Raw genomic sequence first — 573527 nt, forward strand, 5'->3', positions numbered from 1 at the left:
CTGCCTAGAGTTCTGTGGCTGGGTGTCAGGACCCACTGCCTCAAGGGGGAAGAAAGGGTGCTGAGTGGACAGGACTCTGGGTTTATCGTCCTCATTTCAACCAGACTACTCTGCTTTCCTGATGTTCGCAGAGTGGATTTGTGTAGAAGGCCTCAGTTGGAACAAAAGGTTCCACCTCTAAAATTTTGACAACCATAGTGTACCAGTTAGATACAGGATGCTCATGGGGACTTTCCAGTTAGATATAGGATGTACAGGATGGATTCAGGGAACCCCAGCCTCCAGGTCCATGGGCCCCAGGTTGCCTCCAGTCCCTTGCTCTGTTTGTCCTGTGTAACGTTAGTGTCTGCAGAGCTGCCAGCTGCCTCAAACAAGGCTAGTGGAAGTAAGTGTCTGTGTATTGGGGGATGTATGCTCAGCCTTGACAAGGATGCCAGGAGCAGAGTATTAAAAGTAACTCGAGATGGCGCATATATGCCTGTACTCAACCACAAATCCACCAATCAGAGGAATAATTACTGGAGGGCCCCATTCGCTGATTTAAAATGTGGAGCCTGCTCCCTGCCTGAGCCTTCCGCCTCCATGGGACAAACACAAAGTGCACAACTGCTCACGTAACTTCAGAATTCCCGTGGGAAACTCTTACTGGGAGTGTCCTTATGGACGTGCCCTCCCCGGGCCCAAACACCATCTTGAAGGTGGGGATGCTCTCAACAGGATGGTCCACGTGCTTCCTGTGTTGCACCGCGCACATCCCCGTCAGTTTAACGAGGAAGGGTGCCATCCCCACGGGTTTTCCATCCACCCAGAGCACGTCTGCACCTTGGGCAAATCCTCTATCCCAGACAGTATCTGGCGGCAATGTAGGCCAGCTGTCACAGCCACAGGACACCTGCCCCTGGTGGGCCAAGAACTCAGAAACCCCAGGAGGCAGTCTGAGCCAGGGCCACCATCTGGACAGTTTTCAAAGCCTGTCCACGCCCAGCCCTTCATCTGCAGAGTCTGAAGTGATGAGTGCCGTGCTTGCCCCTTCTAATTTCACCCTGCTTGCAGCTGCACACTCCCTTCCAGTGCTCATGGCTATTCCTGGCCTCTCTCGGCTGTTGGTCCTCAGTCACCAACCCCACTCAGTCACATAGCCCCAGCCTCTACGTAGGGCTGCACTGCACCCAGGGGGAAAGTCCCCAGTCTCCAGCAGGCATCACGACAGCTCTCTGCCCTGGGACACTGGCAAGAGTGCACTGGACCACTCAAGTAGTCAAGAGATGAAGCTCACCCGAATGATGCAGGGAGCCAGGTGTACTCTTCCTGACAGAGGTAGGGGGACTCTAAGGTAGCGGGCGGTCTGGGTGCTGCTGGTCCATTCATCCAATAGACCTGCCCATTCAGACCACACTGCAACCTCCAGCTGGTGAGGATGATTCAGAGACGTCCTCAGCCTGTTCATGTTCCTTGAGCTGAATCCCTTCCTTTTCCCACCTTCTCTCCTTCGAGTCCCTTTCCCCCTACACTGAACTCTGGACTCAGAGCCCTGACTGCCAGCCTGCCTGGGGCTCTCTGGACTTGGTTTTGCACTTGGTCTCTCTCGTGGACTCTGGCGCTCGCTCTCCCTGGGATGCTCTCAATGCCCCTCACTAGCTGAGGGTGTCCTGTCTGGTCCCCTTCCCTGGCTCCTGGTCATTCTGACCAAATCCTTCCTTCTCAAAGTAAAGAGGAAATGTCTGGTTGACATTTCAGAATTTTAAATCATTTGTGATTTTTATGAGAATACAAATTGGTATAGCATTTTGGAATAAAATTTCAGAAGTATTGACAAAATGTTAAACTATTCACGCCCTTTCCACCCTAACCCAATGTCTATGTTGGTATGTATATCTTATCAGAAAACATTCACGTCTACCCAAGAATTCATATTCAAAGATGTTGATTTCATTTTATTAATCACGCAACAAAAGGAAAACAACAGTGCATCAGGAAGAAATTGTTTGACTAATTATGGTACATGCAAACTTTAGCATCCCAGGGGGTAGTTTCAAAAGTGAGGTAGATCTATATGTGCCGTCATGGGAAGATCCTGCATCCTTTTTATTAAGTGACAAAGGCTAGTGGCAAATCAGTATGTACATCATTATGTAGGTATGTTGAATAAAAACAATATATTTTTATAGTATATCTATCTATGAAAAAGACCATAGTGGGCTTTAAAATAACACACCCTAGATTGTTACTCGTGGTGACCTCTGAGCAGGAGGCTGAATTGTGGAGGAACTTTGAAAAGGGGATGTTGTGATTGATCTGTGTTTTTAGAATTTTTAGCAATAGGAACATAGTCACTACTACATTTGTAGTTAAAATATTTGTATACACCTAACAATAGAAAAATAGCTATGTCACAGTAACTGCTAGTTGATGCAACAGACAAACCCTGACATTTGAAAGGCTAACATAACAAAAGTGTACTTTTGGTGCACATAAACTTGGATGCGGTTTGCCAGGGTCCCTCCGCTCTAGGTGACCCAGGGGTCCAGGCTGCTTCCATCTTGTGGTTCCACCATCTCAGCACGGGGTTACCATGCTTGCTGGTGAACTGAGAGAGAGAGAGCATGGACCTGGCATACTGGCTCTCAAGTGCCTGGATGTGACAAACAATGATTCTGCTCATGTCTCCCTTGCAAAGGGTCGTCACATGACCCTCTGTAACTACAAGTAGACTGGCAATGTAGTGTCTCCTGTATCCAGAGAAGACAGCTAGACAACATATGGGTGAGCACTGGTCTCTCCCATGCACCGTCACATACTAGGTGCTCAACACAAAGCAACTACTGTAACTTGTTATGACCACAAACGTGTCCATTGGGTGGACGATTTCCTGAGGTCAGGTTTGCCTTGAAATTCTCTGAAGTCTTAAGCCTTCTATGAAGCCTACTATGGGACAGGTGCTTTCAAATACAGAACCACATCTCCTTTTAAGAGGATACTGTCAATCTCAGCAGGGAGGGTTCGCCTTCTTCACTCAACAGCACATTTCTGCCCTCGCTTTGCAATACCATATGTAATCTCAGTAGGCTGAGAATTTACTCCCTTCCTTTTGATGCATGGGTAAAATCCTAACCTGTGAGTCTCCGCTACCCTCCACATGACTGAACTTCTCTGAACACCTGCACAGGTGACCTTAGGCTCCCTGAAAGCCAGGACGTTCCTGTGGGGCAGGTACCAGAGAAGGACAGTGGGAGAATGGTTATTTTTTCTTTTTAAATTTGACCTAACACGTCCACCAGGGAACCATTTCTCACCTCCTAGGAGGATCCCAGGGTTTGTAAGATGTTTGCTCCTCCTCTACAGCTTGTGACGAAACATTAATTTCTGACCACCCAAATCAGCTCTTTCATCCGTCTATGTGTTCAGTTCCCAGCATCAAATAAGGAGCCCATTAAAGTCCTACTGCAAGCACCAGGGTGGCTTCACAAACCCTCTATGTAACTTCAGGGTTGTATCCCAGGTCCTAGTAGATTATAGGCGCAATGAGACTCGACTCACAGCCCATTTGGAAAACAGCGAGTGTGTTGAAGACTCCCAGGGAGGGATGACCAGGTGTCTAAACGTCACAGTCCAAAGTAACCTTTTCCATGAAAAGGGCTGTGGCTCTCTGACGGGATCGAGGGGGACCTCTGCAGGGAGTAGGAACGCCCTGTGTCAGTGGGGAGGGCAGGAGGTTCTGTGCAGCCTTCAGAGGAGGCAGCAGGGAAGACCCTGTCAGCTGACAAGGTTCCAGAGTTGCGCAGGAGCTCACACAGGGGAAGACCATGGGAAGGGTGCTGTCATGCGGGAAAGAGCTGGGACTGGACAGAAATGGTGACACCTGGAGGAGTCAGCTCTCAGCAAGCCTCGGATCATCCCCAAATTATATTTGATTCTCATTGTTGCCTTCCTTCCTTGGGCCTGCTTTCACTACCTGGGCCTCAGGGTCCTGATTTTGTCACCTGAGAGACATCATGGAGTACTGAGAAGAGAAGTGAATGACGAGTCAGAAGGTTGGCCCCAACCGGGATGTTGGGAGCAGTGCGGGCTCTAGATGAATCCAGACCAGTTTCTAGTCTCTGCCCTGTCACTTAGTAGCCATGCGATGCTGGGAAAATTAGCAAGCCCTCGGAGCCTTGGGCTCTCCCTCTGTGAAGGAAGTGGGTTGGTGAGCCCTGCCTTGCAGGCCTGCAGGAGTGTATGTGATGTACGGAAAGGAACTGGCACAGTGCCTGGTGTGTATGGGGAGTTTGAGGACTCACTTGAGTTATTGCTAGGATTGTTTTGATCCCAGACCTTCCACTCTCTCCTCTGGGATTTTGTTTGTTTGTTATCCAGGTCATATTAGAGAATATGCAGCTCAATAGGACATGGAATATGCAATAGGCTAAAAAGGATGTTTCGTAAATAAAACTCACTAAATCTTCCCAATTAGGGGATATATGTGAAAATTTGGGGGTGTGGGAATCTTCCCAGCTGGATGGAACATAAAGCTCCTAGAAACAGAATCAAGGACCAACTCCTTCCCTCCCTCCAAGCTGCTCTTCATCCACACCTCTATTTCCATTCATTTCACCCCCACCAAAAATCTAGCCCTGGATTGCAATTGGGCAAATTAAACTGAAGATAATTAAGATTAACACCTAATTTATGCTGTGGGCTCCGGCTCTCCCAGGCCTGGGAAAGGAGTGCCTGGCCACTGACTTCTGGGCTTCACTTCAAAGGAATGCGACCGTATTTCTCAGTAAATCCTTGCAGATTGTGCGTATAAAACTCGTTCTTCACTGTTGTTGGACTGCAATGTGACAAGAGCCCAGGACACCTTCCCTTCCTGCCCCAGGTGGAGATTTCTCTCTGGTTTACCCGGGATCTAAAAGAAACTTTTCAGATCACTTTTCCACTTCAGACTTTCCTCTCAGCCCTAACACACAGGGTCTGTGAGTCTGGCCACTGCCAACACCCAGCTTCATTACAATCAACACCCACAGAAGGAATCGCAGTTTCCCAAAGCCCCACACTGCCTTGGCTCAGAGCATTTACACTTGAGTACCCTCCCCTGGGCCCGCACCACTGCTCACCTTCTTTTACTTGTTCTGGAGGGGACACCTCACTACCTTCCTTCTAGGACTGCGGCTCTTAGACTCTCAGTCTGTGGGTGGGGGGCATCCTCCTTACCCTCCTTTCCCCACTACTAACACAGGGCCTTCCAGAGAGCAGAGGCTCAGCAAAAGTCTGGGGAAGAAACGAGCCAGTGAGTAGAGATTTCATTTATTACTCATTTAATTTCTTCTACATTCTTGAATAAGCTAAGAAAATCAAGGTATCTACCTTTTCATTTATGCAGAATGATAGACTAAAAATGATAAGAGAATTCAAAATTGCCATTTAAATTTCTTCTCTATTTTACTGCTAAGTTCTTTTGCATTTCCAAGGAAACTCCTATTGCAATGCCAAGTTGTCTTGTTTCAGACTAAATAAAATGGAAGGTTCCCCTCCTCCTTTTTTTTTACAAAATAGCAAAACTTTATTTTAAACTGAATAAACAGCAATAAATGTGTGACCAACGTCATTCACAAACTTAGATTCGGAAGCTAATAAACTTTATAGTAAAAGTAACAACATTTTAAAATACAAAAAATAGAAAAAGATACATTTCAAAGCCCCCCCTATGGAACAGGAACACAAAGATGTTACGCTCTATGATGCCCTCAGCCCCAGCCTGGCCCTCCAGTGCTTAGATCATTGACTGTCTTCTTAAAACACAAAGGGAAGACTATGCCTTAGACCTCACTCATGGAAAGAGAAGCTACTGGGCACGGTACTACAACTGGCACTGGCTGTGGCAGTAGCACTATCCGTGCTGGCAATTCTGGCCTGGGCTCTCTCTTCCTGATCTCTCAAAGCTTCCTCGTACCACACTGGGAAGGATCTGGGGTCACTCCCAATGACACCGGCCAAAAACTCCAGGAGACTCATCTTGCTGGTTTCAGCGTGGGCCCTGGGACCCCACAGGAACTCGTAGCATGGAGGATCGCTGTTGGGCACCTGCCGGTACTCCAGGTACTGTTCTTGCACCCAAACTTTGGTGATAAGCTCCCTGGGCTCCCCGTAGATGAAGTGCTCCATCCCGGCATACACCCCCATGACACTCAGCGCTTCCCAGACGTCCTCCTCAGGGGCGCAGTCACCCTCCACGAAGATTATGCTCAGGATAAGTATCAGAATGCCAGTCTTGGGCATGCTCTGCTCATCGCTCAGCATGCCATCGTAGGTGAGGCCCAGGGTGGTGACCAGGACATAGGAGTGTTCGCTGGGGTCCACTTCCTTCACGTCAACGCCAAAGACCAGCTGCATGCACTCAGAGGCTTGGCTGAAGATCACAGGAAAGTGGTCCTGGTAATCTCTGATGACCAGAGTCAGCATTTCCGCCCTTGTGGTGGGCTCCTTTGTGCGATACTTGAGGAGCAGGAACTCCACCAGATCAGCCACCTTGTCCTCAAGCAAGTTTCTGGGAAAGGACTCAGTTTCTGGCAGGGCCTGTGAGGTGCTCAGACCCTCCTCTTCTTGGCTGCTGGAGCCATCGCTTTCAGACTGGCTCAGTGGAGTGGAGGCCATGGCAGCGGGGGAGAGGCAGGCACTCTGAGGGCTCTGGGGAGGACTCGGGGTCCGGGCAACATCATAAACCTCCTCCGGAGTGCTTGAGATCAGAGGATTGCAAGAGGAAGAGGAGGAGGGGAAAGAGGAAGGAAAAGAGGAGGAGCAGGTGGAGGAGGATGAAGAAGCATCTTCTTCCACAACCACAGGCACCAGTGCACCCACGAGGTTCTGTGTCTCACTTTGGGACTGAAGGCCTTCCTCAAGCGTGAAGCGCCGTCGCTTTGGAGCACGAGGCATGATGACTCGTGACAGGGCAGCCGGCAGGAGCGTGGGCAGTTGACCGATGGGGACCCACGGGCCTGGGGGAGACAGGGAGAGTGAGCAGCCTCGGCTGAGAGATGCACCCTTGGCGGCTCTGACAAAGGCGACTTACAGGCCCCCTCTTTAGGGGGACTCTTGGCTTCGCAGGGCTCTGTCCTCCTGGGCGGCCTGTGCCCTAAGAACCTGAAGGAGGAAGTGAGACGGCTCCTCAGGGTGCACCCAGCACAGCCCGAGGTTCTGGGGACAACGGTGGGGTGGGGTGGACTCGGGCGCTGCGGGGTCTCCATGGTTCTGGCATGGGGGAGACCCTGGGTACACGTTCAGGGTGTGTACCTCACCTTGACTCCTGGCGCTGCCTGGGTCTCCTCTGCTCTGTGACCTGAGGACACGAGCCTCAGACCAAGGGCTTCACCTGCGGGTTCCTGGAGCCCTGTAAGAGGAAAGCGAGGGGCACCTGAGGGTGCAGACTGCAAGCAGAGCCCTGGCCCCCAGTGCTGACAGGAGTGGCGGGCGGACTCTGTGAGGTCCCCACTGTTCTGGAGTGGGTGGTCCACTCCGTGCTCATGCAGGGTCCTCACCATTCCCCTGGCAGCCCCTGGGCCCCACCCCTCTGCTGCCCTGAGGCAAAACTCTCAGAAAAAGTCCACACTCCTCTGAAACTGAACAGAAGGAAGTGAGGGGGCCCCACATCAGTCCACACCTGCCCAGGGGCTAACAGGAAAACTCGGTGGGTTCCATGTGTCCTGGGATGGCTGGTCCGCTCAATCTTCACCTTGACGCCCTCAGGGCCTGGGACAATTCCCTCTGTTGACCTGAGGCCGCCCTCCTTAGGCAAAGGCCTCGTCTCCTGAAGACACAGGAAGAGGAAGCGAGGGGGTATCAATCCACCCCCTGATCCCGGGTCTCCCCATGGCAGACAGAAGGGTAGAGGAGGCCTGGGCTCCATGCGTCCTGCTGACTGTGTGGGTGGGGGTCCCCTCAGTCCTCACCGTGACCCCTGCCAGGGCCTGGGATCCTGCCTCAGCTGACCTGATTCCGGAGCCTCAGACCAAGGCCCTCCCTTTCCTGAGACCACTGATCTGGAAATGAGGACAGGCTCAGGCAGACAGGCGCTGCTGGGGGGTTTCCAGGGCTGACATTAGGGGCAGGCCAGATTTCTGAGGGGCCCCCTCTTTGTCCTGGGGATTGGGGTACACTCACTGCTCCCTCGGGGTCCTCACCTGGACTCCTGGCGAGAACTGGGACTCTTCTCTCAGCTGACCAGACGTGCTTCCTCAGATGACCTGACGTCGTCCTCTCAGACCAAGGTCCTCACCTGCCTGAGGGCTCTGAGAGAAATGGGAGGAGGCACCATATCCACGCCAACCCCTCACCCCCCACATCCCCCACCAGGATCACAAAAGGCTGGCAGAGGGGACCAGCCCTTCTGTCCTGGGTGTGGGTTCCCTCAGACCTCCTGTAGGTTATTCGTCTTTTCTCCTGCCAGGGCCTGCCCTTCTTCCCGGCCCCCCACCTGGATAGCTGACATCTCCCTCTGAGCAACACCTCTCCTCCCTGAGGACTCCCCACATTCCCACCCATGGTAGAAGTGAGCATGCCATTGAGGACCACCGCCAACTGTTCCGTCCAGTGTTGAGAACAGGGGACAGCAGGACTCTGTGCCGGCCTTTCTTTTCTGAGGTGGGGGGGTATTTTCAGCCCTCATGAAGGGTCCTCACCTTGACACCTGACAGATCCTGGGACTCATCTGCTGACCTGATGTCCCCGCTCAGACCAAGGCCTCACCTCCCTGAGATGCCCCATCCCCAACCACGTGGCAGAAGTCAGAGCAGGGTACATCCAGCCATCCTTGTCCGGGGCCTCCCGGGGGCTGAGAACAGGGGAAGCTGGCCTCTGTAAGTTTCCTTCTCTATTGGGGTGGGGGGAACATCCATGCCCTCTGTTCCTCCCAAAGGGTCTTGTTTTGCGTCCTGGAAGATCCTGGGACTCCTTCCTCTGCTGACCAGATGTGGCTGCCTCTGCTCACCTGACACCGTCCCTCAGAACAAGGCCTCACCTCTCAGAGAGCCCGAGGCACAGGTGAGTGAGGATGCACCACCCGCGGCCACCCCTGCCTGGGGTCTGCAGGGGTGATGGGGGGCAGGGCAGATTTCAGTGAGGTCCTCCTCTGGCTGGGGAGGGAGTCCCCTCAGTGTGCTCAAGGTATTCATACTTACTCCTGGCCAGGCCTGGAACCATCCCTTCTGCTAACCTGAGGATGGGTTCTGCAGGCCAAGGCCACCATCCCGCTGAGACCCCGAGGAGGAAGTGGACAGGCCACTCTCCTGACATGCTGCGTGGCCTCCAGGGACTGACCACGGGGCACATTTCTGTTGGGGTCGCCTATGTCTGGGCTGGGGGTCTGCTCAGTCCTCCCTGGGGGTCTAGGGACCCCACCCTCTGCTGACCTGAAGCCACATTCCTCACCTCCCTAAGACCCCCGAGGCAGAAGGCAGCAAACGCCTCCTCGGGTCATCCTGCCCTGGGGCCTCCCCAGACCAGCACAGGGCCACAGGATCCCTGTCTGTCCTGGGGTCCAGAGTCCCTCAGGCCTCCCTCAGCGTCTCCCCTTGACTTCCAGCAGGCCCTGGGCCGTCCCCTCTGCCCCCCTCAGGCCCTGCTCCCTGGACCAAGTCCCCGGTCTCTCTCAGTCATGGATGTGGAAGTCGGAAACGCGGCCTGTGCTCATGGCGCCCTGGCGCCTCCCGGGGCTGCCGGCAGGGCCGTGTTTCTGTGGGGCCCCCTCTGTCCTCCCTCAGGGTCCTCCCCTTGAGCCCTGGCAGGTCCTGGGATCCTCCCTCTGTGGATCCGAGGCCCTCACTGGCCGGAGAGCCCTGGGGGAAGTCTGTGGAGGTCAACTCATGCCACTAAGCACGGGAACGCCCAGGGCTGACGGCAGGGGCCGACAGGGATTGCCTGGGGCTCCTCGGCCCTCCCTCTGCTCCTCTCCTGAGCTCCCAGCAGGGCCTGGGCCCCGGCCTCTGCCCCCTGAGGCCGCTCCCCGCAGACCCAGGACTCCCCAGCAGGCTCCTCTGAGGACGAGGTGGGGGCCGGGGGGGCTCCGCCTGACCACCCTGCCCCCTCCCAGTCCCCCGGGGTCCCTCAGGGCAGATGGCAGGGGCAGACGTGGACGCCGTGGCGCCCGGAGTCCTCCCTCCCGGGGCTACCTGGACGCCTGGCCGGGCCTGGGCTCCTTCCCTCTGCCGCCCAGGGTCTGGCCTCCCACCGTGAGGCCCTCGGCTCCCTCAGACCTTGGAGGCGGAAGCCAGTGGACGTCACATCCGGACGCCATGGCCCGGGGTCTCCCAGGGCTGATGGCAGGGGTGGAAGGGGTTCCGGATGTTTCCTCGGCCCCACCCTCTGCTCCTCACCCTACTCTGCCCGGCCTGCGCCTCTAGCCCTCTGCCCGCCTGAATCTGCACCCCTCACCCTCAGCTCTGACTCCCCTGGTTGTCTGAGGAGGGGGACGCGGGGGGGGGGAGCTCTGCTGACAGCCCTGCAGGGGCCCCCCCCCCCCCACCGGAACGCACAGCAGGGGGGTTGTGTGGGACCCTGTGCTCTGGGGCTGGGGGTGCCCTCCGGCCTCCCTGGGGAGGGTCCTCGTCCACCCTGGCCGAGAAGGGCTGCCGTCCCAGGGGAGGTGCTGGGTGGGGGCTGCGGTGCCCAGGGCTGTGGGGGAGGTCAGAGAAGAAGCCCCCCTTCCCGTGGGGGCTTCTCTGCACCAGCCGGCCCAACACCGTGAACCGTTCCTTTTCTGGATTTCATTTGTCCTGAAGAGGCTGAGCAGCTGCAGGGGCTTCCCTGGATGGTCGTCCGGGTCTATGGTGACCTCGTGTTGCCTGGTTAAGTGCAGGGATTTTCACTTTTTAATCTTCCTTCCTAGTAAGAAATACATTGTAATGCGTCTCTGCCCGCTGCAGCTGTCCTGTATCTATAACACATATGTAGCTTCTATGTGCGTATAGACACATATGTGTCCACACCACGTGAAAATACAAATAAACTGTATACATTCATGAACGTTTCTATTAGTCTTTATAGATACATGTAGACTATATATATGTGTGTGTATACTTATTTTATGAAAGAGTACCTTCTCTTTCTCTATGTGATTAGCTCTGATACTCAATATTCTGTTTCTTGTCTATTCTTTATATTCTATTAAAGTAAGAATCCTTTGTAAGGCCAGCCCTCACCCATTAAGATGTTTTCAGGTTGTTATTAGGACAGACGCCAGAGTCAAATGCCTCAATCGACCCATCTTTCCTGCTGGCCTGGTTTTGCCCCAGGGCCACTGGCATGTGTGGTCTGAGGGCCTGCTTCAGATATGTGCAGTGAAGGAGGAGCAGAAGTTTGAAACCTTTCCTCCTTCCCATCATCTGCATCTATGCAGCCTACTACCCTCCCAACTTGGGTGCTGCTGCCCACTCCCCGCCCCCCCAAACACAAGTCTTGGGCTCACCAGTCTTGAGTCTCCCCCAGGGCTTTCTCCTGGTTTGTTATTTAGATTTCATTGTTCATATTGTGTGTTATTTTTGAAGCCTTTATTTTTTTTTAGAGCCTCTTAGGTCCCCAGAAAAATAAGGAGGAAGGTACAGAGATTTCCCACTTCCCCTCTGCCCCCACACATGCATAGCCTCCTCCATTATCAACATACCGCACCAGCGGGGGACATTTGTTATAATCGATGAACCTACATTGACACATGGTATCCCCCTATATCCATTGTTTACATTAAGGTTCACACTTGGTGTTGTACGTTCTATGGGTTTGGACAAATGTATAATGACATGTATCAATTGTTCGAGTGTCATCCAGAGGAGTTTCACTGCCCTAAAAATCCCCTGTGCTCTGCCTATTGCTCCCTCCCCTCACATCCCTTGGTGACCACTCCTCTTTTGCTCATCTTCATCATTTGCCTTTTTCAGAATGTTCGTATATTTGGAATCATACAGTAGGGAGCCTTTTCAGATTGGCTTTATTCCCTTGGCACTATGGCCTTAAGGTTCTTCCATGTCTTTTCATGGCTTGATAGCTCATTTCTTTTTTGCACTGAATCATATTCCATTATCTGGATGTACCACAGATTATTTACCCATTCACCTACTGAAGGACATTTTGCTTGCTTCCAAGTATTGGCAATTGTTAGCAAAGCTGCCCTAAATACCTGTGTGCAGGTTTTTGTGTGGACATACCTTTTCACCTCTTTTGGGTAAATACCCATACGTTGCTGGATCATGTAGTAAGAATATGTATGTTTGGTTTTCTAAGTAACTTACAAACTGTCTTCCAAAGTGGCTCTACCATTTTGGTCTCCCATCAGCAATGAATGAGAATTCCTGTTGCTCCACAACCTTGACAGCATTTGGTGCTGTCAGTGTACCAGATTCTGGCCATTCTAACAGGTGTGTAGTTATTGTGTGTGTCTGTGTGTGTGTGTGTGTGTCTGTGTGTGTATTTAATTTCATTCTCCATTCTTTGGCTTTCCAGGGTTGATTTTGGGAGTGGAAGACACAAGTCCGAGCTTGCTTATCATCTTCGCCGCTATAGTCTTTTAAGAAGAGTTGCCGTCTTTGCACTATTCTGTTCTCCCTCAAGGAATAGAGCATACTGCTCCCTTTATACTTCTTCTACTGGAATCTATCAGTAAACTTTTATCGTTGCATTCCTCAGATCTTGTGTATTTTTCTTCAAGAGCTTCTTAGTTAAATTTTCATTTTTGAGGCTGTTGTGAATGGAGTGTTTTCTGTTACTACACGTTCTAAATAGTTTTTGCTTTGGTGTGCCAAGGCTCTTGGTATTATGATAGTTGTGATCTGCCATCCACTCTTTTTCTGAAGTCTGTTTTTCATTTGAATATTCCATGCGCTCATTCCTCTCAATTTTCCAGGAAGGTGATGATCTTGTCCCACCAAATATTAACTCTTTTCAATACTCATTCTTGTCATGTATTGGGATATCCATAGCTCTGGCTTTGTGCTCCAGTGCAGCCTCTAAAAGAAGAGGTGATTCCACATGTCTGTGACTTGTCTCTGACAAGAATGCTTCTAGCATTTCACACTTCAGTGTGTTTGCTGTTCCTTTCAGGAAAGGGAAATTCCCTACTAATCTTGTTCCGCTAAAAGTTTTTTTCCATAAACTCTTGGTGAATTTCATTAAAAGGATTCTTCTGTACCCATTGATGTCATCAAATATTTTCTCTTTTTTCCCATACTAATTTGTTAATGTAGGGAATTACAGTTGAAAGCATTTTCTAATTGTTAAATCATATTTTCATTCGTTGGACACAGCCTGTTTGTCCATTGAATTCACTGCTATGTTGAATATGCTATTCATTTATTTAGGATATTGGCTGCAATGGGAGTGATTTTGGCCTAAGCATTCTTTTCACGGTGGGGTCCTCCTCTGGTATTTAAATCAAGGAGAACTAGCTTGGGAAAATGAGTTGAACAATTGCCCCTATTTTTTATGGTTTGAAAGAGTTGACCTAAATGATGACGAGTTCTCCCTGACCATTTGGTAGAAGTGGCCTCCAAAACTGCCCTGTCCTGGAACATTCGAAGGTGGCTGGAGCTTAAATACAGTTTCAGTTTCTATTGTACAACATAGGTTTTCCATTTTTTCTATTGATCCATTTGGCCATTTTTTTAATGGTCCATGTTAGCTAGGATATCAAATGTAATGGCATGATATTTCTGATAAAAGCTTTCTATTCCAGAACGTCTCAAACATGCAAACAGTAAGGAATAGTATCATATACCCATCTACCTGACACCCAGTGTCACCAGTCTTCCATACATTTTCCTTCCAGATTCTCGGAGGTCATTGACACGCGGAGGCTTTTCATTTAGGTCTTTCAAGTGACATCACAAGCCTGCAGATTGCTAGGGCTCAAGCTGGGAAAAGGCAGAGCCAGGCTGGCTAACTTTTGAGAGTCTTACCCAGAGCGTCGGAGGCAGCTTCCAGCACATTATGTGCACTTAATCCTGTCCTTGGGGATGTCATCCCACTTCTGGCTGCTTTCTAGGAGGAAATGCAGGAAAGGTAATTGGAAACATCATAGCAAGAGGAGGTTGAGGGTTGTCAATTAGGAACTTGATGTGTTTCACACCTTGAAACCTTGTGTTTCACACCTTGGTGGTGTTGCTGTTGTGAATGGGGTCTTTTCTATTCCATGTTCTAATTAGTTACTGATTTTGCATGGCAGAGCTCTTGATTTTTCTATAGTGATCTTCCATATACTATATGAAGTCTCATTCACTTGACTATCCCCTGTGCCTATTCTTTTAAATTTTTAAAATAGGTGATCAGGTTGTCACCAAGCACTCTCTCTTTATTTTCAATATTCATACATCTTATTTATGTGACATCCATAGATCTGGCTTTGTGTTCCAGTAGTTATGAATGGTAGAGGTAAGAGTATACATCTATGTGTATTTGCTGACTTTAATGGGAATGTTTCTAACATTTCACATTTAAGTATGTTTACTATCTACTTTAGGAAATGGAAGTTCTTCTAATCTTGGTTTGCTAAAACTTTTTACTATGAACTCCTCTCGAATTTCTTTTTTTCTTTATCCATTGACATAATCAAATGTTTTTTATTTCCTCTAATTTGTTGACATAAGGAATGACAATTGAAAGTACTTTCTAATGTTAAATCATATTTTCATTCCTCAGATACAAACTTTTTCATTTAATTCACTACTGTGTTGAATATGCTATTAATTTATCTAGGATATTTGCTGCTATGTGAGTGAACTTGGCTCAAGTATTCTTTTTGTGGCATGTCTGCATTTAGTTTTGAATCAAGAATAGCTAGCCTGGGAGAATGAGTTGAACAATTGCCCATCTTTTTATATGTTTCAAGTAGTTGACATAAAGTGGTGATTAGTTTTCCCTGACCATTTGGTAGAACTGGCCCCCCCAACCTGCGTGTCCTGGAACGTTTGAGGGTGGCTTGAGCTTTGAGTATAGTTTCAGTTTGTATTGTTAGATTAAAGTTTTCTATTTCTGTGTGGGCTAACTTGGTCACTTTTTCCCTAAGAAGTGAAATTTCACTTAGGATTTCAAATTTAATGATATGATAGTTACAATTAAATGTTTTCTTACAGAAAGTTTAAAACACATAGAATAGTAGATAGAATAGTATAATGAACCCAGTATACTTGACATTCAGAATCAAAAACCTTAAATACATGGCCAATCTGGTTCCAGTTATCTTCCTACCTATCTTGCATCTCAGCTGCTGGAATAATGTGATGCAAATCCAAGACATCATATCGTTTTATGTCTAAATATTTCAATATACATTTTTAAAAGGTAAGGACTTTTTAAAATAAACCATAAACTCAATATAATTACTGTTTCAAGACAACTAAATCATTAATATCATCAATTATTGTTCACATTTACTTGAGGGCCTTATACTTTTTCAAAAATTTGAATTGGTGTCCAAATATGGTTCACACTTTGTGATTATTCATTATGTTCCTCAAGTCTTTTAAAAATCTATAAATTTCCCTCACATCACCTCTTTTCTCTTACAGTTTTTTTTGTAGGGAAGAAAAAACAGGTCTTGTGTTCTGTCCAGTGTTTTATGGTGTAGATTTTACTTAATGTAACACTTTGGTGTCCTTTAACATGTTTTTTATCCTCTTGTATTTCTTTTAATTAGGTTACAGGTATAAACTTGATCAGATTAAGTTGCTTGTGTGTTTGTTTTATTGTTGCTGTTTTCCAAGGTGACTCCATAGGTGATGCTGTGCACTTCCATTAGGAAGTACATAATGTCTGTTTGTCTCCCTTAGTGCTGATGTTTGCAGTCATTGATGACCGTCGCCTTTGTCCATTAATCCATTAGGGGGTTGCAGGATGGTAATTCTCTCATTCTCTGTGTCCTTCTTAGTTTATTAACAGAAATACTTCTAGATATAGAAACCTTTCCTTGTCCACATCCACCATTTGGTTATACTGAGGGAAAGGTATAACATATATATAGTATTCTTTTTTTTTTTTTTTTTTGTCCCTGAGCTAACATCTGTTGCCAATCTTCCTCTATTTTGTATGTAGGATGCAGCCACAGCATGGCTTGATAGGTGATGTGTAGGTCTGTGCCTGGGATCAGAACCCGCAAACCCCAGGCCACCAAAGCGGAGCATGTGAACTTAACTGCTATGTCACTGGGCCGGCCCCATGTGGTATTCTCTTATAATATTTAAATCTTTTCTGCATCTATATTTTGTTCAATTTTATTTAAATTATATTATTTGTGCCTTTTCTTTAGTAATTGATTGTATTTGAAAAAATACCTATTTTATAAGTATTTTCAAAGAACTGGCTTTTGTTATTTAGCTCTACTGTTATCTATTTCATTATTTCTGCATTTATATTCATTTCTTACCTTCTAGTTTCTTAGGTTTATTATAGTATTCATCCCCTAGCTTCCTAAATTGCTTGGATGTTTTAAATATTTCTTATTTTCTAATATATTCAAGCCTGTATATTTCCCTCTGAGTATCACTTGGGCTGTATCACATGGGTAGTGTTATATAGCTTTATGTGTATTTCTTAAATTTTTTGCAAGTTGAATATATCACTCTATTAATTATGTTATTCGAATTTTTTCAACATACATATACAAAAACTAGAGAGTGTAAAGATTATTTTTTAATTTATTCATTTATTTATTTTTATCAACAGGTTTTCTTATAGAAGTTTAAGGTTCACAGCAAAATTGAGGGAAAGTACAGAGATTTCCCATACACACCCTGTCCCCACATGTGCATAGCCTCCCCCGTTATCAATAGCCCCCATCAGAGTGGTACATTTGCTCCAATTGATGAGCCTACATTGACACATCGTAATCATCCAAAGTAAATAGTTTGCATTATGGTTCACTCTTGGTGTTGTATATTCTATGGGTTCTGATAAATGTATGAAATGTACCCATCATTATGGTATCATTCAGAGCATTTTCACTGCCCTAAAATTTCTGTGCTCAGCCTATTCATCCCTCTCCCTACCTCAACTCCTTATAACTGCTGATTCTTTTCAGTCTCCATAGTTTTGCCTTTTCCAGAATGTCATATAATTAGAATCATACAGTATGTAGCTTTTTCAGATTGGCTTCTTTCACTTAATAATATGCATTGAAGTTTCCTCCATTTCTTTTCATGGCTCAATAGCTCATTTCTTTTTATCACTGAATAATATTCCATTGTCTAGATGAAGCACAGATTATTTATCCATTCACCTACTGAAGGACATCTTGGTTGCTTCCAAGTTTTGGCAATTATGAATAAAGCTGCTATAAACTAATCCATGTGCAGGTTTTTGTGTGGACAGAAGTTTTCAACTCCTTTGGGTAGATGCCAAAGAGAATGATTGCTGGGTCATATGGTAAGAGTATGTTTAGTTTTGTAAGAAATCTCCAAACTATCTTCCAAAGTGGCTGTACCACTTGACATTCCCACCAGCAATGAATAAGAGTTCCTGCTGCTCCACATTCTCATTGGCATTTGATGTTGTCACTTTCTGGATTTGTGCCTTCCTAATAGGTGTGCATAGGTATCTCATTGTTTTAATTTGAAATTCCCTGATGACATATGATGTGGAGCATATTTTCATATGCTTATTTCCCATCTGTATATCTTCTTTGGTGAGGTATCTGTTAAGGTCTTTGGCCTATTTTTAAATTAGGTTGTTTGTCTTCTCATTTTTGTGTTTTAAAGTGTGCTTTATAAACTTTGGATAACAGTCCTTTGTCAGATGTGTCTTTTGCAAATATTTTCTCCCTATCTGTGGTTTGTCATCTCATTCTCTTAACTTTGTTTTTTACAGAACAGAAGTTGTTAATTTTATGGAAGTCCTGCTTATCAATTGTTTCTTTCATAGATTGTGCCTTTGGCATTGCATTGAAAAAGTCATCTCCATACCCAGGGTCGTCTAGTTTTTCTCCTATGTTATCTTCTAGGAGTTTTATAGTTTTGCATTTTGCATTTAGGTCTGTGATCCATTTTGAGTTAATTTTGGTGAAGGGTGTAAGGTGTGTGTCTAGATTATTTTTTTTGCATGTGATTGTCCAGTTGTGCAACAAAAGACTGTCTTTTTTCCATTGTATTGCCTTTGCTCTTTTGTCAAAGATTAGTTGACTATATTTATGTTTGTCTATTTCTGGGATCTCTATTCTGTTCCATTGTTATATTTGTCTATTCTTTCACCAGTACCACACTCTCTTGATTACTGTAGTTTTGTAGTAAGTCTTGAAGTCAGGTAGTGTCAGTCCTCCAGCTTTATTCTTCTCCTTCAATATTATGTTGGCAATTCTGTGTCTTTTTCCTCTCCTTATAAACATTAGAATGAGTTTGTTGATATCTACAAAGTAACTTGGTGGGATTTTGATTGGGATTGCTTTGAATCTATAGGTCAACTTGGAAAGAACTGATACTGACAATATTGAGTCTTCCTATCCATGAACATGGAATATCTTTCCATTTATTTAGTTCTTTGAATTTGTTCATTGGAGTTTTGTAGTTTCCTATATAGAGCATCTACATATTTTGTTAGACTTACACCTAAGTATTTTATTTTTAGGGGGTGCTAATGTAAATGATATTGTGTTTTAATTTTAAATTTCACTTGTTCATTGTCAGTATATAGGAAAATGATTTACGTATGTATGTTAACTTTGTGACCTGTATGTAACCTTGCTATAAACGCTTATTAGTTCCAGGAGATTTTTTGTTGTTGATTCTTTCATATTTTCTACATAGACAATCATGTCATCTGCAAACAAAGACAGTTTTATTTCTTCCTTCCTAATCTGTATATCTTTTATTCATTTTTTTAAATAATTTTATTTATTTATTTGTTTATTTTCCCCCAAAGCCCCAGTAGATAGTTGTATGTCGTAGCTGCACATCCTTCTAGTTGCTGTATGTGGGACGCGGCCTCAGCATGGCCAGAGAAATGGTGCATCGGTGCACACCCGGGATCCGAACCCGGGCCGCCAGCAGCGGAGCGCGAGCACTTAACTGCTAAGCCACGGGGCCGGCCCATCTTTTATTCATTTTTATTGTCTTATTGTATTAGCTAGAACTTCAAGTACCATGTTGTCAAGGAGTGGTGAGAAAGGACATCTTTCCCTTGTTCCTGATCTTAGTGAGAAAGCTTTGATTTTCTCACCATTAAGTATGATGTTAGCTGTAGGTTTTTTGTAGATGTTCTTTATCCAGTTGAGGAAGTTCCCCTCTAGTCTTGCTTTACAGAGAGTTTTTATCCAGAATAGGTGTTGGATTTTGTCAAATGCTTATTCCACATCTAGTGATATGATCATGTGATTTTTTTTAGCCTATTGATGTGAAGGATTACATTAATTGATTTTTGAATGTTGATAACCTGGGATAAATCTCACTTGGTTGTGGTGTAAGATTTTTTTTCTATATATTGTTGGATTCAATTTCTTAATGTTTTGTTGAGGATTTTTTGCATCTATGTTCAGGAAGATATTGGTCTGTAGTTTTCTTTTCTTATAACGTCTTTCTCTAGTTTTGGTATTAGGGTAATGCTGGCCTCATAGAATGAGATAGGAAGTATTCCTTCTGCTTCTATCCTCTGAAAGAGATTGTAGAGAATTGGTACAATTTCCTCCTTAAATGTTGTTTTGGTTTGGGTTCACCAATGAACCCATCTGGACCTGGTTCTTTCTATTTTAGAAGTTATTAATTATGGATTCGATTTCTTTAATAGATATAGGCCAATTCAGATTGTCTGTTTCTTCTTGTGTGTGTGTTGGCAGATCGTTTCTTTCAAGGAATTGGTCTATTTCATCTAGGTCATCAAAGTTCTGGGCATAGAGTTCATACTATTCCTTTATTGTCATTTTAATGTGCATAGGATCTGTAGTGATGTCCTCTCTTTCATTTCTGATATTAGTAATTGTGTCTTCTCTCTTTTTTGCTTAGTTAGCCAGGCTTGTCAATTTCATTGATCTTTTCCAAAAACCAGCTTTTAGTTTCATTGATTTTTCTCTATTGATTTCCCATTTTTGACTTCATTCATTTATGCTCTAATTCTTACTATTTATTTCTTCTGTTTACTTTAGATGTAATTTTCTCTTCTATTTCTAGTTTCCTATGGTGAAAACTTAGATTATTGATTTTAGATCTTTTTTCTTTTCTAATGTATGCATTCAGTGCTATAAATTTTCCCCTAAGCACTGCTTTCTCTGAGTCCCACAAATTTTGATAAGTTGCATTTTCATTTAGTTCAAAATACTTTTTCATTTCTCTTGAGATTTCTTTTTTGACCCATGTGTTATTTAGAGATGTGTGGTTTAATCTCCAAGTATTTGGAGATTTTCCAAATATCTTTCTATTATTGATTTCTAGCTTAATTCCATTGTGGTCTGAGAACAGAAATCTTTAAAATGTGTTAAAGTGTGTTTTATGGCCCTGAGTGTGGTCTATCTTGGTGAATGTTCCATGTAAGTTTGATAAGAACGTGTATTCTGCTGTTGTTGGATGAAGTAGTCTATAAATGTCCATTATATCTTGTTGATTGAGGATGTTTTTGAGAAATTCAGTACATCCTTATTGAATTTCTGCCTGCTGGATCTGTCCATTTCTCGTAGAAGGATGTTGAATTCTCCAATTATGATAGGGAATTCATCTATTTCTCTTTGCGATTTTGTTAGTTTTTGCCCAAAATAATCTGACATTTTGTTGTTAGGTGAATTTGCATTAATGATTGTTAATGTCTTCTTGGAGCATTAACCTCTTTATCTATATGGAATGACTTTCTTTACCTGATAATTTTCTTTGCTTTGAAGTCTGCTCTGTTTGAAATTAATATAGCTACTCTTGCTTTCTTTTGATTAGAGTTAGCATGGTATATTTTCTCCCATCCATTTACTTTTGATCTATATGAGTCTTTATGTTTAAAGTGGGTTCTTGAAGACAACATACAACTAGGTCTTGTCAGTCTCTGCTCTGGTAAGTCTCCCTGTATTTGCCTGCCTGTCTTTCCAATCTTGGGGATCATGGTTTGCCCTGTGTCCTCATGTTTCCTATGGATCCAAGAAGAGTTGTTGGTTTTTTAGTCTGTTCAGCTTTTTACTCATTTTTAGGAAGGATTGGTAGCTTTCAAGTTCCTTACATGTGGAACTGGAAACTAAACATCTAAAAATTATTTTTGAGAAGGCAATAAAGAGGAAGATAGATGTAAAATGCCATTTGGAGGAGATTTCAGGGTCCAGGGATACTTTGTTTTGTTTTATTTTATTTTTGTTATTAGTTGTAAAGAGACAAACATATTTAACTGCTGTTGAGTATTGTTTTATTCCAGGAATGCAAAGAAATTTAACACTAGAAAAGCAATCAATGTAATTGGCCTCATGTAACAGTCAGGGATTGTTGAGGAAACTAGAAACCTCTCTAAATATTTAACACAGTGAAAAATTAATGCACAGGGCTGCTTACACAGTGATGGAGAAGCCAAGTGAGGGAAAGTTGGGGAACCCAATAATTAACAACATGAGAAAGTCAATCCGACCTCCAGGCTGGAAGGACAAAGAGTGGTGGTAGTGTTACTGGAACTGATGTGTTGGATTCAACAGGATCTGGAGCCGTGGTGGGCCAATGTGATGGTGGCTGGATCCATGGGGCATATGTAGCCATTGAAGGAGAAGCTACCTGATGCAGAGGAAGAAGGAGAAAAACTAACTGCTCTATCCTCCTGGGTTCTAATCTCCTGCTGGTGCCTCCGCTTGGCTAAACTAAAACGTTAGCTAAATATTGGTGAGCCAAGGAATTGTAGCCTTCGATTACCCCTGTATAATCAAGAGCAGAGAAGGGGAAGAATGAGGGATGGATCTGGGGACAGATAGGCCCAGGACTGCCTTACTATATTAACAGATGGAATGAGAAAAATCACATCTAATTTGATCAATAAAAATATGTAATAAAATCTACATCCATTCATAATAAAAAGAAATACTAGTCCCAGAGTATAAATTGTATATCCATGAGTCCATACTGATATAAGTAAGTGACTGGATAAATAAATAAACTGAGAATAGATAAATGCATGCAGAAGAATTACAAATCATTTATGTAGATATTCCCCACTTAAGGAGGGGAAGCATAACTTCTTACTCTTTAAATGTGTGCTGTGAGTAGTGATTTCCTTCCAAACAAAGTACAATGTGAAAAGGGCGGGGAGAGTAACTTTAGAGTAGAGAGGCCTGAAAAATGTGACCTCAGCCAGGTGATCAAGATTAAAATCAACGGTTATAAGTCATGTTGATAGTATATACCTTTGATATGATGTCATGACAATAGCACTTTACCTCTGTGTTCTTCCTCCCCGAAACCCATAACCCTAGTCGTGTTATGATAAAATCTTCAGAAGAATTCCAAGAGAGTGGCATCCTGCAATATACCTGACCAGTGCTCCTCAAAACTGTCAAGGTCATCAGAATTAAGGAATTCCTGAGAAACTGTCACAGCCAAGATTATCCTCAGGAGGCATGATGACTAAATGTAATGTGCGATCCTGGATGAGATCCAGAAATAGAAAAACGACTTTAGATAAAAACCAAGGAAATCTGAATAAAGTCTGAATTTTTGTTAATAACATTGTAACAATATTCTTTCATTAGTTGTGACAAATGTACCATACTAATATAAGATGTTAATAATAAAGGAAACTGAGTGTGGAGCTTATGGGTACTCTTGGTACTACTATCTTTGTAATATTTTGTAAATCTAAAACTATCCTAAAATTCAAAGTTTATTAAAAATGAGAAAAGAGAAAATTTAGCCAACTAGATAAAGGTTAAGTATGAAAAACCTGTAGCAAACATTATACTCATATGGAGAAAAGTTGAAAGTTTTTAATTTGAAATTGGGAACTAGACAAGGATACCTGCTATCACCTTTTCTACTCAATATTTTGATAGAAATACTAGCCAGTGCAGTAATGGGAAGCAGAAAGATAAAAGAGATAACGATCAGAAGATAAGAAACAAACCTTCCTTGATTAACAGATGATTACATGATGTGTGAAGAAAATTCAAAAACACTAAACTATTCAGTCAGTAAAAGTGTATATAAAGGTTGCTGTATACAGAGGTAAACTTTGTTTCTGCAGCAACAAACAGTATGAAAATGAAAGTAAACAAAATGTAATTTGTAACTTATCATACCAAGATATCAAGTACCAAGAATATTCTAGCCAAAGATCATTTAAGAACTTTATGGGAAAATATAAAAATGCTATTTAGATAAATTAATGAATATCTACATAAATATAAAATATAATATGATAATGGATGTGAACATTCAATATTGTAAATATGTTAATTCTCCCTCAAATTAATCTACAGATTGACTATAATCCTAATAAAAGGCCCAAAAGGCTTTGTGGGTGAATGTGTGTATTTATGTGCATGTGTGTATGAAACATGACACAGTGATTCTAAAATTTAAATTGACATTCAGTAGGTCAGGAATAACCAAGACACTTGTGATAATAGAAGATAAGAGGAATTATGCTACTAGATAAGTAAGAATTGTTAAAATGCTATAGTAATTTAGTTTGTGGTTTGGATGCAGCGGTTAACAGATAGACCAGTGGAACTGAATAGAGCACAGAAACAGACATGCTTATATATGGACCCTTGATTTATGAAAAAAGTGCAATTTCAGAGCAGTGGGGAAAGGACAGTCTTTTAAATAAATGACAATGAAACAACTGATAGCATATAGAAAACAAAATGCAATTGGAACCCTCCTTTCACTATACAAAAATCAGTTGCAGAAGGATTAAAGAACTACTTTTAAAAATATTATTAAAATGTTCAACCATACATATAATTATACAGAATAGTGAAATGAACCTTCATATATTCTATCATCTAGAGAGCTAGCAGTCTGGGTCAAGTAGGGCATGGATAATGCTGGAGGGGAAAGGGCTGAAAGAACTGGGGTCACTGGTCAGATCAGTAATACAAAGGATGGAGATGATATGAATTGGGAAGGAGGAGAGGAAATGGTAGTTCCTTCTGCCCTCTTGTCTCCAACACTGATGGCCTTGCCACCTTCATGGGCCTCAGCTTTCAAAGAGCAGGACCTAGTACTTAGCAGTGGCTTGGGAGAAGGCTACCTGGGCCAATGATCTGTTCATTTCGCCTCCAACTACGCCAGTCTTTCTGCTGACCTCTGGAGCTCTGGAGAGTATGTCTTAATATGCTCATGCATGTATGACTTGACTGTGATTCTAGAGACTCATGACAAGGGGATGTTGGGCTGACTACAGATACTCTGAACAGGCCCAGCAGTCCTTTTCTGACTTAGATGCAGTGCCAGGTGGTGGACATGTGATGAGAGCAGAGTCCTACCTCCCTCTCCACCTGGATGAGAGCTCTTGCTAGGAGGAAGGATTTGGAGGCCTTGGCCTCTCTCCTTTTTGCTCCAGTGAAGGTGTCCTGCAGATATTGTTGTTTTGTAGAAAACCCTTTCAGTAGACCCCCACCACTGGGGCTTGGGGTATTTAATGGGGCAATGAAGGGGTCTCTCTCCTTCCTGAGGTCAAGGATACTCTAAATGGGGAAAGGACAGGAATCATGGAATGATTCCACAGTGGTCAGTGATCTTCCAAAAATCATGACTACAGATGAACTACACGACTTTAACACAGACAATGAAGACATTGGAATTGTTAAAGATTTTGTTTACCCTCATACAGTCATCAATTTAAATGGAAACTGGAGTCAAGAAATCAAGAGAAAACTGAGAGAATGTTGAAAGGGCAGCAATGAAAAAATTAAAATCATCAAGTGTAAGGAAGTGTCGTTAGAGACTAAAGCCAAGTTTATCCAAACCCTCATATTACCAATTACTATGTATGGGCGTGAAAGATGGACAGCGAAGAAGGCTGACAAGAAAATAATTGATTCATTTGAAATATGGTGTTGAAGGAGACCTCTACGGATACCCTGGATTGCCAGAAAGACAAGCAAGTGGGTCCTAGAGCAAATTAAACCTGAACTTTTTTTTTGCTGGAGGCAAAATAAGATAAAACTGAGGCTGTCCTACTTTGGGCAGATCATGAGAAGGCAGGATTCTTTGGAAAAGACAATAAAGCTGGGAAAAGTAGAAGGCAGCAGGAAAAGAGGAAGACCAAATATGAGATGGATTGATTCCGTAAAGGAAGCCATAGGCTTAAGTCTACAGAAGCTGAGTAGGGCTGTTGAAGACAGAACATTGTGGACATTACTCATTCATAGGGTTGCCAGGAGTTGGAGCTGACTTGATGGCATGTAACAACAGGGAGCTTCCAGAGATGCCAGTCAGAGGGCCTCTCCCTCCAGCACATGAAGTATCACCAGTCCGGGCAGGATATGTTGCCCCTCTACCATCAAAGTGGGATTTGAGGATCCTTACTGAAAAGCCTTCAGGCTAGCATTCTCATTCTCTGAATGAAAATAGGGTCATTCATACATAGGGCCACAAGGTCATTAGCTGAGGGGGCCCTGCAGGAGGAAGGAGTCCATTTTGGTAACCTCATCCACCCATGGGGAATAGCTAGCTCAGAACTGGGCCCACCCCATCTCTGCTTCACACACTTCCTTTCAGCTGGTCTCACTCTTGACAGAACTCGCAGAAGAATTCAGAAACCCTGAGATTCCAAAAGAAATTTACCTGTAGTTTTGTCAGAGATTTCACTGAAGGCTTGGGTCATCTCCAGGTCGTTTGCTCAGGACCAACTCAGCTATAGTAGAGTTTACTTTCTTCCTCAGTTTTGGGTTTAGCATCTCATGTACAGTTAGCTTCTCCTTGTTGCTGGAATTGGGTATAAATCCTCAGTGGAAAGCTCACATAAGAAAAGTCTGCCCCCAAACCTGGAGACAGCTAGGGGCTGAGTTTCAGCTCTTTGCCCCCATGACCTCTGGGATTTCAGTAGTACAGACCATTTGAAATAGCAAACGGACTGTCTTTCCTTTTCCTGGGGGGAAGTGATGAGAGGAATGACTGCCTGCCTGAAGCTCCTTCTGGACACTGTACCCACACCCACTTACCATGAAGGTGTGACCTTCAGCCAGTGGCAGCTAACCTAGAAGGGAGTGGTGATTGGCCCAGAGTGGCTGGAAGGACAAATTGGAGTCCTGTCCATAGGGAGGGTGAAACATCCTCCAGAGCCCAGAAAGCCCTCCTTCAAGAATGGCAGACACTCTCTGATGAATGGCAGCATTTTGGAATTTTAATGTATGTTGCTGGCTCATGTGCCAAGGTTAAAGATAAGAAGACTACTACAAAAGAAGGGCATGAGTACCTCTGAGTGGGAAGAAGAGCAAGCAATATTCTGGCCAAGATCAAGGGAAATTCCCAATGGTTTTCATTAGTACCACTCAATGACATATGGTTCACCTCTCCTGGGTACATAGCAAACTGAATGTCCTGGCTCCTTATAGTTGGTCGGGCTATAAGTTCTATCTAATGAGTTGTGAGTGTGAGTGACGTGTGTCCTTTCTAACTGCAGCATTTAATTACTAGTGTCAGACCTCCTACGTTCCCTTCCCCCTGCTACAGAGATTGGAGAAGCACATGTTGATGAAGCCTCTGTCAGCTTGTCCCTGAGTGGCTACAATAAGCAGAAGCTACCGTGATGACCTGCATTGGATACACAGTTTGAGAGGAAAATAAAGATATTTTGAGGTTAAGTCACTGGAATTTTGGGATTGTCACCACAGCAGCACCCACCTAACCTCTCGTGACTGATTATCATATAACAAATTGGGCATTACATGGTTAACCATTGTCTGGTGGTATGATGTGGCAGAGTCCTTTCTACTCATTGGAGAGGAAGGTGGTCTCACCTCCCTTAGCAAAGCATCCACATATTCCTGTATGGAGAGAGTGCCAGAATAGGGACTGTCCTGGAGCCCTGGCCTACACCAAACCACAACCACAGTAACAGAGGAGGTCTTTGGGTAGGTGCAAAATTGTATGCTGAAAGAAGTAAATCAACATTATCAATAGAAAGATATGTTTGTGTCTTGATCATGGAGGTGTGCCACTCAGATCTCCAGCAAGAAAACCTATTGTGGGGCATTGCTGCTTGCCAGCCCCAACTGTATTTGCAATGAGGCTGTACTTCCCCTGGGCTGCTCCCATCTAATGATTCAGCATGGCAGGGATAATAGTGCTAGCCTGTTCCAGCCTGGGCAAGACCAGAGGGCTCAAGTAATTACATGAGGAGGTAGCTCAGACCCCCATACCACTCACTACAGTTGCACCAGCATGCCTTCCCCAGCTTGCACCTATGACCATATGGGGTCCTTTTAGGTCCTGGCTGCTTTAAGCATGGGCTGGTTCAGCATGCGGGTATAAGCTGAAAATGGATAGCAGTTGAGGGAGGTCTCGAAAGAGAGTGGTGAGGGAAAATCTTCCTAATGGGCTGAGCTTTGAGCACTGCACATGGCCTGGGGTAAGAATGTGCTGGCTAGTTGGTCAGGGGTTGGGAAAGGAGAGGACTGGAGGAGGCCCGCAAATGAACAGGGTCTTGCCCAAGGGTACACAGAGTATTCCAGACAAAAGGGGACGCTGGGGTCCACTATCTCCAATAAATTTTTAACCTCCATCACCTATGCGATATTAAAGGGAGACTGTCTAAGAAGCTGATTTGTAATTGAAACTTAGAAATCTAGAGTTGAGGATGCAGAATTGCATTCTGTTGCAAGTCTTAGCCTGGCCATTGGAAGAGTTCATGTTCAGATTCTGGCACTTGCTCGTTGTGCAGTCCCTGAGCTGCTTCCAGAGCATTGGATAGAAACTTGTTTGAGTCCCATGATGAATATGTCCTTATCCCTTATTACTTTTAAATAAATCAGTATAAAAAATGAGCCGAAGGTTATTAAAATATAAAACAAACCTGCCTCAGTACTGTATACCTTACTAATTCCCTCGAGATTCTGATGAGGAGGAGAGTTTGGGAGACCCGGACTGGGTAAGCAGCACCATGGCAGTATCAAGGGGCCCCTGGAAGGTTCTGCCAGGGCTCAGAGGAAGCTGGGCCAACATGGGAGGCTGAGAAGAGAGGCCTTTTTGAAAGCCTGGAGAAGCTGTGGCAAGGGCTCTTTCATCCTGAGAGTTAGGAAAGCTGTAAAGGGGGAGGGAGACCATATCCCCCTTCTCTCACCTTATCCCTTAGGGTAGTTGTATAATTGGCAGGCAGACAGTGACAGTCGGACCATTCAAGGGTCACAAGCTCCAGTTGGGGTCACGGGTCACCTTCAGAACCTGACTTGCTGGAAAGAACTTAGCCAACAGCAAAGAACTCAGTAGCTAATGGCAGGCTCCAGATGTACTGTGCACACTACCCCCAACCCCCAACTACATTTTCTCATTCTGCATTTACCTATGAGGATACCAGCACCCCCACCCCCATGGGTGGGTCAGCAAAGCAGCCCCTGCAGGGTGTGAATGCACAGTTCTCCTGGCCTGCTTTGGGCACAAAAGAAACATCATGGGAGGAGCCATTAGGTTAGGGTTCCTGTTGCAACTCCAAGGTTTTCATCAAAAGGTTCTTGGAGGCAGGTGCACTGACAAATGTGGGCCACAGCAAGAACCCTCTGCACCATGAGCAGGACATTTTAATGTAACTCTGCAGAGCATGCCCTCTTCCCACCCGCACAGGGCTTTCTTGCTCTCTATTCTGCATATCCACATCGGCAAAGGAGATTTTAGAAAATGTTCTTTATGAAGACCTTGTCCCCTCCAAAATGGAAATAAATGTCCACATTGTATTTTGGCAGTACAATGGCTTGCCATGTTTTAAAATTTTCGTTTCAAATGATTAGAATGGCTTGTGTAAAAGTGTAAGCTAATTTCAACTGTAACATTACTATTTCCCCTCCACTTGGAAACCTGTGGATTTAAATATCCCAGGGAATGAGGTCGATGTGCAAAACTGTGGAAGGCAAAGGTGAGCAATGGGAGCCAGAGGCTTCCTGGGCCCAGACGGAGCTCCCTCCTAATCCAAAAGAGATGAAACACAGTGACCCAGAAGCATATTTGCCATTATATATATTTATTTTCTTCTTTTGGCTATTTACAAACCTTTATTTCAGCATACTTTTTAGAAGCATAATTTTATGTTTCTTCATGTTTTTCTTTTTTGAAGTCAGGACTGGTCAAGGTCTTTTTCATGCAAAAATGTACATTTAATGAGGACAAAGAGGGCACTGGGTCATCTTGGGGGGTCTCTGCTGCTCTGCGCCTCTTTGTGGGTCAGGTCATCCAGGACTCGTTGGTCTTGTTCCTCCTCTCACTGCCTGGGCCCAGCACCACTCCTGAAGACCAGAGTGTGTGTGGTTTCACTGTATTTCATCTGCCTCCACAATGGCACTGCCTTGGCTGCCCTCTGCAGAATTCTTTGGCACTACAGGAAGTCAGACACCATGGCCAGTTGTGCTACACTTGGGCATGTTCAGTTTTGCTGATGACTACTGATCCCAGAGATGCAGTCCAGCAAGATGGTGGGTGCAAAGTCTCACACATGTTGAGTCAACAGAGGTTACCCTGATCAACTGGGGCTATTTCATAATTGAAGTATATTAGGGAGACACTGTAACACCCTCCCCCCAAAAACCCCAACACTGATAGTACAAATTTCATATTGATCACAGGACACTATACAACAAACACAAACACACTGCACTTTCTATAGGACAAGTCACAATTTCCTTTGATGTTCATCACTGCAGCAGGGTACCATGCAGGCGGATAGCTTAGCAAATGCATTCATTAGTTAATAGCTCAAAGGGTTAGCTCTTTTATGCACAGAGTAAGGAAGCCTCATTAGGAATGGTCACAGTCTCAGCAAAACTCTGCTCTAAATATGCAAAGACTTTGCAGCCTTGCTATTAACAAGATGACACAGATTGTAAGAACACATTTGATAAGCTCCAGTAAGACCCAACAGATCATCCATTATCTCTGCAAAGGCACCCCACAGTGGCAGACGGAATGGGCAAGAACTTGGTAGGAAACATGTCATACATCCCCACAACAAAATGACACTTTGGAGAGACAGAGGGTGTCCTTCCTGTGGTAGTGGTGGAGAAGGGATTCTACGGGGAAAGTTAATGGGATAGCCCATGTGAAGAAAAGAAAGGGAAGGTGGGTAGAGGAGTAAAGCGGGGGTTGCTCCATCCCAGACTCAGCAAGACCCTTCCCTCTGCCCAAGCTCCAAATTATCTATCACCACAAGCACTCTGATTGGTTGGGGCTGAAAAAAGCTCTGTGGGCTAAACCCCAGGAGCACCCTGCTAGATGCTCTGCACTTCCAGAGTTACTTGTTGTGAGGTGAGGAGTGGGAGGGGATGTAGGCAGCCAGCTGGAGGAGGGTGTGCCGGCATGGCTGAGGACACCTAGGAATGGGGCTCAACGACAATGCTGATGACAGAACACACACAGAACATGACAAGGGGAGATCTGGCATTTTCAGGCTAAAATGATCAAGTCCATGGCAAACCCAAAAGGTTCAAATTTCTGAAAAGGTGTAATTGCCAAACCTCCACCTCACCTTGACACTTAACCTCACACAGTGTGAGTCGCAGTAGAGTTCAACTGCTCTTGTTGCAGCAAATTAGGGCAAGATATTCTTTTTAAGGTATAATATTATACCTAGTTATGTGGTTCTATGGAGATATTTACAACTGGCCTCTCTGCCCTTCCTCTGTGCTCTAAAGCCTTCCTGTGCATTGCTGCCAGACACATCTTAAAACCCCCTTGTTTTCCTCACTGCTTCAGTCTCTCTGTATGCCTCACCCCAAATGAACTGCTCACCTCCCACAGCCTCAAAGGCCATCCAGGGTCCTGAAAACCCAAATCCAAATCAACCAACCAATGTTTAGGCCCCAGGAAGCAAACCTTTCAATACCCATAATGGGAACTTCAGATGTGGGGTCATTGCTCTCCTCTCAACCTGGATCTCTCTGTGAGGGGTGTCCAAAAAAAGAAGAGGCAATGTTAGACATTCCAGCAGCAACTTTCCTGTTTTTAGCTGTCTTACAACATTTGTGTGTGTGTGTGTGTGCGCGCATGCGAATATGAAGGTAAACATATGTGATCGTGCATGGGACTATACGTGTGGCTATACGTGAGTGTTTGTGCATGTCTGTGTGTGTATATGTATATACTGCTGAGGGTGAGTGCCCGCATGTGTATACATATATATGTGACTGTGTAGGTTTCTGTGGGCGTGTATGTGTAGGAGGCTATATTTGTATGCTGCGTATATAGAAAAGGAGAAGAGAGAGGACAAGCTGGACTGATCTAGGCAGTCAGTCCCTGAGGTTCCTTGTACTTCTCTCTTTGGTCAGCCCTTTCACCCCTCTGACTTTCTCTTTCCCTGGACGGGGTGGAAAGAGAGGGTTCTGGACTCCAAATCCAAGGCTGAAGTTCAGCCAACAACCATCCCAGGACGGGATACTAAGGCACCACTGCTCCCTAATGAGCCCACCACTACAGTCCATGCCTGCAGCCATCTCCAAGGCACCTTTGGTTCTCTGCATCCATCTGCTAGCAGCCAATCCCCTGGGCCATTTCCTCACATCACTCACGTGCTTGTGGCTGCCTCCAGCCTCCACACTTGCCAGGCTTACAAGATAATTGGAATAAAGGGATGAGTTATAAAGGCTATATACAACCCCCTCTCCAGTTATTTAGCTCTCCCACCCCACTGTCTACATGATATTTCTGTTCTCAATGCATCTTCAAGGCTTCTCCCTCCCCCCACCCCCGCCTTTGTTACTCCCAAACATGTCCTTCCAGGACAAAGAAAAATGTTCTGCACTCCCAGCTTATCCCACAATTGGGCACTTCCTTCCTCAAGGCACTAAATTATCACTTCCTAGGACTACATTCAATTCTTCTGCATCTTCTATCCGGGAGAGAGCACAGATGGGTGGAGGGAGGAGGAGAGGAGTGGATGGGGACTGGGAGATGCTGCTCCCTGGAACAGGGAATTGGAAAGAAACAATCAGTTAAGCAGCCTGGCCAAATAGGGCCCCCTCTTATGTGGAACCAGGCCAAGGGAATTCTGGCGGTTCTAGAAGAGCCACCAACAGGGAATACATATGCTTTCAGATGTGTTTCCTTTCACACCCATTCAAATCAGATAAATAAACATGGGCATGCACACATGCACTTATACACATGCACACAGAATACACCCATGTGTGTACACACAAGCACACACATACATAAGTCACAGTTTACACACTCCTTCTTAGGGGTGTGCACACACATATATGCATTCACACGTTGTTATATATACACTCTTATACACACCAATATAGATTTACACTGATATACATAGAACTATACAGCTTCTCAAATGGTTGTATGTACATAAAGAACTACCTTGATGCACATACACACGCAGGTATACACAGAAACGCAAACACAGAAACAAACACAGTTAAAAGGGTAGGTGGCTGAGGGGCTGCAGGAGAGGCTGCCTAGGGAGAAAGGAGGGACATAGGCTGAGTGCTTGGCAAATCTTGCTCTCACATGGCCTCTGTCAATGAGGTGGAACTGCTAGGCAAGTTGGAGCTCAGGCTGCTTTCTACTTCCCTTAGGAGTCCTACTGTGTGGGCAGTGTACATGTTCCATATGCTTGGTTCACACTCATTGGCTGGTCACCAGCATCTTCCTGCAGAGATGCTACAGGTGCTGTAGAATGAGGTCTAGTGCCTGGCAGATAATCAGAACCTGGAGCACCCCCTTTTGTAAAGGGGAAGGGATAAAGGGGAGTGCCTCAGTTGAGAGAGTTAAGAGGACAAGAAGAAGGAAGAGCAAGTGAGGTGGCTCCACCACTCACTGTTTGCATGTCCTCAAGCGTGGTACATAAACTCCATTTTTTTTCCCCTTGGAACACTGGGGATGATGCACTTTGCCTTCCCTGGCTCACAGGGCTCCTGTGAGGGTTCAACGATGTGATGGGTCAGTGAGCTCGTTGATACTTACTATGCACTAGACAAATAGAAAGGATTAGTATATAGATTCACAAGAGTTGTTTGTCTGCTATTATAGACTAGATGGTGAAATCTCAAGTCAGAACTTTGCTAATCCTAGTCTTCATTCACCAAGTGCCTGCTCTGTGGCCAGTGATCAACTCAGCATCTGACCTAGACAGAGGTATTGAGTCCCTATTGTCAAGCATTCTGAAGCAGAAGTATAGACAAGAGAAGTTCCAATCCTTCCAAAGATGCCAGCTCCACCTGAGTAATCTCCAACCTGACATAATGCACTCCCTGCGAGCTCCTGCTGGAAACATGCTCTCTCACTTACCCTGACATCTCACTCAGCACCTCATCCACCCTCCCACATTCCACTCCCAACCCCCTGCCACAACACCACACTCAAAATACAGCAGAAAAAACAGTGGAGAAAAGGCACTTTCAAAATCCCCCAAGTTCCCTGGAGCCAGCTCCCTGCACTTACAAGCCATGGCTAGCCCTTCCCCTGTGCACCCCAGGCCAACTCAGCTTGACTTTCTCCTGTAAAACCCTAAGTGGGGAGTGAGCAAGGACCACAATCCCTAGGAGGAAAAAACAGAAGAAAAAAAGCAATGAAAAAGAGAATTCAACACCTCGGGGGGATGGAAAAATTCCCAGAAATGTTTGTGCTCAGGGCTCAGATCCTTCCTCTGTTCCCCAACCTGGCTCCTCTCTGTCTACTAAACATTTCCAGGGCTTTTCTGTGCTTATTAGCTGTTAGAAGTCTTTGAAAAGGTGATACTCTTTTATCAGGAAAGGAAAATCAATGTGCTATTTACCTCCAACTCCTCCTTCAATCTCCTTCCTTCCAGCCAGAACACATCCTTTCCAACTACTCTCCACCTCATGTTTATAAAGAGAAAATTAGAGCTGACTTGACTGCCCAAATAACAACAAAATAAAACAAAGAAGGCAAAACAGAACCGAAATAACTATGAAAGGAGCATAGCACAGTGTCCCTGCTGCTCTGGGGCACTGTGGGACTAATTGATATAGTATGCCCAGTAACCAATGTTGAACACCACAAAGGCAAGAGGGAAGAGGATCCGGGACCACCTGTCAACCTTAGGGACGTAGTAAGGGTGAAAGAGCTTGGAGGAAAACCCTTCACTGAAGGAGCACCCAGGGCTCAGGGGGCAACTGTCATCAGACTCTGAGTTACTGTCCTTGTCTTGGTCAAAGCCCATGAAATCATCAACGTTAAGGCTCCAGGTACTGTCAACATCACACTTGAGTTGCTTCTCAAGGTCAAGGTAGCCACTCTCAACTTTGATGTCATCAGGCAAGCTACGGATCTCATCAAGGCTGCTACGGATCTCATCAAGGTTGAAGCTTGCTTCTTGCACATACCTCAGGCTGTGGACAAGCAGATGCCTCCCACTGGGGCCATGGCCATGGTTCTCATCTGAGCTAGAGCTCTCTTCAGGGTCTTCTGGGTCACAGGTCTCAGCAAAGCCATGGGCCTCAGCATGGTTGCAGATTTCAGTAGGAATAACGCTGTCATCAATCTCGAAACCATTAAAGTGACTGCCATAGCTGTGCAGGGCCTGCTCTGAGGTGGAGGGGAGATCACTCAGGCTTTCTCTGGTCTGGCCCGAGAGAGAAGACAGTGAACTGAGGCTTTCTGAGGTGGCCAGTGGGGCCTGCACTGAGATGGAGGTCAAAGAGCCGAGGCTTTCTTGGCTTGCCAGGTGGGCCTGCACTGGTCTGGAGGACGGAGAGCCATTTTCATCTTCTATGTTAACCTGGTCATCCTTTGAGGAGATAGTAGATAGATTTATGAAGTTGGTCAGATCACATCCTACATGAATAAGCACTGGTAGGGAGGGAGGTGGGTGAGGGCTTTCCTCATCAGCATTTGTTATGTGATTGTTGATCTCTTCCACTGACAGAATCATCTCTTCCTGGGGTCTCTGGTGTGCAAGGGGCTGAGGAACAGGACCGAGAGGCTGTTAGCATGCAAGGGAAGTCCATGGCAGCTGCCAAGCCTATGTCTCCCTGGGGCAGCTGCTCCCTCTGGGGTGCTGAGTGGTGGATGGAGGCAAGACCTCCTCAGGCAGGTAGGATTGGGCTTCCTGTGAAGGAGGGAAGTTGCTGGACATTAATGTACTGCCAGCAGCAAAAGCTTCAGCACGGCTTTGGGAGTGGGAAGAACAAAGGAAGGAGGGGTAGGCCAACCTCTCTGGTGTCTGTCTCTTCCTTTCAGCCTCCCTGTGCTCCCTTTCTCTCTGGTTCCATCACCTGCCCTTGGAAGCATGCTAAATCGACTGGATTTGAAGTCCAAAGGTCTGGGGAAATCTAGCTCTGCCACTTATTAGCCTTGCGACCTTGGAAACGACTCAACCTAAAAAGGAGTGATGATAAATTGTTCTACTTCTTTGTTATCTGGTGTGTGTGTGTGTGAGGATTAGAGGAACTTAAAAATGTGAAAGAATCAAGTGCTAAGCTTAGGCTTAAGAGGTGCTCAGGGAAGTTGACTGTCAGTCAAAAAGCCAACCTGCAGCTTCACTTCCTGGTAGCAATAGCGGGCCATGACTCTTCGTGCTCTCCTGCGTCGCCTATGGTGGCGCCGGGGTCCTCTTCGGCTGTAGAAAAGATAGTTGATGTGGACATATTCCAGCAAGGACAGGAACACAAAGAAGAAGCATACGACCATATAGATGTCGATGGCCTTGATACAAGAAACTTGGGGTAGTTTATCCTGCAGATGTGAGTTGATGGTGTTCAGGATGAGCATTGACGTCAGACCTATAAACAACATGGCACAAGGTTAGCCTCCTCAGGTGACTGAAGTTCTTGGCAAGCTATTGGGCCCACATCCCACAGGCAGGGAGCGACAGCCATCTTTGTGGTGGGGAAGGCCTCAAGCCAAAGGCCTTTGGCTCTCTAGCCCTGGGGCATTTGCTCAAGTGCTCTCTTTGCTCCTCCTCCCCCATCTTTACACCCAGCCTGTGCTGCAATGGTTCAGTGACTTCCCATTGCTCTTCAGATCAAGTCCAAAATCTGCAGCCATGGTTTCACAGTAGTTTACATCTCCAGCTCTATTTTTCCCTGTGATAGCTCTTTCCCCTTTTGCCTTCCAGTATGCAGGCTTTCCTTTAGTCCCTCAGTACTAAATGAGATCATGTCTCTTGGAAGGTTTTGTAAGCCTTAAAATATTACACAAATATAAAGGTTTAGCCTAGCATGTGCTCCTAAAGAAGGAGGCTGAGGAGTCTGCCCAAAAGACGGTGAAGGAGAAACCGGACCTGGATCTGGGACACATTGACATTCTGCAGGGTGGGGCCAGATAAACTTGGGAGGTGATCTCTTAGGCTCCTCCTTGGTACTGCTCACAAACTTTTGATGCTCCCCATTGCTTAGACATGAAGTTCCAGCTGCTTAAACTGGAATTTCAAGGTCTTCCCAGGTCATCCCAGGCTGCCTCTCTCTACTACTCTCCCCACTTCCACAGCTCCTGCCCCAGGAACCTTGTGACTTAGCCCCCTTTTAGGGCTCCTGTGTCTTAACTCAAACTATTTTCTCTTTTAGGGAATGTCAAGTCTTGTGTCTGTGCCTCCTACAAGTCTTCGAAATCCAGTTTGAGCAATACTTTCTTGGTGCAGTTTTAGCCAACAAGACCTAGGTCACTTCCTCCTCTGGACTCCAACAGCGTCTTTCTCAGCATTCCACTAGACACTTACCAAGGGCAGCTCCTCTGGAAGACCTCTGTTGCCTAGTAGGGCATTTTGATATGTTGCTTAATCAATGTTGTATTGCATTTCTGATCTAAATTTATGACTTGTCCATTCATTTATGTATCCAGCAAATAATGAATTCTGGTACTTTGGGCCCAACATACCAATATCCCAGCCCTGATTTTTTTTTCACACCTGTCTCCAATGTCGGTCTCTCTGCTAGGGATTGGCAGAGCACCTGTACAAATGCCTTTTGGGCAGGCCCTATCTTGTTTCCTTGCCTGTGCAGTCATACACTGCTCCAGGTACTCCTTCCTTGCTCTCAACTTTTTTTCTGAGCAAGATGACCCAAGTTCCTCCCTGGGATGGGGACAGTACCTACCAACTGTCACCCTGGCTGCAGAGGACTCATAGTTCATCCAAAATGATATCCAAGAGACAACAGTGGTGAGGATTGTAGGCCAGTAGATCTGTACAAGGTAGCTGGTGACTTCCCTCTGGACCAGGAACCTCAGTATCAGGCGCACATAAGAACCTGGCAAGGAGACATACTGGTATCACGGTGGCAGGGCTGAGGAAATTTTCAGGGTCAAGTACAGGATGGAGGAGGGGAAACTGATGGGCAGTTCAGCCTGTAATACTCCAGCCTAGGCAGTCTGCAGACCTGACCCCATTTGCTGCCTTAAGGCCAGTGACAATGGCATGTGTCAGTAGGCCCATATGGCATAGCAAGTCTGCTCTCTGCTCCTTCTTTCCACACTTGCTCCATATCAACTGAAGTTTTTAAATGCGACAGACATGAGATGTTTCAAAGCTGCAAACAGATGGAGGGTAAGAGGCTGGCCCTGAGAGGAGGCTGTTTTTATCATCAAGAGCATGAATCCTTTACACCTGTGGAGTGTTAAACTTGGCCAAGTGCTTTCACACCCATTTCCTTATTTGCAGAGGGTAAGCCATTGGGATTTTCTGAAGGGGGTTTTGGAAGGTGTCCAGAACCAGAAGGCAATAGGAAAGGAGGCAGCAGAGTGTAGAGGTCAAAATCAGAGGTCCCCAGGAGTTTACCAGGGTATAAAAGAGACAGGAGAGAAGGAAGGAGTCAGACCCACCTGTGTAGAAAAACACCTCTTTGCTAGTCATCGTCTTTCCCAGGAAGCTGAACTGAGCGATGTGCAGCTTCTCAGTCCCCTGAATGGCATTCCCATTGCCTTCCCAGTATAATACAATGTCTTCAACTGTGTAACCATCTGGGAGGGAGAGAGATACAGAGTCAGTCAGTATCAGAAAGTAGGCAGAGGCGGATTTCACACCAGAGGAGCCTATGGAAACCAAACGATGGTTGGAACCTGTACTTTTGGGGGTTCCTTTGTGTTTTGCTGAGTCTGAGCATGGGGCAGGGGGCACTTGGAAAGAGAGCTCTCAGTTTAGAGTTTCTTAGCCAGGAAGGAAAGCAGAGCAAAGAAATGTGCTCCCACCCACTAGCTTGTGCACAATTTCCCAATAGCAAGGTACAATTTTCCCTATGGGGCTATTTACACCCTAAAGGCCACCTTCCCCTAGATGCCATGTATATACCTCTGTCTGTCTGTCTATCTATTTATCCAGGGAGAGAGAAAGGGGGAAGGGAGGGAGTAGGGCAGATATGACGTCCCTCTCACTCTCAAGTCTGCCTTTGGTTTCCCGATGGCCATAACCCCAAGTCAGGAAGAAGGGGCCATGGGAGACATACGTACAGCTCTCCACCTCCAGCTTGCAGGTCTGCTTGTCCAGAGGGAAATTTTGCAGATTCAGAGAACAAGCCGCTGTGGTGGTGAGTCTGCAAAGGAAAAGCAGAAGGAAGGGAAAAATGAGTCAAGCCCAGGCAAGCTACTATTCCTGAGAAAACTGCAGGGGTGGGGAGGAGAGAGGTACCCCAAGGACTGACCCACGTTCCAATACTGCCTACACTAGAGCTGGGTCCTCTTTCCCTCCCTCCCTTTCTGCTATCCTTCTTTCTCCTCTCCCTTTCCTTCCTTCCTTCCTAGAAGAAAGATGAGTTGCAGTTGTATAGGGAGGAGAGAGAAAGTTTGTATGTGACAAAGAAACCAAGAAATGTGGCAAGACTTAAATAAAGAAGGGATGTATGGCATGTCAGGAAACCTCAGGGTGTCAGAACAGGAAGGGCCCTTGAGGAAAATGAATGCAGAGATGGAAAAGGGACTTGCATGCTGAAGAAGCAGCAATGCCATCAAGAGGAATCTGTGCTACGTTGAAGCAGCTGAAGCTCCAGATCCAATATGGAGTGCTCATATGCGATGTGCAGGTATGGACGTGAGCAGGGGTCCAGGCTCAACTTTGGCCATGGGAGCTGCTCCCACAGTGCTCTCATCTTCATATCTGCCTATGAAGGTACTGGGGCCTAGCAAATACCAGTGGTTGTAAATGGATTGGAGGGATTAACATATCTGAGGTGGGCCATGGAGTGTTGGGCAGGGGCTTCAAGTAGCCATGTGGTGGGTCCCTGAGAGTAATCTGAGGAGGGGTCTTGGAGGAGCTGGGAAAGTGGAAGAAATGACCAGTGGGAAAGAGAATAATTACAAAAGCTCTCTGCAGTCTCAGCTGGGAGGCTCTACCCCATCCCTTATCCTGCCCTTCCCAGCTGCTAACCCAGGCCTAGTCTCTGTCAACCCTTGAAGCGGTTTCCATTTTGTACAGTGGGTAGGGTGCGTGTGTGTTTCTCTCCCTTCTATGAATCCTCCATCCAGTATTAATCAGCTGAGGTCCCCTTTAAATGAAACAAGTGTGACCAGTGATCTGTTCCTTGCAGGCTTTGTTGTTCTCTGACTCCAGCGCCTTGGACCACGGGAAAGTGGATAGAGAAAGAAGAGGGAAAGAAAAGACAGAGCAGGAACACCCCTGAGAAAGAGAGACCCAGAGATAGAGCTGGACCCTGGCAGCTACCTCTTGGAGCAATTTTCTGAGCTAAGTTTATCTCTCAGGCTTGTCTTAAGAGATGGTTTGTAAGAGATGACGCTGTGAGGAGAGCCTTGGTGACTGTCTGCTATACTATAAATAGACCAGTGAGGATTTCCAGCATACACACATTCTGTGTGTACAGAGCCATAGACAACAGACACATACTGCACACTCTTGGGCCCCCTGCATGATGCAAATACGACCGATGGCAGAGATCGGTCCCCCTCCCTCGCTGTATGGGCTTCAGTGTTCACCCGTCTCTCTCCCTCACTGCATGGGAGAGAAAAGACATCAAGATAAATAACAGAATGTATAATGCTAAGGCAGAGGGACAGCTCTTCTAATTGAGAGAATCAAGGAGAATTTCTTGAAAAAGAGGGCATTTGAGTTAGGGATTGAAGGATGGGCAAGGTTTAGACTCATGGAAAGGGGGAAAGGGCCATTCCACACAAAAGCAGCAGCAGAAGCCAAAGTGCGGGGATAGGACAGCCAAAGACGGCTATGGGAAACTCTGAAGGTTCCACTTTGGCTACTGGGTAGGATGAGTGAGGCGGCAGTGCAAGACAGATTTGGAAAGCAATAGTCTCCTCTATGTGTCCCTTAGAGTGTGTTCATGGGATACTCAGTGGGAAGAAGGAAGCCTGCTGGGATGGTTCCTAGGCCCCTGGGGGGACTCACCGGATGCCATACCGCACCGTTCCATCTGGGTGAAGCTGAAACACACGATTTTCCACAGTCACGTCATGCACGAAAGCATCCTTGCTATTCAGAAAGTAGCAGTCAGGGACCCATAACTTCTCAAGCATCCGATGGTCCAGGGTCAGGTTCAGGTTGGTCTCATAGTATGCTAAACGTGGATCTTTCCAGGTCTGATGAAAAAACATCGTGATCGTATAGTCCTGGGAAGAGAAAGGTAAATCCCAGTTGTAAGTGAGGTTGTCCACCTCTCCTTCCTCAGAGAGTGTGTGTGTGTGTGTGTGTGTGTGTGTGCAGGTGTATGAAATACATCATAAACATAGATGAGTAATGAAACATATGTAAGAATGTTAAATGTTAAGAATAATAAAATGAACCTCATTTAATTAAAATTCAGGTTAAGAAATAGAACATTACTAATAACTTTCAAGCTTTAATGTGTCCCTCCAGAACATATTTCCCACACTTCCCAGCAGTAACCATTATATTAGATTTTAATGATGATAATTCCCTTGCTTTTTGTTAGAGTTTAATTGTCTATGTATGTATTTCTAGGGAACATATTACTTGGACTTATTTTTAATTTTTTTTCTGAATGGAATCATACTGTATGTATTCATAATTTTCTTCTTTCACTCAACATTATATTTGTGAGATTTGTATGTAATTAAAATTTGTTTACTTGATTGCTGGATAATATTTCCTTATATGAATATACTATGTATATTATTGCCTGAACATACCATACATACCACAATCACAAAGAAACAAAAACTATAAAGTGAAAGTTCCAGTTTACACCCGCCCCCCGACAAGAGCAGATGACAGTTCCCAATGCTCCTGCCTTGCCAACGATGGTATTGTCTGCCTTTTGATTTTTGCCAATCTGGTGGGTGTCATGGGTTCTCACTGTGCTCTTATTTTGCATTCCACTGATTAATAATAAAGTCAAACATCTTTTCATATGCTTATCTGCTGCTTGGTTTTCTTCACAAAAGTGAAGTTCCTGTTCAAATTTTCTGATCATTTTTCTATTGTTTTTTTAATGTTCTTATTAATTCACAGGAATTATGTATATTTTCAGCATCAGTCCTTTGTGTTGCAAATATCTTAGTCAACTCTGACTTATCCTTTCACACTTGTTATGCTGGTTTTGTTTGTTTGTTTTGCAAAACAGAAGTTCCAGATGTTTTGGCTAAACAGAATTTTGATATAGTTGAAGTTACCAGTATTTATTTTTATGGTTTATGTTTTCTGTGTCTTTTTAAAGAAGTCTTTACCCACCACAAAAACACAAAGACAGTATCCTATATTATCTTTTAAAAGCTTCATAAGTCTGTCACTTGTAGGTCTATAATCCATCTGGATTTATTTGTTTTTTATTCCAGGTGGCTATAGTTTCCAAAACCTACCATGTTCTTCCATGTGGGCTCTGTTGAAGGTCAGAACAACTGGAGTTGGCTTATGACCCTGCTCCTTGTCTCATGTCCCCTGTCCCCAGCCCCATGGCTGGAGCTGACACACTTACCATAGTCATTTCTGAGACTTGTTCAATACTGGAGACATAGATAGATACTCCTACAGGCACAGGGGCACCTACAATACAGGAAGACACTATTATATGCAGGGTAGGATAAAGGGTAAGAGCTTGGACTCAGGAGCCAGACTTCCTGGGTTTGAACCTTATTTTGACACTATCTGTGTGACCTTGAATAAGTTACTTAACCTCTCTTAGCCTTAGTTTCCTCATGGGTAAAATAAAGAGAAAATAAGGGGATGAAGCACTCTTTTTCTAAATGTTTTACCGATAAAAACTCAAGAGCAATGAGCCCAAAATACAAGAGCTAAGATTTGTGGTGTGTATGAGCACATTTGTGTTAGTGCATTTGGATGTGTCCACGTGTGAGTGAATGTCTGTCTTTGTGTGAATAAATGTGTGAGCTGTGCACGTGAGTGTATGTGAGCATGTTCACATATATGAGTAAATCTGTGAGTGTGTTCATGTGCAGGTAGATGAATCAGTGTGTACATGACTGTATGCGAGCATATCTGTGTGTGAGAGAATGCATGAGCAAGTTTGTGTGCTTGAGTGTGTTGTGTGGGGGTAAATGTGTGACTATGTGTGTGTGTGTAGGCATGTTGTGTGGGAATAAATGGATGAGTGTGTTCATGTGAAAGTGAATGTGTTTATGTGTGAGTGAGTGAATGTGTGACTATTTGTGAGCATATGTGAGCTTGTTAATGTACAAGGGAATGTGTGAGAAAGGGTGTATTTGTAAGTTTATCTATGTGTATGAATGTGTGTGTATGTCAGCATGTCTGTGTATATGAGTGAATTTGTGTGTGTTCATGTGTGAGTGAATGCATGAACATGTTTATGTGCTCGCATACATTGCATGTGAGTAAATGTGTAACCACATGCAAGCATGTAGGCATGTTGGTGTGTGGAAGTATATGTATGATTGTGATCATTTGCAAGTGGATGTGTGAGCATCTGCGTATTTGTGAGCTTGTCTCTATGTGTGAGTGAATTTGTGTGTTTGTATAAGAGCATGTTAATGTGTATGTTCATGTGTGTGAGTGAATTTGTTATGGTTTTCATGTATGTGAGCATGTTTGTGTGTGAGTGAATGTGTGAGTGTGTACATATGAGCATGTCTCTGTTTATGAATATTTAAATATTAAATATTTAAATGTTTTTGTGGGAGTAAATGTGTGAACATGTCTGTAAATATGAGTGTGTTCGTGTGGAAGTGGGAGTGAATATGTGAGTGTATACGAGTGTGTTTGTGAGCCAGAATGTGTGAACACATTTCTGGGTGAATGAATGTGTGAACATGTGCATGTATTTGAGTGTATTGTGTGGGAGCGAATATGTAGGTTGTCTGTGTGAGCCTGTTCATGTGTTAGTGTATGACATGTGAGCATGTGAGCATGTCCATGTGTCAGTGAATGCATGATCATGTTTGCGTAAAGTCGTTGTGCTTATATGAGTATATGTGAGTATGTTTGTGTACTGAGTGAATGTGTCTGTATGTTCGTGTTGTGAATGTGTTTGTGTGTGGGCATATTAAGTGCATGTGTGAGGGAATGTGTAAATGTGTGCATGTGAATGCATGTGTATTTTTGCATGTGTGAGTCAATGTGTGTTTGTGTGAGTGAATGTTTAGGAATGGAAGTGAACTTATGAGTGTGTGTATGTGTCTGTGAGTGTGAGTGAGCATGTCCATTGTGTGAATACATGAATGTCTTTGTGTGTGTGACTTTGTTCATATGCAAGGACTAAGTGTGATAAGTGATCACACATTCACTCACACTCATCACACATTTGAGTGTATAAGTGTGAGTGTCTCAAAGCACATTCATGTGTTTGAGTGAATGTGTGAACATGTCCATGTGAGTGTGATTGAATATGAGTATATGTGAGTGAGTCTGCGTGACTGAATGTGTGAGTGTCTTTGTGTATGAGTGACTGTGTGGACATGCTGATGTGCAAGTGAATCCATGAGCATATTCATGTGTGTTAGCGTGTCACTGTGCAAGTGTGAGTGAATGTGTGAGCATGTTAATGTGTGAGTGTGTACATGTGGATGTCTATGTGTGTTACTGTGTGAGCATGTTCATGTGTGAGCATGTTCATGTGTGAGCATGCTTGTGTGAGTTGGTAAATATGTGGACATGTTTGTGTGTGTGAGTATGTTCATGTGTATGAGTATGCTCATGTGTGAGTGAATGCATGAGACTGTGTGCAAGCATGTTAATTTGCATGTGTGAGTGTGTGCATATCAGTATATGTGTGAGTATTTTTTTTGTGAGAGTGAATGTATGTGAGTTATTTATGTGTGTGAATGAATGAGCGTGTTAATGTGGAAGTATGTGTGTGAGTGTGTGCATGTGTCTGTGTGTGAGTGAATTTGTGAGTGTGTTTGTGTATCTGAGCATGTTTGTGTGTGAGTGGATGTGCGAACATGTTCATATGTGTATGTGAATGTGTGAGCACATTCATGTGTGTATAAATGTGTGAGCAAAAGTGAGTGTGTGAGCATGTGCATGCGAGTGTATGTAAGTGTGTGTGTGTGTGAATTTGTGTGTTCATGTGAGTGAGGGCATGTGTGAGAGTGTTTGTGTTAATATGTGAGTGTGATTGAATGTGTGAGTCTGTGTGTGTGTTCCTGCCCCTTGGCTTTCTTTTTCAGGCCTAGGTGTTACAGCTGCCCATTCAAATGTGATTATGGATGTGAAAATATGCAGTAAACTATAAGGTACAGTGGAAAAATACATTTTTATTGTTTCCTCATTAGCTCAAAGCTGCCTCCACCAAGCCCCACAGCTAAGTCATTATTCTATGTGTATTACATCACACTGCTGCTATGGAAACACGCGTGACGCCTTGCATTTCAGCCTGCTGGCTTCACTGCAGGCTGATTGCCCAGAAGCCGAGCTGCAAAGAAGGAAATGTGTTATTCCTATCCCAATGCTTCAAAAAGCAAAGTGCTATTGTGAATCAGCATATAAATGGCAGCTGAGAAGTAAATGGACCTCTGTGTGAGGGCATAGCCCAGAATCCAGCATTCAGGTCTGTTGTGAATGATCCTCAGCGAAGTGCTGTGTAGTGACATGAGTTTCTAGAAACTCAATTACTTATTACAGCCTTTCAGGCTCCCCACATGCCTTTAGAGGATGGAAGCTGTGTTAGGCAGGCAACAAACTCCAGAAAGGCCAGGCAGCCACCCCCCTGACCTCACTCCAGTGTCAGACTTCTCATCCTAGACCATTCCTTGCCACTCAGGCAACCCCAGCCCTTAGAGAGGAATCCTGGGGACCCAAACCCTGAAGGGCCAGAGCACAGCCCTGTCCAAGGACTCCCAGTTTAAGGGGCAAGTGGGACCTGAAATGGAGTCATGAGTCCTAGCCCAGGGATGTAGCCGGAGGAAGGAGACCTGGGACCTTTTTCTAATTTATCCGCCTAGAGGGGACACCTTATGTGCTAGCAGTGGTCAGAAGGAGAGCTTAGCTAAGGTATCCCACATCCCTAAAAGAATAAAGGAAAGGAGCAAGAAGCTTCCAGATAAGGTATCTAAATACTATGTCTGGGGTCATGGCCTTAGCCCCATATCTCATCGCTGTCCCTCTTGGAAATTTTGCTGCCCCAATTCCTCTTCCTCCCTAGTATCCATCAGACTACCAGGAGAAGAACAGATAAATGAAGGAATGATAAAGACGTCCCATTCATTCCTTCACTCCACACCTGTGTTGTGCCAGGTGCTGCACTAGGCAAAGTCCTCAAGGACCTGCCTTTTACAACAATGTGAAGTTCCACTTCTGTTGCCCAGAAAGAAGCAGCTTTGTAACTTTCCCTGGCTCCCCCTTCTCTTCTTGATCCTCCTCCTTTTCTCAAGGAAGTAACAAGGCTCCCATTTGAACCTGACCACAGTTAGGTGAAGCCTCTGCATGGGGTGTGTGTGTGTGTGTGAAGCCCTGAAACTCTACTTCACCTCAGACACAGACGGGAATTTGACCTGTGTCTAGTGGGAGGCCTCACAGGGAGTCCTGGGTTCCCCCAACCCAGAACCCCCTGGCCCAGCTGTCCCATTGATTGCCCCCTGCACCCCATACAACAGCCCCAGACTTAGAGACTGTAGTGCCTCTTCTGTCTAAATGCTAGCAAGTCCTGCATTGTCCTTGCCCTCCCACATTCATTTACTGTTTGGCCAAATCAGGGACCCATCTTTTCTCATATGCCCCAGGTCTGCATGCCCATAAAGCTTAGTGTAACCTGAGAGGTTAGGTATCAGGTGTAAACAAATCTGAGTTAGCTCAAAAGATGCTAGCAAGGTGCCTTGGAGATATTGTGGACCAGCCACACCTGACAATCCCGAGAGATTGGTACTTGCCCCTGCTCCCTCCCCCGGCCCTGGATGCCTGTAGAGATGGCAACCTGAAAGGGGGAGGATGTGCTTGGCATAGTTAAACGGCTGCTGGTCATCCTTTGCTGAGAAACATGAGAACGAGGAAAAAAGAAAATGTAGTAGCTACTCCCTTGACACCCACCGGTGCGTGGTGCAACTGATCCAAAACTGGGGTAATGCAATAGAGTGCTGGCTGTGCCCTAACACCTGAATTCCCGTATTGAAAGAGCCTGCTTTCTGCTGTCTCCACTCCTGCTTCCCAGTTTCCAGTGCACACTCACCTTGGCTCCTGGGGCTGCGCCTTCTGCCCTCACACTCAGAGGGAACAATGGAGCAAAGGGGACACCAGTCAAGTGTCCCACCTCCAAAGCTTAGGGCCCAGGATGACCACTTTGGTTTTCAAGGTGGCTTCTGGGGCAAATCACCGTGCCCCCACTGGTCTACCACAAGGGCAAGTCCTCAAAGCTGTGTGCCTTTCAAGGTGGAGGCATTGTGTATTCAGAAGACCTCTATTCACATGTACAAATGTGAACCATTAGCATTCATTAACCCTTTAGAGTGGGTGTCTAGTTTGACCACCTGCAGGAAGTCGAGTGCTTTCTTTGACTTAGCCACTCTGCTTTTTAGCTCTTTCTCTGTTTCCTTTGAGCTGAAATGTGACTAACCTCTACTTAATGCACTCTTTCTGTCTGTCCTTGGTCTAGGTTTCCTCGGTGTCCCCTGGGCCAGAGACTGCTACTTTTATTCTGTGGGGTCCAGGTAGGTTGCCTGTCTCTTCAAGCTGTGTGATCAAAGCCAGTCACCCTTTCCAAGAGGGGAGGCTAGGCAGAAATACATGGAGAAACTGATGTATTGGCTCCCTGGAGGTTTGTGCTTCAGTTTTCTTGTCATTTCTCATCTCTGCGCTTGAGACCTGAGTGTTAGGCTAAGGAGTTTGGATTTTATTTGGCAGCTAAATAAAGCCATCAGAAGTTCCTGAGGTGGTCAGGCTGGATTTATAGAGATCACGCTGACTGCAGTGCGTTGAATGAACTGAACTTTGTGGGAGCTGAAGGCTTGGGGAGGGGGAGCAGAGGCAGAAGTGCCTGGGACCTGGGTGGGTGAAGTAAACTAGATGAAGGCCATGCTCTTAGTCTTGAACTAGCTGAGTGGGACGAGTGTCCAGGGTGAAAATAATGTGTGCTTAAGTAGAAGAATGTGTGCCCTCCCCATAGATGGGGCAGAAAACTCTAGCCTGAGAAGCATGGTGCGTTTTGTTTTGCACACCCATTTCTGTGCTTAGCACTTCTCCAGCCACACCAGGGAGCGCACCTCAGGCTGGGGGGCGATTGTAAGGGAGTGTGAAGAGGGCAGAAGGTCTTCTGCATAAGAAGGCAGAGAAGTGGGAGAAATTCCAGGGGTAGAGCAAAAGGCCTGGGGGTTGGGAGCCTGGGAGTGCTCCACTTCACTTCAGGTCTGCGCAGAGTCAGGAAGGCCGGGTCTGGAGAGGCAGTAGTGTTGAGCCTGGGGGAGTACCACTGGTCAGTTTACTGGGTGGGGCTGGCTTGTTGTGTCTCAGCTCTATTCCACCTAACACAAAGACTTCTAGTGTCTGGACATGTCTTACCTCCAAAATTTGGTCTGAGACGGACATCATATCTCGACAGCACCCTATCCAAAATCTTGTGAACCACAGCTTCATTTGCACAATTTTTGCTGAAACAGAGAAGTTATCAATAAATGCTGGTCATCAGTAAATGCCACATTGCTTCTCAGAGAACAAACAACAAAGAGCACCCCAGACGTCAACTTGCCAGGGCCGTCCTTTCTCCTGCACACACGCAGACACATACAGTCATACATGTGTGCGTCTCTCACAGCTCCCCTCCCTCCCCAGAGAGAGTCAGCCAGAAGCGCAGCAGTGACGCAGACTCCTCTTTCCCCCTCCCCCTCCCCAGCTTTTATCCACAGGGTGGGGCACAAAGACTGGATCCTAGTTACCAGGCAGGATTGGGGTTGGGGAGGAGGGGAAACTGTAGGGGAAGTGGAGACGGGAGCGAGTGGGAGGGTATGAGCCCTCAGAAAAATGCATTGCTTCAACCCCCTAAGAACCCCCACCCTGCCATCAGCCTGGATGCAGCTTTCTGGGTTGGTGGGAGTCCTCCTTCCAGGGGCACCTGATTGCCCCAGAAAGGTCATCTTCCACCTTCAGTGCCCTCCTGAGCTGAGCCAACCAGTCTACATTCTCCAGCTCAGTCACATTTCCCCTACCTGGACTGGGGCTGGGCATTTTGTTGTCATGTCCTTGGTTTTGTACACCTCTGTTTTTAAGACTTGGCATATGATGCAGAGAGAGAGCCTTGTTCATGTAGCAGAGATTTATTACCCTCACTCAACCAAACCATTTCAGATTCTTGGGGCTCAGGGCTGTCTTCAAAAAGACATATATTCTGAGAGCAGGCATCTCTCTGGCTAAGCATGTGCTTCCAGCCTAGACGTGTCTTGAGTGAGCACATGTAAGGGGACCCAGCTCAGCCCTGCCGAGATCTGGCCTTTCCAAAAATCTCTGATGTACTCACCCATTTCACCTAGAGCTTCATTGGGGCTCTTTCCTCCAAAAGGGGATTGTGAATGAGAACAGGCCCTGGGCATCACTACGACTCTTAGGATCTTTGACGCATTGACCAGGGAACATCAGCCCTTGCAATCTCAGTGTGTGTGTGTGTGTGTGTGTGTGTGTGTGTTCACAAGCGCAGTCTGGCATGTCAGGTTGAGGCCATTGCAGAGCTCTTTGCCTAAACCTTGCCCAACTACCCCCCTCCACTTTTTTTCTGAATACATGTTCATTGCTGGTTTGCCATTAAAAAATATTTCCAGTAATCTTTAATGATAAAATTTCATTTTGCATCATTCCGAAGTGTGCACACGAATCATTCCCATCTGTTTAGGACCACACATTACCCATGTGCCAGTGCTCAGCGTCTGTGTGTGATCTACCCGTAAAGGCTGACTGTTTAATATCTCTTCGGATATTTGTAGACCCAAACAAACTTGAAATCAAACACAGAAAAAAACGTGAATCTTCAAATGTTTTCACAGGAGTAAGTACAAAAGTGCACCCATTTCAGGCCACACAGTTATACAATTATACAGTCACCTATCACTGTCTGGGCTCCGATTGGGTTGAGTCAGTAATTTCTATCTGTGGCATCAGAAAAGGTCCCTCACCACTCAACATACACACGCACCAACATACATGCATGCCTCAGGGAACAGACAAAAATCTGGACTCAAACAGGTGTCTCTACTCTCTATGTGTTGTGAATTTCCCGTCACCCTGTACACCACCCCCTCAATCCCACAGGTGCCAAAGGACATACGTAACTGGGAAAAGCTGTCTCCGGCCTTAGCTGCCAGGGGCCTCAGTCCCTGAGGATGGATGGCAGACCCTAGGGTGAGGACATCCTCCCTCCCATCCCTGGGGCTGCAGTTTGGGTGCAACACAGGGCTCTGTCAGGCGCCTCAGTTACGGATGGGCTGAAGCACAAGGCTCTAAGTCAACCGGCTGCCCCCACTCCTACTCCATCCTCCTCCAGGGACAGGCAGGCAGGGCCCCAGTGCCAGGGCTCGCGAGCCTGGATTCAAGTCTCCCCCAGCCCGCTCCGTCCAAGAGGCCCGAGGCCACTCGCCCACCCCTGTCGCCTTTCTGCCCAGCCTGACGGCGCCCGCTTACCAGTTGAAGAGGTTCAAGACGACTTCAGGCACAGTGGAGGAGAGCTCAAAGTGGAATTTCGGGGTAGGACTGGGGTCATTGCTCTCTGCGAGCCAGGTCCTGATGAGCAGCAGGAGCACAGCGGCTCGAAGCATCCCTCGGATGCCCATGGCCGCGGAGCTCCGGGGGCCAGAAGGTACGAGAGACGGCCGTCCGCGGCCCGGGAATGGGACAGGGCGGGGGCAGTGCGGGGCTAAAGGGAGCTGAGGGGTCGCTAGGAGTCGCCTCTAAGGACACGGCAGCGAGGGTACAGGGAGCAGGGAGCGCGGAGATCGGGCCAGAGCTCAGAGCCCGGGAGGAGCAGACCACCAGCAGCTCTGCCCGACGCAGCGCCCCTAGGACGCGCCTGGCAGCTGCGAGGTGCGCTCCGTCTGCGGCCGCCCGGGGCTGGAACTGGGCACCCCAGGCGCCTGGCTCGCTCCGCCCACTCCGACGGCAGCACCAGCCGAACCAATCCGGCAGGTGCCAAGAGCCACACAAAAAGGCGCGCGCTCCTGCCTCCGCCCGCAGCCTGCGCGCCGCCAGGCCCCCCGCCCCTTCAGTCCTCTGCAGCAGTCCCCCGGCCAGCCTCAGACACAGACAGGGGCGGGGCCAGGCCAGGGGAAGGGGAGGGGAGCCAGCTGCTGGAGGGCTGGGCACGGATCCGCTGCTGGGGGCACCCGGTCGGTCCTGCTCTTCCTCTCAGGCAAAAATGCAAAATGTGTGCTTCTCCTGGAGGAGCATGTGCCCACGAGTTTGTTTTTTTCTGGTGAAGGGAGTGAGGTGATTTGACTGCCCTGGCTGAATCTGCATTCCGAAAGAGCTGGACACATTTGGGGATCAGAAGGTATCCGACTGCTGCTCATTCCCAAACCCTTGACCCTCTGGTAACCCACGTGCCTTGCCTCTGGATGGAGTGGAGGGGGATCGCCAATGGGTTTTATAACAGAGCTCTGGCCAGAGCAGGAGTGCCTCTCCATCAGGATGGAAACTGGGCTACAGGAGCCCAAGAGTTTCTTGAAGACTTAATTTGCCAGTGTATTTTTGGCCCCAGGTTTGGGTCTCCAGGACAAAGCTCAGGGAACTGGAAGGATTCACCAACTGGGATCACCTTGAGATGTGACTCTGTCCCGTAGCCAGGGCATGTAGAGTTGAAGTGAGGATCCAGGGCTAACACCACGGAATGAGACAGAAGGCAAAGGCTAGTGTTTCAGATGTTCAAGGGAGTTAGCTCCTGGAGAGCAGGCCACTCCCGTGCTCCTGCATTCTGGCCCCATCATGTGGAAAAGCCTAGCCCTCTAGACTTGGCTAGAGGGCTCTTATTCTTTCCACTACCTCAAATACTGTCCTATGAAACAGAAGGATCTCAGAGGATAAGGAAATTCCTCCACTCAATCCCCTCTGTCCTTCCCATCGCAGATCCATGAGAAAGCAAGTTCACAAATGTCCCGCAGAGCCCATGGGCCAGACGGGCAATCAACAAATAGACCTCAGTCATGTTTACCAGTGCTGAACCTCCTAAGGCATGCCATTGAGAAGGGTTGCAATGAAAATGGATTTCAGGTTCACTCTTGGTTAGCTAGAACATTCACACAGAAATACAGCTTTCTTCCCCTTTCGCTGAGTATTTGGCGAAGTGAATTGGGACTGCTTGTGCCCAGCAAAGCTTTGGTTGCCTGGTTGGCTGAGTGTTTCCCACAGCTAAGTGTTTAACTCTTTGTTAGTGCTTTCTTAACCATTTTAAAATCAAACCTTAAAAAAATGTGTCTCATAGTTCCCTGCCTTCTTCTAACCAACAGAGCACCTTCACACCTTCCTTTCTCTTTTTCCTTTGCCTCTCTTTCCCCTGGCATTGCAGCAAATGCTCTCCTTCCCACATGGGTACAGAAATAAAAAAGGATAGTGGGATGCCTATGTCACTGACTATCACATACAGGAGTGGATCAATAGAACCCACCCCTACTGCTATTAGTTCTCCCCCCATCATCCCTAGTCACCCAGGCATCCTTCTAGAGACAATCCTTGCTTGATAAAAGTGGAAGAGTCATTCCAGGTCATTTTTTCCAACCATGTGGATTGTAATATGGGGAAACTGAGACCCAGAGAAGGAAAAGAGATTGGCCCAAGGGAACATAACAGTAGAGGCCCCAACTAGAATCCCCATTTCCAGGTTTGCCTATTTCCAGAACGTTACATTTTTTAGTGTGATTCAGCTTTGACTGGAAGTTCAGACAACCACCAGCAGGTGGGAGTAGATTTATTTAGATACCAGATGTTCCCAGCCCCCTGGAATCAAATTACACAGGCAATTGGTCCCTCATTTGTCAGGGCAAACAAACCTGAAGCTTGAAGTTTTATTCCTAGGGGTCCTTATGACTATGAAGATTGCCAAAAAGTTGATGATGATAATGAATTCACTTCCAGACCTTACATCCAAGAGGGCCCTCCCTGACTTCTGTTCTCCCTAGTGGTAATGCTTGGTTGAAATTTCTAACTCACAAGACAAACAGCCCAAAAAGCAACAAGAAATACAAAAATGCCACTATAACTAGTACTTGTTGAGCTTTTTCTAGTTAATATATTAGAATATCCATAAATATCCTAACTGAATGGACTTAACCTGAATATGGGATCATGGAGTAGGGGAAAGAGCACTGTCCTGGATGTTAGCCCATCTGTGTTCTGGACAAAAGTTTGCCACACGACAGTGAATGTTCCAGTTTGGCTGGAGGGTAGGGTAAGTTTGGAAAAGGACAAGAGGTAAGAGAGGTAAGAGACAAGAGATCAGGCAGAATCTGGCCTAGTGAGCACCACACATTCAGTGCACAATAAATACATGAAGCAAGAAAGAGAGTTTTGGACCTAATTGTCCAAACTAAGGGATTTTATTTTTATTTTAGAGTCAACTATAAGCTTTTGAAGCGTTTGTACAAGGGAATGACTCAATCAGAGTGGTGCCTTGGAAGAACCCCTGGTTACTTTGTAAAGGAGGAACTGGAAGGAAGAGAGACTGAGGACAATGAGAGCAGTTAGGAGAGTATTGTATACCACTGCTTCTGGTAATGACAGCTTGGGTAATTTGGACTAATTGTCCCAATGAGGACAAGTAAATAAAATGAAATGTAGGATGAAATATAGGAAGAAATAATCTTCATAAGCTAAAAATAATGAGGCTAATTTATAGATTCAATGAAATTCCTATAAAAATTCCAATGGCATTTTTCACAGAAATAGAAAAAACAATCCTGAAATTCATACAGAACCACACAAGATCCCAAATAGTCAAAGAAATCCTGAGAAAGAAGAAGAAAGCTGGAGGCATCACACTTCCTGATTTTAAAATTTGTTACAAAGCTATAGAAATAAAAACAGTATGCTATTGGCTTAAAAATAGACACATAGACCAATGGAACAGAAACAAGAGCCCAGAAAAAAGCCCACATATGGCCAACTAATATTTGACAAGGGAGCCAAGAATACTTAATGGGGAAATTATTGTCTCTTCAATAAATGGTGTTGGGAAAACTGGATAACCACACGCAGAAAAATGAAATTGGACCCATTCTTACACCACTCACAACAATTAACTTGAAATGGATTAAAGACTTAAGACCTGAAACTGTAAAACTACTAGAAGAAAACATAGCAAAAGAGCTCCTTGACATTGGTCTTGGCAACTATTTTTTGATATGACACCCAAATTACAAGCAAAAAAAGCAAAAATCAACAAATGGGACTACGTCAAACTAAAAAGCTTCTGTTTAGCAAAAGAAACCATCAGCAAAATAAAAATGCAATCTATGAAATGGAAGAAAATATTTGCAAATCACATATCTGATAAGTGGTAATATCCAAAATATATAAGGAACTCATACAACCCAATAACAAAACAACAAACAATTCAATGAAAAAATGGGCAGAGAAACCGAAGATATTTTTCAAAAGAAGACATGAAAATGGCCAACAGATACATGGAAAGGTGCTCAACATCACCAATCATCAGGGAAATGCAAATCAAAACCGCAATGAGGTGTCACCTTACACCTGTTAGAATGGCTATCATCAAAAAGACAAGAGCCAACAAATGTTGGTAAGGCTGTGGAGAAAAGAGAACTCTTGTGCATTCTTGGTGGGAGTGTACATTGGTAGAGCCACTATAGAAAACAGTATGGAGGTTCCTCAGAAAATTGAAAACAGAAGTATCATACGATCCAGCAATCTCACTTCTGGGTATGTATCTGAAGGAAATTAAATCAGGATCTGAAGAGCTACCTGTACTTCCATGTTCATTGTAGCATTATTCATAATAGCCAAGATATGGAAGCAATCTAAGTGTTCATCAATAGATGAAAGAATAAAGAAGATGTGGTATATATATATATATATATATATATATATATATATATATATACATATAATGGAATATTATTCAAGCATAAAAAAGAAGAAATCCTGTCATTTGAGACAACATGGATGGACCTTGAGAGCATTATGCTAAGTGAAATAAATCAGACATAAAAACGCAAATATTGTATGTTTTCACTTATATGTGGGATCTAAAAAAGCTGAACTCAAAGAAACAGAGTATAGTGGTGGTTGCCAGGGGCTGGGGGGGAGGGGGAAATGGGGAGATTTTGGTGAAAGGATACAAACTTCCAGCTATAAGATGAATAAGTTCTGGGGAGCTAATGTCCAGCATGTGGACTACAATTAATAATGTATTATATACTTAGAAGCTGTTAAGAGAATAGATCTTAAAGGTTATCATCACAAAAAAAGTTAATTATGTGATGGGATGGAGATGTTAATTAACATTTTTGTGGTAATTGTTTTGCAATATATATGTGTATCAAATCATCACCTTAAACTTACAAATGTTATATGTGAATAATATCCCAATAAAGCTCAAAAAAAAAAGAAATAATGAAGCTAAAATCCAGAAAAAGATAGGAATCTAGAGAGGGAAGTCCAGCACTAGAAGCCACTTTTGCCCTGAGGGCATTTGGTGAATCAGAAAAGAATTGTGAAACTGAGCTCTGGTTTTGGTGGCCCCATGAGCAAAGGGGACAAATGTTGAAGCCCAGGGCGAAATCATGTGGGAGATTTGATAAGCCTTTCTGCCACTTTAAGCTGAGACCCTAAGTAGTTACCCCTTCAGGATAATGGTGAACCAGATGTAATCAGCCTTTGCATGGACTTACAGCCTAGATACTCATCACTGGGGTGGTCCCAGGAACCTGAAGCCCTGAACTTGCATTACGGTGGCCTTGTAAAGGTAGTGTTGCCAGGTATTTGTCAGAAGCAAAGGAAAATACTCTCTACAGAAAGGCATTGTCATCCTAGGCCTGAAATCATTCTTACAAAGAATTTTTCAATAATATGTCAGCACACAGTCAAAAATAACTAGGCATAGAAGAAAAATATACATGTGAGTTATGGCCAGCAGAAAAAAATAGCTGACAAAAACAAATTCACAAAGATTTTAGAGATCAGAATTATGAGACACAGACAACAATAACTATGATTTAGCATATTTCAAAAAATAAAAGTTAAGATTGAAAATATCTTCAGGGGACATAAAATGTGATATAGCAAATTTGAAAAAGAACCAAATAGAACTAGAAATAAAAAATATACAAAGAAAATTGAGAATTTAGTGGATGGATGGGTTTAACAAAAGGAAAAACACAACTGAAGAGAGAGTTATTGAATTGGAAGATATGTCACAAGACATTGTCCATAATTCTGCCTTGAGAAAGAAATTATATAGAAAAAAGAAAGAAGCAGATAAGAGATACAAGGAATAGAGTGAGAAGATCTAACATACATTTAACTGAAGTCACAGGAGAAGAGAGAAATGAGGAAGAAGATGATGGCTGAAAATTTGAATCCATAGGTTTAAGAAGCCCAATGAATCCTACATAGAAGAAATAAAAATAATTCCACTCCTAGAGATATCATAGTGAAAGTGCAGAAAATCAGAGACAAAGAAAACTATGATAGGGCCGGCTCCGTGGCTTGGTGGTTAAGTGCGCGCGCTCTGCTGCTGGTGGCCTGGGTTCGGATCCCGGGCGCGCACCGACGTACCGCTTCTCTGGCCATGCTGAGGCCGCATCCCACATACAGCAACTAGAACGATGTGCAGCTGTGACATACAACTATCTACTGGGGCTTTGGGGGGAAAAATAAATAAAATAAATAAATAAATAAAAAAACTGCAGGTCCTTCTGAAACACATTTCACTGCGCTGGCTTACTTCAGCTTCATCTCATTGTTCCATCCTAAATTCCTTTCAGTTTCAAAAAAAAAAAAAAAAAAGAAAATTATGATAATGGTGCAAGTTAGAGATAATGAGGTCCTGATCAAGGGCACAAGCCAGAGAGATTGAGACAAGCAGATGGGAGTTAGACTCTGGTCTTTAGAATGCCTTTTATTCAAAATTTCCATGAAAGAAAATTTAATAAAGATGTTATCCATTTCATTCCCAATTAATAAAATATATTTGTTAAAAATTGGATTACTTAGAGAATCCTGACATACAGAAACCCTTCCCGATTATCATGCTTGGAAGGCCATCTTCCTATAAGTATGTCTCCCTCATCTCATGGGCCATGAAAGAAGCAAGTTTTCTCCATGGGTCTAAAATTCTAGTTGCAGCTAAGTTCAAAGGCTGGAGAAATGTGCTTATATCAGGCTTTCTAAGAGCAAGCAGAATAAAAGTGAATCTTTGTAGAAAGGCTTCCTTTTGCTTATCCTTCCCTAATCTTTCACTCTGTTTCTAAGGGAAAGTATATAAAATAAGTAATTCTATGCTTCCCAGGGTGTTTTACTACACCCTTCAGGCTTGACCATGTGCACTCATTCACTGGGCTATCTAATGCTGGATTGCAGTTAAATTCCTGCAGGGGTTTATATTTGTAACAAACAGAGCTAAAAATGCAATGGACTGTATTTTGAGAGAGTAAACTCCTGACTTGTTGCTAGAGCTGTTCATACAAAGACTGACCCATTGAATGCCACCTGTCAGGGATTGCCAGATAGGAGCATCAAAGTTTCTTAGGTGTCCTCCACCTAAGCTGAAAACATCCGTCTATAACATCTTCTAAGAGGAATTTCAAGTGTTTTTGCTCAAACTCCTTCATGCATTTCTTCTACTTGAGGGACAAACATTCATATATACCATCTGGACCCCCCTCCCTAAAACTGTTCCTCCAAGAGAAGATACTGTGAAGGTAGGAAAGTTTTCTCTGTTGCCTAACCTCAAGCCAATCAGAAACTTGTCCAACAGTGAAGACATAAACCTACCTTCATTTGTGGCATGCAACATGTCTATACCAATTTTGACCAAATGTCATTAATAGAGGAGTTGCTGGAGTTTTGATTCTGAGTTTCCAGGCTTTCTCTTCACTTTTGCTGGGCAGTCACAATTTGTGTAGGTCACAGCTTCCCCCCAAAGTCTGGAGAAACTTTCCTTTTAATATATAGCATCTTCAAGCAGTATCTCTCTCCCTTAGCATGGAAGAGCAGGAATACGGAGAATGCTCCACTGACTCTAAGTTTTTTTCTCCCAGGGACTGGTTGTAGCATAGTGTGTTAAAACGGCATTTGACTACAAATCTGAAGATCTAGATTGGAGCTCCATCACGAGCTACCTAGGCATGTGTCACTGCCTCTGAACCTCAGGTTTCTTGTCTGAAATATGGAGTTATAATAATGCCTACTTGTCAGTGGAACAATCCAGACAGAGGGGAATCCCTGTCCATCCCAACTTCCTAGCTCTGGGGCTTCACCTCACTTATTCACTCAGCCCTGTCAGGCTTCTCATAATCTCCATCTGGAAAGACTGCTGTCATTGCCACTGCTAGCCACCAGGGGTCCTCAGCTCTCTTGGTCTAATTGTAGACTGAACCTTTATATTTATCTAATCGTTTCTGGCTGAATCCAGGCAGGTCAGGCTGATATTTACGAAAAAGACTTTCTTTAGAAGCTCAGTGAAACAGAGGGGGATAAGCACAGGGAGTAGAGATCCTTCCGAGGGTGGAGGTTTTAGTGCACAAGTGGATGAACCTCTTCTTCTACACTGGGGTCCTAGCTGCCATTAGCTGCTCTGCCCCTCAGAAGGGCTGCTTCTGGCTGGCCTTGGGCACCCTTGCTCCTGTCCCCAAGGGGTGAGAAGCAGGGATCCTGTACAAATGGTGAAGGAGTAGCTCCTGGAGTTGTGCAAGGTGCAGCCTGTGTGGCCATATGCGGTGCCCCTGGTGAGAACGACTCCTTTCTTACGTGACTTTCAGAGCCCTGCTGGGTGTCAGAGGGCCTATACTAGTCTTGCGCCAGTCCTCGATTCCTTTTTGGTTCCACTCTCCCCACCCCCCACCTTTGGCTCCTAATTATTGTGCACTGTGTCCTTAGCTATGTTCTCTCTGCTCCTCCCTCAGGTTAAGTTCTACCAGACCAGGGGATTTTCTTTTAGACAGTCTTAAGATCTCAATATAATATACATTTGTGGTAACAGCAATAATTCATAATAAGGCATTTAATCTGTCAGCAACTCTTATCAGCAACTCCTGTACTCCCCCAAATTGCTCAAAACAGCGCTTTTCTCCATGATATCTGAGACAGAGTCAGTAGTGCTCACCAAGTGTTCCAGGTGCTGCATTCCCCAGCCCCCTTTCATTTAGCTGGGGCTGTGTGACTGGTTCTAGACAATGAAATGCAAGCATAAGTGGTGTATACCATCCTCAGGATGTGGCACTTAAGAGACAGTGTATGATCCAGAAGCTCTCTCTTCACTTGCACTGGTGATGCTAAAAGCCAGATGTTGAAATGTTGACACTAAAGAGGAGGGAACCTAGATCCCGAGTCCTCTGGTGGAAGGGAGAGCTGATGACTTGCATCTGATCTTGTATGAGCTGGAAATCAAGCTTTGTTATGCTAAGCTGCTGAAATTTATTATTTCAGCAAAGCCTAACCTATCTTGATGAATACACTCTTTCTCCTGAACTCCTCCCAATACCTGTACCACTATTGTAAAGGCCTATGGACAATTATTTCTGCTTGTTTCAGAGGTAGCTTGAATCCAAAATATTCCAAGATCTTCCTAGTCCCCTGCAAATATGGTACATTTTGAGTATTCTCAATCTCTATGAACTGATATTCAGTTGTGACCAGATTGTGACCTAGAAGTCACCTATGCCATTTCCTTCTATCTCTCCACCGCCATATCCATTCAATTATTAATCAGCTATTTATTGAGTACCTATTATGTGCCAGATACTTTTCTGAGAATGGAGACATAATAGTAGGAAAAACAAAAACCAGTCAAAAATCCCTGCCGTTACATTCTAGGAGGGGAAGACAGACAACACACAAGTGAAAGGAGTAAAATATCTTGTCTGTTAGATGATGATTAGTGCAACAAAGAAAAATAAAGCAAGGAAGGAGGTTAGAGAATGCCGGGTGAATGGGACGGTGATGGTTGGAGGATGTGGATGTTATTTTAAATAAAGTGATCACAGAAGGACTTATTATGAAGGTGGCATTTGAACAAAAAGAGATGAAAGAGGAGAGGGTGAAAGCTATGCAGACATCTGGGGAAAGAGGATTCGAGGAGAGAGGACAGCAAGGCGAAAGTCCTGAAGGTAGAAGTGCACTTTGTGTGTTCAAAGAACAAGGAGGCCAGTGAGGCTGGAAGAGAATGAGTGAGGGAGAGAGGAATAGGAGACAAGGTCAGAGTGGAAACAGAGAGGCCAGATCATGTAGGGCCTTGTAAACCATTGTAAGAACTTTGACTTGTACATGGAATGAGCTGGAGAGCCAATGGCAGATTTTGGATATAGGAGTGAAGTGATCATACTTATGTTTTAGAGGGATCACTCTAACTGCTGTGTGAGGAACAGGCTGTGGGAGGCAAGGGCAGAAGCAGGGAGGCCATTTGGGAATCTACTGCAATAACTCAGGTGGCAGATGATGGGCCCAGACAAGGGTGGTAGCAGTGGAAGTGGTGGAAGTGGTCAGATTCTGGATATCTTTTCAAGGTAGAACCAAAGGATTCTCTGACACATTGGATATAGGATGTGAAAGAAAGAGGGAGTCAAAAAGGACTCCAAAAGTTTTGGTCTGACCAGTTGGGATAATGGACTTGCCATTTACAGAGCTATGTAAGACTGTAGAAAGAAGTTAAGGTACATAGGAAGCCAAGGATTTTGTTTTGAACATTATAAGTATGCTTTGACTATTAGGCACCTAAGTGATGATGTTGAGTAGGAATTTGAATATATGATATCCCCCTTCTCTGCCTAGTGCATTCCTACTCAACGTTGAAGACTCAGCCCAGCTGTTATGAAGCTTTTTCCAACTGGCAGGCAGAGATAGTGCCTCCCTCCTTCACGCTCCAAGGGCACCTTCAACAGTCCTGTAGAATAGCACTTTGTTCCCGTATTGTCGTTATTGCCTCTCATCTCTTCCATTCTGGACTGGGAGCTCCTGTAGTCTGGGGCCTGTTTCTGCTTCATCTGTGGCTACCTAGAACCCAGCCCAGAGTTTGCCTTGTAGTGAGCAACTCAAGAAATGTCTGTTGAATGAAGAGAGGAGAACATTTCCCAAAATTGGAGCTCATGGAAGATGAGGACTTGGAAGTGGCCATGATGTTTATTGGTTAGAAGGTTCAAAGGTGACTCCTGGGAGAGCGGAAGCCTAGTGCCACATATTGAGGAGTCAGGCTTTGCTATGTGGCCTCGTTTGGCTTTCATTTTGATGAAAAAGATCCAGAAGATTTGCGTCTCTAACTGTACCTCAAAGAAGGCATCCTCTTCCCAAGAAGGGATATTATAACTCTGTCAGTGGATGGGCTTTACATGTAGACATATTTTGGCTTAGACTTAGTTCCAATGGGGGAGCATCACAGTCAGATAGATTTAGGGGCTCAAATCCTAGCCCTGCCACTTACCGTTTGTATGATCTTGGACAAGTCACCTTCTCTATCTGATCCTTTGTTTCCTCATCTGTAAAATTTGAGCATTAAGTGGGGATTGAGATCAAGATAGTAAAGCACATAGAGTAGTTAGTGACACAGTAATTGTTAGGGAAGAGTGGATAAAAGAGAAACAATACTCAGGACAAGCAAAAGATGGAAGAATACTAATGGTTGGACCATCTGAAAATTGAGGTCCTTTCTAGCCTTGAGTTTTATAATTCTAAGACTCCCAAGCAATAGAAATGCTAATAGTAGAGTGCTCACACACAGATGGGTCTTTTTGGAACAATTGGTCTAAGGTTGACAGTGTATGCCATCCAGGGGTCTGTGTGTATGGGAACTGGTTTGATTTTAGAGTACATTGCCAGCTGTGCTGCCTGCTGCTGCATACGTGGCATCTTGCCTTAGCACTACATATCCTTCCAATAATCAAATAAGCCCCTGAAGTGACTCCATGTTCATTTTACTCCTTGTATCAGTCAACTGGGGCTTTCCATACTAATCTCTCATTTATTCTTTTGAAGTTTTATCATAATTGACTCCCATTTTAGGAGAAGATTTTAGGAGTTGGTAGAGGGAGAAAGAGTGTTTCTTGATTATCTTGGCTTTTCTGTGTGGCTCACCGTATCTTTTTCAATTTGACCTTCGAGGTTGTCTCCATGATGCTTCTCCCCACTGTGTCCTCCTCACACCACTGCTCCCGCCCCCACATCCGGCCTTCGTTCCTCACTTGGACTCTTGCAATAGCTTTCTAATTAGTTTTCCCCTTTGGTGTTTGCTCCCTCTTTAATCTATTCTGCATTCAAACTATTTACTATCTGATTCCAACCTACCTTTCTAGCTTTCTCCTATTCGTCCTTCCTGTCATGCATACCCAGCTCCCTTCCAAAGGGGCTACTGGCCCTTTCCTGAGCAATCCCCTCTTGGTGGATATTCAATTTGCCACCTTTGTCTGCCAAAATCCAGTGTATCTTTTAAACTCGAGACCATACACTCATCTCCCCAAAGCCATCAGTGAGGGCTCTGACTGTGTGTGCACAGTGTGGCTCCCTTTGTGCCCTGATCACATAGTGCCTTTAATTAGAGCTCTGTGTGTGCATGGCTTATTCCTCTAAAAAGACTGTAAGCTTCACATCTCTCATTAGCTGCATTATCTTCCAATCTCTTTTCACTTTAAAAACAAACTATTTTTGCCCACCATGATTTCTACCCTGAATCCCTACCTCATTTAACAAATAAACCCAATCAGGATTTGTGTGGGTTGTACTGAAAAGTAATTTTAACACCTGACATCCTAAAAGCACAAATTACATAAGTCATTTTAGGTACTAATTGACAACATAGAAGTCTGAGTGAAAAAAAAAAAACACAACTCAGATTATAAATGATCAATTCCACTGAATGTTGCCGAAGTGTTCTTAATTAATCAACAAGGAGCCACATTTGCTCTCCTGGCACGTCTTTCTCTCTTTTAGAAATGCCAAACCCAAGGGAAACTTTGCTTAAACTATTTATTGGATTCATTTCTTAGCTTCTGAGCTTGACTAACTAAAGCTTTTGTTTTTTTCTTGAGGATTATGGGGTTTTTAAGAATTGAGCTGTTCTCTAGTTTGCTCTTCAGAATGTGGGCATATTGCATTTATTTAATCTCTTGAATTTACAGAGTATAGAAACCAGAGGTGAGTATAGCATTTATTTGGGTGACATGAATTTCCATAAAGCAAGATGACAGGAACCCACTGCAATGCTTCTAACAGCTCTCATGTTTCTGATATTGTTTATGAAAACATTGCCCATTGCAGTAAATTGGTTTTGCTACACTCATTTCTCCCATGTGGAGCCTATTGAGTCGAGATGGAGTGTGAAGGGACAACATGCCTTAGTGGACGAACAGCCGCCAAGGCTATGGTTGCTAACATCAACACCACTAAAGTGGGACAAAAGGCTTTCAGGACAAGGACTGCACATATGCAAGTACATAACCTTATTCCACAAGTTATTAGGTCTGTGAGAGCTTTTCTGTGAACCTGTAGATGATACTTAGCAGTCAGCTTTGGAAATGAAGTAAAGTGACCCTTCTTGCCTTCCATTAAGTGTAAAAATGTTAAGAGAACTTCTTTCCAACAAAATGCATTATTATGGAACTCTGTTTATGTGGAACTTCACTTTAGGTTCACTTAGGTTTATTAAAATAAATGGAAATGCTTGTTTCAGACTGTCTGGACCTTAATTTGCAAAATGTACTCCCAATCCAACCCACTGGGACAGAAAACGTCCACCCTATTCCAGAGAATTAATAATAATAATTTAATCCTCACAGCAGCCCTGTAAGCTAGGTACTGTTTTAGAGCCAGGAGTGGAGAGGATATGATGGATGTCAGAGCTTGGGCTCTGAAGCCAGACTGCCTGGGTTTGAATCCCAGCTCTGACACTCACTAGCTGTGTGATCTTAAGCAAGTTACCTAACTTCTCTGTGCCTCAATTTCCTCATCTCTAAAGTGGGATAATAGGACTTCCTCACAGGGTAAAATGAATTAATATGTGGTAAATACCTAAAACAATTGCCGAGCACACGTTCAATGTGCAAGCAAGGGAATATCTTCTTCTGGAATTACGTGGCCATTTCTTGGCCAGCAAGTGGGACAAGTGGGATGAAGGGGAGGAAAAATGTGGGTCACTGAAGTGTGCTGACCTTATCCATAGTTCTTGAGATGAGCTATATGACTCTGGTAAGGGGAAGCAACAGGTGTATAGAAGGGTTGTAGAATACAGGTCAGGGGTAACCAGAGCCTGGAGTGTGCTCCAAATGTGTCTGCCCCAGCCTGAAGCTCCTGGAGCTCAGGAGAAAATAAAATGCCTTTTCCTATGCAGACCAGACTCCAGGAAGAGTTTAGAACCTCAAATAATAAACTACTAAGCTCGATGAATCACAGTTCGTTTTTAAACTACTAATTTACCTTCTTAATTTAGATATGGCAGTTTACGAAGCAACTAACTACTCGTCATAGGTTTTTTGGGGGGGACCTGGAACACCATTGCTGATTTATCCAGGAGGGTTGTCAAAAACCTGAGTCACATGAAACTTGTCATCTTACCCTGGAATTTCTAATGATTTCGCTTGGTGTTTTATTGTTATTGTACAATTTAAATGTTTCAGATGTGGTTTTGTTCAAAGCTCTCCGTCCATGTTGAAGTAATTGATGCCTCCTCTTCACTTTCTAGAAGTACTTTCAGGGCAGTTTCTATAGCAGCACCTTCAGCATTTATACCTTGCTCTCAGCAGCTTTATCTTAGATATTGATGTGGACGTGGCTCTGGTTCACAATGGAACACAAGGGCAAAATACAGGTTTTCTTCATGTTTCTGGTTTGATATAATGAGGTATATAGTGTACTTAAAAAGAACAAACACCTCCCTGGAGAGCAAAGGAGAAATTCAGCCTAACATAGTGTTTCTTGGCTTGGGTAAGCTTGGATCCTGTGCCCCTCACTAGGAGTTGAATTCCAGTTTCTGTGTACTCAAAGAATTTCACAATGCACGCCGGAAGATGTAGACCCATCCAACAATACTGGCAATGAGAAGTTGTAAGGGCCCCATAATACAGAGAGATTCACCAGATCACTGAATAGATGGACTCAAGGTGATGTGGTATTCCTCCATCTGTTCTTTTCTTTATTAAGATATAATTGACATAAGACACAACTCATTCTTTTAAAGTGTACAATTAAATGGATTTTAGTATATTCACAGTGTTGTGCAATTGTCTATCTAGTTATAAAACATTTTCATCACTCTCAAAGTAGACCCCTACACCTTAACAGTTACTCCCCATTCTCCTTTTCCCCCAGGCCCTGTCAATCACTAAACTGCTTTCTGATTATATGGATTTGTCTATTCTGGACATTTTATATAAACAGAATCATACAGTATGTGGTCTTTTGTGACTAGTTTCTTTCACTTACTATAATGTTTTCAAAGTTCACTCATGTTGTAGTATGTATCAGTACTTCATTCCTTTTCAAGGCTGAATAATATTCTATTGTATAGGTATACTCCATTTTGTTTATCCATTCATCAGTTGATGGGCATTTGGGTGGTGTTCACCTTTTGGTTAGTGTGAAAAGTGCTGCTATGAACATTTGTGTATAAGTCTTCACCTTGTACATACCTTGTGAAAACATCTGTTTTCAAATCTCTTGGGTATATACCTAGGAGTGGAATTGCTGGGTCATATGGTAAATCTACATTTAACTTATGGAAGAATCACCACCCTTGAGTTCCTGGGATAAACTCCACTTGGTCATGATATATACTCCTTTTAATGTGCTGCTGGATTCAGTTTGCTAGTATTTTGTTAAAGATTTTTACATCTATGTTCATAAGGGATAGTGGCCTGTGGTTTTCTTTTCTTGTCTGGCGTTGGTTTCAGGGTAATGCTGACATCATAGAATGAGTTAGGAAATGTTCCCTACTTTTCTATTTTTTTGGAAGAGTTTGAGAAAGATTGGTGTTAATTCTTTAAATGTTTGGTAGATATCCCCAGTCAAGATAGTTGGTCCTGGGCTTTTTTTTTTGTTGGGATGTTTTTGATTACTGATTCAATCTCTTGACTTGTTAAAGGTCTGTTCAGATTTTCTACGTATTCTTGAGTCAGTTTTGGTAGTTTATGTGTTTCTAGGAATTAGTTTACTCATCTCTTTCATCCATTCTTAGAACAGTATTTATTGAGATTGCACAATGTACCATGCACAGACGCATGCTCTGATCCTAAGGAAGGAAAAATTTGGCAGAAATAGAAATGATGAAACAAAGCATTGCAATACAGTGTGATGCTGTGATATACATAAGAGGGTCTCCTAAACCAGGCTTAATGGTTCAGGAAAAATCCTCAAGGGTGGCTGGGACAAAGGTGGTTGGAAGTCTTAATATTCATCCTTTTATATCTTTTTATCAACTCTGCCCCAATCTATAAACAAGTCTTATCTTTAAAGTAAAATATTAAATTTGACCATTTTTCAAAACCTTTACCTTTTTTCCGGTCTAAGTAATCATCATCATCTTTCTGGTGGACTATTTTAATAGCCTCTAACTGGCTTCCCCACTTCTGATCTTGTCTCCTGTGGCAAATGTCCTATATTTGCTCACTTCACCTCATTCTAACCCCAATTGTAGCACACTTTACTAAATGATAGAGGTTGGAAAGCTAAAGACTATATTTACAGAACTCCCTCATAGCCTGGATTCCACAGGTGACTTAGCCTCTGCAAAGCAGATGAACCTGCATGTAATTTGGAAGGGTGAGTAGGGCAGAGTCCATGCTTCTGCTTCTGTGATTTCTGTTTTTTGCTAGTGAGCATGGTCTTGGAAGCTTTTGCTTCTTTTGCACCAACAATAACAGATGTCCCACGGTGCAGTTCCTAGTTTTGCAGGCATCAAAAGGCAGGTCATGGGGTATCCACCTTGTTTATGTAGATAAAGAATGAGGCCATGTGGTCTTGGAATGAAGGTTTGTGATAATCTCAGCAAAGGCAGTGTAGTCCTGGAGGCAGCTGTTGGGGCAGTGGCCTCCTGATTCTCCAGCTTTCTGATGGTGCCAATTATGTGATGTTATTATGGGAAATGGTTCTGGAAACTCAACCTAAAGTATGCTATTCTGATCCTTTCAACAACTTTGTAAGCACCTAATTTTAAACCTCTCTGCTTAAATGGGTTAAAATGATTTCTGTTATCTGTAACATAATTACAGTCTACTCTCTACACAGAAGCTAAAGGTAATGTTTAAAAAATGGAAAACAGATCATATAACTTCCTTGCTCAAAACCCTCCAATGGTTTCCTGTGCAACTTAAAACAAAAGTCAAACCCCTAATTTCCTTCCATTCTTCCCTGGCTCACTTCACTAAAGCTCTACTTTCCTTCTTGCTGTTCCTCAAACACACCAAGCACATTCCTGCCTCAAGGCCTGGCATTTGCTGTTCCCTCTACCTGGCGTATTCATCCTCCAGATAGGCACATGGCTCAACTTTTCACAGCATGCCAGTCATCTCCTTGTAATCTAAGGTTAGCCCAACTTCACTCTCTATGACATTACTCTCTTGATTCTCTGCAGAGTATGCATCACTCTCTGAGATCATCCTGCTTATTTGATTTTTTTTTGTGTGTGTGTGTGCACCATCTGTCTCTCTCCACTAAAATATAAGTTACATGAGGGTAGGGATCTTGTCTGACCTTTTTAGTGGATCCAAGGGAAAAGTAGTGACCCATACACAATGAAAAAATAGCTAGGAATTCAGGAGAAGGAAGAAGAAATAGAAGACACTGGGCGTTTCTGAGCACTGCTGAGATGTTTAGGGAGTGTTAGAAGGCAAAGCGCCAAAGACTGAAAACTCAAATCACCTGAGAAAGGTGGCAATTTCTGAAGAATACTCTTGCAATTGTGAAATAGAAATTATATATGCAAGTAGCATGAAGAACAGCCAGACCTGAGTCTGTAATGAGTGTCGTTAGATCATTGGCATCCAATCAGAAGGCTTGTTCATGACTTGCTCTGCAGCTCATTTGGGATTTTCTTCTATAAAAGCATGTACTTGGTCCAGTCTGGTCATCTGAGACTAATAAAACAGGGTGTTGGGGTTCATATCATTTTGAAGGGGCAAAAAAAAAAACACTTTGAAAGCCTCTGTTTTTATTCAGCCCTGCACTAGGCGTTCTGGGATGGAAGTAAGAAAGAGAAAAGCCACAAACCCTGCTTGCAAAGAAGGAGGGTAAACAAGATACTGTCCAATGAGAGTCAGGAAACTGACTACAAGAGGATTGGCTTGTAGGATTCAGACAGGGTGATGTTCTGGAGAAAGAAGAGGCCAAGAGGACAGAGAATAAGAAATCATGGCATCAGTGAACAGGAGACCCTGAAGTGCTTTTGAAGTAGGGCAGAATTCAATGCCCAATCTCCCAACCCCATTTTCCAATAGCTGCCAGGCCACTGAGAGAATGGAAATCAATTCAACTACTCAGGACCACTGCCAAGGCCCTGTTTCTCACCTCTGCCCATGACCTCAGGTGGCTAAAGCTTGTTTGGTCACTGCTGCCAGTGACTGTCACATTAACTATATCACTATAAATTCATAATCACCAGTTTCGTCTGGACCCTCAATACCACTTAGCATTCTTACTCTGTTTCTCTAGCCAGCTATCTCATCCTCTCTCCACAATTGTATTTTCTTATCTTATCCAGGCCCCTTAAGCACCCTCTCCCACAGAAGATAAGCTTATCTTCCTATTTCATGGAGAAAACAGAAAACTGCAAACTCCGAATGGGAATCCCTCAATTTCCTGTCACCAGGCCTCCACCTGCCTGCATCAGTCTCCAGCCTCTCGTCCTTCTCTCTCTGGTTCAGATGTAATAGTGGCTTTCAGGCAGAGTTTGCACAGGTAGAGTACTTCCGGGATCACTCATTGGCTATGGTTTAGTTCCTCTAACAATGCAACATTTCACTGTCTTGGTGCTTTTGTCCATTAGAACAAATCTCATTTGGTCAGACATTTTTATTTGTGAAGCTAGAACTGAAGGAAATATCAGGTTCCACAATGTTGATTTCCCATGTCCCTGGATCACTTGTATTAGAATCTTCAGGTGTGTTTGTTTGAAACGAAGATTTCCTCTACATACTCCATCCTCTACTAAGAATGGTTCCGAAGATTCTGCAATTTAATAATCTTCCCATAAAATAATTTGTATGTACACTAAGTTTTGAGAGTCACTGATACTGACTATAGCTAATTTGTCGAGTGAAAAGGTCTGGAATGGGTCTTCCATTGTGAGTAAATGTGGACTTGCCTACATTGTGGTTCTTTAAAATGTAGGGTCAATCACAAACCAGGGGAATTCTCTTAGATCACGTTCTCATCAGACAAATTCAAAAATGGTATGTCACATACTGTACCCCAGTCCAATATATCCATCTCCCCCAAAACACACATACACACCCAGAGCCTGCTCTAATGCGTGGAGGAACATGTTAGTCCCAATAAAGGGATTTGGCTGTGAAAGTATCATAGTACTGTACAATATTTAAGCCATTTTTGTGAAATATAACACACCTACAGAAAAGTGCATAAAATGTAATTATATGGTATAAGGAATAATTATAAGGAATAATTATTCATGAAAGCACTACCTAAGTCAAAGAGAACATGACCAGTCCCCCAGAATGCCCTCAGGCTCTTTCCCAGCACTAGGCCCCTGGTTATTGTGTATTAGTTTTATCATCTATTTGTGTATGCCTGCTTTTAACTTTATAAAAATGGCCTCATACAGTATATATTCTTGTGTGTCTTGTTTTTTTGACTCTGTTATGTTTATACGATTCATACAGTTTGTTGTATGTGGCTGAGTTTGTTCGGTTTTTTTTTTTGCTTTATGGTGTTCCATTTCTAGATATACTACAATTTGTATACTCATTCAACTTGTTTTGCTATTTGGATTGTGTCCAGTTTGGGACTATTACAAGCACCTGCTGCTCTGGGTCTTCTGGGCTGTGTCTTCTAGGACATGTGTGCATGGGATTCTTTAGGTTAATGGGATTCACCTAGCAGTGGTATTGCTGGGTCTCAGGGTATGCATATTTTAAACTTTATGGGATACTAATATAGAGCATTTTTATTCATTTCTAAATATTTATTAATTTCCTTCAATCTAAGAGTTAGTTAGTAATATGCTATTTTGTTTCCAAACATTTTTTACTTTTAATGATATCTTTGTATTATTAACTTCTGCAAAAGCGTTATGGTTAGAGAGCCTAGTTTTTATGATATTAATCCTTTGGAGTTTATTGAGGCTACCATTTTCCTAATTCATATCATATTTCTATAAATGGGAAATGTGCCTCCAAAAAATTTATATTCTCTTTGTGTAGAGTTTTATATTATCTGTTAGCTCAAAGTTACTATTGTGTCTTTGATATCACTGCTTATTTTTGTTTGTTTGAACTTTCAGTTTCTGAGAGCTGTAGGTTAAAATATCCAGCTATGATTGTTAATGTATGTGTTTCTCCTGACAGTCTTAAAGTTTATTGTCACCTAATGATGTAGTCTAAAAATACAAGAGCAAAAATTGACATAATTATTAGCAGACATAAACAATTATAGTCAGATATTTTAACACATCTCTCTCTGTAATTGATAGAACAAGCAGAACAAAAATCAGCAAGTATACAGAAAATTTGAAAAAAATGATTAACAAACTTGACTAATGGAGATATATATATATATATATATATATATATAGATATATGTATGCGTCTATATCTATATATCTATTTCTATACCTATACCTGTACCTATATCTATACCTACATCTACATCTATGCCTACATCTACCAAGCAACTGGAAAGTACAATTTTTCCCAGAAAATGTGTAACATTTACAAAAATTGACCATATTGTCCAGAAAGCAAGTCTCAACAAATTGCAAAGGATTGAAACCATACAGAGCATGTTCTCTAACCACGGTGGAATTAAGCTAGAAATCAATAACAAACGCTAACTAGAAAAATCCCTTGATGTTTGAATAGTCAATTTAAAATAACTCATAAATAAAATAAGAAAATAATTTGAACTGAAAAACAATGAAAATACTAAATAACAAAATTTGCGGGATTCAGTTAAAATAGTAATCAAGTGAAAAAGAAGAATGTCTGAAAATTAATGAGCTAAGTATTCTTTCCAAGAAGTTAGAAAAATGACAGCAATGTTGACTCAAGAAAATAGTTAGAAAATGAAATTAAAAATTCAATTCAGGGGCCAGCCCCACGGTGTAGTGGTTAAGTTCTCATGCTCTGCTTCGGCAACCCGGGGTTCGCAGGTTCGGAACCTGGGCGTGGACCTATGCACCTCTCATCAAGCCATGCTGTGCCGGTGTCCCATATACAAAATAGAGGATGGGCACAGATGTTAGTTCAGGGCTAATCTTCCTCAGCAAAAAAAGAGGAAGATTGGCAACAGATGTTAGCTCAGGGCTGATCTTCCTCACCAAAAAAAAAATAATAATTAAATTCTACAGTGGTATTAAAAATATGAAGTACCTAGAAACAACTCTAATATACAATGTGCAAGACCTTCACAGAGAAAATGATGGAACTTTATTGGAAGATATGAAACAAGCCTGAAATAAATACAGATGCCATACTCATAGATTGAAAGATTCAATCTTGGCAGTACCCCAAAAGCATAACACTCTTTCATGTCTCTATGATTTTCTTTGGACATGCTCTTCCCTCTGCTTGGAGATCCCTTTTCCTTTCACCATTTCTCTCTCTAAGTAACTCCTTATAGTTCAAAACTTAGCTTACCTTATACTCCTGTGTGCACACTTCGCACTATTATGGCACTTATCCAACTGAGTTGTGGTCATTACTCTGCTAGCTGAGAGGCTTTCTGCCACTAGACTTTGAGCAGCTTTGAGGTCAGAGATCATGTCTTGTTCTTTCTGTCCCTAGTTGTGAGATCAAGGTCAGGTTCATAGTAGGTGCTCTTTTAATAAATTTTTATTGGTTGAGTGAAGAAATTAACTAGTGTGGTCCTAATGATGCCTTGGGAAAAGTAATACAATATTTGTCCAGGTGTTAGAGAATTTGATTCTCACAAGACAGAGCTGAATAAGAGTAAAACCTCTTATTTTGTACTTCAAATTAGATATGAGTCAACTAGATTGCTGTAAAGGCTTCCCAGAGACCTGTCATCTAGATATAGCTTGGCAAGAGACCACCTCAAAATGAATCCTTGAGTTTATCAATGAGTCTTAAGAGAGCAAGAAACAAATTTGAATTTAACATGCACACAACTCTTGGAAGTCTGTGTAGTTGGGATACGTGATGGAGGTTGACATCAAGGAGACCGGTCCAGTTGTGGGCCTCAGCAGGCCAAATCCCTCGTGGTTTAAGGTAGACCAAGTACTGCATAGACAAAGTAGCATCAATGTCATTGACTTTCCTCAGCCACACATTGAGGACCCCCAAAGCCCAGCCTCACTACAAGACAAAGTTGTTAGCCCTACTGCGTCTGTGAGGAGACTTGCAAGGCAGTCTCTAAAGCTAAAGAGTCAAGAAAAACAGGGTTTTAAAGAAGTGCATTCACCACTGGTCATTATTCATGTTGTATATGGACCCAGAACAAAGAGTATGGAAAAAATAAGGTGGAAGTTGGAAACCTTTCCACAGGGCCTACATTCCAGATTTTCTTTCACTCCTTCCTCTAAACTAGGGAGTTAGAGGCAGCAGTTCTCTTCTTGTGGGAGTGCAAAGGAACATCTGAAAGAATACAGCAATGGGAAGCCTCCTTCTGCCTTCTTCTCTCAGTTCAAACCAGCTCAGTCTGGGGGCTCCCAAGTTAAAGCCCCAGTCCCCCTCTGCCCCTGCCCCACAGCTCCATTGGGCCCAGGATCTAGGCCATGGCACATGGAGTACCTGGTTCTTGTCCTGCTCCCTCACCAAGGCCTCCTTCAGGTCTGCCTGATGGCCGTCAAGGACACACAGGGCAGAATGGCAATAGGAAGGGACCAGAGCACCTTGGAAAAACCCAAAGAGAGAGTCTGACTGTACACTAGCCAGCCAAGGCCAACCCTGGCAGGACAGACAAGAAATAGCCCAGCTCTCCCCTTCCTGCTCCTCTGGAGCCCTTCTTTCCTCCAACCCCTTTGGATGCCCACATCACAAGTCTTGATTAAAGGAGAAATACTCATGGATGGGGTCAAGGATTGGTTGCAGACTGGAAAACAGTCTCCAGGCTCTGCAGTCTTTCTGGAATTAATCTTGGGGGCTGATTCTTAGCTTTGAGGGTGTGGGGGTAGGGAAAGCCAAGAGAGGAGCAAGCAGAGAGCTGTCTTGGATGTTCTGTTTATTTCTACACTTCCAGCATTTAGAATGATGCTTGGCACATAGTAAGTGCTCTGTAAAGTAAGTAGTTATTAACTGACTGAATGAATGGACACATAAATGAATGAACAGTGGCTGTAAGAAAGGGTAAGACTTTGACAATAAAGATGACACAGAGAGGAGAGAAAGACCAGAGCTCATTTGAGGACCACCAAATAGGTTGGTATTACTAGGTATACAGAGCTAGTGGAGCCTTTTTTCCACTTGAATGCCACGCTTATTTTGTATGCAGTAGAGTCCATAAAAGTTTTCTCACAGGAATTTGGCATGGTTAGAGTTGGGTTTTAGGAAGTTTAGTTTGGCAATAACATGAAGAATAGATATGTGGGGAAAGAGATGAAAATAAGAGAAAAGTTAGGATGCAAAGTAGGAGCAAAAGTTCAGGAAGTAAGTAGTGAAGGTAATGGTACTGAGAGTTGGTGAGAGTATGAAACAAGTAGAACTCTCATCCTCTGCCACTGGGAGTGCAAATTGGTACAACCACTTTGCAAGATAATTGGTATTACCTAGTAAAGTTGAACTTGGGAAGACCTGATGACCCAGAAATTTTATGCCTAAGCATACACTCTAGATCAGGGTTGTTCAACCTCAGCATTATTGACATTTAGGGCCAGATAATTCTTTGTTGTGGATTCTGTCCTGATCATTGTAGGATGTTTAGCAGCATCCTTGGCCTCTACCCTCTAGATGCCAGTGGCACCTCCACAGTCATAATAACCAAAAATGTCTCCAGACATTGACAAATGTCTCCTGGGGGGACAAAATCACCCCTGGTTGAGAAGCACTCCCCTAGAGAAACTCTTGTACATGGGCATCAGGGGATATGCATGAAAAGGTTCATAGCACCATAACTTGCAAAAACATAAAACTGGAAACAACACACATGTCCAGCAACAGGGCAATGAATAAAATTGTGAGATTTTCATCTAGTGGATAACTATACTGCAGTAAAATTAATTACTATAGCTGCACACATCAACACAGATAAATCTCACAAAGTTGGGAGAAAAAAGGAAGAAGCAAAACTATAATACATATACTATGATTGCATTTATATTAAATCCCAAAATGGACAAAACGAAATAACATATTGCTTAAGGGAACATGACTATGAAGTGAACATATAAAGAAAAGCAAGTGAATGATGACAAAATTCAAGATAGTGGTTTCCTCTGGGAGGAAATGAGGAGATGACTCAGGGAGAGCATGGGTTTCAGAGGCATTTATTATGTTTTAGTTCTCAAGCTTGGTAATGAGTATGCAGGTTTTCATTTTATTATGGTGTATATTGTTGTGGAAGCAGCCATCACAGAACCTGCTGCACCTCTTTGGGATTGCCCAATTAGTGCCCTGGGCCTGGAACATTTCTCTATATGGAATATAGCTGTCCCTTGGCCCCAGATTCTTCTTTCTTATTAGGAGAAAACTTTCTCCAATTCTGGGTACGTAGTGAACATCTTTGTATTGCTTAAGCGTGAGTGTCATATGGCACCTGGCCAGCCACCAGTATATCTGCCCCCTGCAGGAAAGAAACAGGGTCTTCACCTGCAGCATGAGAGGGATGCATGCAGTACATTATCCTATGAGAGCTATCCGTAGGGAGCCACAGGTCATGAGAGCCCAGCATACACTACTGACACTGACCTTGCTGTGACTCTTCTGTGTGTGAAGAAAGCCTTGTTCCAACTGGTGCCTTGTGTGTTGAGTCCTCCTTGGCGACTCCGAACCCGTAGAAGATGCAGTGGACTGAGGTCTATGTACTCCTCCTTTTGGTGGTGGGCGTTATTATGATCTTTGCCATCCTACAAGTGGGAATCTTCACTTGAGATTGGTAGCTGGATCTTCCTGCTAGACATATACCTTACATATATGCTGTTTTCTCTATAAGGCAGGAAGAATGGAGAGGAGGGCACCAGAGTCAATAACCAAATGGCTGTTGGATGAGGGAGAGAGAAAAGCCAACCTTTAGGTACATCTTGAGTGGATGCAAGAATAGTTTTAAGCTTATTTTCTTCATAGATTTGGTAATGAGGTCAAGGGCTCCCTTCCTTCTCAATAAACAAACATGATCCATTGCTTAGACTTTTGAAAAATTCAAAGTTCACACCTCAAAACTGATCCACTACATGAGTGAGTCACAGGACTTGACCACATGTCCTGTACAATAATGGCATATTTAACAAGACTCCATTGTCCAAGAATTCTGCCCTGTTAAACTTCTAAAACGTGTAGTCATTTATATTCCTTGAAGTCATAAGCATCTGAAAATAGGGGGCTTAGAATAAAAGTGATACTTCATCTCTAACTTTAGTATCATTAGAATATCCCCAATTGGTACAGAAAGCTGTTTCTAACTCCAGCACCTACCCTATCCCCCTTTTTTTCTCCAAGTGGTCATCCTCCAGGTAAAGGAATGAAAGGCAAATTTGTGATCAAATCCTTTCAAAAGACTGAGCCATAGTCAAGGAAGACTTCAAAACATCTTAACCTTTCCTGAGTGGGTGGGGGAAGGGAGACTGGCCTTTCCCCAGAAGAGGCACAAGGTTTTCAAGGTTGAAGGACTGAAGGACTCACTGAGAACATATTTTACCATGTGAAAATAGAAAAAACCCACAAAGACACAGAGAAACAAGAAATGCAGGAAATGGCTCTGATCCGATTTAGGGATGAGCACTCGGAGACTCAGAGAAGCCTGATATATTAGAGCTGTATCAAACAGTCTAACCTCTGCATGCCAGTGTGGGAAGGGAAGCAGGGCCAAGAGAGGGAAGGCTTCTTGATTATGTTCCCCCAGCTACTCAGAGGCAGGCTAAGGTTAGTGTCTGGATCTCCTACTCCAAGATCAACGCCTTTGTTGTCCCAGAGGTTAAGTTTCTCATACGAAGCCATGGATATTGTTACTATGAATGTTAAGACTGCAAGTATCCTTAGATTTTTGGAGATTTGGTAAAATTCTCCCTTTATACTGGTGAGAAAACTGAGATCCAGAGAAGAGAAGTGATTTGTAAAACTCATGTATCCACAGGGTATAGGGAAGGGAAGATGGATGTAAAGTGAGGGAGAGCAAAGGCAGGCTGGCACCCACAAGCATAAGCTAAAGCCCACAAGGATGGACTAAAACCCGTGTTAGTTCTTCTTGCCTCTGCCCTTAATGATGTGGCTATCTTACAGAAGTTGGACATTTGGCCCTTTGTCATTGAATTAAACACACACCTGGTCCAGAAGTCAGAGAAGCTGAAATAAGATCCAGAGGAAGGTGGAGCAGTTGCAGGCCTGGCCACTGCCTTATGCCAACAAGGTGAGTCAGCAGATTAGTGACAATGTGTCTGAGCTACAAAATGGCGGGTGCCTCCCTTCCAACTTTCAAATCTCCCACAAGAATCTCTCTTATGGTCCTCTGTAACCTACAGGAAAGGTAATTCTGTGAAATGAAGTTTAGTTTAGTCAAGTTGACACATTACAAAGCCAAGTGCTACGTGGAGACGTAGGTGGGGAATACTGTCTGATAGGAAAGGGGAGGGAATATCAGGCAGATGGGCATAGATGGAAGGTGTGAAGTGTGTTTGAGAACCCGTAACTAGCCCAGTTTGTCAGATGCTTGGGTTATATGTAGGAAATACACAGATATTAACATGAAAAGGGAGATTCAGACAATATTAAATGGCTCTTGAATGCCAGAGTGATGAAGCTAATACCATAATGAATGGAGAAATCATTGAAGGCTGTTGAGCAAGTGAAGGGCATTTTTGGAAACAATCTGTCAGCAAGTACAGCATGGATCAGACAATGGGGACACTCTGGCAGGAGTGAAGTTGGTGCAAACGGAAGACTTGAGCTCATTTTTGCTCCATTCCAGCCTTCAAGCATTGGAGAGACTTGAGAAGGAACAGGAACTACTCGACGGCTCCATGGCACTCAGTTGCCAGCTCTTCTTCTCTACCTGATCCTGCAGACACTCTGGCCCTAGTCACTAATTGCTCACATCTCTCAAATATCCCTCCCCTTAGCCAAGAAGTTTTGCAGCCATTGGTGGTTATTCTGAAAATGAAAGAGGCAGGATTTTCCTGAGAGGATGAGTGCCCAGGGATATCTCAAGGGGTTGTTAGAAGCTGGCTGTACACCCAGGCCAATTAAGCTGTGTTCTGGGAGACACAGGTGGACACATTTGCACAATAGGGGGAAAGAAGATAAAAGGAGAAGCCCCTACTAGCTTGAGACTTTGTAATAACTCTTCAGCATTCACCTCAGTAGGTGGTGGAGAGCAAGCTCCTCGCCCAGAGGTCCACCACATTTAGCATGCGATTGGAAAATCAAAGCAGATTAGCACCCCAACCCCAATCCTGAAACTTAGAGTCAGAGCCCCAGGTATGCAACCTGGAACTAACTTTGCTAAATGTGGGGTCCTGCACAACCACTCCTCCCCTTAGAGTCTCAGTTTCTTCATGTGTGGAGTTGAAGTCACAACAATCACTGCATTGCCTACCTCACAGAGCTGCAGTAAGAGTCCCAGGAGATGGCAGCTGTGAAAGCACTTGGTAAACTGTAAAGAGCTGTGCTCCAGGGCTGAGTCATCATTATGGTTATTATAAAAGAGGATCTTTATTGGGTTGAGCGATGCTGTTTGGACCCAGTAGAGCTTAAAGAATTCCTGGTGCTGCTGCTGCAACTGAGCATTTGAGTTTTATGAGAAAAAATTACAGTTGGAAAAAGAAACTGGATAACTCTCAGTGTGAAGTAAACGTAACACAGCAGCCATCAGTGAGGGAACCTGGGAGAAAGGGCCTCTCCTGCTGACTCCATCACCCCTTCGCTCCCTCCCTTGGATATCTCTCTTTTCAGTCTTTGCTCCTCTCCCTTTTTCCATCAACTGAGTTCATCTCATAGCCCACCTCATGAATCTCTCTCCATTTCCCCTTTCCTCTAAATTTGTTCTCATTCTCTCTCACTTCTTTTCTTTGTTTGTTAAACTCTCCTTTGCTTGTCGTTGTCTGTCTGTATTTACATTTCACTCTGTCTCTCTCTGTTCCTCTCTCTTTCTTTCTCCCCTCCTTTCTCTCTCTCTCTCTCTCACACACACACACACAACACACACACACACACTTTTTAAACCAATTCTCTCCATTGAGAGGCTCAGGAAGGAGAGCCTCCCAGACTGTGTTGCTAGGAAACTCAGTATCACATGGCCAGCCCCACATTTTCTGCCTGCTTTTTCAGAGCTCTGCTGCTCAGACTATACTATAGCTCACACTGAGCAGAGCTGAGTAAAGAAAGGATCCAGTTGATTCACTTATAGTTGACCAAAGGTGTCAGCTTTGCTATGGGATGTCTAAGTTGCTGGAAATATAGTAGGAAAAAAAAAGCTAAGGAAATAAGAACTAAAACAAGATGATATGCATTCCTACAAACAACTCTCCAGAGCAGGGGCTTCTTAACTTGTACCCATGAAACTCCTAGCTACACTGTGGAGAGAACACAGGCACTGCAAAATCCGTTGAAATGTCATGAAAAAATCAAATATTTATGCGTATTTGCACTTTTTTTTGTTGTTGTGAGCATATATAGTTTCTATCAAATTCTCAAAGGGAGAAAAGCTTTCCAGAAGTTCTCACATGTATTTTCAACCACTATCAAAGTTGTTTGTGCTGATTGTTTTCCATTGCCCAGCCCTGTACTTGAGTTTCCTGCTTCTCCATGCCATGACTCATATGGGCTACTTCAATGGGCTCCCTTGTTCTCTGGCTTCCAAGTGGGTTCAGTCAATGGGAGGCACTAATAGAAGATCAAAGAGAGGGGTTGGAGGAGAGTGAGGACAGGGTATTTATTCCCCTGGCTCCTTCCCTACTAGCTTGCCAGAAATTTGTTTTGCCCCTCTACTAAAGATCACAGATCTTGTCTTGCAGCCCTCTCCATACAACTACTCTCTCTGATAACTGCTATGTCCTCTTTTCCCCGTAGACAGTGGGTAGTAAGGCCCCCAGCAGTTACCATTCCCAGGGAACCCTGTTGGTTTCTTTAAACCATGACCACACCTCAGTAAATAGTCTCTTTATTAAACTCTCCTCAAATTATCCAGTTTTAAAGAGTTATACATTTCCTGTAGGAACCTGACTAATGAAAAATTAGAAGTTGGAGGCAAGAGATAAGGATTTGGAAGTTATCTGCAAACAGCAAGTATTTAAGTAGGTGTGGCCATTTTCAAAACCCAGCTTTAATGGCTGTAACATTCTGTCTCAGATGGCTTCATGTTGTTACACCAAGATTCATTGCCAGAAATGGAAGGATCATGACTATTTGATGGTTCCTAACTCTGACATAATTCCAATGTATCAACTGGTGGTACTTGACTCCACAGCAATGACAACTGGAGATTAAGAGCGAACCTTGTCTCAACAGTCTTGATTCCATGGGATATCTCAAAATGGTTCTTCCTCATCCCGTCTTGTCCAGGTGTCCAGGAATTTATGAGGGTCATGGAGTGCTGAATGGTTGTAGTCAGGCATTGTTCCTGCTGGACAATTGATCAGTGAGCAATGGGCTCTTTGGCACATGGCTTTGTGGTACTGGCCACTGATGGAGTTTTCTTCTGTGAAGCTTAGTGTTCCCTCTTTTCTAACTCTACTTTTTTCTGTTCACTTCCTCCTCACCAGTCTGTGGAATCTGGGGCAGGAGAAGAAAACTAGGTTACAAATGTTTCCAAATCTCTTCTGTCTTACACCAGAACCTCTGGCTTTCGAAAAACTCAAGAGCCAAGATTTTGACACCTTTGTTCTCTTGTTACATTCTGACAACTTCCCCTAAAGCCATGGGTGACTCATGTCTAGCATCTTGGCTGGGGAGGGAGAGGGTCTCAGGTAAAATTCAATGAGGCACAGAAGAAGAAAATGCACAGGTTAATGTCCCAATATTGTATCTTATCGTGGCCACTTTATACTGGCTAGAGTTGGCTTAAACATCCAGGGTCATTTAGGCTTAGAAGTTCCCCTTTTTTTGCTTAACTGGGCGCCTTTTATTGAATAAGATTGTGGGGAATGCACAATATGGGAAAAAAACAGGGAGGACAAAGAATTTCTGGACTCCTCATATGTATGGGAGGGTGCCATTTGTAATTGAAGACATCGTTTAGGAAATCCTCAGCAATCATCAGACAAGATGATATGACCCAGAGATCCCATTTTTCTGGGTCAGCTGCAAATTTTCACATTGTTTTTCCTGGTTTCACGTGTAACTGGTCATTCTAGAGATATTGCAGTAGAGCTTGTAGCTGGCTAGTCATTTCACCCAAATATAATGGAAAATGTAATGTAATCAAAAAGACCAAAAGATATTGTCTTGACAGACAGCCATGAGCTGGTTCATGAAGTCCCTTGGGATTTTGCTGGGAAAGGCTGGGGAATTACACAGGAAAAACAGCATGGTGCTATATGCAAAGAGTCTATGTCTCAGGAAAAATGCTGTCTTCCATTTATTGCCTTTGTGCACCCAGACTTGATTTTAGGCTCCCTGGAGGTTTTACTTTGTGAACCATCTGGTCTATCAAAAATGTTTGAATAATTCGAGGATGAGAGGAAGCACTTACCTGTTTTTTTACAGTGAATTGGCTGAGTATAGTAATCAGTATGGAAGGATTTTTTTCAGTTTTTTTGTTATTTTTCTTTGTGCAACACCCTGGCTAGTGATGTGTGTGCTTGTGTAGGGGGGTGGGGGTAGGGAAGATTGAATGAATACATCAGTTCTCTGTGAAATCGCTTACATCACAAGTAGATGATTGAGTCATTGGAATCCTCTAGGATGCAGATGCTGGGTCAGAGATGTAGGGGTGCAAGAGGGGAGCATCTGTGAAAAATAAAAAAGGAGTGAAGCGTGATTGGGCTGTAAGAGCCTCAGATCTCAATGCGTATCTGACAAAGTCTCAGGCAATCTAACAGAGAGCTCTGGAACAAGGATTTCCCATTAGAGGAGTTCTGTGTTGGGCAGAAATAACCAGGCCCTTGCTAGTCATTGACTAGGGCCTTCCCAGGAACTGTGTCATCCTCTTTCAAAAAGTGAGATGGATCCTGAAAGTGTTAACAGCAGGAGGCTGTCTGATCACTGCACTCTTTGCAGCTGAACTGCAAGTTCTTGCTTGAAGGGAGACTTGAATGGTGTAGCTACGTACCTGCCACAATGTTCTGTTGAGTTTAGAGGCAGAAGTGTTTTGGTTCTTTTTTATTTTGTTTTTCATTTTTTGTGAAGAAGATCAGCCCTGAGCTAACATCCATGCCAATCCTCCTCTTTTGCTGAGTAGGACTGGCCCTGGGCTAACATCCGTGCCCATCTTCCTCCACTTTAAGTGGGATGCTGCCACAGCATGGCTTGACAAGCGGTGTGTGGGTGCGTGCCCAGCATCCGAACCTGCGAACCCTTGGACTGCCGAAGTGGAGTGTGCGCACTTAACCGCTGTGTCACAGGGCTGGACCCATGTTTTGGTTCTTTTATTTTGTCATTCATCTCATTTCACAAACATTTGACCCTATGGCCATTCAGTGGCATGAATAACACACTTAGGAGCCTGAGGCAGATAAGTATCATGCTCTTTATGCAGTCTTAGTATGAAGATGAGTCATTTGGAAGTGGAGGTAATGCATATAGAGTAGGACTCTGCTCTGCTCAAGAGCAGAGTAGGACTCTGCTCAAGAATGACCGTGTCCAAAAGTGCTGAGAACCAAGGGGAATGTAGAGTTCAGAATATCTTTGGAAAGAGCACTCCAAATCTTGGCAGTGTGGCAGATCCAGAGGTAAAGACCTCTAAATTATCCTACCCATAGCCATCAAGAAGTACTTCTGCTACAGAATTATGTCCTATAAACATGCCACTCACAGAACTGGGGCCTCAGAGACACGTAACGCTAATATAGATAATTTCTTCTCAAGTATTCACACTCACAGTGGCTATTTTTCCATGGAGGCTTTCGTCCTAGCCATCTATTCCATGACACACTAAGGCCTTGGGGCTCTCTGCTCAAAGAAAACTTTTCATAATAACCTGTTTCCTTGGAAGACCATCTCTCAACAACTGAGAGGCTTTGTCTCTACTTATTTGGTTCCAGATTTACCAGCCTCTATGGTACATATCTGGAGCAAAGGCCCTTCCAGGGAACCACCCCCGTGCCCATCCCCTACCTTCAATTTAACATAACTAGTGTCAGTTAAGATCCTCTAATTCTAGGGTATGGTAATATGTGCAGGCTCATTCCTCATAGTCTAATTGACTCCTAACCTGACATACAAGAATTTGATAAACTAATTCCATTTGGTGTATAAAGAATGAGAGCAACACCAGGCTAATATTATTGATGATACCTAATAGCTACTGAGCACTCATTATTTGCCAGGTACCGTGCATAAATGCTATGTACAATTATTACCCTCATTTTACATATGAGAACTGAAAACATGAGAGATTAAATAACTTTCCCTAATTCATACCATCTAGTAAGAGGTAGAGCTGGGATTCAAACCCAGGAGAACCTGTGCTCTTAATCACTACACTGATGCAGAGTCTGTAGGTCATCTCAGTCATATGGAGTGCATCTTCCTCTCAGAAGATGCAGGAAATAGTAAAAGACAAGGGATAAATAATTTAAATGGAAGTCATTAGACTTAGAAGCTCAATTCTGACTCTATTAGAGCAGAAAGATATTTGGGCAGCCATAGAAATGGAGATGGCAGTGACAACCAGGCAAACTAGTCAGAGAATGACATGGTAGGGGTAGATGCAGGTGAACGACTGCTCATGAAAGTGTATGCCTTAATCCCCAAGGGCACTCACTACAAAGCATGCTCTGTCAGTCAAGGTCATTTTACTCACTGCCTGGGCCTAGAGAGAGTGTCATGCCAAAACATGGTCAGCATGCGACAGGGGTACCTGGAAGGCCCTGGTTTTGGGAGCCTAGCTATGCAGAAAACTACGGCAGAATGCTTGTTCCAGCCAAACCACAAATCAATTCTAGGGGAGTTAAGAATGATAAGGAGGAGCAAGCAGGTGCTATGGGTCCAAGCTGGTGGGCAGGTAGGATCCAGAAACCAGAAAGTCAGAGTCTACAAGCAACCAACATCAGCAAATAAGTTGGATATTATAGAAGATATTTGGCCTCTTCTGTTTGCATCCTGACTTTTAAAACAGGCCTTCTGGGCCGGCCCTGTGGCTTAGCAGTTAAGTGCGCATGCTCCGCTACTGGCGGCCTGGGTTCGGATCCTGGGCGGGCACTGACGCACCGCTTCTCTGGCCATGCTGAGGTCGCGTCCCACATGCAGCAACAAGAAGGATGTGCAACTATGACATACAACTATCTACTGGGGCTTTGGGGAAACAAAAAAAGGGAGGAGGATTGGCAATAGATGTTAACTCAGAGCCGGTCTTCCTCAGCAAAAAGAGGAGGATTAGCATGGATGTTAGCTCAGGGCTGATCTTCCTCACAAAAAATAAATAAATAAAACAGGCCTTCTGAAGCCAGCAGTTTGAATTGTAGTTAGAAGGCAAGGAACCTGCTGGTGACCCACACTCTTGAGTATGGAGAGATACCAAGATTCTCTCATGCCTCAGATATTGTGAGAGTCTCAATGTGATTTGCAGTTTATTCATGTTTTACATATATCTACTATGATTTTAACCATGCTATGTAGAAAAGAGAAGCACATATAGTACTTTTAAATTTTGCTTTAGGGAGAAATTCAGCCACCATACCAATGTCAATTCTGGTCTTGGTTTTCAGTGAATTAATCCTTCACAAGAAGGATAAAAAAAAGGCAATTTTGAGTTTACCAAAATTAAATTAACAAGGTCAAGAAGTTGAGTAATAGAGCCAGGAAGAAATATAAAATTTTCCCCAATGTAATTTTGAGACAATAAGGACTTTAAAGTGGAAATCAGAGAGAAATAAATTTTTGTGAGAAATAAATTTTGTTGCAAAGCATAATTTGGATGTAAATAGAACCAAATGGAGGTTCAAAGTTGGGGGCCATTGCAAGAGTTTTGAGAAAGCACAGGTTAAATTCTAACTTGGAGCCAGCATTTAGACTCAAGCAAAGAAACAACCTCCCTCAAACTATACTCTTCCCAGAAAATAAAAGTGAATCTAGCCTCTGTAGTTGTTCTCTGTCTATCTTGGACCTGACCATTACAACCATCAGGAAAGTATAGAAATCAGACCAAGGACCTGGGTTTTGTGTTTTTGGAACCAAATGATGCCAAATGACTGATTCTATTGATTTCTCCCTGAATTTCTCTTTCATGCTCTTTTCCTTCTCTTTCTCCTTCTTTTCCCTTTCTGCAGCTTTCCCTATTTTAACCCTTGACTCTTTGGTAATGAATCTCAGAGTAGTTAATACTTTCTATTCTAAATTGCTTTTGGCTTCCTGGTAGTGATTGCTTTTAGGAGGCATTTTATTCCCCAAATATGTGTAGTCAGGAAATATTTTTAGAAGAAGAGTTGTTTAAAGGTTGAAACAAAAACAGTCCAACAGCGTTCTATTCTCCTTTGCTCCATTTAAGAATTATTAGTACTTGTTAAGCACTATGTGCTTCTCTTATTGAGTCTGGACTTGTCCCTGCCAGAGCCCCATTTTTCATCTCATTTCTCACTGAACTGTGAGCTCCATGAGGGCACAGCCTGTATCTTATTCATCTCCACTTTGCGGGCCCCTAAGGCAGGAGTAAATGCTCAAAAAGTATTGTTAAATGAATACTATCTTATCCCTGCTCCGCCACAGTATTTCTGTCTTTAAAATAGTCCAATAGTCAACTTTCATTCATTAATTAATTTAAAATGTTTAAATTTGGATTACTACTGTGCTAGGGACTCTGCTCTTATGAAGCACACAGGAATAAAGGGAAGTATATAGGGAATCTATTGCAATGTATTAAGATAACTGCTGGGGGGATCTAGGAAGAGAATCTAACTAGGCAAACAGTGTCAGGAAATGTTTATTGCAGATAATATTTGATCTGAGTCTTGAAGAATGTATAGAATTTGGGTAGCCAGGTGAAACAAGAGAGAGGTGAGCACGGGGAGCAGCATGTGTAAAAGCACAAAAGCAGGACAGAGCATAAAGGGTTCAAGAAAAGGCATTGGTATTCACGGTGACTGGAGAGTAGGGTATGGAATGGAAAGATGAGGCTTGAGAGGTAGTGATGGCCCAGATAATGCAGTACATTATATGACAGCTTTAGGGGGTTAAACTTTATTATGAGTGCAATGGAGAGCATGATCAATTTGTGACTTATGACTCTGGTGGCACTATGGAAGATAGACTGAGGAGAGCTAGGCTGGCTGCAGAGAACTGGGTAGGAGGCTATTGCCTGTAGTTCAGGTGCAAAATGATGACTTGAACAAAGGTAGTGGCAATGAATATGAAAATTAAGAAATAGGCTCAAGAGATACGTAGAAGGTTGAACTAAAAAGAATTAGATATGGAAGGGTGAGAGAGGTAAACAGAGTCATGAACGACTCACAAATGATGGTGCTGATAACTGAGGTGGAAGAAGGAACAGATACAGGCAGAGTAAGGATGAAAACAGTTTGGACGTGAGTTTGAAGGATATGTAGTACATCGAAGTCAGGATTATATCCTTTAGGAAGTTGGGTAGGAGAGATAGGAGCTCAGGAAAGAATATAATATATATAGATTTGCATGTGATCAGCATAAAGGCGATACTTGAGATGGTAATATATGAAATCATCTAGGGAGTGAGAAAAGAAGGCAGCCTAGGAGAGAGTCCTGGTAAACACTCATGTTTAAAAACAGGTAGAAGAAGAGAGCTCCTTAAGGGACTGATGTGGATCAGCCAGAGAGGCTGTCAGCTTGTAAAACCCAAGGGTATAAGGTTTCTGAAATTGAAAAATGACCCCAGGCCTCTTCTGCCTTGCTGCTTTGGTTTTAGCTCCTGGAGATTGACTTCCTTTAATTTCTTGCAAGGTCAGCTATGCATTTGTAAGGAAATTTGCTGTAATTTATCCAACATTTTGGTTTGTGGAGCAAGAAAGTATTTCAGAATACCTAATCCACGACATTGTCAGGAGTATTCCATTGTATTGCTTTTTAAATTAAAAACAGTTGGTTAAAACTTGATAAAGGGCATTCATAAAAAACCTACAACCAGCATCACACTTAATGGTGAAAGACTGAATACTTTCCTTTAAGATCAAGAACAAGACAAGGATGTGCGCTCTCACCATTTCTATTCAACATTGTACTGGAGATTCTAGCCAGTGCAATAAACAAAACAAAACAAAAAAAACAAAAAAGAAATAATAGGCATCCATATTGGAAAGGAAGAATGATCAAGTCTTCCTGCTCATCTATGTAGAAAATCCTATGACTTCTACAAAGAATATTAGAACAAATAAGTGAGTTTGGCAAGGTTGCAGGATACCAGATCAATATACAAAAAAAAAACTGAATTTCTATATATTAGCAATGAGCAACTGGAAACTGAAATTAAAAATTTTTTCCAGTTTTAATGTCATAAAAATATGAAATACTTAGGGATAAATCTAACAAAGGATATGGATGGCCTGTGCAATGAAAACTAATAAACATTGTTGAGAGAAATTAAACATCTAAATAAATGGAGAGATATGTTCATGGGATGAAAGATTCAATATTATTAAGATGTCAGTTCTCCCCGAATTGATCTTTAGATTCAATGCAATCTCAATCAAAATCCTAGCAGGCATTTTTGTGGAAATTTACAAGTTAATTTTAAAGTTCCCATGGAAATGCAAATGAGTCAGAATAGCCAAAACAATTTTGAAAACAACAAATTTGGAAGACTTCTTAATCTAGTTGATTTGAAGAGCTGTTATAAAGCCACAGTAATCAAGGCAGTGTGGTACTGGCATAAAGATAGACAAATGGAACAGAACAGATAGTCCAGAAGTAGACCAACATATGTATGGTCAATTTATTTTTGACAAAGGTGCAAAGACAGTTTGGTGGAGAAAGTGTAGTTTTTTCAACAACAAATGGTGTTGAAACAGTTGGATAGCCATATGCAAAAAAAAAAAACAAAAAAAGGAAAAGAACTTTGATCCATACCTTGCACCATATAAAAAATTAAGTCAAAATGGATCATAGGCCTAGATGTAGAAACCAAAATTATGAAATTCCTAGAAAATACAAAAGAAATGTAGGAGAAAACTGTTGACACCATGGGTTAAGCAGAGATTTCTTTGATAGAGTATGAGAAAGCATAATACCATTAAAGAAAAATTTGATAAATTGAACTTCAACAAAATTGAAAACTTTTGCTCTTTGAAAGATGCTGTTAAAAGACAAGACAAGCCACTGACTTGAAGAAAACATTTGCAAATCATATATCTGAGAATGGACTTGTATACAGAATGTATAAAGTACTCTTACAGTTTAATGATAAGAAGAAAAACAATCCAATAAATTAAATTGGCAAAATATCTGAACAGACACTTCATCAAAAAAGATGTATTGATGGCAAATAAACACACGAAAAGATGCTAAATATCATTAGTCATTAATGAAATGCAAATTTGAACCTCAATGAGATGTAAATACCCACTCACTAGAATGGCTAATATTCAAAGACCAACTATAACAAGTGTTGACAAGGATGTGGAGCAACTGGAACACTCATACACTGCTTTTGGGAATGTAAAATGGTACAGTCATTTAGGAAAATATTTTGGCAGTTTCTTTAAAAGTTAAGCACATACCTCCATATGACCAGGCATACAACACTCTTAGGTATTTACTTGAGTGGTGAAATTATATGTCCATTTAAAGACTTTTAACAAAAGTTAATAGTAACTATATTTGTAATAGCCAAAAACTGGAAACAATCCAAACGTCCATCAACAAGTGAATGAATAAACAAATGGTGGTACATACATAGAATGGAATACTACTCAGCAATAAAAATTAACTATTTATACATGCTACAGCATGGATGAATCTCAAAAAAATTATGCTGAATGAAAGAAGCTAGACAAAAAGAATACATGCTGTATGACTCTATTTATATAAAATACAAACTAGCCTATAGTGACAAAATTAGATCAATGTTTTTCTGGGGAAGGATGGAAAGGAAAGGTTACAGAGGGATGAGGAAACTTTTGGAGGTGATGGATATGTTCACTATCTTCGTTGTGGTGATGACTTCACAGGTATGCACATACTTCAAAACTTAAATATATAAATATGTGCATTTAATTGTATGTCAATTATAGCCCAATAAAGCTATCAAAAATAATTGATCAAAAAAGATTTCCATATGAAAAAAAACAGGGTCTCACTGCTTGGAATACAAACTTACAAATTTATATCAATTCTCACGTCATCTTACCTTTCCAATCTTAGGCAAACCTCTACTACCCACTTTACAGATGGATGAATCCACTACCCAGCTTTACAGATAGATGCTCTCACCCCAGCAATGCTTCCTCTGTGAAAGGGGCTTCCATATTTATATTTTTTCTCTGTCCTATGAATCTAGAATCATTTAAGAAGTTTTTGAGAGTACTTTTTAATTTACCTGTAGAACAGCAACAGAAAAAAGTCAAGTGAATTATACAAGAGGGATGTAGGCATAAACGACAGTATCTTTTATTTTGCAATAATAATATCAGAAATCCAAGTGAAAACTGGCTTAAATGCTGCAGATAAAATGACTAAGGAAGCATAAATTGGATGGCTTCTTTTATGAACACAATCTTAAAATATGACCCACTCTTAACTCTTAGAAACTCACTCTCATTTGGTCTATTTTAACCCTCTTAATTTATTTTAAAGTTGACAGCATATCTACTCTGCTCTGAGTATTACAATGGCTTTTGGCCAAAAGCAATACAATCCTGATGTGATCAGAATATCAGAAAAACGTTCTAATAAAGAAAATGGTGAAACATCAGAGCTGTCAGAGGACTCATTGATAGAGTCTTTCCTGCCCCAAGTTATGAGTATTCTATGACATCTTATACTACATGGGTTCTTAACCTGGAGTCTGATCACCCCTTGAAAATGCAGGCAAAATTGTGTGTCAGCTATGCCCAGGTCATACCTCTCTTCCAAATAATTATTCATGGACTTATCCTTTTATGAATATAAGGAAAGAGAAAGAGACAGAGAGAGAAAGAGGGGCATGGACTTCCTATTTGAAGACATAGCTGTGGCACTGGACTTGAAATCAGCAGGCCTGGATCTGGTTCTGATTCTGCCATGTACCGTGTATGTGACTTTAGTCAAGTGCCCTTCCCCTCTCTTGACCTGTTTCACTATCACTTCAAATTAAGAGGTTGGATTAGATGGATGCTAAGAGCCCTCAGTTCTAGTTCCAGCTTCCTGGAGTTGTATGTACTAAGCATTTTACTTCCTTACCCCCAGGTCTTTGGTGCTTCCCTTTTCTCTGCCAAGGCTCTGCATCAGAGTCATATATTTTCCCAGTTACATTGGCTTGTAGTCTCGGAGTACAATTGCTCTGCATGGCAAAGCAAGGCTTCAACAAAGACAAGGACTGCTGCCTTTCCCCCTGAGGCTGCAGGGTCTGAGGCATCTTCTCTGACAGAGGGTAAAACTTGGATCCCATGATGGCATGCCCCAAGCCATATCCCAACTCCCTGTACTTGACCAATTCACCATTTAGCAAGCTGTGGTCACTCTTGTCATAGGACATGAGGTCAACAAGACCCTTAGAAATCACCTGGTCCATCACCCTCCCCACAATCGCCCTATTGTTTTCTAAATGTGTGTGAGGATGAGAGGAGGGAAGGGACTTGCACAAAGCCACATATGGAGCTCACAAATAAGGATTAAAACCTAGGGGCTCTGACTCCATGTTCAGTGCTATTTCCACCTTGTTTTCAATCATACTGCTATATTTTATCTGCTATTCATTGATTATTTCATTAAAAAAAAACATGAATGCCTACTATGTGCCAAACACTGTGCTTGGTGCTGGGGAAAATGCTGACGGGAGCAAGCCATCTCTGCCCTAAGGTGCTCTCAGACTGTAGACTAAGGGTTGTTTGTTGTAGTACAAATTTGGGCTTAGTGCAACAGAACAAGTCGATTATCAGCATTACCATTATCCCCACCTCCAGGCATCCGCCCACCTGCACTTAGCTAACTAAGGTCCAAAATGCTTTGAAACAGAGGCAACACATAACATTTAACACCATTTCATTGATTCATTTGAATGCGCAAACATTGATTGAGCACCTGCTGATTCAATCCTAACAAAGATGGAGTTAACCATCAAAACAGAAAGCTTAGGTTCCCACTGAGTGGTTCTGTGCATGTTCGCTATGAAAGGTAATCTGTATTAACCATGCACATCCCTTGTAATGGCCATTTGCGTATTGCATTTGATTTTCACAACCATGTAAACCAGGAGGACGAGAATTATTATCCCTGTTTTACTGAGGCTCAGAGTGCCTAAGATGTGCTAGAGATAAAGCTCCTAATTTCTACTGCCTTATGATTCTCTCTCTATTTTCTCAATGAGATTACCACATAGAGCAGTTTGTTTTCATCTGAAAAAGAGGAAATGTGAAAACCAATGCAATTAACTAAGAAACACAGTTTTCTGCCCTGGCAAAAGAAGTCTTCCAGAAAAGCAACTGTATTTTGGGGAGGAGATTCCAAGAAGAGAGTGTCACACAAAGGAATGAATACAAACAAGAAGGACCAGGTCTTCCTCTGGCAGCAATAATTCAGATGTAGTTTCAGTTGATCTCACTTCTGAGAGCCTCTAATCTTGAGAGAAATGTTGTCCAGCACGATTCCAGTGGTTAAAGATGGGCACTTGGCAACTAGTATGGCTGTGGCTCCTGAATGCAAGCCAAAAACATCATCTAGTGCCTGACTGCACAGTGATGTCTTCCAGTGCTGAGGGGCAAGCTGGTGGTGATGCACTTACTCACACATGGTATGCCCCAAACTCTACTTGATATTAGCAGCTGGAGTGAGCCTTTTAAAACTGAAGTACCATTAGGTGAAGGAGCTCTTTGCAGTGGCTAAGTAGGTGGATTTTAGGGCCAGCCCACCTGGCTTTGCAGCCTGGCTCTTCTACATACTAGCTGTGTTGCCTTGGGCAACTTGCCTAGCCTCTTCTGCCTCACTTTCCTCTTTCGAACAATGGGGACAGTAACGGTACCTATTTGCCAGAGGAATGCTATGAGGATTCAATGCGTTAATATCTGTAAAATTTTTAACAGAGTGTGACACAAAGTCTACATGTGTGTTTGTTATATCATTGTTGTGTCACTCCTCCACTTAAAACTGTGCAATAGTTTTACATTTTTGTCCCTCAAAGTAAAAGGCAAAGTTCTTACAATGGCCTTGTAAGGAAGGCCCTACATAATCTGGCTCCTATCACCTCTCTGCCCTCACTTCCTACTACTCTCTCCTTGGCTCACTCAGATCCAGTCACATTGGCCTCTTTGCTGTTCCTCCAACCTGCCAGGCATGCTCCTGCCTCAGGGCCTTATCACTGGCTGGTTGCTCTGCCTGGGTTCTCAGTACAAAGTCTCTCACCTCCTTCAAGTTCCTGTTCCAGTGTCAGCCACTCAATGAGGCTTACCATGACCATCTGGTTCAAAGTTGTAGCCCCCACCCCCAGCACTCCTGATCTCCCCTTATTCTGCTTTCTGTTCTTTTTTAATATAGCACTTATTACCTTCTAATATGCTAAGTAATTTATTATATTTATCATTTATCGTCTGTCTCTTTCTGCTGAAACCTTTGTCTGTTTTGTTCATTGTTCATTTGTTCGTTTTGTTCAGTGTTGGATCTCAAGCATCCAGAACAATGTCTAGCACAAAGCAGGTGTTCAATAAATATTTGTTGAATGAATGGTGGTTTAAGGATGTTCAAGGGTAGTTTGACTATATTTGCTTTTCAGTCTCTGTGTGGCCTTGTTTTCTTCCTTAAGGTCTTTGGATGCACAGACCCAAATTGATCATACTCCATAGTTTATGGCATACCAATGTTATCGAATGGTGTGAGGCCCCATTTTGCTTTATTTTATTGTTTTCCATTTCATTTCCCATCTGCTCCCCAATTCCTCTTCTTAGCCCACTCTTGTGTATTTAGTGGGTTTCCTTCAAATCCAACTTGCATTAGAGTGTTTAGATGTATGCATATCTTTGAAAAAATCATAGCATTGTTGTGTGTGTTTAATTTAAAGAAATAGCATTATATTTTAAATAACCATTACTTTCTTGCCCTTTTCATGCAATATTATGTTTTTAAGTCTACCCTTTTGGCTGCAAATAAACTTAATTCCTTATTTGTAACTGTTGCTTACTACTCCACCTACCTAATGATGGACATCGAGGATATTCCCATCCTTGCTCCCCAAAACACCACTTCAGGAAACTCTTTTTTATGTGTCTCTTTCTGGATCTTAGTGAGAGTCTCTCTTGGTGGATAATCCCAGGCATGAGGTTGCCTTACATATCCTTTGCCCATTTTCCTGGTGGAATTCCTGTCTTCTATTTACTGCTTGGAAGAGGTTTCTTGTTCATCCTAGATGTTGGTCCTTTGCTTGTAGACATTGCAAGTATCTTTCTCTCCCTCCTGTTAACTTTGTCTATGGTGTCCACTGTTGAAAATAAATCTTTAATTTTATTATATTCAAATCCATTGCTTTTTTGCCTTATATTTGTGCTTTTAGAACATTATTTAAGAACTCCCCTATGGTGAGATCTCAAAGATATTGTCTTTAGTTTGCTTTTATTTATTTATAGTTTTACTTTTCACCTTTAGTTCTTTAATCAGTCTGAAGTTTATTTTTGTACATGGTGTAAAATGATATACAAATTCTTATTTCTTCAGGCAGTGAGCCAACTTTACCAATAATGTTTACTAGATGATCTATCTTCCCCACCTTAATTTGAGATACCAGCTCTATCATATACTAAGATCCCATGTATACAGGGATGTATTTCTGGACTACTTTATTCTGTTGGATTAATTTTTAGCTCCAGCACCACTACTATAGTGTTTTTTATTACTAGAGTTTTATAATAATTCTTAATACTTAGTAGCTTTGTGAGGTGCTTAAAGAAGATGCTTTCTGATTATTTTCAAAAACAGTCTAAAGATTGCTGTACAGATACATTTTTCTAATATTTTTGCCAACATTTACTGCTTTACACAATCACTGGAAAAAAGTTTGTCCTTCAACTTCAGATCTACAAATGTGGCAATGAGGCAATGCAATTCGCTTTCAAAGTAAGCAAATTGCCTCTGAGTGTCCATTGGCATCCCAGCTTTCATTAATGCCTGCCATTTTCAGTATCTTCTTGGGATAGAGTCATGGGAATACCTGTACAGCAATTGTGTGTAAGGAATACTGCCAATCTTAAGGCATGTCAGTTTAACTACTTTTTCTGCAGATTCAAGCAAACAAACTACTTCCTTTGCAAGCAACCTGTGGTTGTAAGTCCTGCCATGTTGGTATTGCTACCTTCAAACTACAGTATTAAAACTTTCTTTTCTTCAATTAGCCCCTTTTAACATGTAACAGCTGCTGTTCTATCTTGTTTGAACATCTTGTATAAGAACATGACAAAGCATTTCCCATATTTTATATGATGTACAAGTAGAATGGTTCACTACCTTTCTGCTGAGGACCTGGAGTTCTGATATGTCACTTGTGGAACTCTCTAAACACATCTGAACCATCATGTGAGAAAATTACTGTTTTCCCACTGTAAACAAACGTTAAACTTGGTAACCTTGGAATTTTTTTCCCTTTAAATCCATTTAGGCCATGGGTCTTTCAAGGAAAATTCCTATTTGAGAATTCTTCGTATCTAGTGAAAATTGTAAGTTTAATGAAAAGCAGATTGTAAATTTAAATAACTAGTATACCCCGAATCACACAAGATTAAAATTATACCCTAATCAGTATTATTCCTTCTTGTGTGAATGTGTCTAGCATTTGAGCAACAAAGGAAGCCTCAGGGGCAAAACCTTTTAGGAAAGCAAAGAGGTTTACTTGTAGAAAAGGTTTGCAAAGCAGTCAAGGCGCTAAAAGAAATGCACAGGTGTTTAAAGGGATGAAGGAGTAAAAACAAAAACCATAACATTAACAAGGTGGTTGCTGAGCTTACATTTAGTTTATCGTGGAAAACAGTAATTTTCTCATCTGATTACCATTTTTAAAGGATTGTAGCCTATCTGCAGACACTGGCATCATAAAAGGAAGGAGAGAATTGTTCTTGTTAAAGTCAGTAGCTGACAGGAAAGGTTTAAGGGTTGACTTATTTTGGGTGGGCTACAACTAGACAGTGTGAAGCTGATTTTTGTTAGTTTTTTTTTTATCTCGAGGTGTAAAGTATTTCCTCCACTCCCAACTATGGGATGTAAGATCTATACTTACTAATAATGATTTCAGAGCAAGATAGCACTTCTGCATCCACATGACTAATAGGAATGCCAGAAAGGAAGAAGAGAAAAAAAATGGATGGGAGGAAATTACCAAAATAATAATACAAGAAAATTTCCCTGAGCTGAAGAAAAATATAAACCTTAAGTTTGAAAGAGCCTATCAGGTACCCAGTACAGTAAACAAAATTTAAAAAAAATCAAAGCAGGTTAACATGAAATTCCAAAACACCAGACATAAAGAGTAGATCCTAAATGCATCCAAAGAGAGGGGAAACAGGTTACGTTCAAAGGAACAAGATCCTCAAAATCTAAAGGAAAAGTATTTTTAACCTAGAATTTTAAGCCTTGAAAATTATCAAACAAATATGAGAGTACAATAAAGACATTTTCAGGTGATGAGGAATTTAGAAAATTAAATCCCCATGCACCTTATCTTAGTATGTTCCTTGAGAATGTGTGTAAAAATGAGGTATACATCAAGTCAATCCCACTGAGGAGACCAATGAAGGGAAGTACTGGGATGACAATTGAGCAATAGGTCTAGAAAGCAATTAGCCCCCATGGATGCAGGAGGACAGAGGCTTCAGAAGGGTGCATCTGAGAATAAAGGGAATCCAGAGATTTATTGGAATACTTAAGAATATAGATCATCCTAAGAAGGAGGTAAAGGCAAACAAAGAAAGAGAACAAGATATGCAAATAGAGCCTCCAGGAAAGCAAAAAAGTACTAGGAAAAGAATATAATAATACATTACTGAGCTGTGCAGTAAGCAATATTTGATAGCTATAATAATGCAAATATTGTACATTGATTTTCAACTTCTATAACCAACTATAGACAAAACACTTATAGATTTATAAAACAGAATGTAAATTTTATCAACCTTGACAATAGAAAAATGTAAGTACAGAAGCAGCAATTGGTAGGTAGAAGAGGGTGAGGAGAAATGAAGGGAGAGTAAGGTTGTTATATCTTCACTTAACATGGAGAGTCAAGGGATTTTATCAACAGCTCAAGAAATAAGAAATGAAAGTGTAAGCACAGGAATTCCTCATTATTCAAATCTGATCCATTCCCGAGGAAAGCAAATATTCAGATAGCAGCAGAGTATTTTCCATTTAAAGAACACTGCATCCACAGCCCATTCAAAAACCCCAACCCATTTCCCTAAAGTATTACTAAAAAACCCTGAAACATCTATACAACAACCCACCAGGGGCCAGCCTGGTGGCGTAGCAGTTAAGTTCCCATGCTCTGCTTCAGTGGCCCGGGTGTTCCTGGTTTGGATCCTGGGTGCGGACCTACCCACCGCTCATCAAGCTGTGCTGAGGTGGCGTCCCACATAGAGCAACTAGAAGGATGTACAACTATGACATACAACTATCTACTGGGGCTTTGGGGAGAAAAAGGAAAAGAGGAGGAAGATTGACAACAGATGTTAGCTCAGGGGCACTCTTCCTCAAAAAGAAAAAAAAACACCAAAGATTTCTGCAAAATATAAAGCATTTTAAACACCGATTACCTAATTATTTAACAGTTAGAGAACTCATTAATGGGTATGTTTGTGAGCAATAGACAACAACACTGTAGAGTATTGGATATTTGAACTTGATTTTTCCTGTGTCCTTCAATGACATGTACTGTAATGTAAATAAACAATGTAATGACACATTGCAGATAATATCTATCAGACCGGGTTTGGTAGTTCTAGGAATCTGGCAGAGGTCACCACTGGGACCCAGTAAGGGCTAAACACTTAGGGCAAGGGTGGGGAGGATGGCAGCTTTAATGCCTAGCATATTTAAACAAGGCTCTAACCTCTTATTGGAGTAGTTCACGACCTAGACTTAAACGTTTTGGCTGACATTGTATGAGGGTTCATTAGAGCATGTTCTCACTTCAGAGACTGAATTTTGCATAAACGTTTTTACAAGCAATCATAGCCAATCACTGGATAGTGAGAGCTCAGATAGTTAGGTAAAGGCAACCCATAAAGGAAGCAAAAATGGTCTATAGCTGTATGGGGAAGGGAGGGGAGAGAGTGTGTGTGGGTGATGCCACTGAGTTAAAACTTCACCTTCCACAGCTGTCAATAAATACTGTAAAAATGGCAAAGCACAAAACAGCAGTAGAAGCAGAAGATTTACAGATGTGGTGGAAGTCACCAGAAGATAAAAATCAGAATCAGAAGAATTCACAGGGGTCCTTCTGGGGAGCAGGACTGGGGTCATATAGGAAACTATTTCTTTGCATTATCAATTCTTTATATTGTTTGATTTTTAAAAGCCCAGTGCACATATTTTTGCTAAAAATAAATTTGAATATTTGTTTTTTAAGAAAGCAAATCTGGCCAAGTCACGCCATGGCTAAAATATCCTTCAAACTTGTCTCCATCTAGTCTCATTCATTTCATTTTTTTTTTTTTGGACATAGCACTCTTATGACCATCTTTATTACATGTGTTTATAAATATCTCTCTACCTGCTTTACAGAATGTCTATCACATCAATTCCCTTAACTAAAACTGTCCTTAATGTAGCAAGTGAGTATCACTCTTAGGAAAATCTTTATTACATGTGTTTTTATTTTTATTTATTCCTAAAAATTAATTCATTTATTTTTTAATTAAGATAAGACAGACATAGAACATTGTGTAAGTTCAAGGTGTGCATCGTGTTGATTTGATACATTTATATATGGCAATATGATTACTATTGTATCTTTACCTAATGCCTCTATTACATCACATAATTATCATCTCTTTTTTGTGGTGAGAACATTTAAGATCTAGTCCCTTAGCAATTTTGAAGTATATAATACAGTATTGTTGTCTATAATCACTGTGCTGTGCATTAGATATCCAAAATATATTCGTCTTCTAGTTGCAAGTTTGTACCCTTTAACAACACCTCCCCAATTTCCCCGTGCCCCAGCCCCTGGTAACTACCATTCTACTCTCTGTTTCTATGAGTTTGGCTTTTTAGATTCCACATACAAGTGATATCGTACAATATTTGTCTTTCTCTGTCTGGCTTATCTCACTAAGCATAATGCCCTTAAGGACCAGCCATGTTGTTGCAAATGGGAGGATTTCCTTCTTTTTTATGGCTGAATACTATTCCATTGTATATATACACCACATCTTCTTTATCCATTCATCAGTTGACAGACACTTAGGCTGTTTCCATATCTTGGCTACCGTGAATAACGCTGCAATGAACATGTAAGTGCAGATATTTTTTTATCCTGATTTTATTTCTTTTGGATAAATACCCAGAGGTTGGATTGCTGGATCGTATGCTAGTTCTATTTTTAATTTTTTGAGGAACCTTCATACTGTTTTCCATAATGGTTTTACCAATTTACATTCTGACCGATAGTGTGTAAGGGTTCCCTTTTCTCCATATCCTCGCCAACACGTGTTATCTCTTGTCTTTTTTTGTGTGTGTGTGAGGAAGATCAGCCCTGAGCTAACATCCATGCCAATCCTCCTCTTTTTGCTGAGGAAGACCGGCCCTGAACTAACATCAATTGCCAATCCTCCTCCTTTTTTTTCCCTTTTTCTCCCCAAATCCCCAGTAGATAGTTGTATGTCATAGTTGCACATCCTTCTTAGTTGCTGTATGTGGGACGCCACCTCAGCATGGCCAGACAAGCAGTGTGTCGGTGCACACCCGGGATCTGAACCCCGGGCTGCCAGTAGAAGAGCGTGCACACTTAACCGCTAAGCCATGGGGCCAGCCCTCATCTCTTGTCTTTTTGATAATAGCCATTCTAACAGATGTGAGGTGATATCTCACTGTGGTTTTGATTTGCATTTCAGAATGCAAATGATGCATTAGTGATGTTGAGCATCTTTTCATATACCTGTTGGCAATTTGTATGTCTTATTTTGAGAAATGTCTATTCAGGTCCTTTGCCTATTTTTAAATCGAGTTATTTGTTTTCTTGTTATGGAGTCGTTTGAGTTCTTTATATATTTTGGATGTTACCTTCTTATCAGATATATGGTTTGCAAATATTTTCTCCTACTTCATAGGCTGTCTCTTCACTCTGTTGATTATTTCCTTTGCTGTGCAGAAGCTTTTTAGCTTTATGCAATTTCATTTGTCTATTTTTGCTTCTGTTGTCTGAGCTTTTGGTGTCATATCCAAAAAGTCATTGTCCTGACCAATGTCAAAAAGCTTTCTCTATGTTTTCTTCTGGAAGTTTTCCAGTTTCAGGCCTTATGTTTAAGTCTTTAATACATTTTGAATTGATTTTTGTATATATTTGTGAGATGAGGGTCCAATTTCATTTTTTTGCATGTTGATATCCTTTTTTTCCAACACCGTTTATTGAAGAGACTATCCTTTTCCTATTGGGTGTTCTTGGCACCTTTGTCGAAGATCAATTGACCATTATTGTGTGGGTTTATTTCTGGGCTGTCTATTCTGTTCCATTGGTCTACATGACTGTTATTATGCCAATACCATATATTTTTTAATTACTATAGCTTTGTAATGTATTTTGAAATCAGGCAGTGTGATTTGTTCTTCTTTCTCAAGATTGCTTTGGTAATTAGGGGTGTTTTGTGATTCCATATGAATTTTAGGGTTGTTTTTTCTATTTTTGTGAAAAATGTCATTGGATTTTAATAAGAATTGCATAACCTGTAGATTGTTTTGGGTAGTTTTGACATTTTAACAATATTAATTCTTCCAATCCATGAAGGGCAGGATATCTTTCCATTTATTTGTGTCTTCTTCAATTTCTTTCATTAATGTTTTATAGTTTTTGGTGTGCAGGTCTGCCACCTCCTCAGTTAAATTTATTCCTAAGAATTTTATTCTTTTTAATGCTATTGTAAGTGAGATTGTTTTCTTATTTTCTTTTTTGGATAGTTCATTGTTGGCGTACAGAAATGCAACTGATTTTTGTATGTTGATTTTGTATCCTGCAATCTTACTGAATTTGTTTATTAGTTCTAATAGTTTTTTGTGGAGTCTACAGGGTTTTCTATATACAAGATCATGTCAGGGGCTGGCCCCGTGGTGTAGTGGTTAAGTGCTCACACTCTGCTGCTGGCGGCCCGGGTTCAGATCCTGGGCGTGCACCAACGCACCACTTGTCATGCCATGCTGTGGCAGCATCCCACATAAAATGGAGGAAGATCGGCACGGATGTTAGCTCAGGGCCGTTCCTCCTCAGCAAAAAGAGGAGGATTGGCATGGATGTTAGCTCAGGGCCGATCTTCCTCACAAAAAAAAAAAAGATGATGTCAACTGCAAAAGAGATAGTTTTACTTCTTTATTTCCGACTGGAATGCCTTTAATTTCTTTTTCTTGCCAAGTTGCCCTGGCTATGACTTCCAATAACATGTTGAATAGAAGTGGCAAGACTGGGCATCTTTGTCTTTTTCCTGATCTTAGCAGATAAGCTTTTAGCTTTTCACTGTTAAGTATGTTAGTTGTGGGCTTGTCATATATGGCCTTTATGTTGTTGAGGTACATTCCTTCTATACCTAATTTCTTGAGTTTTTTATAATGAAAGGATGATGAATTTTGTCAAATGCTTTTCTACATCTATTTAGATGATCATATGATTTTATCCTTCATTTTGTTAATGTGGTGTATCACATTTTTTATTTGTGTATGTTGAACCATCCTCGCATCCCAGTGATAAATCCCACTTGACCATGGTGAATGATCCAATTGTGTTCAATCTGGTTTGTTAGTATTTTGTTGAGGATTTTTGTATGTGTATTTCTGATGTATGTATCTTTGTATTTATCTTTTGTATTATCTTTGTATGTATGTATCTTTGTATGTATCTTTCTGATGTATGTTAATCAGGGATATTGGCCTGTAATTTTCTTATGGTGTATTTGTCTGGCTTTGGTATCAGGGTAATGCTGGTCTTGTAAAATGAGTTTGAGAGTGTTCTTTCCTCTTCAGTTTTTTGGAAGATTTGAGAAGAATTGGTGTTAATTCTGTTTAAATGTTTGGTAGAATTCATGCATGAACCCATGGTCTTGGGTTTTTCTTTGTTGGGAGTTTTCATTATAACTGATTCAGTCTCCTTACTCGCTATTGGTCTGTTCAGATTTTCTATTTCTTCATGATTCAGATTCGGTAGGTTGTATGTTTCTAGGAATTTATTATTTCTTCTCTGTTGTCCAATTCATTTATATACAATTGTTCATAGTAGTCTCTTATGATCCTTTGTATTTCTGTGGTATCAGTTGTAATGTCTCCTCTTTCATTTATAATTTTATTTATTTGAGGCTTCTCTCTTTTTCTCTTAGTTAGCCTAGCTAAATGTTTGTCAATTTTATCTTTTCCAAAAAACTAGCTTTTAGTTTTTTTAAAATTTATTTTATTGAAGTCATATTGGCTTATAACATTGTGTAAATTTCAGGTGTGCATTATTGTATTTCAGTTTCTGTGTAGATTGCATCACGTTCACCACCAATAGTCTCCTTTTTATCTGTTACCATACATATGTACCCCTTTACCTGTTTTGCCCTCCCCTCACCCCCTTCTTTTCTGATAACCACCAATCTGTTCTTCTTATCTATGTGTTTATCTTCCACGTATGAGTGAAATCACATAGTATTTGTGTTTCTCTGTTTGACTTATTTCACTTAGCATAATACCCTCAAGGTCCATCCATATTGTTGCAAATGGTACAATTTCGTCTTTTTACAGCTGAGTAGTAATCCATTGTATATATATACCACATCTTCTTTATCCATTCATCCATTGATGAGTACTTAGGTTGCTTCCATACCTTGGCTATTGTGAATAATGATGTGATGAACATAGGGGTGCATATATCTTTTGCATTATTGATTTCATGTTCTTTGGATAAATACCCAGTAGTGGAATGGCGGGATTGTATGCTATTTCTATTTTTTTATATTTTTTTATGAGGAAGATCAGCCCTAAGCTAACATCTGATGCCAATCCTCCTCTTTTTTTTTTGCTGAGGAAGGTTGGGCCTGAGCTAACATCTGTGCCCATCTTCCTCCACTTTATATGGGACACCGCCACAGCATGGCTTTGATAAGCCGTGCATTGGTGCATGCCTGGGGCCGAACCTGCGAACCCCAGGCCGCAAAAGTGGAGGTGCACACTTAACGGCTTGCACCACTGGGCCAGCCCCAAGGTATTTCTATTTTTAATTTTTTGAGAAATCTCTATACTGTTTTCCATAGTGGCTGCACCAGTTTGCATTCCCACCAGCAGTGTATGAGGGTTCCCTTTTTTTCACATCCTCTCCAACACTTGTTATTTCTTGTCTTGTTAATTATAGCCATTCTGAAGGGTGTGAGGTGATATTTCATTGTAGTTTTGATTTGCATTTCCCTAATAATTGGTGATGTTGAACATCTTTTCAGATAGGCAGTACACTCTTTGACATCAGTTGTAGCAGTATCTTTTTGAATACCATGTCTACTCAGGCAAGAGAAATAAACAAAGAACAAACAAATGGGACTACATCAGACTAAAAAGCTTCTGCACAGCAAAAGAAACCATCAACAAAATGAAAAGACAACCCACCAACTGGGAGAAAATATTGCAAATCATATATCTGACAAGAGGTTAATTTCCAAAATATATAAAGAACACACAACTCAACAACAAAAAAATGAACAACCCAATCAAAAAATGGGCAGAGGATGTGAACAGACATTTTTCTGAAGAAGATAACCAGCTATTAGTTTTGTTGATCTTTTCTATCCTCAGGAGTTTTAAAAGCTCCTCCAAGTGATTCTAATCTACAGCCAAGGTTGAGAAACATTGACTAGCCCCTTGTGTCTTACAGTGTGGTCTATAGACCAGCTACATTGGCCTCACCTGGAAGCTTGTTAGAAATGCAAAATGTCAGGCCCCACCCTGGACCTACTGAATCAGAATCTCCTTTGTGACATAATCCACAAGGGTTTCACAAGCGTGTTATGGTTTGAGCAGTACTCTACTAGAAGGGATGTTCCTCATCCTATCAAAGCCTAATTAATACATCTGCTTCTGAATGCAATCCACCCTTTTTTCTTTTAAATTTTTTGTTTATTGCAGAAACATTGGTTTATAATATTACATTAATTCCAGGTGTACATCATTATACTTCTATTTCTGCATAGATTACATCATGTTCACCACCCAAATACTAATTACAACCCATCACCACACACATGTGCCGAATTATCCCTTTCGTCCTCCGCCCTCCCCCCTTCCCCTCTGGTAACCACCAATCCAATCTCTGTCTCTATGTGTTTGTTTGTTGTTGTTATTATCTACTACTTAATGAGTGAGATCATATGGTATATGACCTTCTCCCTCTGACTTATTTCACTTTGCATAATACCCTCAATGCCCATCCATGTTGTCACAAATGCTGGATTTCATCATTTCTTATGGCTGAGTAGTATTCCATTGTGTATATATACCACATCTTCTTTATCCATTCGTCCCTTGATGGGCACTGAGGTTGCTTCCAAGTCTTGGCTATTGTGAATAACGCTGCAATGAACACAGGGGTGCATGTACCTTTACGCCTTGGTGTTCTCAACTTACTTGGATAAAGACCTAGTAGTGGAATAGCTGGATCATATGGTACTTATATCCTTAATTTTTTGAGGAATCTCCATACTGTTTTCCATAGTGGCTGCACCAGTTTGCACTCCCACCAGCAGTGTATGAGAGTTCCCTTCTCTCCACAACCTCTCCAACACTTGTTTCCTGTCTTTTTAATTATAGCCATTCTGACAGGTGTGAGCTGATATCTCATTGTAGTTTTTATTTGCATTTCCCTGATAGTTCATGATGTTGAACATATTTTCGTGTCTGTTGGCCATCTGTATATCTTCTTTGGAGAAATGTCTGTTCAGGACGTTTGCCCATTTTTTAATTGGGTTGTTAGTTTTGTTATTATTAAGATGCATGAGTTCTTTATATATTTTGGAGATTAACACCTTATCAGATGTATGGTTTGCAAATATCTTCTCCCAATTGTTAGGTTGTCTTTTCATTTTGTTGATGTTTTCCTTTGCTATGAAGAAGCTTTTTAGTTGGATGTAGTCCCATTTGTTTATTTTTTCTATTGTTTCTCTTGCCCGGTCACACATGGTGCTTGAAAATATGTTGCTAAGACCGATTTCGAAGAGCATACAGCCTAGGTTTTCTTCTAGAAGTTTCATAGTTTCAGGTCTTACATTCAAGTCTTTAATCCATTTGGAGTTAGTTTTTGTGTATGGTGTAAGGTAATGGTCTACTTTCATTTTTTTGCATATGGCTGTCCAGTTTTCCCAACACCATTTGTTGAAGAGACTTTCCTTTCTCCATTGTATGTTCTTGGCTCCCTTGTCGAAGTTTAGCTGTCCATAGATGTGTGGGCTTATATCTGGGCTTTCGATTCTATTCCATTGATCTGTGTGTCTGTTTTTGTGCCAGTACCATGCTGTTTTGGTTACTATAGCTTTGTAGTATATTTTGAAATCAGGGAGTGTGATACCTCCAGCTTTGTTCTTTTTTCTCAGGATTCCTTTAGCTATTCAGGTCTTTTGTTGTTCCATATAAATTTTAGGATTCTTTGTTCTATTTCTGTGAAAAATGTTGTTGGAACTTTGATAGGGATTGCACTGAATCTATAGATGGCTTTAGGAAGTATGGACATCTTAACTATGTTAATTCTTCCAATCCAAGAGCACGGAATATCTTTCCATTTCTTTGTGTCTTCTTCAATTTCTTTCAGCCATGTTTTATAGTTTTCGGTGTACAGATCTTTCACCTATTTGGTTAAGTTTATTCCTAGGTATTTTATTCTTTTTGTTGCAATTGTAAATGGGATTGTATTCTTAATTTCTCTTTCTGCTACTTCATTGTTAGTGTACAGAAATGCAACTGATTTTTGTATGTTGATTTTGTATCCTGCAACTTTACCATATTCGTTTATTACTTCTAAGAGTTTTCTGGTGGATTCTTTAGGGTTTTCTATATATATTATCATGTCATCTGCAAAGAGTGAGAGTTTCACTTCTTCCTTTCCAATTTGGATCCCTTTTATTTCTTTCTCTTGCCTGATTGCTCTGGCTAGGACTTCCAGTACTATGTTAAATAAGAGTGGTGACAGTGGGCATCCTTGTCTGGTTCCTGTTCTTAGAGGGATAGGTTTCAGTTTTTCACCACTGAGGAGGATATTAGCTGTGGGTTTGTCATATATGGCCTTTATTATGTTGAGGTACTTTCCTTCTATACTCATTTTATTCAGAGTTTTTATCATAAATGGATGCTGTATCTTGTCAAATGCTTTCTCTGCATTTATTGAGATGATCATGTGATTTTTATTCTTCATTTTATTAATGTGGTGTATCACGTTGAATGATTTGCGAATGTTGAACCATCCCTGCATACCTTGAATAAATCCCACTTGATCATGGTGTATAATCTTTTTAATGTATTGTTGTATGTGATTTGCTATTAGTTTGTTGAGGATTTTAGCATTGATGTTCATCAGTGATATTGGCCTGTAATTTTCTTTTTTTGTGGTGTCCTTGTCTGGTTTTGGTATCAGGGTAAGGTTGGCTTCGTAGAATGAGTTAGGGAGCTTCCCCCCCTCCTCAATTTTTTGGAAGAGTTTGAGAAGGATAGGTATTAATTCTCCTTTGAATGTTTGGTAGAATTCACCAGGGAAGCCATCCGGTCCTGGACTTTTTGTTTTGGGGAGATTTGTGATTACTGTTTTGATCTCCTTACTGGTGATTTGTCTATTCAAATTCTGTATTTCTTCTTTATCCAGTTTTGGAAGGTTGTATGATTCTAAGAATTTATCCATTTCTTCTAGATTGTTGAATTTGTTGGCATACATCTTTTCATAGTATTCTCTTATAATCTTTTGTATTTCTGAGGAGTCTGTTGTAATTTCTCCTCTTTCATGTCTGATTTTACTCATTTCAGCCTTCTCTCTTTTTTTCTTGGTGAGTCTAGCTAAAGGTTTGTCAATTTTGTTTATCGTTTCAAAAAACGAGCTCTTGGTTTTATTAATTTTTTCTATTTTTTTTTAGTTTCTTTTTCATTTATTTCTGCTCTGATTTTTCTTATTTCCCTTCTTCTACTGACTTTGGGCTTTGTTTGTTCTTCTTTTTCCAGTTCCTTTAGGTGCATTGTTAGATTGTTTATTTGAGATTTTTCTTGTTTGTTGAGATAGGCCTTTATTGCTATAAACTTCCCTCTTAGAACCGCTTTTGCTGTATCCCATAAATACTGACATGTCGTATTTTCATTTTCTTTTGTCTCCAGGTATTTTTTGATTTCTCCTTTGATTTCTTCTTTGACCCAATCGTTGTTCAGTAGCATTTTGTTTAATCTCCACATACTTGTGGCTTTTCTGATTTTCTTCCTATAGTTGATTTCTAGTTTCATACCATTGTGGTCAGAAAATATGCTTGGTATTATTTCAATCTTCTTAAATTCATGGAGACTTGTTTTGTGGCCTAATATGTGATCAATCCTGGAGAATGTTCCATGTGCATTTGAAAAGAACGTGTATTCTTTGGTTTTTGGATGGAATGTTCTGTATATATTTACTAGGTCCATCTGTTCTAGTGTGTCATTTAAGGCCACTGTTTCTTTATTGATCTTCTGTTTGAATGATCTATATGTTGGTGTAAGTGGAGTGTTAAAGTTCCCTACTATTATTGTGTTACTGTCTATTTCTCTTTTTCTGTCTGTTAAGAATTGCTTTATATATATTTAGGTGCTCCTACGTTGGGTGCATAGATATTTACAAATGTTATATCCTCTTGTTGGATTGTTCCTTTGATCATTATGTAATGACCTTCTTTGTCTTTTTTTACAGTTTTTGTTTTAAAGTCCATTTTGTCTGATATGAGTACTGCTACCCAGCTTTCTTTTCATTGCCATTTGTGTGGAGTATCTTTTTCCATCCCTTCACTTTCAGTTTGTGAGTGTCTTTAGGTCTGAAGTGTGTCTCTTGTATGCAGCATATATATGGGTCTTGTTTTTTTATCCAATCAGCCACCCTATGCCTTTTAATTGGAGCATTTAGTCCATTGACATTTAAAGTAGCTATTGATAAGTATGTACTTACTGCCATTTTTTAACTTTTTTTTTCTCAGTGTTTTATTAGTCCTTCTCCGTTCCTTTCTTCTTCTATACAGAATTGATGGTCTCTTTAGTTTGACGTCTGTCTGAAAGCTCTACTCTTTAACTCCCCTCCTCCCTCCTTTTATGTTTTTGATATCATATCTAACCTCTTTGTTGTGCATTTATATCCATTACCCACTTATCATGGAAATAGATAATTTTTCCTATTTGTGGTCTTCTCTTTTCCCCTTAAGTCAGTCCCTTTAACATTTTTTGTAGTACTGGTTTCTTGGTGACAAACTCCTTTAATTTTTGCTTGTCTGGGAAACTTTTTATCTCTCCTTCCATTTTGAATGATAACCTTGCTGGGTAGAGTATTCTTGGTTGTAAGTTTTTTCCTTTTAGCACTTTAAATATATCGTGCCACTCTCTTCTAGCCTATAAGGTTTCTGCTGAGAAGTCAGCTGATAGCCTGATGGGGTTTCCTTTGTATGTAACTTGTCTTTCTCTTGTGGCTTTTATGATTCTCTCTTTATCTTTAATTCTGGACATTTTGATTATGATGTGTCTTGGTGTGGGCCTCTTTGGGTTTATCTTGTTTGGGGCTCTCTGCGCTTCCTGTACATGGATGTCTGTTTCCTTCCTTAGGGTAGGGAAGTTTTCATCTATTATTTCTTCAAATAGATTCTCTGCCCCTTTGTCTTGCTCTTCCCATTCTGGGACACCTATAACATGGATGTTAGTGTGCTTGATGTTTTCCCAGAGGTCCCTTAGTCTGTCCTCACTCTTTTAATTTTATTTATTTATTTTTTTGTGAGGAAGATCAGCCCTGAGCTAACATCCGTGCTAATCCTCCTCTTTTTGCTGAGGAAGACTGGCTCTGAGGTAACATCTATTTCCAATCCTCCTCCTTTTTTTTTCCTCAAAGCCCCAGTAGATTGTTGTATGTCATAGTTGCACATCCTTCTAGTTGCTGTATGTGGGATGTGGCCTCAGCATGGCTGGAGAAGCAGTACGTCGGTGCATGCCCAGGGTCCGAATCCGGGCCACCAGTAGCAGAGTGTGCGCACTTAACCGCTAAGCCAGAGGTCTTGCCCTGTCCTCACTCTTTTAAATTCTTTTTTCTTATACCTGTTCAGCTTGAGTGATTTCTTCTAGTCTTTTGTCCAACTTGCAGATTCATTCTTCTGTATCCTCTCCTCTGCTTTTGAGGGTCTCTAGTGAATTTTTCATTTCCAGTATTGTATTCTTCATTTCTGATTGGTTCTTTTTTATATCTTCCATTTCTTTGTTGACATTCTCACTGAGTTCATCTATTCTTCTCCCCAGATCAGTGAGCATCCTTAACACTCTTTGTATGAACTCTCTGTTGGGTAGGTTGCTCATTTCTGTTTCATTTAGTTCCTTTTCTGAGGCTTTGTCCTGTTCCCTTACTTGGAATGTATTCCTTTGCCTCCTCATTTTGCCTCTTTCCCTGTGCTTGTGTCTATGTATTAGGTAGGTCAGCTACGTCTCCTGCTATTGGATAGGTGACCATATATAAGTGATGCCTTAGGAGGCCTGCAGTGTGCTTCTCTCAGTTTTCAATGTTCCAGGAGTGACCCCTATGAGGGCTACGTGTGTCCTTCTGTTGTGGCGTGTTTGCTCTCCCTGTAAGTGCCCAGGGAGGCTGAGTTATGCTCGTGGCCAGCTGTTGTATTGCTCAGCTGCTTGTAGTTGTGGGTCCTTCAGTCTCTTTATTGGGTGTGGGGAGCCCCAGCACAGTTGGCTGCAAGTTCTAATAGCACTTTTGTGTTGCAGTATTTTTTTTAAGTGAGTAGGCCCCCAGTGTGGCAGGTTGTTAGGCTCAGGGGCTTACAATTGCTATAAGCCTCGAGCCTTTAGGTCTCCTTTCAGCTCTCTGAGGATTGCAGCTGGGTGGGGCTGGCCTCAGGCACGAGAGCACCCAATTGTCTCAGGCTTTGGAAGGTGGGGCAAACCCCCATGTGGGTCTTTGAGAAGCACAAGTCTTCTGCAGCTGACAAGCCCCGCGACCCACAGGTCCACACACACAGTCAACACAGTCTTGCACCATATGTGCGCCCCGACCTCCTGAAGTGGACCCAGTCTCTCCACGGTGGGAGCCCCGCACACTCCACCACCGCCCCACACTCTCTACCTGCTCCTTCTGCGTGCCCTACCCCACTGAATTGGGCTCATTTGCTAGGCTGCAGAGAATCCAATCACCAATCTATGCAGGCCCAGAAGTTGCCTGAGGGCTTGCTGTTGGGTGGGGCCAGTCCCAAGGCTGGGCTGCCTGTCCTGGCTGAGCTGGATTAAATTGGTGCTCTAGTGGGTGGGGCAGACCCTGGGCTAGCAGGCCCCAGGGAGAACTCCAATGGTGTCTGTGTCAGCAGGCCCACACCAGGCCACAACAATGGCCGCCGCCAATGTCCTAGTCCCTGGAGAGGTCTCACCTCTCACTGCGATGCACTCAGAGCCTATCAGGTGAGTCTGTTTTCACCAAAACACTGTGCACCTTTCTTTCTGGGTTTTTTAAGTTGCTTTCTGAAATGGGTGAATTTGTGCATGGGCCCTTTAAGAGCCGGTTTTAATTTCTTTGTGAACCAGCTTTTCTGGGGGTACTCCCCAGTGTTTTAGTATCAGGCAAAGTCAGATATTATGCCACTCGTCTCGATTGTGCTCGGTCCACAAAATGCCTACAGCAGGAGCACTCCCCGGCTCAGGGCCCCACTCCTCCAGGGAGGGCTGCGTACCTGTGGGCTGCTCCCAGGTGGCCATGAAGCTAGCAGCTTGTGAAGGTGGCGTTTTTCCTCTCCAGAAGGGAGTTTCTGCCTCTTCCACCTCAGTTAGGGTTGTCATTTGTTGCAGGAGTTCCTCTTATCCAGTTTTCAGTTATCTCTTGGGGTAATTTTTCCACAAGTAGTTGTAAATTGGCTGTGTCTGCGGGAGGAGGTGAGTTCAGAGTCTGCTTACGCTGCCGTCTTGACTTCTCTCTCTCCACTCTTACTTTCTAAGGGACCTTGCTGCATTGGTTATGTTCTCCCACCTCTTGAATCTTTAAAATCTCCATTTCCAACTGGATCATTCACCACAGGATTCAAATATTCTCTAATAACTCCCATCTTAAAAATCCCTCTCCCTTTAATACATACCTCCCTCCAGCTATTGTCATATCTTTCTTTTCCTCTTTACTCCTTACCTTTTCAGAAAACTAGTCTACACATCTCTCTCTACCTACTCCCATCTGACTTATCTCCTGCCACTCTGTGGAATCTGCTTTTACTAAGGTTAGTAAAGACCTTCATGTTGCTGCATCCAATGGACACTCTTAAGTCTTACTCTCACTGGACTTCTCAGTAGCATTCAAAAGCTTGAGGATTTCCTTCTTGAAATACACTCTTCTCTTGTCTTGCAAGACAGAATTCTCCTGGCTTCTCTTCACTTCTCTAAATGCACCTTTTGAGTGTCCTTTGGTGGTTCCTTCTCCTCTACCTAACCTTTAAATATTGAAGTTTCTTGGGGAGGGAAAGCAAATACCTAGTCATCCAGAAAACTCCAAATTTGTTTGTCCTAGTTGGGGTGCAGGATAGGGAAAGAGAGTGAGAGGCTGTTTGTATTCATATGTTCAGATTTGTTCTGTCGAATTTGTTTTTTTAATTCTGCTGATTGAAATTCTTCTAAGGCTTCATTTTGCCCTTGGGATGAAATTCTGCCTCCCTCTTGAGCTTCTTCTCTTTTCTCTCTTCTGCTTGCTATGTCTGCTCTAGCTGCTCAGGTCTTCTTTCAGTTCCCCAAAGACATCCAGCTCTTTTTCCCCTAAGGAATAAGGACGTGCTCTTCCCTTTGCCTAGATCTCTGTCTCTCTTTGTCTCTGTTTCTTTCTCTATTTGTCTCTGTCTTTATGTCTCTTTTTCTCTTTTCCCTGGTATTACTTCTTAAGAGGCATCTTCCCTGCACTCTACTTTCAATCTGAATTAGGTCTTTCTGTGAACCCTCAGCAATTGTATATCTTCTCTTCAAAATGCTGACCACAATTGGTAATTATATTCCCATGTGGGTGATAATTTGCACAATGGTGTCTATCTTTCTCACTAGACTATAAGCTACATGAGAAAATGGACAGTGTCTGTGGTACTCACTATTCTCTCTCCACCACCCAGTAGAGGATTAGTATATAGGAGGAACTCAATACTTATTTGTTGTGTGGATGAACAAATGAAACTCTGAGGTTCAGTTTCTCCATCTGTAAAATGGAGATAAGATGATCTTCTATTGTATAACAATTATACCAGTCCTGCATAGCTCACAGGGTGTTTGTAGAGTAAATGAAATAATTTATGTTTAATTATATGGAGACATCAAGATTGATGAGTTCAAGGGGGAAAGGCCATTAAATTAAATTAACTGATTAGGAGGTCGTGGGTAAACTTGGAGAGTGGCGTGGAAGCCAGAGTACAATTGTTTAGAGAGTGAGTGGTCAAGTAAAAGGAAGGGAGGGACAAGTCTGTAACTGAAAGAGCGGCAGGATTGAGGCATTTAAAAATTTTTCTGAGATGAAGACAGGTGTGCCTTGTTTGTTCACTAATAAAAGAATCCAGTATAATGGGACAGTGTAAAAACCAACTGGACATTCTGCTAAATGAAGTAAGCAAGACACAAAAAGACAGATACTGTATGATTCCACCTGTATGAGGTCCTAGAGTAGTCAGATTCAGAGACAGAAAGTAGGATGGTGGGTGCCAGGGGTGGGGGAGTTAGTGTTTCATGAGGACAGAGTTTCAGTTTGGGAAGACGAAAAAGTTCTGGGGATGGATGGTGGGGATGGTAGCACAGCAATGTGAATGTACTTAATGCCACTGAACTGTATACTTAAAATGATTAAAACAGTAAATTTATGTTGTGTGTAAAACAAGTTAGGTATGAAACAGAGTTTAATTATATTTTTGATGATGTATCATTTTTAAAAAGTTGAAAACATGACTCTCATACAAATATAGAATAAACGTGTTAAAGATTAAAAAACAATAATAATTGGATGGCTTCCTAATTCCCTAGAAATGGCTTTGAAACATAAGGACAAACCCTTGAGGCTTGTGACCACATAGTCTGGGCAATGTGATCTTGCCCCCTTGACTATAGCTGATTGGTCTAAGCATAGATACCTGATACAATATGTGATCTTTCAAACTTGGTATCAAATGTCTCTCCAGTGGGCACAAAAAGGAATGTGAGACTCAATAACGGAGTGTAACACAAAAGGGACAGGGACATTCTTCTCCACTTTTTCAAAAAATAACATTTGGTTCTGTCATTGTAAGAGCTCACAGGGGCAACATATGAATCCCTCTTATGCCCAGAAGAATAGGAGGAAAGACAACCCTTCCTGGCAAAACAATAGCCCTGACAGGGCCTGCTGTACCTGGCAGAGCAGTGCTTAATTGGCAACACTTGATGGGGCCTGCCATTCAGAGCCATGCAAGGCTATATCTGCTTTATCTAATAGCAGCAGTAGCATGGGCACTGGCAGAAGAAAGACAACAGACAGTGCTGGGCTCTTGTGGCCAGAAAAGCAGTGGAGTGAGCAGTACTTGTCTGGAGCAGCAGTATGGATGGAACAACATAGCCCAGGGGCACAGTGGTCATCCCAGAGGGAGCAAATTGTTTGTGAGCACATGAGACACACCCAAAAATACTTGAGGTGGACTTTGCAGGAAACATGACAATGAAATTTGAACTATTACTGTCAGTGTGATTTCATTTGTCCCCATAATCCAGTGAGACCCAGAGAAGCTTACTAATGTAGTGCAGTGGGCAGCCTTACCTGAATGTAACCCTGGGAGCTCACTCCAGGGGCTGGACAACCAGTTAGCTGGGATCACTCCTTCCGTTTTTCTGGAGAGTGGACTATCTCCAAGCTCAGCTTCTAATAGGATCAGTGGTTACTCTTCTAGTAGGGGACTGACAACATACTATGGGTCCCAAGTTCTCCCAGTGCTGAGCCATTGACATTCTCAAACAATGCCTAGAAACTCAAATCCTGACTGCCAGGCACCAAGCAGCCTATTCTTTCCTCCAGTGAACAGGACAAAAAGGGAGACCCACAGTGTGGAGGCATCCCTCTACTGTCACTTTCTGGCCCCAATACATCTCTCTTTGGGAATATGGGAAGAACAAGGTGTTATGGACTGCATTGTGTCACCCCCCAAATTCATATGTTGAAATTCTAACCCCCCATACTTCAGACGTGACTGAATTGGGTGATAGGGTCTATACAGAGGTAGTTAAGGTAAAATGAGGTCATTAGAGTGGACCGTAATCCAATCTGACTGGTGTCTTTATAAGAAGAGGAGATTAGGACACAGACATGCACAGAGGGAAGACCAGGTGAGGACACAGGGAGAAGATGGCCATCTACAAATGAAGGAGAGAGGCCTCAGAAGAAACTAACCATGCTGACATCTTGATCTTGGACTGCTAGCATCCAGAACTGTGAGACAGTAAGTTTCTATTGTTTAAACCACCCAGTCTGTGGTACTTTGCTATGGCAGCCCTGCAAACTCAAGAGAACCTGTATTTTCTCTTCTGGTGCTGCTCCTTGGCTATTTAAGTTTCGCTTTCTCCATAAAACCTGTTTCTGAACTCAGTGCTACTCAACTTTGAGCATGTATCAGCATCCTCTGGAGAGTTTATTAAAATATTGACTTCAGGGCCCCATTCCAGAGTTTCTGATTCAGCAGGTCTGGAGTGGACAATGAGAATTTGTATTTCTAACAAGCTTGCAGGGGATGCTGATGCTGCTGGTCCGGGGATCACATGTGTTATTTTATGGGATTGGTCCTGAGCCTTGTTGCACACATAGGTAATAACCCATACATGACTGACTTATCTAGCATGATAGTGATGACTACAAAGGAATGCACCTGGCATGACAACCAGGCAAAGAGAATACAATAACAAAAAATGAGACCTTAAGTCCCTCCCCAGGCTTACTTGGTGGTATTATGAGCAGAAGCAGTTAGTAACTGCCGTGCTTGTTACCCTCAAGGATGTGAGCAGTCAGGGAGTAGGGGTGGCAGACACACCCTGAGATGACCTCCAATGAGTCATACCCTTGCATGATCCCTTCCCCTAGAGTGTGGGCAGTACCTGAAACTTGCTTCTAAACAACAGAATATGGCAAGGTAATGGGATGTCACTCCCATGATTATGTTATGTTATTTAAGACTCCATCCTGCAAGCTGGAGAGATTCTACTGCTCGCTTTGAAGAAACAAACAGCCATGTTGCGACTGCCTCAGTCTCTGGGACCTGAGGGAAGTCTACAGTTAAGAGCCAGTAAAATTCAGGGCCCTCAGTCATACAGCACAAGGAAATAAATTCTGCCAGCAACTATGGGAGCTTGGAAGAGGACCCTAAGCTGCACATGAGAATGCAGCCTGACTGACACCTTCATTGCAGCCTTGTGAGACTGAGCAGAGGGCCCAACTAAGCTGTATCCAGACCCCTAACCCATGGAAACTTAGCTAATAAATGTGTGTTGTTTACAGCTGCTAAATTTGTGGTAATTTGTTACACAGCAACATAAAACTAATACAGGGTGAGGGCGGGTAGGAGGAGGATAGAGGATGAATATAGCCGGTTGCTGTCCAACAAATAGGCCAGTAACTTTGCTGTAAATGATTGCTTTGTTTCCAGGCCTGAGACAAGCGGTTGCTTCTGAGGAGGCCCCAGACTGGCAGAAGCTTGAGAATATCAGGTTAGGTCCAAAGTGGAGGCTGATGTAAACATCTTTTTGCACAGAATTAATTGGCAACTTTGAGCCTTCTAACTTTAGCAGTGCCACCTCAGCATCTCACCACATTTGACATTCAGGGACTCAGGAACCCAGGAGCCTGCTTGCATGCTTGTGATTGGGACGGGTCTTGTAGTACATCATGGGCTAAAAACTAGTGGTTTAAAGTAAAGGAACTACTAACTATGGAGTGCTAATTTAGTTGCCCTCATGCCTAGGTTGCAGTTGTTCCTGCTACTTGGGGAAGGCTCCCAACTGGAGCTCTGGTTCCCATTCTGATATGGTATGGATTTGATTACACAGGTTTGTCCACTCGCTATTTTCTTGTGAAATCCAGTATCCAGAGTCAGGGCTCGTCATTTGAATCCACAGACATGGTGAAACATAAGTCGTGGGAAATACCTGTAACAAACCAATTTTGAAGATGGAGGGTAGAGGCGGGGAGTGGGCAGCAGCAACAGCAACATTTCCTTAACTATTAAAGAGACCCATTGACATGCGCTTCTCTGGCTGCCACTGAGGCAGATCTGAAGGCTTTTCCCAGCCTCTCTAGGAATCCTAATGAAGCTCTTGTTCCACTCTAGGACTCTTCCCCTTGAGGACATCTGTATTCATTTGCTCAGGCTGCCAAAACAAAGTACTACAGACTAGGTGGCTTAAACAACAGATATTTATTGTCAGGTAGTTCTGAAGCCAGAAGTCTGAGATCAAAGTGTTAGCAGGGTCAGTTCCTTCTGAGGCCTTTCTTATTGGCGTGTAGAGGCCGACTACTCCCTGTGTCCTCACATGGTCTTCCTTCTGTGTGTCTCTGTCCTAATCACCTCTTTTTATAAAATTTCCAGTCATATTGGATTAGAGTCCACTCTAATGACCTCGTTTTACCTTAATTACCTCTCTAAAGGCTGTCTCCATGGGCCGGCCTGGTGGCGTAGAGGTTAAGTTTGCTCACTCTGCTTTGGCGGCCCAGAGTTGGCCCGTTTGGATTCTGCGTGTGGACCTACACACCGCTCATCAAGCCATGCTGAGGTGGCCTCCTACATAGAGCAACTAGAAGGATGTACAACTATGATATACAACTGTCTACTGGGGCTTTGGGGAGAAAAAAAGGAAAAAAAGAGGATGATTGGCAACAGATGTTAGCTCAGGGCCAATCTTCCTAAAAAAAACCAAACTTCTCAAACTGTACATTTCAAAAAAAAAAAAAAAGACTGTCTCCAAATATAGTCACATTCTGAGGCACTGGGGGTTAGGACTTTAACATATGAATTTTGAGGAGACACAACTCAGTCCATAACAAGATCTAAATAGGCAGTTCAAACACAGCCTTTAGCGCAGTCAGACACTGTGCTTGTCACAAGGATAATGGTGATTGAAAGACAATGTCTAATACATAGAAAATAAAGTTTCGTTAGCTCAAAAACAAGGATGTAACTGTATGAAGCTGGCTATAGTAAACTTGGGACTCAACAGCATTCTCCCCATGAGAGGAACAGTGTTTGGACTTTCAAGTCCCCACAAAGGTAGCTCCTTGCCAATGATACTATCTGTTTGGGGTTGAATTGCATCCTCCTCCCAAATTCATACATTGAAGTCCTAACCCCAGTACCTCAGAAGTGACATTATTTGGAAATAGAGTCGTTGCAGATGTAATTACTCAAGTTACGATGAGGTCATACTGGAGTAGGATGGGCCTCGAATTCAATATGATAGGCATCCTTATAAGAAAGAGAAATTTGGACACATACACACACACGGTAAGAATGCCATGTGAAGACCAAAGTAGAGATTGGAGTGATGCATCTATAAGCCAAGGAAAGGCCTGGTATAGATCCTTTCCTCATGGCCCTCAGAAGGAACCAACTCTGCCAATACCTTAAATTTCAGACTTTTAGCCTCCAGAACTATGAGACAATACCTTTTTGTTGTTTAAGCCACCCAGTCCGTGGTACTTTGTTATGGCAGCCCTAGTAAATGAACACACTGTTAGATGGGGTAAGATCCCACGCAATCCTTTGACAAGCTCAACCTGGGCCCTCCTCAGGAAAGTAGGAATTTTGTATTAGTCAAGGCAATTAATGCTAGCTGCTGTATAAACAACCCCCAATCTTAGTGGCTTAACACAATATAAGTATATTTCTTGCACATAACACAGTCTGATGAGAGTTTTGTGGCTCTCTTGGGTAGTTCTCTAAGTAGTGACTCAGAGATCAGGCTCCACTGTAACTAGGGCCTTTGGAAATCCTCTACTTAATCCCCTCCATCTGACTGGCTGATAAAGAAAGAGAGAGAGTACAGAGAAGGCACATCAGCTTTTAACTTCTTTGGGATTTTCAGATCCTGGGGAATGGAGGTGAGTGTTCCTCGGGTAATATGTACTCATATTCTTGCTGCCTACTATCTAACAAATGAGCATGGCTATCACATGCCTTTAAGAAGAGTTGGGAATGGTCAGAGTGGTATATAGAACTTGTTCACTAATACCTGGTTCTTCTCACCTTCTTGGACACACAGCTTAGCTACACTTCCCAGCCTCCCTGCAGTTAGATGGGCCATAAAAGTAAGTTTGTGTAAATGGAGGAGTCTCCAGGTCTGCCTGAAGTTCAACCCCACAGGGACCTGAACTCTATTCCTAGTTCATCTGTTCACTGGTGGTTGTGACCTTAGACAACTCTGTCTCATCTTCTCTTTGAGACTCTTTTCCCATGTGTCCAATGAGAGGGTTGGACCAGATAACTGCCTTGGGAGGAAATAAGTTCTTGGTCTAAGCAGAGGTGGGACCAAGAGTGTGTTGGTCATTTATGTGAATTTGATCAGAGAGGGTGATGAGGATGAGAGCTGACTCTTGATAAACAGAGTGCTGGGGGAAAGAATGATGGAGGAAATTTCATAGTAGACATTGCCTACTCTCTATGCAGTGAGCCTTACCCTCCTATCAGTATTGCATTTCTTACTATAAATTTATAGAGAAAAATCAGTAAAAAATGCTTATCTCCTATAACCCGCTACCCCATTTTCTATTTCTACCATATTTTCTTGCTTTCAAACTGCATTTCATTTTCTACATGTAATATCTATTTCTGGCTGGGATATCATTGATTTAATGCAAAGCTGAGGCCAGTTGCTTTCTATGGAATTGGACAAGTCAGTGAGGACAAGTCTTAGGTTGAGCTCCCTCCTGAGTTCTGTTAGGCTCTGTCTCTCTGTCTCTCTCTCTCCTTTGCTCTGTTCTATCTTTCTCTTCTCTTGTCTGGGAATGCAGAAATGTCAGTTCCCACACTGAACCTCTCAAGGGAGATCTCTGATATTTTGAACAAGGTTGCAACACTTACTTGATCTTTATTCTCTAGAAATCAAAGTGACAAACAAGAAATGTGAAAATATACTAGATAATCCCTTCAATCATGTGGAATACATTCTTATCTTTCTCTTGCTTATCTTTTAAAAGGCACGTCATCCTTGCAGTGTTGTATCAATGAATAACTTTTCAAACCATCAAATATTGCTGGTGAAAGGAAAACATAATGGAATTTTAATTTCAATTGTCTTTGTCACCATTCATTATCAGTAGTGCTCAGAATCCCAGAGATTAATAAAGTTATCTACGCGCATCGGGGTACATGCATTCCTCAGGAACTTGCTTTGAGTTCCCCTTTTCCAAAGTGTGGAGGCTGGAGGGCTGGTTATGCAGGTATTCATTTGTAAGCTTAAATCAGATAATCAAGGAGACTCCAGCATGCCTAAGGGAACAGTTCATGTGTATGTTGGTGTTGAGTAGCTGGACAGGTACTGGAGGTCAAATCTGTTGATTCTCAGTCCATTCCTATTTTCAGAGTTCTAGTGTACCACTCCAAGTTCAATTCTCCCCTTTAGAGTCTCATTTAGAATAGTGTTTTTCCTGACCAGCCCAGTGGCATAGTGGTTAAGTTTGTGCATTCTGCTTTGGTGGCCCGGGGTTCACCAGTTCAGATCCTGAGTGCGGACCTATGCACCACTCATCAAGCCATGCTGAGGCAGCGTCCCACATGGAAGAACTAGAAGGACCTACAACTAGGATATATAACTATGTACTAGGGTTTGGGGGAGAAAAAAGAAAAAAATGAAGATTGGCAACAGATGTTAGCTCAGGGCCAATCTTCCTCAAAAAAAAAAAAAAAAGATCCTACCTCCAAATATAATCACATCTGAGGTACCAAGGGTGAGGAGTTCAACATATGGATTAGAAAAAAAAATACATGGAGTTTGAAGTCAATTAAAAAAAAAAGAATAGTGTTTTTCATTAGTGTTATACCCTTCCCTTTGAGTGATTTTGTGGAGTCAGTTTATCCATAAAATCTTCCCAGATTCTTAGTATGATACATGTGCCAATCTGGGTTCTATGGGAAACAGACAGTGGGATGGAGTAAGGAGCACAAAAAGTTGCTTGTGGAGTAATACCTGTGAAAAGAAAAGGGAGGAAGTAGATCTGGGCAGAGGGAGCTGTCAGACCACAAGGTAGACCCGACAGTCTCTGCCAGCCCAAAGCGGAGATAAAAACAAAGACTGCCTCTTCCTTACAGGAGTCCCGCTAAGATGTCCTGCTAAGTCCTGCTGGATGGAAACAGCTAGGCCCTTGTACCACTATTTTGTTCAGTCATTAGTTGAGGCCACCCTGTGAAGAGCATGACTGGTTCAAATGCTGAGGTGGGCTCTGACGGAGCTCACAGCTGGAGGATGTCAACTTCCAGCGGGGCAGGAAGTCCTTTCTTGAAGGCTGTTCTAAGTGGCACATACCCATATCTGCCAAAACACTCTTAATGTTTAATATCAATTTTATAAGAACACAAGGACTCTTCCCTTCTAATTTTAAGGGTTGAACTTATGCTTCTGGAAGTATGGTCAACTTAATGTAGTTCAAAAGCCCTCCTACTACAATACACTCATAACTGTCATATAAAATACAAGAAACTTCTTAGTTGAGTTCAGGAGAAAGTAACAAGCTAGTACCAAGTGTCCTGAGTGGAGGTGAGAATGCAGAAGATACGCTTGGCCCTTCTCACAGATCCCTTCAGTGCTAGCACTCAATACCCTTCCTGCCCCACTGCCAGCACCACAGAGCTCACTCCCAGTCCAGTACATTCATGCCAGGGACTAGCTCCAGGAAATGATTCTGGAGCTCTCCTTCTAACAGATCTAGGTTTAGTGTAGCTTCGTGATGTTTATAAAGCCCCTTAAGTTTTTCAGAAAATGTCCTTAAACATTTTATGCCCCTGGGCTTGTGTCAGAAAACTGTGAGGGTGAGAGTGAGATGTGGTGTGTCAGTATTTTATGGATCTCCAATTGGGACTTAATTTCTAGCTGAAAGAAAATTCTGAGTCATGGTGCTCAAGCCTCAATAAGCACTTTGCTTGTAAACACGTTCTTGTTAAATGGGTGCATTTATATACTTTATTTAAGGGTTAGAATTTTTAATTGTTTGAAAAGCTACTGGATTTCCTTCTCCTAAATGTTAGTCCAGCTAAGGTGATTTTTCTAGTGCCTTCTCCAAATATCACAAACATTTCAATCCCCTAGGATAGAGATTTTGATATTGAATAAAATTATTCAACTATGCCACTGATTCTCAACTGGTTATGCGTAAGTGAGAAAGAAGAACTTGGGGAATTTATTCAAATTACACATCACATCTCCCCCACTTTTCTTCCTCTCTCCTGGTCCCCTGCCCATCCTCTCCAAATGAAGACCACTAATCTATGCAATCCTTACCCCTCTCTTCTCATCAATAATTCCAGTGGTTTGGGGGCCCTCATACTCAGTTTTGATGTTTTCTCAATGGACGCATTCATATGGGTTTGAACTTGGGGCAGATTTCAGAAATGGTGGCTGCAGGCATTGGAGTTAACCTTTAGGGCTATCTGGCAGCCACTACTTGTTCACCATGTGCTCAGGAGGTAGACTAAGTCATATCTGCAGGTAGTTTTAGAGTTGAGACTTACTATTCCATGGGGAGCACTAGCCTTTCAGATGTGCAGTAATGCCAACTATATTGGCTTAATTGTCAATTTTATTAGCTCAGAATGTACTGTAGGCAGGGCAATTGTTAACTGGAGAACTTCCCTTAGACATCAGCCTGGTAGCTAGGGCTTGATACCTGCTAGTGAATCTCCCTGATGCTGATAGCTAGCTTGCTTTCTTGGAATATAAGCATTGCCTTCTCCTAAACTTCCCATAATTGTACTTGGGCCACCTGTTGGGAGACGCAGTACCTACCTAGGCTTGAACCCTTATCATCCCACTTCTCTAAGCTATAGCTGTGGCTATATAGCACCTTTAAGTTCCAGACCAAATTGTCCTCCAGAACCTATAGAAAGGCCTGTCATCCATGTACCTGTTTTGCTTCATTAATCCAGCATATTTTCAGGCCTTGGTCCCATCCAGCCTGTCTTGTCCTGCAGTGAACCAAGCTATACCTAGCCCCATCCTTAGCTAGAACAGAAATGTCCATAAACATGGGACGATTGAATGAACTGAAACCATAGTTCTACTATGTAAGTTCAGATACACTTACAATTGGGTTATATTTATTTGCTCATGCATTTGTGTTACACACTACTCTGTGAATTCTGTGAAGAGTTACTCTGTGTCTACAGGACTTTGGTGTAGAGTAGGCCCTCTGTGAATGTTGGTTGAAATGAGAATGAGAAGTGTATAACTGTGTACATGCCTTTCAGTGACTCGAGTATCTCCTTAGGACATCACCAGTGGTGCTGCCACTAACCCGGGAAGGCCACGAGACTCCTTGGGAGGAACTGAAGGTCCTCTGTGGGCAGGTGAGGAATGGATGGGGATTTGCATCCAGGGGATACTTCCTCCAAATTTCTCTCTCCTATTGGATGTAAACTCCTCTCCAAGATTTTCAAGAAACTGTTGAAGAGAAGCGACAACTGGGGAAAAGTTGATTTTATTTTAAAAATGAGAAAATGGTTATTTTTAAAAAATACTTACCAATTAAATTAAAGTTCTGGCAATTTGGCCGAGTGGAAATACACATTTTGTGGGCAATTGTGGAGTGAGGTGACCATCAGCAGAAGATAGCACGGCGATGTGGAGCGCGGATCACTCCAAACAACCTCATCTTCTTCTTTCTTTTTAATTTTCCGTAAGGATTCTTTTTTTTTTTTTTTTTTTTTTTTTAAAGAAAGCATTTTATTTTTTCTTTTTTTATTTTTTTTATTTTTTTTTTGTGAGGAGATCAGCCCTGTGCTAACATCCGCCAATCCTCCTCTTTTTTTGCTGAGGAAGACGGCCCTGGGCTAACATCCGTGCCCGTCTTCCTCCACTTTATATGGGACGCCGCCACAGCATGGCTTGCCAAGCAGTGCGTCGGTGCGCGCCCGGGATCCGAACCAGCGAACCCCGGGCCGCCGCAGCGGAGCGCGCGCACTTAACCGCTTGCGCCACCGGGCCGGCCCCGAGGATTCTTACTATCCTTGTAGATCAGGGAAATGTTGAGCACAGTGAATCTGGATTTCAGAAAGGCATCTGACAAAGTCCTTCATGATATCCTCACGGGCAAGATAGAGAGAAGGGGGCTAAATGAGAAAATGACTAGGTTGATTTCTAATTGGTTGAATGGCAATACCTCAAATAGGCTCCTTAAGTCACCAATATTACCACCATTTTCAAATGAAGAAATAAATGCAGGGAAGTGAGCTGACATCAATAGTCACATAACTAGCATTGGGCTGTTTTCAAAGCACTTTATAAGTTCAAGGGATTATTACTGACATAGGTTTTTCCTTCTGGGATATGACACAAAATAACCTAGTAATCTGGCTCCTCTCCTCACTTTTGCCTCCTGATGAAATCTGTGACCACTTAGTGCCTGTTTACCTAAGAAGATCAGTCTTAAAGAGAAAGTAGAAGAAAGAAGGAAAGCTCAGAGGCTGTTATATAAATGGATCACACAAATGATTCCAAATGATAACACTGGGTTATGAAGAACATGAAACTAAGTGGCTGGATAACTGCCTATTGACAGATGCTTTAAGATGATTTAGTTCGGCCTCAATTCACATTAAAATAGAAACAGAACATGTGAAATTGGTGGAGCATCTCATCGAGTAAAATAATTTCCGGGTGAACAAGTTAACAACGTGAGCTAGATTGCAAGATTTTCCTTTGCAAGGACCATGTCACTGCTCTATTGTGTGACATGCTAGGTGTAAAAAGGAGAGTGAGGACCTCACTGTGGTGTGTGTGTATGAGTATGTATGTATTTGTGTTTATGTATTTAATCACAGATGTGGGACCAGACTTATACTGTATGCACTTAAGAGATTATTACCAATATATGTCCTTATGCAACATAGCACAAAGTAATGTAGCAATCATATCCCCATTATTTTTTGCCTCCTGAAGAGGCACCCAGGCAATGTTTGCCTACAAAGTTCAGTTCGAAGTAGAAACTAGGAAAAAGATAAAGAAAATCAGACACTGTTAGATGAATAGATCACAGGAATATTCTAAATGATTAATGGGTTATGAAGAACATGAAACTAAGTGGCATGTGAGATAAAAAAAGAATTGCCATTTCTGTTCTGATTTTGTTGGTTCCTATTTGAGTCTCCCATCACTAATCCCTTAGATAGGTTTGGCTATTGATGGTTTGCAAAATATTTTTACACATGTCATCTTATGGGCTCTTACAACACTGTCATGAGGTAAAAATTAGGGATTAAAAAAAAAAACTATCTCCATTTCACAGAAGAGCAAACTGAACACCAGAGTGGTAGAGCTTTGCCCACAGTCATACATGGAGTCCATGACAAAGCTAGGATCAAACCCCAGGTCTCTAGGCCCTTACCCAGTGGTTTCTTGAAGTCATATTGCCATCCCTGCTGGGAAGCTTTTTCTGTCTTCCCTCTTTGTATTACTTCTTTTGATTTCATTTTCTTACCCTCCAATTCCTTCATTCGCCTTTTGTTTTCCTTACCTCTTCTTTCCTACCTGATTTGGAAAAATCCAAAGCAGAAAATAGATGTGTGAGCTGGTATAGAAAAACTGTTTGTCTTTTATGTTATTTTATTTTTTTGCAGGGAAAGATTTGCCCTGAGCTAACATCTGTTGCCAATATTCCTCTCTTTTTTTTTTCTCCTCCCCAAAGCCCCAGCACATAGTTGTATGTTCTAGTTGTAATCCTTCTAGTTCTTCTATGTGAGCCGCCACCACAGCACAGCTACTGACAGAGGAGTGGTGTGGTTCCATGCCTGGGAACTGAACCCAGGCTGCTGAAGTGGTGAGAGCACCGAACTTTAACCACTAGGCCATCAGGGCTGGCTCAGAAAACCATATAAGTTTCCCAACTTTATATATTTTGGAGATTAACCCCTCATCAGATATATGGTTTGCAAATATATTCTCCTAATTGTTAGGTTGTCTTATCTTTTTGTTGGTTTCCTTTGCTGTGTAGAAGCTTTTTAGTTTGATGTAGCCCCATTTGTTTATTTTTTCTACTGTTTCCCTTGTCTTGTCAGACATGGTATTTGAAAATATGCTGCTAAGACCAATGTCAAAGAGCGTACTTCCTATGTTTTCTTCTAGAAGTTTTATGGTTTCAGGTCTTACATTCGAGTCTTTAATCCATACAAGTCATTGTGTATGGTATAAGATAATGGTCTACTTTCATTCTTTTGCATGTGGCTGTTAACATCCAAAATATATAAAGAACTCATACATCTCAACAAGAAAAAAAACTAACAGCTCAATTAAAAAATGGGCAAAAGATCTGAACAGGCATTTTTTCCAAAGAAGATATACAAATGGCCAACAGGCACATGAAAAGATGTTCAACGGCACTAAGTATTAGGGAAATGCAAATCAAAACTACATTGAGATACCACCTCATGCCTGTCAGAATGGCTATAATCAATAAGACAAGAAATAACAAGTGTTGGAGAGGATGTGGAGAGAAGGGAACTCTCATACACTGCTGGTGGGAGTGCAAACTGGTGCAGCCACTATGGAAAACAGTATGGAGATTCCTCAAAAAATTAAGGATAGAACTACCATACGATCCAGCTATTCCACTGCTGGGTATTTATCCAAAGAACATGAAGACACCGACGCGTAAAGATACACACACCCCTATGTTCACTGCAGCATAATTCACAATAGCTAAGACTTGGAAGCAACCTCAGTGCCCATCAAGGGAAGAATGGATAAAGAAGATGTGGTATATATACACAATGGATTACTACTCAGCAATAAGAAACGATGAAATCCAGCCATTTGTGACAACATGGATGGACCTTGAGGGTATTATACTAAGCAAAATATGTGAGAGGGAGAAAGTCAAATACCATATGATCTCACTCATAAACAGAAGATAAAAACAATAACAAACACATAGATGCAGATATCAGATTACCGGTTACCATAGGGGAAAGGGAAGGGGGGAGAGTGAAAGGGGTGACTGGGCACATGTGTGGTGATGGATGTTAATTACTCTTTAGGTAGTGAACATGATGTAATCTACACAGAAATCAAAATATAATGATGTACGCCTGAAATTTATATAATGTTATAAACTAATGTTACCTCAATAAAAAAATGACAGTTGTAAAAAATAAATAAATTTTAATCTCATCCAGAAAAATAAATAAATAAATTTCCCAACTTTAATCCTGGGTGGAGAAGAATAGAGATGTGTGACTAACCTGTGTGCTCGAGCATGAGTGCAGGGAATAGGTAATGCAAAAGGTGAAGTTCAGGCGGGGATTGAGATCAATCAGGCAGGGGGTCAGGACAAGAATAGAACTTCATTCTGGATCATGGTTCCCAATATGAAGTTTCATAATAGAACATCGTATCTACCAATCTCTCTTTTTAAATTGCTGTTTGAATGGTTTCCAAAGCACATAGACGTCTTCTCTCAATCAGTAACACAAACCATCACACTAACCATTGTTTAATAGTAAAACTTTAAGTTGTCTGATCAAAAGCTCAGGGAAAGTAAAGGATTCTGCATATTCCTTCACTTCAGGTTTCAGTAAACCATAGTGGCTCTACAGGATGGATTTACTAACCCCAAGCTCTTAGAGTACAACTTGCGGTCATATTCATGAAAGCATACTCTCACACTGTGCAGAGAAACCTGGTGCCGGCACACCTCCAATAGCTCTTGTAATGTAAACTCAAGTCTGGGAAGAAGACAGATGAAAAGCAGTTGGGATTTCCAGACTGGACCAGGTGAGCATTTTGGCTCTCTGAAGTGCCACTGCCTACTCAACAACAAAAAATAGAAAACGGGGACAAAAGAAAGGAAGAAAGAAATATGCTACCAAGGGGTTGACATCATTACTGTGATTTAAATTCAGATTTGGTTTTGAGTTTCCTGACAGCCATGACACAAATAAAAAATGGCCTGAACCACTGCTTCTGTCCCTGATGATGTGACTAGTGCTGGAGTTACACAGTTATTATATTAGTTCTTTGAAATATTTAAAAATATCAAAAACTTTTCTTTTTGTGTTTACTGTATCCATCTCTGATTCAACCACTAATCTTCTATCAATTTTTTTTTGTTAGAAAAATGTTTTTGTCTCAGGAAAAATAAATAACTGGGATTTTGATGGACCCAATACTTTAAAAAACATACATTGATATGGCTAATTTAATTCATCCATCCCTGTCATTCATTGGCTTGGAATTTACTTATAGAAGCAGTAAGATAAGATTGTTTTTGTATCAATGATTTACTTACATAAATATGAAAAAGTAACGTGCATGTTACTAGCAGAGTGATTCTACCTCCAGGAACTAATTGTTGTAATACTTCTTAGTCTGACAGTGTTTCTGCAAGTTGGTGACTCTTTAGTAGCTATGCTATTTACAATCTCCATATACCCTTTGCTATGCAAAGCTAACACTCCAGAGACTGTTTATTCCACCCTTGTTTTCTCTGCAATTTGAATAAGCTGCTGACAAGTGGAAGGTGTGTTTTGGTTATGGTATCATGTCATGAACAGCTCAACACGATAAATAGAATTAAAGAAAATTATCATGATTTTCCACTAATTTACATTTTTTTCCATAGAGAGAGAACACTTTACTAAATCAACTATGCATAAATAGTAACTAGTATTAGCATAAATATTAAATATAAGGAGGATATAATTTAGAGCAGGATTTAGGGAACTACAAACACCTGGGTACAATTAGGCATCTTACTCATCTTTCTTGCAAATTTTAATTCTTTTACTTGTTTTGCACCAGGCTTTAATGAGAAAAATATTTGACTCTTTCTGTTACCTATCTGCAGCATGTTAAAGGGCTCTGGCCTTGTATTCAGCATTCTAACTGTTGCAGTGAAAGTTATAGCATTCTTCTGGGTGGGAGATGGCCCCATGTAATGGAGTGGAAAATTAAGATAATGCTGTTTGTTTCCGTGAATATATCATAGACTACTATTGAGTTAATTCCCCCAAGTTTCCTTCTTTGCAGAGATCTTCTTCCTTGTAAGCTGCTTTGCAAAAATTAGGATAGAAATATTGTAGTTGTGTGGGAGTGCCCCATAGCTCAGACCTCAAAGCCTGAGATTCTCTTACTGTACTTTAATCTTCAATGATTTCATCTAGTACCATGGATTTAAATATCATCCCTATGTATGCACACAATTTATAACTCTATTCCAACTGCCTACCTGATTTTTCCACTTGAATATCTCATAGGCGTCTCAAACTTATTATATCCTAAACTGAATTCTTGATTACTCTACCACCATCTCAATCCTCCCCACTCTTTTATATTTCAGTAAATGGTACCACCATTAACCCAGTTGTTTAAACCCCAAACCTAGGAATCATCCTTGATTCCTGCTATTTCCTCATCCTCCATAGAAAATATGTCAGCATGTCTTAATAATTGTATCTCTAAATATATCTTTAGTTCACCTACTTATCTTCATATCTAATGCTGCTGCCCTGGTCCCAGCCATCATACTGTGTTGCTTGGACCATGGTAACAGCTTCTGGCCTGAGCTCCCTGCCTCCTCCCTTGTACCCTTAGATTCTATTCTCTATGGGCAGCCAGAATTTTCCTTTAAAAAAATAAACCAGTCCATTTCTATCCCTTTATGAAACCCTTTATAGGCTTCCCATAGCATTTGGAATAAAATTCAAATTTCTGCCCATGACCTATAAGGCTCTACTTCATCTAGTCCCTGCCTAACTCGTCAACAATTTCCTTCATGGAACAGCATCCCAGCTGGGTCTCCTTTGTTGTTTGTTATACAGAATTCATTCCTGTCTCAGGATTACATTACAATTGCTATTCACTCTGCCTGAAACTCGTTCCCAGGCCCTTTGAGTGCCTGGTTCCTTATTGTGCTTCAGATCTTGGCTCATATATCCTTCCTCAGAGTAGTCTTCCCTGATGGTTCTAAAGTAGTCTTACACTCCCCCTCACTCCATCACGTTGATACTGGCTCAATACAAGGTTGACATAAGGGAAGCCATATTGTAGAAAAGAAACAATATTGTAACTTAGAATGACCTCTGACTAACTTTGGATTTTATGGCCCCTCCCAGGTGCTATAAGTTGATAACTTTGTTCTTTTGAGTTCCTTAGGAATGTGATGTGATGAACCCCGGGCAGAGAGTCTATACTGATAGCCATCATCAATGACAACTGAAAGATCAGGGTAGAGGGCATTGCGACAGTCTCTGATGCATATCAAGTAAAACAAAGGACAGCCATGAACTAAGGCCAGAGGGATGCCTCCTCCCTGAGACCAGATGCCTCCACCCAGTAATCAGATGGATGCCCCCACCCTGGGACGAGATGCCTCCTCCACTCGGAGACCAGCCCTTTATATTAACTGGCCTGTAGTCTTTGTTCTGTAAGATGGTTCTTTGAGACACTGGTCAGCCATCTTCCCCCTTGCTAGCAAGCTGTAATAAACTGCCCTTTCTTTTCCACCATCTTGCCTCTTGACAATGGGACTTCTCTTTCGTGGAGAGCAGATCATGGCCTTTGTATGGTAACAACATCCCCCATTTTTATTTCTTTCATATCACTTACCACAAATTTTATTTCCGGTATGTCTACCCCTTACTAAAATGTAAGCTCCTGGAGGACAGGGATATTGTCTGTATTGACACTTCTGTACTCCAGAATCTTAAGCTTTACAAGGAACTCATGTATACTTAATAAATATTTATCAATCTCCAAATAAAGGAATACAAAATATATATCACCAGTAGTATGAACACAAGATTCTTTTTTTTTAAACCAATATGGGAGTATTGTGGCCTTCAAAAGAGTGAACTTTCTTCATCCCTTTAAGCATTTCTTTGGGATGTATATAATTAAAGTATGCTGAATAAGACATTTCCTGTTGTGCCTGTGGCTAAAGGACAAACTCTATCAATGATAGCTTCTGAGTAACCCTATGATCTAAACAGTGCCACATTGCCCTATCTTTGCATACATTTGCACATGAGACCCAAGGAGGAAGGGGTTAATTGTCATAGGGCAACCCCTTTCTCATTGCAAGTTCTACTAGAAGAAGCCTAGCTGGCACTTGCTTAGGAGGGGAGACTCTGAGATTAAAATTTGCAATTGACTGAATTAGCCTGCAATGGAGATTTTTTATCCTGCAAGTGACCTGAATGCTATGAGGTCTACCTTAGATTGCGTTAGCAGACAAGGACATAGTTGAAGGCAGTGAGCGGGTGGCAGGGGGCGGGGGAGAGGGTGTGAATTTCATGTTTATAACTCACTATCTTCTGACTTGTCAATAAAGACATTGTAGTTACAAAGCTTATGTTTTCTTAGCACTAAAATGATAAAGCCTACATGACGTTTACTACCTGTCTTTTTTAAAAAAATCCATTTCCAGTTACAAAATGCAAACTCTTTCAGAATATAACTAGACAAAAGACAGAGTTTGGATCAAAATGGGGGCTGAATATATGTCCTTTCCTACCCTAAAGTCCTTAATACACTGGAAAGATATTTTAAATATTAAATAAATTCAGAACAACTAAAAAATAAAGGATTACACAAGTGGAGGCAAAGAATACAAATTCACTTTAAATATCCGTGGAACTTTTAATGTTTGACCATGTTTTAGGGTACCACAATTAAATTCTTATACTAATCAGAATTGTGCTGCAGTTACAAATAAAGTTTGATATCTCAGTGGCTGGACAAAGTTAAGGTTTACTTCTCACATGGAGTTTGATGTGGGTTGGATGCCACTCATCTGTTTTGTTCCACCTGGAACGTGTAGCCTCCTATGTCACCAAGGCAGGGAAAGAGAGAGCTTTAAACCACCTCAGCCCAAAGCCACACATGTTGCTTCTCACAACAACAGTAGACTTGAATCACAAAACCAAAAGCTGTTTTCCTAAAAATTGAATAAAGTAAAATTGATCAGGTGTGATTTAAAAAGCAAAAACACCCACAAATGATATTAGAATGATAAATGAGACACAACCACAGACCCAGAAGAAGCTTTATTAAATAATATTATATTCAACCTCTGCTAGGAATTTTGTAAATTTTTTTCAAGAACAAATAGAAAACCTAAATAGAACTAATTCCTGAGTTCCTGATGGAATTTCTAAGATAGCTAATAACTATAAAATAAATTGAAAACATAGCCAAAAAATTATCCCTAAATATAATAGTAGGTCCAAGCAATTTTGTGGGTTAGTTCTATCAAATATTCAAGGAACAGATAATCTCTATGTCATATAAAGAATTCTAGAGGATAGAGAAATATGGAATGCCATCCAACTCATTTTACAAAGCTGTCAGAATAATGATACTAAAACTGATCAAGGATAAGACAAAAAAGGGAACTATAGGCTAATTTCATGTATAATAATAGCATAAACTTATTGAGTACATACTATTGTGCCAGACACAGTTCAAAGCCTTTTAGGCACTATGCTGCCTCCCAAAATAATGGAGACATTCCACTTCCAGCAATGGTGGAATAGGTTGTTCCATAGCAACCCTCCCACTGAAAACAGCTACAGAAGCTGGACAAAATATTTAAAAACACTTCTTTGAATTTATCAGAGATCTAACAAACAAGGGAAGATTTGCAGGGCCAAGATCCCAGAGAGGAGGGAAGCTCAGGGAGGGGAGTCGGGCATTTGGTGGGGCTTTACCCTTCTAAGACATTGCTGATTCTGAAAAGCTGTGGATGAGAAGCTAAGCAGTTGAGCTGAGCTTTTGTGAGACTCATGGAAATCAATCAATTAAGAGCTTAATGGATAGGTTTAAGAACTGATTAAATATAGCTGAAGAGAAAACTAGTGAATAGGAAGATAATTCTGAAGAAAATTTTTCGGACTGAAGCATAAAGGGATAAAATGATAGAAAATACAGAAATGAAGGTGAAAAAGTATGGAATAGTGTGAAAAAAATCTAACACTTGTGGGATTGGAATCCTAGAAGGAGAGGAGAGACAAGCAATGTTTGAGGAGATAATGGTTGAGAATTTTCTAAAATTGATGAAACACATTGAGCCAAAGATTCAGCAAGTTCTATAAACACAAGCAGAATTCCTCCTACACACATCATAGTCAAACTACTGAAAACTAAAGACAAAGCAAAAATCTTAAAAGCAGCCAGAAGAAAAGAAAGACACACCCGCTTTGAAGGAGAAACTATAAGATTGATATTGACTTCTCAACAATACAGCCAAAAGCAAACAAAATATGACATCTTAAAAGTAATGAAATAAAATAATTGCCAATCTGGAACTCTGTATTCATTGAGTTATCTTTTACAAATGAAGGCCAAAGATATTTTCAAATAAAAAATAATTGAGAGAATTCATCACCAGGAGACTTTCACTAAAGAAAATACCATAAAGTGTGTTCTTCAGGCAGCAGGAACATTATGCCAAGTGAAAGCTAATAGATGCAAGAAAGAATACAGAGCAATGGAAAAGGTAATTATTACTATATGGAAAAATCTTAATAAATATTGAGTCTGTTAAACAAAAATAATGAACTCATATAAATATAAATATTACATGTTATAAATAGCACAAGTGGCAGGAGAGAGTAAATGAAATTAAAGTGTTTTAATGTCCCTGCACAGCCCTGTAATAATTTATATTACACTCTGAAAATTCAACATGTGAATATAGTTAACACACTTGACCTAACTGACAATTACAGACCACTGCATTTAACAATGGCAGAATATACTTTTTTTTCAAGTGCACATGGAATATTTACCAAAATTGACCATATATTGGGCCATAAAGCAAGTTTCAAAGGACAGAAATCATGCAGAGTACATTGTCTGACCATAGTAGAATTAAGCTAGAAATCAATGACAAAAAAGATAACTAGACAATCCCTATATGTTTGGAAATTAAGCAACACATTTCTAAATAACCAATGGGTTAAAAACAGAATCACAGTGGAAATTAGCAAATACTTAGATCTGAAAGATAACAAAAATGAAATATAAAAACGTAATGGAGAGAAAGAGACAGACTGTCATTATATGCGTTTCTAATTATAAAATCCAAAAAAATCAACCTGAAAACTATTAGAACTAATATGCATTCAAAGAGATGGCTGATTACCACATAAAAATCAATAGCTTTTTCATACACTAGCAAAAGCTAATTAGAAAATGTCATGGTAAAAATATTCCACATGACAATAGCAAGAAATATTATAAATACCTAGCAAAAAACCTAACAAGAAATGTCACAATTTACTGATGGATAGAAAGACATGAATAAATGGGGAAATATACCTGGAACCTGGATGGGATGTAGCATAGGGTTAAGAATACTGACTCTGGCTCCAGAACTCTGGAGCTCAGACTGCTCAAGTTCGAATCCTAACTCTGCCACTTCCTAGCAGTGTGACCTTGGCAAGTTACTTAACCTCTTTACGTCTCAGTTTCCTTTATCTGTAAAGTGTTGATAATCATATAGTCTCTAACTCATAGAGGTAGGGCTAAACGAGTTACTGCCCCATGACTAACCTATATAAGGCTGTGACCTGTACCCTGCTCTCCTGACTCCCATATCCTACTCTCCCCACTTGTTTTCTTTTCTGTGGCACTTACTACCCTCTAACATGCTACTTCATTTATTTATTTCATATATTTATTGTTTATTGCCTAAGTCTGCTAAAATATATGCTCATTGAGGGCAAGAATCTCTGTTATTTTTTTCCTTTTTTTTTTTTTGCAAATGTATCCCAAGTGCTTAGAAAATTACTTGGCACATGGCAGGGCCCATAGAATAGTACCTGGCACATTATAAGCACTATTATTATAGTAAAGATGTCAATTCTCTAGAAATTATAAATGTAATTCAATCCCAATCGATATACCAGTGAGATATTTTATAGAACTCGAGAAGCTGATTCTAAAATTCATTAGAAAGAGAAAATGAGTAATAACAGCCAAGAAAAATTTTACAAAGAACACGGGGAGGGACTTTCTTACTACTAATTAGCACAATGAGTTATTGGCACAGAAACGGACAAATAGATCCATGAGATAGTGTGTGTGTGTGTGTGTGTAAAGATGGAATTTCATATAAGTGGGGGAAGAATAAATTGTTCGATACATAGTACGGGGAAAATCGGCTGTTGGTTATCTATCTATAAGATTACTCCCACACGCTACACTTAAAAGCAATCCCCAATGGTTAAATACCTTCTGTTTTTGATCATCTACTACCATGTTTTTTAATCAATATTTTCTCATTACTGCTTGCAATGATTTGAAGGTAGTTATATAGGACCTCTGTTGATATATTAAGTTGAAATCAGGACCCCAAATCCAAAGAGCCCTCAGCTCTTGGTTCCAGTTCAAGTTACGTTTGGCTGTTAATAAAAAGGTGGATCAAGATAGAGGTCCTTAAAGACCATACCTTCTTATCTTTACGCTTTGTCATTCTGAGTGGCTTTATCCTCAGTGTTGCCTCAGAGGCTCAAGATGGTTACTGTAATTCCAGCCATGACGTGATGGGGAGCAGAGAGGCGAAGCATGCCTTTCTCCAAACCAAGTCAATTCACTCTGAAGAGCTTTCCCAGAAACACCATCTAGAATTTCCATCTCATTGGCCACTCCCATCAACAAGAAAGGTTAGAAATGCAGTTTATTGAGCTGAGCGTATTGTTGCCTCAAGTCAGTTATTAAGGAAGAAGGGGAGAATCAAAATCAACTCAATAACTAGCATTTCTGCTACAGTGATAAAGCATCACAACCAGGTCTACTGACCCACGTGCAATACTCTTTTCATTAAATCTATAGGCCCTACTCACATTTGAAGTGACGAGGTGGAGAGAGGATCAGGGTAGATTTTATGGAGGAAATGGTCTTTGGGTTGTACCTGCATTGATGGTTAGCAGGCAGACAGTTGGAGCCAGGATTTAGGGCATGCACTACAGTGGTGGAAACAAGATGGTCACAGACTGGGAGGTGAGGGGGTAGATGAGGGACAGGGTGTGGCTCAGGTTGACTGGGGCCCAGAATGGGTAATGTGAGGCTGGCAGGAGCCCAGGCTGCTAGTAGGTGGGTTCATAAAACATAGTGTCTTACAGCCCCTGCTTTAGAGACGTTATATACCTAGGGGACCCTTGCACCGTCCCCCCCCGACCCCACATGCATACACAAATTCTGCAGGGTTGGAACAGGCAAGAGGATGGAGGAGACAGTACTTTATGTGGAGAGTCGACTCAGCTCAAAATGTTAGCTCCTGCTTGCCTGTCCAGGGTTCTCAATGTCTCTCCTTTGGATTCAGGTAGTGGTTCCCAAACTTTGCTGTACATTGGAATCACCTGGAATTATCTTTAACAAATACTGCCCACTGGCTCCTGATCCCAGAGATTCTGATTTGATTGGTCTGGGGTGTTGCCGGGGCACAGGGATTTGGCAGAGCTCCCTAGGTGACTGGAACGTTTAGCCGACTTTGCAACCCACTGGGTTAAGGCATTGAAGGCCAAATGTTAACAAGTAATGAATTATATTTGACACCATTATATCATTATGACAGATAACATTATATGTAATAGTACATATTATTATTACCAACACAGTTGCCCATCAGCTTTCCCATGGTCGGGTGCAGGGCTGGGAGGCGGTGTCCAGCTACTTTGCCTGCAGAACCACATACCACAGAGGTTTTCACACAGCAAGGAGGTCAACACCTTCCTTGCTGGAGGGTGCCATATTCGGCAATGTCTGACTCGAGGTGATGCGTCCCCCATTAGCAATTTCACAAGATGCTTTAGCACACATCTGAGGCCTTCTGGGTTGAAAAGCCAACACAAGCAATTGCAAAAATGCATCTCCTGAGATTTAAAAAGTACTTATAATTAAATCTCTTCTCCTACACCCCCCAACTAGTGGGTCAAGTGGCTTTGTTTCAGTTCTGTGTAGGATCTGAGCAGCACAGGGTTAACCAGATCTAGAGTTGATGATGTCAGTGGGCAAAGCTGGACCTGCTCTGGGTCTGGTGGAGGAGCTGAGCCCCACTGGGGTCCTGAGCCAGAGTGAGGCTTTGGAGCTGGAGCCAGGGCTGATCTGGAAATCCCCCCTACTCCTTTGCAATCAGCTTCCTGCCTTTTCCAGCGGAGAGGCTGGAAAGCTGGAGGAGAAGCGACAACCATCTGTGTAAATTAACTCATTACCAGTAAAATTTGCAACACCTAGGTTCGTAAATTTCCCTGGGTTCAAAGTTATTGAGGATGAGGATACAATTAGGCTGAGAACCTGCCTACTGGCGGCTGGGTAGGGGAAGAGTGCAGGTGAGGGGTTCCCAGAGACCTCAGTGGGGCTCAGTTTGCAAATGGGAGAGGAGGCTGAGAGTTAGTGGCCTGCCGGCCTCACTGGTGTTTAGATGAAATTGCCACCGCCGGCAATAGAGATTGACAATTTGAAGAACTGAAAGTGCCTTGTCTGTTGATTGAATTTATTTATAAGGCACATATTTTCGAACATGAATAGAGGCGGCTTATCAAAAAGACACGTCATGGTGCCTGAACTATTTTGTTTAGTTCAGCAAAAGTTGAAGTAAATAGCATTATTATTTCAGTATCTCCTCATCAAATTCTCACCAGAACAATAATTCTGGAGCTCATCCAGAGTGGGATGGACAAGTCCAGTTATTAAACTATTGCAAGAGAAAGCTGAGCAAGAGAGATTCGCTGCTATAACAGTCCCTTTTTCTTGAAGCATTTCCCCTTCAATGCAAGGGGATAAGAAGAGCGAAGGATAAGGTGTCGGGACGGGAGAAAGGGCAATTGTTGGTCTGTAGCTGAGGTTTTCATTACCCTAGTGAGGGCCAGGTTTGCTGAAGAAAGAGGCCTATATATAAAGCTTTTGGTATAAAGGATAATAGGATGGCTACAAGAAAAGCTTTATTACAGACACTTGCATCAAGAGGTGGATAAGTCAGAGAAAGAGAAAAAAGGGAGGCAGTTGTAGAAGGACATGAATGACTTTCAAGAAAGGATTCTGGATGATTTCAAACAAGACTGCAGGTTAAGCAAATAGATGGTAAAGTAATAATGGTTTAATATTTACCTAGTTGTAACTACATGCCAAACACTGTTCTAAATGTTTTACATGTATTAACTCATTTATCCTCACAATAAAATTGTGAGGTAGGTACTAGTATTATCATCCCCATTTTATAGTTGAAGAAACTAGGCAAACAGAGATTCAATAATTTGCTCAAGGTCAAAATGCTAGTAAGTGGTAAAACCAAAATTTGATTCTAGGAAGTCTCGTTTCAGACCCCATTCTCTTAACCAGTGGTGTTCCCGGACCAGCAGCATCAGCAGCACCTGGGAACTTATTAGAAATTCGAACTCTGAAGACTTCCCCCAGACCTGCTGAGTCAGCGATTCAGGGGTGAACACCAGCCATTTGGTCTAACTGATATAATTTCTCTGTTTTTCACTGGAGAGCTTTTTTGTTGTGAGATCCAAAGCAGAATTTGTTTCATGTAAACATTTCAACATTGTGTAAATAATATAGAAAATAAAAGTCTCCATCCTTCCGTTCCCTCCTCCAATCACACTTGCCAGAGATTATGTATTAATTTTCTATTGCTGCTGTAACAAATCACCACGAACTTAGTGACTTAAAACAGCATACATTTATTATCTTAGCAGTTCTAGAGGTCAGAAGTCTGATACAGGTCTCACTAGGTTAAAGTCAATTTGTCTGCATTCCTTTCTGGAGGCTCTAGGAGAGAATCTGCTTGCAAGCTCGTTCAGGTGTTGGCAGAATTCAGTGCTTTGCAGTACTGAGGTCCTCTTTTCATTGCTAACTAACTGTCTTCCAGGGGCTGTTCTTAGCTCTTAGAAGCCTCTTTCTGATCCTTTCGCATAGCTTCCTACATCTCAGTACCAGCAATGGGGTGTCAAGTCCCTCTCACGATGCTATCTCTTTGATTCAGCTGGGGAAGTTTCTCCACTTGTAACGACTCATGTGCTTAGATTGGGTTTACCCAGATAAACCAGTATGAACTCCCTATTTTAAGGGCCACACCCTTAATCACAGCTGCAAAGCCATTTTGGCCATGTAGGGTAACAGATACCAGGGATTAGGATGTGAATATTTTTGAGAGGCCATTATTCTGTCTACCATAGTTTACCAGTTTGTTCCATGTACTTCTAATTTTTTTCTCTGCTTCTACAATAGGGGCGTGTGTGTGTGTGTGTGTGTAGTTCTACATATTTTATTCTTTTTGATTTTAACTAAACAGGGATCTTACTAGACATTTTGTTTTGCAATTGGCTTTTTGTTCACTTAACAGTATATCATAGGCATCTTTCCAAATGATTACATATAGTTCTGCCTTATTCTTTTGAATGGCTGCCTAGTGATCCAGGAGATGGTTGCATCACCATTTCTTTAACCTATTCTCATTAATGGATATGTGAGCTGTTTCTATTTTTAATTCTTTTAAACGCAGAGGCAGTGATCATCATTGTACATTTCTATACCTTTGCCCTCCTATAGTCTGTCCTCCACACAGCAGCCAGTGTATGATCATTTTAAAATATAAGCCTATTCGATACCTTTCAATGTCTTCCCATCCCACTTAGCTAGAATCTCACTTCCTTACCATAGTCTACCAGGGTCTTCAGGATATGGCTACCTGCTACCTCCATGACCATCATTTTTCCTATTGCTCACTCCACTACAGCCACAATGACGTTTCCTTAAACACACCAAGCCCCTTTCTGCCTTAGAACCTTTGGATTTTCTGTGTGGTTCATCCCCTCACTTGCTTCAGGTCTCTCTGACATGTCACCTTATCAGAGAAGTGTTCCCCAGCTGTCCACCTAGCAAACAATGGCATCCCCACTTTCCTTCATCACTCTAGTCTCCTTATCCTACTTTCTCTTTTATTCCTTATGCATTATTTGATACATATGAAATTCATGCAAAATAATGCATGCTGTGTATATTTATTATGAAAGATTATGAACAAAGCAATAAAATGAACACAATTGTACTTTATTTTCCTTCAGAGCACTGATCGCCACCTAACATAACAGTTTTTGTAGTCTCGCTCCCTACTGGAATGTAAGAACCCTAGGAGACTATAACTTTGAGTTGTTTACTGCTGTCTCTTCAGTGTCCAGCTCAGTTTCTGGCACATAGTAGGCGTTTGATATTTGTTGAACAAACACATTTGTGAAGATAAATTACTAGAAGTGTAATTTCTAGGTCAAGGAGTTTCAAATTACCTTTTAAAAGGTCATACTACTATACACTCCTACCAACAGTATATTGTTTCCATTTTAATAACTTTTTATGTGAGATACTGTTTTTGAAATATGTAGGTTGCTAGTTATAAATAAAAATGAATCACAGGATTCTAGCAGTAAAGAATCGCTCCTTTTTTTTTTTTCTTACAGAGGATGGTGCCAAAAGCTTGATGGTGGAGGAGTTTATATCCAGCTTTCTTTCCACAGTTTGGGAGTAGGAGGGCTTCTCTCTCTCAATGTTTTTTGGCCGGAAGAGAAGGTAGAGAGCAAGGTAAGGGGAGAAAGTAAATTTCTGTCTGTGAAATAAAGGAATTAGAGGTTAAATGCAATCAGATAAAATGTTCTCTTCTCATGGAAACATTCTCGGACTAGTCTGTGCAATGTTGTAACCCCCATCTAATTATTTTTTTTTTGTTTATCAGTTGTACTGAGGCTTCATTGACACAAAATAAAATTCATACATTTTAAGTTTGCAGGTTAATGATTTTCTTCTCTTTAAATTTTGCTATGTTTGTCAATCCTTTTTAATTCTATAGTTACATCTAATTACATCTTTTATTTTGGAGAAATATTGTGAAGAAATTTATTCTCACAGGAGAAAAGCTATTTGAAAATTCACTTAGACCAGGTTTCGAAGAGATGCAGTATAAAAATTCCTAGATTGTATAGTCTTCTCCCTCTCTGCCTTCTCTGTAACCTTTCTAGAAACTGCACTTGCATCACAAAATGTCTGTCATCTCATCTTATTTCTACCTTTCCCCGTTTGTTTTTCAATTATTATTCAATTCTTTTCATGTACTTATTGTATAAATCTCTGGTTCTCTTTTCTGAAAGAGAGACTAATTTTCCCATTTATCTGGTGATTTCTTTGACAATGAAAACAAGACTATTCAATCTTTGATATGAGGGAAGACTATTGAATGCAAAACTTGGCAGACCCTGATAGTGTTTTATATGATGTGTGACCCTGAGTTACTTCTCTGGATAACTAGATAGAGGATTGTTTCCTACCAGGAGGACACCCCAGATTTGGTCTTTAATGTGATATAGGCAAGACAACTGGACTAGGACATGGATGACCTGGTCTACTTGCCACTAGCTCTTGAATTCAGACTACTTGGATAGTTAAGATATATGACATATAACTGTGATACAAAGCAAAAATGGAAAACTTTCTAGAAAGTTCTTAGGAAAGTTCAGATGAGAGAGAGATTAAGTACAGCTGCTGGGATAAAGGGAAGTTCCATGGAGAAGGTGGCATCTGGGTTGGAACTTCATGATTCTTGGAATCTGGACATTTGGAGATGGAGAAACAAGCAATCTAGGCAGAGAGAATAATGGGAAGAAACATAAAGACTAGAAAGTATGGAATATGTATAGGGAGCATTGGGCAACTTATTTCTCTGGAAAGTGGATTGTGTTGGATGAGGAATGTGAGATGAATATGGAAAGATAAGTTTGAATAAGACCACGGAATGGATAATGTCTCCCTTTAAAACTCCAATCTCACATGATCCCACTCTCCCCTTCCCTTGGCTTCTCTTGCTTAGTTGAATCATGTTGGCCTCTTCAAAACTAACTTGGCTAAATGCTAAGAGAAGCCAATAAAGAAACTGTCAAAATCCAAATGGCCGTATGAAAAGATGTTCAACATCATTGGCCATTAGGGAAATGCAAATTAAAACCACAATGAGCTATCGCTATACACAGTATGGCTAAAATTAAAAAAAAAATAGTGACAACACCAAATGTTGCTGAGGATGCAGAGGAACTGGATCACTCATACGTTGCTGGTGGGAATGTAAAATGGTAGAACTCCTCTGGAAAACAATTTGGCAGTTTCCTAAAAAACTAAACATGCAACTACAATACGACTCAGCAATTGCATCTCTGGGAATTTATCCCAGAGCAATGAAAACTTATGTTCACACAAAAATCTGTGCAAGAATGTTTATAGCCAAATATTGGGGAAAAAACACCCATGTGTCCTTCAATGGATAAATGGTTAAACAATCTGTGGCACATCACATCCATACCGTGAAATAAATTAAGCACTAAAAAGGAATACACTATTGATACACGCAACAACTCGGATGGATCTCAAGGTCATTATGCTGAGTGAAAAAAGCCAATCTCAAATGGTTACATAATGGATAATTCCCTGTATATAACATTTTTGAAATGAGAAAATTTGAGAAATGGAGAACAGATTGGTGGTTGCCAGGGGCTAGGGATGGGGATAGGAAGGTGGGAGGGAAGTGGGCAAAGTTATAAAAGAGTAACATGAGGAATCCTTGTGGTGATGGAACTATTCAATATCTTGACTATCACGGTAGTGCGATAACACAGACACACACACACAGACACGCACAAATGAGTACAGAAAAAACAGGAAATCTGAATGGGATCAATGGATTGTATCAATGTCAATATCCTGGTTGTGATTTTACATTATAGTTTTGAAAATGTTGCTATTGGAGGAAACTGGATAAATTGTACATGGGAACTCTGTATTATTTCCTGCAACTGCATTGGGATCTACAATTATCTTAATAAAAATTTCAGTTAAAAGAATATCAATGGCACAAGGTTCTCAAACCCAATTTTCTGAACTACAGTAACTAACATCAAGCCTTAAAAGGTAGGCATGTCTTCATAGTTCCCTTGCCTGGCCTCTACCTCCCTAATTAATCTTCATGCAGTCAGAATCATCTTATTTTCCACTTCTCAGAAAGTGGTCAATGTGTTCTCTTTTTGAACATGTTCAAAAGTCCAGATTCTAAAACTGTCATCTACCTAGGACTCTCCCATTCTAATTAGAGATTTGATCTCTAGATGTGGCAGCCACGGAGATGCACTGCTTGGGTCTCCCTTCAAGAAATAACTTGCTGTTCATCTGCAATGAGTACAGTGAGCTGACACCCTCCAGGTGCAGCACCTTCAGGATCTGCCTCAGTGTTTGAGAAGATGCCATGCTCTTCCCAGGTGGCCTCCAGCCAATGACTGAGCATGGTGTAATTACTAGTGCCTGGCCCTTTCTGTCCAATGGGGGATGCTTCTAATGAGCAATCTTTGCTCCAGATATCCCCATTGGATTTACCAAGAATTTCTCAGATCTGCACTTTGATCTGAAGCTCTCCCCGCCAAATCTTGCTTCCTCTCCGCTTTCCTTTCACAGATGTCAGATCTGCATCATAATCTGAAGGCTCTTCCTGCTCATTTTGCTTCATCCCTTTTTTATCTTTCACAAGCATTACTCCCAGATAAACCTCTTGCACTCTTAAACTCCTTCTCAAGATCTACTTCCTGGAGACCCAAACTGATATACAATAAAAGTACTTTCAAAAAGCCCTCCAGTTATAGGCCCACAGTATAGCAATTTTTTATCTGAACGGTAACCATGACATCCATACTGCAAGAATTATGAACATTCAATAATAAGACGGTTGTTTTCTCACATTAGTGATTGTAGTCAGTATGGTCAGATGTTGTTGTTATATAATAAAGTTGGCCTAAGGTAATAGGTGGCTGGAATGAAATGCAAATAAAGCCAGTAGGTCAGTGGGTTTTAAGAGTGGGGAGGAACAGTGCAGTTAGTGCATTCATTGGGACACCATTACAGGTGTCCAAGTTTCAACGTCAAAAGTAGGAGACAGGTGGGGGAAAAGAATCTCAGCAGTTACATGAGAGCATACTTATTGGACTGGTTAAATTTTATATTTCTTGAAAATTAAGTGGTGATCTCATTAAGGACAAAGTTCATAATCAACATAAGGACTTTGCCAAGTTCTCCCTCACTGCTCTAGAGAAAGATCTTGACTTGCGCTAGTAGCCTATGTCTGTTTATAAAATATATGATGCCTTAAAATTATTGAAAGAATATTATAGGCCCTTGATTTTAAAAAATCCAGGATACCTAGGGGGTTCCTGGACAGCATATACATAATTAATCAGAAAGTCATATTCCCTATTTTGGAAAAGGCACCCTTCCTGACATATTTCCCCTGTCTTCTTAGGAAAAGGCTCCGTTACTGTTACTCCTTTTGATATGTCAGATTTTCTGGCATGTCATTCTGACCCTACCGAACACAACTAGAATTCATGCTGGCAGAATCTCTGGATGTGGTGGGTCAACTAGACAAAGAAAATAACTATTTGGTTAAGATATTTTCTTTGTTGTTCTGAATGCAAATTAGGACTGTCCAAAGTAGTTTATTTTGTGTAGTTCAAATTATTTTACCTTTGTTTTTTCTTTTGCTGTTCATTTGGATTTTGAATTTATGACACTTTAATCATTCAAGGTTTATTTTGAGTTAACTAATGTGGGATTCAATTTCATTTTCCACGTTAAATACCTCCAGAAGGATCCAGAAATTGAAAGACTGGGTAATTTGTGTATTATTAGCAACAGATCTGGCTCTACCACTCTATTTTAACTATTATGTGAAAATACCAAGAATATTTAGGCTACAGGGGACTCGACCTGATGTTTAACTCTTAGACCTAAGTCATTCATCAATTTGTTTATTCTTTCAACAAAGTTTTGAGTACTCACTGCATGCCAGACATTATTCTAGGTGCTGGAGTTGCCACAGTGAATAAGACAACATCCCTGCCCTAATTGAAGGTTATAGATTAGTGGGAGAGATAGACAAAGTATTAGATTTATAATGTTGGATATTGATAAGCATGATGAAGAAAAATAGAGCAGGGTAATGGGCTAAAGAGATATAAGACATTTTGTTTTAGAAAGGGTAGTCAGAAGAGTTTTCTCTGAGAGGTGTCATTTGGACAGAGATCTGAACGAAATGAGAGTAAGCTATGAAGATCCCCATGGCAAAGGCCCTGAGGTAGGAGTTGCTTGGTATGTGTGAAGTATGGTAAGGAGATTTCCATGTTTGGAGTATACTGAGGTCAAAGAAGTCAGCAGGAGCAGGATACTGTAGGGCTCTAGGCCATGTTAAGGATAAGAATTGTTTCTAAGCATGGCACTTCCATCATCTTTTTCACTTTTATCAATCAGTCATCACATTTATCAGCATTGTCAATTAGTGTCTGATCCCCTCCCTAAGTAGCCTTTGAATTATTTAACACAAATTTACAAAGAACCTATTTTGAGTTAAGCACTGTTCTCATTGTGTTTGGCTGTGGACATAAAAAGAGAAATAATACCTAGTCTCTGCCTTCTGATTGCTAACAGTCTGATGAAGGTATGCAGACACATATACAATATCGCCATGTGCTTTTTGTTAGCATTAAGGACCTTGAGAGAAGTATGAGACACTCTGGGAATGCTTTCTGCTAATTTTCTCATTGTAAGGGAGGGATTGCAGCATTAATACTCCACAAAAATAATTTCTTACATTTTTATAGTGTTTACTGTTTACAAAGCTTTTTACATTATGGTCATAATCCTTACTGAAATGAGATAACTTTTATAAACACCTAACACAGTGCCTGGCATATAGCAGGCACTTAGTAAATGGTAATTCACTTTTTCTTCACAACCATCTAAAGGTTGCTCAGGTTGCTAAATATGCTCAGCAATGAAGTGATGAGTTCATTGCCAAACAGCCAATAAATGGCAGAGCGAGGACTTTGTGTTCAGGCTCCTGTTGTTACAAGAATAGAGACTTGCTCAGGTTACTTTACACATTAGAGGCATTGGTCTGGGGTTGTCAAGATTTGTGAAGAAATGAGCAGGAATCTGGGTGCAGACACCTAAAATAGCTACATAATTGGCTCATGAAACAGTTCATGAGGACTCGAAGGAGGTTTGGGGAAACTAAACATTTTCAAAATTCAACACAGCTCTAGTGAATTATGAATTGGTGGAAACTTGTTGCAATGGAACTCCAGGGTGGGTTGGGTGTGGGGCAAGGTTGGGCATCATCACTGCCTGGCAAAGTGCTTATCTAAATTACATCTCCAACCTCCAGAGACACCACCGGGGATTAGTGGCCAAGAGTTGTATGGTTAAATCCGACAGATGCTCCCTATATTTTTTCAGCTTTATTGAAGTATAATTGCCAAATAAAATTGAAAGATACTCAAAGTGTACAATGTGTACATTTTGAAAGGATACCTCTCATTGACTTAATTAGCACATCCATCACCTCACAGATTTACCTTTTTTTGTGTGTGAGGACATTTACGTTCTACTCTCTTAGCAAATTTCAATTATATAATACAGTGTTAGCAACTATATTCATCATGTTTTACATTAGATCTTCAGACCTCATTAATCTTACAACTGAAAGTTTGTGTCCTTTTACCAACCTCTATTTCCCTCACATCCCGCCCCTGCCCTGGCAACCACTTTTCTGTTCTCTGTTTCTATGAGTTCGACCTTTCTTTTTTTTTAAGATTCCACATGTAAGTGATACCAGGCCGTATTTGTCTTTCTGTGTCTGGCTTATCTTGCTTAGCATAATGCCCTCCAGGTTCATTCACGTTGTCGCAAATGATAGGTTTCCTTCTTTTTTTCAGGCTGAATAATATTCCATTGTATATATGTACACCATATTTTCTTTATCCATTCATCTATTGATGGACATTTAGGTTGTTTCCATGTCTTGGATATAGTGAATAATGCTGCAATGAACATGGGAGTGCAGATATATTTTCCAGATCCTGATTTCATTTCCTTTGGCTATATACCCAGAAGTGGAATTGCTGGAACATATGATAGTTCTATTTCTAATTTTTCGAGGAACCTGCATACTGTTTTCCACGGGGGTTGCACTAGTTTACAGTCCCACCAGCAGTGCATGAGGGTTCCCTTTTCTCCACAGCCTCTCCAACACTTATCTCATGTCTTTTTGATAATAGACATCCTAACAGATGTAAGGTGATATCTCATTTTGGTTTTCATTTGCATTTAATCGATGATTAGTGATGTTGAGCACCTTTTCATATATCTGTTGGCCATTTGTATGTCTTCTTTGGAAAAATGTCTGTTCATGTCCTTTCCCCATTTATAAATTGGGTTATTTTTTTTTTTTTTGCTAATGAGTTGGATATATTGGATATTAACCATTTATTGCATATGTGGTGTGCAAATACTTTCTCCCATTCCATAGGTTGTTCAGGATTGCTCTCCTGATCTTGGTGAGCATCTTTATGACCATTATATTGAACTCTATCAGGTAAATTACTTATCTCCATTTTATTAAGATCTGTTTTTGGAGATTTATCTTGTTCTTTTGTTTGAAACATATTCCTCTCTTTCTTCATTTTCCTTGACTATCTGTGTTGGTTTCTGCACATTAGATAAAACAGCCACCTCTCCCAGTCTTGACAGAGTGGTCTTGTGTAGGAGATGAACCTCATCAATCAGCCTGGCCCAAGCTCCTGGTTGCCTCTCAAACTTTTGTGATTGTCCAAGCCACCTTCTTTGTTCTTAGTGGCTCCCACTAGTTGAAGGTGTGCCAAGATCTATCAATTCCCCAAAGGGGAGGTTCACAGTTAGCAGCTAGATGCAGGCTGATTAGAAGCTGGACCCTCAGGCAGCAGCTTGGAAAGTATATAGTTAAGATTCTTCCAGGGAAAAACTAGAAGATGGGTGTTTTTCCCTTCTCCTTCTGTGCTGAGCCCTGTGGGGAGAGCCATGGAGGGGGTCCTCCCGCATACAACTAAAAACTTCTTCTTTCTTTGTTATAGTCCTGTAAGACTTGTGAATGCAAGCCCTGTTGGCTGTCAGAGCTAGGTGATTTGGGGTCCCATCCCTCGAGCGGCAGCTGCAAAAGGTGGGGTATCCTTCCAGGGAGATACTGGTGACTTGGTTTTATAATTTGAGCCAGCTTGAAGGAGGAGGTGGAGTAAGTTCCCACTGGCTTCCCTGGTCTCTAGGGGGAAGATTGTAGCCAGCCTCTAGATGCATGCTAAAATTAAAAGCCAGACCCTCTGGCAGCAGCTTGTAAAGTATGCAGTTAGACCTGTTTCAGGGAAAGACTGGGAGATGGGCAATTTTGTCTGCTCTCTCTGTGCTGGGTCCTGCTGGGATAGCCACAGCAAGTGCTTGTGGGCTTGCCCCTGTTAAGAACTGCTTCTTTGTTTGCTATAGTCTTGTAGGTCTCGTGGACGCAAGCCCTGTTGGCTTTCAGAGGTAGGTGTTTTAGGGGGCCCCTCCCTTCTGTGGGAGTCTTAAAGATTGGGGCACCAGACGTGCAGTCAAAACCTTTTGCTCCTCAGGGAGAAGCTGGGGATTGGGGGTTCCCTCCCAATTGTATGGTGCTGTGCTAGAGTGGGTTTTATGGCAAGAGTGTGTCTCAGCCTTTCCTATCTGTTTTGATGTGTGTATTTTCTTATTCGCCTGATGTGTAGGAGTTGCTCATCTAGATTCTGGATTTCTTTCAGAGGGAATTGCTCCATGTGTAGCTGTACATTTGGTGTGTCCGTGAGAGAACGAATATTCAGGAGCCTTCTATGTCCATCTTTTTCAGCTCCTCCACATGCTTCCTAATTTGATTGGATAGTTTTCCAATTTACCTGGTTGACTGGAATTGTAGACATGTGAGCACTGCCAGTGGAGGAAGAAAGCATCAAAACCTCTCAAATAGCATTGCTTTTTTGGTTTGCATGTTAGATTATCACTGAGGAACTTGGTTCAGACAAACTTGAGTTAAATAGTTCAGCATATTTGGTCATTTGATACTTGAATAGAAATTTGTACCAGTCCCCAGGGGCAATAGCTGAAAGCATTGCCAGGAGGAATTTATTTAAGGCTGAAAATCTATCTTTAAACAGGCCTTACACCTCCAGTTCTGCTCTAGAATTGCCCATTGCATACAATGTCTGGAAAATTACAGGGTCCAGGAGACCTGGGAGAGTGGCTGAGCACAGCTTCTAGCAGCTGTTTCCTCTGTATTCCATTTCACCCTGGGAACGCTACAAGACCATTTGATTCAGAGTTCCATGAAGAAGAGGGCTGATTTTCCTTCTTGGATGCTCCTTCCTCTTCTTTTCCTTTCATATTTACTAAGTGCTTGCTATGAACCAGTCACTGCTTCTCTTCCATCCTCAGTCCATCACAAACACGTGGGTTGATTTGTTATCCTCAAGCTTACCTCTGATTTATGTCACTTGCCTGCTTACAAATCTTTGTGTCTCTCTCCATAGCACCTAACCGAAAGCTTGATCTTTGCCTCGGGTACAAACCTTGATCCTTGTTTCGTGATTTTGGACTAGAAGTTATCTGAGACCTCTTCCCTGGAGCTTCTGTGATTATGGGCTATGGGGCTCAGTTTAGGTTCTGACCTTTTCTTTTCGTTGTTGTGGTTGTTCACTGCTGTACCCTTTAGTCAATAGAACAGTGCCTGATCCATAGTAGGTACTAAATAAATACTGGTTGAAAGAGTGAAAAACTAAGACAAAAAGAAATTGCTTGTCTAATTTACCAAGTCACAGCTCCCTGGAAGGATCCGGCTCTATCTGTGGTCCTTGGACATTCGTCATAAGAAAAGATGATCAATCTCATTTAAATAAGAAAAATGAAAATTAAAATTGCGCTGATATCATGGGGTTGCCCAGTGGTGTAGCGGTTAAGTTCTTGCGCTCTGCTTTCGCGGCCCCGGATTCGCAGGTTCTGATCCCCATCGCGGACCTGACGCACCACTTATCAAGCCATGCTGTGGAGGCGTCCCATATAAAGTAGAGAAAGATGAGCACGGATGTTAGCCCAGGGCCAATCTTCCTCAGCAAAAAGAGGAGGATTGGCATTGGATGTTAGCTCAGGGCTAATCTTCCTCACACACACACACAAAAAATTGCACCGATATCATTTTCAACTATTGGATTAGAAAGGGTAAAAATGTTGATAGCATACTGTGTTGGCAAAAGCTTGGGAAAGCAGACATTGTTACATGTGGTAATGCGAACTAATATAATCTCAGGGGGTAACTTGACAGTATTCAATAAAATTAAAATTATGTGTACCCTTTGTTACATATAGCAGTTCTATCTGTAGGAATTTTTTTGTACAAATGTGCTCTCATGTTATCCTAGTTTTTTCACTCTCAACCTCTCCTGAACAACAATTTGATTTTTCTCTCCTGGAATGTCCAACACCTCCTCCCCTATCTCATTCTCAACTGATGACCTTGCTTCCTGCTTCACTGAGAAACAGAGGCAATCAGAAGAGAACCTCCCCATACTACCGGCATCTCTCCCACCTACCAACATCTGTGCCCAGGAACTCTGTCTTCACTCCTGTTACTGTGATGAACTGTCCATACTCCTAGCATCTCTGTTCTAGATTCCATTTCCTCTAGTCTCTTAGTACAGCAATTCTCCCCGTCTCCGACATGGTCAAATTTTTCCTCTCCTCTAAATCATTCTGATCAGCATACAAAAAAGCTGTAATTTCTTCAATCTTAAAAGAAAAGCTAATGCTTCACACTGCCCTTTTCTCTATTTCTCTTCCCCTCAAAAGAGTTCCCTATACTAGTTGTCTTCAGTCCCTTTTTTTCCCAGTTCCCCTTCAACTGCCTCCAATCAGGCTTTCTGTCTCACCGTTCTACTCAAATGTTCTTGTCAAGGTTGCTGGTCACCTTCAGTTAATCAGATTCTAAGAACAATTCCCAGTCCTCTTTGTACTTGACCTATCTGCTTTATTTGACATAGTTGATGGCTCCCTGCTCCTTAAAAACTTTCTTCACTTGACTTCTAGGGGACCTCACTCCCCTGATTCTCCTCTAACCTCTTTGGCTGCTCCTTCTCAGAATCTATTCCTTATTCCTCATCATCTTCGTGACTTCTAAATATTGGGATGTCCCAGGGCTCAGTTCTTTGACATCTATATTTATATTCACTCCCTTGGTAGTCTTATCCACTCGCATGGCTTTCTGTAGCATGTAAATGTTGATGACTTCCAAATTAGATTTAGCCAATATCTTACCATGAACTCTAGACTTGTAAATCCATCTGCCTACTTCACGTGTCCATTTTGATGTCTAACATATAGTTGGTTATGCTATAACATTTTCTTTGAAGACACAAATTTGCTCCAGTGCTATTGATAAATTAAGGGACAATTTGAGTGTAATGCAGATTTCACTTATGTGCTATTTTGTCCAAGAAAAACACTTGAAAAAAACAGAAAACTCTGGCTGAACTGGGCCGTGTAGGATTGCACAAAACACATGAGTACAGACTTCAAACATCTACCAGCTATCTCAGTTTACCATGTGTATCAGGAGCCACATCCATTCACATCTGGCCTTAAAACTTTGTCTCCAATTTCAGATAAACCCCTTTTCACCTCTTCAAAGTAACTCACACCCTGCAACTCTTCTGATGCTCACTTCCACGAACAAACTCCTGTCTTTTTCAAGGTAAAATGCCATATTTATTGTGCAGTTTTTATATATTTCTTAACCACTTGACCCGTGTAAAACTGTGCTATGTTTAAAATAAGTTCCTATTTTTTTATGTGTCATTGATGAAGTTTTTGAGTGTTGTGTCCATATCCCCATTTTTCCTATAAGCTCTGGGTTTTTATTGAGTAATTTTGCATAGTACGGTGATTTTTGGAAACACATATGTCATGTTATAGCAGGACTGAATGTATTGCAAACTGAACTTCTGTCCTTATTCCCCAAACACATTTCTTACACAATCCTCCCTTGTTAGTATATGGCATGTCCAATCTTCTAGTTGTGCAGGTCTACAGTCTTGTAGTCACTTTTTTTTTTTTTTTTTTAAAGATTTTATTTATTTATTTTTTCCCCCCAAAGCCCCAGTAGATAGTTGTGTGTCATAGCTGCACATCCTTCTAGTTGCTGTATGTGGGACGCGGCCTCAGCATGGCCGGAGAAGCAGCGCGTCGGTGCGAGCCCGGGATCCGAACCCGGGTCGCCAGCAGTGGAGCGCGCTCACTCAACCACCAAGCCACGGGGCCGGCCCCTGTAGTCACTTTTGATTCCTCTCTCTCATATAACACATTCACTCCATCATCCAACCCTTTAATAGATATTGAGTTTATGACCAATTATGTTCTTCCCTGCTACCATCCTGGCTCAAGCCCCGGTCATCTCTCACTTGGATCATTGCAATTATCTCTTTTTTTTTTTTTTTTAAAGATTTTATTTATTTATTTTTCCCCCCAAAGCCCCAGTAGATAGTTGTATGTCATGGCTGCACATCCTTCTAGTTGCTGTATGTGGGACGCGGCCTCAGCATGGCCAGAGAAGCGGCGCGTCAGTGCGTGCCCGGGATCCGAACCCAGGCTGCCAGCATTGGAGCGCGCACGCTTAACCGTTAAGCCACGAAGCCGGCCCGCAATTATCTCTTGAGTGCTGTCCTTACTTCTGCCCTGACTTTACCACAGTATATTCTCCACACTGCAGCCAGAGTGATCTTTTAAAAATGTAAGTCATATCATATTATGCCTCCCCTCAAAACTCTCTAATGTTTTCCTATTTCACTCAAAGTAAAATCCACATTCCTTACAATGATCTATAAGTCCCTGTGTGATAGTGTTGCTCACTATATCTGAAACCTCTTTTTCCTACCACAGCCCCCCTTATTCATTTGGTTCAGCCACCCATGCTTCCTTGTTGTTCCCTAAACGTGCCAAGAACATTCCTATCCATGGCCTCTGCTCTTGTTTCTTCTCTCTAAACTCTTCTTCCCCCCTTGATATTTGCATGAGTTTCTTCCTTTATGTCCCTGCTCAAATGTTTACTTTTCATGAGGTGCAAGTTTACACACATACACACAAACACACATATCATATATACACATATACATGCATTTTATATATACATATATACATACAGAAAAATAAAAGCAGAGTAAGGGGAATAGGGAGTATCAGGTAGGTGGATTGGGGGGATATATATATATATATTTTTTTCTAGATTTTAAACATATATACATATATATGTATGCATATATATGTATACATACACACACACATATATATATACATATATCCCCCTCCATGACATTGCCTATTCTCCTTACCCTGCTTTTAATTTTTTCAGTTATACTTACCACTCTGTGACATACCATTTACATGCTTGTTTATTGTCTATATTCCCTGATTAAACTGTTAGCCCTATGGTGGCAGGTACTTTGTTACCTGCTATATCTCCAGTGTCTAGACCAGTGCCTGGCAAAAAGTAAGTGCTCAGTGAATATTTGTTGAATGGATGAGAAAAAAGTACACTCAGCATATTAACTTCTCCCAGTCAAAGAATGCAGGCTCCCATGCCTAGAACCTGATCACCAGCTTCTGGCCTGGCCTGGGGACTTAGAGTTGGGTCCTGGGATTAAGGTCACAGTAAGGGTTTTTCTGGAAGAACTTAGGAAATTTTGTCTTCACCCTATATGTGCACCTGTGGGAGGGGAGACTCTGAGTTATCTGGACATATGTCTTAAGATCAATCTCTTTCAGAGTTAGAGTCTCTGCTAGTTTGTATTTCTGTTCTTGAATACTAATGGGATTCATTCTGAGTGATAAGCTGCCAGACCTCTTCGTGCTTTCCATGATTCCAATAAGTTTATCAAGTATGGCAAGATGTGAATCCTTATGGGGCTCTACCAGACAGCCACGGCAACTCATTAGAGTTCTCCCTAAATAGCAAATATTCATTTTTATTTCAGGCACTGTTCAAGGCACTATTTTCTGGGTACTCTTTTAACTACTTTTCAAAATATTAACCATTTAACCCTAACGATGAGGAAACTGAGGCTGAGGAAGATTAAGTTGTCCAAGGTTACATGACTAGTAAAAAACAGAGCCAGGCTTTGACCCTGTAAGTCTTACTCCAGAGCCCATGTTACACTATATTGTCTCATTGGTTATTGCAGAAAGAGCACCACTGGCTTGGGATTAAGAAAACATGGGTTCTTATCCTAATTCTGCTATTTCTTTGCAGTGATCTTGGAGAGGTCTCTTTACCCTTTCTGGGCCTTAGTTATCCCATTTGTAAAATGAAAACATTTAGTTGAGAGTAGAGACTCCCACAGGGAAGTCAAAGGTGTATTAAATGACTGTGAGAATTACCTTTCTTTTGAGAGTTACCCTGTGTTATATATGACTGTCGAGAGAGAGGGAGATTATAATTGAGAACCACTGGCTTCGATGGTCTCTTAGGAGTCTTTCTAGCTCTATGTTTATAGGGTATTATGTATAGTGCAAAATCCAATGTCTTGTTTAAAACAACTTCTATTTAAATCAATATTCAAAATATAATAAATTATCAAAACATATCTTGAAATTCTATATTTTCTCAATCTCATTGAGGTCCAGGGAAACTTAGAATGTTTAACCAAGCTTGAAAACCTCTCACATGGTTCATTCTGCCTACAGCTCTCTTTCTTAACTTTCTTCCCATTCTGTTAGCCTTTTCATCTTTATTTACTCTCCAGATCTCAAAATAAATGTCACTTCCTTTGGAAAATCTTCTTGGATTCACTTTCTAGACTATTTTAGGTCCCCCAATATGTACTTCCAAATCACTTTGGGTCAATGTATTTCTATTTGAGAAAAAAAAGTAAACATGTCCTTAATTGACCATCTTGAAAGTGAAGCCCAAATGTGTTTAAAGTTTTCTTAGCATAAAAGCTTTTAAAAAAATAGGATTATTGAGGTATAATTTATATACAATAAACTGTATATATTTATGCAGTATAATTTGATTCATTTTTATTTAAGTCTAAACCCATGAAGCCATCACCATAATCAAGAGAAGGAACATATCTATCATCTCCAAAGATTTCCTCATTCCCTTTTTTAATCTCTTCCTCCCATGTGACCATTCTCACCCACCCCTATGCTGCCATTGATCTGCTTTCTGTCATTGTACACTAGTTTGCATATTCTAGAGTTTTATATAGATGGAATTATATAGCATGTACTATTTTTTTTATTTGGCTTCTTTCACTGAGCATGATTATTTTGATGTTAATCTATATTGATATGTGTACAATAGTTCATTCTTCTTATTACTGGTTGGTACTCCATTGTATGGTCATATCACAGTTTGTTCAACTGGTCATCTGTTAAAGAATGTTAGAATTGTTTCTAGTTTTTGGATATTATGAATAAAGTTGTTGTGAAAATTCATGTACAAGTCTTTGTATGAACACATACTTTAACTTCTCTTGAGTGAATACCTAGGAGTGGTATGGCTGGTTCATATGGTAAGTATATGCAAAACTGTTTTCCAAAATGATTGTACTATTTTAGCATTCCTACCAGCAGTGTATGAGAGATCCAGTTGCTTCACAACCTCAGCAACACTTGGGATGGTCAGTCTTTTTAGTCTTAGACACTCTAATATGTCTGACATGGTGCCTCAATATTTTAATTTGCTTTTCCTTAATGGCTTATAATGTTGAGCATTATTTTACATGCTTATTTGCTATCCACATATGTTCTTTGGTGAATATTTTTACCCATTTTTTAATTTGGTTGTTTTCTTATTATTAAAGTTTGATAGTTTTTTATGTATTCTAAATGCAATCCTTTATCAGATATGTGATTTGCAAATAATTTCTCCCAGCCTGTAGCTTGTCTATTTATTCTCTTAACAGGTCTTTGGAAGAGCAGAATTTCTTAACTTTGATGAAGTTAAATTTATCAATTATTTCATGAGTTGAGCTTTTAATTTTTGAATAAATCTTTGCATAATCCAAAGTCAACAAGATATTCTCCTATTTTCTTCTAGATTTTTGTGTAGTTTTAGGTTTTATATTTAAGCTTACGATACATTTCAGTTTTTGTATATGATGTGAAGTATGCTTCAAAATTTATTTTTTACATATGCCATCCAACTATTCCTTTACAATTTGTTGAAAATACTATCCTTTCTCTATTTTTATATTTAAATATAAATATATATTTATATTTACTATATTTATACCAATATCACACCATCTTGGTTACTGTAGCTTTATAATATGTCTTGAAATCAGGTAGTGTAAGTCCTCCACCTTTGTTCTTCTTTTTCAAAATTGTTGTAGCTAGTCTAGATTCTTTGCCTTTCCATATAAGGCAACTTTAGAATTAGCTGGATAGCTATAAAAAGATACTACTGGAGGGGGCCTCCCAGTGGCACAGCAGTTAAGTGCGCGCGCTCTGCTGTGGCAGCCCAGGGTTCGGATCACAGGCGCACACCAACGCACCGCTTGTTAAGCCATGCTGTGGCGGCGTCCCATATAAAGTAGAAGAAGATGGGCATGGATGTTAGCCCAGGGCCAGTCTTCCTCAAGAAAAAAGGGGGGGGGTTGGCATTGGATGTTAGCTCAGGTCTAGTCCACCTCACCAAAAAAAAAAAAGAAAAAAAGATCCTACTGGAACTTTGTTTGGGATTGCATTGAATCTATAGATCAATTTGGGAAGCATTGACTTATAATAATACTGATTTTTTCCAATCCATGTACACAGTATATCTCTCCATTTTTTAGGTCTTCTTTAATTTTTCTGAGAGATATTTTGTAGTTGTTAGTCTTGCACATATTTTTCCAGGTTTATTTCTCAATATTTATTTTTGATGCTAATGCAAATTAAATTGATTAGTTCTTCTAATTTCATTTTATGATTGTTCATTGTTGATGTGTAGAAATATAGTTAATTTTTGTATACTGATCTTATATCCTGCAACCTTGCTAACTTTTCTATAACTAGTAGCTAGCAACTTTGCTATAAATTCCTTAAGATTTGCTATACAGATGATCATGTCATCTGCAAATAAAAACAGTTTTATGTCTTTCTTTCCAATCTGGGTGACTTTTATTCCTTCCTTCCTTCCTTCCTTCCTTCCTTCCTTCCTTCCTTCCTTTATTTTGACTGATCGCATTGGCTCAAACTGATAGTACAATATTTAACAGAAGTGGTTGGAGTGGACATCCTTGTTTTGCTTCTTATTTTAGAGGGAAAACATTGTCTTTCATTAATAAGGAAGATGTTAGCTGTAGGATTTTTGTGAGTGGACTTTATCATGTTGTGGAAATTTACTTTTATTTCAAGCTTGCTGAGAATTTTTATGAGGAATGGGTGTTTGATTTTGTGAAATGCTTTTTCTGCATTTTTTAAGATGATCTTTTTTTTTTTGTGAGGAAGATTAGCCCTGAGTTAACATTTGTTGCCAATCCTCCTCTTTTTGCTAAGGAAGATTGGCCCTGAGCTAACATCTGTGCCCATCTTCCTCCATTTTATATGTGGGATGCCTGCCACAGCATGGCTTCATAAGTGGTGCATAGGTCTGCGCCCGGCATCCGAACCTGTGAACCTCGGGCCACTGAAGAAGAGAGCACAAACTTAACCACTATGCCACGGGGCCAACCCGGATCATATGTTTTCTTAACCAGTTAATATGGTGTCTTAGTCCATTTGGGCTGCTATAACAAAATGCCACAGACTGGGTACCTTATAAACAACAAAAGTTTATTTCTCACAGTTCTGAAGGCTGGGAAGTCCAAGATCAAAGTACCAGCATGGTCAAATTCTGGTGAGGGCCCTATTCCTGTTCATAGCTGGTGCTTTCTTGCTGTGTCCTTACATGGTGGAAAGGATGAGGAATCTCTCTGGAGTCTCTTTTATAAGGGCGTTAATCCCATTTATGAGATTCTGCGCTCATGACCTAATCACCTCCCAATACTCACCTTCTAATACCATCACATTGGGCATTAGGATTTCAACATATAAATATTGGGGGGACACAAACATTCAGACCACAGCATATGTCGAATCACATTGATTGATTTATGAATATTAAACAAATTTTAAGTTCTTGAGATAAATTCTACTTTGCATGATATTTTTATATATTGTTGGACTTTGTTACAATTTTCTTAAAAATTTTTACATCTGTGTTCATGATGGACATTGGTCTTCAGTTTTCTTATAATATTTTTGTCTGGCTTGTAATCAGGGTAAAGCTGGACTTTTTAAAAAATTTTCCATTCCTGTGTAAGAAACCACTTCAAAACTTAAATTCTTACCATCTTACATCCATTAGGATGGCTACTATGAAAAAATAAACCAGAAAATAATAAGTGTTGGTGAGCATAAGGATAAATTGGAACCTTTGTGTACTACTGGTGGGGATGTAAAATTGTGCAGCTGTTGTGGAAAACAGTATGGCAATTCCTCAAAAAAACAAAAATAGAATTACCATAAGATCCAGCAATTCTACTGCTAGGTACATATCCAAAAGGATTGAAAACAATCTTGAAGAAATATTTGTACACCTATGTTTATAATAGCATTATTCACCATAGCCAAAAGGTGAAAGGAACCCAAGTGTCCATTGACAGATGAATGGATAAAAAAAATGTGTTATATACATACAATGGAATATTATTCAGTCTTAAAAAAGAAGGGAATTCTGATGCATTTTATGATATGGATGAAACTTGAAGACATTATGCAAAGTGAAATAAGCCAGTCACAAAAAGAGAAATAGTGTACGATTCCACGTATATGAAATACACAGGGTAGTCAAATTCATAGGGACAGAAAGTAGATTGGTGGTTGCCAGGGGCTAGGGGGAGGGGAAATGGGAGGTTGTTTAATGGGTATAGAGTTTCAGTTTTGAAAAATGAAAAAAGTTCCGGAGATACGTTGGACAACAATGTGAATATACTTAACACTACTGAACTGTACACTTAAAAATGGTTAAGATGGTAAATTTTATGTTATGTATATTTTACAACAATTTAAAAAATACAAGATGCAATAAAAACACAACTTAGTGATTTAAAACAGCTATTAAGGAAAAGAAAAACAACAGAACATCTCAAGAAGGATAATCACAAGAGTGAGCTTCTCTAAGAGACCAAGGTCAAAGCTAAAAGGCTTCTTCTGACCTTGCTTAGGAGCCATGCCGTGCCACTTCTACTGTTTTCTGTTGGTGACAAATGAGTCACATGTCCGCCTAGATTCAAGGGATTGGGACTATACAATAACATTAGTACTGGGAGGTGTACATCATCAGGGGCCCATTTTTGGAGAATACTTACCACAGTATTTTTGCAGCCTAAATTTCAAGATTGGCAGTAGCAGAAGATGAAACTGCAAAGGTAGATAGGGGTAAGTTTGTGAAGTTTCTTGAATAACAATGGTGGTTCTGATGCATTAAAATGTTCCCACCTATTGTGCTCTCTCCATGTATTAAGATTTTTCATTCATGCCCTTTGCCATGTTACTTTACAATGCCACTTAGTAGGTATAGTACACTTCCCTTCCCCATTTACTTTGGGTTTAGCCATGTAATGAGCTTTGGCCAATGCAATGTGAGCAGATGAGAAATGTATCATGTCTCAATAGGGGTTTTAAAAGTGCATGCATAGTACGTCCTGGCTTCTTGCATTTCTGTCACCATCCATGAGAAGAACATTTCCGCAGGTAGCCGCTGTTTCTTCTGCCTGGGTCACAGAATAAGAGACACGTGGAGCAAATTTGAACCTGAGCCCAGGTGAACTCAACCAAACCATAGCTGGCCTCAAAACTGTTATTCAAAATAACAACAAATGTTTACTTGTTGTTATAAGCCAATGAGATTTGGGGGTTATTTGTTGTTGCAACAAAAGTTTACTAATACAGTAGCTAACAAGTATGAGTACTTTATTTTCTTTTTCTTTTTTTTTTTTGGTGAGGAAGGTTGGCCCTGAGCTAAGATCTGTTGCCAATCTCCCTCTTTTTGCTGAGGAATATTGAACCTGAGCTAATATCTGTGCCTGTCTTCCTCTATTTTATATGTGGAATGCTGCCACAGTGCGGCCTGATGAGTGGTGTGTAGGTCTGCACCCAGGATCCCAAACTGTGAACCCCAGGCCACTGAAGTAGAGTGTGCGAACTTAACCACTACACCACTGGGCCGGCCTCAATTATGAGTACTTTTAGTGTGAAAGACACTTTGCTAAGCACCATACTTTGATTATCTCATATACCCAATCAAGCGTGCCATGCTAAGGAATTTAGATTTTATCTGGTAAGTGGTTGGAACCTTTGAACAAATTTGAAGTTATGTTCAGATTCATATTTTAGAAGATCTTTCAGGTGTCAGCAAAGAGGGTAGACTTGGGGATGGATATCAGTTAAGAGGTTGCTGTAGTAGAATAGGTGAGAGATTGTGTCTGAACTAGGAGTAGAAAGAGAGGTATGGATTGTAGAACTATTGGAAGAGAAAATGAATTCATTTTGAAAATATTTTGCTCTATTGTACTAGTTACTTTGCCAAGTACTCAGGATACAATTGTAAACGAGAAACAGCCCTTGCTCTTATGGAATTTAGAGTCTATTGAGAAAGACATACATAGGAAGTTGGTTGCAATACTGAGTGACACATGCTTTGATAATGCAAGTACGATATGTTATGGGAGTATATGAGAGATATGTCTAACGCAATCTTGGGGAGTCAGGGAAAGATTTCAGGGGAAATAATTTCTAAAGCTGATATCTAAAGGATAAATAGGAGTTACCTAGACAAAGGAATATGGGGAGAACTTTTCAGGCAGAGGCGACAATCTGCAGAGAAAGAGAGGTGATAGAAGCCATGAGGAGCTTGTGAAACTGCAAATAGTTCAGTGTGGAGCTTGGTATGAGAATGCGGAATGTTGGGAGATGAGCCTAGAGTGACAAGCAGTATCTTGATCAGGCAATATACTATGTCATATTGAGGAGTTTGGCCTTTATCCCAAGGGCATTGGACAACTATTCGATTGTTTTGTTCAGATTTACACCTTATTAAGGAGATTGAAAGGGGAAAAATAGAGGCAAGGAGAACAATTACAGGGCTGCTGAAGTAGGTCCACAAATATTTATTGAACTCCAGGTATTGTGCTAGGCACTGGAGATATAAAGTCTAACAAAAGACAAAATTCTCTGCCCTCTCAGAGCTTAGCCTTTTGGCAGTGGGGAAGATATTAAGTAGGTAGATTAAATGGTTATATGTGTGTTAAGTACTGCGAATAAGAAGCACAGGATTCTGTGGAAGCTAAAGGAGGTGACCTGGCATTGTTTGAGGTGGAGGAAATAAATGTTCATCAGGGGAAGTAAAATTTAAAATGTGGACAGAAGGAATAATAGGGGTTAACCAGATGAAAAGAGTTGGGGCTTGTGAGTAAATTATGTTCTGGTAGAGGGAATATAATATGCTGAGGCCTGAATTAGAAAGGGCATAGTATGTTTCAAGTACTGAGAAAAGTCCAGTGAGATTGGAATGGAAAGAGTGGTGGGATAGAATGACATATGACAGAACTGGAGAGGTAGGCAGTGTTCAGATCATGTATAACCCAGTAGGTCACATTATATTGAATTTGGTCTTTATCCTAACAGAAATGGGAGCAGATGAGTGATATGGTTCTGATTTACATTGTAAAAGGAACACTCTGTGCTGTGTGGAGAATTAATTAGAGGGGCAAGAGTGAAAGCAAGGAGACCAGGTTATATGCTCGCGAAATAGTCCTAGCAAAAGGTGATGGTGGCTTGGGCTTGTGTAGTAATAACGGAGCCAGAAAAAAGAAAGAAGAGTTAAAAGACATTTTAAGAGATATAATTAATAGGACTTGGTGTATGGTGGAACCATCCATCAAGATTGGGAAGACTGCAGGTGAAGCATGTTTAGGAAAAGAAGGGAGATATTTTGGGTTCAATATTGGACATGTTATGTTGAGGTGCACTTGGGACATCTAAGTGAAGATGTTAAATAGACAAATTGATGCATGAGTCTGGAGATACTTGTCAAGCATTGACATATAGCAATTGCAGTCATGGGAATAGATGAAGCTCTCCTAGAGGAAAGAGAGTAGCAATAAGAGAAGCAGTCAGGAGGCAGCCCTGAGGACAGGTAATTGTCCTGTGGAAGAGGAGCTGGCAGAGGAAATTGAGAATTAGAGACTATAACTGAATAATCCTCACAGAAACTCTAAAAGGAGATGGTAGAATTCCTATTTTACAGCTGAGGAAAATGAGGCTCAGGAAGCCTAAGTGATTTGTATACAGTGAGGAAACTAGTAAGTGGCAGGGTCCAGAGTGGAATGCTGGTCTTCCCGAGTCCAGATCCTTTGTTCTTGTTATGGACTCAAGTAGCCTTTCTTGATGTACAGATCCTTACCACAACTATTTTTGAGCTTTCCTCATGGAGTAGTTAGAGACCAAGTTTTTGAGAAGGTTTTAATTTTTTTTTTGGTTTTCATTAGGAGCTCCATCTTTGAGAAGCTTTGCCTTTAAAACTTGGAAGCTGTGTGGGCCCTAAGTCAATTGATATCCCAAAAGTGGGAGTTACAGAGGTTTCTGAGACCCTAAGCTCTAGCTTTTGTTAGTTCTTAAGAAAGGCTCTTGTTACTGTTGTCTCTTGCTGCTACCTTCCCTCTTTGACCCAGTCTCCAAACAAAAACCCAGCCAGACTCCAGCTATAGCTAAGCAGGAAAACTTACCACCGCTTGACTCCATGTGCAGGTTGGAAATTTATAAATGTTCAGGGAGATGAGTCTCTGGAATTAAGTGGTTGGTGGGTTTCCATGGAAATGCTTATGCCTAACAGTTTTTGCATAGAACCAGGTAGTAATAGGAAAACAAAAGGCAATAGCTTCAGACAGAAAACAGTGGGCAATGAGTCAATTAAGCTTCACTTGACGTGCAAAGTACATTGCTATTGCCTTTTAGGGTGGGTCCTCAAGGCATTTATTCTATCAGCAATATTCTAGAGACTTAGGGAAAATACCATTGACAGCTGGCTAGCAGTGCATCTTCATGATGAGAGCTGTCCCCAAGGAGTGGCAGGACAAGAACATGGGTGTTAAAAAAAAAAAGTCAGAGAAAGATTATTGAAAGGAGAGCAGAGACTGAAAAAGAGCAAGTTGAATAAAGGTTGGTGGTGTATCTAAAAAAGAAATATACTAATTCATTACCTTTTTAATAAACATAATGACTTGCGTCAGTCCTCAACATATATTAGGCTAGAAATTTGGTATTTTCTAGATGAGGAATTTGAGAACTATCCAGGTTTCTTAAGTGACTTGTCTAAGGTTAGACTTCTAGTCACTGGCAGATGTTCCAGCCCTAGTTTTATTCCATTTCATCAAACTAGTCAATATTAGAGGCGAAGGAAGTCAATGAACAGCAAAAGGAAGACTTTGTGGGTTATGTTTTTAAATGTTTTAACAGCTTCTTTTAGGGCATTTTTCCATCAAGTGGGGACAGGTATATTTTGAGGAGACTCACTCCATCATGCTAGTGTTTGCCATCTTACTATAGCGATAACAATTGGAGGTGTCATAAAAGCAGAGAAATGCTTCAGAGACATGGAAGTTCTCTGAGTTTTACTTGATTTCCTATCATGTAAAACATCAACTTTTATTTCTTAGAGAAGAAGCTTAAAACAGAGATGATCCCAGGATGTTCAGGTCACACTATTGGATTTGGAGCAAATTTGTTGAGGCCCCTACTTGAGACTTTTACATTAAGGTATGGAGGAATCTGAGGGCCAGAGAGACTATAAAAAGGGTTAGGGCAAGAAGTTTGTGACTAAGGACAGGAATATTGTGAAGTATTGGAGGTAATCTTTTATTTGCTGATTTAACGGAGCTGAGCAGGACTAGGCGCAAGACAGAGAATACAGTAATTCATTTCACAAGGAGGTTCCTATTATTGAGACCAGAGCCTTTCCTCACAGTAGCATCTCACATAAGAATTAAAGTGCAGCAAACCCCTAGATGTTTAAAAAATTTAATAACAAAATACTTCAAACATATTTAGAAGTACAGAAAAATGTAACAAATCATACAGATCCAACAGATGTTAACTTACTGAAAATATGATTCAGAGCTAAGTTCTTTCTGACCTTCCTTCCACTTAACCAATAAAGATAGAATTTCACATCCTCATTTCTTTCTTCTCATTCCCCCAGGGTAAGTACTCTCCTAGAATTAGTATATATCATTCTTGTGAAAGTTTTAAAGTTTTAACTATACAGGCATAGATGCATAAACTATACATAATGTAATATTGTATTGAGTATTTTTTAATGTACTTGAAAAGTATCAAACTATATTCTAAAACTTGCTTTTGTCAATCATCACTATGTTTTTAAATACTTATCCATGTTGATACATGGCATCTATAGCTCACCAATTTTAGCTACTGACTAGTGCTCCATTTTATGAAAATCTCCAGATTACTTATCTATTATACTACTAAGGGATAGTTAAGGTGTTTTCTCTTTTTTCTCCCTCCTTGCTAATATAAACAGGGCTCTAATGAGCATCCTTATATGTGTCTCCTTTGACATATCTTGGAGAACTTCTCTAAGGCCTTGCTACCTGAAGAGTGGTCAGTGAAGCATCAGTTTCAGGATCACCTAGGAGCTTGTTAGAAATGAAGAATCAAAGGCTCCATTCCAGACTTACTGTATCAGAATTTACCTTTTTATCAAGGTCCCCCAAGTGATTTGCATGCACATTAAAGTTTGAGAAGCACTACTCTAAGGTAGTTGTTCTCAACGCTAGCTGTACCTAGGAAGTTAGAAAAACATAAGAATGCCCAAGTTGGAGTCTATATATACTCTTCTCTCTTGACTTTTCCCTTCCTGAGTCTACATCCCTTCTTCAATCATTTTATCTTGAACAAAATTATTTGACTTTTACTTTGGTAAAAAGAGGTTGGAATTAAAAAATAACTTCCGGTGTTATAAGCGCTTAAGTGTGCACCCTCAGCTGTGGCGGCCTAGGATTTGCTGGTTCGGATCCCAGGCACGCACTGATGCACTGCTTGTCAAGCCATGCTGTGGCAGCGTCCCATATAAAGTAGAGGAAGATGGGCATGGATGTTAGCTCAGGGCCAGTCTTCCTCAGCAAAAAGAGGAGGATTGGCAGATGTAAGCTCAGGGCCGATCTTCCTCACACACAAAAAAAACAAACTTCATTTAAACTGTATATAAGGAACCCCAGAAATGAAATAAAATACAAATGTAATGATAGATTACAGAGCAGTTTCTCTACAATCTTTACAGTTGGGCCTCCAATCTTGTGGCTGGTATAATCAAATCTGTACATAGAACGCCATTATCCCTTTTTGTGAGTTCATGTCATGGATCCCTAGTTAGGGTCTCACATTTTCCGTTATATACCTGCTAATTACTAAATTCTCAGTGATGGCATTGTGAATTTTCCTCCCATCTGTGACTGTTATATTTACCTTTCCTCATATGATATCTAGGCTGGTGGTGATAAAAGCAAACAGTTAACACAAGTGACTACAACTCCATGAGAGTATGATATGTGGTTACATACTATGTAGATTACAGCTCAGAAATATAGGCTGGTGCTGCAATAACAAACAGGGGAGAACATATGTGGAGTCAGCAGGGATAGTACCTATTATTTGCTTAGAATATTCCTAATGGGGAGGAAAATAAATGTCAAAATAGTGCTTTAAAATTACTAGAAGGTGTCTTCCTACATTACTTGTCTCACCTTCAAGAAATAAAATGAGGCCTTCTATGTTGTAGCAAAGCCGTATCAGAACTTCTTAATTATTTTAAAGGTAAGGAAGACAGGGGATTATGGATGTGAAAGTGCTTTTGAAAACTGTTCAATGTTGGGCATGATGATTATTAACTAGCATAGAGCTTGGGCTATAGTGGGTGTCCAATAAGTGTTGAGGGATTGAAGAAAGTAGGTCTAGGTGACTGAATAAATGAAGAAATAAAACTTAGTCATACTCCAAGCTTGGTTACCACCTAAGACCTCCTCCTCCTCATCTATTACTTTCCTCTGCTAAGTTGCTTAATTTTGTTCCTGTTTGAAAACATTTATTTAGTGGCTACTATATTAGAATTAAGCATTATAAATACAGTGATGAATAAGACAGAGCTCTACTCTTCAGGAGATGGATCTGTAAATAGTTCACTATAATTCTTTAAGAGAAGCATGTACCAGGTTGAAGTTAGATTTCAGAGGAGGGACAGATCACATCTGGTGTCAGGGGAAACGTTTTGAAAAAGTAGCATTTGAATCTGGCCCTGAAATGTGAGGATATGAGGGGATGGTAATGAGGGAGAAGGCATTTTGGGCATAGAGGACTGCATGGTTAAAGACACAGAGATGAGAAAATCTGTTACATGTTTGAGAAACAGTAAGGTATCTAGTGTGCTTATAGCACCAGACGAGCAGGAAATAAGCCTGGAAAGTTAGGTTGGGTTAGATTATGGAACACTTTGTCTGCTTTGCTTTTTAGTTTGATCAAGTTTTGCTTCATGTATATTGAAACTCTGATATTGGATGCATATACTCAATAACAATAGGACTGTTACGTCTTCTTGATAAGCTGTCCTCTTTACTATTTTGAAATGTCCCTCTAAGTCCCAGATAAATTCCTTGCTGTGAGGCCTACTTTGTCTGATATTAATCTAGCCCCTCCAGCTTTCTTTTGATTAGTGCACATAGTATACTTTTGTCCATCTTTTTGTTTTCTCATCTATTTGTGCTTTTATATACTTAAAGTGAGTTTCTTGTAGACAGCATACAATTGGATCTTGATATTATTCTACCTAATCTGACAATCTCTCTCTCTTTTTTTTTAAATTGGGACCATTTACATTTAATGTACTTATTGGCAAGTTAGCACTTAAGTCGGCCAGTTTATTTTTTTTTTTGTTTTCTGTTTGTTCTCCCTCTTTCTCTTTCCTCTGTTTTTCTTTTGTTGCCTTCCTGTGGGTTACTTGAACATTGCTTAGGATTACATCTTGATTTATTTTTAGTGTTTTTGACATATGTCTTTGTATAGTTTTCTTAGTAGTTGCTCTAGGTATTACTATAGACATATTTGGCCCACAGCATTGTCCTGCATGGTGTTAGTAACCTTGATCTTTTTGTATTTATTGAATAGTCAGAAGATCTAGAAACACAGGATCTGGATTCCAATGTAGCCACAATCTACTGAAGCTGTCATGGCTATTCCTTTTAGATGGGATATATGGTTTCCAGTTCACCATAGTTTCTACTGCTCTATTGATCCCCAAACTGAAGCCAGAACTTGCTATCACTTTACGTACAGTCTGCTTCTAATTTAGGCTATCTGCCTGATACCTGTGGGCATAATAAGTTTGTGACTTATGGCTTATACCCTACCTTTTTCCAAAAACGTATTCAAGAGGTTGATTCAGGAGGGTCTTCAACCCCTCTCTTGCTATCAACCTATACATCTCGCTTTGTTGCCAAACTTATTGGAATTGTTGTTTATACTCACTTTCTCTAATTCTTCATCTCCCATTCACTTCTTAATCCAAGATTTTTTTCAATAGCATTCCACTGAAGGAGAGCTTGCCAAGGGTAACCAATGAGCCACATGTAGCTAAATTGAGTAAACACTTTAGCTTGAATTGGTTGAATCCTTTATCTTGCAAAGCATTTGGCATTGTTGATGTCATATTTTTGAAACTCTTTTCCCTTTGCTTCCATGATACCACATTCCTGGTTTTCCTTTTGGTTCTCAAGCCCCATGTTTTACAGTCTTCTTTGCAAACACCTAGTCCTCTCCTAATACTTCAAATGCTGTTCTCAGAGATTAGTCTTCCTTTCTCCCTCAATAAAATCACTTTGAGTCATCTTTCTTCTTCCTTTTATTTTTTTTGTGAGAAAGATCAGCCCTGAGCTAACATCCATGCCAATCTTCCTCTTTTTGCTGAGGAAGACTGGCTCTGAAGACTGGAACATCTATTGCCAATCTTCCTCCTTTTTTTTCCCCAAGGCCCCAGTAGATAGTTGTATGTCATACTTGCACAGCGTTCTAGTTGCTGTATGTGGGACGCTGCCTCAGCATGGCTGGAGAAGCGGTGCATCGGTGTGTGCCTGGGATCCGAACCCGGGCCGCTGTAGCGGAGTGGGTGCACTTAACCACTAAGCCACAGGGCCGGCCCCTGAGTCATCTTTCAAATGTTTTCTATGCACACACAGATATTCACTCAGACTTTTTCTCTTTTTCTAAAAAAAGAAAAATAAGAGAACATAGTGTTCTTTAGTGTGCTCTAAAATAATTAACAACATATCATGGAACATCTTTCCACGTTAGTACTTATAAATCTTATTATTTTAATAACTTCATATTATTTCATGATATGGATTTGACATAATTTAACTATTTACCTGCTGATGTAAGTTTTGTATGTTTTATAGTGTTACTATTAATTTTGCATTCATAATCTCATATATCTTTGCAAACATATACAAATATATCTGTAGGACAGATTCCTTAAAGTGAAACTGCAGGGCCAAAATGAATACACATTTAAAATTTTGATAGATACTGCCTAATTACCGTCCAAAAAGGCTTTCTGGTTTACATCCTACCAAGAACAAGAGAGAGTGCTCATTTCCCTATATGTTATCGCTATTGTTGGATATTCTCAATCTTTTAAAGTTTCTCCAATTTAACATGTTTTATTTTCTCATTTTGCTGATTACTGGTAATACTGAGCTTGTTTTAATAAATTTATTGTCCATTTGGATTCCTTCTATAAATGGTCTATTATTATTCTTTGCCTTTTTTGAGAGGAAGTGGTTTGAGACATTAACTCTGGCACATATTTTTTTTTTCTTTTTTTTTTGTGAGGAGGACTAGCCCTGAGCTAACATCCAATGCCAATCCTCCCCTTTTTCCTTGAGGCAGATTGACCCTGGGCTAACATCCGTGCCCATCTTCCTCTACATTATATGGGACGCTGCCACAGCATGGCTTAACAAGCAGTGCGTCGGTGCGCGCCCGGGATACGAACCTGCGAACCCCAGGCCACCACAGTGGAGTGTGCACACTTAACCGCTGTGCCACCAGTCTGGCCCCAACTCTGGCACATATACTGTAAATATTTCCTCCAGTCTGTTTTATAATTTGTGGTGTTTTTTACTCTAAAAATAATTTTAACTTTTTACATAAATTTTTCAATATATTCTTTTCATTATATATTTAAGCCATCTGGAATTTATTTTGGGGTGTGGAATGAGGTAGGACATTAACTTTAACTTGTTCCAAATGGATAGCCAATTGTACCTCCACTATTAATAAGTAGTTCATCCTTTCCCCACTTATCTGAAGTGCTACCTTCATCATATATTAAATTTCCATGTGCATATATTCTAATACAGATTTTCTGTTTGATATCATTAGCAAAGTGACAGCTAAACATAGTAGTTAAAAGCTAAGCCTCTGGAGCCAGACTACTTGGTTCATGTTCTAGCTCTATCATTTATTAACAGGATGACATTGATTAACTCACTTAATCTCTTGATGTCTCAGTTTCCAAATATGTAGGAGGTGATATGAGATCATTTTTAGGATTAAATGTAATATATGCAATATTAGGACAGTGCCTTGAACTTAAGAAATGATATATAAGTGCTAGTTATTATTATTGTCATTGTTGTTTATACTAGTTTATTTCCACCCCAATATCAACCATAATGTTTTAATAGATACTTGGAAAGTACTTTATTTTTATTTTATTTTATTTTCAGAACAAATGAACTGGACACATGATGTATATGATCAGTTCTATAAATAGTATAGTTGGGGTAATTATTGGGAGTGAATTGAATTTATAGATTAGTTTGGGAAGAACTGACATTCTTACAATACTGAGTCTTGCCATGTGGGAATCAAGTATGATTCTTTATGCAGATTTTTCCTTTTGGTTCTGTTGAATTTTATTTTATTGCAGTCATTGGTTTGTAACATCGTATATACTTCAGGTGTACACCATTGTACTTCTATTTCTGCATAGATTACATCATGTTCACCACCCAAATACTAATTACAACCCATCACCACAAACATGTGCATAATCATCCCTTTCACCCTCCTCCCTCCCTCCCTCCTCTCTGGTAACCACCAATCCAATCTCTGTCTCTATGTGTTTGTTTATTGTTGTTTTTAACTTCTACTTATGGGTGAGATCAGACGGTATTTGACCTTTTCCCTCTGACTTATTTCACTTAGCTTAATACCCGCAGTGTCCATCCATGTTGTCACAAATGGCTGGATTTCATCGTTTCTTATGGCTGAGGAGTATTCCATTGTGTATATGTACCACATCTTCTTTGTCCATTCGTCCCTTGATGGGCACTGAGGTTGCTTCCAAGTCTTGGCTATTGTGAATTATGCTGCAATGAACATAGGCGAGCGTCTATCTTTACGCATTGGTGTCTTCATGTTCTTTGGATAAATACCCAGCAGTGGAATCGCTGGATCATATGGTACTTCCATCCTTAATTTTTTGAGGAATCTCCATACTGTTTTCCGTAGTGGCTGCACCAGTTTGCACTCCCACCAGCAGTGTATGAGATTTCCCTTATCTCCACATCCTCTCCGACACTTGTTGTTTCCTGTCTTGTTAATTATAGCCATTCTGACAGGAGTGAGATGATATCTCATTGTAGTTTTGATTTGCATTTCCCTAATAGTTAATGATGTTGAATATCTTTTCATGTGCCTGTTGGCCATCTGTATATCTTCTTTAGAGGAAAGTCTGTTGAGGTCTTTTGACTATTTTTTAATTGAGCTGTCATATTTTTTGTTGTTGAGCTGTATGTGTTCTTTATATATTCCGATTAACCTCTTATCAGATATATGATTTCCAAATATCTTCTCCGAATTGTTAGGTTGTCTTTTCATTTTGTTGATGGTTTCCATTGCTGTGCAGAAGCTTTTTAGTTTTACGTAGTCCCATTTGTTTATTTTTTCTATTGTTTCTCTTGCCTGGTCAGACATGGTGCTTGAAAATACGTTGCTAAGACCGATGTCGAAGAGCATATTTCCTATGTTTTCTTCTAGAAGTTTCATGGTTTCAGGTCTTACATTCAAGTCTTTAATGCATTTTGAGTTAATTTTTGTGTATGGTGTAAGATAATGGTCTACATTCATTTTTTTGCATGTGGCTGTCCAGTTTTCCCAGCACCATTTGTTGAAGAGACTGTCCTGATTCCATTGTATGTTTTTGGCTCCTTTATCGAACTTTAGTTTTCCATAGATGTGTGGGTTTATTTCTGGGCTCTTGATTCTATTCCATTGATCTGTGTGTCTGTTTTTGTGCCGGTACCATGCTGTTTTGGTTACTATAGCTTTGTAGTATATTTTAAAATCATGGAGTTTGATACCTCCAGCTTTGTTCTTTTTTCTCAGCATTCCTTTGGCTATTCTGGGTCTTTTGATATTCCACGTAAGTTTTAGAATTCTTTGTTCTATTTCTGTGAAAAATGTTGTTGGGACTTTGATAGGAGTTGCATCGAATCTATAGATTGCTCTAGGAAGTATGGACATTTTAACTATGTTAATTCTTCCAATCCAAGGGCATGGAATATCTTTCCATTTCTTTGTGTCTTCTTCAATTTCTTTCAGCAAAGTTTTATAGTTTTCAGTGTACAGATTTTTCACCTCTCTGGTTAAGTTTATTCCTAGGTATTTCATTCTTTTTTTTTGCAATTGTAAATGGGATTATATTCTTAATTTCTCTTTTTGCTGCTTCGTTGTTAGTGTATAGAAACGTAACTGATTTTTGTATGTTGATTTTGTATCCTGCAACTTTACCATATTCATTTATCATTTCTAAAATTTTTTGGCAGATTCCTTAGTGTTTTATATATATATAATCATGTCATCTGCAAATACTGACAGTTTCACTTCTTCCTTTCCAATTTGGATCTCTTTTATTTCTTTTTCTTGCCTGATTGCTCTGGCTAGGCCTTCCAATACTACGTTAAATAGGAGTGGTGAGAGTGGGCATCCTCGTCTGGTTCCTGTTCTTGGACGGATAGCTTTCAGTTTTTCACCATTGAGGATGATATTAGCTGTGGGTTTGTCATATATGGCCTTTATTATGTTGAGGTCCCTTCCTTCTATACCCATTTTATTCGGAGTTTTTATCATAAATCGTTGTTCTATCTTATCAAATGCTTTCTCTCCATCTATTGAGATGATCATGTGCTTTTTATTCTTCATTTTATTAATGTGGTGTATCACATTGATTGATTTGTGGATGTTGAACCATCCCTGAATCCCTGGAATAAATTCCACCTGGTCATGGTGTATGATCTTTTTATTGTGTTGTTGTATGCGATTTGCTGGTATTTTGTTAAAGATTTTTGCGTCAATGTTCATCAGTGATATTTGCCTGTAATTTTCTCTTTTTGTGTTGTCCTTGTCTGGTTTTAGTATCAGGGTAATCTTGACTTCGCAGAATGAATTAGGAAGCTTCCCCTCCTCTTCAATTTTTTGAGAAGGATAGGTATTTGAGAAGGATAGGTATTAAGTCTTCTTTGAATCTTTGGTAGAATTCACCAGGGAAGCCATCTGTTCCTGGACTTTTATTTTTGGGGAGGTTTTTGATTACTATTTTGATCTCCTTACTGGTGATTGGTCTATTCAAATTCTCTATTTCTTCTTGATTCAGTTTTGGAAGGTTGTATGAGTCAAAGAATTTATCCATTTCTTCTAGATTATCCAATTTGTTGCATAAAGCTTTTTATAGTATTCTCTTATAATCTTTTGTATTTCTGAGGTCTCTGTTGTAATTTCTCCTCTTTCATTTCTGATTTTACTTACTTGAGCCTTCTCTCTTTTTTCTTGGTGAGTGTAGCTAAAGAGTTGTCAGTTTTGCTTACCTTTTCAAAGAACCAGCTCTTGGTTTCATTAATTTTTTCTATTGTTCTATTAGTCTCTATTTCATTTATTTCTGCTCTGATTTTTATTATTTCCCTCCTTCTGCTGACTTTGCTCTTTGTTTGTTCTTCTTTATCCAGTTCCCTTAGGTGCACTTTTAGATTGTTTATTTGAGATTTTGCTTGCTTGTTGAGATAGGCTTGCATTGCTATAAACTTCCCTTTTAGAACCACTTTTGCTGTATCCCATAAATACTGGCATGTTGAATTTTCTTTTTTTTTTTACATATTTTTTTTTTTGTGAGGAAGATCAGCCCTGAGCTAACATCCATGCCAATCAGCCTCTTTTTGCTGAGGAAGACTGGCTCTGAGCTAACATCTATTGCCAATCCTCCTCCTTTTTTTTTCCTCCCAAAGCCCCAGTAGATAGTTGTATGTCATAGTAACACATCCTTCTAGTTGCTATATGTGAGATGCCGCCTCAGCATGGCCAGACAAGTGGTGGGTTGGTGCGTGCCCAGGATCCGAACCCGGGCTGCGAGTACCGGAGTGTGTACACTTAACCGCTAAGCCTCGGGACCGGCCCCTGTATTTTCATTTTCATTTGTCTCCAGGTAGTTTTTGATTTCTCCTTTGATTTCTTCATTGACCCAATTGTTGTTCAGTAGCATTTTGTTTAATCTCCACACATTTGTGGCTTTTCTGATTTTCTTCCTATAGTTGATTTCCAGTTTCATACTGTTGTGGTCAGAAAAGATGCTTGGTATTATTTCAGTCTTCTTAAATTTATGGAGACTTGTTTTGTGGCCTAATATGTGATCAGTCCTGGAGAATGTTCCATGTGCATTTGAAAAGAATGTGTATTCTTTAGTTTTGGGATGGAATGTTCTGTATATATCTACCGGGTCCATCTGTTCTAGTGTATTGTTTAAGGTCAATGTTTCCTTATTGAGTTCTGTTTGGATGATCTATCCATTGGTGTAAGTGGAGTGTTAAAGTTCCATACTATTATTGTGTTACTGCCTATTTCTCCTTTTATGTCTGTTAATAATTGCTTTAATTATTTAGGTGCTCCTACTTTGGGTTCATAGATATTTACAACTGTTATATCCTCTTGTTGGATTGTTCCCTTGATCACTATGTAGTGCTCTTCTTTGTCTCTTGTTACAGTTCTTGTTTTAAAGTCTATTTTGTCTGATATAAGTATTGCTACCCCAGCGTTCTTTTCATTCCCGTTTGCATGGAGTATCTTTTTACACCCCTTCACTTTCAGTTTGTGAATGTCTTTAGTTCTGAAGTGTGTCTCTTGTATGCAGCATATATATGGGTCTTGTCTTTTTATCCAATCAGCCACCATATGCCTTTTAATTGGAGCATTTAGTCCATTGATGTTTATAGTAGCTATTGATAAGTATGTACTTACTGCCATATTTTTTCTTTTTTTTCTCAGTGTTTAGTAGTTCTTATCAGTTACTTTCTTCTTCACTTGTTCTCTTCCCTTGTGGTTTGATGGCTTTCTTTGGTATTATGTTGGGGTTCCTTTCTCTCAGTTTTTTGTGTATTTATTATAGGTTTCTGGTTTGTGATTACCATGGAGTTCATATATAGTAACCTACGTATATAGCAGTCTATATTAAGTTGATGATCTCTTTAGTCTGACCTCTACCTGAAAGCTCTACTCTTTAACTCCCATCATCCCACATTTTGTGTTTTTGATATCATAAGTAACCTCTTATTTCTGCATTTGTATCATTACCCTCTTATCATGGAAATAGATATTTTTTCCTTTTTGTGGTTTTCTTTCCCCCTTAAATAAGTCCCTTTAGCATTTCTTGTAGGACTGTTTTCTTGGTGACAAACTCCTTTAATTTTTACTTGTCTGGGAAACTCTTTCTCTCTCCTTCCATTCTTAATGATAACCTTGCCAGGTAGAGTATTCTTGGCTGTAGATTTTTGCCTTTTAGTACTTTCAGTATATCATGCCACTCTCTTCTAGCTTGTAAGGTTTCTGCTGAGAAGTCAGCTGATAGCCTTATGGAGTTTCCTTTGTATGTAACTTGTTGTCTTTCTCTTGCGGCTTTTAGGATTCTCTCTTTATCTTTAATTTTGGGCATTTAATTATGATGTGTCTTGGCATGGGCCTCTTTGGGTTTATCTTGTTTGGTGCTCTTTGTGATTCCTGTACCTGGATGTCTGTTTCCCTCCTTAAGTTAGGGAAGTTTTCAGCTATTATTTCTTCAAATCGATTCTCTGCCCCTTTGTCTCTCTCTTCTCCTTTTGGGAAAAATATAACTCGGATGTTAGTGTGCTTGATGTTGTCCCAGAGGTCCCTTAGACTGTCCTCACTCTTTTTATTTATTTATTCTTTTGTGAGGAAGATCGGCACTGAGCTAACATCTACCAATCATCCTCTTTTTGCTGAGGAAGACTGGCCATGGGCTAACATCCATGCCCATCTTCCTCTACTCTATATGGGATGCTGCCGCAGCATGGCTTGCCAAGCGGTGCATTGCTGCGCGCCTGGGATCCAAACCGGCGAACTCTTGGCCTCCGCAGTGGAGCATGTGCACTTAACCTCTTGTGCCACTGGGCCAGCCCCTGTCCTCACTCTTTTTAATTCTTTTTTCTTTTATCGGTTCAGCTTGGGTGATTTCTTCTAGTCATTCATCCAGCTCACTGATCCGTTCTTCTGTATCCTCTGCTCTGTTTTTGAGTCCCTCTAGTGCATTTTTCATTTCCCATATTGTATTCTTCATTTCTGATTGGTTCTTTTTTATATCTTCCATTTCTTTGTTGACATTCTCACTGAGCTCATCCATTCTTCTCCCAAGATCAGTGAGCATCCTTAACACTCTTTGTTTGAACTCACTGTTGGGTAGGTTGCTCATTTCTGTTTCTTTTCTGTGGTTTGTCCTGTTCCCTTACTTGAAACACATTCCATTGCCTCCTCACTTTGCCTCTTTCCCTGTGCTTGTGTCTAAGTATTAGGTAGGTCAGACTGACCTTGGATAGGTGACCTTATATAAGTGATGCCTTATGAGGCCCAGGAGTGTGCTTCTTTCTCGTCACCAGTTCCAAATGTTCCAGGAGTGACCTCTGTATGGTCTATGTGTGTCTTTCTGTTGTGGCAGGGTTGCTCTTGCTGTAGGTGCCCAGGGAGGCTGAGCTGTCCCCTTGGCCAGCTGGTTGTAGTGCTCAGCTCTGTGTAGTTGTTGTGGGCCCCTCAGTCTCTTTATCAGGTATGGGAAGCCCCAGCACAGTTGGCTGCAAGGTCTAATAGCACATTCCTGTTGCAGTTTTTCTATTAAGTGAGTAGGCCCCCAGCATGGCTGGTTGTTAGGCTCAGGGGTTTACAATTGCTATAAGCCTCCAACCTATAAGGCTCTTGTCAGCTCTCTGAGGATTGCAGCTGGTTGGGGCTGTCCTCAGGCACAGGAGCACCCAATTGTTTCAGGCTTTGGAAGGTGGGGCCAATCCCCTATGTGGCTCTTTGAGAAGCACAGATCTTCTGCAGCTGACAAGCCCCACCACCCACAGGTACACAGTCAACACAGTCCTGCTCTATGAGTGTGCCTTAACGCCTTGAAGTGGACCCAGTCTCTCCAAGGCAGGAGCCCCACATACTCCACAAACGCCCCACATTCTCCACTGGCTCCTTATGCATGCCCTGCCCCACAGAGGTGGACCCACTCACCAGGCTTCAGAGAATACAGGCAGCTCAGCAGGCTCACAAGTTGCCCAAGTGCTTGTTGTTGGGTGGGGCCAGTCCCTAGGGCAGGCTGCTTTCCTTGGCTGAGCTGGATTAAATTGGTGCTATAGTGGGTGGGGCAGACCCTGCGATAGCAGGCCAGGGGAAGAACTCCAATGGCATCTGCCAGTGTCTGTGTCAGCACACTCACACCATGTCACAACAACGGCTGCCACCAATGTCCCAGTCCCTGGAGAGGTCTCATCTCTCACCGAGGTGCACTCAGAGACTATTGGGTGAGTCTTTTTTCACCAAAGCACTGTGCACCTTTCTTTCTGGTGATTTTAGGTTGCTTTCTGAGATGGTGAATTTGTCCATGGGCCTTTTAAGAGCCGGCTTTAATTTCTTTGTGAACCAGCTTTTCTGGGGGTATTCCCCAACGTTGTTAGTAGCAAGGAAAGTAAGATATTATGCCACTTGGCTCGGTTGTGCTGGGTCCAAAAAGTGCCTATAGCGGGAACGCTTCCTGGCTCAGGTCCCCCACTCCTCCAGGGAAGGTTGCATACATTTGGTTTCCTCCCAGGTGGCCATGAAGCACTGTGGCTTGTGAAGGTGGTGTTTTTCTCTCCAGAAGGGAATTTCTGACTCTCACACCTCAGTTAGGATTGTCGTTTGTTGCAGGGGTTCCTTTTATCCAGTTTTCAGTTCTCTCTCAGGTGTAATTTTTCCAACAGTAGTTGTAAATCGGCTGTGTCTGTGGGAGCAGGTGAGTTCAGAGTCTGCCTATGCCGCCATCTTGACTTCCCCATGTTCTATTCCTGCCTTTTTAATATCTATTTTATTGAGGCAAATTAATTTCTAATTTTATTGAGGTAAAATTCACAGAATATAAATTTAACCATTTTAAAGTGTTTTAATTCAGTAACATTTAGTACATTCGCAATATTGTAAAAATATCACCACTATCTAGTTCCAAAATATTTTCATCATTCCAAAAGGAAACATCATACCCATTAAGCAGTCACTCCCCACTCACCCCTCCTCCAGCCCCTGGCAACCACTATTCTGCTTTCTCTCTCAATGAATTTACATATTCTGCATATTTCATATAAATAGAATCATACAGTACTTGCCACTTTATGCCTGGCTTCTTTCACTTAGCATTATGTTTTGGAGGTTCATCCACATTTTGCCTAGTATTGATACTTCATTCCTTTTTATAGATAAATAATATTCCATTGTATGTATATACCACTTTTGTTTATCCATTCATTCGTTGATGGACATTTGAATTGTTTCCACCTCTCAACTATTGTGAATAGTGCTTCTATGAACATTCATGTCCCAGTATTTGTTTGAGTACTTGTTTTCAATTATTTTGGGTATATACATAGGAATGGAATTGACAGGTCACGTGATAGTTCTAAGTTTAACTCCTTGAGAACTGCCAAACTGTTTTCCATATTAACTGAACCATTTTACATCCCCACAAGCAATGTATGGGAGTTCTAATTTCTCCACATCATTGTTATTATCTGACATTTTGATTATAGCCATCCTAGTGGGTATGAAGTGTTATCTCATTGTGGTTTTGACTTGCATTTCTCTAATGACTAATAATACTGAGCACTCTTTCACATGCTTGTTGTCCATTTGGATGTTGTCTTTGGAGAAATGTATACTCAAGTCCTCTACCCAAATTTTATTTGATTTTTTTCATTTTTTTGTTTATATGTAAGTGTACTTTATATATTTGAATAATATACCCTAGTCAGATATATGATTTGCAAATATTTTCTCTCATTCTGCAGGTTGTCTTTTCACTTTCTTGATGGTGTTCTTCAAAGCACGAAAGTTTTTAATTTTGATGAAGTCCAATGTATCTATTTTTATTTTGTTGCTCATGCTTTTGGTGTCATAGCTAAGAATCCATTTTAAATCCATGGTCATGAAGATTTATCCCAGTGTTTTCTTCTAGGAGTTTTATGGTTTTAGATCTTATATTTAGATCATTGAGTTGTTTTGAGTTAATGTTTCTATATGGTATAAGGAAGCGGTCCAACTTCATTCTTTTGCATGTGGATAGCCAGTTGTCCCAGCATCATTTGTTGCAGGGATTATTCCTTTCCTATTGAATGATCTTGATACCCTTGTTGAAAATCAATTGGTCATAGATATATGGGATTATTTCTTGGCCCTCAATTCTATTCCAGGTATCTTTATGTCTATCCTTATGCCAGTACCACACTGTTTTGATTACTGTAGCTGTGTAGTAAAGTTTGAAATACACAAGTATAAGTCCTCTAAATTTTTTTCTTCTTTTCCAATATTATTCTGGTTATTCAGGGTGCCATGCAATTCCATATAAATTTTAGGATTAGCTTTTCTATTTCTATAAAAAAGTCCATTGGGATTTTGATAGGGATTAAATTGAATCTGTAGATTGCTGTCTTAATATTAAATCTTCCAATCCATGAATACGGTATATCATTCCATTTATTTAGGTCTGCTTTAATTTATTTCAGCAATGTTTTGTGGTTTTCAATGTAAAGGTCTTGTACCTCCTTGTTAAATAATTAAAGTATTTTATTTAATTCTTTTTGATGCTATTGTAAATGGAACAATTTTTCTAAGATCATTTTTGGATTATTTATTGCTAATGTATAGAAATACAACGGGTTTCTATCTGTTGATCTTGTATTCTGCAACTTTGTTGAATTTATTTATTAATCTAACAGTTTTTAGTAGATTCTTTAAGATTTTCTACATATAAGATCATGTCACCTCTGAAAAGAGATAATTTTTATTCTTCATTTCCAGTTTGGATGCCACTTATTGCCTAATTGCTCTGGCTAGACCTTCCACTACAATGTTGAACCACAATGCTGAAAGCAGGCTTCATTATCTTGTTCCTTATCGTAGGGCAAAGTTTTCAGTCTTTCACCATTGAGTATGATGTCAGCTGTGGATTTTTCATAAATGTCCTTTGAGGCAATTCTCTTCTATTCCTCGTTTGTTGAATATTTTTGTCATGGAAGCCATTGGATTTTGTCACATGCTTTATCTGTGTGAATTGAGATGACCAAGAGTTTTTGTACTTGATTCTATATAGTGTATTACATTGATTGGTTTCCATACGTAGAACCATCCTTGCATTCCTTGGTTAAATCCCATTTGGTAATGATGTACAATCCTTTTAATATGCAGCTGAATTTGATTTTCTAGTATTTTGTTGAGAACTTTTGTACTTATATTCATAAGGAATATTAGTCTATGGTTTTCCGGTGATGTCTTTATCTGGCTTTGGTATCAGGGTAATGCTGGCCTTATAGAATGAGTTAGGAAATGTTACCTCCACTTCTATTTTTGGAAGAATTTTAGGAGGATTGATGTTAATTCTTCTGGTAACTATTTGGTAAAATTCACTAGTGAGGCCATCTGGTCCTGGGTTTTTCTTTGTTGGGGTCTTTTTGATTACAAATTCAATCTCTTTACTCAATATAGGTCTGTTCAAATGTTCTCTTTTATCTTAAGTCTGTTTTGGTAGTTTGTGTATTTCTTGGAATTTTCCCATTTCATTTAGATTATTTAATTTTTTGGCATACAATTATTCATAATATTATCTTAAAATCCTTTATATTTCTGTAGAGTCTTTAGTAATGTCCCCACATTCATTTCTGATTTCAGCAATTTGAATCTTCCCTCTTTTTTTCTTAATCAATCTAGCTGTTTGTCAATTTTGTTGATATTTTCAAAGAACTAACTTTTGGCTTCATTGTTTCTGTCTCCATTTAGCTTATCTACACTATAATATTTATTATTTCCTTCCTTCTGCTACCTCTGTATTTAGCTTACTCTTTTATTAGTTTCTTAAGATGTAAAAAGTTTGGTTATTGATGTAGGTTCTCTCTTCATTTTTAATGTAGGCATTTACTACTATAAATTTCCCTCTGATCACTGCATCTTATAACTTTTGGTATGTGGCGCTTTCATGTCCTTTTGTCTCAAAGTATGTTTTAATTTCACTTGTAACTTCCTTTTTTATCCATTGATTCTTTGTTGTTTAATTTCCACATATTTGTAAATTTTCCAGTTTTCCTTCTGTTATTGATTTCTATTTTCATTCCATTGTGGTCAAAAATATTTTGTATAATTTCAACTTTTTAAAATGTATTGAGACTTGTTTTGTGGCCTAACCTGTTATCTCTCCTTGAAAATGTTCCATGTGCACTTGAGAAAAGTGTGCATTCTGCTTTCTTTTGGGTGAAGTGTTCTATGTTTGTCTGTTAGGTCTAGTTGGTTTATAGTGTTGTTCAAGTCCTTTATTTCATCACTGATTTTCTTTATAATTCTTCTATACATTATTGAAAGTGAGGTGTTGCAGTCTACAACTATTTCTGTAGGTCTGTCTATTTCTCCCTTCAATTCTGTCAGTTTTTGCTTCATGTATTTTGAGGCTTTGTTGTTATATGTGTTCATGTTTATTATTGTTATATCTTCCTGGTGGATTGACCTTTTTATTAATATAAGGTATCTTTCTGTATCTCTTAAGAATTTTTGTCTTAAAGTCTGTTTTGTTTGATGTAATATAGCTATCCCAGTCTTCTTTTGCTTACTATCCACATGAAACATCTTTTTCACACTTTCACTTCTAACTTATTGTTTCTTTACATCTAAAGTTAGTCTCTTGTAGACAGCATATAGTTGGATCATGTTTTTAAAAATGTATTATGCCAATCTTTGAATTGGAGAGTTTAATTCATTTACATTTGAAGTAATAACTGGCAAGAAAGGACTTACTTCTGCCATTTCACTGTTTGTTTTCTATATGTCTTATATATTTTTTTCCCTCAATTGCTCCATTACAGCCATCTTTTGTGGTTAATTCATCCTTTCTTTTGTACCATTTTGATTATCTCTTCATTTACTTTTCTCTATATTTTTTAGTTTTTATCTTAGTGGTTACACTAAGATAAATTATAACCACTGGGGTTTATAATTAACATTTTAACTTTATAACTATCAAGTTTGAATTAATAACAACTTAGTTTGGATAGTATACAAAAACTGCTGCTTTATAGCTCTAGCCCCCTTCTTTATGTTGTTTTTGTCACAATTCACATCTTTATGCATTGTTGCCCATTTACATAGATTTATAATTATTGTTTTAAGCATTTGTCTCTTAAGTGATATAGGAAAAAAGAGAAGTTACTAATGAAAATAACAATAATACTGTTTTATACTCCCATATGTAGCTAGCTTTATAGTGTTCTTTTTATTTCTCAAATGGCTTTGAGTTACTGTCTAGTGTCCTTTCCTTTCAGCTTGAAAGACTCCCTTTAGCATTTCTTGTAGGGCAATATACAAGTATTTAACTTCCGCAGCTTTTGTTTATCTGGGAACATTTTAATTTCTGCTTCATTTTAGAAGAACAGTTTTGCTGAAAATAAAATTCTTGATTGACAAGTTCTTACTTTCAACAAGTTAAATATGTTGTGCCACTGCCTTCTGGCCTCCAAGGTTTCTGAAGAGAAATAGGCTGTTATTCTTTTTTTTTCTTTTTGTGAGGAAGATCAGCCCTGGGCTAACATCCATGCTAATCCTCCTCTTTTCGCTAAGGAAGGCCGGCTCTGAGCTAACATCTATTGCCAATCCTCCTCCTTTATTTCCCCCAAAGCCCCAGTAGATAGCTTCATGTCATAGTTGCACATCCTTCTAGTTGCTGTATGTGGGATGCAGCCTCAGCATGGCCGGAGAAGTCGTGCGTTGGTGCACACCCAGGATCTGAACCTGGGCTGCCAGTAGCGGAGCGCACACACTTAACTGCTAAGCCATGGGGCCAGCCCTAGGCTGTTATTCTTATTGAGGATCCTTTGTACATGAGTCACTTATCTTTTGCTGCTTTCAAGATTCTCTGTCTTTGGCTTTCAACAACTTCGCTATAATGTGTCTATATGGGGAGCTCTTTGAGTTTATCCTACCCATAGTTTGTTGAACTTCTGGGAAGTGTAGATTCATACCTTTCATCAAATTTGAAAAGTTTTTGGCAATTATTTCTTTAAATATTCTTTATATCCCCTTCTCTCCTTCTGAGACTTTCCTTATGCATATGTTGGCATACTTGATGGTGTCCCACAGGTCTTTTAGGCTCTATTCACTTTCTTCATTCTTTTGTCTTTCTGCTCCTCAGACTGAATGATGTCATTGACTTATCTTTGTGTTCCTTGATTCTTTCTTCTGCCTGGCCAAATCTGATGTTGAATCTCTCTCGTAAATTTTTCATTGCAGTTATTATACTTTTTCCACTTCGAAATTTCCATTTTGTTTCTTTTTATAACTTCTATCTCTTCATTTATATTCTCTATTTGGTGAGATATAATTCTGCTGGTTTCCTTTAATTCTTTGTTCTTGATTTCCTTTAACTCTTTAAGCATATTTTCAACAGCTAATTTAATGTCTTTGTCTACTAAGTCCAATGTCTGAACTTCCTGAGAGATAGTTTCTATTAATTTTTTTTTTCTGTGAATGGGCCATATTTTCTTATTTCTTTGCATGGCTTGTAATTTTTTGTTGAAAACAGTACACTTTAATATAATGTGGCAACTTTGGAAATCATATTATCCCCCTTCTCATGGTTGTTGTTGCTTCTTGCTGTGGCCTGTTGTTGTCCATTTGTTTAGTGACTCTTCTAATTTATTTGTGTAAAGTTTGTATTCTTTGTCATGCACGGCCATTGAAATCTGCATTTCATTAGCTTAGTGGTCAGATAGTGTTTCACAAGTTTTCCTTAAATACCTGGAGCCAAAGAACAAAATCATTAAAAAAGAAAAAAAAAATACTCTTTAGTTATAGAATGTTGGTTCTGTGTTGTGGCACTTCTTTAACACTCAGCCAGCTCATTTACAAGTTTGTCTAAACCTTCACCTCTTGTTTGCATGTAGTCTGAAAATCACTCAAAGGTGAAAGCTTAGGGTCTTCTCAGACCTTTTTAAGCATATGTCTAGCCCTGGGCATATCTGTGGCATTCTGGATTCCCAGCTATATGCAGGAGCTTTAAAAGTCCTTATTCCCACTCCTACATCACCTTTCCCAACATCCTCCTTCCCATGATTTCCAGTTTATCTATTGCTTTTGCCTACTGTTATTTCTTGCTTCATGCTCCTTTGGCCAATTCTTTTGCCTTTACTTTGTGCAATTGTGACCTGGGAAACCACCCAACCCTGAGAATGTTGCAAGTCAGGTGAAACAAAGAAAAGTACTTGCACAGGTCCTTCAGGCTGCTGCCAGACTGATTGAAACACACAATCACAATTCTTTGAAAATAAAGTCCATGTTGCTCCCTTTGGCATTAGCAAACCTGCATTAGGAATGTGGGATGCCATTTTCATGGCCACTGCTGATCTGGGGATTAGAACATGGTAGGGGGGTAATTTAAAATGCCACAACAGGGGCCAGCCCCGTGGCTTAGCAGTTAAGTGCATGCACTCCACTACTGGCAGCCCGGGTTCAGATCTTGGGCGCACACCAACGCACTGCTTGTCCAGCCATGCTGAGGTGGCGTCCCACATACAGCAACTAGAAGGATGTGCAACTATGACACACAACTGTGTACTGGGAACTTGGGGAGAAAAAGGGGAAAAAAAAGGAGGAGGATTGGCAATAGATGTTAGCTCAGGGCCGGTCTTCCTCAGCAAAAAGTGGAGGATTGGCATGGATATTAGCTCAGGGCTGATCTTCCTCACACACACAGAAAAAAAGGTCACAACATTCTCTTAATACAATATAGCAGCTTCTTTCTTCATTAAACTTTCCTCTGGTTTTTATAAGTTTTTGACTAGTTTCCAGAGTCCTGCAAAGTTGATTCTGAGGTTTTTGCCTGTTTATCTGTTGCTTTTGTGGAGCAAGGGGCCATGGAGTTCCTCCTTCAGTCATTTTCTGTGATGTCACTCTCTTCATTCACTTTTGATATATTTATTAAGGTTTTCTTATTCCTTTTTTATTCTCTAGTGGCTGGTAATTTTCACTTTCTATTTTTGTTCTACTTGTGGTTACTTAAAATTTTTCTTTACATCAATTTTATAAAAAGCAACCATTTGTGTTTATAAAGCAAACACTTGTGTAATCATGATTCAGCTCAAGCAATAGAACATTACCAGCACCGTAACGGCCCATTGTGTGTCCCTTGGAAATCATGGCCTTCTAATTCTTTCATTAAAGAAACGGATATCCTGAATTTTGTGATTAGAATGTCTTTGTTTTCATTACAGTTTTACACCCATATGTGCATCCCTACACAATATTGTATAGTTGTGCTTGTTTTTTGAACATTATATAAATGCAATCACAGTGTATATATTTTATTGTATTGATTCTTGCTTCTTTCATTCAGTATGTAATATGTGAGGTTCATGTGTATTTGGTAAAGTGAAAGTTCAAATATTTTGCCCATTTAAAAAGTTTGGCTGTTTGCCTTTTGATTCTTGAGGTTTAAGAGTTTGATATAGTCTCTATACAAGTTCCCTGTCAGATATATATTTTGGAAAAAATTTCTCTCAATTTGTGGGGTATCTTTTCATTTTCTCAACAGCATCTTTGGAAGAGAAAAGGCCTTCAGGGTCAGCCCAGTGGCTTAGTGGTTGTGTGTGCATGCTCTGCTACTGGCGGCCTGGGTTCAGATCCCGGGCACGCACTGATGCACCGCTTCTCTGGCCAAGCTGAGGCTGCGTCCCACATACAGCAACTAGAAGGATGTGCAACTATGACATACAACTATCTACTGGGGCTTTGGGGAAAAAATAAAAGGAGGAGGATTGGCAATAGATGTTAGATCAGAGCCGGTCTTCCTCAGCAAAAAGAGGAGGATTAGCATGGATGTTAGCTCAGGGCTGATCTTCCTCACAAAAAAAAAGAAAAAAAAAACACAAAAGGCCTTCAATTTCAATGAAGTCCAATCCATCACTTTTTCTTTTATATTTGGTAGTTGTTGTGTCCTAGTTAAAGAATATTTTCCTGTTTCAAAGTCACTCAAATTTTTTCTTAAGTTTTCTTCTAGCATATTTATAGTTTTAGCTTTTACGTTTAGGTTGATGATTGATTTCAAGTTAATGTTTTTTTATGGTAAGAGATAACAGTCAAAGTTCTTTTTTTTTGCATATGGATATTTAGTTGTTCCAGTACCATTTATTGAAATGATTATCCTTTCCTCACTTAATTGTCTTTTCATTTTGTCTGTATGTCAATTGACCATATATATATATGAGTCTATTTCTACATACTTCACTCCGTTTCATTGATCCATGTATTTATATTTATTCCAAAACTATACTGTCTTGATTATTATAGTTTTATAGTAAGTCTTTAAATAACTATAATTATTATTTTCGTTTTCAAAATTGTTTTTCTTATTTTACATTCCTTGCATTTCCATATGAATTTTAGAATCACCTTGTCAGCTTCTACAAAATAGTCTGCTGAGGTTTTGATTTGCATTGCATTGAACCTATAGATGAATCTTAACAATAATGAAACTTCTGATCTGTGAACATGATATATCTCTCCATTTGTTTTGGTCTTCTTTGACTTCTCCCAACAATGTTTTGTAAATTCTATTTTCATATCTTGTACATCTATTGTCATCTTTTTCTTTTCGTTTGAACATCTTTTAGATGCTGTTTGTAAGTATTTAATTTTTCATTTTTTGGATGCTATTCTAAATGGTAATTTTAAAATTTTTATGTCAATTTCTGAGTGTTCATAGCTACTATATAGAAATGCAATTAATTTTGTATATTGACATTATATACACTCTCTAAATTTTTCATAATTCACATATTAGTTCTAGTAGCTTATTTGTGGATTCTCTAAGATTTTCTACATAGATGATCATGTCTTCTGCTACTAAATACAATTTTATCTTTTCCTTTTCAAGCTTTATGCTTGTTTTCCCTGTATCTTTATTGCACTGGATAGTACCTCCAGTACAATGTTGAATAGAAATCTTACATTAAAATAATATTATACCAGTTTTTCTGTAATATAAGAGACTCCAAGCAGTATACTTCCATTTCTTGCCTCAAGCGTTTGTGCTATTTTTGTTGCATTTTTTGCTCCTAAATATGTTTTAAGTCCCATACTCACTATGTTGTCATTATTTTTGATTTAAACAATTATCTTTTTCTCCTCTTTTACTTTAAGCTTTATTTGGCAAAGTAGCACTGCATAAACTGTTCAGTAACTAGGACACAGCTTACACAGCATGTTAAATTCATATACATTATCAGCAGCAAATTAGAAACAGAAAAAAACAGTATTGAACTATGAGTCTCCTATAATTTTTTTTAAGTAAAAGGAAGAACTGTATTAGGTCCAATCTGAACAGGTGAGGGTTTTAAGGGACATCACCTGCCATCTTCTTAAGTTTTAATATTTATAAATGCCAATGTTAATGTAAAAAAGCAGCTGGTTGTATTTACAACGTGCTATTCTGACACTACATCAAAGGCTTTCAGAAAGGAAGCTCATCTCTATTTTCCTAGTAGCATCTAACAGACATCAAAATGCTCAGAACCTAAGCTTGTGAATGGTGGTTTTATCTGAGGCTCAAAAGCAATCTGATAAATAAGTATCAGCATAGAATTAAGTGTCCAAAAAAGAAAAATTACTCTTCAAAATCAGAATTCACAGACTAAGTTTTCCATTTTGCAGAACTCCTGCTTTTTAAAAATATTTTTATTATTTTATTGAGGTCATAGTAGTTTATAACATTGTAAAATTTCAGGAGTACATTATTGTTTATCAGTCACCATATATATGTTCCACTTTACCCCTTTGGCCCACCTCCCAACTCCCTTCCCCTCTGGTAACCACTAATCTCTTCTCTTTGTCCATGTGTTTGTTTATCTTCCCTATATGAGTGAAATCATGCAGTGTTTTTCGTTCTCTGTCTGGCTTATTTTGATTAACATAATACCCTCAAGATCCCTCCATGTTGTTGCAAAAGGGATAATTTTTTTATTTTTTATGACTGAGTAGTATTCCATTGTATATATATTGCCAGATATTCCTTATGCATTCATCAGTTGATGGGCACTTGGGTTGCTTCCACTTCTTGGCTATTGTGAGTAATGCAGCAATGAACATAGGGATGCATAAGTCTCCTTGAATTGTTGATTGCAAGTTCGTTGGATAAATACCCAGTAGTGAGATAGCTGGGTCATATGGTATTTTTATTTTTAATTTTTTGAGAAATCTCCATACTGTTTTCCATAGTGGCTGCACCAGTTTGCATTCTGACCAAAAGTGAGGGCTCCCTTTTCTCCACATCCTCTTTGACATTTGTTATTTTTTGTCATGGTAATTATAGCCATCCTGACAGGTGTAAGGAGATATCACATTGTAGTTTTGATTTACATTTTCCTAATGATTAGTGATGTTGAACATCTTTTCATGTGCCTGTTTGCCATCTGTATATCTTCTTTAAAAAAATGTCAGTTCATATCTTCTGCCTATTTTTTGATTGGGTTGTTTGTGTTTTTGCTGTTGAGTCGTATGAGTTCTTTATATATTTTGGAGATTAACCCCTTCACAGACATAGGATTTGCAAATATTTTCTCCCAGTTGGTGGGTGGTCTTTTCATTTTGTTCCTGGTTTCCTTTGTCTTGTGGAAGCTCTTTAGTCTGACATGGTCCCATTTGTTAATTTTTTCTTTTCTTTCCCTTGCCCAAGTAGACATGGTATTTGAAAAGATGATGCTAAGACTAATGTCAAAGAGTGTACTGCCTATATTTTCTTCTAGGAGTTTTATGGCTTAAGATCTTACATTCAAGTCTTTAATCCATTTTGGTGAAAAATAGTGGTTTATCTTCATTCTTCTGCATGTGGCTGTCCAGTTTTCCCAACACCATTTATTGAAGAGACTTTCCTTTCTCCATTGTATGATCTTAGCTCCTTCGTCAAAGATTAGCTGTCTGTAGATAAGTGGTTTTATTTCTGGGCTTTTTAATTCTGTTCCATTGATCTGTTTGTCTTTTTTTGTAGCAGTCCCATGCTGTTTTGATTACTATAGCTTTGTAATATATTTTGAAGTCAGGGATTGTTACGCCTCTCACTTTGTTCTTTTTTCTCTGGATTGCTTTAGCTCTTTGGGGTCTTTTGTTGTTCCATATGAAGTTTAGGATTCTTTGTTCTATTTACATGAAGAATGTCATTGGGATTTTGATTGGGGTTGCATTGAATCTGTAGATTGCTTTAGGTAGTATGGGCATTTTAACTATGTTTATTCTTCCAATCCATGTGCATGGAATATCTTTCCATTTCTTGATGTCATCACTGATTTAATTCAATAATATCCTATAGTTTTCATTGTGTAGGTCTTTCACCTTCTCGGTTAAATTTATTCCTAGACATTTTATTCCTTTTTTTGTGATTCTAAATGGGATTGTTTTCTTGAGTTCTCTTTCTCTCCGTTCATTATTAGAGTACAGAAATGCAACTGATTTTTTAAAGTTGATTTTCTACCCTGCAACTTTGCTGTAGTTGTTGATTATTTCTACTAGTTTTCCAATGGATTCTTTCGGATTTTCTATATATAAAATTATGACGTCTGCAAACAGTTTAATTTTCACTTCTTTCTTGCCAATTTGGATACCTTTTATTTCTTTTCCTTGCCTGATTGCTCTGGCCAAAACCTCCAGTACTATTTTGAATAAGAGTGGCAAGGGTGGGCACCATTGTCTTGTTCCTGTTCTCACAGGGATGGCTTTCAGCTTTTCCCTGTTGAGTATGATGTTGGCTTTGGGTTTGTCATATATGGCCTTTATTATGTTGAGGTACTTTCCTTCTATACCCATTTTATTGAGAGTTTTCTCATAAATGGATGTTGGATCTTGTCAAACGCTTTCTCTGCATCTATTGAGATGATCATGTGGTTTTTATTCCTCATTTTTTTAATGTGGTGTATCACACTGTTTGATTTGCAGATCTTGAACCATCCTTGTGTCCCTGGTATAAATTCCACTTGATCGTAGTGTATGATCCTTTTAATGTATTGCTGTATTTGGTTTGCCCATATTTTGTTGAGGATTTTTGCATCTATGTTAATCAGCAATATTGGCCTGTAATTTTCCTTCTTTGTGTTGTCCTTGTCTGGCTTTGGTATCAGGGTGATTTTGGCCTCATAGAGTGAGTTAGGAAGTGTTCCATCTTCTTCAATTTTTTGGAAGAGTTTGAGAAGGATAGGTATTAAATCTTCTTTGAATGTTTGGTAGAATTCTCCAGGGAAGCCATCTGGTCTTGGACTTTTATTTTGGGGGAATTTTTTGATTACTGTTTCAATATCTTTACTTGTGATTTGTCTATTCAGATTCTCTATTTCATCTTGATTCAGTTTTGGGAAGTTGTATGAATTTAAGAATTTATCCATTTCTATCCATTGTTTTTCATAGTATTCTCTTATAATCCTTTGTATTTCTGTTATATCCATTATAATTTCTCCTCTTGCATTTCTAATTTTATTTATTTCAGTCTTGTCTCTCCTTTTCCTAGTGAGTTTGGCTAAGAGTTTGTCAATTTTGTTTATCTTAAAGAACCAGCTCTTAGTTTCATTGATCCTTTCTACTGTTATTTTTGTTTCTATTTCATTTATTTCTGCTCTAATTTTTATTATTTCCCTCCTTCTGCTGACTTTTGGCTTTGTTTGTTCTTCTTTTTCCAGTTCTGTTAGGAATAGTTTACCATTATTTATTTGATAATTTTCTTGTTTGTTAAGGTGGGCCTGTATTGCTATGAATTTCCCTCTTAGAACTGCTTTTGCTGCATCCCATATGAGTTGGTATGGTGTATTTTCATTTTCACTCGTCTTGAGATATTTTTTGATTTCTCCTTTAATTTCTTCAATGATCCATTGGCTGTTCAGTAGCATGTTGTTTAGTCTCCCCATATTCTGGTCTAGTTTTTCATTTAATTTCATTATTTCCTTGTTGACTTTGTGTCTGGATGACCTATCCATAGAGTTAAGTGGGGTGTTGAGGTCCTCTACTATTATTGTGTTGCTGTTAATTTCTCCTAGGTCTGTTAATAGTTGCTTTATGTACTTTGTTGCTCCTGTGTTAGGTGTATATATATTTATATATATTTATATAGTGTTATATATATTTATAAGTGTTACATCCTCTTGGTGGAATGTACCTTTTATCATTAAATAGTGCCCCTCTTTGTCTCTCCTTGCCTTCAGACGTATGGCTGTGTGGATCTCTCAGACATCTATTGTGTTGTGTGAATGTCCTCTGTTGGTTCATGAATGTCCTTTTCATTGTATCTTAGTGGGGAGAGACTAAGGGAAGTGGTCACTCTGCCATGATGCTGACATCACTCCCCTGTGCATTTGTTTTTATGCATAAGAATCAGCTGTAATTCTACTTTCCTTGCTCTTTTTATCAGGTTTTGGTGTCAGGGTTATGTTGGCCTTGTAACATGAGTTGAAATCTTCCCTCATTTTCTCTGCAGGAAGAGGTTGTGTGATATTGGCCTTATTTCTTCTTTAAATGTTTGATTGAATTCACCAAACACATCTTGACCTGAAGCTTTATCTGTGGGAACATTTTTAATTACAGAGTATTTTTAATCCTCATAGGATTAATCAAACAATCTACTTCATCTATTATTTTTGTCTTGATTGTTATATTATTTCCCTTTCTTAGAACATTTCTGGGAGAAAATACTAACTAGATCTTCCAAATCATTAATTTAATCTTTAACTATCTTCTTTTTTCTTAATTTTCCTTTATTTAGAGTTTTTAAAAATTTTAACAATAAAGATTTTAATTCCTTTGAGATCAGATTGATATATTTACATAGCAGTGTGTTCTTGTTTTATTGTTTTGATGTCCTATTGACTTTCTCTGAAGTTATTAAATGAGTTCATTTTAAAGTTTTTTAAAAAAATTATCTTTCTCTTTGGGGAAAATTGTTCAATTTGTTTATCTTGTCTCTTTTCTTTCATTACCATGGTTTTCTTCAAGTATCTGGTGATTCTTGATTGCCTATTCATATTCACCAAAGAAGGTCTTGGTTCATCGTTAGTAGCTAATATGGGTTACTTTAGCAGTTATGGAGAGTACATTATCTCAATAAACTTCTTCATTGAGTGGAAGATTGAGTAGTTTTTCTTGTGTATAGGTGGATGGATGTGCTGACAAAATTCCCTCCAGAGTCCTTTAGTATGAAACTGCTACGCAAGCCATTGTTGTTATTGCCAAAGTAAGGAAGTCTTCATCCTAGGGTAGAATACTTTAGTGTATTTAACTCCTATTCAGAGCTGTATTTTCCCCATATTCCCTCATTGTTGAGATTTGAAGATATCACTCTAGTTGCAATACCCATAAAAAAGCTCATCATGGAATATGCTCCATGGTTTTAAAACTGATAACTGATGTTGGGGCCAAAATACTGTATCTAGGTACTCTTTATGCACAACTTCGTGTCTGTGTTGGTGTTAGGAGGTGTAGATGATTGTTTCAGCTGTTCTCCAATATTTTATTACCATGATGATTTGTCTATGACCTACTTATGCTTCCTGCTTTTGCTTCCCAAAAACTTGGAATTTCTTTGAAGCACTATTGTAAAGCATGTCTCTTGCCTCTGCAACAGTTGTCTGCCTCCTCTTTCTATTTTACGTTGTATAGTATGTGCTCTAGTTTCAGCATCAATATTATACCTGCTTTCTATCTTGCTGAAATTCTTCAGTGTTTTTGTTCTAATGATGGTTCTCCTATTTGGATTTTTGCATTGTAATATATTATTTTCTTTATATTTTTCTATGATTTCAATGGATATTTGTGCATTCAAGGAGGTAAATAATTGAGGTCGTTTCACAGTCTCAAGATAGAAGTCCATGTTATCTTTCTAATATTTTCCTCCTTTGCCTACTTTCTCCACTGGACCTTTCCTCTTGTTTTTTCTTAGTTACAAGGAGGTAGTAGATATTCCCTGTTTTTTGTGTTTCTTTTGCTTTATAAAATAATTCTCACAGTTTCAAAATGTTGAGCTAATTTAATTTACTTCTTTTTTCCCAGATAATCCTCTACAGCCTATAGTGGTTGGGAACACTTCTAAGGTATTGTTCATTATCAATTATTGTTTCTGATAAATCAGAGTTATTAGCTTAAAACCTTCAGTAAAGCAATTTAACATGGACTGTAGGTAAATAAATGTCACATATAGGCTTGACCAGGGGGAACAGGACAGACATTTCCAATCACGTTGTGTCAGAACAAGATGGGCCTTTAAAGACCGCTCAGTCTAACTCCTTCATACATATGTGGGGTATACATATGTGGGGTAAACTGAGTTAAATAAATTGCTCAAGTTAACACAGCTAGCTAGAGACAAAACAAAGAATAAATCTTAGACCTTTTGTGCCTTACACTATAGCATTATGTTCTCTCCATAAAATGATTTTGACAATAAACTCTGTTCTCTCATGTTATCAGAGTGGTTTAAAGTCCAAATTCAATTCTCTGGCTTTCATATCTTCTAATCATGTGACCCCCATGTATCTTTTATCACCTTATCTCTTACATTTATTTATTTATCCAGCAAACTGGACTATCTGTTACTTGCAAACTTGACTCTCTGTATACTTTTCCCTTGTTTTGTGAATATCTTTTCCCTGTCATGGATTGTTTAACTCTTATTCATTATGCAGGGACATCTTTCTCTTGAAGCCTTCTCAACTTTTCCCAGCCATCAGCAGTGGTTCCCACATTTATGTTCCTCTAGAACTTTTCCATGCGCTTGTCATAGTGCACATTTTATGGTGCTTGTCAAAACTTGTGAGTTGTAACATAGATTAGAGAGTTTCATGATGGTTCCTTTGGATTGGCAATAGGCCTCTTTCATCAGCAATCTTGCATCAAGAGCTGTGAAGGAATCACTTTCCCTTATCGTGATGTGATGGAAGGAGGAACACAATGTAATTTTTAGAACTGGAGTCAATATTCTTTTCATAAAGGACAGGAATCTGGGAGAGAGAAGTCACTAGAACAGGCTAGCTGCTAAAGAGAACAGAAATGGACCTGGAAAGTTTTTCCTGTGGATATAAAGAATTCCCTGCCGAAGACTTGACACCCTATCTAATTGTGAGAAGACATTAGCTGGGTAAAGTCCTCGGAGTATACCATCAAAGAGAAGACACAAATTTATTTGAGCGTGACAATGATGACCAGTTCATTCCTGAAGGGAGATTTGTGATTGGTTCTATCCAGTAAAGCAACTATTCCTATGATGACATGAGAGTTTAGTGTGCCACCAGTGAGAGAAATGCTGTGGAGAAATCTTACTTTCAGAGGCTATAAGTCATGTTGGGTACTACTCACTGGGAACTTGGAAGAACTGGGCATATATGTATAATTTTGAGAGACCAAAGAGAATTGGAGGGACTTTAAGAGCCTGGGAGAAACCTGGTCTTTATTTGTTGATGTTATTTTCCTTTAAATCAGATATCTTCCTACTGTGCCTGGCTATCCAGTGGTGAATTTTTAGTATTCTAGGTGAAAGTTTATCCAAATAAAGGGTGATAAATCTCCTAGTATGTAAGTCATGCCTTTCATCCTAAACAAGTTGTTCTTATACTTATGTTATTTCCCCTGCTAGAATACAGACACAAATGAAGCTGATACAACAGGGAGCGGGTTGCGTTTGTCTCAATGGTCCTGTCCTGGACTCTCTTTTCTACTTTCAAACCCCTGGAATGACACAGAGCTTGGTTCAGGGAGGTGTTTTTGAATGATTGAATGCATGTTGGAAGTTTTATTTTGTGAACCATAGCGCTGGAGACATGGCCATGCTGGCGGCAAGCTCACTTTCTAAACATTTTCCTAAAAGCTTACTGACTTATTAAGCACTTTCCTCTTTCTGTTAAAACCCAGGTCATACCATTCACCCCAGTCCCATCAAATGATGGAGAAAAGTTCATTTTTTGTAGCACTGTCAGATGAGACCTCTCTAGTTATTAATGACCTTTCTCAAAGCTGCAGATCAGCCAACTATTGCAAAATTTGTATTTTAATTAGTACTGGTTGCCATAAAATAATTAAACACCAAGAAAAGACAGTTTAATTTTTTATTGGAAGGTTTTATTCATCCCTACAGACGAGGAAAAAACTTTTTAAGGTGTTTTCCCATTTGGGCCTTTGTCACTTCTAGCCAACTGGATGGATCTAGGCAGAACCATTGTAGTATTGTCTTAGGAGGAATGAGAGATTCCAAAGATTAAAATGAGGACGAAATAAATGTGAAAAATCTCAGTGAGAAAGTTAGAGGGGGGCATTCTAAGAAATTCATGAAGCTACCTAGAGAGATTTCTGACGTTTACTGAAGTTAGGAGGAGGAAAACACACCCAGGGATGAATACAAAAGCATGAATATACTAAGTTACATAGGAAGTTGCATGGATACTAAGCAACAGATAAGCTTGCCTGTTATATATTCATTACCCCTGTCCTTTTGTTGCCAGAACTGCCACCAAATTGATTTTCTGATGGGACCTATTCTCAGGCTCACTCTGGTTCCTGAGCTTACCCTGATGGGAGCAGGAAAGGTCATAACATCCTCTGCACCACCATTTAGTGGGGCTTATAATTAAGCCTTGCTGTCAGTAGCCACTGGTGCCAGGAAACAACCTTGCTTTCCACCATGTTGGCACAGTTTTTCAAGGCTTCCGCCTTGCTTTCCTTGAGTACCACTCCAATTCTCCACCAGGAATAGAGCCCTGACTTAAACCCCAGTCCTCGTTGCTGAGCTCCTGGATACTCAGTGGAACTCTTAAACGTCTCCCTGTCTTGGGATCTAGATCCTGTTACTCTCATGCTCGCATCATAGACTCATGTACTGCCCTAGAGACACTGATGTTCCGTTCCCTAACCCATCATAAATTTGAGTGTTCAACTCTGCCTACACTGGGCCTTCATCTGAAAAGCTAAATATAGAAAGGTATCACAGACAAGTACATAACTATCTGGGCTGGTTTCATTTTAAATTCATGACCACTGACCTCAGGTGGCCCTCTGGGCTGGTTTCATTTTAAATTCATGACCACTGACCTCAGGTGGCCCTCAGTCTGCCTAGCAACATCCCCAGTTCCCTTTCCCTCACTCTCTCACTCAGACAACTGCTGCACAATGTCATTTCTATTTAATCTTCCGAAAGCTCCTTTTTCATTCTTACTTTTCCCTGGGAAAATAGAAGCAATCAGAAGGCAACCTCTTCATGCTCTCACCACTTCATCTATGTACCTCTCATTATCTGTACTCATATGACCTGCCTTACTCTTATTTCTCTAAACTCTGTGTACTTTTAACTAATGTTAATCCTTCCACTTGTACATTGAATCTCACTCAAGGATAGCACTGCAGTAAGTCTCACCTCTCTCTCCTGCGTCACCAACCTTTTCTTTTCTACTGAATCATTTCCATCTGTCGACAAACATGCTATAATACCTTCTATCTTAAAAATACTAAAAACAACTCCTTTGACCTCATAGTCCCCCTCTGCTTCCTTAAGTATATCTTTGCTTCTCTTTACAGCAAAATTTATCAAGAGTTTCCTATACTTCTGTTTCCCCTTCCTCTTCCCATTCTCTCACAAATCCATTGCAGTCAGGTTTCAATTTCATCACTCCACTGAAACTTCTCTTGTCAAGTTTGCCAAATAACTTCACTTTATCAAATCCAATGGCCAAATCCCATTCCTCATCGTACCCAACCTTTCAGAAGCATCTGAAACTGTTTATTTCCCTTTCCTTCTTGAAACTCTTCCCTTAGCTTCTGTCAGTCCATTTTCTCTTATTTATTCTCCTACCTCACTGGCCACTCGCAGTTTCTGTCATTCATTTCCTTTCCTGCCTTCCCAATGTTGGGGTGCCCTTGGGGTCAATCCTAAGACCTATTATCTCAATCTACTCTCTTCCTATGTGATCTCCTCAATGACTTGAAATATGATCTATATGCTGACAACTCTCATATCTCCAGCCTTAATGCCTTTCCTAACTGGTATATTTCCAACTACTTACTCAGCATCCCCACTCAGATGTTATGTCTCAAATCAAACTCCTGATTGCCTATCTCTCCTAAAACAGAAAACAAAAACCCAACAGCAATAAACTACCACTATCCACACCCTCTATTCCTCCTATCTAACTTATCCCTGAGCTTATCTTTACTTGTTACACAATTTGGAGCAACCAGCATAAAGTTAACAGATGTCAGACAGCAGAACTACTCAGCTCTCATTTTGTGTCGACTTTTTCCAAGAAGAAGAAGAGTCATCAAAGTGGAAATGATATATTTGTTCTCAACTAGGAGAGGTACTATCCCACTAAGGAGCGTTTGGTATTGCGTGTGGGGGTTCTTTGGTTACACAATAAATGAAGGAGGGGAGCATGCTGCTCACATTTAGTAGGCAGGACCTACTAGATGTGCTAAAAGTACTTCAAATTGCCAAGACAACATCTTATGATAAAGAGTTGTCTCATTCCAGATGCCAACAGTGCCCTCATTGCAAAATACTAGAATAAGCTTTTTAGAGAAGGAATAACTTTCCAAGTAAAGGATGAACAACAAATAAATAAATACATTCGGTTCATAGCACAGGTGAATTTCATCCCAGAACACTGAAAGATCTTTATGATATTACATTTGAGTCTTTGTCAATCTTCTTTGAAGAATTATTGCAAACAGCAGATGGGAGAGGAGCCAGTTTAGTAGCCAAACAAGAAAATTGTCAATGTTTTATAGTCTCATCTTTTTCTTTCTCAAAAATAGTGTTCCTAAGTCTGATAACCCACTGTAATTCACTTTAGTTCAAATCTATAAATATTTATTGAGCATCTATTGCTTCTTAACCAATGGGTAATCTTCTCTCCTTATCTTACTTGACCTCTCAGCAGCATAATCTTTGAAGTTCCTTCCAACCCTGAAATGTGAAGATTCTGAAATTTTGAATCTAAATGATAACAGCAAATAGATATTACTTGAAGATTCCTCCAAGAAGAACAGCCCCTTATTGGACAGCAGCTACTTGGAGCATGTCTGTTTGGGTTCAATGGAGCTATGCCTTGATGTTATGAAAGTAGTTATTTGAATTATGAAGTTGCATATCTTTGGGGCAGCTGAGTTAGCAGCATGGGATGGCGGGACATATGTGTGTCCTGCTTTAGTTCTGTAGAGAAAAATAGGCACTGCCTTCTCTGGCCAATTTTCCTTTTCAGTACACTTCTGCATGATGTACCAGACTCTGCCATTAGGAAGGAGAAGTATAGAGGTATGGCTTCTATCATGAGCAATTCTCCAACTCCTCTCTACTTGGACGGGGAGGAGGAGAAGGCAATTATAATTGTATTTTATTTGTGATGTCTTTTCTTCTTTCCCCACCTACTCATTGTGCAGGTGCCTGCTCATATGTCATCTCTGTGAAGCATTCCCAAGAATCTACCGTAAGTAGTTTAGTGATGCCCAGAGCACCAAGGTCTGCTGCTGCTTTTAGTAAACAAACCTGTTCTAGTTATAGAGAATTCTATAGGCCAACACTGATTCAGGCCTTAAGGTGTTATTTTTCACAAGGACCAGTCATTGTGAAATAAATTGGTGCTAAAGCCTCTCCCAAGTGTCACATATTGTGATAGTCTCTGTTCTGAAATTCCCCCAGGTGGTTTTACATTTTCTTGGAACTTTGATTTTAACTAAGTCTCTGTTGGCTGATTTTGAAGGAGTTAGTAGGTTAATATGTTACCTCCCAATCCTGATTGATAGGTTACTTATAATTTGTCTGTGTTCTTCAGTGTAGAAAAATAATGGAATTGTTCTAATGATGGACACAGCAGCCATTGTAACAGACTTGTGAAAACAGAGTTCTCCCTGGGGCATAGAGTTAGAGCCCATTCCCCTAAATTTTCAGGGACCCTGAGATGTTGTATATACTAATGATGAGCAGTTTCTCAGGGAAGCCGGTGGTAGAAGAACAGAAGTTCAGCTCTTTGGATATGTCAATTACTGCTAAAGGAGATCTGAGGCTAATGTGCACAATTATAATCAAAGCAATAAAATAATAATAATAGCTACCACTTATATAGAGCTTACTAAATGCTGAGTATTACTCTAAGTATCTTACCTATATTAATGCATTTAAATCTATGAGGTAGATTTTGGTCTCATTCCCATTTTACAGTTGGGGATCCTGAGGCACACAGGTATTCAATAACTTTCACAAGGTCACAGAATTACTAAATGATAGAACTGGGATTTTAACACAGCCAATTCTGGCTCCAGAGTCTATGCACTTAACCACTCCTCAATTTTTCCCTTCCTCCTCCCATACTTCTCTTTGAGACTAGCACATTGCCCTTTAAATTCCATGTCTAGTAGCTATGCCTCTATTATCCACATAGCCTTGGGAAATCACTTCTCTATGCTTCCGTTTTCTTGAAAGCAAAATGAGATCTTTTTGACAAGGCTGGTGTGAAGTTTATAGGAGTTCATGTATATAAAATCATATGGCGTATCTCAGGGCACATAATAGGTGATTGGTGTTAACATAATCTGAATTTAATAATGTAATTTTGCCTGAGACTTTATTCCAGGGACTCTCAAACTTTCAGGCACATCAGAATTATCTGATCTGTTATAAAGATGTAGATTTATGGGTCTCACCTCAATACTGATTCAGTAATGTTTTGCGGCACACAGGAATTTCCATTTTGCAAGAGATTCTGCTGTAGATAATTCTGCAATGACACTTTGAGAAGCACTGTGTATGATGAAATGTCCTTTCTCTCCACACCTGCCCTGTTAGTCTCTCTAAATATATGTAAATCTAGGTTTATGAATACTGCATTTGGATAATGTTATATCTATATTTGGCATGGGAATACAGCCTTTATGTAAGGGAAGAATATCATCCATGAGGTCATTCACGAGGGACAGAGAGGTGTATGCTTCAGCCTAGAACCCAGAAAGCCAGATTTGAACGGGAGGATTTTAATAGGTAGTCAACATGGGGACATCAATGTCTTGTTCTCTCTCTCTCTACATATCATGGATGGTATTAGCTTGTCCAGGGAGGATCTTTGGGGAGAAGGTTGGTGAATACAAGCTAACAACAATAGTCATAAGGTAAAGAAAAAATCAAGGCAAGGTGCTACAAGGCTGTGTCAGCTCTTTGGCGCAAGACAACAGATGGAATAGGTGGGGCCTATCTATGTAAACTGAACTGTGTCTCCTTTTTGTGTTTTGTACTATCTTTTTATTTTTTTTACCCCATTAGTATTTAGAAAAAAGTTTTTTTTTTTCTTTGAAAAAATTCCAATGTCCCAGTTATGCTATGGGGAAATCAAGTAAAAGGATTTGTTGGACCAAAGTGTTAAATGGCATCCTTGAGGGAAAAGTGAGAGCCAGGGTGATGTAGAGTTAGTACTTATGATCAGCTATCCCTCTCCTCAATCTCAGATTCAATTTCTAGTACTAAACTTTTGTCTGTGTCTGATTTTACCATAGAAGATGCATCAGTTAACTTAATCCTACTACAAAGATGGCTGAAGCAGCATCTATTCCATAGCTGTCCCCAAGGCCAGAGCAGACATGGATAGCATAGTTTAAGACTGGTAATATGTTTAGGGCACGCCAGGTTCTTCTAGTAGCCTTGTGTAGAAAGCTTTGGATCCTAGCTCTAGGGCCAGATCATCATCCATCTTTATGACAAATTTATAACAATCCTGAGATCATATGGGTTTGACCAAATTTATCTTGAATGCATGTGCAATTTAGTCCCTCAAGTTTTTGCCAAGGACATTAAATATTGTTTTGATATAGGATATGCTTTGGTTAAAACTATTGAAAGATGTTTTAATACAACAACAGAGAAAAGTACATCAAAAATGTTTTAAAATGTTTAAAGTTTAATGGTGAGCAAAATAGTAGTTATCTCATTGTAAGAATCTTATGTAAGTAAAATGTAATATCCAGGTTTCAAGGCCTGAGATAATTCTGTTGTTAGTGGTGGAGAGAGTGCAGGGCTGGGTGGTAGGGGTTCAAACACTGCCACTCATTGTTGATACTTTCCTTATTATAAACCCAGACCTCTTGAGTCATTCATTCCCTCAGAGCATGCCCATCCATAACAGCATTGACTTGATTCCACCTTATATTGTATTTAGGTGACTACATTTCTACCATCCTATTAGACGTTGAACTCCTTGAGGAAAGAGACCATGACTTTCAACCTGAATTGTATCCCATAATATGTTATCAGGAAATGCTCGGTTGAAAAAATATAAGGAAAACAAAGAAACAGCTGTGTACATAAATCAGCTATAAAAAAATTAGTTATAGATCTAAAGACCGCCTTTATTTATAGCAAGTTGAGATGAGACTAGGCTGTAAACAGATGTGAGCATGTGGTCTCAGGAGGAGATATAGTCAGGTCCCACATTACTTTTTCCACAGAGATCAGCACAACTATATGTTCTGTTCATTTCTCTTAGACTAAATGACTCCCCAGGTGGCTTTCTTTATCCCCTTCCTCCGACAGATACCATACATATCTTACAGTGGCAGCAGAGAGACTAAATGCAGCTTTAGCTGCTTAGCAAAGGATTTGAGATGCCTGTCAGTGAAGGTGTGTCAGTCAGGTTTGGCTAGGCAAGGCTGTGGTAACAGATTTCTCCCTGTCCCTATCTTAACGTCTAAACAAAACAAACATTTATTTCTTCTTTTTAGTACCTTTCCAATGCTGGTCAGCATGGAGAGCTCTCCTTGAGTCACTCAGGGACCCCAGGCTGATGGCGTCTTACAGCTGCATCATTTGCCACATTGACCTTCATGATTCTCATGGCAAAAGAAAGGAAATAGGGAATCATACAGTGGCTTTTCACTGCCTCAGCCTAGAAGTGGCACATGCTCTTCCACACACATTGAGTTGGCCAGAACTAGTCACATGATGCTGCTCAACGTGAAGGGGACTGGAAAATATAGAGGTCAAAAGGAATATTTGATGAGCCTTTCATATCTTCCAGAGATAACCCAAAAGCATCTGGGAGGTTGAGTGGGTGGTGGTGAATTCTTGTGTTAGGGGAGGAGCCGGGGATGACTGAGGGATGGTGGGTAGTGGCAGATATCTACAGTTGGCAGAGTGCTGGTTTTATTCTGGATCATTTTGAATTTTATGCCAATAGAAGCAGCAGAGCTTCTTTTTGCCTTTCTTATGAACTAAATTCGTCCAGTAAAAAATCAGAACCTAGAAGTTTAGAGTTGGAAAAAACTTTACTGGTTACCTAATCCAACCTCCTGTTTGATGCACTAACCCCGTGGAAAATAACCCTGTTAAATAGTTATCTAACCTCTCCTTTATGCCCTACACATACTGGTAGGGAAACCTTGTATTGTATCATCCAAATTGGAGTACTTTTGTGAGTAAAAGTGGGCACTATGAATAATTATGCTGGGACAATAGGTAGAACCTGGCACTTTTCTGCACAAAATGGAATGTATGGTCACCATAGATATTGCAGACTCACTGTCTCTTGAGGTAATTCATTCCATTTGGAACAATTCTTTTAAAAGTTATGTTTTTGGGGGCCGGCCCCGTGGCTTAGCGAAGTGCGTGTGCTCTGCTACTGGCGGCCTGGGTTCGGATCCCGGGCACGTACTGACGCACCGCTTGTCCGGCCATGCTGAGGCTGTGTCCCACATACAGAAACTAGAAGGACGTGCAACTATGACATACAACTATCTACTGGGGCTTTGGGGGGAAAAAAGGAAAAAAAGGAAGAAGATTGGCAATAGATGTTAGCTCAGGGCCAGTCTTCCTCAGCAAAAGGAGGAGGATTGGCATGGATGTTAGCTCAGGGCTGATCTTCCTCACACACACACACACAAAAATTATGTTTTCACAAAGTAACATGTACACATAGTTTAATCAAATACTGCAGCCAACCTCCAAACTTGGATAAATGCCTGATGCTGAAGCAGCTCAGCAGCGTTGGCAAAAATTACAAAATTGGGTAGTTTGGTGCTAGTAAAAATTCATTTTTTTTCTTCCATTCTCAGCTAAAACTTCAACATTGATCGTCATTCTTTATTTTTGTCTTTTGGCTGGCAGAATCTCAGGAATTTTACTTGTCCAAGAGTCATACAACAAATCATGAGATCAGGCTAAGACCTAGACCCAGCCTGTCTCAGAAAGATTTTCACAAAGCCTTTTTTCTACCAGCAATGTCACACATATACCTGGTTTAAAAGCCAAATAGTAATATTAGACTTCTAAACAAAAAACAAGTTGTCCTCTGCCCTAATTCCCTTCACTTATGATTCTCTCTACCCTGACATAATCACTTTAAACTTTACAAGTTTTTTTTCTATTAATTTCATATTTCTAAATAACATTTATAAATAGTTAGTTCTTTGTATTTTTCTATTTTTGGTATTATCTGTTTACTTTCTATATTAATTATAAGGACAACTTTCTCACAGACATTCCCATTGATACACACACACACACACACACACACACACACACACACACACATCCGTTCTTCCTATCCTCTTGATAGTTTGGTAAAATTATAATATAGTTACAGTTCTTCTCTTGTACCACCTGTTGCTTTCCCTGGATTTCATGGTGCTTTGTTTATTTGTCTGTTTACTTTTTTATTTATCAATCATTAAGCATAAATATCTTTTAATTATGTTCAGAAATATTAGGTAATCCCTCACTTGCTTTCTTTTTTTTTTTTTTTTTTTTGGTTGGAGCCCTCGGTGCTGCTACAATTTGGATCCGCTGCTCCTTAGGTCTGCTGCATAGCTGTCATCCCAGGAATATCCATTATCAGGACAATTTGGGAGTTCCCTTCTCTTCTTTCTTGGATGGATTTCCTATTTTTTGGATCTTGTTTCTTTCTTTTTCTTAAATTATGCTTCGTTTTACTAATGCACCTATTACAGTTAGCTCCCTGACAAAGAGTGTGTTGAAGGTAAAATTTTTTACCTCTCGGATGTCTGTAAACACATTTATTTTAGCTTCAAAATTGCTTAGTACCTTGGCTGGGTATAGAATTCTAGGTTGGAAATAATTATTTTCCAGAATTTTGAAGGAACATTCCTATTATTTTCTAGCTTTCAATATTTATCTGTAGGAGTATTTTTTTTCATTCAATATGTTGGAGATTTGGTGATCAAGTTACCTGACTTCCCTGTCTCTTAGTTTCCTAATGTATTAAAAATGGAGATAATAATAGTAACTACTGATTACTGTGACTTAGAATAGTAACTACCAGTTATAATGACTTTACATACAGCATCTTATTGAATTCAATAAGGATCACACACCACTGGTGGGTGAGTATTTTTTTTTTTTTTTAAAACTTCCCCATAACTTTATTGCAGTAACATTGGTTTATAACATTGCAAAAATTTCAGGTGTACATCATTGTACTTCTATTTCTGCATGGACTACATCATGTTCACCACCAAAATACTAATTACAACCCATCACCACACACATGTACCCAATTATCCCTTTCACCCTCCACCCTCCCCCCTTCCCCTCTGGTAACCACCAATCCAATCTCTGTCCCTATGTGTTTGTTTATTGTTGTTATTATCTACTACTTAATGAAGGAAATCATACGGTATTTGGCCTTCTCCCTCTGACTTATTTCACTTTGCATTATACCCTCAATGTCCATCCATGTTGTCACAAATGGCTGGATTTCGTCGTTTCTTATGGCTGAGTAGTATTCCATTGTGTATATATACCACAGCTTCTTTATCCATTCGTCCCTTGATGGGCACTTAGGTTGCTTCCAAGTCTTGGCTATTGTGAACAAGGCTGCAATGAACACAGGGGTGCATGTACCTTTGCAAATTGGTGTTTTCAAGTACTTTGGATAAATACCCAACAGTGGAATAGCTGGATCATATGGTAGTTCTATCCTTGATTTTTTGAGGAATCTCCATACTGTTTTCCATAGTGGCTGCACCAGTTTGCACTCCCACCAGCAGTGTATGAGAGTTCCCTTCTCTCCACATCCTCTCCAACACATGTTGTTTCCTGTCTTGTTAATTATAGCCATTCTGACGGGCGTGAGGTGATATCTCATTGTAGTTTTGATTTGCATTTCCCTGATAGTTAGTGATTTTGAACATCTTTTCATGTGTCTGTTGGCCATCTGTATATCTTCTTTGGAGAAATGTCTGTTCAGGTCTTTTGCCCATTTTTTAATTGGGTTGGTAGTTTTTTTGTTGTTGAGATGCATGAGTTCTTTATATATTTTGGAGGTTAAGCCCTTATCAGATGTATGGTTTGCAAATATCTTCTCCCAATTGTTAGGTTGTCTTTTCGTTTTGTTGATGGTTTCCTTTGCTGTGCAGAAGCTTTTTAGTTTGATGTAGTCCCATTTGTTTATTTTTTCTATTGTTTCTCTTGCCCGGTCAGATGTGGTGTTAGAAAAGATGTTGCTAAGACCGATGTCGAAGAGCGTACTGCCTATGTTTTCTTCTAGAACTTTCAGTTTCAGGTCTTACATTCAAGTCTTTAATCCATTTGGAGTTAATTTTTGTGTATGGTGTAAGGTAATGGTCTACTTTCATTTTTTTTGCATATGGCTATCCAGTTCTCCCAACACCATTTGTTGAAGAGACTTTCTTTTCCCCATTGTATGTTCTTGGCTCCTTTGTCAAAGATTAGCTGTCCATAGATGTGTGGGTTTATTTCTGGGCTTTCGATTCTATTCCATTGATCTGTGTGTCTGTTTTTGTGCCAGTACCATGCTGTTTTGGTTACTATAGCTTTGTAGTATATTTTGATATCAGGGAGTGTGATACCTCCAGCTTTGTTCTTTTTCTCAGGATTCCTTTAGCTATTCGGGGTCTTTTGTTGTTCCATATGAATTTTAGGATTCTTTGTTCTATTTCTGTGAAAAATGTTGTTGGAACTTTCATAGGGATTGCATTGAATCTATAGATGGCTTTAGGAAGTATGGACATCTTAACTATGTTAATTCTTCCAATCCAAGAGCACGGAATATCTTTCCATTTCTTTGTGTCTTCTTCAATTTCTTTCAGAAATGTTTTATAGTTTTCGGTGTACAGATCTTTCACCTCTTTGGTTAAATTTATTCCTAGGTATTTTATTCTTTTTGTTGCAATTGTAAATGGGATGGTATTCTTAATTTCTCTTTCTGCTACTTCTTTGTTAGTGTACAGAAATGCAACTGATTTTTGTATGTTGATTTTGTATCCTGCAACTTTACCATATTCGTTTATTACTTCTAAAAGTTTTCTGGTGGATTCTTTAGGGTTTTCTATATATAAAATCATGTCATCTGCAAATAGTGACAGTTTCACTTCTTCCTTTCCAATTTGGATCCCTTTTATTTCTTTCTCTTGCCTGATTGCTCTGGCTAGGACTTCCAATACTATGTTAAATAGGAGTGGTGACAGTGGGCATCCTTGTCTGGTTCCTGTTCTTAGAGGGATAGCTTTCAGTTTTTCACCATTGAGGATGATATTAGCTGTGGGTTTCTCATATATGGTCTTTATTATGTTGAGGTACTTTCCTTCTATACCCATTTTATTCAGAGTTTTTATCATAAATGGATGCTGGATCTTGTCAAATGCTTTCTCTGCATCTATTGAGATGATCATGTGATGTTTGTTCTTCATTTTATTAATGTGGTGTATTACGTTGGTTGATTTGCGAATGTTAAACCATCCCTGCATCCCTGGAATAAATCCCACTTGATCATGGTGTATAATCTTTTTAACGTATTGTTGTATGCGATTTGCTAGTATTTTGTTGAGGATTATCGCATCGATGTTCATCAGTGATATTGGCCTGTAATTTTCTTTTTTTGTGTTGTCCTTGTCTGGTTTTGGTATCAGGGTAATGTCAGCTTCGTAGAATGAGTTAGGGAGCTTCCCCCCCTCCTCAATTTTTTGGAAGAGTTTGAGAAGGATAGGTATTAAGTCTTCTTGGAATGTTTGGTAGAATTCACCAGGGAAGCCGTCTGGTCCTGGACTTTTATTTTTGGGGAGGTTTTTGATTACTGTTTCGATCTCCTTACTGGTGATTGGTCTATTCAAATTCTCTACTTCTTCTTGATCCAGTTTTGGAAGGTTGTATGATTCTAAGAATTTATCCATTTCTTCCAGATTGTAGAATTGGTTGGCATATAGTTTTTCATAGTATTCTCTTATAATCTTTTGTATTTCTGAGGTGTCTGTTGTAACCTCTCCTCTTTCATTTCTGATTTTACTTATTTGTGCCTTCTCTCTTTTTCTTGGTGAGTCTAGCTAAAGGTTTGTCTATTTTGTTGATCTTTTCAAAGAACCAGCTCTTGGTTTTATTAATTTTTCTATTGTTTTTGGTCTCTATTTCATTTATTTCTGCTCTGATTTTTATGATTTCCCTTCTTCTACTGATTTTGGGCTTTGTTTGTTCTTCTTTTTCCAGTTCCTTTAGGTGCATTTTTAGATTGTTTATTTGAGATTTTTCTTGTTTGTTGAGATAGGCCTGTATCGCTATAAACTTCCCTCTTAGAACCGCTTTTGCTGTATCCCATAAATTCTGGCATGTCGTATTTTCATTTTCATTGGTCTCCAGGTATTTTTTGATTTCTTCTTTGATTTCTTCGTTAACCCAGTCGTTGTTCAGTAGCATTTTGTTTAATCTCCATGTATTTGTGGCTTTTCTGATTTTCTTCCTATAGTTGATTTCTAGTTTCATACCGTTGTGGTCAGAAAAGATGCTTGGTATTATTTCAATCTTCTTAAATTTATGGAGACTTGTTTTGTGGCCTAATATGTGATCAATCTTGGAGAATGTTCCATGTGCATTTGAAAAGTACGTGTATTCTTCGGTTTTTGGATGGAATGCTCTGTATATATCTACTAGGTCCATCTGTTCTAAGGTGTCGTTTAAGGCCAATGTTTCCTTATTGATCTTCTGTTTGGATGATCTATCTGTTGGTGTAAGTGGAGTGTTAAAGTCCCCTACTATTATTGTGTTACTGTCTATTTCTGTTTTTATGTCTGTTAATAATTGCTTTATATATTTAGGTGCACCTACATTGGAGTGCGTAGATATTTACAAGTGTTATATCCTCTTGTTGGATTGTTCCCTTGATCATTATGTAATGCCCTTCTTTGTCTCTTTTTACAGTTTTTGTTTTAAAGTCTATTTTGTCTGATATGAGTACTGCTACCCCAGCTTTCTTTTCATTGCCATTTGCGTGGAGTATCTTTTTCCATCCCTTCACTTTCAGTTTGTGAGTGTCTTTAGGTCTGAAGTGTGTCTCTTGTATGCAGCATATATATGGGTCTTGTTTTTTTATCCAGTCAGCCACCCTATGCCTTTTAATTGGGGCATTTAGTACATTGACGTTTAAAGTAGCTATTGATAAGTATGTACTTACTGCCATTTTTAACTTTTTATTTTTTTTCCTCAGTGTTTAAGTAGTCCTTCTCTGTTCCTTACTTCTTCTATACAGAATTGATGGTCACTTTAGTTTTGACCTCTGTCTGAAAGCTGTACTCTTTAACTACCCTCCTCCCTCCTTTTATGTTTTTGATATCATATCTAACCTCTTTTTGTGCATTTGTATCCATTACGTTCTAATCGTGGAAATAGATAATTTTTCCTATTTGTGGTCTTCTCTTTTCCCCTTAAATCAGTCCCTTTAACATTTCTTGTAACACTGGTTTCTTGGTGACAAACTCCTTTAATTTTTGCTTATCTGGGAAAATTTTGATCTCTCCTTCCATTTTGAACGATACCTTGCTGGGTAGAGTATTCTTGGCTGTAAGTTTTTTCCTTTTAGCACTTTAAATATATCGTGCCATTCTCTTCTAGCCTGTAAGGTTTCTGCTGAGAAGTCAGCTGATAGCCTTATGGGGTTTCCTTTGTATGTAACTTGACATTCTCTTGCAGCTTTTAGGATTCTCTCTTTATCTTTAATTCTGGACATTTTGATTATGATGTGTCTTGGTGTGGGCCTCTTTGGGTTTATCTTGTTTGGGGCTCTCTGTGCCTCCTGTACCTGGATGTCTGTTTCCTTCCTTAGGTTAGGGAAGTTTTCCTCTATTATTTCTTGAAATAGATTCTCTGCCCCCTTGTCTCGCTCTTCTCCTTCCGGGACACCTATAACACGGATGTTAGTGCGCTTGATGTTGTCCCAGAGGTCCCTTAGACTGTCCTCACTCTTTTTAATTCTTTTCTCTTTTACCTGTTCACCTTGGGTAATTTCTTCTAGTCTTTCTTCCAGCTCACTGATCCGTTCTTCTGTATCCTCTACTCTGCTTTTGAGTCCCTCTAATGAGTTTTTCATTTCCAGTATTGTATTCTTCATTTCTGATTGGTTCTTTTTATATCTTCCATTTCTTTGTTGACATTCTCACTGAGTTCATCTATTCTTCTCCCCAGATCAGTGAGCATCCTTAACACTCTTAGTTTGAACTCTCTGTCAGGTAGGTTGCTCATTTCTGTTTCACTTAGTTCCTTTTCTGGGGTTTTGTCCTGTTCCCTTACTTGGAATGTATTCTTTTGCCTCCTCATTTTGCCTCTTTCCCTGTGCTTGTGTCTACGTATTAGGTAGGTCAGCTACGTCTCCTGCTCTTGGATAGGTGACCTTATGTAAGTGATGGCTTAGGAGGCTTCCAGTGTGCTTCCCTCAGTTCTCAATGTTCCAGGGTGGCCCCTATGTGGGCTACGTGTGTCCTTCTATTGTGGCCTGTTAGCTCTCCCTATAGGCGCCCAGGAGGCTGAGTTATGCTCCTGGCCAGCTGTTGTAATGCTCAGCTGCTTGTAGTTGTTGTGGGCCCTTCAGTCTCTTTATCAGGTGAGGAGCCCCAGCACAGTTGGCTGTAAGTTCTAATACCACATTTGTGTTGCAGTATTTCTTTTAAGTGAGTAGGCCCCCAGTGTGGCAGGTTGTTAGGCTCAGGGCCTTAGAATTGCTGTAAACCTCTAGCCTATTAGGTCTCTTGTCAGCTCTCTGAGGATTGCAGCTGGGTGGGGCTGGCCTCAGGCACAGGAGCACCCAATTGTTTCAGGCTTTGGAAGGTGGGGCAAACCTCCTATGTGGGTCTTTGAGAAGCACAAGTCTTCTGCAGCTGACAAGCCCTGCCGCCCAGAGGTCCACACACACAGTCAACACAGTCCTGCCCCGTGTGAGCACCCCGACCTCCCCAAGCGGACCCAGTCTCTCCACGGCGGGAGCCCCACACACTCCGCCACCACCCCACACTCTCCACCCGCTCCTTGTGCACACCCTGCCCCGCTCAATTCAGCTCAGTTGCCAGGCTGCAGAGAATCCAGTCACCAATCTATGCAGGCCCACACGTTGCCAGAGGGCTTGTTGTTAGGTGGGGCCAGTCTCTAGGGTGGGCTGCCTGCCATGGCTGAGCTGGATTAAATCGGTGCTCTAGCGGGTGGAGCAGACCATGGGCTAGCAGGTCTCAGGGAAAACTCCAATGGCGTCTGTGTCAGCTCGCTCACACCAGGCCACAACAATGGCCGCCGCCAATGTCCCAGTCCCTGGAGAGGTCTCACCCCTCACCGAGATGCACTCAGGGCCTATTAGGTGAGTCTCTTGTCACCAAAGCAGTGTGCACCTTTCTTTCTGGTGATTTTAGGATGCTTTCTGGAACGGGTGAGTTTGTGCGTGGGCCCTTTAAGAGCCAGTTTTAGTTTCTTTGTGAACCGGGTTTTCTGGGGGTGCTCCCCAATGCTTTAGTAGCAGGCAAGGTCAGATATTATGCCACTGGTGTCGATTGTGCTGGGTCCACAAAATGCCCACAGCGGGGGCGCTCCCCGGCTCAGGGCCCGGTGCCTCCAGGGAGGCTGCGTACCTGTGAGCTGCTCCCAGCGGCCGGCCGTGACGCTGGCGGCTTGTGAAGGCGGCGTTTTTCCTCTCCGGAAGGGAGTCTCTGCCTCTTCCACCCCAGTTAGGATTGTCCGTTGTTGCAGGAGTTCCTCTCATCCAGTTTTCAGTTCTGTCTCAGGGGTAATTTTTCCACGAGTAGTTGTAAATTGGCTGTGTCCGCGGGAGGAGGTGAGTTCAGAGTCTGCCTACGCCGCCATCTTGACTCCGCCTCCCTCAAGCAGTCTCCGGGTGAGTATTGAATTCAATAAGATGCTGTATATCAAGTGCTTAGAATGATGGCCTGGTATATAGTAAGCACTACATAAGTGTTACCTGTTTTATTCATGGAATTGTTCTTCTACCTTGTAGTAGGCTGAATAATGTCCCTCAAAAGGTGGCCATGTCATAATCATGGGAATCTGTGAATATGTTACCTGACGTCCCAAAAGAGACTTTGCAGATGTCATTTAAGGATCATGAGGTTAGGAGGTTATTCTTGCTTATCTGGGTGGGCCCAAAGTAATCACAGGGGTCCTTATAAGAGGGAGGCAGGAAGGTCAGAATCAGAGATGGATATATTACAATGGAAGCAGGGTAGGGGGGAGTGAGAGAGAGAGGGAGAGACAGAGAGATTTGAAGATACTATGCTGCTGCTTTGAAGATAGAGGAAGGGGTCGTGAGACAAAGATTGAAGACAGCCACTAGAAGCTGGAAAAGGCAAAGAATAGATTATCCCTTAAAGCCTTCATTGGAAAGGTAGATCTGCCAACCAGTTTAAACTTCTGATCTCTAGAATTGTAAGAGAATGAATTTGTGTTGCTTTAAGCCTCTAGGTTTGTAGTAATTTGTTACAGCAGCAATAGGAAACTAATTCATTCCTAAATTGTATATTTCATCAGAATTCCTTTAAAAAACTAGGTAAACAAACCACCTATTCTTTTACTATTGTTTGTTAGAATGCTTTATTTGTGGGGAGAAGGAATTATAGGTGTAATGCTTCATTTGTTCATGCATTTTTTCAATAAATATTTATTGGGAACTTTTTGTCTGCCAGGAGCTGTTCTGTTTTCTGGGGACAAATTAGTATAAAAAAAAGTCAGGCAAACTGTTACCCTCATGTGGATTTATTCTGGTGGGGGCATAGAAAATAAATAAATAGAAGTAGTTAGATGATAAGTGCTATGGAGAAGAATATAACACAGTAAAGGGGAAAGAGGGTGTGGGTGTGGGTGGTTGTTAACTTTTCATTTAGTAAGATAGTGAAGTCCTCTCTATTGATGTAATATTTGAGCAGAGACCTGAAAGAAGGGAGGGAGCATGCACTGGCAGAGAGTGTTCCAGGAAAATGTGGGGCATACTTGATGTATTTGAGAATAGCAAGGAGTGAAGTGAAGTAATGGAGAAGGAGAGTAGTAGGAGAAAAAGTTTAAAAAGTTATTTAGGGTTTTGTAGGGCATTATGAAGACTTTGGCTCTTACTCTGAGTCATGTGGCAGGCTATTGAAGAATTTTGAACAGAAGAATGACATAATATTATGCATGTTTTAAAAAGTTCACTCTAGTTGCAGTGAAGAATAGGCAGTAGGGGTTGAAAGGTGAAAACAGGAATTTATTAGGCTATTACAATAGACCAGGTGAAAGATGATGGTGGCCAGAACTAGAGTGGTAGCAGTAGAAATGGATGTGGTGAGATGTGGTCAGATTATAACTGTACTTTGAAAGTAGAGTCAACAGGATTTGCTGATTGGGTGTAGGATATGAGAAAAAGAGTGACGTTAGGATAACTCGCAAGTTCTTTATGGCATCCGTAATAAGGTTGTAGTTGCCATTTAATGAGATTATGAAGACTGTAGGAAGGACAAGTCTAGAGGTGGAAATCTGGATTTTGGTTTTGGATATGTTAAGTTTGAGGTACCCTTTAGGGAAGAGATCTGATCTAGAAATATAAATTCTGGAGTCATAGGCATATAAATCTATTTAAAGTGAAGAGACCAGAGGAGATCACTTAAGGAATGGGTACAGAGAGAAGAGAAAAGTTTTAAGCTTTAAGCCCTAGGGCTGTCCAACTTTAGCGGTAGAGAGATGAAGAGTGGGAAGCAAAGGAGACTAATGATGAGCAGCCAGGGGGTAGGAGGAAAACAAAGAGGGGGGAGTGTGGTATCCTGGAAGCCAAATAAAGAAAGTGTTTCAAGAAGCAGTGAGTGGTCACTTATGTCAAATGTTACTGAAAAGTCATGTGAATTGTCTGTAGGATTTGGATTTGGCAAAGGTGAAGTTAAGTAGTATATAAAAGTATCAGTGGAGTGGTGATAAATCGCAGTGGATTCAAGAGAGAATAGAAGGAAGGAAATTTGGAGTAATGAATTTAGAAAACTCCTTTGGGTAGTTTTATTGTAAAGGAGAGCAAAGAAATGAGGTTGTAGCTGGGAAGAAATGTGAGGTTAAGAGAAAGTTTTAAAAGATGGGATATATTACAGAATACTAATAAGGACAATCCAGCTAAGAGAGAGAAATACTGATGCACAAGAGAGGGGGTAGAATTTTTGCAGTGCTAGCCTTGAAGGGATATAGATGGCAACTGGTGCACAAGTGGAGAGGTAGGAGCAGGGATAATTTATCCATAGTATTGGAAAGAAGGCATGATATATAGGTATGATTCTGGTGGGTGAATAGATGTGGTAAGCTTGTGGACATTTTTTTATGATCGCCTATCTTTTCTCAGTGAAATAGGAAGCAAGTTCATCAACTGAGAGGGAGGATGGGAAGGACATGGTGGTGGTTTCAGTAAAGAGGAAGTGGGGAATAGTCTTCTAGGACAGCAGGAGGATGAATGGAAAGGAAATGTAGAATTGTTGAGTAGCACCGAGGACCAAATTGAGTTTAGATAGGCCAACTTGACTATGTATTTTTTTGTCCAGCTGCAATCACAGTATTTGTGAAAATATACAATATACAATGTACAATAATCTGACCTTCACAAACAAAGTGTTGAGCAAAAGAACATCAGCTTTGGAGACAGACAGGGTTAGCCATGAGCCACATACTCAGAAATAGCTTTTTGACCTTGAGCAAATTATTTAACCTCTATAAGCTTCAGTTTACTCATTTGTAAAATGGGGATAAAGAATAGCAATCACAGAATATATTTTTAAAAGGATTATGAGATAGTACATGTAAAGTAATTAAAACAGTAGCTGACATAAAAAAACTCTCAATAATAGTGTAACTATTATTTTTGGATTTTTTGGATTTGACACAAGAAGTAAAGACAACAAAAGCAAAAAAATAAACAAGTGAGAGTACATCAAATTAAAAAGCTTCTGCACTGCAAATGCAACCATAAAAAATGAAAAGGCAGAGCCCGACCCTGTGGTGTAGTGGTTAAGTTTGCACGCTCGCTTCGGCAGCCCGGGGGTTTGCGGGTTTGGATCCCAGGCACGGACCTGCATACTGCTCATCAAGCCATGCTGTGGCAGTGTCCCACATACAAAATAGAGGAAGATTCACACAGATGTTTCCTCAGGGACAACCTTCCTCAACAAGAACAACAACAACAACAAAAAAGCAAGCTATGGAATGGGAGAAAATATTTGGAAACCACACATCTGATAAGAGGTTAAAATATATATAAAGAACTTGTACATCTCAACAGCAAAAAAACAAATAATCCAATTAAAAAATGGGCAAAGGACCTGAACAGACATTTTTCCAAAGAAGACATACAAATGGTACATGAAAATCAATCTTTGCCATTTTTTACTTCTGAATAAATTTTAGCATCAGTCTACATAGTTCCATCAAAATAAAACAAAAAAAAAAAAACAAAACAAAGTTTGGATTTTATTGAATCTACCAGTTTTGGGAAAATTGACATCATTACAATATTGAATCCTCTAATTCATGAATATGGGTATATATTTGAATTTGCTTAGTCTTGTTTAATGTCTCTCAGTGTTTTACATTTTTTGTGAAAAAGTCTGGAACATCTTTTGTTGTGTTTCTTTATAGATACTTGATTTAAGACAAATGTATGGAATGCAATATACATATAGATGTGCACATAATCTAAAGTGACCAACTTGTCCTGGTTTTTCTGGGACTGTCCCAGTTTTCTCAAGACTCTTTCCATTTTTCTGGGACTGTCCTAGTTTTAGCACTGAAAGTTCCACATTCCACGAACTCCATTAGTTCTAGGATCTCAGGATAGTTGGTCACCCTACACATATCATATATGTATAGGTCAATGAGTTTTCAGAAATTCATGGAAATTGTGGGTAAGCAGCAACCACAAAAAGGAACATAACGTTACCAGTACTCCAAAATCCCACCATATACTCCCATCCAGCAGCTAATCCCTTTGTATGAGTAGCCACTGTTCTGATTTTTTAATAGTATTATCTGTTTTTGAATTTTATTTAAATGGAACCATATAGTATGTTCTTTATTGTTATCTGTGTTCTTACACTCAACATTATGTTTGTGATATTCATTCACGATTTTTGAATTGTAGATTGGTGGTTCTTCAACTTTAGCATGCATCAGAATTATCAGGAGGGCTAGTTAAAGCATGGATTGCTAGGTCACAGCCCCAGAGTTTGATTCAACATATCTGGGGTGGAGCCCAGGTGTTTGCATTTCTAAGTTGCTGCTGCTGCTGCTGTTCCAGAGATCACCGGTTGTAGATCATTCACTCATTGATTTACAGCAGGGGTCAGCAAACTTTTTCTTAAAGGGTGGATAGCAAGTATCTTAATTCTTGTGGGCCAAGAGGCAAAATTGATAATATTTTGTAGTTAATTGTAAAACCATTTAAAATGGACTCATTTTAAAATATAACGTTCTTAGCTCACAGGTTATAACAACAGTGGTCTGGCTAGATTTGTCCTGTGGGCCACAGTTTGTTGACTGCTGTTATATAGTATTCCATTATGTCACTAAATTATAATTTGTTTATTCTTTAAACTGTTGATAGGGATTTGGGTAGTATCCAAATTCTTGGCTCTTACATATAATACTGCTATGAGAATTCTCAAACATGTCTTTTTGTGAACATATGTACGCATTTCTGTTGAGTATATACTCCAGAGTACAATTGCTATGTAATAAGAGTATGCATATCTTCAACTTCAGAAGAAATTGCCAAAGAGTTTTCCAAACTCTTGTTGTATTAATTTATACTCCCACCAGCAAGACATGAGGATTATTGTTGCTCCACATCAGTGGTGTTCTGGAGCAAGGCCATATTGTGAGCATCTCTTCTCAACTCTGCATTCAGTGACCTCAGAATGGTTGCGTGTAATTGGCTATGGTTGTAGTATTTACACTATGCAGACTGAAAAATGCTATAAATCAGGGCTTTTTTTTATTTGCTTATTTAAAGATCCAGTTATTAAACATTTACCAGCATATCACTGCTACACATTTTTGCCAACATTTGTTATTTTATAATTTTCATTTACATTTTAGCCATTCAAGTGGGGATGTAGTCATATCTCTTTGTGGTTTTCCTTATTTGCTTCTCTCTGATGAGAATGAAGTTGAACACCTTTTCAAATATATACTGGATATTTAAATTTCCTCTTTTTGTGAACTTCTGTTCAAGTCATTTGCCTATTTTTCTAGATGGTTTGTCTTTTTCTTGTTTTGTAGGAGTCCTTTGTATTTTCTTCATATAAGTTATTGGCCAGATACATGTATTTCAAATGTCATCTCCCATCCTGTGGATTGCTTTTTCATTTTTTTATTGGTGTGTTTTGATGAACAGATCTTAATTTTAATGTGGTCTAAGATATCAATTTTTTTTCTTTCACAGTTAGTGCTTTTTCGGTCCTGTTTAAAAACTCTGTCTACACCAAAGTCACAAGGAGATTTTCCTTAGACATATTTTTCTATAAAAGATTTATTATTTTAATTTTAACATAAAATTTGCAATTCATTTGCAATTCATATGCTGTGAGTTTGGGATATAGTTGCAGCTTTTTTCATGTGAATATCAACTTAAAATAGCACTATTTATTTGAAAGACTGTACTTTCACCTCTGCACTGCAATATCATATAATACCATATTTCTGAACTCTTTATTTTTTTCCATCATATCCATAGTCATTCCAGTTAGTATATTCTTGCAGCAATATCACAATGTCTTACTAACTATAACGTGATATATGGTAGTGTAAGTCCTCCAGATTTGTTCCTTTTCTTCATGATTGCTTTTGGTTGTTTTAGCCCTTGGTATTAGCATATGAATTTAGAATCAGCTTGTCAATTTCTGCAAAAATCTCTGCTGGTATCTTGATTGGGATTTGAGGTAGATTAAAATGTCCACAAATTCTTTGACACCTCCCATAGAGGACTTCCATGTCTTCCCATTTGATTGACCTCCTTTATAATTATGAAATGTCTCTCTTTATCTCTAGTACTGCTGCTTGCTTTTTCTGATATTAATGTAAGAATACAAGGTATTTTTTTTGGTCAGTGATTTCGTGGTATAGCATTTTTGTCCTTTTATATTCAATTTTTTTGCATCTTAACATTTAAAGTGCACCTCTTGTAATGCATATATATTTGAGTTTTCTAAAATCCAATCTGGCAATCTTATTGTTTTACTTGGGCATATTTTGTTTATTTATATTTAATTTAATTACTCATTTGATTTGGTTTAGAATATATCTACAACCTATTCATATATTTTCTATTTGTGATTTGTTTTATATTCCTTTTTACTTTCATTATTGCCTTCTTTTAGGTTAATTGATGTTTTTACTTTGCATATTTTCCCTCTACTAACTTGTCAGTTATACATCCTTCTACTATCTTAGTAATTACCTTAGAAAGTATAGCAGAAATCCTTGACTTATCACAGTCTAATACAAATTATTTGCACCACTTCTCTGATGCTACTAGAACCTTTAAACTCCATTTATCCCTCTCTCACCTTTTTGCATTATTTTTGTTAAGCATTTGAGTTTTACGTATACTTTAAACTCTACAAAATATTACAATTACAGTCAATATTCATTTATATTTACAATGTTTGTGTCTGCGATCATTTTCCTTTTGCCTGAAGAATTTTCCTTTTTTTTCCTTATAGTGTTGGTCTGCTGGTAAAGAATTCCTTCAGTCTTTTTTTATATGAAAGCCTCTTTATGTCACCCACATTGCTGAAGAATATTTTCCTTAGGCATAGAATTCTATGTTAGTAGTTTTGTTTGTTTATTTTTACTTTAGCACTTTAAAAATGTCATAACATTGCCTTCTGGCTTATGTTGTTTCTTTTGAGAAGTCTGCCTTCAGTTTTAATGTTGTTCCCCTGAATGTAGTGTCTTCTGGCTGGTTGAAAGATTTTCTCTGTAACTTTGGTTTTTAGCAGCTTGACTATGATGTAACTAGGTGTGGTTTTCTTTTTATTTATCCTGATTATGGTCCACTGAGCTTCTTGACTCTGTGAGATTATGTCTTTCATTAGTTTTGTGAACTTTTCGGATGTTATCTGTTTGAATATTTCTTCTACCCCATTCCTTCTCTTCTCCCAATATATATATGTTAGATCTTAACTGTGCCCTACATGTCTCTTATGCTCTGTTCTATTCTCTTCCCTGTTCATTTTGTTTATGTACTTTAGATTTAGTATTTTCTATTAACTTATTTTGGAGTTATATAATCCTGTTCTTTGGGTCCATTATCCTATTAAACCCATGCACTGAGTTCTTAGTTTTTCCACTCTAGGATATCCAATTGATTCTTACTTTCATTAATTAAAATTCCCTATTAAATTTCTTGGTTCTTTCATCTCTTTTGTTTATCTTTTCCTCTATTTCTTTTTATTTATTTATTTATTTTAAAGATTTTATTTATTTATTTTTTCCCCCCAAAGCCCCAGTAGATAGTTGTATGTCATAGCTGCACATCCTTCTAGTTGCTGTATGTGGGACTCGGCCTCAGGATGGACGGAGAAGTGGTGCCTCGGTGCGCGCCCGGGATCCGAACCCGGGCCACCAGCATCGGAGCGCGCGCACTTAACCACCAAGCCACGGGGCCGGCCCCTCTATTTCTTTTTAAATGTTAATCATAGCTAATTTTAAAGTAATTTTCTGATGATTTCAACATCCAGATCATCTGTCCTTCTGCATCTCTTTTCTATCTTTCCTTTTAATATATGTACCATATTGCCTTAATTCTTTGCATATCCAGTATTCTTATTTTATTTTTTTACAGCAGTTTTAGGTTCACAGTGAAATTGAGTGGAAGGTACAGAGATGTCCCAGTCATACATAGCCTCCCCCATTATCAACATTCCCCACCAGAGTGGTGCATTTACTACAATTGATGAACCTATATTAACACGTCATCATCACCCAAAGTCCATAGTTTACACTTGGTGTAGCACACTACACTCTTGGTGTAGTACATTCTATGAGTTTGGACAAATGTATAATGTCATGTATCCAACATTACAGTATCATACAGAATAATCTCTCTGCCCTAAAAGTCCTTTGTGCTCCCCTTATTCATCCCTCCTTCCCCACAACCCCTTGCAACTACTGATCATTTTACTGTCTCATAGCCTTGCCTTTTCCATAGTGTCACATAGTTGGAATCATACAGCATGTAGCATTTTCAGATTGGCTTCTTTCACTTAATAATACACATTGAAGGTCCCTCCATGTCTTTTCACGACTCGATAGCTCATTTCTTTTTAGTGCTGAATAGGATTCCATCATCTGTATGTGCTACAGTTTATTTATCCATTCACTTACTAAAGGATATCTTGGCTGCTTCCAGGTTTTGGCAATTTTTAGTAAAGCTGCCCTAAATATCTGTGTGTAGGTTTTTGTGTGAACATACATTTTCACCTCTTTTGAGTAAATACCCATAAAATTGCTGGATCATGTAGTAAGAGTATGTACGTACAGTTTTGTAAATGAATGCCAAACTGTCTTCCAAAGTGGCTGTACCATTTTGCATTCTCAACAGCAATGAATGAGAGTTCCTGTTATCCACATCCTCACCAGCATTTGATATTGTCAGTATTCTGGATTTTGGCCATTCTAATAGGTATGTAGTGGTTCTAGTAATTTTCTATTGCATGCCATGCATCATGTAAAAAAGAACCATAAAGATTTTAGATGAGATAGTCTAGAGAGAGTTCCACCTTTCTCCTTTTAGGCAGATAAGGTAAGGAGATGCTTACCTCAATCCAATTAGATATTGAGCTCAGTGAGGGCTGGATTGCAGTTTTAGTAAAACTCAGTCTACTTCTGGTGTGCTCTTCTTTTCTAGGATGTAAAACCTTGGTGGGTTTCTGTCTTTAATTCCTGAATTACTGTGGAAGATCCAGATTTGCCATTCACAATTTGCAGCCTCCTGTAACTTCCCATGCTAGCATATGTCTGTTTCCTAAGAACTGAGTGGTCGCTGGAGATTTCACTTTACCGTTTAGAAGTATTTGACCTAGCTCCCGGTATTCTTGTGCAGTACTGAAAGTCAGCAAATGTCTAGTAGGGGAAATAGGCTGAGCATTTAAGTCTCATCAACTTTTCAACTTGTCAACCAGTTTTGTCAAACTGTTAAAAGCTTTGTTGGTTTTTCTTTCTCCTAGTAGCGGCTTTTTGCCTGGGTAAGCCTGATCCTCAGTCTGTTCTGAGTTGGTACATTTTCCAGAGTAGAAAATCAGTTGGAGATTGATAATTTACTTTGGAAAAGTTTTCCCTTCCTTGGAATGTTAATTTATTTAATCCTTGTTGTTTCCACCACTATCTAGTACCTTTATAATTAAAATTTTTACAAGTTATCCAGTTTTTTCCAGTTGTAGAGGATTGTTGCCTCTCATGACATTTTATTCAGAGGCATATCTGAGTAGATGTTTTTGATGCTATTTTAACTGGGGTCTTTTAATCACTTAAATGTTTCCTGCTCATTTATAGAAAATTGATTTTTGTATCCAGCAATTTTACTAAAGTTCCTTCTATTTTAATTGAGGTAACATTGGTTTATAACACTATATAGGTTTCAGGTATACAAAATTACAATTCGACATCTGTATATATTACAGCATGCTCACCACCAAAAGTGTGGTTTCCATTTGTCACCACATAATTGACCCCCTTTACCTATTTCACTCTTCTCCCACCTCCTTTCCCCTCTGATAACCGCCAATCTGTTGTCTGCTTCTATGAGTTTGTTTTTGTTTTGTTTGTTCATTTGTTTTGTTTTTTATCTTCCACATATGAGTGAAATTATACAGTATTTGTCTTTCTCTGTCTGACATTTCATTTAGCATAATACTCTCGTGGTCCACCCATGTTGTCACAAATGGCATTATTTCATTTTTTTTTTGCTCAGTAGTATTCCATTATATTATATATATAATAATACGAAGTTTCATTATATATGTAATATATAATGTGATATATGTATCACATCTTCTTTATCCACTCATCTGTTGATGGGCACTTAAGTTGTTTCCATATATTATCTATTGTAAATAATGCTGCAATGCACATAGTGGTGCATACATCTTCTCAAATTAGTGTTTTTGTATTATTTGGATAAATACCCAGAAGTGGAATAGCTGGATCATATGGTAGTTCTATTTTTAATTTTGTGAGGAACCTCCATACTGTTTTCCTAGCGGCTGCACCAATTTACGTTCCCACCAACAGTGTATGAGGGTTCTCTTTTCTCTTCATCCTTTCCAATACTTGTTATTTCTTGTCTTTTTGATAATAGCCATTCTAACGGGTGTGAGGTAATATTTCACTGTAGTTTTGATTTGCATTTCCCTAATAATTAGTAATGTTGAACATCTTTTCATGTGCCTGTTGGCCATCTGTATTTCTTCTTTGAAAAAATGTCTATTCAGATCCTCTGCCCATTTTTTAATCGAGTTGTTTGGATTTTTTTTTGTTGTTGAGTTGTATGAGTTCTTTATATATTTTGAATATTAACTCCTTATTGGATGTATGATTTGCAAATATCTTCTCCCATTTGGTAGGTTGTCTTTTCATTTTGTTGATGGTTTCCTTTGCTGTGCAGAAACTTTTAAGTTTGAAGTAGTCCCATTTGTTTATTTTTTCTTTTGTTTCCCTTGCCTGAGGAGATATATCCAAAGATATGGCTAAGACCAGTGTCAAAGAATGTATTTTCTAGAAGTTTTATGGTTTCAGGTCTTACATTCAAATCTTTAATCCATTTTGAGTTAACTGTTTTATATGGTGCAAGATAGTGATCTACTTTCGTTCTTCTGCATGTGGCTGTCCAGTTTTCCCAACACCCTTTGTTGAAGAGACTTTCCTTTCTCGATTGTATGTTCTTGGCTCCTTTGTTGAAAATTAGCTGTCCATAAATATGTGGGTTTATTTCTAGGCTCTCAGTTCTGTTCCATTGATCTATTTGTCTGTTTTCGTGGCAGTACCATGCTGTTTTTTTTCAATTATTTTATTGAGGTTATAATGGTTTACAACATTGTGTAATTTCAGGTGAACATTATTACTTATCAGTTTCTGTATAGATTGCTATGTGCTCACCACCAATAGTCTAATTTTTATCTGTCACCATACATGTGTGTCCCTTTACCCCTTTTGCCCACCCCCTCTTCCCCTCTGGTAACCACTAATCTGTTCTCTTTATCCATGTGTTTGTTTATCTTCCACATATTAGTGAAATAATATGGTGTTTGTCTATCTATGTCTGGCTTATTTTGCTTAATATCATACCCTCAAGGCCCATCCACATTGTTGCAAATGGGATGATTTTGTCTTTTTTATGGCTGACTAGTATTCCATTGTATGTATGTATATATATATATATATATATATATATATATACACCACATCTTCTTTATCCAAATATCAGTTGATGGGCACTTGGATTGCTTCCACATCTTGGCTATTGTGAATAATACTGCAATGAACATAGGGGTGCATAAATGTCTTTGGATTGTTGATTTCAAGTTCTTTGGATAAATGCCCGGTAGTGGGATAGCTGGATTGTATGGTATTTCTATTTTTAATTTTTTGAGAAATCTCCATACTGTTTTCCATAGCAGCTGTACCAGTTTGCATTACCACCAGTACCATGCCATTTTGATTACTGTAGCTTTGTAGTATATTTTGAAATCAGGGAGTGTGATGCCTCCAGCTTTGTCTTTTTTCACAGGATTGCTTTGGCTATTAGGGGTCTTTTGTGGTTCCATACAAATTTTAGGATTTTTTGTTCTATTTCTGTGAAAAAGGCCGTTGGGATTTTGATAGGGATTGCATTGAATCCATAGATTGCTTTAGGTAATATGGACACGTTAACTGTGTTAATTCTTCCAATCCATGATCACAGACTATCTTTCCATTTCTTTGTGTCTTCTTCAATTTCTTTCAGCAATGTCCTATAGTTTTCAGTGTACACATCTTTCACCTCCTAGGTAAACTTATTCCTAGGTATTTTATTCTTTTTGTTGTGATTGTAAATAGGATTGTTTTCTTAATTTCTCTTTCTGGTAGTTTGTTTTCAGTTTATAGCAACAGATTTTTATATATTGATATTTCACCTACAACTTCACTGTATTTGTTTATCATTTCTAATAGTTTTTTTTGGTGGAATCTTTAGGGTTTTCTATATACAAAATCATATCATCCACAAATAGTTACAGTTGTAATTCTTCCTTTCTAATTTGGATGACTTTTATTTCTTTGTCTTCCCTAATTGCTCTAGTTAGGACTTCCAGAGCTATGTTGAATAAAAGTGGTGAGAGTGGGCATCCCTGTCTTATTCCTGATCTTAGAGGAAAAGCTCTCAGTTTTTCACCATTGAGCATGATGTTAGCTGTGAGTTTGTTGTATATGGCCTTTATTATATTGAGGTACTTTCCTTCTATACCCATTGTATTGAGAGCTTTTATCATAAATGGATATTGAATCTTGTCAAATGCTTTTTCTGCATCTTTTGAGATGATCGTGTGATTTTTATTCTTCATGTATTAATGTAGTGTATCACATTGATTGATTTGCGGATGTTGAACCATCCCTGTTTTCCTAGAATAAATCCCGCTTGATCATGGTGTATGGTTAGTTCAATATATTGCTGTATTTGATTTGTTAATATTTTGTTGAGCATTTTCCATCTATGTTCATCAGCGATATTGGCCTCTAATTTTCGTTTTTTGTGTTGTCCTTCTCTGGTTTTGTTGGCTCATAAAATGAGTTAGGAAGCATTTCCTCCTCTTTAATTTTTTGTGAGTTTGAAAAGGATAGGTATTAAATCTTCTTTGAATGTTTGGTAGAATTCATCAGTGAAGACATGTGGTCGTGGACTTTTACTTTTGGGGAGATTTTTGATTACTGTTTCAATACTCTTTACTTAATAGTGATTGGTCTATTCAGATTTTCTATTTCTTCATCTAAAGTCCCTTTTTAAATGTAATAGTTTATCCATAGATTCTTCTAAATGTTTATATGTAATCAATAATATAATCTATAAATAATGACAATTTTATACTTCTTTTCCTATAGTCATGTTTTTATTTCTTTTTTTTTATTCTTAAGGCACTGAACTTACTAGAACTTCCACTACCTTGTCAAATAATAGTGATGATGCAGCCATATTGTCGTATTGCCGATGTCAAAGACTAGTATTTTAATATGTTACATATAAGTGTGATGTTTTCAGTAAGTATTTTTGTAGATACATTGTATCATATTAAGGAAGTTCTCTTGTATTCCTTATTTACTATTTTTTTGGAAAGAATGGATATCAAATTTTATCAAATGCTTTTTTTCCTATTCCTCTTTGCATAATCAAAATATTCTTCCCCTCTAATACATTAATATGGTGAATTACATTTTAAAAATTTTAACCAGAATTGCATTTCTGGGATAAACCCAACTAGGTCATGATGTATTAGACTGTTTATATATTGTTGGATATGGTTTATTAACATTTTTAAAGAATTTGTTCATTTATGACCATGAATCAGAATGGCCTGTAATTTTATTTGCTCATACACTCCTTGTCAGGTTTTGGTCTCAAGGTTATGCTAACCTCATAAAATGATTTTGGGAGTGCTGCATCTTTGTCTATTCTGTGGAAGAGTATTTGTTAAATTGTAATTGTCTTTCTTAAATGATTGGTAGAAATTGCGGCAAAGCCATTTTGGCCTAGATTTTCTCTGTGGGAAAATTTTAGTTTTTCATCTCTTTAATAGTTATAGTAATATTCAGATGGTCGTTTTGTTTTTGTTTTCTAATAGTGCTTTGTTGTGATATAACATGCATACAGAAAACCCCACAAATCTTTGATAAACAAAAAAGATGAATTTTGACAAAGGATACCTTCACATAACCATCACACAGATTGAGATAAAGAACATTCCATGTTCTTTCTATTCAACAGAAAGTGCCCTTGTGCCCCTCCCAGTCACTCTCCACCTCCTTACGTGACCGTTGTTCTGACTTCTCTTATTACAGATTTTTTTTTGCCTGTTCCTGTGCTTCATATGAATGGAATCGTAGAGGGTGTACTCCTCTTTTATCTCAATTTTTTTCACTCCACATCACGTTTTTTGTGATCCATGCATGTTGTTGCATTTATCAGTAGTTTGTTATTTTTAATACTGGCTAGAATTCCACTGTTTGTTTATGCCACAGTTTGTTTCTCCATTCTGTTGTTATGGACTTTGTTTTATCCCTATTTTTTAGCTATTATGAACAAAACTGCTATCAACTTTCTTGTGCAAGTCTTTCTGTGAAGATATAATTTCCTTTTTATTGGTTATATACCTATAAGTAGGATTGCTGAACTGTATGTATAGGTATATGCCAAATTTTATGAAAAACTGCTAAAGAGTTTATTAAAGTGGTTGTACCATTTTAAATTTCCACTCTTCATATATGAGAGTTCCATTTGTTTCACATACTTGACAACAGTGACTATAAATTGATCTTTTATCCATTCTAGTACATGTGCAGTGATATCTCGTTATAGCATTAATTTGATTTTCTTTTCTATAAGGACTAATGATGCACCTTTTTCTGTACTTATTGGTCATTTGTGTATCTTTGTATATCTTCTTTTGTGCAGTGTTTATTAAATTATTTTGCTAATTTTTTTGTGATTTATAAATCATTTTTAACTCTAGTATAAATGTTAAAAGACAAAAATATTCAAAATAAATATAAATACAATAATTGTTTAATAAATACACAAGGTAAATGATGTAAATTGTGACATCAAAAATATAAAATGTATGTGGGGGAGTAAAAGGGTAGTTTTTGTATGCAATCAAAGTTAAGCTGTTATTAGCTTAAAATAGACTATTATAACCATAATATGTTTTATGTAAGCCTCATGGTAACCACAAAGTGAAAACCCATAGAAGATACACAAAAGATAAAAAGAAAGGAATCAAATCATACCACTACATAAATCAACAAATCATAAAGGAAGATAGCAGGAGATGAAGAAAGGAACAAAAAGCTACAAAATAGCCAGAAAACAATTAACAAAATGGCAATATTAAGTTCTTACAGATCAATAATTACTTTAAACATAAATAGGTTAATTCTCCAATCAAAGGACACAGAATTGCTGAATGGATAAAAAAACAAGACCCAACTCTATGCTGCCTACAAGAGATTCACTTCAGCTTTAAGGACACATATAGGCTTAAAGTGAAGGGATGGAAATAGATATCTATGCAAATGGTAACCAAAAGATAACAGGAGTGGCTATACTTAGATAAAATAGACTTTCAGACAAAATTGGTCACAAGAGACAAAGAAGGTCTCTATATAATAATAAAGGGGTAAATCCATGAAGAGGATGTAACAATTGTAAGTAAGCATATATGCACCCAACACTGGAGGACCTAAACATTTAAAACAAATATTAACAGAACAGAAGGGAGGAATAGACAGCAATAAAATAATAGTAGAGGACTTCAATACCCAACTTTCAACAATTAATAGATCACCCTGACAGAAAATCTATAAGGAAACAGTAGACTTGAATTACATTATAGACCAAATGGACCTAACAGACATATACAGAATATTCTATCCAACAGGGGCAAAATACATATTCTTCTCAAGTGCACAAGGAATATTCTCCAGTGTAGATTGTATGTTGTGCCACAAAGCAAGACTTAACAAATTTAAGATGATTGATATCATATCAAATATTGTTTCTGACCACAATAGTATGAAACTAGAAATCAATAATAGTAAGAAAACCAGAAAATTCATAAATTTGTGGAAAATAAACAACACACTCCTGAAAAACCTATGAGTCAAAGAAGAAATCAAAAGGGAAATCAGAAAGTATCTATAGCCAAATGAAAATGGAAACACAACATACCAAAACATATGGAATGTAGCAAAAGAAGTTGCAAGAGGTAAGTTTGCAGCAATAAATGCCTACAATAAGAAAAAGAGATCTCAAATAAACAACCTAATTTTACACCTCAAGGAGCTAGAAAAAGAAGAACAAACTAAGCACAAAGTTAGCATAAAGAAGGATATAATAAAAATTAGATCAGAAATAAACGGAATAGAGATTAGAAAGAAAATAGAAGAAAAAAATCAATGAAATTGAGTTAGTTTTTTTGAAAAGATAAGCAAAAATGACAAATCTTTATCTAAATTAACCAAGAAAAAGAGAGAAGACTCAAATAAACACAATTATAAATGAAAGAGGAGACATTATGACTGATACCACAAAAATACAAAGGATCATAACACATTACTATAAACTATTATATACCAATAAATTGGATAACCTAGAAGAAATGAGTAAATTCCTAGAAAGATACAACTTACCAAGACCGAATCATGAAGAAATAGAAAATCTGAACAGAACAATAATGAGTAAGGAGATTGAAACAGTAGTCAAAGACCTCCCAACAAATAAAAACCCAGAAGAAATAGTTTCATTGGTGAATTTTACCAAATATTTAAAGAATTAAGGCAAATTCTTCTCAAATACTTTCAAAAAATTAATTAGGAAGGAATTCGTTTACCAAACTCATTTATAAGACCAGCAATTCCATGATAACAGTGCCGGATAAGGACACTACAAGAAAAGGAAACTACTGTCCAATATATACGATGAATATAGATGCAAATATTCGAACAAAATACTGACAAACCTATTTCAGCAGCAATTAAAAAGATCATACACCTAGATCAAGTTGGATTTGTTCCTGGGGTGCAAGGATCGGTCAACATATGCAATCAATAAATGTGATAACCAAATTAATAAGATGAAGGATAAAAATCATATGATAATCTCAACAAATGCAGAAGAAGCATTTGAAATAATTCAACATCTTGTTACAATAAAAACTCTAAAGAAATTGGGTATAGAAAGAATGTACCTCAATATAATAAAGGCCATATATGAGAAACCCACAGCTAACTTAAATACTCAATGGTGAAAGGCTGAAAGCTTTTCCTCTAAGTTTGGGAACAAAACAAATATGCCCACTCTTACTACTCTTATTAAACATAGTACTGGAAGTCTATCCAGAACAATCAGGCTAGATAAAGAAATAAAAGGCATTCAAATTGGCAAGGAAGAAATAAAATTTTCTTGGGTTGCAGATGAGGTGATCTTATATATAGAAAACCCTAAAGTTTCCATAAAACATTGTTAGTACTAATGAATTCAGCAAAGTTGTAGAACACAAAATCAACATACAGAAATCAGTTGTATTTATATACCCTAAAAATTAACTATCTGAAAAAGCAATTTAGAAAGCAATCCCATTCACAATAGCATCAAAACAATAATATTCTTAGAAATAAATTCAACCAAGGAGGTGAAAGAGCTATACACTGAAAACAATAAGGCACTGATGAAAGAAATTAAAGAAGACAAAAATACATGGAAAGATATTCTATGTATATGGATTGGAAGAATTAATATTGTTAAAATGTCCATACTACCCAAAGCGATCTAAAGATTCAATGCAATCCCTATCAAAATTGCAATGGCATCTTTCACAGAAATAGAACAAAAGTCCTAAAATTCATATGAAACCACCAAAGTTCCTGAATAGCCAAAGCAATCCTGAGAAAGAATATCAAAGCTGGAGGCATCACTCTTCCTGATTTCAAGCTATATTACAAAACTATGGTAATCAAGTGAGTATAGTTCTGGCATAAAAAAAGACACATAGGCTAATGAAACATAATTGAGAGCCCAGATATAAACCTATGCATATACATACTGTCAACTAATATTTTACAAGGGAGCTAAGGATACTAAATGGGGAAAGGAGAGTCTCTTCAATAAATGATGTTGGAAAACTGGATATTCACATACAAAAGAAAGAAACTGGACACTCATCTTACACCACTCATCTTACACCACTCATAAAAATTAACTTGATGCAGCGTACAAAATCAGCTTACAAAAATTAGTTGCATTTCTATACTTGAACAACGAACTAACAGAAAGTGAACTCAAGAATACAACCCCATTTACAATAGCAACAAAAAGAATAAAATATCTAGGAATAAATTTAACCAAGGAGGTGAAAGGCCTATACAATGAAAACTATAAGACATTATTGGAAGAAATCGATGATGACATAAAGAAATTGAAAGATATTCCATGCATATGGATTGGAAGAATAAACATAGTTAAAATGTCCATACTACCTAAAGCAGTCTACAGATTCAATGCAATCCCAATCAGAATCCCAATGACATTCTTTAGGGAAATATAACAAAGAATCCTAAAATTCATATGGGGCAACAACATACCCCAAATAGCTAAAGCAATCCTGAGAAAAAAGAACAAAACTAGAGGTATCACAATCCCTGACCTCAAATTATACTACAAAGCTATAGTAATCAAAATAGCACGGTTCTGGTACAAAAACAGACACACAGATCAATAGAATAGAATTGAAAGCCCAGAAATAAAACCACACATCTATGGATAGCTAATCTTCGACAAAAGAGCCAAGAACATACAATGGAGAAAGGAAAGTCTCTTCAATAAATGATGTTGGGAAAATTGGACAGCCACATGCAAAAGAATGATAGTAGACCATTATCTCTCACCATACACAAAAATTAACTCAAAATGGATTAAAGACTTGAAGGTAAGATGTGAAACCATAAAACTCCTAGAAGAAAATATAGGCAGTACACTCTTTGACATTGGTCTTAGAAGGATCTTTTCAAATGCCGTATCTACTCAGGCAAGGGAAACAAAATAAAAAACAAATCAATGGGACTTCATCAGACTAAAGAGCTTCTGCAAGGCACAGAAACTATGAACAAAACAAAAGGACAACCCACCTACTGGGAGAAAATATTTGCAAATCATATATCTGATAAGGGGTTAATTTCCAAATATATAAAGAACTCATACAACTCAACAACAAAAAACAAACAACCCAATCAAAAAATGGGCAAAGGATATGAACAGACACTTTTCCAAAGAAGATGTACAGATAGCCAAGAGGCACATGAAAAGACGTTCAACATCACTAATCATCAAGGAAATGAAATCAAAACTACAATGAGATATCATCTTACACCTATTAGAATAGCTATAATTACCAGGACGAAAAACAACAAATGTTGGAGAGGATGTGGAGAAAAAGGAACCCTCATACACTGCTGGTGGGAATGCAAACTAGTAAAGCCACTATGGAAAACAGTATGGAGATTTCTTAAAAAACTAAAAATCAAAATACCATATGACCCAGCTATTCCACCACTGGGTATTTATCCAAAGAACTTGAAATCAACAATTCAAAGAGACTTATGCACTCCTATGTTCATTGCAGCATTATTCACAACTGCTAAGATGTGGAAGCAACCCAAGCACCCATCAACAGATGAATGGATAAAGAAGATGTGGTATATATATACAATGGAATACTACTCAGCCATAAAAAAGAGAAAATCATCCCATTCACAAGATGGATGGAACTTGAGGGTATTATGTTAAGTGAGATAATCCAGATAGAGAAAGACAAACACCATATGATTTCACTCATATTTGGAAGATAAACAAATACATAGACACAGAGAACAGATTAGTGGTTACCAGAGGGGAAGGGGGGTGGGGGGCGACCATAACGGGTAAAGGGGCACATATATATGGTGACTGACAAATAATAATGTTCAACTGAAGTTTCACAATGTTATAAACTATTATGACACCAATAAAAAATTAACTTGAAATGGATTAAATCTTAAATGTAAGACCTGAAACCATAAAACATCTAGAAGAAAACATAGAGGAAAAGCTCCTTGATATTGGGATTGACAATGACTTTTTGGATATGACATCAAAAACACAAGCAACAAATCAAAAGTCCACAAGTGGGAATACATCAAACTAAAAAGCATCTGCATAGCAAAAAAAAAAAAAAAACCCAATAGATATAATGAAAAGGTAACCTACAGAATGGGAGAAAATATTTACAAACCGTTTAACTGATAAGAGGTTAATATCCAAAACGTTAAAAAAAACTCATAGTACTCAATGGCAAAAACAAATCAAATAATGCAATTAAAAATAGGCAAAGGACCTAAATAAACATTTTTCCAAAGAAGACATACAAATAGCTCACAGGTACATGAAAAGGTGTTGAACTTAAAAAATCCTCAGAGAAAAGCAAATCAAAACCACAATGAAATTTCACCTCATACCTGTTAGGATGGCTATTATCAAAAAACAAGAGGTAACAAGTTTTGGTGAGGATGAAGAGAAAAGGGAACACTCGTGCACTGTTGGTGGGAGTGTAAATTGCTATAGCCATCATGGTAAACAGTATGGAAGTTACTCAAAATGTTAAAAACAGAACTACCATATTATCCACAAATCCCACTCCAGGGTATATCTCTAAAGGAAGTGACATTAGTGTTTTTAAGAGATATCTGCACACTCATATTCATTGCAGCATTATTCACAATAGCCAAGACATGGAAACAACCTAAGTGTCCATTGATGGATGAATGGATAAAGAAAATGTGGTATATATATGCAATGAAATATTACGTAGCCATAAAAAAAGAAGGAAATCTTAACATCTGTGACAACATAAATGAACCTTGTGGTCATTATGCTCAGTGAAATAATCAGGCAGAGAAAGACAAATACTGTGTGATCTCATCTATATGTGGAATCTAAAAAAGCTGAACTCATAGAAAGTAAGAGTAGATTGGTTGTTTCAAGAGGTTGGGCAAAATATTGAAAAGGAGTGGACACTCCTAAACTCATTTTATGAGGCCTGTGTTACCCTGATACCAAAGCCAGATAAGGACATTACAAGAAAACAAAACTATAGACCAATATTCCTGATGAATATAGATGCAAAAATTCTCATCAAAAAATTAGCAAACCAAATTCAACAACACGTTGAAAGGATCACACACCATGTCCAAGTGGGATTTATCCCTGGAATGTAAGGATGGTTCAACATATACAAATCAATAAGTGTGATACACCACATTAATAGAATGAAAGATAAAAATCATATGATCCCCTCAATAGATTCAGAAAAATCATTTGACAAAATACAGCATCCTTTCATGATAAAAACCCTCCACAAATTGGATGTAGAAGGAATGTAACTCAACATAACCAACCCACAGGTAACACTATACAAAACAGTGAAAGATTGGAAGCTTTTCCTCTAAGATCAGGAAAAGACAAGGATGCCCACTCTCACCACTCCTATTCAACAAAGTACTAGAAGTTCCTAGCTAGAGCAATCAGGCAAGACAAAGAAATAAAAAGCATCCAAAAAGGAAAGGAAGAAGTAAATTATCATTAATTGGAGATGATATAATCTTATATATAGAAAGTTCTACAGACTCAACCAAAAAACTATTAGAACTAATCAACAGTGTGAATAAAGTTGTAGGATATAAAATCAACATAGAAACCTGTTGCATTTCTATACATTAACAATAAAATATCTGAAGAAGAAATAAAGAAAAGTATTCCATTCACAATAGCATCAAAAACAATAAAATCGTCAGGAGTAAATTTAACCAAGGAAGTGAAATATCTGTACAATAAAAACTATAAGACTTTGATTAAAGAAATTGAAGAAGACACAAACAAATGGAAGATATCCTGTGTTCATGGATTGGAAGAATTAATATTATTAAAATGTCCATACTAGCCAAAGCCATCCACAGATGCAATGTATTGCCTATCAAAATTCCAATGGCATTTTTCATAAAATAGAGAAAAAATTGTAATATTTGTGTGGAACCGCAAAAGACTCTGAATAGCCAAAGCAATCCTGAGAAAAAAAGAAAAAAGCCAGAGGCATCACACTTCCTGATTTCAAACTATACTACAAAGATCTAGTAATTAAAACAGAATTTTTTATTTATCTTACAGGATTTTCTGTAGTTTGAAAATGATATGTCTAGATGTGGGTTTTTGGCATTTTTCTTATGTGGTGCTTTCTGAGCTTTTGGATCTGTGGTTTGGTGTCTGACATTATTTTGGAGAAATTCTCAGTCATTTTTGTTTCAAATATTTCTTCTGTTTCTTTCTCTCTTTTTATCCAGCTAGTATTCCCATTATGTATATGCTACAATTTTTGTAGTTGTCCCAAATCCTTGGATATTCTGTTTACTTTTTCCAGTCTTTGTTCTCTTTACTTTTCAATTTTGCAGTTTTTTATTGATATATCCTCTAGCTCACAGATTCTTTCTTCAGCTGTGTCCAGCCTACTAATAAACCCATCAAAGGCATTCTTCATTTCTGTTAGTGTTTTTGATCTCTAGCATTTCTTTTTGGTTCTTTCTTAGTATTTCCATCTCTCTGCTTACACTGCTCATCTGTTCTTGCATGCTGTCTACTCGATCCAGGAGAGCCCTTAGCATATTAATCATAGTTGATTTAAATTCCTGGTCCTATAATTTCAACATCCTTTTTATGTCTGTTTCTGATGCTTGCTCTGTCTCTTCAAATTGTGTTTTTTGCCTTTTGTCATGCCTTGTAATTTTTCCTGACAGCTGGACATGATATATTGGGTATAAGAAACTGCTGTATATAGGCCTTTAAGAATGTGATGGTGAGGTGTGGGGGAGGGGTAGTGTTATACATTCCTATGATTAGGTCTCAGTCTTTAGTGAAACTATTCTTCTGCACTTTGAACTTCACAACTGCTTCTCAGTTTTTTTCTCCCCCTTAGTTGGGTCAGGATGGCTAGAGTGGTAGGCTGGAGTTGGGTATTTTCCTTCCCCCCGGTCACTTAGGCTCTGATAATACCCTAGCAGATTGGGCTCTGGTTAACTCATTTCTCCTGAGGGCAGGCCTCGTTTAGAAGAATAGAGTGCCCTGGCATTCAGTCGTGCGTCACTTAATAACAGAGACATTCTTAGAAATGCATCATTAGGTGATTTTGTTATTGTATGAACATCATAGAATGTACTTACACAAACATAGATGGTATAGCCTACTACACAACTAAGCTATATGGTACTAATCTTATGGGACCACCGTCGTATATGAGGTCCATTGTTGACCAAAATGTCATTATGTGGTGCATGACTGTATTTCAAAATGGTCCTTTATGCCTCCCCCTGCCAGAGGAAGCATGATGGGATTCTTCTCTGATATTTGTTATGAGAACCTGGTCAAGCTCCTGGAGATAAGTCTCACAATATTGTAGACCCTCCCATTACTGGGTCCCCCTGGAATTTTTAACTCTCATACTTGTCCTCACTGAGCCTCAAGCAATTCATCAATTGCAGTTCAGGTTTTCCTACCCCGGCATTAGGTCCCTTGGCAGTTGCAGCTAGTGAGTCTCTCCTAGGACTCCCTGTATTTGCCTCTATGTCTCTTTAGTCTCAGAGACAGCTATTTGCCCTATGTCCTCACCTCACTTATATATCCAAGAGTCGTTGTTTTCTCAGTCTGTTCAGAGTTTACTTGTTGTTAGGATGAAGTGGTGACTTCCAAGTTCCTTACATGGCTTACATGGGGAAGTGGAAATTGGAAGTCCACTCATAACTTTTTAAAGTTTGCTTAGAGTCAATATTGTACTGCTTCATGGAAAATGTAAGGACCTTGCCGATGTATAGTTCTGCTTATCTCCGCCCCTCTTGCATGTTATAATTGTCATGTGTATTATGTCTATTTACATTATATATGGTACATTACAATGTTATGATTTTTCCTTTAAACTCTCATATATATATCTCAAAGAAATTAAGAGAAAATATTATTTTATATTTATCCACGTATTACCATTTCTGATGTTCTTCATTCCTTCCTGAAGATCCAGGTTTCATCTGGTATTATTTCCCTTCAGGCTTAAGAATTTCCTTTAGTATTTTTGATACTATAAATATGCTGGTGACAAACTGTCTTAATGTTCATTTATCTGAAAATGTCATTATTTTGCCTTTATTCATTAAGGATATTTTTGCTAGATGTAAAATTCTGTATTGAATAGATTTTTTCTTAAATTGTAGCACTTTAAAGATACATTTTTTTTTTTATGAGAGGTCAACGGTCAAATGTATTGTTGTTCCTCAGTATATTTTTTTCCGGATTCTTTCAAGATTTTTCCTTTACATTTGATTTTCAATAGTGTTACTATGATGTACTTGGGTGTGGTATCCTGGTTGGTGTTCACTGAGCTCCTTGAATCTGTAAATTTATGTTTCATTATATTTGGAAATATTTCAGACATTATTTTTCAAATATTTTTTCTTCATCTTTTGTTCTTTGCCTTCTGAGACTCCAATTACATATATGTTAGAACTTTGATATTATCCAACAAATCACTGAGGCTCTGTTAATCTTTTTCAACCTTTTCTCTCTCTGTACTTCAGATAGAATAATATCTATTAATTTGTCTTCAAGTTAAATTCTTCTTCTTTCATTTTCAATCTGCTGTTAAGGCCACCTGGTGAATTTTACTTCAGATATTTTAATTTTCAGTTCTAGAATTTGCATGTGATTCTTTTTGTTTCTTTATCTCTGTTATGATTTTCTATTTGTTCATTTACTAAAAGTGTATTTTTCTTTATGTCCATTAGTGTAGTTGTGATAGATGACTTAAAATCCTTTTCTGCTAATTCCAACATTGGTCCATCTTAGGGCTGGTTTACACTGATTGCCTTTTCTCTTGAGTATAGGTAATATTTTCTTGTTTCTTTGTTCTTTTTTTTTTTTTTCCTAGTAATTTTGGAATGTACCAAAATTTTTGTGAATGATATACTGTAGGATCGCTATATTCTCTTTCATGTCTCTGTAGAGTATTGCTTTTTTTGTTTGTAATGGTAGGCAGTTAATGTGGCTGAAATGAAACTTCAAACTCTCCCTTGTGGTGAGTAGCACTAAAAACTGTTTAATTCTTTCAGCTTTAATTAGGCTCTTTGGATCTGTCCCCACATGCATAATTTATGGTTCCACCAGAGATTTGGGCAGTTTATACAAGAATTGGAGTATTCTACTCCATAGTTCTCACCATTCTTAGATTTTTCTCATCACTTTCCAGCTTTGGTGGTCACCCTAAACTCTGTCTTCTGGTTCTTCAAGCCACTAGGACTGTGAGCAGTTGTGTTAGGTAGCCAAATGGCACTGGCTTGTGAGAGCCAACTGTGCACATCTCTTCCCAACTTCATGTTGATGGAATTGGCCATGGTGGGAGCATTTACACTATGGAAATTGGGAAATGCTATGAATCAGGATTTTATTTATTTTCTCCTGGAGAGCCAGTTGTCAAACATTTAACAGCTGCAATACTTACTTGTAGTTTATCTAGAGTTTTAGTTACTGCTTTGGCCTGGGGCCTGCCCTCAGGTAAAAATTCCTAAAAAGGGGGAAAATCACCTAGTATTGTTTCTTTCTTCCAATTTATGCCTGCTTATGATTGCTTTCCAATGCATCCAGATTGTTGTTTTGTTTATTTTTGTTCACAGTTTATTGTTTTTATCTGCAGCAGGATTGGTTTAATAGAAACTGCTCTACAACTACCAGACATGGTCCTAGTAAGTTTTTCTTACAAGTGGTTTGCAGTGAACTGAGACCATTTATGAAAATGCAATTAATTTTTTTGCCCAGCTAAAGTTGTATGATTTAAAGAATGGTTTTTGTTATGAGAGTATCTTCATCTAACTTATTTGTATTAAATATTTTTTAATATTTAAAAATTGATGGCACCCTAGGTGGTTTATTTGTATAGTTTCTTTATTTGACAAAAATAGAAGTTGGCCATTGTAGTGGGTTGAATAGTGTCTCCCAAAAATTCATGTCTACCCAGAACCTAAGGATGCGATCTTATTTGGATGTGCAGTCTTTGAAGAAGTAATTAGTTAAAGATCTTGAGATGAAATCATCTTGGATTTAGGGTGGGCCCTAAATCCAATGACTGGTGTCTTTATACAATAAAAGACAGGGAAATTTAGTCACACAGATACACAGAGAAGAAGACATTTTGAAGACTGAGGCCGAGATTGGAGTGATGCTTCTACAAGCCATGAAATGTCAAGATCCAGAAGCTGGAAGAGGCAAGGAAGGATTCTCCTCTAGAGCCTTTGGGGGAAGTATGGCCCTGCCAGTATCTTGGTGTCAGACTTCTGGCCTCCAGGACTGTAACACAATAAATTTCTGTTGTTTTAAGCCACCAAATTTATGGTAATTTGTTATGGCAGCCCTAGGAAATAATACAGCAACTTTATGCCAGTTCATAACATTTCTTCCTGCCATTTTGCTAATCCTTTAAATCCAATGGACATTTATGCAAACAAATGTACACACAAAAATGTGTACCTCTGCAGGAAGGAGTGTGCATTGCTATGTGCTCACATACACACTTGCTTTATGTACAACTTACACGTTGCTTTGGTAGACAAAAATACTGCACCTGGGGTCAGCAGTCTGGGTGCTGGTCTTGATTCTGTCACTGATTGACATGTGAGCTACATTTTTTCTGCAGGCTAGTTTCTCTTTCTGCACAATGAGATGGTTATCATTATGGGTCTTTCAGCTTAGTGACTCCGAGCCTATGGATCTCTATCTGTATATATACTCAATGTATGAGTATGTGCTTTTGAAGAAGTACGTAGTTAGAATGGGGCAAGTGTGCCTCACTGGACAGGAGTAGAGAGTATTAGGAATATGGAAGGGAAAACCCCAATAGGATAGTAGTTTAGCTAGAAATAGCACACTGTTGGAAAATTTTTAAATGCCTATTATGTCACAGTCACTGTATATGTATTGAGGCCAGTATACTTAACGCACACAACATAACTCCTGTTCAGTTAGATGCCCTGAATGATCATTTTGATTCTCTGACTAAATGGGCTGGAAATCACGGTAGGAGGGGTTTGATTAAGAAAACTTTTATGCTAATCATTATATTTAGGTGGAAGCTGAATTCTTTGATAGGAGCAGTTCTTTACACATATGCTCATATTCATATTTCCCCTGAAACATTCAAAATGGAATGTTGTGTCTGTGATTTGGCGTCCCATTTGGGGACTTACCTTTGGAGAAACTTTGAAATTTGGTAGTCTATATTTCACTCTCCACAGATCAGCTCCTCCTTCACCTGAGATTTTCCTGTTTTAGAGCCTAGATTGTCAGGTCTGAAAGGGTCTGTCAAGATCATCTACACCCATTGCCATTCATTTTGCTGTAGAGGATAATGAGCGCCAGATTAAAGAAGTGACTTAAAGGTAAGAGTGGAGTAATTTTCAAAATCAGGACTCAAACCTAAGTTCCTTTATTTTATTCTTAGCCTAGGTCTCTTTCTACCCTCTGTTGCATTGTTATTGTACTTTGCCCAGTTTTTTTTTGCCCCAATGGGAATATAATTCTTTTATACTTTGAGTTAATTAATCTCCTTTCCCCCCTGGCTCTCCTCTTTCCCCTTGTGCAAACTCACATGTAGGCTCACAAACTTATGTACACCTACATTCCCTTCAGAGGTTTTTGAAAGGAAAGCATTGTGGTTTTGCTGCTTGTCTGTTTTGCCTGGAGGGAAGCTCCAGGTGACAGTACTGAATTGGGTCCACACTTCTACTTGGTTGGGGGTGGGGATGGCAGTTAGGTAATTAGAAGATTAATGTGGCTGAACCCATTTCCTCTTAGTGGAGTGGGAATGACAACCTCTCTGATGTACATTTTTTAAAATCTCATTATTGTCCTCAAAGATGGAATGTGAACAGACAGGATTGCCAAACCTTTATTTGGAGCCTGGGCTAAGAAGGCATGCCTATAGAGATGTAAGGGAGACAGACCACTTATCTTCTGTCTTGGAGCAGTTAGTAAGCATCACACATCAGCTGTGGTAATCCATACTTCCTTTATCCTCCTATTTGCTCTTACCCTTTTGCTCTCTTTCTCTTCCCCTTGCTTCCTCTGCTCCTCCCCTTCTCTCTGAGCTTCCCTCTATTTCTCTGCTGGATACCTTAAAAAATAAAATACTACTTTAGTCTTTCCTAAAACAACCACAGATCCAAAGGCTTGCAGCGCTGTATTCAGAGCCCTAGCACAGAGCCGCGTGCTCAGCACCAGGCAGTGGTGAATCCAAAGCTAGCAAAGGGGGAGGGGAGGAGAGAAGGGAGGGAGGTGGGGGTGGAGAGAGAGAGAGAGAAGAGACCAGGGGAGAGAGAGGGAGGGAGAGATACTGAGAGGAAGAGAGGGAGAGGGGGAGAGAGAGGGAGGGAGGGAGCGAGGGAGAAGGAGAGGAAGAGGGAGAGGAAGCGGGAGAGGGAGAGGGAGAGGGAGAGGGAGAGGGAGAGGGAGAGGGAGAGGGAGAGCGTGAGCGCGCGCAAGCTAGCTAGCAAACCAGAGAGAAGACGAGAGAAGGATCGGGAGAGAGACCCAGAGAAAGAGAAGAGGAAGCCGAGCTCTGTGAGGTCTCAACCTCCAACTTGTTTCAGTTCATTCATCCTTCTCTTCTCTCCGCTTCGGGGAAGTGACTGTGGCGCTTGGTAAGAAACATAGATGTCCCTCCTTCCCCCTCCCCCAAGCTCAGGTCTCCTTTAGCGATTGCATCTCTCCCCCGTACTGTGAGTCTCCTTGGGTTGGCAGGGGAGGCGAGACATGCTCTGCAGCTGTGATGCTATCCTGGGTTCCCCACTGGGGCTGGTGGAAGCCCAGAGCCAGCATCTGGGCAGGGAGGCACTAGGGTAAAACCTGATTTGGGGAGGGGAGGTTGCGATGTGGTATATGCGCGATTTGCTTCATTGTCAGTGAATTGTTTTGTTCCTCTTTGGAAGCAGGTCAGCATTGACCTTGCAAATTGCTTGGGGGGCCCAGCAGCTGCTGCAGAAAGCCACGGAGTGGCCCCTAGCCAGAGCAGACAGCACTGTCATGACCCCCCAGATAGCTCTAGGCACAGGGATGGGGTAATGGCTGTAGCTTCCTGCCTCCTTTAACTCTTTCTCTGCAGCTGCTTCTCATTGCTGGAAATGAGAAAGAAGGAGAATACCATGCAGCCCCTTTCCTCATCTCCCCATTACCTCCCCCAGATACAAGTGAGTAGAAAGTTGTAAATAACTGCTTCATTTGACAGCAGGTTGAGACCTTCCCCCTTTCTTTAGGAGGCTCATTGTGGGGTTGGGCCTGAGTTTCTTCACAAACTTGGGAGGCTTCTCTTGCTTCCCTATGGGAAACCCCATTGCCTGCCCACTCCCCATCCCAGGTATTTGAGCTGACAGGCTAGACTAGGGATTCAGATACCCCACCCATCTCTCTGGCAGTCATGGTATTAGGTCCAACTGTGTCCTTGGGAGGGAAGAAACACCTGATGGTTTGTCTGGAAGTGGCTTCCCAGTTTGCTGCTCCTCTGATTGTGGCTGTGGGTGGCATAGGCAGGAGGACTGGAGGAGGGGTGGCTGTTGGATTTAGAGAGAGCAGGGTGAGGAGCCAGGATTTCTGGCGAATGGTATGGTTTATTGAGGGTCTGCAGGTTCTGGATGTCTGGAACTATGCAAGGATGGGCTGAAGCTCTTGTATTCTAGCCCCTATGAACTGGTAGGGGAAGGGATCTGGCTGCTTCATGGGGGCTTTTTGTGTTACCGACACTGCCATGCCCGTGGTAGTAATTATAACATCAACAATACTAATTGCTAACATTGATGGCTGCTTTGTATGTTTTGGATCTTAGGTTGAGGGTTTAATGTGTATTATTCTTACAACAACCCTATGAGGCAGATACTATTATTATCCTTGGTTTACTAATGAGGAAACTGAGGCACAGAGAGGTTAAGTAACTTGTCCAAGGTTATAGAGTAATTAAAGGTCCCAATTGGGAATTAAAACACAGGCAACCTGGTTCTAGAAAGCATGGTCTTGACCATTAAGCACTACATCCTCCTTGGGGACAATTTTGCACCTTTATTAGGCAAATGTAGGTACAGTAGACAGTGTACTGCTTGGCAAGATTTTTTTGGAAAGTAGTAGCCCAGCCTTTGTGTAGAGTTAACAGAAACTTGGAGTGGAGCATAGTGGCTGGCCATTGTGGAACCAAGCCTCATCTGGGTTTCCAGGAGGGGCTGCCCAAAAGACTTTCCTTTAAAAAGGATGCTAGGAAAGACTTCACTTTTCCACTGTCATAGCCTCATCCATCTCACATCCAGCAAAAGACTGCCCCTTTTAGGACCAGATCTTGCTCTTATTTTCTGAGAGGTTAGAGTCACCCTCTCCTGAAAATTTTAGAATATTCAAACCTTGGAACTGTAAGCATCCCTAAAGGTCATTAAGCTTTACATCTCCACCCAGTTCTTGAATCTATCCTAAACATTCAATTAGTTGCCTGATTTCTATTTGAACTCCCTGCAGTGACAGAGAGCTTATTAGATCACTCTTTCTATCTTTGAGCAACTCTGATTGTCAGAGAGTAATCCCCATTATAAGCCAAGATCTGTCTCCTTGTAACTTATATTTGTTGGTTCTTTGGGCCTATCTGGAACAAATTTTCTTCTTAATAATAGCTCTTCAGATAGTTGAAGACAGTAATCATACCTCTCCTCTCAAGCCTCAGATCTGACATAACCACAAGTAAAGGATCATCATTTGCTTCATTTTAGAAGCTAGACTTTTATTTATATGGCCTAGTATCCCATTATCTTGTTTGTCAGCCACAAGCTGATAGTACTGAGCTGTCTGAAATAGGCTTGATAGTATATGTTCTCTTCCTTGGTAAAGCTTACTAAATGATATCAAGTGGACTGATGGGAACAAAGAAGCTCTCTTTTCTTTTCCTAAGGACCAGGAATCAGTTGGTGCTAGTCCTTCTGAATCTCCAGAATAGCCCCATATAGCAGCCAGATAATAGACATGTGGGAAGATTTGAGAAGCAGAGATTAAGGACAATTATCATAAAGAAGACACTTGAAATAGTGTGATTCAAGGTTCACATAGTATATGGAAGGTAGATGAATAAATTGTTATATCAGAAAGTATCTCAGAAATAATGACATCACTGAGGGGTTGGTACAGAATGAGACTGGGTGGAATAGCAGTGAGCATACAGTGTTCTAGAGTGGGAAACTGACCCGGGTGTTAGAAAACTTGAGTTCTATTGCTAGCTCTGCCAATTTGCCAATTACCTTGGACACATGACTTCTTCTCCATGGACCTCATGGATCCAAGTTTTTCCATCTATAACATGATGAGGTGGACTCTGTTACCAAGGGTCTTTCAGCTCTGCAATACTCTATCTGAAGTAAATAGTAAAATCTCAGGGTTTAAGGGGCTTCAGAAATCATCTAGGCCAGTGCTTTTCAAACTTTCATGTGCAAAAGAATTCCCTGGGGATCTTGTTAAAATGGTAAATATGATTCAGAGAGTCTGGGGTGGGACCTGAGATTTTGCATTTTAATAAGATGCCAGGTAGTCCTGAACCTGCTGTTCTAGTGCTTTTCAAACTATCTGGATGAAGAACCAGTTTTTTAAATTTTCCAATTCATCACAGACTGTTGCTTTAGTAAAATACGTTAACTACGAATTACTAGAAAATGAAAGAAAAGACATACAAAATATAAGCTCACATTTTTATTATTAGATTCAACAGACATAAAATTATTTTTTTCAAATTGCTCTAACATTTTGTAAGTGCTTATTCTTGATTTCTGCACGTAGGTCATTGCTACCTGGTAATAAAAGTTTACAGGTAGGCACTGATTTGTGGACCACACTTTGAGCAGCACTGGTCTAGGCTACATGCCCATCGTAAGAGGCCCAGATGGGGCCCAGCTGTAATTTCTGAATCATCTCTGCCAGATGATCTTTCACCTTCACGTTAAATCTCTCCTTTGATAGAGAACTTAATATCCTCACAAAGTAGCATTACTCAGGTGTTGTGACTGCCATAAAGATTTTTTTTAAGCTTCTATAAATTCCTCTCTTAGATTATATATTCCAAGTGAATGGGGGCTATATCGGTCCAGTTTATTGTACCAACAGCCACTAGACTAGTGTATGGCATGGAGTAGGTGCTTAACGAATGTTTGTTAAGTGAGTGAACAAACTACTTGGTGTTAGTTATGCCTTTTGGGGCCATACGTTCATTAAAGAAAGGTAATTTTGGTTTCCCTCCAGCATTTGGGGGGGCCTATTTTATAAATTTCTTATGGTGAATAGAAGGCCAGTTTACCTGTCCCAAAGAGCTACCTGGCATCCCAATTTTACTTTGAAGGAATTATAGGAAGGCAGACAAAGATTTTGTACACTCTAAGTCTTTACCTTTAACTCAGTCATTCATCAATTCAGTCATTCCACAGCTATTTATTCAGTGATGTGGTTAGGCACTGTGCAGATTATACAAAGGTGAGCAAAACTGACATGGTCCTTGCTTACTTGGAGCTTACAGTTTGGTGGGGAAGAGACCATAAATCAGATAATCACACAACTGTGTTATGTCAGTAGGCAGTAAATGCTGTGAAAGAAAAGTATTAGGGGAGTGGATCTCTGAAGGTATATAACAGAGGAAACTGATCTAGCTTGGGGTTTAGGAAAAGCTTCCTTGAAGATGTGATATTAAGGCTGAATTGAGACATGAGGGTGGAGTGAGGGAGATAGAGGGGACGGAGCAGTTTTTTACATGAAGGTAAGAGCATGCACAATGTCCCTGTGATGAGAGAAGCATAGTGAGTTTGAAAAATTGAACAAAAGCTGATGTGGCTGTAGTGGGCCATTGTAAGGATTTTGGTCTTTATTCCAGAAACACAGGGACTGATTAAAGGATTTTAAGCAAGGTGATTGATGTGGCTTAAACTGAATCCATTCAGTATAACATTACTAAGTGCATACTATGACCAAAAGCAACGTGGGAGATACAGGCTGATTTAGAAATAGCCTCTGCCCTCCTAGATGACACAGTCAAGTAAGAGAGAGAAGAAATATACCAACAACCATAATACTAAAAGAATGATATCCACACCCATTAAAGAGAGGCAAAGGGCTTGCAGCCGAGGAGATCAAAGACAGCTTCCTGGAAGTGGCGTTTGAACTTGGCTTCAAAGATTAGACAGACTTTGGACATGCAGAGGTTGAGGGATGAGAAACGTGTTTTAGGCAGAGGCCAGAAAAGCAGAGAAACAGTGAGGAGCTCAGTTGTGTTGGAGTAAAGTGTGTGGTGAAAGTATGTGAGACATGTTTGGCAACATAGGTGGAGGGCTTGACTATAAATAATATTGAATACTAGCCTGAAAAATTAGGACTTTGCTCTATATGCAGTAAAGGGGCAATGTCCTCATTTTATGGATGAGCAAACTGATCCTGTGAAGGGGAGTGACTTGATTTGACTGAGGTCACCCAGGTAGTACTATTGCTATAGCCCAGCAAGAAGTACTGGGTATAGTTGAAAAAATGTGGAATTGGAGCTCTGGAAAGAAGTCAGGGAGAGAGAGTGATTTGAGAGTCATTGATATAGAGGCAGTACTTGAAGCAGAAACAAGGGATCCAGGGATATCTTCTTTGGGGAATGCTTATATCTAGGATATGGGAGAACAAAGACGAGCCTGTGTGAACACTACAAAGGAAGAGCGATCAGACATATGAAAGGAAAATTATGAGAGTACAGTATTATGAGAGAGCCAAGAGAGGAGAGGCCTCATCCATTGGTTGGATAATATTTATTAAATACATACCATTTACTAAGAGAATATAATAGCAAAATAGACATGGTTGTTGCCACCTTGGGGCTCATGGTTTAGACTGGGAGAAGACATAATTCTACAAACTATTGAACTATATAGTTACACATTGTGATTAGTGTGTAGAGGAAAATGTACTGCTTTAAGAAGGAAGGTGTGGTCGACACTATTAGACATTTCAGCAGAGTTGAGTGCTGATAAACAATACCCAGTTTCTAATAGTCCTTCCCACTCTGATGCTCATAGTGCTTACTAACAGTTAAGATTGGATAATGCATATCTGTTTTGCAGATGTTTGGCACATATTAGTGCTGTAAGGAAAGGTAAGGTTCCCTCCAGCCTCATGTGCACAGGAGCCCAGGTTTACGTGAAAACCAGAAGCCCAGGTTTACTTGAAAACCAGGTTATATGTCATGTTGCTTAATTAAAACTCTCAGTGAGCCAGCATTCTTCACAGATCTCCTGACTCTCCCCATTCAACAAGTTAGAGAAAGAGGCACTCGATAAGAAAAAAAAAGTATGAAGAATTGAATAGTAAAAATCTCTCTTACAATGGGATTTCAGATAGCCTATCTAGATTCTAGTCCTGTCTTGGCTGCTGACTTAGTTTCTTGTGACAAATCACTTTGCTGTAAAATGAGGAGAGTTGGACTAGACCTAGATGATTTATGAAGACTCTCTCAGCCGTAAGGTTCTATAGTTCATACTCTGTTCTATATTACACTCTTTTTTTTTTTTTTCTGAGGAAGAGTCGCCCTGAACTAACATCTGTTGCCAATCTTCCTCTTTTTGCTTGAGGAAGACTCACCCTGTGTTAACAATTGTGCCAATCTTCCTCTATTTTGTATGTGGGTCGCTGCCATAGCATGGCCAGTGGTGTAGGTCTGCACCCGGGAACCGAATCTGGGCCACTGAAGTGGAGCATGCTGAGCTTAACCACCAGGCCACCGGACTCAGCCCTATACTACACTCTTATGGTCCTGTGCAAGTCGTTCAGGCTCAGTCACTTATTTAAGCAACACTAAGGATTTTATATGGAATTCTGAAGGTTGCTAATTTTGCTGGAAGTATTCACAGGGTTTGGAAGAGATCACAGGAAGGCCTCTTCCTTGTTCCATTCCTGCAATTGCTGAAATCATGACTGTCTTGAAAGGAAACAACTGACTGTATTCTAAAATCTATGGTAAATCTGGGTATTGGGTGATATTTCCTCTGCTGCTACTTTGAAATAAAGTAAGGGCACCGAAAAGAAAATGGTGCAGGATTCTGTGAAATAGAGGCAAGGTGATTATCTCGTATTCTGAAATGTAATGGTCCAGGCAGTCTCTTCCTAGGGAAAAGATATATGGTAAAGGGAAATATCGGTTGGTAATAGAAGAACATTTTTTTATACTTAAAACATGATTTCAAAGGTATTGATGTTGGTATACAGTATGTCTCCTCACCATACACAAATGGAAGAATAAAAATCTCCAGGATGTATATTTTTAAGGGTGTTTTTCTCTTTAAAAAATAATTTTTTAAAAGGATTCAAGTATTACATAGATTTTTTGAAGGGAAGGAGAGTGGATGGGGATGGAATTATGTAAGTGATCATAGCATAAAATAACTTTTTAAAATAGTACAAGAGGAGCTCAGAGATGGCAGGGTCCTTAGTAATCATGCAACGGCAGTCTTATCACCCAGTACATATGGTCATCTATTTTCAGTGTGCATAGTTCCAGGAAAGGTTGCTTAACACCACCTGATGACAATTCTGATTGTTAGCAAGTTCTTCATACTGACCTGAAATCTGTCTTCTGAATCCAACCCATTGGTCTTGTTCCTTGGAGCAATAGGTATGCTGAGTAATTTCCATTTCCCTTCCCTGTAATAGCCATTCAAAAGTTTAAGGGTAGTTTGTTCTTTTTATCTTTTCTCCAGTCCATATATTCCCAATTCTTGAGCTCATATGGCATATATTTTGAGTATCTTCTATAAGAGATGCTTCCGTTTTCAGCATCACCCTTAATACATAATGTCCATATCTGGACCAAGTACTCTAGGCTTGGCTGACCAATACTACCATTTGAAAAATTTTGTACCTTTATTAATCTACCTTAAGAGTGTAATATCTGCCTTTAAACTGTTTTTTTCCTAGTTATAAAAATAAAACAGCCTCATAGTAGAACATTTGGAAAATGGAAAGAAGTTAACACAAATCACCTCTAAATACCTAATCCAAAGACAACTTGCTCTACTTCCTTCCAGATGTGTTTCCATGTTTACATAATTGGGATCATACCTTATATGAACTATTTTATATCTGGCTTCTCCATTGGTATTTATTGTGAGCATTTCCCCATGTCATCCAACAGCCTTCAAACAATTTTTAATGGCTGCATAATTTTCATTTGTACAATTTATACCATAATTATTTAACAGATCCCATATTGGTCATTTAAATAATTTTCACTTGTAAGTTATCATGAATAGCCCTGTAATGTATACCTCTCTACAGAAATCTTTGCTTGTTTGAACCTCACCTGTTTCAGGTCTTTATTCAGATGTCAGCTTTGTGAGATCTTCTATAAGGACCATATATAAAAAGGTAAACCCTTCTCCCCCAACACTCACTCTTCTCCTTTCTTGCTTTATTTTTTTCTCCATGATCTGTATCATCACCTTATAGACTAGATATTTTACTTATTTATTGTCTGGATCCTTAAATTGAAATGTAAGCCCCTCGAGCACAGGGATTTTTCTCTATTTTGTTCACTGTTGTATCTCCCAGTACCTTGAACAATATCTGACACATTGTAGATCCTTACTTAACATTTGTTGAATGAATGATTTTCTTAAGATGGGGTTTTACAAGAGGTGTTACTGGGCCTAAGGATATTAAATTTTTAAAGGCTCTTGATACATGTATCAAGTTGTCCTACTATATAAGACAGCCAATTTCTGCTCCTACACTTATGCCAGTGCTGGCTATTGTCATTCTTTTAACATCTCTGCCAATCTGATAGAGGCAAAAGCATATCTTACTGTTTTAATATTTAATATTTATTTTATTATAGTGAACATGAATACTTTCTTGTGTTTCTTGGGCACTTTTGTTTCCTTCCTATGAACATAAATTCATGACCTGTGTATATCTTTATATCGAGAACTTATGTGTTTCTTATTCATTTGTATGCATACATTTAGTAGACGTTAGACCTTTCTTCTGTGGTATATGTGGAAAATATTTTCCAAGTTTGTGTTTTAAATTGACTTTTATGCACAAATTAACTTTTGTGTAATTATTTATATATATCTTTTCATTTGTAATTTTTTCTGATGAGTTCATGTTTAAGAAGTTTTTCCCCATAAGTGCTTAAATGGATTTTGTTTTACTTTTTATTGCTTATTTTTAATTGTTTAATCGCCATGGAGTTTACTTTGGTGTGTGGCGTGAGGTAATTTTCTAAATTGTTTTCCCCTTCAATTGTTTCACAATACCAAATATTGAAATTCATCCTTTCCTACTGTTCTGCGACACCACATTCAATATATATAAATTGTTATGTGTACAGGGTCTCTTTGGGATTTATCTCTTTTCCATTTCTTTTAGTCTGTCTCTTCTTGTCCTAGTTATGAAGTTTAAATATTATTGTAGTTTAAAATAATTTTTATTACCTCAGCTCTTCTACTTACTAGCTGTGTGGTCTCTAAGCCTCAATTTGTCTATCTGTATAGAGTATATAATAGCAGTAACATTTATTTTATGCTTTTAATTTTGTGAAGGGGATCTTTCTATCATTATTTCTCCTAATTTATTATGGCTGGTATACAGGGAAACTGCTATTTATAATTTTAACTTCTATTTCTTTTGTTCAAATTTATTATTATAAATCTATAGTTTACAAGTTCATTTTCTTTTTCTTATTTTTTTAATTTTGAAGAATTTAAAATATTTAGAAAGAAACTCAGAGAAGCATCAAAACAGGGAGCAGGGGCCGGCCCAGTGGTATAGTGGTTAAGTTCGCAGGCTCCACTTCAGCGGCCCAGGGTTCCCAGGTTTGGATCCTGGGTCCGGACCTACTCACTGCTCATCAAGCCATGCTGAGGGGGCGTCCCACATAAAGCAACTAGAAGGATGTACAACTATGACATACAACTATCTATTGGGGCTTTGGGGAGAAAAAAGGAAAAAAAGGAGGAAGATGGGCAACAAATGTTAGCTCAGGGCCAATCTTCCTCAAAAAAATAAATAAAACAAGGAGCAAATAACCACATATATATTGCTCCAAAATGAACAAGTATTAGCATTTTGTCATTTCTGCTTCAGATATGTTTTAATGAAATAAATAAAACATTACAGATAAATCTTCCCTTCCCTTGTGTCTAGCCCCAGCTTTGTTTCTCTCCACGTCCTTCCAAAACACAACACCTAGAGCCAGCCACATTTGCGTATTTTTCTGTTTGATTGCTTTTTACTTACTGATTTATAAGAGTTCTTTATATATTCTGGATACTAATTATTTGTCAGTTATGTTGCATATATCTGCTTCTAGTATGTCACCTTGGCTTTCTATTTTGTTTATGGGGTCCTTTATCATGCAGAAGTTTTAAAATTTCATGATAAATTTATAAATCTTTTCCTTCATGTGTTGTGAATTTGTGTCATATTTAAGAAATATTTTCTTATCCCATGATCATAAAAATTGTTCTCCAAATTTTCTTTAAAGTGTCTTAGAATTTTCCTTTACATTTGCTTTTTAAAACCATCTGGATTTTATTTTGCATGTGATGTAAAATATGGGTCAATTTTTTCTGTGTCAAATACCATTTGTTTTAATATCATTTATGCTCAACTGGTTTAGAATGCATACTCTATTGTTTTACCTAGTTTCTATAATGCTTGAGTCTATTTCTAGAGTGTATGCTCTATTAATCCATTTGTCTACACTTGTGTTGTTTTAATTATGAATGCTTTATAATGAATCTTGATATTTGTAAGGTCAAGTTATTGTTCACTTTCTGCTGTCACCCACACCACTTTTCTTGTTCTTTCTGAATTGTTGATTATTTTTGGGCCTTATCTCCCTTATCTTAATTTTAAAATAAGATTTCCAAATTTGAAAAAAAATCATGTTGGTTTTTCTTGGAATTTTATTGAATCTGTAGAATGATTTGGAGAAGAATTGATACCTTTTTGGTAAAGAGATTTCCTATTTATGAATATGTTATATCTTTGCATTTATTCATCTATTTTACAATCTTTGATAGAGGTTTGTAATTTTATTAATAATACTCTTACATATAAGACATATTCCTAGGCATCTTAAATTTTTCCAGTCAAGTTTCTTAAGGTATGATTTACATAAAATAAAATTTACCCTTTGCAAGTGTACATTTCGAAGAGGTTTGACAAACGAACATATATGATCATATAACCACAACCACCAGAAGAACAAAGATGTAAAAAGGTTCACTTGTCCCCTTTTGCAGTCAATTTTCTTCCCCTACTTACAACCGTGGGCAACCGTTGATCTGTTTTCTGTCTTTATAGTTTTGCTTCTTCTATAATATCATATAAATGGAATCATAGAGTATGTAGCCTTTTGTGTCTGACTTCTTTCACTTAGCACGTATTTTTAAGATTCATCCATGTTGTTGCATGGATCAGTAGTTAGTTCTTTATTATTGCTGAGTAGTGTATCTGTTTACTTAGTTGATGGACATTTGGGTTGTTTTCACTTTTTGGCTATTACAAGCAATGCTGTTATAAATGTTCTTGTACAGGTTTTGTTTGCACATATATTTGCATTTATAACTAGGTAAATACCTATGAGGGGAATTTCTGGGTTATGTGGGAAATGAATGTCTGACTTTATAAAAAACTGCCAAACTGTTCCCCAAAGTGGCTATACCGTTTTGTATTCCCAGTAGCAGTGGATGAGAGTCCTAGTTACTTAACATCCCCACCAGCACTTAGTATATTTTGTCATTTTTTTTTTTGTGAGGACGATCAGCCCTGAGCTAACATCCATGCTAATCCTCCTCTTTTTGCTGAGGAAGACTGGCCCTGGGCTAACATCCATGCCCATCTTCCTCCACTTTATATGGGACGACACCACAGCATGGCTTGATAAGCGGTGTGTCGGTGCGCACCCAGGATCCAAACCTGGGCCACCAGCAGCAGAGCGCGCACACTGAACCGCTACACCATGGGCCAGCCGCTTTGTCTTTTTTTTTTTTTTGGTGAGGAAGATCGGCCCTGATCTAACATCTGCCAATCTTCCTCTTTATGCTGAGGAAGACTGGCTATGGGCTAATATCCGTGCCTATCTTCCTCCACTTTATATGGGACGCTGCCACAGCATGGCTTGCCAAGCAGTGCGTCGGTGCGTGCCCGGGATCCGAACCGGTGAACCCTGGGCCGCCGCAGCGGAGTGCGCACTTAACCGGGCTGGCCCCTGTCCTTTTTTTTTTTTTTAATTAATGTTATTTTTAGAGCAGTCTTAGATTTACAAATAAATTGAATAGAAAGTGTAGAGTTACTATATACCCACCTATCCCCAGTTTCCCCTGTTATTAACATCTTGCATTAATGTGGTACCTTTTTTTACAATTGATGAACCAATATTGATATATAATTAACTAAAGTCCGTAGTTCACATTTGGGTTCATTCTTTGTGTTCTACAGTTATATGAGTTTTGACAAATGTATGTCATGTATTCACCATTATAGTATAATACAGAATATTTCACTGCTCTAAATATCCCCTGTGTTCCACCTGTTCTTCTCTCTTTCTCCCCTGAACCCCTGGCAACCACTGATCTTCTAACTGTCTCTATTAGTTTTGCCTTTTCTAGAATGTCATATAGTTGGAATATTACAATATATAGCCTTTTCAGACTGTCTTCTTTTACTTAGCAATGTGCGTTTAAGAATCTTCCATGTATTTTCATGATTTAATAGCTAATTTATTTTTATTGCCAAATAATATTCCATTGTCTGGATGAACCACAGTCTCTTTTTCCCATTTACTGTAGAAGGATATTGTGGTTGCTTCCAAGTTTTGGCAATTATGAATAAGGCTGCTATAAACATCCATGTGTAGGTTTTTGTGCAGATATAAGTTTTCAACTCATTTAGGTAAATACTAAGGGGCACAATTGCTGGATCATATGGTAAGACTATGTTTAGCTTTGTAAAAAACTGCCAGAGTGTCTTCCAAAGTGGCTATACCATTTTGCATTTCCAGCAGCAATGAATGAATGTTCCTGTTGCTCCACATTTTCACCAGCACTTGGGGTTGTCAGCATTTTGGATTTTGGCTGCTCTGATAGAGGTGTAGTGGCATCTCGTTGTTTTTCTTTGCAGTTCCTTAATGACCTATGAGTTGAGGATCTTTTCATGTGCTTATTTGTCATTCATATATCTTTGCTGATGTGTGTGTTCAGATATTTTGCCCATTTTTAACTGGCTTGTTTTCTCATTTTTGAGTTTTAAGAATTCTTTGAATATTTTGGATACAAACCCTTTATCATATGTGTTCTGCAAATATTTTCTCTATGTTTTATATTTTCATTCTCTTAACAGTGTTTTGCAGAGAAGACATTTTTAATTTTAATTAAGCCCAATTTATCATTTTTTTCTTTCATGGATCATGCTTTTGGTATTGTATCTAAAAAGTCATCACCAAAACCAAGGTCACCTAGATTTTCTCCTATGTTATCTTCTAGAAATTTTATAGTTTTGCATTTTACACTTATGTCCATGGTCCATTTTGAATTAATGTTTGTAAAAGGTGTAAGGTCTAGATTTGTCTAGATTCATTTGTGTGTGTGTGGATGTCCAGTTGTTCCTGCACCATTTGTTAAAAAGAGTATCATTTTCCATTGAATTGCCTTTGCTCCTTTGTCAAAGATCAGTTGACTATATTTGTGTGGGTCTATTTCTGGAGTCTCTATTCTATTCCATTGATCTATTTGTCTATTCTTTCACCAATACCACACTGCCTTGTTTACTGTAGCTTTATAGTAATTCTTGCATTTGGATAGTGTCAGTCCTTTGGCCGTATTCCTCTTTGGTATTGTTTGACTATTTTGGGTCTTTTCCTTTTCCATATAAACTTTAGAATTGGTTTGTTGATATCCACAAAACAACTTGCTGGGATTTTGATTGGGATTTTGTTGAATCTATAGATCAAGTTGGCAAGAACTGAACTTAACCATATTGCATCTTCCTATCCTTGAACATGAAATATCTCTCCATTTATTTAGATCTTTTTGTGATTTCTTCCATCAGCGTTTTGTAGTTTTCCTCATATAGTTCTTATATGTATTTCTTTAGATTTATACCTAAGTACTTCATCTTTTGGTACTAATGTAAATAGTGCTGTGTTTTTAATTTCAAATTTCAATTGTTCATTGCTTGTGTATAGGAAAGTGATTGACTTTTGTATGTCAACTTTGTATCTTGCCTTGTCCTTCTTTATTTTAGCCATTCTAGTGAGTGTGTAGTGGTAGCTCATGGTGGTTTAATTTGCATATCCCTATGACTAATGATACTGAACATTTTTGATGTGCTTATTGACCATCTTTATATCTTCTTTGTAGAAATGTCCATTCAAATTGTTTGCCTGTTTTAAAATTGGGATATTTGTATTTCTATTATTGAGTTGTAAGATTTTATATATATATATACATATATGAACGTATATATATATATATATATAGTTTCATTGATTTATTTTCCTTTTTCTATTTCATTAAATTCTTCTATTTTTATTATTTCCTTCCTTCTGCTTGCTTTGGATTTAATTTGCTCTTCCTTTTCAAGTTTCTTAAGGTGGAATCTGAGATCATTGATTTGAGTTTTTTCTTGTCTAATATAAGCATTTAATGCTATAAATACTCTTATATGCATTTATTTAGCTTCATTTGATAATTTTTGATAAATGCCTTTTATTTTTAAGGCCATTTTAATTGGGAATCTTTTTCTATTAGATTTTCTAATTGATATCTGTAAGTTGGTCTTATATCTAGCAAGTTGGAAGATTCTTATTCATTCTCATAATTTCTTATTGATTCTTTTGAATTTTCTATGTTTTGTCATATCTCCTACAAATATCAATACTTATGTCTTTCTTTTAAAATTTTATATTAATGTATATATTTTTTTCTTATTGTTTTGTCTAGGACATACAATATAATATTGCTTAGTGATAGGGATGGAACAGTCCTATTCTTGTTCCTGGCTTGAGCAAGATTGTTTCTAAGGCGTCTCCATTAAGTATAGCATTTGGTATAGGTTTTTGGTAGATATTTTTCATCAAATGAAGGAAATTTCATTATATTTCTATTATGCTAAGATTTTATCATGAATGAGGAGAATTTCACTGCATGCTTTTTTCTTCATTTATTGAGATGCTCATATACTTCTTTTATATACTGTTAATATTTTTTTTTTAATTACTGTGGGTAATTCAACCCTTTCTTATTTTTCAGAATTATGAATTGTATTGATAGATTATTTGATATTGAACTGTCCTTTCATTTCTGGGATAAATCTACTTGATAATGGATTATATGTAGTGATATTTATTTGTGTTTTCCCTTTAAAAATTTATCTACGTTCATAAATTGATTTTATTGTTTCTGTTCAACTTTGAAATCAATATTACATTAAGCTCACAAAATGCGTTTTATTGCTTTTCATCTTTTTCTAGTTTCTGGAACAGTTTGCAGAAGGTAAGATTAACTTGAATGATAGTTTAATAAAACTGACTTTTTGATTCGGATGTGATCCTGTTCCCCCTTTACTATAGGATGTGTGGAGGGGGATTTTATATTTAACCTTCTGGTTCAATTTCTGTTCTATTGCAGTTTGCTATTTCTTCTATTATTTTCATAGGCAATTATCCATTTATTCTATTTTTGAATGTAATGACCTAAAGCTATTCATAATAGTCTGTTATGATTTTTAAAAATTTGTTTTGATCTTTATCAAAATTATATAAGGACTTAGATTAAAGTCAAATATTTCTCTAAAGTTTGTTAAAAAAAACAACAGTAGCTCCCTGCCCTCTTCCCAGAAGCAACCATTTTCAGCCCTTTCGGATAATTCTTTTGGTATTTATGTCCTATCCCTAAATAATATGCTTATATTGATCCTTCTTAATTTTAAATGTTTAGATACTTTTTATTAATTTCCCACTCTGGAAGATAAAGATTTAAGTACTTTCAAAACCCTTACTTGTACAACATACACACGTTTCATCCCCTACCCCCATACTCTGTTTAATTGCAGCATAATATTGATTTATTTTTTTGTTTATATTATTATGACTGTGTTAATGCCATTCATAGCTGAGCCAGATAATATATTGTATTAGTTTTCTATTGCTGCTGTAACAAATTACCACAAACTTCGTGGCTTAAAACAACACAAATTTATCTTCTTGTAGTTGTGGAGGTTTTCCAGGGCTAAAATCAAGGTGTTGGCAAGGCTGTGCTCCATTCTGGAAACTAGGGGGAATATTTATTTCTTTGCCTTTTCCAGCTTCTAGAGGCCACCCACATTCCCTGGTTCATGGCTCCCATCCTCCATCTTCAAAGTCAGCAATGTCAAGTCAAATCTTTTTTACATCACATCTCTCTGACACTAACTCTTCTGCCTCCTACTTCCACTTTTATGGACTCTTGTGATTGCATTGGGCCCACCCAGATAACCCTGAATAATCTCCCTATTTTAAGGTTAGTTGATTAGTAACCTTAATTCCGGCTGCTACCTTAATCCCACTTTGCCATGTAACATAACATAGTCACAGGTTCTGGGGATAGGATGTTGATGTCTTTGGAAGGCCATTATTCTGCCTACCATAGATATCATTATTAATTTTCTTTTAAGGCACGTATTTTTGTTTTGATTTCCTTGGAATAATTATCTTTTCAAAATGTGCTTATTTTTCATGTACTTACCACTAATCCAAGCTCAAACTATCAGTTGTCTACATCTTTTCTCAGTACATTCAGACATATAAGATATTTTATTCATTTTATCTTCTTGAAGTTGCTCCTTGACTCTTCTGCCCTACTACAGTCTGGACTGGTTTCTCACTCTGCTTTGTTCACAGCTGTTGTCCTGGAGTCTCCATCTACCACCCTTACATCCCCCTCCCCTTTCTTTTCTTTCGGATTCCCTGTTTCTTCATTTATTCTCTCATTTTTGTCAGAGCACATTCTCACATTGGTGGGGCTTTTTGGAGAAAGTGTGCATGGGTGGGAGTAAATATTTTTGAGACCCCGATGTTCAAAAATTTATTTATTCTACCCTCCCAATTTATTGTTGGTTTAGGTATAGAACTCTAGATTGGAAATCATTTCCCCTCAGAAGTTTGAAAGCATTACTCTACTCCCTTCTAGCTTCCAGAATTGCTGTTAAAGTACACCTGAAACTTATTACAATGTTATAAACCAATGTTACTGCAATAAACAAAAAATTAAAAAAAAAAAAAAAAAAGAAGTCCAAAGCCATCCTGATTCTTAAACATCTATACTCGACTTTGTCTCTCTTTCTCTTGAAACACGTAGGATATTCTTTTCATCCCTGGTTGTTCTGACAATGTTGTGTCTTCTCGTGGATCTATTTTCATCCATTGTGCTGAGTGGTCAATTGGTTCTTCCATTCTGAGATTTTTTTTGAATTATTTCATTGATAATGTACTTCTTGCCATTTTCTCCTTCTCCCTCTCCCCCTCCCCCTCCTTCCCCTCTCTCTCCCTTCTCTCTCCCCTCAACCCCCAGCTCCCTAGCTCTCTATCTCTGTCTCCCTTTCTCTTTTACTATTTAAATGTTAGTCTTTCATGGCTGCTTTTATAATTTCCTTGCATTTTTTGTCTTCCATCTCTTGTCTAAATGCTCTATATTTTGGGAGGTATCTTCAATTTTATCTGCCAACACTTCTGTTGAGTTTGTATTTCCTCTATTGTGATTTTAATTTCTATTAGCTTTTTAAAAGGTATTCTTTGAATTATCTTTTCATCTAGAAACTTGTTCTTTTTTCCTGGACGCATTATCTTGTCTTATCTCTTCAATGTTATTAATGCTATAACTTTTTGTGCTCTTCTTCTCATTGAAGAGTCTTTTCTCTCCAAATTTCTTTTTTAAAAAAAAATTTTTTTGTTGTTTATCTTTCATGTTCTAGGCTTTCCTCATGGGTCCTCTATTCCTTGGTTCTTTGTTCCTATTTAAGAGCAGAAAATTAAAAACTGATGGGAAATACTGAGTGAGGAAGTATATTATCTGCTGAGGTTGTTTTTTGAGAACTATAATGTCAATGTTTTTAGGTCCTTTCTCTTGACTAAGAAGGTTCAACAGAAATGGATTCCTTGGAGGATAGAGATCTAATTTCTTGTATTCCAGGGAGAAGTAGGGTTGGAGGTGTCTTGTGAAACGTTGTTTCTTTGTCACATCTCCCTTTCTCTTTGTCCTTATTGGTTTGTGAATTAAAATAAATCCTTTTACTGCCAATTTAGTGGGGTTTCAGAATGAAGCAGAAGCAAATGCTTATGTTCAATTGACTATCTTTAACTGGGAAGGACTCAAGATTTTTAAAAAATCTTGAAATTTATAATTTTTTGTATATTTCCTTATAGTTATTTCTTGTTTTAGAAATGTTTTATTTCCTTATAGTTATTTCCTTATAGTTATTTCTGTAGGTGGTAAACTCTTTTAGTTTAGTGTGTATGCAGGTGTCTTTCTTTTGCCACCACTATTATATAATGATTTAAATTAGTATAAAATTTCTCATTTATTTATTTATTGCCTGGCCATTATCATTCTTCTGTACTCACTGTTTTCTGCCTCTGGAACCACTATTAGAATTAGGCTTTGGTTGGAGCTTCTAAGTCTATTCTCCAGATCTCTTAACTTCCCTTTCATTTTATCAGTTTCTTTATCTTTACCTCTCAGTGTTTCATTCTGAGCCTGTTCCTCAGAAACATCTTAAAATTCACTCACTATTTCCTTGGCCATATCCAGTCTAGGGTTTATGCTGTCTTTTAAGATTTTATTTCAGAGTCTATAGTCTTGATTTACAAGATTTCTATTTTTTAATATCTACCGTTTCTGATTCACATGTCTTTTTTATTTTATAACCTCTTGTTCTTGCTTTTCATAAGCTTATTCCTTTAGTTCTTTGAGGATGTTAAACATTTATTTTAAAATCTGTTTGCAAATTACTGTATTTCTCTGGGACTGTAACCTCACCTTTGTTGAATTTGTTTACTATTTTTTCAAGATTTTTTTCCGTAGGCTTGGAATTTTAACTTGCTTACCTTAAATGGGAAAATTCATACTTATTCTATCTACTATGGTCATCCCTTTTAGGTCTGGCTGGATTATGTTTTATTTGATCAGCTTCCCAGTTCAGAACCAGTTCTTATTTTGGCAGCTTGGGGCTTTTGTTCCACGAGGATACCAAAGTTCCAGTTTTTGAGCCAGTGGGTGGTGTGATGCAAGTCTCTATTGCATAGCTATCTCTTCTACTTCCTAGCACTCTGGTAGTACCTCAGTTGCCAATATCAGCTTTCTGTACTCATCATAACATTTTTAAGTCATTATTCACAGGCAGGAAATCCCTGCCTCACCTCCTGGTTTCCTGCAATGATCTAACTTTGCTACCCTGCCTCACGTTTGATATTATTGGTTTATGTTTCCCCATAGGAGTTGAACTCCTGGCTGCCTCTGCTTGTTTCCTAGTAGGTAAGTGGCTTTAGGTCCCTCTATTGCTAAGTTTCTTTTTTTGTTTCAGCTCCATGGGCACATTTCTCTCTTTCTTCCTTTTTTTAAACAATTTTGGTTATGTTTTTATTTTTTAAGGTATGTTTTATGATTTAGCTATCATTACTATACTCATTGTTTGTAGATGAGGAAGGAGATTTTTCCTATGTGAACCTACAGTGCTAGCTTGACATAATGATATGCTGGGATTTCTAGATGGATAATAATTTTCTCTTCAGATAATGACTACTCACCATTTGAGGCCTTAGTTATAAAGAGTTCTCCTTGATTAGTCTTCCATGCTCAATGTGTAATCATAGATTCTAAAATTCATATATCTGAGTATTACTCTAGGTTGTGACGCAGTGGAGGTATGGGTTCTCTCAGGCTGGGTCAGGCAGGGAGGTGTTTTTGACCATGAAGGCAGGAACATTGGACTTGCCTAAAACTATCAGGCCCCCAGACTGATAGCAGAGGTATTTTTGTAGGTCAGTGGGCAGCTATGGTTACCTCAGCAGGAAAGTCTTGTTGCAATAGATAGGAGGAAGAGAGAATAGGAGTGTGGAAAAGTCATGGTTGCCAAGTTGATGTTGGAACTTGAAACAGAAATGGAGGAAATGAATGAGGAAGCAATCTTTGCGTTGAAGACAATGGTTTTGATTGGTTCCAGAGGAGTGAATGGAAGAATGGAGGTTTTGCCATGGTCTTAAGTCATCTCTAAAGTGGGAAGGCATGGTGCCAACGCATTAGAGATGGTGAGAAGAGGCTGGTGTGGCACTGATAGTGAGGGGCCAAGTAGTAGGAGTTGAGGCTGGAGAGGTAGGATTTTGCTAATTCTTAAAGGACCTTATAGGCCAAATTCAAGTGTTTAGTCTTTTCCCAGCAGCCATAGGGAGCATTTGAATAGTTTTATGCAAGGGAGTAAAGTAATTTGATTTGCATTTTAATGGCCCCTCTGGTTGCCATGTGAAGAATGGATTAATTCCATTCACTCCTGACTACCCTGCATAAGAGTGGTCGGAATGAATGTGAGGAGGCCAATAATGCCACTTTGGTAGGGTGGTATCTGGAGAGAGAGAGAAAGAAAATGGCTTTGAGTGATATATTGGACGTAGATTGATATGAATAGTGAATGGAATGTTTACCAAACACTAGGAAGTCTGATGTGGCTAAACTTGTACTTCTGATTTTGTTTCTTTAACTAAATTTACTTCCTACCAGTTTTTCTGACCTGTCTCATTTGCCCATATATACTCTTCTTCTTCTCTCTTTTTTAATTCCATCCTTTCTTCTTCTTTAACCTTCAGTCTTCTGCTTTCTCTCACTGACACAAGGGCTTGGCTGTGTTTTTGTGTCTGGCTCCCTTAATCAACCTCTCCATTTTCTTTCTTCTTCCACATTGGTGACCCAATAAGATCATTCTTCATTTTCAGTGGTCTGTATTGTTTTCCCCTGATTCCTTATTTGCTTTCAATCCATCTTTCTCAGTTTTCAGCTGGGATTAGTTTGATATATCTTTAAGTTTCACTTCATGAACCCCTTTCTTGAGTGTTTGAGCAACTCTCTTGCTTTTGGGCAGTGAGTGTATGCTTGTCAGATGTTTGCAAAAAGTATCCCATTGTTACAAGTGGCATTCCAGCTGCATTAATACCCAGGCAGAAAGAAGTAAATACCCAATCTTACAACTCATTCTCATCTTTGCTGGAGGAGTGATTTCCTCCTGCTTTCTGAGGGCCTGTTTAGAAATCTATAAAAGATGCAGTCTCCAGAAGCATTCGGGGATCCTGGGTGGTATCCATGCTACAACAATGCTCCTAGTTATATGCTCAGTTGGACTGGAAGCTGAAATTGGTGTATATGGATGTAACTTTCCTCTATTTTTGTGTCTGGTCTGCAGATTCTCCATTTTTAGATAAAGGTAGGTTGCCTGAGCAGTGTACATTGCACATTCCTGTTTATAGGTCCTGTACCCTGGGAACAAACTACAAATCTGTGGTTACACTTTAGTGTACAGCTTCATCCGTCTGCCTGCAGCCCCACGGACTACTATTGAGAGTAGCTCTTTGGATGAGAGGCAGGACACTGCAGCATAGCGCCAGGGCTCTGAATCACACTGTCTGCAGGGTGGGTGTTTTGGAATCTAGGTGCTGAGTTGGAAGGTACTATGAGTCAGAGAAGTCTTAGACTAGGGCTGGTTGTAAATCAGGCCAGCAGCCTGAGGCATTTGTGCAAATGACACAGGGTGTTTCTCCTTCCTAGTGATTTAGTTCTTGAATTACTGTCTCTAATTAGTAGGTCTGTGAGTCTGTCTATAAGTAGTTTTCTTGCTTTGCTAAGTACCTACCAGGGGCAAGTAAAAGAATAATTTGAGCTATAACCTGTATTCTCATATTAAGATGTTTAGGGTTGTACAAGCCATACATATGAATGAGTGATAGCTCTTGAGATATTTTGGTGTCCTGCAGCCTCAGGCAGGATTTGGCTGTGAATACTGTGGCCAGAATGGACAAGTTCAATGTTCACTTACTGGAGTTCCTGTATCATCAATCTTTGCAGAACTTCTCAGATATCTTCAAATTTCACTTCATGAACCCCTTTCTTGAGTGTTTGGTTTTTCTTGGTGAGAGACAATAAAGATATTCATTTTAATTTTAATATCTATTTATTGAATATGTGAGATGGATTAGTTCACTGTGCTAGGTGTTGAGGTTATAATGGTGAATCAGATAGACCTGGTCCCTGCTTTCTTGGAGTTCATAATCTAAAAGGGAAAGCCTACTTTGAACAAGCAATCTGTAGGTGAGCTGAACTCTATGGAGTAAAGAGTGTTATAAAGCAATTAAAATGCAGACCTAGCTTAGTTGGCAGATATGACAGGCAAAGTTTCTTTAATGAAGTGATGCTCAAACTTAGAACATAAAGATCTATAGCTATCAGCCATTCCAGTAGTGATGGGCATGGAAGGTGGGAGATGGAGAAGAAAATATTTCAGAGAGAGTGAATAGGTTGTGTGAACGTCCTGATTATGGGAAAATTCATGTTCCGTTTTAGGAGGTAAGAGAAGGCCAGTATGGCTGGAGTATAGATGGAGAGAGATGAGACTATAGAGTCACAGTATTATGCAGATCATATCATGTGGTGTCTTCTGGGCCGTACTAAGTTTTGACCTTATCCCAAGGTCATAGAGGAGTTATTGAAGGGCTTTAAACAGGCAATGACATGATCAAAATTGCATTTTTCAAAGTTAATTCTGGCAGCAGAGAATGAGTTGGCTTTCAGAAAGTCAGAAGTAGATATGGAGGGAGAATCAGGTGATGGAGAGATAAGGAGGGACTTGAGAGCTCATGATGGTGACTTAGGCTATGGTGGTGCCAGAAGGATGTGAAGAGTGAATGGAATACGGAGATATTTAGAAGATATTTAGATCAGAGAGGACTGATCGAAAGGCAGTATAACATACCTGCCTCATAAGGTTGTTGTAAGGCTTAAATAACTATAAATGTAAAGTACTTAGAACGGTGTCTGACACAGACCATGTTTCTTCAATTTTAAAAAGTACATTTTCTCCCCATATTTTAATATTTTTGAAATCAAGATGAGTCTTACCTATCAATGACATAACTATTATTTTATTTGGCAGCACTTCTACTTAGTGGTATATAAAATATTGTTGTGTCTTAAAATTGATGGCATCTTAGATTGGATGAAGTATGGTAGTAAGTGTTTGCTGCTAACGTTATTATTTTATTGTTATTATTATTCTGGCAAAATACAGTGGGAGATAAACTCAGGCACATAGAAATAACTAATACAAAACTTCCTACGATAAGGGATATAACAGAGTGACACAGACAGTACAATGCAGGTATACCTACCTGTTGGGAAAAACTGATTTTCGTTAGGAGAGTGCTTCTTAGAAGTGAGAAAGAATCCCCTCCATTGCCACCAGAGGGCCAGGTCCAGACTAGAATTGAGTCTGAAGACTTGACTATGAGAGACTTGAGTTCCCTTGGGAACAAGTTCACCTGTACTTGTGAATATACAGCAAACTAGGCAGTATCATTTGTAAGAGTGTTTCTTATAAAGATTGAATCTCTCTTAATACAGAAAGAAGATTAACCCTATCATTTATGCAGCTTCCTTTACATGCTAAGCATAACTCTAGTTTGTTTTACAAGATTTAATCCTAACAACTTAGTGAAGTAAGTGATGGTATGACCAATTTGCCTCCGAGGAAACTGAAGCTCTGCAAGTCCAAGGTCATACATAGTTATTCTGATCTGGGATTTGAACCTGAGTGTGTGGCTTCAGAATCTTCCCCTTACACCGTGCTGTATCTTACAATGCCAGTTCTTGAGTTAAAGGAGAGAATCTGACATCTTCTTGAACAGCCTTAAGGAATACTAGCTCCTCATTTACTCAACCAATATTTATTGATTACTTATGTGCCAGGCACTATGTAGGAAGCAGGAGATGCAGGAGTGAGCTAAATAAAAAAAGGATCTTGCTCTTGTGGAATTTATAATCCAGTAGGGGAAGATAGACTATAATTTTTAGTTGCATAAATAAATAATTGGAAATTATGAGAATAGGAAGGAAACACACAAGGTTCTGTGGTAGAGGAAAGCAGAGGACACATAATTTAGATAGGACAATCCGATATGGCCTTTCTAAGCAGACACTATTTAAGCTGAACCTAAAGGATAAAAAGGATTTTTCTGTATACAAGATCATGTCATCAGCAAACCGACAATTTTTCTTCTTTTCTGATTTGGATGCCTTTTATTTATTTTTCTTGCCTATTTTCTCTGGATAGGACTTCCAGTACTATGTTACATAGGAGTGGTGAGGATAGCCACCCTTGTCTTGTTCCTGATCTTAGAGGGAAAGCTTTCAACCTTTTACCACTGAATATGATATTAGCTCTGGGTTTGTTATATATGGCCTTTATTATGTTGAGGTATGTTCCTTCTATAACCAGTTTGTTGAGAGTTTTTGTCATCAATAGTTGTTGAACTTTTTCAAATTCTTTTCTGTGTCTATTCAGATGCTCATATGATTTTTGTTTTTCATTCTATTAATGTGTATCACATTTATTGCTTTGCATAAGTTGAACCATCCTTCATCCCAGGGTTGTATCCCACTCGATCATATTGAATGTTCTTTTTAATGGGGTGTTGAATTGGATTTGCTGGTATTTTGTTGAGAATTTTTGCATCTATATTCATCAGGGATATTGGCTTGTAGTTTTCTCTCCTTGTAGTGTCCTTATCTGGCTTTAGTATCACAGTGATGCTGCTCTTGTAAAATGAGTTTGGGAGTGTTCCCTCCTCTTCAATTCTCTGGAAGAATTTGATAAGAATTGATATTAATTCTTCTTTAAATGTTTGGTAGAATTTGTGCATGAAGCCATCTGGTCCTGGGCTTTTCTTCGTTGGAGGGTTTTTAATTACTGATTCAATCTCTTTACTTGTTATTGATCTGTTCAGATTTTCTATTTCTTCATGATTCAGATTTGGTAGATTGTATATTTTTAGGAATTTATCCATTTCTTCTATGTTGCCCAATTCATTGACATATAATTTTTCATAGTAGTCTCTTATGATCCTTTGTATTTCTGTGGTATTAGTTGTAATGTCTCCTCTTTGATTTATAATTTTATTTATTTGAATCCTCTCTCTTTTTCTCTTGATAAGTCTCGCTAAACTTTTGTTAATTTTATCTTTTAAAAAAACCCAGCTCTTACTTTCACTGATCTTCTGTTCACTATTTCATTTATTTCTGCTTTAATTTTTGTCTCCTTTCTTTTACTAATTTTGAACCTAATTTGTTCTTCTTTTTCTAGTTTCTTCAGGTGTAAAGTTAAGTTGTTTATTTGAGATCATTCTTTTTTAACATGTAGGCATTTATTGCTATAAACTTCTCTCTTAGCACTGCTTTTGCTGCAACCCATAAGTTTTGGTTTGTTGTGTTTCCATTTTTGTTTGTTTAAAGATTTTTTTTATTTCTCTTTTGACTTTATCTTTGACCCATTGGTTGTTCAGGAGTATGTTGTTTAATTTCCACATATTTGTGAATTTTCTATTTTCTTCCTGTTATTTATTTCTAGTTTCATAACATTTTGTTTGGAAAAGATATTTGGTATGATTCCAATCTTTTTAAATCTGCCAAGACTTGTTTGTGACCTAACATATGATCTGTTTTGGAGAATATTCCATGTGCGCTTGAAAAAAATGTGTGTTCTGTTGCTGCTAGATAGAATGTTCTGTATATGTCTGTTAGGTCCATTTGGTCTAAAGTATAGTTCAAGTTCAGTGTTTTCTTATGGATTTTTTTGTCTGGATGATCTGTCCATTGTTCAAAGTGGGATATTGAAGTCCCTTATTATTATTGTATGATTGTCTATTACTCCCTTCAGATCTGTTAGCATTTGCTTAATATATTAGGTGCTCCAATGTTGGGTGTGTATATATATTCATAATTGTTATATCCTCTTGATGAATTGACTCTTTTATCATTATATATGAGCATCTTTATCTCTCATTACAGTTTTTGATTTAAAGTCGATTTTTTCTGATGTAACTATAGCCACTCCTGCTCACTTTTGGTTTCTATTTGCATGGAATATCTTCACTTTGAGCTTATGTTTGTCCTTGGAGCTGAAATGAGTCTCTTGTAGGCACTATATAGTTTTTTTTTTTTTTAATCCATTCTGCCACTGTATGATTTTTGATTAGAGAATTTAATCCATTTACATTTAAAGTAATTATTGACAGGTAAGGACTTAGTATTGTCGTTTTGTTCATTATTTTCTGGCTGTTTTGTAGTTCTTTGTTCCTTTCTTCTTCTCTTGCTGTCTTCCTTTCTGAACTAATGATTTTCCATAGTAGTATACTTTGATTCCCTTCTCTTTATCTTGTATGTATTTACTATAGGTTTTTGTTTTGTGGTTATCCTGAGGCTTACTTGAAACACATTATAACAGTCTATTTTAAGTTGGTAACTTAACTTTGATCACTTATAAAAATTCTACCCTTTTACACCCCCATATTTTATATTTTTATGTCCCAATTTACATCTTTTTATATTCTGTATACATTAACAAAATATTGTCATTATAGCTATTTTTAATACTTTGGTCCTTTAACCTTTATACTAAAGTTAAGTGGTTAACACACTACCATATTACAGTATTAGAGTATTCTGAATCTGAGAGTATATTTTATTGTTTTGTTTTTTATAAACAACATAAATTTATTTCTCACAATTTTGGAATCTTGGAGTCTGAGATCAGGGTGCCAGCACTGTCAGGTTCTGGTGAGATTCCCCTTCTGGGTTGCAGACTGCTGATTCTGACTATATACTTACCTTTACCAATGTGTTGTGTGTTTTCATATGACTAGTTGGAGTTCTTTTGTTTCAGCTTGAAGAACTCCTTTCAGCACTTCTTGTAAGGAAGGTCTAGTGGTGATGAACTCCCTCAACTTTTGTTTGGGAAAGTCTTTATCTTGCCATCATTTCTGAAGGACAACTTTGCTGGGTAAGGTTTTCTTTGTTGGCAGTTTTTTCCTTTCAGCACTTTCAATATATCATCCTACTCTCTCCTTGCCTGCAAGATTTCTGCTGAGAAATCCACTGGCAACTTTATGGGGGTTTCCTTGTATGAGAGAAAATTTTTCTCTTGCTGTTTTAAAAATTCTCTCTTTTTCTTTGATTTTCAACAGTTTTATTATGATGTGTCTTGGAGAAGATTGTTTTAGATTGAAATTATGGAGTGATCTATTAGGTTCACGAACTTGGATGTCCAAATAACATTCTAGGTTTGGAAAGTTCTCAGCCATTCTTTCTTTAAATAAGTTTTCTCCCCCATTTTTCCTCTCTCTCCTTCCTTTGGGACTCCAATGTTACATAGATTGTTTCTCTTACTGGTGTCGCATAGGTCCTGTAGGCTTTCTTCATTCTTTTTTTTATTTTTGCTCTTCTGACTGTATAATTTCAAGTCATCCGTCTTGAGTTCACTGATTTCTTTCTTCTGCTTGATATAGTTTGATGTTGAAGTTCTATATTGAATTTTTTGGTTCAGCTATTGCATTCTTCAGCTCCAAAATTTGTTTGGATTTTTTTAATGCTTTCTATCTTTTTGTTGAACTTCTCATTTTGTTCTTGTATGTTTTCCTGATTTTCTTAAATTGTTTATCTGTTTTCTCTTGTAGCTCTCTGAGCATTTTTAGAACAACTGTTTTGAATTCTTTGTTGTGCAGTTCCTGTGTCTTCTTTTTTTGGGAGTCAGTTGCTGGAAGTGTCCTTTAGTATCCTGTTTCCTTTGGTCATGTTTCCTTGATTCTTTGCGATCCCTCTAGCCTTGCATAGTTGTCTGTGCATTTGAAAAGCAGTCAGCTCTTCCAGACTTGACAGACTGACCTGTAAGGAAAGACTTTCACCTGTAGATGGGGGCATACTGGAGCATGCTGTGACCCAGGCCTAGTTGTACAGGGCACCAATTGCAGGGGTATGTGGTGGCTCTGGGGTCGGGGGGGGTGATGTCTCATCAGCTCAGGCAATGGAGTCCACAGCATCAACAATTGTGTGGTCCTTGGTGAGCACTGTAGAGGATCCACAGTGGTTGCAAGAGCTATTAGTGTCCTTAGCAGCACCTGCTGGTCCACTGGCTAGGGGCCAGGGCAGACAGTGATATTGGCCAGAGTCACTGGTGTGCACACAATATGCTGCAGGAGCCAGCTGTAGGTGCTTGTGTAGTGGTGGAGGCCCATTGCAGACACACATATACTGGTGGGGGCTAGGGCCAGCAGGAAGGGCCAGTGCCATCTGCAAGTGCATTGGCAGCTGTGAGCGCCCTGGCTGTTGGTGTGCTTTCATGTGGCTGCAGAGTCTCCCCTCAAGCTTACAGATAGCAGTGGAGGCCAGTGATGGGTCAGGCCAGCATGGTGCAGGTACACAGCTGGAGGGGCTAGTTGCAGGTGAGCCCAGTGATATAGGCCAGTGACAGGAGAAATGGCCAGATCGGGCCAACAAGCAGCTGTAGGAGCACTGGATGTTGACAGACAATCTTTTGGCTACAGGATCTCCCCACAGGTGCACACATGGCGGTAGAGGTCAGTGGTGTGCAGGTGCACAGCAATGGGGCTAGCCTGAAGCATGTACACAGTGATGGGAGTCAGCTGCGGGTTCTAGACTGGTGTCTTGTACTCACACAGCCACAGAGGTCTGGGATGGTTGCTGGTGTGGATCCTGGACTCTGGCAGGGTTTGGGGGTAAGGAACAGGGAGGGACTCAGGTTGCTGCCATCTGTGAATGCAATTACCAGTGAGGCAATAAGCAGTGAAATCTGCAGGGGGTTCGCAGTGGCAGTGCTGTCCATTGGTTTCTTCAGTGGAGAAAGCTGCTGGGTTCCTTTCCAGAGCAGGTCACTGAGAACCACAGCTGCTTGTATTGTGTGACTGACACTGGCAGCTCCTGCTCTTCTTCTTTGTTCCTAGCCATCTCTACGTGTCTCAGCTTTACCAGTCTGTGTGGGGTTAAATCAAAGTGGATCCTTTGTGTGGTGCTTTGAAAGGCTGGGGAAGATGGTCACTCACCCCAGGCTCCCTTTCCAAGAGAGTGGAATTCTTTCTAGCTGGAGAATTACCTCTTGGCACTGAGTAGTGCCGGCATGGAGGACAGGATGATGCCAGCAAAATGGAGCTGTTCATCCTCCCCTTTTTGTGCAGCTATTCTCAGGTTCTTTGTTCCACTGGGTTGCTGATTTCTTAAGTGAACTCCTGAGCTCTCCCAGAGCTGTTTTTGTTCATTGATAGCTATCTAATTGATCTTTGTGGAGAGTTGGAGCCTGGAGTCTCCTACTTTGCCATCTTGGTGACATCCTTACCGCAATAAACAAAAAATCAAAAAAAAAAAAAAAGAATTTTAAGTTATAGGTTCATTTCTTTAATATTATAGTACTCTTCTGATTTTCTATTTTGACTTGAGTCAGCTTTGTTAAGTTGCATTTTGTGACTAATTTGTACATTTTAATTATATTTTCAAATTAATGGCATAAACTTTTTCATAGTATCTTATGATATTTTTAATATCTGTAGGACCTGTAGTTATATCCCTTTTTTCATTCCTTACTTTATTTGTGCTCTCTCTCTCTTTTTTTCTTCATTGGTCCTTCTAAACATTTATCAATTTTGTTATTCTTTTCAAAGAAACAACTTTTGGTTTTGTTGATTGTATATTTGTTTTCTGTTTCATTTATTTCTGGTCTTATCTTTCTTATTTAATCTCTTTTAGTTTCTTTGGGTTTAATTTGCTTTTCTTGTTTTAGCTTAATGAGATGATGCTTAGCTCACTGATTTCCAATTTTTCCTTCGCTAATATATATTTTTATGGTCACAAATGTCACTCTAAGCATGACTTTAGCTGTAGCTCACAAGTTTCCGTATGTATTATTTTCAATATTATTCAGTTTAAAATATTGTCTAATTTTCAGTGTAATTTATTACTTCGACCTATGGTTATTTAGAAGTATATTTCTTAATTTTCAAATGATGGGGCTCTTCTCATTGTCATTTGATTATTTATTTCTTCTTTAATTGCACTGTGGCCAGAGAGCATGCTCTGTGGAATTTCAGTTCTTTGAAATTTGTTGTGAGTTGCTTCTTGGCCTACAATAGAGGTCAGCAAATTGTGGTCCACAGGCCCAGTCTGGCTTATGGACTGTTTCTGTATAGCCTTCAATCTAAAAATTCATTCTGAAGTGTCTCTTTTTATTGCTAGTAATAATTTTTGCGTTAATGTCTACTTGTCTGGTATTGATTTAGCTACACCAGCTTTCTTTTGATTAATTTTTGATTGGTGTATCTTTTTCCTTCCTTTTATTTTCAAACTTTCAGCATCCTTATATTTTAGATGTGTGTCTGGTATATAACAGATAGTCTTTGTACATTCAGTCTGATAATATTTGTCTTTAATCAGTGCATTTAATCAGCTTATATATGAGGTAATTATTGGTATATTTTATTCTAAATACACATTATATAGAATGCTTTCTATTTGTTCTGACACTGCTTTTTTTGATTTTTTAAGAATTTACTAGGCAAGGGGCTATTGAGTTTATGGGGATATAATATCTATGCAGGATAGACCACATGGTGCATTGTGGGATCTGAAAAGAGGACCATGTAGCTTGAGATTATGGTAGACATGAGCCTGATGTAAATATAGGGCTGAAGAAGTAGTTTGGACCTCACCATGCAGTTGATTTTTACCTAGGTTAGAAATTTTTAATTTCCTTGAGATTACTCTGAAGCCATTGAGGTATTTAAAGTGGTGGCAGAGCTGCTGACAAAATCACATTTTTAAATGCTAAACATGGGCATAATGTGTAGGATAGATTAGGAGACAAGAGTAGATTCCAGGAAAACAGTTAGCGTGGTATCAGATACAAGGTTGATGCTTAGTAAGTGTTTCTTGTATGAATGAGGCTTTAGCAGTGGTCAAGAATGAGTTTATGACAGCTTGCACTAGGGTTGTGGTGGAACATGTGAAGAGAAATAAATGCTTTTGAAAGGGACTTAAAGGGTAAATTGATAGAGCAATATGGGGGATGTTGGAGAGGGAGATGTGAAATATGACTTCTAGGTTTCTGATTCTGCAGTTGGATGGATGAGGGTACCAATCACTGAGATAGGGAATGATGGAAGAGTATTTGGTTTTGGCAGAATGCTGGGACCCAGAGAAAATGAATTCAGTATCATAGTTCAAAAATAAAATAAAGATATACAACAGAAATTTTGCTCCTATCACCATCGTCATCAATCCTGTTTTCTTCCCTCAACTCTACAACAGCTAACTTTTTAATTAATGTATTAGTTATCCTTCCGTAGTTTTTAAATGCAAAAGTCTTATTGTTTTAGTGTGTATATCTCTGATTGCTATTGATGTTGACTATATTTTTATATGTTTATTGTCCATTTGTAGTATACTCTCGTGAACTGTTTGTCCATATCCTTTGCTCAATTTTGTATTTTGTTTCATCATTTACTTACTGATTTATATTAGCTCCTTATATATAAGGAACTTTAATATTTTGTTTCTAAATCCCAGTCTGTTGCTTATCTCTAACTTTATTGATGAGGTCTTTTTGTTACGGAGAAGCTTGTAATTAATATGTACTTAAATCTCTGTATCTTTCTTTTCGTGGCTTATGGCTATTAGGTTTTACTTAGGAAGCTCTTCCTCACCTCAAGAGTACATTCAGTATTTGTTGTTTACATGTAGTAGCATTATACTCCATTGTGCACAGTAGGTCTCACATTTTTTCTAACTGGATAGCCATTTGTCCAATGCAATTTATTGAATAGTCCCTAATTTCCTTCTTGATCATAAATTTCTCTTTTTTTTCCAGTAATTTTATTGAGATCATAATGGTTTATAATATTGTGTAGTTTCGGGTGTACATTATATCAATTTCTGAATAGACTTCATCATGCTCACCACCAGTAGACTAATTTTTGTCCATTACCATACATATGTGCCCCTTTACTCCTTATGCCCACCCCCCAACTCCCTTCCCCTCTGGAAACCACTAATCTGTTCTCTTTATCCACGTATTTGTTATCTTCCACATATGAGTGAAATCATGCAGTATTTGTCTTTCTATGTCTGGCTTATTTTGCTTAACATCATACCTTCAAGTTCCATCCACGTTGCTGCAAATGGGATGATTTTGTCTTTTTTATGGTTGAGTAGTATTCCATCGTATATATACACCACATCTTCTTTATCCATTTGTTCTTGGATTGCTTCCACATCTGGGCTATTGTGAATAATGCTACAATGAACATAAGGATGCATAAATCTCTTTGGATTATTGATTTCAAGTTCATTGGATAAATACCCAGTGTGGGATAGCTGGATCATATGGTATTTCTATTTATAATTTTTTGAGAAATCTCCATACTGTTTTCCATAGTGGATGCACCAGTTTGCATTCCCACCAGCAATGCATGAGGGTTCCCTTTTCTCCACATCCTCTCCAAGATTTGTTGTTATTTGTCTTGGTAATTAAAACCATTCTGACCGGTGTAAGGTGATATCTCATTGTAGTTTTGATTTGCATTTCCCTAATAATTAGTGATGTTGAACATAGTTTCATGTGTCTGTTGGCCATCTGTATATCTTCTTTGGAAAAATATCTGTTCATATCCTCTGCCCATTTTTTGATTGGGTTGTTTGTTTTTTTTTGTTGAGTTGTATGAGTTCCTTATATGTTTCGGAGATCAACCTCTTGTCGGATAAATGATTTGCAAATATTTTCTCCCAGTTGGTGGGTTGTCTTTTTGTTTTGTTCATGGTTTCCTTGGCTTTGCAGAAGCTTTTTAGTCTGATGTAGTTGCATTTGTTAACTTTTTCTTTTGTTTCCCTTGCCCAAGCAGACATGGTATTTGAAAAGATACAGCTAAAACCAATGTCAAATAGTTTACTGCCTATATTTTCTTTTAGGAGTTTCAGGTCTTACATTCAAGTCTTTAATCCATTTTGAATTAATTTTTGTGTATGGTGTAAGATGATGGTCTACTTTCATTCTTTTGTATGTGGCTGTCCAGTTTTCCCAGCGCCATTTATCGGAGAGACTTTCCTTTCTCCATTGTATGTTCTTGGCTCCTTTGTCGAAGATTAACTGTCCATAGATGTGTGGTTTTATTTCTGGGCTTTCACTTCTGTTCTATTGATCTATATGTCTGTTTTTGTGCCAGTACCATGCTGTTTTAATTACTATAGCTTTGTAGTATATTTTGAAGTCAGGGATTGTGATGCATCCAGCTTTGTTCTTTTTACTCAGGATTTCTTTGGCTATTCAGGGTCTTTTATTGTTCCATAAAAATTTTAGGACTATTTGTTCTATTTCCATGAAGAATGTCATTGGGATTCTGATTAGGATTGCATTAAATCTGTAGATTGCTTTAGGTAGTATGGACTTTTTAACTATGTTGATTCTTCCAACCCATGAGCATGTAATATCTTTCTATTTCTTTATGTCTTCTTCACTTTCTTTCTATAATGTCTTATAGTTTTCAGTGTATGGGTCTTTCACCTCTTTGGTTAAGTTTATTCCTAGATACTTTATTCTTTTTGTTGTGGTTGTAAATGGATTGTATTCTTGATTTCTCTTTCTGCTAGTTTGTTATTAGTGTATAGAAATGCAACTCATTTTTGTAAGCTGATTTTGTACCCTGCAACTTTTGCTGTAGTTGTTGCTTATTTCTAATAGTTCTGATAGATTCTTTAGGGTTTTCTATATATAGAATCATGTCATCTGCAAACAGCAAGAGTTTCACTTCTTCCTTTCCAATTTGGATAGGTTTTATTTCTTTTTCTTGCGTAATTGCTCTAGCTAATACCTCCAGTACTATGTTGAATAGGAGTGGCAAGAGTGGGCACCCTTCTCTTGTTCCTGTTCTCAGAGGGATGACTTTCAGTTTTTCACCATTAAGTTTGATGTTGGCTGTGGGTTTGTCATATATGGCCTTTATTATGTTGAGGTACTTTCCTTTTATACACATTTTATTGAGAGTTTTTATCATAAATGGATGTTGAATCTTGTCAAATGCTTTCTCTGCATCTATTGAGATGATCATGTGGTTTTTTTCCTTGTTTTGTTAATGTGGTGTATCACATTGATTGATTTGTGGATGTTGAACCATCCCTGCGTCCCTGGTATAAATCCCACTTGATCATGGTGTATGATCCTTTTACTGCATTGCTGTATTCGGTTTGCCCATATTTTGTTGTGGATTTTTACATCTAGGTTCATCAGTGATATTGGCCTGTAATTTCCCTTCTTTGTGTTGTCCTTGTCTGGTTTTGGTATCAGGGTAATGCTGGCCTCATAGAATCAGATAGGAAGCATTCTTTCCTCTTCAATTTTTTGGAATCATTTGAGAAGGATATGTATTAAAACTTTTTTGAATATGTCATAGAATTCTCCAGGGAAGCCATCTGGTCCTGAACTTTTGTTTTTTGGGAGGTTTTTGATTACTGTTTCAATCTCTTTACTTGTGATTGGTCTGTTCAGATTCTCGATTTTTTTCTTGATTCAGTTTTGGGAAGTTGTGTGAGTCTAAGAATTTATCTATTTCTTCTTGGTTATCCAATTTGTGGGCATATAGTTTTTCATAGTATTCTCTTATAATCCTTTGTATTTCTGCAGTATCTGTTGTAATTTCTCCTCTTTCATTTCTAATTTTATTTGTTTGAGCCTTCTTTCTTTTTTTTCCTGGTGAGTCTGGCTAAGGGTTTGTCAATTTTATTTATCTTCTTAAAGAACCAGTTGTTAGTTTCATTAATCGTTTCTACTATTTTTTTAGTCTCCATTTCATTTATTTCTGCTCTGATTTTTATTATTTCCATCCTTCTCCCAACGTTGAATGTTGTTCTTCTTTTCTAGTTCTGTTAGGTGCAGTTTAAGTTTACTTATTTGAGATTTTTCGTGTTTGTTGAGCTAGGCCTGTATTGCTACGAATTTCCTTCTTATGACCACTTTTGCTGCGTCCCATATGAGTTGGTATGTTGTATTTTCATTTTCATATATCTCCAGGTATTTTTAAATTTCTCCTTTGATTTCTTCATTGATCCAATAGTTGTTCAGTAGTGTGTTGTTTAGTCTCCACATGTTTCTGACTTTCTCATATTTTTTCTTCTAGTTGATTTCTAGTTTCATAGCATTGTGGTCAGAAAAGATGCTTGATATGATTTAAATCATCTTAAATTTATTGAAGCTTGCCTTGTTTCACAATATATGGTCTATCTTTGAGAGTGATTCGTGTGCACTTGAGAATAATGTGTATTCTGCTGTTTTTGGATGGAATGCTCTGTATGTATCCATTAAGGCCATCTGGTCAAGTGTCTCATTTAAATCTACTATTTCCTTGTTGACTTTTTGTCTGGATGATCTGTCCATTGACGTAAGTTGGGTGTTGAGATCCCCTAGTATTATTGTGTTGCTGTTAATTTCTCCCTTTAGGTCTGTTAATAATTGCTTTATGTACTTTGGTCCCCTTTGTTAGGTGCATATATATTAATAAATGTTATGTCCTCTTTGTAGAATGTCCCTTTTATCATTATATACTGCCGTTCTTTGTCTGTCATTGTCTTTTGTAAATTGCAGTCTTCTTTGTCTGATATAAGTATGGAAACACCTGCTTTCTTTCATTTGCCATTAGCTTGGAGTATCATCTTCCATCCCTTCACTCTGAGCCTGTGTTTGTCTTTAGAGCTGAGATGTGTTTCCTGGAGGCAGCATATTGTTGTGTCTTGTTTTTTAATCCATCCAGCTACTCTGTGTCTTTTGATTGGAGAATTCAATCCATTTATATTTAGAGTGATTATTGATATATGAGGCCTTAATACTGCCATTTTATCTCTTGTTTTCTGGTTGTTCTGTTTCTATTGTTTCTCTTCCTTTGTATTTATGACTGCCATTTCATTTTGGTGGTTTTCTGAGGAGGTTTTCTCAGTTTTATCTCTTTTTATGAATTGTGGCTCTGCTTTGAATTTTGTTTAGTTGTTACCATGAGGTTTGTATAAAAGATCTTATAGATGAAATAGTCCATTTCTCATAGCCTCTTATCTCCGTTAACCTAAGCATTTTCCATCCCTTTCCTATTCCCCTTCTGAGTTATTGTTGTTATAAATTATTCTCTTTTTAATGTTGTGAGTTTGTGACTAAGTTGAAGTGTTTATAGTTACTTTTTCATGCTTTTCTTCCCTTTATCTTTTAAATTATAATTGAATATTTGCTTCCCTGTTCTGATAGAAAGCTGCAGTTTTCTGATTTTGTCTGTTTATCCTGTTGTTCAAAGCTTTGTTGACCTTTGCCTTTTTGTTTCTGATGTGAGGGCATCTTTAATTATTCTTTGTAGGGGAGGTCTAATGGCAATGAACTCCCTCACTTTTTGTTTATCTTGGAAAGCTTTTATTTCTCCATCGTATCTGAAGGAAAGTTTTGCTGAGTAGAGTATTCTTGGCTGAAAGTTTTTGTCTTTCAGTATTGTGAATATATCATTCCATTCTCTCCTAGTCTGTAGGGTTTCTGCCAAGAAATGTGCTGAAAGCATGATAAGGGTTCCTTTGTAGATTATTTCCTTATGCCTTGCTGCCCTTAATATTTTTTCTCTGTTATTCACTTTTGCCAGTTTTACTATTGTATGCCTTGGAGAAGGTCTTTTAGCATTGATGTAATTAGGCATTCTATTAGCTTCTAACCATATTTGTAAATACAGTTCTTTCCCCAGGTTTGGGAAGTTCTCAGCTTTTATTTCATGGAACAAGCTCTTCGCTCCTTTCTCCCACTGGAATACCTATAATCCTTATGTTACTTTTCCTAATTGCATTGGATATTTTTCCAAGAATTTCTTCATTTTTTTGAGATCTTAGTTCTGTCTCCTCCTCCACCTGTAGCATTTGTATATTTTTATCCTGTAAATCACTAATTCTTTCCTCCATAAGCTCAGCTCTATTTCTTAAGGATTCTAGATTATTTTTATTTCATTAATTGTGGTTTTAATATCCAAAATTTCTGCTTGATTTTTTTTTATAGTTTCAATCTCTTGGGTGAAGAGATTCATTTTATTCCTAAGCTCATTGAACTGTCTTTCTGTGTTCTCCTGTAACTCGTTGAGTTTCTTTATGACAGCTATTTCGAATTCTCTGTGATTTAGATTGTAGATGTCTGTGCCTTCAGGGTTGGTTTCTGGAGAATTGTCGTTTTCCTTCTGGTCTGAATTGTTGCTGCAGTTTCTTACGGTGTTTGATGAACTAATGTTTTGTTGGGGCATTTATGGTAGTATTAGGTCACAGATTCCACCTGCTACCGCTAGGGGGAAGCAGGAGCAGAGTTTCTGGTCCCTCCCTGTCTGCTGGAAGTTGTGGGAGTACTATGGGTGCTTGCACTGGCCTTGAGAGTGTTCGGGCATGTGTGTGGACTGTGCTTGGTGGGTGGCGCTTCCTCACGGTGACCAATCTAGGGTCACTATTTGGGGCCACAGGGGCACAGTGGGCTCCCTCAGTGCCAGGAAAGTGATCACGAGTGGGCTAAGGGCTGCTTCTGCCTCTTCCTATAGTCGCCCCAGGGCACACTCCCTCTTTGAGGGCCCAGTCGTACTATGGGCATTCACACAGACCTGAAGTGCACTTGCCCCGGTGCATAGATGTACCTCAGTCTCTGCTTGCAGTCCTGCCAGCTGCTATGCTTGATGGGTGGGGCTTCCTCGTGGGGACCAAGCCAGGGTCACTCCTTGGGGCCACAGGGGCATGGTGGGCTCCCCCTCCGCATGGAAATCCATCACGAGCTGGCTAAGGGCTGCCACTACCTCTTCCTACGGTCACCCTGTAGTGCATTCCCACTTTTGCGGTGCTTGCGTCAGGCTGGAAAGCATTTCTGCGTGTGCACAGGGCTGCCAGGGGAGGGTAGGGACTGCTCACCTATCTTCACCACTTCCCAGAGGGCCAGTCAATCCACCCTCGGATGTATAGCTGTGTGTATCTCTCAAGAGTCCTGTTGTGCTGTGTGATTTTCCTCCATTGGTCAGTGACTGTCCATTTAGTTGTAGTTCAAAAGGGGGAGTGACAAAGGGAACAGCTCACTCCCCCATGTTGCTGATGTCTGTCCATAAATTGCTCTTTTATCCTGCACTAAATTCCTGTATATATATGGATATGTTTCTGGGATCCTCTGTTTAATTTCACTGATTCTTCTTCTATTTTTACCTCAGTACTCAGCTTTAAATTTTTTTAATTTACTTTTTAAATAAATAACTCATGCACAAGGGTCATAATCCAAAAGGTACAAAGTAGTATATAGAGAAAAGTAAATCTCCTTCTCATTCTTACCCAAACAGCCACCCAGTTCCCCTCCCAAGAGGCAACACCTATTACCAGTGTTTTGGTGCATATACATATCAACATGCAAATATTCTAGTACTACAATGTTTTATTTCATTAGATTTACAGTAAGTTTTGTTCTTTATTAGGTCAAATGCCCTCATGGTTCTTTTTAAATTAGTTGCAAGCATTTCCTTACAAATTTTAAATAAACTTGGCAAGTTTTATTTTAAGGAAATTGTGTTGGGACTTTTATTAAGATTACATTGAATTATAAATAAACTTGGGAACATTGGTATCTTTTAGTTAATTAGATTTCCCTAGCCAGAAACATGCTATGTTGCCATTTATTCAGGTCTTCTTTTCAGTAGTTTTTTCGTTTAAAGTAAATTCTTTCACTGAAGAATAACATACATAGAAAAAAATGTAAATTCATAAGTGTACAGCTCAATGAATATTTTTCAAATGTACAAACCTGTGTAACCACCATCTGGATCAGGAACTCAAAAAAAAAACCACCATGAGCCATCCCTTCATGCCTTTTCTCAGTCGCTGTCCATACTGTCCCGCCCAAAGATAACTAATATACTGATTTGTTCTACTACAGATTAGTTTCACTTATTTGTGAACTTTGTATAAGTGGTATAATACAGTATGTACTCCTTTGTGTATGGCTTATTTCATTCAACATAATGTTTTTGAGATTTATTCATGTTGTTGCACTAGCTATCATCTATTAATTTTCAGTGCTGTGTAGTATTCTATTCTATAAATAAACTACAATTTATATATCCATTCTACTGTTGATGGGAATTTGGATTGTGTCTAGTTTTATACTATGATGAGTATATTGCAGCAAAACATTTGTGTACATTTTTTGGGTGAATACATCTTTATTTCCGTTGTTTGTATAAGTAGAAGTGGAATTGCTGGGTAATAGGGTATACATCTGCTCAACTTGTTAGAAACTTCCGAGGAGTTTCCCAAGTTTTTGCACCAATGTACACACCTACCAGCTGTGTATGAGAACTCCCATGGCTCTCCATTTTTTCTAGCACTTAGTATTGTTATACTTTTAAAATTTAGCCATTCTAATGTGCATGTTTTGGTATCTCATAGTAGTTTAAATTTGCATTTCCCTGATGCCTTATCAGCTTGATCATGGTTTCATTTGCTGTTTGCAATTCGAATGACTTAAAAATTTTTTTAAAGTCTATTCAAATCAACATGTATTGGGTATATCTTCTCCCACCCCCTGGGGCTTGCCTTTTTGCTTTCTAAATGTTGTTTTTTGATGAAAAGTGATTCTTAATTTTAATGTAATTTGATTGATCAGTCTTTTATTTCATGGTTAGTACTCTTTTTTTCCATTGAAGAAATTCTTGCCTACCCCGATATCATGAAGATAACATCTTATGATATCTTTTAGAGCTATATATACACATCTATGTATATGTATATACATGTACATATATGTACATATACATATACATACACATACATATATGTGTGCCAATGATGTGAGATAGGGTTCAAGAATCATTCATTTCTATGTGGAAATCCAATAGATATTCAATTAATTATAAAATCTTTTAATAAGTGTTAATAATCTGGTAGTGTAATTCTCTAACTTTATTCTTCTCCTAAACTCCTAAATTTTAGAGTGGGGTTGCTAATTTCCATATGGTAAAGTGCATTTGCACTGAATCTATTGATCAATATGGGGACAATTGTTATTTTTACAAAATGGAGTCTTCTAGTCTGTGAACATGTATATCTGTTTATTTGTTTAGATTTTTATTTGTCTTCAATATTTTTATGTAGTTTATTGCATATGGATCTTGCACAAATTTTTAATTACTTTTTATATATTTAGTATTATTTGATGCTATTATAAATGTATCTTTTAAAATTTTTATTTTCTAAACATTTTTTCTTGTTTTATAGAAATACCATTGAGTTTTGAATATTGATCTTGTAGTCAGAGATACTGAGGAATCCATTTTATAGTACTAATTTATCTGTAGTTTCATGAAATTTTCAAATAATTTTATTTTCATTTCTTTGTTCCAAATTTTATGTATTTAATTTTTTCATGCTTTATCATATTGCCTAAGACCTCCAGTATGATGCTGAATATAATTGGAGATCACAGGCAACTTCTATTTTATTCCTGACCTGATTGAAAGCTTTCATTATTTCACCATTAAGTATGGTTTTTGCTATAGGTTTTCTTTGCAGATATCCTTCATCAGATTAAGGAATTTTATTTATTTATTTATTTTTTGTGAGGAAGATCAGCCCTGAGCTAACATCCATACTAATCCTCCTCTTTTTGCTGAGGAAGACCGGCTCTGAGCTAACATCTATTGCCAGTCCTCCTCCTTTTTTTTTTTCCCCAAAGCCCCAGTAGATAGTTGTATGTCATAGTTGCACACCCTTCTATTTGCTGTGTGTGGGACGCGGCCTCAGCATGGCTGGAGAAGCGGTGCATCGGTGTGCACCTGGGATCCAAACCCGGGCCACCAGTAGCGGAGCATGCACACTTAACCGCTAAGCCACGGGGCCAGCCCCAGGAAGTTTATTTTTAACTTTAGTTTGCAAAGACATTTTTTTAAAATCATGAATGGGTGTTGAATTATTTCCCCAGCTTCATTGAGATATAATTGACATAGAACATTGTGTAAGTTTAAGACACACAACATGATGATTTGATACACACATATATTGGGAAATGGTTACCACAATAAAGTTAGTTAACACATGAATGAGTGTTGAATTTCAACAGGTTTTTTCCTGCATCTTTTGAGTTGATCACGTTTTTCTCCTTTGTTCTGTTAATGTGGTGAACTTCATCAATTGATTTTCAAGTGTTAAACCAACATTTTATTCTTGGTATAAACCCTGTTTTTCCAATTATTTTGCATAACAGGGTGGGATATGTGTGAATGTGCATGTGTGTGTGTGTGTCTGTGTTTTAGAATTTTTGCATCCCTGTTCATAAGTGAGATGGGCCCTCAATTTTCCTTTATTTGTCAATTTTTTGTTACATTATGATATTAAGGTTATGTTAGTTTCAAAAAAGAATTGGAATGCAAAACTATTATTTTATACTCTGGAAGAGATTATGTAAGACTGATTCTATTTATTCTTTAAATGTTTAGAGGAATTCACTGGTAATGCCATCTGGGCCTCAAGTTTCCTTTAGGGAAAGTCTTTAGTAATAAATTCAATTTCTTTAAAAGTTGTAGGAGTATTCAGATTTTTTATTATCATTTTATTGGTTCTTACATTATATTTTTTAGGAAATGTCCGTTCTAAATTTTCATATTTATTGGCATAAAGTATTTTTAAAAAATAATAGCCTCTCATCTTTTTAATGTCTATTGAATCTTTAATGGTATACTCCTTTGCATTCCTAACATTGGTCATTTGTTTGTTTTGTCTTCTTTGTTATTCATCACTCTTGCTAGTGATTTTTCATTTTCATTGGTTCTTTTTTTTAATTGTTTAATTAAAAATTATAATATAAAATATAACACTTTTTATAACATAAAACATTTTTATAACAAAATTATAATTGTATAATTTTTTATTTTATAATTGACATACAACATCATATTAGTTTCAGGTATATAACATAATGATTTGACATTTGTATATATTGCAAAATGATCACCACAAAAAGTCTAGTTAACATTCGTCAACATACATAGTTACAAAATTTTTTTTCTTGTGATGAGAACTTTTAAGATTTACTCTCTTAGCAACTTTCAAATATGCAGTACAGTATTATTAACTACAGTCACCATGCTGCACATTCTATCCCCATGACTTATTTCCTTCATAACTGGAAGTTTGTACCTTTTGACTCCCTTCACCCATTTCGCCCACCCCTCCCCCTACCCCCTGCCTCTGGTAACCACCAGTCTGTTCTCTATCTGAGAAATTTTTTTTTTTTTAAGATTCTGCATATAAGTGAGATCATATGATATTTACCTTCCGCTTACTCTGACTTATTTCACTTAGCATAATGCCCTCAAGGTCCATCCATGTTGTCACAAATGGCAAGATTTCATTCTTTTTATGGCTGAATAACATTCCATTGTGTGTGTGTGTGTGTGTGTGTGTGTGTGTGTGTGTATCACATTTGCTTTACCCATTCATCTGTTGATGGACACTTAGCTTTTTTCCAAGTCTTGGCTATTGTGAATAATGCTGTAATGAACATAGGGGGGTGCACACATCTTTTCAAATTAGTGTTTTTGTTTTTTTCGGATAAATACCTAAAAGTAGGATTGCTGGATTATATGGTAGGTCTATTTTTAATTTTTTGAGGAACATCCATACTGTTTCCCATAGTGGCCACAACAATTTATATTTCCACCAACACTGCACAAGGGTTCCCTTTTCTCCATGTCCTCTCCAACACTTGTTATTTCTTATCTTTTTGATAATAGTCATTCTGACAAGTGTGAGGTGATATCTCATAGTGGTTTTGATTTGCATTTCCCTGATGATTAGTGATGTTGAGCATCTTTTCATGTACCTGTCGGCGTTTTATATGCCTTCTTTGGGAAAATATCTATTCAGATCTTCTGTACATTTTTAATCAAACTGTTTGTTTTTTTGTTGTTGAGTTTTATGAGCTCTTTATATATTTTAGATATTAACCCCTTATCAGGTATATGATTTACAAATGTATTCTCCCAATTGGTAAGTTGTCTTTTCATTTTGTTGATGATTTCCTTTGCCATGAAGAAGCTTTTTAGTTTGATGTAGTCCCATTTGTTTGTTTTTTCTTTTGTTTCCCTTGCCTGAGGAGACATATTCAAAAAGATACCGCCAAGACTGATGTCAAAGAGTGTACTGCCTGTTTTCTTCTAGGAGTTTTCTGGTTTTAGGTCTTACATTCAAGTCTTTAATTCATTTTGAGTTAATTAAAACAGCATGGTACTGGCAGAAAAACAGATGCACAGATCAGTGGTACAAAATTGAGAGCTAAGAAATAAACTCACACATTTATGGACAGCTAATTTCTGACACAGGAGCCAAGGACATACAATAGAGAAAGGAAAGTTTCTTCAATAAATGGTATTGGGAAAACTGGACAGCCACATGCAAAAGAATGAAAGTAGACCACTATCTTACACCATACATGAAAAGTTTCCCAGAACTTTTGATTTGCCATATTTTAATTTTCATGTAATACAAAATATTTTCTAACTTAGTTTAGATTTCTTCTTTGACTCATGGGTTATTTAAAAGTGAATTGCTTAATTTCCAAATTGTGGTGATAATCTAATTATCTTCTTTATTAATGATGTGTAATTTAATTAAACAGTGGTCAGAGATCAGAGAATATATTCTGATTTCAATCCTTTGATATTGGTTGAGGTTTACTTCATAGCTCATTTTACAGTAAATTTTAAGTTCAATGTGCATTTTTTTTCTCCCCAAAGTCCCACTACACAGTTGTATATCTAGTTGTAGGTCCTTCTAGTTCTATGTGGGACACCACCTCAGCATGGCTTGATGAGCAGTGAGTAGGTCCACGCCCAGGATCCAAGCTGGCGAACCCTGGGCCACCAAAGTGGAAGTCATGAACTTAACCAGTATACAACCAGGCCAGCCCCTCAATATGAATTTTGAGTGGTATATTTTATATATGTCATTCAGGTTAATTTTGTTCATCATTTTTTTGAAATCTTATGTATCTTTATTGATTTCTGATTGTCTGTACTGTCAGTTACAGTTATTACAACCTAAAATCCAGTTATTACATTTTTTTCAGTTCTAGAATATCTACTTGTTCATTTTTATAGATTACAGTTCTGTGTGGAATTTTCTATCATATCTATTTTCTTAAATTAATCATCATTATTTTATAACCTGTACTGGCATTTCCAGTATGTGGATTGTGTCTGGGAGTTTTTCTAGCATTTGTTTCCTTTCTGAGTTTTATCTTATCTCATTCTTAGTAATTTTTGTTTGAATGCTGGGCATTTTAAATGAAAATGGAAAAGGCCCTGGTTGATGTTATCTTTTTTAAAAATTGTATTTTAAATAATCCTAAACTCATGGGAAGTTGCAGAAATAGTATATAGAGCCCTATGAACCCTTTACACATCTTCCCCCACTGGAAGTTCTTATATGACTACAGAACAACATTAATTAGACCATAGACCTCATTAACATTATTGTACTACAGTAATATAAGAATGTTTTACATGCAATCATGTGTGTGTGTATAGTTGTATGCAATTTAATCCCATGTATAGATTTGTATAACCACCACCACAAGCAAGATACAGAACTGTTCAATCACCACAAAGAAACTCGTTCATGTTACCCCTTTATAGTAGGACCCACTACTTCCCACTCCTGTCTCTTTCCCTGGAAACCATTAATCTGTTCTCCATCTCTATAGTCTAGTCAGTTTGATAATATTATGTAAATGTAATTATATACCATGTAACGTTTCTTGGATTGGCTTTTTAAAATTTAATGGACTTTATTTTTTAGAGCAGTTTTAGCTTTACTGAAAAATTGAGCAGAAAGTACTGAAGTCCTATGTACCCTTTCCCAGTCCCCTGTACAGTTTCCCCTGCTATTAACATCTTACATTAGTGTGGTGTATTTGTTACAATTGATGAACAAATATTGATACATTATTATTAACTAAAGTCCACAGTTTGTGTCTGGGTTCACTCTGTATTCTCCAGTTCTATGGGTTTTGACAAATGCATAATGTCATGTATCCACCATTACAGTATCATGCAGAATAGTTTCACTTACCTAAAAATCCCCTGTGTTTCACCTATTCATCTTTCCCTCTCTCCTCTCTGAACCCCTGGCAACCACCGATCTTTTTAGTCTTTATATTATTGCCTTTTCACGAATATCATGTAATTGGAATCATACAGTATGTAGCTTTTTCAGACTAGCTTTTTTCACTTTGCAATATGCATTTAGGATTCCTCCATGTATTTTCATGGCTTGATAGCTTGTTTCTTTTTATTGCTGAATAATTTTGCATTGTATTGATGTACCACAATTTGTTCACCCATTGATGGAAATCTTAGTTTCTTCCAATTTTTAGCAGTTATGAATAAAGCTGCTATCAGCATTCATGTGTACACTTGTGTGTGTACATAAGTTTTCAACTCATTTCAGTAAATACCAAGGCACACAATTGCTGCATTGTATGGTAAGACTGTTTACCTTTGTAAGTGACTGCCAGAATGTCTTCCAAAGTGGCTGTACCATTTTGCATTTCCACCAGCAATGAGTGAGAGTTCCTGTTGCCCCACATCCTTATCAGCATTTGGTGTTGTCAATATTTTGGATTTTAGCCATTCTAACAGATATTGGTGGTGTCTCATTGTTTTAATCTGCAACTCCCTAATGATATATAATATTGAAAATCTTTTCATATGCTTATTTATCATCTGTGTATCTTCTTTGGTGAAAGGCTGGCATTTTTACTAAGCATGATACCCTTGAGATCCATGCAAGTTGTTGCATGCATCAGTAGTTGGTTCCTTTTTATTTCTGAGTAGTATTCTGTAGTATGGATGTACCAGAACTTGTTTAGCAATTCACCCGTTGAAAGACTTTTGTGTTGTCTCCAGTTTGGGGCTATTAAGAATAAAGCTGCTGTGAACATCAGAATATGGGTTTTTATGGGTTTTTGTGTTTACATAAAATTTCATTTCTTTAGGATGAATGCCTAAGAGTATGACTGATAGGTCTTATGTTATATGCATGTTTACTTTTAAAAAACTGCAAATAATTTTCCATAGTGCTTATACTATTTTATATTCCAATTAGAATTGTGTTTGTATTTTGCTTTCCACATTTGTTGGTAGTGTATCAAGTTGTTAGTGTTGCAAGTTTTTATCACGAATGGATGTTGGATTTTTTGAAATTATTTTTCTGCATCAATTGATATGATCATATGATTTTGCTTCTTTAGCATGTTGTTATGGTTAAATTGACTGATTTTCAAATGTTGAACCAACCTTGTGTAACTGGAATAAATCCTACTTAATCATGGTGTATAATTGTCTTTATATATTGCTGGATTCAATTTACTAATATTTTCTTGAAGATCTGAGAAATCACTATATTCATGAAGGATATCAGCCTTTAATTTTTTTTCATTTTTTTTTGTTGTTGTTCTGCCTTTGTTTGATTTTGGAATCAGGACAATACTGGCCTCATATAATGAGTTTATTACTGTTCCTTCCTCTTCTCATTCTAGAAGAGAATTTGCCAAACTTGTGCCATTTCTTCTTTAAATATTTGGGAAATTCTCTAGTGAAACCATCTGGCCTGGGATTTCTTTTTTTTTAGGTTTTTGATGAAAAATCAGCTGATAATCTTATTTAGGATTCCTCGTATGTGATGTCACTTATCTTTTGCTGCTTTCAAGATCTTCTTTGTCTTTGTCTTCCAAAAATTTGATTATAATGTGTCTTGCTGTGTATCGCTTTGAATGTAACCAACTTGGAGTTTATTGAGGTTGTTGGATGTGTAGATTCATGTCTTTCTTCACATTTGGAAAGTTTTGGCCATTATTTCTTCAAATGTTCTTTCTGTTCATTTCTCTCTCTCCTCCTCCTCTGGGACAGACAATATGCAAATGTCCAACAGGTCTCTTAGGCTCATTCATTTGTTTATTTATTACCATTTTAACCATTTTAAAGTGTACACTTCAGTGACACTTAGTACATTCACATTATTGTGCAACCATCACCACTATCTATAGAGGTCCAGAATATTTTGTAATCAGGAAAACCCATACCTAGTGCTCCCCATTCCCTTCTTTCCCAAGCCCCTGACATCCACTAATTTGCTTTCTGTATCTATGAATTTGCCTATTCTGGACAATTCATATAAATGGAATCATACAATATGTAGCCTTTTGTGTGTGGTTTCCTTCACTTAGCATACTGTTTTCAAGGTTAATCCATGTTGTAGCATGTATCATTACTTCATTTCTTTCTATGGCTGAATAATATTCCATTGTATGGATATGCCACATTTTGTTTATCTATTCATCTGTTGATGAACATTTGGGTTCTTTCTACCTTTTGTCTGTGGTGAATAGTGCTGCTATGTACATTCATGTACAATTTTTTGTTTAAACACTTGTTTTGAATTCTTTTAATTATATTCCCAGGAATGAAATTGCTGAGTCATATACTAATTCTATGTTTAACTTATTGAGGACTTGCCAAACTGTTTTCTACAGGGGCTGAACCATTTTGCATTCCCACCAACAATATATGAGGGTTCCAATTTCCCCACATCCTTACCAACACTTGTTGTTTTCTTTTTTTTGTTTCTTTATAGACATCTTGGTGTGAAATGTTATCTTATTATAGTTTTAATTTGTATTTCCCTAATGACTAATGACATTGAGTATTTTTCCATGTGTTTGTTGGCCATTTGTATATTTTCTTTGGAGAAATGGCTATTCAAGTCCTTTCCCATTTTTTTTTTAATTTGGTAGAAAGCAGGAAAGATTATGTGGTCCTTCTTTTAAGAGCTTCATTGAAATATAATTCACATATAAAATTCACCCTTTGCCCATCTTTCAGTTGGGTTGTTTATCTTTGTTGTTGTGTTGTAAGCATTCTTTGTACATTGAGGATACTAGATCCTTATCAGATATATGATTAACAAATATTTTTTCCCATTTGTGGATTGTTTTGCACTCTCTTGATTGTGTTATTTGATGCACAGAAGTTTTTAAATTTGATGGAGTCCAATTTATCTATTTTTCTTTTGTTTCTTAAGCTTTTGGTGTTTCTAGGAAACCATTGCCTAATCCATGTTTGTTAAGACTTAGCCCTATTTTTTCTTCTAAGAATTTTATAGTTTTAGCTCTTATATTTATGTCTTTGATCCATTTTGAATTAATTTTTGTATGTGCTGCGTGGAAAGGATCCAACTTCCTTCTTCCTTTATGTGGATATCCAGTTGTTCCAGCACAGCTGTGTTCATTTTTCCTCATTCTTTTTTTCTTTGTTCTTTGCAGACTCTATAAAGTCAATTGAACTATCTTCAAGTTTGAAGATTTTCTTTTCTGCTGCTAAAATCTGCTATTGAACTCCTCTAGTGAATTTTTCATTCCAGTTATTGTATTTTTCAACTTCAGGATTTACAATTTCTATTTCTTTATGAATATTCTCTATTTGGTGAGGCATTAGTCTCATGATTTCCTTTAGTTCTTTATTCATGGCTTTTAGCTCTTTGAGCATATTTAAAACAGTTGATTTGAAGTAAGTCTAATAAGTCCAATGTCTGGACCTCATTAGAGACAGTTTCTATTAATTTCCTTTTTTCCTGTGAATGAGCCATACTTTCTTGTATCTTTACATGCCTTGTGATTTTTTTTGTGAAGGGGACATTTTGAATATTATACTGTGTTAACTCTGGAGATCAAATTCTTCCCCTTCCCCAGGGTGTGTTGTTGTTGCTTTTTGTGGGTTATACTTTTTGTTAGTTTAGTGGCTCTTCTAAACTATTTTCTAAAAACTGTATTCTTTGTCCTTGTGGTCACTTAAGTCTGTGTTTTGTTAGCTAGTCAGCTAGTGGTTTCACAGAAATTTCCCTAAACACTGAGAACTAAAAAATAAACGAGCTCCTGGCTCTCCTGCTTTCCACAGGTTTGGAGTCCAGACTCCTCACTCAGCTACTGCTGGTGCCCTGTCCACAGAGGGGAGGATCATCATGTCAGATTGCCTCTACTCCTGGATGGAGTTGGGAGTCCAGACTCCTTACTTGGTTTCCCTTGCCCCTCACTGCTGGTGGTGGGGTGTTTGTAGTGGTTGGCTAAGGTAGGGCAGGTATTGTCAATAAGTTTTCTGTCGTGCTGGGCTGCCCCATTTCTCGGTCCTTTGAATTTTCTTAGGGCTTTTTTTGGTCTACTTCTGTTGGTGGTTTTTGGTTGCAGGATTTTCTAGTACCTAGTTTGGAATAATTGGGAGGTAAAAAGAAAATACAGGAATTCATTGTCTTGTTGTTCCATAAGTCCCAAGGTTCCTAAGCCAATCTGCCTTTCTCTTTCCAACTCTCATTGTCCCCTAATGATTTTCTGTTGTATTATTTCTAGGGTTTAAATTGTAATGACTTGGGAGGAATAGGGAGAAATGAATCTATTCTTGTCTGGAAACAAAAGTCCTCTGTTATATTTTTTGGAGAGTATTTACTCTAACTTATGGCAGACAGTTAAAGTAGAAGCAGATCACCTTAATCCAATCAGAGATTGAGCTACTTCAAGGAGGAGGTTTTATTTGGTTGGTTGTTTTTGTTTTTGTTTTTTGGTAAGGCATTATAGCTTTGTGGCCCACCCTTACTCTTTGTGTAGCTCTTCAGCATCCCAGCTGAAATTTTGGGGGTTTATCAAGGACTCTTCACCTTCTGGGGCCCCAAGCTCCTTGAGACTGCTAAGTCTGCTTGGCTTGTCATCATTTTAACATCTCCTTCCTGCTTGTATTCTCCAGTACAGCCATTTAGAAATCAGTAAATGCCTCTATGGAAAATGTGGCTCAGACTATCAGACCCTTTCTCTGCTCTTCTCCTTTCTCCCAAGTCTTATTTTTTAAACCTGGGTTGCTTGAATCCCTGAACCTTGATTTTTGTCTCACCATTTCCACGAGACTGTGGAAAGCTCTGCTCAGCTTCCCTATAGGTTAGTAGCTGCTTTCTGCTTAATTTTTTAGCCTATCTGTCTGTGTTTCTTACCATTCAGCTAATTCCTACAGGGGTTAAGAGGTGTAGCATGTCAGGCTCACCTGAGTGAGTTTCCCTTCACTCCAAAATCTTTGTCTCTCAAATTCTGTTTGCCTTGGTAGATCTCTGATGGAATAAAACACACACACACACACAAACACACACAAACACATACACATTTTACCCCAATTTTCTAGATTTTCTTGCTGAGTGAGTTGGTCTGTTGTATAAAGTTGTCCCTCACAGCCATAAGCAGAAGTTCTTAGTAAAGTTTTATAGTTTTCTTTAAGTAGTTTTAATATATACTTTGTTACATATATTTCTCAATTTTTATAGTTTTGTTGCTATATGAATGGTCCTTTTTTTCCCATTACATTCTCTAATTTGTTATTGCTGGTGTTTACAAAGGATGTTGACTAGTGTATTTTGATCTACTATTGGTCCATTTTATAGCAAACTCTTTATTCCATTGCAAACTGATAGTGGTTTTCTCTTCTTTGCTAATATTTATTCATTTTTTTTCCTTAGCTTAATTCATTGGCTAGGATTTTATAGTAATATATTGAATAGTAGTAATGTTAACAGTCAATTTTATCTCCTTCCTTACTTTATTGAGAATTCTTTTAATGTTTCACCATCACGTATCAAGTTTTATGTAGATTTCATGTGAATATCTTTTACTGAATTTGGACTTTTAAAAATATGTCTTGTTAAGACAAGTTGTTTCTTTTAACAGGTATAATAAGTATTAACTCTTATAAACATCTATCCCATGTCTTCTTGAAATCTTTTTCAAGTTTTCACTGAAATGCAACTTTCTTTCTCCAGTTTTTTACTCTCTTTGGTGTTTCCAAATCACGATTGATTTCTCATTCTCCAATTGGCTTATAACGTTATTTCAGCTATTTAATTTTGCATTAAAATAAATGTTAGTTATTTTTTGTTCATCCCCTTGAGGACTTTTTGCCTTTTAAAAATATCTGAATCCCCATCTTGGTACAGTATCTGTCCCATGCTATATAGTCAATAATTTTTATGGAATTAATTATCTCATTAATATTTTTGTCATGATATTTAACTGTCCACGTTCTTGTATTCTTTTACTATTATCCCAGAATTGGTAGAGTTGGAGGTTTCTAATATGGTCCTAGTGCTGCTTATGCTCCTACTGTGTTCTAAGTTGATATTTCTCTGAATTATAGAATATTAGACCTGGAAGTTTAGTCATCATCTAATTCAATACATTCATCTTACAAGTGAGGAAACTGAGGCCCAGTAGAGAAAGTCATTTGCTCCAAACTCAGAGCTAATATTAAATCTATTCCATAAATTTATCTGTGTAGCAAAAATAGATGATATCGTACAGACATGATCTTGTCTTTGCTGTGTGGTAATTGCCAGGAATTCCCTACTGTTATTCCTCCTCTTGAAATGTAGACAATGGTCAATGGCTGGGTAAAGATCAGCATCAGCTTAAGCCATTGGCACAGTCTGTAGGAGAGAGAAAAGGGGTTTTCTTCTATCAGCTTCTGGAATAGCAGATTCTGCCTTGGTTCACCATTTATCCAGGTATGAGCAATATTCCTTTCGGGGATCCTATACTATTTTGTTTCTGGATTTGGACATATGAAAGTACCTTGGATAGACTTTGTTTTTGTTACCCGCAGTTACTTTCTAGCTTCAGGTATCATGCTGGATTTATATTTGAGATTCTTGAACTTTGAAATAACGCTGAATTGTAGAGCTTTTGGGAGGGGTGTGTGAGTGAGTTGAAGAAGCAGGAAGCAGAGAGGATTAATGGATTTGCCTGAAACCAGAGCACTCTAGGTTTAAGAACGACATGGTTTGTGTACTTCAGATAGCTATATAAGATTCCTAAATCCCTTAGTGCTGGTTTCTGCATGGTCTTATCCAAATTTTTCTATCCTATAGTCTCCACTGCTCTCTTAGAGTGGTCCTCAAGCTGACCCATTGTGAAATTATATATCTTGCCAACACTCAGTATTCATTCCCAGAGCCTAGGCCAACCCTGTGCTACATGGGAGGCATTAAACAACAACTTATCCAAAAGGTACTTCCCCCATCCCAATAGTATAACTGACTTCTCACCATCATAGTAACTCCTTTAGGAAGTATTCACTTTTTAAGTAAGCTATGGAAATAACACTTAACCAGGAACCAGAAGTTTTGGGTTCAGTCCCTCTGTGACACTTATTAATTATTGCTTTGTGACCAAGTAAAAACCTGTTTGTGTTTTAGATTCTTATTCATTATATAGGTTAAAAAAATTCTTACCCTGCTTACGTATCAGGATTGTGATAAGGATAAAATCTGATAATGAATGGCAAAATACATCTTAAGTATACAGATAGAATTTATTATTAATCTAACATTATTTTCAACCATTTATTGGATGTCCATTATATGCTGTGTACTCTAATAAATTCATTCTCTCTCTCTCTCTCTTTCTATATATATATACACACACACATATATATACACACATATATAATTTTCTCATTAAATTGTCACACAATCCAAAAGAAACAGCTATTATTATCCTCCTGTTGGGGTTGAAGAAACTAAGTGTATTAGTTTCTGTTGCTGATGTAACAAACTACTGAAAATCTAGCAGTTTAAAACATACATTTTTTATCTCATCATTCTGTACGTCAGAACTTTGGTCGACTGAGCTGGGTCCTCTGCTTAAAGACCCTCACAGATCAAAATAAGAATGTTGTCAGGGCTGCATTTCTTTTTTGGAGGCTCTAGGGATGAATCTGTTTCCAAGCTTACTGAGATTATTGACCAATTTCAGTTCCATGTGGTTGTTGAACTGAGGTCCTCCTTTCCTTGCTGGCTGTTGGCCAGAGGTCTTTCTCAGCTTCTACAGGCCACCTGCATTCCTTGACTCATGGATGCCTTCATCTTTAAAGGCAGAAACAGAGGATTGAGTTCCTCTCATGCTTTGAATCTCTCCTACCTCCTCTTCTGCTGCATCTCTCTGACCTCCTCTTCTTGCTTCTTCTGCTTTTAAGGGCCCATGTGATTACATTGGGCTTATCTAGATAATCTAGAATGATCTTTCTATTTTAAGGTCAGTTGATTATTAACTAATTCCTTCTCTAAAGTCTCTTTGACTATCTAATGTTAACATAATCATAGGCATAATACTAAGGGGTGAAGAACATGGGGGCCAAAATCTTGCTACCACATTAAGAGAGCAACTTTTATTTAATTTTAATGTCTATACTCTTAACCAGACAACTAATAGTAATATTAATAAAACATAAATTAATAAATGGGAGTAAATATTTCATGCATTTCGAAGTGATGTGTGTGTATATATATATTTATATATACATATATGTACGTCTGTGTTTGTGTATATATATCTCCTCTCTGCTCAAAGGGAGAGATGTCCCTTACCCATGTTCTCTGCCCAGATTCTTTTTTTTTTTTTTGTGAGGAAGATCAGCCCTGAGCTAACATCCATGCCAATCCTCCTCTTTTTGCCGAGGAAGACCGGCTTTGAGCTAACATCTATTGCCAGTCCTCCTCCTTTTTTTCCCCAAAGCCCCAGTAGATAGCTGTATGTCATAGTTGCACATCCTTCTAGTTGCTGTACGTGGGACACCGCCTCAGCATGGCCGGAGAAGCAGTGCGTCAGTGCGTGCCCGGGATCCCAACGCGGGCCGCCAGTAGCAGAGCGCGTGCACTTAACTGCTAAGCTGCGGGGCCAGCCCCCTCTGCCCAGATTCTTACTTGCAATGCTGAGGTTCCCACTTTATGGTATTCATTTAGCTCTCTAACATAAAGAGCTTGATTCCTACTACAGAAGGTGATGTTGGGCTGTCTAATGATGTATTTTTCAAATAAGTAAGCCACCAGGGTTCACTTAGATTACACACGTACGGGTTCTCAGAAGAACTTCACAGCTATTGCTGTAGAGTTTTGTTGTCTTCCTTCCTGCTATTCCAGAATTGCTGCACCATATTTGACTCCAACTTCTTTCTCCATTTGCCAGCATCAATTTTGCTTTCTATCTTTACTCATTTTATTCCTTGTGAGCCCAATGTGCATCTAGCAACCAAAATTCTCTCTCTCATATGAAAATATGCTTGTGTCACAGCATCCTTTGGGGGTTTCTTTTTGCTCTAAAAATCAAACCTAAGCTCTTTATAGTGGCTTGCAAGACCAGGCATAAACTGTTCTTGGCTTACCTGTCTGGCCTTATTTCTAGCCACTCTCTTTCTCTCTTTCTTTGTTCCAGAAGTACTGAACTACTTTCATATTTTCCAGCATAGCATGATCTCTTGCCCCTTTCAGTCTTCATATGTGATAGAAAATTCTTCTTCCTTTTTTTTTTTTTTTTTCAATCTGAGCTATATGAGTTCATAATTCAGGTCTCTGTTTAAATGTTACTTCCTCCACGATATCTTCCTTTATTCCCCAAATATCAGTTTAATTGTATTTTCTATATTTTTCATAGCACTCTGTATTTTCCCTATCATTGCACTTTTATCATACTTTACTATAATTTCCAGTTGTCCAGGTAAACTATCAACTCCTTGAAGGTGAGCATCATATCTATTTTGTTGAATGTCGTGTTGTTAGAACTTAGCACAATTGTGAAATATATATATATATATTTTATTGATGTTTTAATGGTTTCTAACATTGTGAAATTTTGGGTTGTACATTTTTGTTTGTCCATCACCACATATATGACTCCCTTCACCCCTTGTGCCCCCCCCCCACCCCCACTGCCCTGGTAACCACAGTCCAGTTTTCTCTGTCCATGTGTTGGTTTATATTCCACATATGAGTGAGATCATACAGTGTTTGTCTTTCTCTTTCTGGCTTATTTCACTTAACATAATACGCTCCAGGCCCATCCAAGTTGTTGCAAATGGGACGATTTTGTCTTTTTTTATGGCTGAGTAGTATTCCATTGTATATATATACCACATTTTCTTAATCCAATCATCAGTCAAGGGACACTTAGGTTGCTTCCACTTCTTGGCTATGGTGAATAATGCTGCAATGAACATAGGGGTGCATAAGCCTCTTTGGATTGTTGATTTCAGATGCATTGGATAGATTCCCAGTAGTGGGATGGCTGGATCATAGGGCATCTCTATTTTTAATTCTTTGAGGAATCTCCATACCGTTTTCCATAGAGGCTGCACCAATTTGCATTCCCACCAGCTGTGTATGAGGGTTCCTGTTTCTCCACATCCTCTCCAACATTTATTGTTTTTTGTCTTGGTGATTATAGCCATTCTAACAGGCGTGAGGTGGTATCTTAGTGTTGTTTTGATTTGCATTTCCCTGATGATTAGTGATGTTGAGCATCTTTTCATGTGCCTATTGGCCATCTGTATATCTTCCTTGGAGAAGTGTCTGATCATTTCTTCTGCCCATTTTTTGATCGGGTTGTTTGTTTTTTTGTTGTTCACTTGTGTGAGTTCTTTATATATTATGGAGATCAACCCCTTGTCAGATGTATGTTTTGCAAATATTCTCTCCCAGCTGGTTGGTTGTTTGTTCATCTTGATTCTGGTTTCATTTGTCTTATAAAAGATCTTTAATCTGATAAAAAGTCCCACTTGTTTATTTTTTCTTTAGTTTCCCTAGTCTGGGTAGGCATGTCATCCGAAAAGATTCCTTTAAAACCAATGTCAAATAGTGTGTTGCCTATATTTTCTTCTATGAGTTTTATAGTTTCAGGTCTCACCTTCAGGTCTTTGATCCATTTTGAGTTAATTTTTGTGAATGGCAATAGCACATGGTCCACTTTCATTCTTTTGCATGTGGCTGTCCAGTTTTCCCAACACCATTTATTGAAGAGACTTTCCTTTCTCCATTGCATGTTCTTAGCACCTTTGTCGAAAATTAGCTGTCCGTATATATGTGGTTTTATTTCTGGGCTTTCAATTCTGTTCCATTGATCTGTGTGTCTGTTTTTGTACCAGTACCATGCTGTTTTGATTACTATTGCTTTGTAGTATGTTTTGAAGTCAGGAATTGTGATGCCTCCTGCTTTGTTCTTTTTCTTTAGGATTTCTTTAGCTATTCGGGTTCTTTTCTTCCCCCATATAAATTTTAGTATTCTTTTTTCTATTTCTGTGAAGAATGTCATTGGGATTCTGATTGGGATTGCATTGAATCTGTAGATTGCTTTAGGTAATATAGACATTTTAACTATGTTTATTCTTCCAATCCACGTGCATGGGATATCTTTCCATTTCTTTATGTCATCATGGATTTCCCTCAATAATGTCTTGTAGTTCTCATTGTATAGGTCCTTCACCTCCTTGGTAAGATTTATTCCCAGGTATTTTATTCTTTTTGATGCAATTGTAAATGGTATTATCTTTTTGAGCTCTCTTTCTGTTAGTTCATTATTAGCATATAGAAATGCAACTGATTTTTGTAGATTGATTTTGTACCCTGCAACTTTGCTGTAGTTGTTGATTGTTTCTAATAGTTTTGCAACAGATTCTTTAGGGTTTTCTATATATACAATCATGTCATCTGCAAATAGTGAGAGTTTCACTTCTTCGTTACCTATTTGGATTCCTTTTATTCCTTTTTCTTGCCTAATTGCTCTGGCCAAAACCTCCAGTACTATGTTGAACAGGAGTGGTGAGAGTGGGCAGCCCTGCCTCATTCCTGTTCTCAGAGGAATGGCTTTCAGTCTTTCCCCGTTGAGTATGGTGTTAGCTGTGGGTTTGTCATATATGGCCTTTATTATGTTGAGGTACTTTCCTTCTATTCCCATTTTATTGAGAGTTTTTATCATAAATGGATGTTGTGTCTTGTCAAATGCCTTCTCTGCGTCTATTGAGATGATCATGTGGTTTTTATTCTTTGTTTTGTTGATGTGATGTATCACATTGATTGATTTGCGGATGTTGAACCATCCCTGCGTCCCTGGTATAAATCCCACTTGATCATGGTGTATGATCTTTTTAATGTATTGTTGTATTCGGTTTGCCAATATTTTGTTGAGGATTTTTGCATCAATGTTCATCAGCGATATTGGCCTGTAATTTTCTTTCTTTGTGAAATATTTTGCTCACAACATGAATAAATGAATAAAATCTGCATCTGCTCAAGCATTTATGTACTCTCCTAGTCTGAGTGAGTGTGCTAGTACATCTCTATTTTCTTAAAATACAAGAATTGGGACTAGGATAACCCTTCCTTCATAATCAGTCTCTTGCCTCAGCCAGCAATCAAACTTTTCTTGTGTCTTCTGAGACTTTAAAGGTTTTCCCCTTGCAGTATGACTACATATTGGTATGTCATGACTATCTCCATAAGCATCTTGGAGATACTTTCTTGCACCATGGTTAATGCTTCTTTTCTATGTTCTTTACCATGGCCATCTGATCGCTTTCCATGTTTGTTTGCCTGTGAACTGTGGCATTCTGAGCACACAGCATGATTATATGCTTTTATACTTAGGGCTACCTACTCCTGCACCATGGCCATTTGCTCATGTACCATGGCTGTCTATACATATCTTTTCATATTCTTTGGCCATCTGTTCATGAATCTTTGTTTTTTAAAAAAATGTATTATGGTTGTCTATTTCCACCTAAGCACTATCTGCTCCAATACCATGATTATTTGCTTCTGCATTATGGCTCTCTCTTATGGAATTGTTGCCTTAGGTTCATGTATCATGATCATTTCATTATAATTATCTGATTCTGCACTTTCACTATGGCCCTTGGTTTCTGCTTCATTATCTTCTGCTATTTTTTGTTTTACCATGGTTGCTGTTATCAGTAACTTTAATATTCCTGCATCATGGACATCAAAGCAAACAAGTGTCATGTTTGGTTGTGTAACATGTTCAGCTGGTAATACATTATAGTCATTTGAACATTCACTATAGCCACCTATTCCTGTGCCATAGGCACCTTCTTCAGCAGCATGGTGATCTGAGCACATGCTGAGGTTTACGTATCATGGCAGTCTGAACTTAATCATACTATAAGTTCCTGTGCCAAGGTCATATCATGACCTGAGCGCATACCATGGTCATCTTGGCATAAATCATAGGTAACTGATCCTACATTTAAGTTATATCTATGGTTTTCTTCCCCTGCAGTATGCCTTTGCCACTATAATATGTCTCTATGCTTTAGACATTCAAGCAAGCACCATGGCCTTCTGTTCCTGAATCATAAGTATCTGCTCTGATACAGCAAGAGCTTGTGCACATGAACCTGGACTATGGTCATGATGTCATTATCATGATTTTTGAGCATATGTCAGTTATTTCTGCCGATGTATAATGGTTATTTGAGCACTTTCCAAGGTCGTCTCTCATTATCATGATTCTTTGGGTAGAGCCAGGGTCTATAAATTCCATGTTATGTACAACTTACATTGTTTGTAGTTTACCTTAACATTCTCCATGACATTGTATATTTGTACTGGAGCTTTAGGCCACTGTAACATGATTACTAGTTCATGAATCATTATTTTCTTGACATGCTACATTATTTAAACTTATATATCAATGTAGTCTTCTCATGTACAATGTTGACTACAGCTACAAATAGATACTTGTAAATGACTGCTCTCTACTTCTAATAGATAACTGTCAACATACTATACTGTGACTGTCTACTCATATATCATGGCTGATAATATTCAGGAGTTTTCTGATTTTGCATTTTTGTTCAGGTGGTAAAACTACAGAGAGAGATATTTATATACCATATAGTCATTTGAGCATGTGCCATGACATGTCCTTTTGCAACAATGCCATTTGTATTAGTTTTCTAGGGCTGCTCTAACAAAGTACAACAAACTGGGTAGCTTAAAACAATGGAAATTTATTTTCTCACAGTTTTGGAGGCTAGAAGTCCAAAATCAAGGTGTTGGCAGGTCTGTGCCTCTTCTGAAGGCTCTAGAAGAGAATACATCCTTGCCTCTTCCAGTTTCTGGTAGCTGCAGGTATTCCTTGGCTTGTGGCATCGTTACCCCAATCTCTGCCTCCGTCATCACATGACATTCTCTCCTTGTCTGTCTGTGTCTAAATTTCCCCCTTCTTATAAGGACATCCCTCTTTGGATTCAGGCCCCACCCTAATCTAGTATGACCTCATCTTAACTTGATTACATCTGCAGACCCTATTTCCAAATAATGCACCAGGAGTTAGAAATTCAATGTCTCTCTCTCTCTTTTTTTTTTTTTTTGTGAGGAAGATCGGCCCTGAGCTAACATCTGCCAATCCTCCTCCTTTTGCTGAGGAAGACTGGCCGTGGGCTAACATCCATGCCCATCTTCCTTCACTTTATACGGGACGCTGCCACAGCATGGCCTGCCAAGCGGTGCATCGGTGTGCGCCCGCGATCCGAACTTGCGAACCCCTGGCCACTGCAGCGGAGCACGCGCACTTAACCGCTTGCACCACCGGGCAGTCCCTTCAATGTCTCTTTTTTGAGGAGGACATAATTCAACCCATAACAGCATCTACACTTGAACATATTTTTTCTAACTTTTTTTCTAAATTTTCAATAATATTTATCGACTTAAAAATAATCTAAAATTTTTAGACATAATGAAACACTGAATAGAATTTTTAAAGTACCAAAATTGGTAAACCATTGCAATCTAGATTTAGAGTCAATTTTGCTCTAAGATGTGATGTACCTCCTGAAGTGATAAAACAATATTTTGGAAAATATCGTGATTAAGACCAGGAAATTTCAATCACTATCAACTGATATTCAACTGTTTCAACATTTGCTTTTGTATTATGACTTTTTATTTAGGCATTATGTCCATCTGAGTAAATACCACAGTTTGATTGTCTATTCATATACTGCTGATGTTTAAGCTTGATCTGTAATTGTCTACCTTCTATGTCATAATTATCATATTGGGCAGTATTGTTACTAACTCATATATCAGTCACGTCTGCTTCCTACTTCAACATTGCTCTTTGCTCCTATACCATGTCCAACTGTCCCTGTATTTTGGATATTTTCTTGTGATATGTCCTCCTGTATCATCATTTGCACCTCACATTTTGAGGTTGTCAGGATGCACATCATGATCAAATGCTCAAACACAAGAAGTGGCTGTTTATGTACAATAGCCGTCTGAGCATATGGTATGGGGTCTCATTTTGCACCATTTGTCATCTTATCCTTGCCTGAAAGAACTTGATTCTATATTGTGGATATTGGATAGTGATGGGCATCTGAATTAACATTACTTAAAGTTTATTTGCTGCTGCAGGATATCCAACTGTTTGCGTATTGTGTGTGTTTACTCGTTGACTGTGATTGTCTATATATATATGTGTGTGAGGGATGTTGCTCATCCATCATGAGTATGTAAAAAAGAAGCATCACGATCTTCTGTGTAGAGGATGACAACTTCCATAACATAGATATTACCTCTTGGATTGTGGGTCATTAGCTTCTACACAATGATTGTTTTCTCCATATTTGCTGTCTGCTCCTGTACCATATCTGCTAACTGTATCATAGCTGTTAGCTCATATAATGGCATAGTTTGAGTGTATAACAGGCTCAAACACAAATTCTGGATGGTTATTCAATACGATTATTTTCAACTAGGCATTATGTCCATCTGAGTCTCCTTTTGTACCCTTGTCATCTTCTCCTGGACCAAAGTTATTCATTGCTTGAATGGTGATTTTTTATTACACACCATATCTATCCGAGTAAGAAGCACACCACAGTTTATTTCTATACCATGTCCACGTGCACCTGTATCATAATTGGCACCTTATGTCCTATGGGTGTGTGAGTGTGATCTGCTCTTGGACCAATGCCATACATTCTGGTAATTTTTTCTTAAAACTGAGCAGTTTTTCACTGTGTGGTTCTTTCCTGGTGTACCACATCAGTCTCCTCTTTTATATATGAATTGATCCATTCTCCATGGTAGTCTAAACATGCATAATGAATTTCTGTTCATATACTGTGTTTGAAGTTGTACTATGGATTTCTACTTAAATACTATGCTTGTGTGAAAATATGCTATCATTGTCTACTCTTGTACTGGGAATTAACGTTTTTTACCACGTATATTAGTTTGTGTACCACGGTTTTGCTATTGCAATGAGTTTTCTCTCCTTTGTCATCATTCTACTCCTATAACCTGGGTGTCAGCTCATGTTGCAGGATCTTTTGTGTGTGCATCATGGTCAAATGCTCAGACTCCTTGGTGGCTGCTTATGCACCATGGATGTTTGAGCATGTGCCATGGTGTCTACTTTTGCAACATCGCCATCTGCTTCTAGAACAAAGCCATTCATTACTCTGTTTTTTGATCTTGTATTACATCTGTCAGAGAATCAAAGAATATTGTAATTTATTGTAGTATTTAAGAGAGTGGATATTGGAGCCAAAATGACTGGTTTTGAATCCTGAATTATTCACTTACTAGCTGTGAGATCTTGGGCATATCAGTTCATGTCTCTATGCTTCATTTTCTTGCAAAATGACAAAAATAACACCTCATAAGGTTGTTGTGAGGATTATGTGAGTTATTATACATAAATATTTCAAACACTGCCTGCCGTGTAGTAAGATGTAAGTGGTGAAGGTGATGGTAATGATGGTGATACTGTGTCCCTTGATTCTGTATCATGATTGTCAGCTTAAATTCTGGGGTTCTCTAGGTGTGCATTATGGTAAAATATTCAGATACTTGTGATAGTGTTTAAAGCACCATGATCTAAGCATATGCAATGGGGTCTCCCTTTAAATCATTGCCATCTGTATTATTCTATTAGCTCCTGCACTGTCATTTTCTGTTCTATCATCACTATCTTCCCTAATATCTTTGTTCATCTGTTCCTATATTGTGGTCGTCAGCTTATTTTCTTGGGATGTCTGGGTGTATGTCGCAGTAAAATGCTCAAACATAAAGGTTAGTTGTTCATGCACCATGATTGTCTGAGGGTGTAACATGGTGTCCCCTCTAGCATTACTGTCATATGCTGCTGGCCTAAGGAAAATGTGTTCATGTATTATGTTTCCTTTATTCATATGCCCACTCCATCTGAGCATATTCCACAACATGTTGTTTGCTCCTCCATCACATCCACGTGCTTTTGTATTATAGGTTTTTGCTCGTGCACCATGGTTGTCTGAGCATGCAGCATGCTTGTCTGCTCATACCCCATGGTTCCTGAGCAGGAACCTTCATTCCCTACTGCTCTACAGAGAAATGGTGTTTTATGTATTATGTATATCAGTGTGTCTTTTATGGTAATTTGCTCCTATTCCATGGCTCTCTACTCCTCAATCACTCCTGCCTTTTCCTGCACTGCGTCTATATATCCCAAAATTGTAGATGTTATCTCATGTCACTGCCTTGTTTGAGTGTGCATCACAGTCAAATGCTCAAATGCCTTAGGTGGCTCTTATGCACCTGGTTGTTTAAGCATGTACCATGATTTCACCTGTTTCATCATTGCCATCTACTCCTAGACTAAAGGAATTTGCTCTGTTTTTTAAATCACTAACCATATCCATTTCGGGAAGCATAGTGGCATGTCTACCTGCTTCTGTGTCATCACTTTCAATTCATGCCACGGGGTTGTGTAGGTACCGCATTGTAATCAAATGCTCAAATACTAGTGACTATTAATGCAACATGGTCATTTGAGTATTTGGTGTCAGGTCTCATTTGGCATACTTAACATCTACTCACAGACAAAGCTATTTGCTTCCTACCACGGCTTTTTTGTAAAGCACAATATCTATCTGAGTACTAGGTATCATGAGCACCACAACATGGTTTTATTCTGAGAAAACAAGTTTGTGTACCATATCCTATGTCTCTTAGCGCCTGTGTCATGACTGCTATGACATAGTGTAGAGTATTTTTATTTACTTGTATATACCATGATCAAAGGCTGCTGATGGATTTCATCAACTGTCGTTGTCTGAATATGTCCCATGGTGTCTCTCTATGCACCTTTGCCATCTGCTTCTGAAACAATCATTCATGTATTGAGATGTTTTGATCATGTACCATATCCATCTGTGATGTCTCCACTCGTGGTAATTTTCTACTGTACCTTGTTTCTTGGGTCTAAGTGGGTGTTGGCTCATTCTCCATGGTTATATGAATGTGCATAATGCATTCTGCTTTTCACTGTGTTTGACGTTTTACTACAATCTTCTGTTGATTCATTGTGTGTGTGAAAATGCACCATCATTATCTGCTTTGTACTTAAAATGGAAATTTCTGTACCATGAATATCATTTTGTGTACCATGATTATTTGTTACTTCAATGTGTTTGCTTCCTACTTAGTCTTCGGCATCTACTCCTATACACTGGATGTCAGCTCATGTTGCAGGACCTTCTGAGTGTGCATCGTAGTCAAATGCTCAGACTCCTGTGGTGGCTGTTCATGCACCACGGATGTTTGAGCATGTGCTATGGTGTCTACTTTTGCTACATTGCCGTCTACTTCTGGACCAAAGCCATTTGTTCCTGTACTATATGTTTTTAATCTTGTACTATGTTCATCTGAGGAAGCATAGCACCATCAGTGTATATGCATAGTACTGACTCTTGTATTTAATCCCAGTTCTGCCATTTAATTGCTTGGTGTCCTTGAGCAAGTCATTTCACCCCTCTGTGTCTCCATTTTCTCAACTGCAAAAGAATAATAATAATACCTACCTCATAGGGTTGTTGTGAGGATTCAAAGAGTTAAATGTAAAATGCTAACATTAGTGCCTGGCACATGGTAAATGCTAAGTATTTGCTGATAATATTAAATTATTATTTAATTTAGTTAAATACAAAACAAACTATGTCTCTTTGTTCTTTGTCATGATTGTCTCCTTGCATTCTGAGATTGTCTAGTTGTGCATCTCAGTCACATGCTAAATTATTGTTGGTGGCTGTCCTTTCAGCATGATCATCTGACGTTGTGCCTTGATTTCTCCTTTTGCGATAATGTCTCTACTCCTTAAATAAAGCAGTTCATTGCTGTGTTGTATTCATTACTCATCACATCTCCCTGAGCAAAAATAGCAAAATAGTTGACTATTGTACCATTTCCACCTGTAACTGTATCATAATTAATAGCTCATGTTTCAAGGTATATTGATGTGCGTCATATTCAAATATTCAAACACCAGTGATTTTTTTATTTTTTTGCATTGTGGTCATCTAAGCGTATATCATGGTGTCTCCCACCATTACTATCTGTTCCTGGACCAAGTAATTCCTTCCTGTATTGTGGCTTTTTGATCATATATTGTGACTATCTGTGTAATTTCCACTATGTGATTGTTTTCTTTCTATCATTCTGTCTTCTCTTACACATGGGTATTGGCTTATTTTTCCATGGTAGTCTAAACATGCATAAGGAATTTCTGTTCATATACTGTGTTTGGGGTTGTACTGTAGATTTCTACTCATACACTATGATTCTGTGAAATGTGGTCATTGTCTACTTCTGAATTGAGAATGGAATCTTCTGTATCATGAATAATAGTTTATTAATTGTGACAGCATCTAGTTTGCCTACACCTCCATCATCCTAGATATCAGCTCATGTTGCAGGATCATGAGTGTGCCTTGTGGTCAAATGTTCTGACTACTGTGGTGGCTGCTCACGCGCTATGGATGTTTGATAATAGGCTACATATTTACTTGTGCAACAGTGCTGCTGTCTGTATCAGCAATATAGCCATTAGTTCCTTTACTGTATGTGTGTTTTTTGAGTCTCCTACTATGTCCATCAGAGGTAACACAGCACTACTGATGTATAGTGAGGTTAGACTGTCTGATGTACAAGTCACTTTCTACCTTTCTGCCTTAGTTTCCTCAATCCTAAAATAATAGTAATATTAATACCTACTTCATATGCTTGTTGTAAGAGTAAAATAGTTATTATATGTAAAGTTTTTAGTTCCTGGCATATAATAAGTACTAAAAAGTATAAACTATCATCATCATCGTCATCATCATTGTTATTATTATTATACTAGTACTCTTTTCCTTTGTTCTCTATCTGAGTGACAGCCTATGTTCTCAGATTATCTTGGTTTAAATTGTAGTCAAATGTTTAAGCTCTGGTGATGTCTTTATAACACACAAATGTAGTCTGAGCATTTGCCATGATGTCACCTATTGGATCATTGCCATCTGCTCCTGGACCATTCCATGTCATTTTATTTTATAATTTCTTAAATATTGTACCACGTTCATGTCAGTATTATTTTATGACTTTCTCTACCTACTATTTCTAACTGCTCATATAATATACTTGTGTGCACATCACCACGTTTATCTGATATGCTCACATACTATGGTTTTCTGCATATGACATAATCATGTCTATTGTTGTAATGAATTGCATTTTCCATGTTATGAAAATAAGTTTATGTAGCAAATTTATTTTATTTTGAACTCCCTTTTTAAGGTTTTCCATCATTGCTGTCAGTTTCTGTATCATGTCCTTTTGTCTCTGTATCCTGGCTCTCAGCATATATTTTGAAGTTATTTGATTGTAAATTAGAAGCTCAAATACCAGTGATGATTTTTCATACTCCATTGCTATTTGAGCATTTACTGTATTGTTTTCCTTTTCACTATTTCCATCTGCTTTTGCCACAAATTGTTGTTCTTGTGTTGTAGTTTTTTGATCTCGTACCATATCCATGTGAACATGCTCTAAACCATGTTTCTCTGCTCCTTTAAGTTTTTGGTCATCCACCGTGCTTTCCTGTGCATACTCCACGTGATATATCACAATTTTCTTAGCATAAGCCATTATAGTTTGATCTTGTACTGAGAATACAATCTTCTGTATCTTGGACCATGCATTAGCTTATGCATGTTGTTTTTCAGAACCTACACTGAGGTGTTCTTCCCCTCCATCACTGCTGTCTACTCCTATACCATCTACCTATGTCATGGCTAAGAGCTCATTTTGCAGAGTTGTCTGAGGGTGCATTGTGATCATATGGTGTTGTGGTCTCCTTTTGCATCATTGCCAACTGCACTTATTCCTTCATATATCAATTACTGCCTGCATTTGGGCCATATAGATCTCTTGAATCATTGCTGTCTCCTCCTATATAATGGCTGTCAGCTTATGTTGCAGGGCTTTCTGATTGTGCATCATAGTCCAACGCTTAGTCTCCAGTAGTGCCTCTTCATCATGCACTGTGGTCATTTGAGCATGTAGCATGGGATCTCCATTTGCATTAATTCCTTTAGCTCGTGGACCAAAGCCATTTTTTTTAAAACTCATGCTCCATGTCTTTATCACATAACACAGCATTTGTGATCACATCTGTAGTGTGTCCATTTATTCCTGCACCATGGCTGGTTCCTCCTGTTTCCTAAGTTTCCATTCATATTCTGAGATTGTTTGGTATGCATCATGGTCAAGTTCTCAAAAGCCACTGGTGGATATTCATCTGCCTTTTTTTGATTTATGCCGGGGTGTTCCCTTTTACTCTATTACCCTCTACTTCTGGACCAAAGTCACTTCTTTCCATGCTTTGTGCGTGTTTAATTCATGCAACATGTATACTTCAGTAAGCAGAATCACTAGTTTCATTTCCTTCTGTCTTAAGTTGTAGAGTTGTACTTATTTACTATGTGTCTGAACCAGTACTGAGAATAAAGTATTATAAGCATTAGATAATTGGTTCATGTACCATGCTTACCTGTTCTTCTATGACTATTCTGCTTCTCCTTCATGTCCAAATGTCTACTGTTTCATGCCTTTCAGCACATGTTGCAGGATTGTTTGAATATCCATCATGATCAATTGCTCAAAATTAAGTAGTAGTTGTTCATGCACCATGGGTGCTTGAGCGTGTACCATTGTACTCTTTTGCATTGTTGCATCTGCTCCTGAAGCAAATTCATTTGTTTCGGTATTTTTAATCATATGCAATATCTACATGAATAATCACCATTCTATAATTGTGTACTCCAGCACACATATATTCCCTGGCTGAATGACTTTGTACTATTGATGGTAACATCGTGGATTCTTTTCTTCACTATGGCTGTCTACATATTTACCATTGCCACCTTAGCATACATCCTTTCTGAGTGCTCTTGGAATACTGATGTCTTATCATACATATGGTTGTCAACTTATGCATGTGGACATATGCTCTTTTATGATCAGGGTTATCTGAGCATGTGCAAGTTGATAATCCATAGTTGGGTCCTGATTATCATGGCAGACCACTAATTCGTGTGGTTCTATGGCTAAGCTCTTAGTAATGTCTATTTATTTACCGTAGCACTCTTATATAGACAATGCACCATGATCAGGTAGGTACTCATCTTGATTTAGTGCTCCTGTAGAATAGTTATTCTCTTTGAGCATTTCTTGGTTCAATTCCATTCTCCGTTTTAACTGGTATTGTGACCTTCAGTAAGTCACTCAGTCTCCTTGGGCAAAAACTTATCTTTCTGGATTATATACCCTGATTTGTGCACATATTAATATATCATGTACATTTTTCCCATATGAAAAGTCTTAAAATGTAATCTTAACCGGTATAATATTCAGATGTATCAATAACCATTATTTATTTCACCATTTTCTTAATATGCACATTTAAATTATTTTTAAAATTTCACTAATATAGTGTTATATTGTGATAAACACCTTTGAACATGAATTCTTTTTTGCATCTCTGATTTTTTCTGTCCAGTAGATTCCTAGAAGTAGAGTTACAGAGTCAGAACATTTTTTTTTTTACAGGCTTTTTATTCATGCTGCCAGATTGTTTTCCAGGAAGGTTGCATAGACTTATGCTCTCATTAGCAGATATATACATGGGATTCCTGTCTTGTCCTATCTTCAACAGAATTATTTAGCATTTTTAAGAATCTTTTGTTAATTTGATAGGTGGAGTGGTGCCTTAATGCTTTAATTGCATTTCTTGAATCAATCTTAAGACTAAGTTTTTAAAGAAATGTATCAATGTAATCAACATTCTGAAATTTTTAGCATGTATCTGTGCATAGGACTTATTTTTCTGAATTTTAATTTTAAAAATATGAGATATAACACGTATATAGAAATATCATATAAAATGCACTGTTTAAGAATAATTATGAATTTAGTAATTATAAATATAAAATGAACATCTGTAAACCACTATCCAAGTCAAGATCTACAGCATTGTGGGTACTCCTGAAGCCTATAATGAACCCATTTCTCATTTCAGCCTTTTCTCCCCCCACTGGAAGTAACCACTATCCTGGATCTTACTTGTTTTTCATCATAGCTTTATCATAATCAAATGTAGTTTAGTTTAACCTCTTTTTGAATTTTGTATGGATGGAACCACCCTGTGTTCCTTTGTGACTTGTTTTGTTTGCCTAACATTAGGTTTGTGAGATGTATCCAAGTTGTTGCCTGTAATTGTACTTCATTGTATTTCACCATTGTATGGTGTACCATTGTATGAATATACCACAATTTATCCATTTTATTTTAAGATGGACATTCAGGTTGCTTCAGTTCTTTTTTGTAGAACAATGCTGCTGTGAACAGTCTTTTACATTTACAATTATCCTGGTGCATTTGTACATAAGTTTCTTTAAGTTCTATGTCTAGTAGTGGAAATGGTGGATCATGGGTATGTGTACCATCAACTTTACTAATGCCAAACTGTTCTCCAAGGAGGTTATACCAGTTTTTCCTTCTACCAGCAGTGTAGGAGAATTCCTTTTGCTTCGTATGCTTGCCAAACTTGGTGTTATGAGACTAAAATTTGTGTCAATCGATGAAGGTGTAATGAGAGTTTATTGTGGCTCTAATTTTTATTCCCATGATTACTAATAAGCACCTTTTCCTAAGGTTAATGACAAGTTGTAGTTCCTCTTTTGTGAGGTACCTCTTCAGCTCTTTTGTCCATTTTTGCTATTTGTTTCTTCTCTTTTTCTTATGGTGTTATAGGAATTCTTCATATATTTAGAATGTTCCTTTAGCAGATATATGTATGGTGTGTGACAAGAATATGCCATTCTGTGCTTGTTCTTAACTCTTTTACTTGCATTTTTTGATGAAGAGAGTTCTGAATTTTAGTATACTGTTTCAACAGTTGCTTCCTTTATGGTTAGCACTTTTTGTGTATGTTTAAGAAATACTTTCTTACTTCAAATTTGTGAAGAAGTTCACTTCAATTATATAGTCTTTATAGTTTTGACTTTCACATTTAGATCTTCAACCCACCTGTAATAAATTTTTGTATTCTATGGGTAAGGTTCCAATTTAATTTTTGTATGAGGTATGAAAATAACCAATTATCCTTCACCATTTATTGAAAATCCTGTATTTACCAGACAGTTCTTCAGTGCTGCCTCAGTCATAAGTCAAGAATCCATATATGCCTGGATTTGTTTCTAAACTCTCTATTCCCTTTGTCTATCTTTCCTGGCATCAATACTCTCTGCCCCAATTACAATTTTTAAAAAGAGTCTTGATATCAGTAGAGCAAGTCCTTTCACTTTATTCTTCTTCAAGACTTCAAAAAGCTATTCTTGGCCCCTGGCATTTCCATATAAATTTTAGAAGTAAGCCTGAGCAATCAATCAATCAAAAAAATAAATTGAGTGGTATTGACATCTTGACAATATTGTTTTTAAAGTTGTATTTTTGCATTTATTTAGGTCTTTAGTGTCTCTCTAAATAAATTTCTATGCTTTTCTCCTATAGTGGCTTTGTACATCATTTGTTAGGTTTATTCCTAGACCTAGGTACTTCTTAATTTTATGCTATTATAGATGTAATTATAAAAATTCAGTATATAGTTATTTGTACTTTGAATTTTATTGATTTCTGGTTGTTAATTTTATATCTAGCTATCTTGATAAACTCTCTTACAAATTCTAATAATTTATCTGTTGATTATCTAGGGTTTTCTATATATACATTCATATCATATCCAGGTAATGAAAGTTTTATTTCTTCTTTTCCAAACTTTATCTTTTCTTATTCTTATTTTACTCTATTATCTGGGACTTTCAATAGAAGATAGAATAGGAGTTGCATTATGTTCCTGATCTCAAAGGGATAGTTTTCATAATATCTCCTTTGAATATGTTGTTTTCTGTAGGCTGTTTTGTAGATACCCTTCATCAGATCAAAGAAATTCCCTTCTAGTCTTACTTATATTGATATGATCATAGCTCTTAAAAAAATCTGTTGATGTAGATGAATTATATTAATTGATATTCTAATATAAAACTAACCTTGAATCCTAGAATAAACCCAACTTGGCCATGATATATTATTCATTTTAGATATTGGATATAATTTGCTAAATCTCTTCTGGATTTTTGCCAGTAATTTTCTTTTCTCATGCTGTCATTGTCAGGTTTTGGAGTTGAGGTTATGATAATCTAGTAACACGAAATAGGGATGTTGCATCTTTTATAATTTTGCAGATAAATTTACATATACAGATCTTCCTCAACTTACAGTGAGGTTATGTCCTGATAAACTCATCGTAAGTTGAAAATAATGTAAGTCGAAAATGCATTTAATATACCTAACCTACTAAACATCATAGCTTAGCCTAGCCTACCTTAAACATGCTCAGAACACTTACATTAGCCTACCATTGGGCAAAATCATCTAACACAAAGCTTATTTTATAATAAAGTGTTGAATATCTCATTTAATTTATTGAATACTGTACTGAAGGTGAAAAACAGAATGGCTGTATGGGTACAAAGTGGTTGTAAGTTTTTACTCTCATGATCGCGTGGCTGACTGGGAGCTGTGGCTCACTGTTGCTGCCCAGCATCAGGGGAGAGTATCGTACCACATATTGCTAGCCTGGGAAAAGATCAAAATTCAAAATTTGAAGGATGGTTTTTGATGCGTTATTGCTTTCAAACCATTGTAAAGTCAAAAAATCATAAGCTGAACCATCATAAGTTGGGGGCCGTCTGTAATTTATGTTATTTCTTCCTTGAATATTCAGCAAAACTCACTGGTAAAGCTTTCTGGCCTAGGTTTTTCTTGTGGGCAGATTTTTGACTACTATTTCAATTTCTTTACTGCTTAAAGGAGTATTCATTTTCTCTAATTTCTTCTTGATTCTGTTTTAGTAAGTTATATTTTTCTAGGAATTTTTTCGTTTGGTCTACATCTTCAAATGAGTTGTTAAACTGCACTTTTATTATCTGTTTAATGTTATTTCAATGAATCAATTTTTGGCTTTCTTTTGTTGTTGTTGTTGAGGTAGATTGGCACTGAGCTAACACCTTTTGCCTATCTTCCTTTTTGCTTGAGGAAGAGGGGCCTTGAGCTAACATCTGTGCCAATCTTCCTCTATTTTGTGTATGGGATGCCTCCACAGCATGGCTAGATAAGCGATACGTAGGTCCATGCCCAGGATTCGAACCAGCAAACCCTGGGCCGCCGAAGTGGAGCATGTGAACTTAACCACTATGCCACTGGGCCTGTGCCAACTTTTGGCTTTCTTAATCATCTCTCTTTGTTGTTTTCCATTTCAAAAATTGATGCTTATATCTTTATTAGTATCTTCCTTCTCTGTAGGCTTATTTTGATCTTTAAGTGATTGGAATATGTACTTAGCTCATTAAGTTTTTTTTTCTTTTTAATAAACACATATAAGGCCATATGCTTTTCCTTAAGTACTGTTAGCTGCATGCCATAAGTTTTAATAGTGTTTTCGTTATTGTACACTTAACATGTTCTAATTTGTATTTTTATTTTATTTTACCATGAGTTATATATATCCTATATTACTTCAGTCATTTGAAATTTCTTGTGATTTTTTTTGTAGTCTTGTAAATTTCTGTAAATATATCTAGTGAGATTAAAAATAATGTATATTTTTTGCCATCAATGGGTACAGTATTCTATATATTTCCACTAGGTCAGATTTGATATTCATCTTGTTCAAATATTCTATATCTGTCCTGATTTTTTAAAGCTGTCTAACCTGTCAATTTCTGAAAGAGGTGTGTTAAAGTCTCCCATTATAATCATAGACGTGTATGTTTTTTTATAGTTCTGTCAATCTTTGCTTTACATATTTTAGAGCTATGTCATCAGGTATATAGAACTTTATTATACCTCTTGGTAAGTTGAATCTTTTGTCATATGGAGTTTTCTTCTTTATCTCTAGTAAAACCTTTGAATTAATGTCTTTAATGAATATTAAAAATAATATTTTGGTTAATATTTGCATAGCATATCTTTTTGTTTTTACTTTCAACTTTTCTGTTGATTTATGTTTTAGATATGACTCATAAACAACATGCAGTTAATTTAGTGTTGTTATTTTTAATCTATCCTGATAAACTTTTATTTGAACTGGGGTCTTTAGTTCACTTATATATAATAAAATTGCTGATAGATATCTGAGTTTGAAACTATCATTTTCTTTTGTTGCTTTCTATTTAGCCTGCCTATTTAATGTTTATTTTTCTTTCATTTCTTTCTTATTTGAATTGCTATTTCTTAAATCATTTTATTTTTTTCTCCTCTTCTAGTGTTGAAGATATACAATCTGTTTTTATTTATATTTAGTGCATGTCATAGTAAGACACACACTTTACTTTTCAAAGTCTTTGTTTCCAAAAGTTGTATTTGGTTCATTTTCAAATTTCCTAGTTTATCATTCATAATGTCTTGTTCTCTGCAGATATTTTAAGATTGTTTTTGTGGAGGTCATAGTTCTTTTCCCATCTGTGTCTGATAATTCAACATCTGAAGTATGTGGGGTTTGGTTTCTGTTCTAGTTTTTTCTGTTGTTTCTTTCTTATAGTGCATAGATTCCTTGTGTTCTTGGTTATCTTTGTGCATTGATCAATGCCTCTGAAAATATTTTTTGTGGAAGGTCCACAAAGCCAAATTTGAAGATATTATCTCCCAGAGATTATTTATATTTACTTCTATAGGTCACCTTGGGCATAGTTTGCAGCCACTTTAAACTAAATTCATGACTTGAAATTTCTTGGACCAAACATGAAGGTGAATTTAGGTTGCAAACCTGAGAGAGAAGCCTACCTGTGATTTAAAACCTTTGTGGAGTGGAGTCTATCTATCTTTATTTCTCTATGTTCGGTTCAAACTAAAGTAACTGTCCTGCAATCTCCTGAGGATTGGAGAAGAGATACAGACTTACTTCTGATTCATTGATACCCTGAAATTATAGCTCTTAGAGCATCTGAGCTCATGTAAGTGTGTGCATGTCTGTATGTGGTCAGACTCCTCATCATTGGAAAATTCTAGGCTTTGGTTTATGCCTGCCTTACCATATGAATGTGGTCAAAACCACAACTTGGTTTTGTAACTGTTTTTTTCTCTTACTTTTCCTTGGGTTATTGTTTTTATTTTCTTTTCTTGGGATTTTTTTTCTGTTTTGTTTAATATAAAGGTATTGAAGAATGTCAATTTATGAATTTATCCATCTCTCCAGCTCTTGGTTCATCTCCCCAAAAATAAAGTTTTGTTTTATAGTTTTACTTCTTTAATTTTCCTTGAGATGGTGCTTGATTAGAAGTAGTAGGGGCCAGCCCCGTGGCTTAGCAGTTAAGTGTGCATGCTCCGCTACTGGCAGCCTGGTTCGGATCCTGGGCGCACACCAACGTACCGCTTGTCTGGCCGTGCTGTGGCCCTGTCCCACATACAGCAACTAGAAGGATGTGCAACTATGACATACAACTATCTACTGGGGCCTTGGGGAGAAAAAGAGAAAAAAAGGAGGAGGATTGGCAATAGATGTTAGCTCAGGGCTGGTCTTCCTCAGCAAAAAGAGGAGGATTGGCATGGATGTTAGCTCAGGGCTGATCCTCCTCACAAAAAAAAAAAAAAAAAAAAAAGAAGTAGTATTATGTGTTATTTAGAAAGCAAATGTCAATTTCTGTTTATCAGTTGTATTAATTATGATGTTTGAATTTGTCTTCATTTTTGTAAGCTTAATCTGTTGCAAACTGAGTGATGTGTTAGTTTACCTAACAACCCAATTTCTTTCATTTATCTTTTATTTCTAAGTTTTTATTTTATTTATCCTGAAGTAGTGTTATTGAAAGCAGGAAGTTTTATGACTTTCTACTAATAGTAAGGATGGAGAAGAATAGCATCGATACCTGTATATGCCTCAAAGAATGGTACAGTATAAAATATATCAGGGAATGTCCACATATGTTTTTGGCTAGTTCAGCCCCTAGGTTTCTAAGTTATGGTATTTATGTGACATTAGTTTTTTTTTTTTTTTTTCTGACAGTCTTTGGGTCTATATATTCTGTTTTAGAGGATGGAACATGTGTTATATAGTCCAAGAAGGTTTATCTTAATTCATCCTTAACAGCAATATATATAATGAAATTTCCTTTTGGATGTTAGAATTTGCCTGTTTTCCATTACTTTTGACAAACTCCCCTTCCCCCACTATTTTCTGTGGCTACTTGTGTCTTTTAATGAGAAATTGAGAGGAGATATATCTTGAATTGTATTAATCCAGAGCCAGGGAACCCCAAATTTTAGAGGTATCAATATAAAAGCTCACAAAAGTGAAAGAGTAGAAATGAGCAGAAGTGTAGCATAATTAGGGTGGTAACATGGAGTCTAAGGAATTTCATAGGAGGAGGTTGTGGTTAGTGATATCGAAAAAAAAAAAGGAAAAAAAAAAGAAAGAAAGGAAGTTCAACCCAGTAAGTGCTCTGAAGAGTGGGTTATATTTTTAATACCAACATTATTGGTGATCACTGACATAGTAGTTTCAGTGAAATGATCAAGGAAGAAGACAGAATGTAGTTGATAAAAGAATGAATAGATGGTAAGATGGAGTTAACAATTATAAATTACTCTTTCAAGAAGCTTGATTGACAAAGAAAGGAAAGAAGAAAACTAGAAAGGATCATATGAATGGATTTTTTTTAATGTGGGAGAAACTTTATTATGTTTATAGTCCAAGAGAAAGGATTCATTAGAAAAGGGGAGATTTAAGATATAGGCTAGTAGGAATTGGAGAGTCAACAGAGGAGAAGGAGTTGATGAGATCAGGGGCTTAGGTTGAGGGATTATCCCTAAAGGGGACAGGTTAACCTCATTTCTGAAATGAATGAAAGTAAGTAAGGGTAAATATAAAAGTGAATAAATTTTGTAGGTTAGGGCAGGGCTGGTCTTAAATTGGTTTCCACGGAAGCAGACTATGAGATTAGGATTCACATGAAAGTGGTTTATTAGGAAGTATTTCCAGGAAAAACCAATAGGGGAGTGAAAAGTGGGGCTAGAAAGGGAAGGAGGCTCAGCAAAGTATCACAGAGACAGTGTGAGTCACACCTCAGCGTTGTCCCCATCAGGGAACTGCAGTATTTGTACCTCTGCACCTGTCGATCCTGGTTAAGGGCAGCCCTGGGTTGGAGAGTTAAATTCCCAGTCACTTCTAGTTCTCAATTTGCACAGGCAAAAGTGGGTTTCAGCAACCTGAGGGCAGCCCTCAGAAAAAGAGATGAAGATGTTGCTTGTTGGAAGAGAAGGCATGGCAGAGTGAGTGTACATGAAACTGACAAAGAGATCCAAGGAGATAAGGATGAAGCACTGTTAGTTTCTGCTATGGGTGTTTTGTCTTTACTGATCATCTTGACTTTTTACTAAAAAAGGATGCAAATTTTCTTGAATAGGCCACTTGAGAAGAATGACAAAAGTTTAGAACAGTTGAGAGGAGTAGGGGAGAGAGCTGATTCATGACAAATCAAAGGATCATTGAGTGGTGCTGGCATTGGAGACAGATGTGTTGTGCTGCTGATTTGCATGATTGTGGAATTTTCTTCAGCAGGACTCACCAGTCCAAAAGAACAGATTTTTTTATTGATTGATCCAAGGAAGAATTTCTTGGAGAACACAACAGAAGGTCATATATGCAAGGTGCTGGTGAAAGAGTAATTCAAATGATTTACTATTGGGTTCAGCCTTGCAATGAAAGAAAGTAACCACTAGGCAAGCCCAAGAGAGTAGGAGACAATGGAAGGATCAATAGATAAGAACACTAATTTCAAAGAGCAAGTGGAGTAGAAGTAATGGTTTAAAAACAAGAAGAATAACAGAATAAGGACAGAAATTAGAGATACTATAGTTTAAGATTTGTGATGTGGGAGCAATTATGCATAAGATACAGAGTGTGGCTAAGGGCATAGATTGCTAAAGTAGAATAGAAGAGAAGGTCATAGGGATTGTGCAGGTCAAATAACTATGATAGATACGTTATCAGCACCAACAATGAAATACTGAAGATGATGGAAGGACATAAAAAGTGTGAGCTTAGCATTGTTTTTGAATCAATGTGGGGAGGCTGCAAGGAGATTGATGTAAGAATAGTGAGGGCAGAGGGTGATATAGATAGGCGGCATGAACCTCAAATGGCAAGGAGTGTGTGCACACAGAGGAGGAATAGTTTCAAAGTGGCATTGAGGTGGTGAGATCCTGTCTCTGAGTTGCATCATGTATGGAAATATGCACATGCTACACTTCAGAGGAAAGTTAATGAAGTAGTGTCTTTGACGTAAACCCCACTTTACTTAAGGCAAGGAGAAGAGGAGAGTTTTCTATTAAGAGATAGAGGACATAGGAACATTTGTTTCCCATAAAAGTAAGGACTGATAGGCCATGGAGGAAAGGTTTTAGAAGGGAAAGACAGTCTTGAGAATATATCTCTGAGAAGGAAAGTATGCCTGGAGTAGTGTGGGCATGACCTGCAGAAAGCATTCACTGTTTTATGGCCCAGAAATGGAGATAGGGTCTCTGTACTAATGCAGCTTATATCTAGTGGGGGAAATAAAAAATAAATAAATATATAATTTTCGGTAGTGCTATATCCTATAAGAAAGATGGAATTGGGCAAGGGGATAGAGAGAAATGAGGAAGGAATATGCAGTTTTAAATAAAAGTGATCAAGGAAAGCTTCTCTGAAGTGGTGACACAGGACTAGAATTGTAAAAAAAAGTGAGGGAGTGGGCCAAACTGATATATGGAGGAAGAGCATTTATGACGGAGGGAAGAAGAAGTACAAAGCCCCCAAGGCAGGAGCATGTTGGGTGTTTTCAAGGAACAGTAGGAAAATAGTTTAACTTGATATGAGTACTGGAGAGGGAAAGTAGAAAGAGGTGAGATTCAGAGGTAGCTGGTGGTCAAGTCAAGTAGATCCTTATAGATCATGGCAAGTACTTTTGATCCAGTGAAAATCTACTGGAAAAATTTGAGAATAGGGTGATAAAATCTGACTTATATTTTAAAAAGCTCACTCTGGCTGCTGTGCAGAGAATTGATTGTAGGGAACAGGAGAGGAAGCAAAGAAACAAGTTGAGAGGCTATTCATTGCAATCATGTGGGCAAGAGATGATGGTTTAGACCAGCTTGTGGGCCATAGAGGTGGTAAGAAGTGGTCAGAGTCTGAATCTGTCCTGAAGTCCACAGGATAAGATGATAGTTTGGATATAGGTGTGGAAGAAAGAAATTAAGGTGTAGATGTGGATTGGGTATGGGTAGATTTAATATGGGGTATGTAAGAGAGAGGAGTTCTTTGTCTAGTGTTTGTCACTTTCTTCACTGATGCCCTTTTGGGCTGTTTTGTGCTGTATTCCCAGCACCTAGAACAGTGCCTGGTACATAGATGGTGCTCCATAAGTTTTGAATGAATGAATAATAAGAGTGGTTTCAGTGGAGTGATAGATGAAAATACGTGATTGATGTAAGTGATATGAGAGAATGAGAAGTGAGGAAGTTGAGACGGTGATACCAAAAATTATTGAAATGAATTACCATAAAGGGAAGCAGAGAAATTGGGAAAGAGTTGGAGGGGAATGTCAGGTCAAGGGAGGGATTTTTTTTTTTTTAAATGGTGGATGATAGTACATCATTTTTTTTTTTTTATACGGTAGGGAATGAGCCAATAGAGAGGAAAAATCTTACAAGTGTGGGAGAGATAAGAAAGTCACCAAAGTAAAATCCTTGAGCAGGAGACAGGAAATGGGATCCAGGGCACATGTGGGAGGGTTAGCATTAGACAGGAGCATAAACACTCCTGGTAACAAGGGGAAAGGTAGAGTATATGGCTGAGATTCAGGTAGGTTGGTATAATAGATATTTGGAAGATGAGGTCTTCTGATTGTTTTATTTTTCTTGGTAAATAAGAAGCAAAGCCATCTGCTGAGAGTCTGGGAGAAGAGTTATTGGAGATTTAAGGAGAGAAAAGAAAGTAAAAACAAATAGCTGTTTCAGAGAGTTGAGAGCAAATTGGTTTGGCAAATGTAAAAGGATCATGGGACATTTGAAGTCAGGCATAATTATGCATTTTTCTCCAGCTATATATAGCTGCTTATTTGCAGGCAAAGAGATGAATTTAACTAGGGTTTATGTTTTTCTAGGCAGTTACAACAGAGTAAAAGAGAGGCGAGTGTATTGAGGGTACATACCGGAGCATGATTATTATGATTTTAATTATGGATGATGTATGTAATCCAAGTAGGGTAAGAAAAGAAGAACATGAAGGTGATGATGGGCAATTTAAAGGTGGTAGGATCAGGGGATTAGAGATTAGGAGGGTAGAAGAAACATAACGTTTAATGCTGTACATGAATTATGCCATTTAATTCTCATAACACTCCTATATGACAGTATTATCATTATCAACATTTTATAGCTAAGAATATTGAGATAAATCACTCACCCAATGTCAGATTTCTATGTGGTATATCAGGAACTGGAACTAAGATGTTTCTGACTCCAAAACCTTTAATAATGACAATGCTTTGAGGCTGGGTGGAATTAGATGGCCTCAAATGAAACTCTGATGACAAACTGAGGCAAAGAAATGGCAGCATTGGCTTTGTAGTATCTGGGTGGCAGCACTTGGGATGCCTCTGTTCAGGTAAAGTTCTGGCAGATAGTGCCTCATAGCATCCAAGCAGGGGAGTTGGTAGACAGAGTGTCAGTATCTGGTAGTTTCTAGGCACTGAGGTAAAGAAGTTTTAGGAATTCTAATAGAAGGATGTGCTGTATCAGTGCCTTGTACATAGTAGATGCTCAAATGTTCATGATAAAATGAATTTGTATTTGGACAGGATCTAATAGCAGACTCATCCTGGTAGCAGTTCTTTAGCCAGGCATTTTATGTATGTCATATTATTTAATCTTTATAATTCTTATAGGATGAGTATTAGTATCCTCGTTTTAGATTGAAGAAGGAGATATTTAAAGCTTAACAAGACTAGCATTTGGTAGTGTTGAGTAGTCTCTTGATCTAGTGGGTTCCAAAGCCCATCCTACACCCTATGCTTTATACTATCTTACCTCATTATAGATGTGATTTTTTTGAAATAACATTCCTTTATTTATTCATTAAGTATGCATTACTTATTAGGCACTCTTCTTTATGCATTGGGTATATATCTGTGATTAAGACAAGCAAAATTCCTTGTCCCCATTGAGCTTATATTCTACTGGGGAAACAGACAACAACAAAAAACATAAATATATACATTAGAAGTGCAAAGGAGAAAAAATAGAGCAAGCAACTGCATAGGAACTATCCAGGATGTGTGGAAGCATCGAAATTTTAGATAGGGTAGTCAGGGAAGGCCTCAATGGGAAAGGTGATATTTGAATACAAACCTGAATTGAGAGAAGGAACAAACTATCTGGAAATTGGATGGAAGAAATTATAGGTAGAGGCAATAACAGGTGCAAAGGCCCTAGAGCTGGAGAATGTCTGGCATATTCAATGAGCAGCAAGGAGGCCACAGTGGTTGAAGTGGAGTGAGTGAGAGAGGAGGGTAGTAGAGGATGTTAGCTAGCTATTTGGGGATTAGATCATGTAGGTCCTTGTAGATCTTAATAAGGCTATTGAAATGGGAAGCAGCTGGAGGGTTTTGAGCAGAGAAGAGGCGTGATCTTACTTAACACTTTAAAAGTTCACCCTGTCTGCTGTATAGAGAACAGATTGTAGGGGAGCAAGGGCAGAGGCAACAAGACCAGTTAAGAGGCTTTTACAATGATCTCAGCAAGGGATGATGAGCCAGAGTTGTAACAGCGGAAATGATGACCAGTGGTTTTATTCTGGATATGTTTACTTTTGAATGGAATGCCAATGAGACTTACTGATGGATTGGATGTGATATATGAGAGTAAAAGAGGAGTCAAGAATGAAAACTCTGAGCAAATGGAGGGGTGGAGTTACAATTACCTGAGATGAGGAAGACTGCAGGAAGACCAGGTCTGTGTGTGTGTGTGTGTGTGTGTGTGTGTGTGTGTGTGTGTGCGTGCAGGTGGATATCTGAACCTCAGATTTGAACATGTTAGGTTTAAGATGCCTCGCAGACATCTAAATGCAGATATGGGTTGCAGGAGAGATCTGGGATGGAGATATTAATTTGTAAGTCACCAGCTTATAGATGATATTTCCCTATGGTTTGTTCCTTGTATCCTCTTTTAGCTCTTGAGTGGAGTGAATTGGTTGAGTAACCTTTTGCTATTTTGGCCATGCAATCACATATTATGGTGGCTTGAGCATGTGTCATGATTGTGTGCTCATGTACCGTGGATAATCCACTGTAACACCAAGATTATCTGAGCCTGCACAAGGGTTGTCTCCTCACATTTTAGGGCCAATCTACTCCTACCACTGGCATCTGCTATTGTGCCCAAGGTTATTTGAATATATCCATTGGTTGTAAGCTCATATGTCATTGAGGTTTATCCATGTACTGTCCTTTTATGAGCATACACCATGGTTGTCTACTTTTGCAACGTGGCCTGGCTTCTTCATACTAACTTTAAAACTAGTATTAGTTTTACATTCTGCTCATGCAGCATAGTTGTTTGAATATTTATGTCATTATATGAGGTTCCTTTGCTGTAATTTTCAGTTTATTCACCATGGATGGGTGTACTATGTTTGTTTGTTCATATATTATAGACAGCTATTTATTCACCATGGTCATCAGTACTTGAAAGATGTCAATTCTTCACTGTGGCCACTTGCATCTATATCTTACCTCTTTTTTCCAGTGAAAAATATTTGAGCATATCTGCCTACTCTTGCACCACGGCCTTCTGTTCCTGCACCCTGGCAGTCTATTCCCCTGGCAAGGCCATCTTAAACCATGTCGCTTAATTCCTGTATGGTGGTTGCCATGATACATATATTGTGTGTGCACACATCATGGTTAAAGACTAATATACCAAATATTTCTTCACGTGCATCATGGTTCTCTGAGCATATACCATAGTTATTTCCGGCTACATGGATACTTTATCATGTTTGAAGGCTCTTTGTTCAAGTGTCATGGTTTTCAGTTTACGCACTATGGTCACTTGCAAATGTACCAAGTTTGTCATAAGAAGAATTTGGGGTATCTGCTCCACTACAGTCCTTGTCTACACTTGTTTGATGGTCATCTGAGCATGTACCATGGATGTATATTCATTTAATACTAATATCTGCTAATGCTTCACATTACTCTGTACATATACCAGGGTTGGGTCCTGTTGTTGGGAACTTGCTAAGGCTACCTGCTCTAGTAGCATTTTTTTTTAATTAAAAATTTAATTATGGTAAAAAGCACAACAAAAAATCTTAACCATTTTTAACTATATAGTTTATTAGTGTTAAGTATATTTACATTGTTGTGCAATAGCCCAGTGCCATGGTTTTGATCAGGTACAATGTCTTAATGGAGTGTATACAAAGCCATCTTCTCTTGTTCAGTGATTATTAGGTTCAAGTGTTATGGTTTTCTGATATATATACCATGGTCAGGTGGTTTTATACTATAAATGTCATCCCATGTGTTATAATAATGATGTTTGCTAAAAAAGTGTCATGGTGGTTGGAGGGCACACATTATGCTCAGCGTCTTCTATATATGATGGCTGTCTTCTCATGCATAATGGTTATTTGAACATATACCTTAGTCATGAGTTCATATAATATTGCTGTCTTCTAATGCATCATACTATATACCATAGTTTTCTCCTTCCAAATCATGGGCATTTGCTTCTGTGTCATTGGCATCTATTCTTAGTGTGAAGGTTTGCTGCTTGTTTACCATGATCATTTGAACATACATAATTATATACTAGAATAGCATAGTTGAACACACTCTGTGGGTCTCTTTGCTCATGCAGCATGGCCATGTTCTCCTATACCCAGAATTGTTACTCATACACTCGTTTTCTGAGCATCCATCATGGTTCTGTCTTATATTCCGTGGATTATTTCTGCAATTTGGACTCCATATCCTGTACCAAGTCTCTTTGTTCCTGTAGAGTAATTGTCAATCATGTATCGTGATTATCTGAGCATTAATCTTTGTCATGTGATCATACAACATTAGCGTCTGCTAAAGCACTGTGGATGTTTGAGCATATATCGTGGTTACTGCTCATACTATGGAAGTTTCTCATGCCCCAGAGTTGTCTGCTCCTGTACCATATTTTCTTAGTCATATGCTATGGTTTTCTGAACTGTACTGTTTCTATTCATTTCTGTAAAATGACCATCAACTTTTGTACAGCTCATGAATCATCAATGTCACAGAATTAGATTGATCATAAGAAATTGCTGTTTTTGTGAAACAACAATTGTCAAAAATTGGCAATTTTATATGATGCAACCCAATTCTACAACTATTTCTATCTATAATGTGGACATTGCCTCATGTCAGAAGTCCATCTTCTTCATTATCATAGTTTTCTATGCCTGTACCAGATTGTGTTGGGGCATCCGTAGCTTACCTATTACATTAAGAATATGCAGATTATGACCTGCTGAATGAGGAGCCACAAGCCACCCACACAGGGTTGGCAGGTAGTTCCCTCAGCATCCAAGTTCCCACTTAAGGGAAGTGAAAACCCCACGGTCATTTTGATTGAAGGCACAGTTTCAGTACACTCACAGAAAGGAAGTAAAGTCACAAGATTTATTACTTACAGATTCCAGAATGGGGCAGAGGAATGCAATGAGCTGGGGGAAGGGCAGTTCTCCATCCCAAGTCATGAGCGAGCAGAAGATAGACAGCAGGGTAGCAAGTACCTATTACTTATAAGGTGGTTGCGGCAGAGGTCAGTAACTTTTCCCGGGCTCAGATCTAAGTGGATATTTTAAAAGGTGCCTCAGGAAAAGAAAAGCAGGAACTTGTGGTGGCAATCCTCAGCTCCAGTCCTTATCTAAATGTCCAGACTGTGAGCAGGGTTGTCATACTGTAATGCCTAGGCAGCAACTCAAAATAGCTGTTTTCTCATCACACAGATTCAAGAAGACAATCTAGTATAGATCCTAGTGGCTGCTTTTTGGGGGATGGGATCGGTTTAGAAAGACTTTTGTTCTTCATCTTCTCATCAACCTGAATAGCTCTCCAGCCTGTATGTGTTTTACATATTAGTCTCTTGCATAAACTTTCCTTGGAAAAAAAGTTTCACATCCTTCCATTCCTTCTGAAAGTTAAACCACTGATATTACTGAAAAAGAGTATGGTGTTGGCTCAGAGTTAGGTCTTCTTCAAGTGGTAAATGTTTCAGATTCAAAGAAGCCATATGGTTTAGAGATAGCAAGCAAGTGCCACTTTATGCTGTTTTCTTAACCCCACGTCTTGGATAAACCTCCACCAGTCCAGAGTTCATAAAACAGCCTTGCATATAGGCAACTCTAAATCATATAATTCTATCATCAGTATAATTTGCTGACCTCTTAGGGACTTCTGTACCAGCAGCCTAGGCTTGGATTTCTTTTTTATGTTGTGGCCCCTATATGGGGCTGGCCTCAACTCTCTTTATGGGGAAACATTGCATTCCTATTCAAGAGCCATGGTGTCTCATCATTCAGCATTTTCTTAACCTGACTCAGAGGAAACAGTCTATCTACCCCAGGCCCTTTGATCTTTTGGAAAATTACTTAACTGTATCAAGATGGGAATCAATTCCAAAAATGCTATAAAGAGACTCCAGGTCTTCATATTCTAGAATTTTCTACAATATTACACAGTTAACTATGGCAAAGGCATTAGTGATAGTAAAGATCAAATGGGATTAGGGGGAAATAAATTGAAGACATGAGAGATTATTTTAAGCTCTTGGATTGTAAGAGGTAACTGAGGCTGAGAGAAGTTCTGTGACCCACCTAGTCATAGGAAGACAGGGAAAGAGCTGGAACTGTAAGCTAAGACTCCAAATTACTGATTTAGAGCTCTTTACACTGCCCTTTCTTGGATGGGCTCTGGTATATTCAAGTGAAGGGTATGTTGGGAGTGAATTTTAGTGGCATTGATGAACTGGGAAAAGGGGAACGTCACATTAGGCATTTAGTAACTGGATACCAGGGAAGTTAAGTGGCTCTAATAGTGTCTAATAAAATCTTTTTTTTAAAACCTTTTCCTCTATCCCTTTGTCTTCTCCTCCTTTCCCCTTCCTCTTTCCCTGAACACGGATCTCACAGGTCTCTACAAGTTGGTGCCTAAGAAGATGATAATCACAGAAATGAGTCACTTCTACATGGCTAGCCTTGGGCTTCTCTTCCTGGTTAATATTCTCCCTGGAACAACTGGCCAAGGGGAGTCAAGACGACAAGAACCTGGGGACTTTGTGAAGCAGGATATTGGCGGGTAAGAGCCCTTAACCCCTAGAACAAAAATAAGACTGATAAATTCTTGCCTTAGACCAAAACTTTTGATTTTTTTTGCCAGATGAACTCAAGTGCTCTGGTATCTGATGTTCAGACATTGCACTGTATTTGGAAAAACATCATCAGCTCAGACTCTTGGTAGAAAGAGATCTCAAAGGTCTTCTTGGGCAACTCTTTAGCCTGTGTTTGAATTCCCTCTGTAACATCTTAAAAGCAGTTCTCTCCAGCCATTTGCTCTCAATTTTCTCTCTTCTCCCTTAGATCTTCAACCTATATCTTTATCGGTTCTGTCCCATTAACACTTAAATGTGATCAAGAATCTCCCATCTTAAATTTAAAAATCTTCCCTCCAGATAGTACCGTATATCTTTCCTTCTCTTCACAGTCATATTTCTTGAAGAAGTAGTTTTCTTTATTGTCTCTACTTACTCCCTTCTCATTCTTCCACCACTGCTGTCTGACTTCCAACCCCATGACTCTGAGGCAACTTCTACAACCAACATGGCCAATGTTGGCTCTATTGCTAAAATGAACACTTGTCTGTTCTTATGTTACTCGATTTCTTTAGTAGCATGTAGCAACATTCAACATTGTTGACATTTCCCTTCCTCCTTGACTCCTTTTTATTATGAAATAAACATATATATATATATATATATATATATAATGCATAAAATATAAATATATAGTGTAAGATTAATTCTTTCTCTGACTTCAGAGACACCACAATTCCCTGGTTCTTAGATTAGGTTCTCTAGAAGCAGGGCCTGAGACAAAGATTGCTAAGCAAACAATTTTTTGAGAGTGTCCTCTCAGAGAAACCTGTAAGGAAGTAAGGGAAGCGAGATAGGGAAGGGGAAGAAGTAAAGCAAAGGTGTGATTTTACTTGAAGTGTAGCCTCCATTTGACCCCACGGGGAGATTTGGAGCATGAATGGCACTACAGATTTGGCCCACCTTGAGGCAAGTGGCCTGGGCTTTTGTAGGCTCATTTCAATCAGTCATTGCCTGTGGGCTGACTAGAGGAAAACATAACTTCTCAGGCATTTTAGGGTGAGGTGGCTCCTTTCAGCCAATGGTAATACTCAGAAGTAGCTGGGGGACGGTTTCATTGGCCCGGTAAAAGAGGTCTGGACATAGTACCAAAGGTAAATAGTGTACCTGGTATTCTTCATACTTTTATGGCTATGCTTTTTAGAATAATTTCCACAATATTACATAGCTATATCAGAGGCCTTTGTGATATAAAGATCTTTTGTTATCTCTTTGGTAATCTTCTCTTTCTTTGTTCATCACTCAGGTGTTGGTGTTTTTCTTTGTTTTGTTCTAGGTGCTCTTCTTACCATACAGGCTCTAAGTGATTTCATCCTTTCCCATGACATCGTTACCTTATATATATGCCAATGATTCTCATCTCAATTGCAGTTCCTAACTTCTCTTGAGTATCAGACCTCTATATCCAACTATCTATTGGACATGTCCACTTGGCTATTCCATAAATTCATTAAACTAAGCATGTCCAAAATAGTCTCATCATTTCCATCTCCCTCCCCCAATTTAAAAACAACAACAGAAAACAAACAACAAGCAAACACAGCATTCTCCTCTTCCATTTATCTTTGTTTCAGTCAGCGGCACCACCACACACCCCATTGCTCAAGCCAGAAATTTTGAATCATTTTTGCCAGTTTTCTACCCTTCACTCTCCAGATTGAATCAATCACCAAGATCCGTCATTTCTACCTACCACATCCCTCGAATTCATCTACTTTTTTCTAACTTTCCTCTTACCACCATAGTTTAATCCAATGTTATCTTTCACTTGGACTACTGCAAGAGTCTCTAATTGGTCTTACTTCCTAAAGTCTTGCTCCCATTCAAACTAACTTCCACTCTGTAGCTAGAGATTCTTCTACAATACAGTATGTATCTTGTTTAGAGTCATTTAATGGCTTCCTACTGTCCCTAGATTAAAGTTCAAACTTTTTAACATGATTTCTTAAAGCCCATTTTGACCTATCTTGTCAGCCTTAATATTTAGTCCTCCTGTCACCAAACTCTGTGTTCTTTGGCTATGTTGAACTTCTTTTGACTTTAAAATCCCATCTCATTCCGAGGATATCACTACTAGAAATGACCCCCTTAAGCTTGAAATATGTCAGTATTACACAGGATATTTTATTGTTTGGTAATGGCTTTTTTGTTGTTGTTTTACATTTGGCTACTGTCCCATATTCTTGGAAGCATTAGGACTTGTTCCTAATTATTTTTGCAAGGTTGATTATCTTCATGTACTATGAGTCTTTCCATCTTCTATCAACATTTTCAACGGTAATCTCTGAGGCTGAGGGCTACAGAACTGGGCTAATATGTCCTTAGAATCTTGGCCCATGAGGCCCTTTTTTTCTTTACCCCATTCTGGAAAAACAGACTATTTCTGTTTCATTAACTCCTCATATACTGACTTCACTGGGCCATGATAGATGTTCTAAATAAGGTGGAAGTTTTAAATAAATGAACCTTACCTCTTCAAGTGGTAAAGCCTTTTTAATTTTAACTTTGAGAATAAAGTTCTCTAAAAATGTATTGCATCTTTTCTTATAATCCTAAACAAGGATTTTGAACAGAAGAGTCCATTTTCTTGGTGACTTTATGATCATCATAAAGGATATTCATTATATTCATTCTAAGTCTGCTTTTTGCTTTTTGTGTCTCCATCCTCAGTGTTAGTTGCCACCTCTTCTGTTTACATTGGTATGTTTACATCCTGTTGGTGCCTAGAAAACCAGATATCCAAACCTTTTAGTAATTATATTAAAGAGAAGGCCAAGAGATCCTGCTTGAAAAAGCAGAGAGAAGTGCTTGGATATAACACACGGGAATTAGAAACTTTGGGGGGTTTACTTTCTTCCAAGTCCAATGCAATCCATGCTTTGGAGGGATAAGATTACTAAAAGCCTGGCTCCAAATATTTGGGTTGGAACTGTATTTGTATTTTCTAGAAATAAAGAAACCAATACAAATTTAAAATATATGGTATATGCTGGTAGTTCTGGTACTTAGAAGAGCTGCTGCTTCTTTTTGTTTGCTTGTTTTCATACCTTCTTAATGATGTTTTTGTATGTTGAAAAAAATCCATTTGTTGCATTATTTTATCTACCTTTAGTGGTTTATTCAATTAAATCACCTAGGATGGCTACGTAAGCAGCTTCAACAATCAATAGTAGTTTATTGACTAGTACTTTGTATAAATCATGTGCCCAATGCAGTGGTTCTCAATGTTCAGTATGTGTAAGCAAGGAAAGGCTTCACATCTGGAGATGGTAATTTAGTAGCTCTGGAGATAGTGCCTAAAAATCTGCATTTTATCAAATGCCCCAGATTATTCTGATGTAATGAATCTTTGGACAATACTTTGGGGACACAGTCCTTGTTTCAAGGAACTAACATAGTTAGGGATATGGGATTCTGAAATTTTAGAATAGCAGACATGGGAAAACCTGTAGAGAGCATCTAGTCTGATTCCTCATTTTGTGCATGAAGAAATTGAGATCCAGAGAAGGAAATTGAGTTTTCTAAGACCTTATAGCAAATTAATAGTAGAGTTGGGTCTAGAACAGCAGTCTCTGATTCCCAATCCCATATTCTTAAGGAAATGCTACAGAGAACAATTTCAGTTTCACATAATAAAGACATTTCTTATACTCTTACTTCTTGGTCCAGTATTTTGACCATCAACAAATGAGAACTATATGTGTGAACAGTGTTAGGTTGAACTATTATGAAACTGTCATTTTTCTGGGTCAAAATGGTCAAATATAAGCAACTTCATAATGGACCAACCTAAGTAGCAAGTAAGTGCCAAATGGATCTTTTGTCCAAGTCTGACTGCAATTCATTGAAACTTGAGATGTGTATCAGTCAGGACCCCCAAAAAAACAGATGAGGCATTTCAATTAAGATTATTTGAGGAGGTTAGATTTGCAAAGGGACTAATTGTAAAGATATGATCTGGGTGTAGGGGCACCCCAAGGGAGAGAGCAAGAACCTAAGGCCAGCAGCAGTTACGTCATGTAAAACATGTTGTTTTAAGAGGTGCAGACACCTTTAGTGGAGGCGATTTCACTGGGAGAGAGCCAGGGGATTACATACTCAAACTTTGCTCTTCTTCCTCCCTCTGATCTTCAGACAAGGAGGCCAAACCAAAGATGAAGCCAGAGGCCATGGGAGCCCTGTTTATGTAGTTCATACAGGTCAGCCTTATAGGAAAGAGAACAGGGTGAAGAAGAGTGGAGAATATATCTGGAAGGGGAAATGAAGACATTGGGCACAAGGTCTCATTTTTACACATTTAAGAATAGAGTGGAAACCATGATTTTGGATGGATGTGACACCATATCAACACTTTTTGTGCATCAAGATTATATGGTGGTGGCAGCAGTGACAGCAGATACTGTGAACCTAAGAGGATGTGGTTGGGGGGTTGCTTATTTGTTTCCTTGCCACATACATAGCCTAATTTGGTGCCACTGTACCAAAGGTGTCAGTCTTTACGTATGTCTTCATCTTGAAAGATATTTTCTCAGTCTTCTTAGTCTCAGAATAAACTGGCACCTGTGACCACATGTATAAATACAAAGTTACTAAGAAGACATGAACGACTTGGTTTTTATTTTACTTTAACTCAGTGAATAGTGTGAACAGGTGGGGCACATGTTGAGTAGGTGTGTCTCAAGCCAATTGTGATTTGAAATATAAGTATGAAAAGTCCAGTCCCTTCCATGTGCATATAATCTCTATTACGGAATCAATACATTAATACTTTTACCATTCAATCATCAAATCTTGAATTTTTAGAACCAGATATAGGACCTGGGAGGCTTTCAGTCCTAAGCTCCTACCCTGTTCAAGAGTTCCTCCTGCATTATGCTTGATAATTAATCTACCAGTTTGAATCCCTCCAGCGATAAACTGTACTACTACCACAGGGCATAGCTCTAGTGCTTGGAAAGTGCTTCCTATATTGAGCAGAAGTCCACCTTTCTCTAATGCCTACCAGTTATAGGCCCCTGTAGCACTTGCTTCCTTTTTCACATAACATCTCTCAGAGCTACTCCATGCTTTCTTGTCTACAGGATAACTCTCATTACTTTCAACTATTCTCCTCACATGATATGGTTTTCCAGACATTGCTTCAAACTGGATACTCTCCTTTGCTTTCTTATTAGATTTTTTTTGAACCTGGTTCTTATTTATAGTTTTCATTTCCATCATGTTAGTTTAAAGCTTATCTTTAAATAACCCTTACTATGTACCAAGCACTATTCTAAGTTTTTTACATATGCTAATTCATATAATCCTTATAACAGTCCTGCTAGCTAGGTGCTGTTATTATTCCTGTTTCACAGATAAAATATGGAGGCACGGAGAGGTCAAGTAACTTGCCAAAGCTCACACAGCTAGAAAATGGCAGAGCCAGGACTGAAACTCAGACAATCCAGCACCGGAGTCCATACTATTAACTGCTACAATGTATTACTTTTCATTTATTTTTGCATTTGGTCATTATTTGCATCATTATTTATTGCATTTGGTCACTTTTAAGTAAGAATTAGGCACATGCCCATTACTTTTATGTACATGAACATTTACTTATGTATAGTAATCCTTCAATCTCTGAATACCTAATATCTCAGCCACGTGATGGTCTGGCCTGTGCTAAAATGGAGTAAGTGCAATTTTTTTATGGGACGTGGAGGGTTAAGAAATATCATTTTCCCTTTTGAAATAGAAATGTAGCATTTGTGACACAGGGCAGGGCTGCACATTTGAAGCCAGGATCAAGAATACTTAGTAGGTGATGCTGTAACTTCCTATTGTACCACATCAGAAAGCAAGGCTTTTTCAGTATAGCTGATGCTAAATGTGATCTCTTGGTTAAGGTGATGATTTTCAGGACTCTCCATTGTAAGGATACCAGCAACCAGGATTGTTTGAGAGATTTGAGCTTGTGGCCAGCTCATTACTTTAATCACGTCCATGGGTGTGGGGTAGAGAGTAAATAATGGTGGGGAAGAGAATATTCCTAGTACTGTAGTTTCCCCTTCTTTTATGTTATAATTCCTTCCTCCACATAGGCAGTGTTATAAATTGTTCTTAGGCTGGCCTATGAAAGTCCACTTAACCAGAAACATTGCTGAAATAGTGCTCATGCATTGGCAATATGGTTACAATCATTCAGATAAATTATAAGAAATAAAGACTTATGTAGCATTGTGTGGAGAACTAGCTACCCTTTATGGCATTGCTTCAAAGGAAGAATGTACCTTTACTTCTTTGCAAACTTTGGAACACAGCTCATTTTAAGTTGGGGCACATCTGCTTATGTTCACATATAGAATCATATCTCTAAGGTCTAGTATCTTATTATTTAATCATTCACAACATTTACTAGTCAAATCTTCCTGTGTGTTTCTGTGAAGCAGTGGCTTTCAGTTACTAAGATGTCATGAAGGATTTGCTTTTTAACTCAGCAAATAGTGTGAACAGGTGTGGTACAAGTTGAGTGGGTGTGACTCAAGCCAATGCTTCTCTAGTTTCATTACCAGTCTATAGAAACTATTCAAGAAAAGAACAGTTGTCTCTTTGAGATGGATTGGACGTATTCTAGCCAAAAATTAGTTTATTTTACTTTTTTCTTGAAGTGGCTTCTGTAAAGAGGTTAGGATGTGTGTTACTGAATTCCAGGTGTTTCTCATTCCCTTCTCAGTATATAACTGGCATCCCTAGTGCTGAATCTTTAGCTAGACCTTTCCATTTCTTGGAATCACTGGGCTTGGAAAATGAAATCATGGGGACAAGTGGGAAATGGTGAGTAATCTGATTTGGCTATGATTTCTGGTCAGAAAGAGACATAGTGAAATTTGCAACTGTGAAAGTACATTGGGAACAGATTGCATATTCACAGCAGGCTGTGAATGTCAGTCAGGCTAAGGAGTCAGATTTTATTTGGTAAGTCATGAAGAGTTATAGAAAGTTTGTAAGCAGTGCAGAGATGTGATCTGAACAGGAATTTTCTAAAAAAAGTACTTTTTTATTGAGATAGTATTGACATATTACATTGTGTAAGTTTAAGGTATACAACGTGTTAGTTTGATACGTTTATATATTGCAATATGATTACTACAGTGGCTTTAGCTAACACTTTTATCACGTCACATATTTACCATTTTTTTGTGTTGAGAACAGTAAAGATTTAGTCTTTTAGCAACTTTGAAGTTTATAATACAATATTCACTATAATCACTATGCTGTGCATTAGATCTCCACAACTTATCTACTAGTTGTAAGTTTGTACCCTTAAACAACATCTCTCCAATTTCCCACCCTCCAGCCCCTGGTAACCAGCATTCTATTCTCTGTTTTTATAGGTTCAGTTTTTTAGATTCCACACGTAAGTGAGATCATACAGTATTTGTCTTTCTCTGTCTGACTTATCTCACTTAGCATAACGCCTTCAAGGTTGTTGCAAATGGCACAATTTCCTTCTTTTTTGTGGCTGAATAATATTCCACTGTATATATACACCACATCTTCTTTATCCATTCGTCCATTGATGGACACTTAGTTTGTTTTCATATCTTGGCTATTGTGAATAATACTGCAATGAACATGGGGGTGCAGATATCCCTTCAAGATACTGATTTTGATTCCTTCAGGTATATACCCAGAAGTAGAATTGCTGGATCATATGGTAGTTCAATTTTCAACTTTTTGAGGAACTGCCATACTGTTTTCCATAATGGCTGTACCAATTTACATTCCCACCAGCAGAGTATAAGTATTCCCTTTTTTCCACACATTTACCAACATTTGTTATCTCTTGTCTTTTTGAGAAAAAGCCATCCCAACAGGTATAAGGCAATATCTCATTGTGGTTTTGATTTACATTTCCCTGATGATTAGTGATGTTGAGCACCTTTTCACATACCTGTTGGCCATTTGGAAAAATGTCTAGTCAGTACCTTTGCCTGGTTTTAAATTGGATTATTTTGCTATTGAGTTATATAAGTTTTTTATAAATATTTGGATTATTAGTCCCTTATCAGATATATGGTTTGCAAATATTTTCTCCCATTTCATAGATTATCTTTTCAATTTATTGATTGTTTCCTTTGCTGTGCAGAAGCTTTTTAGTTTAATGTAGTCCCACTTATTTATTTTAGTTTTTGTTTCCTGTGCTTTTGGTGACTTATCCAAGAAATCATTGCCTAGACCAATGTCAAGGATCTTTTTTCCTATGTTTTCTTCTAGGAGTTTTACAGTTTCAGATCTTGCATTTAGATCTTTGATACATTTCAAGTTAATTTTTGTGAGTGGCGTGAGATAGTCCAATTTCATTCTTTCGCAAGTGGATATTGAAGAGGCTGTCCTTTCCCCATTGTGTGTTCTTGGCACAACTGTCAAAGATCAGTTGATCATAAATATGTTGGTTTATTTCTGGGCTCTCTGTTCTGTTCCACTGATCTATGTGCCTGTTTTTATGCCAGTACCATGCTGTTTTTATTATTATAGTGTTGTAATATAGCTTGAAATCAGGAAGTGCGATGCCTCTAGCTTTGTTCTTCTTTCTCAGGATTGCTTTGGCTGTTTGGGGTCTTTTGTGGTCTTAAACAAATTTTAGGTTTTTTTTCCTATTTCTGTGAAAAATATCATTGGAATTTTGGTAAGGATTGCATTGACTCTGTAGATCACTTTGGGTAGTATGGAAATTTTCAGAATATTAATCTTCCATTCTAGAAACACAGGATATCTTTCCATTTATTTGTGTCTTCTTCAATCTCTTTCATCAATGTCTTATATTTTTCAGTGTACTGATCTTTTACCTCCTTGGATAAATTTATTCTTAAGTATTTTATTGTTTTAATACTATTATAAATGGGGTTGCTTTCTTAATTTCTCTTTCAGATAATTTGTTGTTAGTATATAAAAATCCAACTGAGGGAAATGGAGGCTGCCCTGGTAATGATGGGACAGAGCCTCAACCTGGGATCAGGGATAGGCTAAGAGCAGTGGCAGCACCTGTCTTATATGTGGTAAGGTCTGTGGTGCCAGATCCCTGAGAGTGGGACACAGCAACAACCGGGGCCCCTGAGGACAAGTCTGACCTCTGCAACAACTCCAGCCTGGGGAGTAGATGCAGAGGTGGGCACCCCATGCTACTCCATTAGCTGGGATCAGCATCAGTGAAGACTGTGGGAAACCTCTGTAGCAAGAGCCGCAAATGTCCACAATGGTGCAGATTCTGGGGTTCTGCCTTCCTTCTCCCCGTGTGGTGAACTTCTTCAAAAGGGATTCCTCCAGGTGTGGAGCAGCTCCTGACTAGGGGATGGGATGACACAGGTAACATGCTTCCTGTGCTTTTGTGTGTGCCCATCCTCAATTTTTGAGCTCTTCAGTTTTTTGCTGCTGCTTCTTTGTTGTCTAGAGCTTTCCCTGAGCTGTTTTCTTCAGTTTGTAGTAGTTTATTTATTGTTCTTATTGTTTTTTTGTGAGGGAGATGAGCTTTGGGACTCCTAGGCCTCCATCTTGCTGATGTCACCTTCTGCACAGTAATTTCAAATTTTCTTCATTTTAAAAAATATGTTCTCCCCCAGGAGATATACAGTATTAGGGAAATGCCATCCTTTTAATTAAGTAAATTTCTCCTCTCTTTGGGTTGTTGTATGAACTGCATCAGCAACTCCACATCTGTGCCTCTCCTGCTTCCCCCTAACATAAACACACCTGGGTCCGCAATGTGATTGGACTAATGATGTTACTGCCAATATCCTGGACTTAATTCCTAGATGGTCAATGAGTTTAACTCTGTCCCATAGCATAAAAGTGCCTGTCTTTCAAAGGTATCTCATTACATTTTCAGGAGCTTGAGGGAAGAGGAATGAGCAACCCTCAATGCATATTGAGCTTCACCATTTACAAAGAAATTTTATGTTTATTATTTTATTTACTTATTTATTCCAAAAGCTTTCTAAAGTAGGGAATTATTATGCCCATTTTACATGTAAGGAAATAGATCACATGATCAGTTAGTGGCAGAGTTAGGATTAAAACTCTTCATTTGACCCTAGTCCTGTGGACTTACCACTATTCCATCTTTAGGATTAGAAAAATGACTAAAACTTCTGAACCTACAGATAGTGTATTAGTAACAGTATTTTAACGTCTTAATGATGGATTATTAATATCGTATTTAATCCAACCAGTAATGACAGATAGGAGGCAAAACAGGCATGGTTATTGCATCAATTTCATCAACTTAAGAATCATGTGGCTTTGAACAATTCCTTTCTCTCGTTGGTATCTTAGGTGCTCTATCTGTAAAATGAAGGGAAACAATTATATGATCTCTAAGGTCTTTTGTTATCCTGAGGCACCATGATTCTTTGTTGTTCCCCCAAACAACTTTGGATTGGCACAAACTATAGACTCTTCAGCTTGTTGCAGTTCAGTTATTGAAGAAGAGAGAGTTCTGATTTTGGTTCTAGATTAAACCACCTTCCAGCTCCCTATATAATAATTTAGGGTACATCAGGAGAAAAAATTATTAGTAATCAAGTGTAAAATCATAGAGAAATCTGTTGAAAATTGTTTTGGAGTGATATTTAGCATTAATTAAGTATTTCAGTAAGAGAGGTGGCACAGTGTATTGGCCTTATAGTCAGGAATTCTGGATCCAAATTTTAGCTTTTCCATTAACACTGAGGGTGGTTAAAAATTATGTTCAAGGAGTTTAGAATTCTGATCTATAAATCCACCTGGAGTGAATAAACTCTGAAACCCTTTATAGCTTGTCTATGACTCTGTAAGGATTCTCCTTTCTATCCCCTTCCAGTAATCCAAGAAATGATTTTTCATTCAATTCATGGACCTATTTCTCAGAAATCGAATTAGGCTAACCAGGGTCAAGATTTCCCACAGTGAGAGTTAAGCGATAATGAGAAAGAGGTTTGCACAAAATCAGTTGAGCTTCCACAGCCTCTCTCCCCACAGATAATGTCAGGTGGATTTAGAATATTGGTGGATTGAGCCAAGTGTGGGCTGTCACCTGACAGGGTGTCTGTATTTATCTCTTCAGCATATTGATGTTAGTTTGTTAGCTCTGCACTACAGTTCTCGTTTTTCTTCCCCTTTCTCAATGGGGTATCTGTATCACTTCTAGTACTCTGTCCACTAAACCAGCCAGTCAGCTCTACTCTTTACTGAATTTCAATGCTCTCTGGCCAAAGCTTTCTTTTTTTTTTAAATTTTATTTATTTATTTTTTCCCCCAAAGCCCCAGTAGATAGTTGTATGTCATAGCTGCACATCCTTCTAGTTGCTGTATGTGGGACGCGGCCTCTGCATGGCCGGAGAAGCGGTGCGTCAGTGCGCGCGCGGGATCTGAACCCGGGCCGCGAGCAGCGGAGCGCACGCACTTAACTGCTAAGCCACGGGGCCGCCCTGGCCAAAGCTTTCTTTATGGCCTTTGGCTGATGGAGGTAACAATATTTTGTTGTTGCTATTTACATTTGAATAATACATTCGAGTGCATAAACTACTATTTTAAAAAAAGAGAAAACAAACTTTGAATACTTCTAGATGTTAAGCACTAAGCTTGGCAATTTTAACATATTATTTAATATTAATGCAGTGTATCTGTGAGGTTATTTTAATTTTAAAAATGAGAAAGCTATTACTAGAGGTGTTGTATGACTTGCCTAATGTCACACGACTAATAAATTCAAATGCATATCTCCAGACTCTTCAGGCCTAGTTTTCTTTTTCCTTCCGTGTGTATCTATTTGATCATTTGATTCTCTCAGCAACCCTGTAAACAGAGGAAAGATTATTCACTTTGTTTTACCTTTATTTTTCTGCTCTATCACAACACCAGAAGAGTAACAGGCACATAGTTGATGCTCAATAAGGATGCATTGAATGATTCAGTGAATTGAATTAGGTTTATGAATTAAGGAAATTGGGGTTCAAATGACTTTTCCAAGGTTATCATCTAGAGAGTGGCAGTTTAGAGTGAGAACCATTTAATTCAGATGTTTCTACTATTCTGTAGATCTTTCTCAGGGTCTTTTTTAGAACAGGAACCTTTCTCACTGCTAGGGATAAATATTAGTGAGAATATATATTGACTGTTTCTTAAGACTCCGTCTCAACTGTTATCCTATGTCTTTTATAGCCCTGGTTAACTGGATGTTAAGAATAGTTATTATGTATCTGTTAATGGCAACCTGCTGGGTCCAAGGTAGAAATGGGGAAAACTGAGACCTAAGGAGATACAATACTGTAACTTGCTTAACGGTCTACTTCAAATCATGAATACAGCTGGCACTAGGACCCAGGATTTCAGGCTCCTAGTGTATTACTTGGTTCTACACCATGCTTCTTGACCCTTGGCAACAACCTTTCTTTCACTATATCTTTCTTTCCCCTAAACTACCCAGGGCCTTTCTTTATTTCTAGTCCTGTCAAACCACACCAAGCTCCTCCTAACAAGGTGAAAGTTTCAGTCACAGCCTGGGCCTGATTAGGTGGTTAGTAAAGTGCCGAGTGCTTGGAAAGGCTTACAGAAGGCATTCAAATTGGAGAAGCATGAAGTAGCTGAGGGTCATTAGAAAATCAGAAAACTTGGATTATAGTCCTAGCTATGCCTCTCACTAGCAATATGACTGTGGGCAAATTTGATGTCCTCTCTGAGCTTATTTCTCCATGTATGAAATGAGAGAGATTAGAGAATCTCTTAAGAGTCCTGGTAGCTTTAACATTTAATGGACTGTTATTGCTTTGTTGCCCTATCTCCACAGGGTGAGAAAGGAAGGTAGACTAGATGCAATTCAAGGGTCTGTCTGGCTCTGTTGTTCTGTGAACCTATGTTTCTCCAGGCTAAAAGAGGGGTAAGTTCTTAGTAATAAAATTTTCCTTTCTTATTTTGAGACTATCTCATTCTTGCAACAAAATTTGATGAATCAACTTTTTGCCAGGTACTGTTCTCAGGGACATTCTGTCCAGGATTTCCGCTTGTGTTTCTCCACTGCTGGGTTGGGGCTGGACCATGTGTTTGGTAAAGCTCATGCCAATGCTGGAATAAAAGCTCAATTAGAGTGACCACTGTCTGCCTCCTACACAGTTGTGACAAATAGGAAGTTCTTGCTGGTTTGGTTAAGAAATAGAGCTATTTAATTGGCCCAGTCTATTGATTGAAATCTTCTTGAATTAAAGTATTTAAACATGTAATTGTTTCCTATTAAGAACTATTATTCTTCATTTCTTTTTCTTCCACTGCCTCAGACTCTCTCCTAAGCATGCTCCAGATATTCCTGATGACAGCACTGACAACATCACTATCTTCACCAGAATCTTGGATCGTCTTCTGGATGGCTATGACAACCGGCTGCGACCTGGGCTTGGAGGTCAGTTACTATTTTAAGATCTTCTTCTTGGCCATTGTCATCTAAAAAGATTCTTAAGGTGCCTTCAGTAGTCTATTGATCAATGAGGTTAGTGTAAAGCTGAGTTTCTTCCCCCTGAGCACTGGAAATTAGTTCTAATCCTTCATATCAATGATCAATCTCTCTGGTCTGGTTTTGGAAGGTTCTGAATTTCACTTAGGTAAATGCATTTAGGGTATTATACCACAACTTTTGGTCAAGCCCATTTCTGGTAACAAAATACCAATCCCTGCCTGGATGGTAGGTGTAGCCCAGGAACAGCTGGGAAACATGCCTTTGTTCTCAAAATCCTGAGCGTACATCCGCCTGACATTCCAAAGAGGAGCAATGTGCTGGCTAGGTGGAATCTTAGTTGGCCATCAGTTTAGTATAATCAGCAATATGATCACAATGAGGTAAATGCATTACAATACATCATGGGCTGTATTGAAGGGGCAAGTATGTAAATGTATGTGTGTTTTTATTTTTTTTTCCTCAACCACTTGAGAATTAGTTGCAATAGTAACTAGCAAAAATGAAACATAGAGGACAAAAAGACAGAAAATGTGAACAGGACATCAGTGCACTGTGTGATAGCTTTAAGTAGCCTAATATAAGTGTTATTGGATTATCTGAAGGGGGCAGAAAATGTATTTGGAGAAAAATTGGTCAAAAATATTCTAAATTTGATGAAAATTGTAATCCTCCCAAACCAAGAAGCTCAACAAACAAGAACCATGATGAAAATTACACTAATGGAAATGATCAAATTACTTAGAAGTAGTGATAAAGAGAAAATCCTAAAAGCAAACAGAGTAATCATTATGTATAGAGGGAAAATTTTAGAAGGACAGCAGGCTTCTTGTCAGAAACAAGCAAGCAAGAAGGTAGTTAGCAACAGCTTTAAAGTACTGAAAAAAAACCTGTCAACCTAGAATTCTATAACGAGAGATAATGTATTTTAAAAACATAGACGAAATAAACACTTTTTAAGACTCATAGAAGCTTAAAAATTCATCACCAGCAGGTCTGTACTGCAAGAAATGTTAAGGGCAATGTGTCAGGAAGAAGGAAAATGATGCAAGATAGAAACATGGATCTATACAAAGGAAAGAAGAGCAACAGAAATGGAAAATATGTGGATAAATATAAAACAATTTCTTTTTTTCTAAATATCTTTAAATGATAAATGACTACTTAAAGCAAAAATAATAATGATGTATTGTGTGGCTTGTAATATATGAGGAAAGTATATAACAACAATAGCACAAAAGCCAGGAGAAGATGAAATGGAAATATACTGTTGAAAGGTTTTTATATTGCATGTGATGTGATATAATATTCTTGTAGTTGGATTGTGATAAATTAAGGATATGTACTGCATAAAGAAAAACTATAGCTAATGATGCAAGAAAGGTTATAAAAATGAAATAATAAAAATATTTAAGGGATAGGAAGGCAGAAAAAAGGAAAAAAGAAACAAAAAATAGATGAAACAAATAGAAAACCAATAGAAACCATATCGGTCATCACATTAAATATAAACAATCTAAGCATTCATTTTAAAAGGCAGAGAGGGTCAAATTGGATAAAAAGAGCAGGACCCAAAATTGTTCTCTGACACAAACTCACTTTAAATATAAAGCTATAAAGGTTAAAAGTAATAGGATGGCAAAAGATGCACTACAATCATCAAAAGAATGTCGGAGTAGATATTTTAATTATCAGAAAAAATAAATAATATGAGCAAAAATATTACTAGGAATAAAGAGGGCCATTTCATAATGAAGGGGTCAATTTATCAAGAGTACATAACAATCCTAAATATTTATGCACCTAATCACAGAGCAAAGACTGGGCACTGAAAGGAGAAAGGGATGATCTATAATTATAGTTAGAGATTTAAATACTCCTCTCTCAATAAGCAATATAACAAGTAGACAGAAAATAAGTAAAGGTATCAGAAACAGCATCCACACTATCAACCATCTTGACTTAATTGGCATTTATAGGACATTCCAACCAACAATAACAAAATACATATTCTTTTCAAGTATAACTACAACATTTACCAAGACAGACCTTATTCTGTATTGTAAAAAAATTAAAAGAATTCACAACATAGGATTAAAAGTCAAAAACAGAAATATATCTGGAGAATATCCAAGTACTTGGTAACTAAATAATATACTTCTAAATAATCCATGAGTCAAAGAAGAACTCACAAGGAAAATTTAAAACTTTTTCAATTGCACAAACTAAAAAACATGATATAAGCAGTGCTAAGAGGAAAACTTATAACACTAGATGGCTATGCTAGAAATGATTAACCTCAAATCAATGCCCGTCTTCACCTTAAGAAACTAGGAAAAAAAATAAGAGGAGCTAATAATAAAAATAGAAGTAATAAATATAAGAGCAAGGATCAACAGGGCAAAATCTCTGAGTCATGGCTCTGGTTCTGGGGGTGAGAACAATGGAACACTTATTTCTAAGGGACAACCCCACTTTAGTTGCTGAGTGCTTGGTGGAGAGATATTGGCAGCAACCCCAGGTCTCCTCAGCTTTCACTTTCCATCATGGACCACTGCCCCATGAGCCAGATCAAGGGCACTTGAGGCCACAGTACTCTCAGCACTGCCTTCGCCAAGTTATACCATGAGTGGGGACTGGAAGGAAGAAAGATCTCCTACCTCTCAGCCAAACTTGCCCAGAATTTAGCCTCAGCAAGAGGTAGCTTGCTTCAGGATGAGAAATACAGGCATCCTGCCCTTGCCATGAAGATAGCCCTCAAACTGGGAGCTAGGAGAAGAGATAGCCCTGTGTTTTTTCTTAGCTACACCACTCTGAAGTAGAGTTTCTGTCTCACTGAGCTGGAAAGGGGTAGAGTAGGAACAAGCCTTGTTTTAAATATTGTGGACTTCCGATTTCCTTGCTGAGTTTTAGTAGATTTTCTTGAATAGTTTCTTTGTTTTGTTGGATGGGCTTAGGACCATTTCCAGAAACTTTAAATTATTGTTTTTAAAATAAATTTAACCAGTTTCACTGAGGAGCAGGTCTGCAGAGCTCATCATGCTTTCATGCTAGAAGTGGAATTTCTAGTAACTATTTTTTTAGATTTCATAAGATTATATACATAGATGATTATGTCATATGAGAAGAAAGACAGTTTTAATTCTTCCTCTGCAATATGGATGCCTTTTTTTTCCCTTGCCTTATTGCACTGACTAGACCTCATGTATAATGCTGAAAGCAGACCCCATTGTCTTATTCTTGATCTTAGGGAGAAAGCTTCCAGTCTTTCACCATAAAGTGTAATGTTATGTGTAAGTTTTTCTTACGTGTGCTTTATCAAGTTCAGGAAGTTCTCTTGTGCTCCTAGTTTGTTGAGACTTTTTAACAGGAATAAATGTTGCAATTTTTCAGATGCTCTTATTGTGTCTATTGAGTTGATTATATGGCTTTTCTTTTTTAGTTTGTTAATATGGTGAATTACATTGGTTGATTTTCAGATGTTTAAACCAACCTTCATTCTCATGATAAATGCAATTTGTATCTTAATTGCTATATATTTATGGTAGGTTTGATATCTGGTAGTATAAGTCCTCCAGCTTTGTTCTTCTTAAAGATTTCCTCGGCTATTCTTGTCCCTTTGCATTTCTAGATAACCTTTAGAATAAGCTTATCAATTTCTAATAAAATCTGGGATTAGCCTTGCATTGAGTCTGTAGGTTAACTTGGGGAATTTTTTTAATCTTTATAATACTGAATCTTCTAAATGGTGAACATCATATATTTCTCCATTCATTTTCTTCTCCTTTAATTTCTCTCAAAAACATTTTGGCATTTTCACTTTAGAGGTCGTGCACATTTTTGATTGATCAATGCCTTGAGATCTGATTTTTATGCTATTTTTAAATTTTGTTACTGCTATGCCGAAATATGATTGATTTTATATTTGCCCTTCTATCTAGAGACTTTGTTGTATTGACTTATTAATGCCAATAGTTTGTCTATCATTTCTTTTAGATTTTCTGTAAACATATTCATATCATCTTAAATTAAAGTAGAACAGAAGAGGTAATAGCAGGCATCCTTGTCTTATTCCTAATTTCAGAGGAAAAGCTTTTGATATATCACAATTAATAATGGATTTTGTTGTAGGTTTACTTTGTAGATATTCTTTATATGGTTGAATAAATTCCTTTCTGTTCCTAGTTTGCTGAGAAGTGTTATCATGAATAAATCCTGCATTTTATCAAATGCTTATTTCTATACCTGTAAAGATTATCATGATTTTTTTCCATTTTTTCTGCTGCTATAGTGAATTAAATTTACCCCATGAATTAATTAAAATATGAGTGACAAACCACCCTTTCATTCCTAGAATAAACTCTGCTTGATCATGATGGATTAGTATTTTATATATCACTGTAATTAATTTGCTAATATTTTGTTTTGGATTTTTGCATCTTTTTAAAAGAGAGACATTGGTCTATTATTTTCTTTTCTTTATAATGTCCTCATTCAGTTTTGGTAATAAGTTTATGCTGACTTCATAAAAAAAGCTGGAACATTTTCCCTTCATAGCTGTTCTCTCAAAAAGTTCATGTAGGATTGGTGTTATATCTTCCCTGAAAGTTTAGAAGAATTCACAGGTGAAACCATTTGAGTCTGTTGTTTTGTCTGTGGAAAGGTTTTTAATAAAGTATTAAATATTGTTGATAGAGTATTCACATTTTCTATTTCTTCTCTCATTTTCTATAGGAAGTGTTTTTTGAGGAATTTGTCCATTTCATCCAAATTGTGAAATTTATTGCCAAGAAACTGTTAATATCCTCTTACTCTTTTTTTATTTTCTTTCTTTTTTGAGGAAGATTAGCCCTGACCTAACATCTGTTGCCAATCCTCCTCTTTTTGCTGAGGAAGATTGGCTCTGGCCTAACATCCATGCCCATTTTTGTCGTCTTTGTATGTGGGATGCCTGTCACAGCGTGGCTTGATGAGTGGTGTGCATGTCTGCGCCTGGGATCCGAATCTGTGAACCCCGGGCCGTGAAAGCGGAGTGCACGAACTTAACCACTATGCCACCTAGCCAGCCCCCTCTTACTCTTTTTTAAAAGTCTGTAGGAGCTCTAGTGATAATCATCTTTCCATTCTCAATACTGGTAATTTGTGTTTTCTATTCATTTTTTGATTCATCAATTTTATTCTTTTCAAAGAATCACCATTTATTTTTGTTGTTTTCTTGTCTTCATTTCTGTTTCTTTTGTATTTCGTTGATTTCAGCTTTTATATTTATTTATTTATTTCCCATTTATTTTCAGTTTTTCTCCTTTTATAATATATAATGATAAGACAATACATTCCATATAAACACTGATTTACCTGCATTCCATGAATTTTGAAATGTTGTATCTTCATTACTATATGTATTCAACGTAAAATATTTTCCAATATCAGTTTTTAATTTCTTTTTGATCCATGAATTATTTAGAAGTTTATTGTTTAATTTCCATGGAGTTGGTGATTTTTTAATTATTTTGAAACTCATTTTTAGCTTAATTCTGTTATATCCAGGGAATATAGTTTGAATGATTTCAATCTTGTAATGTATAAGAGAAATATATAAACAAATATAATATCCTGGAAGATACTATGCTAAGTGAAACAAGTCAGACAGAGAAAGACAAATACTGTATGTTCTCACTTATATGTGGAATCTAAAAAAGCTGAACCCATAGAAATAGAGAGTAGAATGGTGATTTCTAGGGACGGGGGTTGGGGGAAATGGGGAGATATTGGTCAAAGGGTACAAACTTCCAGCTATTAAGATGAATAATTTCTGGAGATCTAATGTATAGCATGATGAATATAATTAACAGTACTGTATTATATACTTGAAAGTTGTTAACAGAGTAGATCTTAAATATCACCACAGACACAAAAAATCACCACAGACACAAAAAAAGTAATTATGTGAGGGGATGGGGGTGTTAACTCACCTTATAGTGGTAATTATTTCACAACATACACATGTATCAAATCATCACGCTGTACACCTTAAACTTACATATGTTGAATGTCAATATCTCAATAAAGCTGGAAAAAAACTCTTTATCTGATTGATATGTATATGTATCCTTTTGCTTCTCCTAATTTTTATTTTACGTATATAAAGGCATGATATTGACTGCATACAGATTAAGATTGTGATATTTTCATGTTTGATTAACTGCTTTATCATTGTGAGGAGTCTTTCTTTTTTTCGATAATGCTTCTCGCCTTAAGTGTTGACTACAATCACTATAAATTTAACTACAGTGCTTTTTTGGGGGGTGAGGGGTGTTAGTATTTGCATTGTATATCTTTGTCCATCCTTTGTTTTCAAACTTTATGTATCCTTACAGTTAAATGTTTCACTCGTTAGCAGCTAATAGTTGAGTTTTGTTGTTTTATCCAGTTTGAAAATTTTAGCCTTTTATCTGGAGTAGATTGTTTACATTTAAAATAAATTACTAAAAATTTGTTTGTCACTTTAATGTTTTTTCTACTTTCCTACCTTCTTATGTTCCTTTTTGTCTTGTTTCATATCTTTTATTGGATTCATGAAATACTAATATTAATTTAAATATGTATCTATACATACACACACACAGACACCCCCCTAGTAAATGTCGACTGTATGTTTTGTTATAAAAGAACCAGGGAACATTCAGATAATATTATCTTCCACCAGAGATGTTTAATCATTTCCTCTTATAGGCAAGAGACTGATATGATTTGAGGCTTGATTGCAGTTTTGGTAAGACTCAATCTACTTCCAATTCTGCTCTGTTCCTAAGTTGTGGCTCTCCAAGGCTTTCAATTGAGATCCTTGTTGGTCTTTGTCTCCTCAACACTAATACAGCAAGAGATTCTGTTCTACCATTCAAATATTATCAGTTTATTGCTTTACCCTTTCACTTGCAAACATCTTCAAAATTTTGCAAGTGCTTGACGGAGAAACTGTCCACGTGTTTGAGACCCCTCTAATTTCCAATTTTGTTACTCTGGCCCCATTTGAACTCCCAATTTTCTTCTAGCTTCTCTGTCTCCCTGTAGTGACCTTCTTCTAGGGGTCAGATATGGATTCTCAACCTCTCTCTGCACCTAGAATCCTCAGATGAAAAGGAGCTGTAGATCTCTTCTAAGTCTTTCAAACTCTTGCCTCTTCTGTTTTCTGTCCTCCTCTCCCTGGTGAATCTGTTTCCTAAGCACTGCAGAGCTGCAGGATATTTTACTCTCCTTTTCAGATGTCTTTGGACTATCCTTTCATCCTTTTCTGCAGCCTCAGAATTAAGCAAATGTTCTGTGGGAGAAGCCTGCCATATGTTTGAAATTTTCTAATTCTATCATATCAGTCTTATGTATCCAGTAAAAACTTCGGTGGTTTCTAAACAATGGACCTCCACCGGAACCACACCCCGATTATTGGCCCCTAGGAATTATCTAGGACTGGAAAATGACCCCAGGAAGAAAAACAATTGCAAATTCTCATCTAACATTTCACATCCTAATGATTTTCCTCTCTCTGGATTGGTGTATCTAGTGATCCACGCAATGTTTGCTTGTGTAAAGGAGGTGTGATGGATATGGATCCATCCCATTAAGAAGAAATTTTCAATAAGTAGCATGGTTAAAGTTGCAGAATTTGAGTTCCAAAGCCTCAAAAGAGAATATCTGATCATAAAATTTTAAAATGAGAAGCAAGATGATGCTTGTGGGTAAAAGCAAAAGCATTCTACTGCCTATGTCATGCTCATGGTAGGACAGCTTCTATCTACTCTGGACTCTGCCTTGGCATGGATCTCGACCCCTTCAAGCAGGAATTACACCAGAGCACATGGCCTTTTTAGTCAGAACAAGAGTTTAGTCCTATCTCTGCTAGTTGTTCTAGCTGTGTGATCATGGGGCACATTCTCACCTTCTCCAAGTCTTTTTTCTCATCTGTAGAAAGAGGGTTGAGATACTTACCTTGTCAGTTTGTTCTGGGGATTAAGAAAATAAATCACATAAATCACCAAGCAAACTCAGTGAGTGTAAGTTAGTTTTGTTTCCTTTCTTCCACCCAAGTACTGCAAAAAAAGGTGCTTGGAGATGCTTGCTGGGAGTGAAATAATGAGCACAAGGTGGACAGAAAAGATAAAACCTCTTCCAAGTGGCAGTTTTAATACAGTCATGCGTTGCTTAACAATGGGGATACGTTCTGAGAAATGCATCATTAGGCGATTTCGTTGTTGTGTGAACATCACAGAGTGTACTTACACAAACCTAGATGGTACAGCCTACTACACTGCTATAGCCTAGGCTATATGGTACTAATCTTATGAGACCACCATCGTATATGCAGTCTGTCATTGTCCAAAATGTCGTTATGCGGCGCATGGCTGTATAACATTCTTTTTGGAAAATAGCTTCCATTCTCCGCCAGGAAAAGGGACAAGGGGAATGAATTAATGGTTGTAAGCATTCTCCATGAATTATGAAGAGAGAAGCAATATTAATAACATATTTGACAGAGCAATGTTCATGGTATTAGATGGTAAGGAATAGCACACAGAATTATTTTCAAATTGAAAAACAGATGTGACCTTGTATATCAGCAAGACACCTTTTAAATTCAGGAGGTAACTATAGCATTTTCATGGGCTACTTTGATTTCTAGCAAACAGGGAGTTAAATAGAAAATGAATAAGCAAGTTAATGGGCATAAAGATGGAATTATAGAAAGCTTGTGGCAGTGTAACACACCAAGTCTAAACTTGGCAGGTGGAGCACTTAACTCTTCAGGGAAAATTTCAATGACTAAACATAGATTTGTTGAACATTAATTAGGTTTATATTAAAACCTAAGGTTAAGTTCCTTCTTGAGAGGACTCCAGGTTATTATTGGTCATAGAATCTCAGGGGTTTGGTAGCCATTGGGGTGGTGGGAAGAGTCTTGGACTGAGAGAAGGAGACTTCAGTAATAGCCGTAGTTCTACCACCAATGGCTTGTTAACTTTGAGCAAATCCCTCCCTGTCCCTTTGCTTGATGACCTGTAAATGAATTTAGATTCCAGCTCTTTCATTCTTCTGTTTGATGATTCTAAAGTGCTACATCTATTGTCTTACTGCCATACAAGTCCCTGCCTACTCTGTGTCCTTTCTTGATCCCCTAGTGTGCAATGACTGGCTGGTATAAAATTAAGTGTGGCATCTGCTATTTACTTTACCAAGGAGCACATTTTGTGTATCCCTGGGTAAACACCATCACTGAGTTTTAGCTCATTACTGCATCACTTTATATTGCGGAAACATTCTAGTTGAAGTGTCTGTTAAATCATGAAATATCTGTGAGCTTGTTAGTGAGGCACAGAATATTATCTTCTGAAGGAACTTCCAACTTTTTCTGGACCAGCTTCTCTTCTAGGACAATAATCTGCTTTGTAGCATCTCTGATAGTTAGCTGTCTAAATGCTGCTAGAATACCTCTAGTGACATAGTATTCCCACTTTAAACCTTCCTATGAAGTTCTTGCCATTGTTGGGCAGTTTTAATCAGAAAATTGTTCTTTATTTTGAGGGAGTTGACTCTTTCTTTGCCCTCTAAAGTCTATTTCCCTTTTCACCTGATAAGCCTCTGGGTATTTGAGGGGAATTCTATCTTCAGTGTCTTCAAGTGTTCATATTATCTGGTTTCAGGGCCTTTCACAATCCTGATCACTGTCCTCTCAGTCAGCGTTTCTCAAACTGTATTCTACTGAATGTTAATATCCTATAAAAAAATCAGTAAGTGATCTAGTCTTTTAAAAAATGGTTTTATTTTGTCAAATGTTTGGGTCGCTTAATAAAGTCAAATAGATTTTCAATGCCAGACTACACAGATTCCTTAATGTGTTAATGATAATTATGAATATATAGGAAGCAGTTTTAGTATGTAGTCTTTTGTGACCATGAGACTCCTCCCACCGAAAAAACCATTGAGTAACATCTCACTTGGAATGCAAGTAATCCAGAGACCAGCCTTGGAAATGCTGCTCTGGAGACTCCCCAGTTTATTAAAAACCAACCTAACATGTGCTTTCTAGAACTGAACACAGTACTCTAGATGTTTTCTAGCTACTTCACAGTACAACGGGAACTATCACCTCTCCCATTTTTATGAATCATACCTTTATTAATGTAGCCTAAAATAGAATTAGCCTATTTGGTGATGACATTACCGTTTTGGATTACTTTGAACTTTTTAATCAACTAAAAACCACCAGATCTTTTTCTCATGATTGTTGACCAGCCAATTGCCTCAGTCCTATGTATTATGGTATTTATTTTTGAATGTAAATGCAGGAATTTCTATTTATCCCTATTAAATTTCATCCTATGTTTCACTCTAATCATTTCAACCCACATAAAACTTTTGAATTTCTAGTTACCTATTCAATGTATTAGCTATCACATTTAGCTTAATGCTATCTCCATACTTGAACCAGCATGCCTTCTATAATTTTTAGTTTTTTTTCCAGCTTTATTGAGGTATAATTAACAAATAAAATTGTAAGATACTTAAAGTGTACATTGTGGTGATTTGATATATGTATACATTGTGAAAGGATTCCTCCCATCTAGTTAATTAACACATTCATCACCTCACATATTTATCTTTTTTTCGGGGGGGTGAGAATATTTAAATTCTCCTCTCAGCAAATTGCAATTGTACAATATGGTGTTATCTGGTATAGTCACCATGTTATACTTTAGATCCTCAGGCTTTATTCATCTTATAGCTAAAAGTTTGTACCCTTTTACTAACCCCTATCTATTTACTCTACCCCCCAGCCCCTGACAACCACTTTTCTACTCTGTTTCTGTGAGTTTGACTTTTTTTTAGACTCCACGTATAAGCGATACCATGCGGTATTTGTCTTTCTCTGTTTGGCTTATTTCACTTAGCATTATGCCTTCAATATCCATCCATTTTGTTACACATGGCAGGATTTCCTTCTTTCTCATGGCTGAATACATCTTTATCCATTCATCTGTTAATGGACACATGTTGTTTCCATGTCTTGGCTATTATGAATAATCCTGCAATGAACGTGGGGGTGCAATTTTCTCTTTTAGCTATTGATTTCATTTCCTTTGGACATATCCCCAAAAGTGGGATTGCTGTATCATATGTAGTTCTATTTTTAATTTTTTGAGGAACCTCCATACTGTTTTCTATAGTGGCCATACTAATTTGTATTCCAACCAACAATGCTCAAGAGTTCCCTTTTCTCCATATCCTCACCAACACTTGTTATCTCGTCTTTTTGATGATAGCCATTCTAACAGGTATGAGGTGATAGCTCATTGTAGTTTTGATTTGCATTTCCCTGATGATTACTAATGTTGAGCACCTTTTCATGTGCCTATTGGCCATTTATATGTCTTCTTTGGAAAAATGTTGATTTGTCCCTCTGCCCATTTTTAAATTGAATTGTTTGTGGGTTTTTTTTTTGCTATTGATTTATGTGAGCTCTTTTGAATATTAACCTCTTATCAGATAAATGATTTGCACATATTTTCTCCCATTCTGTAGGTTGCCTTTTCGTTTGTTGATGGTTTCCTTTTCTGTGCAGAATCTTTTTAGTTTGATGTAGTCCCACTTGTTTGTTTTGCTTTTGTTGCTTTGGCTTTTGGTGTCAAATCCAAAAAATCATTGCCAAGACCAACGTCAAGGAGCTTGCTGCCTATGTTTTCTTCTAGGAATTTTACAGTTTCAGGTCTTATGTTTAAGTCTTTAATCCATTTTTAGTTGAATTTTGTGTATGGTGTAAGATAGGGGTCCAGTTTCATTCTTTTGCATGTGGCTGTGCAGTTTTTCCAAAACCATTTATTAAAGAGACTATCTGTTCCCCGTCGTATATTCTTGGCTCCTTTTTTGTAAATTAATTGACCATATATGCATGGGTTTGTTTCTGGGCTTTCGATTCTGTTCCACTGATTGATGTGTCTGTTTTTATGCCAATATTTAGGGGTTTTAAAAAATATAATGCTTGAATTATTTAAGGACAAAGTCCTGTATTAGCCATCAGAGACTACATAAATGTTTGACATTGACCCAATAAATAGAGTCTTTGGATATGTTTTAACCAAATAAAAGTCCACACAAATATATTCCAATCTATTCCATTTTTCCATGTGGCCTCATAGATACATAAGAGAGTTTGTCAGTGCCTTGACGAGATCCAGATATACCTTGTCAACAGATCCTCTCTCTAATGTGGCAATTTCGTTTTTCATAAAGGGTAGACTTGGCATAATTTGTTTTGAGTGAACCCATGGTAGCTCCTGCTAGTAATTATCTCTTTCTTTTTCCAATGCTCATGGTTTTTTTGTTTACTAATCTGATCTGGAATTTTACTGTGGATTGACTTTAGCTGTAATAAAGAAATTATCCTATGTAATCAATTAAATCTATCTTTCCAAAGTATTGATAATAACACAGCACAATTGAAGTCAGAATATTTTCTGTGGCTTTGGGAAAATTTCCTAGCTTCTCTGTTGTCTAAGTTTCCAACTGAAAAATAAGCCTCATACCTTCCACCATGGCTCTGGGGATATTAATAGATTAAATTATTTTATTCATTTATTAAGTTCCTTTTATAAGCCAGATATACTGCTAGGTACCCTGAGGGATAAACAGATGAATAAGACATTGTATTTTTCTTAAAATCTTATAGATTAGATATGGCAATTATGTCAATGAGAAAGGGCTAGTTTCCAAAGCTAAAATGTCTGGATTATGTTAGGGGAAATAAATTTAGCGAAAACAAGGAGATGGCCTCCTTGATCTCTTGGGAGTTCCTTTGTTCTATTTTTTATAAATACTGATTTTATGCCCAGGTAGGCTTTGTGTTTTAGCTTCCTTAAAGGAGATCAGTGTAAATGTAAACAGTATTAGGTGCCTAAATATGATTAGAGAGAAGGTTGGTGTTGATTTTCTTTTTAACAAAAAACAATTATAATTAATCCTCTCATTAGGAAAAGCGCCTCAAGGAATGTGAAGAAAAGAATATGTCCAAGAATACATTACTCATTTATAAATTGTTACTGGTAAAGAAAAAATTCTTTCTCTATGTGGAAGAGAAAAATGAAGAGATTTCCAGGACCCTTGTTACCCGTCATGAATATACAGCAGGACACTTTCATATACATTTAGTCTTTACTTTCATGTCTTACTTTGTTGTCACGACATCACTGAGAAAGTGGGAAGGTTATAGATGGTGAGATTGAGGCTCATGGAAGAGAAGAAACTTGTCCAACTCAACCCAGTTCCAGGAATAGAACATTGGCTTCTTGAATTCCGGTCCAGGGTATTTACTGCTCTACCACTGCTACCTGTACTAGAGCTGAAACTCAAGATAAAGTAAAAACTAAAAGTAAAACAGAATAGCCAAACAAAAAACTATGCTGGGGGTGGGTGTGAGAGAAATAATAAATCATATCCCACTCCAAACAGTTTGGTAGATGGGAGGCAAAGCCATTGAGATGACTAATTAAGACTTAAGCCTAAGTCTTATTTATTTTAAATAATTTATTGAGGTGAAACCCACATAACATAACATTAACCATTTTAGTGAATGATTCAGTGGCATTTAGTACATTCACAATGTTGTGCAACCACCACCTCTACCTACTTCCAAAACCTTACATCACTCTGACCACTTATCCATTAGGCAGTTTCTTCCTATTCCCCCCTCCCCTACCAAGCCTCTGGCAACCATCAATCTGTGTTTTGTCTCTATGTATCTACTTATTCTGGATATTTCATATAGATGGAAATTATATAATATGTGATCTTTTGTGTCTGGATGCTCTCATTTAGTATGATGTTTTAGAGGTACATCCATGTTGTAGCATATATCAGCATGTTACTCCTTTTTATGGCTGAATAATATTCCATTGTATGTATATACAACAATTTGTCTATTCATTTGTTGATTAACATCAGGCTTCTTCCACCTTTCGGCTATTGTTAATAGTGCTCTATGAACATTCGTGTACAAGCTGTCGTTTGAATATTTATTTTCAATTTCTTAAGTTTATGAAATTATGAGCTCATATGGTAATTCTATGTTTAAATTTTTTAGGAACTGCTAAACTGTTTAACTTGATTTATTTTTATGGCGAGTGAGAGAAATCAGCATGTTTGAAATGGTCTGTGTACTTTGTATAAACCTATTTATCACTGGAAATTGTGAGGAGGGTTCTTTCGCACAAACCCTAACTAAGAAAATGGGAAGATGTTTATGGATGTTTTCTAAATCACTGATTGATGAGGAGGGATTGTCTATGGCAACAAGAAGACTACAATCCTGTGTTTCTAACTGGTTTGACTTTCTGCCCAAGAAGTTGAATAAAATTAGGGCTTAATATAAATCTCCATAGACTGAGTTTGGATCTGGAATTAGACTGAGGGATGCCTAAGGGCTAATCCAGGGAATCATGTGGCACTAGTCTTTCCCAAGGGCCCTCAACATCGACAGTGAGGCCAGCAAGTCTTCAACCCAGTATAGTATATTTTGAAATCAGGAAGTGTGTGATGCCTCCAGCTTTGTTCTTTTTTTCTCAGAATTGCTTTGGTTATTCAGGGTCTTTTGTTGTTCCATATAAATTTTAGGATTCTTTGTTCTATTTCTGTGAAATATGTTGTTGGGATTATAATTGGGATTGCATTGAATCTGTACATTGCTTTAGGTAATATGAACATTTTAACTATGTTAATTCCTCCAATCTATAGGCATGGAATATCTTTCCATTTCTTAATGTCTTCTTCATTTTCTTTCAATTATGTCATATAGTTGTGAGTGTACAGGTCACCTCTTTGGTTAAATTTATTCCTAGGCATTTTATTCTTTTTGTTGCAATTGTAAATGGGGTTGTATTCTTGATTTCTCTCTCTGCTAGTTCACTGTTAGTGTATAGAAATGTGACTGATTTTTTATGTTGATTTTGTACCTTGCAACTTTACTATATTTGTTAAATTTTTCTAATAGTTTTTTGGTGTATTCTTTAGGGTTTTCTATATATAGAATCAAGTCATCTGCAAATAGTGACAGTTTTACTTCTTCCTTTCCAATTTGGATAAATTTTCTTTCTTTTTCTTTCCTAATTGCTCTGGCTAGGACTTCCAATACTATGTTGAATAAGAGTGGCAAGAGTGGGCATCCTTGTCTTGTTCCTGTTCTTAGAGGAATAGGTTTCAATTTTTCACCATTGAGTATGATGTTGACTGTCTATTTGTCATATATGGCCTTTGTTATGTTGAGGTACTTTCCTTCTATAACAATTTTATTGAGCGTTTTTATCATAAATGGATGTTGAATCTTGTCAAATTCTTTTTCTGCATCTATTGAGATGATCACATGATTTTTGTTCTTCATTTTGTTAATGTGGTGTATCACATTGATTGATTTGTGGATGTTGAACCATCCCTGTGTCCATGGAATAAATCCCACTTGATAGTGTGTATGATCCTTTTAATGCATTGTTGTATTTGGTTTGCTAATATTTTGTTGAAGATTTTTGCATCAATGTTCGTCAGTGATGTTGGCCTGTAACTTTCCTTTTTTGTGTCGTCCTTGTCTGATTTTGGTATCAGGGCAACATTGGCCTCATAAAATGAGTCAGGATGCATCCTGTCTTCTTCAATTGTTTGGAATAGTTTGAGAAGGATAGGTATTAAATCTTCTTTGAATGTTTGGTAGAATTTACCAGAGAAGCCGTCTGTCCTGGACTTTTGTTTTTTGGGAGGTTCTTGATTACTGTTTCAATCTCTTTACTTGTGATTGGTCTATTCAGATTCTCTGTTTCTTCTTGATTCAGCTTTGGGAAGTTAGATGATTCTAAGAATTTATCCATTTCTTCTAGGTTATCTAATTTGTTGACATATAACTTTTCATAGTATTCTCTTATAATCCTTTGTATTTCTGTGATATCTGTTATAATTTCTCCTCTTTCATTTCTGATTTTGTTTATTTGAGCCTTCTCTCTTTTTTCTTAGTGAGTCTAGCTAAGAATTTGTCAATTTTGTTTATTTATTCAAAGAACCAGCCCAGTTTCATTGATCCTTTCTGTTGTATTTTTAATCTCTATTTCAATTATTTCTACTCTGATTTTTATTATTTCCTTCATTCTACTGACTTTGTGCTTCATTTGTTCTTCTTTTTCTAGTCCCTTTAGGTGTAATGTTAGATTGTTTATTTGAGATTTTTTTTTTATTAATGTAGGCCTGTATTGCTATAAAATTCCTTCTCAGTACTACTTTTGCTGCATCCCATGTTTTGGTACGTTGTTTTCATTTTCAATTGTCTCCAGGTATTTTTTATTTCTCCTTTGATTTCTTCATTGATCCAATCGTTGTTCAGTAGCATGTGTTTAGTCTCCACATATTTGTCACTTTCTCAGCTTTCTACTTGTAGTTGATTTCTAGTTTCATACCATTGTGGTCCGAAAAGATGCTTTATGATTTCAATCTTCTTAAATTTATTGAGGCTTGCCTTGTTTCCCAACATTTGGTCTATCTTTGAGAATGTCCGTGTGCACTAGAGAAGAATGTGTTTTTGCTACTCTTGTATGGAATGTTCTATATATATCTATTAAGTCCATCTGGTCTAATGTTTCATTTAAGGCCACTGTTTCCTTGTTGACTTTCTGTATGGATGATCTATCCATTAATGTAAGTGGGATATTAAAGTCTTCTACTATTATTGTGTTCCTGTTAATTTCTCACTTTAGGTCTGTTAGTAGTTGCTTTATATACTTTAGTGCTCCTATGTTAGGTGCATATATATTAATAAGTGTTATGTCCTCTTGATGGATTGTTTTTTTATCATTATATAATGTCCATCTTTGTCTCTTATTGTCTTTTTTGGCTTAAAGTCTATTTTGTCTGATATAAGTATGGCAACAGCTGCTTTCTTTTGGTTGCCATTTGGTTGGAGTATCATCCATCCCTTCACTCAGAGCCTATGTTTGTCTTTAGGGCTGAGATGGGTCTCCTGGAGGCAGCATATTTTTGGGTCTTGTATTTTAATCCATCCAGCCACTCTGTGTCTTTTTATTGGTGAATTCAATTCATTTACATTTAAAGTGATTATTGGTATATGAAGGCTTAATATTGCCATTTTATCTTTTGCTTTCTTGTTGTTCTATATTTCCATTGTTTCTTTTTCCCTGTATTTCTGTTTGCCATTTCAGTTTGGTGGTTTTCTGTGAAGTGTTTCTCAGTTTCCTGTTTTATTATGTTTCTTGACTCTGCTCTGATCTTTTGTTTTGTGGTTACCATGAGGTTTGTGTAAAAGATATAGATGAGAGAGTCCTTTTTATGCTGATAGCATCTTACCTCCATTAGCCTATTCAGGTTCTATCCTTTTCCTCTTCCCCTTCTTTGTTTTTGTTGTCACAAATTATCCTTTTTTTGTATTGTGAGTTTGTTACCAAATTGAAGTGGTTCTAGTTATTTTTGATTCTTTTTTTTTTTTTAATTTTTTGTTTATTGCAGTAACATTGGTTTATAACATTGTAAAAATTTCAGGTGTACATCATTGTACTTCTATTTCTGCATGGACTACATCATGTTCACCACCAAAATACTAATTACAACCCATCACCACACACATGTACCGAATTATCCCTTTCACCCTCCTCCCTCCCCCCTTCCCCTCTGGTAACCACCAATCCAGTCTCTGTCCCTATGTGTTTGTTTATTGTTGTTATTATCTACTACTTAATGAAGGAAATCATACGGTATTTGACCTTCTCCCTCTGACTTATTTCACAATTAACAAGACAGGAAACAACATGTGTTGGAGAGGTTGTGGAGAGAAGGGAACTCTCATACACTGCTGGTGGGAGTGCAAACTGGTGCAGCCACTATGGAAAACAGTATGGAGATTCCTCAAAAAATCAAGGATAGAACTACCATATGATCCAGCTATTCCACTGTTGGGTATTATTTTTGATTCTTTTTTTCCCTTTGGCCTTTATGTTATAATTAATTATTTACTAACCTATTCTGATATAGAGTTGCAATTTTTGAACTCTAAGTGTCTGTCACTTTGCTCAAAGCTTTGTTTACCTTTGTCTTTTTGTTTTAGGTAGGAGGGCTCCTTTCAACATATCTTGTAAGGCAGGTCTAGTGGCAATGAACTCCCTCAGCTTTTCTTTGTCTGGGAAAACCTTTATTTCTCCTTCATATCTGAAGGATAACTTTGCTGGATAGAGTTTTCTTGGCTGATAGTTTTTGTCTTTCAATGTTTTGATTGTATCATTCTACTCTCTCTTGGCCTATAGAGTTTCTGCTGAGAAATATGCTGATAGCCTGATGGGGGTTCCTTTGTAAGTTAATTTCTTCTCTCTGGCCACCCTTGATATTCATTCTTTGTCATTGACTTTTGACAGTTTTACTTAAATGTGCCTTGGAGAAGGTCTGTTTGCATTGAGATAATTAGGGGTTCTATTAGCTTCATGTACTTGTATATCCAGTTTTTTCTCCATGTTTGGGAAGTTCTCAGCTGTTATTTCTTTAAATAGGCTCTCTGCTTCTTTCTCCCACTCTTCTTCTTCTGGGATACCCATCCTAATTGACTCAGATATTTCTCATAGAATTTCTTCATTTTTTAAAAAAATCTTAGTTCTCTCTTCTCTTCCCCTGAATCATGTCTAGATTTCTATCTTCGAGCTTGCTAATTCTCTCTTCCATGTGATCTGCTCTATTTCTAATGCATTCTGCTTTGTTTTTCTTCTCATTAACTGTGGTCTTCAGCTCCAGAATTTCTGTTTAGTTCTTTTTTAGAGCTTCAATCTCTCTGGTGAAGTACTCCTTCTGTTCATTAACTTTATTCCTGAGCTCATTGAACTGTCTTTCTGAGTTTTCTTGTAACCTGTTGAATTTCTTCATGATACCTATTTTGAATTCTCTATCAGTCAGATCGCAATCTTCTGTGACTTCAAATTTTGTTTCTGGAGAGTTGTCATTTTATTTCTGTGCTACCATGTTACTCTAGTTCTTTGTGGTGCTTGTTGAATTGTTCATCTGCCAGCACATTTGTGGTAGTAAACACCTTTCTTATTTGGGTAAGGCTTTGGTTACTTGGAATCTGAGCTGCCTCTGGTTGTCTTTGAGAGCCTGCACTTTCTGACCTCCACTGCCTCTGCCGGAGTCATTGTCAGTGTACTCCTGGTGCTGCTTGTGCCTCCAAGGTTGCTGGTGCCTTACTGATTACAATGTTGCTGCAGTCATGGGTTTTGCCACAAGGGTCACCAGGCTGTGAGCACTGCTGCTGCTGCTTCTGGGGTCACCTGGGTCTCGTGTTCCCCCACTGGCTCTCCCTGGGCTCTTCGTGGGCTCAGGTGCTGCTGCCACATGCACCACCTGTGCTGCTGCTCTTGAGTTATCTGGGGGTGCTGGCAGCACTGCTGCTGGAGGTGCTGGGTTCATGGATGTCACTGCCACTCCCAGGGGCCCGGGGTCTTGCATGCAGCCCCTGCTACTGATAGGGCCAGTGTTGGGGTGCCACCGCTTGGGGCTGGGTCATGGGTACTGCTGTGACTCCTGAAGCCTCAGATCACAGGTGCCACCCACCACTGCCGGGGGAGAGGTAGGGGCTAAGCCCCGAGTGCTGCTGCATTTCCTGAATCCTCCGGCACCAGCACCATCTGACATTGCTGAGGGAGGGGCAGGGGCTGAGTTGTGAGTGCCGCTGCTGCTCCTGCCGCCTCTGGTTTCTGGTGCTGGTGTGCTTTTTGAAACCTCAGGTCAGGGCACCACTGCCACTGCTGGAGATATTTGCGTTTTGGATTTAGCCCCTGCTGCTGGAAGGACCGGCATTGGTGTCTCTGCTGCCAGGGGAAGGGGAGGGGCTGCTCCCCTAGTTCCACTGCCTCCTGGAGGTCCAGTCCACCCACCCTCAGATGTATAGATGTATGGATCTCTCAGATGTTCTGGTGTGCTATGCAGGGAGTCCTGTGTTGGTCAGTGGATGTCCTACTGGTTGTAACTCAATGGGGAGAGACAAAGAGAACAACTTACTCTTCCATGATGCTCAATGTTGTGATTCTTCAAGGACATAACTGATATGCTTAAAATCCAGAGGAGAGTATGGACAGAAATGAGGTAGCTTGGCTCTCCATGGAAGTAGAAGAGCACTTTGACAAGCAGGATAAGGGTAAGTAGCAAAGAGTGGTGCCTTGTCCCATTGAAATAAGAAGTCAGAGACTAAAATCCCAGATAATAATGCTCAGGGGATATTGAGGGTTAGGGAAGGTTGCAGTAAACTCTTGAGCCTCATAGGTGCCACAGATAATGATATAATGTAGGGTGATATTTCTGATTTGGGGCCACCAAAAGTCCCTGAAAGCCATATTCATTGTTATAAATGAGATTATTTTATTCTCTAGAGTGGCACTATAGAATGCCTAGATATAGGCTTCCTCTTTCAAATATACTTCATATTCTCAGCATTCTATGCCTCCAAGTACTGTCTCTTATATAAGCCTGAATATTTAGATGATTCCACTGTACATTTGTATGCCTCCTATGCATGCAAGGCTACTTTAAGCAGACATGTAGGGTTAAATGACCACAAATTTTTTTATGGCTACATCATATTCTCTGTCTTGTCATCTTCAAGCTTCCAGGAGAGGACATCAGGGAGATTGTCAGTGGAGAAAACTGAAGAATAAACCATCCATCAGCATTATTGGTCAAACCCAAGAATTCCTAAGTATATTTAATTGACTGGGGATGGAAAGTCCTTACTTCAGAATTACTGACACCTTGTTCAACATCACACAGACCCTGTGACAGTTAAAATGTGGCTCAGAAATTCCATCTCAGGACTAGCAGATATATATTTCCTCTGGTTGTCCCAGAGAAGATCCTGAAATAAATAGTAAAAAATAACCTGAATCACGTATTCAAGGGATTTTGAGTTTGAAATGACAAACAGAACGCTATTCAAATAGACTATTGTATCAAGAGGCATTTTTTAAAATACAGAGTTCATCAAGGATGGAAAATAGCTGGGGTGTTGCACAGATTGTTATAAGCATACTCCTTTTGGTGAAGACCTATCTGGAAGACTGCCTTCCAATTATCACTTTTTCTCCTATGCATAAAGTGGTAAGTGCGTAGAGGTCCAATTTGGTTAAGGACGGTTCACTATGGAGTTGCTCTGAGAGATGAGATCACAGAAGTGTTAGCAGAAGTGAAGTTATGTGCCTATTAAGTATGGAGCCACTCATAAGGGAGGTGGAAGGATACAGCACCCTGGGCCATAGTTGCGATATAGATCATTGGAGAGGCCCTCGGTTTCAGGAGTGAAGAATTATATCTGGCAGGAAGTTGAGCCTAAGATGCCAAAACTACTGCTCAGTCATATTCATGGTGAGAATGGGGAAGTGAGAGGTAAAGAAAGTCAGGAAGCAGGTTCTTTGCTTCCAAATCTCTGAACACATCTTTTTAATGGTATATTGGTTTAGAATCCTTTTCAGTAGGATAATAGGCAGAGCTGGCCTAGCATGGGAGCAAACTAATGTTGGCAGCAGAAGCCCAAAGTGAAGTAGAGAGATATAGGTCTTCTAGAACTTGCAGCCAGAAAAGGCCAGGAGCAAGAATAAATGTAGACATCAAATGACAAATAACAGCAGCCTCTCAGCATTATTATTGTTTTCTTTGGTCATCCTCTCTTCTCCTAATGGGTATCGCTATCAGCAGTGTCTACTAAGGAGGCAGCCTTAGATCAGGTGGGGAGGAGGACCCAGGTTTAGTCAATGAAGCTTCTTGATATCCCTGAGTCTATCATTGATTTTACCTGACTCAAAACTCTGTACTCAAGATCCTATACTATGAGGGCGACTTTACAGTTTCAAAGTACTTTTTTTCATACGTAGCATCTGTTATCTAATTTAATTCTCACAATGGAACTGTGAGGGCAGTGGTGGAAACTAAAACTAAAAAGATTAAGGTAATGTAGTCAATAAATAGTAGACCCAGGACCCAATCTCAGGGCTACTGGTTCCAAGTACAGGGCTCTTTGTACCTCATCACTGCTATGTTTGAGGGAAAGAGTGAAGCAGGGTAACAGTGAACAGCATACCCTCACAGTCATAGTCTGCCAATCTGTGAATGTCAGGGTTTGGTGGGAGATAGTATATTTTCTAACATAGGGTACTGAAACAAACATAGCTATTTCAAAGCTGGAATAGGCAAGAGTGGGGCACTGTAGGTGTATGTCAAGTTAGAGGACGGCTCCTTGTAAGAAAATAAAAAAGAGCAGTTGCTGGCTAATATTGATGTAAGAGGAAAAATATGAGAGTTTTCTGATTTAAAACTAAAGTTAAGGAAGGACAGCTTGGTAGACAGTGTCTTTGGAAGATAAAATACTTCATAGTGAAGTCAAAGGAATAGGAAAACTGTAACGAAGACATTGAAGGAAAACTACTCATCTTGAGTTGCAAAGTGAAGATGTCTGATTCCAGGCGGAAAGCGTGGGTTCTGCTCTGCTCAGCTCAACCAGGCCCATCACATTAATTTATTCCATGACAAAGGGACTGAAACCTCATCTCACTTGCGACATATTAACCTACAATGATTGCAAAGGAGTCCCTATTGAAGATTTCTGAGGGAAATAGAGAATCTTATTCATTGAAAGATACCTGTTAAAGCATTAAATCTAAACAGGACCACATTTCAAACACTGAATGGACATGCTTGTACATGTCTTTTTGTGCTCATTTGTAAGGGTTTCTGTTGGATATAGATCTATCAATGGAATAACCGAGTTATAGGGTATACACATCTCAGCTTTAGCAAATACTGCCAAATTGCTCTCCGAAATGCTTATACCAATTTTCACTTCCCCCTAGCAGTATATGAGAATTCTCTTTGTTTCACTTCCTTACCAATACTTGCTACGGTCATGCTTCCAAATTTTTGCCAGGCTGATAGCTGTGAAATGGTACCTCCTTCTAATTTGCATTTCCCTGATTATATAGTGATATTGGATATCTTATGTTCATTGACTATTCAGATTCCTTCTTTCACGAATTGTGTTTCCTATTTAAGTTATTTAATACACTTGCAATTAATACTTATATGTGGTGTGAGGTAGGAATGTACTTTGTTTTATTGATGTTTTAATAGTTTTTAACATTGTGAAAATTGGGGTTGTACATTTTTTGTTTGTCCATCACCATATATATGTCTCCCTTCACCCCTTGTGCCCACCCCATACCCCCATTGCCCCTGGTAACCACAATACACATGAATAACCTGTAGTCCCAGCACATTTTTCAATACGATATGCTTTTATCACTGATATATAATGCCTATCCAGCCATATATCAAGTATTCATGTATTCATAAAACAGTTTCTGGGTGTACTAGTCTGTTTCATTGGTTTTGATGTGTAGGCTCATTTTGAACGAGAGTCTTTGTGCTACTTTTCCCTTTTCTGTTTAATTTTAGTTAAATTTTGAATTTTTAAAAGTTAATGTGTAACGAATACAGTATTATTCACGCTTTGTGGTATACAATAATGTAACTGCCAATACAAACCAGATACAGAACAGTTCTAGCAACTGGAAAAATTCCCTCACGCCTCTTTGTTGTTATTCACTCCTCTCACCGGTAGCCCCTGGCAGCCACTGATCTGTTTTCTGTCTCCATAGTTTTGCCCTTTCCAGAATGTCATTTTAACGGAATTATACAGAATGTAGTCATTGGTGTCTGGCTTCTTTCACTTAGCAAAATCCATTTGAAATTAATTCATGTTTGTTGTATCTATCAGTAACTAATTCCTGTTTTTGCTGAGTAGTATCCTCTTGTAGGGATGTACTATAGTTTATAGATTCACAAGTGGAAAAACATTTGGGATATTTGCAGTTTTGGGTGATTATGAATAAAGATTTTATAAAAATTCACACAAAAGTCTTAGTGTGACATAGTTTATATTTATCTTGGGTAAATACCTGGGAGTAGAATTGCTGAGTTGTATGGTAAAGGTATGTTTAACTTTATTAAAACTGTTAAACTATTTTTCAACATGGACATACCATTTTGCCTTCCCATCAGCAGTGTACAAGAATTCCAATTATTTCACAGCCTTGCAAGCACTTCTTATTATCTGTTGTAAAATATCTATAGCTGTTCTAATAGACTACTAATGGTATCATATTATGGTTATAAATTACATTTTCTGATTGCATCTTTTCTTGTGCTTATTTGCCACCTGTATATTTTCCTTGGTGAAATATCTGTATAGATCCTTTGCAAAAATTTTTATTGGGGTGTTTGATCTCTTATTACTGAATTTTGAAAGTTGTTTACATACTCTGTATACAAGTCCTTTGTTAGAAATGAGATATGAGAATATTTCTTCCAATCTTTGACTTTTCCTTTTATTTTTTAAACAATGTCTCTGAAGAAGACAAATTTTGATGAGTCTAACTCAACAATTTGTTCTTTTATAGTTTGTGACTTTTATGTCACATCTAAAAATGGTTTTGCTTGACCCAAGGTCACAGATATTTTCTCCTACAAGTTTTATAGTCATAGGTTTTACATTTAGGTATATGATCCATTTTGAGTTAATTTTTGTATGTGTGAAGTAAGGGTTGGAGTTCATGTTTTGGCATATGGCTATCCAGTTGTTCAAGCACAATTTTTTTAAAAGAGTATACTTTCTACACTGCATTATCACCATGGTTGAAAATCAATTGACCACATATGTCTGGGCATATTTTTTAACTCTCTATTCTGTTCCTTTCATTGATGTGTCTATCCTTTCACTGATTTGATTGATGTACTTTTATAGTAAATCTTGAAACATTGAAATCTTGTACTGGAGTCCTCCAAATTAAGAACAAATTTAAAAAATTCATTTTGGCGATTTTCTCTCCTTTGCTTTCCCATATAAATTTCAGAATCAACTCGTGAATTTCTACAAAAAAATTTCAATTTTATTTAGGATTGTGTTTAATCTATATATCTGTTTAGGGAGAATTGACTCTGCCTTAGTTTCTACTTCCCCTTTGCATGAAGTCTGAAACTCGGCCAGATGTGAAGGCTTAAGTTCTTTTCAGGTCTTTTCTGAGCGTATGTGAAGCCCTGGGCATGTGTGTGTCCTTATCAATTCCGTGGTATATGTTGGAGCTTTATAAAAATTGTTATTCACCCAAATATCTCCATTTCCAACCTTTTTCTTCTCAGGCTTTTCAGTCTGTCTATTTGCTTGTCCCAACTGTTATCCCTAGCCCTAGGCTGCTGCTGTCAACAGTTTTGCCATTAAATACTTTTGGCAATGCCTCTTGGGAAGCAGCCCCAGCACTGGGAACATTCCCAGTTGGGTGAAACAAAGGCAAGCCATTGCATCCATTGCAACAGTCTTTCAGGGAGCTGCCATTCAGGTCGAAACACTTAACCAGAATTCTTTGAGAATAAGGTTTATATTGCTCCCTCTGGTACTAGCAACAGGAGTGTGGGCTGTCATCTTCATAGCTGCCGCCAATCTGGAGGTTGTGGGATGTAAGTATGCCAAGTAAAATGCCACAGTGCTCTCTTACCTCAGTGCACTAGCTTTTTTCTTCACATCTTCCCCTGGTGGTTATAAGTTTTTTGACTAGGTTCTAGAGTTCTATAAAAGTTGATTCTGATAGTTTTTCTAAGCTTTTTAGTTGTTTTTATGGAGAAACAGAGCCCCAGAGTTCCTTACTCTGCCATTTTTGGTGATATCATTCTTCTGCTTTTTCCTGATATTTGTATTGTCTTATTTTTGTTTTCTGGTCAGTCTGGTGAGAGTTTTATCAATTTTTCGATTTTTTTCAAGGAACCAGTTTTTAATTTCACTGATTTTCTCTATTGTTTTTCTATTTTCAATTCTACTTGCTTTGTTTTTGATGTATTCTTTTTTTATATTTCTAGTTCTTAAAATGGTAGCTTAGATTATTGACTTTAGACTCTTCTTGTTTCCTAATGTAGACATTTAATGCTATGAATTTCCCTATAAGTATTTCTTTATGTGCATCCCATAATTTTGATATGTACTATTTTAATTTTTATTCAGTTGACTATATTTTGTGACATCCTTTGTGACTTTCTTCTTGATCCATGGGTTAATTAGGAGAGTGTTCTTTAATTCCCAAATATTTGGAGAGTTGCCAGATATTTTTCTGTATTAATTACTATTTTTATTCTTTTCTGGTCACTGATCATAGTTTATATAACTTCAATTCTTTTAAATTTGTTAAACTTTGTTTTATGGACTATCTTGGTGAATGTTCCAGTGCACTTGAATAAACTGGATATTCTTCTGTTGTGGGTAGAGTGTTCTATATATGTCAATTACGTCACATTGGCTGGCAATGTTGTTCGGGTCTTCCATTTACTAGTTTTGTCTGTATATGATCTATCGATTGCTGAAAGAGTAATGTTGAAATATCTAACAATAATTTTGGATTTGTCTATTTCTCTCTTGAATTCTGTCAGTTTTTGTGTCATATGTTTTTGAGCTCCATTGTTAGATGCCACATTTAGCGTTGTAATATCTTACTTGTGATTTAATTATGTAAATCCCTCTTTATCTTTGGCAATTTTCCTTATTCTACAGTATACATTGTTTAATATTAATATAGCCACCACATCTCTCTTTTGATTAGTGTTTACATTGTATATATTTTCCATTCTTTACTTTTAACATATTTATATCCTTATATTTAAAGTGAGCTTTCTATACACAGAATATGGTCAGTTCTTTTGTTTTTTCCAATATGACAATCTCTGGCTTTAATTTGTGTGTTTAGGCTATCTATAATTAATATATTTATTGGCATGGTTGTGCTTAGATTCATCATTTTGTTATTTGTTTTGTTTGTCCCCTCTGGTTTTATGTTCATCTATTTACTCTTCCCTGAATATTTTTGGAATACTTGGATATTTTTGTTATTTCAACTTTTCTATTGCTGGTTTAGAAATGTGTCTTTATAATATGAGATTCATTGGTTCCTATAGGATAACAATCTTCATTGCTGGTGTTTGACAGTCTTCTTAGAGTTAACATTGTTCCACTTCCATTCAAGTGTAGTAGTTTTGTAACCATATAGGTCTGTTTACTATCCAAATGACTTTTATGTTATAGTTGTCTTCTCTATTAAATCAACATTCATTGAAAACCACACAAGACAGTGTTGAAATTCTTTTATATCAACAGCCATAACTATTTTAAAGAATTTAAGAAGGAAAATTCTTTTACATTTATCCAGAATTTCCATTTCTGTTGCTCTGTCTTTATTGCTGATGATCTAATTTCCTCACTGGCATTATTTCCCTTCAGCGTGAAAAACTTTCTTTAAAATTTCTTATAGAGTAAGTCTACTGGTGACAAATTCCTTTGTCTTTCTTATTCTAAGAATATCTTTGTTTTGACTTGATTTATGAAGCATATTTTTACTGGATATAGAATTATGAGGTTTACAGTAATTTTCTTTAAGCATATGAGAGATGCTGTTCCACTGTCACGTCATCTGTGATTTGGTGATATATCTTCAGACTTTCAAATACTTGCTTCCCTGCATAGACTGTGTTATTTTCCAATAGCTTCTTTCAAGAATTTTCTTTAGCCTTTGGTATTTAACAGTTTGATTATGATATGTCTAGGCATTATTTTCTTATTTTTTTTCTGTTTGGGGTCTGGGGAATGTCTTGATTCTGTAAATTTATGGCTTCTGCTAAACTTGGAAAATATCTGAGCACTATTTCTTCAAAAATATTTTTTCTTCACTAATTTCTTTCTCCTCCCTTTCTGGAACTCTGATGTTCTATGTGTTAGACCGAATCATATTTTCTAGCCTGGCCCTGAGGCTCTGTTGATATTTTTTTCTTGCTGTTCTTCACATCGGATAATTTCTTTTTTCTAGTTTATTATTTTTTTCTTGAGGTAACATTGGTTTATAACATTACATAAATTTCACATGTACATCATTATATTTCAATTTCTGTGTAGATTACATCACGTTCACCACCCAGAGACTAATTACCGTCCATTACCATACACATGTGCCCAGTCACCTCTTTTGCCCTCCTCCCTCCCCCCTTCCCCTCTGGTAACTACCAATCTAACCTCTGTATCTATGTGTTTGTTTGTTTATTGTTGTTGTTGTTTTTATCTTTTATTTATGAGTGAGATCATAGGGTATTTGACTTTCTCCCTCTGACTTATTTCACTTAGCATAATACCCTCAAGGTCCATCCATGTTGTCGCAAATGGCAAGATTCCTCTGTTCTTATGGCTGAGTAGTATTCCATTGTGTATATGTACCACATCTTCTTTATCCATTCGTCCCTTGATGGACACTTATGTTGTTTCCAAGTCTTGGCTATTGTAAATAATGCCATAATGAACATAGGGGTGCAGATATCTCTATGCATTCATGTTTTCATGTTCTTTGGATCAATATACAGCAGTGGAAAAGCTGGATCATATGGTAGTTCTTAATTTTTTGAGGAGTCTCCATACTGTTTTCCATAGTGGCTGCACCAGTTTGCATTCACACCAGTAGTGTATGAGAGTTCCCTTTTCTCCACATCCTCTCCAACACTTGTTATTTCTTGTCTTGTTAATTATAGCCATTCTGACAGATGTGAGGTGATATCTCATAGTAGTTTTGATTTGCAATTCCCTAATAATTAGCAATGTTGAACATCTTTTCATGTGCCTGTTGGCCATCTGTACATCTTCTTTGGAAAAATGTCTGTTCAAATGTTTTGTCCATTTTTTAATTGGGTTGTTAGTTTTTTTGTTGTTGAGATGTATGAGTTCTTTATATATTTTGGATATTAAACCATTATCAGGTATATGGTTTGCAGATATCTTCTCCCAATTGGTAGGTTGTCCTTTCATTTTGTTGATGGTTTCCTTTGCTGTGCAGAAGCTTTTTAGTTTGATGTAGTCCCATTTCTTTATTTTTTCTATTGTTTACTTTGCCTGGTCAGAAACAGTATTTAAAAATATGCTGCAAAGAATGATGTTGAAGAGCATACTGCCTATATTTTCTTCTAGAAGTTTTACGGTTTCATGTCTTACATTCAATTCTTTAATCCATTTTGAGTTAATTGTTGCGTATGGTGTAAGATAATGGTCTACTTTCATTTTTTTGCATGTGGCTGTCCAGTTTTCCCAACATCATTTATTGAAGAGACTTTCCTTTCTCCATTGTATGTTCTTGGCTCCCTTGTCAAAAACTAGCTGTCCATAAATGTATGGGTTTATTTCTGGGCTCTCAATTCTGTTCCATTGATCTGTGTGTCTGTTTTTGTGCCAGTACCATGCTGTTTTGGTTACTATAGCTCTGTAGTATATTTTGAAATCAGGGAGTGTGATGCCTCCAGCTTTGTTCTTTTTTCTCAGGATTCCTTTGGCTATTCGGGGTGTTTTGTTGTTCCATAAAAATTTTAGGTTTCTTTGTTCTATTTCTGTGAAAAATGCTGTTGGAACTTTGATAGGGATTGCATTAAATCTATAGATTGCTTTAGGAAATATGGACATTTTAACTATGTTAATTCTTCCAATCCAAGAGCATGGAATATCTTTCCATTTCTTTGCATCTTCTTCAATTTCTTTCAACAGTGTTTTATAGTTTTCAGTGTAGAGGTCTTTCACCTCTTTGGTTAATTTATTCCTAGACATTGTATTCTTTTTTTTGCAATTGTAAATGGGATTGTATTCTTAATTTCTCTTTCTGCTACTTCATTGTTATTATATAGAAATGCAACTGATTTTTTGTATGTTGATTATTTGAAACAACGATATTTTTTGTTATATCTTTTATATTTTATCTCTCATTATTGTGTGTTTGGAGCAGAGGGGTTAAACTGAGATGCGAAGTTACCTGTGCCATCTTATCTGGAAGTCCCAAACACTTCTTAAGGATGACAGTGTATATGCCTCTGATAGCCTGTTCTAGTGTATCATGGCCTTGGAAACCATAATATTTTTAATATTGGAATCACAAAAAATCAACTGTCTTTTTTACAAATAAGGAAACTAAGGTATAGTTAACTTGAGGTAGGACCAGGACTAACTCAAGTCTCCAGATTCCTATACCAATGGTTTTCTCACTTATTAATTTTATGTTTAATGGAAAAATCAGTAGGCTCTGGAAAATACCAGAGCATCCTTATAACATTTTGGAGTATTTCAGCTGTTTTAAAGATTCTATTGCTTTTTTCTTGGGCTTCAGCTTGTTCTGGCTCAAGAATGTGCCTCTAGAGTGGAGAAGCCATTGTGTAGTGAAACTCCAACTTATTTCTTGGTCATTATTTGGGCACTGCCTCAACTTCCCTTTCTAATTTTGTTATAATGTTGCCCTCAAGGAAATCCTACTTGCTCTGGGGAGTGAACTCTATTTGCAGCAAAGGGCTATGAACTGCTGAAGAGGCTGCTCTCTGTTTTTTTATTTCTTCCATACATATTACTGACATTTCTTCCCATGTGGGTGGCTAGTAAGACACATATGCCCTCTTTATCTGGAGCTACAAATGCAAATATTGCTTTTGGTCACCATCACAAAGAAGGGATGTCACTGGAAAGGTCTGAGGGCAAAGATATTCTAGGAAGGTGCTTCTATAGACGTATGTTAATGCCATTGGGAGCACTGAGCACAGCAACCTTTCTTGAGAAAAGTCAAAAATACCACTTGGGTTTTTTCTTCCCATGGACCAAAGCCTAGATATTATTATTTTTTCTACCTCCTTCTTTACTACATTCGTGTTTATTTCTTGTTTTTGCCACTGGGCCAATCTCTTCAGTTCTAATTTGGTGCTTTTGATCTACTCTGGGCTTAGAAACTAGGAAACCAAAGATTCATAGAAGATTTTTCTGAAAAGGACTTTAGAGGAATTTGTGCTGAAAGCCTTCATATTCTAGAGAAGGAAACTGAGGCTTGGGGAGATAAAAGTCTTAAAGCATTTTAAAAGCTTTAAGATCTTAAAGCTTGTCACTAGCACTGCTTGAGCTTGTACCAAGATCTTCTGAAATCAGATTCAATGTTTTTTCCACTACATTTTGGGTATGTATTGGGTTAGGTAATAAATAATAGATGTAGAGGAAAGGGAAAGGAAAAGGTTGGAGGAGGGAAACATCTAGGAGTGTGAAAGACAAACGGAATCATTTGAATTGAATGTGTTTGTGCTTTAAAATTTAAGTATTAAATGACAGATTAAGGAATGAGATAATGATAAGAAAGACAAAATGCTGAGGGTGATGATACAGGAATCAGTGTTTTTTGTGGAACCAGTGAATGGAGTGGTTATCTGAGTGGTGTCTACTGCCCACCAAATATATCTGGCTTGGGACTAAAAAGTGAATTTTGGGGCCTCATTAAGACTGAAATTCCTGAGAATTTGGGGAAATAGGGAACGAACTTTGTTCTGTACTACCTTTGTGAGCGTCGAGATTCTAGCAGTGGTAGAACAATAGTGAAGTTAATGAAAACCTACAGTGGAGGAGTGACGTCAGCATCATGGCGGAGTGAGCTTTCCCATAAACTCTTCCCCCGACAAGAAACAACAAAAGGAACAGCCACAGACCAACAATGGAATCCCAGACAGTGAAAAGCTAGAGCGGAAAGATCCACACTGCCACACATCTGAGAGCGGAACGTGCTGGGCCCCCAGAGGAAGTGGGGAGAGGTAAGGAGAACTCCTCTCCCTCCCCATCAGATCAGCGATCCCGGTCCACGTGGCTCCCAGAGGGGGGGAGGGGCAGCCCTCGGCGGGGAAACCGTAGCTCTTCGGACTCTCTCAACCAGTGGGAAACTCCCGCACAGAGGACTCAGAAGAGCCATAGGGCTACCATCAACATCTGAGCACCCCAGAGAGTGGATAAAGAGGGGCAAACGAAAAGCCTCCCACGTCAGGGACCCAGAGGGCAAAAGAGAGAGCTCCCCCCTCCCCGCAAACCTGACCCTGCAGCTCAACTGACCAGAGCAGACCTAGCCTTCCGTGGCAGACCAGACCAAGAGATCCGCGACAGACCAGACCAAGCGATCCGCGGCAGACCTGATCAAACGACTGGACCCATGGATTGCAGCAGGAAAAAAAAAAAAAAAACCTGTGGATTGCAGCAGAAAACCGGGGCAGAGCGCAGGGGCCTTAGACTACACAGTCCTTTACCACCAGACAGTGGTGGCAGGTGGAAATTTCAACCAGAGATTTCAAGGATGAGGAAAAACAAAACCAACACAGGAACCACAATGCAAAAATATATGAAATCCCCAGACCAGAAACAAAATGACAAGCACCCAGAAATCAACCCCGAAGACACAGAAATCCATAATCTAAATGACAGAGATTTCAAAATAGCTATCATAAAAACACTCAACGAAATACGAGACAACACAGACAAACAATTAAATGAGATTAGGAGTTTCTTCACAAAAGAGATTGAAATCATGAAGAAAAACCAATCAGTGCTGATGGAGATGAAGAACACAATGGAGGAGATAAAGGAGAATCTGGAATCTTTAAAGAACAGAGCTGACAATATGGAGGAAAGAATTAGCCCTTTAGAGGATAGGAATACAGATATACTCCAGATGGAAGAGGAGAGAGAACTAAGACTAAAAAGAAATGAAGAAAAACTCCGAGAAATATCTGACTCTATTAGAATATGTAACATAATAATTATAGGTATTCCTGAGGGAGAAAAGAGGGAAAGAGGAACAGAGAGCCTATTCAAGGAAATAATAGCTGAGAATTTCCCAAATCTGGGGAAGGAGCAGGAAATACCAGTAAGCGAAACCAACAGGACACCTATATATATTAACAGACAAAGGCCTTCACCACGACACCTAGTGGTAAGGCTAGCCAGGGTCAACGACAAAGAAACAATATTAAGGGCAGCTAGACAAAAACAAAAAATAACGTACAAAGGAACTCCCATCAGGCTCTCAGTGGATTTCTCAACAGAAACTTTACAGGCTAGAAGAGACTGGAATGATATATTCAAAATACTGAAAGACAAAAACTTTCAGCCAAGAATACTCTATCCAGCAAAAATATCCTTCAAATATGATGGAGAAATAGTAATTCTCCCAGATAAACAAAAGCTAAGGGAGTTCATGGCCACGAGACCCCCACTACAAGAAATACTCAAGAAGGCCCTCAGGCCTGAAAAAAAGAAGAGAAAGGGAACACAAAGCTTGGAGCAAGGAGAAAAGTAGGTAGACAAACTCAGAAAAATAGTAGATCTTTACCGGAATAGGTTAGCAACCACTTAAATACTAAACTCAAAGATCAAAGGAAGAAACTCACCAAAAATAAATTTAACCTCATCACTGTAAACACACAGCCACAACACAAGATAGAATAAGGTATAATAAGAACAACTTAGAAGGGGAAGAGGAATGTGACTGAATTGACTTAGTATAAGGAAATAGGAGGCCATCAGATAATCGACTATCTCATACACAAGATTTTTTGCCCAAACCTCAAGGTAACCACTAAACAAATAATCAAAACAAAACCACATATGATAAACAAAGAGAAAACTAGAAGAGTCACAAGACAGAACAACCAAACTGAATTGGCAGTCCGAAACAAATGGGACAAGAAACAAAGGAAATGCAAAAGAACCAGAAAATAAGTGACAAAACAGCAACATTAAGCCCTCATATATCAATAATTACCCTAAATGTAAATGGATTGAACTCTCCAATCAAAAGATACAGAGTGGCAGGATGGATTAAAAAGCAAGACCCAACAATATGCTGCCTTCAGGAAACACATCTTAGCACTAAAGACAAGCACAGGCTCAGAGTGAAAGGATGGAAGACAATACTCCAAGCTAATGGCAAACAAAAGAAAGCAGGTGTTGCCATACTCATATCAGACAAAGTAGACTTCAAGATAAAACAGGTTAAGAAAGACAAAGAAGGGAAATATATAATGATAAAAGGGACACTCCATCAAGAAGACATATCACTTATAAATATATATGCACCCAACATAGGAGCACCAATGTACATAAAGCAACTATTAACAAACCTAAAAGGAGACATCAACAACAACACAATAATAGTAGGGGATCTTAACACCCCACTTAAAACAATGGATAGATCATCCAGACAAAAAGTCAATAAAGAAATAGCAGACTTAAATGAAAAACTGGACGAGGTGGACCTAGTAGACATATACAGAGCACTCCATCCAAAAACAGCTGACTATGCATTCTTCTCAAGCGCGCATGGAACATTCTCTAGGATAGACCATATGTTGGGAAACAAAGCAAGCCTCAGTAAATTTAAGAAGATTGAAATCATAACAAGCATCTTTTCAGACCATAAGGCTATGAAACTGGAAATGAACCATGAAAAAAAACTGGGAAAGTGACAAAAATGTGGAAATTAAACAACATGCTACTGAACAACCAATGGATCATTGATGAAATTAAAGGAGAAATCAAAAACTATCTGGAAACAAACGAAAATGATAATATGCCATATCAAACCATATGGGATGCAGCAAAAGCGGTCCTGAGAGGGAAACTCATATCGATACAAGCCCACCTTAACAAACAAGAAAAAGCCCAAATAGGCAACCTTAAATTACACCTAACAGAACTAGAAAAAGAAGAACAAACAAAGCCCAAAGCCAGCAGAAGGAGAGAAATAATAAAAATCAGAGCAGAAATAAATGAAATTGAGACCAAAAAAACAGTAGAAAGGATTAATGAAACAAAGAGTTGGTTCTTCGAGAAGATAAACAAAATCGAGAAACCCTTAGCCAGGCTTACTAAGAAAAAAAGAGAAAAGGCTCAAGTAAATAAAATTAGAAATGAAAGAGGAGAAATTACAACAGATACCACGGAAATACAGAGGATTGATTATAAGAGAATACTATGAAAAATTATATGCCAACATATTGGACAATCTAGAAGAAATGGATAAATTCTTAGACTTATACAACCTCCCAAAATTGAACCAAGAAGATATTGAGAATCTGGATAGACCAATAACAAGTAAAGAGATTGAAATAGTAATCAAAAACCTCCCAAGAAATAAAAGTCCAGGACCAGATGGCTTCTCCAGTGAATTTTACCAAACATTCAAAGAAGATTTAATACCCATCCTTCTCAAACTATTCCAAAAAATAGAGGAAGATGGAACACTTCCTAAATCATTCTACGAGGCCAACATCACCCTGATACCAAAACCAGACAAAGACAATACAAAGAAAGAAAATTACAGGCCAATATCGCTAATGAACATTGATGCAAAAATCCTCAACAAAATATTGGCAAACCGAATACAACAATACATTAAAAAGATCATACACCATGATCAAGTGGGATTTATACCAGGGACGCAGGGATGGTTCAACATCCGCAAATCAATCAATGTGATACATCACATCAACAAAACAAAACAAAGAATAAAAACCACATGATCATCTCAATAGACGCAGAGAAGGCATTTGACAAGACACAACATCCATTTATGATAAAAACTCTCAATAAAATGGGAATAGAAGGAAAGTTCCTCAACATAATAAAGGCCATATATGACAAACCCACAGCCAACATCATACTCAACGGGGAAAGACTGAAAGCCATTCCTCTGAGAACAGGAATGAGGCAGGGCTGCCCACTCTCACCACTCCTGTTCAACATAGTACTGGAGGTTTTGGCCAGAGCAATTAGGCAAGAAAAAGGAATAAAAGGAATCCAAATAGGTAACGAAGAAGTGAAACTCTCACTATTTGTAGATGACATGATTGTATATATAGAAAACCCTAAAGAATCTGTTGGAAAACTATTAGAAACAATCAACAACTACAGCAAAGTTGCAGGGTACAAAATCAATCTACAAAAATCAGTTGCATTTCTATATGCTAATAATGAACTAACAGAAAGAGAGCTCAAAAAGATAATACCATTTACAATTGCATGAAAAAGAATAAAATACCTAGGAATAAATCTTACCAAGGAGGAGAAGGACCTATACAATGAGAACTACAAGACATTATTGAAAGAAATCCATGATGAAATAAAGAAATGGAAAGATATCCCATGCACGTGGATTGGAAGAATAAACATAGTTAAAATGTCTATATTACCTAAAGCAATCTACAGATTCAATGCAATCCCAATCAGAATCCCAATGACATTCGTCACAGAAATAGAAAAAAGAATGCTAAAATTTATATGGGGCAACAAAAGACCCCGAATAGCTAAAGAAATCCTAAGAAAAAAGAACAAAGCAGAAGGCATCACAATCCCTGACTTCAAAACATACTACAAAGCAATAGTAATCAAAACAGCATGGTACTGGTACAAAAACAGGCACACAGATCAATGGAACAGAATTGAAAGCCCAGAAATAAAACCACACATATACGGACAGCTAATTTTCGACAAAGGTGCTAAGAACATGCAATGGAGAAAGGAAAGTCTCTTCAATAAATGGTGTTGGGAAAACTGGACAGCCACATGCAAAAGAATGAAAGTGGACTATGTGCTATCGCCATTCACAAAAATTAACTCAAAATGGATCAAAGACCTGAAGGTGAGACCTGAAACTATAAAACTCATAGAAGAAAATACAGGCAACACACTATTTGACATTGGTTTTAAAGGAATCTTTTCGGATGACATGCCTACCCAGACTAGGGAAACTAAAGAAAAAATAAACAAGTGGGACTTTATCAGATTAAAGAGCTTTTATAAGACAAATGAAACCAGAATCAAGATGAACAGACAACCAACCAGCTGGGAGAGAATATTTGCAAAACATACATCTGACAAGGGGTTGATCTCCATAATATATAAAGAACTCACACAACTGAACAACAAAAAACAAACAACCCAATCAAAAAATGGGCAGAGGAAATGAAGAGACACTTCTCCAAGGAAGATATACAGATGGCCAATAGGCACATGAAAAGATGCTCAACATCACTAATCATCAGGGAAATGCAAATCAAAACAACACTAAGATACCACCTCACGCCCGTTAGAATGGCTATAATCACCAAGGCAAAAAACTACAAATGTTGAAGAGGATGTGGAGAAACAGGAACCCTCATACACAGCTGGTGGGAATGCAAATTGGTGCAGCCTCTATGGAAAACGGTATGGATATTCCTCAAAGAATTAAAAATAGAGATGCCCTGTGATCCAGCCATCCCACTACTGGGAATCTATCCAACGAACCTGAAATCAACAATCCAAAGAGGCTTATGCACCCCTATGTTCATTGAAGCATTATTCACCATAGCCAAGAAGTGGAAGCAACCTAAGTGTCCCTCGACTGACGATTGGATTAAGAAAATGTGGTATATATATATACAATGGAATACTACTCAGCCATAAAAAAAGACAAAATCGTCCCATTTGCAACAACATGGATTGGCCTGGAGCGTATTATGTTAAGTGAAATAAGCCAGAAAGAGAAAGACAAACACTGTATGATCTCACTCATATGTGCAATATAAACCAACACATGGACAGAGAAACCTGGACTGTGGTTACCAGGGGCAGTGGGGATGGGGGGTGGGCACAAGGGGTGAAGGGAGTCATATATATGGTGATGGACAAACAAAAATGTACAACCCAAAATTTCACAATGTTAGAAACCATTAAAACATCAATAAAAAAAAAACCCACAGTGGTCATGTTGGCGGTGATTGTGGTCACTTAAGTCTTGTGGTATTTCTTACTGATGTTGTGTTATAAACACATGTTGTATGCAGCTGGCTATTAAAGATTTGCTGTACATTCCAGGTACCAGACACTAGATGGAGTAGCATAAGCACAATACTAGATCTCTAGCCTACCAAATGTCAAAAGTTGTGAGCTTTGCCCAAACAGCCTGAAAAAGGGGGTGTGAGTCAATTGCAGAGCTTCCATTAGAGCTCAGTATCTCTGACACAGACTCTCATAATTTCTGCTTCCCTAAACCACCTGTTTGTGATTCCTCTAGAGAGCTTATCTGTGATTAATGCTATTGGAGGTGTGGGTCACTGAGTATTTACAGTATCTCAGTCCCCAAGGATTGTCAAAGACAAATGGAAAGGCCATTAACATAAGAACAGAACACTCCAGCTCTCAGATCTGTGAGACCCTATCCATGAATCACTGTAGCCCACTCCCTAAGTCCATGTAGCTAGCAGACCCAGACAGCTAGTCACATGGGAGTTCATTTCCAGCAGCCCAGTCTCTCTTTAAGATGGAAAGTGTGCACAACAATAAGCAGTTATTCTCCAAAATTCCCAGTGATCTGGAAGTAATAAAATAGAAAAGTCAGGGCTTTGTTCTTTTCGCCAAAGTCCCAATCCTCAAAGCCTCACTATTCTTAGGAAGACTGTCATTGGGAAGGATTGAAGAGTCCATCATGGCCTATAATGAGATAAAGGGATATAGGTGTATTTGTTCCAATCATTCATCTTATGATCTTGTCTCTAATGGAATTGTGACAAACTTTCACCACAAAACATATTTCAGAGTGTCAGTAAAAACTCAGACCTGAGTCAGGGGAAAGTGAATGGGGGATAGTGGGAGTGATTAAAACCATGTCAAAAGAAGAGAGACACAGTCAAAGGAATCAGGCTATTTAGTCTGGAAAGGAATAGACTAGAAGGGCAGACTTAGGGGTACCCTGATCACTTTCTTTCAATCTCTGAAGGTCTTTAAATCTCAAAAGAACAAGAAGCAGACTTTGTTGTGTGGGTCTAAAGGGTAGTACTAAGACCAACGTTTACGTGTATGCTGGGGTGGAGCAGCTGGAGTTGGGGAACCTACTCTGGTTTCTGCTCAAAGGAGAAAATTCAAGGTTTCTTGGGGATTTATTTGAAGTCAAACTAGAAGATATAGTTTGTTATGAGCAACATATTCAATATAAATAAACGCAGTGATAACTTGCTGATTGGCTTATCTTTACTTTTTCAGATCAAAAGCAGGCAGAAATGACGTAGGGACTGGTTAATGAGTTCCCTGCCAGTGAGAGTCTCACTGAGCACTAAGGGCGTGTGTGTTCATATAACTATAGGAATTTTCAAGCATTTCCAATACCACAGTGAATTTGCAAAAGGAAAAGATAATTCTATTCACCTTTGGTTTCAGAGGGTAACATTGGAAGGAAATTGGATTCCCAAAGCAAATAAAGAAAGAACCAAAGAGTATCTGAAAACAATTGTTTATAAAAGGGGGAAAAGGCCGTCTTATCGCTCATTAGTTCATGTTTCACATTTGTCTCAACTTAGAAGGTTGTGAACAGTGGTTAGACTATGAACTGTAGCCCTCACCAGTTTTAGTCTTATTCATTGGTCTTTTCATTTAGTTAAATGAAATAGCAAACTCCTAATCATTCCTTCACACAGAAGAGCTGGAGTGGTGGGTAGATACTCTCTTCTATATCTGAGACCCAGGACCTTAGACTTCTGGGTGAGTTCTGTCCACCTGGCCTTATGAGTGGCTCATATCATCTCACCTCTAGAATAATATTAAGCAACAGCAGCAGCTAACGTATATAAAACACTAGATCTGTTCTAACTACTGGTGTAAATACCATCTTCTTAAATCCTCAGAGCAATTCTGAGGTAGGTGCTATCACTATCCCAATTTTCCAGATAAAGAAACAGGCACAAAGGAGTTAAGTGATAAAAGGTACACAAAGAGTAAATGGCAGAACCTAAATTCAAACCCAGTTAGTTAAGCTTTTAACCACTGTCCATACTTCTGTAGGGTACTTCTCTGTGTGCTGTCACATACCCTGCTCCAAGGCAGCTGGATTTCCTAGTCAGAAAATTTGGCCATAAGGGTTTGGTGGTCTCTGTATGGAAGACTAGAGAAATGACAAATATCCCTGTGTTTGCCTAGCCTTAGGGTAGAGGGCCAAAGATCTAAGGATGGTAACATAAATTCAGAGCCCTCCCTTACTTGTGCTGCCATGATACAAGTAACAATTCCTGTCTCCACATCCCACTACATGAGAGATTTCTGGCTCCTCTGGTGAAAAGAGCATTACCTCTTTTTTTCTCTTGGCATTTTTCTTTCTCTTGGTTTCTCTTTCTTTTTCTCTCATTCTCGGCTCTTGCTATCTCTTGCTTAGTAGCTCTCTGTTTAGTTAGTTTTATTTCCTCTTCCTCATTCCTTTCTTTTCCTCTATTTTCTTTGTCTTACTTCTTCCCATTCGTCCTTTCTTTCCTGCTTTTTCCTTTAATCCTCTTCTAGTTACCTCTCTCCTTTTCTTTCCTCTTCTTTACTCTCCCTCCTCTTCATTTCACAGTACTTCCCCTAATTCTCTTATCTGCCAGATTCTTTCCAAATCGGACAGAAATGGAAGAGGAAGGGATTTGGCGCCCAGTGTACCAGACCAAACTTTTTGAATCTCTTTCCCTGCTGCAAAGCCAGAGAAAGTTCTGAAGCTTGGCTGAGCCCCAACTCATTGAGAAAGCAACCTCTCCCCACAGTTTCCTTCTTAGCAATCCTTAAAAGCAATGGGGGCTTTTTTTTTTTTTTTTTTTTTTTTGTGAGGAGGACCAGCCCTGAGCTAACATCCATGCCAATCCTCCTCTTTTTTGCTGAGGAAGACTGGCCCTGGGCTAACATCCGTGCCCACCTTCCTCTACTTTATATGGGACGCTGCCACAGCATGACTTAACAAGTGGTGCATCGGTGCGCACCCGGGACCCGAACCGGTGAACCCCGGGCCGCCGCAGCAGAGCGCGTGCACTTAACTGCTTGCACCACTGGTCCAGCTCTAATGGGTGCTTTTTAAATGAAGGTGAACAGTTGAGAGAGAGAAGGAGCACCAGATTTGCATAAAACCTCCTACCTTCCTCAGACAGCAGAGAAAGCTTTCCTCTTGCAACCATTGGGCACCTTTAGTCAGATGCTTTTTGCTTGGCCCTGCAATCCGAGTTCCTGGTTAGAACAGAGAGAAAATTCAGAATCTGGCTTGTCCCAAACCCTCATTGTACAAGAGAGCAGCCAAAAGGGAAACAGTCTTGTTTAAGGTATTCAGCAAGTCAGGGGCAGAGATCCAGAAGCCAAGCCTTTCCATCCCAACCCAAGACTTTGTTATAGCCACTTCCCTTTCTATGTGCAGTGACTCCACTCTCCCCTTGGAAGAACAGTCTCTTGCCATTTGACTACCACCACTATCTCTCTTCTTTTTTTCCTGTAGTTTGGGTCCCCTGTTTTTAGTCTGCATAACTATCTTACAATTTTACAATTATATTGGTTTATAAAGTTGTTCTGTGTCTATGTCCTGCCTAGAATATTGGATTCAAATGTAATTGTGGTCTCTCCCATTAATTAATTAATTTTGCTTTATGTACTTGGGAATACACCAATGCTTCTCTAGCTAATGAACCTGGCAGTGTATCTGAAGGGACAAGTCTTTAGGGGGTGTGTTCTGGGTTCTGAAGTGTTGTCTCTTCTCCTTCAAGTACAGAAATGGCTCCAAGGGAAGCCTGTGCTCCAGATGAGTGCCCAACTATTTAAAACACAGCTCTAGTTTCAGAGACATTTGCTGATTAAGCTTGGGAGTAAATTGTATATTTTGGTGAATTGACTATAGTGTTGATTATTATTAAATGATATTCTGAAATATCAGACTCTTCTGATAATGGAATGTTTGTGGATACATGCAGTGGCCTTGAGTATACTCAGTGCCTGAGTAGGGGAATAGTGTATTAAGCCTAAGGGATGGCTCGGAAAAGTGTGGATTCAACAAGATCTAAAGTACGTTTGGGCCAGAACCTAGGACTGGATGAATATAGTGAATATGCTACAGATGGAGTAGGTGTGTTCCCTACCTCTTCATTAGAGAAAAGAAATAGTGCCATAGACTGCAGTAACCAGCCTCATTATATACATACATCAAGTCTTGTGTGGACTTTAGGGGTCAGATATGCTGAGCTGGAGTGGCACTTGTTTGAATTTACTGTAATGATGAGGTATTTGCTAGGCTGGAATGGGCTTTGCTAGGCTGGAATAGGCTGCTCTGTGCTGTTTGAGGTATGCTGGAGTGGGTAGGCTAGTCTGGGCTGCAATGGGGTAAACAGGGCTGACAGAAGCAGGAAAAGAGAAACTTAGCAGTGGAATAACTTTACTTATCTGGATATCATTTTCCGACTTGGCAAATATATGATGAGATTCATCCATTCCTACCAAAAATTTTCAGTGAGCGTCATCTGAGTAACAGGCTCCTTTTCTATGTACTGAGGATACAGAGATGACAAAACAGAGACACTGCCCTTCAGGAGTTCTTGGGTTATTGGGAAGACAGACAAGTAAACAGTTACAATAAAGGAAAATAAATGCAAAGAGAGTATATCCGGTGATATCAGTCATCTCCAAATCTCAGTCACTTAGCCCAACACAAGTTTATTTCTCATTCATTCAAAGCCTATTGTGGATCCAGGCAACTCTCCAGGGCAATTGTCCTCCATGTGTTAGCTCATCATTCCAGGCCATTTCAATCTTATTTTGGTTCCATATCAACATATGTTACGATGATGACCATGGCAGGGAGGGTCTTGCATTGGAAATAAATTATTCCAGCCAGGGAGGGACACATATTACTTCCTCTTACAACCACAACCAGTCACATGGCCCCTCCCTACTTTAAGCAGGTAGGGGAGTGGGACTGCAGTCAACCTGTGTTCCTGGAAGTGGAAGAGAGTTGGATATGGAACATTTGAAATTACCAGAGGTAATGATAATCCTAGTGTGAGAGCCCAGCACGTGTGAATGTTAGAGATCTCTAAGGGCTCTCCCTAAGATTTGGATTGGGTTTCTACTGTCATTCTCAATGATACCTGAAGTTGTTGGACTTTCTACCTGTACCTAGCATATTCTCCATGAAGAAATAGTACGGGTGAGAGTTTTTTGGGGAGTTTTCCTAGGACTGTGTTAAGTATCCTTTCTCAGAACTAGCAAGTTGGCTGTCATTTGAAGTACTGCACTGGACTCTCTGTGAACTAAGGCAACAGGCTTTCATGATACTCTGCTTTTCTACTTTCTTTGGTCCAGATGCAGTGACTGAAGTGAAGACTGACATCTACGTGACCAGTTTTGGCCCTGTGTCAGACACTGACATGGTAAGTACAGTTCCTACAAAGGTAATAGTGAAAGATGATGCAACAGATCAAAGAAAAAATTGAGGTTTTCCTACAGCAGGGCCTTGTAGCTATGTTCTAAGGAGAAGTCTTGTCTCATATGAATTCCCTACCCTCACCATCCTATATTTAGCCAAATCCATCTTTTGCTCTGCTCTCCCCACCTATTCTCATATAAAGCATATACCCCCATCAGGAGTACCCTTCCCTTCTTTCCACAACACATTTTTCAAAATTCAGCTTGGCTTCTTCTCCTCAATTAAATTTTCCCCGACCTCTCCCTTCACATTTTGCCAACACCACACATATGTTAGCACGAATAGGTCATGTGAGGAGAGCATTGTGGTGGGGACTCTCGGTCAAGCAGCCAGTGGTGTCATCTAAACAGTCCATTCCTTGCAAACAGACCCTATTCACTGGGGATATGGACTGACCAGGGTGATGCAAAGTGTTGGGAGGAAAAGTCAAAACCACTTTTGAAAACTGGTCCTTCTACAGATGTGAGCAAGGGGAGAGCTTCAGAGCAGATTTAAGGAATAGGGCAGGGTACAGCAGAGCTAGCAAGAGGATGACTCATGAGCCATCTGCAAGGACTTCCCCTTGTCCTACCATTCTCCCTTGCTGCCAAAGTAAATAAGGCAGTGGAGAGTTGAGGCAGGAGACCCCATCCTAATGGACCACCTGATCAATACCTACTGGTATCAGATATTTGATTGAATAACTATCATGTAGGAAAACAAAGAAGTTACTATCTACTTGGTATGCCTGGCGGTTATTAGATGCTCAATAAATTTTTGTTGAATAAGTGACTTTGTGTTGAAAACAAAAACCTTAAAATCAGAAAAAATATGTTCAACAAATATGAAATGTGCATGTTCACTACTTAGATTTTTTTTCTGTATCTCTACCTTCAGTGGGACTACTACCTAGCAGAGGACAAGACTTCTTTAGACCTGTGGATAAATACAAATGGTTTTGTTGGGACATGATAGAATTTGTCCTATAGGTAATGCAGAACCATTGAGTGGATTTTAGTAGGGCATATACAAGTGTTGTTTTAGAATGATTTATCTGGCAGTCTGTACAGGATGGACTACAAGAGGGAAAAGACTGGAGGATGAGAGTTGGTTTAGGCATGTTGAGTTTACATGGCTCATCCTTCAGTCAGGCAAGGTCTAGGAGTCAGCTGGAGCAGCAGGCTAGTTCTCAGGGAAGGGAGTCATGAGTGGTTTTGAGGCCAGGCAGGGGGAAGGTAGAGGTCTGAACTTTGTCTTTCAAGTGTGGAATAAAGAGAAGGATACAGAGATATAGTAGACTCTGAGAACTCCTTAAGGGCAAATGCCAAGTCTTCCTGACTTCCTTCGCACTCAATAGAGTTCTTGACACATAGGGAGAGCTCAGTAAGGAGTATGGTTCATGTATGATGCAAGATAGGTCTCTCTTAGGGGCAGCAGGAAAGTCTGTACATCTAGATTGCCCCCTCTCAACCTGTTGACTATTAATGCCTGCAGCTTCAGATCCAGGCGTGCATCAAAGCTGTTGCCAGTTGGTCATTCAATAAATATTCCTTAGAAGCCCAACTCTACATTAAGGGGCTGTAGGGACCCCTATATTCAGAGAGCTCATAGGTCGTTGAGGATAACCCGATTCACCGGGGATTTGTAGCTCTCTCTTTACATTGCTGGGAATCAGTGATGGATTAGGATTTTTATAAGAGAGCAACTGAAGATACTCTTTGAACACACGCACACACACACTCTCACTCATGTACCAACATCCACAAATACATTCAGACAAATGTACATGCACATAAGAATATACATTTGTACAAAGTACAAACAGCCCACATGCTATCCCAGGCACTCTACAGACACACATGTGCAAACAGATACCTAAATCCAGGGATACTACAAAAAAACACACAGCCCCTGCCCAAACCAGCTCCTCTCCCTGCTCCTTCCCCACCCAAGCAGGCACCCATGAGTGTGCAGAGGCTCTGGAGACATTTCAAACAATCCAGACTTTCTCTCTATTTCTTTTGAAGTTTCACGTTCCACTTGCTTGTTTGTTTTTCTCCCTCATGATTAAGCAAAAGCTACAGAATGGATCTTTCCTGATAGGGAAGGCAGACTTTGGTCAAATAAATTTTAGGTTATTTTTAGCTGCACTTCCATCCCGTCACAAGGCAGAATAGCTATGATCACTCTGGCTGGGAAACACATTTCTGATGTTTTAAAAAATTTCTTCTTCCTGTGCTACTTAGTAGACTGTGACAATTCACCTAGGGTCAGGGATGAACTTGGGTGAAGCATCAGACAGTCGTCTGACTTTAGCAACTAGTTGAAGCAAGAACTCAGGATCCCCTAAGACCTTACTGACTATTTGGAAAAGTAGACAAAAATTAGGGCTGGGTGGGTACTTGACTCACTTCCAGCCAAAAAGGAAGTTTTGGTCCAGAATACTTTCCTAAGGAAATAGAGACCATCTTTTTTTCACAAAGTGGGAAAATTGTCATGCCAGTTTGAGCATTTAACCAGCACCACCTATAATGCTTTGCAGCCATTGCAACTCCTTGGTCAAACACTGACCTCCAGAGACATAGATCCTGAGTTTGAAAAGAAAGCTCCATGAGGGCCATGTCTGTTTTGTTAATCCCAGCACCACCAATGCCTAACTCAGTGTTTGGCAATTGGTAGACTCTCAACTATTTGTTAAATGCAAGAATGCATGAGATGGAACAAATTAAATTTGAGGGAAAAATTATGACTATGTTCCTCCACTTGACTGAAAGTTCTTCAAAGGCAGAAAACATGTACATTTGTGTATCTCCAGCACCTAGCACAGGACCTGACATAGGTCCTCTGTAAGTGTTTGTTGAGATGATATAAAACATTAGTAGCAAGCCCTGTACATAAAGAGTGAAAGTAGCTTTCTTCAGGAGACACTGTTGAGTAGCACTGTTGATATCTCCAAGCATTGGGCTACAAGTTTTGGTGACTTTTCCATCCATAAAAATAATTTCTTATTGGTGACAATAAGAAATTGGGCAGAGATGAATGCTGAACAGTGGTAGATGTTTCCAAGAGGAAAACCAGAGAAAGAAAGAAATTTAATGCAGAGTACCAGACATAAGTTGGAAACTGATTACAATGGGAATTTTATAGGCCTCATGAATGAAAGGTTGTATTAACCATTTGCAGCAAATGGAGCCTGATGGTCACACAATACATAGCTCCTCAGCAGTAATACCAATCCTGTGTCCATGGCCTCCTGGGAGAGAAACAGAGCAAGAGATACAATCCTAATTTGAACGAACTGAGACCATGTGACCTTCTATGATTTTCTGTTTTTAGGAGAGTTTAGACCATTTTCTCAGTTGATGTATGGAAAGATGGTAGAGGTGGCAACGAGAGGAAGGCTGCAAAAGATTCAGTGAAAATGCACTTTCATTGCCACTTCTGTCTCAAATTGGTTCTGTTTATTCCTTAGCAGTGAGGAATGGCTCTTGGCAAGTAGAAATTTTCCCTGGTCTCCCAAGATTCTTTGAATCGGAATGCAGAGAAAGTGGGATACTGGCTTAAGAATGGCATGCTATGCATGTGGTCAGTTATTGGAAAGGAAGGTAGAAAGTCGACAGATGATGTTTTCTAAGAGAGTATATCTTAAGTGTTCTCACCACACACAAAAAAATGGTGACTGTGAGGTGATAGATGTGTTAATTAACTTCATTGTGGTAATCATTTCACAATGTATATTATATTAAATCATCACAGTGTACACCTTTAAAAATCACACTGTACAACCTAAATATATACAATTTTTATTTGTCAATTATACTTTAATAAAGCTGGAAAAAAATAAAGGTAACAGTTGAGAAAAACTTTGGGTGCTTTGCTGGTCCAAACCACCTTCTGACAAAGCTTCCATCTTAGCTCTCATCCTAAGGCCCCAGGATCTGTCCTGGTCCTTAAGCATGCTAGAGGTACAGGGACCCAGGTTCCTGAGTTATGTATTCAACAAACATTTATCTGAATGTAATGATAAAGCTAGCGAGAAAATAAAGAGGACAAAGAATAGTAATATTAGCAGAGTCAGAGAGAGAACAACTGGGAAACTTTACAATGTCAATTCTAGGTATTGTCAACCTCACCATCTTCCCAGGGATACTTTAGCTGCTTAGATATCTGCTAGGTACCAAGTGCCAGCTGCCACTTGTCAACAGAGAAATTTCCCAGGGTATACAGTGGACAGCAAAGTAATGATGCAAGTAGACAGTACAGTAAGAGAACTAACCGTCTAGCTTAAGAAGAAAAATAAAATGGAGGTTTGGGAAATGAGAACCCATAAAAGACATTATAAATGTAATTATTGCTAACAGATTCAAGTGACATTAATTTTGGTCTGACAACTGCTTATGAAAATCATACAAAGTTACCAGAGTTTCTGAAGACCATACAGGAAAAAAATGGTATTAATTAAAAAGAAAGTAGCACAGGGATTTCTTTCCTGGTGGTAGTGGGCTTGAAATTATTGTACCTGTTTCCTCCCTAGCACTGGAAAAAATAGGTATGTCCACTTCAAGCCCTGACTTACTGGTGATCTCAGACACAGAATGGAGAGAAGTCTTCGTTTATTTTGAAAGCCTCTGTCAATTTCCTCTTATTCCGTAGGATACCATATTCCCAGATGCACTGTAGAAAGGCATCCATGTATGTGGGTTTTTGCCTAGGAGTCCAAGACCAGGAATCTCCTGGGCTACTTTTATGTAAAATAGACAGGCAGGGCACATAAACAAGGCTAATAAGACTATTTCAAGGGCTAAATGCAACTGAAAGAGATATGTGGATTATGATTCTCCAAAATAGAAAATGAGGGAGAGAAGGCAAAGAGCAAAGGGAGAAGAGGATGGCCAAAATAAGGGGGGAGTGGCCTGCATATGAGACAATGACAATGCCTTTACCGTAATGCAATTTTCAAGCACCTTGGCCCCAGACCTTGCTAAAGTTGAATCAGCCTTGCAGGACCTTTCTGAGAGCCTGCTTTGATACACTGTACAGTGTCAGAGAGCTGAAGACATTCAAGCTCTAACACCAAGCCAGAAATTCTTCCCCAAGTGTTGTGTGTCATCTCTGACCAGTGTACAAAATGTATTAAGTGCCTTTCCCAGGAGGTATACTTAGGCTTATTATCTGGAAGATTTGATTTATTTTTATTTTTTATTTTTTTTATTTTTTGTTTATTGCAGTAACATTGGTTTATAACATTGTATAAATTTCAGGTGTACATCATTATATTTCTATTTCTGCATAGATTACATCATGTTCACCACCCAAATACTAATTACAACCCATCACCACACACATGTGCCGAATTATCCCTTTTGCCCTCCTCCCTCCCCCCTTCCTCTCTGGTAACCACCAATCCAATCTCTGTGGAAGATTTGATTTAAATGCCTCACAAAACAACAGAATTAATTTGTCAATTTGGAGGCAATCATCCTTGGAGAGTACACAAGGGCTCAATTTGCAAGGAAGGAATTGATTGTATTTCTAGAATGGTCAGGACCAAAATCAGATTGCTTTTGGCCAAAGATCGTGGGATACTTATGGAGCAAATAATCACTATGTGATTTTCCCCAATAGTTTTGACTATGTAAAGAAAAATATTTAAAACATGGTTACCCACCTCCCAAACTTTATGAATCATAAACATTTTGCTATATTTCTTTTCATATTAAAAAAATAATCTTTAGATGTAGATGAAGTCCCCTGTATACCTTATCCTGATCCCATTCCTCTCCCTCCCTCCCTCCTCAGAGATAATCACAACCATGAATTTGCTTCTTTTTTTGTCATTTCCATGCATACTCTAGACTTATACCTGAGGATGTATATATGACATGCAATGGCAAAAATCATGATAAGTAGCAAATAGTGGTTTTCATGTTTTCAAACTATATAAAGTGCATCATAGCTTGTGTATAATATTACAACTTATTTTTTTCAACCACGTATTGAAAGCTATTATTTTTGATGCATTTAACTCTAATTCATTTAGTTTAACTGCTATAGACTATTACAGTATATGAATATTTATTCATACATTCATACAATTCACTTGTCAATATGCATTTTGGCTATTTCCAGTTTTTTTGCTATTAAAAAACGATACAACAAACATTCTTGTACATGTCTTCTTGTGAACATATTTGAGTTTCTGTAGGGTGAGTACCAACAGATAAAATTTCTGATTTGTAGGGTTTGCATGTTTTTAACTTTTTTCACTTAGGGCCAAATTACTCTCATGATAGGTTGTGCCAAATTATAATCCCACTGGCAGAGTATGAGAGCTCCATTTCTCTGTGCTTTGGCTACTACTTTGTACTATCACATTTTATTTTTGCCCTTCTAATGTGTTTGAAATGGTATCTAATTGATATTATTTGCATCTTCCTTATTACCTTTAAGATTAGGCATCTTTGTATATGTTTAGTGGCCAATCTGTGCCAATAAAGACAAAATGCCTTTGCCACCACTTGCATCAGCAAAAGTAGAAATTCCACGCAGACCCTGTTTCTTCATGTTGCCACTTCTGAATTGAAGTTTCCTGTGGGGTGTGTGCATGTGTGTGTGTGTGTGTGTATGTGTGTGTGATTGTGGTTTCTAGGTCACTAGTCTGATTCTAACTGCAAAAAAGGTTGGGAATTTGAGTTTTGACTTAATTTAGGAAGGCAGAACTCATAATATGGGAATTTCTGCGAGATTTCCTGGAAAGGCCAAACAAATGACGGTGAGCAGAAATGCATATAACAGAGATCCGCTCAACGTTCTATTCAGAGTGTTTAATTATAAATGGATTTGAAATTTTGTGACTTCTTTTTTGTCCCCTACTAAGATCATTGCATAATTTTTCTCATTTACTCTGTTAATGTGGTTAATTACATTAATTGGTTTTTCTAATATTAGGCCATCTTTACATTCCTTGGAAAGAATCAAACTTGATGATGATGTTTTATAAATACATTTTTCTCTTTGTTTTACTATTATTTTATTTATGGTTCTTTGTATCTATGTTCATAGGTGTTCTCAAATTAAACCACTTCTCATCACCTCAACTGCTACTACTCTAGTTCAGGCCACCATTGTCTCTGGCATATCCAAATGTAAAAAGCCCCTAACTGATTTCCCTGTCTCCTCTACTCTTGTCTTCCTACAATCTATTCTCTACAGGCTGGCAGTGATTATATACACACACACACACACACACACACACACACACACACCCCAAAGTAGAGAAAATAGTTTAATGGAACTTCAGGTACCTATCACTCAGCTTCAAAAATTATCAACTTTTTTTCACCAATCTTATTTAAACTCTATTCCTACCCCTCCCCCAACTGTTTCCCCCTTTTTGTCTCTTTCTTGATTAAACTTATCAGAAGTTTTCTATATTGTTAGTGTTGTCAAAGAAACCCATTTTTGGTTTTGTTCATCATCTGTATTATTTCTTTTTTGTTTTTTGTTTCACTGATTTTTGCTTTTGTCTGGATCATATTTTGCTTTTTCTTTTTTTTTTAATTTTTAATTTTTTAATTTTTTGTTTATTGCAGTAACATTGGTTTATAACATTGTATAAATTTCAGGTGTACATCATTACATTTCTATTTCTGCATAGATTACATCATGTTCACCACCCAAATACTAATTACAACCCATCACCACACACATGTGCCGAATTATCCCTTTTGCCCTCCTCCCTCCCCCCTTCCCCTCCGGTAACCACCAATCCAATCTCTGTCTCTGTGTGTTTGTTTATTGTTGTTATTATCTACTACTTAATGAAGGAAATCATACGGTATTTGACCTTCTCCCTCTGACTTATTTCACTTTGCATAATACCCTCAATGTCCATCCATGTTGTCACAAATGGCTGGATTTCATCGTTTCTTATGGCTGAGTAGTATTCCACTGTGTATATATACCACATATTCTTTATCCATTCGTCCCTTGATGGGCACTTGGGTTGCTTTAAAGTCTTGGCTATTGTGAATAATGCTGCAATGAACACAGCGGTGCATGTATCTTTATGCATTGGTGTTTTCAAGTTATTTGGATAAATACCCAGCCAAAACAGCATGGTACTGGCACAAAAACAGACACACAGATCGATGGAATAGAATTGAAAGCCCAGAAATAAACCCACACATCTATGGACAGCTAATCTTTGACAAAGGAGCCAAGAACATACAATGGAGGAAACAAAGTCTCTTCAACAAATGGTGTTGGGAAAACTGGATAGCCACATGCAAAAAAATGAAAGTAGACCCTTACCTTACACCATACACAAAAATTAACTCCAAATGGATTAAGGACTTGAATGTAAGACCTGAAACTATGAAACTTCTAGAAGAAAACATAGGCAGTACGCTCTTCAACATCCGTCTTAGCAACATATTTTCAAGCACCATGGGTCATATTTTTCTTTACTTTCCTTGTGATACTCTGCTCTTTCTGGTTTCTTGAGGTAGATTAGCTTATGGTTTTCCTTTTTATTAAGGCTATCTTTAAGGCTTCTTTACAGCTATCACATTTCTTCTAAGTACCACTTGAGGAGCCCACTATAAGATTTCATATATAAGTATTTTCACTGTTGTTTAATTCTAAATTCTAAGTATTTTCTAATATCCCTTATGGTTTATTCTTTGTTTCTTGAAATTCTTACAGTGGATTTTTAAATTTACAAATGTAAAACTTTATTATTCATTTCTTTTTTTTCTCTATGTGTTTGTTTATTGTTGTTGTTATCTACTACTTAATGAAGGAAATCATACGGTATTTGACCTTCTCCCTCTGACTTATTTCACTTTGCATAATACCCTCAATGTCCATCCATGTTGTCACAAATGGCTGGATTTCATCGTTTCTTATGGCTGAGTAGTATTCCATTGTGTATATATACCACGTCTTCTTTATCCATTCGTCCCTTGATGGGCACTTGGGTTGCTTCCAAGTCTTAGCTATTGTGAATAACGCTGCAATGAACACAGGGGTGCATGTATCTTATTTTCTAGTGTAATGCCTCATATTGAAAGAAGATGGTCTGTAGGATATGACATCTTTTTGGTGTTTCTTGAGATTTGCTTTATGGCTTAGCACATGATCATTTATATTTGGTAAAAAATGTGTGTTTTACTAAGTGTTAAGCGGATAAGTCTATGTGTGTTCCTTAGCTCATGTTTGTCAGTTGGGTTTTTCACGTATTTTAATCATACAAATCGTTGTCTGATTGCTCTCTCATTTATTGAGAGTCTATGGGTTTGTCATTTTCTCCTTTAATTCAATTTTTGCTTTATATGTTTTAAGTCCATGTTATCCATACATAAAAATTTATAATCGTTTTTTTCCATTTGACATAATTTATTTTTTAGTGTAATGATATTGTATCCCAAAGAAAAAATGTTTGTTTTACAGTCCATTCTATCTGTATTTTATAGTTCTACCACTTTATTTTGATTAGGATTTGCCCATTCATATGTTTCCATCACTTTACTTTTGACCTGTGTTTTTATGTGTCTTTAGGTGTGACTCTTGTATAAACATTGCATATAGCTACATTGTTTGTTTATCCTTAGATTATATTGTTTGTATCTGTTATCTTATTTTATGTATTTTTTTTTCCAATGTTTTTCTATGCCCTATTTTTTTCTTGCCTTCTATAGGATTGAAACATTTTCTATATTGCTATTTGTTTTTCTCTACTTTTTGTAGGTTTTTTATTCTATTTCTAGTATATTCTTTAGTGGTTACCTTAAATGTTAACTTACATACTTGACCTAAAGTCTAATATCTCCACTCTTTTCCCAAATAATATAGGAGTGCATTAATCCACATATTCCTACTCCCTCCTTCCATTTAGTTTACTCTAGTTGTTTGTTTCACCTTGTTTTTATAGCCCTTAATATTGTTTGTAGACAGCCATTATTTGTTTAGTTTACCCATAAATATGTCAACACTTGTGCTCACCATTCCTTCTTGCATCTTCCTGCTGGTTTCATTTTCAACTACATGAAGAAGTCCTTTTTAGTAGTTCTTTTCCTAAAGATTCATTCAATCATTTGTTTATTCAAAATATTTATAGAGCAACTACTAGATGCCTGGTAAGGTTTTAGATACTAGGGATATAACAGGAAACAGAACAAAATCTCTGCTCTTATGGAACTTCCAAGCTAGTGGAATGAAAGAAATAGTAAGCAAGTAAAAATACATTTTGTCAGTGCTATCTGACAAAATAATGCATGAAGAAAAATAATGCATTGTAAGGGGAAGGAGGATTACTATTTACAATAAGATGGTCAAGGAATACTTCTGTGATATGGAGACTTTTGAATGAGGCCTGAATGCTATGAGCGACCCAGTCATGAGGAAAACTTATTTTGTCTAAAATTGTCTTTATTTTTCCCTTATTCTTAAGTGATAATCTAGGTAGCTATAGAATTCTTTTGGCTCCTGTTTTTGTTTTCAAGAAGTCTGCTATCAAATTGTTATTTCTTTGTATGTAATATGCCTTTTCTATTTTGTTGTTTTTAAGATCTCCTCTTTGGTAGTCTTCAAGTCCACTTTGTATTGGCTTGGATCTATTTTATTATATTGAGCTCACAACTCATTGTGGCTCTTGAAGCTAAGGATGCATATATTTCAATAATTCAGAGGAACTGGCATCCATTAGTACTTTAAATACTGTTTGTCTTCCATTTCCTCTCTCTTCTGTAACTTTAGAATTTTATTAGATTATGCTGAACTTTTCCCTTTTATCCTCCATGGTACTACACCTCTCTTTTATGTTTTTTTTTTTGTTATCATTTACCTGTCTGAAATGTACACTGAGCAATTTTTCTTCACATGTATTTTCCAGTTTACTAATTTCACTTCAACGCTATCTAATCTTCTATGTACCATATCCATTGAGTTTTTATTTTCAATGACTATTTTTCTTTTATAGAAGGTCTACTTCAAATAGACCTTTTTTAAATCTGTTTTTTCTCAGTCCCACCCCATAATGTCTGGATCTTTTCTCATGTTCTCAATCTCTCCTTTGATGTCTTTATCATTTTAATTATAGTTCCTTTATAATATCTGATTGTTCTGTGAAGTTCTTGGAGAGGGTGTAATTCAGTTATATGTTGTATCAGCTGACTCTCGCTCATGACCATTTCCTTAGGTGTTTTGTTGTTGTCGATTGTAAGCTTGTTTTCAGCAAGCATTTATTTTTGGTCATGTCCCTCCAGAGTGCTTTTGTATTTGCTTCTGCAAGTCAATCTAGAGGTATCCATATCCTGAGACCAATTTTTATGTTAATTTCTCAGTTTGTAAACCTCAAACCAGGTAGATAGTGTACATTTAAACATCAATCCCATGTAAGATTAGGCTTAAGGATGCTAAATCTCAGTGGAAATGCTTCCTCTAAACCACTCTCTATTCAGAATCCATGCTTGGATAGACAAGTTTCCTTTTTGAATTTTCGTGTTGTGTACTGGTTTTGTCTAGTTCATTTTATCTAATTCACCCTTTTGCTGAGGTTGGAATCCTTCAGGATCTTGGTTTTATGTGGGAGTCCATTTCCAGCCTTTCACCTGGCACAGTTCTTGTTTATACCTGTTGTTCTGGTATAATTATTGATAAAGCTTCCTCTCACTCTCAAAAGTGTTCCAGTTTAGACAAGAAATTATATAATTTCCTAATCCTTAGGTAGGAACGTGCTTGGCATGGTGGAGGAAGAGAAAAGCCAGAGTGGCTAGTTTGTAGAGGGAAGAGTGGTTGGAGAAGAGCTCAGAGAGGGAGGCAAGGGCCAGTTTATGAAGTGCTTTCTAGGCTAGGGAAGGATATTGGAATTTATTCCAGATATGATTGGAAGCCATTGAGGGATTTTAAGCCAAAGGATTTTAAGCAGCATCTGGCTGCCTCTTTATTTTCCTTGGCTACCCAAAGGTGTCTCCCATGCCTTGTTTAGTTTAGCGGTAGGTCAAGGGTTTGGGCAGAATTTGTACTCAGATTTTGAGACTCACTCTCTCAGTGATTCTCTTGCTTCCAGGGCCTCACCCTGAATTTTCACCTCTTTGCCCAGCCTTGAGCTCTGTCTCCTGAGATATTAAGCCAATAAGTTTTCTGATTTCCGCCAAACTCACAAACATCACCCAGCACAGTTCTGTCATCTGTCATTTAGTGGAAGACTCCTCTATTGTTTCTGCCTCCATTTCTTTTAACTGAGCCCAAGGGTCTTCCTTATATGTGTATACTGTCACCGTCAGCCAGAATTTGGGGCAGAGTATATACCCAGATTGGGAGTCCCATCCTTCTGTGATTCTCTTGCTTCCAGGGCTCCCACTCCTAAATTTCCACATTATCTGACACCTTGAGCCAGTAAGGCTATGATAACTGCAATAGGAATTTTATGTTTGGGGGAACACCTTCAGGAAAGAAAAGCCACAAACTCACAATTTTAACCTTTTGCTGCTGCCATCTTTCAAGGGTAACCTTTCCTCAAGTTTTTGTCTGCTTTCAGTCACTCCCCATTGTTTTCAAATGGTCTCTCTATATACGTATTTTTTTGTTCAAATTTTATAATTAATAGCTACAGGAAGGTAGATCCAAACAATTTAGTCTACTGTTACCAAAACCTTGAACATTTGTTGTTATTTTAATTTGTGTTTAGATTAACAGCAATTTTGAAAATTCTCTTCATTTTTATTAACAATTTTTATCCATTTCATGAATTTCTGTTCATGTCATTTACCCATTTTTATATTTGTATGTTTGTTTTTATCTTATTTATCTGTAAGAGTTCCTTAGTTATTAAAGATAATAAAATATTAACTCATCAGAGATATTGTTATTTTGAGGCTCAAATGAAACGTGTTTTAAAATTTAAGGTTTTGGTTTTATGGTGATTGTTATATTGGCCTTTGATGTTCATATGGGATCATTTAGTAGAAGAAACAAATAAGGAGTTTTTTCTTACTAGAGATGCCACTGCATAGAGAGGGGTGCGCTTACCTTTTCATGAGGCGAAGTCCTGTGGTCAGCTTGTATGATGTGCAAGGCAGTGTTGGTAGTGACCTTCCTATGGAAAATCTTGTCAGACATATTATATCCATACTTATTGATCACTATGGCATTATTTTTCAATCATAATCATTTGCCATACTTACCAGTAATTACTGTTAATAGATTGCTGCTTCTCTGCATCAGAGGAAATATTGCAAGGTAGTTAATATTTGCTAAGGGCACTGTGGGTCCTCACCATAACTCTACTCAAACATCGTTCTCTCTTTTTTCGTCCCTAGGAGTACACCATTGATGTATTTTTTCGACAGACATGGCATGATGAAAGACTGAAATTTGATGGACCCATGAAGATCCTTCCACTGAACAATCTCCTGGCTAGTAAGATCTGGACCCCTGACACCTTCTTCCACAATGGCAAGAAATCAGTGGCCCATAACATGACCACACCTAACAAGCTTCTCAGGCTGGTGGACAATGGAACCCTCCTCTACACAATGAGGTCAGAGAGTGGTACCCTCCATTTAAAGTATACTGGGAGTAAGACTGGGATTGAAAGCAGCATGTTGTAGGCTATTCATTGAAAATTCTATTATAGATACACATATAAATAGAGAGTTGGCCATATGAACATTCTCAGACACACAAAGATATATATTCATGATATATAAGTGCATGCATACTCAAAGTTTCCAAACAACTTAAACTATATCTTTTGAAGCAATACATATATTCATAAAATATACTTCATACTTTTCTAAGCCCGAAGCATAAAAACTATCACAATTTTATGTTTTTCATGACTCTTTATTATCATTAGAGTTTTTAGGTATTGAATTTTGCTTTAAAAAAATGCCTTTGAAAGCATTTCCATTTCAATAAGATTCTTCGCCCCAACACTAAATAACTTTCTTGGTTCTTGTTTTATGCTTTTGCTAATTCCTCTGCTATCAGTTGTCACTTCCTGAAACTCCCTCCCACATTAATAAGTGTGAATTTTAAGTAACTATGTGAATATTTATTAAATGGGAAAAATGTGTGTGTGTGTGAGAGAGAAAGAGATATCGGGGGGTGGGGTAGAGGAAAGAGAGAATATGAGAGGAGGGAAAGAGTAGAAAAGTTGAGAAGATAAAGGAGAAGTAGAAGTAAAATAAAGAGGCTAGATATTAGGATATCCTAAAAGAAACAGGAAAAATTGGAGAAAATGATACAGTAGATGGGAAGAAAGAAGACCCAGAGAAGTGGAGGAAGGGACACTGGAGGGGAAGGAATTATGGATGAGAGAAAGATTAGTAGTAGTAATTCATTCATTTATTCATTAACTAAACATGTATTGACTTCCTAATACATACATGGCCCTGGACTAAGTTCTGGGTATGCCAATGTTAATAAGACATAGTCTCTGTCCTTAAGACAATCACAATATAAGAGAGGAGAAAGACTAGTAGATAATCACAAAAAACATTAACTGAAATGGTAAAGATATGGGTAATTAAGAGAGGATAGAAAAGGGTCATCTAACCCATTCTTTTGGGTGAGGTTGAGCAAAAAGTCCCTCGGTGAGGCAACACCCATGTTCCTAATTATTAGTATCAGCATTTGTTTTTGCATTGTAGAATGAAGTCAAGAAAATTGTAGGTGGAAAGTGGAGGGAAAAGAAGAAAGACATTCTAGGCAGAGAAAACCAAGTGAGCAGTTGCAAGAAACAGAATGGTATATTATAAGCAAGAGAATGAGGTGATCAGTTTTTTATTTTATATATGGCACTCTAGTTACTATGTAAAGAATGCATTTGAAGGGAACATGACTGGAATTAGGGAAACTGGTTAGGAGACAGCATCAATAGTCAGGGTGAGCAATAATGAAGTTCTGATTCAGAGCAGTGAATTAAGATGGAGAAGCGGAGATGCCTGAGGAACTAGACAGTAAAAACAGCCAATGTCAGAAGAATGATAGTGAGGAGGAGGAGTCAAAGTAGTAGGTACCCAAGTAACGTGGGTGAATGATGGTGCTACAAACTGGGGTACGTCATATGAGAATTAGGAGAAATTAAGATAGGATAAATCAGCAAGTTTAATTTTGGACAAGATTAAGCTTAAGAAGATTGTTGATTATCCAGCGATAGATGTCTAATAGCAGTTGGATATAGAAGTCTTACGATCAGGAGAGAGATACAAGCTAGAGATGTAAAGTTTGGTATTATCAGTATGTTGGGACAACCATGTGCCATGTGAATGGATGTGATCACTTCAGGGAGGTATGTACAGTGAAAAGAAAATCATGCCACGGATCCAATCATGTAGCATTAAGTATCATTAAGGCAAGAGGGGAGAAAGAGGAACCTATGAAGGAGACCAAGAAGGAAAAGTAAGGAAGGTGTTAACAGAACCGCTAGTGTGCAGTATCTTGAAAACTAAATGTGGTAGTCAATACTGCTACTTCCAATATTTCTAGTTCACCTCCTTCTGGGTACATGGTAGTATTGCACTTCCATAGAACGTTGAAGTTAGGCCTGGACAAACGACTTGCTTTGGCTAACCAAATGTGAGTCGAAACAAAGTGTCATTTCTGAGGGAGGATGGGAAACTTTTAAGAGCCAGTACATGATTTTCCATGTTCCTCTTCTCTGGCCACAGTGAGTTGCATCATGCCAAGTAGTCTTGGCTCTATCATTCCGTGTCCCTTATTAAAGATGACATATAAGAGAGTACCCCTCCCCACAACCTGGGATAGACAAATAGTGTGAGTGAGAAGTAAACCTTTGTTGTTTTAGGACACTGAGATTTTAGGATTGCTTGTTACTGCATATTAATCTAACCCATTCTGACTGATATATCAAAGGAGTAAAGGGTTTCAAAAAGGTGAGAGTGATCAATAATAATAACACCAATAATAGCATAGTAAGTACAATAGTTAACATCAATATAGTACTTACAATGTACCAGGCACTGTTCTAATCATTCTACTTTTATAATCTTCATAACAGTTCTATGAAATAGGTACTATTATTCCCACTTTACAGATGAGGAGACAGAGACATAGTGGGTAAGAAAATTTTCCAAGATCACCTAGGTAGTAAATGGTGGATCCAGCTTTCATACTCTGGCAGTTTAGGTGCAATTTCATGCTCTTTACTGTTATTTATACATTTTTACAACATTATTGGCTATTACAGAGAGATCAAATAATATAGAGAATTACAAATATGTGTTATGTTTGGTAACATGGAAGACCTTGATGTTCTTCACATACACTGTTTCAGTGGAGTGGTTAGTGCAATGGGGAGCTTTTAGGAGTTGGTGTAGAAGTAGTGGAGATAGTAAACATAGAAAATATTTTCTGGGAGCTTGTTTAAAAATGAAAGAGATGGGTATATAATAGATACATTCATGGGTAAAAGAAATAGTTGTTTTTTTTTTAATGGAGAGACTGACACATATTAGTAAGATGGCAGAAAGTGGCTGGAAGAAAGACAAAGATTGAAGATACAGTAGAAATAGTGTTTTGCTGACCTAAAGTTCCCAGAGAACACCATAAAGGGGTGATATCAAAACTACAGTGAAAGGTTAACTTGTAAAGGAAGAGGGACACGTCTTCTCACACTGCATGAAAGAATATGAGATTAGACAGAAATGTTGAAAAGGAGGTGGGGAGGATAAAACAGAGTAGAAATATGAATGGTTATAATGTATGAAAGAGTTTGGTGAGAATACAGCATAAGTGGAGGAATAGATAGAATAGAGATATACTTGTAATAAAGTGCATAAGAGAGAAGAGTTTAAAGAGGAGATGGGTGTGTACACAATTGTGGAAAGAATGGAATGGAGTAGATGTAAACAGAAGAGAGGATGGATGGAATGAGGTGTTTGGATGGATAGAATGATGATGAAATGTGGGTAGGTAAAAGGCAGTAAGAAAATGGAAGAGAAGCTAGAGGGAAGAGAGAGAGTGACGGGCAGGAAAGGAAATGAACACATAGAAACTGAGAATAGTTGAGGAGAAAGAATAGAGAATGAATGAGGAGAACAGGATAACAGAGAAACTGAATAATAAATGGAAAAAAGGATAGAGGGTGGGTTGAGTTTTGGAGGAGGGGTAGAAAAGAGAGAAGAATGGAGAGGTGAGGATGGGAATGTTGAAATATGAAGAAGAAAGGATGTAGATTGAGGAGGGCAGAAGATGAAGCAGACCAAAGGATTAGTTACCTGAAAATAGAGTTGGATGAATGGGAAGAAGATGACCAGTGGGCCCTTCATTCTAGTCTGAATTGGACAAGAAAGTAGAGTTTGATAAGATAGCAGTCTTTGTGGAATGCCCTTATGCTTATTCTGAAGTACAGTATAGAGTGGGTACAGAAGTTCAGAAGCATGATGAAGCCATTTGTTCCCTTACACAGCAGATGCTTAACCTTGGACCTAGGGAGGTGGGTCTGAAGGGAGACCTAGATTCAAAACTGAAAGTAAAAGCTTGGCTCTATTTATGGCCCTACAATTTATTCATCTAGTGGCCTTTTGTAAGACACAAATTTTCTGCTTTCTCATTCTGATAATAATGTAGCTCCTGCCTATCTTGCAAACACGTGAAAAGTGCAAATTGGATAAGGTCTGAAGAACACTTAGAATTTTTCAGGAAGTGTTATTCTACAGCATTCCTATTATTATTTTGACCCTCAGAAATCTTGTCTGGATTCCAGGGGAAAACTAGAGAAGGACAGCTTCTTAGAAAAATCTGAGCAAGGATTGCATGGCTATGTAACTAGGGCAGTTTAGGACTAAGCCTTGCCTTGCCTCATCTTGGGACCTCAGAACAACCATAAAAATGCAGGCCAAAGCTCATTACCTGCTGCTTGCTTCAGCAGCACACATACTAAAATTGGAACAATACAGAAGAGATGAACAGAGCCCAGCTCAGGATGATACACATGTTTATGAAGTATTTTCCATTTTTTTCAGACCTGGATATATAGCGAGCTTCATTTCTATTAATGACATCTTATTTATTGATGAAGATATGGGTAAATATGTTCATTGAATTGTTCTTTATACCTATTATATATAAATGTTGCATAATATATAATACATTAAAAAGGTTCCACTGATTATTTAAGTAGGAAGGACAAGTACTCACTGAATTTAACTAGATTTTATCCCATTGACTTGAATCATTCGTTCAACACATTTATGAGTACTTATTATGTTTAAGGCTTTGGGATATGTGCTGACCTACAGGGATAAATAAGACACAGCTGATGCTCTTAATGACTTAACAGTCTACTGGATAAGGTAGACATGTGCACAGATAGACAGACAATGATATAAAAGCCCTTGGATAGAGGGAGGTGCAAAATGTGATGGAATTACAGGGTAAAGAGCATCCAAAACCATGTGGAAGCATCAAGAAAAAGTATAAAAAGGAGGCAGTGTTTATCCTGTATCTTGAATCTTGAAGGAAGTGTAGGTAACTATCAAACAGCTGAGGGACAGGGTGAGGTATGGGAAGGTATTCCAGGCAGAAGAAATGCATGCACAAAGGCAGGTATTCATGAATTGACATCTCATGCATCAGAAAATTCATGTCTTTTGTTAGAGCTTTTATTTGTTTATTCTTCCAAATTTATTTCTTGAGGGCTTAATGAGACCCAAACAGTGTTCTGGGCAGTAGGCATAAAGTGGTAAGCAAAAATAGATGTGGTCTCTGCCCTCGCATAACTTACATTCTAGTGGGGAAAACAATTAAACAAACCGTGACTATAATGTGGAATAAGTGCTACGATTGGGGAAGCACAGAGTGCCATGGGAGCATCTAGCAGGGACAATGAAATGAGTCTACAGGGAATACCCACAGTGAATTCCAAAAGAAATCACTTTTTACCTGAGACTTAAAAGATGTGTAGAAGTAAATTAGAGTACAAGATAGGGAGGAAATATTCCAGAGAAAGAGTGCAGCAGGTATGAAGGCCAGGAAAAGGATACAGGGGAGGTAGTGATAATATATTAAAGAAACTAAAAGTTTAGTGTGACTGGACCACAGAGTATCAAGTGCAGGGAAGTGGCCTGGGGTGGAGAGGGGTGCTTATGAGCTATGTTGGCATAAAAATGATAGGGATCCATTGAAAAGCTGATTGCAGGGAAATGACACAAACAGATTTGTATTTTAGGTAGCTCACTCTAGGGGCATTGTGGAAGGTAGGTTGGAGGAAGTCAAGGATGACGGTGAGGTGCCTAGTTATATGAGCTATAATACTCTAATAATAATATTAATAACAACTACTAGGTATTGAACACCTATGATGTGCCAGATACTTTACATAAAACATCTCTAATCTTCACAAAAGGTATTCAATATAGGTATTATTATCCCTACTGAACTGATCCAGGAAGTGAAGCTTAAAAAATAAAAATGCGGGTCGGTCCAGTGGCGTAGTGGTTAAGTGCGCACGCTCTGCTGTGGTGGCCCAGGGTTCGCAGGTTTGGGTCCCAGGCGCACAAAGATGCACCGCTTGTCAAGCCATGCTGTGGTGGCATCCCATATAAAGTAGAGGAAGATGGGCACAGATGTTAGCCCAGGGCCAATCTTCCTCGACAAAAACAGGAGGATTGGCGTCAGATGTTAGCTCAGGGCTGATCTTCCTCAGACACACAAAAAAAAATTTAAAAATTAAAAAAAAAATGACTTGCCCAAGGTGACTCAGTTATTAGGCAAATGCAGATCTGCCTGACTTCAAGCTACTGCTTTTTCCACTAAATAAAGTTTTTAAGTATATGGATGTACTATATGTTCAAAGGGTAGCATTGACGGTACTTGGTACCTGACTGGAAGTTAGTGGGGGTCAGGATGTTGTGTGAGTGCTTCCTGTAAGTTAAGAAGTCCCTTAGGATAATGGAAGTGCTAAGGGTTAGGAAAAATGATAATCCAAGTGTTAACATTTCCATTGAATGTGGAGGAGTAAATAATCTTTTGGAAAATGGAAGTAATAAGGAGAGGTAGTAGGAAATGTAGCCAAATAGAATACCTATTTGGAAACATTTCTGCATAACAGATGAGGGATAATAGTCTGGAAGTGATACAGAATATATTTATTCTGTCATTACAGAGAAGCGTTATTGGTTTATTAAAAAGTGAGCACATGATCAGATCACTTGTGTTAATACAAGTTGCTGAAACCAAAAACGTGTAATAGTTCAAATAAGACAGACTAAGAAGGTAGGTTCTGCAGGAAGACTACTCCTGGTCCTTCGTGTGTAAAATGGGGTGAATCATAACAATATCTGCCTCATAAGGCTGTTTCGGGGAGTAAATATGATAAGCCATGTGAATTGCTTGACATATGTCCTGGTACATGTCCAGTTTGTTGAGGTTTTTATTTTAATATCCCCACTTTTATAATTACTAAACTGAAGTTTCAATAGAGCCAAAGTCACACCACTAATAAATGGCAGAGCTGGTACAGAAACCCAAATCACTCTTATGTTAAAGAAAACTATTTTCCCCCCACAACATCCCACCACTTCCTCTAAGAAGGGAATGTAGGGGATATCCATTTTAAGCATAATGAGTCTGAGGTGGACATGACAAGCTGCAGTTAGAAATGCAGGTCTCTTGGGGCTGGCCCGGTGGCGCAAGCGGTTAAGTGCGCACGCTCCGCTGCGGCGGCCCGGGGTTCGCTGGTTCGGATCCCGGGCGCGCACCGACGCACTGCTTGGCAAGCCATGCTGTGGCGGCGTCCCATATAAAGTGGAGGAAGATGGGCACAGATGTTAGCCCAGGGCCGTCTTCCTCAGCAAAAAAAGAGGAGGATTGGCGGATGTTAGCACAGGGCTGATCTCCTCACAAAAAAAAAAAAAAAAAAAAAAAAAAAGAAATGCAGGTCTGAAACTCAGAATTCTGACACAAGGGGATTTTGTAAAATTGAATACATTGCACAAAGTGTCTTCTATGTGTTAGGCTACACAGTAATAGTGTCCTACATTTAGCTGAAAATGAAAGAAAATGAGCACTCATTTCTCCATGTTGCATCATCAAGAAGAAAGTGATGTTTTTTGAACCATTTAAAAGAGGCTTACTGTCGTATTCAGACCTTCCTGCCTTCTTTTATTCTTTGATTATATGATTGTGTTACCGCAACAAAGGGCATGATCTGCTCCGATGAGACAAAAGCCAATCATCAAGAGGCAAGATGGTGGAAAAGAAAGGGTAGTTTATTACAGCTTGCTAGCAAGGGGGAAGATGGCCGACTAATGTCTCAAAGAACCATCTTAAGGGGGCACAAAATCTCACAGCAGTTATATAGGCCTGTGGGTTATAGGGGAGAGGGTTAGGAATGTTGACCTTCTAGTGTTACAAACTGGGAGTGCCACACCAGATCTTTCAGTTTTCCTTGATGATGGCTATCGGCATAGATTCTCTGTTAGGGGCTCATCACATTCCTAAGGAACTCAAAAGAATGAAGTTATCATCTTATTGCAGCTGGGAGGTACATGCACAAACAGGGGTTGTAAAATCTACAGAGCAGTTAGATCTCTTGGAGGGTGCATCTCCAGCAGGGTTGGTTAGTCAGAGGTCATTCGAAGTTACAATAGGGCTTCTTTTCTACAATATGGCTTCCCTTATGTCAACCTTGTCTTGAGCGGGTATCAATTGGGTCAGTTTTGCTTATGTACTTGTGATGTTCCAAAGACAAATTATTTGAAGGATAAATTGTGCATGGTGCCAGGACTCCCTCCCCTCCCAAATGTTAACAGTAAAGCTCCTCTCTTCCTTCTCTTCCTACTTTAGATGTAAATAACTTGCACTTGAGTCTTCATTATAGATACTGCCTCTGAAATGGCCAGGAACCAGGGAAAGCGTTTGGGTGACATTGTTAGTTGTATAGGACTTAATGTAATCAAATCAACCAAGCATTGATAGCTTTGTTTCACACAGTCCTTTTTTGTAATGGCTTTTGCTTTAGGGCATTCCACCTGTAGTTCCTTATTCATTAAGCTAGCACCTGACTCACAGAACCACACTTTGTGAGCCTTACTCTAATGAACAGAAGTAAGAGCATAGAAGAGATAGATAGAGTGGCTCATTTTGGGCTCTGAGAACACTTAAAATGAGGTGAGAAGCAAGTAATAGTACAAGTCTTCAGTCAATCACAAATTATGCTGTGCATTCCATGTGGCGATATCAATCCTACCCTCCAAGAGCTCATGTCCTAGCAGGAAAGATAGGACACATTATTCACTGTACTATAAGGCATAATGGAAGTTTCAGAAAAAGCTGACAATGAAGTACAATGAGCTAAAAATTACAGGTTTCATTATGACTTGGAGGCATGGGCCCAGATAGGGGAGGGCATCACAAGGAAATTGGTATTTGAGCTGGAGGGAGGGAAGGAAGAATGTATTCCCAAGAGGTCTTCTCATATTTGTTTCATTTTTTGCCAGCTGCAAGAGGAAGTCAGGGCTTTGAAATAACAAGAATTACCTTTATTCTCAAAAGCAAGAAGCTGATCTCCAGGCAGACAGTCTGTTAAAAAGCTCATTCTAACACAAGGGGGATTTCAGATCACCGGAAGGGTTCCTCTAGTTCCAAAGAATCCAGCTATTTTAGATGCTACCCCTAGACAGAGTGGAGACCACATGTTGTAGTGAAATGAATTTTAGAGTAGGAATTAGGAGCTCTGAGTGTGAGTCCCAGCTCTGGCCTAGATCAGCAGTGTAACTATGGACAAAGCATTTCCCCTCTCCGGGCCTCAGTTTCTTCTTCTAGGAAACGGGGCTGAAAATACCTGCTCTGCCTAGCTCACAGAAATATTTAATAAATCAAGAAGCATTTATTGACTATCTGCTATGTGCCAACTACCATACTAGGGATCGGATTACAGTGATAAATAGAGACCCTTCTCTCAAGTTGCTCACAGTTCTGTGCAGAAGACAGACACATGAACAGACTGATAATCTTATGTGCTGTTAAAAAAATGATTAAAGAAAACAATTTAGGAGATACAAATAAACTTTATTTTACTTCATGAAGTGGACAGTCTCCTTTTGGAGAACTGCAAATGGGGCAGAAGGCAGATAGCTTTTATAGGATAAAGAACAAAGAATGAAGAAGAGAAAAATAGAAAATATTTGATTGGCTGTGGCCACATGGTCAACCTTGTTTGGGGTGAGAAGGCCCAGAGCTGGCTTGGCATTTGGAATTGGCTGATTGGATATACTGTGTTTCTGGTCAAGTGGAGCATTTACAGAGACACGAAAGTTATCTAAGTTTTGGTTTGTTGACGTGGCACCCCAGGCAGGAGCAGATCCATCTTGGGCCTAAAAAGTTATTTCAACAGTGCTAAGGAATAAAGTATTTGTCCAAAGTGCTCTGGGATTTCTGTGAGCTGGAGAACTCACTATGCCTGTAGGGCACATACAAAGCATCATGGAAGAGGTAATATTTGAGGAAGGACTTGAAGGAAATTTGTTGCACATATCTAGAGGAAAGGGTATTCCTGGCAGGAGAAAAAAAACAATGTGTACAAAGACACAGAAGCATGAGACCTTTGTTTGGTGAAATCACAAGTATTAGCAGGTTGCCGGAGAGTAGGGGAAAGTGTGAATGTCAGAAAATGAAGCTGGAGCTACAAGTCTGAGGTAATTGTTAAAACTTAGATGTGCTCTGTAAAGGCTAAGTGCAGTGGGTAAAGTGGTGGCCTTCCAATCAGCAAGCCCAAGGGCCTTCTATTATACTGAAGCCTTTTGTGTATAGCTCGAGGATTTAATGGGAAGCCTGCAGACAACCGGCATTCTTGTGACATTAGTTTGTGCTGCTTTGTTTCGGTGTTTGGTGGTGGTATATTTCAAGTGGCTCATCCTCTACTGATAATGGCTATTAACAATTTAGTATCTTTTCTTCTTCACCATAAATCCCAGATCCTGCCATTTACTCCATGCTTATAGAAGTAGCCTGCCTAGCACCTCAACCACCCCTGAAGTAGTGTTTTCTACCCTTTGATTTCCAGAAAGAACATTCGTCAGAATGTAGAGCAAACTGTTCCACTTCTAGAAGGCCTAGGTGACATATTGCTTACAGTGGGGCTCATATTGAACTCCAGAGACCCCTTGTCCCCTACTAAGTTTAAGGTGCTACTTCCTACATTCCTCTCAACGTGTTGACAGTCACACTGAATAACGAGTGCATAGACTCAATAAAATACAGAAATTTAACCTTTAAGTACTGGAGTTAGTTCAGGAATTTTTTTTTCTCTAGAGTGTTTTCCTATTTTATGCTCCCACTTTAAAAAATCGGTATTCTATGTTTAAAAATTTAGAAATAATTTGATTTTTTTGTGGGGCAGTTGTTAAGAACTAAGTGATTCATTTTTATTCATATTCTTTTTATAATATGGCATGCATATTTTAAGGTGTACAAATGTTATGTGTATAGCTCCACAGTATCCTGGGTAAGAAACGTGTTCTAGATGTTGCAGTAGCAGAAGGGTAAAGAAATGAGAAAGTAGCTTAGTAAAGTGAGAAATATTATCAAGATATGAGGACCAGAGCTTCATTTTCTAGAAGGATCACTTTTCCTGTGCCAAAGGCAAATTGGGCACTAAGGACATGGATGCAATAGTTTATGAGTTGGAAATTTTTCCTCATTAGGTTAGTGCATTGGGTGAATTCCTTCTAAAAGCAGATGACTTACATGTGGTATTCAATCTAGTTCAGGAGACAAGACATGTACCAAAAAAATCATAAACATGTAAAGCACTATATAATAAGTGTAAAATAAATACTGGCTTTTGTATCAATGATATAAAATAGAAAATTAATCAGCAAATAGCATAGTAAGAATAATCTCTGATATGTGTGCTCATTTTGAAAATGTACTTAGATATTTCCCATGAGGATGAGATAAAGAAACCAAATCACCAAGTCACTAATTTGTCTCAATTCCAAAGGAGTAGAAAAGAAACTATTTACTCAGTGGCTTTAAGTCAACAGCAGGGATTAACTCAGTGAGATGGCATAGCATAATCACTGTAGTAAACATTTTCAAACTACCATATTCAGTCTATTGTTTACCCCTTTATTTCATGCCCCCTTCCCACTTTGAGATTTTGATATATGGACCTTCTGCCCGAGGTAAAAGCAATATTACCCATGGGTAGTACATACTGTAGGAAAAAGATGAAAATTGAGAATCACTGGTGTGTTGGGATTCAGAGGAAAAGACATTAACCCAGGTATTGTACCCTGGAACTCAGTCCTTAGACTTCTTGTCTTCCCTATTTACCGTCACTCCCTTCATAATACCACCCCGTCTTAGAGCTGTAATTCGCATCTATAAAATGTAAACTAACAAGGCACAGAGAACTGAAATAACTTCCACACAGCTACTAAGAGGTACAACTGGATTGTAAATCTGGTAGTCTGGCTTTGAAATCCGTGCTCTAAAAGCTATGCTGGGGGCCCGCCCTGTGGCTTATCGGTTAAGTGCGCGTGCTCCGATACTGGCGGCCCGGGTTCGGATCCCGGGCGTGCACTGACGCACCGCTTGTCGGGCCATGCTGAGGTGGAGTCCCACATAGAGCAACTAGCAGGATGTGCAACTATAACATACAACTATCTACTGGGGCTTTGGGGAGAAAAAGGGAAAAAAAAGGAGGAGGATTGGCAATAGATGTTAGCTCAGGGCCGGTCTTCCTCAGCAAAAAGAGGAGGATTGGCATGGATGTTAGGTCAGGGCTGATCTTCCTCACACACACAGAAAAAGGCTATGCTGTAATGCCTGTCTTGCTTTTTTAAATTTTATAAGAGCTTTTTTTGAAGTATCATTTATATACAATAAAATTCATCTGTTTTAAGTGTACAATTCATGATTTTTAGTAAATTTACAGTGTTGTGCAACCATAACCACAATGTAGATTTAGAACATTTCCATTACTTCCAAAAATTCCTCCAAAAGTTGGCAGTCACCATTCATTCTCAACCCCAGCCCCAGGAAACCACTAATCTACTTCCCGTGTCTATAGATTTGCCTTTCCCGGACACTTAATGTGAATGGAATCATACAATATGTAACCTTTTGTGTCTGGCTACTTTCACTTAGCGTAATGCATTTGAGATTCATCTGTGTTATTGTGTGTATTCTTTTTATTGATGACTAATATTCCATTGTATGGATATGCTACAATTTTTATTCATTCATCATTTGATGGACATTTAGATTGTTTCTACCTTTTGGCTATCATAAATAATTCTGCTAGGAACAGATCTTTCTGTGGACATAACGTTTTCATTTCTCTTGGGTAATATAGAATTAGGGTGAAAACACAGGGTTTTATAGGAAGTTTATCTTTAACATTTTAAGAAACTGCCAAAATGTTTTCCAATGTGTGCTTTAGCATTATACATTCCCACCAGTGATTTATGAGGTTCCATTTTCTCTAAATTCTTGCCAACACTTGATATTATCAGTCTTTTTTATTTTATGTGCACATAGCAGTGCCTTATTATGTTTTTAATTTGCATTTCTATGATGACCAATGATTTTCAATATCTTTTTTTTTTAATTTTTTGTTTATTGCAGTAACATTGGTTTATGACATTGTAAAAATTTCAGGTGTACATCATTGTACTTCTGTTTCTGCATAGATTACATCATGTTCACCACCAAAATACTAATTACAACCCATCACCACACACATGTACCGAATTATCCCTTTCACCCTCCTCCCTCCCCCCTTCCCCTCTGGTAACCACCAATCCAAACTCTGTCTCTATGTGTTTGTTTATTGTTGTCATTATCTACTACTTAATGAAGGAAATCATACGGTATTTGACCTTCTCCCTCTGACTTATTTCACTTTGCATTATACCCTCAATGTCCATCCATGTTGTCACAAATGGCTGGATTTCATCGTTTCTTATGGCTGAGTAGTATTCCATTGTGTATATATACCACGGCTTCTTTATCCATTCGTCTCTTGATGGCCACTTAGGTTGCCTCCAAGTCTTGGCTATTGTGAATAATGCTGCAATGAACACAGGGGTGCATGCACCTTTACAAATTGGTGTTTTCAAGTCCTTTGGATAAATACCCAACATTGGAATAGCTGGATCATATGGTAGTTCTATCCTTGATTTTTTGAGGAATCTCCATACTGTTTTCCATAGTGGCTGCACCAGTTTGAACTCCCACCAGCAGTGTATGCGAGTTCCCTTCTCTCCACATCCTCTCCACCGCATGTTGTTTCCTGTCTTGTTAATTATAGCCATTCTGACGGGCATGAGGTGATATCTGGTTGTAGTTTTGATTTGCATTTCCCTGATAGTTAGTGATTTTGAACATCTTTTCACGTGTCTGTTGGCCATCTGTATATCTTCTTTGCAGAAGTGTCTGTTCAGGTCTTTTGCCCATTTTTTAATTGGGTTGGGAGTTTTTTTGTTGTTGAGATGAATGAGTTCTTTATATATTTTGGAGATTAAGCCCTTATCAGAAGTATGGTTTGCAAATATCTTCTCCCAATTGTTAGGTTGTCTTTTCGTTTTGTTGCTGGTTTCCTTTGCTGTGCAGAAGCTTTTTAGTTTGATGTAGTCCCATTTGTTTATTTTTTCTATTGTTTCTCTTGCCTGGTCAGATGTGGTGTTTGAAAAGATGTTGCTAAGACCGATGTCGAAGAGTGTACTGCCTATGTTTTCTTCTAGAAGTTTCACAGTTTCAGGTCTTACATTCAAGTCGTTAATCCATTTGGAGTTAATTTTTGTGTATGGTGTAAGGTAAGGGTCTACTTTCATTTTTTTGCATATGGCTATCCAGTTTTCCCAACACCATTTGCTGAAGAGACTTTCTTTTCCCCATTGTATCTTCTTGGCTCCTTTGTCAAAGATTAGCTGTCCATAGATGTGTGGGTTTATTTCTGGGCTTTCGATTCTATTCCATTGATCTGTGTGTCTGTTTTTGTGCCAGTACCATGCTGTTTTGGTTACTATAGCTTTGTAGTATATTTTGAAATCAGGGAGTGTGATACCTCCAGCTTTGTTCTTTTTTTCTCAGGATTCCTTTAGCTATTCGGGGTCTTTTGTTGTTCCATATAAATTTTAGGATTCTTTGTTCTATTTCTGTGAAAAATGTTGTTGGAACTTTGATAGGGATTGCATTGAATCTATAGATGGCTTTAGGAAGTATGGGCATCTTAACTATGTTAATTCTTCCAATCCAAGAGCACGGAATATCTTTCCATTTCTTTGTGTCTTCTTCAATTTCTTTCAGAAATGTTTTATAGTTTTCGGTGTACAGATTTTTCACCTCTTTGGTTAAGTTTCTTCCTAGGTATTTTATTCTTTTTGTTGCAATTGTAAATGGGATGGTATTCTTAATTTCTCTTTCTGCTACTTCGTTGTTAGTGTACAGAAATGCAACTGATTTGTGTATGTTGATTTTGTATCCTGCAACTTAACCATATTCGTTTATTACTTCAAAAGTTTTCTGGTGGATTCTTTAGGGTTTTCTATATATAAAATCATGTTATCTGCAAATAGTGACAGTTTCACTTCTTCCTTTCCAATTTGGATCCCTTTTATTTCTTTCTCTTGCCTGATTGCTCTGGCTAGGACTTCCAGTACTATGTTAAATAGGAGTGGTGACAGTGTGCATCCGTGTCTGGTTCCTGTTCTTAGAGGGATGGCTTTCAGTTTTTCACCATTGAGGATGATATTAGCTGTGGGCTTCTCATATATGGTCTTTATTCTGTTGAGATACTTTCCTTCTATACCCATTTTATTCAGAGTTTTTATCATAAATGGATGCTGGATCTTGTCAAATGCTTTCTCTGCATTTATTGAGATGATCATGTGATTTTTATTCTTCATTGTATTAATGTGGTGTATTACGTTGATTGATTTGCGAATGTTAAACCATGCCTGCATCCCTGGAATAAATCCCACTTGATCATGGTGTATAATCTTTTTAACGTATTCTTGTATGCGATTTGCTAGTATTTTGTTGAGGATTTTTGCATCGATGTTCATCACTGATATTGGCCTGTAATTTATTTTTTTGTGTTGTCCTTGTCTGGTTTTGGTATCAGGGAATGTCAGCTTTGTAGAATGAGTTAGGGGGCTTCCCCCCCTCCTCAATTTTTTGGAAGAGTTTGAGAAGGATAGGTATTAAGTCTTCTTTGAATGTTTTTTAGAATTCACCAGGGAAGCCGTCTGGTCCTGGACTTTTATTTTTGGGGAGGTTTGTGATTACTGTTTCGATCTCCTTACTGGTGATTGCTCTATTCAAATTTTCTACTTCTTCTTGATCCAGTTTTGGAAGGTTGTATGATTCTAAGAATTTTTGCATTTCTTCCAGATTGTCGAATTGGTTGGCATATAGCTTTTCATAGTATTCTCTTATAATCTTTTGTATTTCTGAGGTGTCTGTTGTAACCTCTCCTCTTTCATTTCTGATTTTACTTATTTGTGCCTTCTCTCTTTTTTTCTTGGTGAGTCTAGCTAAAGATTTTTCAATTTTGTTGATCTTTTCAAAGAACCAGCTCTTGGTTTTATTAATTTTTTGTATTGTTTTTTTAGTCTCTATTTCATTTATTTCTGCTCTGATTTTTATTATTTCCCTTCTTCTACTGATTTTGGGCTTGGTTTGTTCGTCTTTTTCCAGTTCCTTTAGGTGCATTGTTAGATTGTTTATTTGAGATTTTTCTTGTTTGTTGAGATAGGCCTGTATCGCTATAAACTTCCCTCTTAGAACCGCTTTTGCTGTATCCCATAAATTCTGGCATGTCGTATTTTCATTTTCATTTGTCTCCAGGTATTTTTTGATTTCTTCTTTGATTTCTTCGTTAACCCAGTCGTTGTTCAGTAGCATTTTGTTTAATCTCCACGTATTTGTGGCTTTTCTGATTTTCTTCCTATAGTTGATTTCTAGTTTCATACCGTTGTGGTCAGAAAAGATGCTTGGTATTATTTCAATCTTCTTAAATTTATGGAGACTTGTTTTGTGGCCTAATATGTGATCAATCCTGGAGAATGTTACATGTGCATTTGAAAAGAACGTGTATTCTTCGGTTTTTGGATGGAATGCTCTGTATATATCTACTAGGTCCATCTGTTGTAGTGTGTCGTTTAAGGCCAATGTTTCCTTATTGATCTTCTATTTGGATGATCTATCCGTTGGTGTAAGTGGAGTGTTAAAGTCCCCTACTATTATTGTGTTACTGTCTATTTCTGTTTTTATGTCTGTTAATAATTGCTTTATATATTTAGGTGCACCTACATTGGGTGCGTAGATATTTACAAGTGTTATATCCTCTTGTTGGATTGTTCCCTTGATCATTATGTAATGCCCTTCTTTGTCTCTTTTTACAGTTTTTGTTTTAAAGTCTATTTTGTCTGATATGAGTACTGCTACCCCAGCTTTCTTTTCATTGCCATTTGCGTGGAGTATTTTTTTCCATCCCTTCACTTTCAGTTTGTGAGTGTATTGAGGTCTGAAGTGTGTCTCTTGTATGCAGCATATATATGGGTCTTGTTTTTTTATCCAGTCAGCCACCCTATGCCTTTTAATTGGAGCATTTAGTCCATTGACGTTTAAAGTAGCTATTGATAAGTATGTACTTACTGCCATTTTTTAACTTTTTTTTTTCTCATTGTTTTAGTAGTCCTTCTCTGTTCCTTTCTTCTTCTATACAGAATTGATGGTCACTTTAGTTTGACCTCTGTCTGAAAGCTGTACTCTTAACTCCCCTCCTCCCTCCTTTTATGTTTTTGATATCATATCTAACCTCTTTTTTGTGTATTTGTATCCATTACATTCTAATCATGGAAATAGATAATTTTTCCTATTTGTGGTCTTCTCTTTTCCCCTTAAATCAGTCCCTTTAACATTTCTTGTAGCACTGGTTTCTTGGTGACAAACTCCTTTAATTTTTGCTTATCTGGGAAAATTTTGATCTCTCCTTCCATTTTGAATGATAACCTTGCTGGGTAGAGTATTCTTGGCTGTAAGTTTTTTCCTTTTAGCACTTTAAATAGATCATGCCATTCTTTTCTAGCCTGTAAGGTTTCTGCTGAAAAGTCAGCTGATAGCCTTATGGGGTTTCCTTTGTATGTAACTTGACATTCTCTTGCGGCTTTTAGGATTCTCTCTTTATCTTTAATTCTGGACATTTTGATTATGATGTGTCTTGGTGTGGGCCTCTTTGGGTTTATCTTGTTTGGGGCTCTCTGTGCTTCCTGTACCTGGATGTCTGTTTCCTTCCTTAGGTTAGGGAAGTTTTCATCTATTATTTCTTGAAATAGATTCTCTGCCCCCTTGTCTCGCTCTTCTCCTTCCGGGACACCTATAACACGGATGTTAGTGTGCTTGATGTTGTCCCAGAGGTCCCTTAGACTGTCCTCACTTTTTTTAATTCTTTTCTCTTTTACCTGTTCACCTTGGGTAATTTCTTCTAGTCTTTCGTCCAGCTCACAGATCCGTTCTTCTGTATCCTCTACTCTGCTTTTGAGTCCCTCTAATGAATTTTTCATTTCCAGTATTGTATTCTTCATTTCTGATTGGTTCTTTTTTATATCTTCCATTTCTTTGTTGACATTCTCACTGAGTTCATCTATTCTTCTCCCCAGATCAGTGAGCATCCTTAACACTCTTAGTTTGAACTCTCTGTTGTGTAGGTTGCTCATTTCTGTTTCACTTAGTTCCTTTTTTGGGGTTTTGTCCTGTTCCCTTACTTGGAATGTATTATTTTCCTCCTCATTTTGCCTCTTTCCCTGTGCTTGTGTCTACGTACTAGGTAGGTCAGCTATGTCTCCTGCTCTTGGATAGGTGACCTTATGTAAGTGATGCCTTAGGAGGCTTCCAGTGTGCTTCCCTCAGTTCTCAATGTTCCACGGGTGACCCCTGTGTGGGCTACGTGTGTCCTTCTGTTGTGGCCTGTTTGCTCTCCCTGTATGCGCCCAGGGAGGCTGAGTTATGCTTGTGGCCAGCTGTTGTAATGCTCAGCTGCTTGTAGTTGTTGTGGGCCCTTCAGTGTCTTTATCAGCTGTGGGGAGCCCCAGCACAGTTGGCTGTAAGTTCTAATACCACATTTGTGTTGCAGTATTTCTTTTATGTGTGTAGGCCCCAGCGTGGCAGGTTGTTAGGCTCAGGGCCTTACAATTGCTGTAAGCCTCCAGCCTTTATGTCTCTTGTCAGCTCTCTGAGGATTGCAGCTGGGTGGGGCTGGCCTCAGGCACAGGAGCACCCAATAGTTTCAGGCTTTGGAAGGTGGGGCAAACCTCCTATGTGGGTCTTTGAGAAGCACAAGTCTTCTGAAGCTGACAAACCCTGCTGCCCACAGGTCCACACACACAGTCAACACAGTCCTGCCCCGTGTGAGCACCCCGACCTCCACAAGCGGACCCAGTCTCTCCATGGCGGGAGCCCCACACACTCTGCCACCGACCCACACTCTCCACCCGCTCCTTGTGCACACCCTGCCCCGCTCAATTCGGCTCAGTTGCCAGGCTGCAGAGAATCCAGTCACCAATCTATGCAGGCCCACAAGTTGCCTGAGGGCTTGTTGTTGGGTGGGGCCAGTCTCTAGGGTGGGCTACCTGCCCTGGCTGAGCTGGATTAAATCGGTGCTCTAGCGGGTGGTTCAGACCCTGGGCTAGCAGGCCTCAGGGAGAACTCCAATGGTGTCTGTGTCAGCTCGCCCACACCAGGGCACAACAATGGCCGCCGCCAATGTCCCAGTCCCTGGAGAGGTCTCACCCCTCACCGAGATGCACTCAGGGCCTATTAGGTGAGTGTCTTTTCACCACAGCACTGTGCACCTTTCTTTCTGGTGATTTTAGGATGCTTTCTGAAACGGGTGAGTTTGCGCACGGGCCCTTTAAGAGCCAGTTTTAGTTTCTTTGTGAACCAGGTTTCCTGGGGGTACTCCCCAGTGTTTTAGTAGCAGGCAAAGTCAGATATCATGCCGCTGGTCTCGATTGTGCTGGGTCCACAAAATGCCCACAGCGGGGGCCCTCCCCGGCTCAGGGCCCCGTGCCTCCAGGGAGGCTGCGTACCTGTGAGCTGCTCCAGGCGGCCGTAAAGCTGGCAGCTTGTGAAGGCAGCATTTTTCCTCTCCAGAAGGGAGTCTCTGCCTCTTCCACCTCAGTTAGGATTGTCCGTTGTTGCAGGAGTTCCTCTCATCCAGTTTTCAGTTCTGTCTCAGGGCTAATTTTTCCACGAGTAGTTGTAAATTGGCTGTGTCCACGGGAGGAGGTGAGTTCCGAGTCTGCTTATGCCGACATCTTGACTCTGCCTCTTCAATATCTTTCCACGTGCTTATTAGTCAACAGAATATCTTTTTATTAAATGTATATTTAAATATTTTGCTCATTTTCTAGTTGTAAGTTATTTATATACTCTTGATACAAGTTATTTATCAATATATGATTCACAAATACATTCACCCACTTTATGGCTGTCTTTTTATGTTCTTAATGTTGTCTTTTGGAGAGCAAATGTTTACATTTTGATGAAGTCCAATTTATCATATATTTTTTAAATTTTATGACTCATGCTTTTGGTGTCTTATCTAAGAAATATTTGCCTGACTCGAGGTCACAAAGATTTTCTCTTTTGATTTCCTTTAGAAGTTTTAGCTCTTAAATTTTGGTCTGTGATCCATTGGAGTTGATTTTTGCTTATGATGTGAGGTAAAGTTCATTTTTCTTTTTGCATGTAGATATCGAATTCTCCCAGCACCATTATTGAAAAAGCTCTCTCCTTTTTCTACTGAATTGGCTTGGCACCTTGGTCAAAAATCAACTGACTATAAATGTGAAAGTTTAATTCTGGACTTTCTATTCTTTTCCTTTGATCTATATTGTCTATCTTTAGACAAAACCCACATTGTATTGATTAGTGTAGCCTTATGGTATGTTTTGTAATTGGGAAGTGAAAGCACTCATGATTTTTTTCTTTTTCTCTTTTGAAAGATGTTTTGACTATTCTAGATCCTTTGTGTTCCCATATAATTTTTAGGATCAGCTTGTCATCTTTACAAAAAGAGAAGCTTCTGAGATTTTGATAAGGAGTGTATTGACTCTGTAGATCAATTCAGAGAGAATCTTAAGGATATTAGGACTTCTAATCTATGAACATGGAATATCTGAACGTGTCATTTGCAATTAAAGACAGTTTTGTTTCTGGCTTTCCATTCTTTACGTCTTTAAGTTCTTCCTGCCACATAATTCACCCTTTTAAAGTGTACATCTAAATGTTTTTTTGTATATTCACAGATTTGTGCAGCCATCAACAATATCTAATTTCAGAACATTTTAGTCACTCCAAAAAAGAAACTGCATACTCATTATAAGTCACTCTCCATTGCTTTCCTTTTTACACTGTTTAAAATCTCTAGGACAATGTTGAATAAGAGAGAGTAGACATCCTTGTCTTGTTCATGATCGTAAGGGGAAATAGTCTTTCATCATTAAGTTTGACGCTAGATGTACATTTTTCGTAAATGCCCTTTATCAGTTGAGAAGGTTGCCTTCTATTCCTAGTCTTTTGAGAGCTTTGGATCATGAATGGGTGTTGGATTCCATCCCCCTGCTTTTGCCCTTACCCTCCTTCAATTTATTCTTCACACAGCTGTCAGAATAATCCTAAAATGTTGGTCAAATTAAATCACCATTCTACTCAAAATCATGCAATACTTACACCATCTAGTCCGTTCCCCATAGTTTTCCCTTTGAACTCATCTATTAATCTTACCCCTTGGTCTCTCCACTATAGCTATAGCGGCCTAGTTGCTATTCCTTGAACACACTGGGCACATTTCTACCTCAGGACCTTTGCATTTGCTATTCCCTCTACTTTGAATGTGCTTTTTCCAGGTGTCCACAAGGCTCAACCTCATTTCCTTCAGGTCATTGTTCAGATGTCACCTACTCAGTGAGGTATTCCTAGAACACCCTTTTGAAAATTGCAATCCCTCCTCAATGCTTTATACTTACATCTTATTATTCTTCCTGGGGCATATTACCTTTTCATATACTATATAATTTACTTATCTTGTTTATTTTTTGTCTTTCCTCTACTCAAATGTAGGCTCCAAGAGGGCAACAATCTTGGTATGTTTGCTGATGTACTTACATTGCTTTTATAATACCTGGCACATAGTAGGTGATCAAAAAATATTTGTTGAACACCAGTGAGTCAGGAAATTTTTAGTCAGCTCTGTCCCAGACTTGTTGGGCGATTTGGGCAATTTCCTTCCCTTCTGTTTTATCATATGTAAAATATATGAAGGGATAAAAATTGATTTCTGTGAGGCTCTTCCAGCTCTGAAATTCTGGGAAAGATACTATATGCCCATTGAAGAGAATAGGTTGAGATATTATGTTATTAAGAAATCATGTTAAGTAATTAGTATTTTGGTGGTGAACATGATGTAATCTATGCAGAAATAGAAGTATAATGATGTACACCCGAAATTTTTACAATGTTATAAACCAATGTTACAGCAATAAACAAAAAATTAAAAAATAAATAAATAAATAAAAAGAAATCATGTTAAGATGCTATTTTTCCTGGAACCCTAGGAATATTTGAACCCTGTCTTGCACAACCTGCACCACCTCTCTGCAAGGGCCCCATAGAAATACTTGTTTTTAGGAAAGAAAACTAATTTATTAATTCCTTCACTCAATGGATATATATTGAACACCTACAATGTGACTAGGATCCTGGCACGCATCAAAGAGAAAACAAGACAAAAATTCATAACCTTATAGTAAGGAGAGAAAAAAAATTGATAAATAGAAGAAATAAATTATATGGCACGTTATGTGTTAGGTACTCTGGGAAGAGAAAATGCATGGTAATGCTTACTAAGCATAGTGTGTATAGTAAACTGAGTAGAGATCAGAGTAGGCCTCGTTTAGAAGATAATAATTAAGCAAAGACTTGAAAGAGGTACAAGAGCATAGTGAGTGCAAAGACCATGATGTAAGAGAGCCTGGCATATTGAAAGAGCAGCAAGGAAGCCAGTGTGGCTAGACGAGAGTGAGCAAGAGAGAGCGTAGTAGGAGATAAGCCAGAGAGGAACAGAAGACAAGATCATGCAAGACCCTGTAAGCCATGGCAGGGACTTTGGCTTTTTCTCTGTATAAGATGAGGAAACACTTGAAGGCTGTTGTGTAGAGAATATAAGGGCAAAGGGTAAAAACAGACGCCAGTTGGGGGCCATGGCAGTAATAAAACTTATTACTGTGGTGAAATAAAAACCAACTGTTGAGCCATAAAGGGTAGGGTGACGAGGGAGCGAGGGTGCTGCAAAGCACAGTGAAATGAGGGCAATGAATGAGAGGGGTCTGTGCGTGTGCGTGTCGGTGCACACAGGGCTGAAAAGGGCCTCCTTCCCATATATAGTCCCATCTTTATCTTTCACCCCCAAAGAAGGGGATTTCCTGGATTGCCTCTTACTTCCTGTCTGGTCTTTGCATAGGAATCAAAGCAGGCCAAACCCTGGACTGGGACTGAGTTCCTAAGATCTGAATGTCACATTTTGAGGGGGGTCTCTGATCTTTTTTGAAAAGCCCACTAAAGACTATTTGCTGTACAGTAGATCTTGAGAACTTACTCATCTTGCATAACTGAAACTTAGTACCATTTCACTAATACCTCCCCATTTCCCCCCGACCCAGCTCCTGGCAACCACCATTCTACCCTCTGCTTCTACGAGTTTGACTATTTTAGAGTCCACACATAAGTGAGGCCATACAGTATTTGTCTTTCTCTGTCTGGCTTTTTTCACTTAGCATAATGTCTCTCAGGTTCATCCATGTTGTTGCAAATGGCAGGATTTCCGTCTTTTTAAGGCTGAATAATATTCCATTGTGTGTATATACATTTTATTTTTTTATTGAGGTAACACTGGTTTATAACATTATATAGATTTCAGGTGTACGTCATTATATTTTGACTTCTGTATACACTACATCGTGTCCACCACCAAAAGTCTAGTTGCCATCTGTCGCCATACAAATATCCCCCTTTACCCTTTTCTCCCTCCCTCCACCTCTTTCCCCTCTGGTAAGCACCAATCTGTTCTCTGTATCTATGTGTTTGTTGTTGTTGTTTTGTAATCTTCCACATATGAGTGAAATCATATAGTATTTGTCTTTCTCTGTTTGACTTATTTCACTTAGCATAATACCCTCAAGGTACGTCCATGTTGCAAATAGCACAATTTTGTCCTTTTTATGGCTGAGTAGTTTTCCATTGTATCTATATACACCACATCTTCTTTATCCATTCATCAGTATGTGGGCACTTGGGTTGCTTCCACATCTTGGCTATTGTGAATAAAGCTGCATTGAATATAGGGATGCATAAATCTCTTTGAATTGTTGATTTTATGTTCTTTGGATAAATACACAGTAATGGGATAGCTGGATTGTATGGTATTTCTCTTTTTAATTTTTTGAGAAGTCTCCATATAGTTTTCCATAGTGGCTGCACCAGTTCACGTTCCCACCAAGAGTGTATGAGGGTTCCGTTTTCTCCACATCCTCTCCAACATTTGTTATTTTTTGTCTTGTTAATTATAGCCATTCTGATGTATGTAAGGTGAAATCTCATTGTAGTTTTGATTTGCATTTCCCTAGTAATTAATGATGTTGAACATCTTTTCATGTGCCTGTTGGACATCTGTATATCTTCTTTGGAAAAATGTCTGTTCATATCCTCTGCCCATTTTTTGATCAGGTTATTCATTTTTTGCTGTTGAGTTGTATGAGTTCTCTATATATTTTGGATATTAACACCTGGTTGGATATATGATCTGCAAATATCTTCTCCTAATTGGTAGGTTGTCTTTTCATTTTGTTGTTGGTTTCCCTTGCTGTACAGAAGCTTTTAGTTTGATGTAGTCCCATTTGTTTATTTTTTCTTTTGTTTCTCTTGCCTGAGGAGACATATCCAAAAAGATATTGCTAAGACCAATAACAAAGAGCATACTGCCCATGTTTTCTTCTAGGAGTTATATGGTTTCAGATCTTACATTCAAGTCTTTAATCCATTTTGAGTTAATTTTTGTGTATGTGTAAGATAATGGTCTACTTTCATTCTTTTGCATGTGGTTGTCCAGTTTTCCCAGCACCATTTATTGAAGAGGCTTTCCTTTCTCCATTGTATGTTCTTGGCTCCCTTGTCAAAAACTAGCTGTCCATAATGTATGGGCTTATTTCTGGGCTCTCAATTCTGTTCCGTTGATCTGTGCATCTGTTTTTCTGCTGGTACCATGCTGTTTTGATTACTATAGCTTTTTAGTATACTTTGAAATCAGAGTGTGACATTTTCAGCTTTGTTCTTTTTTCTCAAGATTGCTTTGGCTATTGGGTCTTTTGTTGTTCCATATAAACTTTCGGATTCTTTGTTCTATTTCTGTTGAAAATGTTATTGGGATTTTAATAAGGATTACATTGAATCTGTACATTGCTTTAGGTAATATGTACATTTTAGCAGTGTGAATTCAGGGCCAGCCCGGTGGTGCAAGTGGTTAAGTGTGTGCGCTCCGCTGTGGCAGCCCGGGGTTTGCCAGTTCGGATCCCGGACGCGCACTGACGCACCACTTGTCAAGCCATGCTGTGGCGGCATCCCATGTAAAGTGGAGGAAGATGGGCATGGATGTTAGCCCAGGGCATGTCTTCCTCAGCAAAAAGAAGAGGATTGGCAGACGTTAGCTCAGGGCTGATTTTCCTCACACACACACAAAAAATGCAAATTCTTCCAATCCTTGAGCACAGAATATCTTTCCATTTCTTTGTGTCTTCTTTGATTTCTTTCAGCAATGCCTTATAGTTTTCAGTGTACAGGTCTTTAACCTCCTTGGGTAAATTTATTCTTAGGTATTTTATTGTTTTTTTTGCAATTGCAAATGATATTGTATTCTTGATTTCTCTTTCTGCCACTTCATTGTTAGTGTATAGAAATGCAACTGATTTTTGTATATTGATTTTGCACCCTGCAACTTTACTGTATTCATTAATCATTTCCAATAGTTTTTTGGTGGATTATTTAGGGTTTTCTATATATAAAATCATGTCCTCCACATATAGTGACAGTTTTACATCTTCCTTTCCAATTCAGATATCTTTTATTTCTTTTTCTTGCCTAATTGCTCTGGTTAGGAATTCCAATACTATGTTGAGTGAGAGTGGCAAGAGTGGACATCCTTGTCTTGTTCCTGTTCTTAGAGGAATAGCTTTCAGTTTTTCACCATTGAGTATGATGTTGGCTATGGAGTTTGTCATATATGACATTTCTTATGTTGAGATACTTTCCTCTATACCCATGTTATTGAGAGTTTTATGATAAATGGGTGCTAAATCTTGTCAAATGCTTTCTCTGCATCTATTGAGATAGTCATGTGATTTTTATTCTTTATTTTGTTAATGTGGTGTATCACAATTGATTTACAGATTTTGAACCATCCTTGCATCCCTGGAATAAATCTGACTTGATTGTGGTGTTTGATCCTTTCAATGTATTGTTGTATTCCATTTGCTATTATTGTGTTGAGTATTTTTGCATCTATGTTCATCAGCAATATTGGCCATAATTTTCTTTTCTTGTGTTGTCCTTGTCTGGTTTTGGTATCAGCGTAATGTTGGCCTCATAAGATGAGTTAGAAAGCATCCCCTTCTCTTTGCTTTTTTTTTTGTGAGGAAGATTGGCCCTGAGCTAACATCTATGCCAATCCTCGTCTTTTTGCTGAGGAAGACTGGCCCTGCGCTAACATCTGTGCCCATCTTCCTCCACTTTATGTGGGACGCCACCACAGCATGGCCTGACAAGCTGTGCATCGGTGCCTGCCCAAGATCCGAACCGGGGCCACCAGCAGTGGAGCACACGCATTTAACTGCTACGCCACAGGGCCGGCCCATTTTTGATGTTTTTGAAAGAGTTTGTAGAGGATAGATGTTAAATCTTTGAATGTTTGGTAGAAGTCACCAGAGAAGCTGTCTGGTCCTGGACTTTTGGTTTTGGGGAGGTTTTTGATTACTGTTTCAATCCTCTTATTAGTAATTCATCTATTCAGATTATCTATTTTTTTCTTGATTCAGTTTTGGAAGCTTGTATGATTCGAAGAATTTATCCCTTTTTTCTAGCTTATACAATTTGTTGGCATATAGGTTTCCACAGTATTCTCTTATAATCCTTTGTATTTCTGTGGTATCCATTGTAGTTTCTCCTCTTTTGTTTCTGATTTTATTTATTTGAGCCTTCTCTCTTTTTTTCTTAGTGAGTCTAGCCAAAGGTTTGTCAATTTTGGTTATCTTTTCAAAGAACCAGTTCTTAATTTCATTGATCTTTTCTATTGTCTTTTTAGTCTCTATTTGAATTATTTCCACTTGGATTTTTCTTATTTCCTTCCTTCTACTGACTTTGGGCTTCATTTGCTCTTCTTTATTCTAGTTCCTTTATGTATAATGTTAGATTGTTTATTTGAAATTGTTTTTGTTTCTTGACATAGGCCCGTATTGCTATAAACTTCCCTCTTAGTCAGAGGAAAAAGTCACACACACACCTCTGTTGCTGCCTACCAGGTTCTCTGAAGCTGGGGGTGGCTCGCTCAGCTGCCATGGCCGGGGGTCCAGGGTCCTGGGTACCGCCTCTGCTGTTCCCCAATTTAGCCTCCTCTATGTGCTCCAATCCACTCACTTTGTATGTACTGATGTATGGCTCTCTCTGGCATTCTGGTATGTTGGGCAATGTAGCCTTTGTTGGATTATGGATATTTTACTTGCTGTAGATTGAAGGGGAGAGACAAAGGGATCCTCTTATGCCACCATGATGATCTGTATATACATCTTCTTATCCATTCATCTATCTATGGACACAGGTTGCTTCCAGGTCTTGGCTATTGTGAATAGTGCTGCAATGAACGTGGTAGTGCAGATATCTCTTTGAGATCTGGATTTCAATTTCTTTGGAAATATATGTCCAGAAGTGGGATTGCTGGATCCTACAGTAGTTCTATTTTTAATTTTTTGAGGAACCTTCATACTGTTTTCCACGGTGGCTGCACCAATTTACATTCACACCAACGGTGCACAAGGGTTCCCTTTTCTCCACATCGTTGCCGACACTTGTTATCTTTTGTGTTTTTTGATAATAGCCATCCTAACAGGTGAAAGGTAATATCTCATTGTGGTTTCGATCTGCATTTCCCTGTTGATTAGTGATGTTAAGCACCTTTTCATATACCTATGGCCATTTGTATGTCTTCTTTGGAGTAGTGTCTATTCAGATCCTTTGCCAATTAACAATATCGTAATATGTACTTAAAAATTTGTTAAGTGGGTAGATCTTATGTTAAGTGTTCTTGTCACACAAAATAATAATGATAATAATAAAAAGCAGGTGAGAGGAAACTTTTGGAGGGGATGGATATGTTTACGGCATAGATTGTGGTGATGAGTATATTAGCCTGAGTACAGTCAGGGTGCTTTCTGCTGCAGAAAAAGCTCGAATGGGTCTTGAAAGTTGTAGCAAGGTGGAAAGAAGGCAAGAAAGGAAGACAGTAGGGCATAGGAGGTCAAAGAGCATTAGGGTTTGTTTAAGAACCAATGAAAAGCGTACAGCATAATTCAGCTTGTGAGATACCCTGTCCACACCAACATCTGCTTTCTACTCTCTGCTCTGTGCTTAGGTGGGATGGGCAAGAAGTGTATGGGAAGGAAGACAGGAAAGTTATTATAAATCAATTATGCTCCTAATCAGAAATCAGTACCTTTTGCATCTTGCTTTGATAATCTATTTGTCGTGGTCTTATTTGCCATGTCCCCAGGATTGCTGGGTAGACATAAAGTAATTTCCCCTTGGCGTCACTCATAAGAGGCAATATCTTGGAAATACTAATATAAGTGGAGAGAAGGAACACAATTTTCTTTATTAAACCCTCATGGAATTTTTTAAGTATCCAACACAAGGAGCAGGTTTCTCAGTGAAATACATTTCTCTTGTGTCAGATTCTTTGAGTCTTGAATTCCTCTTTATGCCTTAAGAATAAAGGTTAGATTGGTGGGATGTTGCAGGCTGACTTGAGAATTGAGCTTTTGTCCAAGAATCATGGGAAATTTTGTAAATATCCAAGGGATTAGTTACTGCAAGAACACTTGCCCTCTGGTTGCAACCTCTTACTATTTAGATGGGGAAACTGAAAATAAGAGGTGGGTAAGTATTTGCTGAAGAGAATACACTTGGTTTCTGCCTTCCAGCCTAGGGTTCTTGCTAATACACATGTGAGCATATTTCCTTTAGTCAGCTTGCTTTGAACAATATCTAGTATTGCTGCTCTGATCATTTGTGAGGTATCACACATTCATCAGGTTTAACAATTAGCCAGGATTGGAGATGCTGGCCAGTTGGCCACCTAGAACTCCAAGAGGATGGCAGGGATCGAATCCAATATAACCAGGAGGTATACAGGTTAGCTAGAAATAGTTCATCAGAGCTATGCTACAAAGAACTCTGAATTATTGCTGTGTGGGTGCCATTTCTACATAGGGGGCTATTATCTAGGCCAAGGAAAGTTGAGGCTCAAAAACTTTGAAATAAATCAGAGGGGAAATCTTAGAATACATTATTTAGACAGACTAATGCAGGGGAATGAGTATGTGGGCATGGTAAATTATACCCCATCCAGATTTCCATTGAGCAATCCATGCACAGTCTCTCTCACATGTAGTGCCTGTTAAGAAAGCATGAGCTCTTCAGACTTGACCTCTGAGGTTTCTGATGTCCTCAACTACCTTTGTATTTTTTTTTCCCCCTGGGCAAGATTCGCTCTGAGCTAACATCTGTTGCCAATCTTCTTCTCTCTTTTTTTTCTCCTCTCCAAAGCCCCAGTACATAGTTATATATCGTAGTTGTCAGTCCTTCTAGTTCTTCTATGTGAACTGCTACCACAGCATGGCTACTGACAGATGAGTGGTGTGGTTCTGTGACCAGGAATCGAACCCAGGCCACTGAAGCAGAGTGCGCCAAACTTTAACCACTAGGCCATTGGGGCTGGGTCTGTATTTTTTTTTCTGGCCAGTTGCTCTGTGTGGGCGTCTGGGTGGGTGTGTGTGTGTGTACGCATTCTCCAGGAGCCATCTCCTTCAACAAAGCTATAGCAGTTACTGTGAGCAGCAGAGCCATCTTTTGTGCTTGTTCATTATCAGGGTAAAAATATCCTTTCTACCTATCTCTCCTCTCCAGTGCAGTCTTTAAATTGGTTAACTCACACAATAGCCTGCTGAGGAGAATTATTTCAGAAATAATTAAACTGCTATCAAGAGTGAATGAGTCAGGACCCTGTGTTTCTAGACTTCATTGTGGGGGTCAGGTAGCTAAGGAGCTCAGCTAGGGCAGATAAGTTACATTTGCTTTTCTAAATGTGGTAAGATGGGATTCAGATCTAATCTAAAAATCTGAATACTGAATGCTGCTTTGAGAGACTACCTAGTTCATTTAATTTATCCCCTGTGTTCATAAAAACTTGGATCTCAGTGAATCTAAACAAACAAAATCCTGTTATACTTAGAAGCATGCCATTGCTGGTGAACAGGAACTCAGCTCCATGTTTAATAGCATTCATTTTGGCTTAATTTCATTTTCTGTTCTCCTTTCTTTTAGGTTAACAATTCATGCTGAGTGTCCCATGCATTTGGAAGATTTTCCTATGGATGTGCATGCCTGCCCACTGAAGTTTGGAAGCTGTACGTATTTTCTCACTTTGTTTGCCTGGTCTTCTTCTAAAAGAAACTGAATATTTCCTATTCTGTCCTCTAGTAGTTTCTAAAGCTGAGGCATTTAATCCAGGCTGGTATGGGAGTGGGGAAAGGGAGTGGGGTTGAGTAGCACTAACTGATGGGGAGGAGGAGACCTAGCCTTTAAAAGAGTTTTCTTTCTATACAGCAAACCTTATTTTACCATTTCAGACTAATTTCTCTGTCATTAGATTGAAACATTAACATCTGTTTCATAAATTGTCCAGAAGACAAAGCAAGAGAGAGCTGATATTCAGTAGCAGCTTCCTAAGGACAAAATCCCTCAAATAGAATGTGTTTTTATTTTTGAGATGCCTATTCTGCCTGCATCCTCATATACTTCTATCCAATTCTCTACAGTAAATGGTAGACAACAAGAGATTCTGGAGATTTTCTCATTTTTAGAGAGTATTGCCTTTTCCAGTAGCTCTAAATCTGACAAAATGAGTAGATACATAGCCCATTTTCAAATGAATTAGAAAAATCAAAATTGAACAGAATTTGGTGAGTTTCTGACTCTAAGAATTTCAGAGTAAGTTTCATATAGGGAGGCATCAGAGCAATATATCAAGGTCTGTGATGATCATCTCTAAATTAGATTTAGCTCTGTATTTTTAAGTAGAAAGTGCATTTAAAAAGACACAAAACTACATGTTACATATTTTTTCAATCTCTGTCAAGTACTTACAGATTGTCTCCTATGTGCTAGGCTGTATTCTAGGAGCTTGGAATGCATCCATAAATAAAACAAAGACCTTGCACTTATGGAACTTATAGAGGAGAAAGTGATGGTGAAAGATAAAAGAAACAATGGATTAAAAAATAAAGTATAAAGAATGTAAAGTGAGAAGCACCATGGGAATACATAAAAGGATAAGAGGGATCAGTCATGTCTAGGTGGAGGATAGGTGTTGCCATTGAAATGTAAAATAGGGTGATCAAGGCCTCTTGGAAAAAGTGACATTTGAGCAGAAATTTTAAGGAGGTAAAAGGTTTAACAATGAAGATATCTGAGGAAATCGTGCTCCAGGTAGAGGGAACAGCCAGGGACAAGATCCTGAGGTAGAAAAGTGTCTGGCTTGTTCAAGGAACATCAAAGTGGCTAGTATGGCTAGACAGAGTGAGTAAAGGGGAAAGCACTAGGAGAGGATGAGATCAAACAGGGGGCCAGGTCATCTAGAGTCTTGTAGGACATTAAAGGGCTTTGAATTTTATCTTGAAGGAAAATGGGGAGTGACTGCAATTTTAGAATAAAATAATTACATTATTTTAAAAGAATCATTATAGACACTCTGTTAAAAATATAAGTATGGGAAAGGTAGAAGCAGGGAGTGCAGTTAAGAGGTTATTGCAGTATTTCAGATGAGAGATGATAATGGTTCAGATCAGTGATATTGGCAAAAGTGGTGAGAAGTAGCTTGATTCTGGATATATTGTGAAGGATGATCCGAAAGGATCTTCCAAGAAGTTATATGTGTAATATTATAAAAAGAGAGAACTCAGGGTGACTTGTAGATTTTTGTCCTACTGGATTTACTATCAAATTAGATGAATATTACTTCCATTCTGGGTAAGACAGAGTTGTTTGTGGGTGAACAGTGCTCCCCTCATGAACAATTAGAAAACCTAGAACTGTAGAAGCAACAAGGACTGAAGACACTAAAATTCTGGAGAAAGGGTTACCTCTCATAGATGAATTTGTGGCCTGCAGCTTCTTCATTCTTGGTGGTACTTGCCAATTCTTGCCTTGAATTGCAGGTTGGAATTTAAGTTTGGCCCCAGGTATAAGGCTGCTGCTGGATGATAGAAAAAAATAAAGCAAGAGTTTTGATGGTCACATAGAGCTGAAGTGATAAAAATAGAGATCTTGAAGGTTTCAAACTCTTAGCTGATACCTCTCTCAAGACAGTTGCTGAATTTTGAATTTGCACAAACCATAAGACTAAAACCTAATATGAAAACCTTTGAAAAGTAGAGCCAGCTTTCCTTCAGTCTCCCAATGCTATAAAAAAGAAGACATGCCAGGCTATCTGTTTAAAACCCTAGAGAAGCTATGTCCTAGTTAAAAGGGAACAGCAGAGACAGACCAGGTTTAACCAAAACTATAACCCAGCTCAGTCCCTTATGGGATTAAGGTGATAATTCTCCCACACTGTCTACCTAGCAAAGAAAAGAATAAAGCCTCTCTGGTGGAAGTTAACATCATCTGAAAACTCTACAGTTTTATTACACAACCTCTGGAATCCAATACAAAATCATTAGGCATACCAATAGACAGGACCATATGACCTAAAACCAAGATTTAAAAACAAAAAAACACCATATGGAAACAGACCTCTGGGTGATCCAGATATCAGAGTTTGTAGACAAGGACTTTTAAAAACTATGGTTAATATGTTCAAGAAAAAAGAGGAAAAGATGAATAAAATACATAAAAGATAGGGAATTTCAAAAGAAAATTGGAATCCGTGAGAAGAATAAATTGGAAATTACTTATGGAAAAGCACATATCCAAAATTCAGAATTAAGTGGATAGATTTTAACAAGCAGAAGATAGGATTAGAGAATTTAAAAATAGGTAAACAGAAAATAGCAAAGCTGAAGTACAGAGAGACATAAATACAGAAAAGAGTAAGAAACATGTGGGATACAGTAAAATAAATTGTATTGTATAATTTTGCAGAAGAAAAACAGGAAGACAAAGGAGCAAAAGCAATAATTAAATAGCTAAAGTCTAATCATTTTTAAAACTGATGAAAGTTATCAATGTAAAGATTCAAGAAGTTGGTAAACACTAAGCAGGATAAATACAAGGGAAAACAACACTGATTCTAAAGTTTATATAGAAATACTAAAGTGCCAAAAATAGCTAAGACAATCTTGAAGAAGAATAATATAGCTAGAGAATTTACAATCAAATCAATTCTAATACCAGATATCAAGACCTATTTTAAAGTTTTAAAGCTTTAGGTATATTTTAAAGCTATAGGTATTATTGTTGCAAAGATAGACAAATAGACTAATGAGACATAACAGAAAGTCCAAAAACAGAGATAGAGAGAGAGAGAGATCTTGACTTTTATCTCTCATCATACATAAAAATAAATTCCAGATGGATTACAGATATAAATGTGAAATGTTGAAAGGTGAAACAATAAAGCTTTTAGAGGAAAACATAAGAGAATACATTCATGATCTTGGAAGAGATAGAGATTACTTAAACAGGCTATAGAATAGCACTAACCACAATGGCAAAACAGGATGACTTGGAATATATTAAAAATTAAGAAATTCTCTTTATCAAAAGACAATGGAGAAGAGGCAAGCCACAGGGTGGGAGAAAATATTTGCATTGCATATACATGACAAATGACTCAAATCCGTAATTATTAAGATCCCCATACAAATCGATAAGTAGTAGTCAGAAACCTCAATGGAAAAAAAGGCTAAAGTGTTGAACAGGCACCTTATAAAACAGGCTTTCCCAAGCACACACACACAAATATAAAGTGATCAATTGCTTTAGTCTTGCAAAATATAGACAAAGAGGTAACATTTCTTAGCTCATTCAATCAGGTCAGTGTTAGTCTGATACCAAAACCAAAGATCACAAGAAAAGGAAACCACAGACAGGTATTCCTTATGAATATGGATGCAAAAATCTTCAACAAAATACTAGCAAACTGAATTAAGCAACGTATAAAAGGAAAAATACACTATCTTTAAGTGCACGGAGGGAGATACCTTTACAAATGTAAATGTTTGGTAAACAGAACTTTGATAAGAATGGGCTTAGCGAGGACCCTGCCAGTCTATCCATACCCAGAGTTAAATTTCTTTAGGAAGTTGGTGGGGGAGGTCAAATGTCCGTTAGAGAAAATAATCAAAGTAAGGAGACATAGTGCAGGGTGGCCAATTTTGATCTCCCACACTGTGTTGTTCTTTTGCTAGGAATGTCCTTCTTTCACCTACTAAAGGTGGCTGCATCTTCTGAGTACCACCAACTTTATGAATCCTCTAGCAGTCCACTCTGGGCAGAAGCAATAGTGCCCCACTCTGGTTTCACTTAACACTTATCTTTGTTCCACTACTGTGCATACTTCTCGCATTCAGGCTTGTACTATAACTATTGTGCACCCTCTGTCTCCCCCAATAGATTGTGGGCACCCTGATGGTGGTTACTGTGCTTTATTAACTTTTGTTTACCAGTACAGGGTCAGGCTGTGAGCAGACAGTCAAGTAGTTTTCAATTTGTTTTTTGAATTTATTTCTCCCTCTTCCTTCTCTTCCTTTATTAGTTTATGCCTTTCTTTCTTTGACGTCTGTCATATGAGAATATTTTTTCTTCCATAAATCCCTCTGTTCCCATATATTATTGTCAAAGAAATGAAACCATTGATTTTTTGCATAAAGCAAGTTGCCACTCTGGGCCCAGTGAAGTGTCTAAGGTACTGGTAGCTGTACAATTTACTATCACATCTGTACTAGAACATGCTAGGAATTTAGGGCTAATATTCAAGATTGTATGCTCAAAGTACTCAGCAAGAGATTCAGCAAGAAATTCCTTTTCTTTCCTAGGGGTGGAAACTATCTTCCATCCTGAACCCTTTCATGAACAGACCTGTTCTAGTTTTTACGTTGTCAAACTATTGGGTATTTTAAGCAGAACATTGTGTTGTCCTTTAAACACAGGGAGTTACAACCACCTGAACAGCAAAGATAATAAGATAAAAGATATCTTATTAGATATCTTAAAGATAATAAGACATATACAAGTGATTCTCTGCTTAAGAGTAGTGGGACCCCAAGCATATATACTAAGGATGGAAGGTACTGGGGGAAATGAGAAGACAAGGGCCTTGTGAAATCACATTTCACTAATAGCCCTGTGACAGTCCTCACTTAATGGAATAAATTTTAGGTAAGGGTGTGAGGAAAATCTTTCACCTGAGGAGAGGATTTTCCATTCTTTTTGGTGATAGTAGTATAAAGATCTGCAATTCCACTTGGGAGCCCTTGGATACCCCATAGGCAGGAGAGGAGGCTTTGTTTCCAAGGCTGAATCACAAAAGACCATAGCCATCTGTAGGAGAAAGTCTCTATACCAGAGGCTGCAAATTGGTGGTTTGCAGATATGATTTGTTTGATCCATACAGTTTACACCTTTTTAAATTATTTGCCAAGATTTGAAATTTAGGAGATGTTACATAAAATTCCAGATTGTTTGTATTTTATGAAATCAGAAGATCTGACAACATTGGGCTCAAATTCCCACATGGCCACAATCAGCTGGGGCTGAGTAGTGGCTCTCCCTTGTAGACGTGCACATGCTTGCCCATTCCCCCAAGTCTGCATCACTTTCTACTCTCTTTCTGAAAACAGGGTCCGATGTCAGTTGCCATTAATCAACTCACTTGCATCTTGTTTTACATATAGTAGAATTAAGTGCTCCCAGTAGAATTAAGAAGAAAGTGACATAGTTCTTGTACCCACAGCTATCAATATTTTAAAAAATAGGGTCTGGCCCGGTGGTGTGGTGGTTAAGTTTGCAGACTCTGTTTCGGCAGCCCAGGGTGCGCAGGTTTGGATCCAGGTGCGGACCTACACACCACTTATTAAGCCATGCTGTGGCAGGCATCCCACATATAAAGTAGAGGAAGATGGGCACAGATGTTAACCCAGGGCCAATCTTCCTCAGCAAAAAGAGGAGGATTGGCAACAGATGTTAGCTCGGGGCTAATCTTCCTCACCAAAAAAATAAAAATAAAAATAAAAAAATAAAAGATAGATTGAGAGGACTGTGTTTCAATAAAGATGTGAGTGTTTGCATTTCCTTATAGAAATGAAGACTATTTCTACATCTTTACTATGCATACAAAGTATGCCTTTGTTGAAAAAAATAAAACTTCCGGTATCAACATTATGCAATCCATTATAAAGAACTATAATTGATATATAAAAGAGATGTACAATGAAAATCTTAATTAACTTTAAAAAACAAACTGAAAGTTCAACAGGTTTTGTGTTTGAATGCATACACGAAGTGTTGCTGCTAGGAAATGCAGTTATGTATTAAGCAACAAAACTTCCCAGGCATCAAAATATTTTACAGATGCCAAATTTATTAAAATGTCTATTAATTTCAGCAGAAATTATATATTAATCTAGAAGTATTTTTGTCGGTATGTTGAAGAAATGACTGAGACTATATATAGGGCATATTATGTGGAAAAGTTAGATTTCTTGTGGCATTTTCTTTTGTAGCTTATGAGAGCACAGATATAAAAAAATAGCATGGAGTTATGTATATTTTTTCATGATTTCAATGAGAATTTTGATGTGAATGAAGACCTTTTTGGCATATTGCCCATTACAAGCAAATCAGGAAGTGATTTACTTAGGTATATTGAAAAAAGTCCTAAGAAGTATAATATAAGCAGATCGCAATTTACATGTAAGTGTTAATGTCAGACTGTCATGAAATGTATATCCAACACTGCAATGTTTTGTAGGGACACAGAATTTATGTTTGTTTTTTGGTATATTTACTAGGAAGTATTTGCTTTGTGGTAAAAGGTCTAAATAGAGCATATTATGGACATAGTAGCTGCCACCATGAGCTGGAGACCCCACACTGACGTGAACAACAGACAGCTCAAACCGTAGATGAAATGGGCGAACAGTATGGTGGTCAGCTTCCCTTTATGAGCCTGGGTGCCTGAGTTAGGGCAAGGTGCTCACCCCAAATATAAAACCCACTGTGCAAAGAGTCAATCCATGTCTGGAAAGAAAGCAACTCTCTTGCTTTAAGATACCAACTGAAACCAAATAACCTCACTCCTCATTCTCTCACCATTTCCCTTACCCACGAGCCCTGTTAAAACTAATCTGTATTAAATTCTTTACTAGACATTGGAATTCCAAATACAAAACCTGCCATTAAGACCCTCATGCAGAAGAAAAGGTGGCAGGTTTTTGGTTTGCAAATCAAAATGGTAATAAGTTTCAAAAGAAAATTGTAATCATTATTTTTTGCTATTTTTAGATTCTTCATTCAAATGCCTACAAGAGCATGATTTACTCATTTAAGATATCTCTCTAGCTCTCATAGACATTTGAATTTGTGACATCTGCACTAGATAATATTGTAGCCATTCCTCCCTTGCCCCTACTCCCTACCCTCCAAGAGAAGGAAAAGTTTAACAATTTATTGGCAGTCTGGAAGACTATGAGTCATTGAAGGAAGAGAGCACTTTGGGTTCATTTCTGTATACCCAGCATAAACTATAGTAGTTATTCAATGAGTGTTTATTAGATGGATGGATAATTGTACCTCAGTTGAAGACAGATATACCCAGAACTCTTTTGGGATGGAAGTTGTATTTCAGTATCATGCAAGTTTAGTATCAAGGATAATCATTTTCCTTTCCCTTCAATTTCTCCTTCTTGACCCTTTTCTGCCTCAGATGCCTATACAACCGCTGAAGTGGTTTATTCTTGGACTCTTGGAAAGAACAAATCTGTGGAAGTGGCACAGGATGGCTCTCGCCTGAATCAGTATGACCTCCTGGGCCATGTTGTTGGGACAGAGATAATCCGGTCTAGTACAGGTATTTATTTATTTTATTTAACAAGCGTTTTTTATTACCTGTACCACATATCAGTCACTGTTCCAAGTATTTATAATAACATATGTAATCCTCAAAACAATCTTGTGATGTACATGCTATCATCATAAGGAAACTAAGGCATAGAGATTTTCAGTAATTTGCTCCATGACAGTTATATAATGTCAGAGCTAAGATCTGAACCCAGGCAGATTGTTTCCCAAGCCCGTGCTTTTAATCACAATTCTCTGCTGTCTCTTGGGCAGTGGGGTAGAAGGTCAAGGGCATTAGGGCTAGACTGTAGTAGAAGAGAAGGCAGAGGGAAGCCATGATGGTAGGAGAGCTGAACTTTGATTCCAAAGGTTTCATGAATACATTTGCTTATCTCAGCCAATGCTGAGGTGGTAAGTTAATTGCCCCGGGAGAGGCCAGGGATAAGCCATGGAATTATTTTCTTAGTGAATCACCCATCTGAGAAACAAGTCTGTCTGACAAACCTTGCCAGGTCCTCTCAATGGCTAATCCTTGGATATTGATAAGTGGAACTTAGAGACTTGTTCTGTAGCCTTAAGTCCTGTCTATTTGGAAACTTACCAGTTGCAGGGGCCTGAGGAAGGAGGCACCCTGAATCCCAACTAACCTTAGAGTATTTGGCAAAATGGAGTAAATCTTGGGGCCCACATATCTTACGATATTTTTTGCCTTGAAAGGATGGGAACTTTCAACACTTGTCTCTGTGAAAAATCTCTGAATCCACAACTATAAATTAAGTAGGGTACTCTTATCTTTTTATTTCATTATCTGGACACTGCTGTTCCCTCTCCTTGTGATGTTACAGTATGTCATCTTGTGTGTGCCCTGTTCTCCCTCCACCTCAGGACCAGGAAAGGTACCTTAAAAAAGCAGCATTTGAAATAGACTTAAAGGACAACAAGATTTAGAAATTCGGAATTTGGTATGGGGAAAGGCTATTCTTGAGAAAGGCAATACTGGGGTGTAAAGAGGCCAGAGGTATGTGAGAACATGATCTGTTGGAAAAGCTGCAAGTGGTTCATAGTAAGAGGTGGAGGGTATAGAGAGTCTGGGGCCACAGGGGTGTGGACTTCCCTCCTCGGAGGGGATTCTGTGGTCGGTGCTTGGAGTCGGTAGTGGCTGGATGGTAGCAGCCAGGCAGGCACTGTGTGTATGGCTGGCCGGAGTCCGGGAGTCCAGCCGGTGCGAGTCAGCTGGTGGGGCCAACTGCCCAGCTTTGGAGGAAGCAGACAGGTGCTGGTGGTGGTGTGCCTGGGCCACCTGGACTGCCCTTTGCTCCGAAGAGCACTCACATGGTGTCGTGTGTGGGGTCAGCAGGACTACTGCACGGCCAGGGCTCAGATTCCGGCTGTGCCGGCCACCCTCTGGAGGTGTTGGATGTCTGGCCTGGGACCAGTAGTTGCCTGGCCTCCTGGGCTCCGGAGGGTTTGCTGTGCTCCCGATGAAGCAGGAACAATGGTATACTTACTGCCCATGGGTTGCAGACCTGCTGCCAGGCTTGTGCATCCTGACACCTGGACTGGGCGGTGGCCTTGGTGTCCTGCTGGCAACCCACGTCCCGGGGCCCCATGGAAGGTCAGGGCCGAGGCTACAGTCAGCCAGGCCGGCTGTGTGTGGGGAAATCTTCCCCACCTGGCCCGAGTTCTGCTCTCCCCAAGCAGGGGGAGGGAGCGGGGCCTTCAGTGCCCACGTGTGCAAAGTACAGCCTTCTGTCTGTACTGTGCCCCTTGCGTTTTAGAGCAGAAGCCGGCCTCCTGCTCCCGGGGGTGCTTCTGCCTGCATCATGCTGCCGAGGCAGCTGCTGCTATGACCTCCTGTCTGAGATCAGACCCGAAACGCACTGCCTGCTCTCCCTCCCACCCTAAGCTTGCGGGCAAAGAGCACGGAGGCTCCTGGAGGAGGCCGTGTGTGCCTGGGCGCGGCAACGCACAGCGCGGCACAGCGCGGCACGGCAGATCCCTATAGGCCCAAGGCGTCCGCCTGGCCCCTGCGGTGTCCGCCTGGCTGGCCGGCAGAAGGGAAAGAATTCCCGGGGCCATTGCATATTAGTTTTGAAAATAATGTACATTGATAAAAGGTACATCAGTAAATAGGTGATTTAATATATTAAAGTTCATTCACACAATTCAATAGTATCCAGCTATTAGAAGGAATGAGATGAGAAAGTTCTTTATTTACTGTTCAATGGGAATATCTGCAGGATATATTGTTGAGGGATAAAAGCAAAGCACAGAACACTGAACAGTATAGGGATATATATTGTATACGGATAATATTTCTAGAAAGATACACAAGAAGCTCTTAATTGTAATTAAAGGTAGGAGAAATAAGATGGGTGGTTTGGGGGCAGCTCTGGGAGAGAGACTTTTTGCTGTAGACCTTTGATTCCCTTTGATTTAGGAACCATACAAATATTACCTCATATATATGTATGTTGTTTTCATATGACTAACCTTTAGGAGGATTAGTGTTCATTCTTCTTTAAATGTTTGGTGGCATTCACCCGTGATGGCATTTTGTCCAGGGATTTTTTGTTTGTTTGTTTGTGGTATTACTGACTATATCTCCTTACATGATGTTGATCTGTTCAGATTTTCTATTTTTTCGTGATTCCGTGGGCCTTGTTCCACTGTTCAGCAGGGCAACAGGGGGCCTCTGTTAGATGGGGGACTAGCGGCTTGCAGCCGTTGGGCACCCTCCCCCCGAAACTAGCTGGCATGCTCTACTGTTTGGGGCTGATGGGTTTTGACCCCCTGTGGTGGGCGGTTCTGGTAAGCCAGGACATTGAAGCCAGCAGGTTTTGACCCCCTGAAGTCGCCGTTTTGGGCGGGCGAAGGACTCGGAGACCCTCTGGCAGCGCAGGCAGCGGATTTTGACCCTCGGCAGTCGCCGTTTTGGTGGTGGTGGGGGGGGTGCGCCACGACGTTAGAGGGTGTCACCTTTTTGACTGGCCAACCGCCTTTCGGCGAGGCCTCTGCTGGAGTTCTGCTGTTGGCTGAGCTCCGCTGTTGGGCGGGGCCTCTGCCCGTACTCATCTATTCGCCAGAGCTATAGGCTGCTCTCAGAGGTTGAGTTTCCCGTGCAGGAAAGGCCAGACAGCTGGCTGGACTCTCCGATCAAGCAGGGTTGCTGGCAGGAACCTGGTACGACTGTGAGGATCCACACACTAGTGGCTGTAAGTTCCACCCCGCTTCTTTGTTCCTAGCTCACCCTAAGTGGTCTACTTAGGGTGAGCTAGGAACTTCCCCCAGTGTCCCTCATGAGGCAAGACAGAAGTGAGCCTGGTACAGGGTAATGCCCCAAATGCTGGGAAAGCTGGATATCTGCCTTGGGCTCTCCTTTTCTCACTAGAGAAACCATAGACCCGGAGGAACCCTCTAGGTACTGCACCGAGCTGGCGAGGGGGAGGGAAGAAAGCAGCAAACTGAAACCATTTCTCTTATCCTTTTTAAATGTGGCTTTTCTTGATTTTGTTGCTCCAAGATGGTGTTTCAGCCTTACTCTCTGGTTCTGGGATTTTCCCAAAGGCATTTTTGTCCGTGGATAGTTGTTAATCCACACTTTTGTGACAGAGTACTAGAGCCTGGGACATCCTATTCTTCTTCTCTTTGCTCTTTGGAAAAGACAGCGAGATAGAAATTGAAGGAAAGAAGGATAGAAAAGGATAGAAATGAAGAAAATATATTCAGTTATTTAAAACAAATGACTAATTTGATAAGCTTTTGAGAAGTCCACTTGCTTTGCATTTCAGATCTGCAGAATATAACTAATTTATGAATACTTATTATATATTTTATATATTAAATATTTCACATGATCAGATATAGGATTAATAGACAAAAGGTTGGGGGTATGAAACTAAGATGGGGAAGGGGGGAAATTGCCCAAGCTAATCAAAGTCTAACTCTCGTTAAAAATAAACCCACAGTGCCTTCTCAGTGGAGACAGAGAGAGAGAGTGAAAGGAAGGACAGAGAGAGAAAGGAGTAGAAATGGACACAGAAAGGAGAGAGGGGGAGGGGGACAGAGTGGGAGGGGATAGGGAAAAAACAGGAATAAAAGGATTGAAAAAGAAGCAGAGAGAAAGAAAAGAGAGAAACTCCAAAGTTATAATGAAGAACACATTTCATAATTTTGTATGAGAATTCTTTGCTAACTTAAAAATAAGCCTACTTGTATTTTTCATGTTCACATAAACAAGTTAGAATGTGATTACACACATAATATAGATTGTACAGTGAGCTTGGGATGACCAGATGGCGCTTTCTAGGCTTAGGTACAGGGAGTGGGTGGGGTAGGAAAGTGGGAAATTGCCTCATTTGGGAGACCTGCCAAAATCAAATGTGGGTGGAGAGACAGAGGTGAAAAATAAGAAACTCTGATAAGAAAGGTAGTAGAGGAGTCAGATTGCATGGGTCTTTGGAGCCTGTTTTGGGGAATTGGGCTTTTACTCTGAGAAATGGGAAACCATTGGAGAGTCTTCAGCTAAAGAGAGACCAACTCTGACTTATGTTTTAATAGGATCATTTTGGCTGCTGTGCTAAGAATGCATTGAAGGGGATAAGTACAGAAGCAAGACCAGTTAGAAAGCTTTCCAGTCCTATGGATAGAGATGATGGTGGCTTAGACCAGAGTGGCAGCAGTGGAGGTGGTGAGAAGTGGTCAAACTATGGATATATTTTAAAGAAAGAACTGTGAAGGTTTGCTGATTGATTGTGCGTGTGTGTGTGTGTGTGTGTGTGTGTGTGTGTGCACGTGCACATGGAGGCATGCATGAGGGAGGCAGGGAGAGAGACAAGTGAATGATGATCCTAAGGATTTTGAAGAATTTGATTTTGGCCTGTGCTCCTGAGAGCTACCATTTACTGAAATGGGAAAATCTGTTGGAGGAGCCAGTTTGGAGGGGGTAGGAAATGGGGAGAGTAAAAGCTAAGATTTGGACATTTTGGGTCAATATACCTATTAGATCCCCAAGTGTGATGTCTAACAGGTAATTGAATATATAGGTCTAGAGTAGTGTAGGGAACCCTAGGTGTGCTGTATCAAAATACCACAGACTGCACAGCTTAAAACAACAGAAATTTATTATCTCCCAGTTCTGGAGGCCAGAAGTCTGAAACCAAGGTGTTGGCAGAGTTGGTTCCTTTTGGAGCTTCTGAAGGAGAATCTGTTTTGTGCCTCTCTCTCCTAGTTTCTGGTGGCTGCTGGCAGCCCTTGGCATTCCCTGGTTTGTGGATGCATTACTTTAATCTCTACCTCCATTAACACATATGATCACACATCTCCCTGTGTGTGTCTATCTTCTTTTTATAAGAGCATCAGTCATAGTGGGTTAGGGCTCATCCTGCTCCAAATGGCCTCATCTTAACTAATTATATCTGCAGCAACCCTATTTCTAAGGAAGGTCACATTCTGAGGTACTGAGGGTTAGGGCTTCACCATGTCTTTCTGGGAGATACAATTCGAGGCGTAACAAGTAGGAAGCCCAGGCAGAAGATATACATTGGGGAGTTATCAGAGTCTATGCTATTATTCAAAGACACAGGCTTGATGAGAATGCCAAGGGAGTAAGTGAGACAGAAGACAGTACAAGCACTGAGTCCTGACATCCTCAAATGTTTAGACATTTAAAGGAACCAGCAAAGGAGACTAGAGAGGTAATCAGGTAGGAGGGAAACCAGAAGAGCAGTGTGGCCTAGAATTTCGGTGAAGAGAGTCATTCCAGGAGGATGGAGTGCTTAACTGGGTAAAATGCACTGACAAATGCAGTAGTACTGATAATTAACTATTGGTTTTAACAACATTGGTAATAATTAGTACCCACCTTACAGGGTTGGTGGAAGGGTGTAAAGTTAATACTCCCAAAGCACTCCAAGTTGTTTGGCACATAGTAAGAGCTCAATCAGTGTTCACTCTTATTTTGGAGTGGAGGGATGGAGGCCAGCACACACTCTGCTCTGTGAACTTTGGGTTCTAACCCAATACGTCCATTTTGAACAGCGGAGCACAGTGTTTACAAAGCATAAGCTGTGGAGCCAACCCATGTGGGCCTGAATTCGGGCTCCACTGCTTACTAGCTGGGTAACTTTGTGCAAGCTGCTCAATCTCTCTTTGCCTCAGTGTATTGACCTATAAAATGAAGATAACACTAGTACTGACCTCATAGGGTTGTTGTGAAGATTAAATATTTTAAGATTGTTAAAGTGCTAGAAGAGTGCCAATCACATAGCAAATGCTGTAGAAGAGATTATTTCTTATTATTATTTAAATGAGGACACTAATTTATTTGAATGAACTTGTATCAAAATTGCTCTGAGCAAGCTGTGTTGGTACACTGCTAGCATATATTTTCACACACATGAAAAAACACACTACAGATACTTCATAGTTATTAAAGAGATTTGGTTATGTGGACGTGGGAGGTGCTGGGACGTCTTGTTTTGAATATAAGGTCAAGGAGTTTGTGAGCTGAATTGGGGCCCACCTTGATTGAACAATGTTTATTCAGCTATATACTGCCTAATTTTACTCTCTCTCCAGGAGAATATGTCGTCATGACAACCCATTTCCATCTCAAGCGAAAAATTGGCTACTTTGTGATCCAGACCTACTTGCCATGTATCATGACTGTCATTCTGTCACAAGTGTCTTTCTGGCTCAACAGAGAGTCTGTCCCTGCCCGCACGGTCTTTGGTGAGTGTTGTTTTATGGATAATGGCGGGGGGAGACATTTGCAGAGTCTTATGATGGGCAGTCAGAGTACAGGAGGGTAGAAGAATCAGTAGTGGAGATAATGGGAGCAACGCCTGAGCCAAGCATTAGTAACTGAGTCATTGGATCCTGGTGTTTCAGCCTAATGAATTCTTAACAAGGATGTGGGAATGAGAAGAGAGTTGGAATAATAAGGTTACTGAGATGCTTCCTGTCTCAGTCAGGTTTGCTCCAGGAGCTGGGGAAGAACTGAGTCTTCAGTGAAAAAGAGGGAATTAGAGGGCAGAGCTAGAGAAAGTGAAGGGTGAGAAACTAAGCTGACAACAGAGAAGTGGATTAGGGCTTTTTTATGACCCGTTTTTTTGTGTGAGCATCTGACTTTGCTGCTTCTCCTCTAGCCTTTTTGGAAGTATGAATTATCTGATATTCAGTAAAAGCTACACACACAAAGTTCAAAGAATTTTTCAGTAGTACCTACAATCAGAGAAATTTTCCTCAATGTGAATTGACTGATATCTAGAAAAGATTTGCATATCATTAGCACTTTTCCCTGAGAGACTTAAAGACTTAAAGCAGAGACTGAGATATAAAGCGTATAAAACATTTTCTGCCTGTTTTTTCCACTGTAAGACTTTTTAGGAGATAAATATTAATTAACTTCAACTGCCTCCACGGCAATGGTGGCTGTGAAGCATATACTTGAATGTGCTGAGTACCCACACAGAAGGCCAATGTTTCCTACCAATATCCTGAAGCTACACTGTGTAGTTAAATAGTAAATGATGTTTCGAAAACAAGCAGCATTTTAGGTCAGGTACAGGAGGAGACAGCAGTGGAGAAAGAGTAATTTGTAAAGTAGGAACAAAGAAAAAACTAGAGTGTGTGCCGAGGTAAGATGCAGATAGAAACTGTCTATTGAGTATGGTGATATGCTTGGTTGTTAGTGATCTTGAAAAGAACAGTCCTAGTGAAGTGGAGGGAGCAGAATCTATATAGAAGTAAGTGAAAGATGCCCTTTTTTGGAAATATAATAAACTAGATACCCTAAAAACTTCTTCCTCTACAAAATCCTAGAAAAGCTAGATGAGACATAGAAAACATTCTTTTTTAATATCTGAACTCATAAAAAATTAAAGGAGATACTGAGAGATCCAAAGGGAAGAAGGAACTGAAAACTGAAGCGTTAATCATGTGAGCTGCTACTGTTGTAGCAGGAAGATGGGTGGATGACTAGTCTTGGTAAATATGAGTTTGAGTTTTAAGGTTACACAGAAAGGCTTTGGGCCTAAGTGAAGTTAAGTGTTGGAACTAGGATTGTGGTAGGCTGAATAATGGCCCCCAAAGATATCCATGGCCTAATCCCTGGAACCTGTGAATGTTACATTATATAGCAAAAGGGACTTTGCAGATGTGAACTAAGTTAAGCATCTTTTTTTTTTTTTGGTAAGGAAGATTGGCCCTGAGCTACCATCTGTGCCCATCTTTCTCTATTTTGTACGTGGGTTGCTGCCACAGCGTGGCTTGATGAGTGGTGTAGGTCTGCACCTGGGATCCAAACCTAGGAACCCCAGGCCACTAAAGTGGAGCATGCGAATCTTAACCACTACACTGCTGGGCTGACCCCTAAGTTAGGGATCTTGAGATGGGGAGATTATCCTGGATTATCTGGATGGGCTCTAAATGCAATCACAAGTGTCTTTATAAGATGAGGCAGAGGGAGATTTTACTACAGAGCAGAAGGCAATGTGATGAAAAAAGCAGGAGAGATTTGAAAATGCTATGCTGTTGGCTTTGAAAGAGGAGGAAAGGGCCCAAAGTCAAGTAATGCAGCTCTGGAAGCTGGAAAACGCCGTGGATTCTCCCTCTAGAGCCTCCAGAGGGAGTGAAGCTCTGCTGACACCCAGTAAATCTGACTTTAGCCCAGCAAAACTGACTTCACACTTCTGGCCTCCAGAACTGTAAGAGAATATATTTATGTTGTTTTAAGCCACTAAATTTGAGGTAATTTGTTACATAAGCCATAGGAAACAAATATAAGCATTCATCCCATCGATCCAATACCATCGAAGGGTTATGCCCTCAATGCAAAAGAGCACTAGAAAAATACAGTAATCGGTGCAGGGAGACAATAAGGAAGCATGCTATTTTGGCCTGGGCTTTGTGTAAAATATAGGATTCCTTAGGAATTTATTTTTAATTCAAACTTGGCCTCAGGTGAGTTTAGAGATAACATTTACACTAACTGCATTGATATGAGAACCTCCAAGATAAAACATTAATTTAAAAAGTGATTGCAAAATTTTTCTGAAACCTAACATCCAAGAATAGCCAATATCCTTCTAAAAAAGAACAAAATGGAGACACTTGCCCCGTAAGATGTCAAAAATCATTAAAAAGCCATAGTAATTAAGACAGTGTGTTATTGGCATAAGGAAAAGGGGAAAAAAAATAAATGAAACCCTATAGAGAGAGTAAAAGTAGACCTACATATATGAAAACTTGATTTATGACAGAGATGGCATTACAGAGAATTAATTTGAGATTAGTCATGATCTTAAATATAAAAGCTAAAAATATGATGCTCTTAGAACTAAATCTAAGACAATATCTTTGCAACATTTGGAAGGCAGAAATTCCTTAGTGCACAGAAAAAAGTAATAACAGTGAAGAAAAAGGAATAGATAGGTCCTCATCAAAATTAAAAATTTCTCCTTTCAGAGGATAACATTAAGAAAATGAAAAGGCAAGCCACAGACAGGGAGAATATATTTTATAAATGTACAAATATGAATAAGCATCTATTCCAAAAATATAAAGAACTCTTAAAATTCAATAATAAAAATATAAAGAATCCAATTTAAAAAACTGAAAATAGACATGAACAGACATTTTAACAAAAATATATATAAGTGCCCATAAGCACATGAAAAGATACTTAACATCATTTTATATCAGGGAAATGCAAATTAAAACCACATGGAGACATCACTTTATAAACACTAGAATGGCTAAAATTAAAAACACCGCCAATTCTAAATATTTGTGAGGTTGAGGAGCAATTGGTACTCTCATTACACTGCTGGTGAGGATGTAAAATGGTACAACCACTTGGGAAAACAGTTTGTCTATTTCTTATAAAGTTAAAAATACATTTATCCTAAAATCTAGGTATTTCACTCCTAGGTATATACCCCAGTGAAATGAAAATATATATCCATAAAAGGCTTTTATAAGAAGGTTCGTAACAGCTTTATTCATAAAAGCCCCAAACTGGAAAACATCCAAATGTACATCAACAAGTGAAGAGGTGAATATACTGTGGCATATTCATACAGTGAATTAATAACTATTGATTCACATAACAACATGGATGAATCTCAAACATTTTGTCAAGCTAAGAAGCCAGACACAAAATAGTACATAATATACGATTTTATTTATATAAAATTCCAAAACAGGCAAAACTAAGCTTATGGTGTTAGAGACCAAAGCAATGCTTTCTTCTGGGGGTGGTGGATTGACTGAAAATGGGCATAAGGGAACTTGCTGATGTGGTAGAATATTCTATATCTTGATTGGGGTATTATTTATACACTTATATACATTTGCCCAAACACTTTGAAATGTACAAACTTTTTATTTTATTGTACATAAATTATAACCCAATTAAAAAATACAGACCTACTGGGACTCCAGATATTTGATTTATCAAACTTTCATATAGCTATGATGAATATGTTTAAGTAGATGAAAGAAACATAAAAATTCCATCATATAAACGGTGTGTGGGGATTGAAATAGAGAGCATACATGAAAGAGCAAGCATTTTGGAAATTCTAAAATTGGAAAATGTAGATAAAAACTCACTGGTCTAGAAACAGTTGAAGGGAGAAGGGGAAGCCCCTGTACTAGAAGAAAATATCTAGAATGAGGTGCAGAAAGACAAAAATGTATAAAATGCATTAAGAGAGAGAAATAGCATATGATTTATTGAGAAAGTCTAACAGAGGTAATTGGAATCCTAGAAGGAGAGAAGTGAGAGAATGGTACAGAAGAAATTTTTGAAGTGATGATGGCTGAACCTTGTCCAAATCTGATGAAGGATCAAAAGGCACAATTACAAGAAGGCCTATGAACTCAAGGAGGATAAATTAAAAGAGACACAAACAGAGACACATTATAGTGAAACTTTTGAAAACAAAAAACAAAGATAAAGATCTTAAAAGTATCCTGGAAAAAAAGTATGTTGCCTTTAAAGTCATAATAAACAGACTACCAGCTGACTTCAACAGAAACAATAAAGACATTTTCAGATGAAAAACAAAAACAAAAAAACCACTAAAAATTCATTATCGTCAAACCCTCACTAAAGGGAGTTCTTCAAGCCAAAGAAAAATTATCCCAGAAGGAATGTTTAAGATGCATTTAAAAAGAATGAGAATAATAAATATAAATACATGACTATTGAATGTATAAAATAATAACAGTGGCTTATTGGATATACAATATATTTAGAATAAAAGACTAGACCATAATGTAATCTATATAAGTTGAGATGGGGATACCTGGAGATAAAATATTCTAAGGACTTTCATTGTCAGGGAAACATGTAAAAGTACCAATTAATATTTAATTTTCAAAGATGAATGCAGACTGAAACTCTCATACGTCATGGGAATGTTAAATGGTACAACCACTTTAGAAAACCATTTGGCAGTCTCATATAAGGTTAAACATGTGCTTACCATATAATCATGCAGTTCCATCCCTAGGTGTTTACCAAGAGAAATGAAAGCATATTCTCATGCACAGACTTGTGTGTGAATCTTCGTAGCAATTTTATTCATAATAGTTGAACATTGGAAACAGCCCAGATGTCCATTAATAGGTGAATGGATAAACAAATTATGTTATATCAATACAATGGAATACTATGAAATTAACAGGAATGAACTAAAGATAGATGCAACAACATGAATGAACCTCAAGAACATTATGCTGAGTGAAGGAAGCCAGACACAAATGAGTATGAAACTCTGGGGGGAAAAATCTAATTCATACTGAAAGAAAGCAAAGCAGTGGTTACCTAGGGCCAAACAAGGGATGAAGTGGTCACAGAGGAACCTTTGGGGTGATGAAAGTATTCTGTAGATGATACCTGTGAGAAGAGGTAGAGAGGGGTATCACAAGATGGTAGAAATCTCACAGGAGCACAGATTACCACAAGACTATGATAGTGTAATGGTCTAAGGAGTACTAAAGATGAAGGAAAATATGGACTCCTACCTCTTGAGCTCTTGATTCTGAATGATCAACCACCTTTTGAGAACCAAAACAGTATACTCAATAGGAGAGTCAGGTTTCAGTTAGGATCAAAAGAGGAATGTGCATTCAGAGAAGAGGTGGAGAATATAGGTGGTTGTAGAGCAGCAGAGCTGGAAAGTTAGAAAAGTTTGGGACAAAGGGGTTGTAAAGAAGGAATGGGGGACTGGGTCATATTCAGCAATGTACTTTGTAAAACAGGATTAAGCCTGACTGACAATTAATTAACAAAAAGCCTTGCCCTTGTGGTGGTGTCTGAGCTCAACAGGTATATGAAGTATGATTAATTCCGATTGTCTCCTGGAGAGAGTGAGTGCTCATTTTGAATGCTGTGGTCTGAAATATTTTAATTTTTGTATCCCTAGGACATAACTCTTTAAGGTACAGAATAGACAGTTCTTAATGTTGGAGAAGAGAACAAGAACTATATTATTGATAATAATAACAATATAGTTACTGTAAGAAAAGAATATTATTCACTCTGATGGGAGCAAATGTGGTGCAGTGCCATGGGCCATAGGCTGGGCAGAGCAATTCCACTCATCACACATACCCTAGGGGCCTACTATGTGCCAGGTATTGTGTTTAGGGTTGAGGAGATAGAGATGAATTACCCATGGTGCCTGCTCTCAAGCAACTCCTGGTTTGGTGGGGCAGATGTGTGTTATCAAAGAGATGTACTCCCAAAGAGTGCTTAAAGGAAGCGAGGCGAGGTAGTCACAAAAAACTTTCCAGAAGAGTCTTGAAAGAGAAGCACTGGATGGCAGTCCAGGATCTCTTTTAATATACCAAACTTCTTTGTCCATCCATGATGTATACCGAATGCTTGACTGAGGGTCCTACCAGCTCTGACTAGCTAAGAGCTCTTTACAAGGTGACAGTTCTAATTAAGCCCTAGAGGCTAGAGCTCTAAAAATCTCTACTGAGATATGGCACAGAAACACTTGTGTTGCAGTGCAATCCTCTCCATCCATGCATTGGAACACTGCTATGAATGTGCCAGGGTGGACAACTGCATTTTGCTGATAACCATAAATGAAGTAACTTGTTTCTCCCATGAATTACTACTTGCTCAGTGTAGGCAGAGGGTTACTGAGCCTTAGGTCCATTCTGAGAGCTTAGCAGGCTACAAATTCAGATAGTTTGTTAATAGATGCTAGCTATGTGGCTGATTCCTGACAGCTTTTTTTTTTTTTAATAATTTTATTTATTTATTTATTTTTTCCCCAAAGCCCCAGTAGGTAGTTGTATGTCATAGTTGCACATCCTTCTAGTTGCTGTATGTGGGACACGGCCTCAGCATGCCCGGAGAAGTGGTGCGTTGGTGCGCGCCCGGGATCCGAACCCAGGCCGCCAGCATCGGAGTGCACGCACTTAACTACTAAGCCACGGGGCCAGCCCTGATTCCTGACAGCTTAAAATGTGTTTTTGCTAATCAGCCTTGATGATCTCTGCCTAGTTTGTACAAAGGTGCTCCTTTAGGGTCTCTCTGTTGAAACTGTACTAAGTCTTTTCCAGTCTGGATTTTCATTTATATTGCAAATATATAAGTAAGGTACTCAGGAAAGCAAGATATGAGGAAGCCCTAGAGGCTGCACCACACATGGCTGACTCTCTGGGTAGAGTTAATACATAATAGGCTTTATCTGCTTGCTTTTCTATGTAACATCTCTCACCCCATTAGGACTTCCTTCTGTGCGCTACTTGACCCAGGCTCATAAGGCTCACATTCCCCATCCTCTTGAGCATGCCAACAGTCAGAAAGAGGTTCTGACTATTCCCCCTTCGTCAAGTCTGGATGACTTTGGGTACAACAACTGCCTCATCAAAACTCTGGGGGATAGAGACTGTAGGGAATATTCATAGGTGGGGAGAATGAAGGCACAGAGTGATTAAGGAAATTGCCCAAGATACAAAGCAAGTAAGTGGCAGAACTCAGGACTTCTAACTTCTAGTGCAGGTATTCAGGACTAGAATACTATTGCTAACAGTTATGAAATTATTATTATAATACTGTTTGAAGTGTGATTATAATTATACTATCATAATTATATAATTATGACAATACTATTGTTAATAACAACAGTAAAAATAAGAGTAATGTTAATCATAGAAGCTACTATTTATTGAGTGATTACTCTGTGCCAGATATGGTGCTATGGGGTTTATATACATCATCTCATTGGATCCCCCAACAAATCTCTGAGTCTGGTGTCATCACACACATTTTACACATGGTAAAGCTGACCTCGTTCAAGGTCATATTACTAGTAGGTGGGATTGCCAGAACTGCGCTCTATTTAAGTCTGACTCTAAGGCTCCTGTTGTTAATCATAGCACTATATAGCTCATATGTATATCTAAAATATGACAGATTAGCAAAAAAAATTTAATATCATTTAAAAGTGAATAAAGGAAAGTCTTAAATTTCGGTTAATGACACCACCAAGTGAAAGAATCAATTGATCTAAAAGCAAGCTCTGGTTTGGCAAAAATTCACAAGAAATAGATATTGGAATAGCTTTGGTTGTTCACAAAGCTCAAGAGGACCTATACTGTGATGCAGCTAAGAACCATTTTCCGCAATAGTTTGTAGCATTTTTAGGATAACAATGTCCACAACAAGGGAAGTAAAAATCCTACTGAGCTCAGACTATGTCCTGAGTCTTGAGCTCAGTTCTGGGCTGTTCAGAAGAGAACTACCTACCAGAATGGGAAAGAAGGAGAAACAAGAGAAAGAACTGACCATATTCATTTTGGAGATGAACAGATTCATGAAGAAACATGGCCACCCTCTCCAACTCTCTGAAGGCCTATCCTGGAGAGGAGGGAGCGGGCTTTTTTTTTCCTGTGTTGCCAGAGATAGAACTCTGAGATCAGTCAGTAGGCTAAGAGGTAGAGGAAGGCAGGTTTCAGCTCATAAGGTAGGTTTTCTAATTAAAAAGCTCTCTTACAGTGAAATAGGCTTACCTACTCATCAATGAAAATGTTTAAGCAGTCTAGAGGACAACTTTTAGAAGTGATGGAGATTCCTATTCCTGTGAAATTGGGATGGGGTGGTTCCTAGGTAGAACCATCCCACTTTGACATTCTCTGTTTTTTTACTTTAAAGGGGCCCTTTTGAGTGGGGTATCAGGTAGGAAGTTGGTGATCTCATCAGATATGCTCTAAATGTCTTCCAGTGGTTCTCATCTTCCCTCTCCCCAGGTGTCACCACTGTTCTCACCATGACCACCTTGAGTATCAGTGCCAGAAACTCCTTACCTAAAGTGGCATACGCGACGGCCATGGATTGGTTCATAGCCGTCTGTTATGCCTTTGTATTTTCTGCGCTGATTGAATTTGCCACTGTCAACTACTTCACCAAGCGGAGTTGGGCTTGGGAAGGCAAGAAGGTGCCAGAGGCCTTGGAGATGAAGGTGAGATACAGCAAGGATGGGGGCTGGGAAGCACTCCCTGAGAGAACTGTATTGGAACCGGGAGTGGGCAGCCTGCAGCCTATGGGAACTGGCCAGGGCTGTGTGCTATTCACTGGGGTCATCAATCCAATTCTCAACTGGAGTGCTTCTTGGCAATGTGGAGTGTTTTCTGGGGGCAAAAAAAGAGGGTAGGTATCATGGAGGGTTGATGTCTTATGGTGAGGGACCAAACCTAAGTGTGATACTGCTAGACTCAAGGAGAACCCACTGTACTTACAGAGTCACCCGGAAGAGTGGACTCTATCTTCAACCCAGAGAACAATCTCTAGGGCCACCTCTGCCCCTCACTTTCCAATATGTTCCTATTTATAGTCAAACAAAAGTGATCATCATTTCTTCTGTGTCTTTGCTTATTTTTTACTTTCTACCTGGAATGTTCTTTTCTTTTTTCTCTGCCTAATGAAGACCTTTCTCATTCTTCAAGACACAGACAAAATGCTATTTTTCCATAGAGCCTTTCCAGAATCATCCAGATAGCTTTAGCTTTTCTTTGGGGGGGGGGGGCGGTGCTCCTGATATTAAAAGCATTTATTTGTGTTAGAGTTATTTGTCTGCCTTCTCACTAGACTGAACTTGTTGAGGGCAGGAGTTTATCTGCATGGGCTTTCTAACTAGCCAGCTTCCTTGCATAGCATCTGACTCATAGTAAAAGCTGAATAAATGTTAGTTGAATTGGTGGATGGATGGGAAGGAAGAAAAAAGAGAGAAAAAAATAGTAAACCAACTGGAATTGGTAGGAATAAAACATGAATACAGTGAAATCAAGATTGTTGTGCTTGGCTGCTTTAAAAGAGTTCAGATCTCTAGATCTAGATGAAGACTATCCAAAGATGCTAAAAAGAACTGGCAGATGTGGTCCCAGGACCATTCCAGTACTCTTTGAAGAATCATGGAGAAGAGAAAAGATAATGAAGATTTTTCAAACTGGAAGAAAAGATATATTCCATAGAATACAGAATGGTGAGTTGGCAAAATTTTAGAATAGATTTTAACTATTTATTTAGATAGAATTTATTAACTCCTTGCTATAAATTATGAAGAAATAAACATATTTCTACTTCCTCCATTACTCTACCATAGGGATTTTTTGGTTGATTTTATTATTATACTGAGTCTAGTTGTTACCTTTGGATCCTTAAAATATATTTACCCATCTAATACGTGATTTATCAGCTATGAACAGGGTCTACTGACCCCTCACCCATTACAAGATATAAGGAAATTAGTACACTTATCCTACCTCTCACCTTCTCTACCAGTCTCTGTCATCTCCCAACTTTTTTAATACTATTTCTGTATTGTCAATTTTTATAGCCTTTACATGCTTTTATGCAGCCATAATTCCTATAGTTGATTAGTCATAGTTTTACATTTAAATGAGCTCTCTTCTCAAAATAGTCCTTTTATCCATTTTTCCATTCATTGTTTAGTTACCTCAAGGCTATCCTCTAGAAGCTTCTTTAAAATGGGCTCATAGGAACCATATTTCCTACTATCTTGCATGTGTAAAATTATCTGTCTGTTGTGTTTATATGTGAATTATAGTTGGGCCATTGTACAATTTCTGGGTCACATTCTCTTTCTCTGATGTCTCTGTAGACATGGATTGCTATACTTAATTCTAGCAATGAATGTTGTTATGAAGAAATTTAAAACCAGCCTGAGAATCTCTCACATAATAGGTGACTTGATTTTATGGCCTAGAAGCCCATATGAATGTGTCTTTTATTTACAAGCTCCAGTTATTTTACGAGGATATATCTTGATCGATCTGTATGAATTTTTCCTAGGACAGCATGCCTCCCTTTAAGCCTGTAGATTCACAGCTTTGTTTCAGGAAAGCTTTCCTGAAATACCTTTGTTCTGTTCTCTTCCTAGATGCAAAAATTATACATATCACAGAGCTTTCTTTGTCTTCCATATCTACCATTTTTCTCTAATAATTTTTAACTGTTATTTTCCATTTCATTTTGCTCATTTTTCCCAAGCCTGTCTTCCATGTCTCTGACCATTTTCACCAGTGTATTTTTACCTTCATTGGTAGTATTATTTTTCCTTACATTAATTTTATGATCTCTGCTGACTTATTTTTCATGTGTTCAATGTTTGTTTTGTGTGTTGTTCCACAATCCTTTATTGGTCGTTTTTCTTCCTTTTTGCAACATATTTTGCATCAGTACCATGTTAGTTTATTTTCAATTATTACTTGAAGTTGCATTAGAGGGGTTCTTTACTAGCCCTGTTCTGTATGAAAGTATAATTTTGGGAAGAGACTGAGAGAGTAAGTAGGATAGTAGTGAGTAGTTGAGAGTGAGTAATTTGAGCATCATCTGTTGTCTATGTAAACGCTTATGAGTACTCTTCCTTGTAGTTGTGATTCTGCTTCTAACTAGCAAGAAGTTTCCCTTTCTTACAGGAAAGCCCTCTATATATGCTTATGTGTGTGTGTGCATGTGTGTGTGTGTGTGTGTGTGTGTGTGTGTGTGTGTGTGTGTGTGTGTGTGTAGTATTATATCCTTTAATTTTTCCAGTCTCTACCTCCTCTGCCACTATGTGGTGGTCAAACAGTGTTCCAGGATGTTCTCACTACCAGCCTGAAGACTGATTTTGTTTCAAAAGAGGGGTCTTTTTTTTTTCCTCACTCAAGTCATGCCCCCCACCTTTTAGGACTCTATTCTTGGCCTGAAATCCAGAACAGCAGGCATCCTCAGTATCTTCTTCACCCTGATCCAGTTTTTACTGCATTAGGGAGCCTTTAGTTTTGGGGATCAGGGTTAAAAATGCTTTCAAATTTTATCAAAGATGGAGTTTTGGTTTCTATCTCTCATTTTCCTCATAGTTTTTGGTTGGTTCTAGAGAGGAGAAGGAAGCAAAGATGTCCTTACCCTGACATATTAAACTGAAAGGTCTCTAGAATATATTATTAAACAGATGTTTTAAGAGCAATTAGCACTAATCACTGATATCCAGCCTGAGTTCACTAAGAAGAAATCATGCCAAGCTAACCTTAAGAAATTTTATGAAAAGTTCACTAGATTGGTAAATCAGGAAATATCATAGACTCTATTAAGACATCTGACTAACTTGTTTTACTATGTCTTCGTGAAGAAGAAACAGCAATTGAAAATATAGTACAATTAGGCTGATGTAGTTGGTTGACCAATTGAAGTCAAATAGAATTGACTGACGGATGGACATCAACCTGAATGAGCATTCCACTGATAATCCGCAGGACTTTCTGTTTGACCCTTCCCTCCTAAATCTTGTCATCAATGACTCAAATGAAGACATAGAAGGTAGGAGATTCCAATTTGTAAGCTGCCATTAATGAATGTTGGTTGGAGAAGGGTATCTTCTGAATTGTTAATCAAAAAGAATTTCTAAAGTTTGAGAGAATAGGCTGAAATCAAAAGATTAACATTTGCTAAATCAAACAAAATCTTACATATAGGTAGAAAAAAATTAGTTCTGAGATAGAAAAGCCTAACAACAATGTCACATTATATATATATATATAGGGAATAGCTGGGATATAGGGAAAAACACAATTTAATGTAAGCCTTCCTTGTGGTGTAACTCTCAAAAAGCCAAATTTAATTTGAGCCGGAGCTAAGAATTACCTAGAACAAGTGAGATGATAAGCCCTTTTTACTCTGTACTGGTTGAGACATGTTTAAAGTACACTGTTCCAGTTTGGTTACTGCAATGGAGGAGGAACAAATGCCTCAAGGGGATGATGATTGCTAATTTCAGATATCTGAAAGGCTGTCATGAATGTCTTGTGAAAAATGTGGTAGACTTGTTTTTTTGTGGCTGGGAAGAGGTGCGGGGGTGGTTTGAAGTCAGCGAGAGAACTAGAGTAGATTGTTAAGAGACTGTAAATGTAGATGTCAAAAATGATGACCATTTCTCCAATTCCAAGGAGTGCTGAAAATGAAAAAAGAACAAAAAGAATTGTTTAAAACTCTTCTGCAAAGATGGTTATCTCAGTCTTCTTCCTTAGTTCCTCTCCATGGTCAATCCATTTAAGTTACCCAAAAGAAATCAATTATGAGATATTAAAAACAAAACTATGGAATGAATAAAAAATGGATCTCTAATGTGAGGGTGCTATACTTTGTCTACACTGCTACACTGTGAAGGAATTAACAGTGAGAACCACTGACTCACAGGAAAAAATATGAAGTGCACTGAAAGTAAAACTATTGGAGTTTAATCATAACTTAGTTTCTTTTTTCCTCCTTTAGAGAGACATATTAAACCTTATTTGCTTCATAAAGCTAGAGTGGGTTAGCATGAATCTGTTTAAAAATAATATAAATGATTTAAAAATCTATTTCTGATCTGTACTATGATCAGGGATTAGATAAAATGTAAGGGGAAAGGTTATAAAGGAAAGGAAAAGAAGGAATAGTTGGAAACAAAACCTCATTTTCACATGAAGACGAATGACTACCTAATAATAGCACTCTGAAAAACAGTTGAACTGTGGGCTTCTGAGGATCAGCTTACATGTGTTTATCACTGCTTCTTTTGAAGATCCTACTAAAATGAGAATAAATAAATAAAATAAGTATAAACTCACAAGCACCAGGAGAACTGGAGAAGGGATTTCAGTCAGACAAAAGATTTTAATGCATTTTTTTAGAAGAATGAACTTGGAAAGAGAGAATAAGAACTCATTTATTAAACTGAAGTAAGAAAGAATCCTAGAGAAACTTAGTGTTTGAGGTGCTTGGTACAGCAGAGAATAAAGCACAAGGGTGCAACTAGAGGGACTGGTTACAAGTGTGTTTGTGCAGCGGGGTCAGCCCAGTGGCATGGTGGTTAAGTTTGTGTGCTCCGCTTTGGCAGCCAGGGGTTTGCGGGTTCAGATCCCGGGGCACGGACCTGTGGCACTCATCAAGCCATACCGTAGTGGCATCCCACATACAAAATAGAGGAAGAATGGCGCAGATGTTAGTTCAGGGACAATATTCCTCACACAGACACACACACATAAAAAAGTGTGTGTACAGAGTGTTCAAGACCCCAGAGCCTGCCCAACATGTGAAATGTCTGCAGCCAGATGTACACTTTCCAGAAGAACAGTAGAAGTTTCTCTTCTAAAGAAGCTGAATGTCTCCAGAGAAAAGACCTTTACATACTGACATTTTGGAGTACCCCATAAAATGATCTGCTTCCAACTGATCTTCTTAAATCAGAGTCTACAGCCAGCAAGCCCAGCTCAGGTACACTGAGCATACAGACATCTTTTATGTTGCCAAATAATATTGGGATACCAAGGATTACCAAAGTGAAGTTTGCAATGTGAAAGAGAAAAGCAAAGATTAAAAAAAAAAACAAAAAACAACTCATCTTGGAGGGAAAGAGATAAATTCTCTTTAATTCCCTAAATTTAGAAAAACTAACTTTTATCTTATATTTGTAATATATCCATAAAACAAGAATAAGATGCTAATATAAAAGGAAATCAGAGAATAAGGAGCTCTTAAAATTAAAAAGAATTGGTAAAATAAAAATTTCAGTAGAGGTGGAAAAATAAACTGAAGGAAATCTCCCTACAATTAAAGTGAAAAGAAAAGAAAATGGAGAAGGTAAAAGAAAATATAAGAGATTTAGGGATGAATCCAGGAAGTCCATCCAGCTCAGAAGCTGCAGAATGAGTGAAAAGAGAAAAGGGAATGAAGGAAGTTAACAAATAACTAATACAAAACATTTCTACAAATGGAAAGACATAAGCTTCCAGATTGAAAGTGTCCTCATAGGCCCACGTAAAGGCACATCATCATGAAACTTCAGAAAACCAGGGATAAAGCAATAGTCTAAAGAGATTCTAGAAAGAAAATAAGTGTTATCTACAAAGAATTGATCGGCAAAATGGCATCAGACTTCTCAACTACATTGCATGCTGGAAGACAGTGGAGCAGTAAATCTTGTAAATCTGAGGGAAAAATGATTTTCAACCTAGAATCCTGTGCCCAGCCAAAGTATCAACTAAGTGGAGAGGTACAGTTGTAATTTTCAGACCTACAAGAACTCAGAAATATCACTTCCCATGCACTCCACCTTAGGAAGATACTAGAGGATATGTTCTATTAAAACAAGCGAGTAGAACATAAAAGACAAAGACATAGGATCCAGAAGAGGGTACCCAACAGAGAAGATAAGTAAAGTCCTAAGATGAAACCTATGCAGCAAGCAAACCTGGAGAGGAACCAGGACAATTAGGAGCAGGAGGCTAGAGGTATTTATACAGTTTTTTATAATGATGTTACCACTGATTATTGATCGAACTAAAAATACTGCTATAATTGTAATAGTGGATGAAGGAAGGGTTGCATAAGTGATATAAATCATTATTTATCATGAAAAGATGGTCAGTTATGTGTAAAACTGATGACAGTATAAGCATGTTATTTAGAAATATAGAAATAACTATTAGAAGTATCAGCTAAGAGAATTAAAAATAATTATGAGTTGCTGGACAAAGCTGGGGGTGCATCAGGGTGAGGGTCCCCTCATTTTCATTATAAGACTTTAAGTTCTATTTTTTTTTTTTTTGTGAGGAAGATCAGCCCTGAGCTAACATCCGTGCTAATATTCCTCCTTTTGCTGAGAAAGACCGGCTCTGAGCTAGCATCTATTGCCAATCCTCCTCTTTTTTTTTTCCCCAAAGCCCCAGTAGATAGTTGTATGTCATAGTTGCACATCCTTCTAGTTGCTGTATGTGAGATGCGGCCTCAGCATGGCCAGAGAAGCGGTGTGTCGGTGCGCGCCCGGGATCCGAACCCGGGCCGCCAGTAGCAGAGCACGCGCACCTAACCGCTAAGCCACGGGGCCGGCCCATGAGTTCTATTATTTTAAAACCATGTGCATTATTACTTTAATTTTTTGAAAATTACAAATAATAGAAGCAAATTAAAATGAAGAAATAAACCTCTACATTTAAAAAGAAGATAATCATTATTCTTAGAACTACTTTTAAAATATTCATAAATTCTTATCTAAATTTTGGAAACAGTAATTCTTAGGCTCTTTTTCTTATTTTCAAATAATATTTGAATGCTCTAAAATAATATCTTATTTTACATTAGAGAAAATACTGAACTTCCATCCAAATCTTAGAAAAGCTTAGTTTCTTATTATTAATGGCTTTTAAATCTATGGGGCATTCCTATAAGTATAGCCACAAACTGAAACACCCCTTAGTATTTTCTCTGTGAGGTAAATGATGTTCACCATGGGTTAGCTTGTACTCATATACTGGTGGTCTTCTCACCCTATTCTACACTAGGCATAAATGTCCTGATAACAGTTGTACTCTATTACTGGTGAATCGATTGAAACAAAAACAAACAGCAATCATTTCTGGAATATCTGTGGGATGCAGAGCTAAACATTACATGACCCCAGTACTCAGGAGCTGACTGTCTAGGGAGGAAAGTAATGTATATATACATATACATACAGACTCCTGATACAGGACCAAGTGCTGAGTGTCATAGGAGAGAGAAAACCAAAGTGCTCCCTCTCCATTTTTTTCTTTTGACCTTAACTGGGCTGTTTCCTGAGGAAACTACTTCCTCAGTTGCCATCGCTATAGGAAGTCACGCTTCCATTCCTTGCTGCTTCCAGGTTATTACCTACTCCTTTACTTCATACAGACTGCTTTGTGCTTTGATGCTCAGCTCATCTGGCTATCTCACTCTCTGTTTTTCTTCATCATCTTACCAACATTATTGACTCCTACATGCTCATTTCATATATAGAATTTTTACAACTAGTTTACATTATTTGTAACTACTCCAAGTTCTATCTTTGTTTTTCCCCTGGATGACCCATCTGATATCATAAACTAGAATTGAGCCTGTGGCCAGTTCTATCAAATGAGCTCTGGTTGTCCCACCTGCCAGGCACTGCTACTGTTTCCACCACTAGGGGAGGGCTTCAGAAGTGAACCGATCTGATTGCCTGTATACTTGTTCTAGTGGTTTTGCTTATTTGTGTGTGTGTTTGTTTTTGTCAGGAAAACTGTGAGAGTTAAGTCAGCCAATTGTATTTGTATGTTTGGACCTGTCACCTGATATCAGAAAGCCTCATAATAAACTCCGTTGTGGACATGTGAAGTCATATGTTCTACAGGGCCCACCTCCATGTCATCTCTGATCAATCCCCAAATTGTAGTTTTCTCTGTGGTTATTTATCCTCCCCTGACTTCTTGTCTTTATACTCTAATATGCTTTTTCTAGACTTATCCTCCTACCCCTCACAAACTTTCCTTCACTTCCCTCAGGAACTCCTCTTCAGTGGATAATAGACCATTCTGCACCACCAGCTTTTTCACTGAATGACCCTTCCAACTACTTCCTATCTTAACTGACACCCATTTCTCAGCTGAAGATGTTAATCTTCTCACTCCCATTTCCCGGAAGTGTAGTTCACCTCCTCTTAACAGCCAATATTGCTTTCAGACCATTACTCTTCCACTCTTTTATACTAAAGATGTCTCCTTTGAAGCTCCAGATCTTCACTTGGATTCTCATACATGAGGATTTCCTGTTTTTCCCTTACTTCCTTGATATTTTCCTTTGCACTGAAGTCGCCATCTCTCTCACTAGCTTCATTAGATTTGCCTCTTAGTTTTATTCCTGTGCTTTTATGCCAACTATTTATTCTCTTCCCAACAGTCAGAATGATCATTTAAAATTGTAAATTAGAAAAATGTTGCTCAAAATACTTTAATGGCTTCCCACCATACTTAGATCAAAATCCATAATCTTTACCATGGCTTTCAAAGTCTTACAGGATTTGGTCCCCAGATCTATGATGCTACCTCTTACCACCCCCCTTTTTTTTTTCCTTCAACTCAACTTAGGTCAGGGAGTGGCCTCCTTGATGATCCTTGTACAAGTCACTCTTGTTCCAACCCCAAGTGCTTTGTCACTACTATTTTCTGTCTCTGAAAGTTTTGTTGTTCAGATCTTTTTATGGCTTGCTTTCTCATTTTATTCAGGTCTCTGCTCACCTTCTCAGAGAGACTTTCTCCGACTAGCATTCATCATCCTTCTTTGTCCCTGCCATGCTTTGTGTGTCACCATTTTACTTCTCACCTCCTGACTTATGTCGCTGTGTATATTTAGTTGCTTACGTGTTTATTACGTACCTCTCTTCACTGGCATGTGAGCTTCTTGAGGGCAGGCGCCATGTTTTACTGTTCACTGCTGTACCCCTAGCACCTAGCATAGAATCTGCCATGTAGTGGACACTCAGTAAATACTTGACAAATAAATGAATGACCTCTGTAATTTCTCAAAATCCATGGTTCCCTCTCTTTTCCTTGCTTTTCCCTCCAGCCTTGGCAATGTGGTGTATCACTGCAGTCACTCACCAAGACCCTCCACCTCCTCAGAACTTCAACCCAACTCCTCTACTTCTCTCTAAAAAAAATTCCACAGCCATTGATGGATTGGTGCCATTTATGAGTTTATACTTTTGAATTCTGCTGGTCCTTTAACCTGTGCCTGCAATCCTTCTCTGTGTCCCTAATCAGTTCTGTCTTGTATTTCCTGTAACGTCTATTTTAAATCTTGACTCTTCCCTTCACCTTCTCCATGAGGAAAGTAAAAGCCATTGTGTGCAATTTGCTTTACCTTACTGTGCACCTTTCTCCCCGCCAAAACATACATAGTATTTAAATCTCATCCACTCTTTCCTTAGCTGTGATCTTCCCCCAGGTAACTCCCCACTTACGCTCTGGATACTTCCCACCTTCTCAGGAAATGGGTGCAAGTGATTACTTTTCTTCCACCTGCATTTTCTCCCCTTTCTGTTGGCTTACTGGCCCCCTCCTAATCCAGCATGCTCCCTTCCCTTTTTGAATTTGCTTGACTCATTATTTATGCCTCTCTGCATGCTTCTTTTGCTTTCTCCCTTACATTTTAGTTCTCTCTTATTTTAATTAATCTTCCTCATTAGTCTAAATTTTACCATATTAACTGTTTTTAAGAGTACAGTTCAGTTGTGTTAAGTATATTCACAATGTTGTACAACCAATTTCCAGAACTCTTTTCATCTTGCAAAACTAAAACTCTGTCCCCATTAAACAAAAAAATCCCATTCTCCCCTCTACCCTCCCCCATGTGCCCACCATTCTACTTTCTGTCTCTATGACTCTGACTACTCTAAATACCTCATATAAATCGAATCACACACTATTTGTCCTTTTGTGACTGGCTTATTTTCCTTAGCATAATGTCCTCAAGGTTCATCCATGTTGTAGCAAGTGTCAGAATTTCCTTGCTTTTTAAGGCTGAATAATATTCCATTGTGTGGATAGACCACATTTTGTTCATCGATTCTTCTCTTTATGGATACTTCAGTTGCTTCCATCTTTTGGTATTGGAATTAATGCTGCTATGAACGTGGGTGTACAAATATCTCTTTGAAACCCTGCTTTCAATTTTGGGGGGTATATACCCAGAAGTGGAATTGTTGGGTCATATTTTAATTCTATTTTTAATTTTTTGAAAAACCAACATACCATTTTCCATAGCAGCTTCCTCGTTTTACATTCCCACTAGCAGTGCACAAGGGTTCCAATTTCTCCATGTCCTTGCCATTACTTTTTATTTCCTATTTGTTGTTGTTATTGATAGTAGGCATCTTAATGGGTGTAAGGTGATATCTTATGGTTTTGGATTTTCATTTCCCTAATGACTAGTGATGTTAAGCATATTTTCATGTGCTTGTTGGCCATCTGTATAACTTATTTGGATAAATGTCTATTCAAGTCCTTTGCCATTTTAAAAATTGGGTCATTTGTTTTTTTTTGTCATTTCTCTGATTTGTCTTTGAATCCCACGTAGTATATACTCCATTACTTTGCCCCACTTCTGAAAACTGGGGTTTGAGAAAGTTGGATGACTGTTAGAGGGTTGTCACACAGGTAGTTGACCATATCTGCCTATACTCTGAGGTCCTGGCTGGGTCTCAAGTACATTCAGGGCTCCAACTAACCTTCTAATTAGTACTTCTGGAAACAATAGTCAGGAGTGCCACCTGAGGAGAACTCTTGAGTTGGACATGCGTGGGTCCATAAAACTTTTCATTGCCTCATCTCAAAACCCACATGAGATGACTTCCTAAGAGGAAAGGTGTCCTTGTCCTAGGGTCAGACTGCTTGGGGGAATTTGGAGGAGTAATTTAGTGTGGGAATTAACTCCAGGCTGAACTATAGAGGTATGCTTTCTGTATAGAAGAGGTCAAAACTCAGGAAGAACAAACTAGAAATCACATCAAGAATCTTCAATTTTGGGGGAGGTCATTTTTTCGTTCAGTAAACACCTATTATGTGCCCAAGAGCCAGGCACTTGGCTAGGGAGGTAGATATAGAATTGCAACTTGGGCAAAGTTAAGTCAGTCTAGTTTGTATCTATCAAATTCCAGAACATAGAGAAGTATTAGAAAACTAGATGCAGAAATGGAGAAATATTAACCACCAGTCTCTGCCTCCTGCTCTTGTCTTCTTGACACTACAACTTTTGTTTTGATTTCCTTCTTTGACAATTTGGGTAAAAATTATAGTGGCTGATTAAAATGTGCCATATTGGAAAGAGCAAGGGAAATTAAAAGGTAGTTTTCCTTTATTACTTAAAAAACCTGTGGTTTAATCAACTGCTGCTTCTCCCCACCTATAGAACACAGAGTGCCTCCGGAGCTAAAGAAGGGGTTTGCTGTTCGGAATGATTGTTCGGAGACTTGGTCACAACCAGCTTATCAGATGACTAAATGAAGTAACACATGTGAAAGCTTCTAGCAAAATCAGGGTAGTGGGGTTTTTTCTTTCCTTTTTTCTTTTTTTCTTGTCTACCCATGAAAAAAGAGATTACTAAGCAAATTAATAAGTTAGCAGGCAAACAAGTAAAGTGCTCTTTTATTTAATAGCAGAGACATTTAGCAGCAGGCCTCTATTCACACATTCAATTTGCTAATTATAAATGAGTCCCATGTAGTATTTAAAGCATTTACAAGGTTCTTAGCAGCCTTAAAGTTCTGTTCCCCTTCCACTTGTAGCAATGTGACTGCAGTCCTCAAAGAGAAAGAACAGTATTGCTTTTTAAGTGTCCTATTAGTCAGACTGTTCATTTACTTAAACCAACACCCTTTCATTTGTCCCCCTCCCCCTCCCTGATTGAAAACCCCGCAGGCAGCACAGGCTGGCAGAGCAGGAGGGCCTGGCATAGAAGACGTTTGCCATGCACACTGTGATCCAGCTAAAGCAAACTCCTGGTCACCCTTCACACAAGCAGTGCCCTTGGCCTGTGCACTGCCCTTTGCTGCATCTTCATCTGGTGAGCTCCTGCTCATCTTCTGCCACCCAGCTCACAGACCTGTTGCCTTCTCTGAGCCACCTTTTCCAACACCTGTAGGTACTTTGCTCCTCCCTCTATTGAATTCCCATCACACATGGCCAATGTCTGTTAGAACTCTGATTACATTTTATGTCAATGATGTGTTCCCAAGGCTCTCTCCCCACTGGTCTGTGAACTCCTGGAAAACAGGGACTGAAACTGACTCATCTTTTAATCTTCCCACCTATCCCTAAATACCTAGCATAGTTCTTGGCCCAGTAGATATTCAGTAAATATTTGGCAAAAGTTATTATTAAGATCAGGAAGGTAAATGGTAGCGTGGTAAAAAGGAAAAAAAGATTAAAATAGTGGAGACTCTGAAGTAAAGAAGAAAAGAAAATAGAAAGAGATTAGGAGAAAGGGGTAAGAGAGGGAGTAAAGTAAAACACAGACGCTCGGAAGCCAAGGAACACTGAGAAAGGGAACATGGTGAGGTGTGTGAAATTAGCACGATACAACTAGTCGTCACTTCATCAAATACTCTTGGGCACTTCTGAAGCTCATCTACCCCTGCTTTTCTCTAGAAACAAAGAGGGGTGGAAGGAAGAAAAGGCCAGAGTGGAGGAGTGAGGCAACCAACACTGCAGAGTATGAGCTTGGCCACTGCCTTTGGCCTGAGTCTGGAACTGGCCTGCTCCCTTGGCCTCCCCTTCCTCAGCCTCTCGCATCTGATCCAGGCCTGAGCTTTGTCTCCTCTTCTCTTTTCTGCCTGGAGGGTTCATGCATACACAAGTCATATACGTGAGAACAAATGGGCACATATGTGCATGCTTGTTTTCTATTAAGTTTTTTTTTTGCTCTGAAAAAAAAAATCCAAAAGCAGTGTCATACCAAGCCCCTACCTATTCCTGCATTTGCTGTGTCAGAGGGGAGTATTTGCATAGCTCCCTGGGGAGGCTGTGGCTCTTGTCTGCAGCCTTGCAAGAGTGGAAAACCCTGGTGTGCCCCCTAGCTTGCTGAACACATTTACAGTGCATGAAGGGTGAGATACTGTTGTAATAATGCACGTAAACATGCCATAGTATTTATTGTGTCTTTAAGACGAAATGACTTTCAGACTCACTGAGCTCTCTTCCTCACAGGAGATGTGCCACTTGATGGTTGAAGCCTTTTGGAGTTATTTCTCGGGTAACCAAAAAGTGTCTCGCGCCTATAGAGAGCAGCACAGTGCACCCCTGGATAAAAGTCAGGACCCCAGGTGGCTAGTGTGGGCTCTGCCACTCAGTCTGAGGCTGAGTTTTCTTGTCTGTCAAATAGAGTAATCTCACGTACCTACCTCATAGGGTTACTGTGAGGATCAAATCACATGATTTTATAGGACCCTTCATGTGACCAACATTTCACAGTTTTCCAGTGATTTCTATTACCATTCTCTCATCTGATCCTCTCAACAACACTGCCAAATATTTTAATCTTCATTTTTCAGATGAAGAAACTAAAGCTCAAAGAGGAGAAGTGACTTGGCCAAAGCCACATAGCTAGTAAACCAGGATGATGCAAGTTTTCTGTTTTCAAACTCATCTTCAATTATCCCCAGACGCAAACCTGGCTACTCAGTGCTATTGGCTTCATGGCCACTGTTCCTTAACTTCCCTCATGGTTCCTCCTCCCCACAGCCTCTGAAGGTGCTCTGTGTAATGAATTAATTAGCTTTTGTTTTGTTCCCCCCTTCCCTCCTACTTTTTCTGGCCCCTAGAAGAAAACACCAGCAGCCCCAGCAAAGAAAACCAGCACCACCTTCAACATCGTGGGGACCACCTATCCCATCAACCTGGCCAAGGACACTGAGTTCTCCACCATCTCCAAGGGCGCTGCTCCCAGTGCCTCCTCCACCCCGACAATCATTGCTTCGCCCAAGACCACCTACGTGCAGGACATCCCGACTGAGACCAAGACCTACAACAGTGTCAGCAAGGTTGACAAAATTTCCCGCATCATCTTTCCTGTGCTCTTTGCCATTTTCAATCTGGTCTATTGGGCCACATATGTCAATCGGGAGTCAGCTATCAAGGGCATGATCCGCAAACAGTAGATAGTGACAGCACAGCAACCAGAGCACTATATAACCTAGGAAGCATCCAGGCACACATACCCCGGGGCTCCCCTTCATGTGTTTAAGGATTCTTCTTTTAACCCTCCAACAAGCCATGACTCTCAATTCATATTTATGAATCTCAATAAAAAAACAATAACAACAGAAAAAAAATGTCCCTCTGACATTGCTGAGTGTACTCTCAGAGCCAAACACTGCCGTTTGTCCAGTTGCTCATCTTAATCTGCCAGTCTCTCCCAGCTGAGGGCACTACATGTTTTTTATTGCAGTCTGCCCTCTGCAGAAAGAACAGGAGATCTACTACATGTAGTGGGAGATTTGGCTGTTTGAGAGGTCCAGACCAAGGAGAATTGTTGACTGGTCTAGATCAGATGATTCTGACTCACTAGGGAGCCAGGCTGGGCTATCCCATGTGGGAAAGTTACCTCCCTGCCAAAGCAATTAGTCAAATACTAGATGGGACAAGAGAATTGGGCTGGGGGGTAGTTGAGGCTTGAAGTCTGGCTCAAAAGAGAGGGCTACCGGCAGGCAAAAGTCAAATTCTTCCTTCCATATCTGCCACACCCCAAACCCTAGCCCAGGCCCAAGAACTTTGCTCCCACTGTGTCAGGGACCTCTGGTCCTCTGTTGATGCTGATTCTAAGAGGGGCAAATCAGAGTCTAGTTGATTTTTGAGTCAACTAAAACATTATCTTTATTATCAGTTTGATAATATAGTATTTATAGGCCGTTTGATCTCATTCGTTCATAGTGGGAGTAAAAGGGACAGTTATAATTATAAAATTTTATAAGGTAGATAAACTAAGTCTCAGATGTTTGAGTGACTTGCCTAAGCTCCTTACAACTGTCTGTAATAGAAAACTATCTTGCACCCCTTTCCAAGGCCAAAATGAAGAAATGACTAAGAAACAAGGTCTACCTTGACCTCAGAATTGGCACAATCTCAGCAGGCCTGCTGGGTCCTGAATACAGTTTAGTTGGACACCAAAAAGATTTTTAGAAAGTCACAATATGTCACCCAAGCAGGCCACTTCTAACAGTCATGGCTCAAGGGAATGAGATTGTTTAAGCTGGCAGCCCCAGCCACTAGTCCAGAGTATCCTAGAAGCCCAAAGTAAAGCCACAGATGGCACCAAAAGCAGATTCTCCCTGCCCACTCCATGAACAAAGCTCCTAAGGGGTCTGTCATTAGCTGCTGGTTGCCTTTTCACACATCCTTCTTCCCCCATCCCCTGCTTCCTTGCCATTGCTGGGATAATGCATGCCAGTCCCGTTATTCCTAAGACTGTGTCTGTAGGTTAATTCATGACTAGAAGAGTGTAGTGTTGTGGATATGTGGGGATTGGAGGGTGGGGTGGGTGGGGCTGTTAATGATCATCTTAAGGAATTTAGAATGGAAGACTGACCTTTGCCTCTGTGTAGAAATTGTGTTTCCAAATGCTTTGGTGCAATGTTTAGCGGCTGTTTATTAAAATCTTTCTGAATTGTACTTGGGCTACAGAACTTTTTTTGGTCACTCTTTGCCTAACACAGGCAATACTCTGTTCCTGGCTTTCACCCCGACTCTCATGCCACTGTTAACTTCTTAATACCATTGAAATATGCTGGAAAAAAGGTATACCCAGAGCAAGAGACCTGTTACAGTGATCCAAAATGGAACCCATGTGAAAATGTAGCTTTGATTGACTCAGGGGTCTCATTACCCCAATATGACAGAGAAGGAAACACTTATATTGCTCCCTCTGCTAAATTCACCCACTCCCAGGAAATTGAAAGAGATATTTTCATTTCAATTCTAAAGGCTTTCTCTTTTCCACTGATTACTATTTCCCTTATGCAGTAGTTCCCTTAGGTGATAATTATTAGGTAGAGGGAGAGTGAGTGTCTGGTTGGTTGATCCGTGTGTTGGGAAATGGATGATGACCCTTATTTCTTATAGAGTTAGGAAAAATCTGGGAAATAATCTCATGAGATCTGCTTGACAAAATCGCCTGACCCGTAAGAGATGGGGAAAATCTCCTTGGGAGAGCATTTTAAATCATATAAAAGGTTTTCCTATGTTAAATAAAATCAGAGACTTGGACAATCTGACGCTTGGTGCATGTTCCAGCCCTGTGGTCATCTGATGGATACCCTGCTGCCCTAGCAATCTCACAGTCCCTGACTAGTTCAACCATGCCCTTGGAACAACCGTGCAAGGCACATATGGCTGCCTCCCTAGAAAAATAGCCTGATACCAATATTTAAGTGGCATTGTTTCCTTGAAAACCTTTCGAAACCACTTTGCCTCTGAAAGCTATTTCCCTAGTCTTAGGGGAAGTCTCAGGCTGTTCCTATCAGCACTTCTGTTGCTGAGCTCCCCTAGAGTTTGAAACCCTGTGTCAAACTTGGACCAGCATCTCTGGACTCAAATATTTTAAGGTATTTAGAGCAACAGAGCCATATCCCTAGCAGTTCTAGAGGCTGCTGGAAGAATGTATAACACACAGTAGGTACTCAATAAGTGTTTATGAAGAAATGAATGCTAATCTAGATCAGAGCTACATGGGGGAGGGTTTCTTCAGGGTGGTGTTGGAGAGGAGACAAGCTAAACCATGATCAATGGGAGACTAATGGAAATACACAAATGCAATTTGTAGCCTTCTAAAGCAGCTCGAAGAGCATCCAAGTGCTAATAAATGTGCTCTGTTTTACATCATTTTAAATAGCTTTTTCCTGCTTAAATAATTGCTCCTATGGGCTTTTAAATCTGGGAGGTTCATTTAATGGCCTATTAGTTCCTCGTGCTAAAAGTACTGAGGGTAGGAGAGGAAGGCACGACTGGGTACCAGGCCCCTCTGAAAGCCCACTGGCATGTCCAAGATGCACGTGTGTTTTGACACCCTTCAGAGGGCTTCCCAGTCTGAGCTTGGGAAGGAGGCCCTCTGGAACTCTGAATCTTTCCAGGAAGTCTATCAGGAGATAGAATGAATGAAAAGGAATAGGGAAGAGGAAGAAAGAAATTGGGGGAAATTCTGTCAAAGGGGCCCTAGAATGGGAGGCGGAGATCTCTCTTCAGTCGCAACAGTTTCTAATTACACAGGCTGTCTTTCTCCTGGAGACGTTAATCATGTCACCATCCGCTGGAGTGAGGCTAAAGGCTATTGCCCTTGTTGACTGGGCAAGCTGCCCTCTGGGGCCTCCTGCCTTTTCCATCAGAGAGCAACCTGGACCTGTTCTGCCTTGCGTCTGCCTCAGCGCCAATAATTTGATATCATGAGGAAAACATTGAGAAGAATCAGCACCTGGATTTTAGCCAGGGCTTAGTCCCATCACAGCTGCTGTGTGATGTTGGACAAGTCCCTCCCCCGAGCTAAGACTTAGTTTCCCCATTAGTAAAATGGGGTTCTGATCAGAGTCAAGTCAACAGAGTACCCTTTCCAGCAGTGGCCATAGTGATCCACTCTGACCCCAAGTATCACCACATCCTGGGGCCCCCACACCAGCCCACCCCAGGAGCACAAGCCCCATCGTTTGGTTGCCTGTCACAAAACTCAGATGGGTTGGCAGCTTCAAAAGAATTTGATTAAACACTAAGTAAGGACAGTTAGGAAGCTAAACCTGGGAATGCAGGGGCCAAACTTGCAGGTCTATTAGTGACCTCCTCAACAACCCCCCCCCCCGCCCACTATATCCTTGGCCTGAGCTTCATGGGGCAGGGTCTTGTGTGATGAGATGCAGGATTATTAGTGGCCCAGCTGCAGTCCCAGCATGGGACAAGTTGGGTCCTAAACTGAAAAGATTAAGGGGGTGCTGGTGCCAGGCAGGGGGCCTCCGGTAAGCCAAGAGCACAGATTGGGAACAAAAAAACACCTCTTCCTCTGTTTTATCCTCCAAAGGTTCAGCTTAGGGGAGGACAGGAGAAATCTTCAGAAGGGAACTCCCTAAACTTCTTGTGACCAAATCAACAGAACTCATGGGATCTGCACACACCATCTCTCCCTTCCCTTCTGTCACAGGCAAAAGGTGGTCTCTCTCTGTCTGAGGCCAGTCCCTACTTTAGTCTTCACCCCTGCTCCTCTCTTCTAAAAGAATTCTATTTTTGTTATCTGCTCTCAGTGAAGCTACTCTTGCTGAATCACCACTGCCCTGGTTACTAAAACCTAAAGGCATTTTTCAGTTATCTTACTTGACCTGTCAGCAACATTTGACACTGCTGACAATGACTTTATTCTTTGGTTTCCATGACACCACAGTCTCCTGATATCCCTGCTTTTTTTCCTGCTACCTTCCTATTTCTTGTGTTTTTTTCTATTCAACTTCTCCCATCTCTGGGTTTCCCTATAGTGTTTTCTCTCTGCTCTTTTCACTCTACAGATTCTCTCTGAGTGAGCTCATCTGTCCTGATGGCTTCAATTATTGCATATTTGAATTATCTTTTGTTGTCTAACAAAGCACCCCCAAATTCAATGGCATAAAACAACAACCGTTTATTATTCCCATGGGTCAGGAATGTGGACAGGGCACAGCAGGGCTAGCTTGACTCTTCCCCACGATGCCTGAGACCTCAGACAGAAAGACTCAAATAAGCAAGGGTAACTTAACTGATTGGAACATCTGGGGATGGAGGATCCAATTCCAAGTTCCACAGGGAACTTGGGTGTAGCAGGGATTCTGTGGTGAGATGCAGGCATATTAGTTGCCCGGCTCCTGTTTAGCAGGGAAAGTGTTGGGTCCTAAACTGAGAAAATGAAGGAGGTTCTCGGTGCCAAACCAGGAGGTGAGGTCCTTCATTCACATGTCTGGCAGCTGGACTGTGATGGTTGAAGGAAAAGTTCAAGTGGGACTGTTGACTGGAGCACCTATACATGGCCTTTCCTTATAGCTTCTCACAGTATGACAGCTGAGCACTGAAAAGGAGCATCTCCAGAAGGGGCCTCTGGAGAACAAGTGTTCCAAGACAACCACATGGAAGCTGCGTGGCTTTTACTGTCCTAACCTGAGAAGTAGCTGCCTTCTCTTTGTTACAATAGACTCACTAACACCAGCCCAGATTCAAGAGGAAGGGCACAAACCTCACCTCTTAATGGGAGGAGTGCCAAAGAATTTGCACACATGTATGAAAACCACCACACCTCCTGTATGCTGATGACTACCAAATCGACATCTCTAGCCTAGTTCTTTCATGTCAAATTTAACATGCTCAAAGCAGAACTCTTGACTCTTCAACCCACATAATTCCTCCCTTTGTCATTCCTTTATCAATAAATAGAAGTACCATTTGCCCAGATGTCCAAGCCAAAAACTTAAGAGGAATTCCTGACACCTCTCTCTCTCATCCTCACATCCAGCATATCTAACAATATTGTGCACTCAACCTCTATTTTAAATCCTATATTGTACCACCCTTCTCCTCACTTCCACTACCAGCACCCCAGTCCAAGCCTCTACCATGACCTTTCACCTGGATCACTACAGAGCCAGCCTTTCAAACTGTAAACCAGATCATGTCACTTGCCTGTTTAATACCCTTCAACGGCATCCTGTTGCACTTAAAATCCAAAATCTAACCCTGGCCTTAAAAGTCCTGCTCAGCCTCCTGTTACCACAATGCCCTCCTCACTCACAGTGTATCAGCCATATCAACTGCAAATCAAGTATTAATATGTCTCAGGGCCTTTATGCAGGGTGTTTCGTCAGTCTAGAATGTTCCTTCCATTCCTGCCCTGACCTGGCTGGCTCCTACTCATCCCTCAGTTCTCACCTGAAAGGTCACGTCTCACGTGCCTTGTCCCTCATGGTAAAGAAGCTGTGTGCTTGCTTCCACTCCACTCTGATATTGTTCTCACTATTGCAACATTAACCTTCTTTCATTGCAGTCTCCTTCTAGGTGTGAAGAAGAGCTGCCCCTGTACACCATTTTGTAGGGACAAAACCATAATCCAAATTTAGCAAACACTTACTGAATAAAATAACTTCTGATCTGGGCTTTAAAGGATAATTCAGAGTTTGCCAGGCAAAGAAGAATAGGGCATTCAAGAAGGATGCACAAAAGCCCAGAAGTGAGAGAGAACATAATGAGGTATATGGTCAAATTTATTTGTCCTGGCTGTCCAGGCATTCTACCCATTAGGATAGATGATGACTATCGTGGCTCTGTACCTAAGAGGTGGTGTGGGGGGCATAAGCCATCATCTACCTGAGAACCTGGCTGCATGCCATCATCTTGCTGACTTGTGATCCCAGAAAGTTGGCTTCTATAAACTCAGAAAGATTATAGCAGCACATGTAAGCTGATTTAGGGAAAGCCATTTGCTGGGCCCTAGGGTTTATGGCTCCATTCTATGTCAACTTCCTGTAGACCCATGGTCTAAGAGTTTCCCATTCTGGCATTCACTCTTCAGCCTTGCTGTGTAACCAGCACATTCACTCACATTATTTTAAAGCCTACGGACCATTTCTCAGATCATTAAAGGGTCAGACGATGTAAACAGAAGTCCATGAAGGATAATAATAGCACTGCTAGGTCCTGCTGTGGGCCACTCAGTTTTAGTCTCAGGACAACCTGAAAGCTGCACCAGGCTGGGGACTTAGGACTTTGCATTCTAGAAGATTGAGTTGTTTTATGCCTGCCAGTGTCATGTTGGGTAAGGGCTCAAGGATATTTAAACACTTCAAGCTGGGCCTCCTCCCTGAAATACAGATCTATCCTGGAATCATACTGTAGGTTCCCTCCCTGTGTCTTGATGGGAGGAGAACTAGGGAAATTTAATGAATATTTATTGGCAAAGGAGAGAGCTAGTGAGCTCCTAGCAGAAATAGTATCAGCCAGTGAAATTCAAGGTCTTATTAGTCACCACATTCCCTCCATGCTGATGTTAGGAACAGCTGTTACAGACTCTGAAACTGTCTAATTTCCTCAAGCCATATCCATGCTGAGCTGGTCTCCTATAATGAGCTACATCCAACTTTTCCAGGCTTCTGTGGCACTAGCAGGCCTCCTCCAGGTTGAGGTCAATGGGAGACAGTGCCCAAGGTTAGTGCTCTGGTCAGTGGTGCCTCAGTTTGGAATCTGTTCTAGGCACTTTGGTTTTAGGTCATGGCCACACTACAATCCCCTTGAACGAGCCATGATGATAGATGCAGCAAAGCCTGAACCTGGGGCAGATGGCCATCTCCTTTTGTAAGTATTAATATGTGGCCATGTGAGAGGCTTTGATTGGGACTGGTCCCCATCCAAACCCATGAAAAGAATGAGATACCAACATGGTCATAGTGAAAAGCTGGTGGTGGTTAGAGGAAGTGTAAACGGTAAAAAGACACAGGAACTGGGAGGCAAGAATACTGAGTTTTAAATTAGGTTATACCACTTTCTCAGCTGTATGACGTTGGGCAAGTCATTTAATCTCTATGTAACATAAATATAATAAGAAAACTCTTCCAGGGATGACTAGGATTAAATGAGCTCCTGCACATGGAAGATAGTTGGAATCTTTAGTTGCCATTCATTTGTAGGGAATCAATCTTCTAATCTAAACACTGTTACTGAGAGAGTATCGTCACCAAGGTGGCAACATGGAAGTTGTTCCTGATTTTGCTTCCCCTCACAAAAAGGACAACTAACAACTATTCATGGACAAGACACCACTGAGAGAATCCTAGAACACAAGAGAGAGGCTGAAGCACCCACCTGCACCATGGGGACCAAGATAGACCACATTAGAAAGGTAAGAGGAGCAGCTACATGCTGACCATATTGCCCCTCCCCCAGGGCAGTGCAGTACCACACCAAGAGGTCTTTCCTGAGCGTACAGTTCCTCCAGTGAAAAAAGAGAGCCCAGAGGTGTCATCCAGCCCCCATAGCATTATGGGTTGCTTCATAGGAACCCCTAATCTTATTTCACCCTATAGGGATCATAGGGGAATCTGTGGGGCTCAACCACTGGGAATCTGATTGTGTTGGGGAAGGAGGGAGAGGCTTCCAACAACCAGCACTTGAATATTGCAGACCATGTTCCTACTCGCAGAGCCTAAGTAGTAGTTTCAACCAGAGGCTTTGCTCATCTGCAGAAACAAGTTGGTGGTGCAGGTGCAAGTCTGCCTGATTTGGGTCCTCAGAAAAGAAGTTTTGTTGGCCCTGGAGCCTGGTCTGCCGACATCCAGGCAGGAAAGCTGAGTCATAGCTTTACCCACTGCAGAGCATGGCCCCCAGCCCTATCTGATGAGAAGGACTTGTGAGAACACCTGGAAGCTGCATAACACAGCAACACTCACTGAGGGTTGGTGGGTGGGCAGAGCTGATCTCCCGCAGAGCAAAGCCAGTGGCCCTGTTCAGCCAGGGAACTTGGGGTATGGGTTGGCTTAAGTCAAGACCACAGAAAAAGAGCCTTAGTGGCCTTGGAGCTGCTTCTCCCACTGTGCCTTGGAAGGAAAACTAATATGTAGCCCCACTTTTTGCAGAATATAGCCTTCAACCTGCCCAACCAGGGCACAGGGGGAGGCTCCATAGCTTATACAACAGTCCTACTTACAGTGGCACTTGAACAGAGAGCACAGTCCATGGCTTTCCTGTCTGCAGAGCAGGCTTCACCTGACTAGGATATTCAGTGCACACTCTTGCCTGATTTGGTTCCCCAAACAATGAGCCATGCAGGCCCTGGGTCCTGTCCTGCTGCCCTGCCAGTGCAGGGAAGCTAATTCATAGTCCCACCTACTGCTGAGTATAGTACCCAGTCCCAACTGTCTAGTAAGTCTGACCAGAGAATCCAGGCAACTGCAGAGCTCATCCTACCACCTAAGTTGGGCAGGGAACCAAGCCAGCAGTCCTATCCAGCTGTTCTCAGCCAGTGGCAACCCCCCAATCCCTGACGTCAGAGCTTGAAAGGTTGCCTTGTCCAAAAATAGACCCTAATAGCAGGCCTCATCTGCCCAAGGACATTACAAGCAGATACGACCAGAAACCTAAACTGAGCTGACTGGTGAAGAACTGTTCCTGCAAAAACAAACCTGCAAAGTCTAGAATGGGAGACCACTTACTCAAATGCACAGATACCAACGTACGGAATCAAGGATCATGAAAAATCAGACAAATATGATACCACCAAAGGAAGCTAATAGAGTTCTAATAACTGACTCTAAAGAAATGGAGATCTAATTGTCAAAGAATTCAGAATAATCATCTTAAAGAATTTTAGTGAACTCTACAAGAACACAGAGACAGGCAACTAAATGAAATCAGGAAAGCAATGAACATGAACAAAACATGAAGTTCCACAAAGAAATAGAAACCATAAAACAAGACAAACAGAAATTCTAGAGATGAAAAATACAATAGCTAAACTGAAGACTTCAATAGAGAGATTCAAAAGGAGACTCAACCATGCAGAAGAAAAAATCAGCAACCTAAACATAGGACATTTGAAATTATCCAATCAGAGGAGCAAAAAGAAAAAAGAATGAAAAAGAGTGAAGAACGCCTATAGGAATTATGGGACACAATGAAAAGAAACAATATTCATATTGTAGGAATTCCAGAAGAAGAGAAAGAGAAAGGAGGAGAAAGTATATGTAAAGAAATAATGGCTGAAATCATCCCAAATCTAAGGAGAGAAACAAACATTCATATCCAACAGGCCCAAAAGACCCCAAATAGTTTGAATCCAAATAGGGCTACACCAAGACACATGATAACTAAATTGTCAAAAGTCAAAGAGAAAGAGAATTTTAAAAGCAGCAAGAGAAAAGAGAGGAGTTACATACAAGGGAACTCCCATAAGAATATCAGTGGATTTTTCAATACAAAATTTTCAGGGCAGCAGAGAGTGGGATGACATATTCAAAATATTGAAACAAAAAAATCCACTGTCAACGAAGAATATTATACCTGGTGAAGCTCTCCTTCAGAAATGAGAGATGAAGACTATCCCAAACAAACAAAAGCTGAGGGGATTCATCACCACCAGACCTGCCTTACAAGAAATGCTAAAGGGAGTACTTTGAGTGAAAATAAAAGGACATTAATTAACATCATAAAAACATAAGAAGGCAGTGTAAAACTCCCTGGTCATGGTAAATATATAGTCAAAGTTAGATTCTGTAATATGGTAATGGTGATGTGTAATTCATTTACAACTCTGGTTTAAAAGTTAAAAAACAAATGTAGTAAAAATAACCTTAACTACAATAATCTGTTATTAGTTACACAATATTAAGAATATGCAATTGTAACATTAATAACCTAAAATGTAAGGGAGAGGAGAAATAAAAGTGTAAAGCTCAGGAATTCTATTGAAGAGAAGTTGCTATTAGTTTAAAACAGGGTGTTATAATTTTAAGATATTTTATGTAAGCCTCATGGTAACCACGAGGGAAAAACCTATAGTAATTACCCAAAAGAACATGATAAAGAAGTCAAAGCATACTGATATCACAGGACATCAAAATACACAAAAAAAGGACAGCAGGATAGGAAAAAAGGAACAGTGATATACAAAACAACCAGAAAACAATTAGCAACAATGGCAACAGTCAGTTCTTACTTATCCATAGTTACTTTAAATGTAAATGGATTAAATTCTCCAATCAAAAGACATAGAATAGGTAAATGGATTAAAAACACAAGATCCAACAATATGCTGTCTACAAGAGACTCACTTAGCCTTAAAGACACACAGAGACTGAGAGTGAAGGGATGGAAAAGATATTTTAAGCAAAAAACAGCAGGGTTGGCTATATGTATATCAGACAAAATAGATTTAACTAGAAATGGTAAAAAGTGGTAAAGAAGGTCATTATATAATGATAAAGGGGTCAGTACATCAAGAAGATATAACAATTGTAAATATTTATGTACCCAACACTGGAGCACTTAAATACATAAAGGAAAACTAACAGAGCTAAGGGGGTTGGCCCAGCGGCCTAGTGGTTAAATTCGTGTGCTCTCCTTCAGTGGCCCGGGGTTCACAGGTTTGGATTCCAGGCATGGACCTACACACTGCTCATCAAGCCATGCTGTGGCAGTGTTCCCCATAGAAAATAGAGGAAGATGGGCACAGATATTAGCTCAGGGTGAATCTTCCTCAGGATAAAGAGGAGGATTGGTAACAAACGTTAGCTCAGGGCCAATCTTCCTCACCAAAAAAAAAAAAAAAACAACTAACAGAGCTAAGAGGAGAAATAAATAGCAATACAATAATAGTTGGGGACTTTAATACCCTACTCACAACAATGGATAGATCCTCCAGACAGAAAATCAATAAGGAAACAGTGGATTTGAACAACACTATGGAACAAATAGACCTGACAAACATATGCAGAACATTCTATCAAACAACAGCAGAATACACAATCTTCTCAAGTGCACATAGAACATTTTTTAGGATAGACCATATATTAGGCCACAAAACAAGGTTTAGCAAATTCAAGAAGATTGAAACCATAACAGGTATCTTCTCTGACCAGAATAGTATGAAACTGGAACCAATAAAAAGAGAAAAACTGGAAAATTCATAAGTACCTGAAAATTAAACAACACTCTCCAGAGCAACAAATTAATCAAAGAAGAAATTAAAAGGAAAATTAAAAAGTATCTTAAAACAAACAAAAATGGAAACACAACATACCAAAACTTATGGGATGCAGCAAAAGCAATTCAAAGAGGGAAGTTCACAGTAATAAATGCCTATGTTCAGAAGCAAGAAAGATCCCAAATAAACAACTCTATCTTCACACCTTAAGGAACTAGATAAAGAAGAACAAACTTAGCCCAAAGTTAGCAAAAGAAAGGAAATAATAAAGATTAGAGTAGAAAGAAATGAAATACAGAGAAGGAAAACAAAAGAAAAGATTAACCAAAATAAGAGTTTGTTCTTTAAAAAGATAAACAAAATTGACAAACATTTAGCCAGACTAACCAAGGAAAAAAGAGAGAGGACCCAAATCAACAAAATTTTAAATTAAAAAAAGACATTAAAATTGATACCCAGAAATACAAAGGATCATAGGAGGCTACTATGAAAAACTATATACCAACAAACTGGACAACCTAGAAGAAATGGAAAAATTCTTAGAAACATTCAAACTACCATGACTGAGTCATGAAAAAATAGAAAGTCTGAGTAGACCAATTACTAGTAAGGAGATTGAATCAGTACTCAAAAATCTCCCAGTGAAGAAAAGCCTAGGACCAGATGGCTTCAGAGCGAATTTCATAAAACATTTAAAGAAGAATTAATGCCACTTCTTCTCAAATTCTTTCAAAAACATCAAAGAGGAGGGAACGCTCCCAAACTCATTTTTTAAGGTCAGCATTACCACAATACCAAATCCAGAAAATGACACTACCAGAAAAGAAAACTACAGACCAATATCCCTGATTAATATAGATGTAAAAATCCTGAACAAAATATTAGCAAATTGAATACAACAATACATTAAAAGGATCATACACCACAATGAAGTGGGATTTATTCCAGGGATGCAAGGAGTGTTCAACATCCACAAATCAATCAATATGATATAACACATTAATAGAATAAAAGAAAAAAATCATATCATCATCTCAATAGATGCAGAAAAAGCATTTGATAAAATTGAACACCATTCATGATAAAAACTCTTAACAAATTAGGTATAGAAGGAACGTACCTCAACATAATAAAGGCATTATATGACAAGCCCACAGCTAACATCATGGTGATGTTAGCTCAATGGTTAAAAGTTGAAACCTTTTCCTCTAAGATCAGGAACAAGACAAGGGTGCCCACTCTCACCACTTTTATTCAACACAGTACTGGAAGTCCTTGCTAGAGCAGTCAGGCAAGAAAAAGAAATAAAAAGCATCAAAATTAGGAAAAAAGAAGTAAAATTGTTGCTATTTGAAGAGGACACAATTTTATATAGAGAAAATCCTAAAGACTCCACCAAAAAGCTGTTAGATCTATTCAACGAATTCAGTAAACTTGCAGGATACAAAATTAAAATACAAAAATCAGTAGTATTTCTATACACTAACAACAAATAATCTGAGAAAGAAATAAAGAAAATGATCCTATTTACAATAACATCATAAACAATAAAATACTTAGGAATAAACTTAACCAAGGAGATGAACAATCACTACTCTGAAAACTACAAGATATTGATAAAAGAAATCAAAAAATACACAAATAAATGGAAAAGGTGTTCTGTGTTTATGGATTGAAACAATTAATATTGTTGTAATGTCAATACTACCAAAAGCCATCTATAGATTCAATGCAATCCCTATCAAGATTCCAATGGCATTTTTTACATAAGTAGAAAAAATAATCTTGAAATGTATATGGAGCAACAAAAGACCCCAAATAGCCAAAGCAATCCTAAGGGAGAAGAACAAAGCAGGAGGCATCACACTTCCTGATTTCAAATAATATTACAAACTTATTGTAATCAAAACAGTATGGCACTGGCATAAAAAAACAGACCCATAGACCAAGGGAACATAATCAAGAACCCAAAAATAAACCCATGCACATATGGTCAACTAATATTTGACATGGGGGCCAAGAATACTCAATGGAGAAAAGACAGTCTCTTCAAAAATTGTGCTGGGAAAATTGGATATTCACGTGCAAAAGAGTGAAACTAGACTCCTATCTTACACTACTCACAAAAATTAACTCAAAATGGATTAAAGACTTAAATGTAAGACCTGAAACCATAAAACTCCTAGAAGAATACACAGGGAAAAAGCTCCTTGACATTGGTCTTAGCAACAATTTTTTTGGATAAGACACCAAAAGCACCGGCAACAAAACCAAAAATAAACAAGTGGGACTACATCAAATTAAAAAGCTTTGCACAGCAAAAGAAACGATGAACAAAATGAAAAGGCAACCCACAGAATGGGAGAAAATATTTGCAGACCACACATCTGATAAGAGGTTAATATCAAAACTATATGAGGAAATTGGAAGCCCTGTGCACTGTTGGTGGAATTGTAAACTGGTGCAACTGCCATGGAAAACAGTATGGCGGATCCTCAAAAGATTAAAACTAGAACTACCATATGATCCAGCAATTCCACTATGGGGTATTTATCCAAAAGAAATGAAACTTACTAACTCAAAAGACATATGCACCCACATGTTCATTGCAGCATTATTTACAATAGCCAAGACATGGAACAACCTAAGCTTCCATCGATGGATGAATAGAAAAGAAAATGTGGTGTGTATATATACAATGGACTAGTCAGCCATAAAAAGAAGGAAATCTTGTCATTTGCAACAAGAGGTACGGACCTTGAGGGCATTATGCTGCGTGAAATAAGTCAGACAGAGGAAAACAAACACTGTATGAGCTCACTTATATGTGGAGTAAAAAAAAAAAAAAAACTCATAGAAGTAGAGATCAGATTTGTGGTTACCAGAGGCCGGGGTGGAGGAAGGGGGAATTAGATAAATAAGTACTAGGAATGTAATGTACAGCATGATGACTATAGTTAACAGTATATTTGAAAGTTGTTAAGAGAGTAAATACTGAGAGTTTTCATCACAAGGAAAATTTTTTTTCCTTTTTTATTGTATCCATAGGAGATGATAGATGCTAACTAAACTTATTATGGTAATCATTTCACAATATATGTAAGTCAAACCATTATGCTGTATACCTTAAACTTATACAGTGATGTATATCAATTATATCTCAATAAAACTGGGACAAAACCCAGAAACCAAACAGTGTTACTGACTTGGGATAGGTTCTTCACATTTCTGGGTCTCAATTACTCCCTTGTACAATGAAGATCTTGAGCTATGTGATCTTTAAGGGCCCTTGTGGGCCTGATATTCCAGGATTCTAGCCAAATTTATTGGAGCTGAAGTCAATTGTGTCTGTGTACAAGACAGTCTGAAATAGTTTTTCTTGTTTACATCAAGGAAATGTGTGGTGTGCATTTTGGATGCAAATGGCAGCAGAGTAGGTATTGGGGGGAGGGAAATCCAATGCTCCTGAAGTCCCAGAGCCCCAGTGCCTGGCAGGCTAAATACTGACTGCCATGATCTTGTTTATACCTTGAACTGTAATCAGATCAGAGCAAAGTGTAAGGTATTATCACATTTCTCAACGCAATTATATGTTTTCCAATATGGGTTGATAATTTGTGACTTTATTTTGAATTTTTTTATTTCATCTCAGCTCTTCTCTGGGAACAAAATCTCTTCCTTGGGGAAAAGTCTGTTCTTGTGGAGGAGGGATACTGATGTTGCAATAGAGCAGAATGTGTATTAAACACCTGACATGTAGTAGTCATTTCAGTTTCCTTCTTTCCATCTCCCTCTTTATACCTTCACATTCACAGACAGTAGCACAATATGTAGAACATAGTAAAAAGCTCAGGAAATGACTGTTGAATAAATGAATGAATATGATGGGAACACTTTTCCAAAAATCCTAACCAAGAACAATCTGAGAAAGGATAGAAGATTTACAGAGGATAATGGAGCCAAATTAAATAAATGAGTGAGCCATAAGGGATAGTGATAATAACAATAAGAGTAACATTTAGACCAAAAAATTGAGGAGATGGGGAAGCTCCCTAACTGATTCTATGTAGCCGACATTACCCTGATACCGAAACCAGACAAGGACAACACAAAAAAAGAAAACTACAGGCCAATATCACTGATGAACATCGATGCAAAAATCCTCAACGAAATACTAGCAAATCGCATACAACAATACGTTAAAAAGATTATACACCATGATCAAGTGGGATTTATTCCAGGTATGCAGGGATGGTTTAACATTCACAAATCAATCAACGTGATACACCACATTAATAAAATGAAGAATAAAAATCACATGATCATCTCAGTAGATGCAGAGAAAGCATTTGACAAGATACAGCATCCATTTACGATAAAAACTCGGAATAAAATGGGTATAGAAGGAAAGTACCTCAACATAATAAAGACCATATATGAGAAACCCACAGCTAATATCATCCTCAATGGTGAAAAACTGAAAGCTATCCCTCAAAGAACAGGAACCAGACAAGGATGCCCACTGTCACCACTCCTATTTAACATAGTACTGGAAGTCCTAGCCAGAGCAATCAGGAAAGAGAAAGAAATAAAAGGGATCCAAATTGGAAAGGAAGAAGTGAAACTGTCACTATTTGCAGATGACATGATTTTATATGTAGAAAACCCTAAAGAATCCACCAGAAATCTTTTAGAAGTAATAAACGAATATGGTAAAGTTGCAGGATACAAAATCAACATACAAAAATCAGTTGCATTTCTATACACTAACAACGAAGTAGCAGAAAGAGAAATTAAGAATACCATCCCATTTACAATTGCAACAAAAAGAATAAAATACCTAGGAATAAACTTAACCAAAGAGGTGAAAGATCTGTACACTGAAAACTATAAAACATGGCTGAAAGAAATTGAAGAAGACACAAAGAAATGGAAAGATATTCCTTGCTCTTGGATTGGAAGAATTAACATAGTTAAGATGTCCATACTTCCTAAAGCAATCTGTAGATTCAGTGCAATCCCTATCAAAGTTCCAACAACATTTTTCACAGAAATAGAACAAAGAATCCTAAAATTTATTTGGAACTACAAAAGACCCCGAATAAGTAAAGGAATCCTGAGAAAAAAGAACAAAGCTGGAGGTATCACACTCCCTGATTACAAAATATACTACAAAGCTATAGTAACCAAAACAGCATGGTATGGCACAAAAACACATGCACAGATCAATGGAATAGAATCGAAAGCCCAGAAATAAACCCACACATCTATGGACAGCTAATCTTTGACAAAGGAGCCAAGAACATACAATGGGGAAAAGAAAGTCTCTTCAACAAATGGTGTTGGGAATACTGGAAAGCTACAGGCAAAAAAATGAAAGTACACCCTTACCTTACACCATACACAAAAATTAACTCCAAATGGATTAAAGACTTGAATGTAAGACCTGAAACTATGAAACTTCTAGAAGAAAACTTAGGCAGCATGCTCTTCGACATCGGTCTTAGCAACATATTTTCAAGCACCACTTCTGACCGGGCAAGAGAAACAATAGAAAAAAAAAACAAATGGGACTACATCAAACTAAAAAGCTTCTGCACAGCAAAGGAAACCAGCAACAAAACGAAAAGACAACCTAACAATTGGGAGAAGATATTTGCAAACCATACTTCTGATAAGGGCTTAATCTCCAAGATATACAAAGAACTGATGCATCTCAACAACAAAAAAACTACCAAACCAATTAAAAAATGGGCAAAAGACCTGAACAGACATTTCTCCAAAGAAGATATACAGATGGCCAACAGGCACATGAAAAGATGTTCAAAATCATTAACTATCAGGGAAATGCAAAGCAAAACTACAATGAGATATCACCTCACACCCGTCAGAATGGCTATAATTAACAAGACAGGAAACAACATGTGTTGGAGAGGATGTGGAGAGAAGGGAACTCTCATACACTGCTGGTGGGAGTGCAAACTGGTGCAGCCACTATGGAAAACAGTATGGAGATTCCTCAAAAAATCAAGGATAGAACTACCATATGATCCAGCTATTCCACTGTTGGGTATTTATCGAAAGAACTTGAAAACACCAATGCATAAAGATACATGCACCCCTGTGTTCATTGCAGCATTATTCACAATAGCCAAGACTTGGAAGCAACCTAAGTGCCCATCAAGGGACGAATGGATAAAGAAGATGTGGTATATATGCACAATGGAATACTACTCAGCCATAAGAAATGATGAAATCCAGCCATTTGTGACAACATAGATGGACATTGAGGGTATATTGCAAAGTGAAATAAGTCAGAGGGAGAAGGTCAAATACCGTATGATTTCCTTCATTAAGTAGTAGATAACGACAACAATAAACAAACACATAGAGACAGAGATTGGATTGGTGGTTACCACAGTGGAAAGGGGGAGGGAGGAGGGCGAAAGGGATAATTCGGCACATGTGTGTGGTGATGGGTTGTAATTAGTATTTTGGTGGTGAACATGATGTAATCCATGCAGAAATAGAAGTATAATGATGTACACCTGAAATTTATACAATGTTATAAACCAATGTTACTGCAATAAACAACAAATAAAAAAAAAAAAAGACTAACATTGAGAGCTGCCTTTCACTTCCCATGTGCCAGTCACTGCGCCTAGCACTGACATCAACCCTTTTGAGTAGATACCATTATCATCTCCAATTTACAGATTATGAAACTGAGGCTCAGGCAGGTCACATGATCCCTTTAGGGTCCCACAGACTGGACAAAGTTCCATCCTGTTTATCTAGCATTTGTAGTTAGTGAAAGCTTTGATGCTTCTTGGGGGTTGTCACAACTCTGTGAAGCAGGTGGAGCTGCGTTGGTTGGCTTGGAGGCTATGAAGGCACTGCTGTTCCAAGGCCTGGCTGTGGATGTGTGCCTGAGTGTGTATCTCCTGGCATCTAGATGTTCTGGGGTTTGTGGAGAAGGCTCAAGGAGTAGGTTAGAAGCTGTGTTTATACCTTGTCCATGGGCTGTGTCCTCTACACAGTTTTCTTAGTGACTAGTATAGTTTCATGCAAGATGCCAGCCAATTCTGTTGTGTTGGGTGCAACAAATGGAAAGGGCTTCATTCACTCAACAGAGATTTATTAAAAGCCTCCTTGTCGTGAGTGCCAAGTCCTGTGCAAAGTGCTGGGGATTCTGCAGTGAAGAAAGGCATGGGGTGTACTCTAAAGAGGGCACAATCTAATTGGCAGAGAAACAGGAAAAAGAGCCAGGAGAACATTGAGTGTTAGGGGTTGGGGGAGCATGGATACAGGGCCCTTATCTAACCTGAGACGCTCAGGGCAGGGCTTTCTTGAAAAACTGTCACCTAACTTGTGACTTGGACTGAATAGTTAGCCTGTCCTTATCTGAAATGAAGTGAGTATTAGGGGGAAAGGCAAAGAGAGAGGAGTGAAAGTGATTAAGCAGAAGGAATATTATGTATAAAGATTAAAGATACAGACTCTGAGAATATGAAGATTTCAAGGAACTTAAAGTGGTTAATTATGGCTGGAGGGTAGACTGCAAGGGAAAGAGGGATATTAGATGAAGCTGGAGAGGGATGCAGAGGCTAGGACGTTTGTAAAGGGCTCTGTAAGGGCAGGATAAGTCCTTTAGACCTCATCCTCAAAGCCATGGAGAGACACTAAAGGATGTTAAGCAGGAGGATGTAGGGGTGATAGTTGTGTTGGAGTGGCAAGGGAATTACTGGATCTGGGTTGTGTATTAGACAAGACTCTCTGACTGCAGTGAGAGGGTGGAAGACGAAGGGCTAATGCAAGCACAGCAAGTCCAGTACAATCATCTGCTTTGAGATGAAGGGTCCTGAATTATAGTAGTGAAACCATCAGTGGAGAAGACCTGAGAGAGATTTAGGGGCTGAAATCATTAATACATGAAAACTGATTGGATATTGGGCCTGAAGAAGAGGAGGAATCAAAGATGACAGCCAGGCAGGCATCTAACTTGAGTGACTAGAGGAATGTGGGTAAAATTTCTAGACATGGGAAAGACTGGAGGAGCAAGTTTGAGTGGAAGATGATGAGTTCAGTGCTGGACATATGGAGATGGAGGTGTCTGTGAGGAATGGTTGGTGGAAGTATCCTGGAGGAAATTGGATATCTAGGTCTGGAGCTCAGGGTTGAGGCCTGAACTCAAGACAGCAATCAGGGATCAAGGCTTTGTCAATGTAGTAAAGGTGGCAACTGAAGGCTTAGAATCTCCTGAGGTTCCCCGCCCTCACCCAACACCCTCAGCCATGGGAGAGAGTACAGAGTAAGAAGAGAATGTGGCCCATACAGAGCCCAAAGAGGAGCAGCAGAGGCCCTGTGGTGGGTCTAGGACCAGCAGCCAGCAAAGGAGACAGAGAATGGGTAGCCAGATAAGCACAAGAGAGACCGGGAGGAGGTGGTGCTATGAACAGAAGCAGAGGGAAGGAAGAAAATGTTTCCAGAAGGAGTAAGAAGCGATCATGTTCAATGCCATCATCTGCTGCTGCTGATTTCAGAAAACACAAAGACTGAAAAATTCCCTTTGTATTTATGGACGAAGAAGTCTCTGGTGAAGTTTTTAAGGGCACTTTCTGTGGGGTGATAGGAGCAGAAGCCAAATTGCAATGGATTGTTAATAAGGGAGGAGGGAGGAAAGATAGTGAATGTGAAGGACTCCTTCAAGACATTTTGTTTACAAGAAAACAAGAAAGATATGATTGTAGCTGGAGGGGATGTAGAATTGAGGTTGAGATAAGTTTTTGTTGTTGTTGTTGTTTTTTTTGCTGAGGAAGAGTCACCTGAGCTAACATCTGTGCCAGTCTTCCTCTATTTTGCATGTGGGTTGCCGCCACAGCATGGCCGCCAACAAGTGGTGTAGGTCTCTGCCTGGGATCTGAACCCGGGCCGCTGAAGTGGAGAGCACTGAACTTAACCCCTAGGCCACCAAGCCAGCCCCTGATAAGTTATTATTTATGTGACAGAAACTTAAATATGTTTTTAGGCTGAAGAGAAGGAACCAATAGAAAAAGAGAGGAAGAGGAAAAAGGAGAGAGGGAGAAGCGGAGGAGGGAGGAAGGAAGGAAAAGACTCATGGATTGGAAGTGGGATGTGGCACTGGACACAAGGATACTCAGAGAGAAAGAGATAAGGATGGCTGTCATTCAGGAACATGAGAATCTGGGGCCCCAGAATCTTTCCTGTGGTAGGCAGAATAATGTTCCCTCAAAGATATCTACATCCTCTTCAACAGAACTTATGGATATATTACCTGACATGGCAAAAGGTAATTAAGATTGCTAATCAGGTGACCTTCAAATAGGGATATGATCCTGGATTATCTAGATGGGCCCAATGAAATCACAAGGGTCCTTATAAATGGAAGAGGGATGCCAAAGAGAAAACCAGAGACATGGCAGCCTGAGAAGGACTCAGCCCAACATTGACAGCTTTGAAGATGGAGGAAGGGGGCCAGGAGCCAAGGAATGCAAGTGGACTCCAGAATTTGTAAAAGGCAAGGAAACAGATTCTCCCCTAGAGCCTCCAGAAGGAACACAGCCTGGTGAGACTCATTTTGGACTTCTGACCTCTAGAACTGTAAGAAAATAAATTTGTGTTAAGTCTCTAAGTTTGCAGTAATTTGCTATAGTAGGAAACCAATACACCTCCCTCAGCTTTCTTCTTTTCCCGTGTTCTAATCATTGGAAAATAACCAAAGCTCACTAGTTGAATATTGGATTCAGTGCTGGTTTATTAATTTGGGCAAACATTTAAACCCACAGAATATAAGACTCCTGTTCAAACTCTGTTGAAAAATCTGGCTTGGGGTAGCAGGAAATCCATTGCACAAGTATTTACTGCACACACAGCAGAATACTAGGTGCTAGGAATACAGCAGAGAACAAAACAGACAAGGCTGAACAGCACTGGCATAGAGGGAGGTTTCTAGTAACATACAACAAGAACAGGGTACCTGCAGCACAGGTATCCAATCCTTAGCTTTGCATCTTTGGAATAGTCCTGTCCCTAGTTCAGTCATTTTGTCAGTAATTTTGTTGTCCCCATGAGTGAGCAAAGAGAACTTTTAAGACAGAATAGGAAAGGATTGAATTGCCTGGGCTTTTCTCCAAGGAATGCTTAGCGAAGGGCACGTGTGGGCAGGGAGAAGCCATACAAGTTGGGGTTTTGACAAGTGCTGGGGCAAAAGGACAAGGGGACAAAAGCATTTAGAATATAGGTAAAAGCCATGGAGGTGGCTATGGGCCTGGTCTTCAGTGATGCCAGAAAGGCAATGCCACACTGGGAGAAAGCACAGGGACTGGTGGTCTGAATATCTGAGAATCTGCCTGATACCCGTGGATGCTGTGTCCCTGTCCTGGCTCTCCCATCCATCTGCTATGACTGCCATAGCACTATTAATAGTGTGTTGTCAGTGCTGGTTACCTGGCTGTCTCCCATAGGACTGTGAGCTCCTTGAGGGGAGGGACTGTTTATATCTGTACTTCCCAGGTCCATGCAAGTGCCAGGCACAGAGTAGTCACTGGTTCTCTGCCTCTGGGAGGAGTGAGGCAAAAAGATTCACAGAAACTACAAGCCACAGTGTAAGAGATAGAGACCCCCGAAAGGGAGGCTAGGAGGGAGGAAATGGTCATCTTTTTTGACCTTTTTCTCTGTTGCTGCTGGCCCCCTAATTCTCCTCCTTCATTATTGACCTTTTCATTCTCTCCACCCCTCTCCTTGAGGGATTGACAACTAAATGAAATGCACTTGCAAGATGTCTTCAGCAAGGAGTCAGAGAGGGAAATTCCAGCAACTAAGGGATTGTAGGGGCAGGGACAGTTGCATTTAAGGTCTTGTCTGTGAGCCTTTGGGGCAGCCCCTGAGCTCTGGCTTCTAGGCAGAATGCTCACTTCTTAAGGAATCACTTAGGGCCTCAGATTTCCACTTTATAGCAGACCAAGGGACCAAAAAGAGACAGACCCAGGCAGTACTGTCTCAGCAGGGACTCCCTGAAATCTTGGTACAGGAAGGACCCTGAGTTTGTCACATTGTATCAACTGGGAAAGTGAAGCACATATTTCCACATCAGAGGAAGGGATTCCCAGGAAATACAGAACTGGTTCTGGTTCTTTCACACCTCTTCTGCCAGAGGTACCAGCCTTCATCCACGGCCCTGCCCTATCACCCTAATTTCCAGGAAAACATTAAATTGAAGCCAATAACTGCTTCCTTTTATGACATCTGCTCAATTTATTACAGTTATTCACATCTGAACATTTTTTGTAAGGTATAACTTTCCTCTGATGTAAACACATATGCACAATTTTTGTGCATAATGTTATTTTTAAGTTATCTCTTCTAGGGTATGTAAATCAACAAATCAGACCAAGACTACTGCATTAATGATTATTTTGTCATCGGCCTCTGTGGATCTCACACTTCACAGCTAGCAGAAGTTTCACTTTTTTCCTGGGGGTTCAAGTTAGGGAGAGTATACTCAGAACCAGGGGTAAAGGATGTAATTTGAAACCAAGAAAGAAGAGTGGTGCAGCCTCCTCCAGGAGCTATGTGGAAACATCCTCATCTTGTAATGAAGCCCCAGTCAATGATATGTCAGGAATTCAGTGTCCCCTCCCAGGCTGCCCAGTAAAGCCATCATTCAAGTGGATTTCATTCAGTTGTCAATCATGAAAGGGAATTGGAGAAATGAAAATGGAGGAGGAGGCTTAAGGGGCTGGCAGTGACAAAGAGAAAGATCAAGGAGGATGATCTTTTCTTCCCTCTCTCCTTTCAAGGCTATCTAGATATATCCCTTTTCTTCTATTTGCAAAGCTGGAAGCTCAAGATAACACTTCAGTTACATTTTTCAAATGGTGATTCATTGTACCTTGTGCCCCTCTTCCCACTCTGTGAGATTAACAGGGGAAAAGGCTATTCTATGTATGAGAAACAACATGTGCAATGGCCCAGATGCTCCAAAGAGCAAGTAGCTGTTGAGGAACTGTCAGTAGTCAAACGTGGCTCAAAAAGCGAGTACTGTGTGGAGGGCAGAGAACAGAGCATAGGGGCACATGATGGAGATGTGGGTGCAGAGGTAACCGGAAGTCAGTCATACAGGGTCGTATAGGCCAGCATAAGGAGTTTGAACTTTATCTGAAAACCACTGGGGACCCATTGAAGGATTTTAATTAGGAGAATAGCATGGTCAGGTGAGATTTAGAAAGATCTTTTTGACGGCTGCTGGTAAAACAGAATGGGGTGGAGTAAGACTGGTAGCTGAGAGGACATTTAGAAGACCATTAAGGTAGTTCAAACAATATATCAGGTTCTGGACAAAGGTAATGAAAATAGCAAGTCCAACTTTTCTAAAACCCCAGCCAAAGACAAATAGGATAAAATTTTAAGAAACAGCATGGATAGGATTTGGTCTGTAACTAAATATGGGAGAGTAGAAGAGGAAGGGGTATAGCTTGATAATCAGGTTTCTAGCTTGGATGTCTAAATGGATGGCTGTGCAATTGTTAATCACGGTTTGGTGTTGAGAGTGAGGGAATTTAGTTTGGGGAAATCCAATTAGAAATGTTCAGGAAGAAGTTGGATACTACGGATTTGAGGTTAGGAGAAAGACCTGAACCAGAGATGTGTAATTGGGAGTCATCATACACAGATTATAATTGAATTAAGCAACAAAGAAATCCTTGGTAATCTCAGAAAGATCACTTTTAATGAAGTTGCAGGTAAGTTTTAGATGGGGTGGAGGGAAGTACAGGGGATACTGTCTGATAAATTTTTGGAGACTAAGAATTTTCATTGAAGCCAATCTGCCTACTGATGAGATTTTCTCTAACAGCCAGTGTTCATCAGGCTAAGTGAATGAGGACAATGCAAGAATGGCTTGTTGTATAAATGGGACATGAGGACAATAGGGAAAAGGAGTTGGGAGTACTGATGAGAGAATAGGAAGTAGAAGGGATTGAAGTTCTTAAGGAGTTTGAAAAACAGGTATTTTAGGAATAGATGAGTAAGTGAGCTGTAACAATAGCAGTTATGGTTAGAGAATTGAATGTTTGAATTTAAGATATCACTGTGGATTAAAGTATAATCAATGGAGTAGACAGCTGAAGTCTAGTGAAGGAGGAAGCCATTGTTGGTGAGGAGGTCAAGGGTGTTGGATGGATCTTCCACAGGGATATTGTAGTCACCCAGAAAGATAGCAGAGCTTGGAGTAGAGAAGAAGACTGTGAGTCTGGAGACATAAACTCAGTGAAGAGGAGAGTAAAGGCATCGGTGTTGAGGTGAGGAAAATATAACCAAATAATTCAAGCCACTATTAGATCATCAGTTCCCAGCTCTGGGCCTGACACAGAGTAGGGTCATGAGTGAATGAATGAATGAACTAATAATCTAAGGGATTCTATGAGTCCTAGAAAAATGTGAGACCCAGTCAACGTGATTCTCGTTTCAGAACCATGTTTAAGCTCAACAGGGTGGACAGAGGGGCTTTCAGAAATTCCCAAACTCATCCTAAAAGAAGTAGGTGGAATCCCCAGGAGTTCATTCCATCTTAGCCTTTGAACTGGTCATTACTGCTCTGAACCCTATTCCAAGATCTTGCTCAAAGTCTGCCACGGGAGCATTGATGAGCCAAAGTCTATGGAGGCTGGACTCTGGAAAAAGATGGAGACACCCACTGTACCATCCTGGAAACTCCTGCTCCCCACCCCTACACACTACTTGGCCTGGCTAGAGCTCAGGGCTTGGGAGTGTTTGCTCTTTTGGGTCCCATTAGAGAAGCTTCTGAGAATAAAGCTGTCCCTCCATAGGTCTCATTTTACAGGAGGGTGGGCCCTTCTCTGAGCAGGCCTTTGATATAACCCAAATCTTTGCAACAGAGGCCCTGGGCACTCCAAATATGGAACATAAAAACTGTACTTCACAGTAGGACAGCCTTCTGTTTATTGACTACCTATTATTTTGATGTCACTTTTGATAAGAGTTATAAACATAAATAATTGCAACAGAATTTTCAAGAGTAAATGTTATTGCTATGGATTGAAAAACACAAAACAAACAAAAATAATTTCATTAGTGAGTAGAAATTAGGCTATGTAATTTTTTCTGCTATGGTAACTGCAGAATGCAAAGATAATAAATACAACATTAAATGTGGACATGAGGATTGGGCAGAGTAAAAGCTTAGTTATCATTATAAAACCTCACTTCCCACTCAAACTGCCCTTGCCTCCACACAGACTGAAGGCAAGTGTCTGAAGTCAGTGCACCTCACACAGTAATGTGCCTGTGAATCTCTTGGGTATCTTATTAAAATGCACTTCTGACTCAGAGGGTCTGGGGTAGGCCTGAGATACTGCATTTCCAATAACCTCCTAAGTGATGCTGCTGCCGCTGGTGCCTGGCCACAGCTGGAGTACTGAATGAGGCTCAAGCCAGTCCCTAAATGGGCCAGGCCAGGGCAGTTGCCTGGTGCCTGATGAGAAATGCCCACGTGGGAGAGCTGTCCTTGGGTACCAGGTAAATAACGATCATGATAATGATCACAGTACTAGGCTCCGAGTTGGGATTTCAGGGGCCCGATCTGTAGCACCTCTCCTCCCTTAGGCATTTCTGGACTGGAGAGGCAGACACCCAAGTCAGGCAAGTGGAGATGGAAGTAACAGCTCTGTTACTGGTAAAGCCAGGATGAGAGGCCTTGGCTTATATGAGCAGTCACCATGGGCTTGCCAGTCCCTCCCCCAGTTCTGCAGATGAGCCCACCAAGGCATTAGCGCAGCTGGTCAATCCCCTACTTTCTCCTGAGGCCAGGCCCTTTCTGCTTGGCAGAGAGCAGATCATAAAAGCTAAGTGCCCATCAAAGCACGAATGGATAAAGAAGATGTGGTATATATACACAATGGAATACTACTTGGCCATATAAAACATGAAATTTTGCCAATTGCGATGACGTGGATGGACCTTGAGGATATTATGGCAAGCAAAATAAGTCAGACGGGGAAATAGAATCACTGTATTATTTCACTCATATGTGGAAGATAAACAAACAAACACATAGATAAGGAGAACAGATTGGTGGTTACCAGAGGTGAAGGGGGTGAGGAGAGGGCTAAAGGAGTAAAGGGGCACATATATATGGTGATGGATGAAAACTAGACCTTCGGTGGTGAACACGATGCAGTCTATATAGAAGTTGAAATATAAGGATGTACACCTGAAATTTACACATTGTTATAAACCAATGTGACCTCAATAAAAAATAATTTAAAAAGCTTCATAGAGTCCTGAATTTGGGCTGGCCCCTAAAACAGAGAGGGAGGAGGGAGCTTCTCAGGACGGAGGAAATTATATTTTAAACTTTTTTTTCATGCTTATCTTCCTCCCCCACTGTGCACACTCATACACACACTGAACAGCAAGCTTTCTCGGGGCGATGACTTAATCTGCCTTTTCCACCACAGTAGTTCCTGCTAGAATATTGTCCAATGCCTAGTAAGTGCTCAAGAATTATTTGGTGAACGAACAAACTGTCACACAACTCTATGAGGTAGATATTATTTTATCCCCATTTTTCTGATGAGCAAACAAGCACAGATGGTGAAGTAACATGCACAAACAATCTCCCTTCTCCCAGCCTCTGAACCACTCAATCACATTGCCCTTTTCTCATAGCTTTCCAATTGCCACTATCTGGAAATGTTTGATCAATCAATAATACAGCATGCATTTCTCCCTTCCTCCTTTCTAACAGAACATTAGATTTTGCTTATGCGTCCACTTCTTCCACGTTGAGTATATATGCCTTGGTTGAACCTGACCCTTTTTAGCGCCTTAGACAGATTTGATTGGTCTGAGGTAATACATCCCCCTTTGCTCTTAGTTAGTTTAGAAATGGGAATGAGAAATGAAAAATTGGCTAAGGGATTCCAGGAGAGTTCTTGTTCATTCTTTTGACAGAATTTCCACCAGTGATGCTCTCCCTCCTTCTGAATGCAAGTGAAAAGCAAATAACACCATTTGATGATGTAATCTGTCCAATAACCCAAGAGGAACCAGCAATAGGGTTTAGCCAATGGGCATCAGAGTGGAAAAAACTTGAATCCCTGATGACGTTGGTAAACCACTGGATCAATCATCCCTAAAGCCCATCCTACCTCTGCATTATGTGATTTAATTAACTTCCTTTTTGTTTGAACTAGCTTAATTTTATTTTTTCTTTTATTTGAAGCCAAATGCATAGTAAATGATACATAACAACCTTATCTCTGCTCCTTCCTAAAGGAATAGGGTGAGGGAGGGACAGAATCTGAAATAGCATCCATCAGACTCTGATTTATTCAGTCTTTCCACCCCTTGACTTACTCTACTGTCTTTCTGTCATCCAGAATTATAGGGTGACAAAAACTATCCCCCTTAGACTTCTTGAAGAAGACTGTAGTCATTGAAACTGGATCTGAAGGGGAGAAAGGATGGTCAAAATCTCTCAAGCTTTACATGTCCATCAACCACCTGCTAAAACATTTCGGGGGTCTTCAATTTCAAGATACCATAGTAATAACTCATGTTTACCTCTTCTGCCTCCCAAAATCCCATCGAAGTTGTGAGAGAAATGTAAAAATAAGAATAATCCCATAGCAGCATTAGAAAGCCTTGAAAAGTGTCATCAATAATCTAGAACATGGAGCAAATTTGGGAGATGGAATTCAAATGGGATAAAATTAATGGTGGATCTTAAAAGAACTGAGTAAACTAAAGTTCCGTGTATGTGAGAAACAGGCCTCTGAAGTGAGGAAGACCAAAAGATTAGAGGCAGCTATAGGTGAGAGTGGAAAAAGTCCATAGACAGAGTCTTCAGAGTAATTAAGGGTAGAGGAGCAGCCTAACTGATAGTTTGCTCTCAAACCAGCTGAACGTGTTATTTTCTTCAGTTAAAGCATGAATCTGTTGTGGGAGAGTTCCACTGGTATCTTCAAGGCAAACAAGGGATATAGAACTCCTGCAATGCTTGCCCCCAATCTCAACATAGTAAGGATTCTGTAATCAGAATCCTGAGTCAGTGCATAGGGAATAGGGAATTTTATTTATTCTGTGGTAATACACACAGCTATTAATATTGATCAGTCTAGACCAATGATTCTCTACCTTGGCTGAATATTGTAATCACTTGGATAGCTTTAAATACTAACAGTGAATAGGGGTTACCTTTAGGAGGGTATTAACTGGGAGGAGCCGGAGATAGTTTTCTGGAGTGCTAGAAATGGTCTATATCAGGGGTCAGACATACTCATCATTTACATATTGTGCATGCTTTTGCACTATACGAGTTGAGTAGTTGTGACAGAGAGTGACTGGACAAAAAAGCCAAAAACATTTGGCCCTTTACAGAAAAAGTCTGTCAACCTTTGGTCTAAGTCTTTACCTGAGTCATGGTGTATTGTGTATTATGTGTATATGATTCGGATAAAGCTCTATTGAGCCATGAACTTACAATTGTTGCACTATACTATGTGTAAATTATACCCCAAAAAAGAAGTAAATAAAAAGAATTCAAGTGCTTAGGTACCACTTCCAGATAGTTTTATCTAATTTGTCTATGGTATGCACATCAGGGTTTTTAAAAACTCCCAAGGCAATTCTAATGAGCAAACAAGATTGAGAACCACAGAATTAGATCCTCATTTATATAAACAAAGATAACCAAATATTTAATAAAAACCAATCACACGAATGCAAGACACCAAATTCACAAAAAGAAGAACCAAACTCTGAAGAAACAGTTAATAAAAAAACAAAGAGAACTTAAAAATAGATGTCATTTGGGGCCGGCCTGGTGGTGTAGCAGTTAGGTGCACATGCTCCGCTTTGGGGGCCCAGGGTTCACAGGTTTGGATCCCGGTCACGCACCGACGTACCACTTGTCAAGCAATGCTGTGGCAGCATCCCACATAAAATAGAGGAAGATGGGCATGGATGTTAGCTCAGGGCCAATCTTCCTCAGCAAAAAGAGGAGGATTGGGATTGGATGTTAGCTCAGGGCTAATCTTCCTCAAAAAAAAAATAGACGTCACTATTGTTCTTAAAATTATAAAAGAACATCCACTAAACAAGAGCAGTCAGCTTTGAAGTTATTGTCAAAAATCTCAGTAGAATGATTAAATTGGAGAAAGATAATATATGTCTCACAGATTAGTGAATTGGAAGATTAATTGGTGGCATTCTCCACAGATGCAGTGCCAAAGTAAAAGATAGGAAGATTATGGCAGAAAAGTTAGGAGACTGGTAGAACAGATCTAAAAGAGCAAATGTCTATGTAATAGGAGTCTCAGAATGAGGGAACAGAGAGAATGGAGAGAATGAAATAATAGTGACCTAAATAATAGTGAACTAAAATTTACCTGAATTAGAGAAAGATTGAGTCTTAAGATAGAAAGTGTCCACTTAATCAGAAAGCATTGATCTGAGGAAAATATATCTATTTGAGGAGGGAAATGGAAAGATTTGGTTACAAAAACTAGAATGTGTTAAATTGGTAGATTTAAGAGAGCTACAGAGAGAAACAGATAAGTTAATAAGCAGGCTGTAATGTGTCCTTATTTCAATGACCAAGACAAGCCAAGAACACAGTTGGAGTTCAACTTGAGTTGAAGTCCGAGCAAGACTTCACCATACAAGTGTCACTACCAAGTGTTCCGATCTTAGGCTTCTTCTTTACGTGAATTATATTGCATTGAGAAGAGCCATGTGTAAGTAAAATAACCAGGAATTAGGGAAGAAAATCACGTGATCTATCTAGTTTCCCCTTAAAGGAAGGCCAGGACAAGAGGTTTGGATGGCGTTGTGCAGTGGAGAGAGGATAAGATCACATGGATATGTTCTTGGGCTAAATAAAAAGGATTTCCTGGGCTTGTGTGGGCCGGTAGAGAAAATAGTTCATAGTAACATCTGCACAGTTAGGGCTTGCTGAGCAAATCTTACTGACACTTGAGACCTGAGGTAAAAGGACAAGCCTTGGAAGGTAATTTACAACTGTATAGATAGTGAGAGAACTCTGAAGAGATTTATCATCAGAAGTGTGTGTTACATTTCAGTCTTAGATTTTAAAGCTGGAGACAATGGTCTTATCTTCCCTCTAGAGAGATTTATTTACACTCCAAAAGGTTAGAGTAAGAACACCAGATCCTTCCCAAGGAGCAAGTTTTTCTCCCTTCTTTTAATAAGGACAGCCCCCTCTCTCCCATATAAATGCCCAGATTCACTTCTTCTGCGTTCCTTGCCTGAAATATAAATTCTGCTTCTGTAGGGTGACATCCAACTCTCATCTTGTCATCCCCAGTGTAAGAAATTGGGGCACAGGAGAACTACGAAGTTGTTATTTGCTTGAAAGTAAATAATGATTGATCTACTCTGCTCCAGAAATCTCATATGTGCATTCAGGATAATATTAATAAATAGAGATATTAAAATTTTAGTAGCCTGGAAACTCAGATGTTTGTGCATTCATAGTACCTCATGTTTTCTACCAGTTGCTTTGCTACACAGGAGGAAATCCCAGAAATGAAAGAAGAGACATATCATTTTCCTTGTGGCTTTTGTGAATTGCCTTGGCTAAATAACATTTGTGGCATCTGACGAGAGATTCTCACATACTGAGGTATGTGGGGTAACTGTTCTGGTTCAAAACTGATGCAGCTTGAACTAAAAAGCCTGACTTATGGCCTATCAAACATACACTGTACATCTGCTTAACCATTAAAGTAAATAATGCACTCTCTTAAGACAAGAATGCATACTTCCCCTCCTATGCCCTATTGGTAACGCCAGGTTAGTCCCTTTCCTGACATCAAGGTCATGTTGACCCGCTAATTTGCAACTGAATACCTCTTGGAAATTTTGATGAAAATGTATCCTGGGTGTGTTTAATGTATGTTCTTTGTTCTAAAAAGATATAACACTGTACTGAAAACCATGCTTCTCTGGAATGCTTTCTAAGGCCTTCCTGGGTTATAATCCTCACTCTGGCTCAAGTAAATCCACCTTATTTCTCCTATCTATAGAATAGTTATTGGTTATTTTGCATCAACATTTATTGGCATAGTCGTGGCAGGATTTCAGAGAAACCCACCAGAGACCACCTGGAATCTACACTGAACCGGCATTTGGGCCCATTGAGTGCCTCCTCAGATCACTGCATTATTCAGGTGACCCTGGTGTGTTATCCTGAAACCCAGACCTCCTTATTTTAAGTCAACGTTCAACAGTTTATATGAGCTGTTTCAAACCTTAGGACTAGGTGTCTTAAGGGGATACCAGTACATACCCTAGGTAAGAGGAACATAGGAGAGGAATTCCTAGGAAAGAGAAACCTAGGGGGAATTTCCTAGGCCAGGGGAGCCTCAGGGAAATTTGGAGTGAGCGGGGCAGGCAGACCTTTTTAATTTGGCTTTAAATTGGAAAGAATTGTTTATAAAGTCTGAACAAACTGCTTGATACAGAAATGAGAGATTGAACATGTTCAGCTCCGAAGAAAAGGGACGTTGCTCCTCCTGGCCAAAAGGCATTCTCAGGTGACTGAGAACCTTAGCAGAAATGTTGGAGGGTCAAATCCTTATGACGTGTAGTGGTCCCATAGGGAACTCCACTATCATTCATGTTAATTAATTAAAGGCTCATCTGGGGAAGTGCATATTAGGGTTGGTCACCCACACTCTGAGCCCCCACGGCAGTCTTAGACTGCCAGTGGGAGAAACCGAGGCGCATAAGAGTGTCACGTCCTTTCTTTATGGAGTAAAACCCATATGCAGCACACTTTTAACCCGCTACACTGTCCTTTGAAGTTGTTCAGACTTTATAGCAAAATGAAACTAAAAGAAAAGTGGGAAATTGAGCTTCTAAAAGCCCACCAGTTCCTGAATGGGCAGCCTCCCCCTTGGAACTCCGGCTGGCTTCATGCTGAGACTTGCGCAAGTGCTTAACAATAGGGGAATATCTAGCCCATTCCAGATTCCTAAGACTGAAAGAAAAATAAAATAGGAAAAGAAGTTTTTGCAGATGCAGTCTGCTATGAAAGCACCCTTGCTCAAAAATCTAAGGAAATTTTTTTTTTAAATCTTTGTTGCATCTGTCTGTTGTGTGTCTATGTATGTATGTTATAAATGTGTGATATTTTACCTCTGGATGTTATAATTCTAAAGAGCTCTATTCAATTGTCTTAAAGTAAGCGCTTACAAAATTTATTTCTAAATGCAATTAACCCAAATGTCTTTCAAATTAATGTGACATGAAATAATCTTTGGTAAATAAAAGCTTGTTTAAGTTTGTTGGTTTGGTTAAAATAGGCTTGTCCTCAGAGTTATCAGCATTGGAGATGATACAGACATGCAGCCTTTATTCTATGTTTATTGGTCAAATAAGCTGATGTTATCCCTATTACAAAACTGGGTGACAAAAATAATAACTTAAAATAGTGGCTAATCTTGTCTAATGTCTCATGAAGTCTTGTAGGCAATTTAAATAATTAGTGGGAACAAGTAACTAAATACACGTGAAAAAGATGAATGTTGTGTGAACATTTTTGACAATAATTATGTGTTATGGTGTATGTACTTAAAATAGCTTCCAAAATCTCTTTGGTAACTTGAAACTTTGAAGTTTTGCTAGGTTAATTTAAATGATAAAAATTCATTAAATATCTAGATCATCTCTAAATGAGATAAAATATTAGACATAATTATTAACTATAAGTTTACCTACACTTGACTTCTTATTACAGAAAAACTAAAATGTGTTTAGGTCTATTAGTAAACATGTCTTGTATTTTATTAAAAGATTGTACTTCATTGGAGCTATAAATTGGTAAGAACATTTAAATGACGTTATGTTAATTAAAAAAGGAGGCCTTCAGACTGAAGTGGCTCTAATGCCATAATGGCCTACATATGCAAACCAAAATCCAAGCCTATAAATGCCTTAAGGTTATGAAATTGAAACCTAAGGACAACCAATCACAAACAGCCAACTAGGCTTTAAGCTATAGCCAATCAATAATTTCCTTACTTTGCTTCTGCCTTTTCTCTATAAAAGTCTCTCCATGAGCTACCATCAGTGGAGCACACCTAACCACTACCAGTTTGACACTGCCCAATTCTAATCGATTTTTGCTCAAATAAATTCAAATTTTTAATGTGCCTCAGTTTATCTTTTAACAATATAGAAATGACAAATTTCTGGGGGCTGAATGTGAACTAGCATGAGACTGAGAACCTCCCGGATCTACAATCTTAAAGGGGCCCCACACTTTCATGGCTTTTGCCTCCAAAAACCCCATTAGATTCTCACAGTGAGGAGCCAAGAAAAATTATCTCATGTCTTTGTCAGTGGGAGGGGGAAATTAAGCATTTTTAAGTACACATAGTGTATTCTCCATAACAAAGACCTACTCTCTAGTGAAAAAGACTTTACCAGAATCTTATCTCACATAAGCAGAAGGGCAATTACCCTATTCTACCCACCTCTAGGATTCTTGTCTCATCTAAGCTGGGAGGGGAGGTAAGCAAAACATCTGAAGGACACAATCCAGAAAAATAGAAATACTAGAAGACTGAGATTTAATCATAATATTATAGAAGGCGTCCCCTCTCCTGCACTTTACCGCCATAACAACATGTTTCCATTACAATAACAACAGTAAATTATAGCTGACAGAACTGCAAGCCACAGAATCTATTTAAGATGTGGTTCCTAGGGAAACCCATAAACAACCGAGGAGGAAATAAAACAAAGACATTATATGAATTTTAAGCCTCTGGCTAGCTGCAATGCTAGCCAGACTGACATAAAACCTCAAACTATAAAGGGCTATTGACTTCAGTCTTTACTGCCCAATATAACACGTCTGGCTTTTCAACAAAATATTACATGGCATGCTAAAAGGCAAGAACAAATACAGTCTTAAGAGACAAAGCAAGCATCAGAAACAGACTCAGATATGATGAAGGTGTTGAAATTATCAGACAGGGAATTTAAAATAGTTGTGACATACATTATGGACTGTAATGGAAAAAGGAGCCAATATGCAAGACAGATAGGTAAGCAGATGTAAACTGAGAAATGGAAACTAAGGAAGGTTCAACAGGAAATGCTAGAAATAAAAAAAAATACTGTAATGTAAATTAAGAATCATTTTGATGAGCTCATCATCAGATTGGACATGGCTGAGGAAAGAATCAGTGAGCTTGAAAATACATCAATAGAAATTCCAGAAATTGAAATAAAAATAAACGAAAAAAAACCAGAACAGAATATCCAAGAACTATGGACAATTTCAGAAGCTGTAATGTTTAAGTAATTGTAATACCAGAAGGAGAAGAAAGATAATTTAATATGTAAATTAAACAACACACTTACAAATACCTCTGGATCAGGAGAGAAGCCCCAATATAAATTTAAAAGTGTTTTGAATTAAATTAAAATAAAAATGCAAATTATCAAAATTTGTGGAATGTAGCAAAGCAGTGCTTAGGGATAAATTAATAGCACTAAATATATTAGAGAAGAAAATATCTAAAATCAAAACCGAAGATTACATCTTAGGAGTCTAGAGAAAGAAGAGCAAATTAAGCCTAAGGCAAGTAGAAGAAAAGAAATAAGAAAAATTTCTGCAGAAATCAATGAAATTAAAAACAGGAAAACAATATAGAAAATTGATGAAACCAAAACTAGTTATTTGAAAAGATCAACAAAATTGATAACCTTCTAGTAAGGCTAATCAAGAAAAAAAAATTAGAAGACACAAATTACCAGCATCAGAAATGAGAAAAGGGTCATCCCTGCTGATCCCCTGGACATTAAAAGGATAACAAAGGAGTAGAAGGAATACTATGACAACTCTATGTCCACAAATTTAACAGATAAAATTATCTTCAATGACACAAACTACAAAAACTCACACAAGGATAAAAAGATAACCTAAATAAACCTAGGTCTACTAAATAAATTAAATCAATAATTAATATCTTTCAAAAGAGAAATCACTAGGCCCAGATGGTTTCACTGGCGAAATCTACCAAACATTTAAAGAATTAGTAACAATTCTCCACAAGCCTTTCCAAAAAACAAAGCAGAGGGAACATTCCTAACTTATTCTATGAGACCAGTACCTTAACATCAAAACTAGGTAAAGATATTACAGGAAAGGAAAACTACAGACCAATATCTCTCACAGACATAGATCTAATGATCTTCAATACATTATAAGCAAATCAAATCCAATATGCATAAAAATAATTATACACCATGACCAAGTGAGATTTATTCCAGGTATCCAAGGCTGGTTTAATATTCAAAAATCAACTAATGAAATTAATGACATCAACAAGCTAAAGAAAAAATATCATATTATCATAATATTTGATGCAGAAAAAGCATTTGATAAAATCCAACACATATTCTTGATAAAAATAGTCTCAGTAAACCAGGAATAGAAGGGAACTTCTCAATGCTTTCCACCTAAGAGCAGGAAAAAGGTAAAGATGTCTCCTCTGACAACTCCTATTCAACATTGTACTGGAAGTCCTAGCTAGTACAATAAGCAAAAACAAAGGATGGGACTGGCCCATGGCTTAGCAGTTAAGTGCACACGTTCCGCTACTAGTGGCCCGGGTTCGGATCCCCGGCGCGCACCGACACACCGCTTCTCCGGCCATGCTGAGGCCGCGTCCCACATACAGCAACTAGAAGGATGTGCAACAATGACATACAACTATCTACTGGGGCTTTGGGGAAAAAAAGGAGGAGGATTGGCAATACATGTTAGCTCAGAGCCGGTCTTCCTCAGCAAAAAGAGGAGGATTAGCGTGGATGTTAGCTCAGGGCTGATCTCCCTCACAAAAATAAATAAATAAATAAATAAATAAATAAATAAATAAATAAATAAATAAATAAATAAAACTTTAAAAAAAAGAAATAAAATACGTACATTTGGGGAAGAAAAACTATGCCTCCCTTTGCTCACCAAAGAAATGTTTGTCTATGTAGAAAATCCCATAGAATTGATAACAACAGCAAAAAACTCTTGTAACTAAAAAGTGATTATAGCAAGGTCACAGGAAACATGATTAATATAAAAGAGTCAATTGCTTTTCTGTATACCAGCAATGAATAAATGTAATTTTAAATTAAAAATACCATTTACAATACTTATCTCCAAATGATACCTAGGTATAAAGCTAACAAAATCTATGTACAAACCTAGACAAAACCTTACACCTTTCACAAAAATTAACCCAAAATAGCTTGTAGACCTAAGTGTAAAAGGAAGAAACTATAAAATCTCTACAAGAAAATATAGGAGAAAATCTACATGACCTTGGAATTGGTGATGAGTTTTTAAATACAAGACCAAAAGCATGATCCATGAAAGAAAAAATTAAGCGAGATTTTGTTAAAATTTTTTTAAATGTGTGCTCTGTGAAAGACATTAAGAAAATGAAAAGAGGAGCCACAGACAGGGAGAAAATAGTTGCATACATCTATCTGATAAAGGACTTGCATACAAAATATAAAGAACTCTTAAAATGTAACAATAGAAAACAAACAACTCACTTAAAAACTAGGCAAAAGATCTAAGCAGACGCCTCACCAAAGAAAATATACATGTGGCAAATAAGCATAGGAAAAGATGCTGAATATAATTTGCTATTAGGAAATTGAAAATTAAACAACAATGAGATACCTCTACACACCTACTGGAATGTCTAAAAGTAAAAATACTTACAAGTCCAATGGCTGATAAGAATTAAGTGCAAGAGGAACTCCAACTCATTTTTGTAGGAATGTAAAATGGTACATCTACTTTGAAGACAGTTTGTCATTTTCTTAAAAAATTGAACATATTCTCAACATAAGATCCAGCAAGCACACTCCTGGGTATGTACCCAACAGATTTAAAAACTTATGTTCACACAAAAACCCGCACATGGATGTTTATAGCTGCTTATTTGATAATCGTCAAAAACTGGAAGCAACCAAGATGTCCTTCAATAGATGAATTGATAAACAAACTGTGGTACAACCTTACAATGGAACACAATTCATCAATAGAAAAAAAATGACCTACACGATGTGCAAAGACATGAATGATTCTTAAATACATATTGTTAAATGAAAGAAACTAGTTGGAAAAGGCTAGGGAGTGTATGATTCCATTATTGCATTCTGGAAAGGGGAAAATCAAAGAGATGGTAAACATATAGAAAAAGGTTTAAATAGTTCAAGCACAGGGAATTTATTAGGGCAGTGAAGCTATTTTGTATGATACTGTAATGGTGCATACATGACAGTACGGATTTTTCAAAACAGAAAACTTGATAGCACTAAGAGTAAATATTAATTCATGAAAACGAAAAAAATTAATTTAGGAGGTTAAGGAATCCCAGGATGGAGTGCAGAATGTGGCAAAATATTCTAACTGTATTAAAAATCTATGAAACAACCTCACTGAAGGGGAAGTTGCTGTCCCAAGTACCTTTGGAAATGAATGTTATAAGACTCAAGTTCAAAGGAACTGCACAGAAGTGCTGTACTCTAGTTGGTGCAGTTGTTTCCCACAACAGTGCACGTTAACAATTCTGAAACTACTATACATGTATACTAGAATTGAACAATTACATGGATTGAAAAATAAATTCAATGGGTGGTGGGAGCCAGGTTTCTCAATTTTGGAGTGCAGTGTTATAGGTAAGCAAGGGGAGGAGGCTAGAATGATCTTTGTGATGATGGATTAGAGTTGGAGACATCAGCATAAACTCACGTTCAGCTTAAAATAGATACAGATGGTTACATATATAAATATTTATAGGTATGTGTATATATACAGGTTAATATAGACATACATATTTCATTGCTCTGTTAGCTGAGAGAGCCTATAAGTAACAACTCCCTGGTAGCAACAAGCATACCTAGCACTGAGATCTAGGTTTCTTAAAACCATCCAATAAAAGGAACCAGGGTTCCTTGGGGAAATGGTTGGTCCTAGGACTGGGGCAGTAAACATACAAAATGAGCCTGGGGTATCTTGTAGTGTCAGAAAGTAAGGTCAGAAGACCATGTTAAAGGATGCCACAAATGTTGCATTCAGCAAAATCCATACTATGGGAAACCGAACAGAACACAAATCTTGTCTTTTTTTTTTTCAAAAAAAATTAATTGCAAGGAAAGGAGGTAATGAGGGAAAGAATTATAGATTAAAATGACTTAAGGGACATCAAAAACAATTGCAGTGATTAGATTATATATGGACACTGATTTAAAGAAACTAATTTTTTTAAAAGTATACATCTGCCAGGTAAACATAAAAAATACCCAGGCATTTGATGATTACTTATTTAAATTTTTAGAAAAGATAATTATATTGGATTTATATTTCATAAAAGAGTCCTTATCCTTTATAAATCCATATAAAATATTTAGAAATAAAAGGGTATGATGTTTTGGATATGCTTCAAATTATTCCAGTAGCAAGAATTGGGGGAAGCTGAGGGTATAATTGGAACCAGATTGTATTGAAGATTGTTGATGCTGAGTGTCAGGCATACTGAGTTCATTATAAGATTCTCTTTATTGTTGCATATGTTTGATAATTTCTGTAATAAAAAGTTTTTACTATAAATATCATGCCATTAAATTTGAAATCCTAAGTGAAATTGACCACTTAAAAGTTTAATCAAACAATACAAACTGAAACTGTATTCAAAACGCAAGCCACCATCAGATGTTCGAGGACAAGGCAGTTTTGGAGACCAGTTCTACCAAATAGTCAGGGAAAAACAATTTACCATCTTATGTAAACTCTTCCAAAGCATACAAAAATGAGCAATTATTCACCTCATTTTGCCAGTGCTCCTTGAATCAAAAAACCAGATGAGAACACCCCATGAAAAGAACACTTGAGCCAAGCTCACTCACATAGCAGCAAATATTCTAAATAATTTAATAGCATGTTCAACATAGCAGTGAATTAAATGAAAAAAGAGGCTGTGTCTGAGGAATAAAAATATGATTTAACATTAGAAAATACTTTCAGTTATAATTCCCTGTGCAAATTAGAGGAGAAAAAACATTGATGATGTCAATGGGTACATAAAAAGCCTTTGAAAGAAATTCAACGCAAGTTCACGGTTAAAAAAAAAAAAGTAAACATTAGAATAGAACCTCAGTTTGCAAGTCTATAGCAAACACACTTAAATGTGAAATGTTAGAAGAATCCCCATTAAAGTCAGAGACAGATAACATGAAAATGTATGCTCTCTCATCTACTGTTCAAAACTGAGTCTGAGTCTTAAATAAACCCCCACCCTCTCCTTGTCAGCCCTGTGAGGCTCAAAGGTGTGGTCACCAGATGTGCTGCACCCCCATTTCCACCTTAGAGCATTCACCCCAGAACAGTGGGGACCTCACAAAGTCCAGGTGTTCTCAGGGAAGGGAAGGCCTTGGCCTAAAGGAGGAAGATTCACGTTAGCAGAGGAAAGAGTCGCAGGCCATGCCAAGGCTTAGGGTAAGAACTGAGGGGACACCACATATCACAACAGACAGAATACCAGCCCCACTTTGCCACTTCTCTCAGTCATGAGAGGAAGTGGAACATGGTAGCTGGCTGTGGTACCCCTCATCTCCTCCTTCAGCATCTCAGGAAGGTGAGATTTTGGTCAAAAGGAAAGTGGCCTCAGGTCGACAGAGGGAGTTGTCCCAGGCCCTGCAGGGTGTCAAAATGAAGACTGAGCGGACCGCCCATCCCAACACACATGGAACCCACAGAGTTTGGCCACCCCTTATTGTCCCTTGGTGCCTCCTGTTAGCCCCTGGACAGGTGTGGCCAGATGTGGGGACCCCTCACTACCTTCTGTTCAGTCTCAGGGGAGTGTGGTCTTTTTCTGAGAGTTTTGCATCAGGGCAGCAGAGGGGTAGGGCCCAGTGGATGCCAGGGGAAAGGTGAGGACCCTGAGTGAGCACAGAGGGGACCACCCACCCCAGAACAGTGGGGACCTCACAGAGTCCGGCCCGCCCCTCCTGTCAGCACTGGGGGCCCAGGGCTCTGCTTGCAGTCTGCGCCCTGAGGTGCCCCCTCGTTTCCTCTTACAGGGGCTCCAGGAAACCGCAGGTGAAGGCCTTGGTCTGAGGCTCATGTCCTCAGATCAGAGCAGAGGAGACCCAGGCAGCGCCAGGAGTCAAGGTGAGGTACACATCCTGAAGGTGTCCCCAGGGGCTCCACCATGCCAGAATGGAGGAGATCCCGCAGCGCCCGAGCCCACCCCACCCCACCATCATCCCCAGAAAAAAAAACTTTTAAAAAAAAGTAAAAAATTAATTTATAAATAATTATTTAATAATATTTTATTTATTTATTTATTTATTTATTTATTTATTTATTTATTTATTTATTTATTTATTTTTGTGAGGAAGATCAGCCCTGAGCTAACATCCATGCTCATCCTCCTCTTTTAGCTGAGGAAGACCGGCTCTGAGCTAACATCTATTGCCAATCCTCCTCCTTTATTTTTTCCCCCAAAGCCCCAGTAGATAGTTGTTTGTCATAGTTGCACATCCTTCTAGTTGCTGTATGTGGGATGCGGCCTCAGCATGGCCGGGGAAGCGGTGCGTCGGTGCGCACCCGGGATCCGAACCCGGGCCGCTAGTAGCAGAGCGCGTGCACTTAACCGCTAAGCCACGGGGCTGGCCCCAATAATATTTATAAACATTAAAAAAATTTGCTCTACAAAAGACCCTGTTAAGAGACTGATAACACAAGATACAGACTGAGAGAAAATATTTGCAAACCACGTACCCAATAAAGCACTAGCACTAGGACATATGATGAACTCTCAAAACTCAACAGTAAAAAAACCCCAAACAATGCAATTAGAAAACAGGTAAAAGGCATGAGCAGACATTTCACCAAAGAAGATGTACAGATGGCAAATAAGCACATGAAAAGATGTTCAACATCGTTAGCCATTAGGGAAATGCAAGTGAAAACCACAATGAGATATTACTGTACACCTAGCAGAATGGCTAAAATAAAAAATAGTGACAATAAATGCTGCTGAGGATGCAGAGAAACTGCATCACTCATACATTGCTGGTGGGGATATAAAATGTTACAGCCACTCTGTAAAACAGTTTGGCAGTTTCTTATAAAACTAAACATGCAACTACCATGTGACCCTTACATTCCTGGGCATTTCAGGAATGCCCTGGGTACAGAGAAGTGAAAACTTATTTTCACCCAGAGACTATACATGAACATTCAGAACAGTTTTATTCAAAAAAGCCCAACACCGGAAACAATCCAGATGTCCTTCATTGGGGTAACAGACAAACAAACTGTAGTACATACATACCATGGAACACTACTCAGCAATAAAAAGACATGAACTATTGATATATACAATGACCTGGATGAATCTTCAGAGAATAATACTGAGAGAAAACAAGCCAATCCCCAAAACTTACATACTATATGATTCAGTTTATATAATATTCTTGAAATGACAATATAGAAATGGAGAACAGATGAATGGTTACCAGGGTTTAAGGAGAGGGTGGAGGTAGGAGGGAAATGGATGTGTCCATAAGTGGGCAACACGAGAGATTTTTGAACTATGGAAATATTCTGTACCTTGACTGTGTCCATGTCGATATCCCAGTTGTGATGTTGTACTACTACAGTTTTACAATATAGTACCATTTTTAGGGGGAGCTGGCTAAAAGAGCTCTTTTTATTATTTCTTACCACTGCATCTGAGCCTACAATTATCTCAAAATTAAAAGTTTAATTTAAAAAATTGTCTGAAATTTATTGCCTGCACTGGGAGTGAACTACTCCCACTGCCCTGCCTTTGGGAGGCCACTACTTCACCTCAAGTTTCTTAACAAGAAAGTGGCCTAACCGGTGTTGGATTTGAGTGTCCAATCACCATTATTTTAGTGTTGGAGACTGCTGTCATTGACTTTACTAGCATGAGATTTTTGGTCATTTTGAGGACCTTCAGTTGCTTACAGCATAGGGTGGGGCACAACAAACATGACTACGAGGTAAGTGGCCTAGAGGTGATGGATTTGTCTGCCCTTTGTGGGGGGCACTGTCACCCACACACACTTCACTCACTCCATGTAGGTTCTTGCAATCTACACCTTGACATCCTGCCCTGCTCCCCCTAAAACACACACAGGCGGAAACATCAAGCCGTTTTCCTCCTTGCCTATGGGATAAAGTATAACTTTTTGTTGTTGCTGTTTGTCTTCAGTGCTCAGACCTCACTCACTACTTATCCTCCATGTCTGGCGAACTATGGCCCTTCTGGTTTGACCTCCAATCTTCCTCCTTTCTCATGCACCTACCTCTTCCCCTCCTTCCTCCTCCCCACATTCAGAGAGCTCATGAACACACACAAATTTTTTCAATAACTTGTTGATTTTATTTTAATCATCACTACTGGTGTACTCTGTAGGTGTAAGATTTGGCCTCTACACTGTTGGTCATTTCTCAAGGGCCAGACCTCAGAGACTTCTCAGATAATTCTGCGGTCTCTGGCCTTGCTCTGAAGTTACTGGCTGCTCAGGTAGTCACGTGAAGTGGTGGACTTCACGCTCTCAGAGCAGGGTCCTTCTCTGGCTCACTTTTATTCAGTTCATATTCAGCCTGTGATAGTGACCAAATAGTGTTGGTTTTCTAGCTTTCTTAAGTTTCCTTGAAAGGGTGGGAGTTTTTGGAGAGGCTTTTTTTCTTGAACGCCCTTGAAGGGGTCTTTTTACTCCCATGGTTGTCTTGGGCACCTGGAGTGACAACAGGGTGAGCAAAGAAGGACATTGGTTTTGGGGAAGATGATGAGGGATGGATGGGAGCAAGGGCTTCATGAGAGGGAGGGCAGGCTGAGGAGGTGGTCTGCCAGGCAAGAAGAGGAAAGGAGTCTTGTGGAGAGTGTTAATGGGGAAGAGGAGGGGGAGCTTGGGTGAGATCATCTCACCTTGACACTGTCTCTGTACCTGGGTTGACAGGGTATTTTCCTCTTCTTCCTCCTTTTGGTGCTTGGGATCAGTTGTTCCATGACTGTGCTAGAAACTTGTGGTTTCCTGGTCACCTTCGCCATGTCAAAATTATCCACTGATCTACCCCAGGCCACCTGACCTGCCTATATATACCCCTCCTCAGGATAATGAGGGGCCTTACCCTTAGGCTTTTATTGGTTAGCAAAGCTCTCCTCCAGTCACTGGTAGCCCTGGGGGAGGGGCTTAGACAGCACAAAGCACCATACTGATGTGTCTTTGGGTAGGGGGGATGCTGGGGAGGCCAAGATGTGGCTTAGATATCGCAAAGCACCATCCTAATACCTCCATAGGGGGTGGGGGAAGTGAGGAGGCCAAGATGTTCTGGTTGGAGAAAGGGGGCATTTCTTTAGCACCCCTAAAGAGTCTTCTCAAACTGACTGAGCACTGCACCTCACCACCTCATGTTCAATTCTGGTGGGTTACATGACAGGGAGAGGGTGTTTCCTCCAAACATTTCCCCATGGCCGCCCATTTCAGTGGTTCATTCTGTTGTTTCTCACCCTTCACCATTAACCAGTTTTAGTATGTCTTACCTAAAATCCTTCTAAGGTAATGTGGATATATTTAAGTTTCTGTGGAGATGTGAACCATCCAACTTCCCTCCTAAAAATTTCTTATGCACCTAGAACACCACTCACTTCTTGGCTACTGCTAGGGAAATTTTCCATCACACTTCATTTTCCCAGTGTCCACTTGGCTCTCTTCAGTTTTCTGTTTTCAATATTGAAATCACTGCCTTCGGGGTGTCTTCAGTGAACAGATTTGCTCAACTGGGTATCTTAGTCTTGTTTGAAAATCGGGGTGGGGGGTGGGGTGGGGGTCGCGTTCATCTCGGTAGGGATAGTACTCAGACTTGGGTTTTAACACTGTAGGAAGATGAGGCAGGTATTTACCTTCCATAAGTTGGTCTTCATGTTTGCATGTAGGAAACGGTATTCTCCGGGTCCCCAAACTGCTCAGGGAGCTCAGAGAGTCAGAGTCCTGGTCTGACGGATGCAGACTGAGGCCCAGAGAAAGCAGGGGGCCCAGGCCAGGCCAGAGACAAAGTGGGGAGCAGAGGGCTGGCCGAGGGACGCCCCACACACCGTCTCTGCCCCTGCCATCAGCTATGGGAGACCCCTGGCCATGGCGTCCGAATGTGACGTCCACTGGCTTCCGCCTCCGAGGTCTGAGGGAGCCGAGGGCCTCACGGTGGGAGGCCGGATCCGGGGCGGCAGAGGGAAGGAGCCCAGGCCCGGCCAGGCGTCCAGGTAGCCCCGGGAGGGAGGACTCCGGGCCCCATGGCGTCCAGGTCTGCCCCTGCCATCATCCCTGAGGGACCCCGGGGGATGGGGAGGGGCAGGGTGGTCAGGCGGAGACCCCCGGCCCCACCTCGTCCTCAGAGGAGCCTGCTGGGGAGTCCTGGGTCTGCGGGGAGCGGCCTCAGGGGGCAGAGGCCGGGGCCCAGGCCCTGCTGGGAGCTCAGGAGAGGAGCAGAGGGAGGGCCGAGGAGCCCCAGGCAATCCCTGTCGGCCCCTGCCGTCAGCCCTGGGCGTCCCCGTGCTTAGTGGCCTGAGGTGACCTCCACAGACTTCCCCCAGGGCTCTCCGGCCAGTGAGGGCCTCGGATCCACAGAGGGAGGATCCCAGGACCTGCCAGGGCTCAAGGGGAGGAGCCTGAGGGAGGGCAGGGGGGCCACCACAGAAACACTCCCCTACCATCTGCTCCGGGGTGTGGATTGATTCCCCCTCACTTCCTCTTCCCGTGTCTTCGGGAGACGAGGCCTTTGCCTAAGGAAGGTGGCTTCAGGTCAACAGAGAGAGTTGTCTCAGGCCCTGAGGGTGTCAAGGTAAAGACTGAGCAGACCACCCATCCCAGGACACATGGAACCCACAGAGTTTGGCCGCCCCTTATTGTCCCTTGGTGCCTCCTGTTAGCCCTTGGGCAGGTGTGGCCTGATGTGGGGCCCCCTCACTTCCTTCTGTGCAGTCTGAGGGATGTGTGGTCTTGATCTGAGAGTTTTGTCTCAGGACAGCAGAGGGGTGGGGCCCAGGGGCTGCCAGGGGAAAGGTGAGGACCCTGAGTGAGCACGCAGGGGACCACACTCCCCAGAACAGTGGGGACCTCACAGAGTCCGGCCCGCCACTCCTGTCAGCACTGGGGGCCCAGGACTCTGCTTGCAGTCTGCACCCTGACGTGCTCCCTTGTTTCCTCTTACAGGAGCTCCAGGAACCCACAGGTGAAGGCCTTGCTCTGAGGCTCGTGTTCTCAGGTCACAGAGCAGAGGAGGCCCAGGCAGTGCCAGGAGTCAAGGTGAGGTACACACCTGAGCGTGTACCCAGGGCTCCGCCATGCCAGAACTGAGAAGACCCGCAGTGCCCAAGCCCAGCCCACCCCACTGTCGTGCCCAGAACCTCGGGCTGTGATGGGTGCACCCTGAGAACCCGCCTCACTTCCTCCTTCAGGTTCTTAGGTCACAGGCCGCCCAGGAGGACAGAGCCCTCCTAAACTGAGAGCACCCCTAAGAGGAGACCTGTAAGTCGCCTTTGTCAGAGCCACCAAGGCTGCGTTTCTCAGCTGAGGGCACTCACACTCCCTCTCTCCCACAGGCCCGTGGGTCCCCATTGGTCACCTCTTGCCCACGTTTCTGCCGGCTGCTGGACACGTGTCGTCATGCCTCTAGGTCAGATGAGTGAGCTCTGCAAGCGTTAGGAAGACCATCAGGACCCAAGAGAGGCCTAGGGCCTGGTGGATGCACAGCTGTCCGGGGCTGAGGAGGAGGAGGCCACATCCCTCTCCTCCTCCCCCTCTGTCCTGTTCCTGGGCACCCTGGAGGAGGTGGCTGCTGCTGTGACCCCAAGTCCTCCCCAGAGCCCTCAGAGTGCCTGGCCCTCCCCCACTACCATGGCAGCCGCTCCATGGAGCCAATCCGAACACGATGGCTCCAGCAACCAAGATGAAGAGGGGCCAAGTACCTGGGAGGACCTGGAAGATGTCAGTGTTCGCTCCAAGACGCACTACATTTGAAGATCGCTGATCTGGTGGGGTTCCTGCTCCTCCGGTATTGCACAAAGGAGGCGACCACAAAGGCGGAAATGCTGAATCTGGTCATCAGAGATTACCAGGACCACTTCCTGTGATCTTCAGCTGAGTCTCTGAGTGCATGCAGCTGGTCTTTGGCGTTGGCGTGAAGGAAGTGGACCCCAGCGACCACTCCTACATCCTGGTCACCACCCTGGGCCTCACATACGATGGGATGCTGAGCAGTGAGCAGAGCATGCCCAAGACCGGCCTCCTGGTGCTGCTCCTGGACGTGATCCTCCTGGAGGGCGACTGCGCCCCTGAGGAGGACATCTGGGAAGCGCTGAGTGTCATGGGGGTGTGTGCCGGGACGGAGCACTTCATCTATGGGGAGCCCAGGGAGCTCCTCACCAAAGTTTGGGTGCGAGAACCATACGTGGCATACCGGCAGGTGCCCGACAGCAATCCTGCATGCTACAAGTTCCTTTGGGGTCCCAGGGCCCACACTGAAACCAGCAAGATGAAAGTCCTGGAGTATTTGCTCAGGGTGGGTAGCAGGGATCCAGGTTCCTTCCTCACGTGTGCGAAAGAGGCTGTGGCGATGAGGAAGAGGGGCCTGAGCCAGAGTTGCAACCAGGCTCAGTGCAGGCCCACATCCAGCAGCTTCTCCTGCCAGGAATGAAGTGAGGCCACTTCTTCACTGTGTGTTTGAAGGGAGAGCAGTCAGTGTCCTAAGTAGTGGACGGCCAGGGCGAGGTGAGGAGACACAGTGCATAGCATCTTTGGGATCCTGTTCTCTATGATTGATCTTGGAGATGGATCTTGGTTTCTTTTAGGAGTTTTTCAAATGCTGTTCCTTGTAGTAGAAGGTTTAATTAGCTTCAGCATCTAAGTTTGGGAATAGCGTTGACCACATATGAATTTGTACTTATCCAGTCCAAGAGGAAGAGTTTTGCTATTTTGTAAAAGACATTGGGACACCGTCCATTGTAGTCTGTGATCTGAACTAGGTGACATGGCACTGGAACAGGAATTTCCTTGGAAATGTGAAAGAAATTAGCAGTCAAATTGATGGGGTCAGGAAATAGAGAAAGAAATGTAGAAGGTACTTAATTCTTGGCTTCTTATCCCTTCTCTTCTGTCATTCTATCAAGCTAAAAGATATACGTATACACGGATTTGCTTGGGTTATTCAAGAAAGTCAGACAAATTTCATTTGAGTAAATGAGACCCCTGCTCACTGGCTCGTTTCTTCCTCAGACTTTTGCTGAGCCTCTGCTCTCTGGAAGGCCTGTGTTAGTAGTGGGGAAAGGAGGGTATGGAGGATGCCCCCCACCCACAGAATGAGAGTCTAGGAGCCCCAGTCCTAGAAGGAAGGTGGTGAAGTGTCCCCTCAAGAACAAGTCAAACAAGGTGAGCAGTGGTGCGGTCCCAGGCAGAGCACTCAAGTATAAATGCCCCTAGCCAGGGCAGTGTGTATCTTAGGGCTGAGAAGAAAATCTGAAGTGGAAAATTGCTCAGAAAAATTTCTTACGGATCACGGATAAACCGGAGATAAATCTCCCCCTCAGTTGGAAGGGAAGGTATCCTGGGCCCTTGTCACACTGCAGTTGAACAACAGTGAAGAATGAGTTGTTTTATGTCCATCATCTGCAAGGATTTCCTGAGAAATACGGTCACAGTCCTTTGAAGTGATGCCCAGAAGTCAGTGGCCTGGCACTCCTTTCCCAGGCTTGGGAGACCCGGAACCCATAGCATAAATTAGGTGTTAACCTTAATTGAGATTAATTTGCTCAACCTTAATTGAGATTAATTTGCTCAATTGTATCAAGGGCTAGATTTTTGGTGGGGGTGAAATGAATGGATGGTCTGGATGACCATGGTCTGGATGAAGAGCAGCTTGGAGGGAGGGAAGGAGTTGGTCCTTGATTCTGTTTCTAGGAGCTTAGTGTTCCATCCAGCTGGGAAGATTCCCACATACCCGAATTTTCACATATATCCCCTAATTGGGAAGATTTAATGAGTTTTATTTATGAAACATGCTTTTTAGCCTATTGCATATTCCATGTCCTATTGAGCTGCATATTCTCTAATATGACCTGGATAACAAACAAACAAAATCCCGGAGGAGAGAGTGGAAGGTCTGGGATCAAAACAATCCTAGCAATAACTGTGAGTCCTCAAACTTCCCATACACACCAGGCACTGTGCCAGTTCCTTTCCGTACATCACATACACTCCTGCAGGCCTACAAGGCAGGGCTCACCAACCCACTTCCTTCACAGAGGGAGAGCCCAAGGCTCCGAGGGCTTGCTAATTTTCCCAGCATCACATGGCTACTAAGTGACAGGGCAGAGACTAGAAACTGGTCTGGATTCATCTAGAGCCCACGCTGCTCCCACCCATCGCAGCTGGGGCCAACCTTCTGACTTCGTCATTCATTTCTCTTCTCAGTACTACGTGATGTCTCTCAGGTGACAAAATCAGGACCCTGAGGCCCAGGGAGTGAAAGCAGGCCCAAGGAAGGAAGACAACAATGAGAATCAAATACAATTTGGGGATGGTCGGAGGCTTGTTGAGAGCTGACTCCTCGAGGTGTCGCCATTTCTGTCCAGTCCCAGCTCTTTCCTGCATGACAGCACCCTTCCCATGGTCTTCCCCCATGTGCCCTCCTGCCCAACTCTGGACCCTCATCAGCTAACAGGGTCTTCCCTGCTGCCTCCTCTGAAGGCTGCACAGAACCTCCTGCCCTCCCCACTGACACAGAACCTTCCTACTCCCTGCAGAGGTCCCCCTCGATCCCGTCAGAGAGCCACAGCCCTTTTCATGAAAAAGGTTACTTTGGACTGTGATGTTTGGACACCTGTCTTCAACACACTCGCTGTTTTCCAAATGGGCTGTGAGTAATCTGATTGCACCTGTAATCTACTGGGACCTGGGATCCAACCCTGAAGTTACATAGAGGATTTGTGAAGCCACCCTGGTGTTCGCAGTAGGACTTTAATGGGCTCATTTGATGGTGGGAACTGAATACATACACAGGTGAAAGAGCTGATTTAGGTGGTCAGAAATTAACTCCTCGTCACAAGCTGTGGAGGAGGAGCAAACATCCACTGAAGCCGAATTCCTACAAACCCTAGGATCCTCCTAGGAAGTGAGAAATGGTTCCCTGGTGGACATGTTAGGTCAAATTTAAAAAGAAAAAATAACCATTCTCCCACTGTCCTTCTCTGGTACCTGCCCCACAGGAAGGTCCTGGGTTTCAGTGAGCCTAAGGGCACCTGTGCAGGTGTTCAGAGAAGTTCAGTCATGTGGACGGTAGTGGAGACTCACAGGTTAGGATTTAACCCATGCATCAAAAGGAAGGAGTAAATTCTCAGCCTACTGAAATTATATATGGTATTGCAAAGAGAGGGCAGAAAAGTGCTGCTCAGTGAAGAAGGCGAACCCTCCCTGCTGAGATTGACAGGATCCTCTTAAAATCAGACGTAGTTCTGTATTTGAAAGGATCTGTCCCATAGTAGGCACTTAAGACTTCAGAGAATTTCAAGGCAAAACTGACCTCAGAAACTCCTCCAAGCAATGGACACAGTTGTTGTCATGACAAGTTATAAGAGCACCTGGTATGTAACAGTGAGTGAGAGAGACCAGTGCTGGTCCATATCTTGTCTAGCTATCTTCTCTGGATACAGGAGACACTACATTGCCAGTCCACTTGTAGTTATGGAGGGTCATGTGATGACCCTTTGCAAGGGAGACGTGAGCAGAATCATTGTTTGTCACATCCAGGCGCTTGAGAGCCAGTATGCCAGGTCCATGCTCTCTCTCTCAGTTCACCAGCAAAGATGGTAACCCCGTGCTGAGATGGTGGAACCACAAGATGGAAGCAGCCTGGACCCCTGGGTCACCTGGGCGGAGGGACCCTGGCAAACCACATCCGAGTTTATGTGCACCATAATGTTGTGTTAACCTTTCAAATGTCAGGGTTGGTCTGTTTCACCAGCTAGCGGTAACTTTAACTGACATAGCTACTATTTTTGTTGTTAGGTTTATATAAATATTTTATGATATAAAGATTACTGTATATTGCATATATTGTATATTACATATATTGCATATATTCGTGTTGCAAAACATTCTAAAGATAGAGGTAAATCACAGTTTCTCCCTTTATAAAATTCTCCTCAAATTCAGTCCCCTTCTCTGAGGTCACCCGAATAACATATTGCTGTACGTTATTTCAAAGCTTATTCTAGGATTTTTCATACTTAATTATGCTATGAAATACGTGGTGTTTTTAACGTACATAGGTAATGATGTACATATTGATCTGTCACATGTCTTTGCCACTTAATATGAGGGATGCAGGATATTCCCATGACAGCACATATAGATCTACCTAACTTTAAAAAAAAAACAAATAACCCTATTCAAAAATGGTCAAAGGACTTGAATAGACATTTCTCTAAAGAAGATATACACGTGGCCAATAAGTAAATGAAAAGATGCTCAACATCACTAATCACTAGGGAGATATGAACCAAAACCACAATGAGATATGACCTCACACCCATTCGGATGGTTACTATCAAAAGAAAAAAAAAACAAACCCAGAAAACAACATGTGTTAATGAGGATGTTGAGAAATTGGAACCATTAGTGTACAGTTGGTGGGAATGTATGATGATATAGCTGCTGTGGAAAACAGTATGGCGGTTCCTCAAATAATTAAAAATAGAATTACCATATGATCCTGCGATCCCACTTCTGAGTATATACCCAAAAGAATTGAAAGCTGGGTCTCAAAAAGATATTTGTTCACCCATGTTCATAGCAACATTGTTCATAAAAGCTAAAATGTGAGTGTGACATTGTGATTTATAAGAAAAATATATATTTGGTTATTCAGTTGACCAACATATATTTCTCATATATATTTGGTCTTTGTCCAGAGTTCCTGACTCACAGCTCCTAAATCACTTGGAATCTTCTAAGTGTTGAGAGTGTTAGAGGTATCTCTGGATATGTTAATTAAGTGACTTTTGGACCCCACCCAAGGATGGGAGCTGGTAACCAGGAGAACTGAACATGTTATTAGAGGGTTAGAACTTTTAGCCCCACTCTCCTGACCCTTGTGAAGGGGAGAGGGCCTAGAAGTTGAATCAGTCGCCAATGGCCAATGATTTAATCACTCGTGACAATGTAATGAGGTCTCCGTAAAAAACCAAGAGGACAGGGTTTGGAGAGCTTCTTCTGGGTTGGTGAACATGTGGAGAATCGGGGACAGTAGTGTGCCTGGATAGTGCATGGAAGCTCTGTGCTCCTTCCTGAGTACCTTGCCCTATGCAGCTCTACATCTGGCTGTTCCTGAGTTATATCCTTTTACAATAAACCAGTGATCTGGTAAGTAACATGTTTTCACTGAGTTCTGTGAGCCGCTCTGGCAAATTAATTTAACCTGAGGAGGGGGTCCTTGGAACCTCGGATTTCTAGCCAGTTGGTCAGAAGCACAGGTAATAACCTGCATGTGCGATTGGCACCCTGAGTTGGAGGGGGTTGTTGGAACCTCCAATCTGTAGCTGGTCAGTGAGAAGCATGGGTAACAACCTGGGCTTGTGACTGGCAACTGAACTGGGGGGTGGGGCAGTCTTGTAGGACTGGCCCCTTACCTGTGGAATCTGATGCTGTCTACGGGTAGATAGTGTCAGAACCGCTTGTTGTATGTGTGGGAACCACCTCCCCGGTGTTGAAATTGAGTCTCAGAACACTAGAAGAGTGGGGAGCAAACCAAGTGTCTGTCAACAGGTGAATGGATAAGCAAAATGTGGTACAAACATACAAGGCAATTATTCAGCCTTAAAGGAAGGAAATTCTGACATATGTTGGTGAAAAATAATACACAGAAACGTCATTTTAAATGGAGTCAGGAGGCCAGAAGAGAGAACTTGCATGCACGAGCCTCTTAATGTACACTACAGATCCCAACAGGAAGAGACATACTGTGCATGTCGCACAGGAAGTTATTCTGCTTTACTATCCCAGCAGAAGGAAGGAAGAAATTCCTCCTTGCCCAGCAACAGCTCAACCAGTGAGGCAGTGCCATAACTCAGCCAATGAAACCTCAGTATATGTTGAACTTCCAGGTTCCTCCAATGGACTCTTTGTTTATAACAGCCCCTCCCAGCTTCATAAAAGTATGCTTTTCTCCTTTGTTTCTCTGTACATGCCTGTGGTTTGCCATAGACCACAGGTCCCCAATTGCAATTCTTTGTTGTTCCCGAATGAACCCATTTTGCTGGTAAAATAACTGGCTGTTTATTCACTTTAGGTCAACATACTACAACATAGATGAGCCTTGAGGACATTATGCTAAGTAAAATAATGCAGACACAAAAAGACAAATGCTGTGTGATTCCACTTATATGAGGTACTTAGAGTAGTCAAATTCATAGAGACAGAAAGTAGGATGATAGGTGCCAGGGGTTAGGGAAAAGGTGGAATGAGGAGTTATTGTTTAATGGGTATAGAGTTTCAGTATTGCAAGATGAAAAGAACTCTGGAGATGGATGATGGTGATGGTTGTGCAACAATAAGAATGTACTTAATACCACTGAACTATACATTTAAAAATAGGATGGTAAATTTTATGTTATGTGTATTTTACCACAAAAAATATATTTTATTAAAAAAGGGCACTGTAACAGAAAGGAAGACTGCCTTTGATGGGCTCATCAATAGACTGTACCCAGCTGAGGACAGAATGAGCCAGCTTGAAGAAATGTCGACAGCAATGTCCAAAACTGAAATGTAAACAGAACAAAGAATGAAAAAGATGGAAGAAAGTACCCAAGAAATGTGGGACCAGTGCAAAAATGGAAACATATGCATTAGTGTAATACCAGAAGGGGAAGAAAGAGAGAAAGAAACAGAAGAAATATTGGAAGTATTAATGGCTGAGGATTTCCTAAAATTAATGATAGACTTGAAACCAGAAATTCAGGAAGGTCGGAGAACACCAAGTAGGATAAATAACCAAAAAAATGTACATCCAGACATATCATATTCAAACTGCAGAAAATCAAACAGAAAGGAAACTTTTTGAAAGAAGCCAGAGGGAACCAAAAGTGTGAGAGGAATCCCTTCTGTTATTTCTCTTGTCAACTTAAAAAGCCAAGTTGCCTGTTATTTTATCTCAAAATGAGTTTATTCAGGAATAGCCAAAAGAATTGCAATGTGGGATGTGCATGCTATGGCAAACCATAGGCTAATCCGGAAGAGAAAGGAAGGGAGCTGCTTTTGTAGAGGAAAAGGGGGAGTAGGGAGGGGCTGTTCTAAGTGCAAGTCCTTTGGGGGAAAGTAACAGTTCAGGGTGGCAACAGCTTCTCATTGGCTGAGCGTGGCATTTCTCATTGGCTGGGCTGTTGCTGGGTGGGGAGAGAAATCTTCCTTCAGTAGTAAAGTAGTTTTACTTCCTGTCCAAGGTGCCAGCATCCACTTCTTCCTGTTTGGTGTAATTGAGGATGTCTGATAGGGTGTGAGAGCTCCCTCTGCAGACTTTCCCAACTCCAATCCAATTTAGTTAGGGTTTCTTTTATTAATTTCCGCACTCTCTCCCTATGCTCCTGCCACTTGGCCAGCGAGTCAGACACTTTCAAGGGAAGTGCACAGTTGTGTCAGGAGACTGAAGGCCCATCTCCTAGCTAGAGGACCACAAGGGGGCCCCTGGGAGCCAGAGAGTGTGGTCAAGGCAATCTGTCCCGAACAATTTTAGCTGCCTGTGACCAGTGTCGACGACGAGTGGTGCAGGCGTTGTGTGTGAAAAGTGCCAGAGCTGGGCCCACCCCCAGCTGTGTCATAGTCAGTGCTGTCAGGTGTGCTCCCAGGCTCAGCAGTCAGTTTGGAGTCCATCACTTGAGGCAGCTTGCAAAGGCAGCATGGTGTGTTCTCCTTCAGGAGGAGGGCAAAGCTTCCAGGAGTACTTCTGGAAAACCAAGATCAAAAAGCCCTCCCCGTGCACCACACCTTCCCAGCTGTCGGGTTTTGTTTTCCTCCATCCTTACAAAATCAGTGTGTGCCATTCAGTGATCAAACTTTACATTGTTTCCATCATCCCCTCTTCTCCCCAGACCCTTTCTGCTCTGGAAGGGTTGTATGCAAGAGGACAAAAGCATTTTCACAGAGAAACACTGGCATACAAGTGAGCCAGAAAGACACGTCATGTTCGGGAAGTGGTCACGATGAAATCCTGGTTTTCCACAATTTTCAAAATGGATTTACATAACCCTTTTCATCCTGACCGCTTCTGCAGTGAGGGGTGGAGAAGAGAGCAATGCCTTTCTGGGGACAGCTCCGTTAACACTCACACCGCTTGGTGCCTGCGCCAGGAGAGTGAGGGAAACAGTCAGGCAATCGGTCCTTGTTGCAAACTGCGACTAACCCAGCTAGCCACCGGCAGAGGAACGTCCGGAGAGCGGGTCTGAGTGGGATCTGTCTGAAGTGCCTGGAGGGCCCCCAGTCCCTGCGATGGGCCCTCCCCCGATGTACAACTTTCACAGGCATGCCAAGTTAGGAATGCAACCATCCGCCTCAGAAATGCAGTGCCCGTGGGCAGCTCCACCTCATTTGGCCCCATCCCATATCAAGCCCTTCATCGCGGGCATCTGCAAAGACCCAGATGGTGCAGGACAGCACCCAAGATGCTATGACAGATTCGGACCCCACAGAGGGTGCCCCAAATCTGCAACAGTCCCAGAGTCCAAGACCTGTTCATTGAGCTTGGCCTGCTCTCCATTCCAGCACAGCTGGCTGAGGCTGAATCAGACCATCGTGGACAGTTTCAGGTTTTAGCTTAGAGTTAAAGCCAGTCCATTAGGATTTGTGAGTCTGGGATCCACAAAAACTCAGTGGGTTTTCTGCAGCAGCAGGAAAGCCGAGACGCTACAAGGACAGACGGCAGCAGCGGTACAAGTCCGAGTGACAAGCAACGCTTTCCTAAGCCCTTTTTGCCTTGTCAGCCTTAGAGTCCCTCCCAATCGACCCCTGAAAAACATGCACCTCAGGTCGGATAATCATCAGCCTCTAAGGGTCAGACATGTGATTTCACAAGAGCTCATTAGCCAACTGTAGGGGGTTCGAGGGATTGGGGGCCAATCCAGGAAGAAGAGATGACCAGGGGAGGCAGCAACACACCACAAGCTTTACTGGGTGGTGCCCCAACAGGGTTGCATTAGAGGGGACTCCCTCAAAGCATGCGATCGTCCCGGGGTTTATGGGTCAGGAGGGCAGTCTCAGAAGGGGAGCACTATGGTCGAACTGATATGTCCCCCCAAATGCATATGTTGAAACCCTAACCCCCGAAGATGATGGCATTACAAGGTGGGACCTTTGGGAGGTGCTTAAGTCATGACGGTAGAGCCCCATGGATGAGAGTAACCTTATAAAAGAGGCCCCAGAGAGATCCCCAGCCCCTTCCACTGTGTGAGGACACAGTGAGAAGGTGGCGGCTAGGAACCCGGAGGACGGCCATCACCCCACCATGCTGGCACCTTGGACTTCCAGTCTCCAGAACGATGAGAAACAAATTTCTGTTGTCTATAAGCTACCCAGTCTGTGGTCTTTTGTTATAGCAGCCCGATCGGACTACGGGAAGAAGACAAGAGAGCTGCTGGGAGAGAGGCATCAGAGAGGGGGCCCATGTGTCTAAGCGATGTTGCTCAGCGGTTTGGGGCAGTGGCCTGAGGTCTTAGAGCCACAAGGCTCTATCTTATCTATTCTTAGTAGATGTGGGTTGAGGTTTGGTGTGGTACACAAAGCAGGCAGGTTCTAAAAGGCCAAAAATCTGCTAGTATGAGCACTGTGAGAAACAATTGGATATGTGAAAATTTGAGTTGGGTGCTGGCAGGTTTTTAAGCCAACAGGACTCAGACTGCTGTGAAGAAATATACCACCTAGGGGCCCATACACACAGGTCATGCCTCTTTGGCTCGTCAGTATAACACAACCTGAACACTGCTTTTTAAATCTCTACAAGTCTATCTCCATCTGGAGACTGCCTCTCTTTCCCAAGTGGTCTTCCTTTTTCCAGGGTCTCCAACAGGTAAAAATCATCAGGAGGCTTGTTCTGTTTCCAACTCTCAAAGATTTTACACCAGAGAGAGAGATTGATTGAGACTGACTTGAATGCCACAATTCCTACTGGGATAATGTCCCTGAAGGAGAGTAAGCCTAGTGGAAATTCCTAGAATCCAGGCCTCCCTGTCTAAGGCAAGGGGAGGAAGCAGGCTGCTAACAAAGCTTGCACGTGGCTCCTTTAGAAAGGCGCATTTCACCCAATGGCCCCCGTGCCATTTTTAGCCTCTTAGGACATGATTACCAGCATGCCCTTAGCCTTGGACAACTACAAAATGAGACATCACCAGACAAGAAAGACTCTCCTTTGCTGCTTGTCCTGCAGTGTGCAGGTGGCTTCACGGCACACAGAAGGCCCCCGTCTGGGGGTGAGGCTGTGGGCCCCATCCTGGCTCTACTTCTTCCTCAGGGTGGAAGCTGGGCCCGTGACTCCACCTGCCACGGCCCAGGCTTGGGCCTTTCCTGGAACCTGCCCAGGGACTGTGCTGAAGAGCAAATGGCACAGACCGTCAGAGCACTCCCATAGCCAGTGATGCAGGAGCCCTCCACATCTGCTCCTATGGTCGCTGTTACAAGGCAGAGCTGCTTTCAAGGACACTAAACCCCACCCAGGTCCTGGTGACACAGAACTTCCTTCATTCCAACATGTATACTGGGGACTGGGTTCACATCATGGTCTCTGCCATCCTCAAGGTCCTCCTTCCTAGTCTGGAGGGAGAGACAGACCCACCCAACCTCACAGGGGGCAGGAGCAGCCCAACTGGGACTGGGCGTGGCCGCTGGGCTGTGGGGAAGGAGCTGTGAGGGGATCTGGGATGGGAGGAAGACCTTACTGAGGAGGCAGCCTTGGAGGCGGGACCCGACAGGCTGAGTAGCCTCTGGATGGAGAAGGGCATTGACATACGAGGGGGCAGCACGAGCACCATTCCTGACTGGAGTTCCCAGCGTGTCAGAGTTTAGCGCCAGTGGCCCAGTGGGGGCTGGAGCCCAGCAGATGATGAGTGAAAGCAGCTGGAAGGCCTCTGGGCTGGCAGATGATGAGTGGGTAAGAGGAACACAGTGGCCGGGGGACTGGAAAGGGCAGGCTTCGGATGTCACGAGGGCCTGTGTCTGAGCCATGGCTGAGAAAGACCCCTCAGGTGCAATGTAAACTACAGGGGCACAGCTGGTGCCTGATGGGGAGGGAGACCAGTAAGCAGGCAGCTCCCACTGGGACCCAGGGAGCGAAGTGGGGCCGGGAGGAGTGGGAGGCACAAAAAGCCATACAACCAGGCTTGCCCCTTGGTGGTCCCAAGCCTTGGGCCCCATAGCCCAGAGCTATGCACTTTCTCCATGGCTGCAGGCTGTGCAGAAGCCGCAGCCAGTCCAGACAGAAATCACTTTCCCTCTGGGGTGGCTGTCCTGGGAGCCCAATCAGCCATGCTCTGCTCAAGTTACCTGACTCTAGGGGTTTGGTCCATAAGGCAGCGACACATATGGGTCATCTCTGGGGCCTCTGGAGCACTGAAGAGCCAACCAATCATTTCTCTCAAAGTGGCTTGAGCATGGTAGGTACCTAATAAAGACTGTCGGACTGGTGGCCACAGGGCCCAGGGTTGAAATTCTGGGACTGAGAAGGCTTAGTCGAGGGAGGCCATTTCCATAACGCATTTCATCAACTACACTGAAGTCAGCACTGTGAATGTTTCATTTTCAGAGGACAAGGTGAGCCTCATGTCCTAGATTCTTGACCCCAGTGGTAATTCGGTGACTCCTGAAACAAAGGAGACGAGCTAACGGTCCTACAGAAGACTCAGGAGGTAAGAGTGCCTAAAGCACATCAAGGAAACACCTGCTCTCTGCAGAATGCCAGGCTGTGGTTTCCCGCGTCATTTTCTCCTCTCCCACCAATGGCCCAGTCCCTTTGTATAAGTCATCGGCAGAGTTCATGAGCTAGCACAGGCCACAGGAAATTTCATTTTCAGTCTTTAAAGAGCTCACTGAAGCAAAAACACTTGGGTGTGCAACTGAAGGAAGCTGGCTGTTCATCCAGAGACTCTAGGAGACCTCTTCTGAGGAGCCACCAATGGCCTCCATTTAAATTCTTAGACTCTGAGGGCATGACCCTACAGGATAAACTGACTTCTTGAATGAACACTTTGGAAACCTGTTTGGAAGCACAAAGACCACAGACCAAGCCCAAATCTAGACCTAGGGTCTCCCTTAAGGGTTACAGTCCCTAGACTGAAAGGCATCTTGGGAGATTCTCTTTCAAACCCTCTTTGCACTCCCCTTTTAGAAACAAAGGATTGACTCTCAGGGAGGGACAGATGACCCTACTTAGTGGCAGAGCTGGGAAAAGGACCTAGGATCCTTGCAGGCAGGCCCCCACAAATCAAGTAATTAAAGGAGATGTACCAAATGAGATCCAATTTGGAAGTGGGAGGCCAGAAATCTGGGAGAGAAGAAGCCGAACCACTCTATTGAAGAAAGGAAATCGGGCTTTAGAGGCAGGCTCAAGGGAGGCTGAATCTGGCGTCTGGGGAAGGTGATTTGAAAAGGGCAAACACAGGTGTTCCCAAAATCAGCTTGTCCTGGGCAATGAGAATAGTTTCTGTGGGGAAGAAATGGAAACTAGAGACAATTCTGTTGTGACCTAGAAGGATGAGATTTGGGGACAAGCAGAGCTTAAGAGGAGACTCCCTCTCATAAAGTGGAAGATCGTCCACCCACTCACATGCCAGTGCTTTGGGTGACAGAGTTTGGGCAACCTGAGAAGCACTTCCCACTGTGCTCCAGCACAGCCTTACTCTGGGGACAACTTGACCCAGGGGCAAGAAAACAGGACTCTTTGTTTGGGCCCACCTGAGCAGGACCGACCAACCAACCAGCAGGAGTAGCTGGAAGAGACCAAAGCAGAAAGGGAGGGGGTGACCAACCTAGACTAGGCCAATCAGCCTGCTAGGGACCACCCTCTTCTGGGAGGTGCAGTCTCCCAGGGGCCCATCTGACCCACCTAGTCTTGGTGGGAGCTAAGCTAGGACGAACCAGGGCCTGGTCCTTGAGCAAATCAGAGAGCTCAGCAACAGGCCCACCTCCCTGTCTTTAGGGGTGTGAGTGGAGATAGGATCAAGATTTCTCAACCCATCCAGGGCCTGGCCCCATGAAATAATGTGCCTGGCAGCAGGTGGGAGGCTTTTCTGGGAACTTGAACCATACTGTTCTCTACTTTTAGAAAAGAGAGAAGCTGGGACCCTGCACCCCTCCCCTCCCCCACACTTAGCCAGGGCTCCCTCTACAGACTAGCTGTGAGCCACCCTTGTGACATCATGCGTTGACGAAAGAGAATGATGACTTAAGCAGCTGGTTGCCCCACTACCGAGACTCTAGAATTTTGTGGACAGTATTTACTGGGCGTCCCCGCTCTGACTGAAGGCATTTCTGACTCGAGAGTTCACTGATACGGTCTTGGGTAGAACGTGCTCCTGATCTAGACTAGCTCCATGGCTAGTCAGAGTACTGACCAGATAGATCAAGCCGAGCTGGCCCCATCAAGTAATGGAGAGTCAGCAACAGGGGTCCCATCTAATTCATCCAATTCATCAAATTTGGATTCAAGGGAGATTTTGGAGAACCACAGGGACCAAGCCGTGAGCCAAGATCCAGGCCCCCAAGAAGACCTACAACCACAGGATCCAAACCAAGGCACCGCCCACATGGAAGAAAACGATCTTCTTGGGCTCTCCTTCCCTAGAAAGCTTTGGATGTTAGCAGAGGACAGCGCCTTCACGTCTGTGCGCTGGAATGACGATGGAGACACCGTGATCATTGAAGGAGATCTTTTCCAGAGGGAGATTCTTAACCGGAGAGGTGCAGCGAGAATTTTTGAAACAGACAGCTTGAAGACTTTTATCCGCCAACTGAATCTCCACGGATTCAGCAAAATACGTCCAGACGACTCTTGACTCACTCTCCAGGGAACAAGAGAATGATGGTAAAGTAGAAAGTCCTTCCCTTTCCTATGTTCTCTGTCACTTTCGAATATCTTCCTAGTAGACCAAGATGAATGATACACTGAAAGGGTTTAATTTCTGGGGGTAACTTTCTTTCATGTGAGACATTATTTATGGAAAGATGAGAAAGTATAGATGTTCCTATGAAACTACAACCCCCTTAGAGATAATCTGCAGGTATGACTAAAGACTCTGAGAGGTCAGTTAATGTCAAGGAGATATATTAGCACCTTAACGTATGCATTTTGTATGTTTAGTGAACTCAGGCTCTAGGGCATAACGAAACTTGACAGCAATTTAAAAAGATCTTTTCTCCGTAGAAGAACAGGACCACTATGATTGGGTGGGGTGAATATTTGCTCCCAGAATGACTAACAGGATTGATTTCGTTTCAGATCTACAAAAACCCAAACTTTCAGAGAGACAAGCCTCTCCTCATTGAGAACATTCGGAGAAGAGGAGACCTGAGAATTATCGCCTGCCCAGGGACCAGTGCAACAACTCCCAAGAGAAAGAAGCAGGTAGCAGCTACGAGGCACTCCCCAAGAAGCCATCGCAATGAACCCACCAAAGAAGCCAACAAAAAGGCCCAGAAGGAAGCCCCAGATGCTCAGGGACCCAGTGGCAGCTGGTGGTTCACGTGTTCTGGTATCTGTTCTGTGACCTGTGCAGCCAGACGTACCATGGCAAACCATCACCCAAGTGAGCCAGGCAGCCCAAGTGGGGAGGGCCCGTCCAGGAATGATATGTTTGTGCCCCTGGCTACTGCCAGAAGGGACGGCACAGGGGAACCACCCGCCAGCCCCCCAGATTACTCAGATTACGATTTTGTGATGTCCTTGTACAACACCAGTTATTTCATCCTGCTGGCTGCCCTTTCAGTCATGTCTGCATACGAGGCCCCTGACGGGGATGAGGAGCAGGAAGGCTCCTCAGATTACAAATGTGTACTCTGCGAGCAGTGCAAGGACAATCCAGGTCCCTAAGCTCACAGGTCAGCGGTGACAGATAAACATCACCGTTTTATAACCAAGATGCAAAACTTCATGGGAGTAAATAAACAATCTAATGAGAATTGTGAGTCGGTGTTCTTCCTAACTTTTGATACTACACACACCTCATCAGATAAGCCTGAGGAGGTGGGAAATCCCGGCCCCAAACAGGTTTTGGTCCCTGTTGTCCTCCTTCACTTGAAGAAGCATGATTTTCACACACTCAGCCGAGGATCTGGCTAGGGAGTACTGAGGCAAGCCCTGGAAGACCTGGTTCCCTGAGCCTTGCCTGGTGGTCAGGAGACAGAACAGCCTGGCTCTTGACCTTGGGGGTATCGCCTTACACTATGCATGTATCTTGAAACAGGAGAGTCTTTCCTCACGGGTTCCCCTATGATACTAGGAAGTTTCTGATCAGGAGCTGGACGTCTCTGGCCCAAGAGCCAGGGGCCTTCCAAAGAGGTCCACCTAATAGCAGGGCCACCCCACTTGCCCAGGGATGTCCAACCACTGCAGTCTGACTCAGAAGAGACAGGTCATTCCAGTCAATGCCTGGGGGAAAGCCCGTCATCCTCACGGGTAACAACCACTAGAAACCTTGCTAAGAAATGGCCAAAAGAAAGAAAGAAAGAAAGATTTCCCACAAAATAAACAACACTACCTATCACTCATCCAAGAGAGCTGTATTTAGACAGGAAGGACATGAAGTAGCTGTGTGACATGTCTAACATGCACGCTCCGTGAGCCACGGGACACTTGACAACAGAGCAACAGTCATTCGCAAGGACACACAGCTGCTCTGTGTCCAAGTCTGATGTCCTCTTCACCAGGAATGAGGCCATCCAGGGCTGGTCACTCTCGAGCGATCATTCAGCACCCACTCCCAGCCTTCACACAACGTCCCCTGGATGTTTTTCAAACATTCTGAGTTCGACCAGAACAAAGAGAGGGGAGAACACTAACGAGTTCTCTTAAAACATATTTCTTCGTAGAATCCAGAAATCAGCTGGACCAAAATTAGTGGCAAGGCCAAGACATTTACTGGCAGCTTTCCCTTTTTCCTGAAGGTCAAAGTCCTTGAGACTGTTCCTGAGCCCAGAGAGACATCTTGCAAGCAAAGTCCCGCTTCCTCATCCCTGCATCCGAGTGGAGAAATCTGTTTACACGCACAGCACATGGTGGGTAGCACCCTCCACTGCGGTGCCAATCCATATTGAACCCGATTTACACGTCCGCGGTATGACGGCAAGTTGATAGGTCATGATTTAGCTGGTTTCTCAGTAACCTTCCTCCGAGGATCCCACGTTCATCAGACCTCCTGCCCCAAGGGGATCAGGTGCTCTGGGATGTCTACCTGGAAGATATCCCTTCCGCCTTTCCTGGCTATGGGCTCCAGTAACCACCTGGGGTTTGAAAGCACAGTCAGGAACTTCCGCTTCAGGTTGGTCAGTATAGCTTGACTTTCCAGTTCCACAACCTCATCAGGAGCTAAGTCCTCTGGGCACTGCAAAGTTTCCCCAATGTCAACGAGCCCTGTGCACAAAGAGAGAAGCACAGAGATGTCTTCTCTTCCATAAACCAAGGCCTGCCTGTGAGAGAACATGGGTTTCAAAGTTACAACCACTAGAGACTAAGACAATGTCACCCAATGGACACGGAGTGAGCTGGGTCTCTCGGAGTGAGCATTTCTGACGTGCCAAACTCTGTCAACAGGATTCCGGGTGAGGCCAAGGTTGAGACAATGAGGAGGAGAGGGGCTTGCCTCAATAACCCCACCAAAATAATGGGCAGGTCTTAGTCAGACTGCTGAGGGCAGCAGGTACAGATTACAAGGGCCCGGCCGCTGCAGGAACCTACAGGCCATTGGGTCCCCAAGCACTCCCCCAGGCGACAGGAGCTGATGTGGGACCTCAACCATTGAGGGGTTAGGGGACTTGCCCAGTATGCAGCGGGCACTGGGGGTGGGACACGCATGTGAGGCCAGGCAGGCAGCCTGAGTCTACAGGCCACCCCGACCCGCTCTGCGTGCTCTGCTGCCTCTCATGGTCTCTGCCACACACATGCACACGCAAGCACACAGACACATGGGCAAACACCACATGCAGATTCGGACCTGTCCCTGCCTCTCAGATCACACACGGGAACTGAGGCCTAGGATGGAGAAACAGTTCACCCCAGGTCGTGGAACCTCAGCCCACCCACCCCCAGGCCAGGGCCCCCTGCTGCCCCTCTGAACGTGTGGTGCTTAAAGAAACCACACAGCCCACACACCCAGCAGTTCAAAAGAAAAGAAGCCACAAAACTCCTGAGCAAGATCCTGGGGGCAGCCCTGCAAGGTGTCTGAGCAGTGCTCGGCACCGCGTCACTTGCCAGCTATCACTCCACGGCCATACTTTTCCTCTTCCCAGAGTAAGGCCTGAATCTGAGCGGGGGTCCGCCCCAGCCTCTCCACCAGCAGCTCCCTCCAGGCGGCATCTTCCCAGTCCCTGTGAGCAATGTGGATGGCGATGGTACAGTTGCGGTGGCTGCTCAGCAGGGGATGCCAACGCGTCTCCAGGGTCTTGACCCCATTTAAGACAAAACCTGCATAGGGCTGCCGGAAGGAGAGGCAGCTGAACTTCATCTCCCCAGGGCTCCTCGGGCCTCCGGTGGCCTGTGGAAACAACGAACAATGAATGTCAATAAACATCACGCACCAGCATTCAAGCTCACTGCTCCCTGGAGTTTATTTTGGTCATTTGTAAGCAATGCTGGATTTTAGTGGGGTTACATGGAGGAAAATAGGGGGTTTGCATGGAAGAGAGGTGGCAAGAGGGAAGGGGGTGGTCTCTGATGGGAATTCTGGGAGCTTTGAGTTAGGTGCACCCTGCTGGGGAAGACCCCATGCTGAAATTGAATAATATAGCCTCAAGGAGGGAACTATGCAGAGCTGCGATTTGGGTGGAGTTTCTCTTCAGTTTCCCATCAAGCTGCAAACGCTCTGAGATGTCAGGGAAACCAGAAATTTCCAGAGGAGAGAGTGGTAGGAACTGAGGTCAAAATCATACTAGAAATGAGTATGTTAGTAGACGTTGGAGAGACATCAAGTGCTCCTCCACATCTTGTCTTCCTCTCCTCCCTGGACTGACGGGGACACCCCACTACCAGTCCTCTTGTACTCAGGTGGGGTCCTGTGAGGACCCTTTGCCACCAATGGGAGCAGATGCATTGTTTGTCACAGCCGTTCTTATACAAGGCACCACAGGGGCCGTGGGTTAATTCTCAAGCCGTGACAACATGGGACACAGACTACGCTGTTTCCTCACCCAGGGACTTAAGGCGTGCACATTGGACCCTTAGAGGTGAGATGTCAGATTCTGGCCTTCGAGGCCCTGGGCAGGGTTGGAGGTGTTCGAAAGAGGAGCCGCCCCACAGGAAGCTGGCTGCAGGAATTCCTCCATGCCACCTGCACCCTTAGGCCCCTCTGCTACACCCCTCAGTCCCCTCAGGACTGTGATGCGTCTCTTGTAGGAGGCCAGCTGCCCAATGGCCCTGTAGGGATTGGGGGTGTCCTCCTCCTGGGGCTCAGCCCGGCACCCCCAGCACCCCTGCTGCCCACTCTGCCCACTCCCTCCCCAACCTGGCCTCCTAGGTCTGCACAGGGTGGGGCTTTGCCTTGCCTCTCTCCCCACTGAACAACTGCTCAGTCCCCAGTGCCGATGTTCTTGTGCATATATCTGTATTTGGAGGTCCCCAGATAAGAATCCCCTTTCAGGACAGTTGTCGTTCAGGGAGAGCTGGCACAACGTGATGTAGCCTTTGGTGACTCTCCTCACGGCTGGTAAATAATAATAATTGCCGTGTGAATGTGTGACAAATCGCTATGATGATGATTTATTTTCAAGCAGTTCCCTGTATAATGCCAAAGGTTTGATTAAACTGATGGCCTGGTCAGGGTGACTCTGAGGTTTTGCTTTCTGAGGCCAAGCCAGAGCGGGGAAGGAGAGTCTTCTCAGCCACCCACAGAACCAGCTAGGACCTTGGTGTCCCCAGCAGAGAGTTTGAGCAGACGAAAAGCTCCAGCAGATGGCAGGGGTGGTCAGCAGGAGGCTCCCCCAGGCCTCAGACACCCCCAGACTCAAAGGTGGATTTGGAAAGGAGCCAGGCAGGAGAGGGCTTTTGGGTCCCAGGAGGCAGGCTGTGAAGAGGGCCAGCTGTGCCAGGAGAGATGGAAGGAGGAGCACCCGCTAGATCCCATCTGAACCGCCCTGGGCTGGCCAAGGGAGGGGCGTGGTAGCAGATGTGGCCAGAGGTGAGCTGGAGCACAGGACCACATCATGAAATGGGACCAGGACCATCCTGACAAGTCCCAAGACCAGACCCCTGCGGGGCACTCCAAGATGGAAGCAGGGACACCGCATGCCCGTTCTTGGAGGGAACTGACTGGTGTGGGACTCCACTCACCCAGGGCAGCTATGGACCGCAGGGCTGCAGCAGTTGGGATGCCCCAGGCACCCCACAGGTTGCGTCACGGAGGCGTTTCCAGGGTGCAGCATCCTCTGCAGCAGCCTCTGTGGGGGTACACAACACCCAGGACCCCAGCCAGTCCTGAATAGGGCGGGGCAGAGCACACGGCAGCTCCCCTGCCCATAAGGAGGAAGGTTCTGACATTCTCCAGATGCCCTGAGCCTGCCCCCTGAGGGGCTGGTGTGAGGGGACTCAGCCATGGTCCCGCCTGTCTGAGAAGCCCCCATTCCCCAGCCACGGCTAAAGCCTGCTCAGAACTCCAGCCTCCTTGGCAAGGGGCTGACCTTCTCCCTGGCTCTCACCTGCCCTCCTCTGTGGCCAGTATTGCTGGCAGCTCACCCAGGGTCCTTCGTGAGCAAGTACGGGGTCCCAGGTCTCTGCCTTTTCTTGGCCCCTGAGCTGGGGCTGGGCATAGGGATAGGTCTGGGCTGGCAGCAGGATGCAGGGTGTGATGCCAAGGGCTATCCACGAGACAGCATCAAGGGGCAAAGCCACCTTTGCCCAGCACTCAGACGGAGGGCCTGTGCAAAGGGTCCTGCAGACACTTACCCCTGTGTGCACGCACGAGAGCCTCCGGCCCTGTGGACACTGTGCTTTGAACTCCTGCCCTGCTGTGTGCCTGGTGTCCAGCCTGCCCACGGGAGTGAGCCTGCAGGAGAACGCTGAGCCCCAAGCCAGCTGGGAGAGAATGAGAGTAGACTGGGTAGGTGACTGGGAGAGCAGGGCCCATGCCGGATCATAACAGCAGCCTTCAGAGCCCCGCACCTCCAACACGCACATCCAGGTGGAAACTTCTCCATCCCCACGCTGTCCATCCTAGACCCTACCTCTCCTCCAAGGCCCCCCGTCTGTCCCCATGTCAGGAGAGATGGTGACCCGATGAGGCTGGGAGAGGCCACGTAGAAGGGTCCAGCGTCAGGCTCTCCTTGGCACCACTGCTTGGCATCCCTGCGGCCCCTCAATTATGTGGCATGAGGCATCACGCGTGAGGTCACCACGGAGGATCGCTGGAAGCCCCTTGATTGTGGGGGAGACGGCTCAGGCCAGTGCAGGGACAGGGCTTTGCATCCGTACGAAGCTCAGCTTGAATAGGAGTTCTGCTGCTCCTAAGCCGAGACAATCATGTAAATGCTCTGTGCCTCAATTTCTTGATCTGTAGAATGGCATAGCACTAGTACAAGCTCAAGGCATTGGTGTGAGTTTATACATGATGTGACCTGTATGCAAGAGGCCCGGCACAAATTAGGTGGTCAGTAGACGCAGCTCTTGCCACTGTGTGTCTGAGATGTAGCTTCCCTCCAAGTTGTGAAGATTCTCAACCAGTATATGTCTTCTGATCCCTGTGTACATTGATTGAGGCAGCTTTTCTTTCCGGCTGAAAATCTGCTATTGAGGACTGTCCATCTGACATGTCAGAACCGTGCAAACATACTATAACTTGTTCTAGACCTGTGCGGGCTGGCAGCCAGGGCTCCTGGGCTGGGGCAGGGAGAAAACATTGGGCTGTGGGAGTTGGCCCTGGGGGAGGCATCAGGACCTCCTCCAGGCCCACTTCCTGCTCCGAACCCCAAACCCAAAGCTCTGTGAGGGATGGTCCTCCTGGTGGATGGATGCCCTGAATGCCGAAGTGAACCTCTTGCCTTGGGCCTGCCCTCTGGACTCCCAGCTGCACGGTTCCTTGTAGCCCTGGAGCCACCTTCCCAATTCTCTCTCACAGCACAGCATGGAATTGGAGGGTCTTCCCTGCATGTGCTCATTTTGAAACCATTCTGCTCACACAAGCTCTTTCAAGGTGTGAAACACATCGAGTTCCTAATTGACAACCCTCAACCTCCTCTTGCTATGATGTTTCCAATTACCTTTCCTGCATTTTCTCCTAGAAAGCAGCCAGAAGTGGGATGACATCCCCAAGGACAGGATTAAGTGCACATAATGTGCTGGAAGCTGCCTCCGATGCTCTGGGTAAGACTCTCAAAAGTTAGCCAGCCTGGCTCTGCCTTTTCCCAGCTTGAGCCCTAGCGATCTGCAGGCTTGTGATGTCACTTGAAAGACCTAAATAAAAAGCCTCAGCGTGTCAATGACCTCCGAGAATCTGGAAGGAAAATGTATGGAAGACTGGTGACACTGGGTGTCAGGTAGATGGGTATATGATACTATTCCTTACTGTTTGCATGTTTGAGACGTTCTGGAATACAAAGCTTTTATCATAAATATCATGTCATTACATTTGATATCCTATCTAACACGGACCATTAAAAAAATGGCCAAATGGATCCATAGAAAAAATGGAAAACCTATGTTGTACAATAGAAACTGAAACTGTATTTAAGCTCCAGCCACCTTCGAATGTTCCAGGACAGGGCGGTTTTGGAGGCCACTTCTACCAAATGGTCAGGAAGAACTCGTCGTCATTTAGGTCAACTCTTTCAAACCATAAAAAATAGGGGCAATTGTTCAACTCATTTTCCCAAGCTAGTTCTCCTTGATTTAAATACCAGAGGAGGACCCCACCGTGAAAAGAATGCTTAGGCCAAAATCACTCCCATTGCAGCAAATATCCTAAATAAATGAATAGCATATTCAACATAGCAGTGAATTCAATGGACAAACAGGCTGTGTCTAACGAATGAAAATATGATTTAAAAATTAGAAAATGCTTTCAACTGTAATTCCCTACATTAACAAATGAGTGGGGGAAAAAAGAGAAAATCCTTGATGGCATCAATGGGTACATAAAAATCCTTTTAAGGAAATTCACCAAGAGTTTATGGAAAAAAACTTTTAGTGGAACAAGTTTAGTAGGGAATTTCCCTTTCCTGAAAGCAACAGCAAACACGCTGATGTGTGAAATGCTAGAAGCATTCTTGTCAGAGACAAGTCACAGACATGTGGAATCACCTCTTCTTTTAGAGGCTGCACTGGAGCACAAAGCTAGAGCTATGGATATCCCAATACATGACAAGAATGAGTATTGAAAAGAAAGAGTTAATATTTGGTGGGACAAGATCATCACCTTCCTGGAAAATTGAGAGGAATGGGCACATGGAATATTCAAAGGAAAAACAGACTTCAGAAAAAGAGTGGATGGCAGATCACAACTATCACAATATCAAGAGCCTTGCCACACCAAAGCAAAAACTATTTAGAACGTGTAGTAACAGAAAACACTCCATTCACAACAGCCACAAAAATGAAAATTTAACTAAGAAGCTCTTGAAGAAAAATACACAAGATCTGAGGAATGCAACGATAAAAGTTTACTGATAGATTCAGGTAGAAGGAGTATAAAGGGAGCAGTATGCTCTATTCCTTGAGGGAGAACAGAATAGTGCAAAGATGGCAACTCAATTCTTAAAAGACTATAGCGGCGAAGATGATAAGCAAGCTCGGACGTCTGTCTTCCACTCCCAAAATCAACCCTGGAAAGCCAAAGAATGGAGAATGAAATTAAATACACACACAGACACAGACACAGACACACACACACACATACACACACACACAATAACTACACACCTGTTAGAATGGCCAGAATCTGGTACACTGACAGCACCAAATGCTGTCAAGGTTGTGGAGCAACAGGAATTCTCATTCATTGCTGATGGGAGACCAAAATGGTACAGCCACTTTGGAAGACAGTTTGTAAGTTACTTAGAAAACCAAACATACATATTCTTACTACATGATCCAGCAACGTATGGGTATTTACCCAAAAGAGGTGAAAAGGTATGTCCACACAAAAACCTGCACACAGGTATTTAGGGCAGCTTTGCTAACAATTGCCAATACTTGGAAGCAAGCAAAATGTCCTTCAGTAGGTGAATGGGTAAATAATCTGTGGTACATCCAGATAATGGAATATGATTCAGTGCAAAAAAGAAATGAGCTATCAAGCCATGAAAAGACATGGAAGAACCTTAAGGCCATAGTGCCAAGGGAATAAAGCCAATCTGAAAAGGCTCCCTACTGTATGATTCCAAATATACGAACATTCTGAAAAAGGCAAATGATGAAGATGAGCAAAAGAGGAGTGGTCACCAAGGGATGTGAGGGGAGGGAGCAATAGGCAGAGCACAGGGGATTTTTAGGGCAGTGAAACTCCTCTGGATGACACTCGAACAATTGATACATGTCATTATACATTTGTCCAAACCCATAGAACGTACAACACCAAGTGTGAACCTTAATGTAAACAATGGATATAGGGGGATACCATGTGTCAATGTAGGTTCATCGATTATAACAAATGTCCCCCGCTGGTGCGGTATGTTGATAATGGAGGAGGCTATGCATGTGTGGGGGCAGAGGGGAAGTGGGAAATCTCTGTACCTTCCTCCTTATTTTTCTGGGGACCTAAGAGGCTCTAAAAAAAAAAAATAAAGGCTTCAAAAATAACACACAATATGAACAATGAAATCTAAATAACAAACCAGGAGAAAGCCCTGGGGGAGACTCAAGACTGGTGAGCCCAAGACTTGTGTTTGGGGGGGCGGGGAGTGGGCAGCAGCACCCAAGTTGGGAGGGTAGTAGGCTGCATAGATGCAGATGATGGGAAGGAGGAAAGGTTTCAAACTTCTGCTCCTCCTTCACTGCACATATCTGAAGCAGGCCCTCAGACCACACATGCCAGTGGCCCTGGGGCAAAACCAGGCCAGCAGGAAAGATGGGTCGATTGAGGCATTTGACTCTGGCGTCTGTCCTAATAACAACCTGAAAACATCTTAATGGGTGAGGGCTGGCCTTACAAAGGATTCTTACTTTAATAGAATATAAAGAATAGACAAGAAACAGAATATTGAGTATCAGAGCTAATCACATAGAGAAAGAGAAGGTACTCTTTCATAAAATAAGTATACACACACATATATATAGTCTACATGTATCTATAAAGACTAATAGAAACGTACATGAATGTATACAGTTTATTTGTATATTCACGTGGTGTGGACACATATGTGTCTATACGCACATAGAAGCTACATATGTGTTATAGATACAGGACAGCTGCAGCGGGCAGAGACGTACAATGTATTTCTTACTAGGAAGGAAGATTAAAAAGTGAAAATCCCTGCACTTAACCAGGCAACACGAGGTCACCATAGACCCGGACGACCATCCAGGGAAGCCCCTGCAGCTGCTCAGCCTCTTCAGGACAAATGAAATCCAGAAAAGGAACGGTTCACGGTGTTGGGCCGGCTGGTGCAGAGAAGCCCCCACGGGAAGGGGGGCTTCTTCTCTGACCTCCCCCACAGCCCTGGGCACCGCAGCCCCCACCCAGCACCTCCCCTGGGACGGCAGCCCTTCTCGGCCAGGGTGGACGAGGACCCTCCCCAGGGAGGCCGGAGGGCACCCCCAGCCCCAGAGCACAGGGTCCCACACAACCCCCCTGCTGTGCGTTCCGGGGGGGGGGGGGGGACCCCTGCAGGGCTGTCAGCAGAGCTCCCCCCCCGCGTCCCCCTCCTCAGACAACCAGGGGAGTCAGAGCTGAGGGTGAGGGGTGCAGATTCAGGCGGGCAGAGGGCTAGAGGCCCAGGCCGGGCAGAGTGGGGTGAGGAGCAGAGGGTGGGGCCGAGGAAACATCCGGAACCCCTTCCACCCCTGCCATCAGCCCTGGGAGACCCCGGGCCATGGCGTCCGGATGTGACGTCCACTGGCTTCCGCCTCCAAGGTCTGAGGGAGCCGAGGGCCTCACGGTGGGAGGCCAGACCCTGGGCGGCAGAGGGAAGGAGCCCAGGCCCGGCCAGGCGTCCAGGTAGCCCCGGGAGGGAGGACTCCGGGCGCCACGGCGTCCACGTCTGCCCCTGCCATCTGCCCTGAGGGACCCCGGGGGACTGGGAGGGGGCAGGGTGGTCAGGCGGAGCCCCCCCGGCCCCCACCTCGTCCTCAGAGGAGCCTGCTGGGGAGTCCTGGGTCTGCGGGGAGCGGCCTCAGGGGGCAGAGGCCGGGGCCCAGGCCCTGCTGGGAGCTCAGGAGAGGAGCAGAGGGAGGGCCGAGGAGCCCCAGGCAATCCCTGTCGGCCCCTGCCGTCAGCCCTGGGCGTTCCCGTGCTTAGTGGCCTGAGGTGACCTCCACAGACTTCCCCCAGGGCTCTCCGGCCAGTGAGGGCCTCGGATCCACAGAGGGAGGATCCCAGGACCTGCCAGGGCTCAAGGGGAGGACCCTGAGGGAGGACAGAGGGGGCCCCACAGAAACGCGGCCCTGCCGGCAGCCCCGGGAGGCGCCAGGGCGCCATGAGCACAGGCCGCGTTTCCGACTTCCACATCCATGACTGAGAGAGACCGGGGACTTGGTCCAGGGAGCAGGGCCTGAGGGGGGCAGAGCGGACGGCCCAGGGCCTGCTGGAAGTCAAGGGGAGACGCTGAGGGAGGCCTGAGGGACTCTGGACCCCAGGACAGACAGGGATCCTGTGGCCCTGTGCTGGTCTGGGGAGGCCCCAGGGCAGGATGACCCGAGGAGGCGTTTGCTGCCTTCTGCCTCGGGGGTCTTAGGGAGGTGAGGAATGTGGCTTCAGGTCAGCAGAGGGTGGAGTCCCTAGACCCCCAGGGAGGACTGAGCAGACCCCCAGCCCAGACATAGGCGACCCCAACAGAAATGTGCCCCGTGGTCAGTCCCTGGAGGCCACGCAGCATGTCAGGAGAGTGGCCTGTCCACTTCCTCCTCGGGGTCTCAGCGGGATGGTGGCCTTGGCCTGCAGAACCCATCCTCAGGTTAGCAGAAGGGATGGTTCCAGGCCTGGCCAGGAGTAAGTATGAATACCTTGAGCACACTGAGGGGACTCCCTCCCCAGCCAGAGGAGGACCTCACTGAAATCGGCCCTGCCCCCCATCACCCCTGCAGACCCCAGGCAGGGGTGGCCGCGGGTGGTGCATCCTCACTCACCTGTGCCTCGGGCTCTCTGAGAGGTGAGGCCTTGTTCTGAGGGACGGTGTCAGGTGAGCAGAGGCAGCCACATCTGGTCAGCAGAGGAAGGAGTCCCAGGATCTTCCAGGACGCAAAACAAGACCCTTTGGGAGGAACAGAGGGCATGGATGTTCCCCCCACCCCAATAGAGAAGGAAACTTACAGAGGCCAGCTTCCCCTGTTCTCAGCCCCCGGGAGGCCCCGGACAAGGATGGCTGGATGTACCCTGCTCTGACTTCTGCCACGTGGTTGGGGATGGGGCATCTCAGGGAGGTGAGGCCTTGGTCTGAGCGGGGACATCAGGTCAGCAGAGGGAGGAGTCCCAGGATCTGTCAGGTGTCAAGGTGAGGACCCTTCATGAGGGCTGAAAATACCCCCTCACCTCAGAAAAGAAAGGCCGGCACAGAGTCCTGCTGTCCCCTGTTCTCAACACTGGACGGAACAGTTGGCGGTGGTCCTCAATGGCATGCTCACTTCTACCATGGGTGGGAATGTGGGGAGTCCTCAGGGAGGAGAGGTGTTGCTCAGAGGGAGATGTCAGCTATCCAGGTGGGGGGTCAGGAAGAAGGGCAGGCCCTGGCAGGAGAAAAGACGAATAACCTACACGAGGTCTGAGGGAACCCACACCCAGGACAGAAGGGCTGGTCCCCTCTGCCAGCCTTTTGTGATCCTGGTGGGGGATGTGGGGGGTGAGGGGTTGGCGTGGATATGGTGCCTCCTCCCATTTCTCTCAGAGCCCTCAGGCAGGTGAGGACCTTGGTCTGAGAGGACGACGTCAGGTCATCTGAGGAAGCACGTCTGGTCAGCTGAGAGAAGAGTCCCAGTTCTCGCCAGGAGTCCAGGTGAGGACCCCGAGGGAGCAGTGAGTGTACCCCAATCCCCAGGACAAAGAGGGGGCCCCTCAGAAATCTGGCCTGCCCCTAATGTCAGCCCTGGAAACCCCCCAGCAGCGCCTGTCTGCCTGAGCCTGTCCTCATTTCCAGATCAGTGGTCTCAGGAAAGGGAGGGCCTTGGTCTGAGGCTCCGGAATCAGGTCAGCTGAGGCAGGATCCCAGGCCCTGGCAGGGGTCACGGTGAGGACTGAGGGGACCCCCACCCACACAGTCAGCAGGACGCATGGAGCCCAGGCCTCCTCTACCCTTCTGTCTGCCATGGGGAGACCCGGGATCAGGGGTGGATTGATACCCCCTCGCTTCCTCTTCCTGTGTCTTCAGGAGACGAGGCCTTTGCCTAAGGAGGGCGGCCTCAGGTCAACAGAGGGAATTGTCCCAGGCCCTGAGGGCGTCAAGGTGAAGATTGAGCGGACCAGCCATCCCAGGACACATGGAACCCACCGAGTTTTCCTGTTAGCCCCTGGGCAGGTGTGGACTGATGTGGGGCCCCCTCACTTCCTTCTGTTCAGTTTCAGAGGAGTGTGGACTTTTTCTGAGAGTTTTGCCTCAGGGCAGCAGAGGGGTGGGGCCCAGGGGCTGCCAGGGGAATGGTGAGGACCCTGCATGAGCACGGAGTGGACCACCCACTCCAGAACAGTGGGGACCTCACAGAGTCCGGCCGCCACTCCTGTCAGCACTGGGGGCCCAGGGCTCTGCTTGCAGTCTGCACCCTCAGGTGCCCCCTCGTTTCCTCTTACAGGGGCTCCAGGAACCCGCAGGTGAAGCCCTTGGTCTGAGGCTCGTGTCCTCAGGTCACAGAGCAGAGGAGACCCAGGCAGCGCCAGGAGTCAAGGTGAGGTACACACCCTGAACGTGTACCCAGGGTCTCCCCCATGCCAGAACCATGGAGACCCCGCAGCGCCCGAGTCCACCCCACCCCACCGTTGTCCCCAGAACCTCGGGCTGTGCTGGGTGCACCCTGAGGAGCCGTCTCACTTCCTCCTTCAGGTTCTTAGGGCACAGGCCGCCCAGGAGGACAGAGCCCTGCGAAGCCAAGAGTCCCCCTAAAGAGGGGGCCTGTAAGTCGCCTTTGTCAGAGCCGCCAAGGGTGCATCTCTCAGCCGAGGCTGCTCACTCTCCCTGTCTCCCCCAGGCCCGTGGGTCCCCATCGGTCAACTGCCCACGCTCCTGCCGGCTGCCCTGTCACGAGTCATCATGCCTCGTGCTCCAAAGCGACGGCGCTTCACGCTTGAGGAAGGCCTTCAGTCCCAAAGTGAGACACAGAACCTCGTGGGTGCACTGGTGCCTGTGGTTGTGGAAGAAGATGCTTCTTCATCCTCCTCCACCTGCTCCTCCTCTTTTCCTTCCTCTTTCCCCTCCTCCTCTTCCTCTTGCAATCCTCTGATCTCAAGCACTCCGGAGGAGGTTTATGATGTTGCCCGGACCCCGAGTCCTCCCCAGAGCCCTCAGAGTGCCTGCCTCTCCCCCGCTGCCATGGCCTCCACTCCACTGAGCCAGTCTGAAAGCGATGGCTCCAGCAGCCAAGAAGAGGAGGGTCTGAGCACCTCACAGGCCCTGCCAGAAACTGAGTCCTTTCCCAGAAACTTGCTTGAGGACAAGGTGGCTGATCTGGTGGAGTTCCTGCTCCTCAAGTATCGCACAAAGGAGCCCACCACAAGGGCGGAAATGCTGACTCTGGTCATCAGAGATTACCAGGACCACTTTCCTGTGATCTTCAGCCAAGCCTCTGAGTGCATGCAGCTGGTCTTTGGCGTTGACGTGAAGGAAGTGGACCCCAGCGAACACTCCTATGTCCTGGTCACCACCCTGGGCCTCACCTACGATGGCATGCTGAGCGATGAGCAGAGCATGCCCAAGACTGGCATTCTGATACTTATCCTGAGCATAATCTTCGTGGAGGGTGACTGCGCCCCTGAGGAGGACGTCTGGGAAGCGCTGAGTGTCATGGGGGTGTATGCCGGGATGGAGCACTTCATCTACGGGGAGCCCAGGGAGCTTATCACCAAAGTTTGGGTGCAAGAACAGTACCTGGAGTACCGGCAGGTGCCCAACAGCGATCCTCCATGCTACGAGTTCCTGTGGGGTCCCAGGGCCCACGCTGAAACCAGCAAGATGAGTCTCCTGGAGTTTTTGGCCGGTGTCATTGGGAGTGACCCCAGATCCTTCCCAGTGTGGTACGAGGAAGCTTTGAGAGATCAGGAAGAGAGAGCCCAGGCCAGAATTGCCAGCACGGATAGTGCTACTGCCACAGCCAGTGCCAGTTGTAGTACCGTGCCCAGTAGCTTCTCTTTCCATGAGTGAGGTCTAAGGCATAGTCTTCCCTTTGTGTTTTAAGAAGACAGTCAATGATCTAAGCACTGGAGGGCCAGGCTGGGGCTGAGGGCATCATAGAGCGTAACATCTTTGTGTTCCTGTTCCATAGGGGGGGCTTTGAAATGTATCTTTTTCTATTTTTTGTATTTTAAAATGTTGTTACTTTTACTATAAAGTTTATTAGCTTCCGAATCTAAGTTTGTGAATGACGTTGGTCACACATTTATTGCTGTTTATTCAGTTTAAAATAAAGTTTTGCTATTTTGTAAAAAAAAAGGAGGAGGGGAACCTTCCATTTTATTTAGTCTGAAACAAGACAACTTGGCATTGCAATAGGAGTTTCCTTGGAAATGCAAAAGAACTTAGCAGTAAAATAGAGAAGAAATTTAAATGGCAATTTTGAATTCTCTTATCATTTTTAGTCTATCATTCTGCATAAATGAAAAGGTAGATACCTTGATTTTCTTAGCTTATTCAAGAATGTAGAAGAAATTAAATGAGTAATAAATGAAATCTCTACTCACTGGCTCGTTTCTTCCCCAGACTTTTGCTGAGCCTCTGCTCTCTGGAAGGCCCTGTGTTAGTAGTGGGGAAAGGAGGGTAAGGAGGATGCCCCCCACCCACAGACTGAGAGTCTAAGAGCCGCAGTCCTAGAAGGAAGGTAGTGAGGTGTCCCCTCCAGAACAAGTAAAAGAAGGTGAGCAGTGGTGCGGGCCCAGGGAGGGTACTCAAGTGTAAATGCTCTGAGCCAAGGCAGTGTGGGGCTTTGGGAAACTGCGATTCCTTCTGTGGGTGTTGATTGTAATGAAGCTGGGTGTTGGCAGTGGCCAGACTCACAGACCCTGTGTGTTAGGGCTGAGAGGAAAGTCTGAAGTGGAAAAGTGATCTGAAAAGTTTCTTTTAGATCCCGGGTAAACCAGAGAGAAATCTCCACCTGGGGCAGGAAGGGAAGGTGTCCTGGGCTCTTGTCACATTGCAGTCCAACAACAGTGAAGAACGAGTTTTATACGCACAATCTGCAAGGATTTACTGAGAAATACGGTCGCATTCCTTTGAAGTGAAGCCCAGAAGTCAGTGGCCAGGCACTCCTTTCCCAGGCCTGGGAGAGCCGGAGCCCACAGCATAAATTAGGTGTTAATCTTAATTATCTTCAGTTTAATTTGCCCAATTGCAATCCAGGGCTAGATTTTTGGTGGGGGTGAAATGAATGGAAATAGAGGTGTGGATGAAGAGCAGCTTGGAGGGAGGGAAGGAGTTGGTCCTTGATTCTGTTTCTAGGAGCTTTATGTTCCATCCAGCTGGGAAGATTCCCACACCCCCAAATTTTCACATATATCCCCTAATTGGGAAGATTTAGTGAGTTTTATTTACGAAACATCCTTTTTAGCCTATTGCATATTCCATGTCCTATTGAGCTGCATATTCTCTAATATGACCTGGATAACAAACAAACAAAATCCCAGAGGAGAGAGTGGAAGGTCTGGGATCAAAACAATCCTAGCAATAACTGCGAGTCCTCAAACTCCCCATACACACCAGGCACTGTGCCAGTTCCTTTCCGTACATCACATACACTCCTGCAGGCCTGCAAGGCAGGGCTCACCAACCCACTTCCTTCACAGAGGGAGAGCCCAAGGCTCCGAGGGCTTGCTAATTTTCCCAGCATCGCATGGCTACTAAGTGACAGGGCAGAGACTAGAAACTGGTCTGGATTCATCTAGAGCCCGCACTGCTCCCAACATCCCGGTTGGGGCCAACCTTCTGACTCGTCATTCACTTCTCTTCTCAGTACTCCATGATGTCTCTCAGGTGACAAAATCAGGACCCTGAGGCCCAGGTAGTGAAAGCAGGCCCAAGGAAGGAAGGCAACAATGAGAATCAAATATAATTTGGGGATGATCCGAGGCTTGCTGAGAGCTGACTCCTCCAGGTGTCACCATTTCTGTCCAGTCCCAGCTCTTTCCCGCATGACAGCACCCTTCCCATGGTCTTCCCCTGTGTGAGCTCCTGCGCAACTCTGGAACCTTGTCAGCTGACAGGGTCTTCCCTGCTGCCTCCTCTGAAGGCTGCACAGAACCTCCTGCCCTCCCCACTGACACAGGGCGTTCCTACTCCCTGCAGAGGTCCCCCTCGATCCCGTCAGAGAGCCACAGCCCTTTTCATGGAAAAGGTTACTTTGGACTGTGACGTTTAGACACCTGGTCATCCCTCCCTGGGAGTCTTCAACACACTCGCTGTTTTCCAAATGGGCTGTGAGTCGAGTCTCATTGCGCCTATAATCTACTAGGACCTGGGATACAACCCTGAAGTTACATAGAGGGTTTGTGAAGCCACCCTGGTGCTTGCAGTAGGACTTTAATGGGCTCCTTATTTGATGCTGGGAACTGAACACATAGACGGATGAAAGAGCTGATTTGGGTGGTCAGAAATTAATGTTTCGTCACAAGCTGTAGAGGAGGAGCAAACATCTTACAAACCCTGGGATCCTCCTAGGAGGTGAGAAATGGTTCCCTGGTGGACGTGTTAGGTCAAATTTAAAAAGAAAAAATAACCATTCTCCCACTGTCCTTCTCTGGTACCTGCCCCACAGGAACGTCCTGGCTTTCAGGGAGCCTAAGGTCACCTGTGCAGGTGTTCAGAGAAGTTCAGTCATGTGGAGGGTAGCGGAGACTCACAGGTTAGGATTTTACCCATGCATCAAAAGGAAGGAGTAAATTCTCAGCCTACTGAGATTACATATGGTATTGCAAAGCGAGGGCAGAAATGTGCTGTTGAGTGAAGAAGGCGAACCCTCCCTGCTGAGATTGACAGTATCCTCTTAAAAGGAGATGTGGTTCTGTATTTGAAAGCACCTGTCCCATAGTAGGCTTCATAGAAGGCTTAAGACTTCAGAGAATTTCAAGGCAAACCTGACCTCAGAAAATCCTCCACGCAATGGACACGTTTGTGGTCATAACAAGTTACAGTAGTTGCTTTGTGTTGAGCACCTAGTATGTGACGGTGCATGGGAGAGACCAGTGCTCACCCATATGTTGTCTAGCTGTCTTCTCTGGATACAGGAGACACTACATTGCCAGTCTACTTGTAGTTACAGAGGGTCATGTGACGACCCTTTGCAAGGGAGACATGAGCAGAATCATTGTTTGTCACATCCAGGCACTTGAGAGCCAGTATGCCAGGTCCATGCTCTCTCTCTCTCTCAGTTCACCAGCAAGCATGGTAACCCCGTGCTGAGATGGTGGAACCACAAGATGGAAGCAGCCTGGACCCCTGGGTCACCTAGAGCGGAGGGACCCTGGCAAACCGCATCCAAGTTTATGTGCACCAAAAGTACACTTTTGTTATGTTAGCCTTTCAAATGTCAGGGTTTGTCTGTTGCATCAACTAGCAGTTACTGTGACATAGCTATTTTTCTATTGTTAGGTGTATACAAATATTTTAACTACAAATGTAGTAGTGACTATGTTCCTATTGCTAAAAATTCTAAAAACACAGATCAATCACAACATCCCCTTTTCAAAGTTCCTCCACAATTCAGCCTCCTGCTCAGAGGTCACCACGAGTAACAATCTAGGGTGTGTTATTTTAAAGCCCACTATGGTCTTTTTCATAGATAGATATACTATAAAAATATATTGTTTTTATTCAACATACCTACATAATGATGTACATACTGATTTGCCACTAGCCTTTGTCACTTAATAAAAAGGATGCAGGATCTTCCCATGACGGCACATATAGATCTACCTCACTTTTGAAACTACCCCCTGGGATGCTAAAGTTTGCATGTACCATAATTAGTCAAACAATTTCTTCCTGATGCACTGTTGTTTTCCTTTTGTTGCGTGATTAATAAAATGAAATCAACATCTTTGAATATGAATTCTTGGGTAGACGTGAATGTTTTCTGATAAGATATACATACCAACATAGACATTGGGTTAGGGTGGAAAGGGCGTGAATAGTTTAACATTTTGTCAATACTTCTGAGATTTTATTCCAAAATGCTATACCAATTTGTATTCTCATAAAAATCACAAATGATTTAAAATTCTGAAATGTCAACCAGACATTTCCTCTTTACTTTGAGAAGGAAGGATTTGGTCAGAATGACCAGGAGCCAGGGAAGGGGACCAGACAGGACACCCTCAGCTAGTGAGGGGCATTGAGAGCATCCCAGGGAGAGCGAGCGCCAGAGTCCACGAGAGAGACCAAGTGCAAAACCAAGTCCAGAGAGCCCCAGGCAGGCTGGCAGTCAGGGCTCTGAGTCCAGAGTTCAGTGTAGGGGGAAAGGGACTCGAAGGAGAGAAGGTGGGAAAAGGAAGGGATTCAGCTCAAGGAACATGAACAGGCTGAGGACGTCTCTGAATCATCCTCACCAGCTGGAGGTTGCAGTGTGGTCTGAATGGGCAGGTCTATTGGATGAATGGACCAGCAGCACCCAGACCGCCCACTACCTTAGAGTCCCCCTACCTCTGTCAGGAAGAGTACACCTGGCTCCCTGCATCATTCGGGTGAGCTTCATCTCTTGACTACTTGAGTGGTCCAGTGCACTCTTGCCAGTGTCCCAGGGCAGAGAGCTGTCGTGATGCCTGCTGGAGACTGGGGACTTTCCCCCTGGGTGCAGTGCAGCCCTACGTAGAGGCTGGGGCTATGTGACTGAGTGGGGTTGGTGACTGAGGACCAACAGCCGAGAGAGGCCAGGAATAGCCATGAGCACTGGAAGGGAGTGTGCAGCTGCAAGCAGGGTGAAATTAGAAGGGGCAAGCACGGCACTCATCACTTCAGACTCTGCAGATGAAGGGCTGGGCGTGGACAGGCTTTGAAAACTGTCCAGATGGTGGCCCTGGCTCAGACTGCCTCCTGGGGTTTCTGAGTTCTTGGCCCACCAGGGGCAGGTGTCCTGTGGCTGTGACAGCTGGCCTACATTGCCGCCAGATACTGTCTGGGATAGAGGATTTGCCCAAGGTGCAGACGTGCTCTGGGTGGATGGAAAACCCGTGGGGATGGCACCCTTCCTCGTTAAACTGACGGGGATGTGCGCGGTGCAACACAGGAAGCACGTGGACCATCCTGTTGAGAGCATCCCCACCTTCAAGATGGTGTTTGGGCCCGGGGAGGGCACGTCCATAAGGACACTCCCAGTAAGAGTTTCCCACGGGAATTCTGAAGTTACGTGAGCAGTTGTGCACTTTGTGTTTGTCCCATGGAGGCGGAAGGCTCAGGCAGGGAGCAGGCTCCACATTTTAAATCAGCGAATGGGGCCCTCCAGTAATTATTCCTCTGATTGGTGGATTTGTGGTTGAGTACAGGCATATATGCGCCATCTCGAGTTACTTTTAATACTCTGCTCCTGGCATCCTTGTCAAGGCTGAGCATACATCCCCCAATACACAGACACTTACTTCCACTAGCCTTGTTTGAGGCAGCTGGCAGCTCTGCAGACACTAACGTTACACAGGACAAACAGAGCAAGGGACTGGAGGCAACCTGGGGCCCATGGACCTGGAGGCTGGGGTTCCCTAAATCCATCCTGTACATCCTACATCTAACTGGAAAGTCCCCATGAGCATCCTGTATCTAACTGGTACACTATGGTTGTCAAAATTTAAGAGGTGGAACCTTTTGTTCCAACTGAGGCCTTCTACACAAATCCACTCTGCGAACATCAGGAAAGCAGAGTAGTCTGGTTGAAATGAGGACAATAAACCCAGAGTCCTGTCCACTCAGCACCCTTTCTTCCCCCTTGAGGCAGTGGGTCCTGACACCCAGCCACAGAACTCTAGGCAGCCTCCTGAGTGCAGCCGGGAAAGTTCTGTGCTAGAAGACTATTCCTCACACATGGACTTCATTGTGCTCCTGCACAGGTATATAGGTGTAGACTCCTGTGTCCAGGGTTTTCGGGTAAACATCTTTGCCATACATATCCTTACTGCAAGCATTTTTGCCACATAACTAGTTGGCCACAAGGCAATTTTGCCATAAAAGATTAAAAAAATAGCTGGTTGACAGTTTGTTTATTTTGGTTTTGTTTCTCTATTGATGAATCAACTGCTGTAAAAGATAAAAAAGCACAACTGGTTTACAGTTTAGTTTTTTTTTGTCAGTTTGATTTCTGCATTGATGAAGTTCTCACATTTACTCCCGTTTTTATGTGATATAAATCTTAGCTAGCCCTCATAACGGTGTATACAGTGAGGAGCAGATGTGGTTGTGGTAGTGGTCTTAAAACAGTGAACATTTCTTCCAGTTAGCAGCGTTTTACTGATGGCTTTATCGAGCTGACAGATGACGATGATTTGCCCCAAGAGTTGGTCTCTTATTTTGAAACACACTGCATTGAAGGCGAAAAAGAGGGACGAGGGCCTCTTCTTTGAAGGTGCAGAGTTGAACCTACATTTCTCATAGAATGAACACAAGTGCTTAGTTAGGGACAATCCACACAGGAAGATAAAATCAGTTCTTTGTGCAGTATTGCCATGAATCTACATACACACATCTTAAATGTATTCAAATATTTTCAATTTCAGCATAAAGTCTTTTTAATTTTGCTATTCATTTTTCCATGTTTCATTATGCCCTTTTAAATTAATACCCCTCTTTTATTTCTTGTGATTTTATCTTTTATGGCAAAATTGCCTTGTGGCCAATTAGTTGCGCAGCTTAAAATGTTTGTGGCAAAGATGTCTCTGGCAAAGATGCTTGCAGTGAAAATACCTAGAACTGTAGACTTCATTCTGTCCAATGTGCTGAATGACAATTTTGCTGCCTGACTCCAGCACTGCCAACAACTTGTGACCCCCAACCTCTGCATCCTCAGCACACTTTACCATCTCATTTCTTGTTTCCCCAAGTCGTCATTGCCCACCACCCCTGAACTAGATACACAGTCACACACCGTCCTCCTACCTACCCATCTACTCTTTATTCTCAGCACTGGACTGCCTAGTCTCCTTCTGACCCACCACCCCACTTAGGATTTTGTACAGGCTCTTCCCTCCTGCTGACCCCAGTCCCTGTCTCTATCTTCCTAGGCCTGGGCCTGCTTCAAACTCTCCTCTGGGAGAGAGGTCTCTCCTTTGACCTGGTAGCCTCTCAGCACCGAGTAACTTGGTATGCCCTCTCTGTCTTTCCACTCGTGCTCCTTTCTTTTGAAATTATTCCTAGGTCACATTCAAATACCCTCAACAAGAACAGGAGCTAGGCTCATTTTACTTTCGCCTGTTGTCTCTGCTCCCAACAACGCATGCAATCCCCTTGACTGATGTTCAGATTCCCTAATCTCAACCAAAATCTATGTGATAGTCTGAAGAATAACTCCCCTAAAGGTATCCATGTCTTAATCTCTAGAACCTGTGGATGTTACCTTATATGGCAAAAGGGACTTTGCAGATGTAATTAAATTAAGGATCATGAGATACAGAGATTATTCTGCATTATGTGGATGGGCCCCACATGTAATCGTAAGAGTCCTTTTAAGTGGTAAACAAAGGGTTATTTGAAAAAGAAGAGGAGAAGGCATTGTGACCACATAAGCAAAGATTGTAGTGATGTGGCTACAAGCCAAGGAATACTGGCTGCGTTAGAAGATGGAAGGAACCAGTCCTTTAAATTTCATTACTGTAAGACTCAATTAGGACTTTTGACCTCTAAAACTGTCAGAGAATAAATTTGTGTTGTTTTAAGCCATGATAATTTTGGCAATTTGTTACAGTGGCAGCAGGAAACAAATACAATCTATTAAAACTGTGTAGCTTAACCCCCTTTAAGAACACAGTTGAAGTGGTTCCTATAAGAGTTAACTGGGACACAGTTAAGTTACTTGAAAACAGTATGATCCAACAGTCTTGCTTTAAGCTTTCTTAGGTGAGATGAGAGCAGTGTTTAATCTATGGTCAATATTTCATTACTAACGCTAAACCCTTCTGAGTACTGTAACCAATGTACTATGAATGATGAGGTTTTCTACTCTGATCATTGGGACCAGGAACTATACCCAGCCCTATGTGAGCTTAGGAGATCTCTCTATGCACCTTTCTCCTCTCCTGTATTCTGTACTGCAAGCTCTAGTCACCTTGGCCTCTCTGGTCTTCCAGCTGCATCTCCTCCACTCAAGGAGACACTCAGCCTCCCCACTGACACAGAGCATTCCTACTCTCTGCAGAGGTCCCCTGGCTCTCCCATAGCTACCCCTTGATCCCGTCAGAGAGCCACAGCCCTTTTCATGGAAAAGGTTACTTTGGACTGTGACGCTTGTCAAGCCATACTGTGGCAGAGTCCCATATAAAGTAGAGGAAGATGGACACAGATGTTTGCCCAGGGCCAATCTTCCTCAGCAAAAAGAGGAGGATTGGCATCAGATGTTAGCTCAGGGCTAATCTTCCTCACACACACACAAAACAAGTCTCAACATTTCACACTTATTCAAATTAAAACCAGAATTGAAAGACTGTGGGACACACACACACACATTCACATACACATATATATATGTTCATGTAGACACACATACAACTGGGAGAGTGGAAATATAATTTATTTACTTATTTATGCTTTCAATATTTTCTAACCCTTCTGAAACACATATGAATTCCCTTCATAATTACAAAATATTATAAATATTTTAAATGTGGTTTAGAATACCAAAAATAAACATTCATTCTCTAGATGGTTTGATTCCAACATTGATCAACCTCTTGCTGGATTCTATTCAGCCTTGGGTGTATTTGTGTAACTATAAAGAAACAAAAAACTTTGAATTCCAGTTAGTAGGCTACATGTAGTCACCTAACTTCTTTCAGACTTTCAGGTACTATACCACACAGATAAGAATCTACCTTGTTTATGAAACCTTCCCTCCAAAAAGAGTTTTAACTAAAATTTAAAAAGAAAATTATCTTTATATTTAAACTGTATTCCACACAACATGATTAAATTCAATATTTATATAAAGGATTGTGTGTAGGCAATCTTGGCAGGAGGAATTATAATGATTACGTTCATTATTATCAATGCTATTTATAGGTCTCTTTCCCAAGTTCATAATAAACAAATTAAGTTACTTGTTAAAAATGTGCTTCAGTCAATACTGCCATAAATTCCCAGTTTTGCCTGAAAACGCACTTTGATATAAACTCTCCTTGATTTTCATAAGAACAAGGCAAGATTTTCATAAGAATGATCAGCAATTTATTTCATAGACAATTATACAACACATAGTTTTGTAAGTTAACACATGATTATCTTTCACAAAGTAAATACCATGTACAAAGAACTGTAATTCATGATTTTGTTAAAGTTTCCTCTTTACTGTAGGTGTTATGTGCTTGATTGTTTGCTACATCTCACATACTTATCTTCTGCAATCTCAATTCCTTCATCTTAAAATTTTAATGCTCACACCATCCTAACAAAGTCATTAATAGTCTCTCACACTGATATGATTCTGTATTGTTTTTGAGCCTCAGGAATTTTTCTCACCACCATATTATTAGTTCCTTTTTTCCCCCTTTTTAAAAAAATTATTTTATTGAGGTCATATTGGTTTATAACATTGTGTAATTTCAGGTGTACGTTATTATATATTAGTTTCTGTATAGACTGCATCATGTTCACCACCAATAGTCTAGTTTTGATCCATCACCATACATATGTGCCCCTTTACTCCTTTCGCCCACCCCCCACCCCCTTCCCCTCTCATAACCACTAATCTGTTCTCTTTATCCATGTGTTTGTTTATCTTCCACATATGAGTGAAATCATACGGTGTTTGTCTTTCTCTTTCTGGATTATTTCGCTTAAGATAATACCCTCAAGTTTCCTCCATGTTGTTGCAAATGGGACGGTTTTGTCTTTTTTATGGCTGAGTAGTATTCCATTGTATATATATATATATACCACATCTTTATCCATTCATCAGTTGATGTGCACTTGGGTTGCTTCCACATCTTGGCTATCGTGAAAAATGCTGCACTGAACGCAGGGGTGCATAAATCTCTTTGTATTGTTGATTCACATTCTTTAGATAAATAGCCAGTAGTGGGATAGCTGGATCGTATGGTATTTCTATTCTTAATTTTTTGGGAAATCTCCATACTGTTTTCCATAATGACTGCATGAGTTTGCATTCCCACTAGCAGTGCATGAGGGTTCCCTTTTCTCCACATCCTCTCCAACATTTGTTATGTTTTGTCTTGTTAATTACAGCCATTCTGACAGGTGTAAGTTGATATCTCGTTGTAGTTTTCATTTGCATTTCCCTAATAATTAGTGATGGTGAACATCTTTTCGTGTGCCATTTGGCCATCTGTATATCTTCTTTGGAAAAATGTCAGTTCATATCCACAGCCCATTTTTTGATTGGGTTTTTTGTGTTTTTGTTGTTGAGTTGTGTGAGTTCTTTATATATTTTGGAAATTAACCGCTTGTCGGATAGATGATTTGCAAATATTTTTTCCCAGTTGGTGGGCTGTCTTTTTGTTTTAGTCACAGTTTCCTTTGTCTTTCAGAATCTTATTAATCTGATATAGTCCCATTTGTTTATTTTTTCTTTTGTTTCCCTTGCCTGAGAAGACATGGTATTAGAAAAGATGCTGCTAAGACTGATGTCAAAGAGCGTAGTGCCTATATTTTCTTGTAGGAGTTTTATGGCTTCAGGTCTTACCTTCAAGTCTTTAATGCATTTTGAGTTAATTTTTGTGTATGGTGCAAGATAATGGTCTACTTTCATTCTTTTGCATGTGGCTGTCTAGTTTTCCCAACACCATTTATTGAAGAGACTTTTTGTTCTCCATTGTATGTTCTTGGTTCCTTTGTTGAAGATTAGCTGTCCATAGATGTGTGGTTCTATTTCTGGGCTTTCAATTCTGTTCCATTGACCTGTGTGTCTGTTTTTATGCCAGTACCATGCTGTTTTAATTACTATAGCTTTGTAGTATGTTTTGAAGTCAGGGATTGTGATGCCTCCAGCTTTGTTCTTTTTTCTCAGAATTGTTTTGGCTATCTGGGGTCTTTTTTTGTTCCACATAAATTTTAGGATTCTTTGTTCTGTTTCCATGAAGAATGTCATTGGGATTTTGATTGGGATTACACTGACTCTATAGATTGCTTTAGGTAATATGGACATTTAGACTATTTTTATTCTTCTAATCCATGAACATGGAATATCTTTCTATTTCTTTATGTACACATGTTTCTCTTCAGATTGTATAAATCTTTTGCTTTTTTTTTTTTTTCCTTTTTGGAAGAACTACACATCCTCTTTCCTTCTGCGAGCACTTTATTTTTGTTCCATAGCCTCTTTTTTGGTAAAACTCATACATCCCTGAGTTTTACCAAATTATTTTGATCCAAAAGTGGTGTTTCTACAGTTTTCCAGTTATAAAATATATTAACATAATTTATTTATTTGGAATGGAATAATCTAGTAATATTTTTATTTTTCCCATTTTAATATATGGATTTACATTCTCAAAAAAAGGATAAAATGAAATTAGTAAGCACTAGTATCTTTGCTAATACCTTTTCTTCCCAACACCATTTTATATTCAATCAGCATTTTCCCCTTGCAAAATAAAAACTGTTCCTTATTTTTCCATATTCTCACTTTGTTTCCTTTATATGCATTTGCTATATATCTAAATGGTTTACTGTCTATCCCACACTTTTAAACAATTACAACCACTATTAGTCCATAAGATATCTACTGATTTTATGATTATATTGCATGTTCTGTCATTTTTATCATTTCTCAAAACTGCTGTATCATATATACATTGCTCTCTTTATACAGTTTCCCATACTTTTATCTGTATCCAAAGCCATTACTTCTCATCAACCCTTTTTGAAAAAAAAATTTTCAGGCTGACATCGAATATTTCAGCTTATCTGATCTTTTTAAACAAAAAGTTTTTTTGTTGCATTACTCATTGTTTTTCTAATTTTAATTTCATTAATTTCTGCTCTTATCTATATTATCCCCATCATTTTCATTGCCTTGGATTTAATTTACGTTTTATATTTTCTTATGGTGGAAGCTTAGATTATTGATTTGAGTCCTTTCTTTCTTTTGCACATAAGCATTTATTGACATTAATTTCCCTCTAAAGCATGACTCTGGCTAAATCCCACAAATTCTAATATGTTATATTTTTATTTTCATTAAATTTAAAGTATTTTCTAATTTCTCTGAATAATTTCCTTTGAAACTTGGATTGGTAAATACGTGTTGTATAGTTTCCAAATAACTCGGGACTTTGCAGGTACCTCTTTTGTTATATTCTTTCATTTAATTCCAGTATGGTTAGAGAACGTACTTTATGTGATTTCAATTATTTTTTAATTAAGGGCTATTTTATGGCCCATCTTGATGAATATTCTACATTCTCTTGAAAATGATGTAAATTCTGCTGTTGTTGTTTGGAGTGTTCTGTCAATGCTAATTAGATCAAGTTACTTAATTGCATTGTTAGGATCCTCCCATACTTCCAGATGTTCTATTTTCTACTATCATTTACTCAGAGAGGAGTGTTGAGTTTCCAAGAATAATTGTAGATGTGACTATTTCTGCTTTCAATCCTATCAGTTTTTGTTTCATGTATTTTGAAGCTCTGCTTTTAGGTGTATACACACTTAGGATTGTTATGTCTTCTTGATGAATCAACTCTTCCATCATTATGTAATGTCCCTATCTATCCACATTAATTTTCCTTTTTATGAAGTCAAATATTTTTGTATCAATATAGTTACTCCAGCTTTCTAATTTTCTTATTTTAATTTTTTCAGATTACCAAATGGTAAACCTTTGTTTTTTCCTTTTGGTGTATAGTTCTAAGGGTTTTAGCCTATGTCTATGCAGATTTGTGTAACCACAACCACAGTCAGGACATAGAACTGTTTCATTATCCCCTCCAAAAAAAAATTTCTATGTGCTATTTATAGTCATCCCCTCCCCTCACACCTAACCTTGGCAACCACTCATCTCTTCTCCATCACTACAGTTTCGCCTTTTCAAGAAAGTCATATAAGTGGAAGAATACAGAATGTAACTTGTTGAGACTGGTTTCTTTCACTCAGCAAGTTGCATTGAGGCTCATCCAAGTTTTATGTCCTTATTGCTGAGTAATGTCCCATTGTATGAATGCACCACGATTTGCTCATCCAATCAGCCATGGGAGGACATTTGGATAAATATCAATAGATTTTGGCAAATATGAATAGAACTGCTATAAACATTCATGTAGTTTTTTGTGTGAGCATAAGTTTTTATGTCTCCCAGAAATGGCATTACTGAGTCATATGGTAAGTGTATATTTAGAAGAAATTACCAAATCATTTTCTGCAGTGGTTGTACCATTTTATATTCCCACTAGTAAGGTATGAGAGTTCAAGTTGTTCATCCTTGCTAGCACTTAGTAATGTTCTTCTAAAATAAAAAAATTAATTTTCATTTTAACTTTTCTCAAATGTGTACTGTGGTAACACATCATAGTTTAATTTGCATTTCTCTATGGCTAATGATCTAGAACAATTTTTCATGTGTTTACTAGCGATCCCCATATCCACTTTGGTGAAGTGTCTATTGACATCTTTTGCCATTTTTAAAATCATGTTGTTTCTTTTCTAATATTGGCATTTTGAGAGCTCTTTATATATTATGCATGTAAGACCTTTGTTGGATACATGATTTGCAAATTCTTTCTTCCTGTTTATAAACAGGAAGACTTGAATTTTTTTAAACAGCTTGACTTTTTATTCTCTTCCTCAAAGCAAATATTTTTAATTTTGAGTAAGTCTAATTGATCATTTTTTTTTCTCTTATGAATCATGCTTTTGGTGTCATGTTTAAGACCTCTTGCCTTATTCCGTGTCATGAAGATTTGACTCTCGGTTTTTCTTTAAATGTTTTGTATTTTTTCATTTAACATTTGGATCTTAATTTTGCTAGAGAATGTAAGGTTTAGGTAGAAGGTTCATTGTTTAACATATGGATGTTTAATTGTTCCAATATCACTTATTGAAAAGGTTAACATTTCTCAATTGAAATTGTCTTAGTCCTTTGTAAAAACTCCATGGGCCATTTTTGTGTCGGTCTATTTCTGGACTTTCTATTTGGTTCCATTGATCTATGTGTCTATCCCTTAGCTAATACCACACAATTTTGATTACTATAGTTTTAAAGTAAATTTTAATATCAGGTAGTGTGATTCCTCAAACTTTTTTACTTTAAAAAATGATTTGAGCTCTTTTAGTTCCTTTACCCTTTGATAAACTTTTTGAATCAGCTTGCCTATATCTACAAAAATACTTGTGGGACTTGTATTGACATTGCTCTGACTCCATAGATCATTTTGGTGAGAATTGACCACTTCACTGTGTTGAGTCTTTCAGTTTATGTTTCTTCATTTATTCAGGTCTTCTTTGATTTCTTTCATCAGCATTTTGCAGTCTTCAGCATACTGATACTATGTATGTTTCATTAGGTTTATACATAAGTATTGCATTTATTTGAGCTACTGAAAATGTTTTTTTTTTTTTTGTGAGGAAGATTAGCCCTGAGCTAACATCTGATGCCAATCCTCCTCTTTTTCCTCTTTTTGCTGAGGAAGACTGGCCTTGGGCTAACATCTGTGCCCATCTTCCTCTACTTTATATTGGATGCCGCGACAGCATGGCTTGACAAGCCATGCATCAGTGCGTGCCCGGGATCCGTGCCTGGGATCCAAACCCGCGAACCCCCGGGGCCTCCGAAGTGGAGCATGCACTTAACTGCTGCGTCACTGGACTGGTCCCCAAAATGGTATTTTTAAAAGTTTTGTGTTCCAGTGTTTATTGTTGTTATATGGAAATACAATTTATGTTTGTGTGTTGACCTTCTATCCTAGGATATTGATAAGCTCACTTATTAGTTCTATGATATTTTTGTAGTTTCCTTGAAATTTTCTATGTAGACAATTATGTCTTCTGAGAGTAGGGACAGTGTTATTCCATCCCATTCTGTATACCTCTTATTTATATTTCTTGCTTTTGTGGGAGATCAAGATTTGGCCACCCTGAAATCTCTCTCTTTACCTTGGTTGTTTTCTCTGAGGACATTTGACCTCCCCCACTAACTACCTAAAGAATTTGACATAGTAACTCCTTCCTGGAACAGATCTTATATCTGATGGCTGTAATATAATGTAAAATAGATGTTACAATAGAAAAGGCACCAACAAGCCCATCTTATCTGAAGTTCTGTCTCTCTGGCCACATTCTCTGGATGGCCCTGCAAGGAGTTGCCAGACAAACATTTACATTTATAAGGGAAATCTCCATTTGTAAAGGTATCTCCCTCTCTGTTTTGGGAAGAGGGGGGATGGCCTCATTTCTAGAGACTTATCAATGTGGAAGGTGAGGCCTTAAATCTGCATAATAACCTTACTCTTGTTTACTGTGCTTTAGCGGTGATCTCCTGTAACTGACTCCCCCCACCCCCAAAATCCTCCTTTGTCATTGGCTGAACATGGTATTTAAGACGAGAATTTCTGCGATTGTGTTGAAAAACACAGTGTCCCTGCTTTCTCCCATGTATACATGTTATTAAACTTGGTATTATTTTCTCCTGCTAACCTGTCTTGTTAATTATTTGGCCAGCCATAAGAACCTTAAGGGAAAGGGCAGAGAGGGATTCCTCCTCTTCCCCCAACACTTTATTCCACAGGTTAGAATTCTATTACAACGTTGAATAGAAACAGTGGGAGTAGACATCCTTGCCCTGTTCCTGATCTTAGGGTGAATACATTCAGTCTTTCACTATAAAGTTTGATATTAGCTCTTGGTTTTTTGTAGATGTCCTTTATCGGGTTAAGTTCCTTTCTGTTTTGTTTTTCTTCCTGAATATTTTTATTATAAATGGATGTTTTATGTTATTGTGAAATATTTTTTCTGCTTAAGTTGAGATTATTATAAAATCTTTTAGTCTGTTATCTGTGTGTCTGTTTTTCTGCCACTACTATGCCGTTTTGATTACTCTTGCTTTGCAGTATGCTTTGATATCAGGAAGTGTGATACCTTAAGCTTTGTTCTTTTTTTCTTAGGATTGCTTTGGCTATTAGGAGTCTTTTGTTGTTCCATATAAATTTTGGAATTCTTTATTGTATTTCCATGAAAAATGGAAAATGTTGTTGGGGTTTTGATAGGGATTGCAGTGAATCTGTAGCTTGCTTTAGGTAATATGGACATTTTAACTATGTTAATTCTTCCAATCCATGACCACAGAATATCTTTCTGTTTCTTTGTGTCTTCTTCAATTTCTTTCAAGAATGTCTTACAGTTTTCAGCATACAGGTCTTTCACCTCGTTGGTTAATTTTTTTCCTAGGTAATTTATTCGTTTTGTTGCAATTGCAAGTGGGATTGTTTTCTTGATTTCTCTTTCTGCTAATTTGTTGTTAATGTATAAAAAAGTAACTAATTTTTCTATGTTGATTTTGTACCCTGTTTAGTTTTTTAATATGGTTTATTACATTGGTTAATTACGAAATACTGAACCAGCCTTGCATTCCCCAGATAAACTCCATTTGGTCATGGTGTATTATTATTTTTATGTGTTGTTGGATTCTATTTGCTATTGTTTTGTTGGAGATTATTGCATCTATGTTCATGAGTGGTATTGTTCTGTAGTTTTCATCTTTTTGTGTTGTCTTATCTTGGTTTTAACATAAAGGTAATGCTAACCTTATAAAATGAGTTGAAAAAAATCTTCCTCCTGTTCTATTTTCTAGAAGACATTGTATAGAATTGGTGATAACTCTTTAAAAGTTCAGCAGAAATAGCCAGTGAAACCATCTGGATATAGGCATTTCTTTTTCAGAAAGTTTTAAAGTATTCCATCAATTTACTTAATAGTTATAGTACTAGTCAGGTTATCCATTTTATCTAGGATGAGTTTGGTGGTTCCTGATTTTTAAGGGATTGTTCAGTTCCATCTAAGTTACTGAATTTATGTACACAAATTTTTCTTAGTGTTTCTTTTTTATCCTTCTAGTGTCTGTAGGATTTGTAGTGATATCCCTTGTTTCATTCCTGACATTAGCCCTTTATGCCTTCTTTCCCTTTTGCTTTGTCTACCTAGATTTTTATGAATTTTATTGATCTTTTTAAAGAAACATCTTTGGTTTCCTTGGTTTTCTCTATTTATTTTCTGATTTTAATTTCACTGATTTCTGTTCTTATCTTTTATTTCCTTTCTTCTGCTTGCTTTGAGTTTTTTTTTTTTTCTGGTTAAGGTGGAAGCTTAGATTATTGAACTGAGACCTTCCTTATTCCTTAATATAAGCATTAAATGCTACAATTTCCCCCCTAAACACTCCTTTAGCTGCATCCCACAAGTTAAGATATGTTGCATTTTAATCTTAATTCACTTTAGTGCATTTTTATTTCTTTGAGACTTTCTCATTGACCCATTGATTATTTAAGAATGTGTTGTTTAATTTCCAAGTGTTTTGATAGTTTTCCCATTGTACTTGTTATTGTTTGATTCCTAATTTTATTCCATTATGTTCAGATAATATACTCTGCATGAATTCAGTTTTTGAAAATTTGTTGATGCTTCTTTTACGACCAAGGATATTCCCTCTTTCAGTGAATGTTCCATATGTGCTTGAAAAAATATGTATTTTGCTGTTAGTTGGGGCAGTGATTGTTTTTCCATATGTACTTGATTCCTGTATGAGTAGTTTGAGTTGAGCCCAGGACTTGACACACAACCTGATGGGATTCCTTTCTCATTTTTCCTCTTCTCAGTGATCTCCACCACACTCTCTGGCCCTCAAGGGACTCCTTTTGGTCCTCTAGCTAGAAAGTGGGTCTGTAGTCTAGCTGTTCTGCTGTTCACTCCCCTTGAATGGGTCTTTCTCAGTGGCCAAGTGGTGGGAGGATACAAAATAGAGAAGGAGATTCTTTTCACATCACACTTTTTGGATCAACATTCTTGTCAGAGAAATGAATTTCACTCTGAGAGTTTTAGGTGCCTCCTCAGCTTTTGCTGATGCTCCCACTACAGGATTATAGCTGACTAATGTTCCATTTTTTCTTATTTTTGAGCTTTATATAAATGAAATCATAAAGCATATACTCTTTTGTGTCTGGCTTCCTTAATGCAAACTCATGTTTGCAATATTCATCCATGTTGTTGTTATATCATTAGTTCATTCATTCCCATTGTTGTTTTCTATTCCATTGTATAAATAACCCACAATTTTAAAATCAATTTTACTAGTTATGGATATATTGAGGTTTTTCTAGTTTGGGGCTATTATATGAATAGCCCCATGAATGTTATTATAAATTCCCCAGAGCAATTGCTGGGATATAGTATGAACATGTCTTAAAATATAGTAAATAATGCCCTAATATTTTCCCAAGAGATTATAGCAATCTACACCCCCACCAGCAGTGTTTAGGTTTTCCTGATACGCTACATCCTTATCAGCACTGGTTTTTGACAACTATTTTAATTTTATCAATCTTGGCTGGCATGTTGTAGTATATTATGGTGGTTTAAATTTTCATTGCTATGTTTACTAAATAGGTTGACCACTACTTTTTGTGCTTATTGTCTATTTGTACATCTTCTCTTATGAAGACTCTGTTCTAGTCTTAATATTATGCTGTTTTTTTAGTATATGAAGTTCTAGAATTTCACAAATTTTGTAGAATCTACATTGTGGGTATACATGCATTCATTATACAGTTCTTTCAATATTTTTGTGTATTTGAAAATTTTCATAATAAAATGTTGAAAAAATCTCCGTTGTCACCCACTATTCTATGTTGGGCACATAATGCTATAAAGGAAGAAGTCAGAAGCAATAATTTCTTCCTGCAGAGGTAAAATATAGTTAACCACCCTACTTCACAGACATAGTCATTATTACTCCCACACTGATAAAGTGGCAAAAATATGTGATTTCTTAAAATCTTACAACAGACACTTCATTCCAAGCAATATAGAAGATAATTTTAGTATAGGTTACTAGTATTCCATGTTTCCACCTGTAAGGAGGTCCTTACTGAATTTAAGCTCAAATAGGCGAGCAAGCCACTTCCAGAAACTCATTCTGAGGGCCTATCCCCTGGGAAAACTTCTAGTACCAAGAATTATATTAGGCAGTGTCTGGCATGGAAAACAGAAAGAGGAATTACGTACAGAAACTTGTTACATAGCTGATGAACAAACTGAGTGGGGCAACTCAGTGAAGAAGAGTGGGAAACCTCTACCACCTCCAAGTCTGGAGGGACAATGGAGGAAGTGGCAAAACCTAAGACACAGTAGGATCAGTCCAGTTGGAGCTGGGACAAAGGAGAGAATACAGCACCTATCCATTATATTGCTCAAAGGTAAGAAAGAGAGGACGAAACATCCTGGTTTCTCCCCTCTTCTTACCCTCCAGTCTTACACACCAGTGCCTCTTTTCAACTGAACCTATATGAAAGTCAATTAGCAAAGTAACCTAAGAAATATAGTTCCTTGAAATGCAGAGAAGTGCAGGTGAGGGCCAGAGAAAGCACATGAAATCAAACAGTCTAATGATTGGCATAGGCAGAGTTCTCTCTTTTTTTCTTTTTTTTTTTCAGGAAGATTTTGTGTAATGTTGATGTGATGTCTTCCTTACATATTTGGTAAAATCTGCAGATGAAGATATCTGCAGTTCTTTCTGGGGAAATTTTTAATTATTGATTGATTACAATCCATCACCACACACATGTGCCTAATCATCCCTTTTGCCCTCCCCTCTCCCCACTTCCCCTCTAGTAACCACCAATCCAGTCTCTGTCTCTGTGTGTTTGTTTGCTCTCCTTTTTATCTTCTACTTATGAGTGAGATCATATGGTATTTGACCTTCTCCCTCTGACTGATTTCACTTAACATAATACCCTCAATGTCCATCCATGTCATCACGAATGGCTGGATTTCATCGTTTCTTACGGCTGAGTAGTATTCCATTGTGTATATATACCACATCTTCTTCATCCATTCATCCCTTGATGGGCACTGAGGTTGCTTCCAGGCCTTGGCTATTGTGAATAATGCTGCGATGAACATAGGGGTGCATGTATCTTTACACATTGGTGTTTTCATGTTCTTCGGATAAATACCCAACAGTGGAATAGCTGGATCATATGGTAGTTCTAGCCTTAATTTTTTGAGGAATCTCCATACTGTTTTCCATAGTGGCTGCACCAGTTTGCACTCCCACCAGCAGTGTATGAGAGTTCCCTTCTCTCCACATCCTCTCCAACACGTGTTGTTTCCTGTCTTGTTAATTATAGCCATTCTGACAGGCGTGAGGTGATATCTCATTGTAGTTTTGATTTGCATTTCCCTGATAGTTAGTTAATGATGTTGAACATCTTTTCATGTTCCTGCTGGACATCTGTATATCTTCTTTGGAGAAATGTCTGTTCAGGTCTTTTGCCCATTTTTCAACTGAGTTAGTTTTTTTGTTGTTGAGATGGGTGTGTTCTTTATATATTTTGGAGACTAACCCATTATGAGGCATATGGTTTGAAAATATCTTTTCCCAATTGTTAGGTTGTCTTTTCATTTTGTTGATGGTTTCCTTTGCTGTGCAGAAGCTTTTTAGTTTGATGTAGTCCCATTTGTTTATTTTTTCTATTGTCTCTTGCCTGGTCAGACATGGTGCTTGAAAATATGTTGCTAAGACTGATGTTGAAGAGTATACTTCCTATGTTTTCTTCTAGAAGTTTCATGGTTTCAGATCTTACATTCAAGTCTTTAATCCATTTTGAGTTAATTTTTGTGTATGGTGTAAGAGAATGGTCTACTTTCATTTTCTTGCATGTGGCTGTCCAGTTTTCCCAGCACCATTTGTTGAAGAGACTTTCCTTTCTCCGTTGTATGTTCTTGGCTCCTTTGTCAAAACTTAGCTGTCCATAGATGTGTAGGTTTACTTCCGGGGTCTCGATTCTGTTCCATTGATCTGTGTGTCTGTTTTTGTAATTAGTACTCGGGTGATGAACATGCTGTAATCTATGCAGAAATAAAAGTATAATGATGTACACTTGAAATTTATGCAATGTTGTGAACTAATGTTCTCTCAATAAATAAAAAGACAATGCAAAGAAAAAAAAAGAAATACATGAAAAGGAACACAGACACAAAAAATTATTGATGGAATTTCTTTAATAGCTATGTAACTATTGAGATTTAAAAATTCCTTCTAATGTAAATTTTGCTAAACTGTATTCATCAGGAATTTGACAATCATATCTAAAATTTAAAATTTATTAGCAAAAGTTGTTTTTAATATTTTTCATGATCTTTTTATTTTCTCCTTTTCCTATTCTTGATACCAGTTGTTTGCTCCTTTTCTGATTTTTTTAAATGTTTTACTAGGATTTTATCAATTTTATTATTTTTTTTGAAGAACCAACTTGGCTTTCTTCTCCTCTCTATGGTATGCTTATTTTTTATTTCATTAATTTATGCTCTTATTATTTTTTCCACTGTTCTTGTTTAAATTGGGTTTAATTTTCCATCCTGTCTTTAATTTCTTGAGATGAATAATCAGCTAATTGATTTTCAGTCTTTCTTCTTTTCTAATATATACATTTAATCTATGAATTTTTCCTTTACAAATGACTTCTTTTTATTTTGCTGCATCTCACTGGTTTTCATATGCAGTATTTTCATTGTCATTCCATTCAAAATATTATCTAATTTCCATTGTGATTTGTTCTTTGACCAATGAGTTATTTAGAAGTATGTTTCTTAATTTCCAAACCCATGGGTATTTTCCAGTTATCTTTCTGTTATTTTTTCTAGCTTAATTTTCATTGTAGTCAGAGAACATACTCGATATGATTTCCATACTTTGAAATACGATGAGGTTTGCCATATTATCCAGCATGTAGACAACTTTTTGTGTGTGTGTGTGGGGAAGATTAGCCCTGAACTAACATCCATTGCCAATCCTCCTCTTTTTGCTGAGGAAAATTGGCCCTGAGCTAACATCTGTGCCCATCCTCCTCCACTCTACATGGGATGCCCCATCAGCACGGCTTGACAAGCGGTGCGTCCATCTGCTCCCAGGATCTGAACCCGTGAACCCCAGCCAGCGAAGCAGAGTGTTCCAACTTAACGGCTATGCCACCGGGCCAGCCCCTAGACAACTTTTTAAGTGTTCCACAATCACTTGAAAAGAATGTGAATTCCGCACTTGTTGGATGCAGTGTTCTATAGATATCCATTAAATCAAGCTCACTATTTGTGTTGGTAAAATATTCTATATATTTACTGATATTTTGTCAGCTTGATTTTTCAGTAACTGAGAAAAGTGCAAAAAAAATTTCATACTATGATTGTGAATTTGTCTATCTCTACTTTTAGTTTTATTGATTTTTACTTTTACATTCATATTTTTGTGTTATTAGCTAAATGCAAAATTTGAAAAGTTAGAGCTTCTTGGTGTATTGAAAATTTAGCATTAATAACTGTCCCTCCTTATTTCTAGAAAGCTTTTCACCATGAAGTCTACTTTGAAATTAATATAGCTATGATGACTTCTTTTTGATTTGTGGTTTTATGACATATTTTCTCATCCATTTACTTTCAGCTTTCCTGTATACTTATATGTGTGTCTCTTGTACATAGCATTACATTCTTTCACAATTAACATAATTACTTAAATATTTGGCTTTAAATCAACCATCTTATTTTTTGTTTTATTTTTATCTCACCCATTCTATATTATTTTCCTCTCTTTCCTTGCATTCTTTTTGGATTGGTTGTTTTTTTCCCCTGATTTTTCTCTCAAGTAACTTGGAAGCTATGCATCCTTGTGCTGTTGTTTTTGTGGTTACCCAAGAGACTCACTACACTTGTTTGACTTAACAAATTCTTGTATAAATTAGTAGTTATAGCCTCTTCCCTAATAATGCAAGGGACTTAGAATACTTTGACTCCATTTAACTCTTCGCCCTTCCAAGCATTTGTTGTTGTTTATTTTAGTTATATATATATATATATATATATATATAGTTTTATTATACACACACACACATACACATCAACACATATACGTATATATGAACATCCATGAATAATTTTATTATTATTTTATACAGTCAATATTAATTTACATTTACCCATATATTTACCATTTCTTTTGCTTTGTTACTCCCTGTATCTTTGAGCTTCCAGTTGTGATCATTTTCCTTCTGCTGGAAAAATCTATTTTAGTATTGCCTTTAGGAGAGTTCTTTTTTTTTTTTTTTTAGGAGAGTTCTGATGGCAATGAATTTGCTCAGTTTTTGGTTATCTGAAAGTGTCCTTATTTCACCTTCATTCTTGGAGTATATTTTCTCTCGATATAGAATTCTAAATTGGAAGCTATGTTTCTTCTGTGCTTTGCAGACACCATACCATTGTATTGTGCTTTCCTTAGTTTCTGTTGGGAATTTAGTTGTCAGTCTAATTATTACTCTTTTGAAGTGTGGTAGGCTGAATAATGCCCCTTCCCAAAGAGATCCATGTTCTAATCCGTGTAATCTGTGTATACTACATTATATGGACCTTGAGATGGGGAGATTATCCTGGATTTATCCAGGTGGGCCCTAAATGTAACCACAAATGCCTGTATAAGAGAGAAGCAGAGAGAGATTTAACACAGAAAGAAGGGAAGAAGGCAATATGAACACAGAGGTAGAGATTGGAATGATGCGGCTACAAACCAAAGAATGCTGGCTATCATAAGAAGCTGGAAGAGACAACTAACACATTCTCTCCTAGAGCATCTGGAGGGAGTGTAATCCTGCTGACACCTAGATTTTGGCCCAGGGATACTAATTTCAGACTTCTGATTTCCAGAACTATGAGAAAATAAATTTGTGTCATTTTAAGCCACCAAGTTTGTGGAAATTTGTCCCACTGGCCATGGGAAATTAATACCTGAAGGAAATTTTTTCTTTTTTCAATCTTTGGCTTTGGTATGCAACAGTTTTAGTATAATGTGCCTATTTATTTTCATCCTACTTGTAGTCATGGGACTTCTTGAATCCATGGGTTAATGTCCTTGGCCACTGTAGAAAAGTTGTTACCATTATCTCTTTAGATACTGTGTTTGCTCTGTTCTCTCTCTTATCTCCTCCTGAATTCCTTTTACACTATGTTATACCTTCTCCTTATATCCCCTATATCTCTTACCCTATCTTATATATTTGTCATCTTTTTGTGTCTACTTCACTCTAGATATGTTTTCCTGATCTATCTCCTACTTTATTAATTTTCTCTCCTGCTGTGATGAATTTGTTATTATATCTGTTTTTACTATCAGTAATTGTATTTTCAGCTTTAGAATTTTCATTACATTATTTTCATTATTACTAGTTTCCTAAAAAAAGTTCTCAGTCTATTGTTTCATTTCCTTGAACATATTAAACACAGTTATTTTAAATCTGTGACTAATAATTTCTAAACCTGGAGCCCTCTGAGCCTGCTTTAATTGTCCTCTCTGGTTCATTCCGTTGTTGTTGTTACTGTTATCTCCTATGTTGGGAGTCTCTGCCTCACTGAACTGGGAGGTGGGAGAGAGGGAACTGTCTTCATTTAAATGGCACAGATTCTCGCATTTTTTATGGAATATTTGTAGATGTTCTCAAATGTTTCTTCATTTGCTGTTCACGCTTAGGACCATTTCCAGAGGCTTTAAATGATTGTTGTTACTGTTTGTACAGTTTTCACCATTTCACTGGGGAGCAGATCAGCAGAACTCTTCATATCGTAATGCAGGAAGGTTATCTCTTTCCTTCATTTTTAATTAGCAAAACTCTGCAGAGTCCTCAGGTCTGTACCCTCTTCCAAGTCTTCTCCAAAGGTCATGTGTATGAACACTCTTCCTTCTATGGACTTTTGACCAAAAGGCTACCCTTAATTTGGCTACCACCCAAAGTGCTTGCCTCTTCTTTTACTGTCTCTTGGATTGAGATCTAGTCAAGGTCTAAAAATAGAGAACAATCACTTTCCTCATGAAAGTCGGACATTTCCTGGCATGGAGTTAATACCACATTGCTCCTGACAGAGTGGATTTGAGTTTTGACCACCATGTGGTTAGCTGTTAGTAGTTCCTTTACTGTCAGCCAAACTTGGTGATAAATATGAGAAACACCTAATTGACCTTACTGCAAGCTGGTGTTACTCAGTTATTAAAATATGAAACAGGTTTGAAATCCATACCTTGACCAGGTCTCTATTGTGAGGCAATCATTTTAGTTTTAGAAGAGCTCCTGAAACTTTTTAAAGCCCATTCTTCTGGAAAAGAAACCTCCCCATTGTGCCTGAGTCCTTGCAGGACTGATTCCACCTTTTGGGAAGTGTTACACGAGGCTATCAGGTGCTTTGGATCACCCTTCTTGTCCATTTTAAGAAATTTCCCTCAAGTCTTTTTACTTGAAATGTACATATTTGACCTTGAAGAAGCTATAATGCTGCATTTCCCCTCGACTTTATACCTACTGTAGTGGGAATTATCTATCTGAGGGTTTTACTTATCTGCCTTTAATTCGGTTCCCTAACAGTTTCACTGGAGTCCAGGCAAAACTACATTTATCAAATAATTAAGCATGTCACATGGTTATTGAGCTCAAACTAAGAGTGTGCAAGTCAATCTAGATTGAATGTGCCCTGCAGGATAAGGCAAGCATCAGAGTTTAAGTATCCATTCTCAGATCTTGCATTTTCAAGGGCATCAATTAAGAGGTACAAGAGCCTATTGATTTCCTTTCTGACTTGGAACTCTGGTGACCTCCTTTGTGCAGACATTGAGAATTTAAATAATGCAGTGAATGGAAAGAAAAGTCTCATCTGCAGAATCTTATCCAATCCATCAGCAAATGTTTTTGGCTTAACCTTAACAATTTTCTCATTACTGATATACTTCTCTCTTCATCCTGGTCCTAGCCACCATGAACTCTCACCTGGACTATTGTGATAGTCTCCTAAGTGATATCACTGTCTATGCCCTTTCTTGGGGACAGCTTAATTTTAACACTTTAGCTTGGGTGATCCTTTAAAAAAACTAAGTCAGATCAAGTCATTTCTCTGTTCAAGAGCCCTCACACTCAGAGCAGTAGACAAAATCCTTACAAATAACTAGGTGACCTTACATGATCTTGCTCCCTTCTGCTTCTCTTACCTCTCTAATTACTCATCCTAGAGTTCAATTGAGTCCAGCCACCCTGATCTCCAAGCTGTACTTCGTCAACATCAGACATGCTCCTGCCTCGGGGTTTTTGCACTTCCCATTCCCTGTGTATGGAACACTCTTTCCCAAGATAGCCACATAGCTTGCTTCCTCACCTCCTTCAGACACCTCATCAGTGAGTTCTTCTCTGAGCACTCAATATAAAAAATGCCTACCTAGCTCCCAGATGCTCCTTAACTCCCTTATTCTGCTTTATTTTTCTCCATAGCATTTATCCACAGGTTTTGGCATACAGTAGGAACTCACTCCATATCTCTAGAATGCCAAAATTAATGATCTTGTTCGAAAAACAAACCCATGTCAGAGAAATGGTGCAAATCTGTGGATGATGATGTCAAGATGCTAGGCTAGCCTCTGCATTTCATATCTTCAAGGCATGAGACATAAACTTGGGGACCATTGGTCTGGCTCTGGCTCCACTTCTACTCTCCAGCCAACTCCAGGGAAAGCCTGTCCTGAGCTCACCAACACACAATGACATGTCTTTTTTTGAGGTATAATATTACAAATTATATGAATATCTAATATTCACGTGAAATTCGACATTTAGTCATACTTGGAACTCCAAATATGCTGTCCTGCATCCAAACTCTTCAAGTCAGTGTAGCCAAAGACTGCCACACATCTCCATTCTGGTTTTCTTTAGCTGTCCTTCCCAGCTAGCTGAGTCATGATGCCTCTAGTAATTCCATTTGTCTCCAGATCTTGGTCACAGTTGTTTCTCCCATTCAATGTAAAAAGGCTATGTGGGAAAGAAGAATAATATATTTTCTATCTACTTGATAGCCAGCCCTGGTGGTCTAGTGGTTAAGATTTGGTGCTCTCACCACTGTGGGCCGGGGTTTGTTTCCTGGTCAGGGAACCACACGACCCATCTGTCGGTTGTCATACTGTGGTGGCTGCATGTTGCTCTGATGCCAAAAGCTATGCTACCAGTATTTCAAATACCTGCAGGGTCACCTGTGATGGACAGGTTTCAACAGAGTTTTCACACTAAGACAGACTAGGAAGAAGGACCTGGCCATCCACTTCCGAAAAAATTGACTATGAAAACCCTGTGAATAGCAGTGGAGCATTGTCTGATATAGCACTTGAAGGTGAGAGGATGACACAAAAAGACCAGGCAGGGTTCCGCTCTGCTCTACACAGGGGCACTAGGAGTTGAAATCTGAGGACACTAACAAGAAATCTATTTGATATGTATATTGAGGATTTGGGCAATTTAGCCTGAGGCACCCAGGAGTTTAGTCATGGCCCACTCAGAATATCAGAAGAGGGCAAAAGTTGTTGCAGTAAGTCTTATAAGTTTCTCTCCACATCAATTCACTCCATAGCGAGCCACCCTTCTCTCATGGCATTTGGTTGTGTGTATTATACTGCGAGGTTGTGTCTATTATACATTGAAAGGAACATGGAAAATTATTTTAATTTTGAAGCTCATAAAATCTTTGTGAAAGCCTCTTTTTCTGAGAGTCAGCTTAGAAAAGGGTTTTTGCTGGACTCCAATTGCAATGATATATGTTTTTACCAATAAAATCACCTATATTTCTCTCAGTCATTTCATTCTTCAACTACATTATTCTTGGGGCCTGGAGTCCTCAGCTTCAGTGGCAGGATTGGTCCTGGAAGTCATTGCATTCTTCCTGTTATGAGTGACCCCAACACTTTTTCTATCCATATCCCTTTTCTGAGCTCTTCCATCTCTTAGCAATCTATAAGACAATAAACAACTTGAGGGCCACTGTAGTGCCATATTCCTCATTGTGTTCCTCACAATGCCTAGCACAGTGCTGGGCGGTTATTAAATACTATAAGGTGAATAATCTTGAAGGCCTGTGTGATAGGCTGGAGAGTGGTGCAGGTCTTCACTCTGAGAAGGAGTAGTGGTCTGAATGGGGAGACAAGTGTTTCCCCTTGTCCACTCAACGTTTTCCTCTGCAGCTCAGAGCTGGAGCCTGAAGGACAGTGCACCTTGTACATTTGTTTATACAAATAAGAGGAGCCTTATGGGTGGTGTTAACGGGCTGAGTTGGCCCCCTCAAAAATTTCATATGTTGAAACCCTAACTCGTAGTACCTTAAAATGTGACTGTATGTGGAGATAGGGTCTTTACAAAGATAACTAAGGTAAAACGACGTCATATGGATAGGCTCTAATCCAATATGACCTGTGTCCTTATAAAAAGAGATTAGGACACAGACAGGTATAGAGGAAAGACCATGTGGGAACAGAGAGGGAAGACAGCATCTCCAAGCCAAGGAGAGAGGCTTCGGATGAAACAATCCTGCCCACACCTTGATCTTGGACTTTTAGCCTCCCAAACTGTGAGAAAATAAATTTATGTTATTTAAACCCCATAATCTCTGGTACTTTGTTATGGCAACCTTAAAAAACTAATACAGATGGCTTCTGGAGAGCATTAATGAGTTGTCTTTTTCTCCAAATACAAAGGCAGGTTACATCTGATTTTATAAAATGCAAAAGTCACCATATCATACTTATCTGTGATGCTGTTGAGTTTTTCAAGACTTCCGTCTGCACATTTCTGTGCCAACTCAGATTTTCCAAATGGGCTCGATTTTCTCCACCATTTGCTTCTCTGATATCTATTATAAGTGGTAGTGTCAGAAGCCATACAGGACTGGCATTAATCCATAGTGGCCTTCTTTGCTACCTGCTTGAATGTATTGAGTCAATGTACTGGTCCAGGCCCGTGCATCTCCCACCATTTCCAGCTAGCCTTTGGAGGCCCCAGGTTGCTGGGCTTCTGGAGGAAATAGAGAAAACTGAGGCTGTACAAGCTTCAAGTGAGAAAGAAGCCCTGTAAAGCACTCAATAACACTTAGCCACTCACTAAGAGAGACAAATATTGCCCCTCCCAGGGACCTCCTGCTCCCATCACTCCTATGAAGGAATGGACTAGCTCCTCTCATAGTCCTGCCCTCTCAGACAACCAAGGATATTATTAATTTAGTTCTTGAGTCAGCTTCTAATTATTCAGAGAGAGATGCCTTCCTCTGCAGGTTATCCTTTTGTCTTGCCTTCTCCCTTTATTTCACTAGCAGCATTCAGAGCCACTCCTCACCCCTGCACACACACACACACACGCGCGCGCGCACACACACACACACACACACACACACACACAAGATAATTCTTAAGGCACTCCATTCCAGTTGACTGGTGTTCGGAACCTCACAGTATTTAATGATTCAAATGTTCTTGGTTCCCACACATGTGAATAATCAAGAGTTAGCTCAATACTCTGTTTGAGATGCCGTTACTCATCAACATTTCTAATGCTCTATGGGGAATAGAAGCTGCACAAAATGCTATTTGCAGCAGAACTTAAGCTTGCTCCTATAGGCGCTGCCATATTTTCTTGTTTTAACTGTCTGGGTAGAAATTCCATTTGAAAAGCATTTCTTTGTCTTCTTTAGCAGACAGTATCAAATGGGCTTTAACATTTTCTTTGTGACCTGAAGTCATTTTATGAGCATAACGTATTTTATTCTCTATAATATTGTGCTGTGTTTACCCCTGCACAAAATAATCCTAGATTACTGTGCTTTTTGAATAATTTTCCTTTTCTAGTTTTTTAATTTCCCTTCTTTCTAGTAGGCTGACCACTATTCTCTCTTGCTTTTCTCACCATGCCTGTGGTTTGAAGCTATCTTTCGCCACCCTCTCTGATTTATTTTATGGTTAGGCTAATGGTGAAATTAATTTATTTCTGATTCTAAAGAAAATCAATGCTCATTGTAGAAAATAAAAATAATATAGAAAAGTACAAAGAATAAAATAAAATAATACACATAAATTATGTATATATAATTTGTTTATAGTAACAGCTTATTTCAGTGAGATAATACTAAATCTGGTACATTGCAGTGTGATTTTTTTCACTCAGTAATTCCTTGGATATCTTTCATGTCAATACAGATATATCTTAGGTTTTTTAAATAACCAGAGTATTCCTTTGTGTGGCTATATCATAAATAGATTTAAACTGCTAATCACTTGATGGACAATTAAGTCATTTTAAAAGTCCTCTCTTATACACAACGCTGTAATATGTAGTCCCTATACGTATATCTTTACTCATTTGTCTTATAATCTTCATGAGATAAATTCTTAGGAGTGTAATCAACTGGATAAAAAATCTATCCATATTTTATATTTTGGTACGTATTACTTATAGATATCCTTCCAGAAAGGTTGCACCAATTTATACAGTCATGTAGAGAAAGCATATTTCCTCTCCTAACGTGGTGTAGTATTAATCTTTTTCATCCTTGCTAACTACATACATATATATATATAAACACATCTGTATGTGTTGCATTTGTATCTTAGATTGCTAGCAAAGTTGAAAATCTTTTCATGTATTTTTGCCATTCACGTTATGAATTTTCTCTTTGTGTCCTTTACCCAGTTTTCTATTGTGGCTTTTGCCTTTTGTTTTGTTTTTAATTTGGTTAAAGCACTGATATTTTAGAGTAATTAACCCTTAGTGCAAACAACTCTCACAATTTGTTGTTTGTGTTTCAAATCTTCTAATGGTGCATTGAGTGGATATTGTAGCTGTGATCACTGCCCTCTCAGCACTGAAGCATTCCTTCCCCCAAATGCCAGAAGTGTTTGTGGCTAAAGGCTCTTGCCTGAGTCCCTTATTCAGAGATTGCTCACAGATAAAGTCACCTTGCCCAAGTCATGGTTCCTTTCTGGGAGTAGCTTGCATCCAATAACTGGTCAATGTGGAGATATAAAGACCTGTCTCCCTTGCCCCAATTTAGGACAACTCGAAAGGGTAACCTCAGCTTCAATGTTCCCCAGGGGATTGACTGAGACCTTTATAATGAACGCATCACAGTTCAACTTCTTCCATTTAATTCTGTTTCCTTTCTTCCCCACCTAAATGTTGATTTGAAAAGTACTCTCCGATAAACTTCATGCATGCAATTCTCCACTTCAGAGTCGGCTTCCTGGGGAATCCAACTAGCAACGGTCGGTGCCAGGAGTGAGAAAGCCAACTGTAAAAGGGTATTTGGAGTTGAATCACCTCACCTCACCTCACCCACATGCAAGTTGGCAATAAGAACCTTATCACTGGTAGTGGGTGGAGCCCAATAGCACTGCAATTGATAACATTCACTGGTGGTGAACTGAGATGGTATACCAGTGGAAAAGAATGCATGGCAGGTGCAAAATATCAGATGTTTGAGAAATGCCAGGGAAATAACAAATATAAGAACAATGGAATGGGTGGATGGTGCTGGGAGCAATCAAACATTGGAGAAAGGTGTTCAAAGGCTGAAGGTGATTAGTCATCCATTAAAAACTAAGTGTAAAAATAGAGGATCTCTTGGCAGCATATAAAGAGACTCTCCTTCCACAGCCAGAAGGCAGACAGGAAAAGCTGATTATCAGACCCAGAGCTTAAATATAAGAGGAAGAGTTTAAATTCTAAACTTCTGGAGGTTGGCTACATGAAGATCAGAACTTCAGGGCTAGAGTAAGACCCTGGGACATGGGGTGGGGACGTCTGGGTTGATGTACTCAAACATCTTGATTTCTCAAATTCCTCTGAGCCCTCTAGGCTGGCAGAAGTGAACCATTCCTTCCTGTGAAAAAATAGTACTGCCTACTTGCTTGAAGGCATGCAGAGGTCTCTGCCTTGCATGACAACATGTTTCCCCTTCAAGATCTGTCTCCATTCACCTCCCCATATAATAGAGCAATAACTAGGGTTAAGTCACAACATAACAAGCTCAGGAAAATATTGAATCTGCTAATAGATGAAATACACTATACTCCAAAGGAGCTACAAGATCTAGCTAACATATACCACCAGGAGCTCTGAGGGTATGTATGGGCCGGGGTTCTGAGAGTGCTAGATCAATAGAGGCAGAGCATAACATTGAATAAGGGAGACTTTATAGGTATGGGAGCACTCTCCTGTAATGCAATATTTAGTAGCCTGGCAAGGACCCTGTAAAATACTGTTAATATCCTGTTAGGATGGCTTTTAGAAACAAGAAGAAGGTGATGGTCCACACTAAGTCAAGGTGTAACGCGTCAAGAAAGACAGCAGAAGCAGGGATCAAATGCTTAGAGAAATGGACATGGAAGAGTGAATGTATTTTGTGCATCCAGAAAACTCACCCAAATAACTATGTTCCATGGGAGAGCCAGGAGGACACTCTATTTGCCAAAGTGTTATGGAATTAGTTCATGAGAGGGGCACCAGTAACTCCCAGAAGTTTAGTGGTGGCTGAAGGTCAGGGTAGCCAGTAAAAGAGGCTGTTACAGAATTTGGCTCCCTATTTGCAATAATAGTATCCCCAAATAATAGAGATCAGGTGACGGTGCTTAACCATCAGAAGCAAGATGTGCATAATTATCAGAATGAGCAACAAGGTCAGAGTAGCAGCTAGGGGTCTAATTTGAAGAGGACTATGGAAATAGTTACTAGAAGAAAGATTTCCTGGTGGCAGGTGCCAAGGCTATTTCTCCATCAGTACAACCAAAATAAATCAAACATGGATGATCAGGGGTATGAGGGCTACCCCAATAAAAAGTCATGATCCCTTGCCCAGTTTCTGGATGTGAGTCATTTTTCAAACTCAGAACCCATTCAATGAATTATATATATATATATATGTAGAGAGAGACTTTATATAAATATATACATATATATGTGTATATATATATACATATATATACATGTATATATACACATATATATGTGTGTGTATATATATATACAGTCTTAGTCAGCTCAAGCTGTTATAACAAAATACCATAGACTGGGTGGCTTAAAGAAAAATTTATTTCTCACAGTTCTGGAGTCTGAGAAGTCCAAGATCAAGGTGCCAGCAGATTTGATTCTTAGTGAAGGCCCTCTTCCTAGCTCGTAGATGGCTGTCTTCTCTCTGAGTACTCACATGGCCTTTCTTCTGGGTGTGCGTGTGGAGAGAGAGAAAGCTCTCATGTTTCTTCCTCTTCTTATAAGGACACTAATCCCACCAAGAGGACCCCACCCTCATGAACTCATCTAAACCCAATTACTTCCCAAAGGCCTCACCTCCAAATGTCATCACATTGTGAATTAGAGCTTCAACATATAAATTTTGGAGGCACACAAACATTCAGTCCATGAATATATATATATTCTCATCCTGGACACTTTTGCTTCCACACAAGGTTAATGACCAGATGACAATGTGTACAGCTCCACCCATTGGGGAAATTTTGGCTCTCAACTGTCTTTTAAGATCACCCATCAGTTTGACTGTAATATAGCCTCCATCCTTTCTCAACTTTCACCCACTGTTGAATCTGACTTATCTGTAAACCAAGCTGAGCCTTTTTCCTTCTTTAGCTGGTTCTATAGGATTCCCCAAAAGCCCATTGGTGTGACCTAATAGAGGTGAGCTGGGGAAACTGTAACATAGGAGTTTGGACTAGTGCTCTGGCACTTACTCTTGCCCTCTGGTGCTGCTCAGGCTCAATTTAGGATGGACTGCTCTTGAGACTGTCTTTATGACTTGGTGGATCTGACAGCAACCAGCTCCCGGACACACAGTTACTTGGTGTCCAACAGTCAAGCATTCTATCTCTACCATGGCCCAGAAGCACACAAGAAACTGTTTCTAAAAAGACATATAATTCTGTGACGCAGATGGCACAGCCTTGCTCCAGAACCCCAGGGGCCTGGGTGGCGATTCTCCTACAGGGGCTGGCCTTGAACTCTACACTGTATCCTTGCCCATAACTGATACCTCTGATACCATGGGGTCTGTCACATGAGATGGTTCAAGTGGCTGCTTGCACTGCAACCTGGACCTGCTGCAGATTCCTCTCTTGCTCAGCCTTCCATGTTACCAGATATATGGACTGGAGCAATAATCCTGGGGGTGGGATGTTGTGTCCCCAGAACCCAAAGAGGCCTACCAGGTGTACTACTTCCTTGTTTGTGTTGAGGGATTCGAGTTGCAATGATTTCTCTTTTACTTTGGGGGGGGGCATCCTGGCATGACTACTGGACTTCATTGAAACGACAGGTCCCTGAATCTTCATATGGTTTATCTCCTATGCTCTGGAGCACAGGTGTCTTGTGGAGGCCTCTTATTCATTCTACCCAATCAGTATGATGGTGTCGGATCAGATGTGTAATGGATCTGAGTGGTATTCTGCATGATATCCTGACAGCCTCGATCTTTTCTGACTATATTATGACTGGGGGTGTGAGAATCAACAAAACCCTGGTGAAAACTGTAAATAAGTGTTCTTATCCTGCCCATTGCTTTTTGTCCTCTTTTCTTATAGGAACAGAAAAACACACATTTGCCAAATCAATTGCTGTATACCGTGTACCTGAGACTTTATTAATCTATTCTAACAACAATATGGCATAGCAGCTGTAATCCAGACTATTACTTGGTGAAGCCTGTGGCAATATGCAGTCATTATCCAGGATCCATCTAGTTTCTTCAGGGGCCAGACTGGCAGATTAAATGGAGATATGTTGGGGACTTCCTTGAGATCTTCAAGGGTGGCACTAATTTCCACCATCCGGTCTGTGATAGTGTTTTTAGTTTACTGTCTTGGCTGGGGAAGGGCATTTTTAGAAGTTTCCACTTGGTCTTTCCCACTATGATAGCTCTTATGACACAGTTCAAGGACTCAACATGGGGATTACTCTGACTTCCAGGTATATAAAATCTAATTTGCACTATAGGACTGGGAAGATGAACACTGAATAGGTCTGTGGACCCGGTCATCCCACTGTGAACTGTACTCTAGCTAGAATTAAATTTATTACTTAGTCTCCATAAGCCCCCAACTGTAACAGGGAAGTCTAATGATGTTTTGGTCTTCTGGTATCAATGTTAATTTAGATATGTGTCCAATAGTCCTTAAAATGTATTGGTATCCCCCTCTCTCCCAAGTGTACAGTGATCTGAGTAAATGACTGGAAAACCTTTTGGGGAAGGAGTGGGGATATAATCATAGTATATAATTTTCATGGTGTTGCATAGTACTTCCTCCTAGAGACCTGGCAACCTATTCAGTCAATACGTTCCAGTTCCGAAAATTGGCTCAGGGGTAAGAACGAAGCAAAGCATCATGATTTTTTTATTTGGACAATCACCCTCAGCTTTCTGTTCCTGTATTCTTGCCTTCTGATTGTAAATTTTAAGTAGCACTCTTGTTGGCTGTTCATCTATTTTTGCCTCTTCTGTTAACTGTCTCCAAAACTTCCTGCAGGTCAAGCTTCCTTGACTGTCCCTTCAACCTTGCTGGTTAAGACAATTTTAGACCCCGGCTTCTGGTGGTTAAGCACTGCTTCTTGATCCCTATTGCTTCAGGGTACCATCATCCTCATTGCTATTAGCCACCTAAGCTAATGTCTCTGCTATGGTCAGTCCTGCCTGCAGAGGAGAACTACTACTAAACTTTTTAGTGATGTTAATGCCTCTAACCAGTGCATTCCTCATGTCCTTGAGGAATTACCTGTCCTCTGGGCCATCTCACAGAACATAATGCTCTCTGGATGGGTCTTCTGGACTTATTTAATAGATAGGCCCAATCTATCCATTCTAGCAGGCTCACTCTCCTCGGAACTTTGAATTCTTTCTTTTACTGGCTTCCAGGGTAGCTGAGACCTTTCCACTTTGCTCAGAATTGGTCATAACTTTCTCCAAACTTTTAAGAGCCACACTAGCAGAGATTTTGATCCATCCTCTGGTGTTCTTGCCGGGGTGTTAAATCTCATGTCTTGAGAAAGTGTCCCCATGTCAGTGGATTCTTGGTTATTCATTCTTATGTTCCAGCCCTTGTAATAAAGAATCCTCAAAACCGAGTCCCAGTGCTACTCTCCTGACTCCTCCTGATACATGCTAGCCAATTTTTGTAGCTCATCCAGGGCAATCTCTTTCCTCCTTTATCAGACCTAGCACTTTCCCGGTGGATTATGATAGGATTTATCTCCAACTATTGGCTGGGCAGCCAGGAAAAGAAGTTGGACAGCTCCTGAAGGGAGCACCTGTTGCCCTGAGAGAGAAAAGTCTCTAAAAATCTTCCAGTACTGCAGAAGTGCTGGCTCTTAATGGGCAGAGGTGAACCACCTCTACAGGCTTTGAGAGTCCAGGAAAGCCTACAAAGCCTCAATCTTTGAAGGCATCAACCCACATGTCCCCATTCTATGTTTCAGAGTTTCAAGTTGTCCCAAATAGGGCCCTCACATTAGCCTCATAGACATGCCTCGGCTGGACATTTAATCATCTCTGGATATTTGCAAGTGTAATTCTTAAGTTCTGCATTTGCTTCTCATCTATGTCTTCTATAGGAGGTAAAGTTCCCTTTATAAGCTTCCAAAGAGGCCCTCTGACTCTCATTTTTACCCTTTAAGGGATTAAAACTGCTATCATCTGTTCTCAGTTTCTCCTTGTCTCTCTGTAGGGCAACAATACAATTTAGTGATAACTGGCCAGCTCCATTTTCTTTGTATATAATGCTTCCTCCATAGCCTTCAAATGCCTGAATCAGCAACAGAATTCCCTCCATTGGGATGTTTTCCCAGGTAACCACCAGTGAAATCTTCCAGTATTGGGTTGTCACATTGTGCCAGATACTATCTGTGTCCTGTATACCGCTAAGGATGGGTTGCTCCTTGCCAGCCAGGTGGTGAGTGATCCTGTCCCAGAACCCCATCTTACTGTGTGTTTTCTTGTATTATTGTGGTATCAACTGTGCCAGTTTAGGTTGTCTGGAAAGCAGATGCCAAGATGAGATTAAGGGGCAAGAGATTTATTGGGGAAAATGTTTGTGAAAGGTAAAGGAAGAAGGAGCAGGAGTTGGCCAGAAAAATCTTCAGATGGGAATGAGGTCTAACACCTGAAAGGTGAGGGAGCAGCAAGGAGGAATAGGAGGAAGACTCTCAGACTGCAGAGCAAATTTGACGAAGTCTCAGCCAGGCTTATGGGGAGCTCCGGTGCAAAGGTTGTTTGTTGGAAGAGTTCCTCTGCATTTGGCAGAAGTGTCCAGACTCTAGTGTCCCTGCTGTGCTCAATCCTCGGCTAGGAGCAGCCCAGGGACAGTGTGACCTCAAATGAAACATACTTATGCTAAAAGTTATTTCTTATTTATCTGAAATTCAAATTGAACTGGATGTCCTGGATTGTTATTTACTAAATTTGTCAACCCTACCACAATGGCAGGGTTGAGGTTATATGTGGGCACAACAGCATAATCATCTACTCACTAAGGCTGATTTAGCTATTGATCTTGCCCACAACAGAAACCAACGGTGAGTCTCCAACATATCATCATTCTTGAAGGAGAGCAATAAGTGACTTGGGGCCAAGTTGGCTACACTGAGCCTCTTCAAAACTGCATGGGGCAGTGATTCATCTCAACTGCAATCAGCACAAATTCTGGATATGGATTTGTCTTTCTTTCCTG

At 39.7% G+C, this 573527-nt stretch overlaps 5 protein-coding genes and 3 pseudogenes across 14 annotated transcripts; 5 read left to right on the forward strand and 3 right to left on the reverse strand.

Annotated features, from left to right (window-relative positions):
• Window positions 1-5802: 5802 nt before the first annotated feature.
• Window positions 5803-6928, reverse strand: LOC147911704 (melanoma-associated antigen 10-like). The gene has a single exon (XM_087427082.1). It carries the CDS (start codon window positions 6910-6912, stop codon window positions 5806-5808), a length of 1107 nt encoding a protein of 368 aa, XP_087283208.1. The 5' UTR covers window positions 6913-6928; the 3' UTR covers window positions 5803-5805.
• Window positions 6929-31785: 24857 nt separating this feature from the next.
• Window positions 31786-50362, reverse strand: GABRQ (gamma-aminobutyric acid type A receptor subunit theta). Of its 2 annotated transcripts, none has more exons than XM_004443439.3 (9): window positions 49990-50362; window positions 47884-47972; window positions 41897-41964; window positions 40351-40571; window positions 38451-38533; window positions 37827-37964; window positions 37103-37255; window positions 35541-35791; window positions 31786-34797 (listed from the first exon to the last, which is right to left on the reverse strand). In XM_004443439.3, the coding sequence occupies exons 1-9, from the start codon at window positions 50136-50138 to the stop codon at window positions 34027-34029; spliced, it is 1923 nt and encodes a 640-aa protein (XP_004443496.1). In that variant the 5' UTR covers window positions 50139-50362; the 3' UTR covers window positions 31786-34026. The 2 variants fall into 2 exon arrangements, with proteins under 2 accessions (XP_004443496.1, XP_087283640.1); XM_087427514.1 differs by having other exon boundaries at window positions 31786-34971.
• Window positions 50363-207644: 157282 nt separating this feature from the next.
• Window positions 207645-460780, forward strand: GABRA3 (gamma-aminobutyric acid type A receptor subunit alpha3). 9 transcript variants are annotated; one of them, XM_087426799.1, is made up of 12 exons: window positions 207739-207868; window positions 321122-321287; window positions 334166-334255; window positions 334650-334771; window positions 377892-377959; window positions 391317-391537; window positions 421681-421763; window positions 429281-429424; window positions 435994-436146; window positions 444694-444905; window positions 458461-458576; window positions 459075-460780. In XM_087426799.1, exons 1-12 carry the CDS (start codon window positions 207811-207813, stop codon window positions 459394-459396), a joined length of 1755 nt encoding a protein of 584 aa, XP_087282925.1. In that variant the 5' UTR covers window positions 207739-207810; the 3' UTR covers window positions 459397-460780. The 9 variants fall into 9 exon arrangements, with proteins under 9 accessions (XP_087282931.1, XP_087282933.1, XP_087282925.1 ...); XM_087426800.1 differs by lacking the exon at window positions 207739-207868 and adding an exon at window positions 236926-237078; XM_087426807.1 differs by lacking the exons at window positions 458461-458576; window positions 459075-460780 and adding an exon at window positions 456665-456762 and having other exon boundaries at window positions 207738-207868.
• LOC147911705 (U6 spliceosomal RNA) lies at window positions 395882-395982 on the forward strand (annotated as a pseudogene).
• A 43416-nt stretch (window positions 460781-504196) lies between the features above and the next one.
• Window positions 504197-506753, forward strand: LOC147911706 (melanoma-associated antigen 8-like; annotated as a pseudogene).
• A 12928-nt stretch (window positions 506754-519681) lies between these two features.
• On the forward strand, window positions 519682-521177 carry LOC147911707 (heat shock transcription factor, X-linked member 3-like; annotated as a pseudogene).
• A 1315-nt stretch (window positions 521178-522492) lies between these two features.
• LOC147911708 (protein EOLA1-like) lies at window positions 522493-523806 on the reverse strand. The gene is made up of 2 exons (XM_087426551.1): window positions 523554-523806; window positions 522493-522716 (listed from the first exon to the last, which is right to left on the reverse strand). Exons 1-2 carry the CDS (start codon window positions 523804-523806, stop codon window positions 522493-522495), a joined length of 477 nt encoding a protein of 158 aa, XP_087282677.1.
• A 10854-nt stretch (window positions 523807-534660) lies between these two features.
• On the forward strand, window positions 534661-535786 carry LOC147911709 (melanoma-associated antigen 10-like). The gene has a single exon (XM_087427051.1). It carries the CDS (start codon window positions 534677-534679, stop codon window positions 535781-535783), a length of 1107 nt encoding a protein of 368 aa, XP_087283177.1. The 5' UTR covers window positions 534661-534676; the 3' UTR covers window positions 535784-535786.
• The last annotated feature ends 37741 nt before the right edge of the window (window positions 535787-573527 follow it).

The sequence above is a fragment of the Ceratotherium simum genome, chromosome X (genome assembly GCF_057802395.1).
Source record: "Ceratotherium simum simum isolate JZ-2026a chromosome X, ASM5780239v1, whole genome shotgun sequence".
In the NCBI taxonomy this organism is placed as follows: Eukaryota; Metazoa; Chordata; class Mammalia; order Perissodactyla; family Rhinocerotidae; genus Ceratotherium; species Ceratotherium simum.

Excerpts from the sequence above, each read along its gene's own strand:
- GABRQ (XM_087427514.1), bottom strand. The coding sequence starts at position 50,138 with ATGGGCATCCGAGGGATGCTTCGAGCCGCTGTGCTCCTGCTGCTCATC. Across the intron at positions 47,973-49,989 it reads GTCTTGAACCTCTTCAACTG|CAAAAATTGTGCAAATGAAG; the intron begins GTAAGCGGGCGC and ends TCTCTGTTTCAG. Across the intron at positions 37,965-38,450 it reads CAAGCTGGAGGTGGAGAGCT|ATGGTTACACAGTTGAAGAC; the intron begins GTACGTATGTCT and ends TCTCCCTCCCAG.
- LOC147911708 (XM_087426551.1), bottom strand. The coding sequence starts at position 523,806 with ATGAAGTTCAGCTGCCTCTCCTTCCGGCAGCCCTATGCAGGTTTTGTC. Across the intron at positions 522,717-523,553 it reads TGGCCGTGGAGTGATAGCTG|GGCTCGTTGACATTGGGGAA; the intron begins GCAAGTGACGCG and ends CTTTGTGCACAG.
- GABRA3 (XM_087426799.1), top strand. The coding sequence starts at position 207,811 with ATGTCCCAGTCCCTGGAGAGGTCTCACCCCTCACCGAGATGCACTCAG. Across the intron at positions 421,764-429,280 it reads CCCACTGAAGTTTGGAAGCT|ATGCCTATACAACCGCTGAA; the intron begins GTACGTATTTTC and ends TTTCTGCCTCAG. Across the intron at positions 429,425-435,993 it reads GATAATCCGGTCTAGTACAG|GAGAATATGTCGTCATGACA; the intron begins GTATTTATTTAT and ends CTCTCTCTCCAG.
- LOC147911709 (XM_087427051.1), top strand. The coding sequence starts at position 534,677 with ATGCCTCGTGCTCCAAAGCGACGGCGCTTCACGCTTGAGGAAGGCCTT.
- LOC147911704 (XM_087427082.1), bottom strand. The coding sequence starts at position 6,912 with ATGCCTCGTGCTCCAAAGCGACGGCGCTTCACGCTTGAGGAAGGCCTT.